Raw genomic sequence first — 556,229 nt, forward strand, 5'->3', positions numbered from 1 at the left:
CAAGTTTCATCTGAAAAGCAGAATTGATTACAGGTAGTCCTCAACTTACGACCAAAATTGAGCCCAGAACATATGTTGCTAAACAAGAAATTTGTCAAGTGAGTTTTGTCCCATTCTACGACTTTTCTTGTCACATTTATTGAGAGAATCACTGCAGTCGTTAAATTAGTAACACGGTTGTTAAGTGAATCTGGCTTCTCCATTGACTTTTCTTGTCAGTTTACTGGTCCAAGTAAAGCTGCCTTTTGAAATTGACTGATAGTGATTTTGTCAATGTTTGAATGGTGTCCAGATGTTTTAAGATTGCACCCAAAGCATCTTTACTATTGGTGTTATCGTTGCTTTCTTTTACCACAGTTGTTCTGTTTGTATTGTAGGTCTTGGTATTTTGCAATTTTATCCAGTTCTTTCTTTTCTATTTCTCTGTCGCCAGGAAATGCAGCATCCAGTCTCCGGATTCTTTTGTCCTTAACACTTGTTAAAGTATGGGATGTTATGTGGCAGGTCCTTGTCTGTTTGATTTCTAAAGTTCCAGATGACTTTAATGATGTCATTTTCTATTATTTTGTCTTCTGTGATCCCTTCAGTTCTTGCTTGCAGGCAAATAGTATTTCTTCCACCTAATAGTATTAGATCTTCATATAGATCTTTGTATCATTGTTGCTACTTTGTCATACTATTGTTTACAATCTGTCTGTACAATCTTCTTGTAGCAGCTAACTGGGTGGTCTACTGTTTCTTTAGCTTCTTTGCGTAGATGGCATTTGCTGTCTGTCACTATCTTCTCAATTCTTGCTTTGTGTGCATTTGTTCTTAAGGCTTGATCTTGTACAGCCAGAATTAGTCCCTCTGTCTTTTTCTTAATTTTCCTTTTCATAGCCATTCTCAGGCCTTCTTGTTATCTGTTTTGCCGGGTTTGTTTGTTTGTTTCCTTTAATGTACTGGCCATGTAATATTTTGCCTTGCCATGTCTCTTTTCTATTCTTCTTTTAGTCTTTCTTATAAGCCAGTTTGGTTTCCCAGGTACTTAGTAAGACTTCATGGCATACTAGCTTTGCTTCAATGTCCATTAGATATTTTTCCAATGCCCCTTTTTCTTCTTCAGCTGTCTGGTGCACTTGCAACATTCCACACCCACCTATTTGCCTTGGTAAATATTCTGCCAACATCCTTGCCTAGTTGAAGGAGTGATTCATTGTCATTACTTTTCTGGTCTTCCTATCCCAGGGCTTTTAGTTCTGCTTGAGGCCAGTCCACTATTCCAGCTGTGTATCTAATGACTGGAATTGCTCAGTTGTTAATTGCCTTGATGGTATTTATTATTGTTATTATGATTCAGTGCACAGTCAGTCAGATGTTTAGACTGGATTTGACATTTTTGTCCACCTATTGAATACTTACCAAGGACCTGGGGTAAGCAGACATTGTTGTTTATGGTTCTTATTATTATTATTTTGAACATAAGGTTAGTGTCGCTAATTTGCAGTTGCAACAATAAGATATAGAAATGTGACATACTCTGGGCTAAAGGTGATGAGGATTAGGAATATAATTATTAGAGAACTTTACCTCCCTGAGCAGATCTCATGTCCTTGGCTAGGTCTTTGTCTCAAAACAAACCTCTAGGGCTGTACTCTTCTCCAGTAGGTGGATTGCTGATCTTGCTCATGGGCACTGAACAGTCATACCAGATGAAATCAAAGGGCACAAAGAAATTGAGAGGAGAGAGAAGCAATGGCAGGGATTTCTGATCTGGTACTTGCCCTTTGGAACATTATTTCCCTGGAGGTCATATTGCCCTAGCCCTTGCTGGTCTTCCGGAAGGGCCGAAAACATGGTTCTGTCATCTGGTCTGGAGAACTTAGTAATGGGGCTATGGTGCCTGTAAAGTAGCAATAGCACTTAGATTTATATACTGCTTCACGGTACTTTACAGCCCTCTCTAAGTGGTTTACAGAGTCAGCCTATTGTCCCCAACAATCTGGGTCCTCATTTTACCCACCTCGGAAGGCTAGAATGCTGAGTCAACCTTCAACTTGGTGAGATTTGAACTGCCAAATTTCAGGCAGCCGGCAGTCAGCAGAAGTAGTCTGCAGTACTACATTCTAACCACTGCACCACCTTGGCTCTTAAGTAATTATACAGGTCAGGGTTGAAATCCACCGGTTCGGTAGCAATGTGAGCGCTCCTGCGTGCTCGCCTGTTCCACCTCCGTGCATGCGCAGGACCTTCCACACATGCGCAGAGCATACCTGCAAGCAGTGGTGGGATTCCAATAATTTAACAACCTGTTCTCTGCCCTCATGACCAGCTGGGTAGGCATGGCTCGGTGGCCATGTGATTGTGTGGGCATGGCCAACTCAATGTCACTCATGTCGATGGGCGCTTCGCCTTAGCTGTTACAATGTAATCAGGGTTAACCGGAGAGGCAGTTTCTGTAAAGTAGGACAACAAAGATTAGGCTAGAAACAATACCAGAATGTTTCCTCCCTGCCTTCCTTACAGGATTAGCCCTGTAAAGTGGGAAAAAGCAAAAGGAGATTTCTTCCAACAACCGGTTCTCCCAACTGCTTAGAAAGTTAACAGCCGGTTCTCCCGAATTGGGGCAAACTGGCTGAATCCCACCACTGCCTGCAAGGGTAAGTGAACGGCAAGGGAGGGAAATCTACTGTGCCATGCGGTTTACATTAGCTAGAAAGCAGGAATTCCTGATTTCAAGCCAATATGAATCACGCAGCACAGCTGATCGTTGGAAAAACCGGTTTGCCAGAACCAGCAGCATTTTTTTTACTACTGGTTTGGGCGGACGGGTGGCCTTTTTACTACCAATTTGGGCAAACCAGTCTGAACCGGTAGCATTTTACCCCTGATAACAGGTAGTCCTCAATTTACAACAGTTCGTTTAATAACCGTTCAAAGTTACAACAGCACTGGAAAAAGGTACTTATCACCATTTTTTACACTCAGGACTGCTGCAGCATCCCCTTGGTCATGTGATCAAAATTCAGATGCTTGGCAACTGATTCATATTTATGACGGTTGCAGCATCCTAGCGTCACGGGATCCCCCTTTGCTACCTTCTGACAAGCAAAGTCAATGGGAAAGTCAGGTTCACTTAACAACCATGTTATTAGCTTAACAACTGCAGTGATTCACTTAACAACTGAGGCAAGAAAATTCATAAATTGGGGCAAAACTTAATTAACGGTCTCCCTTAGCAACATAAATGTACTCGATTTTGGTCATATGTTTAGGACAACCCCTATTCTTATATAATATCCACAAATTGCACGTTACAGCTTTAATGGTTTTAGTGCTTTTAATGTTTTTAATGCCTTTTGTTGTGTTTTTTACTTATTATACTGTTCTTTTTTTTTACTTTTTTCATCATCCACATATGTGAGATGGGAGGTAATTTACCAAATACATAAATAAATATGCATTATCCAGAAATGAATCACAGATATTGAATGAGACATAAAAAGTTCTAACAATAGTGAAAATGAATGGTTGACTTCAAACAAGCCAATTTTCAAAAGTTGCTAACTGCAGATGAAAACATAGACAGCAGTAGCAACTTAGGTAGGATTTTCTTCAGGGTATTTATTCTTTGAGCATTGCTCTGTGCTTTAAAATTCCATGAGAGTTGTTTGGAAACAGGTGAGTTACCAGTATATACCAGTCTTCTTCGTCCTTTAAACACAAACGGCATAATTATTTAGGCTGTGAGGCGAAAAATCCAAAGTCCACATTAAAGCAATAACATTTTTCAGCTTAGGGTTTCAGATTAATGTGCAAGCATCTGATTTTCTTGAACTTTTCACCAGACAAGATGGTTTAAAGAAAATTAAAGGGGAAGAAAAAGGGAGCATGTAGTCATTTGTTCAAACCATGTCTATGCTCTAGTAAAGTCTTTGATGTAATATGAGCATCAACTGCAGACAAGCAAATTAATCCTATGATCTGCAGAAGTGGTGTTATGTTTCACCAAAGACTCTTTCAAAAATTGCTGGAATAATGAAAAAAAAAAAAAAGCAGCCTGCTGGTTTCCCATCCCACCTGCCCCCTGGGGAGTAAATGGCATTTTAATTCATTAAAATAATGATGATTGTGTCTGCTGGGTCAGTTCAAGCCATGTTGGTAAGTGATTCAGACATCAGTATTCAAATCTCTACCAGTGGCATATTGAATGAAAAGGCCACTGTTCCAAAATACATTTTACATATATAAAAATCCTGGTTTCTGTATTCTGAATAAACATATTTTTTGAAAACAAAAATCTTAGAATGACTTCAGAACGTACCAGCGGCTTAAACATCTTTATATTAGTAATCACTTTTTTAAGACTGTTATTGGATTTTTAACAGCTATTGCGACAACACTATAAAAGGAAAATATATTGACACCAACAAACTAACATTGCAAGTTTATTAATTCCCAGATTTAAGTAATGCTGCCAGAACATACATTTTCCATAGAACTGAAGGCCCTACAGATAGTCCTTAACTTACAACTAGTCTCTTAATGACCAAAGTTACAATTAACCCCCCCCCCCCCCAAAAAAGCTATTTACGGCCCAGTTTTGAAGTTCCAACATTAACCTCCCTTTGTTATGATCACATGACTACATTTGGGAAACTTGGCAACTGGGCCACATTTATGGCTGTTTGCAGTGAGCCATAATCACATGATTACGATTTATGTTTTTGCCAGAAACTGATATTTACTTCCAGTTTCAGACAAAATCCATCCCACCGTGAACAATAGGTTCATTTAACAACCGCTGCATTCACTTCCCAACTGCATTTGTTTAATGTCTGCCACAAAAATGGTCATAACATCAGATCAAATCACATGGTGACCTATTTTACAACCTTCATGACTTCCAATCATAATTGCCAAGCTCAATTATGGTCAGCTGTGATTCAAGGACTACTTGTACTTAGAAGAATGGGGCTCGCCTGCCAAATTGTGAAGTGAAGTAATAGCCATTTTCATCCAAAGTCCGTCATCATCCAGCCCCATAAGAACACAGAGAACCAATTCCACAACTGCTTAACAGCATTATTAGAATTGTAGAAAACCATGACATTTAATTAGTTTTTCTAATAATTATTATATTAGTGTGTGCATGTATTTCTCTTTGGCAATACTGTCTAGCAATATGTCCAGAAGATATCCTGCATTTCCTGAATGAAACTGAAAGGTATAAATCAAGGATGTCAAACTCAAGGCCCCCAGGCCAGATACAACCCACAGGGTGTTTAGATCTGGCCCTCAGGGCCGCCCTAGAAACAGCGAAGGATTGGCCTGCGGTGCCTCTGCCAGCAAAATTGGGCTCCCGAGCTCCATTTTCAGCTGCGACAGCCTCCTGCAACCCTCTGCCAGTGAAAACAGAGCTTGGGAAGGCCCTCCTGAGCTCCGTTTTCACCGGCTTAGGGTTGCAGGAGGCTATCGTAGCTGAAAATGGAACTTGAAAGTCTGCTTTCACCAGCAGAGTACTCAGGCCACCACAGGCATGCACAGCCCCCCCCCCCAAAAAAACCATGAATGATGTCAAGCTGGCCACGCTCACCCTGGGCCACCACGGTCAAACACAACCCTGATGTGGCCCTCAAAGTTTGACACACCTGGTATAAATGAGTAACGAACTTCAGAAATATAATTGAAAGGGAGACAGTAAAACCTTCAAGTATTACTGTACACATTTGGAAAAAGAAACCAAAGCATCTTGTCTAATACTACCCTCCTGTCCCCTATGATTTCTCCAAGAAAAACTACCCTGTCATAGTGGAGAATACATGTAGTTCAGAGTTGAGATGTTGGGTTCTTGATGCTTTCTGAGTTTCTCTTCCACCATGATGACATGCTGCTCATGTTACCTACCCTGGAAGAGAAGGCAGCTAGAGAACATGAAGAACCCAACAACCCTTAGCTTTCTTTGCACAGCCTGAAGGTGGGGGGGAAAGCCAGCATGTATGTAAGCGACAACGCATGTTGTCTGGGAGTTGAAGTTCACACATCTTCAAGTAGTCAAAGTTGAGAAACTCTGCTGTAGAGGCTTTTTAAATTTAAGGGAAAGCATAAATGCAGACTCACCAAAAATTATGATTCTTTTATCTTGTTTCAATTAAAACTGCAAGTAATTTCTGGTCAGTGCTTTACTTCCCATACTTTTCAAACAGCCAGAAAAAGACAAGAAAGATGTAGCAGAAGATGCGTGAAGGAAGTGTGTTAAGAACAATGTTTTTCAGACTTGAAGATGTGTAGACTTCACTTTTCAGAATTGGAGGCTGGGGAATTCTGGGGATTGAAGTCCACACATGGTAAAGTTGCCATGTTCAGAAAACGTTTCATTAAAACAAGGGTGGGCAACTGTGGCAAATTTACAGACCTGTGGACTTCAATTCCTAGAATTCCAGGAATTCAGGTCTGTAAAGTTGCCATAGCTGCCCACTCCTGCATTAGAACATAGACCTGAAGAGTTGAGTTTTGAAGAATCCACAAGGTGGGATTAGGAAAGCCATGTCTTGCCCGCTCTCTGGTCTTCTTACAGTGAGGGGCACTGCCTGTTGAACGTCAAGCCCATTCCCATACGAGATGTAGAGAGTGTCTAGAGTGAGTTGCTGCTTTGTGTTCTAAAGCAGGGCTCTCCAACCTTGGCAACTTTACGCCTTGTGGACTTCAACTCCCAGAATTCCTCAGCCTGACTTCTGGGAGTTGAAGTCCACAAGGCATAAAGTTGCCAAGGTTGAAGATTCCTGTTCTAAAGGACCGAGATGCTCACCAATGTTCCACCCTCGAGACTTCTCGTCTGATTGGTTGTCAATCTCTTTCTATGCATCCCATGAGTCACCATCCATCAGAGCTGAAGAAGCTTCTTGGATGAGAAGCAAAACATCCTCAAAGAAAAAAAACAACAGAAAGTCCAGTTGCCTTTTGAATAAAAACCACTTTTGGGACAACCATGACCTGGATGACTCAGAATCTCCCTAGACCAGTGTTTCTCAACCTTGACGACTTTAAGTCCTGTAGACTTCAACTTCCAGAATCCCCCAGCCAGCACAGCTGGCTGGGGAATTCTGGGAGTTGAAGTCCACAGGACTTAAAGTCACCAAGGTTGAGAAACACTGCCCTAGACAGTCACCCATCCATGGTTGCTCTCGGCGGTGGAAGGCTGCGCTGGATTGCTCCAGAATTGCAAAGAAATTCTGGTTTATGGGCGATGGGTGTGGGGTGGGTGGGAAATAGAGTCCCCCCCCCACCCCATTAAAAGTAATCCCGGCTGCTCTCTTCTTGTCCCGGAATTACCATTCTGAACCGAAACCCTGCTCCCCACTCCTCCTTATTCTCCACTCCCTTTAGGAATCCGTCGGCGAATAACGCAGATTGATAGGATTCTTTGCAAGTATTTTTTTTTTAAGCGATCGAGCAAAGCGTAGCTCGAGGGGGAAAGCCCCGCTCTGCGCAGCTACTGGGGTGCTTTTTAAAATAATAATAAAAATAATAATACAAAACAGAGTGAGTTTGGTTATCAAGTACCTGACATTGTCCCACTATCGATTAAAGGAGGAGATTTTTAAAAGGGGGCTCGTTAATGGGAAGCGTTCACTCTTAGCCCGAAGTACCGGTTTCGTCGGAACAGCGTTAGAGGTTTTAGGATTTCGTTGCCTGCGTTTTCCGGACACCAACGCGCTCCCGATTTATTCCCGGAGACTCGTCAAATAAGAGTCCCCGGTTTGGAAAACCATCGGGGTTTTTGGGAAGTTTTAAGGCGGGTAGCACTAAGATTAGGCTATAAACTACAATCTGCTTTGCTGAATGGTTTATACTCACTGTTTATCAGCATAATAAATAACGTGTGTAATAATATATAGTAGGTAGGTAGATAAATGGATGGATGGATGGATGGATGGATGGATGGAAGGAAGGAAGGAAGGAAGGGAGGGAGGGAGGGAGGGAGGGAGGGAGGGAGGGAGGGAGGGAGGGAGGAAGGATTGATTATTGGCCAAGTGGACACAGGGAATTTGTCTTTAGTGCATATGCTCTCAATGTACATAAAAGAAAAGATACATTCCTCACGAATCATAAGATACATTTAATGATAGTCATAGGGTACAAATTATCACTTCTCCATTAAAACCAAGCTCTAAAATCTACTAAAAGTTGTTATTGGGTAGACTGGAAAGATAATTTGTTTTACAAACCTAACAAATTTTTAAAACTTTTTACAAAAAAAATTAAAGTTTCACCATTACTTTTTCTGTCTGAATCTATCTATCTATCTATCTATCTATCTATCTATCTATCTATCTATCTATCTATCTATCTATCTATATCTATATCTATATCTATATCTATATCTATATTGTGTGTGTGTATGTGTGTCCGTGTGTCCGTGTGTGTCCATAATAGATTTATGAAGATGATGGCAACGACTTAGATTTTGGACTGGGTCTAAGAGGATTAAAAATAAAACAAACTCGTCTTTTTTTATCTTCGTCCTATGTTACAAACCACCACAGCTGTAAATATGCTCAGCTCCAATTAATCTTCTGGCATTGGTTTGTGGATTGCTATTGGGCATCTGGCCTCCCTTGCCAGGGCTCCCAAACCCAATGAGATTTCTTCTTGGATAGGAGACCACCAAGAAGTTCCCCAGCTGTAAGCCCCAACTCCTTGGAGGAGGGGGCAACCCACTTCTGGAACTCTGCCAAGAAAAAGCGCTGACCCACAGCCAAGAATCGAGTTCTCCTGCAGGATCCTAACATCCCTGCTTCGCTCCCTGCACTCAAGCTGCTCCATCGCTTCCCTCTTAGGAGAGGCTGAAGGAGAAGAGCGATGTAATGGCGCGGCTAATCCTGGGGTAGGGTGGGGGGTATCTCCGGGACGGATATCTTTGCGAAGAGATGCCCTGGTCCTCTGGCTTAGGGCTCCCTGATTGCAGCCTGTCCCTTTCTGAAGTCCGGATCCGAGAAAGGCCAGAAGGCGAATGTCTTCTAAAAGCCCATCAGTCCTGGATTTTGACAATCAAAGGCAAGGGGTCCTCAAACTTGGCAACTTTAAGACTTGTGGACATCTGGCTGGAGAATTCTGGGAGTTGAAGTCCACAAGTCTTAAAGTTGCCAAGTCTGAAGACCTCTGATCAAAGGGATCTTTCCCTCTTCATTCCCCCTCCCCGCCCATGTCTCGACTCGCACTCACCATTAAACCCACGGGCGTGATTTTAAAACCACCCGGTAATCTCTCCCCAGCCCTAAAACGACGCTAGTGAAAAGGAATCCCATTGGCTTCTTGAGGACTTGTTGAAAAATTAGGAAGCCACTGAATTCTGAAAACCGTCTTGTCCAAAGCACCCCTCCGTCTTTTCCCCTGGGCCAGGAAGGATTCCGATGCAGCCTTAGACCCAAAGCACGGGAAGGTCACGCTCAGCTGAACTTGCTTGGGGAGGTTGCGGTAGGGTTGGAAATAAAGCCGGCTGAATTTTGTTTAAACGAGAAAGACAAGAAACAAACTTGGGAGTGGGCATATGGGCGATCTTGGTCCGAATGGCACGTGAAGAATGCCGAACAGTACACAAATATCCGCATTGTTAGTGTAGTATTTAGGAACACGGTGGGGTGTTAATCAAATCCAGGGATCCCTTTGTATCTTTTGCGAGTGAAAATGAGAGTCAGGGTGAAGAGAGATGTGCTTCGGATGCACGGCTCGCAATAAAATAAACCAACTCCCTCCAGAAAGGAACTTTCTTCCTTTCCCAATAGGAATAAATAAACTTGAACAGTTTTTCATGCTTCTGGGACGAGGTCCAGAGATTATAAAAACGTTGTTTTGAAAACTCGATAAATCCAATTAACGGTAACAAAACTCTCTCCCAGACTAATCAGATTTGCGCTGAAAAAGACCCAAAGACTTGGATTTGGGTCGAAAGACGTGACCGCGACTCCTCTGAAATCCACGCAATTCGGTTGAACGGAACCAAGGAGTTGACTTCAACCAACTCATCTGAGGTTCCAGTAAGTAACCACAATAAAGTTGCTACTCGAAGTAACTCCGGGTGAGGAGAAGGGGATTCAAAGCTAGACAAGAGGGGGCAATGAAAATCTAGGTGGTCCGCTTTGGCTCAACTGCGCAACCTTCAGGTGACTCAGATGTGTGTCTGCCAGGTGGCCCAACACGCTGAGCCACAAAGCAGCCAACCCTACCTGGAAGGTGTGCCTGGAAGGTGTGCAAACTCAGCCCGTGGCTGGTCCCTGGACACTATATCCTCAGACCCCAGAATCTGGGGCGACGTGAGAAAAGCAGGGTTGAGACAAGCAGGGTTATGGGGGGGAGGCAGGAACAGCTGAGAAAAATATTCTTAGGTGAGATAAAAAAAACAACCCAGAGTTTTTCTTTGAGTCTCTCTTTTAAGTTGCCGGCAGACACCAGCTGTTTGGGAAGAATTTGAATCTAAACCTGAGGGAAAGCCAATTATAGTGGAAGGGAGAGCTAAATCAATAGCTGGCTTCAGATATGGGGTTGGTTTCATTTTGATTTAAGTGCGTAGGTTGAACCCAGCCATTGTGGTTTATTAGCCATGCCAAGCCCAAACAAACCATTATTTGGCTCAAGGGATGGTTCAAGCCAGTGTGTTGAGAAGCATAGAGGTGGTGGCATTAGCAGCACTCCAGAGCAGAGGTGGTATTCAGCCAGTTCTGACAGCTTCTGGAGAACCGGTAGCGGAAATTTTGAGTAGTTCGGAGAACCAGCAAATAGCCCTCACCCCCCTCCCAGCTGATATTCTTTTGTGCCCTGTACAGGAGAACGGAGCTGGAAAGCAAGTTAGTGGAGTAAGGAGAGAATGGGGATTTTGCAGTATCCTTCCCCTGCCACGCCCACCAAGCCACGTCCACTGAAAAATTTTGAATCTAACCACTGCTCCAGAGTGTTTGAAGAGTCATTCCCACAGAGCTGTGAGTTACCTGCCTGGACCAATCCGGTTGTTTCTATAGAAAGTCTGCCTTTATTTATCACTGTCACTACAGTCATGAATGGAGAGTGGAAAAAGAAGTTGTAAAATTCAAATGCATTTGTTTCAGGAGTGAATTACAAAACCAACAGGAACAAAAGATCTGCCACCTTAGACGGGGAAAGGGAGCCAGTTGACCTAATGGACGGAGTCCTGATCTTTAGGTGATCTTTTACTTCAGGAAACGATCCCTTTACTCTGCCTGGACTCCTGTCAGGTATTTGTGGCCAGAGGCCCAGAGCAGTAACAACCGGGCTCAGATTTCTCCTCTCCTGTAAATCGCACCAGACCTTGAACCACTTAGCTTCCCATTCCTTGGCTAGTTTTGGCCCCCTTTCTAAGCGCCTCGGAGCAACCTGGGTTTGCTTTCACAACTTCGGGCCTCTAGTCAGACCGTATTAAATGCAGTTAAATTGAGTGGTATGTTCTACTCAAAGGCATACCGAGTGTAGGGGGAAAGGAGTTCCTAGGGGCCCTGCCTCTCTACCCACTCCTGGGCCCATTAATCATACTAAGCATGTGCTTATGGCACCAGGCACAAACGGGGCACCACAAAGTTGAGAAAGAAAGAAAAACAATGAAGATTTGTATAGTGTGTACAAAGGAGGGGAGGCACCAAGAATTGTCAGTGCTTAGGGCACCAGTGAGCCTTAATCCGCCACTGCCTTGGCCCACCTCTTCAATAAACCTGGTTGAAGTGAGGAGGGGCCATCTGAGCTGGCGTAGGGATAGGAGCTGAGCAAGAGGGGAATAGCTGTCTCTGGAAAACAATGAGTCTCCGAGGCCCCCATGGCTGCCAGTTCTCTTCCCTTGGTCCTGAAGCTTCTTTCGCCCTCCTGCCACTGTTGTAGGCTGGGGAGGCAGCAGGTGTTGCCCAAGCTGCCTTTCTTGACCCAGAAGACAGAGAACTCTAATCCCCCCCCCCCTTTTCTTACAATCCTCTACCACCATTTAATAATCGAAGGCGACTTTCTTTGGAGAAAGTTGTGTATACGATTCTGTTATGAATGGAAGAGTTTATTATGAGGGAAAAACACTTGTTTTAAAAAGGGTGGCACCGGATCCAATATACTGTACACTGCATGTCCCTTTGGGGAGGGGGCAGTTTCCTCAGCCTGGCGCCCCTCAAACTTTCGGTGTGATCTTCCAAGGTCAGCCAAACGACAAGTCCTCCTCCTCCTCCTCCTCCTCCTCCTCCTCCTCCTCCTCCTCCTCTCTGGAAGTTGGACTGCGACGCTTCCAGCTTCAGCTCCAGCGGTTTCTGCCCCACAGCTGGCGCAGTTCGCGCCTGACACATACGCACACTGCAGGAGCCGGGCAAACCATTTGCCTGCCATGTGTCCCAGAGGCTATCAAACCCCCGAATCCCTGGCTAGAGACAAAAAAAAAACAAACCAGATTCCTTCCTAAGCAGCAGCCGACTCTGGCTAAACCATTTCCCCCGAATTTCCCAGGCAACGAGAGAAACCCTCCCTCAAGCCAAGCCAAGCCAAACTACTCCGAAAGAGTCGGCAGGCTGCAGTTCCTCTCGGGGCTCTTTCAGCGTCCTGCAAGCCTCGTGGCGCGGAGCTTTATCGAGCCCCAGCCTTGTCCACCTTCAGATGCTCTCCCCGGGGCTGGGGGGGGGGATTGCTGAAGCCACGCCTCCGCCTCGTGAGCAGGGATTTCCCCCCTCTTCCTCGGGGGGGGGGTCTAGAACTCAGCCCGTCAATCATGCTGCTCGGACGAACAAAGCTCTTCTTCGGCGGAGCTTCGGGTTGCTTTTTAGCCGAAGCTGGCAATCAGTCTGGAGCCGGAAGCGCCACCTGAACTACTCGGCCTGAACTGGAGAGGGGCTTCCTCGGCTCCACCTGCTCAGACTTGAAACCGAACCTCCCAGGCAGAAAGGCATCTGGGAATCCGCGGAGCTTTGGCCCGTAAATAAACGCTCCGTGTGGGCTGGCTGGAGCTACAGTCCACCTGTTTCCCACTGGGGCGTTTCTCCTGCCAGCGAAATGTCTTCCCAGCTCACCCACGGACGTCTCACGTACTGAAGCAGCTCGGTTTGCATAGTCCTGCTTCCTACTATACTAGGATGGAGCGGACAACGCATTAGGGTTTATTTTAAAGGAGCCAGAAATTCTATTCAATTTTATTTTCTATATTCTATTTTCTATATTCTATTTTCTACATTCTATTTTCTATATTATATTTTCTACATTCTATTCATTCCATTATTCTATTCTATTCTATTCTATGCTGTGCTGTGCTGTGCTATGCTATCCTATTTTCTATTCTATTTTCTACATTCATTCTATTCTCTCCTATTCTATTCTTTTCTATATTCTATTTTCTATATTCTATTTTCTACATTCTATTCTATTCCATTCCATTATTCGATTCTATTCTATGCTATGCTATGCTATGCTGTGCTATGCTATGCCATTCTATTTTCTATTCTATTTTTTACATTCCATTCTATTCTCTCCTATTCTATTCTATTTTCTATATTCTATTTTCTACATTCTATTCTATTATCTCCTATTCTATTTTCTATATTCTATTTTTTTACATTCTATTTTATTTTCTACATTCTATTCTATTCTATTTTATTCTACTCTATTTTCTATATTCTATATTCTATTCTATTTTCTATATTCTATTCTATTTTCTATATTCTATTCTATTTTCTATATTCTATTCTATTTTCTATATTCTTTCTATTCTATTTTCTATATTCTTTCTATTCTATTTTCTATATTCTATTCTATTCTATTTTCTATATTCTGTTCTATTCTATTCTATATTCTATTGTATTCTATTCTATTCTATTCGAATATTTATTGTTAAGAGTATTGCACATTGCTGTTCTTCTGGCCAGTGCTGTGTTTTATGATTACGATTATGTTGCACATGACCCAAGCTGTACAGAGTCTAAGTAAACAAGTACAGGGCTCCAAAAGGCTGCTTTCATCCTGATTTGGATTTGGGGATTTTAAAAAAAACAATCCTATGACTCATTATCTAGCAATAATAATCCCTAGTAAATTCAGTGGAATTGATTTTTTTTAAGAGATGCAAAATTGCATTTTACTAAAGGGATTTTCTGGACAAGTTTGAATCTGCACTGCAGTGGTTCTTTCAGAATGGAACGTAGTGCCAGGATTAATTAATTACTCTAACATTCTTCTGTGGATCCCCGGTGTCTGAGTAACAGCTGTTTTTACGGAATAAAGAAAGCATTCTGCACATGGTTACATAGACTCTTCTTCACGAGACAGTAATGCTCAAACTTTGGGACTGAACTACGTTTCAGGCTATTCGGGGGGGGGGGGGGGGGGGCTTACAGTGTTGTCGTCTCCTTCTCCTTCCTTCCCTCCCTCCCTCCCTTCTTCCTTCCCTTTACCCCCCGCAACTCTGCGGGATGCCTCCAGGGGGCGCCGGAGGCCTTAGTTGCCTGCTGCTAAGTGTCTGCAGAACTGCCTTCGGACCCGCTTTCTAACCCGCTTCTTCGCAATGAGCGCCTTTGCGGGTCCACCCGGATCGCGCGTACTTAGGGATGGCCCGTCCCGTCTCGTCTGGGCCTCGTGAAGGGCGAAGGGCGCTCAGCGAATAAACGCCGGGGAGCAACAGTCCGCTCCATCACCAGCAGCATTTGCCCGGCGCACGGAGTTCCCAGAGGGAAAGAGCAGCGCGGGAAACCTGCACCTGTCCAAGGCAGCGGCTGCTCCGGGAACTGCCAGCAGCCCCTTGGCTTCCAGCGAAGAGAAGGTTCCTGGCCTTGGCTTTCCCCATCCAGGTGCCCTCTGGATGAGTCGGCCAACCACTCACGCGGCTGAGGGAAAAGCTGGCTTCTAAGGCACCCAAAATCTGGAGGCGTTGTTCGCGGCGGGGGCGCTTCTGAGCATGTACAGAAGACGCTTATTTGGATAGAGGAGGTCTAAATGAAAAAAAAGAGGGAGATGAACAGAGGTGGAAAGCCGTTCTTCCTCTCCTTGGAAAGCAGCCCCCACCCCCTCGCCTCCCGATGGCCGGTTGCCTTCAGGATACGCGCAACGTTTGCAGAATGGGGCGGAATGGAGGGGAACCTGCCCTTGAATTCCCCTGAGGTTTTCTGGAGGAGGAGGAGAAGGAAGGGTGAAAATATGCTGGTGCAAAGCGCTTCAGACATCTCGGAGATCTTTCCCACCCACCCTCTCCTTCCTTACCAGACCCCCGGCAAGATCGAAGGAGAGAGGCAGCAGGAGGAGGAGGAGGTTCAAAGCTTCCACCAGCGCACGGCGGCTTCGAAGTTCTCTTTGGGCCGGCAAATGGAAAGGGCCGCTTCCATTCAATTGAGAAAAGGGGGAGAGAAAAGATCAATGCCTCCTCCCTTCGTTTAATTACCCCCCCCCCCAAGAAAGCTCACTCCGCAAATGCAGGTCTTCTGTTGCCTTCACCCCACTCCTCTTCCTAAGTTTTTTTTTTTAAAGGGAGAAAGCGTCCGGATACGAACTTAAGTATCTGGAGTGACAGGACGGCATTTAGGGAGGTGCAGTTACCACACTATATAGGTTTCCTTGGCAGGAAGCCTCCGCCACGCTGACCTCCCAATGAAGGGCAGCTGCTCACGCCAACCATACGGGGGAATCTGGGATGTAAAGGTGGGGGGGGGAGAGTTAGGATCAGACCCGCTTCTTCAGGAGGAGGGAACCAAATGGACAAGGGGCGGCTGATTTCCATCCGACTCAAGCCTCTGTAACAGTCAGTTCTACTTGGCTGGAAAGTTACTCCTGTTTGGCCTTCCCTAACTTTCTTTTAAGGTTCAGGACTCCAAGTCTTCCCTTTAGCTCCTCTGGGGAAGGACCTTCGAGGAAGTCTCACCGATCCCAAAAGAGGAGGTGTCTTTATCTGCTCTACCCCTGTCAACTGTGACTTCGGTCGCTGAATAAGTGTGGAGGAAGAAATCCATGGTTGTACCAATAGTAATAGGAGCCCTTGGAGCAGCACCCAAGATTGATCCATGGAAATCTTGAACTTCAGAGACCTGAAGATTCTGACTTTGCCAAAAAAAAAAAAAAAAAACCCTCACTCTACTCGGAACTGCCTATATAACAATAGCACTTAGACTTACTCTATATACCCTTCACAGGGCTTCGCAGCCCTCTCTAAGCGGTTTCTATTGCCCCCGACAATCAGGCTCCTCATTTTATCCACCTTAGAAGGATGGGAGGTTTAGACGTTACCTTAACAGCTCTTAGGACCTAAGAGCTGTTGTGTTTTTTACCAGTCCCAGACTGAATCGAATTGAAGATTAAATAATAAAGTTCATAATAAAGCTTTGCTTGGACCAGTATATGTCCTGCCGCGATACCTTTAACACCCTCAAACAACATGTGCCAATCGCAGGTCTTTGGGAAGGACCTTCTCCCCCTCCCCGCCAAAAAGGGTGGAAAAAATGCCGAAGAGGTCTTAACATTGGCTGACTGTGCGAAGAACCATAATAATAAAGAAAGCAAAGATAGTATCAATAGTAATCTGCCCTTTTAGGTGTAAACCCAAAACTTCTGGCGTATCACTTGAACATCATTGGCATTGATAACATCACCATCAGTCAATTACAAAAGGCAGTTTTACTGGGAACAGCTTACATCCTGCCACTATATCGTTAACACCTTCAAACAACAATTTCTGCTTATCCTTGAGAGGGACTCCAGTGGTGAATAAAAATGTCTAATCCTATCTACAGATCTGTCAGGCTGTTCAACCAACTACAGTAATAATAATAATAATAATAATAATAATAATAATAATAATAATAATAATAATAATAATAATACATATAAAATATAATAAATTAATAATAATACAATGATATTTGTGATACATTTTTAAATGTTCAGTTGACTGAATTTCATGTTTAATAAATAAAAGATAATAGTAATAGTAGGAGTAGCAAGTTAATAAGCAAGAATAGCAACAAAACCACTCGGTGATTTTATTTAGATATCTATTTACCTCTTACTCTCATTTCCTCGCCAATACTTTATGCAAAATCTGCATAGGTTACTTTTTGAATTTTGGTCCTTTAACATTTTTAGAATATTAAATCTGAGAATACTCACGGTAATCGTTCAGGAAGCACTGCCATCGGATGTCCCGTTTTTTTCTTTCTTACTGGAATATTGATACCCCTAGCATTTGTTGTTTTTCTTTGAAATGGTAAAGGGAGTCAATATGACTGGAGGCAGAAGGAGTTATTTTTGGAGATGCTTCATTAGTATCTGCCACTCTCCCAGAAAATGCCAACTAATGAAAGGGGCAGGAGGGAAGACTTGTTTGAATGTGTTCGGAACATAAATCTCACCTTCTCAAGGTAAGGCAGAGAACAAACGGTGGCGGGGAGTGCAGATTATGCCAGGTGAGGGTTTTTCTTTTCAGGCCACCGCAGTGGATTAGGTGAGGGGGAAATTAGGATTAAGTCCAGCCAAGGAAATTCACGGAATGACTTTGTGCCACTCACTCTCTCCCACTCGTGTCTACCTCACAGGGTTCCTGTTGGGGCGATCATTGGAAGAGAAAACCTCAGGGAGAAAAAGGCAGGATAATGTCAACGTAAAATGGAGCCGTTCTTGATGCCGGTGTTTAATCGTGCTTAATTTGAAACAAATCCCTGCTGCCTTACAAATAAGTATCCTACAAGAGTAATCCTGTGCTCACCCCCAACATGATTTAGGATCAGAGTCTGCCAGAGTGTCCCATAAGTGACTGGAGTCTCCCTTGGAAACCTGTTCCTAGAATCCGAGGGGGAGGCTCAGTTTCCATTCTAGCATGAATCCTGGAAGTGTGTATGGGGTTGAGGGGGAAACCACATTCGCCTGTTCTGGTGGCTTGGTTTACCTCTGAATCAACACTTCCAAGTTCTTGGAATTGCCTTTTCTCAGCCCCGCTTCCGCAAGGACCTCCTTTAGATTGGAGGACATGGTTTTACTCCCTTTCAAGACGAGCCCGATTTTCTTTTCCATATAGGGAAAAGTATAAATAATACTTCCCGAGCGAGGGTGGACGCGAGAATTACTGAATTGTTTTTGTGTGTGCGTGTGCGTGTCTTTTGCAATGAAAAGCGGATTTTTTTTTTCATTGCCCCCATCCAGTAACTTAATGTTTTTTAATGTTTTCCAATTTCTGGACTCTTGGTTGATTGTAGTTCGCTCGTTATTTGAAACCAAACTCTTTCGCATCTGGCCCATTTTGCTCCTGATCTCTCTCCTTCCCTCTCGAAATCTCACTGAGCAGGTCTTGTTCCGAGCCCCGCCAGGGTGGGGAACCTGCTTTTCAACGTCATTCCACTCGGTGGGTCGTGTTAGGTTTCAGGGAGCCTGTCGGCCCTGTAAAATTCCGCCTGGGGAGCATAATCAACCTTTCTTGCTACCCCGTTCCATGAATGAATACTGCAGTTAAGTAATATTCGCCTAAGATGCAATGCACGACCACACTTTCAGAACTTCAGTAATCTGTTTCTATTTATCCCGGGGCTCAAGTTAAAGAACTTGTGATTGGTCACTTGGGATGAGGAAAAAGGGCAAGAACAAAATACTGTCTTGGGTTGGAATGGAGAAAAAGTACTAGCAAACAGATCTCAGGTCTGTGAATTTCTGCATAGTTCTTACAGTTTAGGAGGGATAAAATAAGTCTAAAGGGAATTTCTGAAACAGAGCGGCAGCGGCGCTTCAGAATTTGATAGTGTGAGTTCGGAGAAGTTTTGAATTCGTTTTCATCACTCCCTTTCTGCAATGCAGAAAAGTTGCTTCGGCTTATTGATTCTATCTTTGGATCCACTTGTTTTAGCTAGAAGAAAATATACCGTCAAAATTAAATCTACTCTGGGTATGAGGATGAGGATAATAATAATAATCACCAGGTGGATAAAAAAAATCGAGACTGAACAGCAGGGTGACTGAGCGACTAGCCATAATAATAAGCCCAGGTCCTTAGGAAGCACTGGATAAGTGGATAAAAATCCCAAATCAATCTAAATATCTAGCTGTCAGTATGACCAACCATAATAATAAATGACACCATAAATTCTTATTAAAACACCAGATTTCTCAAACTTTGCAGTCCAATAAAGAATATTAGTTAAACGGATAAAAAAATAAGGATTAGAACTTCGGAAAACAATTGATTTAATAGTGCTTTGTTTTATACATATGGGGCAAGTAGAATGTAAAGGCTTAGAAAATACGGCACGCTTAGTAACATCAAGCACAATTAGAATGCTTAATGTCTATCGCTGATTTTTCTGGATGTTAAGTCGGGAGGTTGGGGTTGCTTTGACATAACTACCGAAGTTCCTGCGGCTGACAGAGACAGGGACGCAGGAGTCTATGAAAGAAAGGTTTGATTTATGACCTGACCCTGTTTTCTCTAAGAAAAAGTCACCTTAGGTAATGTGTAAGAAGGGGGGGGCAGAGAGAGAAGGGAAAAAGATCTCTGTCCCTTTAAAGCCAAGTTGCTACCCAAACACAAGTAAACAGAGTGGTAGAAAAGAAAGTGAAGGCGGGATTTTGAGGGGCGGTCTCCCAAGTTTACAGCCCGCTGAACGTTCGGCGCTGGGCGTGGTCAGAACGTTCAAGCCGTGAACATTCGACTCGCGAGCGGCTCGGGGTGGGACCGCGGGCGGGGACAGAACTCCTCGCCGCTGGAACTGCTGAAATGTGATGGACCCGAGAGGGGGAGTTTCAGACTTGTATCAAACTTCGCCGGAGTCGAAAGCGAGGCGCTGGAAGAGACGCGCGGTCGGGGCAGAAAAAAAAAGAGAAAACCTAAGCGGGGTCTTTTGCCTGGCCTCTCCCAGCCACTAGGGAGACTCTGAAGGCGGGAGGAAGCTGCCGGGCCCCTCCCGAAGCCACCTTCGCCGGCTTTGGGAAGCCTTCCCGAGACGAGAACATGAAAGAGTTGCTGGAGTTTCCCGCCCTCTCCGCGTGGATCTAAATGAGACGGCTCGGGCGTTAAGTGCCGGTGGGCTGACGCGGGGCTCCCCAGAGGCCAGGCGGAAGGAAGCTCCGGGGGGAAGGCAGGTAAGCGGCTCCCGTTCGCGCGTCCGCGCTCCCGCGCTGGAGAAAGGCCGCCCGGCTTCCAGGGGAGGGTGGCAGCATCCAGGCAAGCGCGCCTCGGGCAGCCAATATCTCCCAAATGCCCTCCGCCAGTGGGAAGGGAAAGAGACGCGTCCCGATCACGGAGGGAAACCCGGGAAAGCTGTCAGCCGCCTGCCCGAGAGTCATTCCCGATTGGACATCGGGTGGCTTCGCTTTGGGGAAGCGGGGCCCGGAGGGAACGAGGCGTTTCGTCAGCCCCCGAGTGGACTCCGAGGGGATCGCGCGTTTACTTTCGGTTTGACCGCTAGCCTAGTCGCGGAAGGCGGGCCCGGGCGCGCGAAGAACCCGGCGCTGTTTTGCGCTCCGGGCGAATCCCGTTAGCCACATCGCCGCACGCAGACAGGCGATCCTGTGGAAACGAGCTTTCCTCGCCTGGGTTAGACCTGCCCGAGCGGAAGGACCCGCGCGGGACGCTCCTGTGGAGCCGAAATCAAATCCACCCTATTAAAATAAATGTCGGGTGACTTAACCACGGATGGATACTTCGCCCCTCCCGCCACCTCCATCCCACCAATGTTTGTATACCTGATAGCTGGGGAGCATCAAACTCTATTCTTAGCCCCTGCTTGCTTCCCCCCTCCTTTCCAGAGCACAGTTGGTGGTTTCACTCTCACGCCAAAGCCGAGGCCACTGCGAAAGTATCTGCCAGCCCTGATCTTGGGAAGCGCTGAGAAAGAGAAGCCCTTCGCAGCGAGATGGCATTTCGGGGGAGAAAAATCGTGCTGTAGACGCCGGATTTAATTAAATTCGGGGTTCCGATCGGGAAGGGAAGTTGATAGGGCTTCCAAATCACACCCGCGTTTGATTCGCGCCTGACTAGCAGTCAAAAGGTACCGTTTTCCGGCCGTTCTCTGCAGGCGATTTCCGATTTGTCAGCTTGGCACCTGGACCTATTTATTTTACGTGGTTCTGGTTTCAATGGCTGCCGCGTATAGTCCCATTCATAGCTTAATCGGTACTTTAGGGCTTTCCAAGAAAGAGAACGAGAGTAGTGCTGTGTGCTATGTGAGAAGCGTTTTATTGCTATCTCCAGCTTGATTTCATGGAAGTATTAATCTTATCCAATGGGAAATCTGCATTAATCAGTGTACAACATGTAGATAGTTGCTGTGTCTTGACACAAAGGTCTTTTTGTTACGTTGTGCTTATTTTCTGAAACAACTGAAAATCCGCTTAACTGAAATAACCTCAAAACCATTTTTAATCTATTTTAAGCAAAAGATGTATTGCTGAAATAACAAAGAGAGATGAAATCTGTGTCTCCTTGTGTCAAATAGGCACACCTCTAAAAATGTGGATTTAGGAACATAAAATGTGATCCTAAACAACCTCACTACTTTTGCTTAAAGCTTTATTTGCTAAGTATCAAGTGATCTTACCAAGTTTACTTACTAAGCACTATTAAACTTAATAAGCAATAATTAATAAGCTTAATAATGATAATAAACTTAATAAGCTCACTTAATAAGCACTATTAAGATCAATACGACCTACTTCTGAGTAAACATGCATGAGAATTGGCCTATTATAGTGGGGAAATGTAGACATTTCTACTGGTAAATAAGAACTAGTAAGTTAAGCTCCCTTTGAATTTAAGCATGCATAGTATTTCTGTTTAAATGTGCTTGTATTTTAAGCAAATGTATTCTCACACATTTGGAATTCTTTTTATTGCACCCTGATGTTAATAGGAAAATAATATAATCATATTTTAAAAACTCACCTTTAGTATTTATTAAAATAAATTGTAGTTTTTCCTGTTTGCAAGTCCTAAATGAATTTACCTTGAAATCAATTTCCACTGATTTTTAATAGAGTTTTCTTTTACTAATAGCACAATCTCATGCAAGTTTGCTGAGCATAATCCTAGCTTAGCTTACTCAGACGAATTTAAAGGATAAAGCATGCATAGGATTCAACAGGAAGGCATACACCTGCAGGCCATAAGTAAATCTAGTTGAATGAATTCAGTTAATATTTTGATGAATGTGTTTGTCTATTTGTTATGGTGTCTACGTGGGAGACATTTTTAAGATAAACCAAGATATTTAAGCCATTTAGATGGAACATGTCAGATAGTATTAGAATTATTCCCAGTTTGGAAAACATTAATTTGGAAGCAAGCGCCATTGAAAGCAGTGCAACTTTCTATTCGGTAAATAGGCACGAGGGACATGTTATCGGGAAAGGAGAGGGGGAAAACCTGTCTTATCTCTAATGGAAATAGACCTAATTGTTGCAATGCTTCACAGTGCAACTAATTTAATAAAGGACAATTATTTAAAAGAATTTTTTTGGGGAGAGGGAAGGGTTCCAATCTTTCTAAAGCACTCTCACTTCTCTTCTTGAACAGCCAAGGAGGCGGAGATGAGGGAATGCTGCATAATGTTTTATATAACTCAAAAACTCCACTCCAGATCTGCAGACTCGCTTTCTTAGAGAGAGTCCTTTGAAGGAGGAAATCATTTAACATTCTTCCCAATAGAATGGAAACTTCCGTTGAAAAGTCAAATGGTCCAGGTTTAGTACCGTCCTGAAGAGGTTCTCCTCCCCCCCAATCCCCCCCCACTTCTCACTCGAGCGTGGCCTGACTCCCAATCCGAGGAGGGTCTCTTGTTCGTGCTGTGGACAGGTCCGAGAGAGAGAGAGAGAGAGAGAGAGAGAGAGACTAGCTACTGCTACTAAGAGGCGGCGGGCCCTCAACCTGCCAATTTCAGAGGGGAAATAGAAGCTGAGAGAAAGGAGGGGAGAAGCTGCAGCTTATAGTTTCGGTTAAAGGGGCTGAGCTAAGCGGGGGCTCCTTCCATCACACACCTCCCATCAATTCCCTCCCCTGCACGCTGGGATCCCAGGCAGCAAGAAAGGAAGGTTTGGAGCTCGCTCGTTATATGCGGGGGGGGGGGGGCAGAGAATTGGCGCACTTCAAAGAAGGGCACGAAGGGAAGGAGAAAAGCCATCCAGGCCCCAGACTGAGGGCTTCGGCTGCCCTTTGGCTTCTGCCAAGCCCAAAGGCCGCAGGAAGGCCAGCGCAAAACCTTCAGCCGCCCAAGAATGGGGCGATGCCGCTGCTGCTGAGTGACTCTGTTACAGGTCTTTTCCCACGCTGAGTGACAAGCCCCGTCATTCTTTGCTCGTTGGGGCGATGGGATTTGTAGTCCAGCATATTTGGGAGTCAAGGTTGGGCTAAATTAATTATGGATTCAAAACATGAAATTATACCTATTTTTTATAAAGGAAAAAAATACAAATAGTCACGTTTAAGCAAGTCAATTCTCTCCCTCCCCCCCCCCCGGAGTTAAATTTGGCGTGGGACACATTTAAAGCTCCACCACTGGCAAAGATCGCCGCTGACACTGGGGGTGGGGGGTCTAAATGAGTACGCACAGCGTCCAACTTGGATTCTTTAAAATACAGCAGTATTTCTAGTTCGGAATATAAAGTGGCCCCCATCTAAAGGCGTTTTGGACTCTGCGCTGCGGGCGAGGGAGACAGCCAAAGGGACTCGTGTGAGTCGGGCTGCTCAGCACAGCCTTGCAACTCCCGATTAGGTTTTGGTGCCTCTTTCTTTTCCTAAGCAATATCACATTTCCCACACTTTCCACAACTCCGGTAACAGGTTCCAAATGTAGCAAGAACGCGGAGCCGGGAACAGCCGAATTCCTACTGCAGGCCGATGGCCATAAGGCGACAAGATGAGAGAGAGAGAGAGAAAGGAGGAAAGCGGGCGGCGAGGGGGGAGGGGAAGAAAGACAGAGGAGCCTCACCTGCTCCTTTGGGGTTTGTTGAGACCAACCTCCTTCTTTCTCCTCCTCCCACCCGCATCGCCCCTGTTTCTTGCCCGCAGTCCGAAACCCAGCCTCTTCGCGTAGGAGTTGACCACCACCGAATCGGCCCAAGCTAGATCGCGATCGCCCGTTCCCGAAATCCGCGGGGGGTGTCGCTTCGGCCAAAGTAAAAACACAGCAGGCCAAAGCCAGCTGGGAGGACTCCGGGCCGTTTTCTTTAGACGCCGCGAACCGCGCGCGAGCCGGGCGTTTGCTTTTCTCCCAGTCGCTTATCTTGATCGACGACTTGCTGCTGAAGGAAGAAAAATAAGCACCGCGCTGCAGACGGGCAAGCAGGCAGGCGGGCGGGGGAAGAGCAGAAGCGGCCACGGATCCCACTCCGTGGCCCCCTTTGCAACAGCGTTCAACCGCGGCCAACCTCAGCCGGCTACTTTGGAAGCCCGGAAAAGGCCTATGCCTGGGAAAACTCTCTCCACACACCGTCCAGAATTCCCGCTTCCTATAGTGGGGCGACTCAGATTCTGAGTCTTGACGTCCCGCCCCCCCCCCCGCGTTTTCCAGATGCAAGTGTTCTACTAGGCCTTGAATGTCCGTCGTTCCCGAACGAGGCAGCGGCTGGACTTCAAGACAGCGACCCTGTGCCTTTTCACGCTTAGCATCTATGCTGGACTTTTTTTCCAAGACAGAGCCTTGGGTTCAGCGCCAGGATCGGGACCCTGTGTGCCAAGGCCTAGAAGCTGAGACAGGCATACAAAGTAGAGACAGCAGGCTCAGAGCAACCGACCGACTCCTTTCCAAGCTTATGCCAATGGAGAGGTCTGGCTGGTATTTCCCCCCCCTTCTCCCTTCTTGTTCCGCCCCGTTCCCTTTGCAAGTGAAATTCTCCCTCCTGAAGAAGCAAAACGATTTGGCTCCAGGCTCCGCGCACTTCTATTCGCAAGTTAGTTCGGTCGAAAGACTGATCCCTGCAAGTTCTCCCCACCCTCCCCCGAACTCACACGCATCTACGATTGGGTTACAGGAGGAATTTATTTCAAGTAGGGAGGGGGGAAATCCCACGACAGATCTTGGATCGCAGTGTATTTTTCTCTGGCCTAAGGAATTATACCGACTGCCACGGGTTCAGCGCTGGGCACGTAGTTAAGGTATCGACTTGCTCCATTTAGGGTTCTCTGAACGTTCTTCCAAGATCACGTGGCGGGAAGCTTATAAAAACAGGAAATCTGAATTCGAATCCACGGCACCGCCGGTTCCCACTTTACGGGTCGTGCAATGCTGCCCCCCTGCTTAGTGAGGCTTCTCCTCTTTCTCGCTGGTTAATGGCCCGAGCCTGCAAGTCATGCGAAGAGACCGCACATTCCCCTTTCCCGGGAAGAGTGCACGTGTACGTGCGGGTATTTTACAACTTTTTCCTAGGCCGCAGCGCAGTTTAGTGTTTCCAGGGATTGGCCTACCTAGAACTGCTCCGGAATATGCCCTGTGGCCGCCAACACAATCTTGTGAGTAAGCCAATCAGCGCGTTCGGAGGGCAGCCCTTTGCCCCTCTGCTCACTAGGGCTCATCCCAGCCTTCCCTGCCCGCCTTGCAGAAGAGAACAGGCGGCAAGGGAAGATCCCCTTAAAAGGGGGGGGGGGTGTCGCAGTGTGCTGTGAGGCAGAACGCAACTGCCCTTCGCTTCCCGAGGGGGGACAGGAGAGGTAGCCGAATCAGGTTCCTCTTCATCCTAATAAAGTTTCTCGCTCTCAAGTGTCCGTGGAGGTCGTGATTTTATTTCCATTTCACCCGCTTCTGAGTAGGACAGGAGGGGGCAGTTAACCATCAACCTAACAGGAGGCGAGAAAAATCGGCGTTAGGTCGGCTGGGTGTCAGGGCACCTGCGCTTCCTGGCACGCCGGCGTTTGCTTGGCTCTTTACCTTGAGCGCCTCGGCCAAGCATGGCGCGGCGTCTTCGGTTCAGTGGCCTCTGACTGATCGCCCTCGCCAAGTGCGTAACTCTGCACCGCGTTGGTGGTGCTCTCCTGCCAGTTCGGGTGGCCTGACTCACGCCCCAATAAGCTCCAAGGTATCGCTTGCATTATTATTATCCCCTCTCGCTGCTCCGCAGGACCTGGCCTCTTTTCAAAGCGCTTCCCTCCCACCTTGGCTGCGATGGAGCTGAAGTCATCCACCAGCGCTGGCAGGTTGGCAGGAAGAACTGGCCACCATAAAATTGGGATGTCCGGATTGCCATGCCCACCCGCACTCTTCGCGCCTCGCAGGCCGAGGTCCGTGTTTCCAGTTCGGGAATCATCCTGGGTTTGCTCCAAGGCTTGCCAGGCCTGCTTCTGTCCTACCCAGGCCGTATCCCTGGTCACCCGCGGTCACCAATCCTCTGACTCGGCTGCCTTGAAAAAAATAGCTTTTTTGGTCCCCTCCCCACTTCTCCCTTCGTTGCAGCGCGTCCCGTCAGCGGTGGGCATGAAACGGATTAACATCTGGCCCTGGGGGAGAGGGAGGGTGGGAAGCACAGGGACCACACGGCAGGCGGTTTAGGGGCGAAAGAAACAGCAGGTGAGGAAAGGGCCGCTTTGTGCCTCTCCTCGAATAACCGCAATCTTTTCTACTCCCTTCCTCTCCTGTTCCTGTTTCTGCTTAGGATCCGAACACCGGAGAAGGAGGCGCGCTTTCCGACCGCCGGGTTCAACCAGTCAAAGCAAGGCAAGGCCCGGGCCGGCACGATGGGGAGCAAGGCCCTGCCGGCGCCGATCCCACTGCACCCTTCGCTGCAGCTGACCAACTATTCCTTCTTGCAAGCCGTCAATACGTTCCCGGCCGCCGTGGACCACCTGCAGGGCCTCTACGGCCTGAGCGCCGTCCACACCATGCACATGAACCACTGGACGCTGGGCTGTTACGCGGCCGCGGCCGCCGCTGCTACTGCCTCGGGCGGCGGCAGCGGCCCGGCCGACATCAGCCGCTGCTCTGCGCTGAGCGAAATGGCGGCGGCGCAAGGCCTGGTGGAGCGCTTCCCCTTCCCGGGCCTGCCTTTCGCCACGCACCTGTTCCACCCCAAGCAGGCCGCCGCCATCGCGCACGTCTTGCCGGCGCTGCGCAAGGAGCGGCCCCGCTTTGACTTTGCCAACCTGGCGGCGGCCGCCACTCAAGAGGATCCACCCAAGGTTCACGCGGCGGCGGCCGCGCAAGCTCAGGGCGAGCTGGGCGGGCCACTGTCGGCGGCGCTGGGCAAGCTGTCCCCCGAGAGCCGGAAGCCCGCGCGGGGCCGGCTGCCCTCCAAGACCAAGAAGGAGTTCATCTGCAAGTTCTGCGGGCGACACTTCACCAAGTCCTACAACCTGCTCATCCACGAGAGGACCCACACCGACGAGCGGCCTTACACCTGCGACATCTGCCACAAGGCCTTCCGGAGGCAAGATCACCTTCGCGACCACAGGTCAGCTCCTGCCTCCGCTAGGCCAGCCAAGGAGACCCAACTAGGCCTCAATCAGATGGCGGGGCTGGAGGCCCGCACGGAGGTTTTACTCAACTGGGCTTAATCGGTTTATGAAGAGCCTGGCTTATACCTCGAAGGTTGCTGAGTGTTTTCTTCCGAAAACCATAGTTCAAATAAACCAAGGCTTATAGCGGCTTGAACTAATAAGAAGCTGAATTCAAATACAACGCTAAGCTAATATATGTTGATTGTTTGCTAGGAAGCCATTGCTTCATGATGGCTTATGACCTGTTCAGTAAATCCTACTTCAAACAAATCATGATTTAGCATGATGTAGGAACACGGCTATCCTATCCACAATCTAAACAAGAGGTGTTCTTGTTATCCCTCTGAACAGGTCAGTAGGATTTATTTCCAAGAAAATGAAGTTGGAGCCAAGGATGTAGTCATTCTGTTGATTTGCCTTCAACCCTTGATCTGAAGAGACATGGCTGATTTTAAAGCCAAGAGGTTTTTAAGATGGTGGGGCTAAATTACTTGATCTGGTTGGAGCGGGAGGCAGAATTCCTATCACCTTGAGGAAGAATGAGTGACTTTAGTCTTCTTGTCTTCAATGAAACATTTCTAAAGTTAAAATCTCAGTTTAGAATTCTCTCTCACTTGAATGTCCTCTGATGTTCTTGATCATGTTTCTTGCCTCTGCTTTCTTTCTTTCTTTTTTGCCTTTGGGCTATAATATAACTATCACTAAAGACTTGGCAGTAAGAGCACAAAAATATTTATGGGTTTGTAACGATATACAAATCTCTACAAAGAGACTCTTTTGTGGCTGGTTTTGAGAAGCCAAAGAATGTTGGTCTCTTTATTTAACAAAACCCCTACATTCTCCTGTCAAATTTATAAACTTCAACACAAACATTCAAGCTGACATTAATCAAAGGGCAATTTTGATTAACTTCACCTGGAATTACCTGCCAAAGTAGTAAATTGGCCTTACACCCATGAACATTTACATGAGATTACATCCTTGCTAAGCATGTTTACTCAAATGCATGCATATTTACCCAGAAATATATGTTTCCTATTTAAAGAGGCTTATTTCTAAGAAGGCAATGAAGAACTGTGAATAATTATTTCATAGTGTATGAACATCTTAAAAGGGACTTTGGGGATGAGCAACTAGGCAGCATATAATTTTGGTTTTAAAAAGTTGGGCTGTTAACAGCATTTGTTGCGTGTATAGAGATATTGACGCCAAACACTTTGGTTGATTTCCAGGTATATCCACTCAAAAGAAAAACCCTTCAAGTGCCAAGAGTGTGGGAAAGGATTTTGCCAATCCAGGACCCTAGCCGTTCATAAAACTTTACATATGCAGGTATGATCAAGCTCAATTATTTTACACATTCTATTTTGATTTTAATTGATTGTGAATAATTATACACAGTAATTATTTTCTAGATGCAAAATAAGAGATAGAGATGTGCTTCTTAATCTGAAATCTTTTGTGCTATTTGTCTCAAATGCTGATATGTAGAAAACAACAAATCCATATTTGGACATTTAGATGGCGAGGACAAGGGGGCAAATGATGAAATGTGCAAAGTGATTCACTTACTTGCATCAGATGCAAGTGTGTTATAGCATTTGTGTTAAGACATCCCTGCCTACTTGCCATCATTTTGATGTACAGTAATTGCAATTCACTGCATTTGCCCTACGTTTCTTCTAAAAAAAGCAGGCATATTCTAGGAGAAAAGTGGGATACCAGTAAAATAAATCAAAAAATTAAATAAGTAACATTTCCTAGAGACTGGTTGTTTATGTACATTATGTACATGTATATTCCACTGAATTAAGCAGGATTTACATTTCAGGGAAGATAGCCTGACTTCACTCATTCAAGACTTCCATGTTCTAACACTTGAAAAAACTCCTTAACTAGCCAGACCTTTTGGAAGCAACCTATCAATGGTTAAATGAGATGCGTTCTTTGATGGAAAAGCCCAGATTAAAAATACTTGCTTTGTGAAAGACTTCTCACTTAGAGAGATGAACCAAGTCTCCTTTGGAAGCCCCGGTGGATTAGCAGGAGAATTTTCCCTTTAAATTCCAGGAACTAGGAAATGCAAAGCAAGTAGGACTGGCCTTGACAGGCAGGAAGATATGTCTGTGCAATTAAGACTATAATCTTAAACACACTTACAAGGGACTAAGAGTAAATCAGTAGACTTGCTTCTGGGTTCCAGATGCATTTTCTGGAAATAATTGTGCCTGCAGCTAAAACCGCTGTTAATGTGGAAGTAAAGCTGTGATTCTGAGATCAGTTTCAAAGAAAATTGATCAATTGGGTAAATAAAAATGTGAAATCACAAGTGCATGTTTGGATGCACATAAATGATGGTTGCAGAAATCTTAGTCATTGAAGTGTATGCAGATTTTCTTTAAATGTATTTGGGATGGACAGTAAACACAGAAGGGTATGAATCTGAGATTCTAAATCTGAAAATGTATGTGCACTTATTTGGGAGTAATCCTTACTGAATCCTATTGGAAAGGTTTTAAAGTAAATGTGCATAAAACCAAACTATAAATACGTGCACGGTGCAGTCCTATGGACTTTAGTCTGAAGCCTTCATTGTTGCCTATTACTGTCAATTTACATTTGCACAGAATTGCATTGGTTTTTCTGTCTGTTTCTGTCTGCTTAGATTGCAAGTTTGTTTTGCCTTGCCATGTTCTTCTCCTGCAGCAATATAATGAGGCCAAAAATGAGGCCTGGGGGTGGGGGTGGGGGTGGAAATGCTGAGTGAACTTTGAAAAGCTCAATAATCCAAGTAGTTTGTCAAGGGTTTAATCCTTTGCTTGCTTCAAATCTGAACAGGAATCTCCACACAAATGCCCCACATGTGGAAGAACCTTTAATCAAAGAAGTAACCTGAAAACTCACCTTCTCACCCATACAGACATCAAGCCCTACAACTGTGAGCAGTGCGGCAAAGTGTTCAGGCGCAACTGTGATCTGCGGAGGCACAGTCTAACTCACACCCCGCGGCAAGACTTCTAGAACAGCCGAGAACCCCTCCCCCGGGGAGCTAATTCTGGCTCAAGGACTTGAACTGTAGCGTAATCTCTATGTCCACATGGGTGATGTGGACAGGTGCATCTAGGGGGGCTTGATTCCATGTCCCCCAGTGCCAGCCGGTCTTCTTTCTGTTGTGGTGGCGGGGCTGATACCTGTTCCAAGCATTCTCCCTCCACCAAGAGGGCCAGCTGGTTTCTTGTATATAGTAACAGAGCAGCTCATTTTCGAGCTCTGCACAGCAATATGTTGGCTTTCTATTGTCTTACCAAAAATGCACATTGGTACCAACAGCAAAACCTAGGAGTGAAAATACTTTTTTTTTCAAATTGTATTTCCAAATAAACACTTTCCCTCCAAATATAATTCTCATTTTGAGTTTCAATAAGTGACATGGTTTATTTCTTCTCTCCCTTTCTGATAAAGTCACAAGAGCTGAAACTGTTCTTTGGGGGGGGGCATTTTGTGAGAGATGTGTATGCATGTATTTATTGGGGGAGGGATCTAGTCTGAAATTTTTATGGCAGGGTGTTTTTTTTGAAGTGGTTTCCCACAGCCCCTTCCTGAGAGAGGGCTGAGAGAAACTGACTGATCCGGAGTCACCCAGCTGGCTTCATGATCTCATAGTCCCCTAGTTTTGAGAAGAGGAGATCTATGCACATTGAATCAAAACTTGATCTTGAGTGCCTCTGGATGGAGGGCTATGCCATGCCAGTCAAAACAGATCTGGCAGCTATTCTGTCTTTTGTTGTCTCTCCTGATGCAATGGAAGGCCAGTCATAAGCCATCCTAAGATGCAGTTGAGCCAAGACAGGGAGAACACAAGGCTCATGGGGAAGCATTCACTGGCTAGGGGAAGGGAGAGGAGCAGGCTGTTCCTGTGACATGATAAAATAGCTAATTTTAAAAGCTCTCTTTAATGTTTGGGCTAGATAAGAACACAGAAGGATTGTTAACAGATGATGGCTGGGTGTCCTCCAAAATTGATGACAAAGGCAATTTATGCACTCAAAGCCTTATGTGGAAGAACTGTTAATATTGGACTGAACTTAGCTTAGTGTAGTTGCATTTACTGATGTGTAATGGGACTTACTTGCAGGTAACTAGATAGGAATGCTTATAGTAGAAAAGGAACTCTACGGATCCCCTGTGTAGACTCTGCTCATTTTTGTGTAATCCAACCCTGCCTCTTCACTGGATCCATTATGGAATCTACCTTCATAATTCTGTGGGATTTACTCTGAAATAAATCACACCAAATCCATAAGGTTGTACTCTGTAAACACATTCAGGTTTATAGTCTTCTCTGGATTGCGTCCCCTCAGTAGGCTTAAAACATCAATCATGGCTAACGTACTACATTGGCTGCTTACAAAGCACAGTCACGGGGGCTTGCACCCTATGGTCGAAACATTCGCGTTTGGGATGAACTCAACCTCTGGGTCTCTCTGCTTCCCCTCCAGGATTCAGCCCGCATATAATGATTGAAAGAAAGGCAAACGGGAGGGAGGGCCGGGGCGGGAAATGCCTTCAAATCCTCCCTAAAGCCTAAAAGGATTTATTAGTTACTTATTGGCAATCAGGCCAGCTCTTCCCGAGCCTCCTTTTTAGACTTTGAACGCAGGCGGCTGCAGCTTAGAGACAGGGACTTTACACCGCCCAAGACGAGGCCGGCCGGGAAGCTCTGGAAAGCAAACAGAGCGGCTTCAATAAAGCTGCCGGTGGGGCGGTGGCCGCTTGGGCCGAAGGGCTTCCCAGGGGAGCCGCGTTGGGGCGACTTCACCCAAATCGCGAAGGCTCCGCGAGCTCGGGAAGCGCCCAAGCTCCATTGCCACTTCATCCCGGGCGTTTAGGGGCAGCTTCTGCCTCGGCGCCGCTCAAAGCAGCACAGGAACACTAAAAACCGTGCAGGATCGCGGGCCACAGTCCCGGGAGGAAGGGGCGGAAAGTCCCGCTGTGCTGGAGATGCTCCCTCCGACGGCTGTGAGGCTCGCCTTGGCCCCGAGGGAGCCTCCCCAGGGCACTCGCAGCTCCTTGCGGCGACTCTCACTGGGGAGCCGCGCGGAAGGGAAGAGGGGGCGAGAGCTTGGCCGGGCAGAGGGGAAGGAGGGGTCGCTCGGGGGCGACAGGCAGCCCAGCGAACAAGCTCACGCAGCCCAACATTTCCCGCGCCAAATCCCGGGTGGGCGGGGCTCATAATTGTCGCGATCCGGTTTTGAAATGGTGACGCCTCAGGTTTCTTCTTCGACGGAAACGAAGTAGCCAAGTAACCGACGGTGGTTCAAGTCATGCATGGCTACGTGGGTTTTCATGTAGAAGTTTCTCAGGAGGAACAACCTGGCTTTACTGACTACTACAGCTCCCATAAGCCACTGCCTGGACAGCCTGTGATGGTGCCAATTGTAGTTCCAAACATCCCAGAACACAACAGCTCACCTACTTCCCTATATTAAACATCACATAAGCTGGAGATAGAAGTTGTTGTTAGTTGCAAAGTCATGTCTGGCTGGAGAATTCTAGAAGTTAAAGTCCACAAGTCTTAAAGTTGCCAAGTTTGAAGACCCCTGCTTTTAATTCTGAGATGGGACAAGCATGTTGAGCAAGCCACCAACTTTCAAATGGTGGACTTTTCAATGCTAGGGTGATGGGATGGGGGGGGGGGATGAGCATCTTTGAAGGCCATCATTCATGGTCCTGCTTTGCTCAGACGTGGGTGACCTTTACCAAATTGCTGGAATCAGCCAGAGTTCTCTTCTGGGTGTACAGTACTTACAGCAAGAACTCCTTTAAATCACATGCGCTCCTTTGTGCTGCCCAAAGCGATCCTGGCAAGATTGAGGAGGCCTTTCCCAGCCTGCTCATCTTATTATGCCAAGAACAGATCTTCCTGGGCATCTTCCTTGTGTGCTTCCTCCAGGCAATTCCCAGTGATGTTGGGGAAGAGAAGAAGAAAGCCAAGAAACTCCGTTCTCCCTTTTCTTAACTTGATATAAAGTAAGAAAAAAGTCCAAGTGAGACAAATTCCTCCTAACATATTTTTATGTTATGCTAAGAAGTAGTTTGCTTAACCAAGGTTAATTGAGAAACAATTTGCTCTCCTAGCTAACATGCTAAGTGAAAAAGAGATCAGGCTTTTTGAAAAAAAAGTATGAAATGCAATTTAAGCTAGGTTTGTTTAACCATGGTTTTGTTTGCATGCAAGCAGCAAAGGGCATATTACAGTAAAATTAAAAGAACTCACAATATTACTTATTGTGTTGGGTAAACTGGTCCAATATATATATGCACAAATAAACATATATACATAATCCACGTCTTTAAATATTGCAGAATACAAGAAAATACATTTGGCCTTCTTGATGCAGATTATATTAATATGGCTGAAAATGATTTTCAAAATTTCTATTTATGTTACAAATGCAAATGGAGTAGACCTATTTTTCCAGACACTTTGCTAGGTCATTTATTACAGTTATGCTTGCAGAACATGTGCTAATACACCAACGTAAAATTTGAAACCAACATAAGACAATGTAAAAGCTCATGCTAAAAATATCCAGGCAACTGGAAGTAACAGAGTCATGTAGTACAGAGTGTGGCCTGTTTGTTTCCAAAGATTTCTTCATAGAGTTTGTCTGTAATTCAAAAATATGGTCTGTCCATCCAGCTGCCATGACTTTTTAATCACAGTCTCATGCCACTGAAGGATGTAGGAAATAGGGCATTCTTTCAGATTCCCCCAAGGGCAGAGAGCAAGTCCAAATATTGTGTTATCCTCATGGTTTTCAAGGGAGAACAGGGGGAAGGAAGTCATATCTATCATGATGTCGTCACACAAATTGCACATTTATTCATTTTATCAACTCGTCTATTTGCCCAGCTTAAAAATTCTGGACAGCTAACATAGGATTAAAAAGAATGGAAGGTTAATCACCCAGTAAAAATAATAATTAAAAAGGAGGACCCAATTCATATCCACACATTCCCAATCATTGGAAGATAGGCTCATCCAACATCATGGCCAAGAGACATTTGTGTCATTTGTGTAACACTGGCATGATGCATTTGATGTCAATAAGGTTTGTTTCAACATGTATGACCTTCTCTGATTGGGGGAGGTAATAATCTAAGTTTCAAAAACAGTATGCTTTCTTTTGACGTGAAAGAGTTATAGGAACCAAGCTGCTGTATTTATTGCTTAATAATATGAGTGGTTTCAGCCACTGTGGTTGGTTAATGTGTGGTCTCAATTAGTGTCAGAAGAAGAGATGAAGCATTACTTTTGTCCTGTTTCTGAAGAAAAGGTCCTGAGTATTGCTTCAAGAAATATGACTTCTTCCCTTTAAAAAAAGTATTCTAAATGTGTAATTTACACTGCGTTGTGGCCATTAGAACAGCTGCTATTGTTGCTTCATCTTTTAGCAGCCATTGAAAAAGAGCAAACCCCAACTAATATGTGTGTGTGTGTATGTGTGGTGTGTGTGTGATAGTTTATTATACATACATACACATATTCTGTGTGTGTGCGTGTGTATGTATGTATGTGTATGTATATAGATAGATATAGATAGATAGAGATAGTGTTTTTCTTTTGTCAAAGCACCCGGTATGCCCAAATATGGGAGGGAGCATTCTGTTCCCTTTTGCCTTTTCCCCTCCCATATTTGGGCTACCAGGTGCTTTGACAAAAGAAAAACACTTAATCATTCCCCTGACTCAGCTGATAAGGAAGGAGAGCTAGTGGCTTAGAGGTTAATATAACTGCCTAATATGTAAAAACAGCCGAAGTTCAAATCCCAGCAAGGGTATCCTTAGCTGATGAGAGCTTGAATTAGATCTATACTAGTCATACCATTTATTTATCAGCAAAAATGCAATATACAGTGTGTGTGTGTGTTATTCTTGTTATTCACTACCTTGCATACCATGAAAACATGTTGCTTGAGTATCAAAAAATTAATGCATACATCACAAACTACGACATCTATGGGGAGACAATCCAGCTCAAAGGTGACTGCAAATTATATCAGCTGAAGTCAATAGGGTGAAAGATCAGGGATGATGAGAGCTATAGTCTGCATATGGAAATGCTTTCCACATCTGGAGATGAAGAATTTATGAAACATTTCAATAGTCCCCCCCCTTCTCTGGCATTTTCAGATTCAAACTTTTTCTACAGGCAAAAGAAACAATCTTCTTAAAAAAGACAAGCCATAACACAGTGAGATGTGAATGCCAACATCAGTGGCATTGAGTGATTCACCCAGAGAACCACAAGCAGACGTGTTCATTGATCTGTATTTTGAATTTGAAAGAGAAAAAATGATTAGCAATCATGACAGCTGAATCACACTTTTCCCAAGATTAAACAACAACAACAAGACGAAGTATATTAGATTCAAGCGCTGATTAAAAGCCAGGTCGCACCAATTAGTACCAGTAATCAATGTGAAAATGCCATTAGGCAAGGGAGACAGGTCTATTCATGTAGAGGATTTGGGGTGCAATTAAAGGACATGTAGCTGTCAGTTTTTTAATTAAAATGTATATATTTTTTACTATATGGAGGGAGGTAGAATTGCATGTTTCTGATGTCAAAGATATTGGGATGGTTTTCCTGAGATGGGATTTAATTTGATCAAAGAATATTTTCCTTTAATATTTAACATTGAGATGAACTGGGTTTACTCAGTGTTGATAGCAGTTGCATGTCACGCATGTTTTTGTGAAGTATTATCTATTATATTCGTTCACTGAGTTCTGGTATGAAAAATATTTCTGTGCTCAGTTCCAGAACCTATTAAATACAGTTATTTCTTCCATTCCTGTCACAACCATCACAAAAGTAAGATCCAGTTTTTTAAAAATGGAAGAATTCCTGATTAAAAAATTATTGGTTATGTAATGTTGTATTTTTGAGACGTTTTGTATATGGATTTTCATTTTTGCAGCCTTTCTCTTTTTTTACTATTGCTGCTTTTCACCATGCCACATTTATTCTTAATTTTGTCTATAAATGAAATGTATACAATATGTATCATCCTGTTGGTTTAGAATCTGTGTGATGTACCTTATGGTACATACACACATACATATTGTGTGTGTGTGTGTGTGTGTGTGTGAGAGAGAGAGAGAGAGAGAGAGAGAAAATCTGGAAAGAGATTTTAATTAAAATTTCAATGCTTTAGAAAATATTCAGAAACTCTAGAGATTTTATTTGTACAACTCCCGCGTGTATTAACTACATAAATAGTCTACTTTTGAATTTGTAAATAGGGTAACTAGTGTCATATTTGCTCGTTGAGAATGCAATTGTGTTGTGCTTTTTAACATTTTTGCCATACATTAAATTAGATATGTCAAACTCACCTCGTCGTCACGTGACATATTGTGCCTTCCTCCCCTTCGCTAAAATGGGAGTGGGGCAGTGGCTGGGATTCAGCCAGTTCACACCACTTCGGGGGAACCAGTTGTTAACATTCTGAGCAGCTTGGTGAACTGGTTATTGGAAGAAAGCATTAGGGCAGAGAAGCGGTTGTTAAATTATTTGAATCCTACCACTGGGGTGGGGTGGCCAGTACATGATACATCTGGCCCACAGGCCATGAGTTTGACACCCCTGCATTAAATAAATAAATAAAGGAACATATTCAAACCAAGCCATTCATCTGGGAGTAGAGCTAGATAGAAGGGTTCATTTGAAAAACATCTACACCAGAGAGCAATTTTTTGGTATTTAGTTGGTTCACTAAATTTCCCTCTTTGCTGAAATCCAAATTTCATTTTTTTACATTTAGCATCAGTGCTTTGGACTAACGCAGTATAGTCGAACTTCCTTACTGTCGTATTTGTTTTCCTCTTTGATTCCATCACGTGTACACAGACCAAATGTGTTTTACAACACACTGGAAGACGATGTGTCTATGTAAGAGGTCCAGTTGCTTACTCAGCATGATACCACTTTAGATGCCTTCTTAGATGGTGGCCATAGAAGTGACATGCTTTTGCTAGAATGGTGGTTTTCAGTATCTAGTTTAGTGTTTGTCAAACTTGGCAACTTTTACAGTTTATGGACTTCAACTCTGGCTGGGGAATTCTGGGAGCAGAAGCCCACATTCTAAAGTTGCCAGATTTGAGAAACACTAGTCTAGTGAATGGATCAAGGTCAGCCTGTAGATGGATTATTCTGGCAGCAAAAGCACTCATAGCTTCTTGCAACCAGATGGAAACTTCTGTTCCCTCTGGGCTTCTTTGCCTATTCCAGCAGTAGATCAAGCACTCAGAGAATTATTCAACTTTTGGGACCTGAACCAGACTCTGCTCCAGAGTGAATTGTATGCTGTTTCCCAAAACAGCCTTTTTTGAAGTGGCATTCCAGAACTGGCACTCCCAACATCATAGGGATTGAAGTTCTAACTGAGTTGGACAGGTCAGGAAAGGCTGGTCTAGGCAATTCAACTGTCTTATGCAACAGGCAGCATCCAATTGGCAGGATAAAAACTGTTCAAAACTCTTCGGGCCTTGTTTGGCTCAGTCTCTCCCCATTGTAGGAGGAGGGGTTGTTTTGCATGCTTTTAAGTGGTTCTGTTTGCATTACATATTTATCCATGACTAACTTAACCATTGTTTACTCAACCCATTTTTCTGAGCTTGCATCGCATAGCAAATCCTATCCACTGGGTTTGCCCAAGAGGTAGGTTAAAATGCGGTTGGTTAATTTGCGGTTCAGTGTGCACGCAAAGAGAACCTGACTGTCTTCATGTGAGGCATAACTGGGGCAAGAGTGGGTTATTGTCTTGTGAACATCAATACCCCTTCAGAATTGGAGTTAGACTGAAGATGTTTTTGCTTGAAATGGCACCATTGTTCTTGGTTAAACTAACTTCCTCTGATCAACTGCTCTATGCAAACATGACCCAGAGGGTTAATAAAGGATTAGTCTTCTGTCTCTGCTGCTTACTCAGGGTCCTAGAACAGCCTTACAAAAATGGGACAACTCCAGAAACTCTGCTTCTTTTTCCATTTTGCTTTCTAATCCAAAAAGTGTTGGAGGAGTTGTAATAAAAAGAGTGTGCATTACTATCTCTGGTGGCAGTGCACACACCATTTATTCATTTTGTTTAAAAGATGTTGAAGAAAACTGGAAAACCTAAACAACACTTTTTAATAAGGAACAAAATGATTTTATGGTCCACTTTTTCTATGACATAGAATACTTAATAAAGGTTTATGGCTGCCCAAGTCAATTGCATCTTTGGATGACAAGATGTACAACCATGAAACAACAAATAAACATTCTAAAACTAAAACAAACAGGAGTAGATGATTGAATATTCTACCTTTAAACAGAAACTCCAGTCAACTTGGCTCCAATGCCTGAGAAACAAATCAGAGTTTTGGAGCCCTTCTAAAGTCAGGGATAACTGTATACTGAAAGAGAAGGTCATTCCGTCAGGCAGATGTTGCAACAAAAAAGACAGGCTTCCCGAATCCCACCATTAATATTACTTCAATGAAAGAACCCAAAGTATGTCCATTTCTATTAGATTGTATGGATTGGATGGGTACCACTGGGGACAGGTAATCCTCCAAATAATCCAGTTCTGTGCCAAGTAGGATTTTATAAAAGAAATCCAGCATCTTGAGTTGTACCTGGAGCCAGTCTGTCCATGCACAGTTGAATCATGCATCAAAACATGGATTGCCTCTGAATCCCAAGTTCCCTCTGAAAGCCTACTGAGTCCATCAGTTACCTGAGGTTCACCTGGGGTGAACCACTTAAATAGTTCTTACCTCCTTGCAATAGAGAACAGTACATTTCAGGATTATCAGGTAGTATTTCATCCAAAGCAAGGGACTGATAGTAATATCCCCCAACTCCAGATCACATCACCATTGTTCCAAGAAAAGGTCTAACATCTGCACCCCCCCCCCACAGTGAACTAGGTGCTCAATAAATTGGATCAGGCCCATAGTTGCCAGGCAAGCCATGAATTTTTCAGAGTGCAGGCAAAGGTTGAAGTCCACAGCACCAAAAGCCCAGGGAACTCCACCAACTACCCAAACATATCACTGAGCAATGTAAGACAAGAAAGCTGATAACAACAGGGAGGATGATATAGTATCAGCAATCCCAACAGATTAATTCCTAAATCTCAATCTCACAGGTAGGGTCTCACACCTGAGTAGCAACATCCCTGAAAATATCCAGATTCTCTTGGATAATCATAGTCACCCCTCTTTGGGGTTATGGCTAGTGCCACACTCAAAACCTAGAATGAGCACATTTTAAAGAATGGATCCTTCCTCTCCATGCCCAGCCAGTAAAGCATGATAAGTCATCCCATATTAGATCCTGGCTAGAGTGAACCTTATTAGACAGAATCCTGGCATTAGCAGCAACTGCAATTAACAGAATTAACCTCAGCTCTTAAGTCTTGATGAATATGTACAGTATTTATTTATATTTTGCGTTTGAAACACTACCAAATCAATTACCAATTTTCAACAGTATACAATAACAACCAACAACTGTAGTTTATTCAATACATCATACTGAAGCAAATCATGGCTTACTGTGTGATGTGCAAAATGAGTCCTAGAATAATACTTTGGACATTTAGTGTTGGATTGGCAATATTCCTATTGCGATCATTTTGAAAAATGACTTTTCCCTTAAACATTTGCAAACCTTTATGAGTTAAAAGTCCTTTGCCAGTTTGCACATCTGTCTGATTTTCCTGAAATGAAGAAGTAGCAAAATATTTTATTTCACAATAAAAAGTCTGAAGGCCCAAATTGATGTTCTATAGCATCATTTCAATTATACAAAAAGAGCATAAACTGTTGCCTAAGGTGCCTAAGGATGCTTGAAGATGTGTCAGCCATAAGACGTGTCAGCGTTGGGTCTCCTTGGAATGGATTAAAAAGTACAGTTTCTAAATCTCTGGGTGACCTTTTATTTATGGATCATTGGTAGAGAAGAATGCAATTGCTTCTGTCCATCATATTAAAACTAGTTTATCTCCATGCAAGCAATGTCACGTGGCCAGCCGGGGTGGGTGGGATTGGTGTCAACAGGGTGTGTCTCTGAAGGATTAAAGTTCAAGTGGGACAGGACCTCACACTAGCAATTAGGTAGCTAAGTTTCTTTTTTTTAATCCCAGCACTATTATTGCTGTGATTGTGGAAGAATGGAGAATTGCATGGTTGCTGGAATGCGGTGGATGGTGTTGAGGAATGCTTGACTCCCTTTTGAGGAGATTGTGATGGGTGTGGAAGTAAAACAACAGTTGTTTACATGTTAAAGGATTGTAATGATGGACTGCAGGGTGAACGAGGAGGCCACTGAACCTCAATGGAGGTCAATGATGATCTGTGTGGAGAGAAGTGAAGTGCTATGGATTAGACTGGGAACAGCATCCAGGTCATAAATTGTTTTCTCAGGCACTGGGGAACCTCTTGCCTCCAGGTTAGACAACCACAAACCTGGGGTCACATTTTTGCTTGTGGTGGCCTTAGCTCCTTTAACTTCCTTAGTTGCATTAATCACTGCATGTATGTAGACAGCTGACAGTGGAAGCAGATGGAGTCTCCAAGGAAGTTAGGACTTGTGGCTGCCAGTGTGGGATTGGCCTTGGAGCATGAATTGTCTGTCTACTTCAGCTCCAGGGATGCTCTTAATCATTGCCTCCTTTACACACATTTGGGGTAAAAAGTGGCTCCCTACTGCATGAACATTTTGCCATTAGATTGGAGTTATAAAATTAATCTCTGTGTGAGTTCTTCTATGTTTGGTCTTCACACAAGTCCATCAGGAGGTTGTCACTGGATTTGGAGTTTAGGTCTTGGGAAGTTGCATTGGATGCCATGGTCCTCACTTTTGTTAGCCACACCCTTTTTTAAAATAAAAATAGAGTGGGAGGGTAGGTGAAGCATGTGGGTGGAATGAGGTGGAATGGGATGAGTGAGGAGTTTAACAGCTCAAGAGTCATTCAGGTTGAGTGAGTCCGGAATGAGTTGGTAGAGCACTCTGAATAGCGGGTGATGATGGAGGGGCATCTTGGAGAATCTTGATGAGCAAGAGAAGATATGATGGGAGGCTGAGACTAGGTTGCACTAGACACTAGACCAGTGATGGCTAACCTTTTTGTCCTTGTGTGCCGAAAGGCCTCCCTGAAGCCTCCTGGGAGCAAAAATAGGCAATGGGGGGGGCGCCACACTCCCCCATGGTCCTCACTGTCCCCCATGCATGCACATGTGACAACCCCCCCCTGCTCCCCTGCATGCACGTGCATCTCCTGCATGTGCGGCAGAGACCCGAAAATCAGCTGGCTGGCAGAAGGTGTGCACGCATATGTGGTGGAGCTGAGCTGGGTGATGGCTTGTGTGCCCACAGAGAGGGCTCTGCGTGCCACCTGTGGCATGCATGCCATAGGTTCTCCATCACGAGACTAGACAAATGGATATTGATATCTGACTTATGCTTCCTTCCTGCTCTAAATCTTCATCCCAACAGCTAGTGCTAGATCTTTGGAACACTGGGACTTTAGCTGCAGCTGCTAAATGCCAGGCTTTAATAAACCTGTAATAAAAACATCTTCATAAATGTGGTTTATATTATGACCACTTGGCTGGTAGAGGAGCAGGTTTCCCTATTCTGGATTCTTCCCAGCTGGGTCTCATGGCTGGCATCAGAGACAGTCCCAGCAAAGGATGGGTAAGGTAATCATTGTTAATTAGGAAATTCTGTTGGCATCGGGATGTGCTATTTCACAGTCAACTGGATGTGAGGCTTTGTTTGGGCAGCTGGGCCACAGGGACCAGATGAATGTGTTGTTTGTATAATATTCTCCCTGCTGTACAGTGAATGCCTATCAGGGTTACTCAACCTGATTGTTGAATCATGTTGGAATTCCATAGACTTGTGATTCTGGGGAACTTTGGTCTTCCCTTGTTGCCTTCTTGAAGGGCCTGGAGTGACCCAGAAGTTCATGGGTGCTAATCATGGACCTAACTCAACTTATTGAGGAGTCAATACATAAAAGTGGTCGCATGCTAAATCTTATTTTTATCTCATAGCAGATGCAACACAGTCTGAAAGTAGAAGTCACTGACACATTTTCCCCCTGATGTGGAGAGATCGCTGGATTTTCCCCGTGGATTCATCTTCCAAATTGGGAGGAGTTTCTGAAGTATCTGATGGGCAGTTCATTTGAGATCCCAATCTCAATAAGGGACAGCTATGCTATTTGACTCAATTGTAACAGAATCAAACCCAGGGAGATAAAGTAGAACAATAACTTGATGATACCCAGCTACATATATATTGGCCTCAAGTCGAACAGGTAATGCAATAGAAGAACTGAGCCAATGCCTGGAGGCTGTCAGAGTCTGGATGGTGTAGATAGATTCAGATTGAATCCTTTTAAAATGGAATGGCTTTGGTTTGGAAGTCAAAATATTTAACGATAGTGCCATCTTGGGTTTTGAATGGGATTGTACTCCCCTACTCAGAGGTGGTCTGCAAATTTGTGATCCCTTATGGACTGTAGCTTCTATCGGAGCCTATAGCAGGTGCAAAATAAGGTAGTCTAGGAATGATGGCAGTGGTGAAATTAAAATTATTTTACTACCGGTTCTGTGGGCATGGCTTGATGGGCATAGCAGGGGAAGGATACTGCAAAATTTCCATTCCCACTCCACTCCAGGGAAAGGCTACTGCAAAATCTCCATTCTCACTCCTCTCCAGGGGAAGGCTACTGCAAAATCTCCATTCCCACCTCACTCCAGGGGAAGGATACTGCAAAATCTCCATTCCCACTCCACTCCAGGAGAAGGCTACTGCAAAATCTCCATTCCCACTCCACTCCAGGGGAAGGCTACTGCAAAATCTCCATTCCCACTCCACTCCAGGAGAAGGCTACTGCAAAATCTCCATTCCCACTCCACTCCAGGGGAAGGCTACTGCAAAATCTCCATTCCCACTCCACTCCAGGAGAAGGCTACTGCAAAATCTCCATTCCCACCCCACTCCAGGGGGAGGATACTGCAAAAATCTCCAGTCCCACCCCACTCTGGGGCCAGCAAGAGGTGGTTCTTCCAACTACTCAAAATGTCCACTACCGGTTCTCCAGAACCTGTCAGAACCTGCTGAATTTCACTCCTGAATGGTGGGTGTTTCCAGTTATGCTGCTAAAGGACCTGTATGGATTGCCATTGATTTTGTATACTTGGAGGAATGGTACTGCTGCTGGTTTTATGTATATTACATACTGCTTATATAACATTTTTTGAGGGTTGGTTTTTAGTTATACAATGATTCGAATTATAAGCTGCTCAGAAGTTTTGAACATGAGCAAAAGTTTAAGTAATATAAAAAACGGTAAAATTGTCTCCAGTTCAGATATTCAGCATATACTTTATTTATCCTTTTTGTATCCTGTTTTTCAAGAACTCGGTGTTTTGGAGAAATTAGGCAATGTTAAAAACGTTACTTGCTTCGTTGCTTCATAGAGGGTATTGGCAGTCAGGTTGGCTTATTTCTAAGCAGACTTTGAAGCCAGTGGACCACCTCATCATGATCTGCCTATTTCAGAGCTGTATTAGTTAAATTTCATGGGGCCTAGGCTGAATCATATGATCATCTCAGCTAAATGGACAAAGGGATTCATATGATTGCCACTCATATTCATAGAGGTCTATGACAAATTAGTTTTATGGATATTGCCCTGGAGGGCCTTTGAGCCCCCACATATTAATGGGAAAAAGGAAGCATATCCATACAAACATATTTTAGCACAATCTTATGATTGTTTCAATATATGTGATATCAGAATATGTTTGTGTCAGCCATGCAGAAGACAGTAATGTAACTTAGCTCTTCTTTCCCTTTAGCAGTCCTAGGTTCCATAATTATAGTAGGTCTACAGCTCTCATTGAAAAATCAGAGTAGAGCTAAAATGACAGAAAATAAATGCAGAAAATGAATTATTGGCTGCCACTTAGAAGTCATTCAGATTTTTCACTCCATACCTAAGAGCCAGTGTGGTCCAGTGGTTAAGGTGCTGGCCTAGAAACCAGGAGTTTGTGAGTTCTAGTCCCACCTTAGGTATGGAAAAACCTGCTGGGTGACTTTGGGCCAATCACTCTTTCAGCCCAACTCATCTCTTAGGGTTGTTTTGTAGAAAATAGGAGAAGGGAGGAGTATTAGATATATTCGCTTTGAGTTATTTATAAAAAACAATAAAGATGAGATAAAAATCTAATAAATAGATAAATAAAGCCCTGTCTATACAAAACTGATTTATGGGGAGTCAGTCAATGATCACCATTCTGTGGTTCCTTTAAGAGTTACTGTAATTGATTGTTATCCAGTTCAATATAGATCCTTCTTTGGCAACATCAAATACTGAGCAAAACTCATTTTCACTTTTGAGTGATTTATTTGGAGGACTTTCCTCTACAAGAATGCTAGTTTGGCTACTTTCATTTTACCAGACTTCCTTTCTTTGAGTCTTTTATTTCTGAATTACTTTTTAAAATTTATTGATTGCTACTGTCTCTACTGTTCCTTGTGTATTGAAACAATTTGACTTTAATGGATTACTGCTCTGTAAGACATTTTGAGATTTATGGCTTGAATTTCTATGCCTAGAAATGTATATAAAAAGTATTGTACATATATGTATATATAGTATTTCTAGACTACCATTCTATCTAGGAATGTTTAATGACCCTTTGTAATAATATTAAAAACTCCAAATGTATAAATAATAAAATTAAGAAGAGGAAATGTCAGGAGATAATACTTTCAAGTTCTACAATCACATCTTTTTAAATCTGTGGATACTAATTATATGTTTAATATTTCATTTCTCTGACAATACATATAGGTCACTTAGTAAAATTTAATGTGTACTATTACATCATCAAAATGATATGACAAAGGTATATTAAAAGAGGATTGTTGCAAAATCAGACAGATTCTTTGTTTTTTCCATGATTAACTGGCATATGGCCTAAAACAGATTCTTATACTGGCTACAATTCTATGTAGATTTAATTGAGAAAAAGCACCAATTAATCTATTGAGACTTATATCAGTTATGGATATATAATCTTCATATATCTCTAACCCTGTTATTTTCTAATCTGTTTCATACTAAAATCTAGCACAGTATTAAAGATTCGGTCACACTAAGCCATATTTTCTTATTCATGATTTGTTGAGTAATTTGGGATGACTGGATTCACACATAATACTAAGGTATAATGGGCATAGGGCGCATGTTATTTAGAGTGCAAAAATATATATGCTCTATAGATAACACTTAGCACTTAGACTTTGTACTTGTATGTTTCCCCTTCCCGTTTAAGTTGTTCGCCGCCCTGTGTCCCTTTTAGGGAATAGGGCGGCATATAAATAAAATAAAACTTAAACTTATCTACCGCTTCACAGTGCTTTACAGCTCTCTCTAAGTGGTTTACAGAGTCAGCATATTGCTCTGAACAATCTAAGTCCTCGTTTTACCAACTTCAGAAGGATGGAAGGCTGAGTCAACCTTGAGCAGATGAGAACAATGAGTTTGTTATCATCTAATGGCCATATGGATTCTTGCAACATTGACAGACTTGGGGTGCAAATAATCATTGACAGACCTAAATTATGTAATTTGACTGTATTTTTACAACATGTAAAGATACAAACTTTTGTGAACTAAGCTTATTTTATTAAATGTTTAGCATGGCTAAACCGGTGTAGAATTTGAATTGGGATGAGGCTGCAGAAAAAGGAAAGGAATACGTAAGTTATGTTTCTTGAGCTTTTGAGATAGTTTAAAAAATTTTGATGTCTGTAAATTCATCAGTGTTTTGCTCAATTGTGTTGGTAAAAAATTTTATTCCAAAATTGTTGTTTGAAATCTGTAATGAAGTGTCCTGAGAGGTCACAAATGTTCTGAGATTACTATTTCTTTGTTTTGAGTTCCAATGTCAAATTTGTATCTTTTAATTTTGAATTCAGAGGGACATTTCTGACATTGGAGGAGAAGCATATGAAGGCATTTCTGATCTTGTGTGTAACATTGTTGAAGCCTAATGATGTTACTGTTGGTGTAACTGTGGGGGCAAAATATACTTGGCTCTCCTGTTACAATCTGGAGGTTGATTTGGGAGCCTTGATGTTTTTGTGACATGATCTCTGCATAGCAGTCTTTACTCTAATCCAACACAGTTTGCAAAGAGGTCAGAGAGATGGGGGCTGGTTGCTCCGAGCAATGTGTCTTGAGGCAGCTACAAGTCAACCTGATGGTTGACTCCTCTGTCGAACACTTGCTGCAGGTGGGTGAAACCTTGCCTTATGCTTCCATGCTCACCTTTTAACCTATTGTTTTTCTACATGTACATGTCAATCGGCTTTGATCAAACGTCCTACATTTCAAGCAGCAGCATGATTCTACCTACTGTCTCTTACTCATCTCTCTTTCTCAGTTATTATCTCAGTAAACAACAGTATGGATTTAATTTTCAGAAGATACTGATGAAATCAAATATGCACATGATGAGAGTAATAGGTAGTACAAATCAAATCATGTCTACTTGGAAGTAAGTCCATTTTTTCTGGTGGAACTTATTTCAACGTAATTGTGTAACACAATTCCCGCTCAACTCAGCAAAGTTCACTTCCAAGAATTATGTTCTGTGTGTTTTTCAAAAGTAGGTTTAGCCCAAATTATGTATTCTTTCTTAGCATTTCTTCCTGGGCAGCTAGGTTTAATGAGTTACAGGGAAAATCATTGAGAATGTATGGCAGATAAAATATTTTGTACCTGTTCTTAAAAAGTAGGTATGTGAATCTCATGGAGCTAAAAGACAAAGAGTTCTGTAACATTTTAGAATAATGATTGATCATGTTATTACTCAACCTTTCACATATTTTATCAGCTGCATGGGATACAGACTTGAAAGAAGCATTTGGAAAGAACAGGGAGAGTGAGAAAAAGTATTACTGTATGAAGCTTTGTTGCAGATCAAAATCTTAGGTAATTTGGTCTCTCAAGTATTGTTATTTCTTCAGGATTAAAGAAAAGAAGGGAAGGATTAAATTGTTTCTTCATGCCTGCTTTCATTCTATTAGCTGGCATCTCCCCATTTACAAAACATTACATTTAGTAGAAAGAGAAATTTCAACACTGTGTCTACTTTGATTTTGGAGAGCTCCTACTGATAAAAATGGGTCATTATCCCAAAATTCCTATCGAGTTGGAAATTCGGAATTTTGATTTAGGATCTACTGAATGTAAACTCCAACTAATAAGGCAGTGTTCTGTGTTAAAACTTTATTTGAAAATTGTATACTTTTTCTAGGAAATAAAACTAGACAACCAGATGTAGGGTGCAAAATTCTAGATCAGTGTTTTCAAATTTGGCAATTGAAAATGTGTGGACTTCAAGCCCCAGAATTTCCCAGCTAGCCAGCCAAGTTTGAAAAACACTGATCTAGACAAGGAATATGTGGCTGCAAAGAGATACAGAAAAATGTACGGCTTTGCTGTCATTTTGGGTAAATCTGGATTTTTCAGCCCAGGCATGAGAGCTGTAAATAATATGAGTTCCATGCAATGGATGAAAAAAATGTGCGAAAGAGAAGTAACAGGCAGATTTCCATATCCAATTTTTCTTCATAGCTGCTGGTCAAATTGTGTGTGTCAAGCATTTCCATAGTCGTAGGAAAATGAAAAGAAACATAAAAGATTGGAGAGGGGAATAGTACAAGATAACTCTCCAGTCATCTGGCCTTTGAAAATAACCCTTTCTGAGCTATGTTCTTTCAATGGATTCCAAAAAAGTTCAAGGGTTACCCCTGGGCGGGTAGGAAAGTAGCCTGGAATTGCTATAAAAAGTAGGGAAAAGTTAAATTCTCATCTCTTACTCACATTTCAATACCTTTCAAATGCTTTTAGTTAAAAAAACTGTTCGTTTGTTTACTATAGCTGTCCATCTCGCCATGGTGACTCTGAGTGGCTAACAACATAGAAAAACAATATGATAAGTTTGAAACCCAGAAGAAATACAATGACAGTTCAGGTGCCAGAGCAATCTGCATCAAATAACACAACAGACTGTCGTGGACTTCCCAAAATACTTTGAATTGCCCATTATACATCATTTGGCTCTATTTTTTCTGCCTTTTTGATAGTCTTACTTCATGTGTGGAAGTTAAGTTCCACATCAACCTGGTACAACTATCTATTTTTTAATCTGTACACTTGCAAGAATCTTGGTTGGTCAGCAGACCAAATAGCTTCATAAATACATATTTAATAAAAAAATAAAACTTTCCTGACAGGGTGAGGAAAATAAGTTGACTCAGACCGGTTCTCTGTTTGATGTCATTTTGATATCCATCTGCCTGGAGATTTTATTTATCATGGGTTTTATTACCCATGAAAGGGTATCAAGAGAAAGCATCTGTCCACTTCATATTTCTAGGCTTGGTCTTTTGCTATTCTGGAAAAAGCAGTTGGGCCACAGTTTCTCAATCATTACTTGTTGAGAGCTAATGGGCAGTGGCATGGGTTCCATGTTGCAAACACCTGGCTATGCAATCCATTTTGCTGACAAGAATAATTAAATCAAAGAAACTGCTTACTCACAAAGTAGGCAATGCAATGATGGGCAGATGTGGGTTCACAAAAGACCCAGCTGAGCATGCAATTAGAACCATGCCATGCATTTGTAAACATTAAAGAGCAGGAGATGGGATCCTTGTTCAAATATTTGCAAGTTGCGGTCCCAGTGAAAATAAAACTGATCAAAGATAAACTTGAACCTGACTTCTGCTAAGAAATCATGTCTTTTTCCTGGTGTTCTTGTGGAAGTGGTTGCCCATTGTGTTTTTCTGGATTGTGTTTTTTATATTACAGTCTAGCCTTATACCCCTAGGATTTGAGGATGATCTCCCAACCAAAACTAAACTAGAACTAACCTTAGTTAGCTGTTTCATGGTCAGTTAAGTGATATTTACCTGCTGAGGCAAATAAAATTAACTCATAAAGTTTATGTTAAAATATTTTCATGGTGTAGATGTAAGCCTTAATAAAAACAAATGTAGTTGTTTAGTGGAAGGAGAGATGCCAGTGGAATAGTCGCCACACCTGAAATCCACTGAATCATGGAGAGAACTAAGGCAGTATAAAATTTTCCACTTTTTTCTTACGACTCAAGTCCCACCGTCCATGTCCAATGATCAGGGATAGTGGCGTGAGAAAGATACATCTCCTACACACATTTGTATCAGCATGCACATCAGCCAAAACATGAACACTTAGAGAAGCAGGCGGATTCCAAATGGATGAATATAGAACACTGTAATGATTGGAATAATAATACAATTAAAATGTTAAAAAATAATTGAATTGACTGGGCCTGATTGTTGAAGCTCTGCATTCCTCACATTCCTTTTATAATCGTGTGGAAAAATAAATGCATTCCTGTGATGTGTAATCTCTACCTTGCCAAGACTGTAGGCAAAGTTGTTCATAGTTTACGTTTTAGGAAAAAATATTTAAAAGTTTGGCAAAGCATGCAAGCATTGCTTTATTTTCTAATGGGAGCCTGATCGGGTGCTGATAACAACATCTCAGGAGTAAAAAGGTTAAAATATTTGCTTATTTCTTTGCTTTTATTTCATTTTATACAAATTCTCTGGATTCAGTTGTGTCAGGTTTTATGTGTGTTTGTATTTCAAAAATTGTATTTGAAGAACTTTTAAAAATAGATTTTATTCAAAGTTTTGAAGAGGACATAAGAATGAACACAAATAAATACAAACCAGAGAAAAGAAAGAAAGAAGGAAAGAAGGGGAAAATAATTTTAAAAAACCAGTGCAGTTAGAAAAAAATAAAAAGAAATAGAAGCTTTGGATTTCTTCTATAGCAAATACAAGTATGGTTACAACATTATATCTTATTCTATGATTACAAAAAGCTCAGCTTTTTCTGCCGGTATTATCTATATTTTTTTCCTAATCATCAAAACCACAGGTCATAAGTGCATTTCCCCCCCTTTCATGCAAAAAAACTCTTTAAGCGGCTTCCAGTCAACCATAAATATAGATATTGTGTTTTCTCTGATCGTGGAAGTTAATGTAGCCATCCATGCAAACTCTATATTTTCACCAACCCTTCCTCCACTGTGGGTAATGTTTCAGTCTTGCTGCACTTGTCATATATAAAAACAAAGTTCCATGACTTTTTTCCTAGGTGTCTGCCATTAGTGCCACAAGAAAAGCCTCTGGTTTTAGTTGTACTTTAATCTCTAAGATCTTCAGAATTAATGTATGCATTTGTATCCATTTTTTTCCTTAGCTTTTTTATATATCGGCCAAACATGATAAAATGTCTTTTCATGTTGTTCAAATTTCCAGCAAAGATTCAAAACACATTTATATATTCTAGACATTTGGTTTTGTCACGAATGAGGGCAAATATATGTGTCCCAGGATAATGTTGAAGAATCCAATCTGGATCAGACTCAGTCACGAGGACCAGAAGATTACTGGAGCCCATCCTCAAGGGGGGGGGGGAGAGATAGAGAGAAGAGAGAAGTTCCCTGAGGATGGCCCGGCATGAGTCCGGAAGACTAAGCCTTTGGTCCTAGTGACCGATTCAGATTGGATTCTGCAATTTCTCTGACAAATACCAACAATATATCATTTTATAGACACTCTATTTAAAGTTACACCATAATGTAATTTTTTCAGCCATGTATTTTCCCATTGCTCCAACTATATGTTGTAATCAGTTTTTTATTCTATTCTGTCTCTGTTTCACTTGTTCTTCTGTCTCATATTTCAACAAAAGTTAATACATTTTAGCAGTAACACATTACCACTAGTACACAATTCTGTTTCAAACTCAATCTTATATTAATCAAAACCATTACTTATTCCCTTTAAATTTTTACGGTAATTGTGCATAAGAAAACTATTGACAAAAATATTCTTCCATTGTCAAATCTTTTGATTTTATTTTGCAATCTCCTTGAGAAAATTCTAGTACATCACAGTACGTTAGCCATTTTTTTAGTTTTTATTAAACATTTTAATCTTTAAAAACACAAAGAAAAACACAACGAGAAAAAACAAAAAACAAAACATACATAACAGTATAAAATAATTTACAGCCTTCTGTATCGGCTTTCACGTTTAGTCTTTATAGTTCTCCATTCTGCATTGCCTTCCAATTGATTTTACCTTGTCCAATAATATAATAAAGTTAGCCATTTATATTTACTTATATTTTCTTGTTTATAAAATTCTTCTTGTGCTGAGAGTCACAAAAGTGTTTTCAGGTAAAACTTATATTTGTATTTATTCCATACTATAAGAAATGCCTCCTGACATAATTACTTCTGAATTATACATTCATTTTAGCTTTGCCATATCATAAATATCTATGCATCCAAATCTCTGATCACGTATTTCCAATTTTACTAATTTCCTCTTCTTTACAGCACTCACGCTTCCATCCAAATTAAACAACAGACCGCAAAATATAATTTCAAATCTGGTGGACCCAATCTTCCATTTTCCTTTTCATTTTAGACAATTTTATATTTAACTCATGGTTTCGTCCTCAACCCTACAAACTTAACTATATATTGTTCTATTATTGTTTAAATGGTACATCAATTGTTAAACAAAGTATTGTCTGAAACAAAAAATAACATTCTAGGTAAACGTTCATCTTAGTCACACAAATTCTACTCAACAATGACAATTGTAATTTGTCCCATCTTGACATATCCTATTTAACTTCATTCTATGTCTTAACATAGTTATTCTGAAATAACGTATAACTCATATTTGTCATAGTTTGTTTTCAATCTTAAAATCCATTTTATTCATCAATTCTCTTTGATTTTATGTCTTCATATTTTTTGTTAACATCTTTGACTTCTATTAATTGTGAAACCTGCTAATGCCCCAAATTCTTTTAAGTTATTTATTAAAAATGCAATTCACTTTAAAGGGTCTACCAAAGCCATTCTGAAAAGCTCTTAACCGTATGATTCTTTTAAAACTTTTAGATCCACATTCATTCATTTTTTCTAGTTTCTATTTCAAGAAACTGTATTTGCAAAAAATTGATACTATTTGACCCAAACGTTTGGAAGGAAACATGAAAAATGCAATAGAGAAATAGAACAAAATTTCATCATAGGGATATCAATAAGAAAGACTGAACTACTATTAATTTAATCATTGCTTCAGTTTATATAACTCCTTCAACAGTTCTTCAATGCAATATAAAACATGATATAAAATAATGGTGTTATAAATTACATGGTAATCTAAATATGGTGTTTACGTACAGCCCTATGGTTCTTGAGGCATGGAGGGTCTCAAGGACAACTTTCTCAAGATTGGAGCCCAAGTACATCCTACCTTCGAGGGGGGAAATATAACATTGGATTGCTCTTTTCATCTCTATATAGCTTCTGCGGATCAAAATCATTTCATTGTTCTAAAAGTGTTCTCTTCCATCATTGCAACTCAAAGGTTATATAGAAAAACTGGATGAGGTCTCAGTGCATTCTAACCTCTGACTTCTCTAAGCTTTGATATTAATATTAATTATTGTTAATTGTTATTAACCATTGGTATTTATGCATTTAATCTTGAGAAATTGAGTTGTTTGTAAAGTTTACAACTTTGTAAAGTTTACAAAATGACATGAGTCCTTTTGGATTATTCTCATGTGAGCTGTGGACATCCTGTCTTTTAAAATATTTGGAAATATGTAAGGGATACAATGTTAGAGGCATGTCTTCCCATTGTGAGGGACTGTAAATCAACATAAATGTAATAAGACCAGGGGCATCTACAATATGGGCCAAAAAAGTCAAGGTGGCAATTGTGATTGTTCAATCACAGTCACCTCATTTTACAAGGATTGCAACACATGTAAAAAAGATCCAGGTTTTGATCAAATTTTGTTTATCACCACTCAATCCTCTTCAGATGCTCCTGGATAAAATTGTTACTCACCACAATTTACCCACCCAAATCCCCCCTTTTCTTCTGTTTCCTAAACATGTACATAATATGGCACTACTTTTTCATTTTACATATTTTTAGGTCCACATTTTCACTGTCTTATTTAGTGGGCAGGGAGGATTTATATATGCATGTTTTTTTTTAAAAAAAACACTGTCTTATTTTCATTAAGTTAGCTTCCTGCTGATATCATTTTTGCATTACAGAGATCTTAATTTAAACCATGACATAAATGCTTTTCATCAGTTCTTTCTCTTTTTTTGTTCTTTGTGCCAAAGTTCTTGCATTTTTAAAATAAAGAGCATGTTGTATAATAATTGCTGTAGGACAGCTCTTTTATTTTAAAATATGAAAGATAAATGGGGTGTGACATGCATATGTTTCAACATGCAGGAATTATTTCTTCAGGACTTGTTATTTTTAATCTATTTTTTCATTGAATGTTTGAGTTCCATTGAACCTGACCTCATAATAACATGAAGTTTTAAGCATTGTTTCTATTAATGTTTAAGATATAAATATTTTCCTTGTCATATTCCACACTGTCCATGTGTACAACTCCAGTTAACATTTATACTTTTAATGATCCCTTTTTAGAAAAAAAACAATGGAATGTTTGAATATTCTTAAATTCTGCATTATGGTGTAAGTAAGTAAGTATAATCTTTATTGTCATTGTATTTAATTACAATGAAATTGGTCTTTGTATTACAAAATCCATGGAAAGACTGTAATTTCAGGAATCACCTAACTCAGGGCAAGGGAAGATCTCCTTTTCACTGATGATAGTATGACGATGCTGATGTTAATCAACATTTAAAGATGTACTAAAACAAAGAAAACTTCAGCTTTATCCATTCTTGCTTTGAGCAATTTCTGTATCATTTTTGCAATCCATCAATTGACACAATACCTAACAGATCAAAGTTTTGTAGAATTTCAAGAAACCCACTTTGGGGGAGAAAGCATTCTCCCTCTCTAAAGGAGATACTGAAATTCCCATCTTTGAAGATAATGCTGAGCTCACACATTGTCCTTAGCCACGGTTGTTATGATCATAGTTAAGTCCTATGCATATACTGTAAATTCTGTACAGATCTATGTCCACAATGGATGGTTCATATTTAAGCTAACATTTACAAGAGGATAAATGTACAATATGGGAATTGAGCCTTACTTTATTTAACTAACTAACTAACTAACTAACTAACTAACTAACTAACTAGAATTAAACAATTCCTGACTAAATGTTCTGATTGAACACAGTCAATATCTTAAATGTTAAACAGAAATAAATATTAGGATTTGGGCATTCATATTGAGACTAAATGAGCATCAATGGTAGCAAAGAGTTAGTTTTCTGTATCTTTTTGTTCTCACTGAATGATCATAGCTACAATATGGTCGTTCCAGCTGATGTTAGAGATTCTATGTTTAAAATATAATTTTATTTTGATTCAGAGGGGAAAAAAATAGAGCGTGGTCTGACCTGGGTAATAATTCCGTCCTGACCCCAGGAATGGGAATTAGAGGGAAGAAAAACTTGGAGCGTCTTCAATTCTGCCTAAAATTAGCATCGGCTAATGCTAGGGGTTGTCAACTATAGGTCTCCTGGGAAGTGTGAGGTATCTGGTTTACTACAAGTAATACAAAACATCCTGGGACAGGTGGAATCTTTAGATTCTCATAAGCTTATATCTGGATGATTGAATGCCTATTGGCAGAGGGCCTCATGATGGATAGAAAGGGATGACCCAGTATGTCAAGGCCTTTTGGAAAAAAACGGAAGCTTGGGAAAAGCTGCTTGTTTTTCTCTCAGTAAAATTCTCTCATACTGTTTTTGTTTTTGTCTTTTTAAGGAGGGGATCGGAGATCAAGTTTGTTCTGTTGATGTTTTAATGACAGTGAGGTTTTTTTTTACATAAATAAAAAGCCCCACTATTTTCATAAGGCTTACCCAAGTTATATCAAATCGTTGCAGGCTTTTGAATTTTAAGAACTCCACATCAGATAGTTAATTTTTAAAAAATGGAGGAGGGAAGAAGATGCTGGTTTTGCAGTTATACCTGACATGGAATGACACAGTAATGAATTCCTACCGGTTTGGACTGGTTCGGCTGAACCGGTAGCAGTTTGGCGGCCTGGGTCGCTGAAACCGCAGCGACCCAGGCCTGCCATGCCCCCAAAATGGTTCTCCAGCTAGTGCTATAGGCACTGCCATCTTGCTTTTAATTGCAATTTTAATTGCACTGCACATGCGCGCACATGAGCAAACCGACAGGAATCTACCCGTGGAATGACAGAAAGTCTTTAAAAATGTAACTTATTCTTGTTGGGTACAGAGAAGTGTTCAGTTGCAAAAAGACTCTCCCAAAACGTTTTGAGAAGCAGCAGCAAGCAAATGTTTATGCATTCTTAAATTCTAGTATTAAAATCTAAATTATTTACATCCAATTGAGATGCACAGATATCCCCAGGGAAGTCTTTATATTAACAAAGTTGACACAATTTGGGCTGTTATTCCATGTAAAAAAAACCATTTGCATGAGATGGGAAAGTTATCTAGCAGAATGTGACTAAATAGTTGAGGGACATTTTATTTTGTAGACTGATACCCTGGACCAGTCTTTTGCAGTCTGAGGTCCATTAGATTATTGGATATTCAGTCAGAAATATGGAAGTCAGCAGAAAAGCTGAGTAAATCTGACACCCCTATAATCAGCTTGCTCCTCCCTCCTTTCCTCCTATTTCTAGGTTGCCCCCTGCTAATATATCAGAGATAAATGTAGAGCAAGGGTTTCAAACTTGATTTCATTGAGGCTGCATCAGTGTTGTGTTTGATCTCGGAGGGTCGGATGGGCAAGGGGATGGTGGTCATGGGCATGGTGGACATGACAGGACTCGTGTCGGGGGGGCACCTATGGTGGCCAAGTGCTAAGGCAGGGCTTCCCTGAGATCCTCCCTCACTCTCATTATAATACTTGGAACCCTGACACCCACCTTCCTTCCTTCCCTCCTTCCTTCCTTCCTTCCTTCCTTCCTTCCTTCCTTCCTTCCTTCCTTCCTCCCTTTCTCCCTCCCTCCCTCCTTCTCTTCTTTTTCCTTCCCTCTTCCTTCTAATTTCTTCTTCCTTTCCCTCTTTCCTCATTTTTCCTTCCTTGTTCTCTTCCCATCTTTTCTTCTTTGTCTTTCCCTTTCACCTTTCCTGCCCCTTCTTGCATGCTCAAATGGAAAAGGGGAATCATATCTCCTTTTGTTTTGTTTCTAGTTTTGATAGCCCTCTGTTAGCCAAAACGGGGCATGGGGGGGCACCACACACACCGTGCCCCATTTTGGGCCTGGACAGAACACCCCTGATATAGAACATTGCACTCTTTGAAGTTCCAGATTTTTCAACAGCACTGAAACATTGGATTGCTTATCAGTGATAACTGAGAATCAATGTGGTGCAATAAGTAAGATATTGAACTAAGAATAGGGAGACCCACTAGTTCACTCTGAGACATGGAAGCTCACTCAGTGAATTTGGACTTTTCTCTCTCTCTCAGTCCAGTCCAGTTTTTCTACAGAAAAAGGGAAAGAGGAAGCACAATATACATTGCCTCAAGCTCCTGAATGAAATCTAGGGCATAATCTTTATGAAGAAATACATGCATCTCAGCTGGCAGACTCTAAGATTTTTTTCATCTCAGTTTCTGAACTGATTTTGCAAAATAGAGCTCCCCATTCCTGTTTATTGACAATTGATCATTTTACCGATGCACAGTCTGGTAGCTAATTGCTAGTACAGCTTTTTTTAAAAATGTCTGCATTTGTTAGGGGTTTGTGGTTTTTGTCTTATTTTCAAGATCCTTCCAGCTTTCTATTTGCACCTGGTAATAAATGCTGTTATTTAAATGCTGTTATATGTTATCATAGGCAGTTTTGTCACAAGAAGTTCTAGGGAGAAAAGTAAGTGGAGGAAGACAGCCAGGTCTCTTTCTGAAAGCTCTCAATGCAACCAGTCTCACATTTCAAAGAGATGCTAATTTTCATGATTTTTGACAAGTCATTCCTTAGATCCACTGTCCCATTCTAATAAGATGCTACAGGGTGTAATATCAAAAGGCAGATAGTATTTCTAAGATCTTTCTTCCATTGTGGGGGAAACATCTAAGAAACAGGCATCTACATGCAAACGATCACTTGCTGTATTGATGCTTGGAGATGTCAGCTACTGGACTGATTCAAGCGGAGACAAGGATAAGGTCAGTCCAAGGGCATCGTTGATTTACTTTGATTTACCTCACAAGAGAGAGAAGCAGCTTTAGAAGGCAGCCAGGAAGGTTGTGAATGCTAACAAGGTGCACCTGTCAAGCTATGGTTTGTTGATGAAGCCCCTGGTTGCTGCTTTTTACATCATGCTACCCATAAGGTAAAGGTTCCCCTCGCACATATGTGCTAGTCGTTCCTGACTCTAAGGGGTGGTGCTCATCTTCGTTTCAAAGCCAAAGAGCCAGTGCTGTCTGAAGATGTCTCCATGGTCATGTGGCTGGCATGACTAAACACCAAAGGCGCACTGAACGCTGTTATCTTCCCACCAAAGCTGGTTCCTATTTTCTACTTGCATTTTTTACGTGCTTTCGAACTGCAGAAGCTGGAACAAGTAACGGGAGCTCACTCTGTTATGCGGCGCTAGGGATTTGAACCGCCGAACTGCCAACCTTTCTGATCAACAAGCTCAATGTCTTAGCCACTGAGCCACCGCATCCCTTATGCTACCCATACATTGTGGCTAAAACTGATTTCGCACAACACAAAGACAAAATCTAAAAAAAGCAGATTATGACTAAATGGATGGATTTGACAACATATTTAACTAGTCCGAATAAAAAAATAGCGCCCGCATATGTTGTTTTAATTTTTGTTCTGGTATTGTAGATTAGAGGTAGTCCTCAACTTACAACCATAACTGGAATTCTATCACTAAGGAAGATGGTTATTAAGTGAATCCTGCCTGCTTTTATGATCAATTTTACCATGGTTGTTAAGAGAATCTGGCTTCCCCCATTGATTTTGCTGGCTGCTAAGGTTGCAATGATGATCAGGATGGTGCAGCTGTTATAATACATGTTGTTGTTATTAGTTGCGAAGTCGTGTCTGACCCATTGCGACCCCATGGACAACGTTTCTCCAGGCCTTCTTGTCCTCTACCATCTTCTGGAGTCCATTTAAGCTCATGCTCACTGTTTCGCTGACTCTGTCCAGCCACCTCATTCTCTGTTGTCCCGTTCTTCTTTTGCCTTCAATGTTTTCCAGCATTAGGCTCTTCTCCAGTGAGTCCTTCATTTTCATTAGGTGGCCAAAGTATTTGAGTTTCATCTTCAGGATCTGGCTTCTAAAGAGCTGTCAGGGTTGATCTCCTCTAGGACTGACCGGTTTGATCGCCTTGGGGTCCAAGGGAATCTCAGGAGTCTTCTCCAGCAACATAGTTCAAAGGCCTCAATTCTTTGGTGCTCAGCCTTTCTTATCTTCCAACTTTCACAGCCATACATTGCAAATGGGGAAGCCATAGCCTTGACTATATGCACTTTTGTTGGCAATATAGTACAATATAATAAATGCTGGTTGCCAAACACCTGGCTTTTGATCACATGATTGTGGGAACATAATGATGGTCATAGTGGTGAGGACCAGTTGTAAGTCTCCCCCTCTCAGCACTATTATAACTTCAAATGGTGGCTAAATGAATGTTTGTAATTTGAGGATTATCTGTAAAATCTAGTATAAGCACTGTTCCTTCAGCTAGTTCATGTTTCAAAATATTGTGTGAACCTATATAGTAGGTTGAATCACCTTAATTGTGTTGCCAAATTATGAAGAGTGTTAACCATAACACCCCAACTTTGGAACAATTATACTGACTGACTAATGTTTCAGACCAAAGCAAGCTTATTACTACTGAATTTTAAAGCTCTAAAATGGTTTCAAAGTATATAGGGTGAAGGACTGCTGTCACATAATCTTGACTGAGCCTTGGCTTTTTATCTATGTAATTATGGTATGGGGCAAAAGACAAGAGTCATTTTAGGAGAGACCCCTCAGCTGTAGAATGTTTTTATATAAAGAATTGTAATTAAATGTCTCTCTTCTTTGCATATGAAATTGGTTGGTTTAATGTATTTAACTCTTATTAGAACAGTTTATGTTATAAAGTACTATGTTTTCATACTGCAAATGACTGGATTGAAAGACTTTAATGATTCTATAATATTGTACTCTTTAAAAACTTTTTTTATAACAAGTGAGTCACTTTAGCAGAATGGTTAGTTTTGATGAATGGTATGTTATTTAAATAATAAAGTTGTTGAAGTGCCAGATGTGACTGTTTCTGAATGGTGCTAAATTTGCCAGAATGTCCCAGACATTTGACAGTTTTGGTTAGGTTATTGTGACATCCTCTGTGTGGGATTGCTTTTGAAGAACTTTCAGAAGCGACAGTTGGGTCCAAAGTATGACAGAGTTGTCACTGGCTCAATTTTTTAAATATAATTTTTACAGACTTAAGTAATAAATCACCATCTGTTCTTGTATGAATCTACACCAGGGGTGTCAAATGCACTTACCATGCCTACTCCCAGTTTATGAAAGGGGGGAAGTTGCAATATGTCACATGATAACAATGTGTCATCGCGAATTTGACATCCCTGATCTACATTGACTTCACCTTTGATAACAGCTAGGTCTTTTCTTCTGTTCTGTAACTTAATTGTATTTAGAAAGGTATTACTTCTGGAGATTCCATATTGCTATCACAGCTAATATCACAAGCCATGAATTTATCTACAGTTGACTCAGCCTTCCATCCTTCCAAGGTGGGTAAAATGAGCACCCACATTGTTTGGAGTAATATGCTGACTCTGTAAACTTGTTCTGGAGAATGATTTCCTGCTTGAAATTCTCAAGAATCCAAATTTGCAGTTTCAACACTTCATTAACTGTGTAGGAGTTGTCGCAGCAAGTCCCACTAAGAAATAATGTGGCACTCCTCCATGAAATACTGGAATATCCTCTACAACAGTGTTTCTCAACCTTGACAGCTTGAAGATATGTGAACTTCAGTATTGCTGGTTGGGGAATTCTGGGAATTGAAGTCCACACATCTTCAAGCGCCCAGGGTTGAGAAATGCTGCTCTACAATCTTCTTATTTTTAACTGAAGTGAGACCTATTGCCCATTCATTTAAGATTTGGTTTAAAAGCTTCATTGCCTCCTTAGTGTAGAAGAGACATCTACTTTCCATTGGAACTCTCCTAGGTCCTTAAATAAATAGTTAAATTCCTTCATAGCATAAGGAATCCAGTTAAGGAGTTGGGTGGCCATAAATCAAGTAAACAATAAATATTATTTTTATCTTATTACACCATTTCTCAACATGAGTGTTTCAGCCATTAAAATTCCCAAACAATATGGCCATTATTGAGAATTCTGGGAGTTGAAGTCTATTGATTTGGACACACTACGACTGGGGATGAAGATGAATCCACTACTTTCTCTTGATGGCTCTTCAAAGATAGTTCAATCTTCTGAGGATAAATAGACAAGGCAGCCTATGTGCTGGAATATTTCTCTCCTTCTTAGTGTGCAGGATGTCACACCACAGGATTAGAGCATTATCCCTTTGCTTTTTGCATAGTCTTTGCAATAATGTTCAGGATTCCATCTTCGACATCTACTTTCATGATTTCCTGTGGAATAATCCCAGTTTGAACACCGCATGTATGGTAAATCTTATTTTTTTCTTATTTAGGGCAAGGAAGGGTATTAATATTTTAGATCAGCTTATTATTCAGCTATTTTTAAACCATTTGAGCCACTTTAAGATTATAATTCTTTTTCTTTTTTTAAAAAGCAGAATGACCATATATATTCAGCTGAAATACTTTTTGAAGGAATTTTGAAAATATTGAGAATATGATCTTAAAATACGACAAATTCAACAAAATATTTTTTTTAAATATACACTGGAAAAAATGTTTTAAGAAAAATCTACCTATCAGCATCTTTGTGTTGGAAATGTAAAGGTTAGTGGGAACACTTACATTTATAATATGGTCTTGTCCTTTGTGGTTTAATATCCAATATAGATTTTGGAAGGGACATATTTAATTATAGTTCCCCGCCATTTGGAAGTTCATAAAATATGAAAAGCTGTACATTTAGCAAGTAACTGCTGTGGTAAGGAAGGTTCTTTTGTTACCGTGCAAAGATACCATCACTGTAGATTGATGGTATTTGTTTAAGCTCCACTGATAAATTGGCTGTCAACCTAATGGAAAGAAATTAGTCCTTACAGTTAAAATGTAGGTTTTTTAATAAAAAAAAATGGAGCTTAAAAAATTTCTAGGGTACTTTTTGACTTTTTTTTGTATCCATATGCTTTTTTTAAAACTTATATTTCCTTTCATTTTGAATCTCAAAAACAAATAAAGCATATAAAATGCAGGCAAAAACAGGATTTCTGCTACTAAATTGTAATTTTGCTCTTAGTAGATAATGGTTTTTTTCAATCTTCCTGTCTATGGCCTAATTTATGGGGAAATCCTTCATTTTCTATTTGCATTTGTTTCAAAACCTACATTTCTTATTCCATGTTATTCTTGAAGTAGGAAAATGCTGTTGCTTCAGAGCTTGTATAGTTTTGTATCTACAGTCAAAGGAGCACTTTATGCATAAGAAAATCTTAAGCAATCTTCTCGGCTTATTTTCTAGCAACAACATGGCAATTTAATTACAAATGTGCCTTATGGATGTAGAATAAGGAAGATTTCTCCAGCACCTTTGCTTGGAATCTGGAGCTGGGAAGAGACTGGCATATATCAGCAACAAACACAGATGTTAAGAGGGTTTAACATTTAGATAGGCACTATTAGAGGAACAAAAAATCTCATGCCATATAGGGAGAAACAGAAAACAGTACTTTAATTTTATAGAAACAAACAAACTTTAAAACTTCCATAAATTATATGTCCAAAATATAATAATAGAGCTAGATTTGAAAATTAGATAACTTTCATAGCTTGCAAATATTATTTTGTTAAATGTGCATATTTTATTTCAGCAGGAAGAAAAAGAACAGTTAATTGCAGGATCTTCATTTTCAATGCTTTCAAAATGCTGATAGGATTTACAGATTTCCTGAGCTTTTAATAAAAATAGTATCCATAGATATATGTATTATATATTTTCAGTAATTTCTATATAATACTCAAAATAATTTGGAAGATTTGAAAAATCAAATAAAACCTAAGGCTTCACATAATTTAAAGGGTTTTCTGAGTCACATTTTTGGGATATGCTCATTGTTAAGATATATATTAATTGTATTTTCCCATACTAGTTATATAATCATTGAGCAAAATGCATGAAGTGTGGGAATTAATGTTTGGCAGAAGATGATATATGTGATATGTGGTGATGCTTCCTTTTGTGTATTGTAGACATGATTTCTGTCTACATGTAGTGTACCTAAAACAGTGTTTTCCAAACTTGATAATTTTAAGATATGTGAACTTCAACTTCAAAAATTCCCTAGTTGGCGGTTACCATTTTATAGAAAGTAGCAGGATAACCAAAACTCATAGACTGAAGGTTCTAGAACCAACTTAGAAACAACTTTCAGTCTACAGATAGACCTCTACTTACAATACAATACAATACAATAGCAGAGTTGGAAGGGACCTTGGAGGTCTTCTAGTCCAACCCCCTGCCTAGGCAGGAAACCCTATACCATTTAAGACAAATGGCTATCCAACATCTTCTTAAAGACTTCCAGTGTTGGGGCATTCACAACTTCTGGAGGCAAGTTACAATCACAACTGAGTCCCAAATTTCCATTGCTAAGCACGACAGTTGTTAAATGAGTTTTGTCTTATTTTATGACCTTTTTGCCACAATTGTTAAGCAATTCACTGCAGTTGTTAAGTGAATCATGCAGTCATTAAACAAATTTGGCTTCCCCCCTTTTGCTTGTCCAAAGCTGTCTGGGAAGTTTACAAATTGTGATCACATGACCCAGCGGTTCAGTGCAACTGTTGCAAATACATGCCAGTTGCCAAGCACTGAAATTTTGATCACCTGACCATGGGCCCGCTACAACGGTTGTAAGAGTGAAAGCCAGTCATGTCATATTTGCCAGTTCTATTGTAACTTCAGAAGGTCACTAAACGAGTGGTTGTAAGTTGAGTACTACCTGCATTAGGCTACTAACATACCAGGTGTGTACATTGCATTTTGGAATGGTTTATTCATAACCTGAGAAATGATCAATACCCAGACAAAACAAACACTTTTAAGACATGAACAGACTGTACATTGTTTGGAAACAGTGGAATGCATCTAGTTCATACAGGGCTTACCCTCAGGCAATTCAATCATCATAATTGCAGTCTCACACTCTATCTTCTGACATATTCTTCTCTGTAGATTCCAGGATCTGGGATTCTTTCTTCTGAATAAACATGGATGACACCTTCAGGGTCTGAAAGGGAGAGGGAGAAACCAACTTGTCAACTGCACTCCAAAATAAACCTTTCTGGATGCAAAATAATTCTTGCAACACCCTTGCACTAGACTGTAGCTTTTTTTTTAATGGAATGTGTTTAAAACCTGTAGAATGTGTAAAACCCAAGATCTAGACTAGTGTTTCTCAATCTCAGTCAAGCATGGAGAATTCTGAGAACTGAATTCCTAAACTTGCCAAATTGAGAAATATTGGTCTAGATCAGGGGTGTCAAACTCGATTTCATTGACAGCTGCATCAGGATTCTGTTTGACTTTGGGGGGGGGAGGGTGTGTGGCCAGGGTGCGCATGGCCAGCTTGATGTCACTCCTGTCACAGGCACCTGTGGTAGCCTGAGACTCTGCCAGCACAAACGGGCTCCCAAACTCTGTTTTTGCTGCCACGTCCTCCTGCAACCGTCTGCCAGTGAAAATGGAGTTTGGAAGGGCTGCATGCAGCCATTCTGAGCTCCATTTTCACTGGCAGGGAGTTGCAGGAGGCTCTGGCAGCTGTTAAGGGAGTTTAGGAGCCAGTTTTCACTGGTAGAAGCACTGCAGGTGGTCCTTTGCTATTTCTAGGGCAGTCCCCCAGGCCAGATCTAAGTACCCTGTGGGCTAGATCCAGACCCCAGGCCTTGAGTTTGACACCTCTGGTCTAGATTATCCTATAAATTTTACCTGTCCTGTATGTTGGATCCCCAACTATTGCCTGAGAATTTTAGGCCCTCTAGTCTTTTTCAGAGGTGGGTTGCTGCTGACATTACTGCTGGTTCAGTGCGTGTGCAATTTTGCACTTGCACGCTCGCTTCGCTCACACATGTGCAGTTGCCCATAAATAGATCTGTGCATGCGCAGAACATTAAAAAATGGGGGAAAAAACATGTTGCGCCGACCGGGAAACTGGTTTTGAAGCTGGTTCGTGCGACCCAGGCCGGCAAACCACTACCAGTTTGGCCGAACTGGTCTGAGCCAGTAGGAACCCACTTCTCATCTCAATCATCTGGACAATGTCAGATTAGGGAAGACAGAATGAATGGATGGAAACCAATCAAGAAGAGAACTAAGGAGAAATTTCAGTTAGAACAATTAACCAGAAGTTGTGAATGTTGCAACACTGGAGGTTTTTTTAGAAGAGATTGAACAACTATTTGTCTGAAATGTTATAGGGTTTCCTGCTTGAGCAGGGTGTTGAACTAGAAGACCACCTTCCAACTCTGTTATTCTGTTAAGACAGTTTTTGTGTGAATTTTGACACTTTCCTGGCTTCCAAAAGTCATATTACTTTAAGGAATATCAAACATGCTGTGCTGGTGCAATATCCAACGAACTTCTTTCTCCTTTTTCAGAGTGAAAACTCCCTAAAAGCAACCAACAAAATAATAGCTATTGTTTCTCCATGAACCTATGCAGTCTCCGTTTAAAGTCACCCAAACTGGCTGAGTTTACTGCAGTTGTTAGCAACCAATCCCACAATTTAACATTATATATAAAAAGTGGGACATGGTGGCTCAGTGGCTAAGACTCTGAGCTTGTCCATCAGAAAGGTTCAGCAGTTCGATGGTTCGAATCCCTAGAGTCGCGTAACAGAGTGAGCTCCCGTTACCTGTCCCAGCTTCTGCCAACCTAGCAGTTTGAAAGCACATAAAAATGCAAGTAGAAAAATAGGAACCACTTTTGGTGGGAAGGTAACAGCGTTCCGTGTGCCTTTGTCTTTGGACAGCATGGCTCTTCGGCTTTGAAACGGAGATGAGCACCGCCCCCTAGAGTCAGGAATGACTAGGATATATGTGCGAGGGGAAACTTTACCTTTACAAAAAGTATTTCCTCCTTTGGGTCCTGAATCTTTTTGTATTCAATTTTAGTAGATGACCTTGAGTTTAAACATTGTGTGAGTGGGAGGAAAAGTGTATCTCTACTCACACTATTTGTGCCTAGCACAATTTTATACATTTGTATTAGGACTTCTTTTGCCTATATTTGTTTTAAGCCCTGAAGCCCCTAATTCTTCTAGCCTCCTAATGACTTTGGTTTGTTGCGGTTTTTTGCTAGCTCCGGATGCACATTCAAAATGGTTACCACTTCATTGTGGCCACAACATCCACCATCTTGCAGAATTTAACACTCTCTTGCAAATGTTGCTGTAACTTATCCAAAATTAGATGAAGGTCAGAGAAACTACAGATCCATATTCTTTATATTCTAAGTGCTTATCAGATTTCCCAAACCCAATTCAGGTACAGCTCTTGAAAAACTCTCAGCATAGACTCAAAATGCTACTGGTTGAACCTTGAGACTTTTAATTTGTCCATTTTAGTCTTCTAAAGACAGTGATCAAAGGACAGCATATTCTTTTCTTCCTTATGACTACCACTCCAGTAAGCAATTTCAGAATGCCCATGGCCAATCTAGGGTCAATAATAATTTCACCACTTCTTGGGAAAACCATTGACGTAAGAAATCTTCCCATTCCCTAATATTTATGGCTTCATCTTGGGTTGAGCAGTTCTACTCATCTGTTGCTACAGAGAAGAAAGAGAGAGAGACACATCTATACACCTGCACATACGTAGCTATGGGAAAGGCAATAATTTTTTGGCCAGTAGCCATCTCTGGGATTTTGAGAGCACATTATAGGTGCTTTACAAAATGGCTATTATATGAGGATTTGCCTATTCATAAAATGGTTGTCCTGGCCAGTTGCCAAAACTCCAAAAGGCTTGCTGGCTTCTGGCCACAATAAAGTGTTTTCCGTCTTTAGAAAAAGTTAAACTGGTAGGTTTCTCCCTGACACCTTCTCTCCTCAGGATGTTCTTTGGCACCCCACCTTAGCTTTAATCAGGAGGTAGACCTACTTCTTAAAAAGAATTGGGGTGCAACTACTCATTCTTCTTCTTTGCTAAGAATATATAATGAAACCTATTTGAAAATTTCACATGGATTGAGATGATGCCAGCGGCTACATCTCCCCTCCTCCCACACCATGGCAGCTTCTCACTGATTTTGGTTGTAATTAAAAGGAATAATTAAAATTAAAATGAGGTGGGGCAGGGAGAATAGCAGCCCATCTATTTAGACTGGGTTTCTACCAAAAGATATAATCATTATTCTGCTTCTATTCTTTTGCTCCTGTACTTTTAATCTAGTTTTCATTTGGCATTTACTGGCATAAACCGAAACTAGCCAGAATATTTAGATTATTATTGCTTCCAGATAATAAAAAAATCTATCATATAATTTAAGTTTGAAACCAAACGTTTAGACCAGCTGGTCCTCTTGATACATTGGTATTTAACTATGCTAAAATTCAATTCCTTGGGAAGGAACAAAAATTAATAAAAAGAAAGACTGGAGAATGATAATGTATCATTATATTTCAAGAAATCACAATTTTATATGAAATTATTTTATGATGGAACATTTGATGCAGGATGAAGATCTTCTTTATCATAGGCTTCCTTGACAAATACATTTTTAAATTTGATCATTTTAAAATCCAGTTCATGTAAAAGTATAAACAGTTTCTATAAAGTGAATTAAGTCTACACCAGCTACTAAGTTATTCAAACTTCCTTATATGTTAATAATTATTTTAATTTTTATTTATATGTATAATAAAACTAATTTAAAGAAGGCCACAATGCTAAAGGAATGATTACCTGACTCTCTGAAGCTCTTAATCTTACTTTTCCCCCATATTCTCAAGTCAGCTAACTGTTATTATGGCAAAATAATAGGAATGAAAACAAGTTCACTTTAATTATTTAATATATTTATATACTTTATAACACTTCATTGATGGCTGATTGATGGAAATTCTATTGGTCATTAGCAAAAAATTGACTTACTGAGGAAAAAGTCAGAGGAAGTGTGAGACGATAGGAAAAGTAGTTATAGAAATTAAAAAAATTAAAAAGGCATAATATTTATACGGGTAATTTATATAGCCAGACATCAAAGGTTTAAATGTGATTTATGTCACACTGAAGATGATTGGAATTGTTTAATATTTTTAAGGGCTTGCCAAAGGAAGCTTGATCACGGAATATGTTCACACCAATCTTCTCAAATGGGAATCATTCATTTCTGCTCATTTTAGTCTGCTGATGAAATCTCAGTGGCAGGCTGCCAAATTATAGTAGCATGATTCTTTGTGTTATATCTAAAAAGTAGTTAAATACGTTCAGCACATCTATTGAACTAAATCTACATAAGCTTCCAAATACTACCTAAAATTCTGCTCTACAAATGCCATCCATTGCAGTGATCTGAGGCTGAAACAAACAACATGAAAACCCTGGCTACTTTTCTGTTCAAGGTGTTTTAGAGCTGATTACAAATCCCAGTGAATTTGCGACATCCACACACCATCAGCTCAAATATTGACTCTTACTAGTTCCTTGGTTATGACCCAAATGATTGTTAGAAGGAACCATCCCTCTCCTTGCTCCTTTCAGGTTATGGCTCACTCTGGTTTTAGGAGCTGAAGATGATGTAAAAAACCCCCAAGAGGTTAATATATGAAGCATTATAAGGCTTGAAGTTTGTGGTACACAAATCAATCATTCTCAGGAGGAAAAAGAAGGGCCAAAAGACCATTGGGAATGGGAGGAAAAGGCATATGATTATACCCTGGCACTGAAAAATATAGCTTAATTTTCTGTGTTCAGCAGTAGGTAGATTTTCTGTGCATGAATGATGTCTTTTTTGCCAAAATAGAGCACTGTACTTAGTCATGGCAATAGAGCCTCTCTTGTTATTATATTTGGGTTGAATCTATTGTCATGCCTGGTGAAGTCTGACAGACATTTCCAACTGCAAAAGTTAGACCTGATCTTTCATTGTTCTGCCTTTAAAAAACAAACTCTGCTTTTGTTTGTTTTTCCTGGTTTGTTCAGTGGAAACTGGGAAGGAAAATGAATTAATGATGCTTGCACAACCCTCTCAAGATGCATTATTAAACTTGGCATAGCACAATATTAGATATTTCTTTTCTTTTTTAGTCATCATTTTTTCTTAATTCAAATAATACCTCATCAATCATTCAACTTGTCTCATAAATCAAGCTAACCATTCCATACTTGTATTTACACTTCTCATGAATCCTTTTCCCTCAGCTTTTCATCACTTTACAACAGTATTTAAGATCCAATAGTGTATTAGTCATCTCTTTTATTGTAGAAATACATAATACTCCTATGCTATCGGCATAATTGTAAAGCTATTATAAATCATAAACTGTCACAGATATTCGTCTTTGTAGAATCCAATTGCCTCGTTCATTTCCCTTTTTCATCTATGTGTTCTTTTAAAGCATCAAACCGATGCTTTAAAACAGTGGTCCCCAACCTTTTTATCGCCGCGGACCAGTCAGCCTTTGATAATTTTACCGTGGCCCGCTGAGCACGCGCAGGGGTGGGGGGGGCGTTGTTCTGCAGCGATCATGGCCCCCAGCCATTAATGTCTAAACTGCTGCAAGATATACTTAAATATTGATAAAATGTGAGGGGGTGTACTCACTTCTGTGATATCTATCCATCCATGTCTGTCTCTGTCTCTCTCTCTCTCTCTCTCTGTGTATGTATGTGTGTATGCATGCGTGTATGTGTATATATCCTCTATCTATCTATCATCTATCTATCTATTTATCTATTTATCCATCCATCCATCCATCCCTCTCTATCTATCAATCACCTATCCACCATCTATCTATCTATTCTAGCTGGCTGGGCAATTTGGGGAGTTGAAGTCCAAAAGTGTTAAAGTTGCTGAGATTGAGAAATGAGGACGAAACAAAAGGGAAGAGAATGAAACAAGGTCGTAGAGAGAGATTGCAAAATGAAAGGGCAACTTCTCTTTTTATTTCCTTCCACCCCCACCACCCCCACCGTGCCTCTCTGGCAATTGGCTGCCCAGGAGGTGGGGAGGGGAAGATGTTTCACAGACAGCTGCCACCCGCCCATCTCTCTCTCTCTCTCTTCTCTCTCTCTCTCTCCGCCTCCCCATCTGACCTCGGCTGCTCCACAGCGGAGACCCCAGAAGGCAAGCAAAAAAAAAAGGGGGGGCTCAGGAGTGGGGGAAGAAAACAAACCCCACCACGTTCCTATCTGTGAAAGCTCCCCGCTCCCTTCCTGGGCAGCCAATTGTCAGAGAGGCAGTGTGTGTATGTGTGTGTGTGGGGGGGGGTTGGCAGCCCGCGGCGCGCCTAGTCCGCTGTGGAACGCACTGCCACCCGCCCAGCGCTCGCTCTCTCGCTCTCTCTCTCTCTCTCCCCCCCCTCCAATCTCCCGCTTCTGCTTCGACCGGCCAGCAACTTGTCCCCGCTTGCCCGGGGACTGGCCTCTGATTGGCTGGCGGGGAGAAAGCCTCGCCAGGGAAGGAGGCGAGGACTCCGCGGTGACGTCATGAGGACAGCGCCCCCAGGTAGCGGCGAACCGAATGCGCTCCGTCTCCACGGGCTACCAAGGCGGCCGGCCGGGCGGCCGGGGTGGGAGTGGGGTTTGGACCGGAGAGGTGGCTCTCGGGTTCGAGTCCCGGGGTTGATCTCAGGCTGCGCGTGTGGGTGAAGAGGCAGCAGGGATCATGGCCCCCGGCCGCTGCGCGGCCCGGTGCCAGGTACTCCATGGCCCAGCACCGGTCCGCGGACCGGGGGTTGGGGACCACTGCTTTAAAAGAACACAGACGAAAAGGGGAAATGAATGAGGCAATTGGATTGAAACTGTTTGAAAACAAGACATTATTTTTACCCTTCTCTGTAAGATAATGAAAACCTTTCTATTTATACCATACAACAGCATTCCTGTCAGCTATAAATGCATTCTGAACCACTACCCAAACACACACTTTTCAAATACACAATTCCCTTCTCTACAAAAGAATTTGGTGTTGCAGACAAACACTGACATTAGTAGTAATAGTTTACGATTATTACATTCATATTATTACACATTCACTATATATTTTAGTTGATTTAGCATTATAAAAAGAGGAGAAGCAAGCTATGTGACCTTTTCTTTTATGTATGTTTAAGGACTAAACAGCCCAAGTTCAATTCAAACACCAAAAATCCCCTGAGGAGAAGGGTGGAGTCTTAGTCCTTCAAAAGCTTCTGGACTGAGCAGGTCACTGTTTTCTCTAATACAATGAGATTTGTTGCATCTTATACAGCTGTTGTGATGTAATATTGGAGGAATTGGACCAGCATTCACATCCATATTTGATCTTGGAAGCCCATTGGGTAACTTCATAGTCCCATTCTTTCAGCCCAATTTCCATCACTGAATCAAATTAGAATAGAGAATACAGTTTATGCCATTATGATCTCTTGGAGGAAATAGAGAGGGATAAAAACCTGACTAGCAAAATAATAATTATTTTTTAAAATCTGTATTGGAATATTCAAATTTTATATATCCATAATCACTGTCTGGAGAATGCACCTCCCTAAAAATAGTTGAGAATTTGACTTATGGAGTCAATAATTATGCCAAAAAAACTGGAAGCCCAATCAGACTGGCTGTTATATCCAAATATGTGTTCTTGGATAGACTTCTAATCTTCTTCCAAACTGGTTAGCAATAGCACTTATAGCACTTAGACTTGTATACTGCTTCACAGTGCTTTATAGCCCTCTCTGGGCAGTTTATAGAGTCAGCATATTGCCCCCAACAATCTGGGTCCTCATTTTACCCACTTCGGAAGGGTAAAGGCTGAATCAACCTTGAGCCTGTGAGATTCAATCTGCCAAACTGCTGGCATCCGGTGATTAGCAGAAGTAGCCTGCAGTACTGCACTCTAACCACTGCGTCGTCGCGGCTCTTAGGTTAGATATCAAAGTGAAATACTACCCTGTTTCCCCCAAAATAAGACCTCCCTGGATAATAAGCCCAATGGGGCTTTTGAGCACATGCGCTAAAATAATCCCTCCCCCAAAAATAAGCCCTCCCCAAAAATATTGCAACACAGCAACAATGATGAGGTGACCACACTCACCACCTCCTGCCCCTCAAAAACAATAAGACCTCCCCAAAAATAAGGCCAAGTGCTTATTTCGGGGGTCAAAAGAAAATAAGACCCGGTAACACGGTAGTTACCAAAAGAGTCCTCGCAGGATTTAATGCCCTTTGAACAGAAAATTACAGGGCATCCCATTTGAACAAAGATTTTGCCCCTTGGTAGTTTCTGAAACATTAAGCCGTGTTTTGTTATACTGTTCCCATATAACAATGGGACAACTAATCATTATCTGAGCAGCTGCATTTATTTATTTATAAATTTAATAAATGAATAAATTCCCCATCTAGTCAAAGCCCGAGGTTACCTGGAGTCATTTTATTTAGAGTTGTAAATAATCAGTGTAATTTTCTTTTTTTTAATAAAGTTTTTTATTGAACACAGATTACCGTAAAACATTGGACACAGTGTAACCGTCCTGGCAAAGTCTTTGCCATACATATATAAAGATATAAAGTTATACATTATAACCAACATGCTTATTTACATTTCGACTATTAAGTATTTACAAATATAAAAATATCGTAATTCCAACCATGTTGCTTTGTTTTTATCTTATACATTTTCACTGTTATAGTTTAATAATACATAATTCTAATCTCCACTCTATAAATCTTAGTCATTGCTTATTTTGGGTCTTTTCTTTTTTGTTCCAACCATCGATAAAATTTGTCCTAGATCTTACAATATTTTAATTCATCTTTATTCTTCAATTCCCATGTCAATTTATCCATTTCAGCACAAGTCAGAATTTTCCTAATTACTTCCTCTTCTTGTCGAATTTCCCTGTTTTTTCCAGTTTTGGGCAAAGACCATTCGTGCTGCCATAATAATATGTATTGTTAAGTAAATTACCTCCTTGTTATATGTATTGTTTATGATTCTGAAAAGAAATCCTTCTGGTGTAAATTGTATTTCCTCTTTGGTTATCTCTATCAGCCACCTTTGAATTTTACGCCAATATTCTTTTGTTTTTTGGAACGAACACCACACATGGTAGTTCATATCTGATTCAGGATCACATTTCCAACGATTTGGTGCTAAATATCTTAAAATTTTGGCTAGCCTCGTGGGTGGGAGATGCCACCTATAAAACATTTTATATAAGTTTTCTTTATACTATATTGACAATGTTATTTTCCTATTCCTTTTCCATAGTTCTTGTCATTTATCCAGATGTATATTAAAGCCAAAGTTTAATGCCCATGCTACCAGTGTCTCCTTAACCTGCTCTTCTTCCATCTTATATATCAATAAAAATGTGTAAATCTTCTTTATCAATTTATCATTTGTCCCCAAAAGGATCTTATTTATTTCCAACAACTCCCTATTAATGCCCCACTCTTTCATAACTTTCGAGTCACATGATTGGATTTGAAGATAGGACCACCATTCCAATTCTATCCCTTGCTCTTTTAGCTCTTGCCTCAATCTTAATCTCCCTTCTTTGTCTATTATATCTTTATAGGTGACCTGTTTTCCCTGGTTGATAAAATTTGGGTGCACCACCGCTTCTAATGTTGATAGCCAAATCGGAACCTTGCTGTACATTTTCCTCTTCAATTTATTCCAGGTTTCTAATAACACCTGTGTTATGAAGTGTCTCTGAAAATTTTATTTTTATTTTCATGATCATGACTAAACTTTGTTTTCTGTTTGGAAATGCTCCATACTCTGGCTACACTAGTTTGGATTTTATTGTGGTTTTTGCTTGCTGACTCACAGTTTGTATTTTTTGTTTGTTTGGTTTTTGAATTGATCAATGACTATAATAAAGTCTACATACCATATTACGCATCGAGGTACCTTATGGAATTTCAACTATGACCTTGTGACTATTTTTATCTTTGCTATGGTACTTTGAAAAAAAGCAAAACAAAAAAGTCACAAGTCCCATCATTTCCACTGTTGTGCCTGTAATAATGAATATCATGAATCTCAGGTAAAACCAGAGGTGGGCTGCTGCCCATTCAGACTGGTTCAAGGTGAACTGGTAATTCCGACTAGCAGCTGGGCCTGCCCCCCTGCCCCAGCGCTATCTCCTATATAATTGCTGTGTGTTTGCTGCCATGCGCATGTGGGGAAGGCGCACGCACAAGCTCACATTTTTGCGTTCTGGACGATCCGTTGTTACAGTATGTGACACCCAGCTCTGGATAAAACATAGGTAGAGTATCAAGATACAATATAGATTTGTTTCTGAACTTCCAGTAGACCTGTTGGGCCCATTTTTCACCCTTTCCAGGCTCCAGAGGCTTTCCTGAAAACTAGGTGGGCAAAAATGACTCCCCCCCCCCCGGGCCACCGGAAGGCCTAAAATCAGCTGGCCAGTGCGCTCTGGAGCTGATGCCTTGCATGCCAGCAGATATTGCTCCACATAGGTTCGCCATCACGGAGATAGGTCATCTCATCATTCTCAAAATATTTGAAAGGAAGCTGAGTGACAAGAAGAGAAGGAATGTGCTTTTACATATTCAAGTTCCTTCCTTTTTTCCTTGTTTTCCTTCCATCTCATTTCATCATTATTCATATTATCAATAATACAAAGAAAAACTTTTTTCAACAGTAAGCATCACTATGGCAATCTGTTTTCTCCCATTTGCCTCTAATTTCATGAGATCTGATGAGATTTTAGAGATCTGATCTTTACATTATTAGGACATTTTATTTATGTATTCATTTAAATTTATTGGCAGCCCAATTTCAGTGGCTCTATGCAGGATACTAAACTAGAAAAAACATAACAATAGGTAACAATATTAGATCAAATAGACAACCCAGACCAAAATAATCTAATAAATAACAAAACCAACAGAATAAAACAGGGGCCACTGAATAAACATCAGTCCCAGACTTGAGGCTAAAGCTAGATTTTCAAAACCCTAATACTGAAATTGAAAGAGATTTTGCATCAGACGTTAGTGTTTTAATATATTGTGATATTTCATATGTCACCATAATCTTTCAAGATCTCACAGACTTTTCAAGACTTTTATTTTAGATATTTTAAAAATATTTTTAACTTTGTGAAGTTTTGAGCAGTTACTTGTGTTATGAATAATACCCATGAACAAAGATAAGAATTAAATAATTTTTACACAGATTGCAGAGTTGCAGAATTTTAAAAAATGGTTCAGTTGTTAAAGTAGCAATTTGGATTTCCTAGTTAGATGCATTTTTGATGTCTCTCAAAACAGATATTTATGATGGGATGGGCATGAGGGTTGGAATCCGAGACCAAAGTTCAAATTTGCTTTTCTAGCCTCAAGTGTCCTCGATCAACACAACAATTCATTGATTGGGATGAAGAAGGGCAGACCCATAATCTGTCTCCTAACCCATTCAAGACATACCTAAATCTAGGGAAGGCTTGATCCAGCTTTCAGAATTCTGACTTCATTGTTGTGTATATAACTTCAAGACAAATTGCAATGTAACTTTTTTCAAAGGTATTCAGTGTCATTAGCAACTAATCCAAAATAACAGAAGCTCTAGAATCTGTAAACTTATAAAAGCACAATGCCATATGAAAGGCTTTAATGTTGTCTACAGTACTTTATAATGTATTGTATCACACAGACATAAGTCTTTGGAAAAGTAAATCCTAAAATGGAAAGAACCAATTATTATTGATGGCTAGCCAAATGTAATTCACTTTAAAAAGAGTATTATGATTTGGGTTTTTTTTTTCTTTGTTAAACATAGCTCAAGGACTATGTTTGTCATCAGGAAGAAAACATTAATAATTGAGCAATCCCAAACATGTCAACCTTAGCTGCATGTAAGTCTATGTTCTCTCAGCTTCATCATTGCACAACATTAATTGTGCATGCTTAGCAAAAAAGAAGTGACTTTTAGGTTATGTGTATGTTTTACAAGTTGATTCAAAGTAAATATGGTCCATATAGAAGTGCTGATAGAACGGGACAATATTTTATACAAATAGTGACGTTTCAAGCACCAATTTAGTTGATTGATATGAATGCAAATACGTCTTTTACAGAATCTCATTATCTTTCTTCTTACTACTCAAGGTCCAACAATCTCACCTCTTTGAAAAATGTTATCTTCATTTAGATCTTCTTCAGTAGAATATTCACCAGTCAATCATAAAACCTTCAGGTTCCAACTAGATATTTTTACCATGACACATCACAAAGTGTAGAGTATACACTGTGTCAGCATACCACCAGAGTCTATGTTTATTCATTTTGTACTGCAAGCCGGCTTTGATATATCATCGAAGTCATGCCCAAACAATGCTATATTTCACTAAGGATGGGGTAAAAACACACTGATGCATTAAAAATGAAGAAGTGGATGTAAATACAAACTATTTTATTTTCTGATCTAGAGGACAGATTTTTGTTTATTTTCTCTGGTCAGCTTGTAGTAGAAGGAATTTATTTTGGAAAATGTACAAAATGGCCATGATTCTCAGCTTTTCCTTCTTTTCATAGCGCAAATGGCATAAGCACTTACAGAATATAAGGCATTCCTGAGAAATTGTTTCTTTTTTGCATCTTCTGGAAATTGCATCTTCTATGCCACAGTGATGCCAACATAGCCTGTTAAATGACTACACAATTATTCCAAAAATATTATAAAAGAGAATGAACTTCTGAAAGAAGTCCAGTGCTGCTGCGAGAATGTGCAACTTTCTAGCTTTGAAAGAAAAAGGAGGGAGGTGAAAGCAAAAATGGCACCAGTTTATTTTGTGCATTTTGAAAGAAGATTTTTGAAAGAAGTGCTGGTTAGGCTTCATTCTTGCTACAGCTGATCCTGTTCTCTATCCTTTGGAGACAAAGATAATAAAACTCTGGTGAAATTATTTTTTATCCCTCCCGTATTTCTTTCCCTTCTCCATTCCTCTGTCTTCTCTATCTCACTTGCATGTATATTTCCCCCCCTCCATTAATCTTTTTCATCTACTTTCCACTGTATCACTTCCATCAGTTGTTTTGAATGAAGCCATACTTTGAATGTCACTTCCACTGTATCACCTTCCATTTCTTATTTGAGAAATGTTAATGGTGACTCAAATTAGCGTTAGTAGAAACAATTTGCTGAAGAATAGGCTTTAGGCATTTGTGTGTATGTGTGTCTTCATGTTAAAAGGAAGTTTACAATGTTGACTTTGATGTCTTCAGATAATTACATTTTTTAAAGAATATAAGACACACTTCCCCCAACCCAAAAGAGCCTGAACATTTGTGTTCGTCTTATACTCTGAATGTAGCTCCGTCCACCTACTGGCCCCTACCCTTCGGCCTCCATGCATCTTCTTCCTGGCTGCAGAGATTGCCAGAGACAATGGCTTGCGGTTTTGGGCTCCACGCCTCCACTTTAGTGATCCCCGCAGCTTTGAACGGGTCTCAAACAGAGTGTTTGGAGGCTGAAAACGCGAGGCAAGGAGCACAAAATGGCAACCCAGAACAGCTGCTTCCTTGTCTTATTGCTTCCGTGCTTCGCCTGCTTTACTAACTGGAGCTCCCTGTGACAATCAGCTGTGCTTTAGAAGCATGCTTATCAGCCCCAACAAGGTGCGCACACTCACTCACAACCAGCAAACTAATGTGCTGAAGGTGACCATGCTAAGGACACTAGGCAGATGAATACCTGATAGGCAGAGGCAGAATTCCCTCCCCTATTCCCCCCCCAAAAAACTAAGGCACGTCTTATACTCCAGAGAGTCTTATAGTCCAAAAATATGATATATCCCACTAATTATTCCCTACCTATGAAAGCACTGTGTACAAGTCTACTATGTATATGGTGAAAAGATTCCCAGAGTCACTTTGGATAGTGAGATGGTAGCACATAAATTTAATAAATAAAATAAAAAAGACTCTTTATTCCAAAATCTGTCTGTCTACATGCAAAGTCACACGCATGTGGGAATATTATGAGCTCCATGATGGGGTACCTCTTGGAATTCTAACTGGAGACATATTAACACTGTGCTACATTCCTAGAACTGTTCCGCTTATGATTGATACTGTAAAAGATGGTTCTATTTAACCCATTTTTTCATAGCTGTAGTTTTTCTAAACTTTAAAGGTACATGACAATGAGAAGTTTGTGGCACTGCTAAATGAAGGGGCAAGAATCTTGCATGCATGTTATGATACTCCAGTCTCACCTTCCTAATTCCATTGTAACCTTCACTCATCCAATTTCTTTAATTCACTTTCTCCCTACTTAAGATAGGACCCGCCTTCATCAGTCACCCACCTATTCATATTTCTTCTTCCCACGATACACATATTTATTAGGCAGCATTAGCCCTATTTTTTCCTGTTTGAATGAATTGAATGACAAAACAATGCTGCCACTTATTTGGCATTTTTGTTTTTCCAGAGGCATTGGGTGATGTTAAATATGCTGCCTATCATTTTTCTGCAAAACAAGATACTTTCAGTGATTCAATGGCTAAGAATAAGCAATGTGTTAGAATAAATGCAATGCTTAGTATTATAAGAACTCAATAGAGTGATATGTAAATCATTGTTTATGCTCAAAGTTACACATTCTTACAGGCTAAGTATCAGCTGTGGCCATGCTGGGACCCACAATCCAAAGAATAATGCTAAATCTAGCAAAAAACTAAATCAGATTTCATTAATGGTTTAGTATGTAATTAAGATGAAAGAAAGTTGATATGATTATTCTTCAGACATGTATTTAATAATTATTTTTAAGTCAAATTAATTGTTTCTGTTTGGAACAACTACAGACTGTTGTAAGTCTTTATGACTGCACCCACATTTTTTAAGGGGTATCAGTGGTCTTGGGACATGTCTGGTTTCTGGCTTAGTGTGCTGCATTAATCCAATCAACTATAACCTTATAGGAACTCAGCCAATTATGACTTCATATACTGTGTGAACATCACCAATATAAACATAAACAAAAGGGATAATAAAATGATGATGATGATGATGATGATGATGATGATGATGATGATATTATCTATTCAGATGTGTCCAATTCTTGGTGATTCTATGGGCTAGATCTCCCCACACTTTCCAATCTTGAATTACTTCTTTGAATTTTTCTATGCTCTGGATGGTGTCAGCTTTGATGGTGTCCAGCTGCTGTGCTCTTTGGCGGCCTGTTCCCTTTTACCACTAAAATAATAATATAACAGATTTTAATTGGCTTGTAAAGCTTCTGTGCAAGGTTTTTCCTTTCTAAAGGGCTTCTCAATTTAACTTTTCTCAGCAAAACTGACAATAAGCACTAGAGTGTTTTTTTCAACCCTCTGGAGACTGGACAAGCTTCTAAGAATCCTGTAAAGAGAGAAAATTGAATGCAGAGTACAGAATTGCTGGATACATTTCAAGATCATATAGATGTCCTGAAGGATGCCAGTACTGGATTATTCAGCTGTTAACCATAACACAGTTATTTACATGTAATTATTTATTGATACACAGCAGTTTCAGGTTTTAATACTAATGAAATTTCAGTCTCTACACTGGCTTCTCAGTTGTCAGGTCATCTTGTTTAAGTATGTTCTATAAATAGAATTTTGGCCCTTTAAGTGTACATATAAAATACATTTTCACAGGTTTAATGTAAACAGAATGCATTATGCATTATTCTAGGTTATTTGTCAACCACCTGTGGCATTAATTTGAAACTGGTTCAAGCAAATAGCAAATCGTGCCTTTCACATTTTTTCCTTCATTTTCTTTTGTATATTTTGAGTTCATGTTTTCTTTTTCTCCTGTAGTTGATATTTATGCTATATAAAGCAGCTTGCTTAAAATGCTTACAAGAGTAAATCAAGCAACAGTTTAACCTTTGACAAAGATAGTATTTTTAGATTTAAGTGAAAGCACTTAGTTAAGAAAAATCTGTTTCCACTTTGCTGATGAGATATGTATAAATGCATGGCAGGTTACAGCTACATATGGCAAAACTTTGGCTATGCAAAGGACCTAAGTTTCTATCCTTTATTCTGAACTTCAAACATGTAAACAGAGTAATATGACCAAGAGATCCTTTGACAAATTATGTTTCACCATATAACCTTACTTAAGTGGCTTCTGATTCTTGCCTAAAAATGTAACATGTATGTTTACTTAGAAGTAAATCATGTAGCATACAATAAGATATACTCTCAGTAAGTGAATATATTCTTATTATTCAACTTGAACACTGTCTCAAAATTTTGTGCTAATCTATTTGGAAATAAACATCAATGTAGTAATTTAACTTGCTAAATTTATATAATTGTATAAATGTCTTGTATAATGTCTTTTAACTCCCCTTATTGTAAATTCTAACACTGAGAAGAGATAATTTCTTTTGCAAATCTACAGTGGATCTTTACACTATTTCATGAATATAGCACACTTCAGTGTTCTGTTTGCATAAGATCATTTTCAAAACGGGTAATTTCAGAAGTATTTAAGTAGTACTTAAAATACTACTGAGTAAACTACTACTGCTGAGAAGCTAGGGTTGGAGTCTAAGCTTAATCTTTGCTTGTATTAAATGTTCTATAACAGTAGGTAAATAGCATCCAATATATCATAATTATTTATCACATTCCAATCTCGATCAGCCCATTTTTATTCTATGAAATGAAAATGTGCCATGATAGCTGCCATCTTAATTGCATAGATGGGTTTAACCGCAAATGCTCTGGCAAATCTGTAAATCGAACAGTTTCAGTGGAAGCATCATCATTTTAAAGTACAGCTGGAAATTGAAAACGTTTCTTTTCCAAAAATTTCAAGTATTGGACTAGCAATTACTTTGTTTTAAATTTTTGGTGCAAATTCATGGAATAAGGCAGACTTTCTTCTGGAGCAGATGTCTCTTCTAAATATAAACATTATGATTTTTACATTTTTAAAATTATTTTCAGTGTCAGTGCTTGGAGAAAAATATCCTATTACCAGTAACTGGGAAAATGTCTGAAATTACTTTTCTCCTTTTTTAGTTTTATTCATTTGTCACTTAGTTTAGTTAATCTTTGGAAGTATAATGTTTTTATTCCTATGAGCAATAGCAATAACAACAGAACATTTAATATTATGTCAAAATTATTATATATATGAAACTCATGCACAATTAGTAGAACAAAAGGATAAAGACTGGCTTGATATTACACCCCTTCAGGATTCAGAGAATTGTATGTTTTAATATTTTTCATTAAAACATTCTCCTGAATTCTGGATGCATTAAAATTAAAATCTAAATTTGAAGGCAAAAAAATGTTGTAATCATCCACTTTTGGAATCCTATTATCTCTCAGTAAAATTGTTAAATCTTTTTTTATAATAGTTGAAGAGAAGGGTTATCCCAATTCTGGACATCATAAGAGTGCCTTGTTAGTTTATGATAGTACACAATCAGGAAGAATCTGCTAGCATCTTTGCCAGCTAGCACATTTTATTAAAATGCAAACGTTTTTGTGAGCTTTTAATGAATTTTGGTCAGAAAACCTGCTACCAGATTCCTCCTTGTTTTTCACTTGTTTTTCTGTGGATTCTGTGAACTGTCCCTGCCCCACAAGTTCACTTCATTTTCTTTACAATCCAAGTATCCCAAGGCAGAGGAAATGTCCATGAATACAAAATCCCTTGGGAATTGGGAAGCATGCCATTCCTTTTTGTGTTTCCACACTGTACATGGATTTTGTAATAATTGCGTGCCAGAGAGTTGCTCCCCTCCTTCAGAGTTCTTGTAAAAGCCCTCTAAATCTCAGTGCAATTTTTAAACATTTACAATTCCTGATGGAATATAACTTCTATAGAAGAAAAACATTGATATTGATCTGTGCTGAGCTGGTTAGTCCCTTTGGAACATGCTAGTTCTGGCTGCATTTCTGAATGCAATGTAAGCAGCTGAGAACACATTGATTTAACAGAGAAATATTTCAAATGATGATGGGAATGAAATAGAAGGAAATCAGTATTTCTGTCATGCTAACTAAGCTAGAGTGGGCAATGATTCCATCATTATTGTCTTTTGGGATTCAGAACAGGCAGAGGCAGCTGTTCCGAAGTGGGATACAGAGTTTTGAGTGCTGAGTGTTGAAGGCTTCAATTCTAGTAAGAATTCCTAATTTACTGTGTTAAAGTACATGCAACTTCTCCCTTCTGACCTTCTTCCAACACTGCACTTGTAGTTCTGGTGCTACCAATGCAACAATGCTTAAGCAAAACAAGCTATTTTATTGCCCTTTCCTCATTTGGCTTTAGTATAATGGGATATTATGTCTGAAGATGACATAAATCAGAAAATGATATTGTTTACATAATGGATCAGAAAATAATTTCATGTAAATATCCATGTCCTGCCATCAAAAGCAAGAGATTTAATAATTTTAACCAGTATGCCAAAAAAATTAATAATTGTGAAAAGTAAATTCTGGCCCAATATAGGAGGTTATTTCATGCTGGTTCAGCCTACAATAAGATTAATTATCTAAGCTCATAAGGTTGTTGTTGTAGTACTGATAATGTGCATTTATTGCATAAGGGAAAAAGAACTTTAAGTTGTATACAACTTTACAGTAAGCCCTCGTCGCTTCAAAATATATTTATAAATTTACAGATCAATTATATAATTTTCCTAGAAGGACAAATGCCTCTTATCTCATGGATCTTTACACTGTTTTAATGTGATGCTTTGTTGCCCAATACACCAAGTATAATACTCACAAGTTCTTCATATTTTGAGAACAGCAACAATGCTGTTCTATTTGAATTTGAAGTATATCTACTTCTCACAAATAAAAGATGATTGAGAAAACACAATTTCCCACAAATTCAAAAATTGTAATCTGCAGTAAAAGCAACATGAAGAGAATTACACCAATATAAAAAAGTAGAAGTGTAAAAATATGTCGCCTTTTCTAAAAAAAGGTCATATTTAAATAAATTAGGAATAAATATAGATTAAGAAAAGAATAAAGAAATTCTTTAATTTTAACCTTTTTTTAAAGTATATTCATAAATGAATATCCACTAAATTAATCTGTTGATTGCCCCTAATAGTGACTGAATTATCACGATCGCGAAACTTGTAATAGTTAAACAGCCAGTACAAACCAGGCAAAATTATTAATGGTCCTTCCACGGCTAGAAATTTCTTTTAAACAGAAGTAACTTTGTTAGAAAGCGAATGCTTGAGATTGGAGTCCCAACATATAAGGGAAGGTGCCAAGTTAGAAAAAAACTATCAAAGAAATGAGTCTTAGAAACACAGCAAAATAAATGAAGCAGTTCAGATGTAGTACTGTATGTACGTTTTCCCAAGATCAGCAGTCCTACCAGATGCATGTCATTACAGGTCAACTCAGTCCAGGAGATACATAGATACATTCAGCTGCTAATTCCGGAATTGGAAAAACATTGTTTTTTCCACTTGGAGTGGCCCCATTCATTCTCATGTAAAAGAAATTCCCATATGAAGATCGCCTTTCAGGGTTCTTGCTTCTGCTGCTGCTGCTGCTGCTATCAACTCACTGGAAGGAAGGTTGAAATTTGGTTTGAGAGAATTCTCCCTAGTGATGTTTGCCTCTGTCTTGACCCCATTTCTCTTCCTGCTCTGCCATAAATCTAACTTAATCTTACGCTCAGATAATCAGAAGTCAATAATGACAGGCAAAACTGTTCCAAGCATTACAACAAAAGAGACTCTTTTCATTGAGTTTCATTCTCCACACAATGAAGAAAAAGAAACCGGAATTTTTTTTTCTTATGATCAGAAACGTGCTTCAGATCTCGAACAGAAGCAGTGAATGAAAGCAAGCAAGAATCTTACTTGCTACTAGTGTTAAACAAGAGTAATTCCCTGGCTGCCACACTTCATTGTATAGGGATTTTTGGAGTTTATTTTGTACGGAGACACAGGATTTATCGTCAGATTTCCTGGCTGCGTGCTGTGCAGGTTGCATGGGAAATCTGACTGAGGTGAGTAAATTATTGTGGTGCCTGCTTGGAATGTCACCCAGCTGCCAATTAGAATTATGCTTGTTTGCCTTTGGCTCAAAGTGTGAACGGAGCAGCCATACATTTCAGAAGTGTGAACATACATTTTTATATCTCAGGCAAATGAATGCATTTTTTATATACTTCCCACTTCAGAGGGAGCATTTGTTACCTTTATTTACTCTTTGTGTGTGGTACAGAACGAGAACTTCGGCCTCAGATGTAACATGACTAATGTGGTATTAGACCAACAACAGTTTTGTTTTCATAAGATCTAAAGTGAGGCGAAGTTATACTGGTGTTTTAGCAAATCTCAAACAGCAAAAAGGAAGAATTTATTTTCCTCTTCTTGCTGTACGCCCTTATCTATATACAGTAAATAAAACTGGAATAATTTAGGAGTATAATGATGAAATAAGGTAAATTGAAACTTTAAAATAAAATAAAAAGTAGCTGGCAGAAGGAAAACAAAAAGTGAAACAAGACCCATCCCTACTGAATTCATACAGGAATGTTTGGATGAAGAGAATGATACCTCACAGACATTTAAAAGATGTGAGAATAGGTGCATTACTAATTTACAAAATGTTACATGATTTCATATGGCTGCATAAAGGGACATTTTCTTTGGAAGAACTTTCTATTTTAAGGCATCAATTTCTCATACACGCCCTTCTTCTCATCTTCAGGCATGACCTCTTCTTTTATCAACAAATTGATGGCAGTGCAGTTTATGATAGGTTTTGATGTGAAAGGAGCTATATAAAACTGAATTGCTTTTGGTGCTGATACGATTAGAATTTTTTCCCAACTGGAGCTGTCAATAACTGACACTAAACCAATAGGTTACAAAGTACACCTCAAAGATGTCAATCATCGTTGGATCTGTGCTTTGCTCAAGATAAACTATTTTAAAAAGTTAATTTGATTGAAGAGACAGAATAAGAGGGAGAAGAGAATGAAAAAAGAGAAAGAGCAAAAGAAAGTAAGCAAATATTATACTAGTAGATGTAATTTAACTTTTCTTGTTCTAACATAGAGAGTTAATTGAGGTGTCCTTGGTGCTCTGTGAGCTAGTTTGTTTGGTTGTTTTCCAGCAGATGTCTGCAAGAGAATAACCAAGCTCAGAGAGCACCAAGGACCCCTCATTTGAACCATGAGCTACAGATATTCTCCTTTACTGGTACTTAAATTAGGTGTTTTTGATAAGAAAATCCAGCTGTGTTTGTTCAGCTCTCTACATAATTTCAGTATGCAATACAGGAGTTGATTTGGACTTGACTTTCATAAAAATAACATGCCAAACTATAAAACAATGAGTAAAACTAGGTATAATTTATATTCTTGTAGGTCTTTACAGAAACAATTATAACAAGCCGCCCAAAGTTGTTTTTAACATGGGCAGCTATACAAATCTTTTAAAATAAACAGTGAAAGCTTTCTCAGTTTTGTTTTTCATTAGGCTGCCTACAATATATAAATTTCTAAAGCAAAGTATTTGTGTTTTATGGTTTATTAAAGAACACACTGAAAGTGAGAAATATAAACTCGTACAGTACATGAAAACAACGTTCAGAAATAATAAGGTTTAAATAGATGTTAGATATCAGTACCAGTATTGGACTATAAAAAGACAAAATGAGAAGAAAGTTCTTGCAATATGAATTCTTCCCGTCAGATTTAAAGAAATTCAGACATGGTGAAAAAAGGTTTGCTGTGTGGAAAATGCATTGTATTTTTTTTCTATCCCCAATAAGCATAGTTGGTAAGTATCAAATGGCACATGCTATAAAACTGATGAAAAGTTAAATGTTTTTCCAGTGTAGGCATTCGTAATGTTCAATGCTTTTACTATGCTATTCTCACTTATAAAATAATTCAGAAGATTAAAATTTCCAGTTATATTTTTAAGGGAACATTGAACAAGCTTGTACTGCTGATGAATTTTAAGATGAATATGTACATTTAAAGACAAATAAATTGAAATCCTTCTTTGTCTTAATTTAAGTGATTAACTGATGGGTAGATTAGAAAATTGGTAATCACAGATAGTCCTCAGGAATGCACACCTCACACATAAGAACAAAAGCCCACAATGTTTTATTTATTTAAGACATTTATATAGTTGCCTGTCTTATAACAAATTCCAAGCAATCAAAGTAAAAACAACATAAAACTAAGCACATTAAAAAAATAAAAAACCTGGCCTCCTACCACATAATTTCTCAACCCAGAATTTTGGGGAGAAACTATTAACCAGAGAGGAGAGGAATCTTCTAGGTATAAAAGCTAGAGCTGGGGTTTAGAATCCAACATTTCATCCATCTATGGAAGCAATTTTGTATACAAAGTGTCAGAATTTGTTTGTGTTAGGTCCAGAGCCTTGCAATTATGCTATATCTCAGAAATATGAGTTTTCCTTAAATTATTTTAGCTCAGAAGGCTAATCTTCTCCAACTTTCTCTTTGAACAAAATGGCTGCATTTATCAGCAGCAGAACTCTAAACTGGCTTATGCTCCCTCTTCTGGCTGGCATGTATCTTTGCAACAGTTGACCGAAAATAGTTTTTACAAATGGTCTTTTACCTGTCTTGTTTCATTTCATAAGGACATTTTAATGTTCATGTCTCTGTAGTGTTTTGAGGTTCTTAGTTCAGAAACTGAAAGCTCAAGAACAATTGTTCGAAGACAAGTGTAGTAGTACAGTTTATTAGTGTATTTTAAATTCCCCCTCCAGACTTAATATATACTAGTAAAGAGGTAAAAAGATAAAGGTTCCCCTTGCACATATGTGCTCGTTGTTTCCGGCTCTAGGGGGCGGTGCTCATCTCCATTTCAAAGCCGAAGAGCCAGCGCTGTCCAAAGATGTCTCGATGGTCATGTAGCCAGCATGACTAAACGCCAAAGTTACACGGAACGCTATTACCTTCCTACCAAAGGTGATCCTTATTTTTCTACTTGCATTTTTACATGCTTTCAAACTGCTAGGTTGGCAAAAGCTGGGACAAGTAACAGGCGCTCACTCTGTTATTCGCTGCTAGGGATTCGAACTGCCGAACTGCCGACCTTTCTGATCAACAAGCTCAGCATCTTAGCTACTGAGCCATTGCATCCCTAGTAAAGGGGTACAAAATGATAAATCTCAACTATTGAGAATTTATGACCAGACAGTGAACAATTTATTTGTATATTTTACATGTTTTGAGTGGGGCTTCCCCTCTGAATTTTGTTTTGTTCTGTATTTGGTTGCATTTTACATTGTGGCTATTAGCTTTTGTAACTATGTTATCAGTTGTTGTTAGTTTTAAAAATTATTGTGTATTTATGTTATGTATTTATACCCAGAATCAGGCATCTTTATAAATCTTGATAAATACATAAATGAAATGTTTTGAGCGGTACTTTCAAAGTGTACCCAACTTGGGGCTTTTTAGAATTGGTCTAGATCCATGGTCTGCATAATTTTGTATTATTGATAAAATATTTTTTATATGTGTTTGTCTGTGTTCTACATAACATGTGTTTTCAAGTGAAATAACACCTATCTAAACAATAAAATCTAATAACCACCTTAAGGCTTAGCTTGATGTGTGAACTCAAATCACTCAATTAAATGCATCCTTTTTAGAGATCTGTATTGTAACAAAATTAAAAGTTCCTCCCCTACTAAGAAGGAAAAGAAAGTGAGCAAACTGCTAGTATCTGAAGTCCATTGAAAGAGGAAAAAGAAAGCACATCTGTTCTCTATTCTCTGTTCTTGCAACGTCTGGAAATACACAGATCTAATTTCTCATTGCAGCTGGCCACAGGGAGGTCAATTTGAGTGTACTCATTCTCTGAAGATTCACTCTAGAATGTTTTGATTTCAGTCCCAGCCTCTCTCTGTCTTTTGCTTTCAGGCTGGTTTACAGAGTGCATTTTATTCAAATACCTTTTGGGTATTCAAGAGCGATTCTTGAATCCACTATAAAGCTGACTTCTGAGTTCCGCAGAAAGAAATTTCATTCTCTCTGTTGGTTCACATGTGGCCTTTGCTTTCTGGAAGGATTGCCTTCAAGTTCTGTCCCATGTGGCCCTTCATGAATCATTGCCCACTTGATCTTGACTTCCTCGGCTTAACATTTAAATTTTCAAAATTTTCCATGGAATGTTATGAAGGCTCATCTGTGCTCCTGGAAAAGAAATCTCCAAGGCTATTGACAGGATGTTTTGGAAGATGCTGACTGGTCAATAGGTTGCATTCTTATTGCTCCACTTGTTCGGGGGAGGTTGGGCAGAAAGCCAAATAACTTCATGGTGCATATGTAAGCTCAGATTACATTGGTCCTTTGGGTTCGGTTACAGCTAGCCTTTCGGACTCAAATTATTCGTAGTAGATTGCGATTAATTAAGCTCTGAAAGTAGAATGACATATTAATTATGAGAAGCATAATCTTTCTTGTTGGAGCATAATCAGCTGATTTCATGGCTTATATTCCCAAAATAGCAAAACATAAAAAAAAATGAAGAAGTTATAAAGTACATTTATAGAAACTGCAATTTAAAAAGAGTGTATATAAAGAAGAGGAATGTTTAATGAGGCAGACTTTATAAAGAACAAAATACAGTGAATTCACTGGTACATAAATGTGATAGAAACAAGGTATGCAAGGATGGTAGTAATAATCATAGTAAATTATCCACAGTAAAACATACTATAGACAACACAGCAATCAACTTATAACAACTATAGATGGCACCAAGCTTCATAATTTTCCAATATTTCACAACAAAAATTCACTTTTAATCAATTTCTGGCAAGCTATCAGGTTAAGTATAAACCTAGTTTTATATAGGTATAGTCATAGATTCCCCTCGCACATATATGCTAGTTGTCCCCGACTCTAGGGGGCGGTGCTCATCTCCGTTTCAAAGCCCAAGAGTCAGCACTGTCCAAAGACGTCTCCATGGACATGTCGCCGGCATGACTAAATGCTGAAGGCGTATGGAACTCTGTTCCTAGTTTTAACATAGCTATTATTTCACAAGATAGAAGTTGTTACCAAAAATCACTATTCCTGAGACGAAACCATTTTATCTTCCCAGAATGGAAGATTACCTGCTTATTCTATAGTGCTGATGAAAAACTGCAGCTGTTGAGGTTCTGGAACAAAGGAGTAGCATGATATCATTACAGGTAGTTCTTACTTAACAATGAGTTGCTTAGTGACTGTTTGAAGTTACCACAGGAAGCCCCCCCCCAAAAAAGGTACTAGGGACTTGAATTTGAAGTTTTGATGGCCGCCCCTTCCCTGTGGTCACATAATTTCAGTTTAAATGCTTGGCAACTGGTTTGCATTTTGTTATTTGTAATCTTTCATGGTCATGTGATTGTGTACTGTCAAAAACCAGCATTTACTTTGAGTTTTTGGTAGAAAGTGCCAGAACGGTAGGTTTGCTTAACAATCACAGCATTTGATTAATGACTGCAATGTTTCCTTAACAATTGCAACATAAATAACCGCTGGGGAAAAATGTTGTAAAATCGGGTCAGTCATATAAATGATCTATTTAACATCTGGCACAATTTATGACCATAATTCCAGGCTGAATTAATGTCATAAATTGAGGACTATGTTTATATAAAATCATGCATAGAATAGTATTACATAGTTTTGCATAGAACAGAATGATTACTATACCAAGAGTTTTGAGGCTGCAATAAATTAATCAATTAGATAGAAAATAATTTCTGTCTTTCTTGCAATAAAAGAACCTCAGATACTCTATGAAATTAATTCAGGACATTCAGGATTTAGAGAATGACGAATAGGCTTTATATAGAGAAAATTATAGAACTGACAGCCAACAATTTTGCTCATGGCAGACAACTTCAATGGTTTTAAAAAGGGACAAGTGAGATTCATGGAGAATCAAATTATGAATATGACATAGAATTTTGGGCAAGATGAGATTCCAAAATTCTCATCCATGATTCCAGATACTATATTGCCTATTCCTGATTTATTATTTAGGATGTTGTGTGAACCCAACCATTATAACTTTTTCATGGGGTAGGGGCATGTGAGAAGTCAATCGATTTATAAATTATTGAATAAGACAAATGATTTTCTGAATTCCACTAATAATATGCCACAAAATGTCTGTTGAAGGATAATTATGTTTCTCTGAAGTTACGTTCTGAAATAGACTTTACCATGAAAAATAGCAAAATAGATTAGGATCCCAAATGCAAGTCATTTTGGTTCTGTTTGGTTTTGTTTATTAGATTTATATGCCGCCCTTCTCCCAAGGACAATATTAAAAGAAACACTTAATACAAAAGTTTAAAAAATAAATAAATAGAATATCCCAAACAAACCCAATTAGAATTAACAATAACATTTTTTTAAAAAAATTGAATTAAAATTAACAATGATCAATAATTTATTTTGTCTTGTTCAGGCCAGGCTGGCTTGCTGGAAAAGCCAACTTTTTAGGGCGCGTCGGAAGGACTGGAGGTTGGGGATTATACGAAGCTCCGGGGGCAGCTCATTCCAGAGGGAAAGGCGCTCCCACAGAGAAGGGTCTCCCCCTGGGGGTTGCTAGCCGACACTGTCTAGCCAACAGCACCCTGAGGAGGCCAACTCTGTAGGATCGCACTGGATGGTGGGAGGCTTCCGGTGGCAGTAGGTGGTCTTGCAGGTGTCCTGGGCCTAAGCCATGGAGCGCTTTAAAGGTCATAATTAGTACCCTGAATCATACCCGGAAGACAACCGGCAACCAGTGCAGGTTGCCTAAAAGGGGTATAACATGGAAGCACCTAGGTGCCCCCATGATAACCCGCGCAGCCGCATTCTGGACCAGTTGAAGCCTCCGGGTGCTCTTCAAGGGCAGCCCCATGTAGAGAGCATTACAGTAGTCCAGGCAAGAAAGGACGAGGCATGAGTGACTGTGCACAGAGCATCCCGATCCAGGAAGGGGCGCAACTGATGTACCAGGTGAACTGGTAAAAGGCCCCCCTGGTCACGGCCATCAGGTGTTCTTCTAAACTAAGCCGCGTATCCAGGAGGATGCCCAGATTGCGGGCTCTCTCTGAGGAGGCTAAAATTTCTCCCCCTATCATCAAAGATGGAACAAGATGCACAAATCGGGATGACGGAAACCACAGCCACTCAGTCTTGGAGGGATTGAGCTTGAGCCTGTTCCTCCCCATCCAGATCCGCACAGTCTCCAGGCATCGGGACATCACGTCGAGGGCATTGTTTGGGTGGTTTGGGGTAGAGATGAAAAGTTGGGTATCATCAGCATATTGATGATACCGTACCCCCAAACCACGGATGATCTCACCTAGTGGTTTCATATATATGTTGAACAGGAGGGGTGAGAGAACCGACCCCTGGGGCACCCCACAAGTGATGCACCTCGGGGTCGATCCCTGCCCTCCAGTCAACACAAACTGCGACCGATCCAACAGGTAAGAGGAGAACCACTGTAAAACGGTTCCCCCCACTCCCAACCCCCTGAGTCATTGCAGTAGGATACCATGGTTGATGGTATCGAAAGCCACTGAGAGGTCTAACAGGACCAGGACAGAGGAGCAGCTCCTGTCCCGGGCCCGCCAGAGATCATTGGCCAATGCAACCAATGCTGTCTCCGTGCTGTATCTGGGCCTGAAACCCGACTGAAACGGATCCAGGTAGATTTGGAGATTTTTGTTAGGCTGTGATGCTCTTGGTTCTATAATAACAATAACCAATTGTTGTCGTGAATTATAAAAATGTAGAAAAATATATTTATGAACAAAACTGTTAGATTGGGTAATGGATAGGCACACACAGGCTAACAGCAACAACAGCTCTTTATTGCATACAACAAGTGAGAACAATCCAGCAAAGGTTGAGTCTGACAGCAGCCCTTTTATAGGGAGCTGTCAGATCCTTCGACCAATAGGATTAAACCTCTGTTCCGGTGGGAACAGAGGACCTTGGTGGAAACCACTGTAGATACAGTGAATATCTAACAAAAACCACTCAATCTAAGCAACATTTTCTAAATGCTTACTGTTAAGGTAAAGAAATAAGAATAAGCTATCATTGTCCAGAGCCCCTCTTTGAAGGAGATGGACGGTTTAGAAATATAAAATATAAATAAATTTATACTGGGAAAACAGATTTAAATTCTTGCTTGATACTAATTTATTATAATTCCTTCTAGTACATTTTGCTCTGGTAAGTAAATATGCTTTAGTCTAACTCATTTTTCTCGGCCTCATCAACTTTAAGATGTGTGGACTTCAACTCCCAGAAATCCTCAGATAGCATGGGAGTTAACGTCCATACATCTTAAAATTGCTGAGGCTGAGACATCTAAACTTAAAGATTTAAAATTTAGAAGTCAGGAAGTTCTTCATATTTATTGTTAGAAAACCTCTTCCGAAAGTTTTGTCAAATTAATATAATTTTTCTCTATTCATTGGAAATGCCTTTAGAAAGTGTTTCGTTTTTTTGCAACAAATTTTTTTAGACCTTGGCTGTTTGCATCAGGAAGTTCTTCATATTTATTGTTAGAAAACTTCTTCCGAAAGTTTTGTCAAATTAATATAATTTTTCTCTATTCATTGGAAGTGCCTTTAGAAAGTGTTTCGCTTTTTGCAACAAAATTTTTTAGAGCGTGGCTGTTTGCATCTGAAATATTTACACGGTCATAGAAAACCATATTTTATGCAACATTGCAGTATGAAATAGTAAGGTAAAAGTAACATTTTAACTAATATTTAGGCTGCATTCAGACAATATAGCCAAGCCATGACTTGGTTTGCATAATATGGCAAGCCAAAACCAGAGATACTACATTTTGGTTTACCATGTTATATGAACTAATCCTTACATTTGAAATTATGATATTTTCACCGCCTCCACTCCTCCCACATTACCTATGTCCATTCAATTGTGGCTGTGCTCACAGGAAGCCAGTGACGCAAAAATAACATCCGTTCAGAGGTATCATGCTGCCAAATACATACTTGCATCCCAATGTCTGATGCAAGTAAGTATGTTGCAAGATTTCCATCATGGTACACATTTCATTATATGCTTTATTTCCCCCCTTATTTTCAAGTCAGCCTTCCTTGTTTCCATTCTTTCTAAAACTGCACAAAGTGGCAACAACAATAGTCACTGGGGCTTGAAATAGACTGAAGGTGTAATGGCAAAACATGATGAAATGGCAGGATCTACCACTTCCAGCTTCTGTCAAAGAAAACTAAGGAATCTTGAAAGCAGTACAAGTTGCAAGTTCAAGAATGGAAAAAAAATATATTCTAAATCAGTGTTTTTTTTTAATTAGGCAACTTTTAAGGCATGTGGACTTCAACTTCCAGAATTCCCCAATCAGTATATATTGCCAACTTTGCCCAGTTTCTAAATGGACAATTTTAAATAAAAGTAGTGCTTGTGACTCATTCCCCTTTGTGACTTTGGTTCTTTTAAGCTTTATTTTGACTGTAGATTACAACAGGATGGAGTCTTAAGAGATGGCAAGGGAATCCTACAGTCAGACTTAGACCGTTCCTTCTGCAGGATGTGATGAAACTGGGGATTGTTTCTTTTGCTAAGTAGTGATGTGCCCAAAGCGGAACAATCAGGTGCTGGAATTAATCAACTGTACTGGCTGCCCTACAGAATCAGGACAACACCCTTCAGCAAAGTCTGTAGATATTCTTAGTCATCCAGGTCATGGTTGTTTGAAAGGTGCATTTTTCAGGAGGCAACTGGACTTTCTTGTTTTTTCTTTTGAAGACGTTTCGCTTCTCATCGGAGAAGCTTCTTCAGCTCTGACAGGATAGTGGGGAATGGAAGGATTCATATTCCTTGTAGACAGTGCTTTAACCACCCTCTAAAACTGTGGTGGCGAACCTATGGCACACGTGCCGGAAACGGCACAGAGAGACATCCCACGTGGGATGGACGCCCTTGCTGGCTTCTCTTCCACATTCCTGTGCACACATGTGTGCTGGCCAGTTGGCCTTCACTCGTGCGGGAGCACCAAAACTCGGAAGACCAGCATTCTGGTGCGCATACGTGCATTGGCACCCAAACTTTTTTGTTTCTGTTGAGTGCATGTCCGACAGCTAGCTGTTTGTCTGGCATGCACCCAGGCTGGAAACCAGAAGTTTGAACGTGCTCTTCCAGGTTTTGATGTTCCCGCGTGCGTGAACGCCAGCAAGATTTGCGCATTCCTTACGGGATGGTTTTGCGTGAATTTCCGGCAGGCAGGTTGGCACGGTGACGAAAAAGTCTTGTCATCACTGCTCTAAAAGGATGCAAATGACCAGCTGTCTGCAAGAAATACAAATCCTTCCATTCCCCACTATCCTGCCAGAGCTGAAGAAGCTTCTTGGATGAGAAGTAAAACGTCTTCAAAAGAAAAAAACAAGGAAGTCCAGTTGCCTCCTGAAAAAAAAAGCACTTTTGGAACCTCCTTCAGCAATGAGTCAAAACAAAAGCAAGCTAAATTGTCCAGGTAGCTATTATATTTCATGCCAGTTGAAGGAGAGGTGAAGACAGTAGCACTTCAGCAGCAGAGAAATCCTTAGTCTCCTTCCATCTCTCCACGTCAAACATAGAAGCGAAGCTGTGGTTGGGTCCATGCTTCCCAGACCAGCACCCACGTCGTCATTGACCCCAATCCTTTGCGTCCTCACAACACGTGGAACACACATTTAGTTATTGAGCCGGCGGTGCTTTAAAATGCAGGTCACCAGGAGAGATCCCTTTCCCCGGAACCCGGTCCAAACCTCTCCCTCCCTCCCGGACTTGGACTCTCCTGCTCCGGTGTAACCTTCACGAAGAACGCTGGGGTCAGAACCACCGCTAGGGAAGAAAAATTTGGCCTGTTACTTCCCAGGGAAACTGCTCCAAAAATGACCGGAGGCTCCAAAGTCCGTAGTGTCGTCTGAAGTCGCTGCAAAAATAGAAAGCGAGGGGCTCCCCGCGAGGCTCCTGGAACTACGCGCACAATCGCGTTCCCTCTTTTCGCCCTCCGCGACGCCTTCCGCCGGATGGTGTCACCGCGAAACCTTTCCCCGAGACCGCGAGGGGCGGCTTTAAGGGGAACACCAGTTGTCGTGGAACCCGGAAGTGTCCCGGCGAGCGTGGAGAGCGCAGCCCCTTTGACCCTCGGCGGCCCCTTTTCTGTTGGGCTGACCCTGAAAATGAGGGTCCCGGCGGCGGTGGGTGGGCCGGAGCTCCGCGGTTTGTGAGGCGGCGCCTGGGAAGAACGGCTTTTGACCTTGGAGGGTGGGGGGAGTCTGATACGAAAACGGACTTGGCGGGCAGGAGAAGAGCCGGAGGCTGCTTGGCCAGAGACTTACTCAGGAGACAGATGCGAAGACGGCAAGCGGGAACACGCATCTGGACGCGTGTCAGGCTCGAAGGCAGCGGAGGGTGGGGGGTTCAACGGGAAAGAAGGGAGGGGGCTCAGCACCAGAAGCACGAAGCTGCCACCTCTGGGACCTGTTTCGGGGGGAGACGCCGAATTTCGGGGTTCGCGTGGAAAGCCCGTCCTTGAAAGGTACATGGTGGTTTGCATGTTTTCTTCTGTGCCCTGGGAACTTCTGAGTGTATAGTGCCGCTTTAATGAGGAATGTTCTGTTGTCGTGGACCGTAAGAATATAAATTATGGGCGATGAAGTGTGAGTAGGAGGTTTCTTAAGAAGCTGCGGTGAACTGAGTTGAAAGGTATGCTAAGTCATGTTATGACATTGCGACAAGTGAAATACATGATGCACATAGTGGAAACTATTTTTTTTGGGGGGGGGGAGAGACACAACTGGGGCAGTAGTGTTATGTGGTAAAAGTTAGATATTTTACAGTATTTTTTAAAATTTAAAATTTGCTTGCTTGCATTCTGACAAGAAAATCACGTATGGGTAGAATACACATTTATTCAAAGTACCGTACATCAGTATTAATGCCCTAATTGTATTTTGCACTTAAAGCAAACTTGTATTGTTGCCTAAGAGCAAATCGGTTACAGAATGTGCTAACATTTAATTTGCTGTAGGTTTCAGTCCAATGTAAGATTATAGAGTTAAATCATTGATTAAGTTAAAATGAAGCCCAAATGCAGAAATTTAGTTTTGGCTTAGCATGATGTTTGGAAGAAGACGTCATGTGGGTTGCAATCCTTTTAATTTTAGGCTTATTTCATAAAAGTCATTGTTTGATGGATATGATTGTGTATGTATACATAAACAAACAGACATGCATGTAATGGATGGTGGTGGTGGGAAGGTTCCAAAGGAAGGAAGTTTTGTTGTACTAAATTTAGTTTGCTGGATATATACTTCTAATAGCAACATCTTTACTATCATTTAGCTGATAATAAAAGCCACAGATTCCACTGGATTTACTTCTACTTTTTAATACCTACTTATATATTGCATTAAATTTTCAAGTATACAATGTATATAAATCAATATACATTGATCCAAAGTGTTAGAATACAGTATAGCATTTTAAATTCATGAGTTTTTGTTTAATACATGTGAACCACAGCTAATCCTAAATTATTATGTATACTAAAGTTACAATATGTTTTCTTAAAAGGCTCTTGTGAATAAAGGCACAATGCTGGAATCCTATGTAACTCCTATTCTAATGAGTTATGTGAATCGTTACATCAAGAATTTGAAGCCCTCTGATTTACAGTTGTCACTCTGGGGAGGAGATGTAGTTCTCAGCAAACTTGAGCTAAAACTCGATGTTCTTGAACAGGTATATAATTGTAATTATTTTGATTAAATCTTAAATAAAACTTTATCCTAAAGTTATTCTTAATGATAACAGTCTACGAATAGTATATTACAATATATATTATATATTATAACTATATGATAGAATTGATTAATATGTCATGTGTCCTTGTTATGTTGATAAATACTGTTTGTGTCTAAACACTTCTATATAATATATGTAATAATTTTGGAAGGATTTCAATTAAGCAATTATCAAAATATTGAAATAGGCCTATGGTTTCTATTATATGAATAAATAAGCTTTCTTTGATACTTAATAACAGATACTATGTAGCAATAATACTTTTAAAGATCTAATTCCATTAAAACATTCTAAATTAACATTTTGTACATTGAAGTCTTAAGTGTAAAGTACTTATAGCTATCAATATTTATTTTTCATTGTTGACATGTGAACTGGTTATTGTTAAAGCTTACATTTGAATCAGTGGCGATTATCAAGCAATTGATATTAATAAGAAGTTCTTATAAGTCAGCAAAAAGAGCATAAACATCTCACATAATTGTAGATTAAAATTGCAATTACAAATATACTGTTATTGTCTGGGTTGTCAGCTTTAAGTGCTCCATTATAGTTATTATTTCATGTTTAATTATTAATAATACTGAGAGATGGTAGTTTTTTCTTCAGTTATTTTAGTAACTGTATTTTCTTCTTTGACATATACATACACCCACTACTATGCTTTATCAGTATATATTATACTTCTAAAAATTTAATTCTCATGTAGAAATTTCATTTCTCATAGGGACGATATCAATAAGGCAGACATTGTGCTTTCCTATGTCTTGTTTATTTAGTCTCTCAGTCCAGCAAATAATGCAGATCCATAGATATATGATTCATGTGAATTTCTGCTTTAGAGCAAATTTCATATATTGAGACATAAGTTGTGATTTGTAGTTTCTTATGCCCATGTAGAAGGTCTAGCTTATATAACTCTAAACTTCTTGAACGGTTACATTAAATGGGATTGTTTCCTGAAAGATGCTGTAAGCAGTATTTTAGAAACCATTTATCGGCAGAAATCATGGCTTTACATGGTTAACATATTTCATATTTTGTAAGCTATGCATTTTTACTGTCGAATCTTCAAGTATCAGTTATAAAATCCAAATTTGAATTCTCTGAAATCCAGTTATTTTGAATTGGAAAACATATTCCAGCAAATTATTGGACGTGCACGAATATTGTTAGCTATTAAAAAAAGAAATATGCTGAACTAAGTTTTAATAATTGTAAGTAGGTGTTGAGGCAACCCATTTCATTTAAATTAGGTTTTAATAGCTAACTCAGTCATCTCATGTACTTTACTTTCAAGGAGCTGAAATTGCCGTTTACCTTTTTAAGTGGACACATTCATGAATTGCGTATTCATGTACCATGGACAAAACTTGGTTCGGAACCAGTCGTGATTACGATCAATACAATGGAATGCATCTTGAAGTTAAAGGATGGACTCCAGGTAACAACTGGCAAGCCTAAATAAAATAAGACAGTGTGAACTGAGTCATACGACATCTTAACATTGTTAGTTATTATTAAAAGTATTTTGTGTTAATAATGTTATGTGTAGAATTTCGGAAAACGCTTTATGATTTTTGTGAAATTATGATTGAAAGTTTAGGGAAATTATGTTTTCCCTCAAAGCAGTTGGTACCGCTTTTTTTGCTGAACTGGCGATAGATTTGGGATTGAGCAGTCGAATTCCTTCAGTTTTCTTTTTCTTTTCAACCAGCTAGTGCTCTGGATCTCTTTATTTGTTAGGAACAGATATAGAAGTAGCATCTTTGACTTAATATCATTTGATCCTTCTGTACCACTGCTTGAATTCCATGCAAATCTTATTGACTTGGATTTTATCTTTATAGTTTAGTAACTGGATATTCTGATTTGAGGTTGAACATACTCAGTGGTTGGGAAGCATATGAAACTTGAGTTGTCAAGGTTTTCTTGGCTAACATCACAATTGGAAATGTCACTTGCAGAGATTTAAAGATTCAATTGTTGATAAATTTATTGCAAAACTGAATTCATTATGAAAGAATTTCAGCTATTGCTATAGGTCAGACTAAGCTCTATTTATAGTGAAATAGAGTTTCAAATTTCTGAACCATTTTTTTCTGCTTTTGTGGTGCAATCTGTTTTAATCTACTTTCTTCTGGTGGGAGGGATAGTCTCTGCATGTCCCTTATTTATTATTTTATATTATCCTGCTTTTATTATTTTTATAAACAACACAACAACAACCCTGTGAGTCGAAATGGGCTGAGAGAGAGTGACTGGTCCAAAGTCAGCTAATTGCCTTTTGTGCCTAATGCTTATAATGGACTAGTCTGGATTTAAATTGCTTCTTTTTGACATTGTAAGAATGTGTCTTTACACCTGTGAAATAATGGAATTTTGCAGTTATAAATTATTTCCAGTATAAATGTAGATGACTCTTCCAGATTGATCATAGTAAGGAGGTAAATATATACATTAGCATTAATGTATTTGAAATTTATTAATGTATGTACTAATTTACTAGAATTAAGAATCAGGTTCTAAAAAAAAGGAAGCCATCATTTACCCAAATTGTATAATTGGTGAAATGGGGCCTAAATGTCAAATACATCACAGGTAATCCTTGAATTACAACCGTAATTGTATCCAGAATTAAGGTTGTAAATTGTGCTGGTTTTTAACTGGGTCATCACATGACTCTGCCTAATTTTATGACCTGTTTTGCAGTGGCCATTAAGTGAATGCAATGGTTGTTAAGAGAACCCTTTTTAGACAATGGCCGTTTTGTTTGTTTGCAAGAACTGGATGTAAACACTGGTTTCTGACAAAGATCATTATAAATTGTGCTTATAGGACCACAGGATGCTCCAAACTATCATAAATGTGGGCAGGTTGCTGAATGCCCTAAATGCGATCATGTGACCACAAGGTGGGGGGATGTGGCTAAGTGACCAGTCACAAGTCAAGGACTACCAGCACTTAATTTTCCAGATTTGCCGTTCCTGGTCCAACATTTACTTTAAGAGCATATTTTGAATAATCTTCTGGTTCCCTGCCCACACCAATCATATTTGCAGAAACTGAAGGGAGTAAATTAATGAAAAATGTCTTTGTGCAACTAACTAAATGGAATATTGCTGCAAAATTTACTAAAGGCAAACTGCTTTTGTAAGAATTTTGTTTAATCTATCAATGATACTTCTATTACTGGTTGGCTTCTGCAGCTTGCTGGCCGAAGAGTCAGTTCTTTGTTTTCACATTTGAGTAAGATGTTTCAGTGCAGTATAAAACTTAAATCCAGATCCTGGGCTAAAAAAGCCATAACTTTCATGCTTTGTTGTGATCCAGTCTCTGGCCACTGTTGGGGAGAGAAAAAAATTTCATCCAAGTTCAACCTTGTTCTATCCTGCTTAATATTTTGTAATATTCTAAATCAACAATTGAACTCTGGAAATCATTCCTGTGTATTACATATACTTTTCTTTTAATTACTAATTACTAATTAATTAATTACTAATTTGTTAGATCTTTTCCCCCCTCTTTACGTAGCGTATTTTCAAGAAAAAAATAACAAATGTTTAGAAAGAAGGGGTTTCCTCCATTATAAGGGAATTCTGTGTAGATGGTAGACATTGATATAAAACAGTAAAACATAAAATGATGGCAAAGATGGTTAGAGCAAGAATTTCGATAGCAATCAATTGAAAAAATTGTTATTACTATTGTTAGGTGGCTTGTAGCGTAAACATTTCCATGGCTGTTTAATGGACAAATTCTACTAATGAAAGGATGGGAGCTGAGGCACAGTTATAAAAGTATACAAGAAATCTGTTAAAAGCATAACACAGACTTTAATTGTAAACAATTAAACAATTGTTTAACAATATTCTTGTTAAAATAGCAGTATTGCAACAATAACAACAGGTCAAAAGCCCAACCAAAAGAAGCACACACATTAAAACAGTAAAAACGAATAAGTAGAATATACATAGGATTTAAATCAACTTGAGCAAGGACGGATTATTAAGTATATTAGATAACTGAAAATCTAATAGCAGTAGCATTTTCATCACATTTAGTGACTTAACTAGAGCTATTTGGTGATCAGTCAGCTAGAAGAAAGCAGATAGTTTCCTCTGATTTTACATGGTTGTGAATGAAGAGGGGCATCACAAGAGAATGTGTTAGATTTTTTCTGCTTCCTTTAACCAGAGGAACCTGGTGTCTGTATGTAGTATAAGTACAGGTAAAGTATTATGTATGTATGTCCCCTCTATGTGGAAGGCCATCTTAATATCTCTCTCATCAAAACTCTAGGGTTTCTCTAAAGCAGTGGTAGTCAACCTGGTCCCTACCGCCCACTAGTGGGCGTTCCAGCTTTCATGGTGGGCGGTAGGGGTTTTGTCGGATATTGAAGCACTTTCCTTTTTTAAAATTTCATTGACTTTTTAAAAAAAATTCATAGCATTATTTAAAAACATTTTCATTAGGTTTTCATAAAATCACCATTACTGTGGAACCGGTGGGTGGTTAGAAAATTTTACTACTAACAGAGATACAAAAGTAAGCAATAGATATAAAAAGGTTGACTACTCCTGCTCTAAAGCATTTCAGGAGTAGGTTCTGTCAGGCACTACTGCCGGTTCGCTCGTGTGCGCATGCACAGTGCAATAAAAATTGTTCTGTGCATGCGCAGAAGTAAAAACAGGATGGACAACCAGTTCGGGGGGAGTGACGCTGCCGGTTCCAGCGACCCAGGCCGCCAAACCACTACCAGTTCAGCTGAACCGGTCCAAGCCGATAGGAACCCACCATTGATGAATTCGTTTTTTGCCAACAGCATTTTCTGATTTGGAAATTATTTTGTTGCTCTTGCCTATGCCTGATATGTGTACCTCAGGGATCTCTGTTATCATGTTAAAAAAAGAGAGAACTACTATCCAATCTTAATATTTCCCTTGGTTATTTAATATATTTATGGATAAATATATAAAGCAAGCTTGTATTGACAATAAGTTTTGTTAATTGGCTTGTGTGTCAACCAATAAGTTTTGACTAATGAGAATTTGTTAATTATGAATGCATGTGTACTTTCATATGCAGGTGAATCTTGGCTTGGCTAAGGACTCATGATTTCTAATGAATGTTAAACAGATTGTAGGATGCAATGAATGGGTCTGAAAATTATATTTTAAAGAGGGAAACGGTTGTATTCAATAGAGGAGAAGGATTGCAAATTATACCTAAATAGCACAAAACTGGAGGAAGTAGATTTTGTATGCCTTGGTGGAATACTCTCTAAATGTAAGAAAATATATACAGACATAATATCTACAAATGCAGATAGGAGAGTAGTGTGAAGAAATAATATTAAGGAGAAGCATAAGACTATGCTTCTGTACTGTTGGTTATTTATTTGACTACACAACTTGCACATTGTAACTCTGGTGGTTAAAGCAGGATTAAAACCAAAGCCCCTAAATCAAAAATATAAAGACACCATAAAGAAAATAATAATATAAACAAGTCACAGTCATTCAGTTTCCAGCCTTTACAGTAGCTTGGATAATTACCTGGGAAAAGCCAAGGTCTTACTGGAGATTGGGGCCATCTGAATCTTGTTGGGTAATTAATGCTGTTCCAAAGCATGAATGTTACAACAGAGAAGACACACCTTTTAAGTGCCATCAGATAACAGTGTTTCATACCATCTCATGCAATGATAATGTCTCTTGGAGGCATATTTATCCTACAAGGAACTTGGCCCTGGCCATGGCCAAGTTTATAGGTGATAATTGGCATCTTGTGATATGGGAGCAATGGTTGGAGATGACAGAAGAAATGTAAAAGTAAATTGAATTCAATGGGAATAAGTTACTAAAATTGTGTGTGGTACAACAAGAATAATTAAAGTCAAGAAAGAATGGGTGTGGAATGAACATGAATTGAATACAGTTGACTGATCAATAAGAAAGGAGTAGGTTGAGATGATTTGGTCATATAGAGACAATAAATGAGGTTTGAATTATTCTATTATAATGAAAGGTTGAGAAGAAAGGGAATATTGAGAAAAATACAGCTGGAACAAGATTTAAGATTAAATAACGACAGGCAATATATGAAATGGTGTATGAAGTGATGGAAGCAAAACATATACCCAAAGAGAATAGAGTGATGGACATATATGTATCTAGTTTTTACAAATGTAGTTTGTTCTTTCTCTTTAGATGGTTTATGTTTATTTGTCACTTGTAGGGGTTATTTAAGCATTGGCTCCTGAGAGTGATAACCCATATTTTAAGCCTATTTATTTTCCTTCAGTAATCATTCTTGTTGCATTTCTACGATCATCTTGTAAAATGTACAAGAGAACTGAATCTCTGTATAGAATGCTTTGCAGTATGATCTATGTTGATTGAAAAATAAAGATTTTCTCAAGGTAAAGTATGCAGAAGTGTAGCGTTGCTGTTCTTAATATGATTTTTTTAAATATATTTACATTTTAAAAATATATACTATAATAAGAATCTTGATTTTTTAAAAGAAGCCTGGTCCTAGTTATGCCACCCATGTACTGCTTTATATTTTTAAAAAATAAAACATCCAGAACACTAAGTATTTTTTTTCAGTGCTAAGGTAGAAGCTTTGAGGCCAGATGTCCCATAAGAAACACATTTTAGAAGCAGCAAATTACAACTAATTATAGAAGCTGCAGAAACAGATTTGTAACACATGACATTGTGCAACCCAGAACTAATATTTGATATTGGACCATGCAGATGGCTACTGCTGGAATGATCAGGTTTCCTGCTTGCGTGGTATTTGAAACTTGAATTTTGTGGGGCATATAGCAAAAGGTCAAATGTCACAAATGTAAAGCACTCTCAAAACAAGTATTTGTTACAGATGTTTAAGAATCTATGGCAAGAAAGGCATTTTGAAAATTGCAACTGACATTTGGACAAATTATTCCATAGCATGTGGACCTTTGGAGAGTAACATTTGGACTTGTGCCAATGATATCTTTGCTTTCATTTATATTTTTTGCAATCATTTTTTCCTTTTCTATGCCTATATTTAGAAGCTTAAGGAATTTAGGTAATTAGCTTCCAACCTTTCTCTCTAAAATGCTCCATATATATCCTTAAGAGCTTTTTTTTACATCCTATTAATTCTGTAGATTATACATTTTAAAATAATTTGTGCATTTAGATGATGTATAGCTCCTTGCCCTGATAGAATATGCCATCTGATCAAATCTGTACTGATGTTAGTTATTGTGGATTATGTATCTGATTAGGGTTTTTTAAAAATCTATAAACTGTTGCATTTTTTAATTCTTGTATTTTATCTTGATTAGTAGTATTGCCCTGAGAAACAAGTTGAAAATAGTAAGTAGATGTTGCAAAAGTAGGATGAATATATTTATAATTTTTTCTACATGTATAATTTCTCATTATACAATATGACAATTTTATAATAGGCAATTATTAAAGATTAAAAGGAAAAAAGCCTCCACTTTAAAGCCAATAAAAATAATGCTATAATCAAGTAGTTTTTGTAGTGTATTGTAGAAAAAAAAGGCCCATCCTCCTATATGCACTAATTTCTGTTACTAAGTGGACATATATCTAAAAAAAGTACAAACACCTTAAAAGGAATTGCTTTGAGATAGAATAACAATATATACTGTCACAAATAAAAACATTTTAACTATTTTCATTTTGAAATGTGTGTTTCAGAAAAAAATATTGAAGAATTGAAACAAATCTTTAAAATAAAAAAAAATATTTTTAATTATTTTGTAATCAAAAATTAATTTGATACATTTTGGTTACAAGCTTACCGTAATTTCCTGATTGTGTACTTTGATGGCAAAAAATATGGATGTGTAAGAATGAATAATATAGAGAATGCCACCTGGTGGGACACAGAAAGAAAGTCCTTTCTGCCCCTGGCTCTTGTAGCATTTTGCAAGGCCCTATATATGTCTCTAATATTTCCATTATTGTGAGAATTATTTAGTGATATTAATTTACTCTACTCTGTCCAATAACCAAAATTTTCTGAATGAATGACAGAGTTATATAAAACATTATTTTTTTCTAAAAACATTTAAAAAGCAGGAAAAACTGTACTTATGTTTTCCCTTTCTAGGTATTCACAGAGCCTGTAAGCCAGTAAACTTGAATTTTGAAGATAACAATGATCCAAACATTATAGTTGGATAATGTTTTTAGATGAAAGAAAAGAATTACTCTGACATGTATCAAGAATGTGCAGAACATTCTATAGAAGAAAAAGATTGCCTTTTAGAGTAGATTTACAGTAGACAACTAAAAATGGCATAAAATATGATCCAAGAAAAGAAAACAAACAAAATCAGCAGCAGAAACCAAACAAAATTAAAGGAGGAAAAAGGAAAAAAAAAAACAATTCAAAGTATAATTATATGCTTAGGTCTCTAGAAACAAAATTTGAAACACATGTGAAAATTAAATTTTGCAGGAATATGACTTCACTTTTAAAAGTGAGGAAATTACATATCTTAAGAGCAGCGTGAAAGCAGATAAAAGAAAGCCTTCTGGACTCTTGGAACAATATATTTTGGTTATGTTAATTTTTAAACAAGTCTTATGCCTTATCATATTTGGTATGATCTGATTTAAATTACTTGTTTAGCCTAGTAAACAAAGATTATACTGCTATGATACCTGTACTAATAGAAATGTAGTCATGCATATACTGTAAATATCTTCCTTTTAAATGTGGCAATCACAAGAATTTCAAAGTCAATTATTCTGTTTTTATCTTTTTATTAGGTTAAAATATGGTGAACTAAAATACAATTTTAGTATTGTAGGCATATAATTAGTTCCATTGTGGTGAATTGTGTGTTGTTTCTTTGCTTCCCTTTGTTTCGGCTAATTAAAATTCTGAAGATTGCTCATCCATGATCCAGCAACAAGTGGCTCAATAAAGTTTCTCTATTCCTTACTGTCAGGAGCATCATTTATAGCAGGGCTTCTTAACCTGGAGTCTATGAATAGATTTCAGAGTCCATGTATTTGGATAGGAAAAAAAACAGAATTTTACTTTCAGTAAATGCTAACTAAAATTTAGGCTTTCGTTCAATAATGAATGTAAGCAGCCAAGTAATTAATGGCCTCTAAACTCCAGAAATGTTAATTAATCTCATTATCTAAAATTATTTGAATTGCTTTTAAATATTTTGATAATTATATTTGAGCTGCTAATCTCATTAGTGATTTGCCATTTGTTGTTCAGTCACTAAGTCATGTCTGACTCTCTGTGACCCCACAGCATGCCAACCCCCGTCATCCACTGTCTATGGAAATCTGCCCAAATCTACGCCCACTGCATCAATGACACTGTCTAACCATCTTATCCTCTGGTGTCCCCTTCTCCTTTTGCCTTCCATCTTCCCAGCATCAAGGTCTTTTCCAATGACTTCTGTCTTCTCATTTGGTGGCCAAAGCTATTTGACTTTTAGCTTCAGTATCTGTCCTTCCAAAGGACAGTCAGGATTGATTTCCTTTAGGATTGACTGATTTGATCTCCTTGCAGTCCCAGGGACTCTCAAGAATCTTCTCCAACAACAGTTTGAAAGCATCAATTCTTCTGTGCTTAGCCTTGCTCATAGTTCAATTCTCACAACCATACTTTACTGTGTGGAAAACCGTAGCTTTAACAATACAGACCTTTGTTGGCAAGATGATGTCTCTACTTTTTAATATGCTGTCTAGGTTTGCCATAGTGTTCCTTCCAAGGAGCAAGTGTCTTTTAATTTCATGGCTGGAGTCGCCATCTGCAGTGATCTTGGAACCAAAGAAAATAAAATCGGTCACTGCTTCCATTTCTGTATTTTAAAAAAATTAAACTACATTTTAGGCTTTCACTGCATGCTGAATCTAAAACCATTTTTAAAGCAGAATCACAAAAAGGATCCTGGTCCATCTTAGCAATTCATATTGCTGAATTATAGCTAAGCAAGCTTAATGCTGCTGACTTAACAGTTAACTGATTAAAGCTGGTGGGAAGGAAATTCATGCTTCAGAAGAGAAGTAATGGAAGCAGCCTGTATTCCACCAGTGACTTCACTGTTTAATGAAATATATTTTCTTTATTTCCCTTTTGATAAGGAAGCCCTAATGGTATTGCATTTAATGCATCTCTCCTTAGTTGGACAATTCTAGTGCTTTGGGGAATAATTAGTATGCAATTCTTAATCCCAACATCATTTTTAACACATTGCTGGGCTATAGATCATGCTGATGTAATGTAAACATCAGAATATTAGGAATTCCCAAATAAATGATTTTTTAAATGAATGTTCATTGCAAAATCAAATGTTTTGCTTATCTATATAGATTAGTGTATGACCCAATGTGCAATTGAAAAATACCAAGGCTATTTAAAAAAAGACTGGCAAGTAAACTGTCCTTGATTTGATGACTTAGTTTTCTCCCAATTTATTCAACTATAATTTCACACAGTTCTTTGTAGAGAAAACTGTCATTTTCTTTTCTACATAAAGGTTTTGTCCATGTTGCCTTTTATTGATTTTAAAGAGTCACTTTTGGAAAAGGATATAAAAGATTTTTGCAAATTTAAATTTGTTTCTCTTGATGGAGAAAAATTTATAAAAGAGGTAGATTTTGCCATATGTCTTAACATTGCTTGAATTCCAGGCACTTGCATTCCTGAGGGAGCACATTCTGTAGCTAGATCCCCTCAACCCATAATGCTTTAGCTCCGGATCTCATGCATTTGTCAGGAATTCCTAAATGTCGTTGTCCCACAAGGGTGCAGCTGTCTTGTTGGGTCATGGGGATGTAGTTACAGATGTATTGGATCCTAATTAGTGTGTGTAATTTTTTGTGTAACAGGCATATTAAAGTACAGCATAGGGCAATACATTTATGATCAACTTTGCTACATAATGATTCTAGTAAAAGTATGCTCAGTGTCAGCACTAACAGGATCAGTTTCTAACTGTAACTGGAAAGCAGCCTAATCTTAGTTAAATAATTGAAATAAAGTAAACATGTAACAGCAGGTGGCAGCACCTGGCTGACCTTGGCTAGGCTTGGAAGCGAAACTAGATTGGTTCTAATTAGTATTTGGATAGGGGACCTCAAAGCAGTGTCAGGGCTGTAGTCTGGGAAGTTGAAAAAACATCCCAGAAGTCATTGGCAAACAACTTATGTAGTGTTGCCAAGAAAACCACATGGATAGTCTTTGAGGCCACTAGGACTTGAGCTAAAATCTAGGTAGGCTTTACTTTTTAGGAAGAAATATTTCTACAGAATAAAACAAACTACAGTGTTAAACTATTTAGATTTGAAATCTTTCTGTTTTAAAATCAGATTTCAAGTTATAATCAAAAAATGCATTTTCTGTGTAAAAAAATCACACTCAATATAATAGAATTAAGCTAGGACTTTTTAGTCATTGTAGATTTAAGCGTAGTGTCAACTATTTTAGGAACTTGAATAGCTTACTCAAATGGAAGGATCAATGTAAATACCTTACAATATTTTTATGCCTTCAGTTATAAGATGTAAATTCTTTTTAGAATAACCAGTCTTAATCCTTGGGTTCCATCTTTTATTGGAGAATCTTGGCCAATAAGGCAATATTCCAGGACTTAAAAATAATTCTCAATAGCACAAGTCGCTTCAGGATTTTGCTCAAATAATTTTCTTTTCTCCCTGCAATATGAGTTTATCACTGAACCAAGCACATTAGCTACATCATCATTTTTTGCAGAATCACCTTCCTAAGTAACCACCATTAGGATTTTCTTTGTTGCTGTTGAGTCAATTTTGGTAAAAGCCCATTTTTCAGAAGAATTTTGTCATTGCCTTCTTCCTAAAGTGAGCGCTGGTTTTGTGTCCAAGGCAGGACTAAACTCATGGTTGTCTGGTTTCTAAACCTTTCTAATCCCTTAGTCATGGCACCAAACTGGCTGTCAGTGACTTATAGATAGTCCTCAGTTTACTATCTTTCATTTGTTCAGCAATCAGTCAAAGTTACAATGGTGCTGACCAAACAATGACCGGTCCTTAAAGTTTGGGTTTTTGCAGTGCTCCCATGGTCACATGAACACAATTTGGCCAGTTGGCAACCAGCTCAAACATATGACCAGTTGCAGCATCCCATAGTCATGTGATTACCATTTGTGATCTTTCTTGCTAGCAAAGTCAATGGGAAAGCCTGCAGGGAAAGTTGCAAGTAATATCCCTCACTTATCCTGACATTTCTTCACTAGCACGCACCACGCTTCTTTCCCCCCCCCTGTGTTCACCTACACCCACATTCTCTTTCCTACTTGCACACATTGCATGCTCACGTATACCTGGCACTTTCTTGCCTGCACAGATGCATGATCTCTGTACCTTCTTTCCCTAGCCTACCTGTTCTTGTCCTACGCCCCCCCCCCCAAGTTGGCTCAAACTACTCTTTGTAGCTGTCAACACATACCTTGATAAATTGTGATTTTTTAAAAAACATTATTTGTTTTGGAAAGATTCCTAGAGAGAAAAATGGAGGTTTCAATTTTATTTTTAAATTTCTTTGAATAATGCTGTGTATTTCTTTACAGTACTTTTGAATGTTTTTTAATGACTACCACATAGAATAACAGGTTGCTTTGGTATTATAATGTTTCCAACATGTATTATTCTATGATTTATCAATTTTTGAGATTTGTACCAGCATGGGATAGTGGTTAAGCATCAGGCTAGAAACTGGAACACCATGAGTTCTAATCTTACCTTAGGCAGAAAGCCAGCTGGATGACTGTGGTCCAGTCACTTTTTCTCTGCTCTAGGAAGGCAGCAATGGCAAACCATTTTTGGAAATCCTTGCCAAGAAAACTGCAGGGACTTTTTCAGGCAGTATCCAAGAATCAGACATGATTAAGTGGAAGGCGAAAGAACTATCAAATGTAAACATTTTTGATCAATTTTGTTAAATTATAGGCTGGGGTAAATTGTATTGATTTTTTCTCCATGTTTTTCCATTGTTGTAATGTATAGTAATTATTTCTTTAAAAATCTGCATCTACTTTATCATAAAACCTTTTACTTCTTCTATCTTGCTATTATTTTAATAGTAACTTACAGATATGTTTTAATAGGCTGTATAAACATTTCAAATTCTATAATTTGTGTTTAAAACCCTCTGTTCTTAAGGTCACTTTTTATTCTTCCAGAAGTTTGTGAAAACATCAGCTACAGATAACTTTGGGCTTTGGCAGATAATTCTTTCTGCATCTTTAGCCTATTTCTTTTTCAAACATGATTCTCATTGAGTTTTCCTTAGCAAGATTTATTAAAGTGCAAGGAATAGTGGAACAGCTTGCCTCCAGAAGTTGTGAATGCCCCAACACTGGAAGTCTTTAAGAAGATGTTGGATAGCCATTTGTCTCAAACGGTATAGGGTTTCCTGCCTAGGCAGGGGGTTGGACTAGAAGACCTCCAAGGCCCCTTCCAACTCTGCTATTGTATTGTATTGAATAGGAAAATAAGAATTTCAACAGTTGAACTGTTCTCAGTTTGGTACCAGTACAGCTCTGTGTATATTTAGGTGAAAATTGTCTGATTCCTCTATGTAGCTTTTCCACAAACTAGTCAGATTTCTTCAGTGGTATTGGGGAAATTAGCAGCTGGTTATTCACGTAACTATCTCTTGAAACTTTATCAGTCTGGGAACCAACTTTTACAGCACCTGTGCTGTTCAGTATCTATAGGAAACTGCTGAGGAAGTCATGTGGGCCTTTAGAATTGGATGTTATTTATATGTGGATGACAAAGGTTTAACTGCTCTTTGCATCAAATTGTAAGGGAGTAGTCACTACTACTAAGCATTACTTAGATTTGTTAATGGACTAGATTACGAAGAGCAGAAACAGAGGTGCTGCTGTCAGTAGGAAAGTAGTTGGGATTTAGGTTCAGCCAATTTGGGTTGATTTAGAGCAGGGCTGTCAGACTCCCGGCCTGCAGGCTGGATGCGTCGTGCCCATTTTAGCAAAGGGGGGGGGAGTCTTGATACGTTACGTGATGCTGCCATGATGACATGAGTTTGACACCCCTGATTTGGAGGTAGGCCAAGTTAGGAAAGAGACATCACAAGAATTACAGCAATTCTATTTTACTGTTTTGGAATATAGCAACAAAATCCTGAAAGGCTGAAGAGTTCTTTATATCCTCACCTATATCAACCAGATGTGAGAGGTTATTTTGGGTGTGTTTTTCACATTTTTCAGGAGTGAGTTACTGTATCTTTCCCTTAAGAGCTTGTCCATTCTTTCCTCAAGTTTATTTCTACATTATTTATGTTAATGTATTTTAGTATTGATTTATTTTTAAGCTTATTCTGTGTTAATCTGCCTTAAGTACTCATTGAGTTGAAAGCTGAGATATAAATCAAATAAATCACTAATTCCAATTTAAAAAGATACAAAAATGACCTAATGTTTGCACCTACTTTTCTGATTTTTAACAAATAATTTAAAAAATATTTTAGGATGACCATGAAAGTTGTGGTTCCAGTTCAACAAACCGTAGTACTACAGAAGGTTCAAAAACGACAGTGAAACCAAGAAAAATTCAACACACTTCTCCTGATCCTGATTTGCCACCAGGTGATTTGCCATATAAATATTGTATTTGGGCACTTAATAACTGTTGTGGAAAAAGGGTAGGAGATATAAGATTTGTAGAAGGCCTTTTGAGTTTCCACACTACGTCCCAAATTTGAATAGAAAGTTTTTGTGGGGACATTTGTCACTGCCTTGGAATTTCTGTTTTGTTATTAAAATTAAGTAGAAATAAACTTGAAAAATCAGTGGTTGATCTATTTTTGTTGGACATTGAGAGGTAGCCCTTGTTTCATAACCACAATTGGAACTTGCAACTCTGTTACTCAGCAAAGTGGTGAAACTGCAACTGCACTTATGATCTTACTTTCGCTTTCCTTTGTTTTGCAGGCAAGTGCAAGGATTGGTTGTAAAATGGCTTTTCTATCACCGTTGTAATTGTGAATGGTCACTAAACAAAGCAGTTGCTAAATGAGGACATGAAGCAATTTTAAGGCATCAACTTATTGCAAAGACTTGTTTTTAAAAAAGTCCGTTTTTTAGGGTGTTAATTTTCTAAAAGACAATCTAGGCCCACTTCCTCACTAGAGTTTTGTAGCATCTCCTACAAATTACTGAGCCATTGTTGTAGCAATATAAAGCCTATCCTCATTGTTATATTGGCACAATTGTAGTTTGATAATGCAGTAATTGCTATAAATCACTAATAAGGGACTAGCACAGTGTCTCAACATTCTTTCTGTAGCATTAGAGGGTGCATGAGTTGGGGTGCACAGAGGAAGATGTATGTAAGAAGTATTTCTTGGAAATGGAGATTGACATGCAGGTCTATGTTTTTTCTTATGTAAAACATCAGTAGACCAGTTTTTGCCCCTTATTCATTCTTTTGTGATATTTAAACTAACTTTCACTGGATAATAATTATCTACTGATTTGGGGAGAATGCCCATTTTATTTGATATTTATAATTACTGAAGATTAAAGACCAGAAAAGTTGATAGCATTTGTTTTATTTAAAAGCTTTTCGTTGGATTGTCAAATTTAAACAAAGTTATTTTGTTTTAAGCAGCTCGCCGGTGGAGTTCCCAAATTAATAAAAAACTGACCATCTTCATGTTTCCTTCTTAGGGTATGTACAAAGTTTGATTTGGCGGGTTATAAACAACGTCAACATCGTCATTAACAACCTCATACTCAAATATGTGGAGGATGACATTGTTCTTTCTGTTAATATTACTTCTGCGGAATGTTACACAGTAGATGAATTTTGGGATCGAGCCTTTATGGATATATCAGGTAATCTGTAAGTCATAACTTTCTGCCAGACTTAAAAAAAAACAGCTCACTGTCTTAAGTTAAGGACACTGGGAAATGTTTGTTCTAGTGACTAATAAGGGAACCATGACAGGTAAGTGGGTTCTGTGAAACTTACCAGAGAGATTAGTCCTGACTGGACATAGGAAACATCAGACCAGCTAGTTTTGTGGATAAGATAACCTTTTGTGTTTCCTTATTTTGTCCTTAGAACAAGAAACACAGCTTTTTGAGGGAGTAGGGGAGTTGAGCCTTCCAGATTCTACAGTTACTTATTGAAATGGATACCAAGCAGCAGGGTGTAATTGGGAACCAGGTGTTATTTTTTATATGGATGATAAAAAAATTCTGGGATATAAAGAACTGTTGCTGGAATTGGGTTTGTCTAGTCTAGTTAAAAAAAGGACTAGGGGTGGCATGATAGCAGTGCTCCAATATCTAAGGGTTGCCACACCTAACATAACAATTAATCAGTGGAAAGACTTACCTCCGGAAGTTGTGCATGCGCCAACACTCGAAGTTTTTACAAAGAGATTGGACAACCATTTGTCTGAAATGGTATAGGGTTTCCTGAGTGAGCAGGGGGTTAGACTAGAAGACCTCCAAGGTCCCTTCCAACTCTGTTATTCTGTTATATATCAAAGAAGCATACATAATCTGTGTGGTTGCTGGAACCTTTCCAAAAGTGAATATGTGTTGTTATTTTTAATGTGAAAGGAGGAGAGTTATTTCATACATCAAGAGTAATTGCACATTTATTTTAAAAGAAAGATAATGCAAATGTAGTTTTCATACTGGTACTATCCATTGTATATTTTTTGTTCCATGCACCTCCCGTTTTGAAGCATTATTTCCAATGTCCCAATCAACAGTTGGGTGTTATTTACAAAAAAGTTTATTCAGTCTTGCCATGTATGGTTCTTTCCCTATTAAGCAGAATATAAATAATCATACAATATTTGTTTTGTCTTGCTATTAAAATGGAACAATATTTTTCTTTCTTTTCATAGCAACTGATTTGGTGCTAAGGAAAGTGATAAACTTTTCTGATTGTACAGTTTGTCTAGACAAGAGGAATGCTAGTGGCAAAATTGAATTTTATCAAGATCCTCTGCTATACAAGTGTTCATTTAGAACTCGCTTGCACTTCACTTATGATAATCTTAATTCTAAAATGCCGTCCATTATTAAAGTAAGTAGATTTCCTGATAATTGAGTCATATATTCTTGAAAATCCCAAAACAGATAATTGAAGTTTTTTTGAGGCACATTTATGATGAAACAAAAATATATATGAGAGTTGTGTTCTGATCCATGGCTAGAACTTAAGTTTCAGGAATTTCTGTATTAAGTATTAACTTTATCCATGTTGTACAATGATGTTACTTTATGAAATTCTGGACGCTTTATTTCTTTCTTGATATTGGCATGACTATGGTTAATAGAAAAAATATAACTAAAGGGGAAAAATCACATAGTTTGCAGTTCAGAATATTTTTATGAAGTATTTTATTTTAATCTTATGTCAAGGTGACATATCTTAATATGTATCTTGGGACCAGCATCATCAGCTAAATCCAAGAGTCAATAGCACCATATATGTTTGGAAATTTATCCTATTTCTGACATAAAACTGAGGAAGCTCCGTAACTTTATCTATATTGAAGTTGTTTCCAGATGTGGACTTGTGTGTTGTAATTCATCTATCCCTATGTGCAGTTAATTTTACTAGTATTATTGATGCCACATGCTGTAATAAGCAGTTGTTTTGTGCATAATTTATTCAGTAGCATGTGGTTTCAGTCTTCTAATGCAGGCTACCAATTCAACATAAAGGACATTTAAAGCTGTTCAGTGAAACTTCAATTTATTAGCTATAACAAATTTCAAACAGGCTTGACTCTAGAACTGAAGATTAATATTCAGAAATATTGGATCACCATCAACAATTTTTTTTTAGGTAGTGGCCATTTCCTATGGAATTCTGAGCTATATTCTCTCAAAGTAGCTTTTCCAATTTAGAATGTGTACTTTATTATCCAGAATCTTTCAGAACAGGGTATTAAAGGTATTGGTTAGATCATAGACTTTCCTTTTTTTTACTAATGCTAGCTTTAATTATTTTTTTATCAGAACTATTAAAGATAAAATATTTTCTTTCAGAATTGAGTCTGTTATGTCTATTTTACTAAAAATAAAAGTTTATATTCATTTGGTTCCGAAGTTGTTTTGCATGAGAAGATAGAGACTTACCCAAGACAACCCCACTGAACCTTTAATTTTTCTCTCCTATGCTATCTATGTCTGTCAGTCTTCAGATGCTTCTTAAGCATGAATGTTGGAATCTGATCAGTTTTATTATGTGCTCTTCTCTGTACTTGCAGGTTCATACTTTAGTTGAGAGTCTGAAGCTTTCTATTACTGATCAACAGCTTCCTATGTTTATCCGTATAATGCAGCTTGTAATTTCACTGTACTATGGAGAAATTGGTAACGTTAAAGATGGAGAAAGTGAAGACCCTGTTTGTCACACCAAGGATATCTTGGGTAATATCTCAGGTAATAAGAAAGAATCTGACTTTGAAACAGACTGTTCACTTCTATAAAACTCCAAAGAGCCTATTTTTAAGGTGGAATGTTCCATAAGCAGTGGCTAAGATGCTGAACTTGTCGATCAGAAAGGTCGGCAGTTTGGCAGTTCGAATCCCTAATGCTGAGTAATGGAGTGAGCTCTCGTTACTTGTCCCAGCTTCTGCCAACCTAGCAGTTCGAAAGCATGTAAAAATGCAAGTAGAAAAAATAGGAACCACTTTTGGTGGGAAGGAAACAGCATTCCGTGCACTTTCGTTGTTTAGTCTTGCTCCATTACCATGGAGATGTCTTTGGATAGCCCTGGCTCTTCGGCTTTGAAACGGAGATAAGCACCACCCCCTATGTCAGGAATGACTAGCACATATGTGCGAGGGGAACCTTCACATTTACCTTTATTTATTAGGATTTAAATATTAAGCAATAATTTGATTTGATTTATAACAAAATCTGTTTTATGAAGTCTTACACAGAAACATTTTTTTATTAAAAGCAATTTTATCTTCTAAAAGCAATTAGTGGAAATGCATTTTCTATGAGATATGCATATTTTCAGGAAACCTTACTGAGGCCATGAAAGTATATTTAAAACTGATTGCTACCTTACTGAGTCTTCCACAGATCTTAGGCTGGTTCAAAGAGTCACATTAATATTTTATAATAAGATACAAAAAGAGTATGTGTAGAATAAATCTATTCAGGTGATTTAGATTCTCCTATTATTACTCCTAATTCAGTAATAATTGATTGAGAAGAAATTACCTTAAACTATATTTACTACTATATTTGGTAGCTTTATTTAATGTAGGTTAGCATTAATAGAATTTCCTTCTTAATCTGAACACACTTTAGATTATTTACTTTATTTCTCATTCATGTGTAATGATACAAAAGGCGATGTGAAAGCATACTAACATTAATAACTTGCTTTAACTAGCCATCTATGAGAGCCCTTGGTGCTCTCTGAGCTTGCTTGTTTTCTTGCAGATGTTTCAGTACCCGGTACCTTAGCACTGATGATGTTACCTAGTCTGAATATTGAAACATCTGCAAGAAAACAAACAAACCCAGGAACTCCTCATTTTAATTCTGAGCTACAGACATTCTCCTTTATTGCATCTGTGATAGATGTAGAAAAAGAAATTTACAATTTAATTCAGATACAGTATGTGTACCTATATTACAAAGCAATTAGTAAATGTTGGATAATTTGAGAATAGAGAAAGATGGTTTTTTTTAGGTTAGATAACATCAAAATAACATTAAAATGGATATGGGTTGAAAAGAGACAATATAATGAAACGGGCAAGTATATTTGAGAAATGCTATTGAAGTATCTGTGTAGTGAAGTTACTGATATCTGGGTTTAGTGATCTTAATTTTTTTTAACTCTTGATTTTTTAAAATATAACTGTAGATAGGTAATAATCACTAAAGAGCATTTTAGAGTGCAGTGCAGTATAAATTGAGAATAGGTGTCAAAGTTATGTCATTTCTGCCCCTTAAAAGTAATTGCGTTACTTTTATGCAAACATCTGAGCCTATTTACAGTGAAAGTGAAACTTATATCATTGAGTAGCCAAGTTTAACCACTTTAGCTGTTGTGTGGCTTTCATTAGATTACTGTAGGAAGCAGAGCTGTTTTGCTTTTATTGTACTGATTTGGACGAAAAGAATGATAAACTCTGTGTTGGGTCCATGTGGATTTGTTTCCATTATTTTTATTGGATTTATATGACAGCCTCAGAACATACCACCTACAAAGCTATTCGTTATTTCTTCTATTATTTAAATGAAAAATTAAACATAAGTGCCCCATCTCTTTAATAAGGAAGTTTATTATAACAACACACACACAGATACACACAAAACTGTTTCTCATTGAGCTCTTTGTGTTATTTCACTTTATAATGAACTTCTCATACTTGGAATAACAGAGCATGGAGCACTGACTTTGAAGGATTGTAATTACATATTCTTGCCTGATTCTATTAATATAGAGTAGTAGTTAGCACAATTAAACATGAGGTTATAAAATGGGCGTGATCAAATATAAAATCAATTTACCCGTCTTTTATCCCAAAACATTAATTCTCTCTATAGAAATTGTTTACTTTTCCTTACTGATCATTCATTTTGTATTCAGTTCGTATTCACATATATTTGTTCTTGACCCTTCTCTTCTTTTCCGCATATAGTACTTCAGTATTCTATGACTACTACATTTAACTTTTATGTTAAACTTTTACATCCAGAAACTGCAGTAGGAGCAGCATGTACTGACCGGGAATGCTTGTGTATTATCAAGCATTCCTCACCCTCAGCATATTGTACTTGTATTGAGAGCCAAAGACATTGGGAGTTTTAATATTTTATGATTCTGTATTGTTATTTCCTATGTAGTAAAGTGGGAGTTTTGAGAATATGGCAGTACACAAAGATAGATAAATAGACAGATAGACAGACAGACAGTCAGTAGAAGAACACACCGATTTTAACATCTTATGGAAAAGAACTCATTCCTTACAAGAGAGGTTTAGCTGTAAATACACTATATTGCCAAAAGTATTTGCTCACCCATCCACGTAATCAGACTCAGTTGTGAGCGAATACTTTGGGCAATATAGTGTACATTAAACAACCAAAGTGCATACTAAATAAATAAAGTGGCTCATTTATTTTCATATGTATTTTATTTTCATCACGTACATTGATTGATTGATTGATTGATTGATTGATTCACTCACTCACAAGACTGATATGGCTGCCTGTCTCACATAATGAATCTAGGTGGCTCATAGCAATCCATAAAAATGTGCTAAAAGCTCCAAGCACCCATCACATTTAACAACCAGCTTCATTTCACCCAAACATTCTGTAATTCAAGTATTCGCTTTGTGGTAGGATTTCTCTGAATTAAGTAATATACCATCACTTTCTCACTTTCATTCATTTCTCAGTGATTTGCTAAAGAGCAAAAATCTAGTTTTATATCTCCCCTGAAGCAAAAAGTTGAAGTGTGCTTTTCATATTTTGCCCATTGTCACTTCACTTCTGTCAAGTATCTTCCTAGATATATTTAACAAACTAATTCAAAACTAATTTTGCACTTACTCTTTTTACTCTTCATTTGTATAGGAAAATATTGTTGCTATTCTTAAAATTATCTAGCCCAGAGTCAATCTTCATGCCATATTAAACAATTCTCATGATCATTTTGTAAATAAACTCAATTCAGATTATAACATTTCTCCAATTATACTATCCCTGCATGCAGCCCTACCGTTTTTGAACATTCTGGCAATATTTAGGCATTCCTTTTCATTATTTTTCCTCAAATAAATGCTAACATTCATAGCATTTGTTTCAATTCCACTTTGTTATATTTAATTTTATTTACAATATTTATGATTCACCCAAATCTACAATTACTCTGGGCATGCTTACAAATAAATTATATACAGCCAAGAAAAATAAAAGAAACAATTATGTAATTATAGCAAACAATAATAAACCAGAACCCAAGACCTACTGAAACTATAATGTACTTGTTTTCTAAATGCAAGCAGGGTAGTCACGTGGCCTTCTGAGGAGAAGACATTCTAGAGATGATATTATCATTCCCATATAAATCTTTAAAATATATCTTGCAATAGCTCCTCCCTTCAATTTAATCTCAAATTATTTCATCGTTTTAAAAAATCCATTCAGTCATATCCATACCTAGCCAGACAACCTAGACAACCATATATCCTTTTTGTAATCTATAACACAAGTCCTGCTTTTTAATACCTCACAGAAGACACCATGTGGGCCCATAGATAACTATTACCTGGTATTGTTGCTGCTGTTGTTGGTAGCGCATGGCATTGTTACATTAGCCAGGAGACCACAATGCTATTGCAGAACAGTAGTTCGGCTGCCAATTTACCAGTTCTATTGTAGGAAACACTTGTATGCTTCCCAAGGTGCGCCACAGGAGGACAAGCTGGCATTGCATCAGAAAGAAAGATGAGTGGCTTTTCCTGCAGCATCATCCAAAGCTCCCTCCCTCCCCAGAGCCGCCTCACGAATGGGCGTTGCAACTGGAAAGGTTCAGAGCTGGCGGAAATCTGACTGTCTGCAGGGAGCACCAGCTCTTCTTCCCACTGAAGTAGTACCTATTTACTACCTACATGTAACATGCTTTCAAACTCTTATGTGGACAGAAGCTGAGACAAGTGACAGGAGCTCACTCTGCCAGGCAGTTCTAGGACTTGAATTGCTGGAGCAGAGACCATTTCCAGTGTATTAAGCCACTGAGCCACCATGCCTCTAAAACTGATATCTGCTGTCTTCATGGCTTTAGACACATTAAAATGAAAGTTGTCTGAATGGCCTTAAACGTGTCTTAGATACATTTCTTGCTTATAGTAAAGAGAGTGCAGGCCAGATTGGGCCAATATACCCAAAGACAACCAGTCTTATTTTACTCTATGCAATCCACTTCATGTAAAACATCTGAACTAAAGTCTTATTTTCTTAGCCAGTCAACATCATACAAATTAGGAGTTAAATGCAATATACAGACACATATTCAGATCCTTATAATGTAAGTATTGTAACTTAAGTGGTATATTAATTTAACTCTATCCAAGGACATTGGGGATATAGGTGTGAATGTGGCTACAAAGCACCTCATTTGGTAAGGGGAAAATACTTACAATTTATAGCATATAAAATGATAATACAGAAAATAAGATTATTTTTGTTTTAGGAAGTTGGAAAGTTGTAAATTCCTAGCATAGGAAAATTCCTAGTTTGAGTCTCCTTAAGAAACCTTTCCATTGCAATGCAGTTTTAAAATAGCATCTACTTTAGGATAATGTTTTCAGCTGTTTAACAATACAAGTGTTACATATTTCCTTGAAGTTAGGAAGTAAGGTTGAAAAAAGTGTGAGGTTTTTTTTTAGGAGGGGGAGGCAATTCTTTTTCAAACTAATCAGGGTGCAAATTGCCAGTTCATGATAGCAATATTAGTATTACTATCTGCAAACTCACTATTCCGGGTTTAAATAAGTAGATTGGTTCTATCTAATCTTTGTGCCCATTCAAATTCTTATCTTTAAACAGGTTTTATAGATAAATTTTTAAATTTAAATTGATGTTGCTCATATATAACAAAAGTGTTATATATGAACAACAAAAGCCATTTTAAACATATATGAATATATATTTTAATTATATAAAATACATAAACTACAATCCTTAATTGTACAATGCATTTGGAAATGGATATTTTATGAATATATTCAGTCCAGCAAACAATAAAATTAAATCTTCTCTTCATGTTAATTATGACAAGACGTTTAATATATTCAGGCAAGAAAAAATCTTTTCTTCTACAGAGATAAATACAAATTGGCTAAAATTGCATTGTTAGCTAGCTTTGTTCCTTTTTGTTTTAAGGTGTAGAAGATGAAATAGGCAAAGACATTTCTCCAGAATTTTATATCCCACAAGACGATGATCAACAGCAAGGGTGGGTGTCCTGGGCCTGGTCATTTGTACCGGCTATTGTGGGCACTGATGATGAAGGTAGAGATGATGTTGGAGAGGATGATGGAACGATGAACCAACAGAAAAGTCCAATCATTAAGGATCCCATTGTTTCCATAGGATTTTATTGCACAAAGGCAACAATCACTTTCAAAGCAAGTATTTCATTTTTAATACAAGTATACTTTCAATTGTATTTAATTGAGTGATGAATCAAGCACAGTAAATACAAACAATATCACACAAATTCTAATACTGGGATAAAATGTATATAAAATGTATTTTTAGATGAATACTATAGCAATCCTTCTGTAGTATATGTAGCATGCAACCTGTATGCATCCATTCAAATTTAACTCCATAAAATTCAGTGAGAGGTACTCCTGTGTAAGAAAATAGTACTGAATACGTCTTATTTGATTTGAAGAGAGTTTATGTAGCTTAGGGTTGAACTGTGGAGTTATTGTTGCTCTCTAAATTTGGTTGTTGTAGTTGTTAGGCCATCTCTGCCCTTTTAGTGTGCTGCATTTTGCCGACTACCCTGCTGCCCTCTACTATCCATAAATGACCTTCACCATCTTTTTCCTTCTGCTACTGGCCTAGTGTACAAGTGCTGGGTGAGGATGCAGCCCTGGGAAGTGTGCACTGTGCAGTGAGTATGACAGGGTTGCAGAGCCTCACCTGCCAAAAGGAGCTTGCCAGACTAGCCGAGGAGGACACAACATGATAGGGAGGTGTGCAACAAGTGTCCACCCTATAAAAATTGATAAGGTTCATTGCACTAACCTATGACAAAGACCCCAAAACAGGATCAAGCAACTGAGATATAATAAATGAAGAAGGAATGTAAGCACTTTGGGGGGCAGGGAGAGCTTTAATTTTCTGTAGTTTTAGTTAGTTATTTATTGCTTCCTGAACATTTATGACATTATACATGCTTCTTTGTTTTCTCTGTTAGTAATCCTCTGACAGAATTAGTCAAATATCCCAAATTATCTATTAAATCACAGTGTTAAATGAAAACCTGAACCTAGGCTTTGTTGGCACAAAATTGTTATTGCTACATTTGATCTGTAAGAGTGATGGCTAATGTTTTTGTCACTCTCTGATGAATGCAATGTGTGTGTGACCCCCTGTGTGATCCACCCCCCCCGCATGCACATGCGATCCCCCTGTGCTTCCCCACCCCCACGTGCCCCGCCTTGCAAATGCGTGCATGACTCTCTGCATGCGCCCCACCCCCATGCATGGATGGCCCCTGCAAGTGTGCACCCTGTGCATGCACGTGTGTCTCCCACATGTGCTCCACCCCCTGCTCTTGCACAGCAGAAACCCAAAAACCAGCTGGCTGACAGGAGCCGCACGCACGTGCGCAGTGGAGCTGAGCTGGGGCAATGGCTCACGTGCCCACAGAGAGGTTTCTGCATACAACCTGTGGCACACGTGGCATAGGTTCGCCATCACGGATCTATAACATCTATGTTATCAATTATTTTCTCTGTTACAAAATAAAAATCATGGAGTACTTAGTGCTCTCTGAGCTTAGTTGTTTACTTGCAAGCATTTCACTTCCCAACTTGATAACATCATAAGTGCTTAAAATCAGAGCCCAGGTATCATCCATCATAAGTGAGCATGGATGATATTATCTAGTTTGGTAATGAAACATTGGCAGGGCAGGTGCCACAGTCTACCTTCTCCCAGGGTGAAGGTGGAGACTGTATGGGAAGTGTTCTTTGGAATGGCAGCAGAACTGGAAGAAGCGTAGTGATGCAGGCTTCTCAGATACGCAGTGTGCACTATGCAGCTTGTGTTGGAACCCTCCTGGAAAACCAGAGGGTTCAGCAAGGAGTAGAGGTGAGCCCAGCACTAACAGTTCATCTGTGGTAAACAAATAAATAAGCCTACCCATTGGTCCTCTGCTTGCTTTTTCTCCAGTCTTCTTGCAAAAGCTCACAAATGGCCAGCAACTTCCAACATGCACTTCATAGTGTGTGTCAGAAGTATACCAGGAGAACAGATCAGCGGCGCTTCAGCAAGGAGTAGAGGTGAGACCAGCTTTGGCAGAACTTACCCACAGATCCTCTACTTGCTCACAGCCCAGCTTTCCTCCTGCAAAGCCTCATAAATGGCCAGCAGCTTCCAATGCGCTGTAGGCTTCTACAGTCCTTGCAACTCCTTACACTTCTTCCAGTTCTGCCACCACCCCACATGGTGTCTCCCAACAACTTCCACCTTTATCTCATGAACTGCCACTCTCCCCTACTTCACACAGCATTGTGCCTCACTGTCCTGCTTGCTACTCCCCAGCTGGGCCTGGCAAGCTCCCTTCATCAGGTAAGGCTCCATCATCCACTGTGTTCACTGTGTGCATCTCAGGGCTGCACCCTCCAACTGCCTGGATCCTAGGCCAAGATCAGGTGAAGATCAACTGGAGGCAGCAGTAGCAAGGGGATATCAGGGATATAGTATGTGGTAGAGTGCAGGGCACTCAGAAAGGCAGAGATGGGATGTGTGTGTGTGTGTGGGAGTGCTCCAACAGTAGTAAATATGGGCGGATTGCAAAGAATCTGAATTCACGTAGCCATGTGGGTGCTGCAATGGCGTATCTTTGGGAACTGGGTGCAAGTCTTTAATTCAGTGTTGCTTTGACTTCAAACAGCTAGTGAATGAATGATAATAAGTCAACTACAACTCCTTAACCATTTTAGCTATTCTTGTACATTTCCCTGCATTAAAATAATTTAACCATATTGCAAAATTGTTAATATTACATTTCTATATTATAAATTGGAATATATAAAGGTATTATGATGGCATTTAGAAGGCAAACATTAGAATCTATTGTTCTGCTTGAATGCTAAAAATGTATGGAATTAATTTGTGGTTCATATTTTGGTCAAAAATAAGGTCAGGTTTCTGCATTAGCATTCTGAGTAGCTGATACTACTCCAGCTAAAAAAAAATCATACCAAATTAAATGTAGCATTTTCCTAATAATGTCAGAAATTGTTCTTGCAATGTTTGAGTTCTTTTAATCAATTAATTGCTTTTCCTCTACAATAATTGCATACAGCTGAAGATTTTTTTTCCTGTTTTACTTGAATGTTTGCCTTATGCAACTGTGCTTTAAAATGTCAACCATGTGTATACCCAGTCGGAAATGACAAAGTAATGAGAACATCTAGAAATTTTGTTTTATGAGAAAATTAAAAGAAATTATTTTGGCAGTTAAAGATGAATAGAGTGCTGGGAACAAGCAAAATATTAATCTACCTATTTTAGTGAATAATGCTAAACTTTTTAACGTGTGTGTGTGTGTGTGTAAAGTTGAAGTATTTTCTTATGATTTAAAGTTCATAAGGGTCAACTGAATACTTCCATCTTTTAAATTACTTCCCGTGTTATTGCAGTCTGCTTCATAACATTTGGTTTTATTCATAAACCATGTTACACCTGCATAGAGGATAATTTATTTATTTTCTTCATTTTTTATGACTGGAGAAAGTAAAAGTATTTCAATTTTTTTTCAATTGTAGCAGTATGTAGGTTAAACTAGTGTATTTATGTCCAAGTTATTTTCTGTGTGGACAATGCATCATAGCTGTTTTAGTGTACCTGCTTCCTGCGTTATCATATTCATCAAAACTAAACTGTCGTCATTTTTTCTTATAGAATAATGAGATCTTGCGTGTATTTAATTTTAATGTTGACTAATGGTAAATTTCCTCATATTGTTACATAGCTCACTGAAATGCAAGCTGAAAGTAGTTATTACAGTCCACAGAAAGTAAAATCCAAAGAAATAATTTGCTGGCAACAAGAAGGAACTACCATTGAGGTAATTTTTCCACTATTTTTGTACAGTGTTAATTTATAGTAGAAATCTTGGCATCAGTAGTTTTTCATCAGTATTATTATTTTCAGCTGGCAGTTACAGTATTGTTTTTATATTTCTCTCTTATTGGACAGTTGTAATTATTGAAAGAAATCCATTTTTAGATTATAGCTATACTCCAGAAATAAGTATTTTCATGTCTTTCCATTACAAGTATCTTTTATTTGATTTATTTTTTAAAAATTAAATATGGTGAGCCTACATATAAGATAATCCATAGAGCTATTAATTTCACTGTAGTATCCAGGATTGTAAATTAACTGGAAGTCAAAAACATTCCAGAAAAATGCAATGGCAAATCATGTATATTCTGTTTTCAAGAAAACTGAATACTTTTGCCTAATTTTCACCAGAAGTTGAACTCTCTGTGTGTCTTTCTTTTCTTGTTTTATTTATGTATGCATAACTAGGTGCAGGATCCCACTGTAGTTGGAATATTAACCATTGGCCATTGTTTTTATACCACATTAAATTTTCTTCCCAGGCCCTTATGAGAGGAGAACCTTTCTTTAATTGCCAAATAGGATTTGTTGGTTGCCAAGCCTTTTGCCTTAAAGGAATCATGGGAGTTAAAGATTTTGAAGACAACAAGAATAGAAGTGAATCAGTGAGTATAATTTATATTTTATTGGATCACAGACACGCTAATGTGTTAGAAAGCCTGGAAACAGTTTTAGAAATTTGTAAAAGATCCTGATTTAGATCCAGAGTGCCACGTCTTATTCTGAAAGTCAGAACAGGATTTAAGTAGTGCTTTTTAAGTAATAGAAAGTAATTTTAAAACTTTTTAAAATTAGTGACTTAGTGATTTAAGTATCAGTGAGAACAAAAATCCCAATATTGTATATATGTTCAGCTCATGAACACATCTGAAGTCCTTTTTAGGTCCCAGATTAAAAAAAGAAATGGGCAGGACCAGATGTGGGATACACTTACCTTCCCTACTGGTTTTCAAATGTGAGTGCGCGCACACATGCATATAAACACACCTCATCTGCGCATGCACACCACCTTCTGAGCATGCACAGTGCTTGCGCATTACGCTGAGGCAGGTGGGTGGAGCTTTCTGCAGCCGCCGCTACTGGTTTGCTCAAACCGGAGATAACCCGCTGAATACCACCTCTGGCAGTGCCATTCTGGTGTGTGTGTGTGTGTGTGTGTGTGTGTGTGTGTGTAAAGAGAGATGGGGGGAAGAATGTAGATTGATAGATATAGGTATAAATATAGATATAAGTATAAATATAGATATAAGTATAGATATAAATATTAGATAGCTATAGTCTGTGTATATACACATACCATAATGATTGGATCTTCATAACTTTGATCAAAATATTGAAATTATATAATTGATAAATGCTATTAAAGTATTTTTCCCTAAATGTCAATTTCCTGTAGTAAAAGCTCTAGCTGAGTGTGATCTGCTGTAGGAGATGTGGACTGGCTGACCAGAGGGAGGAGTCAAACATGGATTAAATCTGGTGTCCCTATATGGGTGCAAGAAGTTAAAGAGTGACCTTCCCTGAATGCCATTAAAGTTTATTTAGTCTCACCCTCCTGCACCATCAGTCTGAAAAGATTCCTATGAACAAAAAACCAGCTAGTTGAACTCTTGAGGTGTGGGTCTGGTTGTTTATGCCTGGCATAGATGAGGTAGCATATACAGTATAATGAAGCAATTATATATTTATACAAAATTTAGGACAGAGTTGGTTTAATTTGCAAATAATGAGGTTCACATCCAAATTTTATTTGCTGCATGGTATTTTGTGGTGATCCTAGTGAGGTATTTTATGAAATTTAAAAGAAAATACAGGTACTCTTCCACTTATAACCACAATGGAGCCCAGAATTTTGGCCATGAGTTGTTGCTGTCATATGTCGAGATAGCACATGACCATACTTGATTATGATATGCTTACAAAAGCATATCACTGAATCACACAGTTGTTAAATTAGTCACATAGTTATTAAACAAAGCCATTCTCTTGAATGCTGGTTTTTTTTGCCGGAAACTGGCAAAAAAATGGTAGCAATTTGCTACACATGTTTGCTGAATATTACAGCCAAATGTAAATGTGAACCAGTTGCCAAGTCCTGAAACGTGATCATGTGACCACAGGGGGAGTAGCAGTCAGAACTTTGAGAATGGATTATAAGTAGCTTTTTAAAGTTCATTGCAACTTTGAATGGTCATTAAACAAATGGTCATAAGTCAAAGACTACCTGTAAAGATATTATGTGTGTTGAATTAGGGTTAGGGTGAGCCACCCCCACCAGTTATTATGTACAGTATTGGAAGCAATCTGCATTTGTGAAAAATAGGTTTATTTAAGTTCTACGCTGTGATTACTTTAAATTTTTACATATTTTAATTTTTTCCCCTTTTATACCAGGAAGCATGCTTTTTCCACTGTGGAGAAAATCTCAGTACAAAAGGAATGACATATCTTACCAATTCACTATTTGATTATAGAAGTCCCGAAAACAATGGTGTCCGTGCAGAATTTATTTTGGATGCAGCTGCCCATAAGGTCTTTTTCATCCCTAATTTGAGTTTGCTTAATGGTCAGATTTTCTGCCTTTATACACTTTATGTTTAGTAGATACAGTTATAAAATTTGTGTTATGCAATTTCTTAAAATATTTTATTACTTTGCTGGCCTTAATTTTTGTGCTAAGAAAGGTATATGAGTGTTATATCCATTAATTCTTGGAATACGTATTTTTCTTTACCATTCAGAGGCTAAAATCAACATGAGGTGACCAAGTGTGTTACTTCTAGTGGTGTAAAAAAAAAAAAAATTAGCCCTTTTTAATTGGATAGAATTTTCAGTAGGGATTAGAAAGAGATTCAGTTTAAACCCCTTTATGTAATGAAATTATTAATTACTTGTGGGTAGGCTACTATTTTGCAGCATAACCTTAAAAAGATGTTGTGCTTATTAAAATAAGATAAATGTAATATGCTCCCTTAAGCGAGGCCAAAGACTGTCAAAAGTAAATGTGAGAAATAAAAGTTAGTATATCCATTAAACTTGTTAACTTTTGGTACTCAATTACAATTCTTAAAAGGCAAAAGTTGCCATCGCAATATTCATAAGTGGTAGGCTAATTTTCTAACAATATTCACATTCGGATTCTTTAAAGCTATACAGTCTGAACTGAAGTGTCCAGAATTTCGTTTTTTTCCCCAAAAGAACTTTTGAGATTGCCTAATTAGAGTACAGTGCAATGCATGACAACTAAAGTTGGGATAGAGAGGTGGAAGAAATTTGATAACATTTTTGAGTCAGCATCTTTAGAGGTTACTTCCAATACAGTGGTACCTTGATACTTGTCCGGGATTCTTGCTGTGAGGTGCAACAAGTACTAAAAACAACAAATATCTACCACATGACCCTTTAGGAGTAGGGGGTCACAAGGCAGCTGATGCCATCAAGTTCTACCTTCATGTCAAGTACTAGGAAAAAGTACGAGTACAGGGACAAAACTTTTGTATGAAAAAGCGTCGAGTATCAAATTCTATAAAGTTTGAAGCAATTTATACCAAGGTACCACTGCATTAGACATGTAATTTCATTATTCATCCCCCATGTTTCAATTATTTTCAGTAATATGTGAAAATAGAAACTTACGTTGAATTGCATTTTTCATTTTTTTCATATGGTGTAGAACTCTTCGGAGCTTTTCTCAATCCATTTTATTTTTACTGTTTCTTATTGTTTACTACTCACTTCAAACCCTTTATAAACCTCTTAAAAAGTAACCGTAAATGTATGATTCTTGAAATGCTCTTTGCTTCTTTCCTTCCTTTTTTCCTGAGAAGTCTCAGTTTATATGGTGAACTTTCTGTCAATGCTCAGTCTGATCTGACTGATAAGCTTACTTTGTTAAAGCTTAAAGTATTCCTTTATTAGTAGTATATAGCTTTTCCTTAGCTAATATCACCTTCAAGTCTAATGACATGATTAGAATGTTATTTAAGGTTCATTGCTTCCTCTAGACAATGAACAAACAATTCCTACTGAGTTCAAATAAACCTAATTGATTCAGACTACATACATTTCCTAAATGTTTTGTAAATTGCAAATGTTAGATTTTTAGTCACCTGGTTTACTAGGAAGTGAGAGGTCAGATTGAGATAATTCACTCAATTTAAGATACTAATTAACTAGCTTCTGTTGGTAAAACTGAACAAAAGATCCAGAAGGTTTATAGATGCCCTTTTGTGTAGCCTGGTATGGAAGTTGCATTAGCTGTTTGAAGGATGAATTCTTTGACTAACCTCTGTCCTTTGTATTGATAAGCTTTACCATGTATTCATGCACAAACCCAAACAAGCATATATCTTTAGTACTTCTATATGGCTCTGATACCGTTGGGTTATAATCTCAAGATTCTTTCTTAAGAGAACATTAGTTCTATGTACTTTGCTTTGTTGGTAGGAGATGTACACAGAGATAACAGGAATGCAGAGGTTTGGGGCTTTCTACATGGATTATCTGTACACAATGGAGAGCACCAGTGGCAAAGGTACTTAATTTCTCTGTTTGCTTTCTCTTTGAATAACAGAAACAAAAGCTTATTCAGAGGCACCTGACAGTCCTTGACCGACTGTCCTTAGGCTTACCTTTTTAAAGCCTAACTTAAATCTGGCCTGATTTCTTTAATGCCTGTTTGTCTATCATCCACCCTTGTTTTCTGTTCAGAGACTTCGGAATAAATAATGTGCATAAAAATATAGTGATATCTTAATAACTCTTTAATTTAGACTGAGGAAACCTGGGTTCAGATCTCCACTTTGAGGAACGCTGAGTTGCAAGAATAGCTTCCAGAGGCAAAGGGGAAGTGAAAAGCCAATTATTATTATTTACTTAAAAGATGTAATTCAGCATGGGTAAAAGCTTCTAAAAAGAAGAATCCATCAAACACTGAGGCAATTTGTTTCAGGAAACTCTGTGCATTAGGAAGTGCTTTCTGATGCACTTTCCAGTTTAACCAAATCTGTTTTTCTTGGTAGTTTTGAGCCCATTGGAGGAACAGAACATTTTTTTTTCAGTGGTACTTATTCCCCGGTTACTTGCGTCAGACTGTGATGAATAAATAAGGCCACTCCTTATTGCCCATTGGCATTGATGAAATCACCATCAATCAGTTATAAAAGGCAGTTTTACTAGGAACAGCTTACTACCTACAACAATACCTTTAACACAATCAAACAATTTCTACCTATCTCAGGTCTTTCAGAACTCAATAAAGAGATAAAAAAAATGGGAAATTCAGTCAAAACATCTCCCTGACTGTATAATCAACACATTAATAAATAACTTTCTGTCTATTCTCCACAGAGCAACAATTTTAACATTAATAGTTACAAGCATTATCTAAATATTTAATTCATTGTGATATATAATAAAAAACTAAATGGTAACAGTAATGTATCAATGTCACAAATAATAGTTCTTAACCTTACAACATCCTTTTATAAATTGTGGCTTTAGTCTTTGTAGCTTTGGTTTGGTGATGTCACATTCTTCTGATCTTGTTATAAATAAATATATGTTTCATCAGTAACTAAAAGGCTGCATGTCTGTAGTTTTTTTCTTGTTGCTTTGGGTTTTTTTTTTAACAACTGACTTACCATTAGCCTTCTTTCAAGATTGATGCCTTCTCCTAGTGGTGATGGCTACCTTTAAACTTGCAAACCCCCATCTGCCCTCACCACTTTCACCTTCCCCACTGTAAGAAATGTGGACCTGGCCTTGGAAATGGAGAAGGATAACTATTAAGGGGGTATTTTCACCAAAAAATTACTCAATCCTAAAAGAAAAAACAATTTACCAACACTGGCAGGGCAAGCTACTTGATATAAACAGGGAGCAAACCTCACACTCACTTGCACTGATGATGTTGCCTAGTTGGATAATGGAAGGTCTGCAAGCAAAAAGCCAAGCTCAGAGAGCATCAAGGACCCTGAAAACTCAAAATAACTCCATCTTGATTTTATTTGATCTAGGATGGGATTGACAGAAACCCAGTCCGGCTTCCAAATTTAGCTATTTTGCCTTATAACAATAAAAAACATAACAATAAGTAATAAAGGAATCCCTGTTTGTCTGGTTCTGGGCCTGCACTAACTTGAAGGTCTGACACCAACCCCCCCCCCCCCAAAATTCCTTTTTCATCTTATCAACCAGGATGACATTTCCAGAAGCTCATCCATCCATCATCATTACTGTCAGGGTCATTGGGGTTACAGACTCCTTTCCTTGCACCCTGGGAGTAATCCCCTGGGTGGAGAAGGATTTAAGTTTAATAATTTTTCTAAAATGAAGATTCCAAAGGTATTAAAAGAATCATGCCTTGGTGTTGGATATTTCATTTGTTTGAAAGTTCAGTTAAACATTGTTTGCATTTCAATTAGACATTGTTCGCATTGTACACACTTACAGTGTGGAATACAACATTAATATTTTCTGCTACACTGGTGAGTTTTAATGCTAGTTGTGGCTTCATGCCTCATTGCCTTTTGATTAGAGGCTGGTGTGACTTTAAGAAAGTTAGAAGCTTTTGCTTCATTTTCATTTGTCTTTCATTTAGTGCATTATCTGAACTTGAAAATGTCTTATTGGTTGAAATAAATCAGTTTTAGATATATTTATGTGTACATTAAACTGTAATTAGTTTTTACATCTCTGTCAGCAATATAATTCCTTTTCACACTTTAGATTTAATTTGTGTCATTTCTGGTGTTTTCAGAGAAAAGAACAGAAGTCACAGTTGTAGTGGGATTGAAATAAAGCAAATAGAATTGAATTGGATCTCTGAAGAATGTAGTGGACGCAGTATATGTATTGTGAATTTTGGCTGTATGCTTTGGGGCCCCTTTTTTTGAGGGGACGATGGAAATAAATTGCTTCCTAGAATCAGATATCTCTTTTATATTACCATTTGTCCACCCCTTCCTTATATCTGTTACCAGAGTTATATTGGTATAAGGAAATTGGGCTTCCCAGTGAATTATAGATGCAGTGAAAATTATTCTTTGAGATAAACATACTTAATTAAATCTGTCTAAAATACTACTTCTTTAGCTGAATTTAATTTTGAACTGGGCAGTTTCCTTGGGCTAACACTGGGAGAAGCGAGCTTAAATGCCCTGTAAATTTGATTTACATGCTGTTCTCTTGTTTTCTGATAAAGTTTGAAAGAAGCTATGGAGGCACACAGTATTTTGTAAAACGATATAGGGAAATGTTTAATTACCACATTGTGCCATTATTGTTTATATAAATTGACTATTTCCAAACTTCTAAATTTTGGGACAGCAGCTTTCTTATCTTTGCATAACTGAAACTTTAAAGAGAAAATAAGTGTTTTGGTTTGTTATATGCCATGTGTCCATACATTGGTGCAAATGCTAACCTATGATATTTGTTGTCTAATAAAATACCTTCACTTATATTTTCTTATTATATATTAACGCTCTGAAACCGACCAACATATATTTTAGGGTCTGGAAATCAGCCAGATGTGACTTCTGTGAAGATTGAAGACTTCAGTGGTGTTCAGGAGATGTCTACAAAAAGTCTTATTTTAGGACCTCTCAGTCTTCGACTTGATAGCAGTGCAGTGCACAGAATTATTAAAATGATTGTTTGTGCTCTGGAACATGAATATGAACCTTATAGCAAGTCTAAATTAGGTATGTTTTGTGAATTTTGAACTTTTAAAAACAAGATAGCTGAGTTTTCATTGAAAAAATATTAAGGATAAACATGCATGTGGAAAACTAACTTCTGTGAGATTTCAGCTGAGTGTTGCCCACTGTTGTCCTACAGTTAGTCCATTTTATTATCTGCTGAAGGAATTGATTTGCTGAACCTTTTGAGAATTTAAAAGGACAAGTATTGTGATATATTGTAATACACTATATATTATTTTAAAGTATACTTTAAAATGGTAATTTTTTGAAGATCCTGCATAATAGGAAACATGTCCACTCAGGCATATCTTCACAATTATTATTTAAATAAAAGCATGTCACTTTACAAAGAATAAAATTGATTTAGTAAGGAGAGAAGAAAAACAAGGGAAGAATATGCTTACAGTAAGCTATAAGTCTTTCAAGCAGATATGAACATTTTTCTGTTCATGACATGCATTATTTATTGATTTATTTAACAATACAGGTACATAAATCCCTATATAGTAGTTCAGCATATGATACAATTATAAACAATTAAAATAATAAATATGATTGTCCAAACAAAGCTACTGTGATAACCAGTCTGAGCTTGAGAGCAGGGTCAAATGCATCATCTGTATTTTGGATGGAGCCCCTCTGCCCCCCAAGAGACCTAAGCCTAGCCCCCCCCTTGAACTCCATTGAATCTTATCTGTTACCAATTTACCTTGATTGTTAGTAGATCAGATTCTTGTACAGGCTGCATAACTTCCAATACTTTTGAACTCTATCCTGGCTCTTGCGACTGAGAGCTACAAGTTGATAGCTTGCTGAAATGGTACTATTTTAATTGTTTTTCTGGATCTGGTGGTGATGGTGGTGGTACTAGTGATAATGGTGGTGGTGGTTACCCTCAAATACTTTCCCCAGATGTTTGTAATCCAACAGGCAGATTCTATTTTGGCAATGTATTCCCTGATATATCCCAGCATTATGCCATTAACAGCTTTAAAGGTGAGGAACAGCACTTTCTGTTGGGCCAGGAAGCATACTGATAACCAGTGCCAAGATTCAAAGCAGGCGTTATTCATTCTGCGCTAACTGTGTAACCTTATCTGCATTCTACTTGCTGTGTTTTTTACTAGTTGTAAAAGTAGCCCCACATTGTGTGTGTTCTAGCAGCCTAAATTAATGATTATTAGATTGTGTACCTGTTTGCCTGTTGTTAACCTGGTTAATTGGAGCACCATCTCTTTCATCTGCTATTCAAGAGTCCAAAGCAAGCCTAAATCATGATCTGACTTGTTACGTCTAAATTAAGACAAATTGATAAAATGAAATATTGATGATACTATAGATCAGGGGTGTCAAACTTGTGTCGTCACGTCATCACGCAACATATTGTGACTTCCCTCTTCTCTAAAATGGGGGTGGGCATGGCCAGGGCATGACGCATCTGGTCCATGGGCCGCGGGTTTGACAACCCCTGCTAGAGACATTTATTTTGGTCATTACGTTAAATTTAACCAAGTCTTATTATTATAGATTTTATAGAAGGAGCCAAAGTTTTGCCAAACACAGAAGAAGCTGCTGCCTTAGAGGAATATATTCCAACTCGGATCACAACCTTTACCATTTTGAAATGCACTGTCACTATTCCTAAGGCTGAATTCAACCTGCTTGCCCATTTATTGCCTGTCATCATGGGTCAAAAGGTGCTATAAATTTACAAACTATTTATAACTAATATCTGTGCTTTGGGGTAGATATTATTTTCATGTAGTCTTAACATAGTTTGTGTGCATTTGTACACATGCTAAATTTATAATAAAGTAGATGAGCTTGAGTTATATATAAACTATATTTGGAATTATATAGTTTAAAACTTCCAAGTTTTAAATATAACTTTATCCATGTATTTTGTGTCCTATATCCTGAAGAGTTCAAGCAGCTTCTTAACTACAACAAATCTTCAGTTGCTACGGCCTCTGCCTTGTCTTCGAATATTAGTAGATAAAATGATCCTGGAACATTCAGTGCCAATGTATGCCGATCAACTTGTGCAATATGTCAGCAGCCTTAATCAACCATCTGATAATTTACTTCACTATTGCTATACGCACTGCTATCTTAAGGTTTGTTTTATTCTTTTTTTCTGTTCAGTAAATAATGTAGGACAGCCCACTATCTTCTTAGTAATGCAACAGGAACATATAACTGCTTTATGATATTATGGGCCATTGGTTCCAAGATATAGTAAATCATGCTGTCTTCCTTGCATTTTTCTACTTAGACTTTCTAAAATATGTAGAAAAGCAAGAATCTCATGGCATTGAAATGAAAAAAATATGCAAATGAAAAAAGCCCCAAATGTTTATATTTTGTTATTGACTATGTTATTTCTTTTTAAAGATATTTGGTTTTCAGGCGGGATTGACATCATTGGATATTAATGGATCTTATAGTTTACCAATTTCAGTAATTCCTTCATTCAGCACAGCTGTATATGGCAAAATGCTTAAACTACCTAAATACTGGTAAGCATTTCAGAATGTGTGTATATGTATAAATACAATCTGTCAATCGGGATCCATAATTTTTTGATCATGGACATTTATTAAATCAATTCCTTACATCAATCTGTATTTTTCAGCCTCCGGCTATGATTTGGCTAGATTAAATTTTCAACATTTTTTTTTTCATTTTAATACCAACAATAATTTAAAATAAGGCAAAAAAATTAGAGGATACAAGTACTTACTTAACAACCTGTCACAAATCAGATGCTTTATGGTCCCTAAAGTTCCCCTGGCCATCGTAAATGTTTGCATCCTTCCGATCCTTGTTGTCACAGGACTGCATGTTAGACAGGTCAGCTTTTACAACTTCTTGTGGCATACCATGCTCATGTGACCATGATTCATTGTTTTATTTCTGGCTTTTTTTTTTGCCAGTTAGTGGCAAAAGACATCCATTTAAATGAATGGGTTTCCTTAGCAATTGCAGCATTCACTTAATGAATGCAGCATCCGCATTTGCTTAATGACCTCTGTAAAAAAGGCTGGAAAATTACTTCCATTCACATGGTTGAATTAACTTAAGGCCATGACTTACAAGGTTGTTGAGGACTAGCTGTGGTAATGGAGTGGGAATAAATGAATATTACAACCAGATTGCTAAATGTAGTCTACAACGAATAGAACTCCAGATGAAATACATCAAATGGTATTTGAACTGATTTATCCAAATCAGCCTGCAGACTGAGAGCTTCATTTAAAGTCATTTAGTGAATGGGAACTAGTCCTGAAGAATAACCTGGTAATGTGATTAAACTTGCATGTGCACTTTGTTTTTTAAAATTATACCACCTGCTTTAACTGGGTTTCGAGATTTTACACATCAGTGTTGCTTAAAGTCTACACATTGGATGATGCACATGTTCTACATATCCAACAGACCATCATTTTTTAAAAACAAAGCTATTTTATGAACATTATAGAATTCCCCTTGTATGTTTTTTTGAATAATGATTGAAAATCTCAATTTTATTTCTTGGATAAACCTGCAATGTAGCTTTCTTTGTTTTTATTTAAAAATATTTTGAAACATTATGTATCAGTATATATTATTACTGTAATATTTGCACTAGAATATTTCATTGCCTGGATGAAATAACACCTTTAAAAATATTTGTCACTATTAAACAACATATTTGGAATTAGTAGCCAAAAAGGTTATTGCTAGGTATGCTACTTTTGGTTGGTTGGTTGTGATACTACATGACTAGAGCAGAGGATTCTGGGTAATACATGGACATCTGTATTAAATTGTGATAAAATTCTAAAGTTACTGCCACTTGAAACCATTTTAACAAACTATGTATGTAACTTGTTTACTTATTTCTTGGCCTTATATCTTATATTTTCTAATTAAAGCATCATAACTAACATTTTAATACTTAGAAAGTGTTAACTTTAAATTGTAATGCTTAGGAAGGGCATTAGAAGGGTTATTATTTTACTTTATTGTTTTAATCATGAATTTGTGGAAAGTCAATAAACTCCAACATATTGATTTTGCCTGGTGGCTGTGAGTTCAATGCAGTTGTATGCAAATGATACCAAGTTTCTGGTGTTGCATCAGAAATATCCATTAAGCCTGTTTAACCCTTCAGATGACAAAAATAGATGTGGTACTCATGTGTGGTCTGTGAGATAGTAGTGACTGAGGCATGTTTTAAATCTGGCTCGCTTGTTGGGAGAAAGTAGCTGGCTGTTGGCTATAGAGAAAGAGCATGATGCCTATTCTTTCTTTGATGCAGTAACTTTAATTGGGGTTTATACATATATATCCTCCTGAGGAAATAAATATGTTTTAAGAACAAAAGGAATGTAACTAGAACAAACCATACTTGTACAACATGGGTATTTTTAAACAAAGTTAAGATAGGTCAGATTCAGATTCAGATTTAGTTTATTTGTATGCCGCCCTTCTCCGGGAGGGACTCAGGGCGGCGAACAACTCAAAGGGGGAAAGGGAAACATAAAACACAATACACGTGATTAAAATAAACAAGAATCATACAGCCACACAAGTCGAGAGGGGAGGGGAACTCATCAACCCCAGGCCTGCCGGCACAGCCAGGTTTTGACGGCTTTCCGGAAGGCCTGGAGAGAGGTGAGGGTCCGAATCTCCGCGGGGAGTTCGTTCCAAAGGGCCGGAGCTGCCACAGAGAAGGCTCTCCCCCGGGTAGTAGCCAGTAGCCAGGTCTGCAGTAAACTCTAATTTGTTTCAAATTCAAATGGAAAATAGAGGAACTGTAGTATGAATGTTGGAATTGATGTACAACAGGAGTGTCAAACTCAAGGCTCGCTGGCCAGATCCGGCCATGGGGCGCTTAGATCTGGCCCACGAGGCCACTCTGGAAACAGCAAAGGACCGGCCCGTGGTGCCTCTGCCAACAACAACGGAGCCGTGTGCGCCCCCCTGCACCCCGTTTTATTCTTCTTGCATGCTCAGATGCAAAAGGGAGTTTCCCTTTTGCTTTGGAGCATACAAGAAGGGACAGGAAAGGAGAAAGTCAAAGAAGGAACAATGGGAAGAGAGCAAGAAGGAAAAATAAGCAAAGAGGAGAAGAAAAAAGAAAGGAGAATGAAGAGGGAAGGAAAAAGAAGAATGGAAGGGAAGGAAGGAAGGAAAGGAGAGGGAGGGTGGTTGTCAGGGAAAGCCTGCCTTACCTGGCCACCACAGGTGCCCCTGACACAAGTCCTGGGTCACGCCCACCATGGCCACGCCCACCCTCCAAGATCAAACACAACCTTAATGTGGCCCTCAGTGAAATAAGAGTTTTACACCCCTGATCTACAACATTCTTCAGGGCTTGTTATGACTGTATTTGAAGGAATGGCCTTTCTTATATAATAGCTATTGCCAAGTCCATCTTCAGGAGCTCTGGTTTGGGTGATCTCCCATTCACCCACTTATCAGTGAGCAAGCTTGTCCATTAATTTTATTTCTAAAACATTTATTTTTTATTTGGATTATTATTTTTTGCTATAGATATTTTGTTCTTAAAGTTCATAATTTATATTTGTCAACGGGAGTTGAAGAATTATTGTATTTCCATGTAACAACATAAAGTATACAGTTAACATTTGTGTGCATTTGTGTGCATGTGCTTACACATAGTTTTATATGCATTCTTTTGGGAATTAATTTGTGCTAGTTTAAATATGATAATGAACAGAAGTTCCAAAACTTTTGGGAAGTGACCATATTCAGATTGATTTGGATTCTTTGGTTCTCGTGTCTTTTAATCATTTGCTTAAATTAAGTAGTTGGAATAATTGAGAATGCTATGAATATATGACAAGTATTTCTCTTTTTAAGATTAACTGAACATGTTGAAGTGCATAACAGCCAATTTGATTATATCTAGCCTTTTCTTTAGTTTTTTTTAAATAGTTCCCCCTGCCTGATTCCCCCAGCTTTTTTTAATCACAAGTTTCTAACAACAGGTCCACTAGTCTTATGTTGGGAAAAATGAACTTATTTTACTATGCAGGATATGAGTAATAAAAAATAATTTTAGGAAATTCTTGGCAGATTCCAGTCTTACATTTTGGGATAATCTATAAACCTGTGCAGCCAGCTGTTCACTGCTATGTTCTTTAAATTACGAAGGGTTGTTGATTTTAAAGGAATGAGTTATTTCTAGCTCTATTTCATAGGCTGTAGATTTGCATGGCATTTGCTTAAGTACTGAACTCTATTCTCATTTAAAAATAGTGCTTAAACTTAGTTTAGCAGATTTTCAAAACATTTTGTATCAAGCTAAGGGAATATGTGTCTTTTTAAAATAAGGACAGAACTTTGTCCTCTCTGCCCCAATAATGTTATGTCATAGTCTATGAAAACAATGGATTGCTTCAAATAATTCTGCAGCCTTCAAAAACTGTACAAAGACGCTATGTTCTCATGCAATTTTCATAGGTTCTGAAGGCTACACAACATCCAGAGAGTTAGGAGGCCACATGATAGTACACCCTATTCTTCGTGATTTCTATAGTGACATGTGACTGGGGCGTGCTTTGGAGAATAGTTGTTGGGTGTTGGTGAATGCTGGAGTGCCAACCAAAACATCTTGGCATTTCACTTTTAATGTGTGTCAAATATTCTCCATCACTGTTCTAATCCCTAAATTGTCTTATAATTTAGAAATGTAATTTGTCATGCATTGCAAGACTACATGGAGATTATCTATCTGTCTGTTTATATATATACTTATATGCCATATTTTCTGGAGTATAAGACGCACCGGAGTATAAGACGCACCAAGGTTTTGAAGAGACAAATTAAAAAAAAAGTAGCTAGCTAGGTAGATAGAGGGATAGAGAGAGAGAGAGAACGAAAGAGAAATATAGTAGGGAGGGAGGGAGGGAGAGAGAGAGAGAGAGAGAGAGGTTAGGTAGGTAGGTAAATAAAGGGATAGAGAGAGATAGAAATAGAGAGAGATAGAGAAATACAGTAGGTAGGTAGGGGGAGAGAGTGTAGGTAGGTATGTAGGTAGAGGGATAGAGAGAGAAATAGAAAAAGAGAGAGAGAGAGAAATACAGTAGACAGGTAGGGAGAGAGAGTAGGTAGGTAGGTAGAAGGATAGAAAGAAAGAAATACAGTAGATAGGTAGGGAAAGAGAGAGTGTGTGTAGGTAAGTAGGTAGGTAGAGGGATAGAGAGAAATAGAAAGAGAGAGAAATATAGTAGATAAATAGGGAGAGCGCGAGAGAGAAGGTAGGTAGCAGTGACATGCAGTCAGGTGAGTCAGGTGAGGCACAGCCTCACTGCTCTCATCATGAAAAGAAAAAAAAATGTAAAAGGAAAAAGGCGAGTGCTGAGGTGAGGTTAGCTAGCTGCTGCCTCACTGTGAATGACTGCCTAACTGTTTAAAAAAGCCTCTAAAAAGCGCCCTCTACTATGAGGCAGGAGAACTGCATGCCTCATCTAGTCTGACTTTTTAGGCGTTTTATGATCGCTCAAACAGAGTTAAGCGAGGCTTAAAAGCCTAAAAAGTCCCGAGGTAGGTGAGGCACGCAGTTCTCCTGCCTCATAGTAGAGGGCGCTTGTTCTTCCTGTGACTCAACGGCACCGCAGCTACCCCTCTTCCCTTTTTCTTCCCTTCTCGCTTGCGAAACAGTGGCAATAAAGGGGGAGCGCAGAGATGTACCTTCATCTCTTCATTGATTTCCCTTTTTACAGGATGAGCCGGCTTCCTGCTTCTTTTATTTTCTGGAGGTCTCACTTCTTTCTCCATTTCTGCCATTTTTATTTTATTTTATTTTTTTGTTTGGTGTGCGTGTGTGTGTGTGTGTGTGTGTGTGTGTGTGTGTGGCGCACACGTGTGTGTGTATGTATCTACTTTGGTGGAGATGAAATGGCTGCTGGTATTATTTGGGAAAAGGCTTTTGGGGGAAGGTTGTAGAGAGGAAGGGAGGGAGGATGGGAGTGGCTTTTAGCACTGATTTGTTTCCCCCTCTTTTCTCTCTCTCTCATTCTCTCCCTTCAGCTCTCTTTCATTTCTCTCTCCCTCTCCCCTTTCTCTCTCTAATTTGTTTCCCTCTCTTTTACCTCTCTCCCATTCTACCTTTCCATCTCTCTTTCATTTCTCTCTATCTCTTTCTCTCTTTCTCCCTTTTCTCTTTCATCTCTTTCTTGTCCGTGCAAGCAAAATACCCCAGGATCACGGCGGTGGGGACAGCAACTCCTTCCGCTGCTGCCACTGAGAAGTGAATACCTGGCTGCGCTGCGGAGAAGAGCCACGCTGTGCAGGAGACTCCTTAGCACTAGACTCAGGTCAGCGTGAGCCGCGGTCCCCTTCATGTTGGTTCAAGAAGGAGGGGAATGGGACCGCGGCTCGAGGTGACCTGAGTCTAGCGCTAAGGAGTCTCCTGCACAGTGTGGCTTTTCTCCGCAGCGCAGCCAGGTATTCACTTCTAGTGGCAGCAGCGGAAGGAGTTGCTGTCCCCGCCACCGTGATCCCGGCCCAGAAAAGTATTTTGCTTGCACGCGCAATGAAGAGATGAAAAGAAAAGGGGAGAAAGAGAGAGGGAGCAATGAAAGAGAGCTGGAAGGAGAGACTGGGAGAGAGGGAAAAGAGAGGGAAACAAATTAGAGAGAGAAGGGGAAGAGAGAGAGAGAAATGAAAGACAGCTGAAGGGAGAGAATGAGAGAGAGAAAAGAGAGGGAAACAAATCGGGGAAAGAAAGGAAGAGAAAAGAAAGAAAGGAAAGAAAGAAACTTTCTCAGACCTAAGACGAAAGCAATGGCAAGCTAAATCTCTTGCCAAGAAAACTATAGTTTGCCAGAAGGCACAAATTGGAAGCAAGTCTGATTTTTTAAAAAAGAAAATAACAAAGATGGCAAAAAAAATGCATCTGAAAATAAGATTATAATTTTGGATAATGTATTATATTGTCAAACTCAAAAGGCTTTTGATACTTAATTGTCGTCGTCGTCATCATCATCATCATCATCATCATCATCATCATCTCTCTCTCTCTCTCTGCTCCCCCCCCTCGGAGGGACTGTCGGCCCTTGTGGAAAACACAACAAGGAACTCCTTGGCTCCTCGCTCCCCCCCCATCACTTTTTTTGTTGTTGATGGCCACTGGTGGTCACTGCATATGGTCCTCGGCGATACGTTCTTGCCCACCACCCCTTCGAAACGCGCAAGGACAGGACAAAATGGTACAGATCCTTTTATTAAAAACCCCTGTATTACAAAGGCATTTTAATAAAAAGATTGTGATGATGTCAGTGCCTCACCAGCCATAAACCTCACCGCACATCACTGGTAGGTCGGTAGGTAGAGAGGGGGGGGGAGAGAGAGAGAGAGATAGAGAGATAGAGAGATACAGTAGGTAGGTAGGGAGAGAGAGAGAGTAGGTAGGTAGGTAGATGTTTTCAGGTGTATTTATCCATGTGCTGGAGAAGGAAATCACTGACAAACCTTAAGTCTTTGTTCCTGCTGGAACATAGCATTTGATCAATGTAATTCTCATCAGTTAAAGAGCTTTCCAAAAGCGGGGGGGGGGGGAGTTTTTGCACTCTGCAAACCTCCGAAAAACGGCCTGTTTTTTGCAAAAACGGGCCTGTTTTTTTTCAAATAAAAGGCATGAATAGCCTTTGGGGGGGCTTGCGGAGTGCTCCTTGGGGGAGCAAGAAGCAAAAGAGCAAGAACCGGCTCATTTTTTGTCAAAAAAAATATGCATGCATAGCCTTGTGGAGGCTTATAGAGTGCTGCTGAGGCAGGGGGGGGGGGGAAACGGCCCATTTTTTGCTCATTTCTGCCCTCCCCAACCTCCAGGAGCTCTCTGAAAGCCTCCATAAGGATATGCATGGCCATTTTGGTGAAGGGGCGGGCTTCAGGAGGCAAAAAATGCTATATTCATTGTATAAGATGCACCCAGATTTTCAGCCTTTCTTTTGAGGAAAAAAGGTGCATCTTATAGTCCGAAAAATACGGTATGTACACCTGTATGTATATATATGTAGGTACATACGTACGTATATACATACGTACGTACGTATGTATGTATGTGTATATGTTCCAATAATAATACTATGCAATTCTAATTTTTCCCATCCTTTTTTACTTCCTAGGTCTAAGCGATCTAATACTGCAGTGAACGAATTTATATTTGAACTTCCAAATTTGACAATTCAGGCTACAAGAGCTCAGAACTTTCTAATGCAAACTATTTGGCAGAGTTGGGCTTATACTGGAAATTCCAATTCATCATTAGTGAATGAAAGTTTAATGAACGAAGTCTTCCAAATATCAGGTAATGACAACATTTGTATGTATCGTGTGTCATTCATTCATTCATTCATTCATTCATTCATTCATTCATTCATATGTTTAAAGTTGAGATACAGTTTTTAAAAAAAATTCTGATGTGATATAAGTAAGTTTGTACATGTAAAAACTGTACAATAAAATGTATTGAATATATTTGAAAAAACTGAATGCACTCATTTACCTAAATAAATAACATATTATTTAAACAAATTAACTGAAGAATCCTCCAGGTAAGCCATTGTATTTTGACCGGCATTAATAAATGTGCTTGTGTCATAATTTACAAAATTGACATTTAGGTTCTTGAAAATAAATCTTAACTAATAGTTTAGTTTATTTCATAGCCATTGCACATCATATAACAAAATTAAATGCCATCTTCAGTGTACACAGTATAACTATAAAAATTAAAACACAAACACACATCCCTCACATGCTATATAATTGAAATTGAAAACCCTATATTGCATTAATATTACACTATACCAGTGTTTTTCAACCACTGTGCCGCAGCACACTAGTGTGCCGTGACATAGTGTAAGATATGCTGTGGGAAAATTACTTTATATATAGTCAATATAGGCACAGAGTTAAATTTTTTTAACATTTTCTAATGGTGGTGTGCCTCGTGATTTTTTTCATGAAAAAAGTGTGCCTTTGCACAAAAAAGGTTGAAAAACACTGCACTATACCATAGACTCCAATATAGTTACTGCCCTGGGATAGAATCAGTTTAAAACTTCCTTTACATATTGGTCAGCAAAAAAACCCTTTGGTTTTCCAACAAGACATTATCATAGCCAACTACAGTTTGCTTTTATAGTTGTTCAATGTATGTGTTTAAAGATCTTTGGTTATCACACCCTCCTTTTTTCTAAAGTATACTGTTCAAAATTTAAGTTAGTAAGAGACAATACTATCCCAGTTTGTAATTGAAGAATTACATTAATAATGTTCATTTAATTTAATTTATTCAATTTAGACGCCATCTGTTTCTAAACTGATGGAAGGCTGTGTTTATCTCCTCTTTGAGAGTTTTCCTAATGTAATTCTTTGTAGTAAGTTTGAAGTTTGGATTCTGATGCATATGCCAGGAAAATATTAATGCCATTGCACATAGTTTTATTTTATGTAGAAACTGAACCTTGAGAGTGCATTTTTCCTGCTGCATTTAAGTAATTTGTAATTTTGTTGACAGTCCAATTCTATTAATCTCTGTGTGGGGGTTTTAAACAAAATTGCTTGCAGACCTCTAATTTATCTGCTTAAAATGATCAAATAGGCATTTGGAACCCTCATGTAAATGATGTATTAAAGTGAAAATAAAACCTATTTTCCAGAAAGTAACTGCAAAACTATTTTATGGAAGACTTCATGTGGAATACTGTAATGGTTGAATAATAAATTTTACCTCACAAAAATGAAATTCAATAATACAGTAGCTTTCTCAGTGCAGTAGCATCTGGTTAAATCTCAGGAGAGCCAATATTTTCCAACTCATTAGGATCATGTCGTTCTATATGTCGTCAACACTGACTTAGCCAAGCTACCTTTACTTGCATAACCACCAAGCTATTAAATAGGTCTCTTGTGGAGTGAAGTCAAATATTCCTCTTATTTTCCTTTTTCCTTGGAAGAAAAGAAGAAAAGTACATGTTGTAACATTTAAACATCTGGTCAAAACCACATCAGGATAATGTTGAGGAAAGTAACAGAACTCAGAATTCTTCCCAGGTGTTCATATAAAAGGGTTTTGGATTTGCTACATAGGTTTTTAGCCAGTTAAGAGAAAGATTGGAAAGACAGGCAATTGCTGTTTTAATGCCTCTGAAATCTGTTCTTCCTCCATCCTTTTCTTTCTCTCCCCCCCCCAACCTCCCCATCAGACACATTTCTGAACTGAATCGTAATGCAGGTTGTTGAGCTTTAATCATTTCCCTCCAATCATCTGGGTTGAAATGTGTGTTCCACGTGATATGTCCAAAACTGACACTTATTCTGAGCACCCTGAGTTAGATTTTAAACTACATACAGTATTGTTTAAGGTATCATTTCAGGGACTAATGAGTTCAGTGCTGTTCTTACCTGTTGCTGTGCCATGAGTACATTAGTTAACTTGATAGATAATTCAATTGTGTCTGAAAGCAGTAAGCTTTAGATCTGATTACCTTTCTTTGGTTCTAGACCCTCGCCAGTGAAAATTAGCTACTTTAGCCATTGGACCTGTACACCTAGGACTAGAGAAAAGTCTCAGGAAAGTCAAATGTAAATAATATAGTTAATCAGTTGAAAACCCCTCCTCGTGATTTAAAATGACTGTAGGAAGAAAGTGGCAGCCCAGTAATTTTCATGCAAATCTGTGCAAGAAATGAGCACTGCAGTCTTGAGCCAAGATGTATGATGACAGCTGAAAGAGTTTCAAAGAGTGGTGGCAAATATTGGCAGTTGAGTTTTAAAGTAAACTGGCTCAGCCTGTTGTCCTCCCCCCTTCTTGAAAAAAAGTTGCCCCCACTCTTAATCCCATGCTTTCATTACCTGTCACTTTTTTCAATGAAAAGCCAAGTGATTATTTTGTGTTATTTAGGTTTAATTGTATAATGCATCACACTGAAAGAAAAAAGGAGACAATACCAAACATTAGCATCATTGCTTTATATTTACTGGTAAATTGCCAAGAGTTTTCTTGTCTGGGTGTCCTGTGTAAAGCAAATCTAGAGCTTTTTTCCTCCACAAAGAAAAGGCTGCCAACTTCTAACAGTGAATTGTGGTGTACTTTATGTTCCTATTCTGGCAAGACATTGTCATAATGTCACACAAACCTCAAACCTGAACTAATTAATCTATCCAATTAACCCGGAGGGGGTAGATTGAAACCTTAAACAGAACTGTGTTTGTTTGGGGCTAAAGTAACATTCCCCATGCCAAGCAAACTATTTACCTGAGGGTTAACTGTCCCTTCTGATATCTGTGATTTGAGACAAAGTCCCCTGTTAAAGCTTAATATTCTGCCTCTCTGGTGGATGAAGTTTTAACTTCCCTAAATTGTATGAAAGGTTGAAAAAAAAAGAGTACAAGGATTGGATGGATATGAAAAGTATCACATCTGCTATTTCCAAAACCCTTTCTATTTTACACATTTTACTTGCCTAGGAAGAATTAGTAATCTGGACATTTGTGGAATGAGAGAATCATTGAATGTTGCAAGGTTAATAACTTGAGCAGAGAAATGTTCTGGCTATAATGCATAGCAGCAGTGTGTCTACTGCTAAGGTCAAGAGTCATGATGTGGTGGAATGACTATGCTTGACCCTAGTTAAACTTTTCTGCATAGCCATTTTGGACAATGTGCAGGATTCTTTTGAGTGCTGTAATCTTGCAAACATTTATGTATATGTAAATTTCACAGAATATATAAAATTGCCATTGTACATGTTAATGGCTACCAGGATTCTATAAATCTTTTATGGAAAATTTATCATTTGATTTCCTGTTTGAAAGAATGATATTCATCCAGACATCATTACAAACATTGTTGATATTATGGCTACTATTTTCTGATTCTATGCTTTCAAAAATCTACTTTAGTATTTTCACTGTTATAATTCTTTGTTACATTTTACAGGCTTTTCTGTACCCACACACTTTAGTCCCTTCTAGTGTCCAGTTTTTGAAATGATGAAATTGCTTATCTTGAAAAATGCAAAAAAGAATATTTCCCACAACAAACTGTTATTTATATTTAATTCCAAAATCTTATTGTAAATTGTTGTATATTCCAATTTTGTCTGTACCATTTATAACTTTCTAAAAATCAAAATATTATTTAGCTTTTTACTGTTTATTTCAAATTCTTTAAATTCTTAAGTTTAAAAATTTCTTTATTCAGGATTGAAAGCCGATTCACCTGGTGCTTTGAAACATGTTCTTCTGAAGATCTCTAATAGCTTAGAAATAGTTAATGAACAATTCATGAAAAAAGTTATCTAATAGCTTAAAAGTAGTTAATCAGCAATTTTGTGATTAGAAAATGAGGTTTGTGAATTTAGTGTCTTTTAAAAGTGTCTGCAATTGCAAGCAAGAGAGTTAATCCTGTTGTTTCCCAGCTCTCAAACCTGCAGAAAACTTCTGTCCTGTCAGAAGAAATAACATATGGATACTTATTTCTTTGATAGTAAATGGAAGCAATTTATTGTATTCTGAATTTAGTATATACGTAATTTTGCATGTTCCATATTTTTTTCACATAAAAACTTTTATCAGACAATCTTGGCCAGAGTAGCTTTACTTCTGTTTGATGCATGAAAGCCCAGAATAGAAAGGAGAACAAATTATCATCCAATTTACAAATATTTCTGTGTGTCGAGATGTTTCTTGCCATCTAGAAACTTCCATTATAGTGGCTTTTTACAAGCTTGTTTCAGGGGATTGTCTTATATAGCCGTATTTAACTGTCAGTTAAATAGTGTTGGAAAAAGTAGTATAAAATGAGCAGGTTAAAATATTATGGGTTTTCCAAGTACAAGCTGATAAAGCTTTGACTTATCATAGTATATCGGATTTAATTGTGGTTGAAAAGAAGAAAGTGTGGATAATTGATGTGGCAAAACCAGGGGATAGCAGAATAGAAGACAAAGTATTGGAGAAGATCACAGATTATCAAGATCTGAAAATTAAAGTTGAAAGATTTTGGCATAAACTGGCCATGGTGGTTCACTTTGGTTAACAGCACCTTTGGTGCCATACTAAAAAGGTCTTGGAAGCCACTTAGAAAATCTCTGCATTGACAACATTTCCACCTGTCAATTACCCAAGGCTACATTGCTTGGATCCGCACATATTCTACATACTAGATCCTTGGAAAGAGCTCAATGCATGTCAAGGCCAACACCAGCTAAAGAACCAACAGCTGTGATTTTACATTGTTGTAATGATAATTGGAGAAAATAAAAAAATAAAAAGACCTGTAAAGAGATATAGAATGACTGTCACAAAGAAAAAGCAAAAATAGTGCTGAAAACAACAAGCCCTTTTTATGCAATCCCAAAACATCTAGAGCACTACTTGAACATCATTGGTATTGACAATATCACCATCAGTCAATTGCAAAAGGCAACTTTATTTGGAACAGGTTGTATTCTGTGGCAATAGCAATAGCAATAGCAATAGCAGTTAGACTTATATACCGCTTCATAGGGCTTTCAGCCCTCTCTAAGCGGTTTACAGAGTCAGCATATTACCCCCAACAATCCGGGTCCTCATTTTACCCACCTCGGAAGGATGGAAGGCTGAGTCAACCTTGAGCCGGTGAGATTTGAACAGCTGAACTGCAGAACTGCAGTCAGCTGAAGTAGCCTGCAGTGCTGCATTTAACCACTGCGCCACCTTGGCTCTTAACTTTAACTTTAACACTGTCCAACAACCTCTGTCCATTCAAGATCTTTGGAAAGAACGTGATAGGTTGATAAAAATGCCAAATCAGATCTAAATATCTGGCGGACTATGCAACCAACCACAATTAATTAAATATATGTGCTTCCCAGTTCCCAGAAATTCTTGTCCACTAGAAGGAATAGCAGCAACTGGTTTTTCATTGTTTTTATCATCTCTTTCTAAATCCTTTTCTTTGGAAGGATAGATAACACATGTGTTTTAAAATAGATCAGTGGATAATTTATGTACTAATTTATTTAGATTGTATAGCTTGGAACAATATGTTATATAAAAAGCACCTATATTGCCCTTTTATGCAAAAAAGGATCATTTAATAGAATTACTGACATTAGTGGAATTGAAAAACTGAAAGAATTGTAGGTTCATTTTATAAATGGCCTCTGCATTAACTGCATAGAATGAAACTTGGGCACCAGAAAAAATAAATGTCCACTAGGATTGTATGCATCTTAGTGTTGTGTGGCCGCTGTAAAATAGAGATGTGTAATGTTGTGGTGAAATGTTGCAGCTTTAAGAAGTTGTTGAAGATGTTACCTTCTCACCCATGTGCACTTGGAAGAAATTTTTGGCTTTCAAAGTATAAATATATCTCTAATTCATAATACTTCGTACTAAAATAAAATCCTGTTTTGCTTTGCTATTTTAATAATACTAGCATCACCTCTCTAAATAGAAAAACATGCACAGTAGTTTATATAAGGGTAATATTGAGACAGTTGTATCAGTTGGTATTTTTGTATTCATGTTGAAATCACTTTTCTGTTAATAAACAGATTGCTATTAATTTTGTTTTGGAGCTTTTGAGTCAGTCTTGACTTCTAATGACTACCTGGACAAGTCCCAGCATTTTCCATGGGAAGGTTTTAAGAACTGGTTTATCATTGCCTGATTCCGAAATAACTGTGTATTGAGACTTAAACCAGGGCAGGGCTTAGAGATCAATACTGGACCATGGGTTTATGCAGCTAGTTTCTTCCATCATAAATTCTTGTGTATACTGATTTTTTTCATTACCAGCATTGCTAAGATGACTATAATGAACTTGAATATGAGAGCTAATGAATTAGTGAATGAGATTTTTGAAGCATATCTGCTTGTTTCATATTTTAGTTTAATTGTTTAAATTAATTAAAGGTTGTGCTCACAGAAATAATTTTGTAATAGGACAAACTTGCATGCTTTTGTAATGGTAAGTTTATACTTTAGACTTTTCTGTCAGACATAATGGAGTCCTTGGAAAGAATATTACAAGTTTTCTATGTAGTGGTTGCATTGCAAGTGTTCCTGAGAGAAATGTGGGTAAAAAAAACTTAATGTGATGCATTTCAATATTGAATTAATTTCTAAAGGAATGTCTGTTTCTTGTTCTGAAGATAATACTGCATTAATGTATGCTTGGCATATGAAAATGATTATGGAAATAAGGGTATGGGCTCTGAGCTGTATTTTCAGTTGGAATGTAATACAGCTTCTGTTAAAGACCCATGTAATTCAACACCTCTGCTAATAGAGATATTAATGTTTTGTTTTAAGGGTAATGATCTCTTCCATCGTTACATATTTTTCTTGTTTTTATTGAGCAGGATATTGCCCTATATAGTTTTAAATAAATTTCATTGAAGGTTCCATTGTTGATTGATTTTGACACACTTCCTCTATTTTTTTTTCTTTGCTTGTAGCGAGAATAAAATGGATTCAATTTTCTTTCCCTTTGAAATATGTCATGTCAGGCTTTCCTTTGAAATGAGTACTGATGTTTCTTTCTTGCAAGACGAGATATTTTAAATGTTATGCCTCATAGAAGCTCTAGTTCTCTCTCAGAAGCCTGCTAAAAATATCGTTGTGTAAATCAAGTTCATAATGTTTTGTTGTTTTGTTCGGATGGACTAAATAGACTAGACTGAATTAAAATAGTGTTTCATTATGGCACATTAGAATGTAATTTGGTTGGGTTTTATAAATGTTTATGAAATGGCCTAGAATACATTAGATTAATATTCTTGTGTGTAGTTGTGGAATGGATTTCTTATGTTCTAAATAGCAACTTCTAGCAAGATGTTCATGAAGTGTCACTGCTTGAGTTGAGCAGTTCAGCTCATGTCCCTTGATTAGATCAGGCAAAGGAAAAATTACCGTTTACGTGCCAACTCATAATCTCCAGGAACAAATCAAAGGAATCTGCTTCAGACAATCCTGCATTTTGGAAATGCAGTAATAAGTAAGAATCAGCTGTGTAGTATGTTCAAAATAGGAAGAAGTATGATGACAACAAATTACTTGAGCCAGTTTTGTATAGTGGTTAAGATACTGTCCTAAAAACCAGGAGATTCTAATGCTGCCGTAGGCATGAAAACTGGTTGGGTGATCTTGGACCAGTGACTGATTCTGAGCCAAACCTACCTCTTATTGCAGAATAAATAGGAAAAAAAAGAATTATGCATATTCTCTACCTTGAGTTACTTATAAAACAATAAAAGATGGGATAATAATAATATTAAACAAAAAAATGGAAATATTATGCAGAGTTCTGCAGATCAGCAAGTCCAATAGAATATAAGAAAAAAGCCTAATTTTTTATTGGTACTTAAACTTCTGTTGGATGAAGAACACTTTTTTATTAATATCTGGTGGGTACTATGTAGTGGTATGCATACAACATCTTCCCAAAAGATCAAAGAAAGACAATAATTATGTTAATTTTTATGTGCAATTCTCTCCAATTAAAAGTCTAAGATGAGTACTTTCAATGGTTACTAAGAAGTTGCGAAGGTTGTAATAAGAATGAAATATTCAGCATTTACTTCTTTCATAATACATTATAATGTTTGAAAGCACAGGTGTGCATGGTTTAAATCAAAATTTAGATTTCAGCAAGTTTATCTTTTATGGTAGTAATCATAAAGACCATTTTAATTCTAGCAAATCTTAAAAGTAAGATTGTTTGAAGTAGTTCTGTTTAATCTTTAATGATTCAGAATACATACATGAGAATCTGTATATAGGTAGCATATAAGATAATATTTTCAGTGGCATCAGATATTAGCAAACTTTCAGTAAAGTAATGAAAGCAAATTCAAATGCAATATGCATTGAAAGAACAAACTGTGAAATAAAGCCGAATACTAGTTTCTGTTGTTTCCACCTTAATAAATTATTTGCTTTATCTCATTTTTATCATGTTGACCTTTTCTCCATACCCATGAATTCATTCAAGGAAAATCCGTGAATGTGTAACATAAGTCTGTAGAAACAAAAAAGATTACATTTTTTTTACTGTTCCTTTGCATTAAAATAATGCAAACTCAAAGCAGTGGTAGTTCCCTGATTTAATTATAAAGAGATGCAGAAGATAGTATTTTCTGGCGGCAAAGGAGTTTTCAAAGATTAGTTAGTTGTGTAAGTTCCAAACAAGTAACAGAGCACACATTTTGCTAACTTAAGACATTGGCTTAATTTCATTAACTGTGGTCTAATATTTTGTGCATCCTACTCTTGGTAAACCACAGTGGTATTTTCTGGCTTCTGCTTCAAAGCTTTACTGTTTTTCATCCATTTCTATTGACCAAATGTGTCATAGCAACATTCACTAAGTCTGGAAAATAGACTTTAAATGTTTTTTGCTCTAATGAAAAATCTAGCATGTAATGCACTTGCCGATGTAATTAAGTTAATACTGTAGAATTTCCAAAATCCTGACTTTATTGCTTCATGTTTAGAAAATGTTATGTTTCTATGAAGTAATTTTTTAACATGCATTTCTTAAAGTACAAAGCAGCTGAATTAAAAGGGCCTGTTTGTCACAACAGTCAGCAATATTATGGCGTATTATTATAATGACTCTATAAATTAATGATTGCTCTGTATGAATAAGGGGGAACCCCCCCCCCGAATGAAAATAGGTTATGATAGAAACAGAAGCAGCCATGTACATTATATGTGAAGCCTGAAAGAGGTCTGGCTTTCTTAACTTTTGAGATTGCTTCTGCAGCTGTCTTGATGAACATTAGTTTTTAGTTTGCAAACCTCTAAAGCTTAAGATTTCATTTGAACTTTGTTTATAGTCATTATAGATATGGTGACTAGAGAGAGAGATTTAATTATAATGTTTCCCAGACCGTTCAACTAAAAGAATAAATGCAAGAGTTAACTTTAAAGTGATTCCACTTTTTCTCTGCACCATTATTAGAGGGTAAAATAGATATGCTCAATTACTATTGCCTTTCATCTTCTAGGCCTGTTGGTTTGTCTGTTTAGCTCGAAAAACTGGATGCAACATCCACAAAGTTTTCTTAACCTGACAGTTGTCAAGTGGTTCACGTAACAACTGAAATCCTAGTTTTGCAGCAGAATGGGTGTCAAATAAATAAATAAATAATGTCAAATATGAAATAATGTCAAATATGAAAACTGTATGAACCCACACTATACTGAACTACTTGACTATTAAATGTGAGGTAGAAACTGTGGAGTATGTATTTATTTAATTAATTTATATTCCATTTGATACCACTCACTCTGGGCAGCTTTGATATTTATTAGATATTCACCACTTGCTGTAATAAAAATCTCATACTGAAGAACCACTTACATTGTAGTGATTAGTATTGTAGAAGAACGGCTCAATCAATGGAACTCAGCTCAATTCTCCCTTGCCCTCTGTACAAAAAGTGTTAGGAGCTTTCACAGTTAGAATATGCTTCCTTACCCAATGCATGGGAGTACTGCAAGAATATGTATTTAAGTGTCTCCAAGGGCCATCTGATCCTTTTGACTTCCTTTTCCCTGACACTCTATCTGATCAACTTCCAAATAGTTTCCTCAAAAGGACAGCCTTATTTGAACACAGTTTTGTTATGTACATGGTCCAACCTTCTCTATTTGTTTCTCCAAGGGAAATCTACCCAGTACTAGCCTACTGAACTGATGGGGCGAAAAATGGAAGAATGGCAGGAAACCCCACCCAGCTCTGACAATCTATGTGTGTTTCTCTCATAGAGTTCTATCCTGAGGCCTCTATGCCAAAGTAGAGTAAGGTAGGAGACATGGATACCAACATTGGCAATGAACAATCATGTCCTTGTCATAGTTATATCCTTTAATGAGAAGTATTAGGAAAGAAACTAAAAGAAACATCCATGGCTGTGGTCAATTAGGCAGCTGCTCTTTGGCAGTTTTGTGAGAAGTAGCTGGTGGTAGCATGGCTCTACTACAGTACTAAAAATATTTTTTTGATTGAATTGACTGATGACTTTGCTGTGGAATTGTATAATGCAGTGTAACTAGAAGCAATACTTGGACAACCCAGAGGAACGTTGGTTGCCACTAACTACTGCTGCTATGCACATAGTGCGTTTTACTGAGAGTTTGGAAAATCCAGTCACTTCATAATTGAGTAAATAAAATAGCATATGCTGAAATATGCACTCTGTCTTGGAAATGTTTAAGAAAGTAAAAAAAAAGTGTGAGTGATATTACATGAGTTTTTCCGAACATTAGGCAAAACAAAGTGGTTGCCTTAATCATAGAATCCTGGCCAGAAAAAGATTTTATCTTAACTCTTGTCATTTCTTTTGATGAAAGAAAGGTCTAGATATTCTGCACCCCAACACCAGCCTAGCTCCCTTAGGTTGATGAAGGATGATGTGCTGTTATAGGAAGATATAAAATAGTGTGTAGCAGTGGTAGGTTTCCATTTTTTTTACTAAGTGCGTGACACTTCTGTGCATTCGTAGAAGCGTCTGGGTAGATGGGCAGAATCTCCCGCTGCCGCCCCTACTGGTTCACTCGATCCAGGCCGAACCGGGAGCAACCCACCTCTGTTGTGTAGTATACAGTGGGCTTACTATTCTCTCTGAAGAGAATTGTATTGTATCTTTGTTGTCTGATTGGGCTGTGATCCTTTAAGATATGGAAAGCAGATTTACATATTTAGATTTATGAGCCCTGGTGGCATAGTGGTTAGAATACAGTATTGCAGACTAACTCTGCCCACAGTCTGGAGTTTGATCCTGATAGGTTTAAGGTTGACTCAGCCTTCCATCCTTCTGAGGAATTGAAGGCTGAGTCAGCCTTGTACATATTTGTTTGCTGGATCTTCTTAATTAGGAATTATTTGTAGGTGACTTCTACTGCTGGCAGGGTGAAAAAATACCTTTCCTTTAAAAAAAAAACTTTCCTAGAAAAATTGAAAACACAATTAAAAAAGAAACACAGACTGTTGAGAATATGTCCCAGTGGAATTATTAAATAGGAGATTTCAGGGTAATTCTTGCCTTTCTGCTATGAAAGCAAAGTTGCCATTTGTAAGTCTTGGTTTTATATATTTATACCAAAAATGTGCAAATTTGTTGTTTAAGGTAGCTGATTTGAAGCTTTACAGAAAAGAGTAAAATACTACAATGAACACAGCAAAGCTTGATAACAATTTATAATTTGTGGTGCTATAATTACCGTATTTATCGGCGTATAACACGCACCGGCGTATAACACGCACCCCCCATTTTAACACAAAAATTTGAGTAAAAATTTTTTTCATTAAAAATAAATGACTTGGAAGCTCGGAACTTAATGTTGGATTAAAATTTATAACATTAGAACATGAATTATAACATTAACTCCTCTTAAAAGGCAAATATGAAATGAAAAAACACCTCTTTGAGCAAAAAAACTTAATCAGAATCACTGCTTTTTGGAAACCAAAAACCTCTTCCTCATCTTCACTCTCTCCCTCTTTTTTCCCTTCCTTCCCCCTTCCTCTTGCCTATCAACTTCATCCTCTTTGTCTTTCTGCTCTTTCCCTCTCTTCCCCTTTTCTTCCTACCTCCTTCCTTCTCCCTCCCTTCTTCTTTTTCTTCCTTTCTTCTTCCATCTTCCTCCTTCTCCTTCCATTCTTTCTCCTTCCATCCATCTTTTCTCCTTCCATCTTCTCCCCCCCTCCCTTCTTCTTTTCCTCCCCCCTCCCTCCTTCCTTCCTCTCCTTCCCTTTCTCACACACAGGAAGGGGAGGGGGGCTATCTAGTCGCTTTCACAGCATAATTTCTTTATCTAACTTTTAAAAAACAGTGTGCAAATCAAACGAGATTTTCGTAACCTGCGAAGCACCAAGTTATATTATGTTGTTACAAATTCGCAGCTACTCCATTCTTTCTGATAGGGAACTACATTTCCCAAGATGCCTCAGGTCCTCAAAGCGCTGAACGCAGCTTTGCAATTGACTCCAGCGAGGCCTGGCAGCCGCCGGCTGGGGTGGTTGTCAGGGCGATGCGGAGCGGACGCGCCGTTTGTTACTGCTTCCAGCAATCAAGACGGAGAAGGGAAGCGACTGAAACGGACGCTGGCCTCGCTCTCCTGCTGCGGCTTCTGTTTCAGTAGGGAAGAAAACTTCCTTTCGCTTCCCGAATTTGACTGGGTCCCGGGGCTTCTGCCGGGCGGCAGAAGCCCGGGAAGCGAAAGGAAGTTTTCTTCCCTATTGAAACAGAAGCCGCAGCAGGAGAGCAGGGCTGCTGCCGGCCGTTTCACCTTGCGCAGCGAATTTGACTGGGTCCCGGGCTTCTGCCACCCGGAGTATCGGCGTATAACACGCAGGCAGGGTTTAAGCTTGGAATTTTAGTTTTAAAACTGCGTGTTATACGCCGATAAATACGGTAGTACCCTTAATGAGTTACTTGTGGTAAGAGGGGCAGCCAATAAATTTGATCAATAATGATCTGCTCCAGCATGAAATAATCTTTAGCATTTTGCATGTAATAAAACTTATTTTACATGTGAAGCTACTTTCGTGTTACAAAACAATCACTTTCATTTTCCTAGTATTAAAAAGTGTGATTTTTTTAATAAATAGACATGACATAAAAATGACACAACCCAGAAGCTATTTTGGAAGGCTAGGATAATCATAAATTTGCCATCCTTGCTTTTCCAAAAATACTAACTCATAGTGTTCTCTCTGGATTTTAAACAGCTGCTGAGGTTTTCATTATGCATTTCACTTGGCTTGCTTGGTTACAGCTGTATATTTATGTACATGCACACCTGCAGAGACTGCCTGACAATAATAGTGGTGTGAATGGTAGACAAAATTATCCTGGCAATGCTGCAAATAAGGATGTTTCTGGGTTTGAAGTTTGAATCTCAGAGCATGAGATGCCAGCTGGAGTTTACGTGGCATTGCATGAATGTAAAACTGCCAATTGACTTCATACCAAATAAAAAGAAAATCTTGTATACATCCTTGTTGTCAGAATTATGAAGTTCTCATTATGGAATTATAGAATTCTCATGACTAAAATCTTTTAAAATAAACATCAGTTTAAAAATATTGAATGAGAACGGTAAATATTTTTAATGAATACATATTTTAATATATTAAGTGAATAATATTGTAAGGATTTATTTTTGTATGTAGCTTTTTTCCTATTTACTTTATTTATACAGCCTTTTTCTTATAGCTCGGCATCCTTTGCTGAATTCACTTTATGAGCTCTAAAATGTGAAAATGAAATGTGTTCTGCTACATTAAATCTGCCGTCTTATTAAATTTGAGCTGGTTTAATGCTTGTTCCAACTCCTGAGCTCTTATTCTTTACATTTTATTTCAGTGTGGGGCTTTGAAGGATGCATATTTTCACGACATAATCAGAACATGATTATTAGATTGATATATTCATAAAAAAGAACTTTGGATAGGTATATTACATAAATTGCTAATGCTTACGTATCGTATTTCTTTCAGTCTTTCTTACTGAAATGTCATGACAATTTTGAAAGGTTTTCCCAACTCTGGTGTCGTTGTACTTGTGTATCAATTAATTGGCATAAGTTCCAACAATGTCTGCAGTTGTGTATGCATGGTAATTTTTCACAAGTATGCACAACATTTTGTAGAGGTAGGCCTCACTTATTGAACACAAATTTGTACTGGCAACTCTGTTGCTAAGTGACTTGATCTTAAAGAAAAGCATAATTTGACTGCAGCAGACTTACAACATCAATTCCAGCTGCAGTTGTTAAGAGAATCATACATGGTCGTTTAGTGAAACATCAACTACTACAACTTATGACCTCCTGCCGGCTTTTCTATTGACTTTGCTTGTTGGAAGTTGACCGCGAAGGTCGTAAATGGTGATTATGTGACCACAGCAGTCTGTGACTGTTATAGATGCACATTGATTGCTAAACATCCAAATCACAATAGTGACTGCAGGTATGTTACAACAACCACAAATAAGTTCAAGGACTGATTGTAAATCTCTTTTTTCAACATTACTATAACAGTTGCTGAACAAAGTAGTTGGTAACTGAGGATTACCTTTAAAATAAAATCAAGTAAGAAAATGATGCTAACATTTATTTAGCATTATTTTTTTGGCCAAGAGCATTTACAGTTTTCAAATACCTGATTTAAATAGAATTTTGGATCTCCTTTGTGAAGTTATGCTACAGCCTGTCATTTATTTAATGATAGATTTAGCACTTCTGAAAGATTTTTCATTTCAAAAATGTTATACTTTCTACGTACCGCACATACGGTATATAGTTGAAATTTGGCTCTGGCACATAGATCTTTCAAAGATGTTGGCCTGTAATATCTTCATATTGTTTGGTTTATCAGCAGCATATGTCATCAATCCTGTAGGACTTGCTAAAGTCAGCCCCAGCTTGGCAATTCAGCTGCAAACAGGTGAATAGGAAGAGAGTAATTTGTGCAGTTTGGTGATTGTCAGACAAAAAAGACCCAGTCTGTATTTTTAACATACTGCAGGTCTTGCATGAGACAGACAGAAAAAACTGCAAATAATTCCAAGGTTGACATATTTTCCTTTGTGCCATTATGTGGTTTGCTAAAATAGGAAACAACGAATGTAATAAATTTACAGAAACAGGTGGTAAGATGAAAGGAAAGAGATCAGTAGTGTACATCTTTTTGTTTAAAATGTAGTTGGCAGTAGTATAGTTTTGTTAAATTATAAAGGGATTCTTCCTAGCCACATCTGTTATGCAGTATTTTGTAGTATAGTAAAACTTCAGGTTTTTTTTTTTCACAAATAGAACAAATACATTTGAGCCTCATATTACATCTTTAATCTGGAGGGACTTTTATTATATATTTTATCAATAGTATTTGGAGCTGAAAATTTAAAAGCCAAACTGAGTAGTTTTTTTAAAAAAATGAACAAGGAATTCCTGGAAGTGAATTGTATCATATTAATTATTTATACTTGTGGTGATAGTAGAACATACTGTGTTCCCAATTACTAATACATTGTCTAAAATTGTAGAGAAAATGAGATAATTAACTAATGAAATAATTTAATTGATATTGGTGAATCAAGAAGATGCCAGATTTTTTTTAAAGGTACTCATGGCAGCTGCTATTTTGTGAACTAAAAATTAATGTTATTTGTTTTAGGAGAGATTGTCATTTTTCAAAAGTAAATTCTCTGCAAGCTTGACTCTGCTTGGATTCTATAGTGGTCTATAGAGTCTATAGTGGTCATCAGAGAATCATCTAGCTGTATTATCTAGGATTCTTTTTGGCCTGTGAACTCTGCAAAGGTTTATAGGATGCTATCTAGACTATACTCTGCCCCAAACTGGTGCATCAATTGTATCCTTACCTGCTACAAGAGGACCTAGGGATAGTAACTCATGCTCTCACCACCACCTGCATAGACTGCTGCAGAGTAATTTATGTGGAGCTACCTTTAAAGACTACACCAAAATTAGTTCAGAATATCTTAACTGCCTCCTGAAGCTGGGAACAATTTATTTATTTACAAATGAGAACAATTTATTTAATTGAGGGGAATTTTATTTATTTATTTAATTTCTATGTCTACCCATCTCAATAAAGTAATTCTGGGCAGTGAACATTTTAAAAATAAAACAATTAAAATAATAGAACCATTAAAATACACAGCAGCTGAGAATAAAGCACCCACCATAATGACTAAATTAACCACTAAACTGTATCTTGCACCTACTTGGGGCCCCAGGTCCAGGCAAAGAACCAGCTCTTTTTGAAAGCCAGTAGGATTGGTGACATCCTGATCTCCCGTGGGAGAATGTTCCAGAAGGTGGGCATTATGGCAGAAAGTCTTCTAGGCCCCTTCCGGTGGCATTTTTTTGCTAACAGGATCTGAAGCATGCTCATCCTGCCTGAGTCACAGCAGAAAACTAAATGCTGTTCGTTCTTACCCTTTGTTCTTCCTCTTCCAACTGGAGGAGCTCATCTTCCAATATCAGGTTGACATTGTTCTGGTTGTAAATGGCTATTTATTTGCTTGGCAGAATATTTGAGTGGGATGCCATTTTCTTCAGTATATTGTGTTTGGTCTAAGTACTTGTCTATGCCAGCTGGGGAATTCTGGGAGTTGAAGTTCATATTTCTTAAAGTTGTTGGAGGCAGAGAAAAACTGGTATAGTTCAAAGTATCATTGAGATGTGAAAGCCCCCTTATTTTTTCAAAGTAATGTTACGCAAAAAAGTGTTTTATATAGAGAACATGAAAAGTAATGTTTTAAAAAGAATTTCCATGTTTATTCATACCTTTGAAAATAAGATTGCACTCTTATGAATTTTATCAATGTTTAAGAATCAGTGAAGATATAGGTATGCAAATGCAAATTTTTTCTAGACCTCTTCCCAATTTTATTTGGAATATATATTTTCTGAAAATTAAAAAAAAATGCTTGTGTGAGACTGAATAAAGTAACATGAGAATCCTAAGAATTATAAAAATTACTTAAAATAACAATTATGACATGGTTAGGCTTTTTTTTCTTTACGGAATTGCATTTTATACCGAAGACTGCTGAGCCAACTGTAACTATGAGATGCAACAAAGAAGGTTCTGTTTCAAATTGACCGTTTCTTTAAAAAAATATTTCTTCCAATTAAGAATTGGGGTCCATTAATTTTTTTTTAACATTTATTTACTTTTTAAAAACAGGTGCCAAAACTATTTTTTGCAAATACAGTGAATAAGGGTAGTTTTGAACATAGAAAAGATAAAATAATATGAATGGCCACAGCCCAATGTAATGTGGGTGGGTGTTTACGGATCTTTCCTTGTACAACTGTGCCAGAGTTCCATGCTTCTGACCTGTTACACCTCCCACTGTTACAGTTCAGGTCCCTCTTCAGGAATAGCTGCCAGTAAGTTTTAAACTTGTGGCAAATGGCTTCCTTGGACGTGCAGGGAGGAAAAAAAGAGACCACCAAACCTATTTTCACTTTTGACCTCAAGTAATTTCAACATTGTTTTCGTAAAAGGATGACAACTTCTGTTACATGCTGTGCTACCCAGCTGCATACATTTAATTTATATTTTGTAACTGATTTGAATGGTTTCAAGGAGTAATCTATTATTTTAATTGATTTAACTCTGGGAAATTATACACATATGTAGCTATAGAAACAAATCTTACAGAAGTCTAACATTAGCACAAAGTTAACTGCAAGTATATGTATCCAGCTAACTTACAGTGCTATGTTTTGAATTTTATTGTGTTAACTGAGTGTATTGAAAATAAACAATTGTAATATTTAAATGTCTTGATGAAAAATATAAATAAGTTGAATTCACAGGCTAGTACATTTTCATTTTTCTTTTTATTAGGTGTGAAAACTAAGAATCCTCAACCGAGTCTTGAGGGTTCAATCCAAAATGTTGAATTGAAGTACTGCAGTACATTGCTGGTCAAATGTGCCTCTGGAACCATCGGATCAATAAAAATTTGTGCCAAAGCCCCAGGTATGTGCAGCTGGACCATATAAAAATTGATGGCCCCATTTAGAAGAGTTTGTCTTGCTTTTCACAAGGAGGATTATTGAAACAAGAATGTGTTATTGTTGCTATGAATCAAATCTATTTCTTAATTTCTATTTTTGAAAATAAATTTGGATGATGAAGCATTGCAATCAGAATACTTCTATCACTGCTAATGAATTGTACCTCGGTGGTTACACAAAGTTTTAGTGTGCAAAAGTTAAGCATAAAAAATTAAAATTACATCTATAATGAACTTACTTTCACCTGCAAGTTCAGTTGGGGAAACAAAACAACCACTTCATAAACACATGGCACAACATAGAAGACCAAACTTATCAAGACAAGATTCAGCAATCCATCAAGACAAAATCAATTTCGTTGGATTTAAGTACAATGACAATAAAGATTATACTTATTCAGCATTTAAAAGACAAAGACCACTCTTTTGAAGATAACAAAGTATACATTTTGGACAGAGAGGACCGCTGGCTTGAAAAAGGAATCAAGGAAGCCAGCTATGTCAAAATTGAACAGTCCTCTCTCAACAGAGGGGGAAGAATATGACCTCATCTATCTCCAGTCTACAAACACAGTCTTTTCAACAGTTCCAAGAAGGTTCCACATCCATTTGCACTACTCGGGTGACCCTGATGTCACAGATAAACCTCCAGGTGGCCTCAATGACTCTCTAAAAGAATGTAAATGACCACCTGTCTGCAAGGAGTATAAATCCTTCCATTTGCCACCATCCAGTCAGAGTTGAAGAACTTTCTTGGATGAGAAGTGAAATGTCTTCAAAGAAAAAGTCCAGTTGCCTCTTGAAAAAGCAGCTTTGGGACAACCATGACTTGGATGACTGAGAATCTCCATAGATGTTTAACACATAACAAATGCTTATGTCAAATGCTTTATTTCGGTATTACTAATAGAAAAAAGTTATGCTATCTGGTTTTTAAAATTGTAATACATGATGCTATTATATTCCGTTCAACATCTCTTCTTTGCATCTCTAATATTTTTTAAAACATCTACCCAGGTGAAGGTGGAAAGGAGAAACGTATCCCTTTAATACAAGGTCCATCCGATACCAGAGACCTACACAACAGCAAATGGCTCAAGGAAAGCAGAAAGCCAGAATCACTCTTTGCTCCAGATTGGTTAGCTTTCACCATTCAGATCCCTCAGTGTAAGGATTACAGCTACAGTTCTGGTAAGTGTCAAATTCTTGCAAAAAATGGAGATGGAAAAATTTTCTGAGCATGTAAGAGAGCTTCAAGAAAAACAGATGTGTTTCAGAAACCGAAATCCATTACAATCTCAATGGAAAAGTTGAGGGTTTATTTTCAGTTGACCAACTTATTGCATCCATCTTTCTAACTATGCTATTTTATTTATTAAGTCCATGAGGTGGCGCAGTGGTTAAATGCAGCACTGCAGGCTACTTCAGCTGACTGCAGTTCTGCAGTTCGGCTGTTCAAATCTCACCAGCTCAGGGTTGACTCAGCCTTCCATCCTTCCGAGGTGGGTAAAATGAGGACCCGGATTGTTGGGGGCAATATGCTGACTCTCTAAACCGCTTAGAGAGGGCTGAAAGCCCTATGAAGCGGTATATAAGTCTAACTGCTATTGCTATTGCTATGATAGATTGTTATTGCTATTATTAATATTTTTGGTATGGAATATATCAGAAGTAAGTATCCCTTTGTGATATGTTGGCTGATATCTAAACTTAATTGGTTTTCATAAAATTTGTTAACTTAAATCAGCTGGCTGATTAAATCTTAAGTGTTGCCAAGTTTGAAAAACACTGATTTAAAAGAATTAAATATTCTTCGGAATGTTCAGAATGATGAACAAATTTTGAAAAAGATTGCTCACTCTGTTACTATGGTGACATAAACTTTAAGAAATTGGGAATTTGAAGAAACAGTTGACCCCTTTTCCTTATGATATCATAAAGAGAAAATGCCATAGAATACTCATATTGGAAGTGAACCAATGCAGAATATGATGGATGGAATATAAGAATTTTAGTTTGCTGGAATAAATCAGAATTTAGTTAAGTTTCATGTTCATTATATAGGTGGCTCTCTTTATTTGCTGGGGTTTTGTTAAAGTTAAACAATCATGGATAATGAAACCATAGATAATGGGATGTTGAAAAGATATACTTCATAAATAATGCAAAGGTCTGTTTGCCATTTTGCTCGTGTGCAAAATATATAAAAACATTTTAAAAATTCTCCTCCAAACAGAACCTTACACCAAAAAATCATGGATATTTAAAACCCTTTACCATAGATAATGATCTGCTCTGTATATACTAACCACCAACTCACAAAACAGTGGGTAATGGGACCACAGATAACTAGGGCCACATGTATTTTGTTTGTAGTTCATTATGTTGTCAAATATTGGATATTGAAAGCTGTTTCCACTATTTTTGTAGAGAACAATTTATCAGTTCAGGGAAGAAATACAAGAAAAAGATTTGGGTTCTTGTCAATTCATTTAAACATCAGGTGTGGTTTAAAGACAGTTACACTTATTCCACATGCTTCTTCAGGTAATCCTTGATTTATGACACAATTGTGGCTGGAATACTGGTCACTGAATGAAGAAGTCATTAAGCAAGACATCATTTGAGGTCTTCACTCAATGTCTGTAATCCTTCGCTCCCATTTGTCACTAAGTGATTATGTGGGTTATCAATAGCAATAGCATTTAGTCTTATAGCATTAACCATTCCATAGCGCTTTACAACACTCTCTGGGTAGTTTATAATGTCAGCGTATTGCTCCCAACAATATGGGTCCTCATTTTACTGACTTCACAAGCGTGGAAGGCTGAGTCAACCTTAAGGCCCATCAGGATCTAACTACAGGCTATGAGCAGAGTGGGCTTGCAATCAGTGATGGGATTCAAACTTTTTTACTACCGGTTCTGTGGCCGTGGCTTGGTGGGCATGGCATGGCAGGGGAAGGATACTGTAAAATCTCCATTTCCTCCTAATCAGCTGGAACTCGGGAAGCAGATAATAGATGGGGGTGGGGCCAGTCAGAGGTGGTATTTACTGGTTCTCCGAACTACTCAAAATTTCCGCCCCAGAACTGATCAGAACCTGCTGAATGCCACCTCTGCTTGCAATACTGCATTCTAACCACTGTGCCACCAGAGTTATTAAGGGGATGTATCCCCAGGTAAGGAGTATGGGATGCTTCAGTGGTGGGAGAGACCCTGGAAGGATTTGGTCAAGAGCTGAAAATCCTCCCTGCCAAAATCCAAGCAAGATTTTTAGCCCCTGAGCGAAGAGACACATATGTGCCAACCTGCACCAGGCCTAGCAAGGCCTTCTCCATCCATTTAAGGTTCCCTGCATTCTATACCTTACTGAGCTGGCTATCTGCTTGGATTTCGCTTCCTGTTCTTTGTGGGGGCTGGTTGAAAGAACTACCCATCGAAGGTGTTCAGGTTGTGTTTAGCTTTCCTCATGAGACAGTCCTCTCAGCTAGTCCCCAGAGAACAGAACAGAACAGAATTCTTTGTGGCCAAGTGTGATTGGACATATGGTCTCAGTGTACATAAAAATACAAGATACATTCGTCTAGAATTATAAAGTACAACACTTAATGATAGTCATATGGTACAAGTCAGCAATCAGGAAACAATATCAGTATAAATAAAAGATATAAGCAACAAAGTTACAGTCTCTCTGCAGGTGGTAGCAGCTGCTTGTTTCCCCATTGACTTTGTAAGTGCCCACAGATTGCCAAGTACCCAGATTACCATCCTGTGACTGCAGTGGTGTGGTGCAGTATTTTGTGACAGTGGGAAATGTTTATGGGCCACAAAGCATCCTTGCTGAGGCCATTGTAATTCTAGACCTTCATTAAACAAAGGTCATAACTCAAGGACTGCCTATATAATTCATATTTCAAAATTGGCTTGACCTCTATTCTTTCAAAATAAAAATAAACCAGAAATAATATAAACAAAATTCTACAAATTTTTAAAAAAATGTTTCATCTCCAGAAAGAATTTTATAATAAAGGCATAAGTCAATTAGAAAAAAACAAACAAATTGAAAACTTAGCAAAGACTGTCCTTTTTCTTACTGACTCATTTTATAACGTCTCAATCCCATTTTTCATCCCTCAAAAAGAACCCCCCTCCAATCTGCCCAGAACAGCTGTAGGGAACAAAATGTTGCTGGCAGCAGCCCCAGCAGCCATGACCAATGCTGAGGGGCGCTTAGAAGTAAAATTTAGAGGATTACAAGATGCCTGTTCTAGTAGGGGGTCTTGTTATAAAAATGATTTTATTATTCTTTCATGATGAAGGTTATATGTTTTTTTTAATCTGTGGGTCATATAAATTTGTTTGCACCTCTATAAATTTGCATAGAATATATAAAAATAGTGACTATAAGGTGAAATCTATAATATTATAGATTTAAGAACAGTACTATGTATTTCCTTCATTATACCCAGTAAAGGCCAACTCTTACTAAAATCTGCTGAAACATAAATTACAACAGCAACAATGTTATTTGATACCACCATATGTTGCAGAGGTTAATTTTGTTCAGTGGGGTTAATTGGAAAGGAAGAGATGGGCATAAAATTCAGGATGGTTGCCTCAATCTTTTTCCCCCTTAGTACTGAAGTTTGGATAAAATGAAATTGTCATTTTTTTCTATTCAACTTTTGGTCAAAGATGTAATTAATTCAAATAGAGTTTGGTCCGCAAAAGAATGATTTTATATCACTAGTACATAACGCACACGCAAGCAAACACACATACAAATTTAAAAATAGTTTATCTTGAAGAATTTTTAATTAAAGAAAATTCACATTTATGGTTTGGGCATAAAGCATAGAAATTATACTCATCTATCCTGTTACACTTCCTCTTCTCTCCCTGAGGATTTCACTTCATACTTTATGTGTAATTGTTGCTGGTTTTCTATCATGTTCCCACTGGATTTCTCCCCCCAAAAAGAAAGAAAAAAATTTCTTATCCCTCTGATGACAGAACTTGCTTCAATGATTTCATGCTCTTAGCATTTTTATTCACGGGAATTAGGAGCAAAATGTAGCTGCAGCTGAACATGGCATCTATTTTTGTAATGCTGACGTTTATGCTTTGTTATTGGAGCTAAATGAAGAGATACAGGTGTTCTCCGGCTCAGTCTGTTGGGATTTCTTGATGGTTAAGGCTTGCCTAAGCTTCCAGAGTCAAACAGCAGCTGTGAGACAAGGATTTATGCTTTTCTTAGAACTTTGGGATTTTAAAATGTTACATTTAATCACAAGCACAGAAAGAGAGCAAATGTTAAAGATGTTACATATACAAGTTGGAGATTGATCTCTTTTCCATATGAGCTAGTTGTGGGAATAGAGGAGCCAAATTCTCTTTAATCTTAATGGATAATTTTATAAGGATTATGATATCTTTCAAAACATGGATATCAGGATACTTATATTATGGCATGCCATAATTCTAACGCTTTCCCGTTATTCACATGATTTTATTTTTGAGAGCCTGGTATCAAAAGAATAATGATAATCTGGCACTTTGGATATTGTCGTATATTGAATTGTATTTATCCAGGAACATGGTCAAACGCCAAATTAAAAATGTTTAAGCTTCATCAAATTTAAATAGTCAAGCAAATTCATCTGTTCCCTGGCCCCCAAATCACCTGGGTTTAATATATATATATATATATATATATATATATATATATATATATATATATATATATATATATATATATATATATATATACATACATACATACATACATACATACATACATACATACATATATATATATATATATATACATATATATATACATATACATATACATATATATATATATATATATATATATATATATATATTTAATGTGAAGGAAAATTAAAAATTTATTGAAATTATTATTATTAAAATCTGCTAGTTGTAATAATAATTTGATGAGTATATTGTCATTCTTCTGCATGAATAAAGTGTGAGCTTATAAATTATTTTTCTATCTCAGGAAGGTTTATAAACTGATTCAAATGTAAGGGTGCAAAAAGATTTTGATAAAGCATTTCCTAGAGCTAGTTGATACTCAAATACTCTAGTAATAATGGAAAATGAATATGCTAAAGCATTAAAAATGGTAATGACAGCATTAACTGTACAGTGATCTGGTATAATGAATTGGAGTTAATTACAAAATCTCAGTAATAATATTTCTTGAAGAATCTTCTTCCTACTAGGAAGAGCACCCATTATTTTGTTACTTTCACACATGTGCATATAGAAAATTAGTCACACTCTGGAGGAAAAATGCCTTACAATTACCTCAATTGGCTCGGGAAGTAATTTTCTAAACTATAATATGGTACCAGCTCCTGATGACAGGGCTTAATTATAATTTTTAAAGGAAAACATTCCTGAAATCTCTAACATAAAATTCTAAGCAAAAACATTCAAACTGTTATTTTTGGATTATTATGTATGTGTTCTGACATGGTACATTTCTGAATTAGGCTGTATATTTTGGAGTTGCTATTAGAGACGTTTATAGGGAGAAGAAACTGTGTCTTTTATTATGTGCAGGTTCTTCTCTTGCCAGATCTCATGGGTGAAGTCATAGATCTATATTTATGATGCAATATTTTGTTCTTATGGAAATGGTGATTTAGCAGATTAAGCATTTTAAGTTTATAAGAATTAAATTGGGGTATCAGAAATAATGAGACCAAATTTAGTACAATACTTTAAAAACAAAATCTTGCCAGTGCAGAAAGAGTAGCATACTTAAGATTTCTATTATAACTGTTCAAAAGGTTTATGTAAGTAATTCTTATATTCTTGTAGTTTTATAGGTATTAATTTTTTTCTACTGTGTAAATGGGCTTTGTATGCTTCTGTAAATAGTCTCCGGCCAATTATAGACAGATTCCTATATTTCCATGGTTTGAAAAATCCCATAACTATTTTAGAATAATTTTGCAGATACCTGTAGCAAGTAGAAAGCAATTCCTTTCTTGTGCTGCATATGTTATTCTGGTGTTCTGTACTCATAAGAATATATTATATATAGACGTCTGTATAACATGGACTTCTTTCAAAGATACAAATAGGGAATTGCATTTTAATCTAAATTTAATGTTTCAATTTTGAAGCTAGTTCCACAAGGACTTAATTAATTAAAGAGAGTGAAAAAGAAACAACATATATCAGAGAAAGGGAATACAGTTAATAGCAAGATTGACCCTATAACAAAGGAAGACCCCCCAAAAGATCCCAAACCAAGGAGCTCAATCATCATCTTAATTCAAGATCTGTGATAACAATCAAGTTGGTAAAAATTATTCTAAAAATACAGTGAAGATGGAGCAGTATAGATTTCCAAGGAGCTAGAGTTGGGATGGCGAACCTATGGGACGTGTGCCACAGGTGGCATGTAGAGCCATTTGTTAGGGCACGCAAGGTGTTGCCGTGTCAACTGGCCAGCCACCTAACTTCAGCCTTTTTTTGAGGCCATTTGGGAACAGACTTCCAGCTTGCTCGTAGGGTCGGTTTAAGCCCTCCGAAGACTTCAGATGACCCTACTTTTTAAAAATCCTATGATATTTGTCTGAAGTAGTATGTTCCTTCTTGTTTCATTTTTGTATTGTTTGCATTTCGATCAGTGGTGGGTTCCGGATCCCGTTTCGACTGGTACAGTTGGAATGGGCCCGGCGGCATTCACATGGATGCACGTAGCCCGCGCACTTGCGCAGCACACACATGTGCCTGAGCGCCTCTGCGAGCCTCCGCGATGCTCCAGCTGCTCAGCGGAGCATCGTGCAAGCACTGTGATGCGCCCTGCATGTGCATGGAAGCACCGAAGACTTAAAAGACCAGTAAGGAGCTTGAGCGGGTGGGTGGGCCCTCCAGAGCACCGTACTGGAACGGTATCTGGTGCTCTGGGCAGGCTCCGATATGCCCGTACTGGGGCGTACCGCCTGCAACCCACCACTGATTTGGATGGTCCATTGCTTTAGTGTGAGTCACATTAGTGACTTGACTTCCTAAGTAAGTTGTACATTTTCAGGTTTTAAGTAGAAAGTAAGGGTCTCTACCCTGAATCACAGAGAGTTGTGCTTGTACAAGATTCAGAGTTCTTACTCTGAATTTCCACAATACTAGTCCATATAAAATCTAGTTAAATTGGGGAACTTTAGTAAACAAAGAAGAAGCAGGAAGAAACACACCTGCACATTACATGCAGATATTAATTTGAGGTGCAAATAAATACTATTGTAAGATTGCTTCCAAAATTATTGTGTTTTTTTCTTTCCAAAGCTGCAAGTAGAGGCACAGAGCTGGAATTTTCCGTTTCATTTCCTATAATCGAGACACGCTTAAGTATATCATTTAAACCCATGATTAATGCCTATACTGGGTTTACATATTAGGGTAAGCTGCATTGTGGTTTGTTGGCTTATCATATATGAATCCAGCTGTTTTGGATTGTAAAACATAATTTATATTTTTTTGTAATTTATGTAGTCTTAGTTTTTGTTTTCTTCATGAGATTGATTTTATTATAAGGGAAGTTATTTTTTTTTTACTTGGTTGTTTTGCTATCTAAAAATTCCCTCTGGAGGGCTACTCCACCCCCTCCTCCCTCGGCTCTGTAGACTTCCTTTTGAAAAGGTGTCAAATGCAGCAATAAACCCTCACTCTCAAACAGCCTGCTGGCCTCTAATGTTTGTATACATATCATTTAGTGACCCATGTCAGCACCATCAGATTTTATAAAGCAAGCAGACTATAATTTATCTTCCCACCTTAGAGCCTTACTCTGGAAATGGCTTACAGAAAATGACAATAGTTAAGTTGGCACTGGCCTTAATATAATCAAACATTAAACAATTCTCAATTTCAATAGTCTTGACACTAGAAATGTCTGTTACAGATGCCTGAATCTAGAGAAGGCGGGGAAACATGAGAAAGAGACTCATAGTAACTCCACTTATATTTAATTACCCTAAGTATAAGTTGAGCTAGAGAATTATTTTGGCAGACTTTCAAGAGTCTGTTATGATACCCTACTAACAAAAAGGATATTTCCGATAATTCTAGTGGGACTGGATTTGTAATAGATTTTAACTAATCTTCCCAAACCTTTATAACTGCCTCAGAAGGGGATATCGTGGAATAATCTATTGGACTCCACTCAAAAAAAATCCTCTCTTGCTCTTCAGAATATGGATACTAAATCCCCTGTGCTCGATCCAGATGCAACTAGACTAGATTGCTTGCAGTATTCAATCCTCTTTGTCTTTCATAATGTTTGAGACTGAACAAGTAGTAATTGCTCTCCAGCTTACCGACCATCCTAGACAGCATTTAGTAGTTATTCCATTATGAATGATCCTCTTTTTAGAATTGTCTGTTCCAAAAACAGTGCCCCTTTATGACTCCTAATTACTACATTGTCTAGAGCCATTTTTATAGTCAAATAAATTTTGTGTTTAGTTCAACAAGAGTCTCAGGTTATTTACATCAAAATCACATCTGCCCACCAAATCTGACCACTGGCATTTAGTTCTTCTCTTCCATTTGTCTGTTGGATAAGATTATGAAATTTCAATATCATTCTCCCCTGATGAAGCCACTGTCAATTTGGAAGTTGGAATATACCTTTCAGAGATATCGGATTGTATATTGGAGGAACAAGTTCTAGGTTTCAGTTCACAGGTAGACCTTGGTTAACAATCATTCATTCAGCTGCCATTGGAAGCGATGATGGTGTAGAACAGGGGTGTCAAACTCAAGGCTCGGGAGCCAGATCTGGCCCATGGGGTGCTTAGATCTGGCCCACGGGGCCACCTTGGAAGTAGCAAAAGACCGGCCCATGGTACCTCTGCCAGTGAAAACAGAGCTTGATTTAATGGAATGCCATTATGTAGTTTTCCTTTAAATCGAGAATATTTGTTATAAAAGGATGTAAAAACCATCGTAGTCAAATGAAGGTTGAGGTACAATAATAGTAATATACTGTATATAAATATATTTGATTTAAAAATATGCGATTTGATATGAATTGAAAGTGATGACTATGGAAGGGATGCATAGAAACCAACTGACACACTTTCTATAATTTGTAATGGAAGATGGTTTTAATGTTTTAGTTTTTTGTTCTGTCCATTTGTACTTGTTTAAAAAATAAAAAAAATTAAAAGACAAAGAAAAGAAATGCTGCCTAAATAGGTTAAGTTTATAACTGAAATTATATATGGAATATATCAGATTTCTATAGGACAAATTCGTAAAAGCTCTGACATTTCAAGAATTATATTGAACTAGAACAAGCCAGATTCAATCAAGAAGTAGTACTGTGTCAACTTTGCTTCAAGAATCATGGCAAAAAAGATAGTTTTGTGTTTCCTATTACCATATTTTTTGGACTATAAGATGCACCAAAGTATAAGATGCACCAAGATTTTTAAGAGGTAAATAAAAAGAAAGTTTTTGCTCTCATTGGCCTCCAGGAGCACTCGGCAGGCCTTCGAAATTCTCTGCAGCCTTGTTTTTTGTGAAAAACAGGGCATGCAGAGAGTTTGGGAGGCCTGTAGAATGCTCCTGGGGTCTGGGGAGGGCAAAAACGAACAAAAAATGTGGTGTGGAGAGAGTTTGGAGTTTCGCTCGTTTTTGCCTCCCCAGTCTCCAGGAGCACTTTGCAGACCTCCCAAACCCTCTGTGTGTCCATTTTTGTGAAAAAGGGGATGCACGGGCTGGGGTTTTGGGAGACAAAATATGCTGTGTTCAGTGTATAAGACGAACCCAGATTCTCACCTCTTTTTTGGGAGGAAAAGGTGAGTCTTATACTCTGAAATATATGGTAGTTATGTTCTTTGGATCTCAGTAAAAATCCAAGCCTTTAAATTGAGAATCTTGATATTGGAGAAGAGAGGCTATTTCATGAGAAAACAAATGATGAGATGGCCCAGGTGCAGAGACATTGGAACATAGCCCATCAGGCTGCGACAGTGCTATGGACAGTTTTCCATAGCATAAATAATAGGCTTGAGAAAAGATATTTTCTTTTCATTGATAATGCCAATAAAGTGGTCAATCCTTCCTGGAATGTACATCTACATCTAAGGTAGAAATAACTTTGTATACTTGGATCATCAAAGCTCCTAACTCCTTTTTGAGCCAAAAAATGCCAGGAGATTGTTGGCAGCAAAGATTGGCTCCGATGTGCCAAGGGAGCAAAGTCAGAGGGCCAGGTCTTTAGAGCTTGGGCCAGCACTGAGAGGGAGAGAAGGCTAGAATTAAACAGAGACAAGACACATTCAGTATGAAAGAGAGTGAAATAATTTTTTGAGGGGGTCTTTGACGTAAGAGAAAATTAAGGAAAGATAATCTATATAAATAAAAATGTAATGGTTGTTTGTTCAAAATCTCTAATCTCTGAAAGTTCTTCACCAATTGCTTTGAAATTTTGACACAACGTTACATTTGAATACGCAAATGTTTTTATATACGTATATTACATAGATGTCACATCTGCGACAGGTAAAAACATGATTTTCTGTAAAAACATACTTTTTTGAAAACCAGCGCCAACTGGTGGATGTAAAAGCAACACATGCTATATTAAATATTTCATGATTCCATTTCAATGTTTCCAGCGCCATCTGATGGACGTAAAAGCAACACACGCTATACTAAATATTTCATGATTCCATTTCAATGTTTCCAGCGCCATCTGATGGACGTAAAAGCAACACACGCTATACTAAATATTTCATGATTCCATTTCAATGTTTATGATTGCATTGTTATATTGAATTTTCATAGATCTCGATTTATTTTCATTTTGATTTAATTATTTTGTGTGACATTGCGTTGTGTCATTTACCATAGCATTCATTTAGTAAGTATAGTATATTTGGAACAGTTCGGCCTCTCTCCAGCTTCATCCCGACGGTCTCTTTATATGTGTGGCTGGGCTGTGGCTGCACCCTTTCCCCTTTCCGCCCTCCAGAGGAGGCGGAGGCGGAGCGTCTCCTCAGCCCGGCCAGCCCCGCGCGCTCTCCACCCCCTCACAGCGAGCCAGCTATGGCCTCGCCAAGGCGGCTCTGACGGGGCTGCAGCGGCGGTGTCAGCCTGAAGTGCAGCAGGGCTGCGACGGCCCCTGGGTGCCCCGTGAGGCGGCACACCAAGGACTTCTCCTCCTCCGAGATCCTGGACGTCTCACTCTCCCGTGCCACCGACTTGGGGGACCCCGAGCGCAGCTCCTCTGAGGAGATGCTCAACAACTTCCATGAGGCCAACAGCCCAGGCGCCCTCTCCCCAACCAGCGTCGCCGGCCCAGCAGCCCCAAGTCCTGACCAACGGCAGCGCCCACCCGCTGCCCCACTACGCCCAGACTGGGCCACAGCAACACGTGACTGGGAACAGCTAGTAGAATAAATATAATTGTATAAGGGAAAAGGCTAGATTAAGGGTTAAAAACAGGAAGAGTTAATAGGTATATTAGAAACACCAAGGTTGATACAGAGGTAAGATAAGACTAAAAAAATAAATGTATAGGAGAAAAAATATATGAAACCAATGTTTACTGCAGAAGAAAGTCTATTTTTGTTTTGCAACATTAAACATCTACTCTGAGTCAATTTTCAATGAAGCACTGGAAAACTTTGATGCTGTCCTTAAAGTAAACAGTGTTTGGATCAACAATTTAAAATATGTTGATGATACAGTTCTGCTTGCCATTAAGCATGAAGACCTTCAGCTCTTCATCAATAGAGTCTCAGAAATATCTGAAAAATACGTTTTGAAGCGTAACACCTCAAAAACCAAGATCATGGTTGTCAGCAAACAACCCATTAATTTATCACCAATAAATTCGGAAGGAATACCACTAGAAAAAGTCGAAAGGATCATGTACCTCGGTTCTAATTTACAAGAAAGCTGGGACATGACCACTGAAGTAAAGACAAGGATAGAATAGGCTCAAACAGCATTCTTCAAAATGAAAAAGGTCTTCTGCAGTCATGAAAAAGGTCTTCCGCATAAGCCTAAGATTGAAAATCAGGCATGTCAGATGTTACATCTTTTCTATCCTGCTCTACAGAGTAGAAAGTTGGACTCTGACAGAAAGCCACTTGAAGAGACTAGAAGCATTTGAAATATGAATTTACAGACGGCTGTTACGTAAGCTGGGTTGACAATATCAGACATGAGAAGGTGATAAGCTGCCTTGGAAAGCCAAGGGAAATCATCAAAACCATTAAAAAGCATATTTTAGAATATTTTGGACATTCACTTAATCCTACAGAGAAAGATTGAAGGCAAATGAACTCCAGGCAGAAGAAGAACATCATGGCTTCAAAATCTAAGGGACTGGTTTGGACAAAACTCAGCAGCACTTTTTTGTGCGGCTGTTAATAAAAATAGGATCACTAACATGATTGCCCGACATTGGACATGTGCAATGTCCAATGACGGATATTGCACAAGAAGAAGAACATTAAAAAATAAACTTTTTTCTAGAGGGGTATGGTTTTATCATGTCTGGCTTGTACAACCCTGGTACAGATAACAGAGTGGCTTGGAATTCTTCCCCCATCCTTTGCTATGCACAACAAAATGCTGTGTAATATCCCTTGGTTAAGCGGTGTGATAAGACCACTTCTCTGGGCAAAAGAAAACAGAACTTTACAGATCACATTTTTTTCCTTCAAATGGAGTAGAGCCAAATTCAACTCAGTATTTTCAAAACTGAAATTATTTTATCTTGATTTTATTATTATCTTTAGCATTCATTTTATTTGCAACCAACATGCTGGCTGGGGAATTCTGGGAGTGGAAGTCCACCCATCTTAAAGTTGCCAAGGTTGAGAAAAAGCTGATATCCTGCTGCAAAAAGTCTTTCAGGATCTTGCCAGTAATGATGAGTCATAGTCCAGTTGCAACCAATTTTGACAGCTCTATTCTAAGCTCTTCAGAAGGCTGTGTCGTAAAATATACACAAGAGAAAAACTTTTGAAAGATGGTTGAGGAAATTGCTATCAAATTCCCTGGTCTCGTTTTGCTTGATAATAATTGTTAGAAAATAAGGGTACTACTGTAGCTTGGTATATGTTTATACACACAATGGTATCTAAGCAGTTTTCGTAAGAGTTGTATCAGCTATTATTTGGTTTCCAGCTGTTACAGAATGATACCGTGTTTCTCAGGAAATAAGACAAAGTCTTTTGGAATTGAAAATAAGCACTTAGGCTTATTTTCAAGGCGGTCTTACTTTTTTTGAGGTGCAGCAGGCCAGATTCGGTGAGCTGGATGCTCTGTGGATGCACCGTTGCCGCCATTCCAAACCTGGCAAATGGGAGGAAAAAGGGGAGGGGGATTTTCCTGCTTGTCATCCTTCCCTCAGTCTGTGCTGAACTTGAGGAATGGATGATAGGGATGAAAATCCCGCTCTCCATTTTCCTCCAATTCACAAAAAAGCCGCCTGCGAGCCTCCCAAAAAAAGGGAAAAAGCAAAACAGCTGGCTGCGGAGCTGCCGGCTTCAGGGAAGCAGCCCAACAAGCAGAAGTGCTGCATCCAGAAAGAGAAGGGCAAAAGTGGAATTTGCGCTGCCCCAAGGGGCCAGTGGACTGCAGCTGGACAGTTTACACACACACATACCGCGTCCATACCATCACTCGTATTGGCCAAGCCCATCCCCCCAGGCTTATTTTCAGGGTAGGGATAATATTAGGACCATCCCAAAATATTAGTGTTGGACTTATTATTGGGGTGGGTCGTGTTTTCGGAGAAACACGGTAGATACCTGATTATTTCCGTAGAGAAAACAAGGGAATTTTCTGATCTAACTGTTGGAATTATAAAAAATGTATATACATTTGCTCTAAAGATTTGGTAGTGGATGAATGAAAGGAAATGTGAAACTGTTCTGTGCATCTAAAAGCCAGTAAATATTTTAATATACAAAAACATAATTTGCTTAATATTTATTTATCAAATTTATATGTACACCTATTTCACAAGGTGTGATTTTGTGGCATAACAACAATTGAGTAAAACAATTATATAAAAATAGTGATTATTAAAAATATAAAACACATTAAAATATTGTAAAATTAATGCAAAACTAATATCTTATTAATAGTTAACATTTGTTAAATATATGTTTTAGAGTAAAATGCAGATTTGTTTTAAAAATAGCTGACCTTTAATACATAAAATTATAATATATATTTAGAAAATTAGACATTTTCAAAAAAATGCAGGTTTCTTAGAAACATTAAAAGTTAATTCAAGAAACAGTCTGAATTAGCTTTATATCTTATGTCTAAAATGCATACAATGGAGTTTCAGTCAATACTTCTCTACAATTTTTAGCTATTAGTAAAATATAACGAGAGGCAATTGCCCTCTTCAAAAGGGTTAGCGTAGCAGAAACGTTGATGCATTTGGAGTGAAACATCTTTATCAAGTTAATGCAAGACACAGTCATGCCCTACTTGAATTACTCATTTATAATAGCTGAGCAGCAGCCTGCATGTGGACTTTGAAATCCTGGGAAAATAGGATGTATGCATGTATTTCGAAAGTCTTTGCTTGAAACAGCTGGAAAATGTTCCAGTGGGTAGTCAGCTACTAGCTGTTGCCTGCAGTTTTCAACATCAGGAAGATGTACTCAGATTAATTACTTACTAAATTCATTATTTCCAATGTGTGAATTTCATTGCCCTTTCTTTGTGACTGTCTAAAAATATAAGTGACTCCTTCACTAACGAACCTAATTATAGATGAATGTGACAGATGTCACTTCTGATAAATGTATGCAGAATAATACCCAGAACAACACATTTGGACAGAAAATTAAATATGAATACAACAATGAGCTTCTCAGATTTTTTGGCAAATAAATTCATTTAACAAATATTATTTAAGCAAGAATCTCAGCGCAATTTCATTTGATATCAAGAGATACTGTTAACATAGTTTGTTCTAATGAAAAAATAGAACCAGGAAAAATATTCCATAGAAGTTATCCAAATTGTGACTCAGTTTAGTTTTAGAATCTTTCTCTAGGTACTTTTGTATTGTTAGAAAAATAACATTACAATATTTCATAGGATTACTTTTATAATGAAAACAACAAAGAAAACAAACTAAATACTGGACATGAATTAAAATGTCAGAATTATGACATTTTGTGAGGTTTGGTTTAATATCGTTCATTATTATTTCCTTTTTCAATTTGCGTTTTGTATGATCTCATCTCTCCCAGCAGACATGTGTTGTAAACGAACTACACTGTTCTATTGAAGGACAGTGCAGCTGTTAATACATATATTCAGGAGGTGTGTATAATTTTATATGGAAGGAATATATGCTCAACATTAATAAAATCCCCAATTAAAAAATTTAAATCATTTGAGCAATTTCATGTATGTCAGAAAAGTGCAATTCTGCAATCCAACAGATGTGTGCCAATTTGAGCTAAAACTATCTTTGATGTTAATGAAACTGTTACAAAGACCCAGTCAAATTCAACTCACCTTCTCTGGTCTAATAGAATAAGTATATTGTTGCCTCACAGATTTTATAGGCGCAAAGAAGAAAACTTTCAGAGGTTGCTTGTGGATATAGTAAAATGCAATCCAATGGGGAAAAGCTGTGGCCATATAAGCCATATTGAATGCCCAAAGAAGAGCACATATAATGCCCTTTCTCCATGAACTGGACTGGATGCCAGTTTGCTTTCAGGTCCAAAGCAATATGTCACTTATCACCTATAAAACCCTACATTGCCTGGGGCCAGGCTACCTATGGAACAGGATTTGCCCTGTCCCATCAGCCCCTCCCACTCAATCAGGCAGGGAAGGCTGCAAACCCATCTATCAAAGAATTTCAGCTGGCAGGTTCTTGGAAAAGAACCTTTACTGTTGCTGCCCCCACATTATGGAACATCCCGCCCTCAGAGGTGAGATGTGCTCCCACTTTCCTGGTCTGCCGAAAAGGAGTCAAAACATGGCTCTGTGACCTTGCAAGAGTGGCCATCTTGGAATTTTCTTTCTTTCTGAAATTTTATAATATTGTAATCTTATAATTCTAAAAATTTTAAGTTTACGTCAATTTAATGTTTTAATACTTATTTTACATGGTGTTTTATATATCAGTTATATTAATCCCATTCTACTTTAACTAGAATCAAATGATGACCCACATAAGATAAAGTTTTCATTCTGCCATCTGGATTATCCATATGCTAAAAGTGAATTTGGTTTTGATGTGTTTATTAATTAAGCTTGCTGGCTTTCCGCAAGGAAAATAACCAGCTTCAAATGAATATGTGGTTCAAACTTTGCTAAAGTTTTAAGTGTTTTTATTGCCAACACTAATTTAAAAATGAATTATATGACTTTTTTTTTTAAGAAAAGAATCATTTATATTTCTTCAAATTTTACTTCCAGTGGTAAAGTACATAAATAACAACAGGAAATAACCTTAAAATGTCAATTGGACATGTAAAAATGTTGAAGCAATGATTGTATAGTGATTGTACTGGATGATATGGTAAGAATCACATTCAAAGTATATGCTTAATTTACTCTTACTCTTGCCATCTACATTTATTTAAATATGCCTAGATCTTATAAGATAGGGCTAACATTTTGTTTGGCTCAAGATCAACATTTAAAAATAATCTATGAAAAACATAAAGAATGTTAAGAGTCGAAATAAATATTATTTTTGTCCTATGGGTTTTGCATATTTTATTGGTTTTTTTTTTCTTTGCTCATAGATGCAATTCTATCCAGATTATCTTTAGCTCTGGTTATATTGTTATGCTTTGGATCAAAAAGAAAGATAAAACAGCTTGAGTTAACAAGCTCAGAATGATTTAAAGTTTGTACATATGATAGAAAGGAGCCGAAGTTAGACTGATAGTGAATAGTTTTTTGAATAGTTTTCTGTGCCATTAGCGGAACAAATTAAACTTTCACTGGTTGACTGCAGATACCTAAACAATGTAGTGTGGGAGGATTATCAGCCAGTTAGCTCTTCTGGTTTATTGGCAGCAGAGGAGATTTAGGACAAATTTTCCCATGGCAGAAGTACTCTTCCCAAAATTCCAGAAGTTGAACTAAGAAATTTATGAACTAGTAAGAAAGTGAATTACTGAACAGCCATCAAAGTAAGCATGTTTTTAATTGAAAATTTATTCACTTCATCTTAAAGCCAGTTTTTTTTATTTAAAAAGATTAACTTACAGCATTGGCTTTGAAATCTGTGTGAGGTCTGTAGTATGAAAAAAATCTTCAGTTAAGCTGTAATTAATTATCCTAATTAAACAAATATTAGTAACAAAGCATTCTTACTCTGGAAGAGCAGTAGTCATGAGATCGTCACAAATACCTAATCGAAAGTGTGAATCTGGATCTGGTTTAAATACAATATGGATTAAATACAATATGGATTACCTTTGATCTTCTGAGAAACTTGGGACTCGCTAGTCTGAGTGTTTTGCTGACAGCACTTAAATGCCTTAAACTCCATAATATATAGCCTTCTGGTTACTTATAGTTAATAACACATAATTTATACTGCCTTACAGACAATATGTATTGGCAGATTGTAGACAAATCTATAACAGCAAAAATATGAAGTGTAGTTTTCCAGCTCAATCTGATAGGAATTCGTCATGGCTTAAACTTCTATTCTACTCCATCAATAATTCTGAGCTCTAAGCTGGGACATTTACTTCCCTGTGCCAGAAGGGTGCTTTGTGCTGCTGCCTCAGCTGATTTGGCTTAGTGACAACTATTTCTTTCAGACATGGAAGAGGACACTGGAGAATCAGCTATCCTTCACTTGGTACTAATCCAAAGAGATTTGTTGATAAAGTAACAGTAACATTAGGAGAGATGCAATGTAAAGCTGGAATTTTTGATATTGATGGAAACTGAATGTAGTTGATACATATATTCTAGCATGCATATCTTTTAATAAAGCAGATTTCAGTAAATCAGATCAATGATAAGTAGGATTCCATAGCAGAAGAATATAGTGGAAAAAGGAAACATGCATAGCAATAGCACTTAGACATATACCATTTTATAGTGCTTTTACAGCCCTCTCCAAGCGGTTTACAGAGTCAGCATATTGTCCCCAACAATCTGGGTCCTCATTTTACCCACCTCGGTAGGATGGAAGGCTGAGTCAACCTTGAGCCAGTAAGATTTGAACTGCCAAACTGCAGCCAGCCAGCAGTAAGCAGAAGTAGCCTGCAGTACTGCACTCTAACCACTGTGCCACCTCGGCATAAATAGATGTTCCTAAAAAAGGCAATATGAAAAGTAAACATTGCAAGGAGAATAGATCTAATGTAACTCCACTTAAAGCTTAGTGAAGACCTGAAAAGAGATAATTTCAAAATGACATATGTAGAAGATGGTAAGGAAAACAGATCACCAAGGAACAAGATTGTATGGATGATGTGAAAAAGATTACAGTTCAGACTAAGCTGAGACTAAGCTGAGATTGTTAAAGGATGCTAAGGATGGTAAGTTGTGGTAAAAATGGATCTTCAAATGTGTTTCAAATAAAAGGAAGCAAAATTGTTCATTATACCAAGTGGTCCTTCAATATTACAAAATGTTAACAGTAATAAAGAATATTTTTTATTTTGATTTAGTTTTTTCCAACAAAACTTAGTGTGGTCCAGAAAATAATCAGGATGGCCATGGAGCAAAATCGAAGTATATAGTAGTATTGTATGTGGGAGGGATCTCCCCTTTGGCTAAAGCTGTAAGATCTGTGCTGTGAAGTCCAACAATGCTACAGCAGAGGATTACACTTATTTAAAAAAAACACCAGAAAATTCAGATATTATATATGCGGATGTAGTTGGCAATCTTAAACCTCTGATGTGCAAACCATGCAAAGGAAAATAAACTAAAATTTTATGCTTTAACCAGAAATGTAGACATGAAAGAAATGCACTGGCTGGTCTAGTCAGATAAATGAAGAAGGAAAAATCATTTGACAGGGCAAATGTAATGAAGAATAAATTCTGAAAATATCAAGCACTGATAAGGAAGAGCAAAAAGATTATTATAAAAGTCAGTGGCAAGAATGAAAACTGTCATGTTTGCAAAATAAAGATACAAAATTCTGGGAACTGGATTTCCCAAGACCACAGAGGAATAAAAGTAATAATACAAGCACAGATTTCACCTGGAGTTTGGATAGCTTAGTTTTAAAATAAATTTGATGATTTTAGAATATCAAACCAAAAGTTAATGGGTACAGATTTATTAAAATATTAATGACTGAAAGGGTCCTCACTAACTGTTGTAGAAGTGAAAAGAATAATTTCACAACAGATAGCTGGCAAAGCCCCAGGAGAGGGATATGTAATCACCAGACATTTTTAAGGCATTTCCTGATTGATGAGCTCCTGTCCTTGCCTCTTTGTTGAATTACATCAATGCCACTGGACAAATTGTAGCTTGGAAAGACAGTGTAGCAATTCCAATATTTAAAAAAGGGAAACTCCACTATCCCCACTAACATTTCCCCAATAAGTCCCATTGACATAGTGTATAAGCTACATATGAGGTGTCTTTTAAACAGATTGATTGATTGGGCCGACACTAGGCAGATTATAGCAGAAGAACAGGCAGGCTTCAGAAAGGGGCACAGTACTATAGATCAGTGTTTCACTTTACAATATCTGATTCACAAATCAATGAACAAAATGCTTATTATGCAGCATTTATTGACTTACCATCTGCCTTTGATACAATAAATAAAGGAAATGTTTGTGGTTGAGCCTCACAAAACCAGCCAAGGATGTTTTGCATAGATGCTGAATAGAGTTAGTAGTGAATTGTGGTTGGGTGAAGAGACAAAAGGTCATATTAGAAGAGGAACATGTTTACACAGAAGCTGCAGAGAAAGCAGTGGGAAGTATGTTCTTTGGCTGTTGCCCAACCTCTGAAATACCATAGGGCTGTGGATATTGAAAATTGTAAAATCAAGTGATTTTGGCTTGGAGGGAGAGGTTTTTTTTGTGTGTGAAGCAAGCAACAATCAATGAAGTAAGATGCTTTAGCAATATTTAATTGATTTTATGGACTAATTAAAAAGATATTTTAATTAAACCTTTAATTCAAGTGTATGTAACAATATATAAACATTTTTACTGTCTATGTATTTCACTTAAGTAATAACATCAAAGGAGTGTCTTGGTGCTCCATTTATGAAGACCTTTGAGTGATATCTTTGTTTCCTTAAAATCTCTTGAAGTTCAAAAGCACAGCCATGTTCATTTATGAGTAGTGATACATCTGGAGATTAGAATTTCTTAAGAAACTTAATCATATTAGTATTACATCCAGTAACCAATGTAACTTTGCATATTTCAAGAAGACCAAATTTCCATTAGATTTACAGACAGTGACTTGAACTTGTTAATGTTTCCTTGGTATAAAACTTTAAAGAACCTCTTCTTGGAAATAATTTTTAAAAAGAAAAAAATCCCCCATTTCCTTACTTGGCAATGAGTTTAATTTAACTTAATGGAATGTTTGAGTAAAAAGGCATTGTATTATTAATAGAATGCAACTATATATAAAATGCAGAGGCCCATTTTCACTTCTGAACAAATAATTGTATTTCTTACTTGGATTTGTACTTGTCAAATGTCTTATGTCAAATGTACAGGAAATGTGTCTCTTACTAGCCCTTGTTTTGTGATTAAAATTGGAACTGGCAACTCCATCACTAAGCATCACAGTTGTTAAGTGGAAAATCATGTGACTATAATTTACGATTTTACTTTCATGTTCTCTATTAAGTCTGCTTGTCACAAGCCAGTTGCAAAACTCCTGAATGACAATCACATGACCATGGGACACTGCAACAGTCTTAAATACAAGAATTGGTCATAAAGTTGTTTGGTTTTTTTTGAAACCATCATGATTTTGAATGGTTGCTAAACAAGGCAAGTCAGTAAGGGAGGTCTTCCTGCAGTTTTAAAGTTAAGCAGGAGTAGTTGGGTAGAGCAGCAGGCGTGGCTCAACTTTTTTTCTTACACAGCTAGAAATTTATAAGGCAAAGCAGTTGAACAGGACAGTGGAAATTTTCAGAAAGGAAGAAAAAGTTACTCCCAGGACTATTATCAATAAATACAAAAACTGAATCATCACTTCAGTTCAAGAGTCCCCCCCCCCTGTAAAATATCTTACTTAAGAATAAACATACAAATTTATGCTTCACTTTTGTTTCCTTGAAAATGGCAGGCATATGATATATAAAATAATTATGATATGTAGGTAAATATATTTATACTGAATTTATGCAAATTATAATTGTAAACAAATTAAATAAATGTTCACAATAATAGTTTTTAATTGTTTTGAAGTGGAAATGTTCGAGTTATTTGTATTAGCTGTTTTGTTCTAAGTACGTTGTATCACGATTGCAGTTGAGATAATTGCCAGCTTTCTCTTTCTGTGATTATACCAGGTATTTAACTGCAACTGTTAAGATCCTACTCCACTAGGCAGAGAAAATCCATCTGCCATAGAGGAAACTCCTTATTAGTTCCAAATTATGAGGAAAACTGATCTCTTTTCAGCCTTTAATCTACTTCCATCTGCAGTGAGCTCTACAGTTCCTTCTGGTAGTCAGCTGGTGTGATAGCTATCAGCTTAATCAACAGATATGCTCCATAGATTTAACCCTCCTCAGCTCTGTATATGTTCTTTGAGCTAACAACCTGGCACAGAAAGGCCCTTTCTTTCTCTGTCCTAGAAATCCATGCCAATTTTGGCCAAGCGAGGTGGTGATTTCATCACAGTATGCTTCTGTGAATCAGAGCAAAAATCGTTTCATTTTTTTTTCTTGTAAAGAAGTTGGCCCAACTGTTTTTTACCAATTTGTGTGGATGAGTTCTAGTTCTTTACTTCTTCCCTTGAGAGTGAAGACATTTGATTTTTCTGGGCTCAAATAAATTTGATCATTGGATATTTTTATCCCAAGAAGTGCCATCATATTTATGTTAGTGTAGCTTCAGCATGTTCAGGATTACAGGATTATGTAATGTAGCTTTAGCATGTTTCAAGATTATGTTTCCTTCTTTTATACCCATATTCTGATTGCCAAACCTGTGTGTGTGTCTGTGTGTGTATCAGTGCAAAATAGTTTTGCAGACTTCATTCTACCATTGCAGAATTGTCTCTGTTCTACTTGTTAAGGGACATCTGGTCAAGCCTGATTTGAAACATTGATTGGATTGTTTTGATTGAGAGCTATATTCACTCCATTGGTTTTGATATACTGGGGTCCAGTATATAAGTATACTATTGTTCAAAATAATATTTAGATAAGACATGGACATGTGAGATTATAGATTTCCATGACCAATTTTGGTTACATTGAAGATAAGAAAAATGATGAAGTTTAAAAAAATGCTTTAATGTTCTTGTTGCTTTTAGATGGGCTGTTTTTAGAAGTTGTGAATTGCTTAATGAGAAATGTGGGGGGGGGGGAAGCAGGAACATCAGGATATTATCGAGGCTGAAAGAAAACTTGAGTCTGAGAAACTCTGATGTAAAACTGCCAATATAGAGAGGAAAATTCTATATATTCCAGAAACATAACTGAACAGTGGGTGGTCTTAAATATGACTCTTCAGTTGCATTTTAAAAAAGGGCTGTTCAGAAAGCTATAACCTGAAGGTTTTACATTTGTTTCTTTCTGATTAATAACTGTATATGTTTTATTCATTCAAAATATCCAAGCAAAACCTTTTGAACAAACAATTAAGGCCACTGTTGTATAGTATACTATTTTTCTTAAACTGTACTGCCCCCATATGGACACAATGAGGAATATTCTAAAATTGTTTATTTTGCTTGGGATGAAAACCATTTTGATTTCAAGTCTGGAATTTCTAAAAAAGGGAAAGTCCAAACTATTTGTTTTCTATTTCCAAAAGGATTTGGGAAAACCTCTTGTCACAATTGAAAATTACTCTACATCTGATAGGGCATCTACCTCCCTCCCCAATACATTTGTCCAAAGAAATCTTTTTGAAAATCAAACATTTGCAACAATTTTTAAAGTTAAATAATTTTATAAACCTTGCCTGGATTTTGAACAACAAAAGATTCTTGTTATATAGCAGCGCTTCTCAGACACTCTCCAGATATTTTGAAATTATAAATCCTCTTACCTTCCTCTATCCATGGTATCTGTGCAGAGTGGACCATAGACCAAAGTTTTTTGAGCCTACAATACAGTAGAGTGACATAGTATAGCTGCACAACCAAGACATAATTGAATCAAATATTACTTAAAACTGAATCTCCCACATAATATACAATAATTATGGCTATTTAAAAATATGTTTTCTTCAGAATGTATGTGCATGTAGTTTGAAAAGCATAATCAAATTTAACCTGGTAAACTTGGTCCCTGGAAATTGCTTCCTTTACCTTACTGTTCCTTGAACAGTCTTGTCATCTTTCTTTTCTGAGAAGTTTAGTAAACTCCTGGGTCAAGGTGTATTTTCAAAAACAGATTTAAATATAATATTTGTGTAGCTTTGTCATCCGACAGATTCAGTATTATTTTCCTGATATCTGAAGCTAATTTAAATATGGCTTTTTAAACTTTTGCAATCCTAAAATCCCACCATTCCTATATTCAGAAATATTTGAAGTTGCCTCTAGAGAAGAAAAGTGCTGATGGCTATTGAAGTTATCTGAACAAGAAACATAAGTTGAACAGTTTCCAGTATTTCTTGGAATTCACTGGATTGATTTGTAGGCTTAAATTGGATGGGCTTTAAATAGAATGTACATTGTAAGAAATAAAAATATTAATGGCATATATGCTGCTGCATTTTAAAAATGGGAATGGGAAGAAAAGCTTTCATTTAGTTTTAACCAGTTAGAAGAAGTTAATGGCATTCTTTATTCATTCCAAGTAGTTAATTCACTGAATTATCTGATTCTCCCAGAGGGCTGTGTGTGGAAAGGATGTTTACAAGTGTAAGTGCAGAGTTATACACACTGTGCCTTCTCAACTCTAGTTCGTTTCATAAGGACAAGTAGTTTGCTGCTTTCATCTTCCTAAATGCCATCTCAAGGGGAAAAAGCACAATGTATTTTGAAGTCTGTTAATCTGCAACTTGTCTTTGTAGTCAGGAACGAACACACACACACACACACACACAGTCTTTCTCTCCCGGGCAAGATCTCCCTTCTTAATTGTATGGGCAATATATCAGACCTATAATCTTTAACATCCACTTTCCTTAACTTGAAGAATAGTTTGTATTCAGTTTCTACATTTACGATCCTCAATGGTGATGGATTTTTGCTGTTCAAAATTTGTTCCGTTGTTTAGACATCTGCTTATCCTCCAGGTTTTATATAAAATGCACTGACATGTATATACATTACTAGGGTTGTCCAGCACTTTGGATTCAAAAGCAAAATAGTGCTTTGGAGTATGTAGGGACACAAACATAGCTCCTGTTGGCCACTCCGCACAGCAGCTGTTCCTTTTCCTAGTATCACCCAGCTGCTCCATAATCCTAGGAAAAAGCACACTTGGATTAAAGAGTTACACAGAAGAGCTATGCACGTTTCCCTACATGCTTAAGAGCACTTTTTTCGCCTTTGCATTCTAAGCAATACATAGTCCAAATACTGATATGATTCTAAGAACACATATGCCACTTTAAATTCTATTTTCTGAGAAGCGCTTTTTGTCAGCTAACTGACACATCTAGTAGATTTGATTTGGGAAATTGATTTGTTGTCCTTTAAGAGGGTTATAAGCCTATGAAGTTTTGCCTTCCCATCCAGGGTGTAAGTTAGGCACATTTTGTCACTTTCCTTAGTTCTGTCAGCTGAATTACACAATTCATCTTGAGATAATCTAGTTTGCTTTAGTCAGTTTTCGAGAATCCAGTGTCCTGCAGGAGTGTTGAGAATGAAACTCCTAAAATCACATTGGCCATAGCTAAATACTAAAACAGTGGAAATCCAAGAGAGACAGCTCAGTAATGTTTAAGATATTAACAATTTTGATTCAGCGCAGATTCACTGTAATAACTTTGATTTCCATAACCCTTCCATAAACTGTTTCAACTCCTCCCCTCAGAATGCCTCTATAGGCATGCTAAAACAACTAGACACATAGATAGATTTCCCCCCATTCCTAAATACCTAATTCCCACAGCACCGTCTTATGCCTAAGGATATTTACCCACATTATAGGTACCTATTTACCTATGTAGTAGGACAATATTTACCCTTTTACCCATGTAATAGGGCTGTATTACTATTATCATTCTCATCTTTCTTATTACCTTTTCCTATTGGTATGTTATGATTTATCACTTTGCTGTTTGTATCTTGTGTTTTATGATTGATTCTTATGATTTATCACTTCGTTGTTTATATGTACACTAGAGCTTATGCATTGGAGACAAATCCCTTGTGTATCCAATCACACTTGACCAATAAAGAATATTCTATATATTATTGGATGTGTAAGGAAAGTTTTTTTAAAAAGTTAGGTTCCCAAAATACAAAATAGATTTAAATATTTACTGATTATTGTTGTGGTGTAGAGTTTAGAAGATTTCAGGATAATGTAAGAGTAATATGAAGACACACATCTAAGTTATTGCTCTGTTTCCCTCTTAGGTGTATTATAGGCAATAAATATATTGTGTCTTCTAATATATCTCCAAATAACTATTGCAAATAGTATTCTTCATGTGAGGAGGGAAATTCCCATTCATATCTATTAGTGACTTTTCAATAATATTTATTTTATATTGTCTGATCCATATAGATTCTGCAAAAATATTATGCTCCTGTTTCTTCTTTCCAGCTCTGTCCTCTAAATCATGTCAGTTGCAGGTCACTTCAGCAGAAAAAAAAAAGTTTGTTATGCATGCATATATTCTGTGGTGTTGAAAACTTGGGCGCGTCTTTAATTTTTGTATTTTATCTGAAGCCTAAAAGTCTATATTTTGTTGATGTTATTATTCACTCACTTACCCTGCCAAAATGTATTTTAAACAAAATATGAATCTGCTGAAAGTTGAATGTTTATTCCTGTTGTTGATCCTGAACTGCTTAAGTGTGTAAACCCCAATCTTTCCAACAGGGTTCGGAACTTTTTCTATCCTTTGCAGCCGCCAAGCAAAAATAATTTGTTTTATTCAGCTGTTAACCCTCCTGCAGGGAGCAGTGTCTTTTCTGGAACTGCAGGAACTGCAGCTTCCAATGCTATCTCCAGCACCAAGAGCAGTGAAGCTTGCAATTTATCCATATATTTATTTAAAACATATGGGATACTATCACCCCTGCAAGGAAATCTTTGAGAGTAATCTTTGGAGGAAAATTAACAGCAATATAAGGAAATAGGCTATTCTGTTACAATAATGTAACAATTTATTTCCCTCAGAGCAGGAAAGAAAAAACACTTTTTCATTGGATTTAGGCAGGTGCATAGGTGAATCTGCTCCCTACTGAGGTTTAACATAAACTTATTTCATATATTAAAAAATCTAATTGCTGCATCTATATTCTTCTGACAGCAATACTATCATGTAAAAAAAAAAGTTTACTTTTCATAGGATGTTGCATGGTTATGTTAGTACTAAAAAAATGAACATGTATTCATTATTGCATGTGCCTTACCTATAATTAAATATAATTAAATACCAGTCAACTTTTAATTTTCAGTTAGTCAGATGTTTAGATTGGCTTGGGTATTTTTTATCCTATTGAATATTTCCTAAAGACCTGGGATAGGCAGATGTTATTGTTTAATAATAGTAGAGGCATTGTTGCAGAATGTTAATTACAGGTAAGTAAAGCTATAAATTATTATATATACAAAAATGTGGAATCACAGCTTCCAATTCACCAACCTTTCGGACCTCAGGGACTACTAAATTCATAATTTTAAATCTTGCGGATCACTAATATGAATTTTTTAAAAAGATAAATAGTATTTAGTGCAATATAAAAATGCAAATAGTTTTTCTGTGGGCCACCAAAATGCAAATATTTTTTCCGTGGACTACTGGTTGGTGACCACTACTTTAGCTGGTATTAGCCTTCATCTGCATCCAAGAACCTAGGAGGTTGTAATGTGAGAATCCAACTAGTGCGGCCATTTCTAGTTCACAGTGGAAATTTTCGTCAATGCACAGATTTTCTAAGTGGCATCCAAGATTTTTTGGTATGGCACTCAGTGTGCTGATAACCACGAGGTCTACTGTGGCCAATTGTGATCTTCTCTGATTCTATTATCACCTGGTATTGCCCCATCAATTATCCACTTTTTCTTCTTTTCAATCACAGTTAAATCTGGTGTGTTATGAGCCAAGACTTCATCAGTTTGAATCAGAAATCCCACAATTTTTATTTATTGTGAGATTGCAAAATCGTTAAACTCAAGGTGATAATTTATTTGAGTCTCCAGAGTTCATCTAATTTATGAAGCTGCTTAAAACTCAGAGACTGTAAAATACATGGTGCCAAAAAAGGTATCATCCTTTAACTTTATACTTCAGGATCAGTATCAACAAGCAAGTTTTAAGATATATGGTAGATGAGTTTTGATGTTGTCTGCCTTTTCTCTTCCAGCATAGACCTTTTAAAATGTTGCTTTGTGTTGGGAATTTGCTTTCTTGATTAGAAAGCCTGGCAATGTGATTAGTATTTTATCCATGACGCTCTCTTCTGGATCATATCAATATGAAAGAATATGAAGCTATGAATAGAGATGTTCACAAAATCACATATCTCCATTTAAAAAAAATATTAATATTAATATTAAAAAATATTGTTGCTCAAAACAACAATGAGTAGAAAATATAAACACTTATACCTACTATACAGTGGTGGGATTCAAATTTTTTTACTATAGGTTCTGTGGGTGTGGCTTGGTGGGCATGGCATGGTGGGTGTGGTAGGGGAAGGATACTGTAAAATCTTCATTCCCATCCCACTCCAAGGAAAGGATACTATAAAATCTCTATTCCCTTCCCATTCCAGGGGAAGGTTAGTACAAAAACCCCATTTCCTCCCGAATCTTGCTGGGATTCGGGAGGCAGAGAATAGATGGGGGTGGGGCCAGTCAGAGATGGTATTTACCAGTTCTCCGAACTACTCAAAATTTCCGCTACCAATTCTCTAGAACTGGTCAGAACCTGCTGTATACCACTTCTGCTACTATGTCACTAAAATCTAGAACTTATATTTTTCTCTTTTAATATACATAAACATTTCTAAGGGCCCTTACTATATATTTTGGAAGCTAGGATTAAGTAAAAGAAATTTGCTAATTTAGCAATGTTGGAAACAACTTCTATGGTTTAAACTCAATTATTCTATTCTGAATTTGCATCCTATCACCGGTTTTCAAAAGGGATCTCTCTTTCAAGCTGTAAAATAATTTTCTGAAAAAGATGTAATTCTGAAAAAGTTACGAAAATATAAAAATGAAATTTATTATCTATTGTACCTTAATATATTTTACCAAACTGAGTTTTGCTGCTCACTGTGATTGGCAGAGATCTAGTTCAATAAAACGGTATTGCAGAAGTCTCCATAGGATTGGATACTCCCCAGGTCACTGTGCAGCATTACAGAGATGATAGCTCTTGGATTTGTTTGGATTTTGAAACAGAGAGGTTGCTAAGTAAAGAAACTATATAACTCATGGATAAAAGCAATGAAGTGGCTTTGGTGTTCTGAAGTAGTCTCTAGAGTAGTCTTCACTGTTGAGATGTGCCAAACCTTGGCTTTTCATTTCAGCTTTGAGAAGTGCTGAAATAGACTTTAAAATCATTTCTATTTATGTAATTCTTATTCTTAATGTTTTTATTTCCATTTTATTCTTGCAAAATATTCAAAAACCTTAAAAATAGGGCAATGGTTAAGATTTTTTAAAAGTTAAAATTTTAAAAAGTCAAAATAAGTTTAAAATACTCTTTTTTTTGAAAACTTAAAATAAATTAAAATATGCCAGCCCTTTCATCATGGAACTTCAATATCAAAAATTAAAAATACAGGAAAGTAAATGCTGAATAAATAATAGGATGCTCTTAATCCCATTTGTTATTTTATTATGTTTGAATATTACCTAACAGAAACAGCTTATACATTTGTAAAACCTTTGGGTAGCATTACCTTCCCTTCTCTCCCCTCCCCTCTAGATCAGTGGTCACCAACTGGTGGTCCGCGAGAAAATTTTGGTGGTCCGTAGAAAAATTATTTGCATTTTTTATATTGCACTAAATACTATTTATCTTTTTTTTAAAATTAATGTTAGTGGTCCGCGGGATTTAAAATTATTAATGTAGTGGTCCCTACGGTCTGAAAAGTTGGTTACCCCTGCTCTAGATTCATATTATATTTCTATGAAGCACTTTTTTCTAGATACATTAATGTATTTTGAAAACATAAACAATCACTTCAGATATTGTGTAGGCCTGATTGTCTTGAGAGCATGTAATATAGTTTCCTATGCTTTGCAACCAGGCTGCATTCAAAAGAGGTAGCTGTGTTTGGCCTGGACCTCTAAACATAACATTAGATATCCCAAATGTTTTCAGCATGGCTGTGTTAATCTCATTACTTTTGTTTTGTACTTGTTCTTATGTAGGAGCAGTGCTTTTGGCCAGCATGCAGGGATTAACCATTAATATCGATCCAGTTTTATATACTTGGCTCATGTACCAACCTCAGAAACGGAGCAGCAGATTGATGCAGCAGGTAGGAGATATTTTCATACTTATTTACGGTGCTAAGGCAACATGCAATACAAAGGCGAGGCACAGTATTGAAACGTTAAAAATCAGATAGATTAAGAGAAATTAGATGCTCACATTATCACATTTTTTTTAACGTATTGTAGAAAGCATTTGATTTCTGTCATAAGTATGACCATTCATTTAATAATTATGTTATTAAAGTTATGCTGGCATGGGAAAAAGTATCTTATAACCCATCCTTGAAATTGTACCTGTCGCACCATTGAAATGATCATGTGATCATAATTCAGGCACTTGGCCACTTTATGATGTTTGCCGATTTGTGACCTTCCCAACCTGCTTCCAGCATTTACAGATTTAATTAACAAGTGTATAATTCAAAAATGGTGTCAAAATAGGGTCCCGTCATGTGATGACTTGCTTAACGACCATATCGCTTAACATCCAAAATTCTAACTGCAATTTTGATCACAAGTCGAGAATTACCTGTAAAGCTAATAGGTCCAGCTAACGAATGGAATAGGTCCATTCCATAGTTGGAAGATAATGTTCATATGACACATTGCATAAAAGTTGTAAGAAAGTAAAATAATTTCATAGTTTGAATTGTAGGAGCAAAGGCAGAGGGATTCGGTCTATTTTTGTAATGTCCTTTTCAATACAATTTTTAAAGGTTCGATTTGACAACATTTGCATGGAAAGAAAATAAATTACTATAACCCCAATATCTCTCAAATAAAGTGTATGTGCATGTGTGCATGCATATGTAGGTACACACACACACACACAAACTAACACACACAAATAATATTTTCTTAAAACCTGTTCCTGTTTTATCTAATCTGACAATGATTTTGTTTTGTAATATTTTGTTAATTGTTTTTAGGAGTCTTTAAGATAGTATTTAAATCAACTTATTTTACAAGTAATATTGCTTGAATCTTAAATAAATACAAGATTTCAAATAAGATACTAACAAAAACATTTTTTTTAAAAAGGAGAAGTTTAGAAACATTGCCTATAATTTAATCTTAGCTATAAACATGGGTAAAAAAATAGAATCAGAAGATAGACAGGTATAGCTTTGGTACTTTTGGAGAAAAGGTTATCACAAATAATTTTTGTCTCAATTTAAGTTTGTCTTCTTTGCAAAACTACTTTAAAAGCTCTTTTCCACTATGGAACACAGTTCTATCAGAAAATACTGTATTTTTTGGAGTATAAGACGCACCTTTTGACGCCTCCCTATGGCAAGAAAGAGATACCCCCCCATAGGTACTTCATGGGACATTACCGTATTTATCGGCGTATAACACGCAGTTTTAAAACTAAAATTGTAAGCTGAAACCCTGCCTGCGTGTTATACGCCGATACTGCGCGTTATACGCCGGGTCCACTGTTCCCTCTAAGGTGCGCGGCCGCAAGAAACCCCCGCGCAGAGGTTTCTAACTCCCGCGCAGAGGTTTCTTTCAAAGCAAACGTGGGGAAGTCCTTTGCAGGCAGCTAGAACTGGCTGCCTGCAAAGGACCTTCCCAAACTTGTTTCAGCGGCAGCTCTCAGCCTGGCGGCAGCGTCACACAGACTGTGGAAGGAGGGGGAGGAGGAGGGAACTAAAGAGAGCTTTTACCGAGTCTGCGCCCCACAGCCAGGACTGTCCTTGCGCCCCTCAAGCCGCGTTTCTTCCCCGCAAAGCCCTTCGGGCAACCCGAGAGTTCCGCTTGACGCCAGAAGGGCTTTGCAGGAAGAAACGCCGCGTTTCTTCCTGCAAAGCCCTTCTGGCGTCAAGCGGAACTCTCGGGTTGCCCGAAGGGCTTTGCGGGGAAGAAACGCGGCTTGAGGGGCGCCAGGACAGTCCTGGCTGTGGGGCGCAGACTCGGTAAAAGCTCTCTTTAGTTCCCTCCTCCTCCTCCTCCTCCTCCTCCTCCTCCTCCTTCTTTCTGGAGCCCCTTCCTCAAAGATTTGGTACCAAAGCAATGGCGGTGAGGAAGTTGTGTCTTTTGGATTTTGCACTGTTGTCTTTTCAATGGTTCTCAGACTGGTTGAACCTTTAGCAGCTGGGGTGATATTCTTTACTGTTAAGGTTACAATTGGATGTGTTGGACAAATCTTAAAAGATGAAACTTTTATTAAAACGTTTGACTTAACTAAAAACGTCTTCCTTTTTCTTCTTCTTCTTAAATATGATTTATTTATTTATTTTTACTTCAGAAGTTTGATGACCATTGTACAAACTAATCCAACCTAAATGTAGAGGAGGAGAAGAAGGGGGGGGGATTTAAAAAGAGCAGAGGAAAAAGAAAAGAAAGCATGAAGAAAACATAAAGAAAGGGATGGGAGGGAGGGAAGGAAGGAAGGCACTTTATGTTGAGGAGTTAATGTTATAATTCATGTTCTAATGTTATAAATTTTAATCCAACATTAAGTTCCGAGCTTCCAAGTCATTTATTTTTAATGAAAAAAATTTTTACTCAAATTTTTGTGTTAAAATGGGGGATGCGTGTTATACGCCGGTGCGTGTTATACGCCGATAAATACGGTATATTCGGAAGATTTTGATGGGTGTGTGGGAAAAGATGAGGAAAAAGTACTATCTTAGGGTTCCGTGTTGGTTGGCACCGTTGGAGGCCTTAACTCATCCCAGTATATTTAATTGGGCAAAAAACATAATATATAAAGACATTATGACAGAAGATGGCAACATGAAAACAAAGGTGGAATTAGAGCAGCAGAGCAGGAATCTGGAATAGTGGGAATATTTACAGATTAGAAATAGGTTTAAAAGCGATAAGAAATGGTTTGGGATGTACCCAAACCTTCAGGAGTTGGATAAGATTTTGTTTGGCGGAGATAAGAAAATGTGGTTGAAGATCTATCAATTTTTTCACCTGTCTGATGCTAAAGAAGAGATGGATAAAAGCCTTCTAATAGCATGGGAGAGAAATTTTGGCTATGAGATTGAAATGGGTAAATGGTGGGATCTATGGAGTTAAACTTATGATATCTACAACGTTTAAAGAAAATATATACAAGATGTTTTATAGATGGCACTTCCCCACAACAAGGTTAGCCAAAATGTTTCCTGGGTTATCCCCACTGTGTTGGAAATGTGGAAGAAGGGATGGCACATTCTACCATATTTGGTGGTCCTGTATTGAGGCCACGAAATACTGGAGAAGGATTCAAAATTGGCTAAAAGAGGTTACCGGGGCAAGTATGGAATGTAAACCCGAGACTTTTTTACTAAGCATAAAACCAGAAAACATGAATAAATCTATATGGCGTTTGAGCCTACATATAATTGTGGCCGCAAGAATAACCTATGTGCAATTTTGGAAATCTACTACTCTACCATTGGAAGATGCCATAATTAAAAAGATTTATGAGTGTGCAGAAATGGACAGAATGACAGGTTGGCTGAGGGACAAATGAGAAACGGAACATTATCTTAGCTGGAACCTATGGTATATGTGGGCAACAAAGAGAACAGCAGAGACTTAAAACTGGGAATGTTAAATAGCAGTTGTTAACAATGGGAACTAAAAGTGACCGTGGGTATTGTAATAGATCCCTGAATTTTGTAACAAGAAGATGCTGGTTAGAGACTAAACAATGAGGAAGAAAAAATGTTGGGCTGTGAATGACTGTCACCGGAGGGGGGGAGAGTTTGTATGTTTAAAGCTGTATTTGTATGTCTTATTAAAAAAATGTATAACCAATAAAGATTATTAAAAAAAAAACATTGCACCTTTTTTCCTCTAAAAAGAGACTGAAAAATAGGGTGCGTATTATACACCTAATACAACATTTTTTGCCCCCCGAAGCCCTGCCCCTTCACCAATGCGTAGCATTATAGAAATTTTCAGAGAGCTCCTGGGGGCTGGAGTGGGTAGAAATTAGCAAAAAACAGCCCACTTTTTGCCCCCCAGCCCCCAGCAGCACATACATAGGGTGATGTATGCAATTTTTTTGCTTGTTTTTGCCCCCCCCGGAGCACTCTGCAAGCCCCCCCCCCAAGGCTATTCATGCCTTTTAAAAAAAGGGGCCTGTTTTTGTGAAAAACGGGCCATTTTGGGGAGGTTTGCAGAGTGCAAAAACTTTTTTTCCCCTTTCAGAAAGCTGTTTAGTTAGAGGGATTGATGAGAATTACATTGGTTAAGTGCTGTGCCAGCAGAAAGAAAGTTTTAGGTGCTACAGGTCAGAGATTTCCTTTTCCAGTACATGGATGAATACACCTGGAAACATCTATCTACCTACCTTCTCTCTCTCCTATCTACTATCCTTCTCTCTATTTTTCTCTCTCTATCCCTCTACCTACCAAACAACCTACCTACTCTCTCTCTCTCCCTACCTACCTACCTACTGTATTTCTCTCTCCCTCCCTCCCTCTCTCTCTCTCTCTCCCTACTCTCTCTCTCCCTTTCTATCCCTCTATCTACCTACCTACTTTAAAAAAATTGCCTCTTCAAAACCTGGGTGTGCCTTATACTCAGGTTCATCTTATACTCCGAAAAATACGGTAAATGGCTGAGTGGAATGGGATTCAGGTCAGAGTATTGAGTGGTCTACAGAATAATTCTGATTATGCTTCACAATGGCAAACGAGAGAAGAGAAACTGATCTACTTAAGATACTAGAAAAGAGTTCTGAGTGCTTTTTGTTTATTTGTTCTTGATTTATTATGTTTCTCAGAAGAATAACTGCCATATTTTACACACCTACATACTGATTGTATTGCTCGTGTAACAACCAGATATATTATAAAGTAAATTATTTTTATATTGATATTTTTGAATACATATGGCCCCAGTGTTTCCTTAAGCATAGTTTCAGAAAAGTATGAGACCGATTGTTGTCTCATCTATATTTAGATAGATAGATAGATAGATAGATAGATAGATAGATAGATAGATAGATAAAGATAGATAGATAGATAGATAGATAGATAGATAGATAGATATTCCATTTTCTATTAAAAGAATTCCCAAAGAAGAGGTGAATGAAACAACAAATATTCTAATATTTTGGTTAGAAAACTACAACCTGAAATGGATCACAGTATTCTCTATCTTTGGGATATAGTTATTTCTAAAACAATAGAGATTGATTCTTTAGAGAAAGGTTCTTGTAGCCAGCTGTCAAAGCTTGCTTCTATAATTCAATGAAATATAATGCAGTAAAATATAGAGAAAGTGAAAATATTATATCCTTCTTAAGTTTCTTAGATTAATTAAATTTAGTGCAGTAACTATTAATCAAATGTAATGCTTTGTAAATATATGATAAAATAATATTGAAAGTTGGTGTTTTTGAGTTGTTTCTAAGATACATTTTTTAATATTTTTATATCTCAATCCTGAGGCAATTAACATTTATACATGAAGTATATATAGATGAGACAAATAGACATGAATAAAAGCATACATGAGAGGAAACCAAAAGCAATAACATCTGAAACCTCCCAATATCATCTCAGTTTTGGCATTAAGATATTATATACAGTATAATCAAATTGATAAAATCCAGAAATCCAAAATACAGAGCTTCTAAAAAGGTTCAGTTATTAAGTAATTAAGTAACTAGCAGATTTATATATTCTAGCATCAGATTTGTCAGCATCAATAGTATTAAAAAGTAGGGAATTGCTGGTTATAAGTAGATATAACTTGAATAATAGTCTTTGATTGAAAGATAACCATAATTGAAGATAGAAGCAAATAACTACACTTTACTTTTTTTTAGTAAGATATCTCAAGAGCCCTTTAACTCTGACAGTTTTGAAAATAATACTGTAAAGAAATGATGAAAAGTTTGTAAATCCTGTAAAACTGGCTAGAATCCATTCAATTTTAGTATGTTGGATATATTTCGTGGAATATGGTTGTGATGAGATTGCATTTTCTTTAAGTAGTTCCAAAAGAAATCCATGGAACAAGCTGTAAAGTAGGTACCGTAGTTGCCTGAAAATAGTTCTAAAAATATCAGGTTTTGTATTGCTTAAAGTAAAGTTACCTTCTGTTTCGTGTACTTTAAATGTTCCATGTCTGTAGTAGATTTGCCAGAAACATTCTTATAAAGTTTTGGAAGAGAATTATAGCATATATAATTTTGGGGTGGACTTTTGATCATTTATAAATTAAAAATTGCTACTTCCTGTTATAGCTATTTTCTTTATCAATAAGATCTAAAGTTTTAAATAATATTATTAAGCTATGTCTTTACTCTTACAGATTTGGTAAAGTTAAAGATAGCAGTGCTTTTCTCCTACTCAAAGTTTGTTATAAATATGGAATGCTGAAGGAGAAGTCTGGCTATGCATTGTTAATGTAATGCGAGTTTAAAATGGATTTTAAAAACATAGCCTAATGCACTACATTTGTGCTTTTCCTACTACACAGAAAATCCAGGGTGGGTTATGGCGGCTGTTACTTATTTGAGTAAAGACCTATGTAGTTCCTGTTGTGACTATGTGGTTAGTGCTATAGGGGCAAAAGAGGATGTTTTCTTATATTTGCAGTTGGCTTCTGCATGTGTCTAAACATTTCTTTTTATTTCGAATGGTGAACAATGTTGACATTCACTGAAAAACAATGTAAAACCCATGGCAAGACTTTTGAATGCCTGCATAAATTTACATAATGTCTTCTGACCCTCTTTATTGGGTAGTGGTAAAATATGGTATTTATTTCCTTTTAAAAAAATATATCGTGAAACTTAGAGTTATATATAATACTAACCTACAAATAGTGGTATAATGGCCTAGTTACTCTTTATTTATTCACAGTTTAGCAATGCCCTTTTCTTCAAAGAATCATGTGGAAGGCATTTCTGTAGAGAAAGCCGTTTAGATGATCTCTCGTCAAGAAAATAAATGGGATCGTTTAAGATCCTATAATTAATGCTGGGTAATGAAGAACATGGTACTTCTTATCATGTTATTGCAATAAGAAACTGAACCTTCTCTAGTGCTATTAAAAGAAGCTATATTGTTCAGAATTATAGAGGATTACTGATAAATATTTATTATTTTATATGCTGCTCATATAAATTAATAAATGATCAGGTGACTCTGGGTGGCTTACATCATCATAAAAGTAAAAATACAACTTTTGCAAGTTTTACAGTCATTAAAACTTTAAATATTAAAAGTTAACAAAAATGAAATAAACTAGGAACTAAAGAAGTAGAGGTAGGATCCTATTCGTAGCCCACTAACCACCTCCAGTGTGGAACACCCCAATCAAGGTCCAGACCAGGAGTGGGTTTTGGCTTCTGTTACTGCTGGTTCGCTCAGTGTGCGCTTCAGACACGTATGCACTTTGGGCGCATGTGTGCGCTTGATGTGCTTGATGCATGCATGCACCTATGGTGCCGCTGATAGAACCAGTTTGGGGCATGGCCTGCTGCATTACTACCTACTCATCTGAATCGGTCCGAACCGGTAGGAACCCACCTCTTGCCCAAACCAATCGGCAGAGCCAGATTTTGAAAATGTAAGTAATTTGAGACTTACATAGTAATACTGGCAAAACTATTGCAAATATGGAATGTAAGTGAAAGCTTCTTTGATAGTACAAAAATATATATGCTGTTTTAGAAAAATTGGAATAGATTTTGGAACATATTGGATGTTGCCCCTTGATCAATTCATTGTAGATACTTGGAAAATGAGGGTTAGGGGTTTTTTTGTCCCTGCTTTACAGGGACATTCCCATCTCATAGGTGGTCTACTGAATCCTTAGAGTAGATTTATCAGGTTTTGTAGTAAGATAGCATTAAAAAAGGAGCAAATGAGAATATTTTATATCTTAACCTATTTCCTATCAGTCTCTGATAATTCTTCCATTTTTTTCTACCTGTTTTCTTTGTGTTTTGGAGGTTCTTATACAGTATTCTATATCTCTGGAAGTATTGCATCTGCAAACATAACACTTTACCAATGTTCATTGGGGACATGTGTGCATGTTCATACCAAATTTCATTGAAATCCGTGATGGTCGAGCAGGGAGTCCCAGACCACTTGACATGGAATGATCCTCAACCCACACAATAAATTATGAAAAATGATAAATAAATATTTACTTAATTTATATCAGACACTTTTTCCCAAAGAAGTCAGTGATGCATATTTATATTCCCTTTAATATTTTGTTTATCTAGACTGTTTCATCTCTAAGATGGCTAAAAATATTAGAGTTTGGTCTTTTAATCTGATATGTATATGTCTAACTCTGCATACAATTCCCTTTAACTTTAAAAATTATATGGTTTATTACATTTTGAGAGGAAGGGAGGGAGGGAGGGAGGGAGGGAGGGAGGGAGGGAGGGAGGGAGAGAGAGAGAGAGAGAGAGAGAGATATTCTATTGTTTTTCAAAACCATCTCAGCAAAGCAAATTGCTTATTCTCAGGATTTTCCGAAATTACTTCTCTGTTTAAGAACTGCTGTCCAAGTGACCAAGCGACTTATGTATTTGAGTTATCTTGTCCTGAATTATCCTGTGCTGATTTTCTAATTGCTAAATTGATTCACCGTATGTTTGCCTTGTGTTAAGCTACTGTGACATGGACGTGTGTTCTTCTTTAAAACATAATTGGACATCTTTAATGATTTTAGATTGAAATCATTTAAAATTAAAGATTAAGAATAGCTACTGATGTTTTTCAGTGGGTAATGGCAAAATGGGAGCCCTTAACTGCATATCATCTGATGAGCGGAGGTAGTTAAATTTAATATTTACTACATTAGTTAATGTTTCCAAAAGCTGATCAGATTGCAACACATAAATAACATTGACTTCTGGAAACATAAATGCTCTTTCCTAGTGTTTGGAAATATATTCCGTAATGCTTTCTATGTTTTTTGTAGTAATGCATTTAAAAGGTTTGATCAAAAGCTGTGTCATTTTATGTGCTCTATACAATTTTGGGACTGTTCACAAGGAGGAAAAAACAAATAGTACGCCTGCGTTTAATGTACTGTAACCATCTGGTCTCTGTCATGATAATATTGTTCTTTAAAGTAAGAGTAGTGTTCTATATTTATACATCTTTTTCAGGCAGAAATCTTTTTGACACAAAATTTCTTCCCAATCATTGCATGAAGGAATATCACATGTAAAACGAGACTTGAGTTTCCTCTCCTTTTGTGATTCTGGAAACATGATCACTTTCTCTTCCAGAATCATGAAAATACCATTTCTAAAATATGAATGATTGCGTTGAGAACAGATGGGGCATCTGGGGTCTGGATTCTGCATTTGAGAAGGATTCTACATTTAGGGAGGAAATAAAAAGAAGAGAATGCATTTGTATTTTAGTGTATTTTTATATTTAAATTGCTGTAGCATTTTGTATATTTGCACAGATAACAAGACAGAGCTATCAGTTTCTAATTGTTGATAAAGATCCCTCTTCTGCCTCTAATCCAGATATTCCTCAAATAATAATAATAATTGAAAAATCATCAAATGATTCAGAGTGCAGTTTGTGTCAAAGAGGTAGAAAAAAATACTACACCATTAAAATCAAGAAGATTGCACAAACTGATTATAAACGATGACATAATACTCTCACTTTTTGTGGGAACATAGAATTGAGAAAAAAGTTGAGAATGAGTATGTTAAAATATTGTAAGATTTCCGAATACAAACTCATAAGTCTTGGCTCATAATGGATCAGATTTAACTGTGATTGAAAAGAAGAAAATGTAAATTATTGATGTGGCAATACTAGAGCATAGTACAATTGAAACAAAGAATTGTCTCAAAGAATCAAGATCTGAAAATTGAAATATTGTGGAATAAACCAGTTATGGTAGCTCAGTATTTTTTGTCATACTGGATGCCATACCAAAAACTCTTAGGCGCGAGTGGCCTGTCGCCGGTCGGCAGCTTAACAGAGCTGCCCCCAGAATTCAGGACCGTTATCTACTCAATATCAAGAAGATAACTCTTTTTTCAGACAAGAAAAAAGCAGTGAGGAATCTCAGCTGGTAAGAATCTTCTTTGAAGTTCACAGTTTGTTTCTTTGTGAGCTGTGGACGGAGGGGGAGGATCAACCCATAGCTGAGTCATTCAACTCCGACCTGAACTTCGCAGCTGTTATCCACAGCACAAGACAGGATCCCCTCCCCCTCAGGACAATCTTTAGAAAAGAGACTATTAAAAATCAATACGAGCAAAGACCAACTTGTGAACTTTAAAACCTTTCTCTATCTGAAATACCAGCTTCAATGTTATAAAAACCTCTTTTGTTTAATTGTCTTCAAAATGGCGTTTACAGCTTCTGCATTTGTTATCTCCGGCTTCCTGCTACAGAATTAAAGAAATAATCTCTTATAATTTAATTAGAGCTACTCCCTTAAAGCTTTCAAGACTCTTTGTTGATTCAGAGACATTCCAAACATTCCAAACGGACTTTCTCTTTTGAAATCCTCCGTAAAACCCCTTGTAAAAAAAAAAAAAAAAAGAAGAAGGAAAAAAAAAAAGGGGGGGGGAGGAATTTCTTTTTCTCCACATAGCACAGTGGATTAGTAATTTAGAATAAATAATTAAAACCAAAATATAATGGCATCCAAATCAACCTCTGTTAAATTACCTCCGAAAACGTCTCCCATACCTGGCACAAAGTTGCAGCCCCCACCATCTATGCCCCCTAGTGGAGATGTACTAACAAAAGAATTTTTTCTGGAAATGTTCAAAAAATCCAGAGAACAGAACTTAAAAATGTTTAAAGAATTCAGAGAACAGAATCTAGAAATGATTAAAGATTTCAAAGATGAAATAAGGAATGAGATGGAAGTTCTATATGACAAATTCGATACCAGGGTCACTAAAATGAATGATAATATGATGGGAATTGTAAATGTGATAACAGAATATATTTCTGGAATGGAAGATAATTTAGAAACTCTCAATGAAGCTAAAACTAACCTGATATCCAAAACTGAAGTGGTGGAACAAAAAATTGATAATGCTGGAAAACAAATTATTATGATACAGTATAAGCAGATGGAGCTTGCATTAAGAGTGAGGGGGCTGCGTGAAGAAAAGCAGGAGAACCTAAAGCAAATGTTTTCTGAAGCTTTTGACCGTCTGGTGGGAAAACCGGGATCCAATTCTGATTGGCAGATTGACAGGATTTTTCGTGTTAACTCATGGGCGGCAAAACAAAGGCAACTTCCCCGAGACGTGGTAATATACTTTGTTACAAGAGAATCTAGAAATATGATACTACAAGAGTCCTACAATACTAAGCTTCAAATTGGTGGACAGGACCTGATTGTTTTGAAAGAAATACCGCCTCAGATGCTAAGAGCCAGAAGAGATTATGCTTTTCTGGTGGAAGAGCTCAGAAGGCGTCAGATACAGTACAGATGGGATGCCCCATTCGGTATTATAGTTACAATGGACAAACAAAGATATCGTCTCAGCTCTGTATGGAAAGCTCGTGATTTCTATCATAAGATTCTGAAGATGGGATACCCTGAACCTTCGGGATATGGTGAAAAACCACGAGACGAACAAGATAAGCAGCAAACCACACAACCATTAGATAAAATGTATCATCTCCCTCTTCCGGAAGGGCAAGGAGTCAAGGAAAAAAGATCCAACCGTAAGACCACCAGACAAACGGATAAACAAGCTACTATGCAACAATCTCAATAATCATTGGCCACTGACCAAGGTGCTACTGCAACAAGCTCAGAAGCTGTGGGAGGAGCCAAACCAAAGGTGAGACAGGCCTTGCGGGAGGCTCTAAAAAAGCTTCAGGCAACCAAAAATGACAACTAAGATTTTGACATGGAATGTTAACGGACTGAACTCTCCACAGAAAAGAAAGAAAATATTTCATTATCTTAAACAGTTTAAGAATGACATAATTTGCTTGCAAGAAACTCATATCAAATCAACCGATCAAAAATATTTGTTTAACCCCAAACTGGGCCAACATTTTGCGACCTCAGCCATGGAAAAGAAAAATGGCATAGTAGTATATTTAAGAAAAGACATTAAAGCTGAGCTAATTGAAGCAGATCCCTTTGGAAGATATATAGCATTAGATTAATCTTAGAAGGGAAAAAGACGTTACTTTTGGGAATTTATGCTCCTAATCAACAACAAGATGGATTTTATAGAAATCTCCATGCTAAATTAGTACAGTGGGATTTTGAGTCTTGTATATTAATGGGTGACTGGAATGGCGTGATCGACACCAAAAGAGATAAGAAGACAGCTCGCCCGAACACCAAATTTCGAGCTAAGTTACCCAAACCCTTTTTTGACATGCTGGACGACTTTGAATTGCGAGACGCTTGGCGCGAGAGGCATGCAGAAGAATATGACTTTACCTTTTTTTCCAATAGACATCAATCTCTTTCAAGGATTGATTTTATACTAATTACAAATGATTTACTTTGTAGGGTGAAGAAGACAAAGATTATGGCGAGAGTTCTTTCAGACCATAATCCAGTCTGGATGGAATTGGGAAGGGTAGCCCAGGCAAGAAGGTCCTGGAGGTTGAATGAAAATTTATTTAGATATGAAAAGTATGCTAATGATTGTAAAAAATTGCTATCGGAATATTTTGTCTTCAATATGAACAAGGGTACATCTTTGGAATATGTATGGGATGCAAGCAAAGCGTATATGAGAGGAGTATTAATGAATATAAATAAAATACATAGATACAAACAAGGGCAAAAACGAAAAGAATTGGAAGAGGAAATTAAAGGGAAAGAGTCAGAATTAACATTGAATCCAGGAGATACAAAGATTAGGGAAACAATTGCTATATTAAAATCTCAGTTTGATATGCTGATCTCTGACCAGGTAGCTACTAGTTTATTATATGCTAAACATAATACTTTCTGCAATGCAAATAAACCCGGTAGGTGGTTGGCTTATCAGATTAGAAAAAAAAGGAAAGCTCGAAATGTATCCAAATTGTGTTACAGAGGGAAAGAAGTGTTTCAACAGGAAGAGATTCAAAAGGTATTTCGGGAATTTTTTACAGAGTTGTATAAAGGGGATAAAATTAAGGACGGAGATATAGACAAATACCTAGATAAAGAGGAAATCCCCCTAGTCAGAGAAGAACATAGGCATAAGCTGAACCAACCTATAACCTCTGGGGAAATTTTGCAGGCAATTAAACAATTAAAGTTAGGGAAAGCACCAGGTACAGATGGTTTAACAGCTGTTTATTATAAATATCTACAGTTAGAAATGGTAGAACCCCTCAGAGAACTATTCAATAAAATTCAATCGGGAGGGAAAGTGCCTCCCTCGTGGAAGACTGCGTTCATATCGTTGATACCCAAAGAAGATCAAGACCTTACCCAACCAAAAAATTACAGACCTATTTCATTACTCAATGTAGATTATAAAATTTTTACTAAAATATTAGCAAATAGGCTAATGGGGGTAACTCAGCAACTGATACATACCGATCAAACTGGTTTTATACAGGGCAGACAGATGAAGGATAACGTTAGATTAATTATCAACGCTTTAGAATACCTGGGAAAGAATAATCAAATCCCGGCCGCATTCATATTTTTGGATGCGGAGAAAGCCTTTGATCGAGTTAATTGGCAATTCCTGCTGAAGACATTGCAAAAAATGCAGATAGGAGATGGCTTTTTACGGTCAATTGGTGCAATATATCAGCAGCAAACAGCCCAGATCATTGTCAATGGAAGTCTGACAGACTCCTTTCAAATTGAAAAAGGTACAAGACAGGGCTGTCCTCTGTCCCCATTATTGTTTATTATAACTTTGGAAATACTGTTGAATAAGATACGGGGCCTGGGCGGTTTAAAAGGGATCAAAATTAGACAGCAAGAATATAGAGTTCGTGCATTTGCGGATGATCTGGTTATAATATTGGAGCAACCGCAGGAAACTAGTAGGGTATTATTGAATACGATCAATCAATATGGTCAAGTCTCGGGATTTAAAATAAATCTAGGAAAAACCAAAATAATAGCTATAAATATGACTATCAAACAGAAGGAAGAACTGGGGGCGACGCTAAGATGTGAGGTAGTTAAAAAAGTTAAATATCTTGGAGTTAATATTTTAATCTCAAATGGGAAATTATACAAGTATAATTATGAATCACTTTGGCATAGTACACAGTTGGAGTTGAAAAGGTGGGAAAAACTGCATTTGTCCTTGCTGGGTAGAATAGCGGCAGTAAAAATGAACATTTTACCAAAATTTTTATTTCTTTTTCAAATGTTACCAATACTTAAAAGAGATGCGAATCTTCTAGAATGGCAGAAGGGTATCAACAAATTTGTGTGGGCAGGAAAGAAGCCGAGGGTAAAGATGAAAATAATGCAAGATGCACGTGAAAGAGGAGGATTGAAATTACCTAACTTAAAATTATACTATGACGCAGTGGCATTATCTGCAATTAGTGATTGGATTCATCTAACTAATGGCAGAATTTTGAATATCGAGGGATATGATTTGTTATATGGTTGGCATGCTTACCTGTTATTTAACAAAAAAACGGATAAGAAATTTAAAAATCACATCTTAAGAAATGCTTTATTGCGGGTTTGGAAAAAATATCAATATAAACTAAATGATAAAGTGCCCATGTGGGCAATTCCTAGACATGCAATTGAAAATATGAATGTAGAACAAAAACTCGATAGAACCACCTATAGACAACTTCTTATCTCAGAAAGAGGGGTGATGGAACTAAAATCTTTAGAGGTACTTAAAGAAGAGAAGGTAGTTCAAACGTGGTTTCAGTATGGTCAATTACAAGCTAGGTGGAAAACAGATTAAAAAATTGGCTTTGTAAAAGTTGAGGATAATTTGTTTAAACAAATAAGAGATCAAAGCTCAATGCATATAAAGAGGATATATAATGTATTAGTACAGATGGATTCTGAAACGGAACTGATTAAGGATTGTATGATAAAATGGGCTCAGAATGTCGAGGAACCAATAATGCTTGAAACATGGGAAAGAATCTGGGTAAGAAATGTGAAATTTACACAAGCACAAAACTTGAGAGAAAATTTTTATAAGATGTTTTATAGATGGCACCTAGATCCTAAAAAGCTTGCCTCTATGTATCCAAATGTTCAACCTAAATGTTGGAGATGTGGTTCTTGTGATGCTACATATTTTCATATATGGTGGACATGTCGTAATGTTAAGGCATTTTGGATAAAAATATGGTAGATCCTGCAAAACATCTTCAAAAGAAGGATAAAATTTACCCCCCAGTTGTTTTTACTGGGTATATGTATTGATTTTACAGTAGCAGAGACTAATTTGATCCTGTATTTAATAACGGCAGCAAGACTCTTGGTGGCGCAGTATTGGAAGAAGAAAGATTTACCTATAATTCAAGAATGGACTTTGAAAGTTATGAACTTAGCCGAAATGGCCAAAATCTCAGCATATCTCAAAGAACATTCAAACGAGAGATACAAAAGAGACTGGAAAAAGTGGATTGATTACATAAAAAGTAAATATGGGACTAAAAAACTCCAGATAGCTTATGCTTAGTATCAGTAATACTTTAAATTGTTTTAAATTTGGGTAACAGTAAGAAGCTGAGTTCAATGTAGAGATATTTCAGACTGTGATTGTTCAAAAATTATACCACGTATGGTCTTTGGGAAGTCGGGGGGAGGGAAGGGAGGTGGGGATTTAGGGGGAGGGGGGAGGGGGGAAATACAATATGTGTTAAGAAAAATAAATAAATAAAGTAGTATTGTAAAAAAAAAAAAAAAAAAATTAGAGAAAAACAAAAACTCTTAGGCGCCATTTACAAAATCTATACATTGAAAAAGTTATACATCTTACTACCCTGATAGATTATGATACTTTTGGTTTTCAGGAAGAGTGGAATGCATATGAAGCCCAACCTTCGCCACAGAGCTTTCACATTTTTGTTTATATAATAATAATATAAAATGTTACTATTATTAATATACTATTAATAGTATATTATTAGTAAAGATGATACAATATAGTAATATTGGATGACATCTTGAATAATATTTCTACTATGGAAAAACAAGGGAAACTCAGAACTATGGACTTCTAACACATAGGGTTACTACAACATTAAAGTTGTTTTCTGGAGTTATAGTATGTGCTAATTTGGAAAAAAAATGAATTTTTTTCAGCAGAACAAAAAGGGACTTGCTAAATTTACATGGCATAAGATCAGCTTCTTAATGAAAAAATGATAGTTAAAAGCTTAAAAGAATTTTTTATGGCCTAAATATTTTATACAGAGGCTTGTAAATCATTTCTCATATTTGGATTTAAAAACACTTGGAAATGCTTAGAATGAACTGAAATATTAAAAGATTTTTGGATGTAATTTGCTTCATTGAAAAGCACCCTTACAGAATATGAGATAAATTTGGGAGAAGCAGGAATAAAACCAGGCCCATTTCAAAGTAACATATTGTCATCATTGCTCTTTTTACAAGCAGTGATTCAACTTACAAGCATTCTGAACAAAATCAATTGTAAGAAACAATTCACAAACAAAGCTGCCCAAATAAGCCATTTTCTTTATAGAGATTACCTAAAACTATATTGAATCAGAATCTAAAATTAAGTCTCTGTTAGATATAGTCTGTATATTTAATAAAGGTACAAGAACGAAATTTGGAAAGGATAAATGTGCAATTTGGCAATGAAAGGAGGTAAGATTGTAGGAGAACATGGGTTGCAACTAATGAATGGAAATGTCATTAGACACCAGGCACCTGAAGAAGGATACAAATATTTGGAATTAATGGAAGCTTCTGATTAATTGCTCAGCCAAGTTAAAACACAGATAGTTTAAGTTATTTCAAACAATTTGAGTATTTTTTTAACGAAAACTAAACTAAACTGTGGAAATATTGCTAAAACAATAAACGTTTGGGCAGTCACTGTAATTAAATATACTGCAGGAGTAATTGATTGGATCCAAGCCAAATTGGACAATCTTGATAGTAAAACAACAAAATTAATGATCATAAATCATGCACTTCACCTAAGAAGTGACATTCATAGATTATATGTATTCAGAATTAGATGTGGTAGAGGACTATTGCAAGTAAAACAAACTATGGAATAAGAAAAATATAGTCTGAATGATTACGTCTGGAAAAGAAAATAGACTGTGTTTATGGAACTTCACAAGAAAAGCCTCCTGAAGTAACACAAAAGAGCTAAATTAGAATATAAGACTAAGGTAATTCAAAATCAGATTAACATTTGGTAAAACAAACTACTCTTTGGTGAATTTATGTATGAGACTGAAGGAAAAATGAATCAAAATCTAACATCCAAGGGAAGAATTCAAAGCCAAAATGTGGCGAGATGGGTGCATACAAGTTTAATCAATCAATCAATAATGAATTTAATGGAGTGTCTGGAAGGTTTTAACTAGATTACTTATTTACTGGAACAGTGAGTAAGTAAATGTCTGCAACATTTCTGATTCTGTACTTCATTTTTTAAAGGAAGAAATTAATTTCTTTTGCTATTTTTATTTGTTTTATGCCTTGATCTATTTTTGCATGTATGAAAAAGTGGGTTTGGTGCAATATCTGACCAGATAAGAGTACTGCTGATAGAAATATTTTGCTGAGTAAATACTCATTTCTCCACAGTTGGTGTAGACAGCAGCCATGCGTGGGTTAACTCCGCCAGAACCAATAGGACTGAATCTACTAAATTGATGTCATCGTCTCTGAGGAGTGTCGGCCTGCTTTTTTAGGCTCAGTTCGATCAGGACTGGCTGCGCTAACTGGTCTCTCCTCAACTTACTACTCTAAATTCCCTTTTAAAACTATTCTAATTTTCCTTTTTCAAACAAAATTAATTCGGAAGGATTCCTGTCGCCAAAGTACAAAAAAGAAAGAAAGAAAGAACAGACAGATATCATCGAGGAGCGAAGGGAGCAAAGGCTTTCAAACAGCCCTTCAGGGCTCTGACGGAAGGTGGGGCCACAAGAGCTTTTTCTGAGGCTCGCAGCCTCCTTGCTATCCACTGCTGCTACTCAGCGGTTCCTTCCTCTTGGTGCTGCCTGGCAATGGCCGTTGGAGGCCCCGCTCTTGGGCAGACACTGTGAGCACTCGTGGCTGACCCAGCGACCTAGTTTCCTGTGACACCATTGCGAGGGCTCCTTTCATCGCCACCGATTGCCACCCAGGGCCACTGCAAATGCCATCGCCAACCACCACTGAAGCCCCAAGCGCCGCCGCCTCAGAATGCTGCTGAAGCCTCCCAAGGGCCAGTTTTCACCTGCCCGACACTGCAGCCTCCTCAGCCTTGTAGTGCCTGGCCCATAGGCTATGTAGCCTCAGTGGCCATTTTGTTTAGGCGTGAATCCTCCTGGTTGCCATTTTGATTTCTCCTCTGTTAGCAAGGTCATAAGTACTGCTATGGCGTCTTCTCCGGCCCAAGATCTGCAGGTTCCTCCACCTGTCCAGGCCCAGAATCCTCCAACTGGGGCCCCTGCTTTCTCTGCACATAGGCGCCGGCCTGGCCCAGTGGCTTCTTCCAATGAGCCCTCAACCGGTTCATAAGATACCGGAGATTCAAAATGCACTCTCTCCTATCCATTCTAGAGAGTGTGCGCAAAGACGATCTCCTCACCTCAGTGGATCTCAGAGGCCTATCTCCACGTCCCCATTCACAAACATCACAGACGTTTCCTGAGGTTTGTCTACTCAGGCAGTCTCTTCCAATATCGGGCCCTCCCCTTCGGGCTGTCATCAGCCCCGAGGGTTTTTACCAAACTGCTTGCTGTGGTAGCGACCCACCTTCGAGCCAGACCCATTCAGATATTGTGCTACCTGGATGACATCCTCTTGCTGTCCAGGTCGCACAGTCAGGCTCTCTAGGATCTTCAGACCACCATGCGAATGCTTCAGGAACAGGGCTTCTCGATAAATCACGAGAAGAGCCACTTAGTTCCCACTCGCCGGCTAGTTCACCTAGGAACTCTCATAGATTCCTCTCAGAAGAGGGTCTTTCTGTCTCAGGAGCATCAGGTCAGCCTCAGGGATTTAGCCAATGAAGTGCACAGGAAACATCTGGTTTCATTTCGTTCGTTTCGTTTATTGGTTTTGTATGCCGCCCACTCCCAAAGAACTCCGGGCGGCTCACAATAAAACAGGGGAGGGGATAAATAAGACAATACAAACAATATTAAAATACACGACAGTCACAATTGAAGCGGGGCTGGATACTTCAACAGCCCCCAGCCTGCTGGAACAGCCAGCACTTAGTAGCTTTAAGGAAGGCCGGGAGGATAGTAAGGGTCTGGATCTCCACGGGGAGCTCGTTCCAGAGGGCCGGAGCAGCAACAGAGAAGGCTCTCCCCCAGGGGGTCGCCAACCGACATTGGTTGGCAGATGGAACCCGGAGAAGGCCGAGCCTGTGTGATCGAATCGGTCTTTGGGAGGTAATTGGCAGGAGGCGGTCTCTCAGGTACCCAGGTCCGATGCCAGGCAGGGCTTTATAAGTAATAACTAACACCTTGAAGCGAGTCTGGAGACCGATGGGCAGCCAGTGCAGCTCGCGGAGGATAGGTGTAACGTGGGTGAACCTAGGTGCACCAACAATCGTTCGCACGGCTGCATTCTAGACTAGCTGAAGTCTTCGAACACTTTTCAAGGGCAGCCCCATGTAGAGCGCATTACAGTAGTCCAGTCTTGAGGTAACGAGGGCGTGAGTGACTATCTGAAGTGCGTCCCAGTCCAGATAGGGTCTGAGAGATGGAGTAATTAGCCAATCTTTGGGAGGGAACATCAATAGCCATTCAGTCTTGTCGGGATTGAGTGCAAGCTTGTTCATTCCCATCCAGACCCTAACATCCTCCAGGCACTGGCACATCACTTCTACCGCTTCACTGAGTTGGCACGGGGCGGACAGATACAATTGTGTATCGTCCGTGTATTGGTGGTATGTAATCCCGTGCCGCCGTATGATCTCACCCAGCGGCTTCATGTAGATGTTAAATAGGAGGGGGGACAGGTCCGAGCCCTGCGGCACCCCATAATTGAGGGGCCTAGGGCTTGACCTCTGGCCTCCGACCAACACCGACTGCAACCTGTCCAAGAGGTAGGAGGAGAACCACCGAAGAATGGTGCCCACTCCCACCTCTTGCAACCATCGCAGAAGGATGCCATGGTCGATGGTATCGAAGGCCGCTGAGAGGTCAAGGAGCACTAGAATAGAGGATTGACCCCTATCCCTGGCTCGGACTGAGATGAGAGGCCAGCACTTTCTCAACAACCTTCCCTACAAAGGGGACGTTGGAGACCGGACGATAGTTGCTCAAAATGGCTGGTCCAGAGACGGTTTCTTCAGGAGGGGTCTCACCACCGCATCCTTTAGGAGGAGCGGGAAGGATCCCTCCCGGAGAGAGGTGTTAATTATCGTCTGGATCCAGCCACCTGTCACCTCCCTGCTGGTCGAAACCAGCCAGGAAGGGCACGGGTCCAGTATACAAGTGGAGGCACTCACCGCTCCCATGGCCTTGTCCACTTCCTCAGGTGCAACAAGTTGAAACTCACTTCCACTTCTCCAACTGTCCCAGCTGCTGGGGAAAATGGTCTTATGCTTCTCCATCGTCCCCTGGCCACGGCTTCACAGCCACTGCCTCCAGTGGTTTCTATTGCCGTACCAGAAGACCAACAGCAGTTGTTCCCTAGTGAAAGTCAGACATGATCCAATCTCTGGACTGGTGGGTCTCCCCGGCCATCTCTCAGGGGGCCCTATTCAGGGAACCTCTACAGCTCATAGTCACTAGGGACGTGAGTCTGACGGGGTGGGGGGGCTCACCTGAGGATCAGGTGGCTCATGGCCTGTGGTCCGACTCCGACCTTGCTCACAGCATGAATTGGCTGGAATTGAGGGCAATTCATCTGGCCCTCCTTCCTTTCCAGTCTTCGGTAAGCAATTCCCATGTGCTGATTCAAACGGACAACACAACAGCCAAGGCACATGTCAACCACCAAGGGGGGGGGGGACAAAAGCCGTATCGCTCATGGAATCTGCCTTTCACCTAGGAACCTGGGCAGAGGCCCATCTTCTCTCTCTTCACACCGAACACATCTCGACAATCGACCCAGCGGAATGGAGCCTCGACCGCCGCATCTTCAGACAATTGTCCACAAGGTACGGGACTCCACTTCTAGATCTCTTTGCAACGAGAGTCAACAAGCAACTGCCCAGGTACCTTTCTTGCTACATGACACCCGGTGTGGAAGGGACAGACGCTCTAAGGTGCAGGTGGCCTCGTGGTCTCCTGTATGCGTTCCCTCCCTTCCCCCGATACAGAGGGTGATCCACAAAATGCTAGAGGAGGAGGCGTAGATCATCCTAATCACTCCTCATTGGCCACGTCGACTGTGGTATGCAGACCTAGTCAATCTGTCAATGGGTCCCCCATGGCAGCTACCTATGATCAAGTCCCTTCTCCATCAAGGCTCCATTCATCATCCTGACCTCCACTGGCTCCACCTAACCACATGGAGGCTGATGGGGTGGCTTTGAAGGCGGCTAACCTTTCTGACAAGGTGATTTGGATTATTCAGGCATCTCGACGCCCATCCACTAATAAAATTTATGAGTCAACGTGGCAATCGTTCACAACCTGGTGTCTCTCTCGAACTATTACTGCCCTCGAGGACGCAGTCTCCCAAGACCTGGAGTTCTTGCAGCAGGGTCTCAAGAGGGGACTTTCATCTAGCGGCCCTTTCCTCAGTTCTATCTCTACATCACGAGAAACCTCTTTCCTTGCATCCTCATGTCAGACGCTTCATTAAAGGTGCATCTAATCTCAGCCCCCCCGTCACGCATCGCTTCCCCTCATGGGATCTGTCCAAAGTCTTTGAATTTCTCACAGAACTGCCATTTGAACCACTCCGATCTGCCTCGTTGCTCCATCTCACACTGAAGACAGTTTTTCTGGTAGCCGTCACGTAGGCTCGCAGTGTTTCGGAATTGGCGGCCTTTTCTCTCAGATCTGATTTGTGCTGTTCCATCCAGACCAAGTAATTCTTCGAATTGACCCTACCTTTATCCCCAAGGTAAATTCGGCTTTCCATCGGTTTCAAGATCTCACCCTTCCAAATTTTTGTCCCAGGTGAACTCATACCCTCGAACACAAGTGGCACACACTAGACGTGTGTCGTGCCCTTAAAATCTATGTGGACAAGACTGTCGGCTTCATACGCACCAAGGCCCCTTTTGTCTCTTTCCATCCTACTAATAAAGGCCTTCAGGCATCTTCACCAATGGTTGGGCGCTGGATTAGGTCAGCCATATCTGCTTATCTGATGCCTCCGGACAACCTTACCGCACATTCCATGTGCAGCGCTGCAATGTCAGCTGCATGGTCCATGCAGGCCTCAGTGGAGGAAATCGGCCGGGCAGCCACTTGGACTACTCCAACACCCTTTACCCACCAGTACAAGGTGGATAGATACGCATCAGCCAATGCAGCCCTCGGACGACGTGTGCTTCAGCAAGTGCTTTCCTCCTCAAGCATCTAGGCCACTCACATTGTCACCCAGGGACAGGCACAGCTTTGGTACGTCCCACGCATGGCTGCTGTTTCCACCAACTTTGGAGAATGGGGCGTTGGTCCTTACCTGATACGCCCCTTCTCTAGGCAGGTGGAGACAGCAGCCATCCCCACCCTTCTGGGGACTGGCCTACGTCACGGAGGGATTGTTGGGGAGTTCACCTGAACCTAGAGGGCTGGGAGTGGTTGACTATCGCACAGCAGTCTACCTATCTCCTTCGTCAAGAAAGCGGGAGGACACTCCTCAGAGACGATGACATCAATTTAGTAGACCAGTCCTATTGATTCTGGCTGAGTTAACCCACGCATGGCTGCTGTCTCCACCTGCCTAGAGAAGGGGTGTATCAGGTAAGAACCAACACCACATTCCATTTTTTTGATCCAATTCCCAGGCATGGGAAATTATTGGAACAGTAGTAATTTATCAATGAACCCTGTGAAAAGAGGAAGAGAGGGATGCATTTAATTTTGCTTGTACCACAATTATACTGAAAAACTAATTAACACAAATCTTTTTTTAAAGGTTTAAACTTTATTGCTTTTTATTTTTAAGTAATGTTTCAGTTTCAGTCAAGAAAAAAATGAAACAATTACATACTAAAATGTACATATATGTTTAGTGCTGCATTGGTCTCGTGCAGCGGTTCTCAACCTGTGGGTCGCGACCCCTTTGGGGGTCGAACGACCCTTTCACAGGGGTCGCCTAAGAGTCTTGAGTGTGGCTCTTCTACTACCCGCAAGAAACCTCTGCAGAAGTGGTGCACCTGCCCTATTGCCCTCTGCCCACCACCCATTCATCCCCTTGGTCCGGCCAGCGGGTGACGGGGGCAGCGGGAGCAACTGGGCCAAGGCAGCGGTGGCCAAGCAGCTCCCGTACCTGCTGATTGTGGGCGTCAAGAAGGGTGGCACCTGCATCATGCTGGAGTTCATCCACGGCCACCTGGGTGTGCGGGCCCTTGGCACCGAGCCCCACTTCTTTGACCGGCACTACAAGTGGGGCCTGTAGTAGTACAGATGAGGCGGCTCAGTGGAGCTCAGGAAGCAGCTGCCACGGGGAACGGGTGGGGGGAGAGCTGCCCAGCAGCCCCTGCCCATCACGCCGGGTCGCTTGGCTGCCTGGCCACGGCGCTCTGCTTTCCATCAGGGACGGAGCGTCAGAACCTTGCAGTGCTGCTCCGCGTCTCGGGCTCCCCCGCAACTCACCAGCTCTCTCGGGTACCTGTCCTGTACCCCCCCCCCGTGTGCTTTCCTAGGTTCCCTGCCGACCCTCCACCTCCTCGTTCGGTCTGAGGTGGCGGTAGCAGGAAGTGGTGCTCCTGCTCCCCGTCCGTCCCCCGTTTCCCCACCGAGACTTCCTTTCGGGTGACCCCCTCCTCCTCTCGCAACCCCTTGCCAGCTATGGTGGGGCTGGTAGGGTTCGCACACATGGGGAGACCACCCACAAATGAGCACCAAAGTGCAGCAAAGGTGTCCGTGGGGTGGCTGGCTGCTCGCTTAAGGAGGGTCTTAACAGGTCACAAAAGGATGTGGCTTCTCTCCTGCACTAAGGCTCCAGCCATGACCTTGCTGTGTACTCCATGTCTTTGGCCGAGTGCGGAGGGCACAAGCTCATACCTGAAGTGGCAAGAAGCGAAGGCTACCTAATGGGTGAATGTGGTGCAAAGGGAGGTACAAGGCTGCTTCACTCCTGCACTAAGGCTCTGGCGACCCAACTCCTTCTCCCTCTCTCCTCTCATGTGAGGGGGAGGGATGACACAGCAAGGCCAGGGGATTGTGAGAGGGGGAGGAGGGTCACCTGAAGGGAGGCCTCCACCATGGCTGGTGATTGTTCTTCAGCAGAGAGAGAGAGAGAAGGGGGAGAAAGGGAGAAAGAGAGAGATGGGGAGAGGGAGGGAGAGATAGGGAGGGAGAGAGGGAGAAAGAGATTGGGAAAAGGAGGGAGAGAAATGAGAAGGAGAGAGGAAGGAAGATAGGGAAAAAGAGAGAAATGGAGGGAGGGGGAGGGGGGAGGGAGAGAGAGATGGGAGAGGGAGAGGAAGAGAGAAAAAGAGATGGGAGAGGGAGAATGAGAGAGATGGAGGAGAGGGAGAGACAAAGAGATTAGGGAGGGAGAGGGAGATAGAGAAGGAGAAAGAGAGAGATGGGAGAGGGAGAAAGAGAGAAGGGGAGAGGGAGAAATGTGTGTGTGTGTGTGTGTGTGTATTTCCCATAGAAAAGAAAACAGCCATAAAACCTGGGAAGCTGTGGCTAGGGGGGAGCCAAGTGACTCGGTGGGAGTGAGTAACATCGAGTTGGCCATGCCCACTCAGGTTTTGTGGCTCCCGGTGTTTTGTTTTCTCTAGGAAATGGGCCCAAGTGACTGTTTGAGTGTTTAAGATTGCACACCCCTGGCCTAAGACCATCGGAAAACACATATTTTTGATGGTCTTAGGAACCGAGTCACTGGTTCCTATGGTTGGGGGTCACCACAACATGAGAAACTGTATTAAAAGGTCACAGAATTGGGAAGGTTGAGAACCACTGGTCTAGTGCATAATACTGTAACTTGTATTGATTGGCATGCTTTTTTAGTTTTGTAATTAAACAATTTTATTACTCATTTATTAATAAAAAAACTAAATTAACTACTTTCTGTAACATGAAAAAATATTTCCATTATGCTGATTTTGAATTCTGAATTACTCATTGTGTTTCTTTTTCTTTCCTTTTTTTTTATTCTGATAGGCTGCATCTGTCTCTCTCGGGACACCCGTCACAAGGAAAAAAGATGATGAGATGTCAGTTGGGAGCACACCATTGGTTAAGCATCAGTCCAATCAGGCTTCTGAATATGCCAGTAGCCCTATAAAAACAAAAACTGTAACAGGTGTGTCTGCTTTAATTCAGTTTGGAATTGTGTATATAATTTTTATGATTTTGTATATAATTTTATGATTTAAATTATAAGAATTTCTCTTACTGATCTTTTGATCATGATTTGCTTGGCTCCAACCAGTCCAGGTTAAATTTACTAGAAGATTACTTTAGTAATCTAATTACCATCCAGTTTTGTAATCAGTTAAGCTTTTAAAAAAATACATACATTAATTGTTACATCAAGTTGGTAGTGCTGAAGTGATACCTCAGTCCATGGAGAGAAGCATCTGAAAGAGACTAAGAGCAAGTCCATCTTAATTAAGCTAGATATAAACTAATCTGGAAAATTGCTTTGATGGGTTTTTAAAATTCTGCTTCTGTATTCTACCAATAATGAATATCTTTCTAGAAATCCAAGTGGTTCTGAATTTTTTGAGATAGGCAGCCTTGCTTTGAAGGCCTCTCAAAGCAGTTCTCTCACTCAAGGTATATCTAATGGAATGAAGCCAGAGTTGCTTTGAGTCTTTTTCTCATGCTTCCTCCCTTAGACTGTCTGTTATATTTTTCTTCGCACATGACACATGTTGCTAGATCCTTACTGGAAAATAACTCCATAGAAAAAGGCAAGGAAACATTAGAGAAGATCACAGTTTATAATGGATAAAAAGGATTGCCTTGAAGGACAGAGGAAAGATAATGATCAAGGCATTGATCAGATAAACAGAACTTGAGCCCAAGAAAATAATTAGCAAAAAGATCTCAGATGAGAGGGAGGAAAGGTAGCAGGATTCCATTATTATTGGCTAGCATTTATTAGTTGTTCTAATAAAAATACCTTATATCTTCAAAGTGCCTGTTTTCTTGGTTTGGTCTACCTGACATCTTTGTCAGGTTTCAACCTATCCAAAACTGAAGATAATTAGTAAGTAAGCACTCTTAAAAATGAATAATGTATTCGAACTATGCAGTACTACTTCCCTTGATATAACCAGAAAAATAGTTTTGGTAAAGGACAATGGAGTTCTGCTTCCTTAAGACCTATAAAGGCCTCAGCATTATGAGACACAATGTGTGGAAGAAATACTTATGAATTTCCTTTTTTTAATTTTATTTTTTAAAGAAATGTCTTTTCCAGGGATAACCAGAAATCTATACTGATAAGTAAACTATTTTCCTTTCTTTTCCGTTGTGTCTTAATTGCTACTGTAGGTCTATTTTTCTTCTAGAGGATAAAGAAAGATATCCTTTTAGATGTTCCATTCATGAAGTAAGTTTATGAGGAATGGGCTGTGAGCCAAGCAAATCATGATCAAAAGATCAGTACGAGAACAGAGTTTTAGAACTTAAGGACATTTATAAGCTCTAAATTTGGAGCACAAAGGAGCTTATTAGTGCTGGTGAACTCTAAAACTAGGATTCAGTAAGGACTAATTTTGGTTTTACTGGGATTTTTAGGTATCTAGTAACATGTACTCCATTTAGCAAGCTATTTGGTCTTTCTTTCTTTTTCTTTCTTAAAGAATCACGACCATTATCAGTACCTGTAAAAGCCATGCTGAGTTCAGCTGAAATGTGCAGCAAAAGTCCTGAAGAAAGAATGAAAGAATTTATTAGTGTGGTATGGAATGCAGTTAAGTGCCTTACCCTTCAGGTAAGAAATTGTGGATAGGAGATGAAAGAAAGGAATATTTTGATGTACTTTTAGAATCTTCCATTATTTAAAATTTCTATGAAATAAGTCTGCATTTTAAGTTTATATGAGGAATAATGAAGCCAAATTTCATTAGACTGTCATGGAATGATGAAGTCAAATTAAACTTTTCAAGGTAAGTAAGCATAGGGTTAGATACCTATGTATTCTGTTGTATATAATCAGGTGTAACAAAAACAATGCTAGAGTACAAGCTTTCCTTAATAAAGCTTTTAAAATTATTTATAGAGCATCTCAGAGCAGTGTGTCTGGTTTAATGGAAGAATAGCAATAGCATTTAGACTTATATACCACTTCAGAGTGCTTTACAACCCCCTCTAAGCGGTTTACAGAGTCAGCATATTGTCCCCAACAATCTGGGTCCTCATTTTACCCACCTTGGAAGGATGGAAGGCTGAGTCAACCTTGAGCCTGGTGAGATTTGAACTGCCAAATTGCAGGGCAGCCAAGTCAGCAGACGTAGCTTGCATTAGTCACAATTAGACTGTATTTAATTCACTGCAATGCAGGCTATTTGGGGCTATCTTGAGGAGCATTTTGGAACTTTAGTTTGTATAGTTGACTGCCTATAAGTTTCCAAGTATAGTTCAAAATCTTATGAAGCCCTAAAGATCATGTAAATGCAAGGGACTGCTAATTTTCTTCTTAAGTTAAGGGTTGACAACTTCTCCAAACCAGTTATAATATTACTTAATATTCCATTAATACTACAGTTTCCAAGGTCAGTTTAGTCTACTTATTACTACAAATACTCTTTCTTCTTTTTGAAAATTTGTTGATGTCACAGTTGGTGCAATTTTAAGAAAGTGTGCTTATTGATAAAAAGACAAAATAAAAGATTCATTTTGTGATAAATTTTGCTTTCATTTATTGGGCTTGCATTATAGATTGTTGCATAGAGAGCACGATCTTTACAAAATCAAAACAGGGGAAGAATCTATTTCAAGAAATTTTAACACTTGTATGTTAAAAACAAGGAATTATGTTCAGTATTGGCAAAAGTACAGGTTGCTACCAAAACTGAAATTCAATCCTTGAAACAGAAAAGATGTTACCATGGAAAAATAAAGTAACACTTAGTGCAGCTGTGATGCATTAATGAATAGAAGTTTTTTTAAAAAAAAATCATTTGTGTATGGTATGGCTTAGAGGATCTCAACCAGATGGTTTCCTTGAACAGGATCTGACCTTCATCTTGAGGATTTCTTACCGGGGAATTATTTCATTTTCTCTCCTTTTACTTGTCAGTTCTTTACATTAATGTAAGAATTACTGTTGTAGATTTGTATTGTTATATAAATAATAGTCACATTCTACCTTAAATTTACAGTATGAAACATGTAGTTTAATAGTGGGTTTCAAAGTGTAAAAATAATATAATATAGCATATGCCACATTAATTTAAGTCTAAAGATACAGGAATTTGACGATATTTTAACATTATACCTATCAATTAAGAGATCAGTGGCACCTTCTCATCATTTAATGCAACAACTTATAAGATTTTTAGCTGCATTCTTTCTCCCTGCTACTATTATATGCCAAAAACTAAGTTCACTTGCATTCAGTGATGGTAAAAGGAAAGTTTTATGTACATTTTTATACACACATGCAGATATGTAAGCAAAGTTATTGTCCTTTACATAAAAATGGATCATATGTGACCTCAGTAAATATTTTATATATTCCTGCTTTTAGAGGATTGCATATGCAACTAGTTCATTTTTAGACAATAATTTCATAAGAATATAAAAGTAAAATCTAGTTGAAATACTATTCTTATTTTAAATGTTAGTATCTAAGTTAACCAAAGGATTTAAAACATACTCAAGGTGAGCAGCTTTATGGATAGTTGTCTTATGAACATATACACTTACTTTCATGGTTTACTCTTGAGTTGCTTTCAGATAAGAAATAGAATTAGACTCTAAGAAGAAGAAGAGGAATACCCTCATCCCTATCTCCATGCCCAAAGAAAAGGGAATAATGTGAATGCAAGAATTGCTATGCAAGAGCAGCTCATAATCCATCTGGCTCAGAATTGTTTCTTCTCTTATAAGGCAAATAAAGTTTGTGACCATGGCAGCCTATGGATAACTAAAGGAAATGCAGATAACATAACTAATACATTTCTATAACTTTTCTATTTGGAGAAGTATAACAAAACCCGAACATATGCAGGAGTCAGTTCCAGCCAGTGGCAACATAGGAAAGCATCCTTTTTTTAATGTGACTGATTTGATAGATGAAGGAAACCAAGTTTCCCACCCAGCACCGGGGGGAATTTCAGTATGTCTCCATCATTTTTCCTTACTGTATGGCTAACAATATTAATGATATAATGGAAAAGAGAGTGAAGACATAACATCTGCATTTCCATACATTAGAATTACAAAGTGGCTAGGATGAACAGAAGTAATATCAGAGGAAGTGAGCGGTATCCATTAGCTGTAGCTGAACTTGTGTTACTAAAAATGTCACAATCCAATGCAATTTAATCTTAAATTCCAACTTATTATGTCATATATAAAACTTCCCATTTTTTTGGTATATAAATTTGAGGAAAAGCTACAAAGCAACCTTATTGCTAAAATTTTTAGAGAACTTAATAGAGAAAACTAAGGGGGGATTCTCAGCTGAATTGGATTATTTTTTGCTTCTAACCAAATTACCCACTTAATAGGGAGGCTCCTATGAACATCCTATGAACACTTTGGCTGTAGATCAGGTATCCACAAATTTCCCTTGTCAAGTCTAGTATGGATTTTGACCACCTCAGATTCCCTAGATCAATCCTTGCACTTGGGTCAAGATACAAAATTTGGTGTGTCTCACTTACAGCTCTCTTATTCAAAATACTACCAGCTTTTCTTTCTAAAAATATTAATATAAATTATCTATAGTTCTTTATTCAATTTTTACTTATCTGTAACCTGAGAAACAAACCTGAAATAGAATTATCTAGATCATGTTTATCAAATACTTAAATTATTTAGTGCTCAGCCCTCTATATTTGGGTATCAGCTTTATGAGGACAAAAGAAGGTTTTTAGGAGTGTGTTGTAACTTACTCTTTATGAATTTTGTCTGTCTCATCAACAATTGTTAAGTCTGTAGCAGGTAGTTTGTTTGAATTCTACATGTGTTGATATGTCAATTCCTGAATGGAAATATTATTTTTAAAGATGGCATGCACATTTTCTTCTCTGAAGTTTGATTTCCTAGATACTTTCAGTTCTTCTGTTAAGAGGAAAGCTGGAAGCTTTCTGGTTTTAGGGGGTGTTGTTTTTTTAAATCTAAACATGAGGCTAAATTGCCCAGGAGATTATGTTGGTTATCACATTCCATGTGCACATAGCTACAGAATACAAACAGTGCTAGCTGTATGTGGTTTTGGCAATAATGAGAATATTTGGCAGTGTAACAAAGGTGGTATTTTAGCTGCATTTCTTGAGAATGATGCACTCTTCATAATACACGTCATTCTCTGTGAACTTCAAAGAAATGGAAACATTGTCACTAAAAGAAGCAAGAGTTGACCAAGATTTAAGTCAGTTCTGAAGTCTCAATTTATGCTATCAGAAGTTAACAAACTTACTACAAATGGATATTTTTGGTCATATTTTCTGTGAATATACTTTACAAGTTAATCATCTTACTTGGGAAAAATGTGTGAAAAGGCAGATAGGCATGTTTTTCTGCTAGTTTCCTGAATAAATTAGTAGGATTTTTCTAAGGTATTGACTGACACACACACACCAAAAATATAGATCACATGGTGTTATTATCTTTTTTTTAATTTAAGCATTTAAAAAATCTAGTAACCAATTTTGATGCTTGTTTTCTTATGAAGCTTAGATCTAGGACCACACTAAATATATTGCCATTCATCCTTATGAATTTTTGTTTTAAAAAACAGCTGTTTTTGTCTTTCAGATGGAAGTGCAGTCATGTTGCGTGTTCATTCCCAATGACAGCCTGCCATCTCCCAGTACTATCGTGTCTGGTGATATTCCTGGCACTGTCCGTAGTTGGTATCATGGGCAGACCAGTATGCCTGGAACTCTTGTCATTTGCTTACCCCTTCTAAAGATTATGAGTGCTGGGCACAAGTACATGGAACCCCTCCAAGAGATTCCCTTTGTTGTGCCAAGACCAATACTTGAAGAAGGTAAGAGATATCAAATTTTAAGAGGAGTACTATAATGAGGTACTATTTTCTAAGGTGAATCATGTAGCTTGATAGCAACATTCTTCTTTCCTCTTTTCAAAATGCTTCATTCTTTTTAAATGCTTGATCAGCTATTTTTTTATTACTTGCTTTTTAAACCATTTTTGTTTTTATTTTTTATAATGCTCTTTGCGTGACACAAGAATTAAATAAAGGAGAATATTTGTAGCGTGGGATTGAAATGGGTGTTCTCTGAACTTGGTTGTTTCCTTGCAGATGTTTCATTACCCAAACTAGGTAACATTCTCAGTGTTCAGCACTTTGGTAATGAAACATCTAAGAAAACAACCATGATCAGAGAGCACGAAGGAACCCGCCCCCTCCAGACACACACCAAGAATTAAACCCAGATATCTCCATGCAATCAATGCCTTTATTTTAATGTCCTTGCAGTAGCACTATACTTGAGGTGAACTGTGACTAGCATATTTCATATTTTTCATACTCACCCCCTCTGCTCAGAAACTAAATTCTGTTAACGATACATTACTACATTACAGAAATGTTATGGAAGACCATACTACAGTGAACGAGGTTAGACTAAACACTGTTAATAGTGCCTCATTTTGTAAATTTAAAATTTTGGGATACACTTGAACGTATCACATCACATATTCTAACATATCCTTTTTAAAATACAATTTTATTGAAAGTTTAAAACAAGAATAAATGCAAACTAGAATAAGGAAAAAATTAAAAATAAGAAATAAAAGAGGAAGCTAATGTACAAAAAGAAAAGAAAAAAGAAAAAAAGTAGGAAAGGTAAAAATGAAAGGAAAAAATATAAAGAAGTGGCTTCCACTCTTCTTTAAAGTGGTTATAATTTTAATTTATCTTTATCTTAAAATGTATCTTCTTTCTGTAATCTATCCTAAAAATCATTAAAAGCATAGGTTCATTTTTTCCCCATTTTATGCAAAAAATTCATAGGGGGTTTCCAGTCAGCAGTAAGCATACTGTCTTTTCTATAATCAAATACATTAATTTGTCCCTCTCAGCAAGTTCTATCATCTTCACCAACCATTCCTGCACAGGAAAATTCAATTGAAAGCATTTCTTTTAGTCTGATTGATCTGTTGGATTGTTGTTGAAGAAAATCAAATTTCTCATTTTATAAATTTAAAAATATATCACATAACATGTCCTAATATATCTTTTTAAACCATGTTGAATATTTGCTTGAGGAGAAAGATGGGCTATAAATCCAATAAATAAATAAATAACAAAACAGTTGGAAAATAACTGTGTGTTTGCCACTGACTAAATTTCAAATGAAATATTCCTAGTAATTAAACTGGAGTGAGTCTCTGTGACCATTATGACATCAACATGATATTTTTTTTCTAGTCATAGTTTTAAGCCTAATATTTTATGAATGCATCATATTTGACTATATTTGTGAGCAACAAATGTTTTCATCTCCAGCTAAACCCCAGTGATCCCCATGGGATAAAAAAACATGCATACCTAGTTAAATGTAACCTAATACTTTTACCTCTAGTAAGGAAACCCAAGAATAATATTTGCCTGTATTATTATGTAAAGACAATTTCCTTCTCCTTCTGAGGTTAACTTACCAGTCCTTTAAGACTGATTCTCATAGAGACTTCCTAGAGAAAAGAAGAGAAAACAGATTATATCAGATTATATGAAGTGATAATTTCCTGGATTCAGGAAATTTCACATTCAGATTTCTGGGATCACTAAGTAATTAGACTTATTAAAATTTTTGATATTATTTCAGGTGCATTCTAAGTCTTGACCAATTCCTTTCACAACCATTTTTCTATAATACTAAATCTTAATTTTAGAGGAATTTATCCACTGTTGTTGTATTTGTACTTACAGTTTGAATTTAAAAAGTATATTGCCTAGCCATGTTTTTCTTGGACTGTTGTGCTAAATAAATACTAAACCGACAATTTTGGTACTCACTTGTGTCTTAGAAGTTCTAATCTTGTAAACCTCTGTAAATTAACTCTCAGTAATAGGTTTAAAGACCCTATTTATGGATTATGTGCCATCAGATAGTTTAATTCTTAGCAAACACATAAATACATTTCATTGGTGGGATTCAATTTTTTTTACTACCAATTTTGTGGGTGTGGCTTGGGCATGGCATGGCTTTATGGGCGTGGCAGAGGAAGGATACTGTAAAATCTCCATTTCCTCCCTCCAGGGGAAGGTTATTGCAAAATCCCAATTTCTTCCCTATCAGTTGTGACTCAGGAGGCAGAGAATAGATGGGGGTGGGGCCAGTCAGAGGTGGTATTTACTGCTTCTCCAACTACTCAAAATTTTCACTACCGGTTCTCCAGAACTGGTCAGAACCTGTTGAATACCCCCTCTGCATTTTCTCCTGGGCAATCTGCCCCCAATTTGGTTTTTCAGATCCTCCAGCATCATACCTATATATATTATAATTGAGCCCATCTACTTTATGGGCCTAATAGTTGTCTTTCCTCTTTTCTATCTCTCTTTCATAGACAGCTACTTTCCTCATAGTCTTCTTTGAAGAGTTATGTTTTTACAAAATGTATATAAATTAGGATAATTTAAGCCTAGTTATTGAGAACTCTGAGTTTGTATGATGAACCATTTGTTCATTTTTTGACTATCCATGGTGTTCTCCAACATGACAGTTAAAAACATTTATCTTTACTGATTATTTTTTGTTACTTGCCTTATTTTTGTAGATGTTCCATTATTTTCTGTAACTTTCCAATTTGGTAATGAGTGGAGTGCTGTTCTGATGTCAACTTCTATTACTAGTTCTTCTTGTAAATATGGAAAGTGTCTACGATATTGATATCACTTACTATATAGAATTTTAGTATTCAGTATTCAGAAAAGGAATTTAGTTCTGCTTCATTCATTAATTTATTTCAAAATAATAACAATCATAGTGTTTTGTTCATTTTATCTGCATCAATTTCCTTACTGGGAAATTTATTCAAAACCAAATGCATTTTTAAAGCATCTTTATCTAAGCATCTTTTGCTCCCACATATACAACCAAGACTCATCATATCAGGGCTCTCCTGTATCAGAATTGAATTATCCTTCTCTCAGAATATCATACTTCCTCTTAGAGTGTTATGAATATAATTGCTGTCCTTAAAATATACCCATGTAAACACCTCCTATAGTTAAACAAAAGAGCATTAGGAAAATGGAAGATATTGCTTTTTTCTTTTATTTCTTTTACATGAAAGTTAGTGACTACTCCAGAGGTGGGTTGCTCCCAGATCGGCCAAACCAGTATTGGCAGTGGTGGGAGGCTCCACCCACCTGCCCAGATGCTTCTATGCAGGCGCAATAGCATCATGAGCGTGAGCGTGCATGCAAACACAAGCAAACTGGTAGCGCTGGGATTTGAAACCCACTTCTGGACTACACTGTTACCTTAGTGAAGTATTACTCAAAATGAGTATTACTCATTTAAGATATTTTTATCTGTTTCTGAATCCCAGTAATTAACATTGTCTCTTCTAGCAAAAGATAAACATCAAAGGGCATGATCAAGAAAAGCCAAATTAATATTAAATCTTTTATATAGATTAGGTTTAAGTCTCCCAGTGAAAAAATAATTTAAAATTGCTCAGTTTTGGCAATATTAAACCCAACAATACAGTGTAGTTAGATGCAAAGAATATAATTGTGCATATTCATGATGTGTGCATTGTATGATATATATTATATCTGAGAAAGAAATTAAAATGTAGCACCTCTGTGTTACATAACATAGAATGTGCTCTTGAATAGTATCACTAAATACTAGAACTAGACTTTTATTAGTTTTGTAAAAGAATAATCCAGAAATATTTTAGTTTTAAAATAAAACTAATGGAATTATTCCTTTATATACCTATTTTACTTTTGTTCTTCCTTTCCTTTTGATTAACCAGGAGATGCTTTTCCTTGGACAATCAGTCTGAATTATTTCAGCATCTATACGCTCCTGGGGCAGCAATTGACTCTTAATATCATAGAACCTGTTGGCTGCACTTCTACTCTGGCAGTTACTTCACAAGTGTTGCCCACTGCAGGATCAGAATCCAGGCACTCATTTGTTGTATGTCTTCATGTTGACCTTGAATCACTTGAAGTAAAATGCTCAAATCCTCAGGTTGGTGCATTTAATTTATTGGAGCAAATTAAAATTGTTTAATTTAAGTATTGTTCTGGATTCTATAAGAATTGTTTTTTCCCCCTTTTAAGTATCTTTCCTATAAAAACCAAGTCATCAAGATCAGGATACTTAGATTAAGATTTGCTTTGAAGCTCTTTCATGTTTTGTAATTTAGATTCATGTGTAATAGCTATAGCACATAAGTGCATCTTGGGTTTGATGGAATAAAATCACTTGCAGATGTATTGTTAAATGTTGAGGCCCTGCTTTGCTGTCAAAGTGGATACATTTGTTGAAATGAATTAATGTACTCTTTGGAGAAATTAACACACGTACCTGATCTCATTAAGCATCAAATTATTTCAACTAAAGTAAAGAAACCATCTATGAGGGTAATAGAACATGACTTTATTTATATAAATATTTTCTTTCTTCTTTTCCAACCAAGCACTCACTCAAAGTGGTTAGCCATGAATCAAATATAAAAACAAGTTTAAAATGCATAGAATACACAGAAATAAAACACCAATGCCACTCAGTAATTACAAAAAGAAATGGCACAAAAGTAGAAACAGTCCCTTAAATAAGGACAGAATATAAGATCAATCAATTTTAAAGCACAGAGATCACAGAATCTGAAAGAGTAAGGAGCAGGCAGCCAGCTGAATATTACAGAGGAATAAATACTATCATATGATGTTAGCCTTCTGTGGATCATTTCCCTTTGTAAAATATTTGTTGAATCTTGAAATTTGCCATATCTTCAGGTAGTAATTATTCCCAAAGAAAAAGTAAAAAATATTCCTCAATGAAAAAGTGAGACATACTGTATTATAACAAATTCTGAATGATATTTTAAAAGATATTACAGAAACTTGATTCAATTGATATGCACTTAGTGCAATGATAGGGTTGCAAGATGTCATGACTTATTAATATATATTTCTTCAGGCCCTTGGAGAATTGTTACTGAATTTGTATTTTATTTACAGCAACAAATACTTGTGCAATTCATAAGGAATCTATGAAATTTGTCTAGGATAGAGGCTATCTCTGCATTGTTAGTATCAAGTCTATACGATAAATTAATAAAGCTAACAGTATTTAAATTGTAGTGTTGAAATTAGGAATAAAAGTTACCTCATATGGTTTTTTAATTGTCATCAAGTCAATATTGATTTTTTATATATTTTTTATTTTTTGAATAAACACAAACAAACACCTTAAATCATCTTCCATTACAAATTATAGAAAGTGTCATCACCTATGATTCATATCAAGTTATATATTTTACATCACATATATTTATATTTATTGCTTTCATCATCCTTCATCCTTCATATGACTATAGTTGTTTTAAAATCTCTGTATAACAAACATTGCAAAATTTAAAACAAAACCACATAATGGCATTCCGTTATCTATTTTCAATATCATCCAGCCACATTATACCTTTATCACATTCAAAATAAAAATTAATTATATTTAATAACAAAATTTTAGACCTCTTTTCTTAATCGTTGTTTACAATTTATATCCAATTTCCCTTTTATCATATCAATACAAATTATTACATTATTATCATTATCAGTCATTTATTTAACAATAATTTGACTGTTTAACTTACGTTTCCCCCTTTTTTCACCATTTAAAATTTAAACCAAATTTCCTCTTATCAAACCAATATATATGTATACATTGTTATCATTATCAATTATTTATCTAACTTTATCCATTATCACTACATCTTTAACATAATGATCTAATTTTAACTAAATTTAACTAGTGTTTTATTATTAATTGTCATATCTCAACCTGTGTCTTTCCAGTAATAGTGTAGTCCTATTTCTTTTGCCATTTGTGGAATTAGTCTTCTGGTTATTTCCTTAATCAAATTTGTTTGGACTTCTCTTCGCAACTTGTTGCTTGTTACATATCTTGTAAAATCTCGAAACCCTCCATCAGCTTTTTTAATCAGCTTATCTTTGGTTATCAGTAGTGTTTTTGTCAAAGTTTCTCTCCTTAAGTCCATCAATTCTTCTCTTTTCTTCTTCTTCTATACCTTGAAATCTGGAGTAAAGCACCTTTCCAACTATCTTCCCTTTCCTTGTTTCACTCTTTCCATCTCCAACCACACTCAGTTCACTGTCAATATCCACGGTTATCTTGCCTCTTTGTTCATTTTTCCCTTGAGTTTTTAGGAGTCTAGGCTCCACTTTTTCCATTTGCTGGATATCTTCCATTTTTCCATCCGGTTTTACCACATTACAATTTGTATTGTCAATATTTTCCCATCTCTTCTCAATTCTCTCTGTTGTTTCTAATAATTTTTGAATTCCAAACATAATCTGTTGTAATGTTATGGTTTCTTTTTGATGTCGTGCCATCCTTCCAATTAGTAAACACTGCCACTCTAGTTTAAAAACAAATCTTTGTTTTCACTTCTTTCCAGCTACCAACAAGCATCCAAAGAGCACGTGTGTAAACAATCCATGCTCTTCTCTATAAACAAGCTGAAGCCTTTGAAGTGCAAGGTCAAAATGATCAAAGGGAAAAAAGAAAAAGCAATGTTTCCAGGTCTCAACCTCCAACCTCCAAGTGGCAGTGTAACTTCTTTTTCCTCTAAGATTATTACCCTCTTTATATTCCTTTTATATCTTCTTTATGTTTCAGGCTTAGAAGAAAGCCTTCTTAAGTGAAACAAAATAAAAAGAAAAAATCCATCCCAACCATTATTGTAGAAATAAAGGAAAAGATGTAATCGATAGGTGAAAAAAGAAATAGAAGAAGAAAATCTGATACTTTGACTTTAAAAAGTAAAAAAAAATGTTTACAAAACTTCCATCCATAGAAAAAAATAAAATAAAAAAAGATAACACACTGTCCAATAATACTTAATTTCACCGCTTATTTCCTTTTCTTTACCAGTTTAATTTAACTTCAATCTTTTTTGGGCAGTCTTATAAAAATAAGATTTCCTCACAGATGGACACACTTTCTCTTTCTGCTTTCCTCCCGTTGCGGAACTGTCCCGACTTCAGCAGCTTGAGGCTGTGCTTATTGTTGCCGGCAAGAAGAGATTCTCTTGGATCAATCAGGGGCTTTGCGGTGTCCATGAGATCAGCAAGACATACTCTTCCCATTCACCATCTCTTTGGGACGGTTTAGGTCCGAATGGACCATCCAGTGGCAAAAGTGTTGACTGCGATCTCGGAGCTCCGAGATCGCACGTCATACCATTGCGACGTCAGCTCCTTTCTCCCCAGTCAGTATTGATTTTTAATGAACACATAGATTTTGTTCATGACATTCTGTCTCTCATCTGGCCTTTCAGATATTTCCTCACAGCATAGATGTCTCTTTTTTTTATTATATTATGAAACTGGAAGTAATGCCGATTTTCAGTGAAACTGTAGTAAAATGTGGTCATGTAACCATTAGGACGCTGCAAATGGCTGTACACATGGGCTGGTTGCTGAGTGTCCAACTTGGCATGATGTGATCACAGGAGAGGACATAATTTGGGAAGCAGGTTGTAAGTAACCCCAGGAGGTCCATCATAACTTTGAATGGCCATTGCATTGTTTTGCGCTTGGATTATGGATATTCAGATTATCAAAGTAAGGAGAGACACAGGATAAGCATTCTAACTCTTTAGTGGACCTTGATGGACCTTAGTTGATGGACCTTAGTTTCAATATGAAAAAAAAATACTTTTGTCCTGTCCCAGTCCACACACGCACATATCAAGGAGTTTAGGATACTTTATTGAGGCACTGCAAACGGGTAATTTTATTCCCCAGATCCCACCTACATTAAACACAAGGACCCAATGAGTTTGAGTCTACACAGCCAAGGCACAAAATCATAGGAAACACGAAGTTCAAGGCACAAGTTTTCAAATCCACACACAAAATCCAAAGTCCAGGCATAAGTCAAAAATCCAAGCACAATAACCAATGTCAAGGTCCAAGACCAGAATCCAAGCACAAAATCCAAGAGCAAATCACATGGTCAAAAAATAAGGCACAGGTCCGGAAACACAAAGTCAGAACACACAGACAACAGAAAAGTGACTGGTTTTTTCCAACGCTGGTTTGCTCCATGCCTTGGGCTAAGTAGGCGCCTGGTGTAGCTCATTAGGCGGGGTGAGGATGCCTTGTGAGTAACCTCACTGACTTCTGTTGCGCTTCCCTCCGCTTGGTTCTATGCACTCTGAGATCCATTGAGGGAGGCAATTCCTCCTTATCTCTGTTGATTGACTGCAGCTACACCACTTTTCCACTCTGTGCTTCTGGTCATCTGCGTTTCCAGGCAGCAGTTATGTCTCTTCTTTCTTCTCTTCAGCCAGGTGCTTGTCTGGTTGTTCCTCTGCCGGTCTCCAATATTCTTGGCTTCTCCTCCTCTTGCTCATTCACTCCTGGCATGGAGTCTCTGCATCCTCCTGATGCTCTTCCACACCCTAGTCTGGAGCCTAGTCTGAGATCGGTAGTCATAAATTGATAGATTGAATGATTGAATGAATGAATGAATGAATGATAGTATTAAATTAAAACATTTAAATATTAATGCACATTTTGCAGAGTGTAAGGAAATTCTTCAATGTTGTATCGATACAAAAGCAGCTAAGGAAGATCTGTAAGGATAAATTATGTTCTCATATCCACAAATCAAGTCCTGCTTTATATCAAAACTAGACAGACAGCAATGTTTCCCTGCATCTGTTTTGCCCACATTAGAAGCCAACGTCATTCTTTGGATGTATCCTAAGGCTGAAACCTCTTCATTAAATGTGAAAAAAATATTTTTTTCCACAGTGGCAAGCGGGTATGGCATGCAGCTGTGGATATGGTTATATATTGTGCAACTTCCATGGGATTTTTTTAATATACTAAATAGCAAGTTACATGATTATTGCTTATTTATGAAGTATTTTGCATAAATAATTTAGATCTGAGTTGAACAGTACAGTAAGATTATGCAGAATGGTTCCTGAATAGATAGATGTAATATACCAGGAGATAGCTCTGAAAAAGGCTGATTCTTTTCTTCTATGGTTAGAGACTATTTTCACACCTACTACAGAAATTGAATTCTCCTGTATTCTATAAAATTTGATTTTTAGAGTTGCTGATGTTTTAGTTGTACTTGAAGTAGCAGCTTCTATGAAAGTCTATGAAATAATTCAGAAACTAAATTAATTGTTCATTCATTAAAACCACACCCTAAGTTGTAAAAATGGTGATGTAGAACTTACAGCCTTACCTACTGTTATTTGATTTTTTTCTATGCAGATTTTTCCTATATCTGTCAAATGAAAATACTGCTGTAATAAGGCCATCACAAACTTATTATTTTTATATTGTATGAAATTGGATTTGTGGAAAATGTTGACATATTTGTTTATGTATTTATTTATTTCAGGTGCAACTGCTATATGAACTAACAGATTTGATGGAGAAAGTTTGGAATAGGATTCATAAGATGGGAATTTTCCATCAGTCTCTGGCACATACAGAATCTGTTTCAGGACCTGTACCACCTGTTTCACCTGTTAAAAGTAGTATTGGGACTGCTCCCCTGGATGCCAGTACATGTAGTCCATCAGCTGACATTGGGACAACTACAGAGGTACTGAAATAAGTGATCGCCACAATGTAAAAAAGATGTTGAGACTCTGGAAAGAGTGCAGAGAAGAGCAACAAAGATGATTAGGGGACTAGAGGATAAAACATATAAAGAACAGTTACTGGATATGTGTAATCTTATGAAAAGGACTAGGGGTGACATAATAACAGTTTTCCAATATCTCAGGGGTTACCACAAAGAAGAGGAGTCAAGCTATTCTCCAAAGCACCTGAGGGCAGGACAAGAAGCAATGGGTGTAAACTAATCAAGGAGAGAAGCAACTTAGAACTAAGAAGAAATTTCCTGAGAACAATTAATCAGTGGAACAACTTGTCTTCAGAAGTTGTAAATACTCCAACACTGGAAGTTCTTAAGAAGAGATTAGATAACCATTTGTCTGAAGGGATGCAGGGTTTCCTGCCTAAGCAGGGGGTTGGAATAGAAGACCTCTAAGATCATGTACAAGTCATCATTTTGTGTCACAGCAGGTTACTGAAGAGGCTGCAGTAAAAACTACTACAGCTGCTAAAACCATTATCATGATCTTGTCATAGAAATGTCCGATTTGTCAATTTTATCTTTTTGTGTGTGTGGAGATAACCTGCCTTGGATTTACTATTTTCCTTGAATATATTCTGATCCAATAGAATGAGGAAGCAGCATCAAAATATAACATCTATGATTATGTTTAAGACTTAGTACTTGAACATATTAAAGATCTTTAAAAAATGAATGTTTACAGACTATATCAAGATAAGTGATTAATAAGGTGAGGAAGTATGGCTCACTCCAAAAATTGTTTACATTAAATAGTATATGAAGTATTTATTTATATTATCCAGCTGTGAATAATTCTTTTCATTTTGATGGATTGATAGGGAGTGCTGCTCCATCATATGGTTAAAAAAAATGTTAGGATTCCTGAATTAGAAACTGGGTAAATCTGAAGATGAAAACTTGAGTAAGAGGCTTAAGAGCCAAAGTTTAGAAACATTTAATCATTTTTAACCTCCTCTGCATTTGAGTAAAGGTAGTACAGACTGGCCACTTGTTACTGTTTACTTAAGTACAAACATTTGAGGAAGTGTTTAGTCCTTGGGGAACAGTAATTTGCTCCAGACTTATATCATCCCTGAGCTTTAATGCAGATCAAGGATGAAGGCCTTATATGTTTGGCTTTTCCAGATGAATAAAGATAAATTCTCCTAAGAAAAATATACTTGATATTTTGGTTCATTTTGCAAGAATTGGCAAAGAATGAAATTGTGTATTTTAGATATTGGTATGAGGAGGGTGGAAAAATAGTTTACTTTTATTCTGACTTTATTTTGTGGATTTAAATACAAATAGAAAACTAATGCATAAATCATTTTTAAATAAAATTTAAAATAAAAGTAGATATGGAAAGTGAAAGATTATGATAAAGTGTTCATTTTTAGAGAAAAATAAGGTGTAATAATGTACAAGATTATGATTAAAATAAATGGAAACTACCAAAAAGGACAAATTGCCCTATTACAATTCAGCTGTGTTTTATAAAGTAAACTACATTCTTACGTATTTAGCTTTTTTAATTACAAGATGTTTAGCATTATTTTCAACCTACACATATTGATAATCAAACATTCCTATTATATCCTGTTATTTGATAAGAATATTTGACTCCACAGTGAAGTTAAAAAGCCACATCTTCCCAAAAAGAATAGCTGCTCTTGGGAAACATCTACAAATTATAATCATGGTAGCAATCATTGTTGTGTTCTTGCCAACCTAAATTCCTCTTACGTTTGTGAAGGAAATTCTCCTGAAATTAAGAACAATTCAAAGATCATTTGAATTATCAGTTACCAAGAAAGTACATCTGTGCTTAAACCACATGGATAAATATTGTATTTCATCTATGACAGTCTCACAGATACAGAGGTATACAGCTGTTTCCCCTTCCAAACCTTCATGAAGTTCTCAGATTTATTTCAAATGTTTTTAAAATTAAATTAAATTTCATTTCATTTCCATCTTGATTGCTGTCATTTGCCCATCCCCTTTTTATGATGTGGCCCTTGGCCTGCCATTCAAAAGTCAAGTGAAGCCCTAAACTCAAATGTTGCCTACCTCTATTTTAGTGGTTCATTATAAAATACATTATAAAATGCAGTGTTTACCTCATACCATCAGATCTTGGAACTGCTGTGAGATTGAGTGTTGCCTTTGTTAGGATACAGATTTTAGCCTTTGAAATTAACTGTGATACGCAGTTAAATGCATTGTTCCTCTATTATAAGAATATTAAGTGAAATCGTGATGGATTTAATGAATGCTTTCACAGAAAAAGCTGTTGCTTTTTTTAATTAACAAATAGAACATAATTGATCATCAATGTATTTAGAATATTTCAATTTGGGTATTTTCCCACAATAATTATTTTAAATCATACATTACACTGGTATATGTAGCTTTCAGATGTTAAACTCAAAACATATTTTTATGAAAGAACATTTTGCATTTAGATTAAGTATCAAAACACTTGAGTGCAAGCCATTTTAAAGAATCTTCCGATGGCATATATGCTATTTTTGTATGCAATTTGATATGTTTGTTTATTATTGTTATGTTAGATTTGTTATCATGAAAAATCATTTATTTAATTAAATTAGTACAGAGCAATGTATTTGTATGGAGAGAAGGGCACAACTTCTCTGTGTTCTCAGGTGTAGTCTATTGATTACAATTTGGCATATTCAGCTAAGATGCTTTCAAGTACATAGGAAATAATTCTTTTATAAAATGTTGAGAATAGTTCGTCTATTCAGAGAAATACAAACTTTCTTGAACTTCACTTCTAATCAATACTAAGAATATTTTGATTTTAATTATATAGGGCTTTCTTTTTCTTTGACTTCTACTTACATTGCATTGGCAGGGGTTCAGTTATGCAGAAAAAATACATTTTCTAGAAGTTGATTCTCTGTGGATTATGATGGAGAAGGCAACATTATAGAAATAGGAGGCACCACTGTAAGGAATTTAGATGTATATGAAAATATCTGCCATGGTTTTCTATTATATTCCAGCTTTACTTAATTTACTTAATTAGTAAATCTGTGGATATGTTGATGTTGTTGTTGATGTTGATTTTATTTATATGCCGCCCTTTTCCCCCGAAGGGGACTCAGGGCGGCTCACAACTCAATCAGGGAAGGGGGATACAAACAAGAATTTAAAACGACATAAACAACAATGCATAATTAAAACACAACAGTCATACCAATTCGAGACGGGGGCAACAGTTCTTTAGCCCCAGGCCTGTCGGAACAGCCAGGTTTTAAGGGCTTTGCGGAAGGTCTGGAGGGTGGTGAGGGTTCGAATCTCCACGGGGAGTTCGTTCCAGAGGGTCGGAGCAGCCACAGAGAAGGCTCTCCTCCGAGTAGTCGCCAGTCGACACTGACCGGCGGATGGAATTCGGAGGAGGCCTAATCTGTGGGATCTAATCGGTCTAGTGGAGGTAATTGGCAGCAGAAATGAATGAGTTGGGTGTATGTGTGTCTGTACTGTATGTATCAGAGTATTCTCAGCAGAAGGGTTCTCAGCATATGTGAAAGATGTAAAAATGGATAAGAGTGTTTTATGTCCTAGTTTCCAGTATCCTTGTAGAATGGTACCAGTTTAGAAACAGCACATTTTGCAGAGAGGAGAAATTGTTCATAACAATGTACATCAGAATCTTTTCTCACATTACAGAGCTTACTTAATAAGCCATAGCTTATAAAGTATTTTATTTACTTGTACAATTTCCATGTTGGAATTTCTTTTTCAAATATATATATATATATATATAAACATGAGTAGGAGTGATTGATATTTTAAATTTAGATTTTTTTTACATTTGTTTTTTATTTTCTTTCTCTCTCCCTCCCCTCCCTCTCCCCCTCTCTCAGGGTGAATCCCTCCAAGGTGGTGATGATTCTCCATTCTCAGACTCTGTTACCTTAGAGCAAACAACAAGCAATATTGGCATCTCAAGCGGACATGTGAGTTTATGGATGCAGTGGATGTTGCCGAAGCTTACTGTAAAGTTATTTGCACCAGATCCAGAAAGCAAAGGCACAGGTATTACATTTAATTTTAAAAAACGAATGCATCATGGAACAGAATTCGTCTTATATATTGGCTCAAATACACTGTCCTAATGGAGGCTTAGCATATCCTGTTTCCATGTTTGAGGGAAGAAGACAGACCAAATCACTTCGTTCATTGTCTCTGTTTTGACACTAAACTTGAATGACTTTTCTGCCTGGGTCTGAGAACTGTAAAATGCATGCTGCATGAGACCACAGCCAATGGTTTGCCAGCCTTATGTTAGTAGGATAAATAGAACAATTATGCCTTATCAATATGAGGCTGCAATTGATGTCCTTCCACCCATCGGATCCCAGTCAGCAGAATCTTAAGTATGGCTATAGAGCAAGTGATTATGTGCACTGTGTACTGCTTTTAATGGCTGCTTTAGGATTGATCTGTCTTTTAAAAGGCATAGGTTATATAATAGCAGTTATAAATTATATAACTAGATGTCATTTATCAACATGTACTTGTGTGCCTACAGCTTTAGTCAAGTCCATGGCTTTGTTTGTGGAACAGAATCTAACCCCTGTTTCTCTCCTTTATGAGTACAATATCTGTATACTAAGCCCATTGGTAGATAAGGTTAAGAGTAGGAGAAACCAAATTGTATGTGAGCTTTCCATACACATTTCTGGGGGAACTATTAGTTGTTTAAGATTTGTCTTAATAATATTGGCTTGAAATTAAGGCAAACTATTTTCTTCTCCATTTCTACAAAATAATCGTGACTTATTGATGAACTGGATAATTTTGTTGGATACTACAGAGATATGTGTGGTTGGTGAGTTAGAAGATCTCAGTGCCTCAGTAGATGTACAAGATGTCTACACTAAAGTAAAGTGTAAAATAGAAAGTTTCAACATTGACCACTACAGAAATAGGTAAGAATTTTATGTTCATTTTATATTAGTATTCATATAGAAACATACTATATCGTTTAAATGGTAATAGTTATTGATCTGAAGGACTGAGGTTACATATTTGAAATTATATTGCTATGTCATAATTTTACATATCAATATTGCAATCTTGGTTGTAATTGGAAGTACATCTAATTTGTGTCCAAATATGCCTCCTCACTAACATTTTAAATGAAGTTGTTGACATGACAAATTTCACCACCACTTAAGTCAAATCTTTGTTGTAAAATCCCAGATGGCGGTTAGTTGGCACCAGAGAGTTAGCATATTCTATCTAGAGTTTCACTTTACAGTTCTTAGTCCTATGTTAAGCCAGGCTAAATGCGTAGCCTAGAACAAGCCTTCCTCCTCATCAACGAGTACAGCTAGGAAAAAGCTTCTTGTACAAGTAGTCCTTACTTAACGACTGCCTCATTTAGTGACCATTCAAAGTTACAACAGTTTGGGTGGGAAAAAGGCTTTGCAACAAAATTTTGCACTAACAGCCATTGCAGCATCCCATGGTCACATGATTGCCATTTGTGAATTTCACAACCAGTTTCCAACAGGCAGAATTAATGGAAAACACAGAAGTGAAATTTCAAGTCATGGTCACATGATACTCATATGATTTTTCACTTAATAACCACTGTTTTAGTGATTGAATTGCTGGTCTGAATTGTAGTTGCTAAGCAATGACTTCCCTGTACTTCACGTTTAACTTGAAATGCTCCCCCTTGCCTTGAAGTTATAGAAGAAGCCATGGCATATTAGTATAGTATTGGTTACAAAGGCAGTGGACTGATCTGTTAGGCACATTCCTTACTAAACTGTTTGTCTATCTTTTTCTATCATAATCTCTGGTGCTAACTACTTTTCCTTCCTTTCCATTTTTCTTCTTTATTAAAAGTTCTGTCATATTCTTAATTAAGGTAGTTAATTTATTATAAAAAATGAAATTAAAATTTAATCTCGCCATAGAAAAGAAAGATATCCTTCCTTTTGTGTTTGATAGGTATGAACTGAAATTGTAGAAAGTTAATACCATAGTGTATAATATTCATAACTTTATGTTCCATTAAAAAAACTTATTTTCTAATAATTTGTTGCTCAGATTAAACGTGTCAGACAGTAATAGTGATATGTTGCTGAAATGTATTTTATACATAAGAAATAGCAACGATTACAATAGTTCAGTAAAATAAAAGTTTTCTAATCAGCAATATGAAAATATATGAATTGCCATTTGGATTAACCTCATTTAAAATTATGAATGTGCTGAAAAAAGTTATGTGTAACTGGTCCTCATGATTACAACCATCACAGCATCCCATGGTCCAATGATCAAAATTCAGGTGCTTAGCAACCAGCATGTATGTATGATGCAGTGCCCCGGGATCACGTGATTGCAATTTGTGATTTGCCTGGGGGCTTCTGACAGGCAAAGTTAAAGGCGGAAGCCCAATTCACTTAACAACCACAGTCATTTACTTAGTTATAATGACAGGAAGGTCACAATATTAGGTGTGACTCACTTAATGACTTCATCAATTACCAATGGAAGTTCCAATCCCAATTCTGAATGTAGTTCGAGGATTTCCTGAATATAAAAGAATTGTTATTATTTAAAGTCTAAAGAGTAAAAAAAAAATTACAGTATCTAGTTATCTACATTAATTAAAGATGGGTCTGGGAATTGATGATAAAACAATCTTATTCATAACATGGCTGATGTAACAGTTATTGAGAAGAAGAATGTCTGGTTCACTGATGCCACTATTCCAAATTGAGGAAAAATAATTGGAAAAATTTATGAAATACTAGGACTTGTAGATTGAAATTGAATGCTTATGGACAAAGAAATCCATTATACTAATTGTGATTGGAATTCTCAGAACAATAGTTAAAGGACTTCCTTGTTATCTAGAAATATTGAATTATCAGATCTGAACACCTAATTTTAACACCACCCTGCTTGGAACTGCCTATATTCTTAGACACTACCTTAAATATTCTTAATTCTTGATTAGGTTTTGAATTATTATGCTTTCACCAGTCTTAAACTGTGAATCTAACAGTAATTACACATACATAATAAAATATGAATCAGTACTTAATAAAAGTAAAAAAAAACATAATGCATATGTATAGATAATCAATCAATATAGAAAGGGTGGCAAACTTGAGGCCCAGGGACGGGATCTGGCCCATGGGATGCTTAGATCTGGCCCACTAGAAACAGCAACAGACAGGCCCGTGGTGTCTCTGCTAGCAAAAATGGAGCTTGGGAGGGCTGCATGTGGCCCTCCCAAGTTCTGTTTTCAGCCGGGATGACCTCCTGCAGCCACTTGCCCGCGAAAATGGAGCTCAGGGAGCTGCGTCCCCCCCGAGCTCCATTTTCACTGGCAGAAGGCTGCAGGAGGCTGTCCAGGCTGAAAATGGGGCCACGTCCACCCCACCCCAACCATGCCCCCTAAGGTCAAACACAACCCTGATGTGGCCCTCAATGAAATTGAGTTTGACTCCCCTGCAATAGAGTATTTAAACTAAAATAGGTAACCAGTGGAGAAAAGATATATTTGAAAAAATATTGTGGTGAATTATACAAACAGCAGAGCAATAATTAGCAAAATTCCGCCAATTCCAGCTCACTACACTAGGTATGCAGCTGAAGATGCTATATGCAAGTATATTTTTTAATCAATTCTCTGGCAGGCCTTTTGATTAATTGGTATCTGTTGTAGTAAATCCCACTACTTTGCTGTTTGTAGGAGATATTTAAGGGAATTAAAATATAGAGACATTTAGCTGCCTAGGCCAGCAACGTCTGGTTTACTGCATAAGGCTTTACCTAGAATAGGCTGCCTGATATACCAATATCCAGAATTGCTGTCAGAAAAAATTTGGATGTGTTGGAATATATTATTGCCTCCTGGCATATGTTTAAGATCAATGGATGATTGGAACCTTAATACAGTCAACGTCAGCATAACAAATATTGAAGTGCCATGAGTCCAGTGTACTCAGCTGCTATGGCACTTTCATAGCAGAAAGGGCTATACTATACCATAGTTTTCTGGAAATAAAACCAGGCTGGACATTTACTATGAATATCTTTAGAAAAAAAAGTTGCTTTGCAAATGGGAACAAATTGCTCTAGGACCAAAAAGATAATCAGTTTGAAGTGGTGACTAATCGTGCTCCTAAATATCCCAGTAAGACCTTGACACGATTACATTTCTTCTAGTAGTTTTGTGAATTTTGTGTTTCCCAAATGTGGAATTGTCTTGGAAAATTCATTTCTGTCTGGATGCATACATCTGATATTCCTTCTGTTTCTATGGTTGTTTACAATAATTGGTATAAATGTAGTACCTAATATCCCTGTTTCCTGTAGCATTAAGTTCACTATGAAAGATTCTATGAAATGCAATGTTCCTGCAGAAAAACAGAATATTTCTCCAGTAAATATCGAGGGTATTTGCAGCTGTTGGAGCATAGTGCTGCTGTTGCAACATCAGAAGAACCTGAGTTATGTTGTGGGCAAAATGTCAATTTCTCCAGGATGGTTTTCATGAAGAAGAAACAAACCATCTGCCTGTACACCATCTATGACTATACTATTCATTTAATTCCAGGCTACAGATTCTATCTTATTGACTTTGTACCTTATCTGAACTGGAGTTAGATATGTCACACAATTTTTAGGAAAGAAACCATCTGCACTGGGGTTTCATTTAACTTTCCATATCATCAGGTGTTGATAAAAGGAAATGAAATCCTCATGTAAGTGGACTTACGTTCCTGGGGAAAAACAAGATGTAAATAAAATACATACAGCATGAACAAAATACATTGTCTACTAATCATCAAGCAGAAGAACATCCTGGGTTATGCAAAATACTCCCACCTTTCCCATGATTTCTAATGGTCTTGGGTTATGATTGAGATTAAGGACAACATTGAGGCATGCCCAATGTGAGGAACGGCTAAGAAATCCTTGAATCTTCCCATGCCTGGACCCAGCCAAGCATTTGAGAAAGCAATTTATATGGGTTTAATTACAGACCTTCCAAACACTCAAAGACACACTCATATAATAGCATTCTTCAACTTATCACATTTTGTCCTTGGCTATGCATTATTGTGAATTGATTATTCCATTGCCACTAATGAAATCAAGCAACTCTTTTTGAAATGGCTTCAAACTTCATGGGTTGCTTGAGTGTATGATCACTTCAGTTCACTGTTCCGGAAAAACGATCTCAAGGTTTTGGGAATGCAGCTAAATTCCTAAACACTTTGACATTCTCAACCTGATTGACAGAGTGTATCAACTCTATCTTAGAACAATATATGTGTATTAAAAAGGCTGATTTGCTTGATTTGCTTCAAAATAATGCATAACCAATCTCTATGCTTCTACCTTGTTCTATGCAATTATGAAATGCACTTATTCTATATTTTTACAAAATTACATTCTCCATCTTCCAGCATTAACAGTAGAGCAGTCAATAGAGGATCTACTGTTAGATAGCTGAGCAAGTAAATTATTGCTACAAAATATGCCAATGGGAGAAAACAGTGTTGACTTTACTCAAAATTTCTAACAGATATTGATTTCCTTTGAAGCATTTATCAGTGCAAAAATTATTTTTTTTGGTTTACAGGCATATTGAGAATCCCAATCAATCCCAGGAACTGATGAGAATAAACATCTATATGTGATCTCTGACTTGAAATATTAGATATGAACATTGTTTATTGGGCAGGACTTAGATACCTGACACTGAAGATACCCATGCCCACAAGACAATGGGAGATTACTGCCAATAGGAGATTACAAAGCTAATTCGAGATTACAAGGCTAAATTCAATAAAATCTTATTTAGGAGTTTGACATTTCTCCTCAGTAGATTATTTTCTCTTAAAAGACAGCAAGCAGAGTCTGATTATGAGTGGATTTTTAAAATAATCTCTGCATAAACCTTTTAGGCAGAAGACAGATGGAAACAATGTCTGTTGTTCCCTCCCTGTGCTGCAGTTTCTGAACCTTGCCTTTTCTGCTCCTCAAGTTTCCCAAAATTTAGCCTGCTGCTTGACTACTCTTTACACATGTTCCTCAGAATTGATTGTGCTATCTTTATTTAACAGCTAGCATACCTCCATTCATTTCTGCATATAATATTCTCATATCTTGGCATTATATATTTCCAGTAGGGGTTCTTTCATAATTGCCTACTTATTACGGATCTATGCATTCTATTCTTTAATACAGGACTACCCTAGTTAATTCACATTTTTAATAATATTTGCTTTTTAGCATTATATATTTTCCCATATTGCATCTTTATACAATATACAACATGGACATTATTTTGAACCTGGAATAGCTTAAGTCAACTTTAGTTTCCTCCTGCTTTTTCTTTCCCCTCCGCAAGCTTTTCCTATGAATTCTTTTTTTTATCCACATTTCCCTCTGAAATTATGGTCTAGGAATGTCCCAGACTTTGTGACTGTTTCCATTCTATTAGTCATAGATTTAAGGGATGATTATTTGTGGATCAGCACTCCTATTATCAATTTGTCTTACCATTAAGATCTGTAAGAGAGGGATTTCTTCCTCTGTTAAAGACACATTTATATAGTTTACTTTCTTTTCAGATGCCTATGTTGTAGATATTAGACATTTCTTTTGCATTTGTCCCAGAAGTTTGTAAATTTTGTATAATGTTAAATATTGAAAAAAAAGCTATGCAAATCTTGATTAGCTTTCTGAAATGTGTTCTATTTGAAGTTGCACTTGAAGTCAACCTGAAAACTTCTGCTGGTAGAAGATAATGCCTGCCCTTTGCCCAGAGAATAACCATGATATTGTTGTGGGAGCTGCAATAATTGTTAGCTTGTTCCAATTGTAATTCAAGGTGCTGGTCATCATCAGTACTCGTTGCATGAATTGAGGAAGTTTACTGACTAGTTTAGTGATCACCTATCCAAACGAACTTCCGCTTGCCTGAACTATGTGAATAATATCTACTAATGACTCTTTCCTGTCATGCAGAAGTAAAAGGGGGGATACAAAGATAGGCCTTATAAGAATGGCCTGTTCACACAAACCTCTGGAGATCTGTTAACATCTGGCTTTTTTGGAAGATCTTTAGAAGTAAACAGCTAGAATAAGTTGCACCAAATATTGCTGTTTTATTGCTTCATTTTTTTCTCTGTATTTTTTCTGTAATTTTGACTTGTTTTATATATCACCTATAACATTTGAAATGAAACAGTTTATTGATCCAATAAGCAAACAAACAAACAACTAATGTTGAAATTAACCTTATATACATGTTTTAATATTAGTGCAGTTATGCAGGTAGTCCTCAACCATTCATTTAGTGACGTTCAAAGTTACAACATCCTTGAAAAAAAGTGACTGATGACTGTTTTTCATACTGTTGCAGCATCCTATGGTCACATGATTAAAATTCAGATACCTGACCACTGGTTGATATTTATGTCGGTTGCAATGTCCCAGGGTCATGTGATCACCTTCTCACAAGTCAGTAAGGAAGCCAGATTCACTTAACAACTGTGTTATTAACAACTGCAGTGATTCACTTTACAACTGTGGCCAGAAATGTTCTAAAATGGGGCAAAAGTCACTTAACAACTGTCTTGCTTATTAACATAAATTTTGGGCTCAATTATGGTTGTAAGTTGAGGACTAACTGTACAGATAGGCTAGCTTGTAAAATTGAATGACAGCTGCATGTACTTTAAAATTTATTTGTTTTCATTTTTGTTTTGCATTGTTATTTACGATTATGTTGAAGCCCGTCCACCCCACCCTCCTGATTAATGCCTGGAATTGTTTGAGCAAGATGGGTGGCTATAGAAATTGAATCAATCAATCAATGACTAAATACCGCTAAAATGTATATGTTGTTATGTAGTTGAAATGTTTGGATTCTGAACAGCTACTTAGAATAGATAAGGTGAACATTATGTTTTCCAGACCAGGAGAAGGCTGGCAATCTGGACATTTTGAAGGGATATTTCTACAATGCAAAGAAAAGCTTGTGGTGAGCTTTTTATGTAGTGGAATAATACATTTAACCAAATAATTACCCTAAAATCTAAATATATGATTTTATTTTCATTACAAGAAGAATGATTGCAACAATTATGATGTAAGTCATCACGTCGTTAATTTGCTCTTGCAGAGGTGGATGGGAAAAATCTGTTGAGTTTTGTTTCTGTCCAAGTTCTGTAGCTCTTTTAATCCATCTCCTTCCATTTTAATAAAACTTCTTTCCTTCATAATTGAAAAGCAAATCGAGTGACATTATCCCTGAATAGCCATGTTCTACGTTGCGCCCTGCTTTTTGTTGTTGTTGTTGCTGCTGCTGTCTGCTGAGCTGTTGCTTCCAAATAATGAAACAGTGACATCTTTTTCAATTTTGTGATTTCTCTTTTTGTTAAAATCATTTGATCTGTGATTTTGGAAGTGAAGGACTCACAAGGAGAACTCAGATGTCAGAATTTGGCTTTTTTTTTTTAATGCCTGTGAATTTTTTCCCCCCCTTAAGGCTCAGTGTTTGTTTTTCTGCTTTTTTTTATCTATATCACCTCAAGCTTTGGGGAAGATTCTTGGTCTCTGGGGAAATGTGGAGGTGTCTTCCTTTCCTGTACTGACAAGCTGAACAGACGTACATTATTGGTTCGACCGGTCAGCAAGCAGGACCCTTTCAGTAACTTCTCTGGCTTCTTTCCTTCTGTAAGAAATCAGTGCAATATGTATGTTACAGAACTTCCACTAACAAACAGTATTTCAGAGAGGTGATGGTGAAGGCAGAAAGCTGTTCTTCGAAGAACCCATTAGTCAAAGTCATATTTTTGTTTTTTAATGTTTAAAAAATATGTTCTGTTTCCCAGTGGTATTCTGGCTAGTGTTTTCACATGCAAAGTAAGTTGGCTAGAGTAGCAAAGGAAGAATTTATCTTCACAACTTATGGATTTGAATTTAATTATGTGAAGAATGATGCATATATTTGGCCGTTTAAGAAGCTACAGCTGTACAAGTTAATAGTTACAGGATAAATTTAAATGTTTTGCTGGTCCACGGCTGTTAGCAAAATTACTGAGTGCCTATTAAAATATTTGAGATAATTTTTTGCAAACTTAAAGCAAACTCACTGCCAAAACCCAAAAGCCACAGTAGGATAATGCTAACTTTTGTTCAAAGTAACTAAAAACTTCCAAGATTTGTGAGTGAGATCAAATTTTAACACGCTTTAGAATTCAAGGCTTAATGGGTTACCAATGGAAGAAAGGGAAATATATAGCTATAGGAGAAAATGAAAGCCACTCTAGGATAAAACTGGGAAAAAAAAGATATTTGCCAATATAGGGATCCTAAAATTGCCATTTGTTTTTCTCTAACTCATATATATTCTAAATTGTTATAAATATATTTTAGTGACTACTAGAATAATTTTTTAAAATCAACTGTACTGTTGTTTTGTTATACTAGCTGCTCTTTGTATACACCATCTTTTTTATACTTGGCAAAATTAATATTTTTAAGACTGCCTTATATATTCATTTGTTACTTTCCATGGAGAAATCTCATGCATTCTAGGACACACACATATACACCCCATCTTCTACATAAAGATTTTTTATTTTTTGAGCATGGAAAAGAATAACAAATTAAATTACCTAATTTTCTTTATTTTCATCTTCCTAACACATTACTGAAAATTCGTATAATTTCCCAAGGAGTAATTCTTAAATTTATTGCAACAAAATAATTTTAAAAGTACTTGATCAGCCCACTTTATCTAATGAACAGAATATTATCTAATTTGTATGTAGGTACCCAAGATCTATTTTGATTGTGATGTAACTGCATGAGAATTCAAGAGATTGATTTTATTGCATACTAGCTGATAAACCTGGTATGTATTTATCCCAATCCTGTATTAGAGGGAGCCCTCTTGTGGAATATTGCGGAGCTGTTACTATGCCAATTCCACTGTGCTGTACAGTTGAATCCATTTTAAGGCACAACAGGCTTTATTTTAACAGAACTTGAATCCAAGATGCACACTATCACTATCAAAAGTATTGTGACTTCACACTATAGATATAATTCAGTCCTTTTCATTTCAGCAGCCCAGGCATTCCAGAGTTATGCTGGAAAACACACACACACACACACACACACACACACACACACACAGTCATTTACATACAAAAATACATACATACATACATACATACATACATACGAACACTTTTCACCAGTGATGTAATCATCTGTCTCTGGCAGTTTCTTCAACTGGACAGAAACATGCTCTGTGTCTCATTAATTAAACAGTATCACCAGTGCCCAATAAATGGACTTTTTATCTTATTGTTTCACCTTTTGAACAGGATCCTCCAGAGAATATATCGGGGCCTTTTGAAAACAGTCTTTTAAATATGTACCCCAGTCCTTGGGCAAAATGGGTGGCAGGCTTTTTATGGGGCTGTGTATGTTAGATTTGGGAACTTTGTTGCTCTCCTGGATATCCATCATTCTATCTATTTGGTTATTATTCTTATTATTATTGTAGCCACTCAGAGTGTTGATGGATAACTTTATAAACCTGATAAATAAAATCAGGTTTATCAGAAGATAAAATCAGGTTTAGCAGAAGATCAGCAGAAGATTCTATTAGAGTACATTTGTTTTTAATGTGCAACAGAACACTTCTCAATAAGAAAAGCACAGTGTAGTCTCAATCCCACATTGTTTTCTTTCTGCTCTAAGAAAGTGAGAAAGTCCAAGGTTTTCACCATGTTGAGATTTTGTCTATGGGCAGTAATGAATGAATAGACAATGTTGGTTAATATATTCAATAAGGTAAATTTATTCTTTAAAATGTGTTACTGGAAGTTCTGTTTTTTAATTATTATCCTATCAGGAATACACACAATTATTGTTCATGGAAAATTATTGTTTATATCTATTCCAATCATTTTGTTCTAACACAAATTAAGCTAATTTACTAATATTTACTATTTGCCATAGTCCATTTTCACCATGCAAAAATACTTGTTCAGATTATGTAAAGTGAAATATAATTAAATTTTTAAATAATTTGTTAGTATTAGAAAGAAAATGTTAAATGCAGCATATATACAAAAACTACAATATACAGCTCATGTACAGAACTCCTATTTTAGCCACATTTCAGATATTATTCACGACAATGTAAGCCTGGTAAGAAGGAAGGAAGGAAGGAAGGAAGGAGGTAGGTAGGTAGGTAGGTAGGTAGGTAGGTAGGTAGGGAAAGATTTCTCCAAATATAGAAGTAGTAAATAACAGGTAGTCCTCACTTAATAATCACAATTGGGACTGGCAACTCCATTATTAAGCAACACAGTTCTTAAGTGAGGCATGAATGACCACAATGGACTTATGACCTGCTGTGATTATTAAACAAATCATCGGCAATCATTAGATAAGACATTACATAAGACTGTCCTGCGATTTTGCTGCTGGCTCCTCCATTGTCTTTGTTGGAAGTCAGCAATAAAGTGTGCAAATGGCATTTCCATGATCATGGAACACTCTGATAATCATAAATATCTACTGGTTGCAAAGCACGCAATCTCAGTCATGTGACCATGGGGATGCTATGACAATTGTAAATGTGAAGACTGGTCATAGAGTTAATTTTTCAGCAGCGTTGTAACTTCGAATGGTTGCTTAATAGGAGAGTCATTAAGTGAGGACTACCCATATAAGCCATAGTTTTGAAACACATCTAAATATGGCTATATATACAACATGCATCTGGATTGGTCTCATTTGGATGTGATGCAAAATTGTGGCTTGGCATCCTTTACATGCATAGAGTATGCAGATGGAAGGAATCTAAAGCATCCAGGGTTGATTTTCAGTTAATTGGTGAAACAAAAACTGTTCACAATTAACAAATTTAAGAACTGTATTATAATTTATTTATTGATTAAATTGTTGTGCCACCCATCACCCCTACAAGGTGACTTTGGCTGGCCATAGTTTCAAATCTGATTTGATAATGATAAACAATTACAATTAATCCCTGTTTCTTAACTATTGATTAAGTTGAAGTTGCAGTTTAATCAAAGTTAACAATGAAAAGATATTTCCTGCGTTTGTATCCAAATGCAACTCAAATAACGAAGCGATCAGGAGCCTGAAGTTTGCTATGGCTCATCCTCTGTTTCTCTGAACCAATCAGTTAGCATACTCTATATCTGAACCTAATCATGTTTTTCAACTTTGGCAACTTTAAGATGTGTAGATTTCAACTCCCAGAATTCTGGGAGTTTACATTTACATGGCTTAAAGTTGTCAAGATTGAGAAACACTATGTTAAATGCATTTTAAAACACCTCTATAGATGAACAAATTTCAGTCAGGTCTGCAAAGAGACAGGGCATTTATTATTTTTCATAAATTCCCAGAAATACATTCTTCTGCCAAGAAAGTGGAGAACTTGAAATAGAAAATAAAATATTGACTCAGAAACAGTTTTATAACTGTTACGTAATGCATGCAGATTTCTTATTTCTGGATATTTCTGTTTCTCGGCACAGGCAACTGCAAAACTTTTGGATGGTTCTCATCAACAGCATGGATTTCTCTCTTTGACTTACACAAAAGCAGTCACAAAAAATGTCCGTCACAAATTGATCTCAAGAAATGAACGAAGAACTTTGCAGAAATTATCTGAAAGTTTTACAGATAGTTCTCCTCATTTTCTTCATGAGATTCTCCTTTCAGCCCAGGCATTTGATGTTGTTTTTTGTTTTCCTTTCCTCAATGCAATTGCAAGTATTTTCCAAACAAATGTTCCAAAGAGTCAAAAAGAGAAAATAAAATCTCCAGGCCAGCCTATGAGATCCCATATTCTCACATCTCGCAACTTGCCACTTATTTATGTCAATACTGGGGTAATCAGAATCTTCTTCCCCAAAATGGAGGCAGGACCATGTAACACAGAAGGTATTTTTAAAGTTTGTATACTTATTGAGAAAACACATACTTTGCTCCCTCCAGCAATACCTCTGGAGGGCCTATAATGAATATTCTTTGGATCTTGTTTTCTCAAATGATTTATTGTATCATGTCTTTAATGCAGTTTTTCTTTAATTATTTTTAGTGTATTTCAGTAATAAAAGGGGGGGGGGGGGGAACCACTGCACTAATTTATGGTACAATATCTTTTTCTGAAAATAAGATTTTTTTAAAAAAAGGGTGGCTTTCTGTGAAATAAATATTTGATAGATTTGCTTAACCCATGACTTTTGCATTAATGTGTGTGTCCATATTACTAATTATGGCCTCTGATTGTTTGATTCATTAGTGCATTTCTGTGGTATACCTAAGTCAGTTTACTTACACACACAGGCACATTTACTTGATTCTTCTGAACTGCATGTGAAGTTTGCTTGTTCTTTCCACATCAAGCAATATGTTATTTAGTAAAATACTTAGCACTCACCACACTTAACATTTGTAGCTAAAAGTTTAATTTTCAAACTTTCAAAACAAGCCTGGGATAACTCACTGGGTGGCCACAGATGGAGAAATTGAAAGCTTACATTCATCCTCAAAACATAGACTCATGGAGAACACTGGGTTTGCCTTTATGTATATATCAGATGTCAATATCAGCTTCTAAAATATAAAATCCTTCACAGACTTAAAAAAAAGTTACAAAAATGTAGTGTGTAGATTGATTGCTGTACTAAAACATGTCAGTTCTTTATATATTAGACTGATGCAGCATTTCTTCCAGTATAATGCAGCGCAGAGGGTACAAGCCTTAGATTGCAAACAGCTATACTGAATTATAATATGTGGTTACAAAACCCAGTGGTTGGATTGAGATTTTGATTTAAGCCAAAACCAACCAGAGCCCATTATGGCTTAATACAATGCATGCACTTGCTGAGAAAACCGCCTTTCCGTGTGAATTAGTATCAATAAATAATGTATTATTTTGTTAGTAATGATTTCACAACTTAGTTGTTCAAAAGTGACCTCAAATCATATTTATCCACTCCAAGTTCTTTTGTTAATGGCTGACTTTTATAACTTGTGGTGATTATCTTCCATTTCTATTGCAGATAAGACAAACACGGAAGATACCTTGGTACTGAAAATTGGTTCTGTATCAATGGCTCCTCAGGCTGACAATCCTCTTAGTAGAGTTGTGTTGAGGAAAGACATTTATCAGTAAGTATTAAAAGTTAACTCATATAGCTCAGAGCGTACAAGGCATATCACAAAAGTGGTATAATATCAGTGCACTTTGATTCTTGTATAGAGGGTCTATTTGCATATAGTAAATTGAAACAATAAAGGGCTTGAATAGGATACTTGGAGGGACAAATCGTTGTACTTCTTGTCTCCACCTAAACAGTATTCAGTCATCTAACATAGAAGTGATTGGAAAAAGATATGGATTAGTCAGCCTAAATCTGGTTCATATCACTGTTGTTACTCCATTCCTTCAGGGTTATTTTTGAAATGTTGTAGCTAAAATTAAAAGAAAAACCATGGAATAATCTGCATTTCTTGCAGTCTTATCTCCCTTTCCTTAATGTGTAAAACTTGCTATAGAGCCAAAGCGGAATCATCTTGGTTCTTAATAGTTTTAACAGCCAGAGGATCAAAATTGTAACCTTTATGACTTACAGCTCCAATTATCTCATTTGTGGTCTTCTGTGCATGAGACTATGGATATATTAATTTCAGGGAGAGGAAAAGTAGAAGGTAGATTCTACTTTTAAACTATTTAAAATCTTTAGTTTGCTTTATTGGAATGTGTTACTTTGCCATTTTTGTTGTCACTTGGAGTTAATCATAGGTTTTTTTTAAGTGACAGGACTTAGCTGGTGCTTATAGGCTTGTTTGGAAACATGGGAAACAAACCTGGGAGAAATAAAGAACAACAGGGTCATTGGTATATAATAGCTCATGGATGCCTCTATGTGATAATGTTGTTGTTAGTTGCAAAGTTGTGTCCAATCCATCATGACCCATGGACAATGTTCCTCCAGACCTTCCTGTCCTCTACCATTCTCTGGAGTCCATGTAAACTCATGCCTGCTGTTTCAGTGACTCCATCCTGCTACCTCATTCTCTGTTGTCCCCTTCTTCTTTTGCCCTCAATTTTTCCCAGCATTAGGCTCTTCTCCAGTGAGTCCTTCCTTCTCATTAAGTGGCCAAAGTATTAGAGTTTCATTTGTAGGATCTGGCCTTCTAAAGAGCAGCCAGGGTTGATCTCCTCTATGACTGACCGGTTTGATTGCCTTGCAGTCCAAGGGACTCACAGGAGTCTTCTCCAGCACCATAGTTCAAAGGCCTCAATTCTTTAGCACTCAGCCTTTCTTATGGTCCAACTTCCACAGCCATACATTGTAATTGTGTGATAATATGGGGAACTAAACAATGTGCTTATTAAAGCATTTACTTTGTAATGAAATTTTCCATATTCATTGTTACTTTTTATGCATGGTTTAATAATTCAGTTCAACACTTCAGAAAACTACATAATTGGACTTTTGTGCATTGGGAAGCAAACTGGGCTAAGAACACAAGTTAAAAAGCAGGCTAATCAATGATCAAAATAAAGTACTTTGAGCTTTGAAAAAGCTTTCCCTCATCCCCAGAAAATTGTTCACTTACACAAAAGATATTTTTGCAAATACTATCTGTTTCAGTAGCTGAATAGTGTGAAAGTGATTTTCATAATGTTAAATGGTTCGCAGACTTGCAAAATCCTGGACCATTGATGTCATGTGGATCAAAGCTGTGAAAGAAAGCAAAGTTCTAAGGCAAAGTTTCACAATAAACACATTTTTGTGTGTGAATATCTTGCTCTGGATTATGTCACTGCCTTTGTGAAAACCACACTAATCATAAGTAAGCAGAAAAACTGGAGAACATATGTAATCAACCTGATAAAAATAATATATGATCTTTACTAGATTTGGCATTGCTGGAAAACATGAAAGTATAGTTGCAAATAATACCAAGTGAGAAAAGTCACAGAAATACAGATGAACAAGTGTCTTAGGCTTCCTGTTGGTCTGTTTCTCAGATGTGGTGTATGTTTTTCTATGTGCATATGTTTGAAAAGTACACTTCAATAGAAATAAGTCAGAACCTTCAAAATCTTTCTCCAACAGTAAAACATTTTACAGCTTTAAAAATGACACATATTACTTTTGTTCAGACATTCTAATGGCTTAAGTTGTACAGATTCTTTACAACTTTTGATCTTTTATCTGAGAAGTAGAGATGGGGGACTTTCCCAGAATGCACTTAAAGATGGGTTGGTCTTAGTCTCATACTCACATATCCTCTGCAATTGAAATGCATCAATCAGAGTCCCATTTAAATCAAGAACATTTTTCTCAAGCAAGTAAACATATTGAAAAAACACTGCTGTCTTCTCAAATAAATAAAGTAGTATGATAATATAGAATGGCTTCCTGATAATGCTAAATTCCTTACTAAATAGGAAGAATTAACTTTAAAGCTTCAGTTCAACTACTGGCATAATATGTTTGAGTAAGTTATCCTAGAGCTTAAGAAAAAATGTTGCCAAAAAAAAGAAGGAATTGTGTTTCAATTTGCAGAAGTTTTCAAAACAAATTTTCATGTCTCTGTATTGATAGATTCTTGTGGGAATTATTAGTTTATTATGCCAAATTTGTTGAAAGAATGGAAGAGTACATTGCTTACATGGATGGCAGTTTAAGTTTTAGAATGACAGTATATTTATAAAATCTCAATAAGCAGGAGTTCCGTTTGGGCCAATAGCATTTTTTTACATTTAAAAAAAATCTATTGTAAACATAAAGTAAATTTAATTCTATTCTGGATTGATACACTTTTCCCTTGTTTGATATTATAATCAGCTAATGTATGCTAATGTTTTGTTCAGAACTGCTATATTTTTCCCCACTGGGTTACCCTTAATCTAGGCTCTAAAAATGCCCTTGAGATGTGGCAGTTTCCCTAAGGAAGCACTCCAGAATTGGGGTATGTGTGTCAAAGGAAAATCAGTTGGTCTCACTTTATCCATACCTTATTTTTCAAAGACAGAAGGAGTTGGGTTAAAGTCTCCCAGGAAGATTGGTTTGTTTGTTTGTGTATGAAACTTCTATGGCTGCCTATCTCACAAGAAGTGATTCTGTGCAGTGTACAGCAAAATATATAAAAAACAATAAACATGTCAAAAGGAGTCAAAAAGTATAAAACACACAAGCAATTATATCAGCAAGGGTCAATTCAAGATTTCACCAGTCCCCTGAGACAGCCCCCAGGCCAGATATTCTTACTTAAATTAATTTGAAGGGAAAGGAACTTTCAACTACATAGAACCATAACCTTGATGATACTACGCAGTACAATACCTTGAATTGGGTTAGAAAGAGTTTGGGAGTCAGTTTCATTATTTTAAATTAATTAAGTTAACATGTACCCTGCCATTAATCTAAATGTTGTCTTTGAAACCATCTTTTAACATTAGACTAACAGAAAATACAAAAGAATAATCTTTTGCTTTGCCCTGTTTTGATGTCATATTGAGATAATGTGGCTGTGACGTCTAAAATGATGTCTATGTTGGCAGGAATTAGCTTTAGCTTTGGAGAATATCCTGTGAGTCAGATGCATTTGGGAGGCAGAATTATGTCCGTTAACCTTAAATTATGTCATTGTTTCATTGTTAGATAGTGAATTTCACATCATAAATACATTCACCTTCACATTCATGATTCATATCATAAATACATCTAATTGAACAAGCCAAAAATATATGTTATTGGAATATTGCCTTATTCAAATAACTGAACAGTTTTGTTTAGTATGTATCTGCATCAAAATTTGTTTTGCCTGCAATATTACAACTGGGAGATTAAAATTGGAGAACACAATGGCAAAATTGACAGTATATATAAGTTCAAGAAACATTCCTTTGAATACAGTAAGTCACAAAATAGAGTTCAATATCTGAAATACAGGTTTTAGGACTTAAATAAAAACTAACAATTGCTGCTTTATATCAATATTTGACATAGTTAACATATATAAACTATGGCTGTGGCTGAAGATATAAATGAAAGTTAAGGAAAGGATGAAATCCATTTTTCATTATGTATTTTTTAAATTTAATGATTTCTTTTTTTGGCATTAACTTGTTCCCCTCCTCCCTTTTTATCTACTTTCTATGCATCCCAATTTTTGCTTTTTACAAATTTCTTGTATTTCAGTACTTTCATAATAAATACATTTAAAAGTTATATAAATCAATAATTATGTAACTGAACTAAAACAGTTATATCTCTTGGGGCAGATTGTGTAGATTCAGTTGAAACCAGTACTGGATGTTGCTGTGATACACAAATAAAAAAAGTGCTTTCAAAAAAGAGGGTCTATCTGAAATATGAGTTTCTTTTAGCATGAAACAACATAGTACATTTACCAATTAATTATATTTACTAATTAATTAAATATTAAAACTTTTAACCTAATCCTGTGCTTATAAAATATGTGTTTATCTATATTATGATTTTTTTGTTGAATGATCTTTTTTGTAGGCTCTATTATGATTTCTTGTATTTTGTCTATATATCCAGTATGAAAATGTAGCATATGTTTCTTTGACTGTCTTTTAAAATGAAGTATCTTCTCTACAATATATTATATTGGTATGTATATGTATATGTGTGTATGTGGTGTGTGTGTGTGTGTGTGTGTGTGTGTGTATAAAATATCAAATTGGATATTTGATATCCAATTTATCCCATTATGGCATAACTTTACATTTGTTCCTTTAGAATAGATTTTTTTTTACATTTAGATGACTTTCTACTAAATGATTCTTAAATTTCCTGCTAATTTTAAAAATACCCTTTTAAACATTTCATTTCAAGGATACCTTGCTGACATGCATATGTTTAAAAACAATATTTAAAAATAATAGTAGTAGTAGATACTATTACTAGAAAAAGAATACCTTCAGAAAAATTAGTTTTCCTTTTTTAGCTCTGCATCTGACTAAATTGCAATTATGCAATATATTGGTTTGAGAAAAATTTCAAAAATTATTTCACAGTAATGTTTAAAACTTTTTATTTATTTTCATTATGGTACACTTTTAATTTAATATATTGTGAAGATGTACAGCTTATAGTTTATTCCAACAATACTTGTGGGCTCTCTGATTATCTCTGATGATTGGGTTTTATCTATGAGATTTTTTTTAACTTTAGCTCTATATGATCCTTCCTTCCTTCCTTCCTTCCTTCCTTCCTTCCTTCCTTCCTTCCTTCCTTCCTTCCTTCCTTCCTTCCTTCCCCATTTTCTCTAAAATCTTTGCACATTCTAGGGTTTTTTTGTCTTCACTATTCTTACCTTATTACAAGTAGATTATTAATTAATGTAGTATCCCATTATTGATTCCATCAAATTGAAAATCTTTCTCTTTATTCAACTCTATTCATGAATTAGTAACTACATAAGATCTATTTTTCATTGCAAGTTTTACACAGAATAAATATATTTTAATCCATTCACCCATGTAATTGTCCCCCAATTTCAGACAATTACAGTATATATTTTAGATCATAAAACATATCAATAAATCTAAAGTTTTCCAGTGAAGTTCTTTTCTGGCCAGCTAATATATGCATATGTATATATGTATTTTTCTCCATGGGATTTTCAGCTGACAGATGTGCTTTTATTTTGGGATATTATATTACCTTAGGATACATCATAGTTTGGCTTGTGCTATTAAAATATGCTACAAATATTATTATACAATTTGCACTGCAGACAGGTTAATTTGAATTAATCTGAAATCACACATGTTTGAACTTATCTAAATATTGCATAATTAATATCAGGGAGAAGGGGATTCTTTATTGTCTTTTCAATAATCTCTTTAATGTGTGTGTGTGTGTATGTGTGTGTGAGAGAGAGAGAGTTACTATGTACAAAATATAATACATACATTTATTCAAGGTTCTTCACAACATATCCAGTGTTTTAATCACTGCAGTTACTATTTGTAAACAAGAAAAACAAGCATTAGAAATTTTTGTGATTTAGGTATGATTTTTTTTAGCTTGTCGTGACTGATCCTGTAAGGCAAAAATGAAATGATAATTCTAGCAAGGAATGTATTAAATGCAAACAATAATAACAAGTAAAATAAGACTGGGACAATGATTGCAGTCAGATAGTTAGCCAAATCTTTTTTTCTGTCATTTATGCAGGCTGATTGAGATCTGCATGGAATTAATAGAAAGCTCATTGGTGCATTTGTTGCAGCAGAACACATTGTGTTAAATCCATAAAATAGTGTGTTATAAGCCAGGATATTAAGATATTATATGACAATAGCTAAAAATAAAAGTATCAGAAAAAATTCTCAATTGAGTTTTGAAATGAACATACATTTCAGGTGGATTCAGTCTGGATCTTCACAATTGAGAAAAGTTGTAAGAAGAAAGTTGCATTGTGATGGGGTTTGATAGGGTTACTTGCAAGTGACATAGCTAGTTTGATTTATAGAGGACCTAGATAGTTTCATATGGAAAATTCAGGCTTGTGGCTGGGACTGTTATTAGCTTCATTCTTAGCTTCTTGCTTCATTGTAAAAGAAATTGGGAGAAAAGCAGAGTTGTGCAATGTTTTTGTGGACTGTAATAACATTCATTTAAAATATGTCACTTTATATTGTAATTTTAATTAATCCCTTTAGGAGACATTTGAGACATTATAAATGGTTTATAAAGAAAGTATTTTAGTGTAGGAAAAACCATAAAAGTGCCAATTTTCATAATTCTGCTTAAACTATACCTGTTGCAAAGTGCCGCTAGGGTATCTCAATGCATTTATTTGAGGGGGGAAAAGGGCCATAAACAGCTATCACTGTAATTAAATAAATAATTATTTATTGTGCATTCAAAACCATTCACAATGCAATAATTAAAAAAACAAAACAAGCAGTGGTACGAACACAATATAAAATAGCACAATTGTTTTACAATATGGGCAGGAGAGACTAAAAACGAAATAGAAATCATGCAGTATTTCTTTAAAAAATATGTATATGAAAATATGAGTTTTCAATAGGTATTGAACAGGAGTTATAGTAAGCTCTTCATAAATTTCTGAAGAGAGAATATTCTAGAGTTGAAACATTACCATAAAAAGTCCTGTCTACAAATGAAAGGAAGGTAACACCTTACATATCTTAATATATGCAGTATAATCTTCAATCAACAGCAGTCTCTCATATACTTGGGTCATAGATTGTTGCAACATTTGTACCAAGAGCAAGTGTAGCCCATCATGTTATGACCACCATGTTGTAATGGAACACCCAAAAGATATTTATGACCCAGTTTCAAAGTTCTGGTGACCCTTCCAGTCACATGACAGCATTTGGGGCTGTTGTCAACCAGCCTGCATTAATTTGCAGCATTCCAGGATCACTTGACTGTGGTTTACTATGTTTGTTTGTTTTTACCAGGAACTGGTGTTTACTTCCAGTTTTTGGCAAAAACTTTGCATAGCGGAAAAAAGACTACAGCTTTTGCTTAATGACTGCAGTGTTTGCTTAATTATCAGTGCAATAAAATGTCCAAAATCAAATTGGTCATGTGATGACCCACTTTACAACTGTCACAACTCACAATGGTAAGGAAATCACTAGTTCCACATTAGAATTACAATGAGAATAATAATTCTAGAAGCACCCCCGAACTACATTGTTCTGTCCAGTACTAGAAATTCCCCAATCATCATCAGAGGTTTTGCTAGATAAAAAGAAAAGAAGTGATAAGGTGCTCATTTTTCTGGCCAGCCAAAGTGTTCACTCCATGGTTGGAGTTCTTGTTTTCAGAATGTTGCCTCAAGTTTGGTGCAGCTTGTGTTTTAGGGCCTATTTTGATGAATTGGAATCAGCAGGTTTATACTGACTCCCCTAACCACTCTTTTGTTACATATATGTATATGTCCTTTTCTCAGTAGCAAATTTTGGACAAATATTCTCCTCTAAGCAGTTGAGGAGGGTGATCTCCTAGGGAGGGGGGGTTACATGTCCTTTGATTTTATGACATCAGCAGAAAAATCACATCAGCGGAGTGGGTGAGGCTAAATGTTCAGTCCCAATGTTGGAACATGTGACCTGGAAACAGCAAATGGAGAACCTATGCATCCCATGAGCTTCAGCTTGACCAATTCTGATTTAGGATTTTTCGTCTGAGAAAGAATAGAAATGTTTTTCTTTAAAATCACACCAATTAATACCTGTTTTTATGTGTGTGTATGATGTTTTTAATTCTTAAACAGCTATTGCTCAATTAATAGGACTTTTTAAAAGTTATGCATGAATTTCAAAATTATTTTTCCAATGAATTTTCTCAGTGATACAGTTCTGCCTTACACAATAAACATATTAACAGACCTTAGCCTGATCTCATTAAATAATTGAAAGCAGTTATTACTCTTGCTTTTTTATTTAGCTTAAATAATTTCCCCTTTGAAACCATGGACCATATCTGAAACATTAGAATGATAATGCTTTAAAACAAAAGATCAAGATCAAATGGTTTATATAAACAATAGTATACATTTTTTTAAAGTATCAATTTCCACGTGGCCCTAGGAAATTATTGCTATGTTTTCATTTCTTAATAGCTTACAGAATTTAGTGGAACAGAAAAAAAGTAAGAGAAAATTTATTCAAAGATTTGTTCTCTACAGTTTTTTATCAGATAAATATAGAAAAAGTTGATTATTCATTTTTCCTAATGCTTGATTGCCAGTTCTTTCCTTTTCCTTCCCTTTTATTTTATACTAACTTAATTATTTTTATCTGAGCTGGAGATTTCTTGTCTCCAATGTCCAGTTTTGTGTAAAGGACTTTTGTCTATGAATCCATAGCACTTTTATTTTATTATTAAAGAGAAGAAATATAACAGTGAGAAACACAGAGTTTATTTTTCTGAAACAGTTATGAGTTTATAGACATTGACATCTAAGTAGCAACCTTAGATAAATTACCATTTTTACAAATGCCTTTACCTATTGGAAATAATCAACTCTTCATTCTATTAAATTCCAACTGAGCAACCAGTGTTAGGGGATCAATGGAGACATTCACTTTGTATTCCTCAAATATTTTACTTGAGAAAGACCTCAAACTGGGAATTTGGTTTAGATAATCTCTATACATCTAAAATACTCAGAATACAAACTTAGGAAAGAAGTCCAGCATGTAAATACACAAAGTCTTTATCATATTTTAAAGCAAGTGAGAATAAAACATTTATTTACCATTAATATGTTGAGTATAGTTGTTCTTGGTTAATATTTCACTGATTCGGTAGAATGAACTTTGTCTTTAAACGAAGAGCAAATGTTGATTCTATTAATACAACAGTCTTGAATTTCAGCTTTGGCAAGAATATTTAATTGTTGTAGGTGAGGACCCCACAGGTTTCTCGTGATAGGGTGAAAAATAAAGATAAACACTTACAGGAATACTGTGGGACAGATATTTTTTAGAAAAACCTGTTTTATTATCACAAAGTAACTATATATATGTCAATATGAAACATGAAACGTCCTCTTATTTTAATAGTTAGATACTTTATATAGTAGAACTATGCAATTTCTAAGGTATATTGCTGAAAAATATGTATTTAAATAAATAGCTTATGAAATACACCACATTTTCTTCCATTAAAAAAATCTATTAAATGCAGCAGCAATTTTGTCATTTCAGGAGGCAGCTGAATAATAAGTTGAATAATAACCCACCTGAGATTTTCTTCTTCTATAATATTTAAATATATAATATTTGAGCAATGCAGCAATAAAATAGAGCAACATGGTGTATATATCATATACACTATATTGCCAAAAGTATTCGCTCACCCATCCACATAATCAGACTCAGTTGTGAGCGAATACTTTTGGCAATATAGTGTATTTAATGTAAGTGGAGAGCATCCTAGTTATCATATGAGTTGTTCTTTAGCTTTTGAAATTAATTCATTGTGCTTAATAGAGGATTTGATTGATATCCACATATGGTTTGATAAATTGACACAACAATGAAAAAGAATTCCTGTCCCATGTCAACTTATCAAACACACTGTGAAAGTTCTGTTTTATCCTATATAAAAATAATTACTACTCAGTAAACACGAAGCTCATGTTCAGTGAAACTTAACCTCAGAACTTCCAGGTGAATATATATACAGCACCTGATAAGGCTGAGGTATTGTACCACTAAACAAACAACATGAAGCAACCCTGTGACTACCACATATGACCAGATTAACATTAATAGAGAATCAGAAGGAGTCTGTTTACTCAGTTTTGTACTAAGCCAAATGTTTGTATGAAGTTTGGGAAAGCCAAACCCTGGTCTCCTATTACTGGCAAGCAATGTTGTGTTCTGAACTAAATTTTTCACACAGAATGCAAATCCATAAAGAATGCATTACTTCATTACATTTTATTTTGGCACAATCTGTTACAACTGCTAACCTCTATTTCCTCTGACCATGTTTCTGAGTCTGTTTAGAAAAGTTATATTCCTGGCTGGTCATCCAAACATTTTGCATGCATTTAGAATTATTCACTTCCTCATTTACAGAATGATTTAGATTATGTTATGCATGTAAGAATAGGCTTAAAAGCAAATCAAACTTTTTGCCATAGAATCTTTTTAAAAAAATAATATAATACACATAACCCGATATGCCAGTCTTTTAACTGAGGTATTTAAAGAAGACATAGGCCACTTTTACAAATAATAACAGATAAGTTATATACATTCACATAATAAAAACCTACAACTTTTCAGAAATCAGGGTTTTCTTATTTCCCCCTTCAATCAGACAGATTGAAAATACATTGTATAGTTAATGTACTTTACCTTTGTTCCCACTACTGTGCTCCAGTTACAAGTCTAGAAGACAACTGCAGTGGAAAACAGTCTTCTGCTTATTTGTGGTAAATTATTGTACACAGAGCTTTTTGGAACAAGGCACTACTTTTAAATGTCTGGTCACCTCACGGGATATGTAGTGCATTTCCTGCCACTAGGATAAGAGGAAGGAAGCACCAAGGCCCAAACGTTTGATGTGTGGTCTACTGTAATTCCTTTCATGTGTTCAGTGGCTTTCATAGGATCCATCTCCTACAGTCAGTTTTGACCAGGCTGTGGTCCATTTCATTATGCTGACCCTCTTAAATGGAAAACAAACATTATAAGTGGTATTAAGCTGCCACTGTTATAATGACAGGGCTATCGTCTTGCCCTTAAGCTGATTGCTTTATTAAATTTTATGGGAAGGTTTCCTTTGTTTTTTAAAGATAATTTCATTTTTGGGAGGGAATACTAGAAGTATCTGATAATTTAAATTAGACACTGTAGCTAGTATTTACATGACTTGCAAAAGCTTGGAATTATTCTTAAAAATACCATATTTTAATATTTTAAGATAAACTTTCCCAAGATTCTTTGTGCGTTAAGAATCTTCACACTATTTCCATGCTATTTCAGAGCAAAATTGCCACTTATCAGTTTTTGAAACAACTTGTGAGGGTTGTTACATGTTTTTTAGGCATTTTATACATATTAACCAACTATGCATATTGGTTTCCACTGTAAGATTCAGTTAATTGACGGCATGAATTTGCTTAGCTAATGAATGGATTTGTTTCGTGGAGCTTTTCATGTGATTTCCAGGCCAAAACTGTATCATCAATAAATGCTTAGAATATGTTTTATCTTATTATAAATTGAATGTGTTACATCTTAGAAATATCCACATGTCTGACAAACAAACAGAACTTTATTTCAATAATTAATTAATAAACATAATTAATAAAATGAACAACACAAAACTACCCTTAACAACTACAACTATTAGCAATGATTTGTGGGCTAAACTTACACATAATATTAACAGATAGTCATATAAAAGCTATGACGGTGTCTTGGAAACTTAAATGAAAGAGATTAATCAACTGGTGGCAAAAATCCCTGAACAATTGGTAGAAGAATATGGATTATGGTGTCTATGGCAACCACATCACAGGACAGTATTGGATTTCATATGGGGTTTTCCTATATTTTGTAAACTATTTGCCTTTTAGGTTCATAAGCTATAACAAATATCGTGTAGACTTGTTTTCTTTTGTTTAAATTCAGTTGTTAATAATTAAAATATTGTCTAATCTCTAGATTGTGGAGTCCAAGTCTTTAGGGTTGTGGGGGAAACTTAAAAGTTTGGTATTTTATGGGTTCTTTGCAAAACAGCTGTTTGGGGAAGCGTGCAAATTCATAAAGTTGGTTGTCAATAAGGATAGAAGTATTTCAAAACATCTACTGCATTGCTACCTGTTACCATTTCTACCCTCAACAATGCAAGGCAGTTCCAGTTTTCTTTAATGATTTTTCTAGTCAAATAAACAGGTTTTAACGAGATCCTTTAGATTTTATTTTTTTATTATTTTTTAATAAGAAAGATTATGGATAGAGATGCTTGAGACTTATACTTTGCATACAGCCATGCTTGCTCTCGTTTTTATTAATTAGCTTTGTATAAAAGATCCTATTGGACACAAAGGGTTGTATGTCTCTTGGCACACATTAACTTTGGGTACCTTACTTTTTCTGTTTCACATCTTATGTGATATATTATTTTTTCATAAGAATAAAATTTAGGTATTTGTACCTTTTGCTTAAACGGACAGTAGTTTAAAGCTACATATACATATGCATATACATGTACCGTATATACTCGAGTATAAGCCGACCCGAATATAAGCCGAGGCACCTAATTTTACCCCCAAAAAGCTGGAAAAGTTATTGACTCGAGTATAAGCCTAGGGTGGGAAATGCAGCAGCTATGGTAAATTTCAAAAATAAAAAATCAGTGTTATTTGAAACTCAAAGTTATGTTTATTCAAGGGACCCGCTTAATTAAAGTGTTCTATAATATCAGTATGACTTATAATACTGCAAGTCTGCAATATTAAAATACTTGTATAGGGGATCCCTGGGATCCCCCGAAGAGATCAAATCACAACCAGTATGCCACCTTCTTGGTATATTGTTTTTATTTTCACTGAGTTTTTAAAAATGAGCATTATTTCATCCTTTTTTTCTTTATGTTTGATTGGTATCTGCAATTTGTGTTAATTCTGTTCATACATATAATATAAATGAAAAACCCAGCTCTCTTAAAAAATATTTTAAGTTCTTTCTGGTGCTCCCTTTTAGAATTGGCCAACTAATATTTCTGTTCACCCAACTAATGTCAGGCAGAGTTAACTGAAAAAGTAATTTTTCATGAAAGGACATTTTCCTAGGATTTTAATTGTTCTTACTGTCAGATTTCTCGTTATTTCCAGCTTGAGTCTCCTTCTGACAAGTTTCCATTGCTTCTTGTCCTGTCCTCAGGTGCTATTGCTGCCGCCTCCTCCTCCTCCTCCAACAGCACCAGCACATTTGCTGCCCAGCGCTGCGGCTGAGGTGAAGCCGCCAAAGCTCCCGCTGGCGCCCCCGCAGCGTTGGGCGGATATCCGGCAGTGCTGTTGGAGGAGGAGGAGGCGAACCAGCCTGCCATCGCCGGCCACCGCTAGCCCCGCCGCTCTTCCCACCCCCTTCCAAGCCCCGGAGCTGCTTCTGCTCCATCCGCTGGACTGTGGGGCTTGGAAGGGGGTGGGAAGAGCGGCGGGGCTAGCGGTGGCCGGCGATGGCAGGCTGGAATCCCCTCTCCAAGGGATCCCCGTGCAGCAAATGCGGGGAGCAGCAGCGAAGCCCCGGGGCTTCGCTGCTCCATCCGCTGGACTGTGGGGCTTGGAAGGGGGTGGGAAGAGCGGCGGGGCTAGCGGTGGCTGGCGATGGCAGGCTGGAATCCCCTCTCCAAGGGATCCCCGTGCAGCAAATGCGGGGAGCAGCAGCGAAGCCCCGGGGCTTCGCTGCTCCATCCGCTGGACTGTGGGGCTTGGAAGGGGTCGGGAAGAGCGGCGGGGCTAGCGGTGGCCGGCGATGGCAGGCTGGTTCGCCTCCTTCTCCTCCAACAGGCAACAGCACTGCCGGATCCAGTTGTAGACTCGAGTATAAGCCGAGGCGGCTTTTTTCAGCCCAAAAAGTGGGCTGAAAAACTCGGCTTATACTCGAGTATATACGGTACATAAATATTATTAATTAAGAAAAAAAATAAGAGGAGTTAAAAAATCCCATGGCAGTACAATGATCTCAATTCAAATCGAGACATTCATGACTGGTCATGTCACCTAAAAATATGTGACATATTTTATATTTTAGGTGACATGACTAGCCATGAATTTCTCTCGCTCTTTAACGTACTATTATTACAAATCTGCGTAGGGCAGAATTTATTACTTTGCTGGAGAGAAAATTATTTATTGTTTTGTGGTCTTTCCCATATTTCTTAAACTAGGTTATTTTTAAAAGGCCAAAATACGTTTTTAGAGGTGCTCCAGGTTGAAGTAATGTTTTGGCTCTTAGACATAAAACCGCATGAAAGAGAAAATGGGAAGAAAAATATGTATGCCAAAAGCTTTTTCTTTTTGAACACTTCTTACACCTAATACCTTGACTAGATGAACACAAAAATACTTCAACTCACAGAAAGTGAACACCTGCTCTTTGGATCCTTTGTTAAGAGCAGTTTACAGTATATTGATATTTCATCTTTATAAAAACCTTTAAAAAGCATGTTAAGCCAAGAAAAACTGTTTCCCTAGATGTAAACTTCAAAGCATACTACTGAGAGCTAAATGTTATAACCATCTATAATATCTAGTTTTGTAAAGTAGATAAAGGTATAAAAGTTTTTTATATTAAATACGATTATATCATATTGTACTATTACTTATAACATTTAAAAATATTTTTGTTTGGGAGCTTTTTTTACCTGCTTTCTATAGCCTTTTATAATTCTCCAGTGGACTGTAAGAGAATACATGTTGAATTTCTTGCAATAAGCCTCTGAATTTTGCCTATTCAGCAATGAATAGTAACTGATTCAACATGAGCTGTTTCTTGTATAAACATACAAAATGCCTGACCCAGACTAAATCAATTTAAAAAGGAAAACATTAAAGTTATGTTTCCGGTTACATGCTTAAGGTCTTCTTTGACTGTATTACATTACTGTGTTATTTACCAACTATGGTAGACTTTCAATTTATCCTTTGATGCCACCTGCAAAGAAGAGGACAGAGATCTTATAGGATGGCAAAAAAAAAAAAAGAGTTTAGAGAAGTTTTAGTCATTTATTGTCCGGTTACTATATATTAATGCAAAAATGCAATTTGCTAAAGTTTGAAAGTTTAGCTGATTGTTTTGGGCTCTGACATTAAAGTTTAATGAAGTGCCAAAATAGTCAACAAAAGATTGCTATAAGGAAGGTAATGAATAAGGAAACTTCTATACCTGTCCCTTAATAAATAAAATATAAGCATAATTTTTGACCTAGTCCGTAAATGATCAATTTCCATAAGAGGAGACAACCTCTGATTGCTTGCAGCTCTCCATGGTATCAGTCTTATCCACTACTAGCTGGAAATACTAAGATATAAAGAGATAAAAACTGGATCCTTCTTTACAGCAATAAACATGATAGCGCTAATACATATTCCAACACTGAGTGTTTGGTCAGTCACCAAAACATGTGTTCTAAAGACTGATGAAACTGGATAGCTTTAAAACTGAATGATACCTGTGACATAATTGAAATTCTGCTGAAGTCTGAGTGATATCCTGGAAATTAGCCAAGTTCACTTGACACAGTATATTTTCCAGTATAATAGATTCTTTATGATTTTCTTTGGAATTAAGGTGTATGATGCAGCTAAAGTAACGGTGTAAGAAAACAACTATTGACCTGTGACAAATTTGGTATAATCCATAGCTGAAACCAACTTTAAAACATGTTTATTTTCTACTACTCTAAGTCTGTACAGGATTTATGTTCTGCCCAAGTAAGAATGTTTGATTTGAATGGTGAGAATTCTATAATTATAATCTTTATTGTCATTGTACTTAAATACAACGAAATTGGTTATATATAAGGAATTACTCTAGTATGGTTGCCACACTCTGACCTCTGTGCCATTGACCTTGATATATTTTAGTTATTGATGCTAAATGTATGGATTAGGTGCATTAGATGCTTGACATTTTCCATCTGATTTACATGTCCACCAAAGATGAAAAAATGCTCCCTCGATTGATTAGATATCCAACAAGTATTTGAAATTTTCTTATAATTTTTAACAATTTATCTGGTGGTGTACTAACAATACATCATTTTATGAAAATTCTCTTTAAGATTATATAAATCAATGTAAATTTTAATCCTTTCTTCTATATACTCTCCCATTGGTCCGACTATAGATTATATCTGCTTTTTTTCCTGTTTTATTATAACAATCTTTAACTTTATTGTCCTCTGTTTCCTTTTCAATAAAGTTTATAGATCTTAGCAATAATACAATCATCATTAGTACAGAGCTCTATATCAAATTCAGAATTATGCTTTTCAAATTTATAATTCATTTTATCCAGTTTAAATCTTGCCATTTAAGAATGAAACTAGTCTATGCTTCTAGTTTACAAGTGAAATTCTTAATTGATATATGCCTAAGAGATCAATAGTTATGGGTCCATTTGATGATGATGACCACAGCATAAGGAAGATTATGACTTGGAGTATAAGAAGCATAATGGTAAAACATGCAAATTAACAAATGAAATGAAATAAAATAAAATAAATATGTGAAAATTAGAGAAATGGGATGGATAAAATAGATCCGGCGTTTATTTCTTTATTTCGCCTACTCTGCTCCATTTGGAGATCCAAAAATAATGGAAAAATGAGTTACCTACTTAGAAAAAATGTTCTGTTTCTTTTGAATATGTATTTTAATATGTTCACATAACAAAAGAATGATACAAATCTAAAATTGTGGTTTATTTTATAATTATAATTTAAGAGAATTAATTAAGAATATGTAACAGTGAGAAGCTATGACATGAGATAGACCATTGTTTGGTACTACGAAGAATAATTGGGAGTGGGGGATTGGATATGGTAGAAGAAGAAATAAAAGAAACGAAACAAATTAGAATGAAAATAGAATCACTACAGAAAATTCAGGTGCTGTATGAAAAACTGTTCGAATATTAGTCTCCCAACAGAATAAATGGGTAAGTGACTGCATCGGATCTCATAATAACTTTAAATTAATATTATTGTTATCTTAAAACTGTTGAGTTAGCTTTGGATTTGAAAAAAATAATGACATTGTTTGATTTCTCCCATCATAGGAGAGCATTGAATTTGGGAGTTCTTCGAGATCCTGGTTCAGAGGTTGAAGACAGACAGTATCAAATAGACCTCCAGTCCATCAACATTGGTACTGCTCAATGGGAGCAGCTAAAGCCAGAGAAGGAAAATGGTAAAAGCAGGGCTGTGCCAGAGAATGAAAGGAATTCTCAGAATCCCGCACTTGAATGGAATATGGCCAGTAGGTAAGAATCTGCTTGGAAGTGGTGCTTTGTGGATTCTAAGCAAAAGCATAATGATAACAGCATCTCATAGATTTGAGCTAATTGGTTTTTTTATTTATACATAGAAGTGTATGTTTGCATTCCGTTGCAAACACGTTTTCCATGAGCTAGGATTCTGAACAGTGCATTTCAAACTGTTTATAGAATTGTTGTACAATAATCCTACAGATACAGTTATGTCTATATTTTTGAAATAGCTTATTATAGCCATAAGGTTTAACACGGGCCAAAACCTGGCATTCCCATTACTAGTCTAGAAAAGCAGCATTATTATCCCTTTTGTACTTTTTTAAAAGTTTGAACAGAACTAGTTTAGACATTTTAAAGCCAACAGACGACAAAAATGTTTTCCCCCAATTGGCTTGAAACCAGTTTCTGTGCTTCTGTAAATGAAAACAGCTGCTGTTTCTGAAATGACAAATTTCTGTTGATTTGTTGATATGCAAAAGAGGGCTTCCAACTCAAATCTAGTTAGAAATATTACATTGACATCTTCCATTTTTAGTTCTCCATTTTGATTACATTGCTACAATAGACTTTGATTTTGTTTTCAGTCAAGGGTCACAACAGTCCTTTAAAGATATGCTACCAGCATATGCATTTTGGCGAATGCAAAAGACACAATTAAAATAATGCAGGTTGAAAAGAGTCTGTATCAATGCAGTTCTGCAATATTTTATAATTGTAAAGTGGGGAGGGGAGCCAAACATTACCTGCAAAGGCTATGGTTCAGGAGCATAAAGCAATGGGTCTCAATGCCATGACCCTTTAATACAGTTCCTCATGTTGTGGTGACCCCCAGCCATAGAATTATTTTATGTTTTCTGTATTTTTTCAAAAATATGTGTTTTCTGATGGTCTGAGGCTATCCCTGTGAAAGGGTCGTTCGACCCCCAAAGGGGTCCCGACCCACAGGTTGAGAACCACTGGCATAAAGCATTTTTCTAAGGTTTCAGATCAAGTGGGTACATTTTTTCCATGTTCCTTGTTTATTTGCTGCATTTAGAATAACTTAATATAGCATCTCTAAAACCTTAAAACACCCTTAATATTACAAAAACTTTTTAAGATCAAAATATTATTTAGCTTTTTGTAATTTATTTCAGATTCTTTCATTTTTTAAGCTTATGATCAAATTTTTCTTTTGTTCAGGAATGAAGGAAAAGTCATGCAGTTTATTCAGTAATTGTTCTGAAGTTCTCTAATAGCTTAGAGGTAGTTATGATTAGAAAGTGAAATTTGTGAAGTTTGTCTTTTAACGGTGATAAGAGTCTTTTAAAAGTCTCTTATCACCGTTTTGGACAAGTTTGCTAATCTCTTTGCCTCCTGGCACGCAAGCCTGCAGTTTCCTCATGAGGAGCAGTCATCCAGAGCACATATGGGCAATGTCCCTTCCTCTCCTTATCCAAAGAGATTCCAAGGAAACCTATTCATCAGTTCTTTGGCCTTTGCTGTAGTTGAGGCTATTTTCAATTCACAGAGGCAGAACTGTCTTCAGTTCACCATAACTTTCCAAGAAGTTCAGTTTGGTGGGATTTTGTTACATATATGCATACACATGGCAGGTTTTGCTAAAGGGTTCTTTTTATTCATGTAGCTTTTTTTTGTGCAGTTAAGGCAAAATCATTCACAGCGGGTTTTTTGGTAAAATATATCTACCGTACATTTTTTTTAGTTTCAACATTGCTGTAGTTTTAGTTTCAGCATCACTTCTCAAATACGATCCATATAAATAGCAATTTAAGGCCCATTTGTAAGTCAATTGTTTTAATGGAAGTGGCATAATAGTATTTTATTTGTGATCACACTATCCCTTTAACTTTTATGTTGACTTAAAAGAATCAAAACCCGAAAAGTGTATGGTCTTAAAAGTTAAACAAAGTCTTCACTGTACTTATTAATTAGATGAAGTGAAATATATTGATATTCCTATATGAAATTCTTCATATTAAACATATATAAAGTCTTTGGTATCTAGATTTGAATAGACCAATGATAGTATTTTAAATGACCTAGAATGCCTTTCAGCTACTGTTATTATGATGGTTGATCACACAGTCAACCAGATGGTTAGGTTCTATTTGCCATTTTTATCCGTCTAAAGTCCTTCCAAAAGGGGAAGGACTTGGGATAGGCAGAATCCCTATTGTTGTTCAACAGTATTAAATGTATCATTGTGGTTTATTATTGTTATGTGTGAGTAATCTACATAAACATTTAAACATCATCAAGACAATTGTAATAAGAAAATAAAATAATAGTGTATTTTTCTGTGGATTAGGATTTTTATGTTTTGTTCTTTTGATTTGACTTGATCCTTGCTGCCCTTGCAAATTTGGGATAAAATGTGCTTGAGGTTTGGGTCAAAGTATACATGTAACATTAAGGTTTTATTCTGAAATATTCCAAATGTCTAATGAAGCTGTCTAAATATTTCTCTAAGGCAGCTGGTTCCAGAATATTTTTCTCCCTTTTTTAACCACACTGAATATGCAGCATGTAGAAGCAACATAAAAAGGCTGGAAAATCCTAGGAGAGGTCTGATAAAAAGATATTATCAATTTTTGTGCCTTGAGATTTCTGGCAAAATTTACCTGTGTGTTTAATTGTACAAGGCTTTGTTGATTTAGAAGAGGGGCGTGGATATAAGCTACAAAGAAAAATGGATGTTATTTTTTTAAAGCCAGAAAAGCATTAATTTCATTCATGATTCCTAATAACTTAATAACTTAAGCTCCCTCAAGAATATAAGGGAAAGAACCATTTTATTCATTTTCTGTTATAGGGTTTACATGGTCACTTGTATCTCTAATACTTATTTTGTGGGTACATATTCTGGAGCATTTATTTACTTGTTTTCTCAGTACTATACTTGAAACAAATGTTTTTTTCAAAGCTGGATGTATAAAAAGGAGTCATATACTTTAGTATTTCTCAAATGTTCCTTCTGCTTCAAAGATAAATATGTAACAGATGCCTAGATGATCATACTACATTATACCATTCCCCACTGATGATACTCAAATGGTCAAATTAAGGGAACATTAAAGAGTGGTACCATGTAGGAAAATTAGTAGAGAAAGCACGGGTTTATTTCTTGTTATCTCTTTAGAACCACTGGAAAAACCTTCAGATCTGAAGATAGTGTCTTCACTTCAGTTTATTTTAACAGTTGCATTAATTCCAATACCTGCTTTAGCCTCTTTTCTCAGAGAAATATTTAAATATCCTGCAAAGCTAATTTAGCTGATTCAGAAATAGGACCCCAATAGGCAACGAATGTTGAATAGTGCTCTCTTTCTCTGGATACTGTATCAGTTAATATGACTATTTAAAATTGTATATAGTATTTAAAATATATATTTATAAATATACTTATTACATATTTTCTAATGGAATAGCATTTATATGTTTATGTTGGATATTGATAGCATTAAAAAATAATCTTAGAGCGTTTTCTCAGCTCAGTTGTGTATGTGTGTGTGTGTTCTCTGACCATTATTGTAACAGTATTGTATTAATTTCTGATAGTTCACAGCAGACATTTTTCTGTAATGTTGCTAGGTTAAGAAATTAATATTTATAGATATGAAGGAACATTCTTCTAACCATAAGAGTTTATCATTTAGTGCACATTTATTCCATTTTATTTTTTAGCATAAAACATCATCAAGAACGAAGAGCTATTTTAACTCCAATTTTAACAGACTTTACTGTACGGGTAACTGCAGCTCCTGCCATCATTTTCACAAAAGTAATTTCTCCAGAGAATTTACACACAGAGGTCAGTACTAGATATGAGATGTTTATCAATGATCTTTATATCTGCATGTTTGTTAATTATTAAAATAATACATGAAATTGTGTTAAAAATACTGAGTAGTATGCACCTGTTGGGCCAGAACAAAAAGTCCAGGCAGAATTGTTTGTTGAATCCTTCAACATTGTCACCATCTATTAGATCTCTAATGGATAATAAATTCTGCTTTTAAATGAAAATTGACTGGATTTAAGTTGAGATGCCAACCACAAGGAATGCCATTTTATTTTCCATGGCCAAAATTATGTTTAAATCAGGCTTCTGAGCATCTTTTGCCAAGATCAATCTAAGAATCCTTAAATGTCAACATTGGGAAAGCAGATTATTTAGGACCCCAAATGATAATTTCTTTTATAAAAAAGAAGGCTAAGGCGTAATTTTAGATCATCCATGGGAAATACAATTTCAAGGCAGATTATTTTCCCTTTAATTTTTTTTTCAAACTTTCATCAAGAGATCTTATCTTTTTGGCATCCAGCTGCTTGTTCCCCTTAGCTCCCGTCAGTTCATTTCAAACTTTGCATAGAAGTTTGGGGCTCTCATCCTTTCTGGAAAAGGATTGTAGCTGCGGTACTTGATTTTCTATCTGGGGATGGCCAGGAATAGAACTGAATGGCTCTATACAGAGGTGGTATTCAGCAGGTTCTGATCAGTTCTGGAGAACTGGTAGCAGAAATTTTGAGTAGTTTGGAGAATCCTTGACTGGCCCTACCCCCATTTATTCTCTGCCTCCAGAGTCCCAGCTGATCAGGAGGGAATGGAGATTTTGCAATAACCTTCTCCTGGAGTGGGGAGGGAATGGAGATTTTACAGTATCCTTTCCCTGCTACAGTCACCAAGCCACACCCACCAAGCCATGCCATGGCACCAAGCCATGCCCACAGAACCAGTAGTAAAAAAAATTCAATCCCACCACTGGCTCTATATGAAGCCTGCCCTAGTCCGCTGCCCATGGCCCCAATCTCCACTGCTGTTACATATCTGCTGAAAAAAAGAGTTTGAAATTTTTTTTTAGATGAACAGGGAAAGCATATAGTACAAAGTAACAGATGAATTTTTCTGTTCCTGTTGTTCAGGAATGTAAATGCTTTAGCTGTTTTAATTTTTCTTGAATCTACTCCCTTGGATATTCAGTAAGAAAGGGAGAGATCTACCACAGATTACTAAGGATGAATATACACATATTTTTCTATAACAAGAGGATATGACTTCCTGCTTAGTAAGCAAATCTGTTTATTTTCTCCTTTCATTAATTTCTAAAACATGGTCATGATTGTTTTCTTTGTGTGGGGGTTATAATAGCCAGGGGACAATGGTCATTTATCTATGCTCCAAATGTTAGCAGACAGCTACAAATCAATTGAATCAGCTATCTGTGAACTGCAAAATACAGTTTCATTATAAACTAAGATATGCTGGTAGACTCAAATACATCTCTGTGAAAAAGGAGAATTACAATTTTCTGCCAAGAAAATGAATAAGGTCTCTTGACAGCCCAGAATTTAATACAACAAAGTAACAGGACCTCACACATGAAATACATGAAACAAAGAGAAAGCAACTTAATCGTTAAATATCCTGCTGGAACCTTAGCTGTATGACGTTCCATTACTCCTCCACTTGATTTTATTTTACAGATGGGGCATTGTGCTTTTCTGCTGAAAGAGATAGAGAAAATGTTAATAAACAATTTAGAGAATATAAACAATTTATATTGTCTTTCTTAAAAATAAAATTATATAAATGTCAAGAATAAGATGCTAACCAATGGAATTTGTTTTGCAAACTTGTTTCTTTCATAGGAAATTTTAGTATGTGGACATTCTTTGGAAGTGAATATGACAACAGGTCTGGATTTCTTCCTCAGCGTTGCTCAATTACAGCTCCTACAACAATTAATGCAGGATAATATGTCTGGATTGGAGCCTTCCAATAAAGCTGCAGAGGTATTATCGGTTGACTTTTGGAAGCAACTATATGCTTTATCATCCAATTTCCAACATTTTTATTATTGATAGTATATGCTTCCTAAATATGTGTTACACATATCATGATTATGTCTAAAAGTACTTCAGTATAGTGATCCCTTTTGGGATATACCAGTGGTGGGTTGCAGGTGGTCCGCCCCAGTACGGGCATACCGGAGCCTGCCCGGAGCACTGGATACCTTTCCGGTACAGTGCTTCGGATGGTCCACCTGCCCGCCCGAGCTCCTTACCTGTATTTTAAGGCTTCCGCGCACGCGCATGATGCATACAGCACCTGTGTGACACTCCGTGGAGCAGCTGGAACATCATGGAGGCTTGCGCACGTCCATGTGGATGCTGCTGGGCCTGTTCCAACCGTACCAGTTGGAACGGGATCCAGAATCCACCACTGGGATATACAGATAGTCTTTGACCACAATTGAGCCCCAAATTTATGTTGTTAAGTAAGAAATTTTTTAAATGAGCTTTGCCCTATTTTACGACTTTTTTGCCACAGATATTAAGTGAACTGCAGTTGTTAAATTAGTAACACCATTGTTAAGTGAATTTGGCTTTCCTGATGACTTTGCTGGTCAGAAGGTCACAAAAGATGATCAAATTGCCCTGGGGCAATGCAACCCAGGGCAATGCTATGGTCATAAGTGTGAAAAATAGTCATGTCAACCCAGGATGCTGCCATAGTCATAAGTGTGAAAAATGGTTGTGTCACTTTTTTCAATGCTGTTGTAACTTTGAACGGTCACTAAGCGAACTGTTGTAAGTTGAGGACTACCTATGTAGGGACCCTGTCTTCTGAATGTATTTTCTTGGCTACATTTTGTTTACCTGATCATAGGAAAGGAAGAGTTTGGTTTCATTCTTTTCAGCTATTGGCTATAGTAAAATTATTCCAATTGGTCTGTGCATTTGTACAATTGAGGAACAAGCAAGTAGTTAGTAGTTTAAACTATAGTTAAACCTTTCTCCAAGCTGAGGCTCAATTGAAGCATTAGAATTGCATTACCAGAAATTGTTTTCCTGTTCTGACTATGGCACAACTCCTGAACAGGAGCACTAGTCTCAGGTGTATCACATACAGAATAGTCATGATTAGCTGCATAAATTCTGTAGCATTCATTGGGATATCAGAGAAAGCCAGGCTCTGTGGAATAAATTCAGAACACTACTTAGTATAGTTAGGTTGAGGTTTATATCTATCAATCCAAATAACCCTATTTTCCCCCCAAACAACAACACTGTGTGATGAGTTGGGCTGAGACACAGTGGCTGGCCCAAAATCACCCAAGCAGTTTTCATGGCTAAGGTGGAACTAGTATTCAGAATCGCCTAGTAGGCTAAACTCCATTAGGCCAAACTGATTAATCTTGTTCTAAACATAGTTTTCTTTCCTCTTGTAAATCCAAGCCTAAGAAATGTACTTTAAGAATGAACATTTCTATACAATAATGTCCTAAATACCATCTACTTTTTTTCCCTTTCAAATAAGCCAGAATCATAATCTTGAATTTCCTTTTCATTACTACTTAGGCTTGTTTGTAGAGGTTCCGGTGAGGTATCCTAGTTCTTAAAATTACACTAAACAAAACATACATAGGGCTCTTTGTGTTTGCTTGACTCTGCACCCCAAAGCATTCTTAGAAACATTTAAATGGTTACTGGCCCAGAGTATTATTTCAATGTGTGCCCACCGGCTCAGGCAAAAATAAAAATAAAAGGAAACTGGATACTATAAAGTTTCTTGGGGATCTAGAGGGATTGGCAATATTTCCATAATCATATTTGGAACAGCAAGCTATACCAAATCAGCTGTTTTCTAAAGGCACCTTCAAACTGCTCATTAAATGTTCATTGGTCTAAAAAACTGGGGACTCCTTCATTTCTTGCTGGGAATAAATGATAAATAGAAATAATTACATTTGCTGGCTTATTTCTTTATTTCTGATAAACAGGATTTCTAAAATAGTCTATCATTGCCTCTGAACAATGCTACTCCACAAAATCATTCTCTTACTAGTAATGATTACAGTGGCTATAGTCCAGCAAAGAAGAAGCAAAATAATTTCTGCTCATTGGCAGTTTTTAAGATTGACCCTTTTAATGGTTTTAATATATAAGTAACCTAAAACTGCTCTTCAAGTTCCATTTCACGATAGAGCCTATTCATGCAATTCCTCCTATCTTGAGCCATTATAACTTATTTTATGGCAAAGAACCTTTGTTTCATTTTCACTCCCCCACTTAGACACTCTCTGAATGATGAGTATCAAGAAGGAAAAGAAATAAAGCCAACATTATATTTCCTTTGCTATATATTTCTCAACTCCCATTAGGAGCTCCTTCACATTTCTTTTCCAGCAAAGGAAGACCATCTTCTATCATCTGCAAACATATCCTCCAACACATAGTCTTCTGAGACCTCTACAATCCTAAGTTCAAAGAAAAGCAACAAAATTACTCAGAGGACTGGGCTGATTTATGATCAAGGTTTCTGAAAGTTAAATATATATATAGTTTGACTAAGAAATGCAGAATCTAAAAGAGGACATAAATCTGTAAATGTAACACCATGATGTAAACATCAGCAAAAAAGGGACATTTTAGGACTTTATAAGAGATCATTACTAGAAATCAGATACTACTATTCAAAGTAAAATAGTGCAGGAACCAAGAAGTCTTCAGATGGAGTTAATGGTTTGAATTACAAATTATTTCTCAACTCCTGTTCAGTTGTTTGTACTAACTTAAACCTTATCACTAATTATCCTACATAATGTTGCATACCTGAATTTCAAACATCACTTAGAAATTTTGTGGTACAACACATTACAAAAGGATAAAAGTTGAAGACTGAAGCTACATTACAGTAATTGAATAACAAGTTTGTTTTTAAAAGTTGTCTAACTGATCTGGAAGTAGTAATTACTTTGTTCACAAATATCCAGTAATCATCATATTAAACCCACTTCCAAAAGGACCATATGTAAGAAATAGTATATGTATACGTTTTAAACCAGTGTTATAGAGTAAATTAAATGTTTATATTTTACCAAAATAAAAAACATATTGTGTAGAACGTTAGAGAGTAACCACATAATTAAGGCAAAAAAAGGCTCTTCTTTGATCTATGTAGGTGCTAAAGGACAAATGTTATTTTATGTAAATGTAAATTTCTGAATTTTCCAGTATTTCCCATTATATTTCTCAGATCTTTATTCTTGTACAGTTGTCTTATTTTGATTGGACTTTCTTTTCTAACATTGTCATTCCTTTAGAGTTTATTTTTGCTTGTTTATCTGTCATTGAGATTAAAGTATTTAAGCAGAACGAGATATTTCTGTGGGATCGTTTAGTTTCAGTTAACATAGCAAAGATTTTAATTTTGTTATGCTAAAATGTGAACATTAACTTATACATAAGCAAGTAATACAGGATTGAGTTAAACCTTCTTGTATACTAGCTTCTGGGGAAAAATATTTGTACATTATTGAAGGTACAAATTTATAATTCCAGAATAGTAAATTTTTATTTAGTGGGTGAAAATAAATAACTTTTGTAGCGATCATCCTTTTCTCTTGCTGTTGGGTCTTCTCTGTATGTACCTATAATGAAGTATACAAGCTCATCAGAATAGTTTTATCAAGTCAAAAATATTGTATAGGGTTTTGTAATAATTGAAAAAGTAGTAGTGGAATGTTGAGCAACTTTCATTATATTTGGCTGTACCTTGTCTGAAAGAATCCTGGATTGCACTGAAGACCAAGGGCAGTTAGTAGTACAGCTACTAGGCTTTTGCAATTGTATTTATATTCTGTATTCTACCTATTCTAATAGATCAGGGACTATGTTCCATTTCATGTTAAAGAAACAATCTCAAGTGAATAATAGCCATGTTTCTTCTTAATTTTGACATACCCATGAATCCCTTTTACACTGTCTGTTTACTTATTACTTTATTTTTATTCCTATTAAAAATGCCGTATCAGTAGATCTCAGGATAAGTTAGAAAGTTCGTAAAGATTGCACATTAATATAATTCCGTAAAAGAATTACAAATTCTCCGAACAATTCAGAAGAAAAAATTATGAACTAATTTTGTGGATAATTTATGGTCTATGACAGGCTGGCTGGGGAATTCTGGGAGTTGAGGCCCACACATCTTTAAAGTTGCCAGCATTGAAAAACACTGGTTTATGGGTCCTGTAATCTAAGCCTGATTTTTTTCAGCTGCTGTAGCATCCTCAAATCTTGCAGTTGACTTTCAGAAGCAAAGCCATGAATTTTTATCCATATATATTACGTTATTATAATTTTTATTTAAGGGCAAAATAGGATGCTAAAAAGTTATGCAAAGGCTGTATTTTGTAAATGCTGAAACTAGCGAGCTGGGAAATAGCTCTTCTCAGACAAGGGATCAAGGCTGGAAAAATAATGGGTAAAAGTATGGTAATTTAAGAGTTGGGAGAAAACTCTTAAATTTTGAAATGGAAGCTTATATGTATACATTTCTGTGTTTTGTAGCAGGATGATTTTTTTCAACAGTTATGACAGCAAATATGTCTACTGGCAGCATGTCCTTGAAGTTTGTAGTTCCTGAATGTGAGTTTGAGTTTCTGGAAGTTTAAAGCTGAAATCTGAAGAAAGGAAGGAAGACTATTCTAAATTTTGTATTGCATATAACAGCTGTGATCAGAAGCTATGATATACCAGTTGCAGCAGTGTCCTATTCCAGAAGTAGACAGAGGGGCAGTTGATAATACCAGGAGTTTCTTGGTTCTATAATGATCCACAAATATCAGATTTCTACAATATCTTCTGTGAGGAGCAGGTGTAGAACCACTAGCTGTCTGCAAGTACAAAGGAGACCACACACTAATTTATAACCAAATGCAGATCTCACTAGATAAGCTTCTTCTGTCCTTTTTTCTCTTCTGCATTCTGGGGAGAGTCAGTGGGCTTTATTACAAGTACTTCCTGTATTTTTGTATTCCAATACAAGAATTGACACCTCCTTGGGGGAATTTTTTTCCATTCATTTGTTTGCAAATCTAAAGTCTCATTTTCTTTAATCTGAACAAAAGTTCCCATAAATTGGGAAGAGTATGTGGTTTTGCTAAGAGCAACTGTGGTGTGCTAAGGGATGGGGAACTCTTATATTTTACTCATTGCAAATGCTTTCATATTCATCACAGAATATTTCCATGTGGCAGTTTGTACTCTTTGTAAAAACTACTAATCTAATGCCACTACCTAGCTTAAAAACTGAACTTTGATTGTCTTCATTTGTGCAATCTTGAAAACAGTCGGAGAAAACCATATGCAAAGCAACCCTTCCTCCAGGTCACTTTAAAAAAAGAGTTCAAGAATTGACTCAAATAATGCTTGTTGGTTGCAGTATAGATTCTCTGTGTTTTTTGGATTGGGGAGAATAATGAGAGCGAGTTAAGGCAAAATTTAGTTGCAATAAGATGGGGGAATTTATCTGGGCATTGTGAAACTGGAGTAGAAGGATTAAGAATGGGTTCCATGATAAGGCTGCCTGTATGTCTTCCCTCCTTCCTCCAATTTGCATCAGTTATTTAGCCTGTTTGTAACTAGTGTCTAGGAAGCTGTTCTGAAGCACAACAATGTTATAGACATAATTAAAAGTATTACTACATTTATATATCACTTGACCCCAAGTGATCCACTCAAGTTCTGTATTGTTAAATAGATGAATAATCAGGACTAGTCACATTTTTATTGATTAAAGTAAATTGTTCTTAAGATCTTGGAAATATTAAAAAATTGTAGATACTATAGATTACATGGATATAATTTAGATAGTAAGATGGTCAACATGTAAATGTAGGGTTCTTACCAATGCCCATCACCCTGCCTATGGCAACTCGAGAGCAGGTCAGGAATGCTTTGCGAGTTGACAAAAAACTTATAGACTACAATTTCTGTATATTATATTACTAAATTCATGTATGAAATTTAAGCCACTTTGAGGTCCATAGACTCAGTGGGCTCTTGACTTATTTTTATATAAGGAAGTTTCTTTGATAATTTTTTTTGACTCTTATAAAGTGACATTTCTTTGATATGTGACAGATTTTTTTAAAAAATAAGGAGTTTCAGAAATTGTTAGATAATGGTTTTGTGCTAGTTTCACTGGGCTTTTGCAAAAATCTGTGTAGTTTTTTAAACACTGGTATTAAAAAGTATTAAAAGTGTATATCAGTTAGTATGTCAAGGTTTCAACTAACGAATCCAAGCAAATCAGAACTCTGAGGCTGGAATCTTCCTTAAGGAACTTCTTTGTTGAGTACATTTAATCATGCTAATATGATGTACCCAATAAAGAAGTCCTTTGATGAAGATGCCAGTCTCAGAATTCTAATTTGCTTGGGTTCGTTAGTTGGAATCTTGACGTAGTGGTTTGTAATTTGTGCTAAATATGTGAATTGATAAATTGATAAATAGATTTTACAAATGTTCTTTGGTCACTGTTCTATGATGGCTCACGGCTCTGTTACATATTCCAATCATTATTACTTAATGCCAAGTAATCTTATTCCTCAATATATATTATATTTCTTATTATTTCTCCATAAAATTAAATAAATATATTTCAGTTTATATTACATTCCCAGAATTCAGTAATCTTAAATAATTTATACCCACGTTCAATGGCTGCCATGGTGATGGATGTTATGCAATTAAAGTATAATTTTAACCCTTTGAAAAAGCAATATAAAATCAGATTTGTGAATGTACCTTCTCACTCATCGGATTGTGGCTTTATGCAAAAAAACTAGATTTGTTGAAATATAAGTATAAGTGGGCAAATTCCTTTTAAATATTATTGTGTCAAGGGTCAAGAATGATTGAGTTACTTGACAATGATTTCTGCAGAACATTTTGAAGATAAGCAAAAGAAAGTAATATCACAATTCCAAAATAAACCTATAATACTGTAGAGTTTCCTGTTTTGGTATCTTTTGTAGTTCTTTAAATTTTTCATTGACTAGATACAGATTTCTTATTGTCTTTATTATAGATATATCATAAAGTTATTCTGAATTCCTGAAGTCAGAGCCTTCGCAATTTTCTCTCTGCATTATTGATGTAGATTTTGCAGAGACTTGTCTAGGCAGTCTCTGAGAATCTGATATGATTGAACAGAAGGAAAATAATGTACAAGCAGTCATTTTATGCAGCAAACTTTCCTAGTTTTGTCTGCATATTATCACAAGCTGCTTTAAACTGCATGCACAAAAACAACACGGTGAGGGGCTGCTGTGGGTCACTACTCATCATATGTTACCTGCTGAAATCACCACAAAAACTCTGTTTGAAATTGTCTTTACATGATAATTGCCTTACATAGCAAACCATTATAGATGGCTTGCTCTGGGAAACAGCTGGCATACAGAATCAGTTCAAAGACAGAACATTTTGGGGAGGGGATAGCAAAGCATGTGGCAAGGTCGCATTCTCATGAGAAGCTGGCATGCACACAAAGCGCTGTTCCGTGGAAGCAGTTTTAAGAAGCCACTTGAAAACTCTATATCATGAGAAGCAAGCCACAGAAATACTCCATTATGTGGCATAACCACATACAAAAGCAGCCCCCATGAAGTAACCATGTGGTGAGAAAGCAGCACTTAGTTTTAAAATGCAACAGCAGGCTGGCTTGCTTGCTTATTCGTTTAACACCATTGCTTCACCATTTACATTTCTTTCTTTCTTTTATATCCTACCTTTTTTTAAATACAACTCAAGGTGATGTACCTAATGCTCCCTCCCTTTTTCCCCACAGCAGCAACCTGTGAGGTGGGTTGAATTATGAGAGAATGACTGGCCCAAATTCACCAATCGACCCCATGCTTGAATCGTTGTCTTCCACCATCTCACTCTCTGAAGAAATTGTTTTAGTGTGAAACCAAACATGATGTTATTGAATATGATGTCATAAAATATTGTAATTCTGTAGGAGCTTCTCCTATACAATTCTGTGTTTCAAGTGTTATTTTTTTTTTTACTTGAGATGTATTGAATGTCCATCCTTGAACCAGGAGAGACAGTATATTGAGTGTTCATCTTTAGCTTGTTAAGGCCTAGGCACTATTCCATTAGGCAAGGAAAGACAAGCAATACAGTCTCATATGGAATCTTTAGGACACTTACAAGCAGAGGTGGGTTGTCAATTTCTTTACTACTGGTTTGGGTGTACTCCTGTGCGTGCTTGCGTGCACATGCAACACTTCTGTGCATGCACAGAAGTATGCGGGTGGGCGGGGCCTCTTGCCTCCGCTACTACTAGTATAGCCGATCCGGGCCGAACCGGCAGCAACCCACCTCTGCTTACAAGCATTTGTCATTGATTTCTGTGTTGAATATGAATAAGGTAACATACATAGTTGATGGCAAAGTTAATCATTCTGCAGCTACATCATAGGCAGAGAAAGAAACTGAGAAACTAACCTTCTTAACTTGTCAGGCTGTAAAAGCTGGGGATTTTTGCTGTCACACTTGCAAGATTGTAGCCTTACAATAAAGTAGAACTAGCTCATCTGGTTTTGTTTCTAAGTCAGCCTACTTGGAAAGGCTGACAAAATCTGCCCCAAAGGAACCCCAAATTTCAAGTCCCCCCCAAAACATTTCAGTAGTTCATACAATTGGTCTTTTCATGGTGAACAGCCTTCTCAGTCGAGGCTTCGAAGTACAGGAATGGATGTTAGCTTTATTAGCTGGAATCATGAAGCATCATCAAAATGTAGAGGTGCCTTCAGTGGTTTGTAAACTAACCATCTCTATTCTCTTAAATATCTAGCAGATAGCACTTTAAGCACTTATTAGTTGGCAGAACAAGCCCTGGAATTTAAGGTAGTCTGTTTTTATCTTTTTTCTTGTAAAAATCAAAAGTGACTCTAAATCCTTAGCTCACAGTTTTCAGATGTAATGACACCCCCGCCCCCAGTGAACTTGCATTTTTATGTTATTTCACAAGATAATCATTTGTTTCTAGAAGTTATGTAATTCTTTGTTGATAAAGACTTAACATTTACTCTTTTTGGTTGTAAAATCTCACATACTGGCTCCTGACCAAGATAGTAATTGCCCCAAGGGGATGATTTTCCCTTAGAAAAATGTTGGAAACCCAGGTAATGAAAAATCTAAAAGATAAAGTACTTCAGCCAAAGTACATTTTTCTAGCTTTTTAAAAAACTTAATCTAATTATTTTATTTATTTTTCCAATGTGTTTGAGAATTAACCCATATGGATCAAGCAGTTTTAACCTGAGTGTTAAGTGCACGATTGGGCTCAGTCCAGATTTTGTTTGATTATCTGAAATCAGCTCTTTGTTGTGGGGATAGTATTTCTTTTGTCTCTAACTTTAATATAGTAGCCTAACATTCTGCTCAATGTCTTTTAAAGTCTATCAGATTATTGCATAAAATGTGGCAGAGCTTGGTAAAATTCAAAAGACTAGTTTAGTAGTTGGAGTTTGTAATCTCTTTAAATTGTAATTTTTAGATTTAGGAAAATGATTACTAAAATTAAAAATGTAGATATTGTGTATGGCAGCAAATGCAAGCAATACATCTCACAAATTAAATTTTTAAAAGGTTTTGCTGCCTCCATAGAATGCAGTTACTTTACCCCGCTCTAGAAGATTTGCAGCTGTCTAGATATGTCCCTTGTCTGTCCTACTGCAAGGTAGGTTAAAAAAAATATATACTGTATATACTCGAGTATAAGCCTAGTTTTTCAGCCCACTTTTTGGGCTGAAAAAAGCTGCCTCGGCTTATACTCGAGTCAGTGAAAAATTTGCCCGAAATGGAGGAGAAAAAGGGGCGGGGCCATGCCGCTGGGTGACACTCGTGAATGGCCCAGTGCCCCTGTGAGTTTCCCCTCCCTCTGTGTCAGTTTGCCGCACAGCGCGCACCGCACCATCCCCCCTCCTCACGTTCTAATGTAATGCAGGGCTGTCTTATGATTCCCCTTCCTCCCCCTCCTGCCGCTCTGCAACGATGTCCCACCTCCTCCTTGTTATGGCAAGCAGCCACATAGCGATGTCCCACCTCCTCTGGTACAGTGATCCAATGATAGGAATCACTGTGCCGTGTGTCATAGGAGGCGGGACATCGCTCCCGCGGCTGCACGGGACATCATCATCACAGCGGGACATCAGCATCATGAGGTGAGTGAAGTATTTCATTGAATACACCGCTAGTTTACTGTTTTTCTTTGAAATAAATATTCAAAAACATTATTGGTATCTATTTTTATTTTTGAAATTTACCGGTAGCTGCTGCATTTCCCACCCTAGACTTATACTCGAGTCAATAACTTTTCCAGTTTTTTGTGGTAAAATTAGGTGCCTCGGCTTATATTCGGGTCGGCCTATACTCGAGTATATACGGTATTTAGAAAACTGGTCAAGCACAATATATACAGAAGGAAGTAGCCAGTATTTATACTAAAATATTACACATACTTTAAAAAAAAAGAAGAAGAAAAATGAATTTGTCTTCATGTTTTAGATTATTTTCTAGTGTCAGTGATATATGCTATTGATGAGAAAGCCCATTTGCTGTAGGACTTACATTGCTGGTCTAAAGATTGTAAATTCTAGTCTTCCCTTAGACAAGCCAGTTGGATGACTGACTCAGTCATTCTCCTTCAGCACAAGTTGTTGTTGGAAAAATAGGAGGTTAAAAGTATTATGTACACTGCCCTGAGTTGTAAGTTGAGTTGAGTTCTAACAATTGCAAATCACGAATTTTACAAATGAAATCAAATGAATCCAGGATCAGCAAACCTGGCCTATATTTTTTAGTGACAAGCACTTACTTAATTAACTTTAATTGCTCACTCAAAATGAAGTACTTGCAGGTCTTGCTCAAAAAACAGATGGCAGCTGTGGTTAAGAGGGTTTTTGTACAGGTTTGCCTTGTGAGTCACTTGTGCCTGTTCCTGCGTAGTGAAGCTTTTCTCATAATGATTCAAGCCTTAGCCATCTCTTGTTTGAATTACCGTAATGCACTGTACATGGAGCGACCATCGAAGAACATTTGGAAGCTGCAATTGATCCAGAATTTAATAAATGTAAAAAGCCACCCAACTCAAACATTGTGACACTAGGCAGCATGCAACAGAAAAACAAACCAGAAACTGGGAGGGAAAAAACCCAAATGCTATAAAGAAATAGATTATATAAATATAAGATGGCAATTGGGTCCAATAAGTAAAAGAATAAAAAGTGGATCCATTCAACTTGTTCACAGAATTCAAATTCCTAAAGAAAATGCCAAGTCTTAAAAGCTTTCCTAAAGCAGAGTTGGGGGCTGTTGTATGTTCTGGGGAAGAACATTCCAGAGCATTTCAAGGATAACCACAAAAAAGGCACGTGTCCTCAATCTCATGAGGTGGCAAAATTTAAAATAGGAAACCTGGAGCATGTCCTCCCTCTGAGACTCCGTGGGGTGGCAGATGTTTGTGGGGGAAGGCAGGGCTACAAATAACCCCATCCTTTGCCATGTACAGCTTGGGGCTGACTGCCTTCCATTACATCTGCTCAACCTCCAGATCTATTTAGGAGAGTATATTCTGAGTCCTACCATTAAACAATATCATCTTCTTGGACCCAGAAGTTGTGTCTTATCTGTGGTAGTGCAGCCCTGTGGAATAAGCATTCCTCTAGGAAATCCAAACAACCTCAACCCTGTTAGCCTTTTTCAAGGCTTTGAAGACTGTTTCCTGAGGCTTTGGGGCCAGATGGTAAGGCAAGCTCTGCTGTTGATGTGGTTTTTCTGATTGGTTTTTGTTTTGTTTTGCTTTAACCTTGGACGTCATGGGTTATATGCAGATGTTTTAGTAGTTCTCTTATACACCACCCAGAGTCATTGTTGTGAGATGGGTGGCCCTACAAATGATAAATAAATAAATAAAATGTTATTCGTAGAGATAAAAGTAATATCTATTACATGTCACAATACTGATAGTATGAGAAAGTGCTGAGACCTTCAGGAATGGAAATTGGGAGTTTACCTTGACCTGACCTTGTCACCATTCCAATAAAGTCCTCTTTCTGACATTGCTCAGCCTTTCAAAGAAAGCTTCTTTTGGCAGTTAAAAGCATTTTCTTTTGGCTTGTAAATAACAACTTCAGAGGTGAAATCTTTGCAGGATTGCAACAAGGATGGGATGAGAGTTGAGCTCTACAATGCATCCAATGTTGCAAAGCATCTATCTTAATTTTTGAAATGATTTCTTCTCAGTCTCTTATTTTTTTGTTATATCTTCCTTGATAAGCCTTGTGGAGAAAAGATTGGGAAGCCTTTGTTGTTATTTACATGATGTTTGTAGGTTTGTTTTCAATATTTTTATACAGTCCATATTCTACAAGGATAGGAAGATTTCTTTTTACTACGTCTTTTTATCTTCCACAATCCTCCTGGACTCTCAATTGTTTTGCAAGAATATGCAAGTACTAAAACATTCATAGACATTATTACTAAAACAATAATGAAAGTTTTAAAACATACTAAAAAGACTGAAATCCAGGTGTCAAGTCCCAAACATCCTGTAGAGCAAATAAGATTCAGTGAGAGTCATTCCAGGGGGGGGGGGGGTGATACTGCAGGAAATTGCATTGTATTGTATAAATCAGAGCCCTGCACCTCCTTAGAGTGGAGAGCCTCCAGCTGCTTCCCTTTTCCTGGCAAGATCAAATTGGTTGGACCAATTCAATTGGGGGCATCTTTCCCCCTCCCTTTCTCACTTTCTCTCCCCATCCACCCCGCCCTGGATGAACATAGTTATAATTGCTTTTTATTTGGCTTTCTAGGGATTGCTGCTTGTGTAACATCTACAACAATGTACATAAAACTATATTCAAAGAACTAATCTGGTTCAGCTGTTGGATAGTTAAAGTTACACTGAATAAAATCTTAATGGATAATATAGAAATAGGGTATAGAAACACCCTATTTGGATGGGTGGGAAACCTTATCACAACTGAAGGAAAACATAAGCCAATAAGAAATGAATAAACTGCAGAGACATGTGTCACAGGATTCTCAAGCATCTGTTTCTGCAGTGATGGGAATGATTCAAACTCTAATACATGAAATAAATAATGAAAGGTGAGAAATGTCATGATTAAAACTTGGATATCTATAAAATTGTCAGATTTTTGTTGTTACCTGAAAGAGTTAAAGCCTAACTGTAGTATCTGAAAGCTACTATTTGTTTTAATAAATTTCACAATACTATTTAAATAGTTATACTTAATGTTATATTCTGGAGGATTAACTCCTTGTAGTTATTAGGCAGTCATGAAACAGTCCTAATATTGCAATGTATAGTCATATGTAAAGCAAACTAATGGAAACTAAAATAGATGCAAATTACAATTCATAATAAGGATGTAGAAAATTACCCCTGCCTTGAAATATTAAAGCTTGGTATTTTTTCCAGGATTATATTTTTACAATACGGAAAATCAGAAACTTCTAGCTTAAAATCTTAAATATATGCAGAACTTAGAATTGCCAGGTGCTAAAGGAATCTAAATGTTTATGATTATAGCTTCTTGCAACATAATGGGTTTTTATTCATAGCCAGAATTTTCACTTTTTGTTGAACCATATTGCTTGACTAGCAATTTCTATTGAAGAGTATGACGGAGGGATAATTGAAAAGACTGAGAAGACACATATAAATAAATAAATAAAATTCTGTATTCCCTCTAGAATGTCATTTGATTTGGAATTACAACGATCTGTCAATACCTTTAGAGTTGTACATTTTCCATAATAAATCATCCAACTAAAATGCTTTCATTTCAAATCTAGAAAGTTAATTGTTTCTGCAATCTTGTTTCACTGAAAACAATAGTCTGGAACAAGAAATGAGAGTTTGACATTTAGGATTTTTTTTTAACTTGTTGGTAATGTGACTTTCCCACATAGGATATATGTGTAATTATTATTTTTTAAATTGATGTTCCTTTCTAAATTGCATGAAATGACAAAATACTGTTTTCATTATATCTTAAAGTAGTGTTGTATGTTATATTTACACTATGTAGTTGATGGGTAGTTCCAAATAGATATGCAGCACTTAAAAGATTTGGTGAATCAAATTAAAAAAAAAACCTGCTAATGTCCACTTGTATAATTGTTGACCTGTACAGCTGTCAACCTCATGCCCACATACACATAAACAGACACCACTTTCTTAATTTTCCCTTCTGCACATATTATTAGAACTTGGGACTGCTTCTTATCATACCAATGGAAGATTTCTGTACAAAATATTGCAGTGGTATGGCCCCAAATTCTCTTTTTATTTAATCATCAGCATGTTCTCTTTAGTTAGGGCCTTGTGGCTTATACCAATAAAGGAGAATATTTGTAACTCTGGGTTGAAATGAGGGGTCCTTGGTGCTCTCTGAGCCTGACTGTTTTCTTTCAGATGTTTCATTACCCTAGTACTAGTCCTTATGATGTTAGCACTAGCAATGATAATATTAATTAGTTTGGGTAATGACCATACTCACAACCATACTCAGAGAGCACCTCTCTTATGGCTTATGTTTCAGTATATAGGACTTTTGTGCTATTTCAGATTTTCAAGGAAAATGTTCTTTTAATTAGAAAACTATTACCTCCCCCTTTTCCTCCTCCTTCATTACGATCACACTCTTAGTAGTTTAATTAATTGGCATGCCAGCCAATGTTTCCAGACCCAGTGAGGCTTACAGAAACATAATAAAATGCCACAAGAAACTGCATTGTATGAAGTATCCCACATTTCAGAGCTGATTTATTTTTTGCCTTGTCTTTTTCCCATTCTCACAACCTTAAAGTAAATCTTATTCAAATCTTAAAATAATAATATTTTAAGATATTGCAATAATATTTATAAACAGCAAAAAATATACTCTGGCCGAATATTGCAATTAACTATTTATCATTTGAAAAACTAATACTCTTATTAAGAAATATACCATTATTCTTGCTTTTTATAGACTCAAAACACTAGAAACATTTATGTGATTAAGATCATTTCACCCATGGAAAGGACAAATTATTGAGAGCTATGTATCTCAAGTATCTGTTTCGATTAGTTACTGACTAGTAGAAAGGTGTTATAGAATGTTTAAGATAGAATACATATGGAAATTTGGGACAATTACTCATCCAAGTGGTAGGGTCCCCTGATCAAAGAAAACAATGGTTCTCATCTTATGGAGCTCAACTAAGAAAACTGCAGTCATTTGTTGTTGTTGTTAGTTGCGAGGTCGTGTCTGACCCATCGCGACCCCATGGACAATGCTCCTCCAGGCCTTCCTGTCCTCTACCATCCTCTGGAGTCCATGTAAACTCATGCCTGCTGTTTCAGTGACTCCATCCAGCCACCTCATTCTCTGTCGTCCCCTTCTTCTTTTGCCCTCTATCTTTCCCAGCATTAGGCTCTTCTCCAGTGAGTCCTTCCTTCTCATTAAGTGGCCAAAGTGTTTATTTGTCATTTAGATTTGTATTATTAAGTTCAAGAGCAAGGCGTGATTAAATGGTCTTTTTTCTAAACTTGGAGGTTAAAAATAAAGTTGTCTCCATGTGTAACTAGCTCTCTTTGTTCTCCCAATCACTCCTCATTATTTATCAATAGGAAAGGCAGAGAATTTCAAAGATTTCAAACTCTCTACCACTGTTATTTTGGGATGGGAGGAGGTTGCCATCCCTGAGGGAAGGGATATAAAAACTAGTGCTTTAAACCAGTTTGTTTGCATAATGCACCCTGTAATGTAAGAGCATGAGTAGGGATTGTGTCAATTCACATGTAACAGGCAAGTTAGAAATTGACAATGGTACTGATTAAGAAATTAACAAGATTTTACCACTATCATTTTCTGCTGCTACACATATGAATGAATAGTACTTCAACTCATCAATGGAGAAGAACCTTTTGGCTGCTATAATAAAATATTTGCAAAAATAGGGTTTTTTTTGGCTGTGTTCATTGATGCTTCAGCTGCAGGAAAGTGAATACTTTCTTTTTCACATTGTGGCAGATTCTGAACTGGAATTATTATACATTGTTCTAAGTTCTTATGCTTGACTATTGGATCCAGATTATGTTCCATCAAGATGGAGGTATTATAGTGGTGAAGATCCAGTTTGCCAGTATTTTCAGAACAGTTTGGTTGTTTGGTTGTTTTGTCAAACATGTACAAGATAACAGGTATAAATATAAACTTGGACACGACCAAAGGAAATGAGTACAAATAAATGGAGACAGTAGGACAGGGATGGTAGACACAATGGTGCGCTTATGCATGCCCACTTTATGGACCTCTTAGGTGCTCATCTTGCATTTAAAATGCAATTTACGTTATACTTCTGAGATACTGAATTCATTTTAAATTGTTCACAGAATCCATCGCAAAATAACAAAACAGACATCATTGATTTCCAGACCAGAGATTACCAATGCATAAACATATCTTACTTCAAAGTCACCAAGCAGTGGGCCAAAAAACCATTAATTTAGGGATCTTTTTTCAACTTGGCACTAATAGTTGGCAATTAACTACTGTGTATAGCTTCGTTCTTATCTGCTATATAGATTCTAATTAAGCTGAAAGCCAAGTGATAATAGGAGATTTGAAATTAACTGCCATTTCCACAAAGAAAAAAAAGACTTAAAATTATTTAATTCTTAAAATATACAATATATTACAAGCAGGATCTCATAGGAAAATGAAATCTAATCAGGAGATACAGTTTTGTAATTTATATAAATACTGTAATCTCCAAATGTTTCTGAATGAATTTACTAAAGAATTAACAGAAATCATATACAATTGTATACCTCTTAGTTTCATTATTATACCTTCTGGGTATGCAGCTTTGCCCCCTTTCTTGTTTGTAAATTTAGCATTATACAACCTATTAAAATTTTCCTCTTTCGAAAAATGTATTTGCTGGTGTAAAGTGATAGTGTTAAGTGGCCTTTCTTTTCCTAAGATTTGGAAAAACTTAATTATTTTTATGAGATACTGTTCATACATCTGAACAAAAATACTCCAATTAGAGCAACATGTCCTGCTAAACTGAAAGGATAATTAATATCCTATTTTGACTGGAGTAATTATTTAAAACATTTTATTTGAAATTATTGGAACTGATGTTTTAGGGTGCTAAAGGAGGATATAGATTATAGCCCTTATCTCTTTATCTTCTTTAAATGCTATTGAATTCAAGGGGTTAAGCTATAAAGTCACTTATCTCAACACATGACAAGGAAGAATTTGCTAGAATTCCCTAGCTACCAGGATAGCTTTCATCACCTTCTCTGTTGGGCTACTGTGATGTGAAAGAATGGGGAAAACGCACTGAAGCCATCTAAGAAGTAAACTATCAACTTGACATTTCTCAGCAATTGAAAACTTTTTCACATTGCAATTCCTTCTGACAGAGAAACTGTAGAATTCCTCTGATTTAAGACCCATCTGGTTATTGTTCAAAAGTTTAAAACTATTATTTCCAGTAAAAAAAAAATCCAACTCATATGCTATTTTTCTTCGCCAAAATATGAATATTTCGCTCCGCATTTTAGATTTTATCTTTAAAGTATATTTTAACAGTATTTTAAGTACTTTTTTTAAAAAAAAAATACCAATTTATCTTGATAGTGAACATGCTGTGTTTTTTCATTTTATTTTAATTAGCCATTGTGAAACTAAATTCTCCTTTGTTTTACTCCTTTGAATACTGTTTAATTATGGTTATCATGCCAGATATCTTAAAGGTTATTTTACCAATACAGTTTCATTTAACATAAGCCATATGGAATCAATAGTACTGTTTCCTAAAGTAAATGCTTGGAAAATCTTACATTCATATGTTAAGAGTGCACATCCTTTCCTCATTAGTTGGAAAGTACAGGGATTTTGGCACAGGTTCTGTGTGGAAGCATTGTGCAGCTTTTATATGGATTTTGTTTTTAGCCTTTGATGACACTGTTTAGAATAGGAAGTATCTAATAAGTAAAGCATTTTGTCTAATGTGCTGCCAGTGTGTTTCATATATGCCTGGAGGTCTGAAACATTATCTTCTCCACTGGAGTAATATGCATTTAATTCTCTGAAAGCAGAAGGTTGAACTTTTAAAAGAGACTCAAAGTACATTTTCAGCTAAAATAATTTGAAACACATGTGATAGCGGACCTGAGTAATGTACAGTTGGTTTTTATGGTTTAATCATGATCATGTTAATGCACACCAGTAGCTAATTAAAGAAAACTTTTATTGTTCATTTTAAATGGGTTATGTAAAGAGTGAGTGAACTGATATAAATGCAGTTCAATGATAAATGTTACCATTACATTTGCTATCAGGAAGCCGATATTGGTGTTTTTGACATCTTTAAAGTATTGGGCCATTTCTTTTGTAACAAAGCAAGAGATGTTTTTAAAAGTTTTTACATTTGGAATTGTTCACTAATGTAAAAGAATATTCACTTGATTTCTGGATTTATTATCAAGCTGGCTTTTTAAAATTAATAGCTTCAAATCCCGAGGAATGTATATGGTTGCACATCCTCCAAGGAACATTGATGGCAAGTCTCAAGGGCTCTGTGTCTTTCCATAGACACCATGATCTACTGAAGATTCTTTGCAAAAAAAACCAAACCCCTTTATGTGCCAAGATAGACCATCAAGAGGAAAATGTTGTTTTAGCCATCGAACGTTTTCCTATTAGGAGCCCATTGACGTTTGGTTGTCTTGGAAAATTTTAGTCTAGATTAATAATTCTACCAAGTTTTTTCAGTTGCATCTCTATATTGATCTTAATGTTTTCATATTTGAGTTTATAAATTCTGTTTTTTTAAACAACCTGACTTCCTGAATTAGTTGCTAATCAAATTGCTATAGCATTTAAGTAATATTTTTAAAATCTTAATAATGTATAAATAGAAGATAGCCATTGGAGCCAAAAACAGTTATCTCTTTATTAAGCGATATTTTACAGAATCTAACCATTTTTAACTGTGTTGCTTCAAATGTGTATTAGTTCTAGAAGCTATAAAATTCAAATTGGAAAATATTAATTTTTTAAAAAAATCACTAAAATCATTTCTGAAATGTGTCTTTGTCCTAGATGTGCTTCAGTAAAAGCATTCTGCTCTGGAAATATCATTTGTTTCTTCTGATTCCTTGAAAGCAACTATGGAGAAGGATTCTGGTGGGGTGATGACTTAGTTTTTGGTTTTGGTGCCTTTTATGTCTGTCTTTTCAAAACTGATGCCCTTCAGATGTGTTGGGATTTCAGTTCCTAGAATTTCCACATTCAACAAAATGCTGGAGAGTTGCTATTCACAAATGTTACCCTAATTTTTAAATCTTGTGAGACATTGCCTAGCTAATCATTCTGAAGTTCTGCTTCTATAATACCAGTCTACGGTTTTCATCTTTCATTGGGTTGATCAAAGTCCTCTGAGTTTTTCAGTGTTGTGACTCACAGTTAACACTTATGAGAGTTAAAATGTATAACATATTTTATTTTCCTGGGTGGTTATTAATGCGATTTAAAGGAGCTGTGGTGACACAATGGCTAGAATCCAGTGTTGCAGGCTTGCTCTGCCCACACAGCCAGGAGTTCAATCCTGACTAATTCAAGGTTGACTCAGCCTTACATCCTTCTGATGTTGGTAAAATGAGGTCACAGATTGTTGGGGGTAACAATTGCTTAGAGAGTGCTATAAAGCATTATGAAGTGTTAAGTGTATATAAGTCTTAAGTGCTATGGCTATTAAATCAGGAAGCTACTAGTATTGCTTGATAGATTTCTGTCTAATTTTTTAAAAAATCAGCTAAGTTTATGAAATCTAGCAATATTAAATATAATTTGAATTATAGAGACCAAAATTTATTTAATTATTTTATTTATTTGGGCAAAAGCCTCATAGGCATTTCAGCCAGTAGGCCTATTTAATCTTTGTCTCAGTCAAACTTATCCTTAATAAGAAGCGGATCTATCAATGTAGATTGCCAGACTTGATATATTAGACAATGCCACTGGACAGTGGCTACTGTTTTTCGTGGTTACTTTTGATGTTATGTAATGAAGAACTGAATAAGAGATGTTATTAAACTAGTTCTTTGCTTACTTTGAGGGTAGGCCATTAAAAAGCATTAGTGTGAACACCTTTTTGTTTGACAGGGTGGGGGGGGGAATCTTTAAAAAACCATTTAAATGAGGAAATAATTACAATAAAAGCTCCCTAAGCCATAACTTAAAGCTTAGATCTTTCAATTCATAGTTCAAGATATAGAATGCATTGCTTAATTTCAGAAATGCTTTTCTTCAGAACCTTTGCTTTTAGCACTTAAGCTGACAGACTTATAGCAGGGGAGACAATTAGTTGTAACTTTTTTCTTAAATAATTTGTCTACAAGGATGAATTGGGCCATAATCTCAGGTGACAGATTTTTCATACAATATAATGTACTAGAGAAGAAGATCCTTATAAAGTCTTGGGACATTAGGGATAATTCAGAAGTTTGGGGAATCTGTATTGAACTGTATTGAAGGATAATATGTCTTTACTGTCTGGATACCCATGTTCTGCTATGAAACTATGTGATCGGGCTTGATGAATTGACACAGCTTGAAAATTAATTAAAAATTAATTAAAATTACAATTGGTCTCTCCTCTCCTCTCCGGCTTGCCCCACAGAAGCTTTTCCTCTCCTCTCCTCTCCTCTTGCCTTCTCTCACTCAGCCTTGCCCCACAGAAGCCTCTCCTCTCCTAACTCCCTTCTCTCCCTCAGGCTAGCCCCACTGATTCTCTCCTATACCCTTCTCTCCATCAGTCTTGCCCCACAGAGGCCTCGCCTATCTTATCCTCTTCCCTCCCTCAGGCTGGTCCCATTGATCCTCTCCTATCCCCTTCGCTCCCTCAGGCTTGCCTCACAGAAGCCTCTAATGTCTTATCCCCTTTTCTCCCTCAGTCTAACTCCTTAGCATCGCAGCGTTTTTCAGATGGGGAGGGGGAGTAGAATGTCTAAACTCCTAGCCTGCAGACCAGATAAGTCACAGGCTTACCATGCCCAAGTGGCAGTTGGAACAGAATTATTATTAGGTGGGGAGGGGGAATAGAATGTCTTAACTCCTTAGCATCAGTGTGTGTGTACATACATACATACATACATACATACATACTGTATAAGATCTATACTAATGATCTGATGGTCATTTAGAAAAATCTTTCTTAGCAAGCACTTAAAAACCAAGAGGAACATACCTGCCAAATTTCAAGTTCGTAGGCTTTACGGTTGTGGAGATTTTGTGATATGAGAATGGATTTGGCTTTTATATATAGAGATAAAGACAGAATTATGCACTTGAATAAAAGTAAAATTGCCTTAGGTCTGAAATTCAACTGCTGCTGAAACAGAAGCCTGATTGATTATTGCATCTAATAACCACATTTGAAGCCTCTGTTTGTAAGATGAAAGTTCTCAAATTTGTTGCTTTCAACTAATGGACCATTATTTAAATCATTTGGTTTGTTCCATATGGATACCATTTGTGTTCATAATCAAAGTTTTTTTTGTGTGTGAATACCTTCTTTTTGAATAATTAATTGTAACCTTTTTTTGTTGAAAGGCTGGCCTAATTGAAACAAAGAATAAGATATAAATTGCATTGTTCTATGTTATTAGAATAAAAATTATCACAGAATAATATAATCACTCAAATTATAGGACAGTCAAGCAAGGTTTGGTTGCAGCTGATTTCCTGTAAAAACATTTAAGTCACAATTGTATCAGATGCTGTCTTCAGATTGATGAAGACAGAATGGTGGGCATATTGAGCATATTTTTGTAAAAATGTGATGCAGGATTATGTATTGATGTAAGGTGGAATATTTGAGTCTGAAACTGGCTTACTTTATAGCTAGAATATTAGATTACCCTGTTTCCCTGAAAATAAGACAGGGTCTTATTTTCTTTTGACCCACAAAATATGGTTTGGGCCTTATTATCAGGGGAGGGCTTATTGTTTTGGGGTTGCTGGGCAGCTGCTGTCTTGCGAGTGGGCTCCTAAAGAGCCGGGCACAGCCTCAGGGACGAATGGCTAAGTTGCGCTGTCACTGCAGCGCAACACAGCAGCCATGAAGTGACCATGCTCATGAGCAGCCACCCGGCAAACCCCATTTCCAGCTGTGCACAGTGCCATTCACTAACCTAGGGATATCACCAAACCACATGAGTGCTTGTTCGCCGCCGCCCGACTCCCGCGGCTTGGCTCCTTCGAAATGCCAGTGAATGGCACTCCGCACGTAGATTGCGCAAGTGGCTGTTACACTCCTGCTGGCGCACCTCCCTGCCTCACAATGCCCTGGCCCAGTGCTCCCTGTAGAGCCAGGGCACCTCTGCTGCCGCCGCCGCCATCCCAGCATGACTTTTTTGGCAGCTTCCAAACTAAGTCTTCCGGCAGTGGCCGCTCTGGGCGTACGCTCTATGGTTGTACGCTCTGGGAGTACGCTCTGTCGGCAGCCAACCCACAACCATAGAGCGTACACCCAGAGCGGCCACTGCCAGAAGACTCAGTTTCAAAGGCGCCAAGCTGTGGGAGCCAGGCAGCAGCCATCAGGTGCTCACATGGCTTGGTGATACCCCTAGGTCAATGAATGGCGCTGTGCCAGCTGGAAAGGGGGTTTGCTGGGTTGCTGCTTGTGAGCGTGGTCGCTTTATGGCAAAATATGTGGCATGGCCTTATTATCAGGACATGTCATATTTTGGGGGAAATATGGTACTTAGTGAAGAAGCTTGATTAGTTTATAGTACATAATTGTCTATTTATACTTTTAGGCTTAAATTTGATGTGATTAGATAGATCAGATGTTAATGGGGATTGCTATAGAGCAAGGTTGTCAAATTCCAGGGCTGAATGAGTCACGTGCTGGCCACACCCATGCCCGGTTTAGCAAAGGGGGAGGGGTTAAGGTTAAGTCCTGATACTCATGTGATGCCCCCATGACAATGAGATTTTGACACCCCTGCTCTAGAGCAATCCATCATCCAGCATTTAATTTTTAAAAATTAGGCTTTCAGCAAATATTAGGTTATCCTTAGATGTTAAGGAACTTAAAACTCTTTTCAAACATTAAAGTAACACAGTGGCTAGCGTTGTGCTAATTCTTTATCTTCTAGTCTAAATGTATCTAACCTGAAAAATATATTAATTGTTTTCATTGGACAGACCCTTTTTTTGTAGCTATGCTGGCTACTTTTAAGGGTTTACCTATCTGCAACGTTCCAACTCACAAAGATACATTTGCATATAGATCTAGTTAGAGGACCTTAAGTTTCTAGCAAAGATTCTATTCCACAAACGCAAAATCTGTAAGATCAGATTTATTTTAAAAATAAATTATAGTGTATCTAATACAATAATGAAACAGAAAACAATTATGAAGTTTATATTCCCCTCTAATAAATCATGCCAGCTTTAGCTTATGAAATTGATATTGTGCCCTTTTTCAATATTGCAAGAAAATACAATAGCAACATTTTAGTTTTATTTAACTCTAAATGCTTAAAACAGTTTAATTTCTTCAGTTACTTGATTTTCAATACTTTATCTTGGAAGTTGTCTGACATTGTATATTTATAGCATCTGAATAAAAATCATTTGAACTTGGAAATATTTTCTTCATGCCACATCTTTCTCCCAGCATGTCATTATAAGTCATCATTCTCTCTGGACTAGATACTTGATAGGTTTTCATTAGTGATTTTCTGTTTTAAAAGTTACCTTAGCAAACTTTTCTTTTTTACACAAATTTATCTGACTTTATTTTTGTTGTTGTTTATATAGCAATTGTTTAATGTAGGAATGGAAATCTTTAGGAGTAGCAATTTTATGATACAGTGTTTTCCTTTCCAGATTTTCAAACAGGAACAGAAGAGGATGGATACATCTGATGGGGTTACAGCTGAAACATCTTCACGTTATAGTGGAGCGCAGGATAGTGGCATTGGCAGTGACAGTGTTAAAATCAGAATAGTCCAAATAGAACAACATAGTGGCACCAGCCAACATCGCATTGCCCAACCTTCCCGACAGTCTTCCATAGTGAAGAACCTGAACTTTATTCCATTTGACATTTTTATTACTGCCAGCCGATTCTCCTTCATGACTTATTCATGTACTACTTTACTTAAATCAAAATCACAGGAAGATCAAAAAGAGGGTGAAAAAACCGTCAAAAGTTCATTAAACCTTCCAGAAGCAGTTGATGATTGCAAGAAATCTGACAAAGCAACTTTTTCATCAGTAACAGCTGATGATCTTCTAAACTGCAACAGTTCATTGCCCTCTGGGAAAAAATCAGGTCTTATATCTCTGGAAAGTCTTCATGCTTCTACAAGATCATCTGCTAGACAAGCCTTGGGAGTAACTATTGTCCGGCAGCCTGGTCGCAGAGGAACTGGAGACTTGCGGTTAGAGCCATTTTTGCACCTGGTTGTATCCCAACCATCTTTTATCTTAAGCTGTCATCATAGAAAACAAAGAGTGGAAATATCTGTGTTTGATGCTGTCCTCAAAGGTGTTGCATCAGATTACAAGTGTACAGGTAAGATTATTTACTATCCTTAAGGTCATAGATTCACTGCCTATTTTTTTTTGTTCAAGTGTGAACAAAAAGGGAAAAAAAGTTTATTCTAGATAAATGTGAGCTAATTTATTCAGTAGTTTGAACTGATTTTATTGGCTGCATAATTGGATTCACTAACATAAAAACACCCAGAAAGCAACAAAATACAGTTGTTCTACAGTTTTTAAAAATGTTCTAACATTTTCTTGTTGGTTTCCTGTCCGCTCCCCTAATCTCTTACACACAAATACTAGCTCATACATAGTAAGATAAGTTACCCTTTAACCATCTGAATTACTCCACTATTTGTGGCCATGTACTATTATAATTCCTACTTGTTGTAAGGAATTAGACCGTTTCAGGTGCTCTTAAACACAAGAAGAACATTTATGTTCAACTCAAAATATTCAAAGAAAAATAAGTCTGGTATTTTTTCTCTTGTTGCCCTACTCAGGTACTGGAACTGGTTAAGATCTTAGAAAAGTTATCCTGAATATTACACACACATTTGTAAATCAGAGTGTGTTTTGGGTTTCGTTCCATAACTATGGTTGCAAACCGATTTGTTCGTGACCTGAACCAAATTTTGGAAATTTTCAGTGAATTATTCCTTTCATTCAGGCTAGAAACATTGATTATCTTTGGGTATGGTAATTAATCTGATTGTAATTTCATAAAACAGGAGCATCATTTGGTCTATATTTTACCATTTTATGAAGAGTATCAGAAGGTACTCTGTTGAATAGTTTGCTGAAGACCAGTGATAATGTATCTGTGGCATTCCTGACCAACTAACCAAGTAATTCTATGAAGGAAAGAAATACTGTAGATCTAGCATGGCATGATTTATTTATGATATACCTCTCCTAGATCCAATTAAATGTAAAATGTCTATCCATGGGCTAAGAAACATGCTGCTTCATAATCTGTTCAAGAACCTTACCTAGTAAAGATGCCAGATTTGCAGCATTGTTCTTGCTTATGTCTTCCTCCTTCCCCTTTCTGAAGATGGGGATGACATTTGTTCTCATTCAGTATTCAAGGATCTGACTAATCTTCAAAACTTATTGATAATGGTTCTATGGTCACATTTTCAAATTCTTTCAGTACCTTGCAACAGGCTTGATCTGGCCTTGGACACTTGAATTCATTAACTTATCTAAATTCTATTATTAATTTATTCTGAAATTCCCTCCTTTTCATAAATGACATTTCCTTTCTAAGGTATAAGATGCAAAAATAATAGTTAAGATGTTAAATGCTTCCCTCATAATGAAGATGCCAAACTGAACCTAGATTTTTTTACCATGTCGACAGTCACTTAACTATTTTCCCTCTTCCAGTGTTATGGGGAGGAAGGTTATTATTTCATTTTTTCCCCTAAAAGGATGCTCTTATCTAAACCTGATCAAATAGTCTATTGATTGATTATTTCCAATATTAAAAATCACTTAACAGAACCTGTGAAGTTCTCCCTTCTCAATAACAAGTGTGTCCAGAAGCAGCTATGAATTACTGGTTGCCCAAAGCTGCCATTTCCTTTAATTGCAAAAGACAGAAGCAAAAGCCTAGTTTTGTTTAAACATACTTTATCAGTAATGTCTCTGACTAACCGGCTATGGAGGATCATTTTTTATGGATGGACAATTTCCATCGATACCAACTCTCCCATAAAAAAAAACAAAAAACAATTCAGCAAAAATTTGCTTAGCAGAAGGCATTTCCAATTTTTCAGAACACCATGTTCTTCTACATAGCCATTAATTTTAGTTTTTCACAATGGTTCTGATTAAACTGGGACTTGGGTTTGTTTGTTTTTTTAATTCTGTGGCGTTAATCTGTGTAAATCACATTAGATTACTTTTACACACTGAAATACTCACCCAAAATTTAAAAATTATATTGTCAAATTGAGTGCATTCGTTTGCCAGACAATAAATTCCATTTCTCATTTGCTGATAGGACAGACAATCATTAAATTCCTTTGTCATTCATGTAAAACAATTCCTTCCAGGTTTTCTGAACCATGATTACACTAAATAATACATTCCAAGGGAGACTTGATGTGCTAAAACTCATACTGTGTTACCATATGCTGGCTATAATTATGAAGCCGTTGTGCTAAAATTTGAAGCTTGTGTGCTTAAAAAAAGAACAGTCTGTTAAGATGAATAACCCAGGTTAGCAAAATCCATAAATTATCTAAAGGGCATAGTTAGGGTTTTTTTTAAAAAAAATTTGGTAAACACCATTATTTAACAGAAGAGGAATAAGTGTCATGAAGTTGATATGTCCTAATTGAGATTTACTTATATTCTTTTATTGTTCAGCTCTAATAAATTTACAAAAACAAACAAACAAAACAAAGCAAAGGAAATGAGCAGCCAAAACCCCCTAAATGTTTTTATGCAGTTTTGATTTCTCATATATGGTGTCCTGTACATGAAGAAAGGCATAGAGCTGAGAGGTACAAAATGTGAACTTTTAGTCACTATTAGGAATATTAAGAATTCAGCAAAGAGGTCCCATTAAAGAGAACCAAGAGGAAAAGCTACTGAAGTCAACTTCAAAAGTATGGCTGTAAAAAGGGATTGAAGTGTCAGTGAAACTATAAACTGTATCAAATAACCCATAAGTAGAAGCACTCTACTGCATCTCGAACCATGTGGCTTTCTGATTTCTGTAGTTTCTTTTATTTTGGGGCAAACGATTTTTAAAGACATCTGAAGAAAATATAAATGCATTACTAGAAGAAACAAAATTTAGATTATAAACCTTATTAGATGCACAATTACTACAGGTATTTCAGATATACTTATTTGTCCATTCCTGATGGCTTTAACATTTGTTATTGATAATATTTGGCAATCAATACTTTTTAATAATGTGTAATTAACACAAAGCAGCATTTATATTTGCCCTGAAATAGATACAGTATTATGTACGGAATAAAGTTTTGCTTATTTTAATATTGCTAGTGATTTATTATATATCATAAACAGTCGTCTTATCATTTGTAGATCCTGGAAAAACTCTTCCAGAAACACTTGACTACTGTAAGACCTGGTTGCAGACAGTAGCGGGGGAAATAGATGCTAAAAGTGGTATTCCACCTCCTCTCTTAACATTGAAGATTAAAGACTTCCTCAACGGCCCAGGTAAGAATGACCAACAGTTGTCAACTGATATTCTAAATTTAACCTATTAATTAGGTTTCTTGCAGCAACAGGCACAGATCATAAGTGTAGAGATTCTTTTCTCCATTATTATCATTAAAATAAATAAATAATGTACTCAACTTCCAAACTTGAGTTAACAGTTGATATTCACTGAATGAAGAAGTCTTCAATTTATTTACAGGCTGTAGTTGCTTAACGATGGTAATTGGGACAGGAATTTCCATTGTTACACAATGTGGTCATAAAGCACAACATCACGTGATACAGAGGTGGGTTGCTCCCGGTTCAGCCCGGATCAGGCGAACCAGTAGTAATGGCAGCGGAAGGCTCCACCCACCTGCACAAGTGAATGGTAGTAAAAAAATTGGCAACGTGAGGCATCACTTACAGCAAGGGCAATCCTGGTAGTTCTCATTGCCATCTTTAATCAAAATTTCCAGATCCTTAAAGCAAGAATCTGATGTGTTTACAACTATGTGCTATGGCAAGTATATGAGGACTGGGGAGGCAATGCTGAAGAGTTATATGATTACATAAAGCTGGAGAGGGATTTATGCAGTTGGGGATAAGAGTTGCGGTACTCGTGTGCATGTGGACTATGAAGATGTTGCTGTAATACCACATGAGAGTTGAGAAGAGGTTGCTGCAGCACTGCATGAGTGCATGCAGCATGCAGATAGTGTGCTGTGATGCTGTGTGAGTGCATATGGGCTGCAAAGGGGGTAGTGCAATGTGAATGTGGCACAGAATGTGAGGTCCCTTGGGTGAAAAAGTAGAAGGAGTGACTTACAACATTTACCCATAGGCTTCGCCACTAACTTTACTTGTGGGAAGCCTGCAGAGAAGATTTGCTAATGATGATAATGTGACCATGAGTTGCTGCAACTATCATAAGTGTGAGGCAGTTGCCAAGTGCCCAGATCATCTGTATGATTGCAAGAGTGGTATACTGACCAGAAAGTCATAAGTACCACTCGCACAGCATTGTCATAACTTGAACAGTTGCTGAATGAGTGGTTGTTAACCAAGAACTATCTGTACTCCATCTGTATTCTGCCCAAATTCAGAAACTTTAGATAACTCATATATTTTATAACATTCCTTCTTTCAATTATGATACCTTGCTATTTATTCAGAGAATAGCGTACTGTAATTATATCAGCTATTTCATTTATTGATACTCTTGACAAAAGCACAATATCAAAATCTCTGTACATGGGAAGGCCAGATTATATGTCTTAAATGGGGCATAATTACTTTACTATTTGAGAATGCTTCTAATAGCTCAAACCAAAAACTTTAAACATGAATAAGCACTAGCCATTATGGAGACATGTACTCCACAGTCAACAATAAGTGAACTAAGCAAATAGAAATTTTGCATTGCCTGCTTGAAGTTATACTAAATAGTGCACCCACATATTGTGTGTTCTCTCAAGCGTTCAACAGTGTCTACATGAAGTCGGGCAAATGATAAAAACACCATTGTGCCCATGCAAGGCAAGATTGTTGCTTGGAGTGAAACTTACGGAACAATGCTACTTTCACCATTTTGATGTGGTGGTAGATCCAGTAGATCTGTGACAGTTGTTTCGTTGATGACTCCCCATTGCGTATTGTTTGACTTGCCAGACACAATTCTTCAGTTCTCTCCTAGACATCCTGGCTCTATAGACAAACTCCTGGATTATTTGAACATGTAACTCTTAATCTATATTCAGCATGCTATTGGTTGACTAATCCCATCTCTGCGGAAAGGAGGCATTGCTATTTGAGACTGGCATTTTTTTTCAGGGTTAGGCCAAGTGTAAGAATAGAATAGAATAACGGAGTTGGAAGGGACCTTGGAGGTCTTCTAGTCCAACCTCCTGCCTAGACAGGAAACCTATCCCATTTCAGACAAATGGTTATTCAACTTCTTCTTAAAAACTTCCAGTGTTGGAGCATTCACAACTTCTAGAGGCAAGCTGTTCCACTGATTAATTGTTCTAACTGTCAGGAAATTTCTCCTCTGTTCTAAGTTGCTTCTCTCCTTGATTAATTTCCACCGTTGCTTGTTCTTGTCCTACCCTCAGGTGCTTTGGAGAATAGTTTGACTCCCTCTTCTTTGTGGCAGCCCCTAACATATTGGAACACTGCTATTATGTCACCCCTAGTCCTTCTTTTGATTAAACTAACCATGCCCACTTCCTACAACTGTTCCTCATATGTTTTAGCAGTCCCCTAATCATCTTTGTTGCTCTTTTCTGCATTCTTTCTAGAGTGCTACATCTTTTTTACATTGTGGCGGCCAAAACTGAATGTAGTATTCCAAGTGTGGCCTTACCAAGGCATTATAAAGTGGTATTAACACTTCACATAAGAGAATGCTTTGTATGGGAAAATGAAGAAAACTTCTGTCATCAGTCAAACTGCATTACTTCTTCAATACCCTGATTTATTTTTTTTGAATATGAATCAATTAGTTAATTTATCTTAGCAATTTCTGAATATTTTATGTAATGCTGGTGAATCATTTGCAACTAGGTATGAATTTTGATTAAATTCAAACGATCATTTAATTTTAGTGAACAATAACTAATGCCTTTGTACTATTTCTAAGTATACAATAGAATAATATATAGAATAAGGAAGTATTGAAATTTTCAACACACTTTATCACAGTTTTTGACATAATATATTACAAAAACTGTCAGTGATTCATAAAATTTAACATCTAATCACAAGCCCCCAAAAATTTCAAGCTGTTCTGTCCCAGAGTTGTTCATTCATGTTATTTTCTGGGAAAGTTTTTCATATATTAAATGATGAAGCTTCTTGAAAGCTAGGGTTTCAAGGGTCTAAAGTGATTTGCTGTAGACCTTTAGCCAGTTCAAATTGAGAAATACACTATATTGCCAAAAGTATTCACTCACAACTGCTTTTGGCAATATAGTGTATATTAAGAATGAGAATTGAAAAGTTGCTGAATGAGCTCTGCACGTCTAGGGTTTCCTTCTCTCCCTTCTGTTGTTTGCATTTTGTGATGAATAACATACATCCAGCCATCCATAAAAAAGCACTTTGTACAGATTCTGTCCTCTTTACTCTAAAGGAAACAATTGTACCCATTAGCAAGGTCAGTGGTTTGGAGAAAACTGGAAAGGAGCAGCTACCAGAAGTCCCAATACAATAATATCTCCAGCAGGTGATAGATTAGTTGGAACAAATTGGAACCATTGCACTTGGACAATCCTGGTTTCTTTCAAGCTGCTTTAAAATGTCGTCATTTTAATATACAATCTCAGCCCTGCAGAACAGTCCACAGCAGGTTAATTTGAATCATATGATGTGTCATTGCCCTCAGTTGACATGAGCTCCGTTCCATGTGTGAAGCCATAATAAATCCATTCCCAACTGAGACAAATTCCCTGTGAGAAGGTGAACTAATCCAGGCCTCACACTGGCATGCTAGCCCTCTGTAATTGAAAGCAGGATCACCTGTTTCCATCACAGTCAGTCTATGGGCGAAAAAGTAGCATGAGATCAGATAGTTACTCTTTTGAAAAATCATATTTCTCAGAGAGTTCAATTATAGGCTGTCTAATATGACATCATATATAAGTGTAGGAATGTGCTCATTTGATCCCAGTTTAACAGTTTTGTTAACCATGGTGTTGCTTAACTTTGAAATGAGTTTTTTTATTTAATTTAATGAGAGATGATATATGAGAAGGGAACTGACTGGAGTACATACTTTTCTGATTAACTTAGGGTCATTTGCAAAAGCATTTCAGTACTTGGGTAAGGTTATTTTTTCATTACTTTTTTTACAAATATCTTTTTGAGATAGTGATACTGTATAGTTATAAAGCTGAAATCTTTTGTTAGACAAAGTGACTTATGCCAAAGAGCAAATATTCATTCAAATAAATATGGTTTAGTTGATTGCAAAAGACAGTTCTAGGAAAAGCTGCAGGTGGGAATATCTATGGAGATTCTCAATCATCTAGGTCTTGGTGGTTCTAAAGGTGCTTTTCCAAAGGGCAACTAGGCTTTTCTTTCTTGATATTTCCTTGAAAACTTTTCACTTCTCACCCGAGAAGCTTCTTCAGTTCTGACTTCTTCAGTCAGAACTGAAGAAACTCCTTGAATGAAAAATGAAACTTTTTCAAGGAAAAAAACCCAAGCAAGTTCAGTTGCTTTTTGGAACAGCGTCTTTGGGACTTCAAATGGGAATGTTTTTTTCATCGGTCTAAGGTATTTATAATACATAATATTGTTTTTGCATTTCATATTATTTTCATATTCAGTCCTATCCTTCTGTAATTATTTTTATTTATATTAGAAAAAATGTTGCTGAATTGTGGGTTTTAAATGATGCTCAACTCTATCTCCCTTCTTCTGTTGGTTTCATGGACCTGGCATCTGTGTCTGTTTTCTCTTACTTTCATTTCTGTAGCTCATTCTTGCTTTTTACCACTTAGTCTTCTTACATTCAAATCATACATATTTCATATGCCATACTTTTGTCAGATAGCCCATAGATATGGCATCTGCCATCATGGTTTAGTCCTTTGGCTGGGTTACTAAGTCACTACCTCATGCAGCATTCCCTATTAATGATAAGGACAGAATTCATAAACATTTGGATACTATACTCTCAATCAAAGTTTAGTTTTACTCCCAGTTAGAAAATGCATGTAATATACAGACATATGCAGGATGAAACAATTTTTTAGAAAGCCCCAAACAAATTGGTTCTCTGGAAATAAGCTCTCTTTACTTGCCAACTTCCCAAACACCTTGACATTCTTCCCTTTATAAAAGCACTTCCAGAAGAAGGGAGAGATTTAGCAAGGTCTTCAGCCTTCGCAATTGGACCAAGAAGAAAAGAAGAAATTAACAAAACTTTTCCTATTGCAAAGATCTAAAAATGTCATTAAGGAACACGCCTATCAGACAGCATCAGCTGAAGAAGCAGAATTTCTCCTGAAAAAAATCTTATTTGGAAGCAAGTTCTGTTGCCATCAATTACACTTCCAAGTGTATGTATCCCAGATGATAACAAAAATGTGAGATTTTAAAGTTAATAGTTAAACTAAAACAATGCAGTTCAACAAGGAAATTGAACACACTAAGCTTTTACCAGACTTTCAGACTTTTCTTGCTAATGCTTAGAAACCATTTGGTGTGTTGATGAGAAGAACCACATAATAAGAATGCTTGGAATATTTTTGATGCAGGCTAAATATCAGCTTACTAGAGGAAAGTGTTTGGTAATATTAACAGAAATAACAGGCTAATAGGCACAAGACTTTGGGGTATCCATTATCCATTAACCTTATGTTTTGCTAATTAAAGAAAATAACAATTAATCCTACTTTCCCAAGTAAATTCGGAGTTCTATAAGTTATCTGATTCTTTGTGGTGAGGGATTTCCATTAGCTAAAAGGAGGAAAGAAAAAAATGGTTTTAAACACAATTCTTAGGAATGATTATATTTTGTTGGGGAAAATGAAAAATGGCTATACATCAAATCACTAAAGAGATTGTTGAAAATACCTCACAAAAAGCCTAGGAAAAGATGCAACTGCTTTAATGGGAGCTGCTTCTCATCTATTCCCATTGATTTCAGTAAACTTTTGCAAAGGACTTGCACAGCCCTAATATTGAAGAAATATAAACAAATAAATAAATTGGAGAGAGAATGAAAATACAATTTTGTAAATTGTGTCATTGGGGAGGGTAAATGTTAACATGTCAAAATGGATATAGGATCAATTTATGCATTTGCCTCTAATCAAACTGTCAGGCAAGGATTACAGAGGGAGTGAGATCCTCTGAATACAGTGCTATTTGTGGACAAAGAGAAGGCTGAACTATTTATGGAGGTAAATTAGCACATTTCCAAATGATTAACCATGAAGAGAATATTATGTTTGTTTGTTTACTGTATTTATATCCTGCAATAATCCAAGATCCTCATCTGCTCACATATTTAATATAAAAAATAAAACTTCTATCTACAGTATGATTAATGCAATAAAACTAATAAAATAACAGCCATAAATCCCCAGTCCAAAAGACTCTATACATCATAAAATAAAATAAAGTAAAATGGAATAAAAGATGTTGCAGTGCATGAACATCAATGCTCTCCAAAGTCATTTTCTTTTTACCATCTTCATGAAAAATTAAGGAGGAGAGATCTAGGCTGATTCTGGGAGACTCTTCCAGAGCCCTGGCAGCACCAGGCCCTGGATTGTGGCAGGACATAAATACAATAAAGAAATGAACAAACATGATATTCTGTTCATGCTTAGTCATTTAGAAATGTGTTAATTTACTTCCATAAAAAGTTTGGCCCTTTTTTGTAAGAAGGGTCTTACTCCTTCTTCAGTCCTTCTCTGACAATTTGATTAGACTTGTAGCTTTGCTCCCTTCACCTTTTAGAAATGTAGGTCAAATAAGAGTTTTTTCTCAGTCTGATGCATTGTTGGAGTTCCTTCTTGGATTGCAGATGTTCCATTAGCCTATTGGAGAATATTACCAATACCTAAGTTTTGGAGAAGTGATGTTCAGTGATTAAATGGGATTATATATTTGTTTGTTTTTACTGCTTTGCACACACTTGAATATGGTAAACTGTACACAGATATTTTATAAGAGATTGAGGTCTTGTTTGATTATTTGTCTGATCAGGTGATTATTCTGTCTTATCTGTGTGTTGACTGCTTCTTGTGTAATCAGGGAAAATACTATATGTTAGGATAGCTTGTTGGGTGGGGGGCTGTATTCTTTTTGTGTATGTGCTTGTTGAATTGTGGTTCAGTTTGGGTAATTTGGTTCATAATGAGATGGTTCCAGTTTATGTATGGGTTGATTGATTGCTGTGTGGTTGGGAAATTTTGTTTGCTTTGCTGATGACCGGATTGGATTTGTAATGCTGAATTTTTCATTACATATTTTGACAGCTTCATAAACAGGATTTGAATCAATATTCTTATTAACCCCTATTTGGTCAGAGTATAATGCTTCTAAGAATTTGCTTGTATTTTTCAATTTGACTTTTTCTAAAGTTTGTCATTGTTTTCCAGTTGAAATTCTTCTGAAGATTATCTATATGCAAGGAGATTAGTACAGTTGTGTTGTGTCTTCTGACAGCTTGTTCATGGATATGTTTTGCTGGTCGTCTGCCTGTTTGTTCTACAGATTGGTGCTCATAATATTATTAATACTTTATTGCATTTTTATTTGTAAATTAGTCCTGTATTATCTTCCTTTGGTACTGGCTTGTGGGGTTCCTTAGTATATTTTGCTGGTTTGTGTTCCATGTCTATTTCCAAATTAAAACATTTTTATTAGTTTATCAAAGTGTAAAATACAAAGAAAAAAAAACACATGCCTTTGATGTAACAATGCAGGGGTCTCCAAAACTCACAACTTTAAGACTTGTGGACTTCATCTCCCAGAATTCTCCAGCCAGCATGGTGACTTGCCTATAATAATATATATATATTTTAAGGATATCGGTGGGTTGTAGTGCACTTTTTGATGAAATTATAGAAATATTGCTTGCATTGAAATATACTTGAATTTATTTCTGTTTTCTGTAATTCCATATGTTGCAATGTGTTATGGTTCATAGGGTCTTCATGAAGCTGAATATGGGTCTTCATCCAGCTCTTCTTTGTGTGTGTTGTTGGGTTGTGCTTTTTAATAATTAATAATTATGCATTAGTATAAAAAGTATTTACTTTTAATAATTAATAATTATGCATTAGTATAAAAAGTATTTACTTTTAAATGTCTAATTACAGTGCTCTAAAACAATGGTCTTCAACCTTGGCAACTTTAAGACTTGTGGACTTCAACTCCCAGAGTTCCTCAGCCAGTTTTGCTCTAGGAATTGAAGTCCACAGGTCTTAAAGTTGCCAAGGTTGGAGACCACTGCTCTAAAGTACAGATCTCAGTTATAAATTACCTAACAAAACTGTAAATTAACATTCATATTACCATCATAGCTGTTTGAGATTAGATTATTTTTACAAGCAAAAAGCTGTATTCTCTCTTTCTTTCTCTTTCCCACAGCCAACATAAATGTGGATATATCAAAGCCTCTGAAAGCCAATATCAGTTTTGTCAAATTAGATCAAATAAAACAATTTCTGAAAAAGCTAAGGCAAAAGAATGGTTATGAGGCCCAGGAGGAAAATGTTTCAGCAACTGATGGTATCCCAAACAAGGATGACACATATACATCCCAGTGTTGCAAAAATAAGATTTCCAACTCTGAAGATCATAGTTATGGAGGGGAAAAAGCTTCACCACAAGAAAACCTATGGATGAGCATTTCCTGTTGTCAGCAATTTTCTATCCATACCACTCAGATTATGGTTTCTGTGGAAACTTGCCCAAATCCCTTTAAACCTCGCCTGTTGGTATCTTTATCCAACCTCAGTGGAAATTTGAATGTCAAAGTCAACTGTAAGACTAAAGGTAAGAACGTTGAAGTTATTTTTGCTTATGAAAAGGGAATCCTGACAATAGTACATGGAAATCCTCAACTTACAACCACAAATGGGATTGGAACTTCCATCACTTTGTAAAGTGGTCATTAAGTGAGTTGGGCCTGATTTTACAATTGTTTTTGCCATAGTCATTAAATGACTAAAGACCTAAAGAATGGATACATAGCTTTATTTTGGGACCACTTCATTCAGATTTTCAATCAACATACGGAAGTAACCAAAATGAACTTTTTAAAACATTGGTGTCCTCCAGATGTATGACACTAGAAGTCCCTACATCTGGAAGGCACCAAGCTTGGGACATGCCCCAAGTTTTAGCAGTAAACATATTGACAGAGGAGTATTGGAAATGGAAAGCTATATATCTAGAGAGACTCCTGATTGGGAAAAATATTTCTGAAACTGAGGAGAAGGAGACAGGACCCTATTTATTTTGAACAAAGATATTTTTCTTGATGGGTTTTGAGATGTATCTATCAAATAAAATACTCACTGGTTTTTGAAAGCTCGTGTGACTCTACTCTAGACTGTCGTACTTCTCAAGCAGGTAGTACTCTGCTGGACTCATTTTTCCTTTAGATAAGTCTTAATGAATTGATCTGCAAATATCTTTGGTGTTTCAGAAACAAATACAAATTATATTGATGAAGAAACATACTTGTTTCCCCAAAGCATATCAGGAATAATATTTTTGTCTTGGTTTTGGCTATGCCTTCTATTATGTTTTATTGTTCACTTGGTAATCTCATCACTTTTGGATCCTATTTCTTCTGGACATGGTGGGCTGCACTTTTGCAAGCACTAAACCAACATTTTTCTGTTGGTTGGAGTTCAAAAAATAGTATCTAAAAATTATAGTTTGGCGTCACAGCTATTAGCTATGGTGCCCCACAAAATTTAATTTGCCTGTATAATTGTGAACATACCAAAAAAAGCATGTGGATGGCTCCAGAGCTTTAGAGCAAGGAACCATCAATACACATGACACAAAGATCTACAGCACTTTGTTTTTTAAAACTAAATAATCTATGAAACATTTTGAATATTGCTTCAGTTTAGAATGGGCTAATCCAGAAAATTAGAATGCCTGATTTAAAGAATAGAACTCAGTCATGTTCTAGAAGAATTTGCTTTTCATCTTGAAAGATCAGGAGTGCTCTTTGATCTTACACTATTTTTTGATCATATCTTCAGGGACGTATTATAAGAAGTACAGTAGGCTGTCCAACTATTTTTGGTGCATTTGGTATGACTGTGTCCAAATCTATTTGTTGCATTAATTACACAAGCCTTGGTTTCATCACATCTATTTTATTACTATGTCCCCAACATATTGTATACACTTCTAAAAATGGAACAGTAAGCAAAAAAGCAAACTGTTTTGTCACAGTCATATTTTTTCCTGTTGCTCTGGCCTGGTTACCAATGTTTTTTTTCTAGCCAGGTCAATGGTTTGGCTTAATGTGAAAACTTGAAATGGTTTGCATCCAGGTATTATATTGAATTATTGGCCCATTACCATCTTCCCAATTAAAATTTGCAGAAAATACTCTTACACCCTTAGCTGCATTAGTCAAGCATAGAAGAACATGTTCTCCAGAATTACACTCAAAATTGTGAAATGGTTTCCCTTCCAAGCTTAACTTGGCTTCTATTTTCTTGACATTTAAGATATATCTCATTATTTTTACATTTTAAAATGCTAGAAATTGTTTTACAGTTGTTTTAATGTTTTAATATTTTATTGCTAATTACTTAATTTTTAAATAGTTCACCCTAGGTAATATTTGTGGAAAGCCACTATGTAAGCCAAATAAATAAATGAAAGAAGAAAAAAAGAAGAAATAGGGAATGAAGTAAAAGAAACCCATATTTGAATATACTGCATTGAGCCTTCAAATTGAAAGCTTCCACTTTCATTGGTGGAGAAAAAAACTATGGTTTCCCTTGATGTTTCCAAATTTGGAAACTATTATATTGTGTTATTTTAAACAAACTAACCAGTTCAAACCATGTAAAAGTGGTTGCAGATGCAGATTTGTTTGAATGAACTATCATTAGAATAAACACGTTTTCCAAGTTTATGAATGATTGGAAACTGGTTTATTCAGACCCTAAAGTAAGAGCCTTATTATTTCCTGTCCACTTTCCCAGGCAGACCTGAAAGGAAACATGTCATGTGAGCTAATACTACTGTATTATTTAAGGCTACGTTACAGAATCTTGCAAGTCTGTTCCATTTCTTTTACAGCCTGAGAAGTTAGGGAAGATCTTTTCTGAGTCTCTTTCTCTGCCCATTATGCAGTTTGCAGAAAATACCTTCTCTTATCTGATCATTCCTTAGGCAGCATCCTTTCTCCCTTCTTCCCCCCATCTCCCACGGTCTGTCACACTTAACCTTTACGCTTCCCTCAAGGAAGCAGGGGAAACATATTCCTGAGATTCAGCCTCACAATGTTACCTATGGCTTAGCGTTACGCTTTAATTTCTGTCTATGTTGATTTTAATTTAGTGAATAACAGATAAGAGCCAATAAATTCATAAATGATTTGTGATCAGGTTATCTAAAGAGCCCACTGCAAGTTCAGCTAAACTTATAAGTTCAGCTACACTTCTGCATCAACATTAGAGGCAGGTTTCTTGTCCAAGTAAAAAGAATAAACAGCTGTATACCAGAGGTTTGGCCTATTCTGTAGTAACCCCATTTTTTAAACTCCTCATTCCAAGGAATTTAAATTGCTCAATCTTTGCTCAGTTTTTTTTTAAAATGTTGAAAATGCATTATTTCCACTTACGATTGGTTTAGTCTGTTATTATCTAAGTAATATTTCATTAGGCAAATATTATATATTTTTATGATTTTTGTATTAAATGTGATTTAAATGTTTCCTTATATATATCTTTTTAAGCTACATTTTTATTTGCAAGTTAGCCCTGTAAAGGGAAATGAGTAAAAACCTCTACCATTGCATGACATTAAGAAGAAAAGGCTATGCATCATTTTTTTTAAAATGAAAACTGTATTCTTGAGAATACCTTTTGATCAGGTATACAATAATTTATTTCAATGAAATGCATGAATGTGAAAAGTATTTGCTAAAAAGAAAAAAGTTCCTATGGAGAATACAAAAGGCAAAGCAAATTAATTTCACATTTTTGCTTCCTTAGTTTTGTCATTTGGAAACATGCAGGTGCATAGAGGCAGATAGACCAAACTTTGGGAAGCGAGAGCAATAGTAAAAGGAATATGTTAATAAAGGATAACTCATATGCAATAATTTAGACAGAAAATTTATTTATTTATTTTTTAAATAACTCCTTTTAAACATCCTGGTAAATCAGTAGTACAGTTTCATTCCATTCCATTCCATTTAATAGATCATTGCTTATTCTAAAGGAGGCTATTTTATTTCTAAGCCCAAACTAAGTATAGTTGAAGATAAATTGCAGTAACTTCATTTCAAATGAAAATATAAGCTCAAATCTATGTAAGAGCCAATCTCTTTTTATATTCAACAATTTTATGGCAGTGTTTTTGAACTGAATAAAGCTGATTTTGGCATATGAAACTAATATGTAAATACTTCACAGTGTTTCAGGTTTTTACAATCACATAACCATGGTGACCATCTGCACCAGCTGCATTTTACGAATTATTTGCTGAAGCAAATGGCATACAATGACAAAAAAAACCCGTCCTCTCAGATGTACTTGTTAAAACAGACAAAATAGCTTTGCTTGCCTTTTATACAAAATGGCCATCTGTTGTACAGATGTTATAATAACCAATGACTTCAGATTCAATAATTGTAGAAATTTTTCATTAAAACCTCAACAATTTGCACTTGTTTACTTGAATCTGCATAATTCTCCCATGAGACAACACAACACACTTGGGGCTTTTTTTAAGTTCTCACTAGCAGTGGCTTTGATCCTTTTTGATGTGCTGACTTTAATAAACATAGTCAAAAGGCGCTGTTCAGAAACATCATGGAAAAAAAAACTACAAAGGAGCAATTATAGCAGCAGAAACTACTCTAATCCCTTACTTACGCAAGCTATTTTTAGTGAATGGCTTTTTTTTTCCTTACAAATTTTATGTGACAGTATTTTATAAACAGTGTAAACGGCCTCTTTTCCAGATGAGCCTTTGTGTAAGAGATGGAAGTTGGTTTGTAATGTAAGAGGAATCCTCTTGCGCTGAGAGCCATTTTTTAAAAGCTTCGGTTGGGAATGTGTGAAAAGCATGTTTTCTCCCTCATGGAAGCAAAACAAAAGCTTATGGCCGTGCCTAATGATTTTAACGCGGGCTTCATTAACTGATAACCTTACAGTAAATTATGTTTTCCAGATATTATTCGTCAGGAATTTTTATAGCTAGTTTCCTTCCTATTTTAGGAAATATCAAAAATGCATACTTTATGTTCGTTACATGCACTTGCCTCTTTTCTATTGAGCAATCTTCGGCCCTGTTTGATAAATGCTTTGTGGGATCTTGTTGGCTTCTTTTCATAGAAATACATGCAGAGTATCACTGAAAATGAACAAGGTTTCATATGGATTGGTAAACATAGAGATATGTTCCCTTTGTGAAAACTCACACAATAGTGATGTAGTGTGGCAAGCTAATATATTATATCTTAATGTAAGACAGAATATATTCTTATTACCTGCTCTTTGGCATGTGAATTGAGACCAAAGTTGACTTTGAATGCTGGAAAAACACCCAATTCTACCTAGAATTATTGCTTTTAACAGTAACCAAAATTATCAGAGCAATGCATTTGTTAGTTTGGGTGGATTGGTGTGTGACTGTTCTCAGGGATATCCAGGACCCCGAATTACAAATAATGTTACTTTGGTATTCTCATAAATTCCTAGGCTGCTTCATGCTAAAACCAGCTAAAGTCTCCTAATAGCTTTCAAGGGTATCTCTATATTACAGTGATTCCAATAAAGGAGATGTAAGGTGGGAGAGCCCAAGTACTATGAAAAAAAGACTGCTGTTTTGGAAATGGCCTCAATTGACACACAAGCCATAATTGTGCAAAGACTGTCCTGGCCACAATTTCGACTTTCTGTTGAAGCAGGAACTGTGAGTTCAGGAGAACACTCAAATTATGGGCCAGCTTTATCCAGAACTAAGGATGAAATATCTCTGGAATTAGTCAGATACTCCATCTTGCTGGGATTTGGCTACTCCATCTTGCTAGGATTTGGCTTAAGCCTCTTCTTCTGCATCCAACCCTAATAGCCTCCAGGTGTTAGGTCAGGACCTACATTACAATTCCTTCTCAGCCTGTGGCAAAGACATGCAGTTGAGTATCATCCACAGATTGATGATACCTCACCCTAGGTGATGGATTACCTTTCCCAAAGGCTTCAAGTAGAGCCTAAACAGAGAAAAGGACCAGCCCTGTGATGCTCCACAACAGAGGACATGACCTCTCTCGTAACCAAATTGGATGAATCATTCAGGAAAGAAGAGAATCATTGAAAAACATTGCTCAAACCACCAGCTTTTTCAACCACTCCAAAAATGATTCCATAATCAATAGTATTCAATGCAGCTAAGAGATCCAATGGGAGCAGGATATTTCTTCTCCTCTTATTATTTTGATCTTGCCAGTGTTTATCAGTGAAAGCAACAGCAACCATTTCTGCACTATACTCAACTGACAGCACAGATAACATTGGACACTTCCTCAGGATCCTCAGGCTCAAATTAATCCCAGATCATCTCACAAGAATTTAGCCAAGTAGCATTCAACTTTGAGAAAAATGTGAGAAACTCTATCCTTCAGATGCTGAGTGAATTCTTTGCAATGATCCAGCAGCCCTTTTTCCAGCCCCAATTTCCCCAACAGGGAATATGTAACTCTAAATAATGCTGCTGTGTGGCTATCTGCATATGCAATAAAAGTAGGATAATCACACTTCACTGCTCTTACTAGCACAGTATAATTACATTTGTTCTTCTTCACTGCATGCCAGTATTGCCTCAGGCATCTCTTCCTTAGCTTCATCTCTTAGAGCTCCTTAGTAAACCAAGGAGTTCTGTTGGCTCAGCAGTTCAGGGACTGGGTGTTTAGGAGCAACCCTGTCAAGCACCACTGCTAACCTCTCATTCCAGTGGTGAACAAAGCACACAACAGAACTGCCTGCCTTTGGAAACTCCCCAGGCATTCTTGGAAACATGTAAGTTCTATTTCTTCTCTTCCAGGCCAAACACTCTCACACACTGTTAAGAGGTCTTATTCTAAAGTTTAAATAATACAGACAGTGGCAGCCAGGATGTGTGTACAGTAGGGAGAAAGGTGTTTGCATGATTTCCAAAGCAGTATGTGAGATCATTATAAGGTCACAGTCCAAGATCCAGGACATCAGTGCAGTGTTGGCTTGTCAGCCATACAGTTCCAAGAAGCAGAGATTTCTTAGACAGCAGGTTTAGGATGCAGAGTACTGGCAAGCTGAGAGGTTGTTCCCAATAGAGAACAGCTGGGCAGCGGTGGCCCTTACAGGGAGTTTGCACCAAGCGCAGTCAATGGTGGAAACCAAGGAGCCATGTAGATTTCTGTTTTGCTATGGACCCAGCTCTGGGTGGAGGTCCTGGATGCAGCCACTGGCCAACTTTTGTCTCCTGTTATATCACCCTTAGATGCCTCTTGAGCCTAGCGTTATCTGGGGCACTTTGAGCAGCTTACTTTGTCTCACTCTTTTTTGAATCTAAACTGGCCATCAGAGGTTGGCAGCAAGATCACTCACTTCTCCCTGCAGATGTTTGTGTCACCAGTTAACATCATTGAAATTACAATACCTCCTCGATCCTTCTCAGTATTTCTAGAGGGAAAAAACCCAGATCTAACATGGATATTTTGCCGGTCAAACCCATGATAACTCAGGACAATCTCATGGTATAGAGAATCAGGAAGATGTTTTAACAAATTTCAATGTATACATGATGTACAATGACAATAAAGGCTATACTGTACTAAAGATGGTGTTGAGGAAAATAGGCAAAAAGTGTAATATAAGCAAAGAAGGCTGAAACGTTGCTTAAGTCCCAGGAAATGAAATAATATTTGGAAAAGACTCAAGCCTCTCCCTGATTCCCTACATGATGACCATGCAGTTTCTTCTCCTTCAAGAAATAAATTGTGGTAAATTCAAGCAGGGATCAAAGTACGTAACATGGATATGGAGGCCAGAGAACAGTAAAATAACCACTTGTCCTTCAAGACCAACCTCTTATGTGAACTTTACATGCTGTAGAACAATGTTTTTGGTCATTTGCAGAAACTCCCAAACGACAATCACCAAACCTCCCCTGCTCATTCAACTAGGTATCATTGATATAGGTCTACCCTATAATCCATGATCATGGATAAAGAAATATTTATTACATGCAAAACTATATTCCATAAGATGAGCTAGTATTCAGGGTATTCTAAAGCCCCAACACATGAGATGACGTTGTGGAAATATTAAAGTGAGGATTGGCTTGAGCTTTCAAGTCCCTCTTCTGAGAGAGCAGACCACATCTAGCTTCCCATTTTCCACTATACTTCCCTGTTGATGCTCCCTCCTCCTTATTGTTCCTTTCCATTCTCCCACCAGACGACTTAAGGGGCAATTAACTCACCCACCCACCTCTCTTGTCCCAGCTTCCTTTCCACCACACTTTTTGCCTTTAGTTCATAGCTACTCTTTCATTCCACCACTTTCGCTGTAACTACCCATATCCCACACATCAGCTTGCACTCCCTTTAACCCATGCTTCACTTCTTTCCCCAAGCTATATTTTTATCTGATTGGGTTGACCAACGTTCTGCTCAGGAATAGGCTCCTCAGGATTCTTACTACTGATAGACACTCCACCAGAGGATGACCCATACCAATAGTTGTCTCCACACAGTCCTCTGTCACCTTTTCTCTCACCCAAAGGATCATCTACATTAATTATTCATTCTTCACAATCTAGTCTCCAGCATCACAACCAATCCACACTACCTACCACTCCCTGTCTGGTAGAAAATTACACTTCACCTAATTTATTATATTAGAACAAACATCTTCTATTTTATATTTTCCATCTCTAACGATGGTTGTTTGCCTATTGGCTATTATGATGAAGGACTTCTTGCTTGCTCTTTTTTCCTGCAATTCCTCTATCCTAATAGACTTGTCCAGTCACTGATACTTTCTTCCCTGGGCTCAGGTCCTAGGAGTCCTAGATTCTTTCATGTAATTTGCAGCCTCTGTTGGTTTACAATCACTGATTATCTCCTGATACATCATTCTATGTTTGCTCCCAGCATTCACAACCATTACAGTACTCCATCTGTCTTGGTCTGTCCAGCTCTTTCCTTGGTTTGATTCTCACCCCTGTTTGTCCTTTCTCTTCCTTCTTCCTCTCCTTTCAATTCAGTGCAGCACCCCTAATCCTTATTCCTAATCCTCACTTACATCTAAAGACTGCAAACCAAAAAGAAAACAGCTACTTGCTTATCCATCCATCCCCCCCCCCTTTAATATAATGTGAATATTATGAGATTCCAACTTACAATATTTTTTTTCTTATATAGTGTATTCTATTCTCTCTTATATATGTACAAAAATATCAACTACTATGAAACATATAACCCAGGACAATCAGATTTGATTTAAGGGAATGGGAGCAGACATTCTATAGCTTACTAGTATAGGCATATATAAAAGAAAAAAAGGATTTTGTTTTGCATTAAGCACAAAATGGCCAACAGAATAACACTCCAAATGCTTCAAATCTTCCATCATCTGTACAGATAAAACTGAGAACATTTTGAGTATTCTGCTGTAGGAAATAATAGGAACTCATACAAGCTCCTGTTTTTTCACTCTTGAGTCACAAAAATAAGTGGGATGGTGATCCATGCCAAACTAAAGCCAAACTATGAGATAATATTTCAAAATTCCTGTAGAAAATATTGAGAGCAATCATTTAAATGTTTCATCCAATCTCAGTACACAAACAACCTGAGAGGCCTAGTATACAATATACTGTGTGGTTTACTTTAACATAGCCAATGAATTATTTCTGCAGCATAAAAATGTACTTTTCACCTCTTAACTTGAGGGTTTTCTTTCTTCTAGTGCCCAAACCTAATGCACATTTCTATATTTAGCAATCTTTCAGCAGGGCTTAACAAACAATGCATGCAACATGATCTTTACTTTTAGTGTACAAATACTTTTAGTATTTAAAAGCTTAATATAAATATATACAATCACATACATTGAAACTCAAGTAAACAAGGAATATAGTCCTCACATTTTAAAATGTACAACTTAAGATGTAAACATTAAGATTTAATGTAACAAACACAAAGTTTACAAAATAAATAATACTGTACACACAAATCATAGTCAAACAATACTAATTTCCTTATTTTTTTTTAAAAAAAAAACAGCTTTAATGGTATCTGCTAGGCACATAAGATAATCTGATTTCTTTTTTTCACATGTATGGAATCATCTATTCAGAAATGCCTCTGAATTTAAGAATAATACCCTGCCTTACCCAGCTGTAGTACCATCTGGTTCTGAACATGTGTTTTAGTGACTATGATTCTCCTTCATCCTTTTACTCCTTTCTCCTTATCTTAAGGTGGACATTAGCAGAGGGATGTAACTGGACTTTACAAATTTTCTGGTACATTGGAGGAAAAAATTAAAAATGAGTTTATCATAATTTATAAATTAACAAACTAATCATAATTCAAGCTTCTTGGAACATCTGAAAAAAACACTATTCCAAAATGGCATTTAATGTTTATGTTTATTCTGAAATCCTGATGTTCTCATTTGTGTTTTTTTCCCAGACATAAAATTATAAAAACTGACAGAAATGTCAGTGATTGAATGCTGTTTAACAGCCTTTTCAGTTATACATTCCACAGTAATAATGCATGTAGCACTTAGCACTAGCACTTAGACTTATATACCACTTCTCAGTGCTTTACAGCCCTCTCTAAGCAGTTTACAAAGTTAGCATATTACCTCCAAAAATTTGGGTTTCATTTTACCCACCTCGGAAGGCTGGAAGGCTGAGTCAACCTTGAGCCTGGTGGGATTTGAACTGCAAATTGCAGGTAGCAGAAGTAGTCTGCAGTACTGCACTCTAATCACTGCGCCACTGCGACTCAAGTAGTATGTGATCTTTTGGATAGGTGATGGGGTGATATCCCTGTTAGTTATAGTCTCCCAAATGTAGGGTTGCATGATGCAGTGTTTTCAACCTCAGGCAAGACACCCTTATATTGAGCAGGAAGATGTGAAGGGTGTTAGCTTGAATAGGAAAGGAACCCTATATGGTCAGGAAGCTTGATAAAGTAGTGTTTCTTCAAGGCAGTTCTGACTTCCTTCCATCCATTACTGTTCAGGTCTTGCCATTCAATCCAGCAGGTTCCAGAGCAAGAGGGACAGATCTCGGTACATCTGATTAATGTTTGGTCCTTGAACTAAAGCATTTGTATACTGTATATACTCGAGTATAAGCCTAGTTTTTCAGCCCACTTTTTGGGCTGAAAAAAGCCGCCTCGGCTTATACTCGAGTCAGTGAAAAATTTGCCCGAAATGGAGGAGAAAAAGGGGCGGGGCCATGCCGCTGGGTGACACTCGTGAATGGCCCAGTGCCCCTGTGAGTTTCCCCTCCCTCTGTGTCAGTTTGCCGCGCAGCGCGCACCGCACCATCCCCCCTCCTCACGTTCTAATGTAATGCAGGGCTGTCTTACGATTCCCCTTCCTCCCCCTCCTGCCGCTCTGCAACGATGTCCCACCTCCTCCTTGTTATGGCAAGCAGCCACATAGCGATGTCCCACCTCCTCTGGTACAGTGATCCAATGATAGGAATCACTGTGCCGTGTGTCATAGGAGGCGGGACATCGCTCCCGCGGCTGCACGGGACATCATCATCACAGCGGGACATCAGCATCATGAGGTGAGTGAAGTATTTCATTGAATACACCGCTAGTTTACTGTTTTTCTTTGAAATAAATATTCAAAAACATTATTGGTATTTATTTTTATTTTTGAAATTTACCGGTAGCTGCTGCATTTCCCACCCTAGGCTTATACTCGAGTCAATAACTTTTCCAGTTTTTTGTGGTAAAATTAGGTGCCTCGGCTTATATTCGGGTCGGCCTATACTCGAGTATATACGGTAATCAGTTTTAGTATAATTGCTCATTTTAACTTTTAAATGAAAAAGCAAGGCACCTTATTTAAGTTGTACAACCCCAAGTATTCCAAGAATATCCAAGTATTTCTTCACTATAATATCCCTGTTATAGTTAATCAGTTCAGCATTGATCAATTCAGCATTGCCAAAATTGTGAGATTTTTTTAGAGTCAATTTTTATTTGTACAGTGCATCTGAAATAATTCTGAGAGCCAATATATTCCAAAGTATTCCAAGATCATGCTGGCCAGCAGAAGAAGATGATCATATCTGTTGTATTTTAAAACTTTGAGTAAAATCTATTGGCTGGATTTGTATTTGCTGCTGTTACAAAAAAGAACAAATAAAATCTACTATCATAAAATCATCATTTCATCTGCAAGAGTAATCAGTGTTCTCTTATTTTTAAGTGGTCACAGAGTTTATTACAAGCACAGTTTGCGATTCATTGACATAATCTAGGACAGTAGTTTGAATAGTAGAAGAAAATGAATTAAGACATTTGTAGTTATTTTCAGTAAAGTTGGATTTTGTTTTTACATAAAATAACTTAGTAATCATATTTTATATAGGTTACTTTTGCAATTTGTCCAGTAATTCTGATTGTGATATCTCACTTAATCAGTGGAACAGCTTGCTTCCAGAAGTTGTGAATGCCCAACACTGGAAGTCTTTAAGAAGATGTTGGGTAGCCATTTGTCTGAAACGGTATAGGGTTTGCTGCCTAGACAGGGGGTTGGACTAGAAGACCTCCAAGGTCCCTTCCAACTATGCTATTGCATTATTGTATCTCACAGCTAAAACAGAATGGAATAGTAGGGAAAAGATAAAATTCGGAGGGAAGAATAGAAATCATTTTTTCAAGCCTTGAGCTGAAGAATGAAACACATATCAGTATATTCCTTTGTTCTTTTTCATGTATTTAGAAATTATTTCTTTTTCTTACATTGAAATTATTTGGCTAAAAGAAATCATCTACAAATAAGAATTGGAAACGGTAAAAGCTTCAAAATACAATGCATTGTATTCTCTCAAATACAAAGGATTTTACAGAAACCAATACAGTTGATTTTTTTTTCAAAATCCATGCATCTAATTGAAAAAGTCTGCCAAAATGTTGTCATATCTTTTGATGCTTAAAAATACTTACCTTAGGAAAAATATAGCATAAAGTTAATTCTGACGACTTAAAATAATAAGCCAGAGTAACAATCTTCTTAGAAGTACCACAAGACTTTTAGAAAAAAAATCATAATCATAAACCATCCCAGTGCTTAAACAATAGGAAATTAATTCCTTGTCAGTAAAAGCTAGAAAAAAGAAGCAAAACGTTTTCATGGCTGCTGAGGGTTGAAGTGGAAGTTCAGCTGGTAGACATCTATCGAAATCACTAACGAATCATAATGAATATTGGGTGTGGGCATCAGGGTCCTGTCACTTTTGATGCTGTGTCCCAAATAGCTTAAACACAACACTCAAGGAAAGGTGGCGACCTCATCAGCTCTGTAACATCTGGGATTTTATTTGTCATTTTGGCATACTCTGCAAGCGCAAAAGAAAGAGTAAAAGAGGATTATCCTGACAATGAAATGAGTTACTGAATCTTGTGATAATGAAAAGCAGAACAATCCTAATTCTTTCCTATAGTCCCTAAGGTAGAGCTGCTTTTATAGTTTTGCAGACCTAAATGTAGGAGGGAAGAACAGATGGCCTAAAATCCCTGAAATAGGATACTACCTAATCCCAGGACCGAGTATCACTATTAATCCTGGTCAGATGTCCTAATGTTACTTTATAATAGAATTCATAGTTGCTGTTGATAAACTGGCTTCTTCCATCATCTCCCTGCTAATACAATTAATCATAGCATGCTGATTTTGATAAAGACAATGCCCCAAATATAAAACTCTATTATAAACAAAATTCCATTTGCCAGTTAATTTAGGGAAATGTGAGCAAAGATTATATTCAGATGGAATGACCTACCCAATGTTCTGCATAAATGGAATTGATACAGTAATAATGGAATACACTCTGTGATTATTGCACATTAAACATAGTAGAATGTTTAAAATGTTAGGTTCACACAATAATTTAACAGTTCTGAATTGCTTCTTTACTTTGTTTTGGAGTACTAATAAACTATTTTTACAGGTAAGGTACAGGGTTAAATATTCTTCTAAGTATTCTAATCATAAAGCTGCAATTAATCAAAAAAGACAATATATTATTTAAAATTAGCTTAGATATATTTGCTCTGAATGAAGATACAAAACAATTAACCAAAAACTATCAGATCACCATCTGATTTCCAGATTATTTAATGTTTAGCACTGACCGTGATGTACCTGCTCCTTTCCTAAATGGAGATGAGCTCATTTCATAAAGATAACCATCTCTGACTTTGCTTCTGATTCATTGCTTGTCTGAACTCCATTTGAACCTTGTTAGACAGAAAACAAGCAGGGCTCTTGGCCCAGACTATAAAATATAATTAAGCCCTTTTGAAAAGATACGTAAAAGAGCTTTGTTCCCCCCCACCGCCCCCCAAATAGATCCACTACCTCCAGCACAGCCAATAAAATTAAATGAAGCACTGCCTGCAGTGGATTAAAGTAATATAAGTCCCTGAATGTTTAGTGTTTGAAGTAACTCAAACAAAATATATGTTCAGATTGCCAAGGCTGCTGTAATGCAGGAGGAACATACATTAAGGATACGTTCAAGGATTTGATATGTTCAAGGTCATTAATATCTGTTTATCACTGATAACACATCTTGTATTTTTACAGAGTCCATATGAGGCCATATATAATGCTAAAAAGTCTCAGTGAAGATTGGTTAATTGACAATGTTGAAGTATGGTACTCTAGTGACCGTTCATTCTCCCCAAACTCGATTTCACACAAATGAGAAATCCAGTAGTCTAATCTATTGTGTTTGATCATTACTAATTTTTTCATATAACCTGATAGTTTTGTTGCTGGTGGTGTAAGTCTGGTCATTTCAGCTAGCACAGTCTTTTATTAACAAAAATGCCATCCTTTAAGATCCTTTAATATCTTATTAAGTAGATCTTTGTGATCTTCTTTTGTGACAATGCTAATTAGTTTCGATTGTGCAGTTTGCAATCAAAGGAAATTAGCAGTGGTAAGCTACACATCAGGATTCTTTCATTAGCCCTGCTGTTTTGACACCAATTTTTTTCCCCATCCCTCCTCAACCTTCAGTATTGCCAGTAGAAGCAGATGATGAGGAAACTGGCTGAGAATGGTAATTACCGGATGGGTAATAATAATCCAATAAAAGTCAAAGAGGAAGCTCACCAAAGATGTACGGTGTTCCTTTTTAATCTCACTCTGATTAGGCCTGAGCCAAACTGGCCTTTTAAAATTCTCTGTCAAATTACCAGAAAAAGAAATTAGATGAACAATTTCTCAAAATTTCTCTTAAGCAACAATCCTTTTAGCGATGACAAAGAACCACTGCCAAAAAAAATAAAAATAAAAACCATTGTAAAGCATTCCCTCATGAGATCTTCACCTCGATTAAACCTCCTTCAATTAAATCTCAATAGAAACATAGGATTTCAAGGAGTTTTCAGGAGAGACAATGTTCCAAAAAATAGAGGAAACAATTCTTTCATACACATGGTAGTTTTCTCTGTCTCTTTCCTCTTTCATATATATAAACACACCCATAAGATCATGCTAGAGCTATATTAAAAACATTTGTTGTGTAGGTTTAAATCAATCATTCTCACCTAAGCTTCAAGCGTCTTAACTTAAACCAGTAAGATTTCTGACAACTAAGTTTTCAATTGGGTGTTTGGAGGCAAAAGGGTAGAATAACAAATATAGAAATTATAATAGATTTGCCTAAATGTTGCACCCAAAATATCTTGTCTTTCTTCAGTTAACAAAACTAAAATGCTTTTGGAAGAACTGTATGACCAGATTTACATACCATTTTTCATATTTCATTATAACTTACTAACTAGTCAGTGATTCCCAATGGAAGAAACATCTGCTATTTAAAATATTTAATATTATGACCCAGAGTTCTCCATTTGTAACTAATGGGTTTTTAAACTGACCCGAGGATGAGAAAAGTAAGAATATTGGTACTCTTCAAATTTTTGAAGATGCTTTGTAATTCTTTTCAATATCTGAAAATGTTTTTTTAACCATATTAGTGGAATTATTTCTTGAGTTTGGGATTTTAATTTAAAAAAAACCTCCCTAACCATTTAAATGCAAGAAGCCTAATTGATTTGGTTACATATTCAGACACAGTGCATACATTTGAGAGATTATTATTGGGTAGCAGTTCTTACATAACTTGTTTGAACCTATAATCTTCTTAATTCATGACAGACTGCAGGTTTTCCATATAGTAACGTCCTAGCAAACAGAAAGGTGGTTACAAACTGGGTCAGATAACAGGAGAAAAGCAAGAATTTTCTTTGAATAGTTCTGCCAGTCAAAGTCCATAGGTAATATTGTGGGCAGATGTTCTTATATTAATTTCTGTAATCTTGCTTTCTTGCTTCTTCATGTACTTTGTTTCAAATTACTTAAAGGTAATGCAAATGCACGTGTTCATTCATTCACAAACCACACATGTATAAGTACACTGAATCTGTTTGGCTGGAAATTGTGCAGAACAACTCCTAGGTTTCCAAGAAAGAAGGAGCTATTGGCAGAAGAACGAAGCTGACATATCATTTTGGTCCAAGAGAAGAAGCTGTTGGAGATAAACCAAGAAGCAGGATACAGCTATAAATAATTATTTAAGAGAGTAGAGCTAAATGGGAAGGAGAAGACTGCTTAAAATGATTTTCTTCTTGCAGGAGCACTTCAGAAAGCCTGGGGGAAAACATAAAATATATGGACCATTACAATTTTGCTGCTCAGGAATGAGGGAATTTTTTTTACAGTTGCCTTTACTTATTTGCCCTTGTCAATTGTCATTGTGCTACATCTTTCACTATTATGTTTTGAGAGCAAAATAAGTTATATAGTGGTTTATAAAAGTTAATAGTTCTGGCTTCAAGTAATTGCTATGCAAATCAGCTTCTGGTTAGTATCAATCACATGCCTCCACATTTGTCAAGCATTCCTAGATCACTTCCAGCTGTATAAAGACTACCTACTTATTTCTTTCTAGCATATGGCATCCCATACTTTATAATGACATACAGAAGCCCCATTTTAAAGGAGTCTGATTGCCTTTTCTCCATCAACACATTGATACATCCAAGCTCTATAAAGGATCAAAGCAGACCTTCACAATGCAAGGGCTGGCAATATTTTATAAACCTCCTCTAACCATTTTTATTAAATTGTAGAATAGTTGATCAAATTGTTCTTCTCTTGAAAAAAATAACTGCTCAGCAAAACAACATGTTAACTTGCATGATATCCATGAAGAAAATTGTAAGCGTTGGATAGCAACAGATTTGGGAATAAATAAATAGATTCTATGAGCTAGTACGGCAATGACAGAAATGATTAGATTGCTTCAAAGGAAACTAATATTCTACAATACATTTTTCTCAGAGTATCCTTGGAGAGCTGTGTCAAAGCTTTATATATTGGTAGGGAGAAAGGAAATGTCTTTAAACTTTTTTTCACCTTTTCCAGCTAACAATAACCATGGGAATTCATCTTGTACAGTGTAGTTCATGCAGATGCGTAGAGATCCTACAGTTATCCTGTGGGGTATGGTGATAGTTTCCATTTATGTTTCAGCACCATTTCCTGTAGTGTGTAAAGCCATGTTCTCTATGCACCTCAGCCCCTGTCCAACTTCCAATCCTTTCATTAGATGCAATGTGATTTCTGCGGCAAAATGTAGTTCATCCTAAAGGCGAAACAAAACAACTGAAAAATAAAGCTATAATGGCCTTGAGAAAGAATTTTGTTTCTTAGTAATATTAAAATATACTTTTTTAATTGTGCAACTTCGGTATACAGGTAGTCCTTGACTTACAACCACAATTGAGCCCAAAATTTCTGTTGTTAAGTGAGACATTTGTTAAGTGAGTTTTTCCCCATTTTACGATCTTTCTTGCCACAAATGTTAAGTGAATCACTGCAGTTGATAAGTCAGAAACCTGGTTGTTAAGTGAATTTGGCTTGCACATTGACTTTGTTTGTTCAAAAGGTTTTTGTTGCAAAAGGTGGGACACACCAATGGTCATAAGTATGAACCAGTTGCAAGCATCTGAATTTTGGTCACATGATTGTCGGGATGCTACAAAGGTTCTAACTATGAAAAATGGACATAAGTCACTTTTTTCAGTGCCGTTGTAACTTTGAACGGTCATTAAATGAACTGTTGTAAATTGAGAATTGCCTGTAGTTGCTTCTGGCAGTATAAATTATCTTCATTTCAAATTCACAGAAACCTTTTCTTTAGAGATCACTTGGACAAAAATAAAATTCATACTACTTGAAAAGAATATTCCATCAACGTGTGTCTGTTTCTTAGACAGGCCGAAAGATGGGTGGGGTTACAGTCCTTTTTTTATAAATATATTGTAAGCAAACTAGGATATACATGTGATTGTCTAGTGCAACTGTGTATTTCTACAGCATAGTATAGCCTTTATTGTCATTGTACAAAATAAATTCAACAAAATTGGTTATTGGATATAATAAAATGAAATGCACAAAATGCAAGAAAAACAAAATGCACAGGTACAGTATAGGTGGTACCTTGCTCAATAGTAGTAACTGTGAGAGGGATCTTGGAGTCCTAGTGGACAACCATTTAAATATGAGCAGCAGTGTGCAGCAGCTGCCAAAAAGGCCAACATAGTTCTAGGCTACATAAGCAGAGGGATAGAATCAAGTTCACCTGAAGTGTTAATACCACTTTATAATGCCTTGATAAGGCCACACTTGGAATACTGCATTCAGTTTTGGTCACCACGATGTAGAAAAGATGTGGAGACTCTAGAAAGAGTGCAGAGAAGAGCAACAATGATTAGGGGACTGGAGACTAAAACATACAAAGAACGGTTGCAGGAACTGGGTATGTCTAGTTTAATGAAAAGAAGGACTAGGGGAGACATGATAACAGTGTTCCAATATCTCAGGGGTTGCCACAAAGAAGAGGAAGCCAAACTATTCTCCAAGGCACCTGAGGGTAGAACAAGAAGCAATGGGTAGAAATTAATCAAGGAGCGAAGCAATTTAGAACTGAGGAGAAATTTCCTGACAGTTAGAACAATTAATCAGTGAAACAGCTTGCCTCCAGAAGTTGTGAATGCTCCAACACTGGAAGTATTTAAGAAGATGTTGGATAGCCATTTGTCTGAAACAGTATAGGGTTTCCTGCCTAGGCAGGGGGTTGGACTAGAAGACCTCCAAGGTCCCTTCCAACTCTGCTGTTGTATTGTATTGTATTGTATAATACATCATGTGCCTAGTGAAGTCTTCAAGGCCATTGGGTGTAAAGAGGCAGTTATTCCATGAACCTTGTTTAGCAACCACAATTGAAACCAGTAGCTTTGTTGTTAAGCAAGGTGGTTACTAGATGACAAATCACATGACCATGGCTATGTTTTCCTTTTCTCCTTCCCTCACCTTTGCAGAGTGGGAGGGATTGCTTAAACAAGCAATGGGTGGGACACTGACAAACGGTCTGGGTACCTACTTAGAATATAGGCTATAAATTAATCCACCTTTACATAAGATGCCGCCTTCTGGTTTACTTGGAAAATCTTCCCCACTGAGAAATATCTTTTTTAAGGTTTGCATTAGTTGTGCGCAATAATTTATGAAGTAGTTTCTATGTTGCTTTGAGTTGACAGCAGGATCTGGGTAACACTTGTCTTGAGTTCTGAAACTTTTCCATTATTATCAAATTCAGTGAAAGAACTGAGCAAGTATTTGTTCTGTGAACTCATAAACATTATTATGTTACAGAAAGCTTATTTTTAAAGAGCATTAATTCAATTTGTTATAAAATTATTCTTGGCATAATAGCTACTTTTCAAAATTTACAATAAGGAAACAGGCTATTTTCCGTAATTTCTAAAAGAAATTAATAAGTAAATCTTCCTGCTTTTCTCCCTCAACACAGTTGATGCAAATTCTTTCATGTTACACACATGGGACAGGGCTCTGACGTATAGAGGGATTGGGGAGTTGGGGCAGTTGAATCACAGGTTTGGAGATCCTATTCTATGAAACAGCTGCCTATTGTAGACCTTGGATGTATTTTTTTAGTTCATTTTTATAAATATTAAATTTCTTTAGAAAAATAAGCCATAGGCATTACAAATTAAGCATAGTGAAATTCAATATTCACAATGACAATTCCAAATATGAGCACCATAGTTAGAATAGGGGGGAGTACCCCTGGCTGAGAAGTCCAGTTCATTTCAATGTATTGTCGTAAGTATAAGAGAGGAAATTAAAGATTTTTTAAAGACTTAGAACTGGACTAGGAGTCTGTAATTTTAAAACAATACTTTTCGCAAAATAAATATTTTCCACCAAATTTAGCAGTGAAGTTCATAATGTTTTAAACTGTAAATAAATTATAAAAGGATTTTTTTTACTGTAAGTGTATGATACATAAATCAGTTGACTGAAGAAATTATTGAAGTCACAAAGTATACCTAGCAAATGGAAGATAGACAATTGCCCATTTTAGAGTAAATGTTTATCTGTAATTAAAATGCTACACAAACAACTGGAATTGATCTTTCATCACATCCCATCTTTAAGTCTTCCTCTTTGAAGCTGCAAGTAGTATAGAGCTATAGAATAAATCTATCACAGCTAAACCAAGTCCCTTAGCGTTGTTAAATATTAGGATCCAGAATATAATTACTGTTACTGAAAATGTTACACGTTCATTTACTAATAATAACAAAACTTAAAATATCAGTACAGTAGAGATCATAGGACAGTTTTTTCCTATTGGCATAAAAACATAAGATTATACTTTAGTGGTAAATAAAATTGCCTATCAAATTCATAGAATTTTTCATTTATATAGCTGGTTCAATTGCTTCAAAACACAGCAGCTTCCTTTTTAAGCTGATAATTATGAAGACATTATGCAATTTTACATTGTTTATTGACATTTTATATGCTATAACATTTATTTTGTATATTATAGACATACAGCATATGCGGTATATTTAATGTGGATTCTATAATGAACTCAAATATTGATATTTCTTTTTCTCATATCAGAATGCCGAATAACTTATCCCCTTTTGGATGGGCGATATAGTTTGAACAATTTCTTGTTTTTGGCAATTGACTAATCAATTATTAGGCTTGTTGCTTTCTACCTTGGGAAAATTTGCTGTCACGTTATGTTACAGAAAGCTTATTTTTAAAGAGCATTAATTCAATTTGTTATAAAAATTATTCTTGGCATAATAGCTACTTTTCAAAATTTACAATAAGGAAACAGACCATTTCCCCTAATTTCTAAAAGAAATTAGAAGGGGAAAACTTCCACTTTTGACTCATCTACACATTTCTCTAGAAAGATAATCTAGTGATTTTTGCAAGCTTGAATGAGACTCAATATTATTCTCAGCAAGAAAGACTTCTACCTTGTTATAAGGTGACAAGAATCATTCTGATTGTAGTGGCATTAAAAATCCGTTTAATAAATAAATAAATATCTTTATCTTAGTTTCATCAAGGCATTTCTTGTTGATTTTCTTCTAACCTGGTCAATCTTTTGAATTATTCTACTCAAATAGCTCTAGGACTCCATGTTTGTATTCTGGTGTTCAATATTATTCTTTTTTTTCTGGAAAATTAAATATTCTAAAAGGAGAAAGAATTCTTGCTGTTAATTCTCTTAACATAGCTCATTCAAACATTTAAGTATTATTAGAAAATGTGTTTTTGTTCTTCTGTGTTTGTGATCTTCTCTCATTCTTATATTTTCCCCCTCTTATTTGCCTTTTCATATTTCATTGTTGATACTTTCATTTTCTCAGATAATAATTATGTTTAACATGGTAACAACTTAATAGATAATATGGCAATTTAAATTCATGTATTAATTAAAATACTAATTCACATTTTGCCAAACTGTTTGCTATATTCTTTGAACATCTCTTTAGTATAAAAATAGAGTTTATTAAAAAAAACCTTTCTTTTTACATATTAATACGCGAGTTAATGCTTATGTGAAAAAAATTATAATTGTCTGGTGAAAATTTACTTTAGTTGTAAAGGCTTTAAATATATATGATTTGTACATACTTATATAAGTTATTCCTTTAAAACTAAATATTTTATTTCTTGAAAAGAAAAAGCAACATATACTTTATGCATAATTAATGGTAGTTTTTCTTTACGCTTACCTTAGGTATAATTAATAAATCATCACTTACCCTTGACATCAGTGATTTCCTTATAAAGACAAGTCTTCAGGAGAAAAGCAGGACTCTGGTTGGACCTATGTGCTGCTCTGTCACCATAGAAGCTAAATGGTGTAAACATAGCGGGAATCCTGGTCCCGAACTGGTTACTCCAAAAGTCTGTATTGATATAAGAGGCGGACTGATCCAGGTCTGTATGTAGAAAATTATTTGAAATTGTGGACAGAATGAGTATGGACAATAAAAAGTTTAGCTGAGTTAAAGAAAATTCTTCTTAAGGAAATCTTAGACAGGGTGTATTTTATCTTAATATGTGGAAATGACATATAGATTTCTATGTGCTTAGGAATATTATATGGCTTATTAACAAGATCCTTTTCTGAGCAGACTATATTATGTCTATCATTTTTTTCCCTATAGCTCTAAGTAAATTTCAGTCTTGTAATCTGAATTTCAACTGTTTTGAAAAGATTCAAAGGAAATGACTTCACAGTATTGCCTATTATATATAATTTTATATTCCTTCTACGTAATAACTTCAGATCATTTGAAAATAAAACCAGAAAATTGTTAAATGGCAGATGACCAACACCGGTAGCATATTCTCCTGATGACTGTTTATATTCTACTTTTAGCCAAGATGGAGTCCTAAAATTGTTTGCAACTAAACTGCACAAAAAAGAACATATTAATTGTAAATGCAGATACTTACTACTACTGTTTGAAGTCGTAGGCACAATTCCAGATTTTTCTCTCTTTACAAATTCCAAAACCGACTATTGGTAAATGTGCCACCCTACAGAAGGTCCCTTTCCACTGAAGAGCAGAACCTGGTTTTTGACATTTCATTACACAGTTCAGTCTGCAGCTCCTTCCTCTAAAATTAGCTGCAGAATGACAGGGGTTAGCTGATTTGAAAGATATAAACCCATTGGATTACTTAACTATAGCTGTATGTAAACACTGTGCCATTTGACTTAAGAAGTCTGTCTTGGGAGAGAAATGAAGACTTGAGGAAACGGACTGTTGTTACGCAATTTTGTTTTTCTGATAGATAGTTCCAATGTTTTCCTTTCCTAGTTTGCTTTTTGAAATAGATGCATAATGTTGGTAACAGTGTACATAATCCCATAATCTTCCAGTCTAATCCCTAGACTGACTGGAGATACCTGAGTTGAAATTGAAATAATATGTAGAAAACATTATTTGGGAAAGATGGGAAAGAACATACTAAAGTACGTAGGTGATATAAAATTAATCATCTACAGTAGTGCATTAAAGTTTTTGAACTCTTGAATTTTCAGTATTTCTGATCAATATGATTTAAAACAAATCCTAAAACTAGATAAAGAGAACACAATTAAACAAATGAGTCAAAATATACTTGATCATGTATTTATTGAAAGGAAAGACAAAAACAGATTTCTTGCATGCCACTATTAAGAGATCTTATATTTTTTCTCTATATTTAAAATAAATCTTGCTTCAAGATTTTTGCAGGTTTTTTTTTTTTTTGCTACTATAAATACATTCTGCCTTCTTGATGCATGAACCAGTTTCTCTGATAAATCTAAAAAGGTCTTAGAATAAACTTTCTAACAATTAAGTTACCGGAAAGAAGTGGATATAAGGTATTTAATTTTTTTCAAGTTGCTCACTATGATTTTTCTCATTACAAGGTTTTTTGGGGACAGGAACATTTGAACTGCTTAGTTCTTCTTAATGAACTTCTGCAAACATACCTTGTTCAAGAAGACAAAATAGAAGGACAAATAGCCAGTCAGATATATCCAGTACAATTTTCAATGGAGAAGAACCAGATTTCTAAAACGGAACATACTTCAGATGATCTACGAACAGGCCTATTTCAGTATATACAAGATACAGGTATTATGCTGCAGTTTGTACTAATCTGGAGTACTGAATATTACTTTTCTTTCAATAAATTTTAACAGATTAAAAAAACTGTTTTTTTAAGTTTGTGGGTGCTTTTAAAATTTGGATTTCATTTTATTTTTTCTTCTTTTAATTTATTTTAACTTGATTGTTCTTATAAGACATTATTTGGGTAAAATATTCTTCTTCCTCCATTTCACCTCAATTTAATAGATACACAAAAACTACCAGGTGCTTATGAAGTTGTGTTTTACAATGAAACTGAGGATGATCCAGGAATGATGTTATGGAGATATCCAGAGCCCAGAGTACTCACCCTTGTGAGAATCACTCCAGTTCCTTTTAATACCACTGAAGATCCAGATATTAGCACTGCAGATCTTGGAGATGTACTTCAGGTTGGTAGTATCTTTATTATTATTATACAATTGTATCACAGCGGCCAGTTGTTTCGCCGGATTTGGCATTGGTTACTAGTCGGGCCCCACCCAGGGGCCTAGGACGTCGTAACGTATTTTCGTAATATGCGTGCAGATCCAAGCAGTGCGGCTTTTTGCATTTGACTGATGTTGATTTTGTCAATTTTTAACTGTTTTAAATGTAATTCCAGTGCTTTTGGAATAGCACCCAGTGTGCCAATTACCACTGGAATTACCACTGCTGGTTTGTGCCATAGTCGTTGAATTTCGATTTTTAAGTCCTGGTATCTTGCGATTTTTTCATGTTCCTTCTCGGCGACCCTGCTATCACCTGGTATTGCGATGTCTATGATTGTGACCTTATTTTTCTCAACCAGTGTGATGTCTGGTGTATTATGCGCGAGTATTTTGTCGGTTTGTATACGGAAATCCCACAAGATCTTGACCATCTGATTTTCGGTGACTTTTCAGGCTGATGTTCCCACCAGTTTGTTGCTGTTTTAATATTATAATTTTTGCACAAATTCCAATGGATCATTTGTGGTACTGAATTGTGCCGCAATTTATAATCAGTCTGCACGATTTTTTTACAGCAGCTGAGTATGTGATCAACAGTTTCATCAGCTTCTTTGCAAAGTCTGCATTTGGCATCATCAGAGGATTTTTCGATTTTGGCCTTAATGGCATTTGTGCGGATAGCTTGTTCTTGCGCAGCCAGGATTAGTGACTCTGTTTCTTTCTTTAATGTACCTGTTGTTAACCATAACCAAGTTTGTTCACTGTCCACTTTATCTTTTATTTTTTCCAGAAATTGGCCATGCAGTGCTTTGTTCTGCCAACTCTCCATTCTTGATTTTATCACATCTTTTCTGTATTCTTGTTTCGTCTGTTGGGCCTTCAGTAGATTTTTGTTCTTTACTTCGATTAATAGATGTTCTTGACTTTCTTTTAAATAATCAGCCAATCCATGTTTTTCTTCTTCAACTGTTTGCTTCACTTGTAATAATCCTCTGCCACCTGATTTTCGGGGCAGGTACAGTCTATCAGTATCACCACGTGGATGTAAACTGTAGTGCATTGTCATTAGTTTCCTGGTTTTTCGGTCCAAAAGGTCCAAATCAGCTTGTGTCCAGTTAACTATACCAGCTGTGTATCTTATAACTGGTATTGCCCAGGTATTTATGGCCTTGATTGTATTTCCACCATTCAATTTATATTTTAAAATTTTCCTAACTCTGTTGGTGTACTCTCGCCTGACAATAGTTTTTACTTCTCCATGCTTGATGTTATCCAACTGCAGAATGCCTAAGTATTTGTAGGCTTCATTTTCATTGCATTTAATTAATTGGCCATTGGGCATTTCAATTCCCTCACATGCAGTGATTTTGCCCCTTTTTATGGATACAGTGGCGCATTTTTCCATGCCAAACTGCATTGAAATATCGGTGCTGAATACTCGGACTGTGTTTGTCAATGATTGGATTTCTATTTCTGACTTTCCATAGAGTTTCAAATCATCCATATATAGTAAATGTGAAATTTTTTCAGCTTCTTTGGCTGTTTGGTAGCCTAATTTCATTTTTTTTAAGATTACTGATAGTGGGATCATTGCGATGATGAAGAGAAGAGGTGAAAGTGAATCACCCTGGAAAATTCCTCGCTTGATATTAACCATTCCGTAGATCTCATTCCCTACTGCCAACTCAGTTCTCCATTGTTTCATCGCCTTTTCAGTAAAGGATGTAATATTTTTGCTAATGCCAGTTGTTTCTAAGCATTTTATGATCCAACTATGTGGCAGTGAGTCAAGTGCCTTTTTGTAATCAATCCAGACCATATTCAAGTTCGTTTTTTCTGTTCTTACAATTTTCTAATATCATTTTATCAATTAGAAGCTGATCTTTGGTGCCCCTGCTCCTTCTTTTGTTGCCTTTTTGCTCTACTGGCAAGATGTTGTTTGTTTCCAAATAATCCATCATGTTATCTGCAATAATGCCTGTGAGTAATTTGAAGGTTGTTGGCAAGCATGTTATTGGTCTGTAGTTTTCAGGTGTTGTTCCTTTAGTTGCATCTTTCTGAATCAAGTATGTTTTTCCAGTTGTCAACCATTCATCAATTTGGCCCTTTTGTAAAATTTCATTCAGTTGCCTGGCCAATATTGCATGTAAACTGGTCAGATATTTGAGCCAGAAACCATGTAATTGGTCCTTTCCAGGTGATGTCCAATTCTTTACCTTTTTAACTCGATTTTTGACCATCTCAGTTGTTATTTCTAATACTTGCATTTGTTTGTTGCCAATGCTTTTCTCAAAGTCATGTATCCACTTTGCTTTCTTGTTGTAGTCCTTTGCATTTTCCCACAATTCTTTCCAGAATTCAACTGTGGCCTGTTTTTCTGGTTTTTCACTTTTGGTGTCACCATTCACATTAAGACTTTGATAAAAACGCCGTTGGTCTGATCGAAATTGCTGATTTTGTTTATATTGGATGATTCGTGCCTCATATCTTTCAATTTTTCTAGCTGTTGCTGTTATCTGCTGTTTTACAATCTCTACAGCTTCATTGATGTTTCTTGTATCCAATCTATATCGTCTGATTAGCCGATCTATGATTTTGTTGTTTTTAAGCCGTTGCTCATGCATGTTCTTTAAGTTACTAGCATCTGCCCTTAATTTTTTGATTTTTTGTTCTAAACGGATTTTCCACTTTGGCTTTGATGCTTTTTCTGTTGTGTGACTAGGTACTTTAATTTTAATGCCTAGTTCATTAGTGACTATTACAGCTGCGCTGTACATTAACTGGTTTGTTTCCAAGATGGATCCCGGTTCAATTGTTGAAAACACTGCATTAACCATTTTCATGATAGGGGCCAAAATTTTCTTAGGCACAGTTTTTAGTGATGGTAAACGTTGCCTTTCCTCATTAAGCAGAAAATGCTCCATGATCTTATCCTTCAATTCTTTTGTTTTTGAGTTAGTTCATCAGTTGGTTCAGTGATAACTGGTTCTAGTGGTGGTGATGTTATTTCCTCCCCGAGAGCTTCTTCTGGGAGTTCTACTATAATGTCTTTAGTTGTGTCTTGAATATCAGTTATTTCCGCTTGTGATATTGTTTTTTGGGTTTTGCAATTTGCCTGAATTTCCTCATGTTCAACTTCACTAAACACTTTATTCCGTATAATAAATCGCCTTTGATCTGCTAGTCGTTGTTCACTAACATTTGAATCTGGATATTGTTGTTTCCATAATTCATACATTCGCTTTAAATAGCCTCTTTTTTCTGGCTCTGAGTTGTAGTAACAGGCCGTTATGGCACGGTTTTCATCTGCACTATATTTTTGTCGTTTTGTTGGCTGGTCCACTTGTAGCCCACTTGTCGACGGATGTCCAGGGACCCCAACATCCGCCGCGGCCCTTGTTAACCCGCGCGACGACCGATGCGGTATGGAATTCTTATTTGTTTTTTTCACCATATTGTATGGGTTGGCGGGGGGTTTTTTACGGGACCAGATGCCAACCTGACCCCAACCCTCCTCCTTTCTCATCCGGGCTTGGGACCGGCAACGGCGGAGTTGTTGTTGTTGTTGTTGTTGTTGTTGTTGTTATTATTATTATTATTATTATTATTATTGTACAATTGTATCACAGCGGCCAGTTGTTTCGCCGGATTTGGCATTGGTTACTAGTCGGGCCCCACCCAGGGGCCTAGGACGTCGTAACGTATTTTCGTAATATGCGTGCAGATCCAAGCAGTGCGGCTTTTTGCATTTGACTGATGGTGATTTTGTCAATTTTTAACTGTTTTAAATGTAATTCCAGTGCTTTTGGAATAGCACCCAGTGTGCCAATTACCACTGGAATTACCACTGCTGGTTTGTGCCATAGTCGTTGAATTTCGATTTTTAAGTCCTGGTATCTTGCGATTTTTTCATGTTCCTTCTCGGCGACCCTGCTATCACCTGGTATTGCGATGTCTATGATTGTGACCTTATTTTTCTCAACCAGTGTGATGTCTGGTGTATTATGCGCCAGTATTTTGTCGGTTTGTATACGGAAATCCCACAAGATCTTGACCATCTGATTTTCGGTGACTTTTTCAGGCTGATGTTCCCACCAGTTTGTTGCTGTTTTAATATTATAATTTTTGCACAAATTCCAATGGATCATTTGTGCTACTGAATTGTGCCGCAATTTATAATCAGTCTGCACGATTTTTTTTACAGCAGCTGAGTATGTGATCAACAGTTTCATCAGCTTCTTTGCAAAGTCTGCATTTGGCATCATCAGAGGATTTTTCGATTTTGGCCTTAATGGCATTTGTGCGGATAGCTTGTTCTTGCGCAGCCAGGATTAGTGACTCTGTTTCTTTCTTTAATGTACCTGTTGTTAGCCATAACCAAGTTTGTTCACTGTCCACTTTATCTTTTATTTTTTCCAGAAATTGGCCATGCAGTGCTTTGTTCTGCCAACTCTCCATTCTTGATTTTATCACATCTTTTCTGTATTCTTGTTTCGTCTGTTGGGCCTTCAGTAGATTTTTGTTCTTTACTTCGATTAATAGATGTTCTTGACTTTCTTTTAAATAATCAGCCAGTGCATGTTTTTCTTCTTCAACTGTTTGCTTCACTTGTAATAATCCTCTGCCACCTGATTTTCGGGGCAGGTACAGTCTATCAGTATCACCACGTGGATGTAAACTGTAGTGCATTGTCATTAGTTTCCTGGTTTTTCGGTCCAAAAGGTCCAAATCAGCTTGTGTCCAGTTAACTATACCAGCTGTGTATCTTATAACTGGTATTGCCCAGGTATTTATGGCCTTGATTGTATTTCCACCATTCAATTTAGATTTCAAAATTTTCCTAACTCTGTTGGTGTACTCTCGCCTGACAATAGTTTTTACTTCTCCATGCTTGATGTTATCCAACTGCAGAATGCCTAAGTATTTGTAGGCTTCATTTTCTTTGCATTTAATTAATTGGCCATTGGGCATTTCAATTCCCTCACATGCAGTGATTTTGCCCCTTTTTATGGATACAGTGGCGCATTTTTCCATGCCAAACTGCATTGAAATATCGGTGCTGAATACTCGGACTGTGTTTGTCAATGATTGGATTTCTATTTCTGACTTTCCATAGAGTTTCAAATCATCCATATATAGTAAATGTGAAATTTTTTCAGCTTCTTTGGCTGTTTGGTAGCCTAATTTCATTTTTTTTAAGATTACTGATAGTGGGATCATTGCGATGATGAAGAGAAGAGGTGAAAGTGAATCACCCTGGAAAATTCCTCGCTTGATATTAACTATTCCGTAGATCTCATTCCCTACTGCCAACTCAGTTCTCCATTGTTTCATCGCCTTTTCAGTAAAGGATGTAATATTTTTGCTAATACCAGTTGTTTCTAAGCATTTTATGATCCAACTATGTGGCAGTGAGTCAAGTGCCTTTTTGTAATCAATCCAGACCATATTCAAGTTCGTTTTTCTGTTCTTACAATTTTCTAATATCATTTTATCAATTAGAAGCTGATCTTTGGTGCCCCTGCTCCTTCTTTTGTTGCCTTTTTGCTCTACTGGCAAGATGTTGTTTGTTTCCAAATAATCCATCATGTTATCTGCAATAATGCCTGTGAGTAATTTGAAGGTTGTTGGCAAGCATGTTATTGGTCTGTAGTTTTCAGGTGTTGTTCCTTTAGTTGCATCTTTCTGAATCAAGTATGTTTTTCCAGTTGTCAACCATTCATCAATTTGGCCCTTTTGTAAAATTTCATTCAGTTGCCTGGCCAATATTGCATGTAAACTGGTCAGATATTTGAGCCAGAAACCATGTAATTGGTCCTTTCCAGGTGATGTCCAATTCTTTACCTTTTTAACTCGATTTTTGACCATCTCAGTTGCTATTTCTAATACTTGCATTTGCTTGTTGCCAATGCTTTTCTCAAAGTCATGTATCCACTTTGCTTCCTTGTTGTAGTCCTTTGCATTTTCCCACAATTCTTTCCAGAATTCAACTGTGGCCTGTTTTTCTGGTTTTTCACTTTTGGTGTCACCATTTACATTAAGACTTTGATAAAAACGCCGTTGGTCTGATCGAAATTGCTGATTTTGTTTATATTGGATGATTCGTGCCTCATATCTTTCAATTTTTCTAGCTGTTGCTGTTATCTGCTGTTTTACAATCTCTACAGCTTCATTGATGTTTCTTGTATCCAATCTATATCGTCTGATTAGCCGATCTATGATTTTGTTGTTTTTAAGCCGTTGCTCATGCATGTTCTTTAAGTTACTAGCATCTGCCCTTAATTTTTTGATTTTTTGTTCTAAACGGATTTTCCACTTTGGCTTTGATGCTTTTTCTGTTGTGTGACTAGGTACTTTAATTTTAATGCCTAGTTCATTAGTGACTATTACAGCTGCGCTGTACATTAACTGGTTTGTTTCCAAGATGGATCCTGGTTCAATTGTTGAAAACACTGCATTAACCATTTTCATGATAGGGGCCAAAATTTTCTTAGGCACAGTTTTTAGTGATGGTAAACGTTGCCTTTCCTCATTAAGCAGAAAATGCTCCATGATCTTATCCTTCAATTCTTTTTGTTTTTGAGTTAGTTCATCAGTTGGTTCAGTGATAACTGGTTCTAGTGGTGGTGATATTATTTCCTCCCCGAGAGCTTCTTCTGGGAGTTCTACTATAATGTCTTTAGTTGTGTCTTGAATATCAGTTATTTCCGCTTGTGATATTGTTTTTTGGGTTTTGCAATTTGCCTGAATTTCCTCATGCTCAACTTCACTAAACACTTTATTCCGTATAATAAATCGCCTTTGATCTGCTAGTCGTTGTTCACTAACATTTGAATCTGGATATTGTTGTTTCCATAATTCATACATTCGCTTTAAATAGCCTCTTTTTTCTGGCTCTGAGTTGTAGTAACAGGCCGTTATGGCACGGTTTTCATCTGCACTATATTTTTGTCGTTTTGTTGGCTGGTCCACTTGTAGCCCACTTGTCGACGGATGTCCAGGGACCCCAACATCCGCCGCGGCCCTTGTTAACCCGCGCGACGACCGATGCGGTATGGAATTCTTATTTGTTTTTTTCACCATATTGTATGGGTTGGCGGGGGGTTTTTTACGGGACCAGATGCCAACCTGACCCCAACCCTCCTCCTTTCTCATCCGGGCTTGGGACCGGCAACGGCGGAGTTGTTGTTGTTGTTATTATTATTATTATTATTATTATTATTTATTTGTCTTGTGTGCCGCCCACTCCCGGAGGACTCCGGGCGGCTTACAAAAGACAAGGGAAAGGGGGGAACAAGACAAAGACAACATATTAAAAACAAAACCAACATTCACAATTTCTATGGAGGTAGATGCTTCTCAGCTCCCCCCAGCCTGCTGGAACAGCCAGGACTTGGTGGCTTTGCAGAAGGCCGGGAGGAAATTAATTAAATTAAAAATTAATTTGGAAAACAACTTTCATGGGAAATTAGTTTAAAAAATAAAAATACAACCCTGAATTATAAAAGACAAACAGTGGCTCTTCATGAGTTAGAGTTTATTTATTACATTTGTATGTCACCAATGTTTCCAATCTTTGGTTCCAGTAAATCTGAAATATATATACATATATATATATATATGGTATTTTGCAGATGTAATATTAGTAATATTAGAAAGACAATGGCTATTTAATATATAATATTGTTTTTTTCTATATTTTTGTAATATTTGCAGTGCGTTGCTTTGTCTTGTAAGTAATTTAGAACTAATCTGGAATGGAACCACATTGAAATCTTAGAAATAAGATTTCTAAGTAGTCCCTATTCAGCAGTCACTGTTTATGACAGCGCTGAATAAGGGGACTTAACAACTGTTCCTTGAAATCGTGGCTGTTGCAGCATTCTCACAGACATGTCATCCTGATTTGGTTGCTTGGCAGCCAATTCACAATCACAATGGTTGCAGCATCCCGTGGTCACAATCGCCTTTTGCGTTTTTCACTACTGGTTTCTAACAAGCAAAGTTAATGAGGAAGCTGGCAGGAAATCACAAATGGCATTCCCGTGATCACAGGACGCTGCGACCATGTGGGGCTTGTCTAACAACAGCCACTGGAACTGCTGCAACTGCCATTATAAGTGGGCGTGAAAGAGTTGCTGGTTCGAATTACCATAATTAAGGGAGGAGCGCCTGTAATTTATGAAATATATTACAAATAATACAGTGAAAAGTATCATTTGCATATTTTTACTCATATAGAAATAGACTCTGATTTTGTTTTTACCTATTTAATTCAACTTTGTTCAAATAGCCACTATAGGCTTCATGTGCAGAAATCACTCGTTTAATTGATTTGTTTTATGCTCTCAGGCGACTAGTCAGAATAGCTGAATGATTCTGTTTTGTTTTCAAGTGAAGAAGGCCTGGATTGTTCAAATATGTCATGATGAGATAAAGAGGAAAATACTGAAGGGTGTTCCTTTTGAGAAAAAAGATGTTTTACAATGTTGGATGTTGCATGCACAGATAATCCATTAAAAAATCTGTGGGCTTGTACTCTTTTAGACTTTTAACACTCTGAAATATGATCTATAAACTATCCCCTCCCTGTTTACAATATATCTAGTAGTAAGTATTTGCTACTACTTTTTTTTTCTTTTGGGATCTCTGCAAAAATCAGTACTTTATGTGATTTGGGGACAATATAATAGATAGTACTCAGCTTATGACAATTCATTTATCAACCATTTAAAGTTAACAACAGCACTGAATAAATGGTGCTTATGATTGGTCATCAGAGTTCAAACTGTCTCAGCGCCCTTCTAGTCACACAATTGCAATCTGAGTGCTTAGCAACCAATTTGCACTTATGAATAGTTGCAGCACCCTACTATCCTCTGATGACCGTTTGCGACCTTCTCTGCTGGCTTCTCTAGAAATAGGGAAGCCAATAGGGAAGGTTGCAAGTTGCTGAGGTAAGTCAGTGCAGCCTTCTCCTGCTTTTCTTCACTCATGCACTGTCCATTCATGCATCCCCATGCACCCTTATAGATCATTGTCACACCTCCTTGTACACTTGCATATCTTTTCCAAGCACCACCATAGCTCTAAGGCCAATATAACATATTTTACATTTGGTTAGAAAATGAATGTCCAATGGTCACGAAAATGAAAAAAGGAAATAGTATGTGTGTATTGTCTAGTTACATGATTTGTCTCTAACTTCAAATAAACATTTCTGAACTAAAATATGTGAGCTAGATATTTATTTCTAGCACCATATTCAACTATAAATAGATTTTTATATATATACACATATACTGCTGCTTCCTGTAGCACTCCCTAAAAATAGTGCCTAAAGAAAATATAGGCTTTGGGGCAATTGTCTTGAAATTAATCACAAGTCATAACTTTAAGAAAGATTTGACATCGCAATCCATGAGAAAACAATTATGAAGCGCATCAGAGGCATTCATATTTTTTCTTTTCAAAGAAAATACTTCATTTTGTGCTCACTTGTGACTTTTTGTTTTACATTTCCCATTGAGACTACAGTGTTGAGCTGGCAATTGAGAGTCTGGGAAAAGAGCTTTTTGGAAAACCACACATTTTACTGATGTTTGAGTCATTTCTCACATTTCAGAAGCAAGTATTTTGGAAATTCAAATAATTTGTGTATGACATGCAATGATTTAAGTTCTTGGTATTAACAAAGAAAACCATAAAAATTCTACCACAGTTATCAGGAAGGAATTCTTCCCTGGTTTAAAAGTCTTCAGTTTTAACCAATCTCATTGCCTTTAATTGGGAAATAGAATTAGTACAGCTTTTTATTCTTTTGCACTAGATTTAGCAATAAATTCTGTAGACCCTAAACATTTCCTACAAAAATTCAAAGTTTCAATGTTTATCTGAACAATTGGTTTAGAAACAAATAAGGAAGTAATTGAATGCTAGAATTCCAATGCTTGCAAAATAATGCTAAATTGGAGGATCATTCTATAATGTAGAAATACAGAATAACAGAGTTGGAAGGAATCTTGGAGGTTTTCTAGTCCAACCCCCTGCTCAGGCAGGAAACCCTATACTATTTCAAACAAATGGTTGCCCAATCTCTTTTTAAAAACTTCCAGTGTTGAAACATTGATAACTTATGGAGGCAAGTTGTTCCAATGATGAATTGTTCTAATTGTCTGGAAATAATAATAATTGGAGGTAGAGATTTATTTTGTTTTATTAAAAGTAAATGCCACCAGTGGTGGGCTTCCGCTGGTTTGGACTGGTTCAGGCGAACCGGTAGTTCCAGTGAGCAGTTGGCCCCGCCCACTTGGCCCTGCCCTATCCTGTCCTATATTTCTCTGTTTTCAGCTCAGCTGATTCATGGGGCACAACAGATTGCCATGCCTCAGCTGTTTTACTCACCACTCAGCAGTAGAAGGTAAGTTTTAGAGCTTAAAATAGGTGGTTTTTGAATGCTGTGCGCGCATGTAAAGTACGAGTATGCACACAAAGCGCACAATCATTGAACAGGTTGTTAAACATGTTGCAGCCCACCCCTGGATGCCACTGATTTTTTAAAATGTTTTATTTTAATATCTGTTAAGAGTGACAACTATGGGGTTATAAAGGAAATATCACCCGTACTTTACCTCACTATCTGGTCAGTCTTAATGCTATACCTTTGTGGGGGGGATTTTTTATTAGTTTCTCCCAGTGAACCAGGTACACTTATTCCTGTAGAAGACTTAGTGGTGGTGATACTTGAACGCTCAAAATTGCGTGACCCGTCAAAAGCGCGTTCCACAAAAGCGCGGTCGACGAAATCGCGCATGTGACGTCATCACAACGCGACTAAAAAGATCGAAAAATTGAAATAAAAATTAAATTACAGCAAGCCGATTCACATAAAGGTAAGGGTTAGGTTAAGGGTTAGGGTTAGGGTTAGGGTTAGGTTAAGGGTTAGGGTTAGGGTTAGAGCGTTAGCGTTACGTTTAGCGTTAGGTTAAGGGTTAGCGTTAGGTTTTTCGTTACGTTAAGGGTTAGGTTTAGGGTTAGGTTAAGGGTTAGGTTTAGGGTTAGGTTTAGGATTAGGTTTGGGGGGGTTAGGGGAAGGTTTTAGCTTTATTTTTACATTTTTCAATCTTTTTCGATCTTTTTCGTCGCGCTGTGATGACGTCACATACGCGCTTTCGTCGACCGCGATTTTGTCGTCCGCGGTTTTGTGGTAGAACCCAAAATTGGATTGTTAGCAATTTCCTTTTTGTATAGTAGCTTGTGAAGACGGCCTTGAGTCATGAGAAATTGAGCAGATTGATTAATTAAAGACAGTTCTAAATTTGCACCTGGCTAAGAATGTGGTAGCAGAGGAGATGAATGGTATTTCCAGCAAATGCTTCTTTCTGGGTTCAAATCAAGGTTTTAGTTTTGTTTTTACAAAGCTTGGGTCTAGATTACTTGGCTACATGAAGGACCACCTTCACATATCCAAGATCCTGTATGTTCTTTCACCTTCCCTGGAGTATCTTTTGCATGTCCTACCATAGATATATATACATCAATGGCTAATTCTGCTTTTTCTGTGGGGGAAGCTAAACTGTCAATCAATTTGACCATTGAAATTGAGGGTGGCCTCTTCCTTGTTTAATATAAAGTATGGAATAAAACATTTCTTTTTACTAAGATGTTGTTGTATATTGATATTTTAAAGCCATCTAGAGGTAATCACAAAAAGGAAGTGGGTTGGGTATATAAAAACAAGAGTTGTCAAGATACAAGTTTCGATTCCCTCACCCTCGCCCACACATACACTATAGTAATTTGTGATTGACATAATATTTTCTCTCTCTACACACACATACGACTTACCATTTCAGTATCTTTGGTTGTTACTGAATTTTCTTTTAATGAAAAACTCAACAATTAAAGCTTACTGAGTGCATGTATCAAATGTGTAGTTTACATGTACACATCTCCATTATAAATCTCGGGTAGTAATGTGGGGAATTAAAATGGTAACTATTGGTCTAGATGTCTTGATGATCTGATTCACATGGGTAGTTTTGTATACAGTGGTATAGTGGCTTTACTGCAATAAAATGCAAAGCCAGATAAATATTAGAGCCAGAATTCTTGAAAGTATTCCTTGTTTTTCTATTGTTGCTGTTGAAGTTTTAAGATAGCTTGTGGACAGACACATAGTAAAAAACCCCAAACCTAATGGCTTTTCTTCTAATGATACTGGATTTGTATGACTTTATTTCCATATATATGTATGCACGTTATGTGTAATGCATTTTTCTTTTCCCTCTGATTCTGTGTTTCATGAGACTGCTTTTAAATGTATGTTCAGCTGTTCATTTAGTTTCCTTCCCCCTTTTATTGAGACTTGATGCAGGTTTTGTGGCACATTTTTAAATTCACAGATCTATTCAGCACACCTGCATTTGCTCTAAACCTAGTAGCTTGATGAATTGATAAGATAAGCTGGCCACATGCTTTCTCTAAAAATAAAGGAATGTTATGTATTTCTTCCTAAAGGTTAAAATTATTTCTCATGGCTCTTGAATTACCATATTCTGATACCAAGGGAAAATAAAACCTCAGCTCAGAATCTTGTTTGTACTTAGAGGGCTTTCCGGACAGGAAGGCAATCTTGATGCAATGCAATAAGCCACAATACCAGTGGGCATTACAGGTGAAAAACGTGCAGCTGTGCCCCATACCACAAATATACAGTGAATATTTCCTGTACAGAAATAAGGCTTGGCTAACTTTGTTTCCCAAGAGGAGATCACATTAAAATGTTATAAAATCATGATTTCCTGCATTTGAATACTTGTGGTTTCTCAACTGCTTCCAATATTACAAAAGTTTTTTTATGGCTTCTATTAGTTGAAGATGTATAGGAGCCTCATTCTTAAGTAATCTAAAAGACAGGGAGATACATAAAAAAAAGCTCTTTTCAAGCAAACTTGGATTTTCTTGACATTTCAGCTATATAACTGAGCATTCCATAGGTTTTATTTAATGAAAATCATGTCTGTATAAGTATTGGTAAAATGTGTATACTATATATTAGCTGCTGGACTTTCCCATAAAATTGTATGGATATGTCTGAAATGTTGGAACAACTTTGGTTATCAGTTAATAACATCCTCAGGTTGGAAGAGACCCCTCTAGTTACTTTCACAAATACATTTTGAGGTAATTACTTTATTACACCAAGCTGCATAGAGATGCAATAATAATCACTGATGTTACCAATACTGAAAAAGTAATTTTGACTGAGTACATGCCACAATGCAGAGATGGGTTAACAATTTATAAAGATAATGTGCTATTTTATGTTTCCTGATTGATTGATTTAGATTTTTTTTTTTTTTTTGCCAGGCATCTTTTTACATTTTTTGCTTGTTTTCTGTATTTACCTGTTTTATGTTTGTCAGTCCAATGTGATGTGATTTGATTTAACATAGGTAGCCATATAGGTAAATTAACACAATAAATACATTAAATACAAACAATGTTTATAATATTATTTATTTATCTTGCTTCCAGCTTTGAGACTAGACTTGTAGGTGTGACTGGTGAGCCAAATAGTTGTTTCATTTCCCTAATATTAAGGCTCCCTCTGATTTCCCATTGTAGAGACACTTTGAAAAGAGCTTTTTCAGCTGATAATGTAATAGAGAATGGGAGGAGCCATTTGTTAAGAAAGGCAGCATCTAGGCCATATTGGGCTTTGGCAATCAGAAATAGAATTTTAGATTGGGCCCAGAAATGATTAGTGATTATTTAGTGAAAGACTTGTGTTATTCTATTGCTGAACAAATAGGTGTGGGAGTGTACCCTATGAGTTGCCCGATGGACTTGTTCTATGGATACTGATTCCTGTTACAGGTGGTCCTTAACTTAGGGACTGTTCAAAGTTACAGTGCCACTGAAAAAAAAGCTGCTTACATTTGGTTTTCACACTTATGACCATTGCGGTATCCCCATGGTATCATGATCAACATTTGGATGCTTGACAACTTGCATGTATTTATGACAGTTGCACTGTCCTGGGGTCATGTGATCACCATATGTAACCTCCTTAGCTGGCTTCTGACAAGCATAGTCAATTCATTCAATGACTGCATTATTTCCTTAACAACTGCAATGATTTACTTAACAACTCAGCAAAAAGGTAATAAAATCATGCACAACCCTCACTTAACAACTGTTTTGCTTAGCAAGAAAAATGTTGAGCTCCATTGTGGTTATAAATCAGACTACCTGTAGTTTCAGTGTCTCTAACTCTACGGAGAGTATATTACTTCTGGTGTTGGTTATTTTTGTCTCAGTTTACTGTTTTAAAAGGTATGTATTCTGAATATTTATAATTGGTATAATGCTTAAAGAAACAGTTTTGCAAGATATGTGGTAAAGTTACAGAGGTTAGCCAAGAAGTAAATAATTTATTTATTCATAATGTCTCCAGATTCTTATGTGGGGAGAGAAATACTTTGGAATTTTCAGCTAAAGCTTGTAACCAAGGACATTGTGTTTTGCTTCCACAAACAATGATCATATGAGAGATGCAGAAGGAATTTATGAAAAAGCCTTTCTTCCTATCTATATTGGTTGCAGTAGCAGTAAGACCTTCCAAAATGGCTTAAGGACTACCAGCTATCTGTCATCACTACTATCTGTTCAGTGGGTGGCTGATATCAGTCTAGATAGGCTAACTTCTTGTAAATTTCCATAACCGGAATCAATTTCCTCTTTACTTGGGTACTTTAAATGGAAGGCTCTTATTCAACAGGCTTTATGCAGTTTTTATTTCATTTCTTTTCTATATAATATTATTAAAAAGAGTTACAGAAAAAAGTAAAAGAAACTAATATATGGAATAAGCAAAAAAGAAAAGAGAAGAAAAAGAGGGAACAAAGTTGAAATTAAAGAAAAGTAAAAAAAGGAATTATGAAGAAATAGCTACTGGTTTTTCTTTTTAATCATCAAAACCATAGCACATACATTTGTCTTTTCTTGCAAAAATTCCACAAAGTATCTCCGGTCAACCATAAACTTAGGTAATATCTTTTCTCTAATCAAAAGTGCCAATTTGGTCATCTCAGTTCCATCAACACCATCCATTTCTCCATTGTGGGTAATGTCAGAGTTTCCACCTCTGTGCATATAAAATCTCACTACAGTTACTATGTATAAAAACAAAATTCCATTATATTTTTCCAACTATTTATCAATCAGCCTCAAAAGAAAAAGGCTCTGGTTTAAACTGTATATATTAATCTTTAAAATCTTCTGAATTAATGTATCTATTTGAATCCAAAACTTTCTGGCTTTTTATACATCTCCCAAGCACAATAAAAAGTCCCTTCTTGTTGTTCCCATTTCTGACATAAATTTAAATAACCTTCTACATTCTAGACAGTTCTCTGGTAAAATATGCCAATAATATTTGATTTTATAAAATTTATCTTTAAAACTATAATATAATATAAATTTCAGCCCTTTCAACTACATATTCTCCCATTGTTCCATCTGAATAGCAAACCGTTTAAAAAAATCTTTTATCTACCTTAAATCTTTCTGATAAGTAAACCATGATATTTTGGTACCATTCTGTCATCAAATCTTCCAAATGTAAAATTTATGTTTTACATTCCCCTTGACAAAATAACATAATTTGACCATTTGTTTTTACTACAGCTCTTCCATCTTTTATTCCATACATTTTTCTGGAAATTTATGTATTTCATTTATTTGTTATAATGGAGGGCTTCAATTAACAACAGCAGTTGGATCCAGAATCACCATCACAAACCACAACGGTAATAAAGTATGAGGACATGTGATTGTGCTGTTTAGAAAGAGCAATTTCCATACTCCCTGTAGCCACCATTAAGCAAATCATCTTAATGGATCATTAAATCAGTATGTCATATGATCACCATTTGGCCTCCTGCCAGCTTTCCTATTGACCTTGGCTTGTCAGTAACTGGTAAAGAAAGTTGCAAATGACAAACATGTGACCAGATGAAGCTGCAATGTTGTGATTGCAAACTGGGCTCCAAATGCCCATATTGTGATCCTAGGATCATAGGGACACCATGACAACCGGAATTCTGAGGACCAGCCCTAAGTACCACTTATTCAGCCCTGATACAAGTTTGGATGGTCATGAATGAGTGGTCCTTCACCAAGGACATCTGTACAGTTGCAGGCCAAAAAGAAAACCCACATAAAAACCAACACAAACCACATTAAAGGAATTCAACAAAAGATAGGACTGATAATGAGCAATTAGACTGCTTGCTTTAGCTTATATAGCAACAGATATTACTGTCAAACCCACTTTCTCATAGCAATCACAAGGGTAAACATTTCATGATTTTCATAAAACTTTTATCTCTTAATAAGTAACACATAATCTGTAATTACAGCCAAGCACCTAATAGTCGGTGGGGCTGGGATTGTCCTTAATTGTCAGACATGGTACAGAAGACCACACAATAGAATACAGATAACAGTTTCAGTCGCTCATTCTGAGACACACATCAAGGTTCCTGATAATGCTGTTGAATCTCCCCTCCAGTATCTTGGAGAACAGTGTATAAAAACTTGGCAAAGTAAACCTCCTTCTACATAGAGCCAAGGTGGCGCAGTGGTTAAATGCAGCACTGCAGGCTACTGCTAGATCAGCAGGTCAGCGGTTCAAATCTCACCGGCTCAGGGTTGACTCAGCCTTCCATCCTTCCGAGGTGGGTAAAATGAGGACCCAGATTGTTGGGGGCAATATGCTGACTCTCTGTAAACCGCTTAGAGAGGCCTGAAAGGCCTATGAAGCGGTATATAAGTCTACTGCTATTGCTATAGAGCAGAAAAAATATTGTCAAAAATTTAATGATGGCATTAAAATTGGTGTTGATGTCTCCATAAGGATAATGGGAGAGTTGACATCTGTCATTTCATCAATCTATATCAAATACTTTCTTTTTCTGGATTCAGCATAAGTTAACACAGGGTGAAACCCCACAGTGAGTCAGATTAGAAACAATCTGTATCTTCCAAATGGAGGTATGTTTCCTTCCTCCACCTATTTTTCTCCACAACAACAGTCTATGAAGTGAATTGGGCTGAAAGAGAGTGACTGAGGGTATACTAAACTTAGTGTCTCTTAATTTTTAATATTCTAAGTCAGTGAGTTTAAGTCATTAATTCAGAAAACAGGGTCTCATATGAAACGTGGATGCCCCAAAAGTTTTTGAAGCTCAAAAGCTGAATTTATAAATAAAAAAAGTCACACATCAATCAGAATAGAGCTGGACCTTGGTGGTCTTCTGGTCCAACCCCCTGCTCAAGCAGGAGACCCTATACCATTTCAGATAAGTGGCTGTCCAATCTCTTCTTTAAAAAACTCCAGTGATGAAGCACCCACAACTTCTGGCAGCAAGCTGTTCCACTGGTTAATTGTCCTCACTGTTAGGAAGTTTCTCCTTAAATCCAAGTTGCTTCTCTCCTTGATTAGTTTCCATCCATTGTTTCTTGTCCTGTCCTCTAGTGCTTTGCAAAATAAGTTGACCCCCTCCTCTTTGTGACAACATAATACTTATAATAAAGAATTTATAAAATTACCCAAGATTGCCTTTCTATAAAAATCCTTCCGCGCAGCCCTCAAGATCTGGCTCTCCCAGCAGGCCTGGGAATAGGTTTCCAATCACCCGCCCGAGTGTTTGATTGCTGAATGAAAGTTGTGTTTTATCATTTTTCTTTTGTTCACTAATTGTTTGTTTTGACCTTGCACTTCCCCTCCCCTGTGGTTGTAAGCCGCCCTGAGTCCCCTCAGGGAAAAGGGCGGCATATAAATCCCAATAAACTGAAACTGAAACTGAAACTCTACATCCGTCTACTGCATGTCATTCTCATAAGTCTATAAAAATATAAAAAGCTTCCAGACCTTGATTCCCCCACTAATAGATAGAGAAGTTATCCAAGGCTTCTGAAAATTAACTGAGGCTGTGTCTCAATGTCAAGGTAAACTAAAATACCATTATAAAGTATTGAAATGACCTGCCATTGAGCAAGGTAATTCTCTGCACAGCCTATATTCAAAATATCTCTAGTCTGCAAAATTAAACCATGTCATTTATTGGACGGATTCACTTTATAACCAAAGCAAAATAATCCACGTTAGTGCCAAGTTTTGCATGTGGTTCCTATATTGTATTTCAGCATTTTCCCAGCTATTTACCATCAGGACCTAGAAAGAGAATTTTTCATATATTAAGTACAGGTTTTTCCTTCTCCTTTTTTCAAACCTGGAAGCATACATATTAAAGGTTACCGTATAAAACTTTCAAATTAAAGGGCTAATTTCCATGCAGTCATGCACCCAACACCTCTTGTTTCACAAATTAGTTACTGTCTGAAATATGTTCTGCTTTGCCTTGAATTACTCATATCTTGTTGAACTTGTGATGTTCATAGAATGCAATCGTGAAGAAACAGTATGCTTTTTCAAAGGGGGGGGGATGCTTCCAAGGAGAACTATTAAAATATTCCCCTCTGAAAAGTAAGTTTATCGGTCAGAGTACAAAAGAGAAAGCAACTAAATTATATAATCCCTTGGGAACATCTTAATTCTGAATATTTTACCAGAAAAATAAAAAAAAATTGCAATGGCAGCATAAAAAGGTAAAGGTCAAGGTTTGTCAGCTATGCAGATCAAGGAAAACTTTATTGCGGGTGAAAAGTGAGAGGGTTGAACATGTGAAAAGATTGATAAACCTTGAAAGGAACAAAAGAAATAAATGAAGAAGAAACAAAATTCCAATTGTCTGTACGGAATTAAAATTGTAAGTACTTTCAGGTTGTCCTCTGAAATGTCAGATGCTGCAGGGCTACAAAAGCATTACAAAAAAATAACCAGAGTCTCCTCAGATATTATACTCTCAAGGACCTGAATGAACAACCAGGTGGTAATTTTTTTTTAAATTCTGGATGAAGGACCCCTAAACTTAAAAAAAAAAATGGTGAAATGTCTTCTATGTATTATTTTACTTATAAAAGGTACAACACAAAATAACAGGGACCTTAGAGGTCATCTAATCAACTCCTTGCCCATTGCAGTACCTTCATACCATCCAGACAAATGACTGTCCAATATTTTTTTTTTGAAAACTTAAAATGATGGAGAACCATGACCTCAGGAAGCAGACTGTTCCATTTTTTAAATAGCTTTCTCAGTCCAGAAATTCCTGTTTATTTAAAGTTTCCTAACAGTGTTCATTGCAAAAATGGAGTCGTATCTCACCAGTTATGAGCTCCTTGCTTGATAGCCAAGAACATTCCAAAGAGCATTAACAATTGGCAGATTTATACAACAACAAAGAACTAAATTTTGGGTTCAGTGGATGCTTTATCAGGTATAGTAAATTGCATATCTGAATAGCCAGGAAGGAAATGGGGTAAAGAAAAAAGTGAGCATTCCAGCTAAGTTGGTAGAAGCTAAAATTGGGTAAAAATATTGCTGCATAAAATCATGACAAACCAAGAGCCACCTTGGATCAATCTTATGTGAAATAATGATACTTATTGTTGAGGTGAAGAGAATGAATGGACAACAGTGATGATGGTAACATAGACTATTATAAAGTAGAGCAGTACTGTAAAAAGAAACTACAGGGAGAGTTGGAATTATATGATTTTTTTTAAAAAAGCAGTTCATTGAAAATTATTGTGGTAGCCAAATGTTATTCTGAACACTGTGTTTTTGTAAGGGATGGGAATGTTCCACAACTAATCTATTTTTCTAATCAGAACTCTATCTTGGGGCAAATCAAGGATTTCTTGTGTAGGTTTCCTGGGTTGGAGAATTGGAAAAATATCATTTGGTGCTCTTGGATGATTATTTAGTTTGGTTGAGATAAAGTCCAAATTAGTACCACAATTGCCTTTCAATCTGTGCCACTTTCAGCTTGTGCCACCCTTGGAAGACAGTCAGTTTGGTCTAGTGGTTAAGGCACCAAGCTAGAAGGCCCCAGACTATGAGTTCTAGTCCTACTGTAGCCATGAAAGCCACATGGGTGATCTTGGCCCAGTCACTCTCTGTCTCAGCCACTTTACAGATTGTTGTGGGAAAAATAGGAGAAGGAAGGTATATGGATATGTTTGCTGTCATAAGTTATTTGTAAAAAATAATAAATATGGATAAACAAACAAGTCAATTCTCATGGTATTCAAATGAAGAAAGCTGCTGTGTTACGACTTCTTTTGAAGTTTCAGCAAAATTGAAACCGATGTTCATGTTGCAGAAATAACAGCAACAATATTTCTGGAATAAGTATTATTTGTCATGTAGGAAGACTATTAATCTTATTTTTCAAGACAAAAGGAATACAATTTTATTTTTTATGGGACTCTCAATGGCACCTAATAATCTCACTTCCCCTGCCTGTGAGTCATTTTGTATAATATACTTGATATTCAAGTTTTCGACTTATTATTTTTGGCAGCTGCTACTGCATAAAGCATTTGTCTTCCTTTAAAATTATCAAGCTGGGCCACTAGTCATAACCTATCCACCCAAAAGAATAAATAATGTGGTATCCATAGAAATACATAATGTAAATCAGTTTAAATTCCCAAATTCAATTCATAAAGAGTTCTGTTGCTATAAACCTGTGCATTTTGGTGAGACTTTCTCCCTTCCTAGGCATTTGTGTACTGGATTATTACTTTATTTTTAATATTTCATATTAGGTAGCTTATTTTTTTTTTGCTTACCCAGACCTAGCATTTTGTAAGCAGTTCTCAGTGATAAACATAACAGTATGTATTTTTTTAACACGAATTCTGGTTTTCCTGTATTCTGTGTGCTTGCTGATATTAACAGGCTTTTTGGTATTGCATATATTAAAATGAAGGATTATAGCTAAAAACCCTGTTTTCGTTTGCTGTCTAGCTTGTTATTAACTAATGTAAAAACAAGCATCTTTAAATAGTTCACTCAAACTTGCCAGTGATTATGTAACCATTTCGTGGTGCGTAATAAAATGACTTTAAGAGATTAAGAGGGTGTTCCAAATCACGACATTACCTAAAAATGAAATCACGGTAAATCATTTCTAGCACACAATGATTCTGTTGGGGCACATATATACTGTGTATATGGAAGGAAAGCTTCATACTTTTTCAAGGGGACCTGAAGACATGGTTTTGCCAGTGGTTCTGGGGATCTCAAGAGTGATACGGAGCCCATCAAGTGGTTTGTTCGATTGCTGTTGTTTTGGGGGGGGTATTGGGTTTTGTAATTGGGTTTTTACTTCTGATAAGCCACCTAGAATCACTATGAGTGGGTTGGGTGGCCATATACATTTTCTTAATAAATAAGCAAAATAAAGTAGGACAATTGAAAGAAATTTTAAGTTCACCCCCTACTCCACTAAGCAGATTAATTCCACTGGTGCAAGGAATCATCTAACTGGTAGTACATCTGCTTTGATGAGTATCTGGGGATTCTCACAGTTGGAAAGTGAAGATTAAATGATCTACTCTTAGATATGTTGTGTGCACTGAGGGGCTATGCTCCCTCAGATTGTCATATTATATCTATCTGTTAAATTCTTCTGGCAGGCTATAGTGGAAATTCAGAAAACTACATTCAGCTGCTTTGTACGCTACTTAATGCTGCATTCTCAGAAAGTAATCATGCATGTTTTTCTCAGAAAATCATGTACTACAGGTAGTCTTCGACTTAACCATTCATTTAGTGATGAACGTCTCTGAAAAAAGTAACTTATGACTGTTTTTCACACTTAGACCGTTGCAGCTTCCCTATGGTTACATGATCAAAATTCATATGCTTGGCAACTGGTTCATATTTATGACGGTTACAGTGTCCTGAGGTCACACCCTTCCCTTTTGTGACCTTCTGACAAGAAAAGTCAATGGGGAAGCCAAATTCACCTAACAACTGTGTGACTAACTTAACAAATGCAATGATTCACTTAACAACCCTGGCAAGAACAGTCATAAAATGGGGTGGAACTCACTTAACAAATGTTTCACTTAGCAACATAAATGTTGGGCTCAATTGTGGTCGTACCTCAAGGACAACCTATATTCAGAGTTGGGTTGAAATCCCATATTGGGAGATATTTTCCATCAGATTAGGAGATTGTTGTGTAAAACTGGAGGCAAAACCAAACTTGTCTCTTCACATAGTTTTGTCATTGGTATGAGTCACACATCATTTCTCTTTATCAGGAGTTTAAGACCAGCCACCTAAATACAGCAATTGGAAGTTAAAAGGTTAATAAGATAAGAACCTTTTTTTTAATGGTTGGTTTTTCTTATGATCGAGATGAGGTGGATATCCTATCCTGAACTGAGTCACACCCTGCATGAAAAGCTTCCAAGAAGATAATTGTTCTCCAAAATATTTTCTGATCTATTACAGATGTGCCCTGGGAAATACTGATTTCTGTCTTAGCTTTTGGTATATATGAAAATGGCATTTTTAAAAAGCCAATTAATTAAAAACTAAGTAAATGTATTCTAAGTATAAAAACATAATTCATTCTCTTGGTTGTTGTTGTTTTGATAATTATAGTAATATCTGCTTGCATTTTACTTTGCATAATTTAGAGAAATGTGCATACATTGTATGGTAGTTAATATTCCCTTTGTGTGGTAAGAAATATTCTCTAATCCCAGTGAAATAAATATCAGTATCAATTGCATTAATATTAAACCTTTTAAAATATATTAAGATGACTGACAAAGTACCGCTTCTGAATGGCAGCATCGGTCCTTTGGAATGGCATCCCATGGAGATATTGTTGACTTCCATCTTTATTACTTTCCAGAAACAGCTCAAGATAAAGTTCTTCCAGAGGGTATTTAGATTGTGATGTCATCTTGGCTAAGATTTATAGACTGATTCTTGTTGGGACTTGTGTTTATACATCCTGAAACCTATATTTCAATTTTAATTTGATTGTGGATTGTGTCATTGTATCTTTTTATTTCTGTGAATTGCCAAGAGTCCTTTGGGATTTCAGTGGGATCGATGGACAGACTGACATAGACATTATGTATGCATGTATTTATCAATGCATGCATAGACAGAAGCAATCTCTCTCTCTTGATGGGGAGGGACAGACAAATAGTGCAACTGTATATTACACTGAAATGTCTTTCACTTTGTCAAGAATTGCCAAACAACTAAGATTTGCAATTGTTACAGATCCCCTGCAGTTTGGAATACTGGGATGAGCTCCAGAAATCATTTGTTGCTTTCAGAGAGTTCAGCTTATCGGAAAGCAAAGTTTGTGAGTTGACCCTGCCAAGTATCAACTTAATAACTGATCCGAAAGAGTTTGTAGCTTCAGATCTTTGGAGAATTGTTTTGAACAGCAACCAGAATTCAGGGGATGACCAAAGGTAAATACAATATTGATTATGAAACAGTAATTTAGTTCACTGAGACAGATGTGCTATTTTTTAAATCAGAAGCTAAAACACTGAAACAGACAAAAACACATGACTCTTCAAACAATTCATTATTGTAATAATAATGAAAGAAATCTCACTGAACTAGATGGCTGAAACACCACATTACACAGATCTAGATTTTTAGGTCTGGAAGAATGCTAAAATTGTCTAAGCCTTCCACGGGTAATTTGGTTGGTCATGATATAAAGAAGCCTAGGTAAATCTTGGATCCAAGAAGTCCTCACCTGTCTTTCTCTGGCATGATCACAAAGAGATTGAAAACTTAAAAAAAAAAAAAATCACAGTATTACCTTTGAATCCAAAACTACAGTTATAGTTAACTGTTTTGTTGAGATAAGTCCAGTACATAGCCCACTGTATTTACTTGGCCATGTTTCAAAAAAATTATCAAGATTGACTACAATATATGAAATTGAAATAATAAAATAGCAGTTAATCTTTGTAAATGTATGTTTGTGTTCCAAATGAGGAATTTGTTTCTGTTACATTGTGTCCCCTCAGCAATCTGACAAAGTTAATTCAATCAAACAGACAATAATTGATTCAGGTTCATCCGAGTTCATCTGTAAAAACTTCATGGCTAAGTGAGAATAGAATCCTTTCTTTCTTGACTCTAGTTCAATCTTCTAAGAATACCTTACACTCTCACCTTCTTTATTAGATAACTAGTGTTATGCCTTAGAAAACAATTCAGGCACAGGTTTGGAGAATATTGTCTAATAAGAGTTTATTTCACCTAAATGAAATACAATATATTCTTATTATAATTGAAATAATTATTCCAAATTAATAGTGTTTAATAATGACCACATTATTGGGGCTCTGATCCTCAAAGATGCTGCTCTTTTAGAAAACAATTTAATGAAGTGTATTAGAACATTATTTTTTGTCTTTTTTCTCACGTCCCTTCCCCAGTTCAGAAAGTGAATCGGGTTCCCAGAGTTCATCTGATCAATTTGTGACGCCTACTGCCCTGGCAGCCTGCACAAGGGTAGATTCATGCTTCACTCCCTGGTACGTGCCTGCCCTGGGGGTTTCAATTCAGTTTGCTCATGCCGAACTTCATCTTTGCCACCATCTGGATCAGCTGGGCAGAGGTATGTATCTTAAATTGTAGCTATTGCTTTTTCCATTTACTCATCATCCCACCTGCTTTACATTTGCAGTTCTTTTGTCCACTGGACCATATGCTCAGATAGCTTACACCTACTTATCAGTAGCAGGAATGTGTAAAAAGCAGATGTATTTGAAGGGAGTAATTGCAGAAGGTGCTTCATTTTTTAAGCTTCAGTAGTGGGCCCAAATTCCCCCTTTCCTTTCACTTTGTTGTGAGGCTAATGGGATAAATTTTGCTTTTCACTTTTGCCAGCAAACCTGCCCCACTTTATATGTGCCATTGAACAAAAAGATTCCAAAGGAAGTAGCTCAAAACTCAGTTACAGTATTGTTTTAAAAAGAAACTGGGAATAGAGATGCAATCCACCTGGTTTCATTCAGTAATGTGTGCTTGCATTATTGTCAGTTTTATTTCCAATACATGTTATTACATTGTGTAATTTCAAATAATATTCTCCATGAAAAATGAGCAAATATCTCAGCAATTTCATGACATCTTGCTTAAATGATGGTTTTGAAAGTGGTGAATGACTAACATTTTCTTCAACATTTCTAAGTTTTCCCATTACTAATTAACATTTTTAGCACTTCGAATGACAGTGAAAGGAACAAAAAAAAAAGCCTGAATCGGGTAGAGGTCCTTAAAAAGATTTATTTATTTTTCTTTTTTAGAATCTTTTTTTAAACTAAGCTATTATTCTTAATTGCTATTTTCTTTACTAACTTATTCATAGTGGAACAATTAAATGTATGTAACTGGGACTATTGTAGATTGATTATGTCACGAATTGTTTTCTGGGATAATTATTTTCTGCAAATTCAAAGTAATGTATTCTGTAATTATCTTTTTAAAATTTGTATCCTTTAAAAAAAGCATCTGTGAGAGGATTTATATGTATGTTCTGATAGCTTTGTTCTTTATATCTTTTTAATAATTGACTATATTTTCAATAATCTTAATTTCTATTTCCCTTTTGGGTTTATCAGATGCTGATCTCTACATCAATAATTACATTTATTTTAACTTACATATCAGCACTGTATCTGAACATACAGTCCTGAATGAGTATCCTCTACCTTCTCCTAATGTGTTTGACAATTTTGATTTATTTTCTGATTTGAAGAATGTTTGCTGTTTAGTTCTTGGTAACTCTGGTTGTTTATTGTTTCACTTTTTTATTAGCATTGCTATTGCACTCAGTATCACCTTCACAATAGCAACTTATAGTTACTGGTTAGTGCACTGAAGTGGCAGGCAAATTAATGCTTTCCAGAGGCTTGTGATATACCAGCCAGTGCTGCTGGCCATGTGACTGGAGGGCAAAGATGACACCCTATGTCTGGAGATTACCATGCTTCCTACTATATTCTTTATACCATTTAATATAGGCCTTAGCATATTAACATTTCCACAACACAACACATCCAGTGGTAGAATTCAGCCAGTTTGCACCACTTCAAGACAACCGGTTGTTAACTTCCTGAGCAGTTTGATGAATTGGTTGTTGGAAGAAATCATTAGGACAGAGACCCAGTTGTTTGAATCTCACCACTGACCACATCTTTTATTTATTGATGTCATACTTGTAAACACAAAGAGGCACAGAAAGGGTCTCTATTTCATCCAAAATCTGACCAAAGGTCAGGTTATATATTATAAGACTGCTCTTTCTTATGACTTTAGGTGATATCTTGGGACTTCAAAAGCTAACCTTACCTTTCACAAATAGGGACACTAACTCCCAGAATTTTTACTAATGTTCTGAACCCATGGATCTCAGTGGCTCTTAAGTGGTCAGAGAAAGCTTTTGAAAATAGAGTTCAGTTAACCTTGCAAAAAAGACACATGCAATGGTTATATTGCAACAGAATGAAAAAAGTCATAAAGTTTTATTGTATGATTACGGAACTTGGATATAAGCACATTTTTTAAATAAAAATGTTGCTGATGGCAGTAAACTTTCAGTGGAGAAAATATTACTTTATAATATTTTTCAGTTTACATTTCATGTCTGTGACTACTTAACTATGGTGAAATAATATCTAGAATTTTTGTTTAAAATAAATTGACTTGATCTAGAAAAATATAGCTTGGTCATTCTGTGCAGATTTTTATTCTGCATACGTTCACTTCTAGTTTTATATTAAGTATTAATGATTTATTTTTACCTTTTGTTCTATAGAGCCACCAAAGTTCCTACATCCATTTATCTCTGATAAAAATGTGCCATCTGAATTAGAATATTCAATCATCTCTTTTGAAGAACCTCATACCTATTTCAGGCAATGGGGTGATGGATCCATCTTCAGAGACATGCAATTGTCCACTAGAATTGAGTGCAAACTTTTGGAATGTAGAAATCTAACTAAGCAAACTGTTGCCAAACCATTTGGTGTACTGGGGCAGCTTTCTGTTTCTGGAAATTCCATGGAAAAGATTTTGGATGGAAGTTTGGTAGTGGATCCTGTATTCATCAGCTTTGGCCAACATACCATCCACTCTCTGCATAAAACGCTTCAGGCTTGGCAAGAGGTAAGCATGTAGGCCTGAAATGAAAAGGTTAAACCAGATATCATAACTCAGGATTCCTAAGAGCGAAGAAGTATCAAAAGCTTTATAAGGCGAAGGGACTGAAATTGGAATGGTAAACTAGCCTCAGGTCCTTTTTATTGTGTGATGCATTTTATTGAAAATGAAACAAAAGCAAATGAAATGCATGAAACCTATTTACATATCATCTTTTGGTATTGTATGAGCATGATTAGTAAATGTATGGATTGGTGGGGGGAATTTGCTCTTACATGGGGAAGAACATTTATTTACTTATCAAATTTCTACACTGTTCATCTCACTTAAGTAAAATGAATGAAAGGTTGCTGAATGAATGTGAATTGAATACAAAAGTCTTACAGAAAAATGAATGAGAATTGAATTGCAAAAGATATATATGAAGAAATGTGAATGGGTTGGGAGGAAAGATTAGTAGTATTTGTAGTTAGATGTTGATGAGGTCCTCAAATAGAAAGAGAGAAGTTTAAGGAACAAAAGGAAATGTATGAATTCATATAAAGATGTAGTACAAACAAGACTGGTTTGCAAGGATAGAAAGGTATGAAGAGTTACCATATTTTTCAGACTATAAAATGCACCGGACTATAAGACACACCTAAATTTACAGGAGGAAAACAAGAAAAAAACAGTTTTTGGTCTCCCTGGTCCCCAGAAGCACTCTGCAGTGCTCCACACACCCTGTTTTCACCAAACATGGGCCTGTTTCTGGCTTGCAAAGTGCTTCTGTGGGCTTGGGAGGGTGAAAATGCAATGCACAGAGGGCTTGGAGCCCAAAAACGAGCCCATTTTTTTGTGAAAAACACCCATATTCATAAGACACACCTAAATTTTCACCCACTTTTAAGGGGGGGGGGAAGGTGCGTCTTATACTCCAAAAAATACGGTGCATTGATTGTATAAATTAAATTTTGCAATATCTATTTTTCTGGTTTTTTTACATATTCCCCAAAAGGAATGTTATGACACGATGGATGGAGTCTTATTTCCCATTTAGCAGACACCAGAGATTATGTGGGTTTTGCCATTACACCCAGGCCAATAACTAGGGTTTTGTTTACGTTTGAAATCCAAGCAGTGATCTGAATGTGGCTTCTCCAGTTGGAGCATAAGCAAAAATCATAATTTGAAGGTTCAGATCCAACCTTGTAATGCAATTTTGTACTTATCATGAAGTAATTAACTGAAATGGAAGGTACATATTCAAGGAGAGGAAAGAGAAGGAAAAGATCTATGAGTTCGTAGTAAGAGAGCAGATTTTCAGGGTGTGCAAGTCACTGAGTGACTCTGGAAGGATGCAGACTGAACATAAGATGTAGCAAATGCCAAGGATATAGTCAATTGTCAGTAGAAAAACACTTGAGAACAAAAGTTCTCTTTTCCTCTTTGAATTCGATTAAAGTCTGAATGAGCCAGAAGATACCCTGGCTCAACTATTTTCTGGCAGTTATCTCAATAGGATATACAGTATCTAAGCTGATTCACAGAATAATTGATGCAGGGGCTGTAATAATGAGTTTTGCCCTGACAGAGAGCAGCTATCTTAGGCAGACCAAAACCTCTGAGGAGTACTTGGCAGAAGCTACAGCAAGTATATCCTGTTAGCTTTATTATCCATTTTGGCAATAATAAATTAAACAATTATAGCAGGAAAGAGTATTTTAAAATTCTTACTACTGTACCATTGAAAAGACATCAAGATTTCATGGATCAATTTGGATGGATTTAACTTTGGGTAAATGTGATTGGAATATAATTCGTTGAATAATTGTAATGTCTCTATTTCTTACATAATAATAACCAAGTAAGCAGTAACAACGTACTAAGACCCAAATCTACATATAAAATATTCTTTTCTTTTAGTTCAGATAAAAGGCATAACCAGGTAACATAGAATATTCACCCAATCCTCCAAATGATATCATGGTTTAAAATTAGACTTTTCCCTAATTTCTTGTTTATCCTGTTGAATGAAAAAAAGAGGAAGAATTCTATTACATTTGATATCTGGCACATATTTTCCCTGTTACTCTAATGAAGGTTTTTGCTATAATTATTATGATGTTCTGTACATACAAAACTGATAGATCAAATTAATAAAATTATATCCAAATAATATTTTCTGCAATTATCCAAATAATCTCATCCCAGGATTTTTCTGTACCAATCTCCATATCTATACAAAGTTTTCTGCATTAATAACCCATCACAAAACTACAATAGCAAAGCTAAAAAAGATAAAACATCTGTTTTACATCAGAGTTTCTTTTTTCAAGGTATTCCAGGATTTTCTTATTGTAAAAGGACATTCATAAAATAAGAGCTAGTGTGATTTAAATCTTTACATCTGGTTCAAATATCACTGTGAAAAAAGAGTCTTTGTAGCTCCAATTTCTGCTTTTTGTCATATTTTGAGCAATCTGCTTAACAGAAAACAAGCAAACAATTTTGATGGAGGACTGTTTGGATGGGCTGGTGGAGGAGTAACTACTGCAAAATGGCCTTCGTTACTTTGTGCAGTGAAAAAAGTCTCCCTAGTATCACATATGTACAAAAAGTGCATTGTGTAAATATTTAAATGTGTAAGACCACATCAGAAAATGATTGACCGACTTAAACTATAGGGAGCCTTTAAAGAAATACCCTGAGTTGGAAACAACAGGATTGTATAAGCAGAGCCATATGTTGCCTTGTAAGATGTACCAGTCAGGTACATTCTATGAATAGTTAGACCTGATTTATATGCAGGGTGGCAATGTTCAAATGACCCACGGAGGATATGCCTCTGTAATTGTTGTTGCAATTTCCTTGTTTCCTCTCATTTCGGACGTTTTTGCCACCAGCTTCTGATGTGGTGGGTGAGTCTCTAGCCGAGAGTGTCCTTGATTAAAAACTCATCCTATTTTTACATTAGGCTGCATTAGTTATTGAGGTGGGCTCTGAACTACATATTAATGTTAATTGGTAACAACATGTTTCTTCAGTGGGTTCTCTTCTACCACATACTGAAAATTAACTTCCCACTGGTAAGTATTTTGTCATGTTCAGTGTTCACAATTAACACGGTGTCCTACCAGACTACCACCATTAATTGAATTCCTCACATTTTCTAACCAAGTATCAGAAACAACAATTTTGTACACATTGGGGATAAGAGCTGACATAGAAAGCTTAAAGTAATTTGGCCTTATACCTTTAGGTCAAGAGTTCAAGATAAACGGAAGCCTCTGTTGGAATTTGTTTTCACCAAAAGGTGAACTAATTTTATTCTTAAATAATGAAGGAAGTTTTAACAATAGAAATAGGCATTACAGGCATCATCAGACTATGTGCTTTTATGGTCCAGGTCATCTGTTCAAATGCCAAGATGATAGACCTTTTTTTTCCTTTTAAAAGCAATTGCTTTTATAATTTTTAAGTTTACAGGGCCTTGAAAATTTAATTGGGAGCACATTTTATTCAACATAATAAGAATACCATTCTGAGTTTCTATAGGATTCCATAATTTAAGTGAAAAAATGTTCTGGAAATTTAAGGGACATAATCCAGTAATTCTAAGGGCTTATGTAGATTAGTAAATGTATTGTTTAAGGTTACCATTATTTATGGTAAAAATTTAAAGTTTGGATTATTTTGCCAACAAAATGTTGGCCCAGTAAAATATTTCACTATACATTTATGTAGCATGTATAGCATGTATAATATTAGATATTATAGAAGCCAACACACAATTTTCAGATTTAAAAAAAACATTCTTTAAGGAAAACCTCTTTATAAACTGGTAATAAATAAATCCATGTCTGTGACTAATGGTAATCAGAGATGTATCATTAAAGAATGTCAAAACAATATATGTTCTTATGTAGCACCAGGAATGACAGTATTGTTTTCTTCAATTATTATTAAAATTTTAATTAAATTACAGTGTTTCTAATTAATAACATTATAAACTATATAACATTAAATCTGTAATATAAAATCCTCTTGACCTTGTTGCCTCTGCCCCCATTATTTTGAAGCCCCTTTCTGACTTCAACAATTGAATGGAGTTAAGAGTGGATAGGTATCTACATATACATTTAAAAAGGGAGAGGAAATAAGCAGGGAAAGGATGCAGCAATTCAATCCTGCTAAGAAGAGAAGTTAGGTGAATATAAGAATTTTTTTAATATATTCAGTAAAATGAAGCATACACATTAAAGCTGGTGGTCACCATAAAAACCAATTTCTGCAAAGAACAGGTACATACATCATCATGGGTGATTTTGCGTAACTTTCAAATATAACGGATTACATACTTTGTGCACCTAAGAAAGAAGTTTTTTTGTGTTAGTCTAAATGAAGTGTTGACAACTACATTTTCTAAAGTGCATTCTTTAGAAATCTGATGGCCAAGAAAGACTTGGCTGGTTGAGAAATCTGGATATCTTCCTCGCTTTTATATCCTTTCATGATATTACTGACAGAACCATGAGTAACTAAACAACAAGGGAAGAATTTACCCACTGGTATGGGAGAAGATTCTACGGAAGAAGAAGAAAAAAATCACCCAGATATAATTCCAGCTGTGAACTAAACATAATGGAAATATAATAAGGAAAATGGAACTGAAAATAGGAAATCCGTTGTGGTCCTGTAGGCTCCAGTAGAAGAAGTGGACAACATAATACTGTATATTACTTACTTGAATGAAGAATACTGAGAATTGGCAATCAGTTTCAGATTGATGGAGTGAGAAAATATAAAGATCAAAATGTAAAGGAAGAATGCCTTGAAGATCTCTTTGTAACATTGCCACTTACTCTTCTGCATTCAAACCATTCTTGTAACACAGTGTATTATAGGGATTAATAAACCCTTGAGAAATTGAAAATTTATGCATTGTCAAATAAGGCAATGGTTCATATTGTGTGGAAAGATGTCCAATATATCTGTTGTTCTAGTCTAATCTTTTAAAAGCAGAAGCAAGGTCAAATACAATTGATTGAAGACAGACAATAAACAAATTTCTCTAATTTGAATGTCAGAAATTTATGTTATGCATTAGTACATTACCCTCATGACCTGCAGTACATTGTTCATTTTTCACTTACGTGCCTTGCTTTGTATGCATTTTGAGAAGAATGTTCCCAGGTACAGAAGCATTTCTGTGTACCATAACTGAACATTCATATATTTATCTTCAAGCATAAAGGCAGACGTCATTCTTCGATGGTTGTTCATGCAATTAAATACTACATTTGTTGCTGAGCTACTTTAAAAGGAAAATAATGATCCCCCCCCAAAAAAAGTATTTGGCTATATAGTAGCCTTGCAATGGAAGAGAATATCAACCAGCTCTTATATAAGTTTGAGAATGGCAACTATTTATTATCATTAAAAAGTTAATGTCCTTTTATTTCCAATGTGTATACAGCCTCGTATATAGTAAATCTAAATTGTTGGAGCATTCTGAAAATTCTGAATGGATACTACAATAATGTTTAAAACCAGTTCAGAAAAGTTGATTATTTTAAAATATTACCTAAGATGTATTTTTCCTAAAATATTAAAATCCCTGAAAGGATCTTCACTAATATTGGCAGTATTAATATAACTATGGAATGGAAATAACATTTGTTCACATGTCTATAACATATATTAAATGTTTTTAAAATTGCAGTTCCCTTATTTTGTTATTTGTCTATGTTAGCAATTGAAGATATATAAATGGGTATATATCTTGGGAGCCATCATTGATTCTGGTATTTTTGTTATGAGGAAAGAATGCTTTGTAGGAAAGCTTATGCTACCGAAGACATTTTCTCCATTGAGTAGATAGTTGCCAAACATCCTGGAATTATTCTGAAGCTTGTTTGGTTTTCTATTCTCTTTCTTTCAGAATCAATGCCCTGAGGCAGAAGAAATAGTCTTTAGCCACTTTGTAATCTGTAATGACACACAGGACACACTGCGGTTTGGCCAGGTAGACACAGATGAAAATGTTTTGCTGGAGAGTCTTCATAGTCACCAGTATAGCTGGCGCTCTCACAAGTCCCCACAGGTATGTATGCCATACAAGTTGCGATAGTTGTTAAAAATGGAAAGTGTTGAAATAATTCAATTTAAGTTTTTGGAGGTGGCGTGTGGGGGAGAATTCATGCATTCTCCTGTCTTTAGTTTTCCAGATTTCAGCCAAAGGTCCATGCTTAAACTGCAAGACAGAAGAGATAAACAAAAAGGATGAGCAAACCCAGAAATGTTTATATTTCATTCGGGTTTGGAGCTGTACAGCAGTGTTTCTCAATCTTGGCAACTTGAAGATGTGTAGACTTCAACTCCCAGAATTCCCCAGCCAGCATTCTGTGAGTTAAAGGTCCACACATTTTAACATTGCCAAGACTGAGAAACACTGCTCTGCACTCACACGCGGTCCAATTTTTTTTTTAAAAAAAAGAACTTCAGGCTTCTGTATGTGAGCATATAAATAATTCATTGGGCTTGAGAGAAAGCAAACGTCTTCAGCTTTGGGGATGTTAATCCTAACAATGTGAGCACAAACCTTCTGTTGACATAAGACAATACAACTGACAGTACAATACAATAAGACAATTTGAAAATGACAGTCCAAAAGCTGAGCAATGAACCAGAAATAGGGATCTTGGAGAAGGATATCCTTGATGATAACTGCTGTTGCATACTCAAACATACTGACATTAAAATCTCAACTTCACCACTCTTAGGGAATTCATAGATATCCATTATTCATCAGCATCTAATTGTGATGAGAAATTTTCCTCTCTACATATATATGCTTAAATTGTGTATGCTTTCACAGAGTTGGGGTACATGCATAGTGCGTATAGGCACAGAATTGCAGAATGCAGTGAAGAACCTCGTGTTGCTTCAACAGAGAAAACAACCATCATGTTTTTCATGATTAGTTTCTTCATAAAAGCTTTTTAGATTTTACAGTGAGAAGGTGTCTTAACCGTAATAAAAAGAGATTCTAAAAAAAACCAAACATTTCTACCATTTTTTTAACATGCTTTAGGGAAAAATAACAAATGTATCAATAGGAAGATCCCTGCAGTGTGCTGTTTGCTGTTGAACATAAGCAAGAAAGGGATTGGACTGTGGAAAATTAGATTCTGACTGCAAAATTCTGAGGTCATAGCTGAAAAGTAGCAACCTAGTGATTGAAGGACAATTTCATATATTGCTTGACTGCTGTTGATCATGCTGATATTCCAGAATTATCTAGGCTGAGCACTCTTGAAAGAGGACTTGGTAGTGCCATATGTTCTACTTGTACTTGGGGGGGAAATTTGTGAGAAAATACGATAATTTTGGGGAAACAATTATCTGTAATTTTTTCCTCTTCCTTAGTAGGAAGAGGTCTTCCTTAGCAAGAAGATATGTAGCATACCATAGAGAAAATGATCTCTATGATCTGTAAATTGAGTGCAGGTTAATTAAGCGGCTAAAGTCAATCACAGAAAACTGGACTTAATATGTATTTACTGTAGAATAACCAAGCTGAGTTCATACATTTAAAAAAAAGCAAAAGAAGAGCAGCTTTAAAATTTACTCTGCTATAGTTTATCCATTGCAGAAAGCAATTTAAGAGGAGGGGGAGTGGATGATCTGCAAGTTATGACCAATATAATTGATAAATCTCTATTTTTCTCTACGCTTTTTTCTTATGTGGAAGTAGTGTTTTCACATTAATCTTTCCCCTTTGAAACAGCATTTTTTTAAAATAGCTGTTTCTGTCTCTTTTTAAACTGCAGCAAAACTGAGCCAATCATGATTAGGACTTTTTAACCTTTTTATCTCAACATAGTGAAAATCATACTTTTTCCACTTGTCTTTCTGCCAACATTTAGAAAGGAAGTAAGACTGCCCAGATAACTGCAGAATGTTATTTGGCTTGTTAAAAACCTGGAAGGACAGTTGAAGTCTTCCACAAGCAATGAAATACGAACAGTCCTGATTGGGCATAGTTAAAGTATCCTTGTCTGGAAGCATCACTGAGTATTCAGGGATTATAGCATATTATTTTAGAGTTTTATTGCTTTTATTACCTGTGTGACTATGAGATGCCCACTTCTCACTAATAGAAGTTAACTGCACAAGTTGGTGATATAAAATGAAACAATAGAAGATTTCAGAGGAAAAAAGAAAAGGACGGAGGATATTTTAAAGTACTCTAAACAAGACCAATTTGTTGAAATTTCTTGCTAAACAAATAACATAATTGCAAACTCTACTGTTCTCCAGAGGGCATTCATAACTTTGAAATGGATTTTCCTCTTCCTGTATCTATACACTTATCTTACTCTTTTAGGCAAAGTGAACAGGGACAGAAGGGGGAGGGGTCCAGCTGGAAATTGTAAGAGCCCCTTATATAACTTCTTTCTGGGGAGCATTTCTTCCTTGGGAGGCTCCCATGGACTCTTTCGTAGCACACATTTGGTTGAGGCCAAAGGGAAGAAAAGCAAAATAGCAGCGAAGCAGTATTAATCATCAATAGCACTAAATGCTTGGCTGTCTAAAACCCAATATTCTGGTAATTATTAAGTTAATGAGCTTTGTAATATTCCATATTATTATAGTTCTATTGATATTTTATTACTTCTCCCTGCACACCAAAATTGAGGAAGTGGTCCATTTGGAAACATAGGAATTTGGTTCAATACGGTCGTCTTTTGTTTTCTAAAGCTACACCTGCATCATGTAATTTGTGTGGCTATTTTGACCAGATGAGCAATGTTCTTGCTTTAATTTTTAATCTGTCTTAATATTTCAACGGCATTTGTTTCTAAGTATCCAGGATTAATACAAATTCATTGGGACTTCGGCGTGGGCATGTTATATTATGGCACGTTCCAAACTCTCTTGCTGCTTGACTTCTTGAGGAACTAACTGTATTTCTTGGAGTATAAGACGCATCGGAGTATAAGTGCACCAAGATTTTGAAGAGGCAAATTTTTTTTAAAAAGTTTTTGCACTCTGGAGACCTTCCAAAAACGTTTTGCAGAAAACGGGCCTGTTTTTTGTCAAAAAAAAGGGCATGCATAGCCTGTAGGAGGCTTGTAGGTCCATTTTTCGCTCGTTCTTGTCCTCCCCAGCCCCCAGGAGCACTCTGGAAGCCTCCTACAGGCTATGCACGGCCATTTTTGCAAAGGGGCGGGGTTTTGGGAGGCCAAAAATGCTGTATTTAGTGTATAAGATGCACCCAGATTTTCACCCTCTTTTTTGAGGGGAAAAAGTGTGTCTTATATCTGAAAAATATGGTATTCTCTGGAGGTCAGAATAGTGCCCAACCGTGGACAAACCATGCAAGTGTCAGTTTAATGGAATGTGAGATGACTTCATCATTCTGAAGCTTTTTCATTCCTCATGATAATTCTCATCTTGCCAAGTTACTGAATTTTAAGAACTCTGGGAGCAGATTTTAAGATAAATGTGAAATATGAAATAATCCATATTTCGGAGTCAGAAAAGTTCCTCTAGGCATTAGTTCATATTTGACTTGTTCAACTCACACTTGGGAATAAAATGAGTTAGGATCAGGTCTCAAATACCACACTCCCTTATTGGGAAGGAAAACCTGTGTCTCATGTTTCTTGTTACAGAGGCACTAAGCAGCAGCGATTGCCATAAAATATTTTATTTAACCTTGCAAAAATGTTTTTTTAAAGTATGGCGAAGCAGTTCTTTTAATGAAAATGAATAGTTTTCAAAGAGTTGGATTTCATTAACATTTGCATCATTTAGAGACTTAATTGTTATTTTGCTGATTATAGTTGAGAAGAAATATTGTAATTGCCCATTTAAAGTACATAATAAAAATAAATAAAAAGAGGCTTAAAATTCCTTTGGTTTTGCCTCAGTGGTATACAGCTAAAACCTCAAGACATATTTGTTTCAGATGTAAATTTGGTAAAAGAATCAAATTATGGGATTTGGAAGTAAACCCTTTATTTAATAGCTACTTAAAAACAGCAATAAATAGAAGATAGAATTTTACATTCCCATATTTTGGAAAACAGCTGCACATCTTATTGAGTACATATGGTTAAAAAGATAATTCTTAGACCTATTGTTTTGCCTTTATTCTTTATTCTTTTTATGCCTATCTTATAAACATCTCACTGCTTTTTGTTCAAACTGTACTTCTCTAGCAGATAATATATCTACCACACTTCTTTCATGTGTTCATGTGGACATGTTCATGTGGACATCTCGTGTGTTCTGATGTCCTTGATATTCAAGATGTTGCTTGAGTCCAGGTAGTCCTCGACTTATGACTAGTTGCTTAGTGACCATTTAAAGTTATGACAGACCCCTTCATCCCAGTTCCAATGGCCCCATCCACCCCCCATAGTCACATCACCACATTTTGGGAACTCAGCAACCAACCCACAATTATAAATGTCTATAGTGCTCCATGGTTGTATGACCTTGATTTAGAAAAATTTTCCTGGAAAAAGTATACTTCTGGTGTTTGGCAAAAGCACTGTAGGAGATCACCAGGCTGAGCCGAAGGAAGGGGCCAAGCAAATCATCAGTTTGGAGTCTTTTCATGCCCACAAGAGATCTAAGATCAGACCATCTTGAATTCCATTTACTCTTATCTACCACCAGTTTGCCTTAGCTGTTAGTAGTTCAGATTCTTGTTTAGAGGTATCATGGAAAAAACTTGTACTTCTTGAATAACTCTGGTTCCTGACTTCTTGCACTGTTAAGTGAACAATGACCTCAGTTAACAGCCACTGCAAACAAAAGGTCATAAAACTGGGCAGGGTGTGTGATTATCTGTTTTACTATTATCGCAACTTATAACTATAATGGTTAGACTCCATTACAGTTGTAAGTTGAGGATTACCTGTACACGATTCTATTCACCTTCATACTTAGGAACTGGTGCATAAAACTATAACGTATACTGCCTTCTTGCCTCTGGAAATTGTAATTCTGTTAAGAGCAATAACAACAGTACTTAGACTTATATACCAGCACTCTCTCAGCAGTTTACAAATGTCATCATGTTGCCCCAACAATTTGGGTCCCATTTTATTGATCTCGGAAGGATGGAAGTCTGAGTCAACCTTGAGCTGGTCAGAATCAAACTCTTAGCTGTCGGCAGAGTTAGCCAGCAATACTATCTTGTAATTACTGTGCCACTATGGCTCTTGGAGAGCATGTAAGCATGCCACCAAGTTTTCTATCCTAATAGCCTCCAAAACATTATACTCCAACTACACTCACCCAAAATTCTACATCATTAGGCCCATTACTCATATTGGCTGGAAATTCTGAGTTTGAAATCCTACACATCTGGAGGTTTCGGTAAGCAGACTTTGAATTATTTGATATAGTCAGTAACTTTGGGGTATGGACCTCTGCAGAAATTCTCTTAGGTAAGCCTCTGTTTTATTGAAACAGATACTATCCTAAATCCTTTTTCCTCCTAGTCTTATAGCAATTAATATTACCATATTTTTTGGTCTATAAGATGCACTTCCCCCCCAAAAAGTGGGTGGAAATGTCTTTGCATCTTATAGAGCTAATGTTGCTGAAGTCCCGCCTACCCCACCCTTCAACCTCTGCCTCCCAGCAATTTGCCTCCTTGCTGTAAACAGCAAACAGTCTGGTCAGCTTCAACACAGCCTGATTTAGCATGAGCAGCTGATTGGCAATTTGATCGGCCTTCCAGAATACCACCAATCAGCTGTTCCAGGCTGTGGGGATCATAGCTGCTCCGCGCACCCCATTTTCAGCCTACACACATCCCATTTTTGGCCTGTTCCAGGCATCGGATTGTTGCCGCCACCCATTGCCGCCGAATGGAGGCCCAAAATGGAGAGCGTGGAGGCCCAAAATGGGGCATGCAAAGGCGGCGATGGGCGGTGGCAATCCCTGCAACCTAGAACAGCTGATAGGCAGTATTCCAGAAGGCCAATCCAACCACCAATCAGCTGCTCGTGCTAAATCAGGCTGTACTGAAGCTAACCAGGCTGTTTGTTGTTTGTTGCAAGGAGGCAATAGCTGGGAGGCAGAGGCAGATTTTTTTTCCCTCCCCAAAAGCTAGGTGCATCTTATAGTCCGGAGGGTCTTATAGTGCGAAAAATACAGTTCTTTAAAGTTTGTGAACATTTTTGAATTTTCAATATTTCTGCATAAATATGACCTAAAATATGATGTGTTCCCCACACGTCTTAAAACTAGATAAATGGAATCCGATTAAATAAATGAATTCAAAACATTATACTTGTTCATTGTTTTGGGGGAGGTGGTTGGAAACGATACAAATTTAAATGGATTCATAAACGTTTAAGCAATACAAAATTGGTTGCTTTTATTAAGGTTCTCTTTTTTTAAAACACAGTATTGATTAAATTACTATTAGCTTTATTTATTTCCTATTCATTTTTTCTATTCTATGGAATCCTGAATGTCTTTTTATTCTCATGCTTTATTTTACCCCAACCCTAACATAATTTTTAATCTAACAGCAATATATGCCCTGGATTCCTAATTTGGTGCTATTAGTTTGCCTCCTTTTTTGAAACATTTCATATTGCTCCCTGTTCCTTAGTTACATGCTTTCTGTATTGAAAAATTAGCTTTTGTTAATGGTATACTTGATTCCTAATAGTCCATAAACAATTTTGTAGTTTAGAATAGAAACCTCAAAGATCATTCAAATTAAATTAATAGGGGTAAACTGTAGTTTGTTATATAAAAGAGGCCAAAAATAAAGTACTAGTAGAATTTGTTTGTGACATGTCTCCCAATTTGGCAAGTTTATCGTAAATATTTCCACCGGATTTTTTTTTTACCTGCACAGCAAAAATAAGGACTCCTTGTCGTTGCATGAACATAATAGTTAGTGATCCAATCTAAAAAGGTTGTTTTTTCGTGTAGTGGATGGCAGTCTGACAACCATTTAAGCTGTTCTGGGAATTATCTACATTAAGTATCCCACTCTTCTTTGCTAAAGTTACGAAGGACTAAAGAAAATGGTACTATGGAATCCAAATGTTTGGCGATTTGGGCTACCTATCTGAGACTTTGCAGCTAAACAGCAATCCTCTTTTAAAGAGAAAAGAAATGAATTAAAAAGTTTTTACTGATTATTGAAATGTGATGTAATTGGATTGCCTCTTCCAGTTTAGGTTAAAGAATTAATGCAAGGAAGAATTTCATGACTGTTGAAATTGAGAGTCACGACAATATTGAGCAGAGTATTTGTAATGATGCACTAATATGAATTTCTTATTCTTTGTCTGTGACTTCTATCATTCTGCTTGGCGTATCGAGAGCTGCCCGTCTGCCTTCTTTTTTAATCAAGTTATTTTTTCCATTGTCCACTGATATTCATTTTCAAAGTAAATTCCTTTCTCATGAATTTCTTGAACTTTCCTAATTTCCTACTTTTTCACTAACGTCTGGGCTTCTTTTAACTTTTACAATTAATGGAAGACGTCTTAGCAAACCCCATTAGTTTCATCTTAATCTGTCATAGATTTCAGCATTGTAAAGGACTGTGTCACTGGTTCCACCACAAAACCACAAAGCCCTTATCCGCACCGACATAAGTGCGGAGGGCAAATCCATGCTGTCCGAAGCGCTAAGGAAAAACGTGATGACATAACCGCGGAGGGCAAATCCGCGCCTTCCGAAGCACTCAGCACCCTAACCCTAACCCTAAACCTAACCCTAAAGCAAACCCCTAAACCTAATCCTAACCCTTACCTTAATTTAAATTGGCTTTCTGCCGCCGCGCTGTTTTAAAGCGCCCTTCTGTCACCGCACTGTTGTCGCGGCGGTGATGACGCGCGGTGATGACGTCGCGGCTTTAGCGACATGGTTTTATCACAGCTATTTTGACGAGCGCGGTTTTGTCGTGCCACGGTGTCACTTCATTTGAATACTCTTTCCATTGCAGAGCCAGAGTGGCAGCCAACCGCGACTTTCATGGAAAGCCAGATGCAAATAATTTTTGTGACATAAAGTTAGAAAAGATAGCAACGTTTTGATGAAAATTGAAAAATATAGGTGGAAAGGATTCTCTGACACAAATAGTCTACATTCAAGCTAGATATATTCTGCACTATATTGCATTGCATTGCATTAGACGCCATCCAATTGCAATGCACTCTGGGAAGTTCTCAGCACAAAAATAAAACACAAAACTACATAAAGCATACAATTGTGAGAGTAACAAGATGGCAAAAACTGGTCAATGTGTTATACATACCCTACACTTAAGGGGCTCCAACTATTTTAGCTCAATGCCTGTGATAATATATTTTACTTCAGAACATTTTATTTTTTATTTTGCACCATAACTGAGATTAGTTTTTATATATCATACTTTGTTTTGTTTTTCTAGCTACCTTTCTCTCTCCAAACTCTTATTCCTTGTTCTTTATTTACATGTTATTTTGGTTTTGGCCACAGCAATTGTATTTCTCTATTTGGTTCTAAGATTTAAATATCAAAGTTGTTTCAGAGAATGTTTTTTTTACCTTCAGGGTACTTATTATCTTGTATATTTTTGTTAGTAATCAAGGTCTAGCGTTTGTCATTCAAAAGCCACCCACTGTACTGGACGTGTTTATTTTATATTCAGTTTTGTGCTGAAAGGATCAAAATTTGCCAGCAAGTCTCTGGGTTGCAACGTTTAGACATTTTCTATTGTGCCTCCTTTTTAAAGGTCAGTGTCATCCTTCACTGGATGGAAAGCATAATTTCAAAATGTTCGCTCCATTAGCCTTGATTCATTGCCCTCAGTCTGTAAAGTAGAGGGGTTGTTATCTCCTTCTGGGGCCTTGGTTTTATTTGTGTTTTTGGTATTCACAACACATCAACTTGGTAACCTTCTTTGGGCTAGAGAAAGGGGTATCATCATAAATAACCATATGGCAGACTGTTTCCCTCATGTAAAAGTTAGCCTCTGATAAAATAGGCTAACATGCTTAGAAATTCTCTTTTCAAAACTGGAAGTTTATTTACTTTCTGGAATATAAAACACATGATTATCAAGACTTATGATGTCCTCGGATGCTAGATTACATGGGTCATGCGGCTTGTTTATTTTTCCAATGAAAGGTAATAGACATTTTCAGTTCTCTTAATGAGAACCTTTTCAGCAATAAAACTTGTTTCTTGCCATAAAGTTAACTGGTTATTATGGGTCATCAGTTAACATGTTTATTGTTTATTTCTGCTTTGTTTGTTTTTTATTCTTTTCAGCTGCTACATATTTGTATTGAAGGTTGGGGAAACTGGCGGTGGTCTGAGCCATTTAGTGTAGATAATGCAGGAACATTTATCAGAACTATTCAGTATAAGGGAAGGACAGCCTCGCTTATTATCAAGATTCAACAGCTCAATGGAATACAAAAACAAGTAAGTAAAAAAATAGAAAGTTTGCATACATGAGCATTTCTAGATAGGATTTTTTTCCCCATCATTTCATCTAGGGATGCTGTTAGCCATAATTATGCTTAGTAGTAACACAATAGCAGCAGATGCTTTGATGCGTATGACGTAATCATAAAGCATCTTTCTCTCTTGCCACGCCTTTTCCTCTTTCTGTAGATGGTCTAATAGAGGCATTAATTGTGAAAACATGAATCATTGTTAAACAATAGGAAACCTATCAGTTGTGGCAAGTTCAGTTTTATACATTAGGACTACTGGTAGTTCTTGACTTACAACCATAATTGAACCCCAAATTTCTGTCTTAAATGAGACATTTGTTAAGTGAATTATTGCAGTTAAGTTAGTAACATAGTTGCGAAGTAAATCTGGATTCCCTATTGACTTCGCTTGTCAGAAGGTTGCAAAAGATAATGCAACCGTCATAAATATAAATTAGTTGCCAAGCATCTGAATTTCAATTCATATCCATATATAGATGTATGTATGTGTGTGTGTGTTCCAGCATAACTCTGGAATGCCTTGAGCAATTTCAACCAAACTTGGTACACAGATTACTTACTCTCTGGAAACAAATACTATGTGGGTAAGTCACCCTTAACACCCCTCGGTGTGTGTGTTCTGTTAAGATACAGACAGTTGTACCTTAAAATGGCTTCTACTGTACAGTGCTGTGGAGTTGCCATGGTAACAACTTCACAGTACTCCACAAGGGGACTCCCTCTGGTAAGAGGGAAAATCCAACATTAGAAATTGCGGCTATGTTCATGGAAGGAGGGTTGGGATAAAATGAATACCCGGGCAGCACCGGGATATCAGCTAGTTTAAAATATAATACAGTCATTACTAAAATTGTGTGGTGAAGGGAAACAATCAGCCTCCTTTTGAGTAAAACACAGCAACAGTGCATGAGTGTCTGCATACTGTGTGCCTGCTGAGCATAAAAAACAAATGACAATTCATAACATGGTAAGTGGCCTCTCTGATAGTAATAGCCTAGGCAATATATGGTTTGGAAGATTAAGGCTAACAGCTTCTATTCAGACCAACCAGTGTAGGAATTTCATTGTATGATATGATCACAGGTAGCAACTTGCATTGATTACAACCTATTGGTAGCCTTTATGGGCAGCACATTTCTGAGCACATTGCAGTATTTGAGACAAGATGAAATCAAGGCATGAGTAACCATTGCCAGCCTGGAGAGAAGCTGGTTTAGTTTTACATGACTTTTCTTTTCAGTTTTGAACTGTTAAAAACAAGTCTGTACTTTTTTTTTATTTTACACTGATAACTGTATTCATGTACCCTGATTTTAAAGTCAATACTTAGAACAGAGTATCCCAATGCGGATAACACAGGAAACGTATTTAAGAAAATGTTATGTATTTCTCAAAGCTCAACATGGAAAAGAAAAATTCAAATGCAATCAGAAGAAGTGGATAAAAGGCCTGATTTCAGTACAGGGTAATCAACATTGGTTTACTGGCCAAGATAGTCACATCTGAGCATTCTTGTCTTTCTACAAATATCTTTCTATAATGCATGGGTCCCCAACCTCCAAGCTGTGATTCCATGCTTGCCACTTGCACAAACGGAGCTGCACACACTTGCCCTTTGCTCACAAGGAATCATTCCCTCCCTCCCTCCATCGGTCTGCAAAGCTGGAAAGTTGGGGAATTCTGCTGTAATGTAAATGTCTGTGCAAGGTGCATTTTAGCTTTCAGTCTGTAACTGATTCATATGTAACACTGTTCTATGTTTTTAATCTAGATAATTATTTGTGGAAGACAAATTGTATGTAGTTACCTATCTGAAAGCATTGAATTGAAAGTTGTTCAACATTATATTGGGCATGATGGACAGGCTGTTGTGAAAGAACACTTCGGTTGCCTTGAACCCAAGCAGAAACTACCATCATATGTTCTAGAAAATAATGAGTTAACAGAATTGAGTGTAAAAGCTAAAGGGGATGAAGATTGGTCAAGAGATGTATCACTTGAGTCAAAGCTGACAGATTATAGCACAGTCATCCAGGTATGGAAACAAATGGGGGGAGGAGTTGGTTGAAAGAGTCAAATTGGGAATCAAATTGCTTAATGTTTCCTTCTTTCTCTCTTATAAATATAAACCTATAAATATCCTAGTCCAAATGAGTTAATTCCTATATATGTATTTTTTAATCTTATTCACTTGCTAATAGTGTACATGGTGCCATTTTCAATCTGAACAAAAGTAGAGATTGCCTCAAGAAAGCCAATTGAAACCTTTATTACGTTGAAAGTAAAGACAAAATAATTATTTTTCTCAGTGAAGAAAATAAAATGCTAATAGGCAACAGAGGAAAGTTGGAGAAAATTAACTCGTCTTGTTGATTAGTCTTTTCCAACTAGTGGTTGTTTTACCTCAGACAATTGTGAATTAAAGGCACTAGACTGAAATTTGAGATTAACATTAATTTTGTCAAGGAAAATCCTACTTTCAGTTAATTTAAATTTTCAGAACCAGATGAATTCCACCCTGAATTGAAAGGATGATATTTGACAACTTTTTAATGTATTGTCTTTGAGAAATCCTGAAGAACCATTGAAGCGCCACATAATTGGAAGAATTGTTATTCTTGCATTAAAAATGATCAAGTATCCTAACCCTATTATCAAAAAGTGGGAAAAGATCCAAAGAATTACAAACTAATCCATTGGTAATGTTTATACCTGGAAAGATTATACAACAGAAAAGGAATTTGGAAAAATGTGGCGTGTGGCCTATCAAGAACAAATCTTCAAAAGACTAACATCTCTTTTTTGATAGGATAATGTCTTAGTATATTGTGGCAATATATAAACATCATATACTATGATTACATATTTGGAAAAGTACTGCACATTTTTATTAGCAAGATGTGCACTGAATGGCAGGACAATTATGTGTTACATAAACAGCTTAAATATTTTGCTCCAGAAACATAATCAGCAATTCATTATCCAGTGGGAATGAGGTAGAGCATGATACAGCACAAGATTCAAATCCAATTCAACATTTTATTATTGACTTGGATAAAGGGATGAAGAAATTTGTCAAATTTTCAAAGACAAAAAATTGGGTGGGATATATTTTAAAAGACAGAGAAAAGGTTTAAACAATTTTTAACTACCGTATTTTTCAGAATATAAGATGCACGAAGATTTTGAAGAGGCAAATTAAGAAAAAAAGTTTTTGCACTCTGCAGACCTCCCCAAAACAGCCTGTTTTTCACGAAAACAGGTCCGTTGTTTTTTTTTTTTAAAAAAAGGCAAGACGAGCCTTTAGGAGGCTTATAGAGTGCTGCCGGGGGAGCAAAATTGAGCAAAAAACGGCCCATTTTTCTCTCATTTCTGCCCTCCTCAGCCCCCAGGAGCACTCTGAAAACCTCCTATAGGCCTCCTAAATGGCACAGCCATTTTGGTGAAGGGGTTTCAGGAGGCAAAAAAATGCTGTATTCAGTGTATAAGACGCACCCAGATTTTCAGCCTCCTTTTTGAGGCTGAAAAAAGCAGGTGCGTCTTATACTCTGAAAAATACGGTAGTCAAATGACCTGACAAAAATGAACAATTGTAACAGAAACCAATATAAATTTATTCGGTTAGGGTTAGGGTTAACAGAAATTAAATATATGGGTATAGAATGGGAAATATTTGGCTTGGTAACAGAAAAAAAGCAATAATTGATTATAAATAATAATTTTTTATAATGTCCCAACACTGGAAGTCTTTAGGAAGATGTTGGATATCCATTTGTCTGAAACAGTATAGGGTTTCCTGCCTAGGCTGGGGGTTGGACTAGAAGACCTCCAAGGTCCCTTCCAATTCTGCTATTGTATAAATTAAATATGAGTTGTCAATGCATTGCAACTGGAAAAAGAAAGAAAGGTCCCCCTCTATCAGATGTGTTGGAGGCAAAGCTCAAGAGATATCAGCAATAGATGTTTTAGTCTAGATTCCTGAACTCAGCAAAGGCTTGCAGTTGAAGGCCTAAATGGCCTCTTCCATTTCTCGTAATGTTAGTTGGACTCTAAACAGGCATTCTTTGCAAATAACAATTTGTATCTCTGCTGAAAATGATTTTTCTGCTCTGCAGTCTGTTTGATTGTGGTTACTTACTTCCATGAGGCTCTATAAACACTGTATATTTTTCTTCACTGCAGGTGCCATCATCAAATAGTTCTATTATTTATGTCTGGTGCATGGTTTTGACATTGGAGGCACAGTCACAAGTCCAGCAACGAATTGTAAGTACTTTCCCCCTTGTGCAAATTGATCTTACTCTTCCTGAATAGGGTCAGTTTGACCCTAAAACAGAGATTTATTGACAGTTTGTTATAATTGGAAGGCTGAGCTGGAACACTCCATCCAACATTGCTCTGCTCTTTTACTTTTGTAGATTGTTTTCAGCCCTCTTTTTATCATAAGGAGCCATCTTCCAGATCCCATCATCATACATTTAGAGAAAAGAAACCTGGGTCTGAGTGAAATGCAGATAATTCCTGGAAAAGGACAAGAAAAAACTCTGCAAAATATAGAACCAGATCTAATCCATCACTTAACTTTCCAAGCCAGGTAAAAAATATTTTCCTAAATATGTTAGATTTAAAGGTTGCTTTTGTGTCCATACAAAATTTCATCAGCATTCTCCCAATTTCATATAAAAAATGGAAATTTAGATCAATAATTACCAAACGCTTGCTTTATAAGGAACACCAAATTGTTATAGGAAACTTTTCAGACCCTAGCATAAATTAAAAGTTGATAGTATCATACCTGCCAACTAGCACCCACAGGACTCTAAAATTAAATAAAAATAATTAATGTAGAAGGATGTAATGCCCAGAATTTTACACAGATCACCAAATCTAATCAAATATCAGTGTGCTCACCAAAGTCCTGTAATTTTTTTTGCAGACATTGAATAAAGTGCTAGATAAGTAATTATAATAAAGACACCACTATGTTTATCTTAATAAATTTGTTAAGGAGCACCCTTGGCATTTTCATGCTTGGAAGAATCGTTTTGAACTCAGGTAACTGCCAAAGGTTTGACAGTTGCTTTCTTAATAAATTCATGCAATGAATGCCACACCTTTTGTATTTTTTATCCATATGGCAGGGAAGAAGATAATCCCTCAGAATGTGCAGTGCCTATCTCAACAGCACTTATTAAACAGATAGCCACCAAATCGAATACAAATGGCACCATACATGAAATACTTGATGATTTTTATGGGTGCAGCAATTTGCCTCAATCTGTGTGGCCTTACATAAAGAAGGATTTTGCCAGGTATTATTCCTTTTCATTATTTCTCTTTGGGGTTATTCTACTTTATATATTTCAGGTTAGCTTTCTTCCTAAATAAGAGAAGAGGACAAATGTGCCTTGGATGTCAAATGTCCCATTCTCTCTCACTAGCATATCCAGGACAGAGTTGAGAATAGAATTCTTTATTGGACAAATGTGATTGGACACACAAGGAATTTGTCTTTGGTGCATATGTTCTCAGTGTACATAAGGAGAATAAAATACATTCATCAAGAATAATAGGATACAACATTTAGTGATAGTCAAGGTTACTAATAAGCTATCAAATCATACTAGGAAACAGAAACAATTTAATTGAAAGATACAAGCACCATGGTTATAGTCATAAGTGGGGAGACATAGATACTAGGAAGGAATTGACAGTGTTGTGGGAATTTGTTGTTTAGCAAAGTGATGGCATTTGGGGGAAAACTGTCCTTGTGTCTAGTTGTTCTGGTGTGCAGTGCCCTATAGTGTCGTTTTGAAAGCTCTCTTTCCAAAATACTAGAATTTCTCTTCTACAATCCATACTATTCTCTCCCCCTTCATCAAAGTAACTGCTATAGTTCCAAAAAGGCATATATTATATGAATATATAATTTAATTCTAAGATAAGAAAGATAGCCTTAAGGCCTAAGTATAGACCAGACCAGAAACGCAATGCAGTATTTTTACTAGCAGATTTGCTTCAGAGTCCTAATTCAGCAAATAATAGTGAGTGGGTACCAATTCATCAATTATCATTGTACGAATGTAGTAATAATAACCAGAAATCATGAATGAATATATAAAAACCTCTACACATCAAGAGAAATCAAAAATAAAGTTAAGTCAGATAAAAGGTGCTTGTAAACTTAATATTTTCCTAAATGGGCATTTGGTTTAGTTTAAGTTGTTTGTGTTTGTTTATTTTTAAAAAAAATGTTCAACACAGTCTATATCAGCAGTGCCTGTGTCAGGGTTCCAAATAGCATCCTCAAATAAATAACACTCCAAGGCTAGAAATTCCTCAAAGTTCCAATTTATTAAAAGAGCAATGTTGGCACATCTGGGAAAACCCGAATCTGAAAGCTTCCAGGTTTTCCCACCCAGTTGAAAGTTCAAGTCTCTGCCCTAACACCCACAAGTCCAGCACATGTCCCAATCAGCCATTGCTATGAAGGAAGCTTCCTCCCATCCACATCCATCCAGGTGCAGGGACAAGGTGACCTTGACTTTCCAAGAAGGAATGTTATTGTGGCTACATATCTCCCATGCTCCATACAATCCCCTTCCCAGTTTCCCACAGTAGAATATGTTTGAATACGTGGCAGGCTTAAGGCCCTATTCAACGATGGCTTCCAAGCCTGACAGCCTGAGGGAAGCCAAAAAAGGCAAGATGTCAGTTGTGCCATCAGTCAAATTCCTTCCCTTTTGTCAGTGTTGCAATATAATTAAGAGCTACAAAGGGAGAATGCCGATGCCACAACCCCTTTATGGCACACCTTATGACACACACATGCCCTATCTGCATACTTCTTTAAAACCTACAGTTTTCAGAGATGATTAGGAGAGTTGCATAACTGTAGCCAGGTCTTTCTTTAAAAAAATAAGTAAATAAGGATAGAGAGATTTGCCATTAGGCTCTATGTAAATGTATTCAGCTCTGTATTAATCATACAAATAAATAGCTGGAATATCAAGAAGACTTACTTGAACCCATGCATATTATTTCCCTAGGAAACCTAATCTTTTCCTTTTGTAACTTCCCACCTAAACTGCATTCCAGGACAGAGGGTAATTTTTTCTCATGGCAACATAGGAGCAGGAGATGGATGAGGGTTAAAATTTATTTTTTTCATATGACAGTCATATATGCAGAAAGCATATGTACCGCCATTTCAAGAATAAGAAACTGGCCAAGAGTCTCATTGCCAGGTGTTGCCCAGGAAAAACTTTAATTCATTTACTTACAAATCTCAGTTGCTTTTTGATCCTTGAATAAAGGTCTATTTCAATCAAAGCAGAGAAGCTAAATCAGGGACAGATTTGCCTTGATTGTCTTTCAGAATCATACCTGTTGTCAGAAGTGCCACAGTGTAACCAAAGCTTTATGAATGGCTAGGATGATAAACTGCAAATCTTACTAATGAATTAACCATTTTCTTTTATCTCTCCTTTGATATGTTCCCTGGAACAGCAGTGAACAGCTCACTCAGTGGGATAGCCCAATGCGCGTGAAGCTTTCGGTGTGGAAGCCATGTGTGAAAACGTTGCTGATAGAACTCATGCCATGGGCTCTGCTGATCAATCAGTCCAAGTGGGATCTTTGGCTATTTGAAGGAGAAAGGATTATTCTGCAGATCCCCACTGGGAAAACAATGATACCGCCAAACTTCCAGGCAGGCTTTCCATTGGAATACATATGTGTTATTTTCTTGAAAAAGTTTCCTTTTCATTTTATGTAAATGAGACAACTCTGGAGTCAAAAGGTTTTGCTGAGCCATGACATAGGGCACAATGCATCTTGTTTTTGTCACTAGATGCACAATTAGAGAATCACGTAACAAGTGGGAGACATTTGGCTGCCCACTCTCCAGCTGAAAATTGGCCTACCTATCCAGTTAATTCTGTTCATAATGTGGGACAAGCAGTGAGAAGTCTCTTCTTAAGATCAACGAGAGCTTCCATTATTTGAGGTGTAGGTGAGGGGTATTTATGGGAGTTTTGAAGTTGAGCAACATGGCTACAACATTGGCTAGTAAATGCTTTGAATGTGTTTCAGAATTGTTTCAAACTTCACATAAGCATGGCACATTCCTGTTTTTATCAGAGTAGCCCAGTTTTTCCAGGTGTTGTTGTGTTCAATAAATTCCCTCATAAATGTTAATGTAACTTTTAAAGTATTAGGAGTTATAATGCCCCCCCCTTTTTTCCTGTTTTTCACAGAAAATCTTTTCCCCTACACTTTTTAGTACCAGAAAACTGCTGCATTTGGGCAAATTCCAAAGTCTTTCTGAAGAATCATTTCTGAAATGTGCAAAATTTTTATATTTATTCCTTTATAGTTGTTAAACGGGGTTAAACGGGGTTAACGGGGTTAAAACGGGGTTAATGGGGTTAAAACCCTTTAATATAACTTAACTATCTCTAACTATGTGTGTAGGCCAGATTGATTTGTTGATCTTAAATACTTCCATGTAACTTTCAATGCATGGCTCTCTGATGCTTTCTCTATTTAGAATTTTAAACCATAAATTTGGATGTACAGAATTAGTCTTGGAATCATACAGTTAGCTAAATAGGAGATGTAGAAGTTAGTTGAATGTCTCTCCTACAACATATAAACAGATTGGTGTGTTTATCATACTAAGGTATCATTGTACAAAGTTTTGTATAGTGTGGTAAAAAAAATGAAGCTCTGAAAGCAATATCATTCTGGGTTTCAAAACCAGAAGTATGAATGTTGATAGGAATTCACAAAGTCCATCAAGACTGAAAGAAAATCAAAGCCCTGTATCTAGTATTGGAGGGAAATAGTGGACAGTGGTAAACATGAAAGGGATCTGGGCCCCTTAGTAGATCAAAAGCTGAACAAGAGGCAACAAGGAAGCAGCAAAATAAACTGCATGAACAAAGTGTTAAGTGTCAGAATCTTCATTCCTTTCTGTTCTGCGTTGGTTAGAACATATCTAAAATACTGCTTTCATTTTGCAATTGCATTTAGGAAAGTAAATCAGATCATATCCAAAGAAGGTCAAATTAAGTGGTCTAAAATAAAAACTTAATGAGGAATGGTTAGAGGAGTTGGGTATGCTTAGCCTAGTAAAGGCAAGACTGGAGAAATAAAATATTTAACTTCACATACTGCCCTGTAAAAAAAGGTTCCAAAGTTTATTTGGGATTATATAAGTCTGGAAACTCCCTCTGCCTATATATCAAGTGGAAGTATTGAGAAATGGAAGTGTTGAGGATAATCAAATATTTTTATTTCAGGAAGCTTTTCAAATTGGAATATATTGGGCAAACAGTAATACTGTGCACAAGTCAGTCGCTATTAAGCTAGTTCACAACATGACATCTCCAAAATGGAAGGATGGTGACAATGAGGAGGTGGTAACTTTGGATGAAGAAGGGTTTGTGGAAGCAGAGATCAGACTTGGAGCTTTTCCAGGTCATCAAAAGGTTAGTTCTATTAGAATTATATCCTAATCTTTAAAAGCAATAAACAGAAAAAACATATCTACCATTACGTTTTTTTTTAAATACCCTCATTCAAAAATAGCTAATTAAATGTATTCCAAATATTATGTAATTAAGCAATAGCTGGTTTTACACTTGAATTGGAAGCCATTACTGTTGCTCCTGTGCCTATTACTTAGAAGAAAACAATTTGAATTTCAGTTTTGCCATTTAGTACAGCCAGGAAATGGAGAACTTAATTCTGTCTGCAGATTGGATCCCATTTCTCAACTAGCCAATGTCGACTATCGACCCCCCCCCCCCAGGTGAGGGCCTTCTCTGTGGCTGCTCCAGCCCTCTGGAACGATCTCCCCGTGGAGATTCGGACCCTCACCACCCTTCAGGCTTTCCGCAAAGCCGTCAAGACCTGGCTGTTCCAGGAGGCCTGGGGCTGATGAGTTCCCAGCCCCACTTGAATTGTTGCGATTGTTGTGTAGCTTTTAATCTGTTTCTTGTATCTTGTTTTTGTCTTGTTTGTTTTTTGTATTTCCCCCTTCCCCACTTGTTTGTTAGCTGCCCTGAGTCCCTCGGGAATAGGGCGGCATACAAGTATAATAAACATAACATAATATAACATAACGTAACTAATCTGGCAAACAGGACAATATCTCCACCTTTTATCATTATCTTCTCTGTATAGGGAGCAACGGACCCAAAGAATGGTTTTGAGAACTACTACTTTTTTTTCTCCTGTTGTGGCTAAGCAAAGATGTTCCTGCTTAGGGACAATAAATGAAGTGGTGGAAGGTAAAGAAGAAATAGAGAACTGTCAGTGAAGTCATCTGTTATAGAGATGGAGAGCTTCCTGTCAGGGAAACCTCCCATGTCTGTTTCTCTGAATTTAATGAAGGGAAGGCCTTAAAAAAGGAGGGCTCAATAGACTTCAGAAGAAATCTATGTGTTAGAAGAAAGGGCATTTTTATCTATCTTTCTCCAAGACAATCTGTTTTTCTACTTTCTTTCTAGCATGAAGACAAATTATTCATTGTATACGCTTAACCTTCTATTACTTTATTCTGCAGTTGTGTCAGTTCTGCATTTCTTCCATTGTTCGACGTGGTATTCAAATCCTGCAGATTGAAGACGAGAGTATAATTGTCAATAACACCCCATTCCAAATCAGTTGCTGGCCGCTGTTCTCTGCTATGAATTCCCAGCTCAGGGAAGAGGTACAACTTTGATTGCATATTTTTAAAATATAAGTTCAAGCTGTTTCTCTAAAGAGGAGGAATTTACAGCAGGATGAATCTGAGTCTGAAGTAATATTTTTTCTCAACTGAAGAAAAATCAGTGGATAAGAAAAAGTAGCCACTTTAAGTTATTCCAGTTAAAAGGTAGATGCCACAATACAGTCGGTCATGGAAATGGAAAATGATTGTTTGCCAGATCATAGTATTAGTTCTGCCTGGTTCTATTTAGATACTTTAAGATGCTGAAACAGGAGTAGCAGAGTGTGGAAAAACCATTGAACAGTTCTCAGAATTATATTACAGCATTTTCATTATAAGATGGGTACATCTGCTGACTGCTTGAAACTGTGTGCAGCACCTCAACACACTTTATCAGCATTTCCCAAGCTCTAAATACAACACATGCGAATAAAATACACTTAAAGATGCAGAATGCCACTCTTTCATCAATCCCTTCCTTGAAATCAAACAAATAACATGTGGCAGTCCTCAGTGTACTTTATATGATTTGTCTTGATTTTTACTGAAGTTGAAGCACCCACTAGTGTATCATTGTGCTGAACATATCATTTCTTTCTTTTACTAAAAAAATAAAGGTGAGCATCTCCCAATTTCATTCAAAATAATATTTTCCAATAAAATGATTCTGTGAGCCTCAAACCACTGCTGAAAATTGTGATTGCTCCGCTTTCCCTCTCAAGTTCTCTATTCATTAGAACAGTGGTCCCCAACCCCCGGTCCGCGGACCGGTGCCGGGCCGTGGAGTACCTGGCACCGGGCCGCGCAGCGGCCGGGGCCATGATCGCTGCAGCGGCCGGGGGCCATGATCGCTGCAGCGGCCGGGGGACATGATCGCTGCAGCGCAAAGGCTCCTGGGCCATGCACAAAAGCTCCTGGGCCGTGCGCAAAGGCTCCAGGGAAGAGAGCCCCGCGCTGGTACGCACGTGATATATAAACAATCAATGTGTCGTCGCGAACAACGCCTCCCCACTCCTGCGCACGCTCAGTGGGCCACGGTAAAATTATCAAAGGCTGACTGGTCCGCGGCGATAAAAAGGTTGGGGACCACTGCATTAGAATAATGAAATTTGAATATTGAAGGATCAGGACAAAGTCTTTATTATGCATAGAATAGCAAATTCTTCAGAAGTTTGCAATACCAATTTGTCAAATATTCCAACAAATAACAGTTATGTATGCCATTTCTCTTTTTATTTCATTTTTTCTTGACCTTTTGTTTCCTAGTTTATACCATCTCCAGACAGCAGAATATTTAGTGTTGGTTCTGCTACAGAGTCAGATGCTGCCAAAGCTTGTTCTGTGCTTTACTGGGACTTGATGCCGGAGATGAGCCAATTCGTTTCTGAGGAGCTTCCCATTCAGAAGTACATGTTGCTAAGCTTCAAACACAACACAAATGGTCCTGACACTCCATGCTGGAGTTTACCAGCTGTCATCAGACAGGAATTCCCAAGGCAGAGCATAGCTGTACCTATTGGTAATAGAGATGAAAAGGGATTCCGTACCAGGTATGTAGACTGTATGAAAATGAAGCTTTCATTTAAGCAGAAACAGTGTTTGATATTGTAAATTCAGTTGTGCTTTTCATATATTCACACTATTAGAAAAAAGTAAAGATATATTTTTCTCAAGTACGTGCTCACTGTGTGTTTCCAATAAGAAAAGGAAAAGGGGAAAAGGAAATGTATAATATTTTATTGGACAGATCTTTTCTGACATGTTAATGTGAACCAGAGAATACCACAATTCTGCAAAACAAGAATGTTCTTCTTTGTGGTTACACACGTAAGTGTCCTACACCTGTGCATGGCACTCTTAGGATGTCATGGAGTTCAGTTTTTGGAAGGCTACATTGTCACCACTATGGCCTATGATGCAGCTCAAAGACCATCTTGCTATTTACTTTCACTGAGCAGTTACAAAAGCTGTTTCATGTATACATATATACTAGGGAGGAAAGGAGCAGAAGCAGCACTACAGTAGCTATGTTATTTTTCTGTGCTTCTAATTAGGCCCAATCTGAAGTAATAAAATACAGTGTCAAGAAATTGATACAAAAATATACTACAACTCAGATTAGAGATTTCTTATATATCTGATGAAGTGCACTGCTTCTCACAAAAGTTGGTGCCTTTTAATAAAATGTGTTAATTGGAAAAGACGTCTCCAGATTCCTTCTGATTCTTTGCCACCATAGACATAATACATATCTCTCCCTACATGTTGGGATTTGAGCAGCATACAAATTAAACAAATGAATGAAAATTTTATCATAACCTCGTGAAATCGCCTGAAACCATAGAAATGGGACACTTCTATCAGAATACCTTATTCAGAAAATGAAAGTTATTCTTGATTACTATCATTACCAACTACCATTCAGTTATAGAATTTGCTTTCTTTTCAGAGATTTACTCAAGTCAGTGCCTTAGTAACCCGAGAGAGCACTAGGAATTCTGGTGTGGGCCAGTCAGAATTGGGTGTAAATTCCATCTAAAAATGATATAGTCCTATGATATGTGTACTCTCATATCACATAGGAGATGCAATTATTAACAGCAGGAATGGAGGAATTGCTGTTTGAATGGTGGGGAAATGTAGTAAAGTACTTGTTACATGAAAAAGAGTCCTCTTTTATTTCTTTCATATTTCTGCTTTTCATTCCTTATACATGACAGCAATCAATGATGCAAATAATTTTGTTCTCAAAGCTTCAGGTAGTTTGAGAATTTATGTGAGATTTTCATTACCAGCCTCTTCCACTAGACGAGATTGATCTCTTCTGATGCAGTAGTTGAAGAGCTGTTTACAGCCATTTGCAGCTATTGCACAGTTTATTTGGAAAAAAGACAAACGAGAACAATATGGAAGGAAATTAATGAGGGAAGTGAGGATCTGGAGACTATAGAAGGAAAGCGTCCAAGTTTTAAAGGCAACCTATATCCAAAGTTGCCTTCCCCTTTGAAACTGAGCCACTCCTTACAGTAAAAATTCCATTGCTGATTAGAAAACTTGATTTCTATTTCCTGTCCCAAAACTGATTTTGTTCTTAGAATATGCTGTAGATATAAATAAGAAGCTATATAATGTAAGATCAGAATCAACCATATGGTATTGCCTTTAGAGTGAGCTATGTGGGAGATGCTTTGAAGACAATGAGTTTCAATCCCCAAGCACTGAGGAGGGGAATACCTTATATCATTTCAATCACTCAGCAGTGACTTCTCTGGATGATTTATGGATAGTGTGGCTGAGCTTCAAGAGATTCCAAAATAGACCTTAGAAAAAAAGCTGCTGACAAAACACAGTACTCCTACCAGACATCAGTCGGACACACTAGCAAAGTTCTAAAAAAAGTAAAGATTCCCAGCTCCAAACTTGATATATTTTTTATTCACTTAAGTTTATTCTCTGCTTTGCAATAAAAAGCCTTTGTACACTAGATAGGCACGAGAGCTCTGTTATTTGCTCATTTCTCCTTAAATAATAGACAGATTGTCTTCTTTTTTCTAGTTGCATACTGAACACTATTTTCATTTTTTTCTGTGTTCATATGTGTTTGCATGTGTAGTTTGTTTTAAAAATGATCTTAATTATATAAACAGATCCTGGATAGTTGTTCTAGTATAATATTGGCTATTTGTTTCAAACAGCTGCCTGTTAAATTAACATAGGAAATTGATAATACTGTCAGGGTTCCAAGTAACACCCCTAATGAAAGAAGACTTGGAGGCTTGAGGTTCCTCAACGTTCCATTTTATTGGAGATGTCATATTGACACATCTGGAAAAACCCAAATCTGAACGTTTCCAGATTTTCCCCACCCAAACAAAAGTTCAAGTCCCTGCCCAGCACCCACATGTCGATCACATGGTCCAATTAGGCTCTGTCCCAACTGGAGATGCCTCCCAGTCACACCACTCCAGGTGCAAGGCAAGACGGCCTTGACTCACTGAGAAAAGTATGTTATTTTGACTATAACTATCACACTCCATATGATCTCCCCTCCCAATTTCCCATAGCATTAAATAGCAATAGCAATAGCAGTAGACTTATATACCGCTTCATAGGCCTTTCAGGCCTCTCTAAGCGGTTTACAGGGAGTCAGCATATTGCCCCCAACAATCTGGGTCCTCATTTTACCCACCTCGGAAGGATGGAAGGCTGAGTCAACCCTGAGCCGGTGAGATTTGAACCGCTGACCTGCTGATCTAGCAGTAGCCTGCAGTGCTGCATTTAACCACTGCGCCACCTTGGCTCTAAATGTGGCAGGTCTGAAGTCTCAATGCAAACTATGGCTTCCAGGCCTGACAAATACTGCATGAGGTCATCTTCTTTACTGCTTGCTTTTCCAGAGTAACCTTGGATTTTATTCATGGAAAGCATGTAGAGAAAATAGTTGACTTTTCCAGCACTGAAAATATGTAAGAAGATTTCAGCATGCCACAAGAATTTAGTTCAAGAAACAGTCTAAATAATTTTTAAAATTTGCTTTGATAGTTTACCTACATGTTGAAGAAAATTATCAATTTCTATGACAGTGAATAAAATCATTGTATTTTTAATGAGACTAATATTCTTGATCAATGTTAGGTCAAACATTATTTATGGTAGAGGAAAAAAAACCCCAATTTGTTTGATTCAAGTTCAAAAATTGTGGCCAAGTTTTTCTTTTACTAGATCTTTTTAAAACTATTCAGAACTTAAAATCAGGCATTCAATATATTCATAGGATACTAATAAATATTTTTGAAAAGTTCAACAAATTATTTAATAAAAAGGAATGTTCTTAAAAATATAAGAGTACATTCTTAAATTGAGTCTAAAACAAATTATCTGGGATTAAGCAAAACCTTATAGTTTTAGTTTTTGTTATCTGGGTGAGATTTATGCCAATAATCCCATATTTCAATTACTTTGTTTATATGGTGCTAAAAATGAATAATATTACATTTTGCTACTCTAAGTTACTCCAGAAAAAAGTTGTTTAGACACTTTACTGAAAGGAATCTCTGATAAAGCATTGCTTGAGCAACTATGAGGTTCTTTTAAATAATAACATAACCAGTTGGTTTGCTTTATTTGCTATTGTTGTGAAAATATATGAAGGGAAGTGTTAAATTCATGACTGTAAGTATTAACATTCAAATCATTGAATTTGATTAATATGTTTATTTGTATATTTTATATATAAATTATAAGAATCTGATTTCATTTATTATTTATATTCCCATATAACAGTCATTCATGATGCTAACAAATGTACATCTTGCTTATACATTTTGCTTTTTATTACTATTTTGCATTTATTTAGTACAAGTGGTGTTTCATGCTGGAGAGTTATTTGGAGTAGTCACATTCGTATTACAGAATTGTCCTTTTAAATGGACATCTTTAGGCGAAATCTTGTACATATGATTATATTTTCTTACATGAAACCTTTTTGTATTATAACTACCTTCCCATCTTGTTTTTCTTTCTTACGTTTTTTATAAGGGTAATATTTTTTTAAGATAGGAGGATTTTGATTTTAGGTATAAAAACTTCAAATATTCTTTAGTATCTTACTAAGAAGATACAATTTTTAACTACAGATAAACTTTTTTAAAAACAAGTGTGTAATTTGCATTCTTGTTTAGAGCTATAGCACTGACTTACCAGGAACATCTTGGGGTGACATACTTAACTCTATCAGAAGATCCTAGCCCTCGCATAATTATCCACAACAGGTGTCCTGTCTCACTGCTTTTGAAAGAAAACATCAAAGGTATGTCACTTTTGTTGCTACAGGGTAATTAATGAAGAGGCTTGTGCTTGTTTTTTCCTTCTCCACTCTTTGTTTCAGTATACGTATTCATAATGAAACATATTTAAGTCAAACATTAGAATGCACAGGCAAGGAAGTAAAGAGGATAAATGTATGTACTGATAATCTGCCAGATAGAGTACTTTACAGGCTAGAGTTGCATGTGCATATTGAGATATTATAGAATTACACCGTAAATTCAGAAAACGTTCTTCAAAGTACCTGTTTGATATTTCCTTAAATTCTAGATACACCAAAGTTTGCTATTTACTGCAAGCATATTCCAGCTGAAAGTGCAGTACATCATGAGCTTTATCATCAGATTGCCAGCTATCCAGATTGCAAAACCAGGGAATTGGTCCCCAGCATTCTTTTAAAAGTTGTATCATTGGAGGAACAGGCAAATGAATGGAGTGATCCTGTTGATATTAATAACCAAGGAACACAGGTTAGTGGTTTGGTTGGCTTTTAAATTAACTGTATTACAGCATAAAGTATTTTAACAATAAAAGATAACATTTGCATAGAGCAGATTATAAATCCATAATAATAACAAGTACTATCTACAAGTTAAAAATGAGTTAATTACAAATAAAGAAACTGAATGCATTTCCATGTAGCAGGAAGTTCGTTTTTTGCTCAATGTAGAGAGGTGTGCTACTTTTGTGTGACACTCTTCTATTTTACTTTTAAAAAGCAAGAAATATCTACTATGAAAAGGAGAGAGAGTAATGTTTTGATCCTCCCAAGAGATTCTAAATGATTCTTTCTTAAATAATTGTTTTTTCTATTGTGTTTAGTGATTCCTCGATCTTAGCAGAACAATATATGTAAATATTTATTCAGTTTCAAAAATAAAGCAGAATCACTTCGTTATACATTATTGATCTGAGGGCAGTTGTGTTATCATTGTAAGGACAAAAATGCAATATTTTTCTGGCTTTTAAAAACTGATTTTTTTTTTACATTTTATTCTTCATTTCATTTTTCAGTTTCATCCATTAACATGTGCTTTCCATTGTTCAGAAACGTTTTTTGTTTTGGGGATTATCTTGTAACAATTAAAAATGCATGCTTTTTGGTGCCTTTTAACCATATTTAAAATAGAAACAGCAAAAGATTGTGGTATGGTATCATTTTTCTGCCTCAAATCAATGTTCCTATCCAAAGTCTGTCAGAGAGAGATAAAGGCTGGATAAGAGTATCATTTTAACTTTTTAAGAGCAAACATTAGCTCCCACATTGGTGATTACTTTCATTTTAAACATTTAACAGTGGCAGAGCTTGCTTTGCTGAAACCTTGTATTATTTACTTGCACCATGAATATATATGAAGTTTATAGAGCAATAGATTTAAAGAGGAAAGGAATTCTGGTCAAGGGTTTTCCAAAAAAAATGTTACTAGTGAACAGATAAAAGGAATGAGAAAGTATAATAAGGAAAACTTTTAGGGAGGTGAGAGGGATGATAAACACCACGCTACCCAGGGATTATTATCAGCAAATGCTATATTGTTTCCAAGTTTAGCTAAAAAATAAAAATCATAAAGCAAATATTGTTTATTGCTGAAAGAATAGAATAGAATAGAATTCTTTATTGGCTAAGTGTGATTGGACACACAAGGAATTTGTCTTTGATGCATATGCTCTCATTGTACATAAAAAGACAAGATACATTCGTCAAGATTCATAAGGTACAACACTTAATGATAGCCATAGGGTACAAATGAGCAATCAGGAAACAATATCAATATCGTAATGATACAAGCAACAAAGTTACAGTCATGCAGTCATGAGTAGGAGGAGATAGGTTATAGCAGTGTTTCTCAACCTGTGGGTTGGGACCCCTTTGGGGGTCGAACGACCCTTTCACAGGAGTCGCCGAAGACCATCGGAAAACACATATTTTCCAAAAAATACGGAAAACATAAAATAATTTTATTCTTGGGGGTCACCACAACATGAGGAACTGTATTAAAGGGTCGCAGCATAGGGAAGGTTGAGACCCACTGGGTTATAGGAACAAAGAGAAGACTAGTAGTAATAGTAATGCAGCCTTAGTGAATAGTTTGACAGTGTTGAGGAAATTATTTGTTTAGCAGAATGATGGTGTTCGGTAAAAAACTGTTCTTGTGTCGAGTTGTCTTGGTGTGCAATGCTTTATAGTGTCATTTTGAAGGTAGGAGTTGAAACAATTTATGTCCAGGATGTGAAAGGTCTGTAAATATTTTCATGGCTCTCTTTTTGACTCATGCAGTTTACAGGTCAGTGTATAAGAACATTTGGATCTTAGAATTGCTACCAAAAGAACAAATATTGTCTGTTCCCTTGGTCTTCTCTGGCTTTGCCTGGAATTGTGGTGTGGGATTGGATGGGAAATGGATTTTCTCAATGGCAACCTGTAGTCAGGGAGATGATGCCACTTTCAGTCTATGTCTGGGTTTCCCCAATGAAAGTTCACATTTTTTAATGATGTAGATGCTTTTATCCTGAGAATATCGGCTCCCATTGCTTTTTCTGCTGGTTTCATTTTCTTGGTTAAGTATTAAAGTTCAAAGAGTTTTTGGTTACATTAGTTAAAAACTTATTCGCCAAATGGAACTCTATCTTGAAATCAGCATATCGAAAAAATGTGCTATCAAGTATATAATCATTTCTAAGAAACGCAGAACTTACAATTCCTCTGCATTAGAATTGGTTCGTTCTGGTTGTAATTTTGGCACAAAAATGAAAGCAACTCCGATATCATAGGATCACAAGCTGTTTGCTCTTTCAGTTGAGCCATTAATTTAAGTGCTCTTTCTTCTTGTAAGAAAACTCAGTAAGATACTAACTGAAATTCCCATCTGCCATTTGCTATCAAAGCCAACTTTGGCTCAGATTCCAAAGCGTTCAGGAACAGGCAGGAGTTGCAAGGGCAAAAAAAAAAAAAAAAAAAGCCCCCAAAACTTTTCACAATGCAAGTTTAAAAGCATACTTAATGAACACAAATGTCTGTAAATCTAAGAAACTAAATAGTATGGCTTCCTCTGCTATGTTTATTTGACCTGAGGAATTAATTGCCATCAGGAAATCTTCAAAGAAATAATTCAGCAAGATGTTATTTCATGTTTCAGAAGAGTGCTGTGTCCACTAATAACATTGGTAAGCCAAGATAAGTGTAACCTAGAAACAAAAATAGTAATTTATCAAGCTTTTAATAACATGGCTACATTTGAGAAAAGCTTCCCTTTCCCCTGGTTAGGTTAGCATATTTCACGGTTTTTACCTGCCTCAGAAGCAATGAGGTTTTGTCACTGGTGCAGAGGTGGTATTCAGCCAGTTCTGACAGGTTCTAGAGAACCGGTACCAGAAATTTTGAGTAGTTCAGAGAACCAGCAAATAGGCTGGCCCTGCCCTCGCTGCCTCTCAGCTGATCTTCTTTTGTTGCACTAAACAGGAGAATGGAGCTGGAAAGCAGGTTAGTGGGGTGGGGAGGGAATGGGGATTTTGCAATATCTTTCCCACAGGAGTGGGGAAGGAATGGGGATTTTGCATTATCTTTCCCCTGCCCTGGCCACAAAGCCATGCCCACAAAAACACACCCATAGACACAGTAGTAAAAAAAATTGAATCTCACAACTACGCTGGTGGAAATATAGATATCTGCGTAGACCAGAGGTTTGGTGATATAATTAAATAAGCAGCACAGACCTTGCTCTTGACAAATTAATATCAGCACTTTTCAGTTTATATATGTAATGATATGTTTATTTTCATAAATCTATGAATTTAAAAATTAATAATATAATTTTCAAAAAGCAAAGGATAATGTTTTTATTGAGTTGGGTAAATTCTTTTGCATCCATACTGAAATTATTTGAACTGGAAAACTTCTGGAACCAGAGAAAGAAAGAAATGCATCACATTATAGTATCAGATCATTAGGTGGCACAGTGCTTCAATTCTTACAAGTGGCTATAGAACCATATCTTTCAATATGGCTGAGTATACTTTCATGCAAATGTTTAGCTAAATTCCCTGCCTTTGCTAGAAGTTAAAAGCCAGTGTAGATGGAGGGAAGATGGACCCTATGAATTAACTCTGTTATTCATATTTTCTTAGAAACAATCATTATCTCTTCTATGTCAGAAAATGCTTTTTTTTTTAACTAAAGTGGTAACATAGGATTCTCCCATTTGATATCTCTTTTGGTTTTATTTTTTGTCTTCCTTCTTTAGACATTTTTAGAATGTATTCTAAACTTGAACATCTGATAACTTGAAGCAATTTTCATTTTGTGGGATTGGAGAAGATGGCCTGCTGTAGGATGGAATCAAATGTAGTGATGTGTCAGAGGCCAGAGTTGTAAGGAACTGCATAGCTGAGCAATGAGGGGCAGATACTCCCAATAAGTAGAGCTAGAAGAATCTTTCAACCAGGGATGTCTCTCGGGATGCTTCCAACTCAGAGAAGTTATGCCCTCCTGCAGGAGATTATATGCCATGTCAGCAAGCATTTTGAGGAAAGAAGCCTTTTAAGAAAGATTAACACTTATTAATATTAAGTATTAATTAATTGGCCTAGTGGAACAACCAGTTTGTCCTACTGGTTAAGGTGCTGCCTAGAAACTAGGAGACTGTGAGTTCTAGTCTCACCTTAGGCATGAAAGCCACCTGGGTGACTTTAGGCCAGTTATTTTCTCTCAGCCCAACGTGTGTTCAGTGTTGTTGTTGATGTTGTGGGGAAAATAGGAGGAGGAAGGTATTTTGCCACCTTGCTTTACTTATAAAGTAATAAAGACAGGATAAAAAAAATCAAACAAAAAAGTAATGTTCAAGTGAACTCTTTCTCTTTATGGTGTAAGATACATAACTTTTAACATAGTTAGTCCTTGACTTACACCGGTTGCTTAGCAATCACATAAAAATGACGATGGACTCCCTAAAAGGTAGTTATGACTTGGATTCAAAGTTTTCACGGCCGGTTGAACCTTGTAGGTACATGATCACATTTTGGGTGCTTGGCAATAGGTATGCATTTATAGCTCTTTGCAGCCTCCTGTGGTCACATGATGACAATTTATGACTTTTTAAAACTATAATTGGTGTTCTGGCAAAAACTGCCTAACGCAAAAAATGGGTTCACTGCAGGGGTGGGTTCTAGCCAGCGTTACTGTCGGTTTGCTCATGGGTGCTCTTCACGTGCTCGTGCTGCATGCGCAGTTCAATAGAAATTGTTTTGTGTATGCGCAGAACTCAAAAACAAGATAGCAGCAGTGATCAGGGAACCGATTCGGAGGTGTGGCCAGCCTGGACCGCTGCTGGTTCTGCGACACAGGCCAGCGTGCCACTACCAGTTCGGTTGAACCGGGCCGAACCGGTAGGAACCCACCATTGGTTCACTGAACAACTGTAGCATTTGCTTTACAACTGCTGTATTCACTTAATAACCACCATTAAAATGTCATAAAATCAGGCACATTTATATTCACAATTGGCATGACTTATGACCTTCATTCTTGGTACTATCATAAGATGAGGACTACCTTTTTCTGTCTCAGCCAGAACATTCCTGAGGGAATAAATGTTCTTGTAGTGTGGTATTTTGTGGGCAAGGGAAACAAAACTGTGTCAATGAATATGATGAATGAAGATACATCTGAACGAAGCACCATTATTGCCTGCATGCAAGCAAGGAGTTGTGCTCATCAGGGATAATTGGTAATATTTTTGTAATGGGGGATAGAGATATAAACTCCCCTTATTTGTGGAAAAAACATGCACACCGTATGCTTTCATACTTTGAAGAAAGCCTTGGAAGTATCTGCTGTGCATAATTTTGGAATAATGTATCTAAGTAAGTAAGACAAATTCAACAATAAATTGGGGGGGGGGATGTAAAACAAAGTCTCCATGTTCTGGACTTTATTTTCGTTGAATTTTGGAGAATCCACTTTTTGAATTATTTCCAATTTTTGTCTAGCATCGTAAGTCTCTTATTATTTAATTTAATGCTGAATATTACGAAAAGTTGCCATTTTCAAACACTTGTTTCCATTATAGTTGTATAGATGTCACTCTGGAGTAAATAATTCCAAACATCGTCGATTTTAATAAATCAAGGCAACACTACTTTTATTATATTTCTAAGTACTATTTATTTTTTGCAGAATATATTTTTAACTGGGTTTGGCTACCTTTATGTGGACATTGCTCATCAGTGCGGGACAGTAATAATCACTTTAGCACCTGAAGGAAAGCCAGGACACCAAGACAGTTTGATCAGGTATGTTAAAACTGTTCAGAAAGAAAATTGTTCTGGGTAGCTGTTTAGCCCTCTAGGTGTGAAGTGACTTACTAAAACTAGCACAACTATTTGTTTTGTCTGGTGTGACACAGCATATGTGTGGCGTATGTTTAGACCACATGTTAACATTTTGTATATCATTGTAAGGCATGACAATTTAACATCTGAGGTCATGTCACCAAAGGATAAACATGAAGTGCCTGTTATAATAAACAAAACTCAGGGAAGACTCACACATTTCAAGTTTATTGGCCAGATCAGCAAACCTTTTTTGCACATAACTCCCATTGAGATCTGTGGGAGTTCTCATTCACAAGGCAGGACAGAAGAATAATCCAATACAGACTTTATAGTTGATCATCTTTATTACACTGCCTTGGTGCCCCCAAACTCCAAAATCTCTGTTGTGAGGTTTATAATATCACCTATTTATATCTGCCAACATGATGGCTCTATTATTTGGCATCAAGAGAGCACAGAAATTTTATTGCAGGCTTAGTTTGGGTAGTTTTAAAGGATCCTATAATTAGGAATCACCATGAAGTATCACTATTTACTGGTTCACTTGCAGTTAAGCTTGGCAAAGGATTAGTTAAGACTATGAATCAAGCCAGCCTATCATCAGTTTAAAATAGCCATGGTGATTTAACGGGAAAATGCTGCTTTGATAATGTGACATTAATGATCCATAACAGAAACTATCCATATTTATTTATGATTTATTAATTGAATTTATATTGTTTCCCATTTCGTGGAAAGTGACTCTGGATGGTGTAGAACAATTCAATAAAACAGAAGATATATAAAACAACCATAAAGGTGTTATGTAATAATTATTTTAAAAACAATAAAGACAAAGCTAAAACAAAAAGAAAATACCTAGTAGATTGAGTTTGTCAAACAGTCCAAGATATAACAAGATGTGGGGATATTTTTGACTGATTGATTTACTTGCCACTACTTTACAAATACAGCTGAAAATTACTGTGCATAAAATGTTGCAAGGAAGTTTAAATATAACATTACATTAAGAATTGGAATATTCATTTATATTAAATGGGTAGGAGAAGGTATAGCTTGACACATAATTATATCTGTTTGCATGAGTTGACCAGATCATGTTCACTTCATAACAATTGGATATACATTTTATTTTTTACTTGAAACTGGAGGAATCTTTACAATGCTATTTTCTCTTATACAGAAGCCAGGAGCAAAGCCTTGCCTTTAAGTTGTTTATTAACCAGCTGAGCCTCACCGTATATGATGACGTCACGAACCCTAAAGTATCATCAGAACTTCTGAGATTCACAATAGACTACATTTATCTTAACATGGTTCCAGTTGCTAGCTACCTTAGACCTCTCTTTCACAAATTTCAAGAAGAGACCAAAAGTGACCTTCAGCAGTTTTATACTCTCCAGATCTACTGTGGAGACTTTCAGCTGGACAATCAGCTTTACAACAAGTCCAATTTTCATTTTCCAGTGGTGTTGTGCCAGGGAGAAAAAAATGAAAACATTCAGTGGGCTAAAGCCCATAACCTTACACTTCCCAGTAAAGACCTGGAAGAATGTAACCAGAATGCATTTGTAAAACTTTGCGTCACTTTGTCAAAAGAGCAGAGTTTATTATTTCATGCGAATGACCTCAATTTTGAACTGAAACCAGCCAGGTTGTATGTGGAAGACACGTTTGTGTATTACATTAAAACTTTATTTGAGACCTATCTTCCAGACGGCAAAAGCGCCTGTCATTCCGTGAAAGCATTAACTGTTAGCCAGGCGCTGCCAGAACAAGTGAGGCAGCACACGGACGCTTTAGTCTACCCAGTGAAGTTAAGGAAGCTGGCCATCCAGCCAGTAAATGTCTTGGTGAGCATCCATGCTTCACTGAAGATATATATTGCTTCAGATCACACTCCTCTCTCCTTTTCTGTGTTTGAACGAGGACCCCTTTTTACAACTGCCAGGCAGCTTATTCATGCCCTGGCCATGCATTATGCTGCAGGAGCATTATTTCGAGCAGGTACAGTATGTTGTCTTTTTAATAGTTGTACACATTTTTTTTAGATTAGGTTTACAATGTATGGCTGCATTTCTGAAAGACCCCAGTAGACATTATGCTTTGCCCTGCACAGACGATCAAAAACCATGTGGGTTGTCTTTGAGCGATGCCTGTTTCTTTCTTTGAAAGAGAGAAAGAATCAGTCTGGCAGAACCTTTTCCGACTAACAAGTTTTATTCAAAGGCATAAGCTTTCATGAGCTGCAGCTTATTTCATCAAATGCGAGATAAGCTAAGAGATGACCATAGCTTCATCATTATGAGGTTCCCGAGAGTGTAGTTATGGCTACAAAGTACTTAGAATTAACTTCCATTCTTACTCATGGAAATGTTATTTTGAATATTAGGTGGGCTAGATTGAAAACATCCTGGAATAAGGGGGAGGCAATCAAACTGTTTCTGCATTCTTGCTAAGAAAAAATGGATTATCTATTCAGATAGCAGACGTTGGGAAACTTTACTTTTTATTGTAGGCAGCATAGCTATTGCTCTGCAGCTGCAAAGTAACAATGCTGTCTCAAAGAATATTGTCTTTAAAACCTCATCTGAAAATGAGAAGAAAATTTAGTAATATTAAACAGCAAAAATGATTTGGACTTTTATGGGATATAGTCACAAACCTTGAGACAAATAGAGGGATGATTCTACATTCTGATTGTCTCTTTGCTGGGCTAGCCAGCCACTCAACTCTAAATTCCAAACCATTTCTTAACACGATCTCACAAAAGGAGTTTCTTTCGAATTTATCCAATTCATTTCTCTAAATTTGAAGCACATTAGGCCATTGAAAGCTTGTGTTCTTGCTCAGTTTCTCTTTGGCTGCCGTTTATGATTAGCAATCTGTCTTTCTTCACAGAATCCTCACACTAGACTGGCATGCAGATGTTTATTGTCCTTTGATCTGAGGAGTGTGTTTGTTTTGCTGATTCTTTGCCATCCAAGATCAATACTGAACAAACAATCTTTTAGATGAATGGATAGCTTGTCTTTTGCTTCCATACCTGCACATTCACAAAATGACTCAATCCCTGCAGCACATTTTTATATACAAGTAATATACAATGCATTGAAACAATTATTTTTCTCCATTCCAATTGTTATGGCTTAGATCATTCTAATGGGTGCTCCTGTCAACCACTATGTGAATGGGTTTCAGTGGAAGAGCTAATTTCATATTCAAAGGCCCTGTAAATGCTGCAGGACACATACAGATTGGTCTGAGGAGTCCTTTGGTGTTCTATGAGCTTGGTTGTTTTCTTGCAGACATTTCATTACCCAAACTAGGATTTCTAGTTTGGGTAATAACATGTCTGCAAGAAAACAACCAAGCATAGAGAGCAACAGATACTCTCCTGTATTGGTGCCAGGTTGATCTGTTTTTAAGAACAGATGAACTCATACATTTTTCTCTTTGAATTGGTAAGACAAACAAACCATAGAAATGACCCATTGTTCACACCTGTCTTGCAGGCATAGACTCCCAGAATTATTTCTAGTTCAGAAGGAATTCAGGAGTGGGGAAAGTCAACTGTCTGAGGTCTTGAAATGCCAGTCAGAATGGATAGTGCTTGAACTGAAGAAAAGAAAAACAAATAATCTATGGATATATTTTTCTTCCTTTCAATTGTGTCCAATTCTTACACTGCCTGGACATGTCCCTGCAGGTTTTTGTTTTGTTTTGTTTTGTTTTGTTTTTGGCAAAAGAGCTGTTAATTCATTCAGCTCTGCCATCCCTTGGGAAATCTTCCCTTGGGACAACTCAGTAGTGAACTTACAGTATAAGCTATCTCAAGTACATAAGCATTTAAAAACATTGAAAATGTTATATTCACTCCCGGCATAGGTGTCTATACTACTGTTCCATAAAAGCCTCGGATTCAAGGCAGGTATTCTCTGACTTAATGAGCCAGCATGCAAATATGATTAATGGAATGATTTGAAAGGTGGACCCTGGATTAGGTGGTTTGGTATCCATGCAAATTTGAGTATGACAGACATCCAATGTATTTTCTGAAAATAATATCCTGGTGGCATATAGCCTTTTGGAATAACAATTGATCGCCCAATTGCTTATTTGGAATTCTGAGGTTATTTGCAATAAGATAAGGTTAGGAGTATTGTTTAAATAAGTGTTTACTTTGCTGGCGTGAGACACTGTGAGGTTGTTTGTTTCTTGTTGGATATGGGCAAATAATTGAAGTGGAAAATGCAGGACCACCTTAAGGTGGTCAAACAAGTTATCTTTTTTCTTTGTGTAATGTTTTGTATGGCTGTGAAATTTGGACTATAAGAAAAGCTGAGCACCAAAGAATTGAGACCTTTGAACTATGATGCTGGAGAAGACTCCTGCATGTCCCTTGGACTGCAAGGCGATCAAATTGGTCAGTCCTAGAGGAGATCAACCCTGACTGCTCTTTAGAAGGACAGATCCTGAAGATGAAACTCAAGTACTTTGGCCACTTAATGAGAAGGAAGGACTCACTGGAGAAGAGCCTAATGCTTGGAAAGATTGAGGGCAAAAGAAGAAGGGGACGACAGAGAATGAGGTGGCTGGCTGGAGTCACCAAAGCAGTAGGAGTGAGTTTCAATGGACTCCAGAAGATAGTAGAGGATAGGAAAGCCTGGTAGAACATTGTCCATGGGGTCGCGATGGGTTGGACACAACTTCACAACTAACAACAACAACACTTTTGTGGATAGGTTTATTCAATTATTGAGGCTCACTGAAAAATTTCAGGAAGAAGCACACTTGATGTATCAGGAACTGGAAAAGGAGAGGAAATGCAAAACAATTACTTTCATACCACTTACTGCAGAATCAAAGGAACAGCTTTTGTCAGAGTGGACTGTTAACTATTGTAGCTTATGTGATCATTATTATTTTTAAGTTATATTAAAAATAACAGAATGAAAAATCATAATGTCGAAACACTTTTTTTTTCTTATTGGCGTGAAAGTCAACTGGTATATCAAATTACTAGACTTTTCTATAACCTTGTAAGTTGATCAGTATGATAAAGCCTGGTCTCTCACTCTGGAATGTTTTTCCCTCGTAAGTTGCAGAAGTACTGCATTAATTGAAAGAACTGGCACGAGAAATTGTCCATCCATTGTGGCTGCTCAGCTGATCATAACAAGCCTGGACAGCTAGCCATGCCTTCAGGCAGGTGCAAACTTAGGCTCTTCTAGTTTGACAGGAGTCTCTCTGCAATGCCCTGGCCACAGAAAGTCTCCTAGGCTTGGTGGCCTTCTGGTCCTCCTGCCTTCAGAGCTAGCATTGCTGGAACGTGCTCAGAGTCAGGCTCCCTGCCAGCAACTGTAACTTTGTGTAAGAAACTAAATCTTGGAAATTCCTCCACCCTCGAGCTCTTGTGGGGAACTTATAAGGATCCTCCCTCTGAGTAATTTAATCAGCATGCAAATGCCATTTCTGTTTACACAGTGATGTTGAGCAAGAAGTCATTTATCTGGCCATAACTAGACTCCACAGGAAAGTGATCAGCACAGAGCTGTTGGGTGGATTAAAATAATTCCCTGTGCTTGTCAAAAACCTGCATTCCCTTTCCCAACACCCCATCAAGCAGCTGACCTTCACGCTCCCCCCAAGGCGGGACAGTGTATCACTGTAAACTAGCTGTCACGACTCTTCTGCTGCGTGGACGTGAAATAACAAAGTCGCTTTGGGAGATGTAAAGCCTCCAAAGCAAAATAAGCCCTTGGTCCTATTACTCCCGGTCCTCTTAACTGCAGTACCCATCTCTCCACACGTAGCTTTAGCAGAAATACGGGAGGCTTATGGAAGGAAGTCATTTGAAAGTTATTTGTGTTTTTGCCAAAGAGAGTTCTTTGATTTAGAAAGCATGAAAGATTGCCATGACTGAATCTGTAGTGGATGAGCTATTTCCCGTGTTTTTCTCAAAGGAAGTTTATGATGTGATAAATTTTCAGTGTTAAAAAAAAAGAGGGGGGGGAGGCAAGGGGACAAGATTTAGGGGTTTTATTCCCCCTTCTTCCTGTTCTTTTTACTTAAACGCAGCTTCTGTGAAGTTTGTGTGAGCCTCGGCACTTTATTCTTTTTTTAACCATGTGTCATTCTTTTGCAGGATGGGTTGTTGGATCTCTGGAAATTCTCGGCAGCCCAGCCAGTTTGGTGAGAAGTGTTGGGAATGGGATTGCAGACTTCTTCAGGCTTCCTTATGAAGGTCTCACCCGTGGCCCAGGCGCCTTTGTTAGTGGGGTTTCCAGAGGGACCACATCATTTGTAAAGCACATATCCAAAGGTATCTATCTTTTCCTTCTAATTCCATGTATTCTCATTAGCAGAGGGTCATCAAGGCATCAAACTTTTAGATGAACTTGCTACTCACCCTCAGCTTCCTTTAAGCTCCTTGAGTCTCAATGAAAGGCATAGGTTGCTCTGTGTGTGTGTGTGTGTGTGTGTGTGTGTGTGAGGGGGGGAGAACTTTTTCTATTCTGCTATTGTTTCTACTAGTGACTTAAGCTTTCCCACATGACCATTTTGTAATGCAGTAACTGAGCAGAAATGTTCAAGAAGTTCTGCAGTGCTTCAGAAATCTTACACCACATTGCCTCATCATATGTAGTTGAAAAGATAATAATAGACACCGTTATTAAATATTGCTGAGCACATTTGTAAAAGCAAGCACACATCTGGCTTCCCCTGGATTTGTGTACAGGCATAGCGCCATCTTGTGGCTTCCTTAGGCCAGCTGGAAAACAGAAAAAGACTCAAAGATGGGAAAACGGCTAGTTTGCCAGCAGTTCAAAGCGCCATCAGATTATCTCCATGTAGTACTATTGTTTGCTGAAGTTTTGCTAGCTGGTTGCTTCTTGGTTTAGGATACAGTTTAAGCAACCTTTTCATAGCTTGACAAAATCATGCTTATTCCTGCTATGGCCTGGATGTGGAAAAAAAATTGAAAATAAAAATTCCCTCTTTTGAAAACCTGGGGGGGGGGGGCAGCTAAGAACTTTACTTAGTTCCCTGGAGTCCAGTGGTGGGATTCAAATAATTTAACAACCGGTTCTCTGCCCTAATGATTTCTCCCAACAACCAGCTCACCAAATTGCTCAGAAAGTTAACAACCGGTTATCCCAAAGTGGTGCGAACTGGCTGAATCCCACCACTGCTGGAGTCCATTATAGATTGCCACATTGCCAATCCCAGTTTAACTTTTATTGTATCATAGTTAACAGCAGAGTTCATAATAAAAGCTACTGAATGGATTAAGAATTGGGGACATTTCTTATTAGTAATGTTTATTAATACCGTAGTATCATTTATTATTAGTGTGACATACCACTTTTATGCGTTATGGATCTTGATTGCAGTAGTTTCCATTATTTTTAAACAAAATACAGGTACTCCTTGACTCGTGACCATAGTTGGCCCAAAATTTCTGATGCTAAGTGAGACGTTTGATAAATGAATTTTGGCCCATTTTACAACCTATCTTGCCCAGTTGTTAAGTGAACACTGAAGCTGTTAAGTTAATAATATGGTTATTAAGTGAATTTGGCTTCCCCATTGCCTTTGCTTGTCAGAAGGTCTCAAAAGCTGACCCTGGGACACCGCAACCGTCATAAATATGAGTTGGTTGCCAAGCATTCGAATTTTGAACAAATGACTATAGGGATGCCACAATGGTCATAAGTGTGAAAAACTCTTAAATCACTTTTTCCACTGCCCTTCTAACTTTGAATGGACACTAAATGAACTGTTGTAAGTCAAGGACTACCTGTAATAACATCTCTTGCCCTTTCCAAATTAACTGGGCATTTACTCATCGGTTTGCCTTCAGGTACACTAACATCCATTACCAACCTAGCAACAAGCCTGGCACGAAATATGGATAGGCTTTCCCTGGATGAGGAGCATTACAATCGGCAAGAAGAATGGAGAAGGCAGCTGCCAGAAAATCTGGGAGAAGGACTAAGACAAGGACTTTCCCGGTTGGGCATCAGCCTTTTGGGTAAGACCCCCTTCTTTGGTCTTCATTGTGTTCAGCATTTGGGAAAACGGGATCTGGAAATATCTGCAGGGTGTAGGATATGTTTTTTTGGTCTTTTCCTTTTGTCAACTTGAGCAAAACTTTTTTGAGTGTAGTTTCCAATTTCAGATTCTTCCTTAAGTGAGGGCAAAAAAAGTAGGGCGTGAGAGGATCACTGGCAGAAGCAAGATCTGTGTGCCCCATAGTGCAGACAGTGCTGTCTCGGCTTGGCAGAATACAGTTCCACCACTATTCTCAATTCCTCTAGTTTTTCCATTTCACCAAGAGTGAGTTATATGTTCCCACCTCGGCGGGGATAAGAAAATTCATTTGAAATGAGCGCTTGTGTCAGAGGTAGCCACTGCCAAGTGGAAGGAACCGAGGCTGGGCAAGCAAAGCACAGTTAGAAAGTAAGGCTGTTGCCTTGGACAGCAGTAAGTTATGTTCTCAACTGTGATGGGATCCTCCCGGGGGGACCCAGAGTGTGCTTTGGGATGGGAGGAAGCACATACATTATTTTCCTGCATTATTTGATTTCCTTTCCCTAGCCAGGCCCTGGATAGGCTGATTATTCCTGGCAAGAAATTCTCCCTGAATCATATCGCACTTGCAGGAATGACTGCCCCCCCCGCTCCCCCCCCTTTCTCATCATCCTAATCTAATCTGAGAAAAAAGAGGGCTCAGAAAAAGCTCTGGTTTCTTGTAATTATGAGTTTCTATAACCTTGGAGGGGAGCAGAGACAGGATGTTTTAGCCATCTGGTAAGACCGATGCTAAAGGAAGGCTCCGTTTCACAGGGCTGTATATGTAAGCAGCAACAGCATGTGAATTATACGCACTTGGGGAACAGATTATTTAAGGGGGAATCACAGAGTAATCTAATTCAGAAGGAAAGCAGGTTCACAACAATGACTGCTGGAGGCCAAGACTCCAAATTTTGGAGAGTTTATATAGAAATGGATTTTGTTCAGCCTCTGGCTTTAACTTGTTACTCCCCCATGTTGCTCCCGGTATGGACTGAGTAGATCATACTAGAGCTTCTTGCTTAGTTAACCAGCAAAACAGCTTGTCCTGGGCAAGGAATGCTCTGTTCAGTATCACTACAACAAAGCAAGTTTATTAACACAATTCACTGACGGTGAACGGAGATGAATGCCCATTTAAAAATCAACATCAAAAAGCCACCAGAAACTACCTGCCCCAAACTAAAGGCTATAGAAGAATAATACTTAAACCTGCATTATATTGTTTTAATTGCGTGTGTTATGTAGTAGGCTGGTGGACAGGATCTTTTGGATCTTTTAATTATGCGAAAGAAGACTTTGCAACAGATGAGCACATGCCCAAAGCACCTGTATCTGAATCATTAAAAGGAGCTGGTGGGGGTGGGGATGGGATGTAGGGGACATATACAGCAGCTGTGGGAACCATTCCTGGCTGTCTTGCCCTGTGCATTCATGCAAAGCAACTTACTTTCCCTTAATATCTTGTAAATAGTACAAAGACACAAGAGTTCCCTATTTTTTTCTCTTTCACTGAAAAGTAAGTGTTCCCATTGCTTCACAGTGCTTCAGTTTGCTTGATTATAAAATATCTGGGGGCACCAAGTTGGGGAAGGTTAACTTAGATGCTTGTTTTTGTTTGAAAACCACTAGTTCAAATATCACATAAACATGGATGAAAAATATTTCTTTAGAAGAGGATGACACATTTGTCCCGACTTAATTAACCACTATATAGACATTTCTAAAAGGAAAGTAGGATTTAGAATTGTGAAAGAAAAATGTACACAGACTTTTTTTTTAACTAGCCAAAAAAATCACAAGTATGTATTGCTTGTCAAATGCTTTCATGGGATTATGAGACCACACTATCACCCTGTGAGATCAAAGTGACTAGAAATAAGCAAACATAAAGTTCAGAAGAATCTTGTTTGAAGATTTTTTCTCTTTCTTAAAAAATCCTTCCCTTTTAATATATTAATATAATAATATAATATAATATAATTATAATATTATAATATAATATAATATAATATAATATAATATAATATAATATAATATAATATAATATAATATAATATAATATAATATAATAAACTGTATTGTATTGATTAGATTATAATAATTTACTAAATTTATTTAGCTGTCCATATCACCCGAAGTGACTCAGGGCAGCATTCAACAATTAAACAAAATAAATAATATAAAAACAATCATTGTAAAAATAGGCAATCATTATTAAAAGTTAAAATATTTTTTAAAAAGTAAAGTACATAAACCACAAGTAGAAAGAGTAAATATTGCAAGTATATATCATCCGTAATAAGGGAGCTACCTTAAAATGTTGCCAATTCCTTCGGAACCCCAAGCCTAGTGACATAACCAGGTCTGGTGTAACTTCCTGAATATTAACAGGGACATAACCTGACTTCTGGGGTGGAGGGTGGGGGTTGTTTCATAAGATGGACAATTTCATGGCTTCTTCTTTTATCCTGCAGTAGAAGGACATTTTTATGATATTATATATTATGTACATTGCACTAACATTATAAGGAAGGGGCCCATTAGAGGTACTTCACATTTTTTTAAATCTTAAGTTTGACCCACACATGACAATGTCATAATATGATTTGTTTCTTCATATAGAATGATGTGTAAATGGAACACTAAACAATTTTTAAAATACCTTTCTAGCTTATGCTTGTTTTATTTTTATGCTCTCCCCATGTCTCATACTAATTAGCCTTTAAAGGGTGCAAATTAGGAGCCACTAAAATAAGAAGGAAAATAAATCAAGAACTGTTCAAATAAGCGAACATAATTTTACTCAATAGAAAGACCAGCTTACTTGTTCTCAGTTCAGCAAAATAAACTATACTTGAGGTGTAAATGCAATTAGTAGCATAGTCCATAGATAACATTAAATCATGTTGTGGTTTGTTATTTTTCAATAGGTTTTATTTATGAAGAAGATTAATATAACTTACTCAACAAAGCATGCAATTGTTAAAATTCAGGATCATCATATATGAAATAGAGCAATATACCTTACCTGGAAATAATTGTCCATGAAATTTTTAATTTTTCAATTGTTAGAAAAATGATAGAAAATTATGTTATGGCATGACAGAACCCTACAGCAAGCTTGTGCGTATGTTTGTGTATCATTAGATATATAGCAGTGGTGGGATACGACTGATATGCCCCAGTACGGGCTAACCGGTGCCTGCTGGGAGCACCAGGTACCATTCTGGTACGGTGCTCCGGAGGGCCCACGTGACCGACCGCTATTTGAGCTGATCGGGGTATTTGCGCACGGAGCATATGACACCTGCACAACGCTCTGCCAAGCAGCTGGAGCATCGCAGGTTGTGGGTATGCATGCGCGCACTGCACAAGTGCTGTGCGCATGTACATGGTGGTTGCCCGGCCCCATTGCAGCATACCAGTTGCAACGCGGTGCGGAACCCACCACTGATATATAGATGTGTGTGTATAAACATATGCATACACATATGTGTATACAGAGAGAGGGGGGGAGGGAGGGAGAGGGGGGGGGGAGAGAGAGAGAGAGAGAGAGAGAGAGAGAGAGAGAGAGAGAGAGAGAGAGAGAGAGAGAGAGAGAGAGAGAGAGAGAGAGAGAGACTATCTGCCGAGAGAGATATATCTTAAAAGAAAATATCTACAAAGACTATTTCATTACCCTTTGAAATCTTAACAAGCAGAATCCTTGGTAAAAGCATCACGTACAAACTACTGTCCTAGGAATATTTTAAAAAAAACATTTTGTATTTTAGCTATGACAGCCATGGGCAATCACCCCAAAAGAAAATTTGTAGTGCATGATTAATACATACCAGCATGTTCACCATTTATTTATGCCTCTGTACTGCAGGCCATAATTACTGTAGAATTCTGTAGAAAAGCTCTTCAGATCAGTCAATTATTGAGGTTCTTCAATATAGTGAAAGTTGCAGCAGCCACAGCACCTTCTTGGTTCTTTGATTAGCTACAGAGAAGATTGGTTGAATTTATCAAGCTGTGAAGATTTTCTAGAAAGCTCTCATTATTACATGAATAATTGTGACTGGACCAACAGAATCTTCTTGATCTTCCAGGGATTTAGACACTGCGATGGAAATCTGTTGTATTTCACTCAAACGGATCACTTCTTGCTCTTAATTGCTGCCTTTACTCAAGATATAGACGAGTTTACAATTTGGCTTAGGCTGTGTTGCCTGCACTGTTTTGCTTAATCAGAATGAAACACTTGAACTGGCATTGAGAGTCTGTTTACAAATTCTTTGTTGCTGAAATAATCCCCACTACTCTTAGTTTAAGAAAAAATAACTATCCAAATAAATTACAAGCACTTTGTGATATAAGTATCTGAAGATTCTAAATTGTGTTTTAGGAGTAATGAATACACAAGCAGATATTTTCAGGAGCACCATGCTTTATCATCTGTTAGTATTTTAAAGTATAGCATTCAACACAAACCCAGCCTGAGTTCTGAATTCTGTAAACAATGTGTCCATCAATATTTGATATCTCCTTGCAATCTCTGTTTTCACCTGTCTCCTCTGGTGTGTGAGATTTCAAATAATGTATTTTCCATGGCTCTTTCCAGATTTCATTGGTTTTGCCATGTCATAAATGAGTTTGTCCGATAGCCTTGAAAAGTTCTAGTTGCATATTGTAAGGTTTGTTGGAGTTATTTATTAAACCAAGGCAATTTTAGGATCTCTAAAATCTCTTTCTATCTAACATCGTGATAGATGGGAAGAAATAAAACATGTTGAATTTGGTAATACAATATTTTTTTCAACTGTTATTGAAGGAGAGGAACACTTGAAGAGCCTTACTCAAATGGAGTAGGGGAGAAGCATAAGATGCTAGAATATCTGTTTCCCAGGTATCATGTTGCTTTGGCACACCCATTTTATTCAGTGGTGGGATTCAGCGAGTTCGCACCACTTCGGGAGAACTGGTTGTTAACCTTATGAGCAGTTTGGTGAACTGGTTGTTGGAAGAAATCATTAGGGCAGAGAACCAGTTGTTAAATTATTTGAATCCCACCATTGATTTTATCTAAACTCTTTTGTCCAGAAATTGGTAGCAGTTAAAAATTGCTCTATTTTTTTTTCTATTAAGAGCCTTTATTAGGACTTATTTAGTGGCGATACGGGCGGCAAAATGTGCACATTTTTCTGCTCTTATTGTGTCCGCAGAATCTCGCCCAGCCACCCTGTTTAGGGTAACCCGCTTCCTCTTGAAGGGTGAGGATGCGGGGGAACCCTTGCAGGGAAGGGCTGAGGAGTTCGCTCAGTTTCTGTCGGACAAAATCACTCAGATTCGGGCAGACCTGGACTCCACTTGGGCAGTACCAGTGGAGATGCCGAGGGAGAGTCTTGATCAGATTTCCTGGAACGAGTTCGAGCTTGTCACCTCTGAGGAAGTGGACAAGGCCATGGGAGCGATGAGTGCCTCCACCTGTTTACTGGACCCGTGCCCCTCCTGGCTGGTCTTGACCAGCAGGGAGGTAACACGAGGCTGGCTCCAGATGATTACGAACATCTCTTTACAGGAGGGATCTTTCCCGCAACCTTTGAAGGAAGCGGTGGTAAGACCCCTACTCAAGAAGCCTTCTCTGGACCCAGCTATTCTTAAGAATGACCATCCTGTCTCCAACCTTCCTTTTTTGGGGAAGGTTGTCGAGAAGGTGGTGGCCCTTCAACTCCGACGGACCTTGGATGAAGCAGATTATCTAGATTCCTTCCAGTCTGGTTTCAGGCCTGGGTACAGCACCGAAACCGCTTTGGTCGCACTGACCGATGATCTCTGGCGGGCCAGGGATGGGGGACATTCCTCTATCCTGGTGCTCCTTGACCTCTCAGCGGCCTTCGATACCATCGACTATGGTATCCTTCTGCGACGGCTGGAGGAGGTGGGAGTGGGAGGCACCATTTTACCGTGGTTCTCCTCTTACCTCTCCGACAGGTCACAGTCGGTGTTGCTTGGGGGGCAAAGGTCAACCCGTAGGCCCCTTAAATGTGGTGTGCCGCAGGGTTTGGTCCTGTCCCCCCTCCTATTTAACATCTATATGAAGCCGCTGGGTGAGATCATTCGTCAGCACGGGATTAAATACCATCAATATACGGACGATACACAATTGTATCTTTCCACCCCGTGCCAGCTCAGTGTAGCGGTGGACGTGATATGCCGATGCCTGGAAGCTGTCAGGATCTGGATGGGAGTGAACAAACTTGCACTCAATCCTGACAAGACCGAGTGGCTGTGGATGTTGCCCCCGAAAGACAGTCCAGATAATCCATCCTTAATCCTGAGGGGTGAGAATTTACACCCCTCAAAGAGGGCCTACAACTTGGGGGTCCTCCTGGATCCACAGCTGACATTGGAACACCATCTGTCGGCTGTGACCAGGGGGACCTTTGCCCAGGTTCGCCTGGTGCATCAGTTGTGGCCCTATTTGGACCGGGAGGCACTTCAAACGGTCACTCACGCCCTCGTCACCTCAAGGCTAGACTACTGCAATGCGCTCTACATGGGGCTGCCCCTGAAAGCGTTCGGAGACTACAATTAGTCCAGAACGCAGCCGCGCGAGCGATATTGGGTATACCAAGATACACCCACGTTACACCTATTCTCCGCAAGCTGCACTGGCTTCCTATTGGTCTCCGATCGCAATTCAAGGTGCTGGTGATTACCTTTAAAGCCCTACATGGCTTAGGACTAGGATACCTGTGAGACCGCCTACTGCCGCATACCTCCCAATGGCCGGTGAGATCGCACAGGGTGGGCCTCCTTCAGGTGCCGTCAGCCAGGCAGTGTTGGCTGGCGGCTCCCTGGAGGAGGGCCTTCTCTGTGGCTGCTCCGACCCTATGGAATGAACTACCCCCAGGGATCCGGACCTTACCCACTCTCATGGCCTTCCGAAAAGCCGTTAAAACCTGGCTATTCTGGCAGGCCTGGGGCTGTTGACCTCATTACTGAGGTCCAGCCCCGATTAGATTGGGTGCATGGTGATGTTTTTAAATTGTTTTCTTGTATTTTTACTAATTATTTTCTTTGTTTTGTAAGCCGCCCGGCGTCCTCCGGGATTGGGCGGCCTATAAATCCATTAAATAATAATAATAAAAAATAATAATACTCTGAAATACATAGGTACATAGTACATTGTTTAAGTGTGATTTGCCAGAAACCTTGTATTAATTCTAACACTAGGAAAGTTTTAAAATGTCAATAAGCTATAGGTAGTGCTTGATTTATGAAACCTTTTGGGACCAGAATCTTGATCATTGAGCAAAGCAGTCATTAAGTGAAATGTCATGTGATGGTTTCACTCAACAACTGCAATCCTGGCACTCCTGGTTGTGGTCTTTAAGCAATTATTAAGTGGACAGAGTGCCAGATAAAGAATGTGGCATGCCTCAGGGCCATTGGGGTTGTCCTAGGAGGCCTGGTGCATGCCATACATAAGTTGAAGGGTGAGTTGAACATTTCCATCTCATCTCTGGACTCATTGGTGGATTGTAAGATGGATGCAAAGAACAATCTGAAACCACCGGATAGCAATGGCTAGTTTGTGAGTCTTATGGAGGGTAAAGATTCTGTTTATCAATTATTTTTGTTGTCTCCAAAAGCACCTAATGGTTTTATGCAAAAATGTTCAGGTTTTTATTGTTGTTTATGTGCACAAAATGAATAGCAATTGGCCCTAATATAGTTATTGCTGTCCATATGGGCTGAAAAAAATATCTCTTGTCCATATTTGGAGGGCTTACAAAGAGTTCTGGAAGCTTTAGCCAGTCTTTTCTGTACTGAATGATGACCTTCAGCATAAACACTTCAGGTTCCTAATATAACATCTTGTCATCTTGTTCAATCATTCTCCTTTTAGTGAGATCCAAATAAATTATCCATCAAAGTTACAACAGCTAGAGGCATCTCTAGGTACATGGCTTGAATAAACTCAAGATCAAAGGAAGATCCCACCTGACATATCTGTTTACATTTAGGAAGATTTAAACTGCTGTTCTCTGTTGATATGAAAAGCTGGAGGGTCATTAAGGCACTTGTAAAAGTTTCACCTGTACACATTAAAATAAAATATGATTGTATTCACAAAAACAGGAACAAAAGTATCCAGGCCTAATTCTACTAAACTTAGTAATATATTAGAGATTGCATTGGTTTATGAGCATTTTTATAATATAAGGGCATGCTAAAATGATATAGTGGACATGGGAAAAGTTTAAGGGTTTGTGAGATTTACTTTAAGTAGTGGTCTAAAATCTCACTATGTTAGCAGAAATTTGCTCTTATCGAAAATACACGTATATACAGTATATTCTTTTTAAAAATAAATTATTAAGTTTTATCAGAATATAAAATGCAAAAGAAAATAAAAATAAGGGAGGAAAAGGGGAAGAGGAAAAGCATAGGGCAAGAAAAAGGGAAAGAAAAAAAGAAAAACCTTTGCCGACTCTTTTTAGCGCAGTAAAATAAAGTAGTAACATTGCACCCATAACTTTTTACTTTTACATGCTAATGTGTACTAGCCGTTATTATAACAACAAATCTATCTCATCAGCAAAATCAGCAAAAAGTCAAAATCCAGAATCAAAACATATACAATATATATTCAATTTTACCATCCAACAACTTTAAGTTAGAAAAACGGTGGAAGTTTAAAAGACACCTAATGAAGCCAAGTTTTAATGTGTATCTACTAATCCACAATATGGTACCAATGTAAACCAAAAGGTCAACACACATCTACCTTGGTGCTTCTTAGGCTCCAGATCCTATGCCTCACTTAATTTGGTTTTATGTTTTTTATATATTTGTAAAGAAGTAAATGCGAAGTCAGCATGTTGCAAAAGCTTAACGTTTATTTACAATCATGTTTTGAATTCCGTAGAAATCTCAGCAGATATCATAGAAACTGCAGCTCAGGGATTTCTTTGGAAGTATGTTCAACCTACCTAGAAAGAAGACAGAAATACGAGTTGATATATGGGATATTCAGAACCATTAGAATGGTTCCTGGGATTCCTGTTTTTTTCTTTCTGGTAAACTGTTTAGTAATTGGGTACGTCCATCATTGCAATAATTTGGGTGAGGGTCCATAACATGCTCTCAGTAATCCAAATCTGTGAAGCAGCTCAAAATGTTGGGCTCTCTTAAGTGAAACAGAAGATGTGACTAGCAGAAATTTTCTTATCCTGAATTAAAGGGACCCAATATCAGTTCCTTATTGCCGTGTTAGACAAAGGCATAATATGCAAATGAAATGAAGCAAAAGTGTTCACAAATCAACATTTCATCCGACTCTGAGATTACATCATACTGTCATATTTGAAAACTCATTACAGGTGCAATTGCTGGGATTGTAGATCAGCCAATGCAGAACTTCCAGAAAACATCGGAAGCCCAGGCTTCAGCGGGACACAAAGCCAAAGGCGTGATATCTGGTGTGGGAAAAGGAATCATGGGAGTTTTTGCTAAGCCTATTGGAGGAGCAGCTGAGTTAGTCTCCCAGACTGGCTATGGTAGGTTTGAGTGAATGTATGAATTCAGCATGTTGCATGTTCATTGATACTTTTTATGTATTATTTTAGTTATAACATGTAATATTACAGTTCTAAAATCTTATTTAAAATATATATTTCCCTCCTACCATCACATTTTTTTAATGAGATTACATTATTTTCCAATTTCAAATACTTGGCCCATGTTAGCCATATATAAAGGTAAGATAAAGGTTCCCCTTGCACATATGTGCTAGTCGTTCCCAACTCTAGGGGGCTGTGCTCATCTCTGTTTCAAAGCCAAAGAGCCAGCGCTATCCAAAGACATCTCCGTGGCCATGTGGCCAGCATAACTAAATGGCAAAAGCAAAGAGAACGCTGTTACCTTCCCACCAAAGGTGGTTCCTATTTTTCTACTTGCATTTTTACAAGTTTTCGAACTGCTAGGTTGGCTGAAGCTGGGACAAGTAACAGAAACTCACTCCGTTATGCGGCGCTAGGGATTCAAACTGCCGACCTTTCTGATTGACAAGCTCAACGTCTTAGCCACTGAACCACCGCATCCGTGTGTGTGTGTGTGTGTATTTATTTTGCATTGCAAAACTAGCAAATTCAGTAGAATTTATTTCAGATAAAACCTTCTTAAAATATAAACAGCCAATTTAAGCTATAAATTCCTAATAAATCATGTGTTACCTAGGTCAGTGAGGAAATTCTACAAAGCTCAGATGATCCCACACAGTTTGCTATTGACTAATGGAAGCTAAGTGCCTATTTACAATAAGATCACCCTCTTGTCTTGATAACCATAATACAAATCAGTTGCCAGCTGTTATTTCTACTTCCCAACTTACTGCTGGAAAAAAAAAAAAGATGTGTTCTGAATTTTCTCACCAGGTCATATGTCACCACTGTATAAAGTATGCTCACTTTCTCTGAGCCAGGCCCAGATGTGTCAATATTCCACTAATGGTATATTAGATTGTATCCAAGAATTGCAAACATTGTAGATATCATTGCTATAATGTGATTACTCATATAGCATCTTTCTTTAACTGGCTCAGTATTTTCCTCCTTGAGATGAGTCACTAACTGCTTACACTGGCCAGCTTTTTTTTAAAATTTCCATTAACTAAACGTTGAAGCATTATTTTGCAAAAGAATGAAGAGTGTAACCACTCTGTTCTGCTTCATACTTTTCAAAATACCTTGGAGCTAAAGATCCTATTTGAACAAATGATAAAATTAGAGGCCTAAGTTTCAAGCAGACCCTTTGAAAAAATGGGGCGTGATCCAAAGGTTCTTCTTACAGGTTTTCCCCAAATTCTTCATCAGCTTCAGAAGCATAAAAAGAAGGGGGGGGAAAAAGGCAGCTACAATTATTCAAATTCAACATATGCCGCCTTCCTAACCTATATCCAAGATTTTCCAAGATTTTCCTAATTCTCTGGAGAGGGTTTGGAGGGACAAGATGAAACTTGTGTGTGGCTTTCTCACATAATTATTTATCCAACATGTGTATCCGATGTGTAGTTCTTTAGCCTGTTGAGCAATTGGAAGTTTGTTGTACATAAAACTTCGATTCTAGGAAAACTTAGAGAAAAAAAAAGTTGGAAGTAAGTGGAAGAGATGTTCCATGTAACATAGATTTTAGATTTTTAAAAAATGTTGGCAATTGATAAGTGACCCAAAATAATGGAAAGATGCACTTTACTGCAAACAATGGCTTGAAACCAGAGAGCAACTTTAGCAGATCCAACTTTGCAGAACTCAGAAGACAGTTTGTGGTGTTGTTGTTCGTTGAATAACAATCTCTCCCCCACAAAAAATGTGTCAAGTTCTTTTGCAACTCTCTTTTTTCCTCCATTTGAAAAGGGGTTCGCAATGCAACATTGCCCTGAGTGCATATAATTAATGACTTAGTCTGCTAGATTCTGACAGCTGTATTTCTATATTTTTGTATCTATTGGCTGAGGGAACTGAGTCTTTTCCATAATAAATGGAAGTGCATGGAGCAGTATCTTGCTTGTGACTAATGGGCGAATGGGCTTTTGACTTATGGGGGGAACAAGACCACACAGAAGTAATCACACGTTCTACTTTTCCATCTGCCAATGACTATCTCATTCGCAATAATGCTGGAAAATTTCAATCAGCTAATTATACAACTGGAATGTATCTTTTGAGCATTACCAGGAGTTGGTATATGTTCAATATTAAAGTGAATTCTTTCTGAACACCACCAGTGCATTATTTAATTTGGTATTTGTTTTATACATTTTTACCCTATGGAGAAATGTTTGATGCTCAGCTCTCTCCCTATCCAGAAAATCTGCCTATCTCTAAAATATACCCGTTTCAATCCCAGTTATAAAACATCTTTTAAATCAGGGGTGTTAAACTCAATTTCATTGAGGACTGCATCAGAATTGTGTTTGACCTTGGGAAGGGGAGGGCGTATGGCCAGTTTGACATCATTCCTGTAAGGGTCACTTCTGGCAGCCCAAACGCTCTGCCAGCAAAAACAGACCCCTGAGCTCCGTTGTCTGCCATGGCCTCCTGCAACTATCTGCCAGTGAGCTTGGGTGACATGTGGCCGTCCCAAGCTCTATTTTCACTGGCAGAAGCACCGCAGGCCGGTCCTTCGCTGTTTCCAGGGCAGCCTCGCGGACCAGAATTAAGTATCCCACAAGCCGGATCCAGCCCCCGGGCCTTGTGTTTGACATCCCTGTTTTAAGTAAACCATCCAGTTATTGACTCTCTGACCTTTCCCAGCTTAAGTGCCATGCCCTGTACCAGCCATCAGAAAGCAACATGCTAAGATACCCCCTTCTCCTGATGAGGGCAAAAAGGAAGAGAAGTACCTTTACAGAGTTCTGCTGTAGTGTAAGAAGACACCTTTCAAATTTCAGATGCCCCAAGAGAATTCATAAACATTTGGGTTTCATATTTAACCGATGCATTAAGTAATTTACCTTGAAATGCCGTATCTAGGGCAAATTTACCTGCTGGTGTGTGCTAATTGTGATATACTCATGAAAGAATGTTAAGCAAGAAAGTTAACCACGGTCTTGAATTGATATGCCTACATTCTTACCTAACTTGTCCAATCCCTTTTCTAAATCTATGGCCCTCAAGAGCATTTAATTTTCCCTAATTGCTAGTTTGTGACTGATGATCCGTCTTTTGTTTATTTCAAGCTAATGCTAAAATCCATTATGGTTAAGTGCATGATTATTGTGTTCTAATGTTGAATGAATTATCTCCACTAGAGCTTCCAAAGATGTGACATCACTTTGGATCTGCACAATTTTATGGACTGTTTAAGAACATGACATCATTGCAACATGTTTCTGTTTTCCCACCCTGTAAAAACAAAACCAAAAACAGCCTAACTTTTATCACCACAGGTATTTTGCATGGAGCTGGACTTTCCCAGCATCCTAAACAGCGTTGTCCTCCGAACGATCAACATGCTGAACAGGCACCAAACAGCCACGTCAAATACGTCTGGTAAATTATCTGGATACTGACTCATTTCTATGCCCCAAGTGTTGATTAATAGATTCTGGCTTCTGGTCAAGCTAACAGAGCAAAAGGCTGACTTACAGCAGAATATATAGGAATGCTAAACATAAAGTTCAGCAGAGGCCCTTTCGGAAAGCCAGCTGTCCTTTGAGCTTTGGAAATTGATGCGAGCCTGTCTTTGTTTATGAAAGATATTACTCAGTTGCCTTTGCCCAAATATTGGACATCTCCAGAAATAACTGCTACAGTAGTTTCTTCTCAGTTTGGTTCCAGTTTCCAGTTCCAATCCCTTGGAGTGGATTCAGGGCTGGAAGAAGAAATGAATTGGACAAGAGAGATGTGATTGTGACCATCAATTAGGTCAGCTTGGCTGCAGAAGATGGAGGTTTGAGAGTATTACAAAATAAACAAGGCCTCTTTGGGATTTAAAATCATAGCAAGTTTTGCAAAAATTGTTTCTGTTTAATGCTACTGCTTCTTTAGAGAGAGAGAAAAGGAACTTTTACTGAGAAATGTTGACTATCAGGTGAATGCATGTTCTTCATCTTGAACCTTTTTTTTTAAATAGGAAAATGCTTCAGTCACTGGGGAGACCAGAGGTCTACATGGCCCTGGATGTGATAATTGTGAGTGGATCAGGCCAAGAACACAAAGGATGTTTACTCCTTACTTCAGAAGTGCTGTTTGTGGTTAGCATTGATGAAGACACACAGCAACAGGCATTCCCAGTGACAGAAATTGAATGCCTGCTAGACGGTGAACAAAGCAATCTGTTGAAGATGCAGCTCAAACAGCAGAGAGTGTCTTGTGATCAAGAGGTAAAGCTCCAGATTTATTTTATTTGTAGTCTTTAAAAACAGCCATGATTTTTTTTGAATTTTATTAGCAATACACTGCCCATTTCCATAAATCTGTGTTCTCTGATTTCAGGCAGATGGAAACCGAGAGAGACTGTCCGAACAGCAGTACAACAGACTTGTTGACTACATTACAAAAGCATCCTACCACTTGGTTACTGTCCCTGTGTCTATACAAAACACAGCACCTCTCATAGCTACAGAACCAGTTCCAGCAACAGTAAAGACTTATCAATACCTGGTTAATCCCATTTTTGCTCATGTGTTCATCAGCAAATTTACAATGGTAAAAAATAAAGCTTTGAGTAGAGGATTTAACTGAAAACCCTCTGCTGAAATGTTTCCAGATTTAAAGTACTATCTATGCAGTTGCCTAATAAGAACTTTTACATTTCACATCACATGAAAACAGATGAGTTTAAACTTAAGTGTGCTGGGATATTGAACACGCACATTAAAAAGAAGAGTCTATTTTGCACTCAGTACGTTTGAGATGAATTCTGTAGTCTGCTTTATGAGACAAAATATTGTATATATGTTGTAAAATAAGCTGTCAGTAAACAAATTGGCAACCTTGTAAGATGACAGTGAAAATCTTTATTTTCTTTTTAATTGGAAGTATAATATGAAAAGATTGACAGAATGCACAGAAAGGACATTATAATGTTCTTGTCTTTCTCTTCATTTTCTAAAGAGGTGCCAATTAATATAAGCAAGGTTTAGAACTTAGCTTTAAAGACTTGCTCAGGGCTGAAATTTGTACTGCAACTGGCCCAAACTATAGCAAAATTATTCTTTCTATTCAGTTTGGAAGTACTTGGGTGTGCTAAGTGAATTGTGATAACCTAGGGTTCCAGACCATTCTGTTAATTTTCATTGAGATTTTGACAAATTTCAGTCCTTAATATAATTAGTGCCTTTATTTAGTTTGAAGAACTAGTTGGTGACAACACTAATTTATGAGATATTTGCCTACCATAAAAGATAGCAATGTTTTCTGAAGATTGTTGAATGTATGTGCTATTGCAATTCTTTAACAATGTATCATTATGCAAGAGTTCTCCTGGACTATTAATGAGGGACCAGTAACTTGCATTATATAAAGCTTTATAACTTTTGTTTAGCCAAGGATACCAAAAATGAGAAGATAATTTAAATCATCGGCTGATCCAAGATGCATTACTCAAAGTATGTTCCATTAAGTTACATCCAAGCAACATAACAATTGCTACATTGGTTATATTAACAAATTTTCATTTTGATCAGCATATCCATACTAGAGCACCACAGCAAACACAATTTGGGTTTCATAATTCCAAGTCATGCAGTTGTAATTGCAGCAATTCTGGGTAGGTGCCAGCATAGGGAAAGCTCATCTAAATACATGATTAACTTGAAGCCTATATAGCCATGTTTAAAAAGTAGACATAACTTGAACTCATATTTGTCTCACAGTTTTCTATAAAATAAAGAGATTCAGTGTATCACTGAAAATGCTATTTAATACTATGAGATGTGCATTTGAATTTTTAACTGAACAAGTTAGTAGCCAGAGTATCAGCTCTCATATAGCCCTATTACCCACTGTCATCCGAAGTTAAACCCATATATCCACTGGAAAGGACCCAGTAAACCATAAAACTAGTGCCTGGTTTCATTATTGCTGTAATATTCAGTAATTACACTTGCACCAGAAGGTTAAATGGCACATTCTTTTTTTTTAAAGTATATACTTGTGACATAGAAAACTACACTAAACCATCAACCCAGGAAAAGTAAAATTCATGGATGTATGGCCAAACCATTTTAGACCATACAGCTGTGTTACTGGATCAGTTATCAGATTTCTCATTTCCTGTGTAAATCTAATTTTTCAGAGACCTCTAGTATGTTAATAGTGGATGTTTTTAAATGTATCTTTTCCATAGATTTTTCAACATCTGTTTTCAACTTCAAATTGTAGAAGAATCACCGGCATAAAATAACTATTCGATTTAAATAGATTGAACTGTGATCAGCAGGCTATAGTTTCAAAAGATGTGTTTGCTCTGGGCTCTTAGCTATTTATTTTAATTTAACACTTTGGGTCCTAAACATTTCTTTTTCTCTTTTCCTCCCCACTCTAATACCCTGCTCAGCTTTTTAAGGCAAGAACTCAACATTAATCTGTACAAGGCCAATCTGCACTACAAAACTATGTGGAAGCTAGGTACTGAATTTAAACTGTTTTAGCCAATTGTCGCTGTTTCCAGTACATTTCTAGGCAGAGATTTTGAAAGCTCTTTTGATTTTGTCTCATAACCTATGTGTTCCATTTTTAAAATATTCAGCCTTTGAAAACTGGGTTTATCCTAAGTACAAACTAGATACACCCTTTGTTAAATGTTTATTAAGTTGTTTGTTAGTCATTTACTTACACTGCTTTAAAATATTGTATTTTATATTTGAATCTTTCATGAGAAATAAAGAGTTATATTGCGACTTTGTCTGTTGACAGTACTGTTGTAGCAATTTGAGTCAAAAGAAATGTATTTATAAAGTGCCAAAATAATAAACTAGCACAAACAGGATAGATTATAAAGTAGAGCAACCAAATTTGTTTAAAGCTCTTCTGAATTATAGCAATTGCTTTACAAATCCAATTAAATTTAAAGTGCTGACCTAGCTACAGTTCTGAAAATACTATACGAAGATACTTTTTTAAAAATCTCCCTGAGATTTATTGTCCTTGTTATCTCTGAACACAACCTATACTGCAACTGACTTTTAAGATTAAAATTAGTTGCATGGTTAATCATAATATTTGAATATTTATAAGAATTAGATTCCAGTTTCCTGCCCAGAACACATTTTGGGCAGCTAACAATTTAAAAAAATATTATTTACAATCTGAAAATGTTAACAATTGCAATTAATTCAAGCACTTGGCTAAAGAAAAATATCTTTTGTCACCCAAGCAGGAAGAATGGAAGCTGAGTATACACTGAGAGTATACTATGACTTGGGAGCAAAACAGAATGTCCTTGACCTGCAGTACCTCAAAAAGCAAGGGCATCTTTAGAGACCATCCCATGCCATGCAGTTCATAGCAGGGTATGCATGGGATGGCGATTCCTGGAATCCCTATGGCATCACTAAAAACACTATGCTTTTAGTGATGCCATAGGCACAAATTGTGCTTCAATCGTAAACGTATTGCATTCTTGGGTAACTCAACTGTCAATCTATAGTCCTCCCACTATAGTTAACATATATGAAGTTATATTTACTATAAAGTAGTCTAAGGATTGCAACTAATAATGTAGATGTCTGAACACTGAAAGCATGAAATAATTATTAGATTCTACACTATTTTGCGTATTATATAATGTTCACCACCATAAATGGTCCTTAGAGGGCCTTGCTGGTCAGGGGGAGCAGACTGGGGCCAGAAGTTCCCAGTTCAATCAAATGTTTACATAAGGGCTAGATAACTCATGTGCTACTTGGTCACCAGTTCAGATACCGTATATCCTTATCAGATTCCTCAATGTCTTCAACAATAGCAGAGCTTCTAATGCGCTTGAAATGTTCTTTAAAATTCAGTAAGGATTCAGAGATGTAACTGCCTTAAAGCAGCCATGTTCAACTCAGGAAATTTTTTTATGACATCTGATATGTCATAACATGCTCAATAATTTTGTCAGAAAGCAACAGTTCTGGGCCAGGTGGATGTCTGACAGAATTACCTGGATGCATTATAAACATAGCCTTTTTGGTCACAAGTTCACTTGCTTGCTAGTTTTTTCTTTCCCTCTTATGGCCAGCAAAATCTCTTAAAGAGACAGCATATTGCTAAGAACAACCCAAAATTTTAGCAGATTGGAGAGTAACAGCAGACAACTACTGAAAAATGAAAGACTTGGTGAAAAAAATCCATCAATATCGAATAACAGATTTTGAATCAAGAACCTAGTGACCAATTAATTGTACAAAATCATTTTACTAACTTTGAAACATCCAAGAAGGGGCAAGGTGCCATTAATCTCATCAATAAACCTGTGTGTTCCTAAATTTCTAGATGGACAATGGTAGAACTAATGCTAACTTAGATAAGCTGATATCCTATTGCAGTACGGCTCTTAAAAGCCAAAAGCAGCCATTTGCATCTGCCTGCCCACAACTATGTGGCACGTTTCCACAACACGTATTGCAAAGTGAACTCTTGTGAATAACAGCAATTTTTATAACTACTTTTATATTATCACAAAAGAAAAGAAAATCTGGTTGTTGCTCAACAGTGTGCTACCTGCAAGGTACTCAATAAATGTTCTGAAAAAAAATTATAAAGGTAAATGTAAAATGTGGATACCATACACTTCACCTTCAGATGGTCACTGAAAACAGTCCAGTCTTCATTTCTCCTTTTTGCCCACTTCTCTGTGAAGCAGAAGCTATAAAAGGAGAGAGAAAAATTGCTTCCAACTGCTGCTAAAAGGAAGCTAAAAAGATCCATGGATAGTATCAAGATTTTTCCTGTTGTCCCTTAGACTTGACACACCCTCTCCTCTCAGTGTTTTATTTTAGAAAGAAAACATAAAAAATGTCTGCTACTAGGGACATTTCAGCCTGGCACATTGTCCAAGGAGCAGGGGGTTGGGCTAGAAGACATCCAAGGTCCCTTTCCAACTATTATGATGATGATGATGAAATACTGCAGTGCTTTCCGTGAGCTTTTCTTGATACCAACTGAAAGAAGCCAAGACACATTCCAAGATAAAGATTTGATTTAATGAACACAATACAGCAGGATCAACATTGAAGGTGATCGTTATTGATCACAATAATATTTGATTATTTTGTCTCCAAAAGGATGCTCTGAAAAACAAAAAAATAAGTTAAGAAACTGGAATTTATTCTCCCATTTTGAAAAAGATATGCAAAACATTACTTTATGTAAGTTGTATATAAAATATTTGTTTTATGAAGCCTAAAGGCTCTAACAGTTGTAACCCTAAAACGAGTTCATGATATGATGAAATGCCACTGCAAACATAATTAGCCACTTTGTGCTTAATAGTAAAGCTTCTAACAGCATGATTTGAAAACTGCTAAAAATTAGCAGCAATGAAACGGCTACATTTTTTCCAAGAAAGCACATGAATATTAGAATTAAGAAAGTACATCAATGGAAAAAAATCATAGGAGTAACTTCAGTTAAAACTAAATGAATTATTTTATTTTATTTTACTTTGCTCTAAGTGAATTACTTTTATTCTGTATTTCAATATGCACCAGTACCAGGTCTGTGCCATTTCTTTGCTAACAATGTGTTTTAATCAGTCTTATTTATGCCACCCAACCCACAAAGCAATTATGTTGTCTGCTATTGGCTTCTCCTGGAAAGCGTTTTGACTTCCTGGGTCAGGGTGGAGAAAAAATGTGTGGCCCGAGATCACCCAGCTGGCTTCTAATAAGGGAGAACTCAAACTCGGGTTTCTCGCTTGATATCAGCACTTTAATCCTATGCTACACTATCCAAGCTAGCTTAAAAGAAACATTCCCTTGAATTATTAAAGCAGAAGCTGAACGATTGCTTACTTATGATTAGCAGATGTCATTAGGGCTTCACGCTGTGAAACACTCCTGCTTTTCTCTTGTCCTCAAAGTCTTTCGCAAAATCAAATGTTTTATAGAAATCTCTGTATTTATTTTGCTTTGCTTGAATGAAATAATGCTGAGGAGAAAAAAATTACCATTATAAGACTTTAACACACGCAATTCGATTAAATACTGAACAAAAACATTTTTGTAAAAAAATAAGAGCAATGTCTATGAAAACACTCGTGGGCAGCGTAAATTGTTTACAAAATGTTGAGAAAACAGTGATGCAATGATGAAAAAGGTGTACACTGTTAACACTACAATCCTGTACCTATTTACCTGGGACTTGCTTAATGACCCTAATTGGGAACAGAATTCTCCTTGCTAAATGGAGCAGTCTTTAAAGGAAACACGTGACACCACTGCTTAGAAATTGAAGTTCTGGTTCAGCTAGTTGACTTTTTACCATTTATACTTATCATGGCCTCAGAAAGGGTGCTATATAGCCCTTAGACTTATATACCGCTTCACAGTGCTTCTCTAAGCAGTTTACAGAGTCAGCATCTTGCCCCCAACAATCTGGGTGCTCATTTTACTGACCTCGGAAGGATGGAAGGCTGAGTCAATCTTGAGCCAGTGAGACTCGAACTGCTAAACTTCTGGCAGCCGGCAGTCAGCAGAAGTAGCTTGCAGTACTGCACTCTAACCATTGCGCCACCACAGAAGTGATTTATATTACCCATAAATAACTTCCAACTGACATCAAACATCACCATCCCCAACTTCTGGAGTCACATAAATGTATGTTGGGCACCTGGATCCCTGTTTACACATGCAATCAGTCATCATGTTATTGCCATTTGCAATCTCCTCTGCCAGTTTCCCCCGATAGTCAAAGAGGAAGCCAGCAGGGAAGGTTACAGGCTGCTGCCACTTGCCGAAAAGATTCCCTCTCATCTCTGAAGGCTGACTGAAAGAGCTGCTGGCTGAGGGAAACTGACATTCTTCTTCAGAATGTAGAAATAAGGCTTAAATCATGAAGATCAAAGCTCTGTTTTGGTACCCTCCAGAAGGGTCATGGCAAGGACCTGATCCTCAAGCTCTGAGATACAACAGGTTTTATGTTCACCTTGTTCTCATTTGATTCCTGGGAGGTGCCCCACTCCCTTGGAACAAGTAGCTGTTTTACAATACCTTTACCATAGCTAGCAGCCAGTAGGAAGCAGTGAGTTCTACCAAATATTTGGAACCCTGGAAAACAGAATGACTTTGTATAGGGGAATGTGTGGTGAGCGAGACTGGCAGCCAAGAAGACTGGTGGCAAGCCCAGCACTGATACCACACACTCACACACCTGACTGAGGAGCATAACAAAGGTCACCCTGGAAGCAGCAGGAGAAGCGAGCAGAAGAGCAGAGATGGGGGAGGAAGACAGTGGGGGGAGTTGAAACACACCATACAATTGTAAGCTTGGCCAGCCTGCTAAGCACCTAACTTTTGATCATGTGACATGAGAGCACTGCAACAGCCATAGCTTCAAGTGCTAGCTGTAACTATCATTTGTTCAGCATCATAATTGCAAACAGACACTGAGCAAATGGTCATTAAACAAGGGTTATTTGTAATTTTTCAAGACTTGCCCAAATAATTAAGAATTGCTCTTAAGAATAAAAAAAAATCTGGTTTACACGAAGTTTTAACACAAAAAATCCTGACCTCCAAGAGAAAAAAGCTTCCTGTTACTAAAGTAACTCCTATCAGAAAATTCTTTCTTGCAAATCTTCCCAGGAGATCTCTCATTCGTGGCTTGGGCAACAGATTGGAAGACATATTGAAGCTTTCTCCTAAAACAGAAAGGAAAATTAAGGCTTTGCTATTATGATCACAATATGAACAAGAACAACAAAAATTGCAACCACAAAGTGTTCCCTATACAAAAAGGCAGCATTTGTAGAGAACTAATTCTTTGGAAATTGTTTTATTTGTTAGAAATACATGTGTGGTATAACCTAGGACTCTATAAAGGTTTTGAAAAGAGATTTTCAGTGATAGTCAGGACAAAGTTCATAAAGTGTCACTTTTCAAATTAAAACAATCAAGGTCCAAGGCTCCAGAAGCTATATGCATACATGCATCAAAACCTTTATAAAGCCCTAAGTTATACCACACATTATGTATTTCTAACAAATAAAACAATTTCCAAAGAATTATTCTGCCTTTCTGCTATATGCATACATGCAGCAGCATATATGTCGCTATATGCATACATGCAGCAGAAACAGATGGAAGCCGTTTCTATGGCAGAAATGCAACTCTATTAAAAAAAAGTGACAATTGTTTAATAGATTGCATTTTAAAAAGCCTGATTCTAAAGCTTTGCAAAACTCTTAATATGGATGCTGCACAAGGAATCCTTCCTTTCCACATCTGCAGATGGCATTTCAATCTTCCACTTTGGGAATCTAGTGCTCACTGCCAGCGTGACCAGGACTCGCGTGTACAGTGTCAACCTGCTGACATTGTTTTCATTCCGCTCCTCATCCGAAATGCAGCAAATGGTCTCTTCCCCGCTTCCCGCACTACAACCCATAGCTTCCTTAATCACAGTCTACAAATAATCTTCCATCTGCAGGATTCGCCTGGGGCCACTAATTCACGTCCAAATGACCGCAAGAGGAAGAGAGGAAAGCAAATCGCGAGGCAAAAATCATCTTATCCTTTCGGTCCAACCTCCCGCCCAGAGCGATTCTGCTGCATTTGGCGGGGACCCCAAAATAGACGGACGCCCCCAGCCTCCTCCTCCTCCCCCCCCCCGCCCACCAACTGCACCGCCAGACCCCAACGGACTCCCGCCTCCCCCCTTCCCCGGGCTGTCCCTAGACTGTTCTTTCTGGACTGTCTCAGTGTCGAGCTAAGCCCGGCGTCCCCCCAAAGGGGAGGGAAGGAGAACCGCGCAGGAGGCCGCCGCGAATACTCACGCCCGACGCCAAAGCAGGAGGAAGTTCCTTCTCTGACCCCTACAGAGACAAGGCCGTCCTTAACGCCTTCACTTTCAGAGGCACGGCTCCAACCTGCGCATGCGCGTCCCCGGGATGTAACTACGGCAAGCGCTCAGGCCAAACTTGCATCGCGGCAGCTGCTTCTCGGAGAGCGAGGCGTGGCGGGTGAGGGGCAGCGCCGAAGGTGGGTGGCTTTTGCCAGGAGAAGGGCGGGGCTGAAAGTTGACGCGGCGCTGCGGCGCGACGGGATTCGGGATTAAGTAAAACGCGGTTCAAGGAGCGGGTGGGACGGTGCAGGCGGCCGAAGGGATCCTTCCTCAACCTGGCGCCCACCGTTCGGCTGTACGCAAGAAAGGCAAAATGGTGCTGCGAAACTCTTGATTCTCTTTTTAGAGCCTCGTTTACAGTGCTGAGTCCCGCAATGCGCTAATCGTGAATGTCCGTGGTGGGGCTCCCAGGGTGAAGTTAGCAGAATAACAGATTAAGAGAGTTGGAAGGGACCTTGGAGGTCTTCTAGTCCAACCCCCTGCTCAAGCTGGAAACCCTATATATCATTTTAGACAAATGGTTGTCCAATCCCTTCTTAAAAACTACACCACTTCAGACAAATGGCTGTCCAACATCTTCTTAAAGTCTTCCAGTATTGGAGCATTCACAACTTCTGGAGTCAAATTGTTCCACTGATTAATTGTTCTAACTGTCAGGAAATTTCTCCTCAGTTCTAAGTTGCTTCTCTCCTTGATTAGTTTCCACCCATTGCTTCTTGTTCTACCCTCAGGTGCCTTGGAGAATAGCTTGACCCTCTCTTCTTTGTGGCAGCTCCTCAAAGTTCGGGATGGCTAATTTTCGTCTAGCTTTTAATGGAGCATTCATGGCCATTCCTGTGATTTGCATTGCTAAATTCCAAATTCCTTGCAATTCCAGGTTGTCGGAATGAGGAGCTGCAGTTTACACACACACACACACACACACACACAATCCCACCCCAGAAGAAGCCCTGCAAGAACATCTGGACATAAGAACGCCACCAAAGTGAGTTCAGGTCAGACAAACCCCTGCAATTTCAGGGCTATCATTCTAAATGTGGCTTGCCAACTGCCCTGGGGGCTGGGAGTGGGGTGGCATCCCCATCCAGTCGTTGCTGGTCCTCCTGCCCAGGTACCAGCTGGACCTGATGCTGTGCAGTTTTAGAGGCCAGGCGAGGTTAGCAAGATACCACCATCGACATCATTTTTGTGGTTCTGGGCTGGAGTTACTTCTGAAAACTGGACTAACAGCTGGCCTGTCAGATATACTTGGCATTGTTGAACATCGAATGCAAAAACAAGTCTTCTGTGCCACAATCAAAATCAGATTTGCTCCTTTTTTCTGGGCCAGGAATGAATTCATGGCAAACCGTTGATTTAGAACTGACATGATGCCAAATATATTATAGCATTGTTTAAAAATTAGTATTTTAAAGTGGATGTTATTTAAAACAGACATCAGAATTTCAGACATTTTATTTGGATTTGTTGTGCTGTGTTGGGCATAGCACAATCATTTTGCTGTGGTATAAATTAAATTGGGACCAATTGATCACACATCATTTTTGCCATATTGTGACAAGTTTTGTTTTCTGTTGATATGAGTTACTGTATCCTTTATTAAATTTCTGTTATATAGCTTCAAGAATATTTGTGATGTAAGTTTTGCCGTTAGATAATTTTAAGTGCAATTGTAGAATTTTTATTGCAGAGTGATATCATATAAATTATAGGCTTCCCATTTTCTGTTTCAGTTACATCTGGTTGGGCTTGGCACTATTTTTATGCAAAATTAGCCATTTCTACCTTTTTTCTTAGAAAATAACTTTATATTAAAAAGTGCAAGCCATGTTTCTATTATATTAATATATCTGAGCTACATGATGGCCTAAATTATCTAATTTGTATATATTTAGATTAAATTGATTTTTATTTATTTTCCTATGGCACACTTTGACACCTTCTGTGTGGTATAAATAGAATAGAATGGAATGGAAACCTTTATTGACCAAATGTGATTGGACACACAAGGAATTTGTCTTTGGTACATATACTCTCAGTGTACGTAAAAAGAAAAGATACATTCATCAAGAATCATAAGGTACAACACAAAATGATAGTCACAGAGTACAAATAAGCAATCAAATCATAGGATTTGATTACAAGGATTACAATCAATATAAACCATAAGAATACAAGCAACAAAGTTATAGTCACACAGTCATAAGTGGGAGGAGATGGGTGATAGGAATGATATGATTAATAGTAATGCAGACTTAGTGAATAGTTTGACAGTGTTGAGGGAATTATTTGTTTAGCAGAGTGATGATGTTTGGGGGGGGGGCTGTCCTTGTGTCTAGTTGTTCTGATGTGCAGTGCACTATAGCGTCATTCTGAGGGTGGGAGTTGAAACAATTTAAGTCCAGGATGTGAGGATTCTGTAAATATTTTCACACCTCTCTTTTTAACATGCAGTATACAGGTCCTCAATGGAAGGCAGGTTGGTAGCAATTGTTTTTTCTGCAGTTCTAATTATCCTCTGAAGTCTACATCTGTCTTGTTGAATTGCAGAACCAAACCAGACAGTTATGAAGGTGCAGATGACAGACTCAATAATTCCTCTGTAGAATGTAGAGTATGTAGTATATCCATTTAAAAAATGGCATTCTTTGCCACTTCCTGCCTCTGACCAGGAGGTATGAACTTACCTCAACCCATATTTGCCATCCCGGTATTAATTAAGTACTTGCCAACTGGAACTGGAACTTAATGAAATTCTAGAAGGGTATCAGCAAAGCAAGATGTTGAAGGCAAATGGAAAACATGAACTAATAAAAAGGCTCAACCAGTGGAACTGCAAATTTGGCTTTTGAAGTTCTTTCAAGTACTGCATGCTTTAATTTTGGAGTAATGTTACAATGATGAATGCAAAGAACAAATAAGCAGGAATGGTTTTTCTAACTTTTGGACCATATGAAGATGAAGCAACATGTTGATGGTTACCAGTAATTGCCACAGCTATTGAAAGCATTAGTCATTAGGTTGGATTTTTAATCACTGGCTTGCAAAAGCTTTGAGGGTGAGGAGAATAGAGAAATTTCAAATGCTCCTTTCCTTTGCTTTTTAAAAAATGACAAAAAGTACCAAACTTCATAGAATGGGTTGCCCAAATAAACAGGACTATTTGGGAGCTTGACCAACAATGATTAGTTTGTTTCAACTGAAAAAAATAGACTGCAATCTATAAAAACTAATTTTGAAAGAATCATCTAGTCCTTTTAAGATAAAGCAAGACTTTCTTATTCTAATAAATAAAAGGGAATTTCTCATACCTGGTCTTTAAATACAAAGTGTTACTTAAGCATTCTCCAGATATTTGCAACTCTCAAAATTCTACAGTTAACATGGCTATTGCTAGGAGTTTATGACCACACATTTGGACATCTAGATTCAGGAAACTGGACTAAGCACTATTCTGTGTATAAACCAATAAAGCACAGAATTGGAAGGGATCAAAATATTATTGAAGCCATCTGTCAATGTAGGAAACATTCCGACATTGGTCATTAGGCTGCAGCTTAAAATATTCTGTCTCTGGGAATCTTATTTTTTGTTTTCTAGTTTGTGTATTGAGTATCTGCCTGTTATCAGAAGTTATGCCAAATTTGTGATCCTTTTGACACCTCAATTTATTTCAGAAAGTCATCTCTTCAAGAAAAAAGCAGTTTCCTCCATTTGCCAGTATATTACAAAGTTTTGGTTGTCAAACAAGGTACAATGTGAAGATTGGATGTTCTTTATAGAGAGCTGACTTCAAGTTTTGGTTTCTGGATTAGATCTGACTCATGGGCAGTTCCTGCCCTTGTTTTGTGTCTAGATTATAATTGTATTATTATCAAATTCTCAGGAAATTCTTCCTAATGTTCACATACACTCTTTTCTGGGAAATTGAACTTGTGGTCTGGATCCTATTTATCAAATGACAAATTTTCCTGATATGAGAGCCATTCAAATATTTTAAAATATGATTGATTCATTCATTATATTCCATCATGTTGTTTCTGATGTCCTAGCGACCACATAGATATTTCTTCATCATCATCTATCCTTTTAGGTCTTCTTTTGTTTTTATAGTGATTTTATTAAAGATTACAATTTACAACAGCAAAAACTATTGCAAACTAAATATATTTAAAAGAATAAAAAATATGAAAAGTGCATAAAAATAAATAGAAAAAAACATTTTAACGTAGGTTGGAGGACACACACCTCAGGCAGTGAAGAGGGATGATAATCCAATTTTGTAAGTGAAAATCTATTTTCTGAATGTTAGAAATCTATTTACTGTTGGCTCAAACATCCTCTTTATGAATCCTTACAGGTGAACATTTAAATAGTGGTGATTGAGGTACTATCAATACATTCTAAGAGGATTTTTGTGGGAAAGGGAATATAGTTTCCTGGATGTATTGATTACTTTGACAAATAATCCCAATGCCATAGCAGGCTAACAACAGCTTAATAGATAGTTTGAAGTGTATATTTTGTTAATACAGGATCTAAACCAGATGAAGTTTTTAAAATTATGTTTATTCTTGTCAATGTGATTTTTTAAACATCTACACTGAATTATCCAGAAATGCAAACAATGAAAAATATCATTTAGCAATGTCCTTATTCATAAGTTATTATAATTTGATGATTGGCTTCATATGAAGCGTCTCTGGAGAAATGACGAGAAAAAACCAAAAACAATTCAGGGAGAAAAGTTATAAACTGCTAGTTTATTAACATGTTCATTAAGATTGACCACAATGTTACAAAACAGTGAAAAATGACTTGCTGTCAACAAAGCCACAAATTAGTGAATGACTGTTCATGTATTTACTGTTTTGTTTTTTTCACTTTTTCTAACCTCATTCTTTACAATTGTTTTTCTGCAATCATTTCTATGTATCCTATATTGTATTATGTATCTCAAGATAGTTTTATTGTATTTGATCAAATGGATGTCAAACTATGAAAAAATTATTCCTTTGTAATTGTGTAAGCCTTAAAAGTGCCACAGTCCAAACATAATATTTATTAAACGTTGCCATTTACAAAATTGTTGCTGGGCATATCAATTATCCTTGTTTTGGTAATCAAATTAAAATATATTTTATGATTAAAAATGCTTTCAAATATACCTAAATTACAACTATATTAGATAATGTTGAAAACGTAATATCTTTTCTTTAGAAAACCACAATTAATCTGCTGATCTTTAGATGCCGCAAACCATCACATGGCAAAGTTTAAAAAAAGTTTTAAGTACCATTGATTTTCAAATAAAAATGTGTGAGTATGTGTTTCACTCTCTCCTTAAAATAAAGTGGACTGCAAAGAAGTATATTCCTCCCTCTTTCAGTTAAGATTTGAAACACTGAGTGTAAATTGGATAAAATCGTGAACTACTCTGGAAAATGGAGGGATGGTAATTCAAGGGATGAATTATAAACCAGTCACGAAAAATTCTGTGTGACTATCAAGCAATGATATTTCTTATGACAGACAAATAAGACATCTACTTTACACCACTTCTATCAAACTCACAAGGGAACCATTGTTTTGCTGCGTGGGTGGAAACAATTCTGCAAAACCAAGTATCAATCAAGCAAAATTTATTCTCCCTGACATATGCCTGGATTATATCCTTTAGAGAATAAGTCTGCTAAGTTTGATTCTGAATGGAGCTACTGAACGGGAAAACACGTTGTTTGGTTATCAAGTGTTTGAAGGTATCATGGGAGACATATAGAGGATTAATGGGTTGATGTTTGGATTGGATACAAATAGAGTCCAAATCTAAAACATGGGCAAATTGTTGGTTTCATATTATACTTGGCTGGAGAAAAAATTAAATACCTAAATGGGAGTTTCTTTTTAATATATGACATAAATACTTGTTATAGAAAAGAAACAATCCAGAGTGCAGTTGTTTGACATGTGGCAAAGAAAACAAATTTCTAGCATGGTGAATCTGAACTTCAACACAAAGCCAAAAAATGATGTATCATGAATCTAAAGCAAATAATCTGTAACAGGTGAAGGCAATCATTTTGCAGAAGGACTTCATTTGTTGTTTTTCTTGTGGTTCCTCCTATTTCTCCTCCTCCTCTTTGATGCCCAGAGGGACCAGGGGCAGGATTTGGTCCCAGTGTTTCCCTTTTAGAATGACATGTTCTTGGAGAATGTTGAAACCATCAGAAAAAAAAAGACCACATATGGGCCACAGATATTTCCCCTCTCGATACATACTTCATTGTTTAACATGAACATTGCAAAAGGAAGAAAGAGCTAATGTATTTGAATCCTTCAGCAGCAATCATCCACAACTCAGCTCAAGCTCTCACTGTAATTTATAGTGCGAATCAGAAGTGGCTGTGAAACAATATGGCAGATAGAGAGTCACAGATGTTGCTGTTTCGAAGCCCTACAAATTGCTCTATCAGTTCACCAGCCCTGAGGTTCTGGGGACTGTTTACTACACCTCTTCCTGAGACTTCTTTATAATGAAAGCAAGAGAAACTGCCTTGAAGTTAGCCCGAAGATGTACCTGTTGCATTTCAGAATCCTGGTGAAGTACCGTATTTTTCAGAGTATAAGATGCACCAAGATTTTGAAGAGGCAAATTTTTAAAAAAAGTTTTAGCACTCTGCAGACCTCCCAAAAATGGCTCGTTTTTCATGAAAATGGGCCAATCTTTCCCCCCAAAAGGCATGAATAGGCTTTAGGAGGCTTGTAGAGTGCTGCTGGTGGGGGGCAAAAATGAGCAAAAAATGGTGTATTCCCAAAAACAGCATTTTTAGTCAAAAAAAAGGACATACATAGCCTTTAGGAAGCTTATAGAGTGCCGCTGGGGGGGGGGGGATAAAATTGAGCAAAAAATGGCCCATTTTTTGCTCATGTCTGCCCTCCCCAGCCCCCAGGAGCACTCTGGAAGCCTTCTAAAGGCTATGCACGGCCATTTTGGTGAAGGGGGCAGGGGCTTGAGAGGCAAAAATGCTGTATTCAGTGTAGACAATGCACCCAGATTTTCAGCCTCCTTTGAGGGAAAAAGGTGCATCTTATACTCCAAAAAATATGGTATAAGGGCTTGTCAATGAGCTGAAAACCTCTCAAATATTTTGTAAGTAAATTAATCAACAATTCTTCCTTCATTAAAAACAATAATATAATAGCACAGGATTCCCAATTTGACACTGAAAAGTTGTCTCCAGATGATAGGAATTGTGTTCTAACATAGCTGTAGTAGAAGGCTATAATACTACAGTATATAAGAAAAAAGTCCCACTGGCACTGAATGCACCAGAATTATTTTCTTTCTTCTCTTAGTTACTTATCTCTGAAAAATAGGGCAAACCAGTGAGCAACGTTCATTTATTTCTGATAAATTGGGGTCCCACTGTGGATGCAAACCCATAATTTCTTCAGCAGCTTCCTTAAAATTTTGATGGTTCTAGTTGGGAAAGACACAAAGCGTTAATATTATAAGAAATCAAAAATAATACCTGTTAAGACAGAAAATGAAGACAATTCTTACAGTTCCAAAGAAAAATCTAGGGGAATAAGTTATTTTGCCTTTTCATAGGTAAAACAGCTGACAGTTGCGTCTAAATTTGTGAATATATTGTTCAATTTAAAAATTTCTCTCTCTCTCTAGTACATGTGTTATCTCTCTGAACAGTTTATACCATTTAAAAACAGTAATAAATTTAAACAGAAAATATTAAATAGAAATAACCTCAAAGATAAAACTAAAAGTATTAACAAAGGCAAATACAGAACGGTAACCATTAGAGAAGAGACAAGAGATTTTCTAAAATTCTTGGCCTATTGGTGAAATACCAGCAAATAATGAGCCAAGGGAGCCTTCCAAACTATAGATTCCAAAAGCTTAATTAAATAATATTTTATCTTGTCTCAGCCAAAAATATCTCAGAAAAGAGCTTTTCCATAAGATCTAGTAGACTAGACAGCAATAAAGGATGGGTTGACACTCCGCCAAGTCATCCTGAATCAAAACCCTTTAAATTTTTAAAAATAATAGCTAACACTCTGAATTGTGCTAAGAAACAAACTATCAACGCAGACCTTGGAGGACTGTTGTTCAGGTAGTCCTCAACATATAAACACAATTGAGCCCAAAATTTCTATTGCTAACCAAGACAGTTGTTAAGTGAATCACTGCAGTTACTAAGTTAGTAACACAGTTGTTAAGTGAATCTGACTTCTCCATTGACTTTGCTTGTTAGAAGGGAGCAAAAGGGGATCACATGACCCTAGAACTCTGCAATCATCATAAATATGAGTCAGTTGCCAAGCATCTGAATTTTGATCACGTGACTATGGACATGCTACAACAGTAGTAAGTGTGAAAAATAGTCATGTGCCACTTTTTTCAGAGCCAGTGTAACTTCGAACAATCACTAAATGAACTGTTGTAAATCAAGGACTCCCTGTACACTGAATCTGATTATTATTATTATTCTTGGAGATACCTCCTAGATTACAGGTCCCTAATGCCTGGGCTGAATGGCAGGCTTGGCAGAACCGGACTTTGCAAATGGCAGGCTGGCATACATGTGCATGCACGTAACTCAACTTGAGCTATGCTTGTGTGTGCGCGCGCACTGGCCCGCTGCTCATGTGGCCCCATTCCTCTCTCCCCCCCCTCCCAGCCAGGCCACCAAACCGCAAAGGTTGGGGACTGCTGTCCTTTTTGAAGATAGCCCCAAGAAATATACGTTGCAGAAATTAAATCTGGAGGTAACTGAAGCATGGGTTTACATAGCCAACTCTGAATTTATCAGAAACATTTTCTGCCTTCAAAACTGGCCACGGGATCTCAAGAACAGAGGCACGACAGCAGTGACTTTAAAGAGTTGCAGGTGGGTGGTGTGGTTGGGCTTCTGTGCATTTTCAAATCAGAAGGACGGTTCAACGGCACAGATTGTGCTGAGGTTGTGGAGTTAATCTAGAATGAAGGATGTTCATATGTCCAATCATTGTGTTTAAATGATAGGAATGTGAATGATTAATTCCCACATATGTGGGTAGCTCAAAGAAAAATAACATCCGCCTCTTTGTAGAACCTTTGGTACTAAAAAAAAACAGTTTCCCATATATGCCTGATCCTCTACATCACCATTGCAATTAAGTGTACCATTGTTCAATATTCATCCCTCTGTGTTTGCTGTGATTTAGTTACAGTTAGGGGCATAATAGACCATGCCTAAAAAAAAATCCATAAGCATATTAAGAACATGATTAACTATTTGCCACCAAAACTGGGGCCTGAAAGAGTTAACATTTGGTTGAACAACTCTGAAGAATGCAAGAATGCTAATATTTGTGAACTGGAATCTTGCACTATTTATATGACATCACTGTGCAGATGGTAACTATAAATTAAGCTAAAAATATTAGTGTCAACCATTCTTTTGAAAATGGACTAAGGAGAAGAGGAAGCAATTACTGCAGGAGGAACATTTGCCCACTGCAGGTAGAATGACAACAGGATGAAGTCAGAAGGGCAGGGATGGAAAGAACAAGAACATTTTTGGGCAAGCTGATGAAAAGCTTTCCCTGCCAGCTTGGAAGGGCAAATCGCCTATGTAGGGAAAGAAACGCCAAATAGGAAATGCTGGGGGAAAAACCCTACTTGCACATCTAAGAGGATGGGCTGCTTATACTTGCATGCTCCTCCTGGACTGAATCCACAAGACATTTCATTTTTATATTATTATACAAACTGAGCATCTGATGAAATGATATCTGTTATCAACATGGAAAATTAATTGAGCTCCTAGAGACATACTTGCATTATCTTTAGATAGGAATGAACGTTGCCTCACAAAAGCTGTGTTGAAAGTTGATGGGGTCATAGATTTTTCGGAGCTTATGGCCATATCACTTTTCATAGCGAGGAAAGATGAGAGACCTGGGGGGTGGAAAAGAAAGAAATTAAAGAGAAAGAGAGGGAAGGAGAGAAGGAAGAAAGAGAAAGAAAGGGGAGGGAGGGAGGGAGGGAGAGAGAGAGAGATAACCATAAAACCATAACAAATCTCATTGTATTCAGAGAACATACTATTGTTCTGCTTCACATAGTTAGTAAGGAAATGAATGTTAAATGGGCTCACAAAAACCTTTCTCATTAACGAAAAGCTAACCTGAATAAGCAGATGCTGCAACTGCTTTTTTCTCTAAATCTTCTTGAACCTGTAGGAGAATCCTTTCTTGTTCAAGAGCTTCTATGTACTTTGAATAAGACCAGAAAAACTGCAACAAGGAGATTTAAAAGAAAAACAAGCAAACAAGTTAGGTGGATGTGATAGTGGGCCAATAAATGGGCAATCCTTTTTTACATCTTGAGATAATGTTAGCAGTTCTTGCTTTCAGAAAACTGAAATTTTAATAAAAGAGAATAAAGTTAGTATGGCATTATTTATCAATGGGGCAACGTAATCATTCATGTGGTTTCCTAATGCCACTTGTAATAAGGAGGAGGATTTTTAATACAGACATTTGAAGCGGTTGAAGAGCCAATTTCCTCCAAGGCAGTTGTGAAATATCTGAATTTCATATCAAATCAGTACATTAATTATTTGGATTTATATCCTGCCTGTAGTGGGTAAGATACTGAATTAATCTGTACTTACAGTTTAAATATGCCAGCATCAAACCTACGCTCAGATATTTGCCAGGGCTATTTGTCTCTTTTCATAAGTATTTTCACATTATTTTAAGAGACAACCGGTATTTCCTTAATTGATTTTGCAATTTTAAGAAGGGCTTTGATTGTTTTAGATTAATAAAAATAACTTCAACATGTTCATTCAACATTTTAAATTACATTTTTTGTTTTAAAAAAAGCTTCCACTCTCATTTAGCAACATGCAGCCCCCGTCATGAGGGACACTAACGCAAAATGAAATTGATATGAATTTCAGACGTGTCCTGCTGTGTTTTGTTTTTTTTTAAAGGGAAGGGATCCAAATGAATGCTAGCAAATTCATTTGCCCATAATTAAACAATAGCAATTTCTTTAAAATGAAACTGATAACACATCAGAAACAGCTTTCAATCGGTTTCCTAAATCCACTGGATCATTCCAGATCACCACACTGTGCTTCAGGAAGGATTGACAGAACATGATTCAATTACCTCTCGGCCCAATCCAGAATAGCTTGCGGATGGTGAAAATTCAGCCATACTCAGTTTTGACTCAGTAGGTGAACCTATTTTCCCAGGAACAGAACTTTTCTTCCTTTGTCCCTAGCAATGAAATAAATGTTCTATTATTTGTGAAGTAAAATAAATTACTGGACAGTATATTTCAGAATATTTTTAAGAATCTACTTTATATCCTTTTTGTTTTTGTTTTAAGATTTGGAATTCTCTTGAATAAATTCTTCCTCTTATAAGGAGACTCCTGTTGAGAAAGATTTCCAAAATAATTACAAATAAAGGAAGTATTTTGGGATGTAGTTAGAAAGATTATCAAGGAAGCCAAGCAAGATACCTCTGAGGTTCTAGACTCTCATGGATTCTTCCGGTTACTCAGCTCCACAGGGGATTTCTATTGGATCTCAGACCTCTTTCTCTGAGTTCCTCTCAACCTCTGATTCGAGCAAGATCTAAAGGAAGTCCTCACTTACCAACTGCCATAGGGACTGGCAACTTTGTCGCTAGGCAATGCCAGTGATTAAGTGTGACCATACCAACTTGCAACATCAGTTCAGGTCAGTGGTGGGTTTCCATTTTTTTTACTACCAGTTTGCTTGTGTATGTGCACGGGCATGTGCAGAAGCATCCGGGTGAGTGGGCGGAGCCTCCCACCGCTGCAACTACCAGTTCACCCAATCAGGGCCAAACCAACAGAAACTCACCTCTGGTTCAAGTTGTTGTCATTAAGCAAATCATGCATAGCATTAAGCACTGTGACCACAATTTATGACTTCCTGCCAGGTTCCCCATTGACTTAGCTTGTCAAAAGTTGGCAGAGAAGGTCTCAAATGGTGACCACAGGATGCTGCAATTGTCATAAATCTGTGCCAGTTGCAATCACATGAGCCCAGGGGCACTGTGACAGTTACAACTTCGAGGACTGCTTCTATTTTCATTATTGTGAAAAGTTCAAATGGTCACTGAACCAGCGGTCAGTAAGTAAGGACTACCTGTACTGAGATTCTTTTTTCCTTTCTCCTCAGGTGATGACCCTCAGCCTTGTCCTCCAAGATCAGCAGTGAGGAGAAACACGGAGCTCAGTAACAGAGTTTCAAATGACAGATTGTTTCTCTTATGGAAGAGAAGATTTGGCTTGCAATATCAAAAATAGATGAGATGTTGCTTGTTAGGTTGGTTGTGGGAAACAAGCAACATTCAGTTCCATCTTCATTTAATACTCTCCTCCTTGTTCATAGTTGATAGCTGCACCTACTTTAAATACTGCTTTCTGTTGAGCGTTGTGGAGGAAAGTGAGTTTCTTCACCTCCCCACTTCAGTATTTTCCCACAAGGGTGGAAGTTAAAGTTTTTATTATGGTGCCTCTGGAGGTTGAGTCATGTTACTGGACTCATTTTCTTTTCCTGCTGGTTAAAAACGTTTCACTTATCTCAGTAGCTTCTTCAGTCTGAGCAATTTGCTTAGGCGTCCCCATATATGTCCTTCAGGGTGGTTTCATTCCTCACCTAACCCAAATGGGCTTGATAGATGAGTAGGCAGAAAGTTGTTGGGATGGAAATGTTCCATTTGGAGTGTTACTACACAACATAGGATACGAAGCACTGTTCGCTTCTGGTTTCCCTTCCATTATGAAAAGAGGTTTTATAATTTTTCTGGGCCATGATCTACCTATCTCTGCCCTCTTCCAATTGGTCTCCTAACATTTGAGGTGGGATTACTTGGCTAATAATATTTAACAGTATTTTGATTAATGTATCATAGGTATACAGTATACAGTGATGGGATTCAAATAATTTAACAACCGATTCTCTGCCCTAATGATTTCTTACAACAACCAGTTCACTAAACTGCTCAGAAAGTTAACAACCGGTTCTCTCGAAGTGATGCGAACTGGCTGAATCCCACCACTGAGTATTTAGCAACTCTCTGCAAATATAGAATTACATTCTTAGGAGAATTCACAAAAATGAGGATTCCTAAAGCAGCTTTCCCCAGTGCAGAGTGAATTACAACATCGTATGTGATGTGAATTGTATTCCCACACATCTCAAAGGCATACATTTACAGAAAGCAGATTTATGGAGAGCTGGCATCAAAAGGCATGTTTTCATTAGGTTGTTATAGTTCAGCAAACTTTCAAAGTATGTTTCATTATAAAATATTGCTGTCTGTCTTAAACTCCTACAGCACCAGAAATCAAATATAATAAATGAGTAGTCCTAAATAGGGAAAATTTCATTTGTAATGTGGGCATTTTTTTCCCCCATTTCACTTCTGCAGGATTTGGATCAGTTACAAAATGGCTGTGCTATTTTGGGTAAGAATTTATCTTATTTTGAGTGATTCACATTATTGTGTCCTGTTAATCTGGTCTTCTCACCTTCACTTCTAATTCTTTTGCTTTTTTTAATTTCTGAATCTTCTTTTCTCTTTCCAAGCAAGGAAAAATAGCTTCATCCTTCAAATTACCTCGGAATTCACAAAACATTGGCCAAAATTTAAAGAGAAGTGCAAAAATAGTCATCTGAAGGAAGGGAATAGAAAAGGATGTCTTAAAATGCAATACTCCACAGAAACAAACACTACTGCAGACAATTAGAATATTTGCCAATGATAAATATAGCATAAACTCCCAGCTTTGTACATATTGCCTTTTAATATTTTTCTCCAGACAGGCACATGCTTCCCATCAAAATGTGTTTATGGTTGATGAAAAATTTCTTAAGCTACAGTTTCAAAGCCTTTCCTTAAAAAAATTATAATGTCTTGCATTAATAAAAACATTAAGTGGTGAATTGTTTGTGTTTTTAATATGAGGTTTCTAAAACCAACCAAACAAATTACATCAGAACTACTTTTAAATCCAAATTGTTGTCCAGAATATTCAATTTTGACAGATGCATGTGCCTCTTTCGAAACTCTACTTACCGTATTTTTCGGAGTATAAGATGCATCTCCCCCCCCCAAAAAAGAGGGTGAAAATTTGGGTGCATCTTATACACTGAATGTAGACCCACCCACCCACTAGCCTCCACCCTTTGGCCTCTGCCTCTCAGCAATTTACCTCTTTACAGCAAACAAGTTATAGCAATCCCTGCAGCCTCTAACAGCTGATGATCGGGAGAAATTGAAAATGAAACTTGCTGTTTGCTCCACATGGCAAATTGCTGGGAGGCAGATTTTTTTTTTTCTTGTGCTAATCAGGCTGTTTGCTGCAAGGAAGTAAGTCAACAACTATAAATGCCTATAGAATGTTTAAATTATATTAGACTTGTTTTTTAAAGACTGCTTTATTATTGTTCTAGACAACTTAACAAAGTGAAGCTTTTTAAAATAAATACTTGATCTGAAGAGGCCCGGTATTATTGTTTTAAAAAGTGCTATTCTTTTAAATAGCAGAGAATAACTATACTTCCAGAAAGCACATCAATTTTAACAGTATCTGTACAAGTATAGTTTGAAATATAACACTATAAACAGTGTATATTGTCTGTACTGTTTGTTGCAAAGAGGCAAATTGCTGGGAGGCAGATATTTTTCCCTTGTTTTCTTCCCCAAAATCTAGGTGCGTCTTATACTTTGGAGCATCTTATACTCTGAAAAATATGGTAAGTTTTTGCCTCTAGAAAAATTCTAAAACAACATTGCAGAGCTGGTGAGGTTTTTTGAAGTGATACAATCTCCTTGCAAGAGAGATTATTTCCTTTACAGTACAGTCACAAAAGAGATATGAAAGTACAGATCGTGCTGGACCAGGGGGTGTCAAATTCGCATCATCACTTGATGTATCGTGACTCCCCCCACTTTGCTAAACCGGACATGGGCATGGCCAGCACATGACTCATCTGGCCTATGGACCACGAGTTTGACAGCCCTGTGCTGGACTTAAGAACCCAATCAGGACAAGAATTTCCATTGCTAAGAAAGGCACTTGTTAAGTGAGTTGTGCCCAATGTTAGGACTGTTTTTGCCATGGTTGCTAAGCAAATTACTGCAATTAAGTAAATCACATAATTGTTAAACGAATCCAGCTTCCCCCATTGATTCCGATTGTCGAAAATCAACTTGGAAGGTTGCAAATAATGATCCCTGAGATGCTGCAACCATCATAATAAATAAATGCAGATTGCCGAGCCCCTGAATTTTGATTACATGGGAAGGCTGTGATGGTCATAAGTGCAAGAACTAGTTGTAAATGACTTTTTTTCAGTGCTGTTGTAACTTTGAATACCCATTAATGAACAGTTGCAAGTTGTGGACAACCTGTAAAATCAGAGATTCAAAAATTCACAGCATGGATTTCCGGAAAATTAATACAAGATAAATATAGGAGATTTGTATGTTTACCGCTATCTTTCTCCTTTTTTACTTGCCTAGCATCCCTGTCAGTTGCTGTTTAAAAAAAAATGTAATACACAGCTCTCTCCTGCCTGCCAGGATCAAACTGAGGTGATACAATGAGAGCCATCACACTTTGCATGCAGCGGTGGGCTTCACATTTTGTTACCACCGGTTCACCTATGCGCCCGACCTTGAGAACTACTTGTACACAGATGGAATCTCTATGCATATCTTGGATCTTATTTTTTATTTTTATTTTTAATGCCCTAATATCAAACTATGCCAATCCAGATTCCATAATAGGGACAGCTTTGCGCCCATCATGTTCATTCATAAAAACAATTCTCAATCTACACAAAACGCATGACTACCCACAAGGCTTATTCATGTACCTGTGCTTCTCTAAATATATATGGGCCTAGTTCTTTCCTGTGTTCAATGATTTTTTGGGCTTGATCGTGAGGTATGTCGATCTGAAGAGCAGGTGGAATGGCAGAATTGATAAAGCAGTTGATAATGGTTGTGATCTTATCCTGGATAATGGACTCATCACAGTGAGAATGGCACAGATCCTGAAAATGAAGAAACAAAACATTCAGAGTATATATGTAATTACATACTCAACATGTAACTCAGTTCTCCTCAACCTGATGAGTTCCAGATGTGTTAGGATTGCAAACTATCATAATTCCCTATCTCTATGGCCAACAGCTGGAAGGAAATTCTGGGAACTGCCATCTCAACATATCTGGAAAGCACCAGGTCAAAGAAAGCTGATGCAAATTATTTAGATAGTTAGCTTGATTTATGTCTAAAATAGAATTCCCTAGCCGCTCTTCAGGTTCTATTTCTCAGGCCAACTCATGTTACAAAAATTTCCCAGGGAACCATGTAGAAGCAGAGCTTCAGTATGTGAAAATCTTCTTTGGTCATCACCACCTACCTCAGTTTGGCAAGAACCTAAAGAGCTTCTCAGAAAAAGATCTCAGTAAGTAGGCAAGTTCAAAGTTTCTTAAGGAATCAGATAAAAGCTCATTTTAGAAGGGAAAATCTCATTCCTTTTGGACTGGCTCTGCAACAATAATTGTTAAGGACAGAGAGAAAAATCTAATTCTCAGAAGACCTTTTAGGATGCCAATGGCCAATAGATGACCTTTAAGATGTTGTATGAATTATAACTCTCATCCTAAGAAAGATGATCAGCAATGAGGATGATGGCAATGTGTACTTCAGTAACATCCAATGAGGGTTTTTTTGTCTACTCATTTCATATTATTTAGCCATACTGTACCATTAACTACGTATATATTTTGATTCTATGCCAAACATGTTCTTGTGTTGAATGATAACAAATATTGCAAACTGTGTGTGATAAATATGTGAATTTGCCAACACTCCAGTACACGACTAATGAACTGTTTGAATGTTACACTTAATAGTATCAAGACATCTCTAAGATGATGAATTCATACTAGTTTCTTCCAACACACATTCTTTATCTACCTATTTTTGGGTTCTGCTGCAGGGTAGTTACATCGGTGTACTTTTCTCTCATCCTTGAAAACATAGTGACATAAATTTCACTGTCTCTTTGGCTTCCTATTATTTGGCCTTAGCAGTGACTCTCGGCAATCATACAGTTTAATTTAGGGAAATTTCAGGGCACCAGTCGATGGATTCCCAGCTATTCTTTGCCCTCCCACCCCATATCACCTACGATCAGGACGACCAGTCCCCAGTTACCTCATTGAAAATTGGGTGGAATTGGGGGTTCAATCCTTAATCATTGCACATTCAGCCAGCTGTTTACACCCGATTTGGCTCATCAAGTCCTTCCCAAGGACCTGGGATAGGCAGATGCTGTCTTTTGATGGTATTAAAGGTATTGTCTCAGGATGTAAGCTGCTCCAAGTAAAGCAGCCTTTTTCAATTGACTGATGGTGATTTTGTCAATGCCGATGGTGTTCAAGTGGCGCTCCAGTTGTTTTGGGTTTGCCCCCAAGGCACCTATTACTGTTGGCACGACCTTTCTTTTCTTTTGCCACAATCGTTCTACTTCTATTTATAGGTCATTGCATTTTATTTTTTTATCCAGCTCTTTCTCTTCTAGTCTGGTGTCTCCAGATGCTACCATGTCCACTATCCAGACTTATTTGTCTTTGTTATCATCTGTTTTAGGGTCCTATCAGGCAAGTGGAATTTCTTGCAGACGTCCCATTGTACCATAGCTGCTACTTTGCTACACTGCTACTTATTGTCAGACTATATGATATATATTTTTTGCAGCCATTAATCAGGTGATCTATTGTTTCTTCAGCTTCACTGCAAATGAGGCATTTGTTATCTGTTGTTGTCTTCTCAATTAGATATTATTATTGTTATTATTATATTATTAATTATTATTAATGATGATTATTATTTTATCCTTACTTTTTTATTATTTACTATGTAGTTCTTCTGACAAGACTATTGATCCTCCTAGTTTAGACCCAATCTTGCTATAAACTTTTGAACCAGGATGATTTTGAACTGGTGACTCTTGAGGAAGTGAGCAGGTTTATTGGTGATATTAGTTTGGCAATCTAGCATATGTAGTGGGCTGGATCCCTCCCAGTTGGATCCAAGCCATGGTGTTCACCCCTTTGAGGGAAGGAGTGATTTGTTCCTCTGCTGGTAAAGGAGGCAATGGTGTGCCATCTCCTCAAACAGCCATCTTTCAGCACAATCATTTTAGATATGTTTTTTCCTACTACCAAAGTTCTGGACCTAAAATGGTCAGACAGCAGCTGATGAAAATCCTGGAGAAAACTGATAATCTAGAACCATTTCTGTCAGATTTCAGGTTGGGATTCAGCAGCTATGGCCACAAGGGCCTTTTTGCACAAGTTCAGTTGGTATGCCACTGGTGTCTTTCCTAGATTGACAGGTCCTTCATTCACTCATGCTGTACTCACTGCAGAGCTCAATTACTACCTTGAAGATCACTAAAGCTGTGCATGTTATAGGGACGGTTATTTGATGGATTGATTGTCTCCATGGGTGTCTGATTGACCACTTTGGACCAATAGAGGGAGCACACGCAATTAAACAGTGTCAGCTTTTAGGACTGGAAACGTATCTTCTCTGACATGGCCCAGGCCCTCTAGAATAAAGTTCCCCTTTGAAATGGGGGGTTGCCTGAGGGCATTCCAAAGGACCTTAAAGACTTAGGTCTCCTCCCAGGCTTTGGGCTAGGGTGAATGGACCCCCTGAAGGGCATATAGCATCTATTTTAGATGTTGACCAGATTCACCATCTGTTTGCAGTTTTAGGTAAATTATTATTTTTATATTAACTTGCTTGATGAACCACAAGAGTCAATCTGAATTCAGGTGGCACCTGTACTGAATGAATGAATGAATGAATGAATGAATGAATGAATGAATGAGGAAAGGAGGGAGGGAGAATCACACTTTCTAACTTTTAAGTGTTTCAGACAGAGAATAAAAACTCTGCAAATACAGATAATTGGAACTGTTGTCATACTGCATCAGGCATTGTGTATATCAGGGGTAGTCAACGTTTTTATACCTACTGCCCACTTTTGTTTCTCTGTTAGTAGTAAAATTTTCTAACTGCCCACTGGTTCCACAGTAATGGTGATTTATAAAGTAGGGAAGTGAATTAAATTTTAAAAAGGAAAGTGCTTCAATATCGGACAAAACCCGTACCGCCCACCATGAAAGCAGGAACGCCCACTAGTGGGCGCTAGGGACCAGGTTGACTACCACTGGTGTATATGCTCCTTGCTTTTAGCCAACTTCAACATCCCAAATGTTAATAGCAGCCATGTTCCATAGTAAACTATTTGATTGTGTGCATAAGATTCACTAACTAATGGATAACTTAACAATGAACAATTAACTCAATTTTCTGAGCTTGCATAGCATACTGAAGTGTCAACTAAGCATAGAAGATGGCCTCACAGTCAAGATGCCAGATGGAAAGTTTATACATCGCCATACAGTCTGCATAAACAAAGCAGGCAGTTGGAAGGTATGTTGGTATGCAGTGGAGTAGAAGGTCAAGAGCACAGCAAACAGTAGAGAAGAAACCAATATTTCATTTGATGCTTAGCAACCATTTCAGATCAGTTCTGATTCAAGGCCTTATCATAGTTTGCCATCACAATGTAGATGCTTTTAATAAAATGATATCAAGGTTAAAGCAAATCCTGGAAGGAAGAGGAGTTCAAAGCATGGGAAAGAGAGATCAGGTGAAGGTATATTCGAAATCTTCTAGCCACCGTTGGGAATTCCAATTTGGATATTACTTAGAACAATTACAAAGTAAACCAAGTAATAGCCAAAAGCCAACATGAGTTTGTCAAAAACAGATCATGCCAGACTAATCTTATTGTATTCTTTGACAAAGTGACAAAATTAGTGGACCAGAGGAATGCCGTCGATATAGTTTACTTGGACTTCAGCAAAGCATTTGATAAGGTAGACCATAACCTACTACTAGATAAAGTAGAAGAATGTAGGTTGGACAGCATCACCACCAGATGGATTCGTAACTGGCCGACCAACCACACTCAACGTGTAGTCTTCAATGGAACTGCATCTACATGGAGGGAAGTATGCAGTGGAGTACCCCAAGGCTCTGTTTTAGGCCCAGTACTCTTCAACATCTTCAACAATGATTTGGATGAGGGAATAAATGGGGAACTCATCAAATTTGCAGATGACACCAAGCTGGCAGGAATAGCCAACACTCCAGAAGACAGGCTTAAGATACAGAAGGATCTTGACAAACTTGAACATTGGGCACTATCTAATAAAATGAAATTCAATGGTGAAAAGAGTAAGGTTCTACGTTTAGGAAAGAAAAACGAAATGCACAGGTACAGTATAGGTAGTACCTTGCTCAATAGTAGTAACTGTGAGAGGGATCTTGGAGTCCTATGGACAACCATTTAAATATGAGCCAGCAGTGTGCAGCAGCTGCTAAAAAAGCCAACGCAGTTCTAGGCTACATAAACGGAGAGATGGAATCAAGATCACGTGAAGTGTTAATACCACTTTATAATGCCTTGGTAAGGCCATACTTGGAATACTGCATTGAGCTTTGGTCCAAGGCATTATAAAGTGGTACAGAAGAGCAACAAAGAGGATTAGGGGACTGGAGACTAAAACATATGAAGAACAGTTGCAGGAACTGGGTATGTCTAGTTTAATGAAAAGAAGGACTAGGGGAGACATGATAGCAGTGTTCCAATATCTCAGGGATTGCCCCAAAGAAGAGGGAGTCAAACTATTCTCCAAGGCACCTGAGGGTAGAACAAGAAGCAATGGGTGGAAACTAATCAAGGAGAGAAGCAACTTAGAACTGAGGAGAAATTTCCTGACAGTTAGAACAATTAATCAGTGGAACAGCTTGCCTCCAGAAGTTGTGAATGCCCCAACACTGGAAGTCTTTAAGAAGATGTTGGATAGACATTTGTCTGGAACGGTATAGGGTTTCCTGCCTAGGCAGGGGGTTGGACTAGAAGACCTCCAAGGTCCCTTCCAACTCTGCTATTATATTGTAAATAATCAGTGGAACAATTTGACTCCAGAAGTTGTGAATGCTCCAACACTGGAAGTTTTTAAGATGATGTTGGATAAATTGCTCTAAAGTGATGTAGGTTTCCTGCCTAAGCAGGGGGTTGGACTAGAAGACCTCCAAGGTCCCTTCCAACTCTGTTATTCTATTCTATTCTATTCTATTCTATTCACACAAGTACGGCCTAGAGCTACAGAATCAGGATTCCTTGCAAGTCTGTTGATCTTATGTGGTAAAAGGCACCATATCCTATCCTGGATTGAATATGACAACCACAGTATGGTTAAGTAGCCTAGAGACTGCTTTCTAAATTGGGCAGCAGGATCAGACCTGATTCTGAAGTGAAGGGCTAACAAGAAATTCCAGAGGTATAAAAGTAGACTAAGGGGAAAGAATGGGATATTTGAGAAAAAGGTATTTGGTCATCAAGGTTTGTATTTCAGTATTTAGCTGAGTAATAGGACAAGTCTCAAAGAGTCCAGGAGTCAGTATCTTTCGATCGCCTATTCTGAAATGGTCCCCAAGTAACAAATGGTTCCCAAACTTTTTGTCGAGGCATGCCAAAAGCGGAGGGGACGGGGGAGGGTCGTGTGTGTGCCCACATTCACAATGCAATGCCCGCTCTCCCACGCATGCGTGCACAACCCTGTCCCCACGCACAGGCCTCACTGAAGCTTCTGGACTTCTGTGAGGCGTGTTGAGCCATTGTTTGCCCTCCGCAGGCTTCAGGAAAGCCTCATGAAGCTTCCAGGGGGAGAAAAACAGCCCATCACGCAAACCAGAAGTCCGTTCCCAAAACTTCTGGTTTGCGCGTTGGGCAGTTTTTGCCCTCCAGAGGCTTCAGGGAAGCCTGCAGAGGGCAAAAAAACGGCTGAAAATCAAGGCTGAAAATCAGCTGGCAAACGCATGGATGTGTGCTGGAGCTGACAGTGCAATGCCTCGCATGCCCTCAGAAATGGCTCACATGTGCCACCTGTGACAGGCGTGCCATAGGACCGCCCTGACGGCCATAGCATTAAAAATAAATTTCCTGGTTGCTGAGTAACTGCATTATTTCCATTCCTTAAGTGCTGTACCTTGTATTTCTGTACTTCCTGCCAGAAAATCACTCCATTCCCCAATAAATCTCCTTTCAGGGACACAAAGTGTTGAAAATGAAGAGATGTGATCGGATTCATCAGAGCTTTACGGAAAGTAATGATTTCCTTAGCCGAAAGCACCCAATTCTTCTTATGCTGTTGAAAGGAGGGATGGAGAAAAGAAAGCACACATTTTACAACGCAATAACAAGCATTACTAGGGCAGGCTGTCTGATGCTTATCTCTGCATTGACCCCAATGTTCAGTAGTTCACTGCATAGAGGCAGTAGAATTTGGCAGCCACTGTCTCTCTCCCACTCTTTTGTTTGATTTGGGCAAAGTTTTTTTTTTTGGAAGGGACAAGGGGGGGGGGAGGAAATGACTAATAATGATTTAGAACATACGAGTCTGCTGTAAGGTATGAGTTATGAATAGGAAGGGGAAAAGTTTGAAATTGTTTAGAAACATGCAAGAGTATTCACAGATCGTGGAAGGTGCAAGTTTAAAACTGCCCTGCCCTCGACATCTTGTGGACAAAAGCCACTTCAATTGTCATGGACACAGGCAGACACTGAAAGTTTGTTGTTTCTGGAATTAATGCCACCAAGACATCTGTGGCTCTTCACATTAAGATTTAGACATTAAAACAGAGATGGTCCAGAGGGATTTTCCAAGAAGAGTACTCATCTCCTCTGCTCGTAATAAAATTCCTTATACCACCAGGCTTGAAATTTTAGGCCTGGATAACCTTGAAGTGCACCATCTACATTCTGACCTGAGCTTAGTGCACAAGATAATCTGCCATAATGTCCTACCTATTATTATTATTATTATTATTATATTATTACCTGTTAATGACTACTTTTACTCCAGCTGCAATAATAACACAAGGGTTATCAATAGATACAACCTAAATGTAATCCGTTCTAATCTTGATTGCAGGAAAAATGATTTCAGCAATAGAGTAGTAAATGTGTGGAACACCCTACCCGATCCTGTTAGTTCCTGTAAGCCCCATGCCTTTGACCTTAAGCTGTCTACCGTGGACCTTACGCGTTCCTTAAGAGGTCCCTAAGGGGGCGGGCATAAGCGCACCAGCGTGCCTACTGTCCCTGTCCTACTGTCCCATTTAGATGTATTCTTTTTATGTGTTTATGGCTACGTTTTGCTTATTTTTATCCATTTATGTGCCATTTTTTCATCTGTTTTTCCTACTTGTTTCCTTGTGCTTGTTGATAAATTTAAACAAACAAACAAACAAACAAACAAATAGGGGAGCATGGAAACTAAGTACGGAAGAATAAGCAGACTAAAAAGAAACTGAAATAAATCAAAGGAAATGAAAAAAATGTAAGTACCGCTGCAGATCCAACCAGCACAGTTGAAGGGGTCATTTTTAAATGACACAAGAGATCAGGAAATAATTTGGGAAAACAAATTTGAAACATGACAGCTCATACATTTCTCTTACCTTCTTTCAAGATTTTTGAGAGACGTCTTTGAAAAGGAAAGATACCATTAGGAGTAGGGGGGGAAAAACTCTTGAAGAGATTCCCTGTATACAAGATGCCCCTCCTGAACTCAGTCTTGCCTTCCTACTTAACCTCTCCGTATCCCACAGCAAAGGCGGGATTCTACCAGTTCGGCCCAGTTCACTCTGAAGATCAGCTGAGACGGAACCAATTCGCTGTGACCTTCAGGTGGGCCTGACCGCCGGGCTGCCCGGCTATACTCACCTTATTTCCTTGGGTTTTTTAGCCCAGCTAATAGGCACGGCAGAGCGGTGCCTCAGCTGTTTTCCTGTGAACTGCGCACAGTGCGCATCAGGAAGGTTAGGCCTGACGCAAAGCGTGCGCTCAGCGAACTGGTTGCTAAACCAGCAGGGTCGCACCCCTGAACTACAGGGAGAAAAAGCAAAACAAAAACATTAGTGCCAGGTGCTTGGTGCTCTCTGAGCTTTGTTATTCCCTTGCAGACATTTCATTCCCAAACTAGGTAATGTCATCAGTGCAGGTAATCCTCAACTCCCAACAGTTCATTTAGTGCTTGTTCAAAATTACCGCAGTACTGAAAAAAGGGACCTCTGACCATTCTTTACACTTACAACCATTCAAGCATCCCATGGTCATATGATCAAAATTCAGATGCAGAATCCCAGAATCATGTGATCACCTTTTGCAACCTTCTGACAAGCAAAGTCAATGGGGAAGCCAGATTCACTTAACAACCGTCTTACTGACAACTGCAGGGATTCACTTAACAACTGAGGCAAGAAAGGTCATAAAATGGGGCAAAATTCACAATTGAGCCCAAAATTTATGTTGCTAAATGAGACATTTGTTGAGTGAGTTTGCCCCCATTTTACAACCTTTCTTGCCTCAGTTATTAAGTGAATCCCTGCAGTTGTCAGTAAGACGGTTGTTAAGTTAGTTATATGTTAAGTGAATTGGTTTACCCATTGATTTTGCTTGTCAGACGATCACAAAAGATGATCACAGGACACTGCAACAGTCATAAATGTGAATCAGTTGCCAACTATCTGAATTTTGATCACGTGGGGATGCTACAACGATGGTAAGTGTGAATAATAACATAAGTCACTTTTTCAGTGGTGTGTGTGTGTAGCAAGCTGTTTAGCTCTCCTCAGCAAGCCATACCCTTGCTGGGATTCAAACTTGCTCTGTTTTTACATATTAGGCATTTATATTAACCTCTAAGCCACAAGCTCTCCTCCCTTATCAGCTAAGCCAGGGGAATGATTAAGTATTTTGTTAAAGCACCTGGTATGTCCAAATATGGGAGGAAGCATACTGTTTCCCTTTTATGGCTAACTGATGAGAGCTAAATAGCTTGAAATAGATCTATACTAGTCTCCCTTCATTTATTTATCAGCAAAAATGCAACACAAAATGGTTTTTCTGCCTGGAAGGCTCCTGGAGTGGGGCTGAAAGGCAAAAGGGAAGCAATATGCTCCCTCCCATATTTGGGCATACCAGGTGCTTTGACAAGACAGAGAGACAGACAGACAGGCATAGAGATAGAGTTTGCTGTTCTTTGAGATAGAAAAAAAAGGAAAGGCCTGGTCTGATATATGTCATGTCACAAGGTTTTAAGACATTTAACAATCAATATGATCATAATGTGAGAACATAGCTGTAAGTGAAACAGACTCCATGCTATATGATTAATCCTGCTCATCTTGCTGCATATTTCATACTTTTTAATGAGTGCATTTAATCACTCTTAATAAATTATCTTCCGGGTGTTTAAAAAACAATATTTTGTTCCAGTTTCCTGGATAAAGAAAATGTATTTTCTACATTAAATTAAAGTGTGGCAAGCAATTAAAAGTAAAATATCAAAGGTTTGCATCTTTATTCAGGTATTGTTCATATATTTGTTAATTGCACTTGTAGCCACAGAAATAAAAAACAAACCTTAAAAAGATTTCCATTTAAATTTCTTTTTTTTAAGTTTCAGACTCCAATTGCACCAATTCCAACAATAACAGAGTCTGCGTCATTTGCATTAACTTAATTTTCTTAATTGGACAACATGAGCCAAAACTACCGATGTAGCATCATGAATGCAATACTGAAATGACTGCTCTTACCTAACACCAGCTAGGCTTACTCTCCTGTTTATGTAAAGACTGCATAGTTTAGAGCAGGGGTGTCAAACTGGATTTCATTGAGGGCAGCATCAGGGTTGTGTTTGACCTCGGGCGGCAGGGTGGGTGTGGCTTAACGTCACTCATGTCGGCAGTGTCTGTGGTGGCCCGAGCGCTCTGACAGAGAAAACGGGCTTCCGAGCTCCGTTTTTGGCTGCGACAGCCTCCTGCAACCCTCTGCCGGTCAAAACGGAGCTCGGGAGTACCGCATGCGGCCCTTCCAACCTCCGTTTTTGTTGTCAGAGGCACTATGGGCCAGTCCTTCCTTGTTTCCAGGGCAGCCATGTGGGCCAGATCTAAGCATCCCGTGGGCCGGATCCGGACCCCTGGCTTTGAGTTTGACACCCCTGGTTTAAAGGATAATAGGTTCACGTTATACAAAGACCCAAGTAGAAACAAACACAGCTTGCCTTCCATGGTGCTTGTTTCTCTTCCTGCCCCTGGATTAAAATGTCTTCTGCGGCCTCTCCCAAATGTAGCTGAAAGCGAACATGACAAAATAGCATATTGATTACTTGCACAAATATTAATACCGATGTTGAGGGTATCCTCATTCCTTGAAGGATATCCTAACTCTGGTCAAGATTGATTAAGCTTCCTTTAAAGAACAAGGTTATATTTTCTTCAATCTGGATGGTCAAAAATCAAACGCATTGGCTATCTTAAAAAGGCATCCAGATTGCTTCCTGAAGTGACATGAGCCTGAATAGACCACTGCTGAAAAAGAACAGCTGCCCTTAGATATACTAATATATCCTCTCCCCACAACTATTATTTCCCCTAGTCAGGAAAGTAATCTGATACACTGAACAAACTTTGAAGAAATGAAAAAGAACAGAAAACAAAGCCAGGCTTAATCTCCCAACTCTACACCCATAAAATCAGTGAAGTGAGGACTCTGCCGATTCAACAGTTTTCCTCTTTGGAGGGGTACCAAGTTAAAAGCCCCTTCTTATCCAGTAGATTCATTGCACCGTAGAGCCAATAATTCTTTCCTACACTCAATGAAAAGCCTGGCTGATAGCCAGGCAAGGACTCCCATCTATTTTACTATCGTGCAGAAGAAAGGATCAATACTGTTCTTGATAGAAGGCAGTGCCCTAGGTGGGAAGATGAGCAACAGCTGCAACGTGAGAAAAAGACAGCCTGAGCATGAAGGAGCCAGCCAGCCTGTTGTCTTCAGAACCGGCATTATTCTGTGAGCTTCCACATGGACTGAATTGCATTTGTGTCTCAGTGAGGGAGGGATTGTGGATGATGGAAAGAATCTTGCAATGATCAAGGTTTCTACCTCCCGCCAGCAAACTCTGGAATGCTTGCCAGATGTAGAGGCTTAGCCTCAAGAGTCACTTTTATTTTCAGTGGCTTACAGGAATACCTACTAAGGGATCCATTAGAAGCAAAACTGTCTACCAAGTCATCTGTAGTATCTTCTTACGATCATTGATTTTTAGATAATCCAGTAGTAGGAGGTATTCACAATTCAAACTACATGTCACTAGATTGCCATAAAAATTATTCAAATATTACCTTTTGTGGTTTCGACGTCCCCAAGTCTTGACGGGCATAAAACTGTGGCAACCACTTAGTCTCTAATCTCCTCTGGGCATACTTTTGAACGTCTAACAAGATCACGGGAGAAACTAGTTCATGAAGTACTTGCCCCCAGCCTCCACGTGACTTCATAACCTAGTAAAGACATCCAGGGGGAACCACAAAATGTTCGAGAGTGAAGCAAAGTCAAGGCAAAACAAGTGAGGAAAATCCAAAATTCATTTAAAATTGATTGATTGATATTTGAGGCTTGCTGTGCGCTGCCTTCACAGGGGTAGCTTTCAGGGGGGGGAAATTAAAAATTCCAATTAAAGTAAAAGATAGATCATTAAAACAATAAAGCACTTATTTTTTAAAACAGCTAAATAATAAAACAAATACACTTAGGGAACTTAGATAAACAAATATTTGTCGAGCTCCTTCCTGAATTGTAACGAAAAGGGGAATTGCTTGAGGAATAATGGGAAACATTCCCCTTTTCAGGCAGAAAGCAAAATTAATCAGAGATGCTCAAAAAATCTCTGTCGGGACCTACCAAACTTGCCTCATAGATGATCCAGAAGTATAGAGGGGATGTTTAGGAGGGGCAGTCCTGTAAATAGCTTGGTCCTAAACTATACATGATTTTATCCATCATATGGTCTTTATTTTATAGCCCAGGGTGTTTTGAATTAAAGAAGTCCTTCTTCAGAGCTACTGTATCTATAAATCAATTTCTGCTTTTTAAGGGAAAGAGTTTCCACTGTAATAGAGTCTTCATATAATCCATTAATTACTTTCTATTATATACAGATAAAGGAATGTGAACTCCTTACTAGGTAATCTGTCAAATCTAGGGCAACATTTGCATCTGTTGTCTTCCTTATAAGTTGGTCTACCCCAGCCATCATGTCAGGCACACCTAAGCCATTCTGAATGTAAATGATGGAGGCCGTAATCCAACTCAGTGTAGGAAAGATGATATAAACATAGTTTCCACTAGGTGGAAAACAGCTATTTCATCCTACAACTAAAATAAACATAACCTATACTGATAAAATGCACAGGTGCCTATCAATGGTCATCTAAAAGAAAATTTTTGTTAATATTATGTATAAGAAGATACTCAAAAGGTAAACTTGGGCAGGAATTACACTTTATATGTCTTAGATATTTGAACTTTGGTTACTATCCTATAATATTTTGGCATTCCTCCCCTCAGATCTTCTTTATTCTTAGTTATCTCTGATTCTAAAATGGGCAGGAATTACACTTTATATGTCTTAGATATTTGAACTTTGGTTACTATCCTATAATATTTTGGCATTCCTCCCCTCAGATCTTCTTTATTCTTAGTTATCTCTGATTCTATAATGCATTATGATTTCTTCCAAAACATCAATAGTAACTTATTAAGTTTATATGCCATCCAGTTCCTAATGACTCCCAAAGCCAAAGTACTGTAAGATAATTTTACTAAACCAATTCATTCCTGTATTTCCAAAACATAAGCATATATAACTCCTGGCCCACATACTAGCTAATATTAAACACATTTAATGAGATTACAAAAGCCCAGTCTAACACAATACCAATGAAAAAGAAAAATAACAGCTCCCAGAAAAAACCAGCATGGCTGCATGAAGAACTCTCTGACAAATTGATAAGTATAAAAAGTGGAAAGAGGGGGAATATAGCCCGAGCCTGTAAAGATGAAGTGAGGAAAGCTAAGGCTCACAATGAAGAAAGGCTTGCCACAAAAGTAAAAAATAACAAAAAAGCTTCTTCCAACGTTAAAAACAAGAAAAAGGTTAAGGAAACAATTGGTCCATTGCTTGGAGAAAGTGGCAAGAAGGTGACAAGCAACAGGGAGAAAGCAGAACTATTTAACTCATTTTTTGCATCTGTCTTTACACAAAGGGATAAAATAGTCCAACCTATCAAAAACAGTACCACAAAAATCAGATTAGGAACACAAGTTGAAATAGGGAATAAAATGGTAAGTAAGCACCTGTCTACCCTAAACGAGTTCAAATCACCAGGATCGGATGGATTACATCCCAGGGTTCTGAAGACTGGCAGACGAGATCTCAGAACCACTGAACTATATCTTTCAGAGATCCTGGAGCACCGAGGAACTGCCAGAGGACTGGAAAAGAGCTGATGTGGTTCCCATCTTCAAAAAAAGAAAAAAATAGATCCAGGAAACTACAGACCTATCAGCCTGACCTCAATAACAGGAAAGATTCTGGAAAAGATAATCAAGCAACGAATTAGCGAACACCTAGAAGTAAACAAAGTAATAGCCAAAAGCCAACATGGGTTTATCAAAAACAGATCATGCCAGACTAATCTTATTGCATTCTTTGACAAAGTGACAAAATTAGTGGACCAGAGGAATGCTGTCCATATAGTTTGCTTGGACTTCAGTAAGGCATCCGATAAGGTAGACCATAACCTACTACTAGATAAAGTAGAAGAAAGTGGGTTAGACAGCATCACCACCAGATGGATTCGTAACTGGCTGACCAACCACACTCAACATGTTGTCCTCAATGGAACTGCATCTACATGAAGGGAAGTATGCAATGGAGTACCCCAAGGCTCTGTTTTAGGCCCAGTACTCTTTGACAACTTCATCAATGATTTGGATGAGGGAATAAATAGGGAACTCATCAAATTTGCAGATGACACCAAGATGGCAGGAATAGCTAACATTCCAGAAGATAGGCTTAAGATACAGAAGGATCTTGACAAACTTGAACATTGCGCACTATCTAATAAAATGAAATTCAATGGTGAAAAGAGTAAGGTTCTTGATTTAAGCAAGAAAAAAGAAATGCACAAGTACAGTGTAGGTAGTACCTTGTTCAATGGTAGTAACTGTGAGAGGGATGTTGGAATCCTAGTGGACAACCATTTAAATATGAGCCAGCAGTGTGCAGCAGCTGCCAAAAAAGCCAACACTGTTCTAGGCTACATAAACAGAGGGATAGAATCAAGATCACGTGAAGTGTTAATACCACTTTATAATGTCTTGGTAAGGCCACACTTGGAATACTGCATTCAGTTTTGGTCGCCACGATGTAGAAAAGATGTAGAGACTCTAGAAAGAGTGCAGAGAAGAGCAACATAAAACATATGAAGAACGGTTGCAGGAACTGGGTATGTCTAGTTTAATGAAAAGAAGGACTAGGGGAGACATGAAAGCAGTGTTCCAATATTTCAGGGGTTGCCACAAAGAAGAGGGAGTTAAACTATTCTCCAAGGCACCTGAGGGTAGAACAAGAAGCAATGGGTGGAAACTAATCAAGGAGAGAAGCAACCTAGAACTGAGGAGAAATTTCCTGACAGTTAGAACAATTAATCAGTGGAACAGCTTGTCTCCAGAAGTTGTGAATGCTCCAACACTGGAAGTCTTTAAGAAGATTTTGGATAGCCATTTGTCTGAAATAGTATAAGGTTTCCTGCCTAGGCAGGGGGTTAATTTCAGCAATCTTAAAATAGGGGTGAAATTCTCTAATTTTAGAATCTTTCAGCAATTTGAGGCACTGTTTTATTTTTTGCCAAGAATGAAACATTTCTCAACATACAATATAACCGAATATATTTTGAATGCACCTGTAACGAAAGGACAACTTTAGAGTAATCAAGGTCCAAGACACCCTTTTATAATTTCAGAGTGAAAAGTTCTTTGCCTGTTCAGTCACTACTAAACCATGGCAGAGGGAGAACTACCAGATCCTGAGCCCCACCCCCATGAAGGAATTTTTTTAATATTCTTTTAAATATTAAATTGCATAACATATGTCTTATATGCATATTCATGTTTATAACATTGGCAATTATGTGTATATTCATTTGCTAAACATTTTAATCTCTTGGCTGCAAAAAAACCTCAGCTTATATCTTTGATTTTCTAATATTCATCTAAATATCTAATATTTTAAAGTAATGTGTAATCATTTTTCTCATTATTTTTATCTAAGTCTTAACACATATTCCTCTACAAGTATAAGTGAATTATCAGTTCATATGGGATAATCACTGTTGCAGGAAACACATTTAAATATGCTTCCAACATTCCCATAGAAGTCCATTAAATGAAATAGATTAAACAGATTAACAGAGTTGGAAGGGACCTTATAGATCATCTAGTCTAACCCCATGCTCAAGCAGGAGACCCTACACTATCTTTGACAAATGGCAGTCCAATCTCTTCTTGAAAGCCTCCACAACTTCCGAGGGCAAGCTGTTCCATTGGTTGATTGTCAGAAAGTTCCTCCTTATTTCTAGGTTCATAGAATGGTATTAGTACCTCACTTGATCTTGATTGTATCCCTCTGTTAATGCAATTTAGGATTGCATTGGCTTTTTGGGCTGCTGCTGCACACTACTGTCTCATATTTAGCTGGTTGTCTACTAAGACTCCAAGATCCCTCTCACAGTCACTGCTATTAAGCCTGGTTTCACCCAGTTTATATGGGTACTTTTGGTTTTTCTTACCTAAGAGTAGAACTTTACTTTTCTCAACATTGAATTTCATTTTGTTAGATAGGGCCCAGTGTTTTATCTTAATTATTTATTGAAAATAGGGACCATGCTATCTACTGAAGAAACCTGTTCAACATTATTGATCTTCTAAGAAGGCTTCTGAGAAGTCCACTTTAGCCAGTATCTACCCAGATTCTCAATTATCCAAGCCATCATTGCTCCAAAAGTGCTTTTTCCAAAAGGCAACTGGACTTACTTGGTGTTTTTTTTTTAATGTTTCACTTCTCATCCAGGAAGCTTCTTCAGTTTAATTCAGTTCTTCTTCAGAACTGAAGAAGCTTCTTGGATGAGAAAAAGTGAAACATTTTCAACCCTCCTCCCCCAAGAAAGTCCAGTTGCCTTTTGGAAAAAGCACCTTTGGGACACATTAGCCATTGTATACATTTTAAGTCTTAAGATGAGCTACCATATTATGACAGGCTCAGATTATCCTATTTTGGATACATTACATAAAGATCTAACTCTTTGGGGAAGACTAATGCTGGGAAAGGTGAAAGGAAAGGGGTGACCAGTAGCAAGATGGATGGGCTCATTTACAGTGCTGATGGGTAGACCTGAAAGACCCAGTTAGGGACAGATTGTCACATAAAATTGATCTACATGGTTCCTATGAGTCAACAACAACTTGATGACACAATAGCTAAAATTGCCATTATCGTCAAATATTCATTCTGCTGCCATCGAGTGGTCATCTGGATTTTGCAGCCCAAGTTATGGTAGTTTTACCCTAAGGAAACAGGCCCTATGACCACAGAGATGTCTCTGGACAGCGCTGGCTCTTCGGCTTTAAAACAGAGATGAGCATCGCCCCCTAGAGTCAGGAAGGACTAGCACATATCTGAAAGGGGAAGCTTTACCTTTAGGGAAACATTCATTTATATGGAACAATATGTTCCTTTGCAATCTACTTAATCTGTAAGAGTGTTATTCCCTGCTTCTGTGCAGCTGCATTTTGAAATAGAAGAGAATCTACATAGAAGCTTGGTATTATTTAAAGGGCATCAGATCAAATGAAAACACAATGCATATTGGCCAACAGGAAAAATATAGCTTAGTACTAAGCACACAACTTGGCAAACATAAGTTGTGAGAACTAACAGCACCAGCACCAACTTCTGCTAACATTTTAAATGCAGCCAGTTACCTGCTCTTGTTCTTCTTTTGTGGCTGGGCTGTCCGGTCCAAAGAAATATTTCTTGTTTAGATATTTATTTTTAATGTCCTTAGATTTTTCATCTCGTTCTTCTTTATTTTTGTGTAACATTCTTCTGAACTGCTCAATGTCTATCCAGCACAGGAGGTCCACACTACAAAATAAACAATATGTTTTTGTCACAGCATCATCAATATTGCTTCACGCCAAGGATGGGCAAGATTGGAGAAGATGGTCACCATCTACATCTACTGACATAACCAGAAAGGGCAGATTCCATCCCCCCTTTTTTTTTTACTGTTTTAGGATGAAACAGTACAGGACGCCTCAAGCAAATGAATGGTTCTTATCCTTACCTTAAATTACCCCATCCCCTGAAATCACCATGCTCCTAAGTGGGGTTATATCCTTATTCATAATTCTTCAGGCATACATCCAAATGAAATTCTATAATCTAAATTAACATGGATAGAATGGCATTGAGTAATTGTTGTATACTCTTGCTCCTGGGGAGGAAAGCTATGGCCAATCTAGACAGCATACTAAAAAGCAGAGGCATCACCCTGCCAACAAAAGTGCGTATAGTCAAGGCTATGGTTTTTCCAGTTGCAATGTAGGGCTGTGAAAGTTGGACCATAAGAAAGGCTGAGTGCCAAAGAATTGAGGCCTTTGAACTATGGTGCTGGAGAAGACTCCTGAGAGTCCCTTGGACTGCAAGTCAATCAAACTGGCCAGTCCTATAGGAGATCAACCCTGGCTGCTCTTTAGAAGGCCAGATCCTGAAGATGAAACTCAAATACTTTGGCCACCTAATGAAAAGAAAGGACTCACTGGAGAAGAGCCTAATGCTGGGAAAGATTGAGGGCAAAAGAAAAAGGGGACGATGGAAAATGAGGTGGCTGGATGGAGTCACGGAAGCAGTAGGCATGAGCTTAAATGGACTCCAGAGGATGGTAGAGGACAGGAAGACCTGAAGACCTTCCATGAAGTCGCAATGGATCGGACACGACTTCGCAATTAACAACAACAATTGTTGTATGCAGCAGGCACTTTGCCACTCCGAGCAAGCAATTCTTCCACATACTTACAGGAGCCATGAAGATTGACAAAGGTGAATTGGCAATCTCCACAAGCTCTCTAATAGAATAGATCACTGATGATGTCAGCAGCTTCTATGAACTTGTCCACTTATTCAGATTTATGGTATTATATAAAATGAAAGGAAATCCCCATGTAAGCTACCTGGAATTCTTAGAGGAAGGTGGACATACCAAGCTAATAAATAAATAAAATAAAAATTAAAACACAAGTTGACCTCTACTGACTATGGTTGTATTTATGTATCCTTGGCAATAATGTGGAAGAATTTGTCATTCTACAGGGGCAATTTTCAACTCTCTGATCCAACTATTTAACCAGGGATTCCCCTTTAGCTTCCAAACCTCTGTAAGGTCTGCCACAGGCTGGTTTGTTGCCACGAATTGAGGGAGTGGAATTATAGGAGAATAAAAAACAACAGGGACAGCATTTTCCTGATTTTTGCTGAACTCATAAAAATGTAGGAAAAGAGTAGCTGATTCTTGGATGGATGACCATGAGGAAAACCCAGGAGGACTATAAGTTAGACTGGGGGATTGCAAAATGTCCTGCAAGAAGCCAATAGCAAATCACTTGTCTATTGTGGGCAATAAAAGTAATGGAGTTGATACTGATTTAATTGCAACAACAAATGTAAAATTATTACCATGGCAATTAACAAAACTTTTGATATTGTTTAATAGTTGTTGTCTTATTAAAGCAACCTTTCCACCTTGTAATCTTCATGTATTGTATTCCAGATCCAAGAATTTCCTAACTTGCATGGCCAAATACATCTTGAAGGTGCCACGTTAGAGAAGGATATATTAATAGCTTCCTAAATGGAAACTAAATTGAAAGGGACATGGTGGCTCAGTGGCTAAGATGCTGAGCTTCTTGATTAGAAAGATTGGCAGTTCAGCAGGTCAAATGCCTAGTGCCGTGTAATGGGGTGTGCTCTCTTACTTGTCCCAGCTTGTGCCAACCTATCAGTTCGAAAGCACGTAAAAATGCAAGTAGAAAAATAGGGTCCATCTGTCAGCTTCTGCTTTGCTGTTGCTTCAGCTGCCATTGAAACGGGGAGGGAGGGCATAGTATTTGGGTGGGGTTACTTATTGTGCTGGAGGAAGATTCTGGAGATCTTTGGATGGACGTACTACGCATGCATGGATGTTTCCCGCCTGGGTTAACGGCACCGACATTCCATCTTCGTGATGTCTTTTGAAGTTATCTCACACCTGACACTTGAAGGACTTATGATTGGACTAGGCCTATGATGCCAGGGGGAGTGGAATGGGCTATTCTATATATCAACTGCTTTCGCGCCTAATTAACCAGACTTTGCTTTGCAACCGCTCTTTAGCCATTTTTAATTAGTAAAAGTACATTTGATTTTCTACAAATGAAGTCTCATGGTCTTCTTTCCTAATTATTAAATGGAGAGGTGCTGACAAGATCTTTGGTGGGAAGGTAACAGCATTCTGTGCACCTTTAGCATCTAGTCATGCCGGCCACATGACCATGACGATGTTGTTGGACAACGCTGGCTCTTCGGCTTTGAATCTGAGATGAACACTGCCCCCTAGAGTTGGGAACAACTAGCACATATGTGCAAGGGGAACCTTTACCTTTAAATGGAAATGAGTCGACCTGAAATTCTCCAGCTGGACAGACGTGGGGGATGTGAGCTCTGAAGAGTCTCACATGAACCCTGTCTGACAAACTGTCTCCAAGATCCATTTTTGGATCAGAACCCCCCCTTTGGGGGTTGAAGAAGGGGAAGTGTCTCATCAGACCCAGAGGGAGTGCAACAGGTCCCTTGTAAGCCAGAGATTTGCCCTCTGAATCGGAGCCATTGCGGCAGCATGGCAACATGGCTGCACAAGAAGCTGGCTCCAGGCCAAAGCAGCTGAAGAGGAGTGTGCAGAGGTGAGATCTATTGGTAAGATCTATAAACCCACAGTTATAAATCAGAATTTGGAAAAGGCAGAGAAACATGAGAGCATAAATAATATTGATGGATAGATCGGGATTTTTGCGAAAAGAAAGAAACGAAAAAATGGAGGGTTAAATCACTAGCCCCAAAGAGAGCCATTTGCTTGAAATAATTTGGAAAAAAGAAGAAAGAAAAGAAGTGACAAACCCACTTAAACACAATCTCTAAATTTGGTTTTGGACTTGAAAAGATTGTGTTTTTAAAGGAGTCTAGGAGCGTGAAGATTTGCTTCTTCCGAGTGCCTTTTAACTAACATATCTTAAGCAATTCCAATTAATGAGAGCTGGAATGCAACAAGGGAGAAAGATCAAGAAAAAAGTACTATCTCCTTACTGACAACTAATAATCTAATCTTGCCTGTGTGGGAAATTTTAATTAACCAACTGCCATAAACCAGAACTTGGAAAAGCAGGAGAGAAACATACCCAAATTTGGCTGTATGTAAGTTTGTTTCAATTAATATATTTTGAGCAATTATGACCAACGAGAAGCAGAAAGTACCAAGGGAAAAATAATAACAAAATCAAAACCTTTAAATGGAAACAGACTGCTTGTAGCCTCTACAACTACAGTAAGTACACTGGACTACAATTGCCCATAAGACCCAAAAGTCTTCCTTCCTTTATGTTTCTACATGGCATACTGGTCAGAGGATGTAATTCTTACGTAGTACAAAGAGCAGGGATTTCTTTCTTTGAAAGTAATTGGCTCATTTACATGCTCCATTTAATATTCCAACTGAATTCAGATTTTAAAACTCTTTACTTCAGCCCAAGTAAGTTAAGCTTGGAAACTACTTTATCTAATCTATAAAATGACATGTGCCTTAATTGCACACATGCTACAGCTTTGTGAAACTTTGATTCACAGATTTGTTTCAGCATATCTCTAAATTGAGCCAACTTTCCTACTGCTTTAGAAAATGGAATCAAAGGGTCAGATCTGAAGAGAAAGGGTTGAGAAAACCAAATCGAAAACAATGCTATACATTGAAATGTTACATTTAATTGGGTTTTTTCCCCAAACTGGTTTGAATTTTTAAATTGAATCAAATCGGTACATTTAAGTGCATCACGAATTCAAACTGAGCAAGAATCAATGTCCACACCCTAATAAACATCACTGCTAGATTGGTCTTATTGCAGAGGCCTTCAAAACAAAACAAGAATCCTCCTTTCCAGAATTCTTGTAAAATCTCATTGAAAGAGAGATACTTTGCACTGAATGGTGCAGGTGTGAGATTACAAAATTTCTTCCATTAATCTAACTTGTTTTTTGTTCCTCTTTATTCTTTGGTCCTGGACAAATGAACTAGAACAGTGATGGCTAACCTTTTTGTCGTCCCAGGCCGAAAGTGCTTACGCGCACCCGCACCCATAATTCAATGTGCACGTGACACTCTCTGTGCACCCTGCCCCTGTTCATGCAACCCCCCTGCGACCCCCCCCACTGTCCCCACGCATGGCCCCCCCCACGCCGCCCTTGCGCAGTGCCCCCGCACCCCATTCTGAGCCTGGACGTCCTTTTGCACCAATCTGGAAACCAAAATGATGCGTTGTGCAAGACCCCAAAATGCGAGCACCCCGTGAGTGCACCTCCTGTGCATGTGTGCACGTGTCCCCCGCATGTGCCCCATCCCCCACACATGCACAGCAGAGACCCGAAGACTAACTGGCCGGTGAAAGACAGACACGGTGGAACTGGGCTGGGGCAATGGCTGGCATGCCCGCAGAGAGGGCTCCGCGTGGCACTTGTGGCAGGCAAGCCATAGGTTCGCCATCACGGAACTAGAAGAAAGTATATCTTCAGATATGGATATCATATCCTTAATCAGTGGATGGAAATGACAAGAACAGAAGCTGGAATATAATGAAGGTTAAAAATGTGCTTGGAGCCAAAACATTTTTTTAAAGATGGAATTTGGAGTGTGGTATATATGAATTCTTGGCATTCATACACATCTCATTCTTTAAAGATGTTAGCTGTGAAGAGTCTTGCTATTTCACTGTCATATCAATGAAGCAAGATATAGAAATTATAGACATTACTAGGGAAATGGGAGTTCACAACAGGGCCACGCAATAACAGGAGAAATACCTTGCTGATTGCTCCTCAAGAAAGATACGGAATTGTTCCAGTTCTGTCCTGTTGTTAATCAATTTCGTAATGGAGTATGATTTGAAACCTTCAAGAAAGTCTTGTTCAATGGAGTCTACAAGTCGAATAGACTCAGACCTCTTGAGAACGTCTTCAACTGCCAAAGCCTGAGGAAAAAGTTGTACAAGATAATGCTCATATTTCCTGATTTCTTAGCCCACAAAGATATGTATGTAGTTTCACTGTATTTCAGGATCAAAGATTAAAAGACACCTCTGCTCATCCAGATCTCTGACTGGGTGCATTTGATTAAAGATAGTATTTATATCATCTCTTGTCACTAATAAATGGCTTTATGTAGGAGTGACTACAAAAACTAGAGTTGTGTATAATTTAAGAGAAAAGAACAAAAAGGTCATCTATTCCTTTTTTGTATCATCAACCTAATATAGCATTGGCACCATGACAATTGCTGGCATTTTAAAGGCATATAGCCCCTTGGCTCAATAGAATAGAATAGAATAGAATAGAATAGAATAGAATAGAATAGAATAGAATAGAATAGAATACACAAGGAATTTGTCTTTGGTGCATATGCTCTGAGTGTACATAAAAAGACAAGATACATTTGTCAAGAATCATAAGGTACAATATTTAATGATAGTCATAGGGTACAAATAAGCAATCAAATCATACTAGGAAACAATCAACATAAATCATAAGGATATAAGCAATAAAGTTACAGTTATACAGTCATAAGTGGGAGGAGATGGGTTTGAGGAACGATGAGAAGATTAATAGTAATGCAGACTTAGTAAATAGCTTGACAGTGTTAAGGAAATTATTTGTTTAGCAGTGTGATGGCATTCAGGAAAAACCTGTTCTTGTGTCTAGTTGTATTGGTGTGCAATGCTTTATAGTGTTGTTTTGAGGGTAGGAGTTGAAACAATTTATGTCCAGGATGTGAAAGGTCTGTAAATATTTTCACGGCCCTCTTTTTGACGCATGCAGTATACAGGTCCTCAGTGGAAGATAATGTATTGTTTCTCTCAACACAAGATATGAATCTAGGTCACCATAGCAGATACAGCCAGAAAATGGGGACATGACTTCTAGAAGGTGATTTGCATATTGCACATATGTTGTCTATAGCACTATGTCAGAGCCAAATTGTTGCTTTGAAAATGGGCCATTTTGTAACATCATGCTTTCAAAGCACTTTTCTTAAAGGAAACTGGTATGTTCTGTTCCATTGTCCTTCCTGCAGTGGGCTTCTTTGGTTACATTTGCTGGGAATTATGAAGGTTGAAGTTCAACTCATTGAGAATTTCCAGAAGTCTGCCTTAGGATATGATTTAACAGTATAACTATTTCCTTATTGCTAGAGCAAGGAGAAAGCTATGGGTTTTTTTATGATAAAAATACTATTATACTATACTACTATTCAGGAATATGCCTAGCATGTGTTTTATGGTCTATTGCCGTGATGGCGAATCTATGGCACATGTGTCAGAGGTGGCACGCGGACCCCTCTCTGTGGGCAAGTGTGCCATCGCAGGGGCTATTCTGGTTTCCAGCCAGCTGGTCTTCACAGGCATCAGAGCACCGGAAAATGGCCTGAAAAATGGACAACAAATAGGCTGTTTCCCTTGCCATTTCCAGGCCATTTTTTCCGGCCAAAAACTGCCTAAAAACAGCCTGGAAAACAACCTGGAAACGGCCTGAGAATGGCCAAAAAAACAGGCAATGCACACATTGGCCAGCTGGTGTTCCAATTTCCAGTGCTCCGGCATGCGCACACTCACACATGCACGGGGCATCCGCTTTGGGCACTCAGTGCTGAAAAAGTTCGCCATCACCTGTCTCTTGTATGAAATATTGTTAACTGGTTGATGCTATATCATCGTGATGGCAAACCTATGGGGTGGCATGTAGAGTACTCTCGGTGGGCACATGCACCGTCTCCAGCTGGTTTTCGCGGGTGTCGTAGCGCCGGAAAATGGCTGGAAAAACAGCCAAAAATCAGATCATTTTGGGGCTGTTTTCTGGGGCATTTTCAGAACATTTTTGGGACCAAAATTGTCAGAAAAACAGCCTGAAAACAGCCAAAAATGGCCCAAAAAAATAGGCCGGTGAGCGCCGGCCAGCTGGTGTTCAGGTGTCCAGCACTCTGGTGCATGCACATGTACACGCATGCACGTACATTTTCATTTGGGCACTCGGTGCTGAAAAGGTTTGCCATCACTGCTATATCAGTGTATATGTGAGAAAGGGCAATGAATGTAGCATTTTGGCTATACAACTAAAATGACAATAGAATCTAGTGCAGTGTTTCTCAACCTTGGCAACTTGAAGATGTCTGGACTTCAACTCAGCTGGGGAATTCTGGGAGTTGAAGTCCAGACATCTTCAAGTTGCCAAGGTTGAGAAACACTGATCTAGTGAGATCTACAATTCATTTCTCACAGTACTTTTAATATAAAGCTGGTGGATTTTCCTTTTGTCTTGAGTCACCAACTGCTTATAATTAATATTAATTCCCCCAAGCTCATAGAAGGAAAACAATACTCATTTGCAGTTGATAATCAGATAAAGTCCCCCCTGTATTGGAGTTGTATGTTTATTGTCCCATATTCTTCCCTCTATCAAATAGTAGTAACAGCATTAGTATTTTTATTTATTTATTTATTTATTTATTTATTTATTTATTTATTTATTTATTTATTTGTCTTGTATGCCGCCCACTCCCGAAGGACTCCGGGCGGCTCACAATAGACAAGGGAAGGGGAAATAACTAGACAAAGACAACACTTTAAAAAAACGCAACATTCACAGTTTCCGTATTAATAGCAATAGGGTGAATATTGTTGGTTTGCATGGCAAGCCTTTTCTCATGACACACTATAATTTTGAAGCCATGCAGGAATTGGCTGGCAAGGAGTAAATGGTTGCAGATTGAATGTTTTTAATGTAGAACTGCACCATGTAAAAATGTCATAGATGTCTCAAGAGACAGATTTGCTGCCACAGAGAAGCACATAGGGTTAAGCGCTCAGTATGAGGCAAGAATAAGGGTGTTGTTTTTGTTAATAGGTGCTTGCCTTTACCTCATCCTTCTTGGAAATGCCCTCTGCATGCAAAGCCTTCAGCTTTTTAAAGTACACGGAGTCCAGCTGTCGAATTTCTTCCACCAGCTCCACCTAATAAAATAATAACATCTGTCATCAACCCAGTACACATCACGGAATGAAAGATGAAGGGGTAGGAGAGGAAAGCTGCCAATGACAGTGGGTAGAAAAGAACCACACTTGCCAGGAACAAGACAAATGTTTAGGAGACATATCTCTGCATGTTGCATTTCCCTCAGACCAGATGATTCAAGGAGAATATTTGCTGAAACAGCTAAAGCAACAAATATTGTGTGCATCCATTTGGCCACTTCCAGAATCAAGAAAGACTTGTGGAGTTGCTTCTGAGTAGTTTCCTTTGTTGTTCCTTATCTACCATGTGTCAGGGTTACAAGTAGGGCCCAACAGAATCAAAACTCCAAGGCAGGCAAGTTCCTTAAAAAAATAGATTTATTAGGCACGTCATATTGGCACATCTGGGGGAACCTGACCCTGAACCTCCTAATTCAAAGTAGTTTTCCCTCCCCTGACCAAGCCATCCATCACATGGTCCAATCAGGTCACAGTCCAAGGGTCACTCCATCTCTGACCCCAACTCCTTGCACTGAGTGGGAAAACTCTTGGTTCTCAGAAAGAATTTTATTACAGCTAAAATTCCCTAGTTATCTCTTCCTCCCCTCTCCCGTTTCCACAGCTCAACTTTCTTTGCTGTGGCAGCCCTGAAGTGTCCAGGGGGAAAATGGCTCCAGGGCTGACACTGTGTTTCCCTGAAAATAAAACCCGGTTTTGGGCCCCAAAATAAGAACCAAGTCTTATTTTGGGGGCATGTCTTATCCGCTTACCTTAGTATCACCGCAGCCAGGCCTCCCACGCCCCAACACTTGTCGCGCTGCTGCCTGATTTCTTCTGTGGCCACTCATGGCCGCTCGTGGCCAGATGCCACATTGGTCATTACACTGGTGTCGCCACTCATGGCAGCAGGCCAAATGTCATATTATGCCATTGCACATGCGAGCGGCAGCACTAGTGCAACATAACACACAGCAACCTGCCACGGGCGGAGCACTGGCACAATGCATCATGTGGTGTTCAGCCATGAGTGGCCACAAGCAGGAACAGAAGAAGTTGGCCAGCAGTGCAACAAGTGTTGAGGCATTGTAGGCCCGGCTGAGGTGGTCTAATGGTAAGCAGGTGCCGGGCACATGGGGCAGCTCAGCTCCCACACCCAAGCTTGATTTTTTACACATGCACCTTGTACAACCAGATGGTGGGGGGCTTAACTAGGGCTTATTTTGGGGGTGGGGCTTATATTAGGCACAGGCGTAAAAATCAGTCTACGGCTTGTTTTAGGCATAGGTCGTATTTTTTTGGTGGGGAAACATGGTATAGACGGAAATCTTGCCAAACTAGTTGCATCACTGTAGATATACTTTGGAAATTGTTAAGGAGCAGTTGTTTTACCCAATTCCTCCAGACCTTCCATAGTATGCCCTCTGGAATGCAGCCCCTCCCTCCCTCCTGGGAATCCAGACTACATTCCACCACAGAATCTCAGGTATGGAGAAATATCCTCTCATTTTCAAAGAAAACTGGCAAAGTCACTAGTGGTATCTGCATACTAATTGATACGTTTTATTTGTTTTCTTTTTTGTTTTGCATGAAAAACAAAATTTAATATAAATTTACCAGTTTATTTAATATGGACTAACAAGTGCATTTATTTATTTGTTTGTTATAAAAAAGATGCTAAAAGCACTAAAAAGAACATTGCTACTTCCGATAGTGAATAGCAGTGGTGGGTTCTGGCTGGTACGGCCCGGTACGGGCATACTCGTAACAGCCGAGAGCAGCGGCCACTGTACTGGTAAGCAGCTGGGTGTTGCAGAGCCAGTGGAGTGTGCATGCGTGCGCAGCAAGCATGCACAACCAGTACTCCTGGCCCTGTGTGCAGGGTACCGGTAACAACGGGGAGAGGAACCCACCACTGGTGAATAGGTAGTTGGGTCTATTGGGACTACAAGCAAATAATCTTTACTGAAACATTAACAAGTTTTGAGATTATTTGTAAGCTACCTTGGCAGGAGTTGAATCCAGAAATTTGAATTGCAAATAATGTTGATAAATAATAAACAAATAAAACAGGAGCACCAAAATATAGCATAGGTATCAGCATGTTGGGGAAAATGATAAGGTCTGTTCAATTACAAAGGAAATCCTAAAAGCTTAAGGAGGGGAAACTTAAAACTGAAAACGTAAGGAGAAAAAATTTAAAACTTGCACTATGCTCAATAATCATGGAATTGGAAAAGAAAATAGAAGAATGGATTACTAACTTGGACAGAAAGGCTGATTGATCTCTAAACAGGAACACTCTGCAACATTTACCAAAACTTAACGTTCAAATGGTTGTAATTAAGCAATTGAAAAATATTGTTTTCATTGAAACTGCTATTCTTGCTAGCAAAAAGGAAGAAGTAATTGCTAATATCACCTCCTTTGAAATGCTGCTGGGAAAAAGCATCCTAAATACTTGATTCGAAGTACAAGCTGAAGAGTATAAAGGCAGCTGGTAATATTGTTTTGTTTTGTAGAACTATCTGCCTACAAATTACCTTGTATCACTTTGTTTTGTTTAATTGGCATAGCAATAAGCCTTCAGTTAAAAATTGCCAAAGGGCAGTCTTTTATATTTGAGCAAAGGATTTGGCAGGAATATGGAAGAATGAAAAACGCAGACTGTTTCCCTAATGATGATAGGAATGGAATCGGGGAGGGGGGGTATTCACTTACTTTCCCTACCGGTTCGCAAATGTGAGTGCACATGCCCCGTCCATGTATGCACTAGACCTTCCACGCATGCACTTTGGCTTGAAAATGTGCCTAAATAGGGCAGCATGGAGCCGGGGCGGGTGAGCGGGGCAACCCGCAGTTTCCACTACCAGTTCAGGCGAACCGGTCCAAACCGGCTGAATGCCACCTCTGAATGGAGTAAAGTCAAACAAAGGAGATGCTGAAAGGGAGGTTAGGTCATAGTTAGGAAGATCAAGACAGGCTTCATATGGAAGGATTATATACATGGTGGAGCAAATACTAACATGTTAATAACTTCAATTTTAATATTATTATTATTATTATTATTATTATTATTTGAGTATTATTAATGTAACTAATATTATAAATATTGCCACTATTATTATGTATCAAAGCTAACAATACCCGGATGCCACACTGTTCATGTATATGTTCATAGATTACCTTCCCATATGTTTCTCGGTCTTCCTCTATCATCTTCATCCATGGAACCAAAAGAAGGGTGAGGATATATTCTTCTGCTGGGTCAAAAAGATCTTCAAATGGCGGATCAATTCTTTTGTAAATTTCATTTTTTGTAGGCTGTTCTATTCCAATATCCATAGCAGCAGAAGGAGCAATATAATTGGCATAAAGGAGCTGTGTTAGATTTTTAAAAAAAGAGGTAAATTGCTCAACAATTATCCAGTACAATAAAGTTCTGTTAAAATGAAAATCAAAAACATTGTTGTAATATTATTTGAATTGCTTTAGGTTTTTTTTAATTGTGTACTGTAATTAATAACTGCAAAATTTAAAAGTAAAGGTTCCCCTTGTACATATATGCTAGTCGTTCCCGACTCTAGGGGACGATGCTCATCTCCGTTTCAAAGCCGAAGAGCCAGCACTGTCCGAAGATGTCTCCGTGGTCATGTGGCCAGCATGACTAAACCGCAAAGGTGCATTGAATGCTGTTACCTTCCCACCAAAGGTGGTCCCTATTTTTCTACTTGCATTTTACATGCTTTCGAACTGCTAGGTTGGCAGAAGCTGGGACCAGTAACGGGAGCTCACTCCGTTACGCAGCACTAGGGATTTGAACTGCCCAACTGCTGACCTTTCTGATCAACAAGCTCAGTCCTAGCCACTAAGCCATATTTTTTCCCTCTCAAACAAAAACTATATATTTTTCCTTGCTCCTAAGACTGGTTCATGCACAAACCTTCATAGCTTAATGGGCATTTGTGAACGAGATCCAGATAAATACATGTTACATATTGTTGCAGATACAGTTATTTTTAAACAAGGACACATTATACTCTATACATAAAGCAAAATCCTGCAGTAGTAGGTCTTAGTTATACTGTTCTGAATTGAATGAATATAACAAAGTCTTGTATAAAGAAGGAGCAGTAGCATAGGGCAGGATAGATTAAAATCGGTCAGATATTATAGTTACATGGAAAGTTTCTTTTTAAAAAAACACAGAAGCGGTTTTAGAAAAATGCCACTGTGTGTGGTCTAGTAGTAAAATCCACTTTAACGTCATAGTTCTCTGCCATTTCATCCTGCAGCACCTTCAGACATCTAGACCGCAACTATAAGTCATCAATGTACCTTATTATGCTTACTTTTTGATTGGTAAGAAGTTCCAGGGTAAAGTTATGCTGGTCTTGTTTCCTTTGGAAGAAGATCAGTCCTACCAATGTTTTAAAAATACTGACATTTATTTATAGCTATCCAGGTCGAGCACAGGGCTGCTACATCAGAGAAAACAACCTGCACCACAAAATGTTCTTAGCTTGTCCTCCTCAAGCCTGTAATTTCTCTTCCCATGTACACATTATCTAAAACAACATCACTCTTAGTAAGCAATTGCCTAACAGCTGAAAACCCCAATCAGTCATTTCCCTAATAAGATCTTCAGCAACATTAGACACCGGTGGGCAACATTCCCGAATCAGTTATTTTTTCCCATTTCATCCCTGTGAAACAACATTTGAGAACTCGATTGCAAATGATGACCCAATGTAGTTCACTTTCTGTGAGTTATAAGTGTGAAAAAATTTCATGCAACTTAATTAATTTTTGTCCCTTACTCTCTATAACAGTGGTGGCTAACCTTTTTGTTGTCGCATGCCAAAAGCGCACACAAGCCCCTCCCTGTGCGCCCCGTCTGCCACACATGCATGTGTGACCCTCCCACATGTGCGGCACCCCCCACGCATGTGCATGGAACCCTCATTCTTCTCCCGCCCCCCTGTGCATGCGCACATGACCCTCCACACTCCCCCTATGCATACACACGTGACCCCTTGATGTGCCTTGTCCCCCATGCATGCACGACAGAGATCCCAAAACCAGCTGGCTGGTGGGAGGCATGAGCGCATTCACAGTGGAGCTGAGCTGAGGTGACGGCTGGCGTGCCCGCAGAGAGGGTTCTATGTCCCACCTGTGGCACAATTGCCATACGTTCCCTATCATGGCTATATAATGTGCTTGGAGCATAACAGTAAATGTTCTAAACCCTGGGAAAGTCAAATTTAATTTAGTTTGCATAGGAACTAAAGGTGCATAGATTAGTTCTGATCAAATTGGAATAACTGATGTAGCTATATGATTATTGAACAATGTAATCTGTCAATTCAAAGAATTGTCTGAATTGATTTTCCAAATCAAACCTCACATATCCCTGGTGGAAATTATTTTATTTTATTTTCATGTGAAATAAATGGAACTTTTAAAAAGAGGGGGAATGCTATGTTACTTTTTTTTTAAATTACCACAATATCAAAATGTGAATACTTTCAGGGACTACATACTGTGATGAATAAAAATATGGTGATTTTACAGTATTGCATTTATTAAGGCTGTGGAGTTTCTTTAATGTGGAGATGCAGTCCAGCACAACAGTTATGCTCCTGTCAGCTACAAAGCATTTTGCAGAATTGGATCTGAAACATTACACAGCACCATTATTTAACAAGGCATCTATATCCTTTTGAATAAAAACACCCCAGAGGCCTGTTTACAATTACATAAAAACAATTTTAACAAAACAACCAAGAACAGCACGCAGAGTCAATATTTAAAACCAAAACATAACAAATATTTTCTACCAGATATAACAAATGCCTGTTTGAATAAACAATACTCATATCCAGCAACATGAAAAAACAGCCACGGAGGACACCAGCTAACTTTGTGGGTCAAGATATTCCATAATATGGGTGCAATCATTAGGAAGCCCTCTTTTTTCAAATTAGTGAATACTCTTCTGACTTAGAAGCGGTCCAGAATAATAGCTCTCTTGGGAACAGACATATTAAATTTGGAGCAAACAGATTTTTAACAAGCAATCCAAAGTATTTCCCACTAACTGTCCCAGGACTCTAAAACAGAGATTAAGAAAAACCTCCTCACAGTCACAATCCTGGCACTAATCTTGGGTTGTTGCATTGGTATCCCAGCCAGGATTTCTTCCAGCTGGCCAATGGGAAGATGCAAACAGGGGGAGTAGCTGGCACCCTTCCACTGCTTTTTTTCCCTTGCTATATTTGCTCTTGCTTGGGGGGGGGGGGACTAAAACAATAGCAGCAGCAACGTTAGGGGAAATACAAAACTACCCCTTGGAATGAAGGATGGAGGCATGTTAAAAAGAGGCCACTACGCCTTGCCTAAAGGAGGCTGGAAGAATTCCCGAAGTTAATAGACAAGACTTGATTTCCCAGCAAATCATTCTACAGTTCCAGAGGAAATGTTGAAAAATTGCCTTTACTCTGTTCCTCGGAAGCAGAGAATTAGAGAACCATAACAATGGAGGGTTGAAAGGGAACTTGGATGTCTTCTACTCTAACTCCTATACAAGGGAGGAATCCTGAGTCCATCCCAGTCAAATGGCTGATCAACATCTGTTTGAAAATCTCCAGTGATGAAGCACCCTTGATTTCAGGAAGTAGGTTGTTTTCTGTGCTTAACAGTGCTCCCAGTCAGGAAATTCCTTCTTATTTTGAGTTTGTATCTCTCTCTGTAAAGTTTCCACCTGTTGGTTCTTATCCTATCCTGGGGCATTACAGAGTACAGGTGTACATTTTCCCCCCTTGTCACAACCCTTTAAAGTATTAGAAGACCTAAGCATAGTACACAAAATTTTCTGCTGCAACGTCCTGCCTGTCAATGACTTCTTCAGCTTCAACCTCAATAATACAATAGATACAAACTCAAGGTAAACCTCTCCAAACCCGATTGCAGAAAATATAACTTCAGCAACAGAGTGGTCAACGCCTGGAATGCTCTATCTGACTCCATTGTTACATCCTCTAAACCTCACAGCTTCAACCTCAAACTGTCTACCGTGGACTTCACCCCATTCCTAAGAGGTCCGTAAAGTGGGCGTGATGAGTGCACCAGCATGCCTTCCGTCCCTGTCCTACTGTCCCCATTTATTTGTACTCATTTCCTTTGTTCATGTCAGTGGTGGGTTGCAGGCGGTACGCCCCGGTACAGGAATACCAGGGCCTGCACGGAGCACCGGGTAACATTCCTGTACGGTGCTCTGGAGGGCACACCCACCCGCCCGTCATCCTTACCTGTCTTTAAACTCTTCGGGTCTTCCGCGCACGGTGCGTACAGCACCTGTGTGACACTCCGCTGAACAGCTGGAGTGTTGTGGAGGCGTCACTGGAAGGTAGGACGCATGCACTCACCGTATCGGTTGCATCGGGATCCAGAACCCACCACTGGTTCATGTCCATGTTTATACTTACACCTGTTATCTTGTACATGTTTGACAAACCAACCAACCAACCAACCAACCAACCAAATAAATAAATAAATAAGACTGTTATCATGTTTCCCCTGAGCCTTCTCTTCTTTAAGCTCAATATACCTAGCACGGCTCATACATAATCTGCTTCCCAAAATCAAGACAAGCTTTGAAGCATCAAAGATGATTAGGGGACTGGAGGCTAAAACATATGAAGAATGGTTGCAGGAACTGGGTATGTCTAGTTTAATGAAAAGAAGAACTAGGGGAGACATGATAGCAGTGTTCCAATATCTCAGGGGTTGCCACAAAAAAAGGGAGTCAAACTATTCTCCAAGGCACCAGAGGGTAGAACAAGAAGCAATCGGTGGAAACTAATCAAAGAGAGAAGCAACCTAGAACTGAGAAATTTCCTGACGGTTAGAACAATTAATCAGTGGAACAGCTTGCCTCCAGAAGTTGTGAATGCCCCAACACTATAAGTCTTTAAGAAGATGTTGGGTAGACATTTGTTTGGAACAGTATAGGGTTTCCTGCCTAGGCAGGGGGTTGGACTAGAAGACCTCTGAGGTCCCTTCCAACTCTGCTATTGTATTAACTAGAAAAAGCCAGACAGTTCTGATCTCAGATCAACGCAAAGACTGATCTGGGAAAATCAAACAAGACAGCAAGCTCAGCATCAAGAACCTTTCACATACAAAAGGAATGACCAAGCATACGAATCACGTCATTTTCTCCTGGAGGGTCAGTTCTTTGGTAGAAATTGTTGGGGCCAAGCGGTGTGTACGGAATCTCTGAGAGGTGCATCTTTCGCTAGCAGGACAGTGAGGTCGACAGGACCAGAGCAATACTTACATTTGATTTCTCTTCTATATCATTTCATGTAAGTTAAATTAACTAAGTACAGCTAATAGAATTACTCCTGTGCATCTAATAATTGTCCTGTGCTGTTGTATCAAAAATTATAATTTGGCCACTATTTTAAGAGGCTCCAGAAGCTGCATCTAACAATTTGTGTGGCTGCAGGTAGTAGCCAAAAAACCCTTTGCGCTCCATCTGGAAAAGTTATAAGAAAACATGCCGTTTATATCTGTGAAGGATCTGTAACATTTGCTTTATTATAATTCTGTGTTTCGAGGAGCAAATTGGGAACTGAGCGCTTGTACAGGTAAAATCCAGGCTGTGGGTCACCGTGGCTTTTAGCAGAACAAGGAAGAAAGGAAATTCAGAAATATTGTTGTGGTATAAACTTTAAGAGGTATAATTGATCACTTCTAGGACAGGAAGGTTTTCCACTGCTGTATTTGCTATCTAGTTTAGCTTATCCCTAGGCTGAAATTGCAGATCAAAGAGAAATTTAAGTTCTTCTCCAAGACGGTGTCTTCTGAATCTGTGCGGTTGCATTTTGCAGAATTCTAAGGCAGCATGGACAAACGTTGGCAAACTAGGAATTATGAGAACAGTAGGAAAAGCCTACATCTAAAGAGCCCCAGGTTGAGGGAAGTTCTATGAGGCCAATTGTAATAATCGAACTACTTATACAGTAAACTTGCGAGCTCTAGCATAAATATAAATATATATAAATATATATACATATATATATATACAAAACAGCCAAGATCCCACACTACTCCTGGAAACACCAAACCTGAAGTAGTCAGCAGCAGCCTGAAGATGACGAATGTGACTTCGTCGAAACGTCGCCAAGACATCTCCAATTCTATGCGGGAGAAAACCCGAACAACTAGAGACCTACACACTAACACCCGCGAAAACCTCAGAAAACAAATATATATATTTATATATACCATTCTTGACATTTGTGCGATGAAAATATGATTCTTGTGATGTCACTTGTCACTCAGAACAGATCCTAAAGCTCAGAGCTCTTCACTGATTTAGAGGTCTAATAGAACAGTATGCTGGATGAGATGGACTTGGTCTGATCAATTGCAACTCAATGAAAAAGCACATCATTTGCCATTAGTTGACTACTGAGTGCCAAAAATTTTAACGCACTTTTTCCTTTTCTTAATTGTGAGAGCCCTCTATTATAAGTTCAAATTTCATTCTTTTTATGCTTTCCAGGTTTTTTTTTTTTCTGGAACACTAAAACTTTCAAATGGCCTTTGTATAGGATAATACTCCCAACAATTATTGTATGATAACAGTCCATTACATGGAAAATATGTTTTAAATGGTTGCCTATAAATGCTTGAAAAGTTCATACAAAAGTCACAGTATATATAATAGAATATCGAACTTCGTTTATTTGGTGATTTCTTTTTTACTTCAGTAAAAGAAGAATGTTTTATTCTATATTGCCTCTATATATTTCTCTATAATATATAATGTATTAAGAAATGGGCCTAAAGCAACTTCCAGATGTGGATTCTCCTCGGGTTTTGCATCTTTATGTAATTTATAAGAGCAAAATCTGGAGACAATAAATCCAGCTCCCCCTTCCCCACGCCCCTTCCTCACACCCCCTTCCCCACCCCAGCCCCCCAAAAATCAGAGCAGCATTCAGGCTTTTAAAATCCTGAATCTAGGAAAGTAGATATAGATTAATTCATTTAATAAAATAATAACTTTTCTTCAAGTTTCAATTTTTAAACTCGAACTTTATAATCAAATCAAGCATTAATCCTTCTTGAGTTAAATAAGGAGCTTAGCTATATGATGAGCCATACAATGTCAAAAAGTTAGATCTATCCTACTCAAACACAATTCAGAATACCTTTATTATTTTCTAGCAGCTTAATTTCTATCTATAGAACAATGCATTATATTTTTATATAAACTCCCTTTGCTATATGTCTTGTAACTGTCTTTCATTTTTCTACCTCCAAACATTTTTCCCAGGGCCAATTCTCACATATGTTTGTTGTTTTCCTTTTCCAATTCAGTTTGCAATTTACTATACGTACTTATAGCAAAATAACCGCATGCATTCCTTTCATTATACACACAGTGGTTCTCTCTCTGGAATACATTGTCTTTTCTTTAATATATCACAATGTTAAGACAGATATAAATCAAAGAAATGAAAAGGCTTAATAGAAATCAAATTAAGTACTTGTTTTAAGTGACATTACTACTCTAAATACAAAAAAGATATTTTCAAAAAATATCAAGGAACAATTTATCTGGAAATGTCTGTGTGATGTGAAGAACTCCCTGAAAAATCTCAGTAGGTGGTAGCTTTTGATTGACTTTGGCTCAGAAGCCAAACAGAATTGGTCCTAGTTAATATTTGGATTGAGCATCACCAAGGAATTCCAAGAATGTAGGCTACATTGGGAAATCACTCAATCAGTCTATCTGTCTCTCCATCCATCCATCCATCCATCCATCCTTCTATCGATTCATTCACAGCAAACCACCTCCATACCGTTGCCAAGAAAAATGCATGGATTTGTCCTTGAAAACATCAAGAATCAAATTTGGCTCAAAAGAAATTTTAATTATTATCTCAATTTACAGTACTAATCTTATAAACAGCAATAACAAATTAGTTCTCCAAATAATTATTCTTATGTAATCAAAGCTGTAGCATCCACATTACGAGAAACAGACATTGGAAATCTTGATAAACCCAAGCTCACAGAAATATAAAAAGGCTTTAGAAGAAAAATATAAGAGGAAAATCCCAAAATAGTGAAATCAAGATTTCATTGGCTAAAGAAAACTGAACTTCTTGTTTAGGAAGAATGAAAAGGAAAATATAGGAAGAGAATACAATGGAAGATGACTGGATTCAACGGCTGGAAGTTTAAACAAAAAGATTTATACTATAAACACTTAAAACCATTGTTTTGCATATCCTCCTTATTTATTTTTATGACACATATACCACAGGGGTCTCTCTGGATTCCATTGTCATTTCTTTTTGTCATGAATATGTGTTGATTACTTAAACAATAAATTCACTCCATGCTCAGAGTTCAAGGAAAGTTACATAAATCATTCATATAAAAATTGAAGAAATGAAGGATCTGTTAGAAACTCAATCCGAGCCACATAAGTCAACTCCAAAAGAAAGTGAATGCAACATTTTCCATGGAGGATTAAGAGGGCTTCTTACAGCCTTAACAATAAAGAAGAACAGAATAGAATAGAACTAGAGTTAGAAGGGACTTGGAGGTCTTCTAGTCCAACACTCTGCTTAGGCAGGAAACCCTACCCCACTTCAGACAAATGGTTATCCAACATCTTCTTATAAACTTCCAGTGTTGGAGCATTCATAACTTCTGGAGGCAAGTTGTTCCATTGATTAATTGTTCGAACTGTCAGGAAATTTCTCCTTAGTTCCAGGTTGCTTCTTTATTTGATTAGTTTCCGTCGATTGCTTCTTATCCTGCCCGCCGGTGCTTTGGAGAATAGCTTGACTCCCTCTTCTTTGTGGCAGCCCCTGAGATATTGGAACACTGCTATCGTGTCTCCCCTAGTCATGATAGCTTTCAGAACAAATGCATGCTTATTTATATGTAGCATTTGAATATTGGCTTTGGTATGCACTGATTCGATATAGTGTAAAATCCAGAAAAAGCATCATAAAAACTACATCACTAATACAAAAGAGCTGCCTTATATCTCTCTACATGATGGTTATTATTAAGACAAAATATTTATGTGTAGCCTCTCACCAATTATTTCCTTAATATTACTTTTTCACATTTTGATTCCTTCATTCAAAAATATTTATTTCTGTAATTGTCCAAGTAAAATGCCCCAGTTGAATAATGGGAGGTAAAAATTATAAAATAATTAAATTAGACTCAATATTTGCCCTTTGCAAAAACATCCACTTTCTGCCAAACGAAAGTAAACCAGCATTAAAACAGAAGATCAGCCATTACAAACTCAAGAGTATAAAACTTGCACAGACACTGGATGTTTCTACTCAAATAGCTCTTACAGTTATCAACAAAAATATTATGCAGTTATTTCAACTTTTTAAAAGAGATTATTTATGGGGGGGGGGGGAAGAATGGCCGAAAAAAATGAGAAAATGAGGAAGCTGATTGTCCTAATTAGGTAAGGATGGAGCAACCTATCCAATTTTTATCCTAAAACTCTAAGTCTTGCAATGCTGGAATTTCTACTCAACAAGAGATATTTAGCATTGCCATTGATTGATGGCTCAGTAAAGAGTTTCTTCTACACATACTTTGAACTAATGTCCTACTTATATGGATCTCTGCCACAAAATGAGCATTCCATTTCTTAGTCAGTCTACACTATACAGTGATATTATTTGAACAGTCCTAGTCACAGAGAGAGCAAAATTTAGAGGACTTTAATGAAAGTTCATTTGTAAAGTAGCATCTAATGGTTTCCAGTCTATGGTCTTCAGCAAAGGTAATGCAAATGGTTCGGTGATGGGATTCAAAAAAATTTACTACCAGTTCTGTGGGCCTAGCTTGGTGGGCGTGGCATGGCTTGGTGGGTGTGGCAGGGGAAGGATGCTGTAAAATCTCCATTTCCTCCCCACCCCAGGGAAACGTTACTGCAAAATGCCCATCTCCTGATGAGCTGGGGCTCAGGAGGCAGAGAATAGATGGAGGTGGGGCCAGTCAGAGGTGGTATTTACCGGTTCTCGGAACTACTCAAAATTTCCACTTCCTGTTCTCCAGAACTGGTCAGAATCTGCTGAATACCACCTCTGAAATGGTTTGTTTACAATTTATTTGGGTGTGTGTGTGGTAGATTTGTGTGTTAGACAGCAGGAAAGGTTTGTGTTAATTTCTTTAATTTTCATTCTCACATTCACATTCTCACATTCACCCACTCAGTGTGAATTATTCTCCTTCTCTTATTTTTCAGGAATTATGAAATGATGGGACAACCCTAGTTGCTGGTATTTAAAAAAAAATAAAACTTTTTCAGATGAATTGCCATGCTACCGCAACTGAATGTACACACTCGAATCTAAAATACAACACTTTTAGACTGAGGTTAGTCTCCTGATGATCAAATAGAATTCCGAAGAAAGCTTGCAATCCCATGAAATTTTGATATATGCCTTGGACCACAGGTGTCAAACTCGATTTCCTTGAGGGCTGCATCAGGGTTATGTTTGACCTTGGGGGGGGAGGGGCTGGAGATGTGGCCAGGGTGGGCGTGGCCAACTCAACATCACTTGTGTTGGGGGCACCTGTGGTGGCCAAGTGCTAAGGCAGATTTCCCTCAGACCCTCCCTCACTGTCATTATAATCTTCCTTCCTTCCCTTGTTTTCTTCTTTTTCTTTCCCTCTTCATTCTCCTTTCTTCTTCCTTCCCCTCTTTCCTTTTTTTCTTCCTTGGTCTCTTCCCATCTTTCTTTCTTTTTCTTCGCCTTTCCTCTTTGCCTTTCTCCTTTCCTGTCCCTTCTTGCATGCTCAAATGCAAAAGGGAAAACATTTCTCCTTTTGTTTTGTTTTTAGTTTGTTTGCTAACCCTCTACCAGCGAAAATGGAGCCGGGGGTGGATGGGTGCACACAGCCCTCCCGAGCTCTGTTTTCGCTAGCAGAAGCACTGCAGGCCGGTCCTATGCTGTTTCCAGGGTGGTCCCGCGGGCCAGATCTAAGTAACCTGCAGGCCGGATCCAGCCCGCTGGCCTTGAGTTTGACACTGCTGCCTTAGACGTTGATTTCAAGATTCTACTTCAATTTTTGTGCTGGACGGACAAGGTGGACAGAATTTGAAAGAGCACAATCACAATATGCTGACTCTGGTCTTGATTGAATACAGCTTGAATCTCATCTGGGTTACAATGAATTTAAAAAGCAAAACCATAAAAGCAAGCTCAAGAGCACTATCAAAAGTTGCCTCACATGTGTTGATTTGTTATATTACATTTGAGCTGTTAGTTATGCTAGTGGAAGAATTTCAGATATCGCGCTTTGATGAATTTGCATGTAATGATCATGCGGATTTAGCTTTCCACAATGTTTTAGTCATTCTCTTTCTGCTATGTTCTACTGTCACCACCAGGCCAGACTGGAAATAAAACTAAATGGAGAAAAAAATAATAAGCCCATTGTGCTTAAAAGGTACAGATAAATGGTCGGGAGTGGCTGCTTAGCAGAAACATTGTCGTCCCTACATAAACTCCAAGCATTGATTATGAATCCTTCATTTCACCAGTCAGATATGAACACATAACCTTATAAAATTCATGACAGACATTCCAAGGAAGAAAATAACATTCTTTTCCCGAAAATAACCTAATTGTTCAGATTCTAATCAGTGCTTAAATTCTTCTTTCGCATCAAAATAGATAAATCAGACTTGTGTTGCCTTGTAAAAGCATTAGAAAAATTAAGGTAAAGGTTCCCCTCATGCATATGAGCTAGTCGTTCCTGACTCTAGGGGGCAGTGCTCACCTCCATTTCAAAGCTGAAGAGCCAGCGCTGTCCAAAGACGTCTCCGTGGTCACGCAAAAAGTGCACAGAACACACCTTCCCTCCAAAGGTGGTTGCTATTTTTTCTACTTGCATTTTTTCATGCTTTCAAACTGCTAGGTTGGCAGAAGCTGGGACAAGTAACAGGAGCTCCCTCTGTTACGCGGCACTAGGGATTTGAACCACTGAACTGCTGACCTTTCTGATCGACAAGCTCAGCATCTTAGCCACTGAGCCACCACGTCCATCTTAGCAAAATTACTGGAATGTACATTTGTCAATAGTTTTCAGGCACAAAAACTAATTGGAAAAACGTTTGGATGAAAGGACTCTCTTCCAGAGAGAGTAGACTAAGTCACAAGCAAAGGGCCTGAGACCAAAATGTTGCATTGCAGTAATAAAGCATAGGTGTCAATTGTTTCCTCCTGTAGAAAAAATAGTGATCTTCAGTCCATTACAATATGTAGTCAGGGAAAAAACCCGAGAACCTTGGGTCTGCATCACAGTCAAGTAGTGGTCCAGTTTGACCAGTTGACCCTGGCATCAAATTCCTTAGCTCAACGTGTACATGCCAGAATGTACCCTGCTGACCACTCCAATGCTGCCTTCAACTCAAGTTAAATGAAACCCGCACCAACTCAGTAGTTGCCCATGTCAGCAAGGACCATGCTATGTGTTGGAGTTCCTAGATATCTACTGAAAAATGGGCTACAAGGCTCAGGATTATTGGCTGAGAAACCACAGCCAGCAGCCACAGAACTACTGGAAGGAAAGGTGTTTTACCTGTTGCAAATATACATTGATTTGAAAGAAAGAAAGAAATAATCCAACAAGAAGAGGATATTTGAAACAAATGTACTAGTTCTGGAAAGAACAACATCTAGAATCAGAAATACTAATAGTCATAGGCACCTTGGGTACAATCCCAAAAACAACAGGAACACCACTTGTACACCACGGGCTTTGATAAATTCACCATCAGTCAATTGCAAAAGGCATCTTTACTCAGAAGAGCTTACATCCTGAAACAACATCTCTAACACCACAAAATATCCACATCTGCCTATTCCAAGTCCTTGGGAAGGACTTGATAGATGGAAAACAATAGTCACAATTACTTTTATTATTTTACTAGTTGATAACCCAGCGTTGCCCGGGTATTTATTTATCCCAATCCTGTATTAGACAGGAAAAGCCTTATGTTGTTGAAAATGTCCAGACCAAATATAATTTCTAATGTTAGATTTTCCCCCTTACCAGAGGGAGCCTCCTTGTGGAGTATGGTGAAGCCGTTACCATGGGAACTCCACTGTGCTGTACATAGAAGTCATTTTATGGCAGTATGGTAGAAGCCATTTTAAGGCACAACAGGCCGTATCCTAACGGAACATACACATCAAGGGGTGTTAGGGGTATCTCACCCCCACAGTATTTTTTTTCCAGAGAGTAAGTCATCTGTGTACCAAGTTTGGTTGAAATTGCTCAAGGTCTTCCAGAGGTATGCTGGACCACACACACACACAAACACACACACACACACATTTATATATATAGATTTTAAGAAAATATATTGTTGTCCAGTGATGGTCCCTTTCCTCCTTGTCTGACAACTATGATGATCCCAGCATTTATCAACCACCTGTTAATAAAAATCATGTTCCTCTTTAATGATGGGATATTATTTCATGGATTGTTCCTGTGCATATATTTATAATTGGCTTTTTGACCAGAGTTGTTGGAAAAAAGTGATTCCTTTTCTGAAACCAAATAGACCAAAAGAACTAATTTTCTGTCAAAGTTGAAAACTGATGAACCATCCAAAGGGTTGGCAGCCAAATGAGATCTGGCAATTGTATCAAGATAATTAAAAAAAAAAAACATCCAAGGCACGGCATAACAATACTATAAAACAAACAAACATATAGCTGGCTGCCTTAATATTTTGGCCCTAACATAAGGGGGGAAAGCCAGGTTTTAACAGTTTCCAGAAGGCCAAGAACATGGGGGGGGGGGGGGGACTGGCAGTGTTTCATAGGACAGACAATGTGGCAGAGAAGGCATACGTCCTTGGTTGTAAAAAGTGGCACTGTTTGAGAGAAGGCATCTGGGGCATGCCCAGCTGTTGTATCTGGTACAACAGGTGGAAATCCCGGGAGCTAGATAGTCCCATGCCATATAGAGTTTAAAGATGATAAGCAACACTTCGGATTGTATCTGGAAGCGTACCGGAAGCCAATGCAGCAACTACAGTAGTAATGTTGCATGGTAATTTTTGGCGCCCCCAAAACTCTGTGCTCCACTGCATTCTGAACCAATTGAAGTTTCTGAGTGTGCTTCAAAGACATCCCCACATATTGAGTGCATTGGAACAATCCAATTAGGAAATGATTAAAGTATGAGTGACTGCGAGCCAGTCTGCCATTCCAGTCCAGGAGGCATGTGGCACATTAGACAAATCCACAAAAGAGCCTCCTGATCATGGCTGCCATCTGCTCTTCAAGCAGGTGATTGTACAGCAATTTTGTCTGGGGTTTATACTGCCCCATCGAGAATTAAAAATGATAACTTACCAATCCAGACTATTCAGAAATTCATACCCCACCCCCAGGGATGAAATCCAGCAGGTTCTGACAAGTTTTGGAGAACCAGTAGTGGAAATTTTGAGTAGTTCGGCAAACCGGGAGCAGAAATTTGGAGAACCGACAAATGCCACATCTGGCTGGCTCCAGAGTGGGGTGGGAAGGGAGATTTTGCAGTATCCTTCCCCTGCCACGCTCACCAAGGCACACCCACAAAGGCACACCATGCCCATCAAGCCACATCCACAGAACTGGTAGTAAAAAAATTGAATTTCACCACTGCCCCCCCTCCTAGTCTTGTCAGGATTAAGCTGCAATCTTTACTCCCCATAAAAACTGTATCTATATTGTGGAGAATATGACCAATTTGATTAAGCTTGTCCTGCTAAGCTTTCCCTGTATGAGATAGCAATTTAAGGGTTTTACTTCTAGACAAGGGAGACAGTTTGTCACAGATGCCCTGAGCACTCCTGAAATCATTTGTCAGGATTCAATGCCCTCATAGGTCAGGGTCTCAGATGGAGAAATCAGAATATTGAACAGGAGTCAGATCTTTGAAGATGAGCTCCATGATTTCATCCTTTCTGCTATTCTTCAAATTTAGTCTTGCTCTGCAATACATCTTTAGATTTTGGCATCAAAATAATCTCATGGACACTCTTACTGAACGCAAATCAGCCTTGTATCCTTGAAGAGCAACCATAGATGGCAAATTCTTATAATCAAGGCCAATTTCTGAATGTACAGATGTTCTTCTGCTCACCATCTGCAACCAAGTTTATTTGGCATCTTCTCTGAATTTTCCTATAGAAATGGGAACGGGATGGTTTTATATACTAAACTGCCAGGAAGAAAATTGGCCTGAGCAGCTATAATAAGTCAGTTTATTCTATTACTCATATATCATAATTTCAAGCCTTATATACTGCTACCATTCACATCACTTTCTCCAGGCAGCATAATGATTCCTGGAAGTTGCCAAGGTTTCCTACAAAAAAAAAACTGCTGATCAACATTGCCAGGAAACTACTGACCTCACCATTTCTAAAAGAGACTTCATCTAGCTTTCTACCACATTTCTTCCTCATATACGATTATCTAAAAAAGCCAGATCTCGTGCATGTAAGACTTTTCATGGACTGATCATGGACCTGTAGCTCTGTTGTATCACTCTGTGGTAGCTTCCAATTATATTAAAGATAAATCTGATTTTCTTCCATTTCTTCCTGTCCTAAGATGCCCCTGTACTTCTTACCACCCTACCAGCAGCACCATCCATATTGATGTGGGGAAAGTAATACTTTGAGATGGAGCACATTTGGGTTTTTGGCACAGAAGAGGCAGACTGGAATATTTATCTCACTGGAAGAGTTAAGCTGACCCAGCCAGAGCCTGGAAAATAGGAGTTAAGTGTTCACACACTGCTTCAACAGTTCTATATGCTCATTACACAACCAAATCCAAGCCTCTGACTCATTTGCATTGCAGCTTTAAAGGTAAAGGTTCTCCTCGCACATATGTGCTAGTCATTCCCAACTCTAGGGGGCAGTGCTCATCTCCGTTTCAAAGCCGAAGATCCAGCGCTGTCTGAAGACTTCTCCATGGTCATTTGGCTGGCATGACTAAATGTTGAAAGTGCAAGGAACGCTGTTACCTTCCCACCAAAGGTGGTCCCTACTTTTCTACTTGCATTTTTTACGTGCTTTCGAACTGCTAGGATAGCAGAAACTGGGACAAGTAATGGGAACTCACTCTGTTACACGGCACTAAGGATTTTTTATTGTCATCTCACAAATTTTTTATTTTCATTTTCATACACTCACATGTATACTGTAGATAGCCAACACCATACAGCATTAAACAATAATTGCATCAATTCCTCTTGTCAACAAGGCCCCAGAAAATAGAAACCCAATATAACTCTTCCGCTCTCCATACACCTCTTTCTTCCACCACTCACCAACTTTCTATCTTCCCTCCATCATCCCATTCTACCCTACTTCCCCTCCCCCTCTACCACTCCTCTCTCCACATCCACTCCCCCCCTTCCTTCTCACCTTTCCCTCCCACCCTCTCTCCCATCCCTCTCTGCCCATCTTTCTTCTTTCCCAGTCTTCTTTCCCAGTCCTCCGCTCCTTGGTGTATTTCCGCTACATATCAATATACTTGGCCTATCCTATTTTTAAAGAAAAATTAAAAAAGAACAGTATACATGTGAAGTCACCTTATATTGAGATCTAACACCTCTTGCCTGACCTAATATATTCCCTCCCCCCCCTCCCGCCCGAGCCCCCACCTCCTTCGCCCCCCCCTGACTTCCCAGAACCCATACACGGTATAGATTTTTAACAAACACGGTCTAAAATATATTGCAAAAAAAAAAAGAATAAGAAATTAACAACATCTCTACATTGAGCTTAGCTCCTTGTTGCTAAGCTATCTTTAAACAATTTAAATCATTCCTGATCTTAAGCATAGGCTATCCTTAGTGCCGAAATAGGCTATGGCTAAGGATTTGAACTGCTGAACTGTTGACCTTTCTGATCGACAAGCTCAGTGTCTTAGCCACTGAGCTACCGCATCCCTTTGCAGCTTTAGCACCTATGAATTCTTCAGATACTGAGAGGAAAAGTGCTGATATCGGAGGAGAATTGTTGGACAACTACCAAATGGAGACAGAGGCTTCCCAACTGAAGTCAGAATTGAAACTTCTGGATAAGGGAGGAGTAATTAATAGGGACGGGGTGTCCTCCCTGTCTGCTGTTTATTCTCAGGAGTAAACAGATACTCTTCCTCCTCAAACCCTCTCATCTGGAGGGAGATTTTTAGACTAAAGGAGATACTAATACAGGTGAAACTCAAAAAATTAGAATATCGTGCAAAAGTTCATTTATTTCAGTAAGCAACAGACCAGGTCTGTTTTTCTTTAGCCCAGGCAAGACGCTTCTGACATTGTTTGTTGTTCAGGAGCGGCTTGACAAGAGGAATGCGACATTTGAAGCCCACATCCAGGATCCGTCTGTGTGTGATGGCTCTTGATGCACTGACTCCAGCCTCAGTCCACTCCTTGTGAAAGTCCCCAATGCTTTTGAATGGCCTTTTCCTGACAATCCTCTCTAGGCTGCGGTCATCCCTGCTGCTTGTGCACCTTTTTGTTCCACACTTTTCCCTTCCACATAACTTTCTATTAATGTGCTTTGATATAGCACTTTGGGAACATCCAACTTCTTTTGCAATTACCTTTTGAGGCTTTTCCTCCTTATGGAGGGTGTCAGTGATGTTTTTTTGCACAACTGTCAGGTCAGCAGTCTTTCCCATAATTGCAATTCCTACTGAACCAGACTGAGAGACCATTGAAAGGCTCAGGAACCCCTTGCAGGTGTTATGGCTTAATTAGCTGATCAGAGTGGGACACTTTGAGCCTAGAATATTGCACCTTTTCACAATATTCTAATTTTCTGAGATTGTGGATTTGGGGTTTTCATGAGCTGTAAGCCATAATCATCACAATTATGACAAATCACGGCTTGAACTATCTTGCTTTGCATGTAATGAGTCTATCTCATATATTAGTTTCACCTTTTACGTTGCATTACTGAAATAAATGAATTTTTGCACGATATTCTAATTTTTCGAGTTTCACCTGTGCACCTTGGTAAGAAGAATGCTGAGACCGGGAGAAAAATGGCACATATAGATGTAAAATTATCTTTCTCATCTTTCCTATTACCTATTCCTTTAGCAAGTTATGATTATCACTTCGTTGTTTGTACCTTATGATTTATGGTAATTGTTTTTATATAGCATCTTATGAGTGTCATTCAGTGTTGTATCTTATGATTCATGATGATTGTACTATGATTATGATCATGATTTATCACTTGTTGATTGTATGTACTCTCAGAGCTTATGCACCAGAGACAAATTCCTGGTGTGTCCAATCACAAGAATTATATTCTAAAATATAAAAAAAATGAAAACGAGTCATATCATATGAAATATAATGCAATGATATAATTGAATTAGGGTTGTGGATTCATAATCTACCATTCACAATGCAGCGATAATATATTTGAAAGAATTTCATCTCTAATTAAATTACAACTCACAAGATGAAATTTTCCATCTATTCATTTCCAACCCCTTGGTAACAATGGTTATCTAGCATAACAATAACAGGTTTTCTGCCATTGTTTACCGAACAGTGATGAGATCCAGCTACTAATATCATTCTTAACTTTATGATTTCATTCACATAAAGCCAGAAATACATATAGTGGTTCATACTGTCCATGGACAGATCTCTGTGTAACTTCAGTTCTGCTATGGTGAATTTACGACATATAAAAATGAAAAAATAAACTCCCTTTTTATGACCCTGTAATCCCTTAATTATTTGGGGTAGCGTCAGGGGGACTAGATGGAGTGTTTACTGGCCGAATGCCCTTCCTGACATCACCCGCATTCGGAGCAGATATTGTTACAATATCAGAGTTCGAAGGGACCTTGGAGGTCTTCTAGTCCAACCCCCTGCCTAGGCAGGAAACCCTATGCCAGGAGAAAAGCCTTTTCTGCTATGGCTCCCATACTATGGAATGCTCTCCCATCAGAGGTGAGATCTGATCCCACACTCCTGGCCTTTTGGAAGAGCCTAAACATTTGGTTCTGCTGTTTGGCCTGGGACCCAAACAAGGAAACACTACATTGGGTATGGCTGGCCATCATCTTTGCTTTTTAATTTTAATTTTTTAATTCTATTTTAATAGTTTTTTACACTTTTTAATCATTATTATATTGTAAGCTGCCCAATGTCACGTTTTAGTGAGATGGATGGCATAGAAAGCCAATAAATAAATAAAATAAATAAATAGATCATTGTTGCAATAAACTATATTTTCCAAATTACTTACAATAATACAATACAATAGCAGAGTTGGAAGGGACCTTGGAGGTCTTCTAGTCCAACCCCCTGCCTAGGCAGGAAACCCTATACCGTTTCAGACAAATGGCTATCCAACAACTTTTTAAAGACTTCCAGTGTTGGGGCATTCACAACTTCTGGAGGCAAGCTGTTCCACTGATTAATTGTTCTAACTGTCAGGAAATTTCTCCTCAGTTCTAAGTTGCTTCTCTCCTTGATCAGTTTCCACCCATTGCTTCTTGTTCTACCCTCAGGTGCCTTGGAGAATAGTTTGACTCTCTCTTCTTTGTGGCAACCCCTGAAATATTGGAACACTGCTATCATGTCTCCCCTAGTCCTTCTTTTCATTGAACTAGACATACCCAGTTCCTGCAACCGTTCCTCATATGTTTTAGTTTCCAGTCCCCTAATCATCTTTGTTGCTCTTCTCTGCACTCTTTCTAGAGTCTCCACATCTTTTCTACATCGTGGTGACCAAAACTGAATGCAGTATTCCAAGTGTGGCCTTACCAAGGCATTATAAAGTGGTAATTAACACTTCACGTGATCTTGATTCTATCCCTCTGTTTATGTAGCCTAGAACAGTGTTGGCTTTTTGGAAGGTGCTGCACACTGCTGGCTCATATTTAAATGGTTGTCCACTAGGATTCCAAGATCCCTCTCACAGTTACTACTATTGAGCAAGGTACCACCTATACTGTACCTGTACATTTTTTTTCTTGCCTAAATGTAGAACCTTACTTTCCTAATATTGTTTCTTTGTGTCCTAGAAGAAAATTTCTGCTGCTACGTAGGTTTGAACTCTCAACCTGGTGAGTGGGAGGCATGTGTTTTCACCATTAGGCCACCATGCCAATCATATAAAAAAGAAAAAATAAATTTGCAAATATGTTTTGGATACTGCACATGCAAAGAAGCAGAAATAATGGTAGCCCTGTGGCATATATCTCTCTTGTCGTCCCCCCCGCATGTTATTCTCTTTATCAATGCCTGTTGAATACATATTTTCCCAAGCTTTTAAAACATACATGTTATTCAGCTGTGCTTATATTATTCTCATTGATTTCTTGCTCTTGTGATTTCTTTAAGAATAACAAGTGGCTCAGTGATATATTTTACTATTTTAATTTGATATGCCCTCAAAGCAGAGTTAGATTGGAAGCATGATAGAGTATAAATTCAAGAAGTAACTACCAATGAACTAGTAATTCTTGCTAACTACCGGTATGTTTAATCCCACAGAAACAGGATTCACGTAAGAAAACATATAGGACCATTGTTAATATATTAATGTTTTTGGCTCTTTAAATTGTTACAAAAATGAAAATGTGATACACAAACCACTAAAGGAATGCTTTTGACCTAAAACCTATTTCAAAGCTCCTTCAGAAAGACATGTAATTTTGATAACAGTGAACTGTTTTCTTCAGGCAGCTCAGCAATTCACAGGGCAAGGAGGAAACAAAACAGAGGTAATGTAGTAAGAAAACAGAAAAAAATAGGTTCATGTTTTTTCCACCAGCAGAACATTGCTCCTGAAAAAATATTTCTGAGAAAATATAGCTCTGAATAGAAAAATAGTTTCCACTCTTTCATGTAGATCAGTGATGGTGAACCTTTTCAGCATTGAGGGCTGAAAAGAGAGGGTGCGTGGGGGTGCGGCACCAAGTGCCAAAAAGGGAACCTTTTACGTGCGCTCGTATGGGCCACGACCAGGAAGAGGAGCTGCCCAGGGGGCTTGCAGGTGGCAGAAAATGAACTTCAGGTTTCTGGCGCACACATATGCGCCAGCCAGAAAGTCTTCCATTTACTGCCCCACATGTGCACATGCTGATCAGCTGGCCAGTCCACATGCTCACAACAGAAAATGGAAGATCAGCTCTTCCAGTTTCCAGCACTGCCACACACACAAAGGCCAGCTGATGGTCGTGTGCGTATGTACACCAGAAACCTCGGAAGAGAAACAGGGGACACCATGCATGCCAGGTGACATGACTCCGCATGCCACATCGGGCACATGTGCTATAGGTTCGCTATCACAGATGTAGATGAAGGGAATAAGTAGGATCAGGAATTATGTAGTTCTTAATCTCTCAAAAAACTACAGATTAGGAAATGTTTAAATTCATGAAGAATAATATTAATGCCATTTATTTTATTTACCCATTCATTAATTAAATATAAGGTAAATCAAATTTGGTTTTTGCTCAGTCAGCACCAATATTGTAGAATGAAGTTCCTTGCACCCAATTCAAGGGCAAAGTAGAGGTCTTGGCTGATTAAAAAAAATAAACCCCTGAATGTTCCTGTGTGTAAAAAACAAAAGAGCTCTCAAATTCCCCTGCAGGATTTAGCTCTTAATCATTTTCTGGTTGAGAAAAAACTTATGTAATATATGGACTAAGCATTTAGGAAGCACATATAAGCAAGATAGACATGAATGAATGAACAAATGAATGGACAGGCAATTTTGATGGTTACAGAAAATTCACCAAGGAGAACATAGAACAAAGCAGAAGAATGGCTGAATTGATGGATATAACAGAAAAACCAAAATCTGAATAGATTCCTCATATGCATAGAGATGCCGGTTTTCCCCACATTCACAATCTGAACTTCACAGTTACATGCATGGAAAATAAATCCTGTTCACTATTCAGTCTTGAAATCTGTGACTGAGAGACATCTTGTCCCTGCCCGAGCAATGTACTATCTAAATTTAGATAGGTTATGAGGTGGACGGACAAGTAAGAAAACAAGTAAGAAGATGGAAAGCAAACGTGGGCTGAGCTAAAAATAATAACCAAGGAATTGGATAACACCCTAATCATCAGCATAATCTCCTCCAAAACTAATTGCCAGAAAGTTTGTATTTATGACAGAAATAAATTTTCTTTCCTGTTATGCATCCAAAATAAAAAAGGAGCTGAATTAAGAGGTTTTACATAAAGTCTATGTAAACAAAATGCCCCAAAATGAATTTTCAGTTGATGGATACATAGTGATTCTTTCATTTTAGCATCCCACAAATATTTCCAAATAGTTCCAAATCTTCTATAGTTCATACTTAATAACAATTCACTCCATCAGGAAGAAAGAAAGAAAGAAAGAAAGGAGGGAGGGAGGGAGGGAGGAAAGAAGGGAGGGAGGGAGGGAGGGAAGGAAGAAGGAAGGAATGAAAGAAAGAAAGAAAGAAAGAAAGAAAGAAAGAAAGAAAGAAAGAGGGTGGGTGGGTGGGTGGGAGGTAGGGCAGGAGGGAAGGAAGAGAGGGAGGAAAGAAAGAATGAAGAAAGAAAGAAAGAAAGAAAGAAAGAAAGAAAGAAAGAAAGAAAGGCGGGCGGGAGGGAAGAAAGGAAGGAAGAAAGGAAGAACAAAAGGAAGAAATCCCAAACACTAGCTGGACAGAAAACAGAATAATTGCATAGGAATTATATATCCATGAAATGCTTGGAACTGGGAGATATTTCTGAACAAAAACCATGCCTAGATGATGTTTAGATAAACTCGGTTACTCCCATTTATACATATTTTGTTAATTATGATCCCAAACTATTTTCCTTGGGGGTAGCGAGAGTCTATGAACAACTCTTGTTTATGACTTACTTGTGCTTGCTTGCATAGTTTCAAAGGATGGAGGGTTTCTTGATAGAAAAGCTGATGATAATCCTGTAGGTCAAACCAAAAATATGCGCTGTTCTTCCATAGCTACAGATGGAAGAGATCGGAGGAAAGATATTACTACCAAGTTATTGCTTAGTGCAGTCTTGCTCAATTTGGCAACTTTAAGACGCATGACCTTCAACTCCCAGACTTCCCCACCCAGGGCTGCTGGGGAATTCTGGGAGTTGGAGTCCGCATGACTTAAAGTTGCCAAAGTTAAGAAACATTAGATTAGTGTCCTAACTTTCAAGAGTTCTTCTGGGCAAAAGAACACAGTGATGATTTCTCTCCTCCCCACCCCCGCAGTAAAATTTGGATAGAATCCTTGCCAATTATATTCTATCCATGGATGGGTCTGATATTTTAAGGCAGTAAATTTTGCTTTAGAAACACTTCACAAATGGTGCTGTGCGTAAAAGACCAGGAAGGAAGGCAAATTTCAGGGGAATGTTTGTTTCATTGCATAGTAGCATGTTGGCTTGGTAAAGCAAAAGAAGCTCAAATGCTGAATACCTAGGGCAGCATCATTAGAAGGTGGGAAAGCATTGAGAATTTGCTACTAGAACGAGTGCAGAATCATAAGAGAACATTAGTAATTTAATCTCTGACTTTTTTTGTGAAGATGGGAAATGAACATGGGTTTATACATAGGTTTGAAGGGGTAGCTAGAGGCAAGCTTCATTGGAGATCTCTTGTCTAATAACCATGCACAGTCTCTCACTGTCTCCTGATCTCCAAACTGGATCCGATAGAGTTAAACAAAGAACCCAAATCAGTCTTGGATGGGTTTTAAAGTAAATTCAGATGGTTGAGAGCAAAAGTGTAGGAGATCTGGTAGAATACCAAGGGACATTCAGTTCCTTGAGATCAATTATAAATCATATTTAATTCAGCACAGTTTGAGTAGTATTTTTGATCCTGGCAGAATGACAGCAATGTATACAGCAACTGAAATACATTATGTATATTTTAATGTACACTTTCCATATAGTAAGATAAAGGTTCCCCTCGCACATATGTGCTAGTCGTTCCCGACTCTAGGGGGCGGTGCTCATCTCCGTTTCAAAGCCGAACAGCCAGCGCTGTCCAAATAATAAACATACTTAATCGCTTTAAAAGTATATAATTTAATATTTAAGACCTTCGGTCCTCATGTATACAAACATATGGACTATGTTTGTATGCGAGAAATACATTCAGCTTTAATGAATTATGTTTCCAAATAAGCATACTCAGGATTAAAACATTGCAAATCTTTTACCTGTAAATGTCCCATAATTTTCAATAGGTGTCATTTGATAACACCTATAGATAAGAGAACCTATAAATAAGATAAGTATTACTGATATTTTCTAGATATTTTGTTGGAAATAAGATCCAGTGAAATAAATGGGGTGAAATCCAGTGAAATTACACTTTCAAGTAATTATGTTTAGAATTGAAATAGTATGGGCTCAACTTTAAAATAGACAGCAGTCCCAAACAGAAATTGCTAAAGAAACACTGATATTTCTTGAAGCATCTTTCATCTGAAGGCACAGCAGGGGTGGGTTCTGGCTTCTTCTACTGTCAATTTGCTCAGGGACATGTTTCGGGCGCGTGCTTCATCCATGCATTCACAGGTTAAAAAATGCTTCTGTGCATGCGCAGAAGCAAAAAACAAAATGGCGACGCCTGCAGCGTTGCCAATAGAACTGGTTCGGGGGTGTGGCCGGCCGAGTTACTACCTACTCAGCCAAACGGGTCCAAACCGGTAGAATCCACCTCTGAGGCACAGGCACATATTTATATCCATTTATGTATCTTGTTTTTTCAGTGACACATTTTTCTTCCATTTTTAGTGAAAATTGAATAGATATATTCACACTTAAGACAGAATTTACTACATTGATTTCAAGAAGAAAAGTGATTCCACATTATTAATAGCCACCTTTAATTCTAGGAATGTACAATGACCTGCTGCGAATAGAACTTTTTCTGAAATAGAGAATAGTTTTGTTTGGAAGAATTAAATATGCTAACTACAACAGATCATCCAGAGTCATTTGAAGCTGAGATGATACTAAACCAATGCAAGACAGCCCCACTTATTCAAATGTTTAAATTCTCACAATGGAAAACTAACACTGTACTACTAGACTAAAACCACTTCAGCCAGCATATTTATTAAAAATACTAATATTCAGATGTAATTAGCTTAAATGTGCAAAACTGTAGATTTTGAAATCAGTCTTCAATTTCAAGCTAAACTGCTGATTTTTGGCCAGTCACTCTTTTGATTTTTACAAGCCTTTTTTCCTCCTTAAAGGTGTGGGAAGACTCCAAGTTATCAAGGAAAATCCAACCAAGAAATCCACCAATAAGAAATTATTCTTACCCTACAGTCTGATTTTTCACAGAAGTCAGTGAAGACGTAGCCTGCTCTGTTCTCCAAGAAAAGAGATTGCAGCATTCTTTCCATTTTAAAACTTCCAAGTTCGGAAAAATCTGGGGAGATTTTACCCTGAATAACAGAGTAACAATTCATCAAGATAATGCAGTTTCATTGTGTCTTGGATGAAACTGTCTTTGTAACTGCTGTTATTTTTATTTGAGAGAGAGAGAAAACACAATCAGATATCTAATTTGCTTGCCTGTTTTTATTACAAATTCCTCCCCCCGACCCCCAGAGGTGGGCTGCTGGGGGTTCACAGCGGTTCGGGAGAACCTCTAGCTAAGATTCTGTGCAATTCGGAGAACCCTCAAATCCCACTCCTGGCTGGCCCCACCCACCCCTCCCTGCCCCTCCCAGAAGTCCCCACACGGCCAAGTGGAGACTCGGGGAGGGTGAAAAACGGGCCTACCGGAAGTTTGGGAAGGCCGAAAATGTGGTTGTTTCCAGCCTCCAGAGGACCTCCAGAACCTGGGGAGGCCGTTTTTGCCTTCCTGGAGGCTTGAGGAAAGCTTCCAGAGCACAGGGAGGGCAAAAACGTCCTCCTGCCATAGTGAAGGAGGCCACCTAGGCCACACCCATCATGGCCATGCCCACCTAGCAATGGGCAGAGAACCCCTTGCTAAAAATTTTGAAGCCCCCGACCCCCCTCAATTTCTTATATATGGTGTTAAATTTGTCTGCCTCCCACTTCCTTTCCCCGTTTTCTTCTTAATAACAGTTTTTCCCTTTTCAATGGCTACAAAACGCCATGTAGGTGATGGCAGTTTTTACATCCTACTGGTGCTTTGGTTATAGTTAGTTTATCTTTTTCACTTATTTGCAATAATTAATAATGAAGGGACTCTGGAAGTCTCTGTAATTTATCAGATTTGCTGTTTTGTTAAAAGGGACTTGTAGCAGCTGAGTCTCATTTAAAAATAAAAACAAAAACTGGCCTTGGGATTCATTTTGTGTAGCTTGTTCTTTAACCATTCTTGACATACGTCAAGTGGACATATCTTGATTGTGGTTTCAGCTGCAACAGTTAACTAACCATAGATAGTTAGGTGCATTTCTGGTATCTGCTGGTTCTTAATAGACCTGCTAAATTTTAATCAAATTTTCATCCCAGATTTGAGTCTGGTGACAGGTTCAGACCAGAGACATGGTACTAAATTTTAGATAGCAATATTCAATTTGAAGGCAATTTTTTTCAGCTTTTGGACACAAACATAGATGAATTGAGAAAAAAATCTGTCAGGAAAAGATTAATTCATCGAGAAAAGAAAGGATTAATGAATACACACGAATATGCTCCATTGCAATATTATTTCAGCATTGTTATGCCATTTTCATAAAAAGGCAAGAAATTTTGCAATTAGCTATTATATTAGCTGCACACCAATAAGAGGCACTACATATTTTTATATTGTTTTAATTCTTGATTGGAAGTTGCCCAGAATTTAGTATACAATGTGGCTATTATATATAAATGTTTCAAATCAATCAATAACTAGTTTCATTTTTATTGGTACTCTTCGGATATACAGTAGGTGTATTCCACACTACATGTTCGATATTTAATTCTTTAACGAGATTTGAACCTACAAGAAAAAAGAAGGTGCACCTGCATAGCTTCTATAAGTTTTGCATTTGTTTTTATTTGTTGCTGCCCCAAATATATGAACATATTAGTTTTCATATGCCCTTTTGAAACTGTAAACTCTTGACGTTCATGAGTTTTCCCAGAAGAATGGCTATTCAGTTCTCCATCACCTAAAATAGTTCTCCTTTAGACATCCACAATTTAAAAAAACCCCAAACATTCCACCTCTTCACAGAGAAGAGACTTAATGCCACAGTTCTTGGTACTCAAATGGTACTCACAGGGATCATTTCTGCATAGGTGTATTTTCGATCTAGTTGTGGTTTCAGGTAATCCATTCTATCACTAAGTGTCATATGAGACATAGTGCTGCACGCTGTTGTTGGCCTACACAAATGAAAAACAAATAGGCACAAAAGGACCTTGAGGGTAATCAGAGAAATTAAATCATGGTGGGTGTTGTTGATTCTGCACCTAAATAATCAGTACCATCACTTTTAACTGCTTCAAGGTAATAAGAAAATATATTAAGATTTAGTTCCTTTTTTTGTTCTTAAACCTTTTATATGCATTCTCTTTGTGATGAGACCTTGTGTCTCATGAATGAAGAAACTATTCTATTTTTAATGGATAGAAAATAACACCAGCATCTGCCTATGCATGGATTTTTGCAAGTTCCGAGTACTGGGAAATAATAATGTATATGCATTAGTAGTGGAGCAGCTTATCCAATAGTAGGAAGGTGTCGTGAATTCATAATTCCATTTTACAATCTTTTCTTGCAACAGTCGCTGTTAAACAAATTTAATGCAATCATTAAGCAAATCCATTATTTCCTATGGAGTGTTTTTGCTGAAAACCAGAAGCAAATGCCAGTTTTCAGCAAAACCAACATAAATTGCAATTGCATAACTGCAGGACATGGCAAAAGGCCATAAATACAGGCTGGATGCTCAGCAGTTAAGTGACTCTGGAAGGGGGGTGGCTGTTGGAACTTTGGAACCAGATCATGAGTACTTTTTGTGGGAAGGCTCTATTGTAACTACAAACAATCGCAAAGCTATTAGTTACTATATATGCTGAAGACTACCTGTATTATCTAGGACTTCTTTTGGCCTGAGAAGGTCACGGGGTTAGGTGTTCCCTGCTACTTGTTCTTTGGACCACTGTACATTCTGGCTCTTGTGGGGAGCAGGTAGACAGGTAACTGCTAGAATCTAGGATATGGGTGTCAAACTCGAAGCGTCACGTTGCCGTCACATGATTTTTCATGACATTCTTATCCTTCGCAGAGCTGGGGTGGGCATGGCCTGTATATGATGCATCCGGCCCATGGGTCACCAGTTTGACACCTCTGATCTAGGAGATGATGAATACTTTTCTGTGGAAGAGGATGTACTAGCAGTCTTCTGTAGAGCTAGGTCCCATATTTTTCGGACTATAAGACATACCAGAGTATAAGACGCACCAAGATTTTGAAGAGATAAATTAAAAACAATTTTTTTGCACTCTGCAGGCCTCCCAAACCCCCTGCATGCCTCACTTTTTGTGAAAAATGGGGCATGCCGAGAGTTTGAGAGGCCTGCAAAGGGGCTGGGGGGGTCAAAAACAAGCAAAAAATGCCCCATTTTTCACAAAAACAGGCCTGTTGTTTTGCAAAAAAAAACAGGGCATGCATAGGCTTTGAGAAGCTTGTAGAGTGCTCCTGGGGCTGGGGGGGGCACAAATGCGCAAAAAATAGCCCGTTTGTTGCTCATTTTTGCCCTCCCCAGCTCCCAGGAATACTTTGCAGGCCTCCTACACCCTCTGCACCTCCATTTTTGCGAAGGTGGCGGGGGTTCAGGAGGCCAAAAATGCAGTATTCAGTGTATAAGATGCACACAGATTTTCACCCTCTTTTTTTGGGGGGAAAGGTGTGTCTTATACGCCAAAAAATATGGTATATTCCCTCTGAGGAAGCCATTTCTGGATCCAACTGATTTAGGTTACTATAATTTGATCTCCAACCTCTCCTTTATGGGGAAGGTTGTTGAGACAGTGGTGATGGACTAAAACTGCAGCATCCTGAAAGAAGCAAATTATTTGACCTCCTACCAGAAAGGGTTCAAGCCTTGGTATGGGACAGAGGTAGCAGTGGTTATCTTCAACTCCTGGAAGCAGACAGAGTTATCCTGCAATATTGCCTTCTGAACCTTGTGACACCACAGTTCCTGACAACCTGTCCCATGTCCCATGACCTTGTTAAGCATGCTGCCCCATCAAAGCAATTGCTTGGTCTGGCTAAGGATGAAGTACTCCAGCAGCAGCTTTGGGAGAGGGATCTTCAAGTCTTAATGGACAAGCAGTTACATAAATATGAGGTAGCACTTTGCAACGGCAGCCAAAAAAGCAAATGCTATCCTAAGTTGCATTAACATAGGGATACAATCAAGAAGTTGTGAATGCCCCAACACTGGAAGTCTTTAAGAAGATGTTGGATAGCTATTTGTCTGAAACAGTATAGGGTTTCCTGCCTAGGCAGGGGGTTGGACTAGAAGACTTCCAAGGTCCCTTCCAACTCTGCTATTGTATTATTATAAGATCAAGTGAGGTACTAATACCACTCTATAAAGCCTTAGTAAGACCACACATAGAATGTCAGTTGGTCTTACCTGAACTGCAGGTCTCTAAGTTCCCGTGGAAGGAGTCATTGATGGGATATTCTCACACCCCATTTGCCTTGAGACTGAGGTTAAGTTGAGGCCACTGCCTCACTTACTGGCCTCCAGTTTAATCAAAGGTCAACGGTATAAGAGGAATCTGGTAGGAATGGTAAGGAACAGCAAACGGAACACAAGATCAACAACCAAACCAGTCAAGAACCGAACCGACCTAATACAAGAACGCTCAGGTACTTCCAGCATCAGCACTCAATTGGGATGGGAAGTGACTCCTCCCACGGGAACCTAGAGACCTGCAGTTCAGGTAAGACCAACTGACAGTCTCCTAGGTGATCCCGTGGCAGGAGTCATTGATGGACATACCAACGCTCGATGTCCCAGGGAGGGAATCGGAAGCCTGAGCCTCCCAAGGTGCTAACACTCTCTGCAGAACCCGCCTACCAAATGAAGCCTCCGCAGAAGCGTAAGTGTCCACCCGGTAATGTCTGATGAAAAGTGAAGGGGAAGCCCAGGCTGCCGCCCAGCAAATATCCTCTATGGGTACCTGGGTTGACCAGGCTGCCGACATGACCACGCTCCTGGTGGAGTGGGCCGTAATTCCAGCTGGCACCATAAGACTACGAGCCTCATACGCTCTAGTAATAGCCAAACTGATCCATCTACCAATGGTATCTGAGGATACTCTAGCCCCAAGGGTGGAAGGCTGGAAGAAGACAAACAACACCTCTGACCTCCGGAGGGGAGAGGTACGTTAAAGGTAGATGCGCAACACCCTCCTCACATCTAGTCGATGCCAGGAGCATTCCCTCTCCCTGGATGGTGCTGGACAGAAATCTGTCAGGACTATCTTCTGTGCCCTGTGGAAAGGGGAATTGACCTTGGGTAAGAATGAAGGGTCCAGTCTGAGGACCACCCTGTTCTCATGGAATGTGCACAGATGGAGGACAGTGCATTGATCTCAGAAATGCGCTTGGCGGATGTGATGGCCACCAAGAACACTACCTTCAGGGTGAGGAACTGCAGACTCATCGTCCTTAATGGCTCAAAGGGAGCCCCCACCAGCGCCTGCAGGACCATTGAAAGATCCCAAGTGGGGAAACGATGAATCACAGGGGGCATAGGTTTGGCCGCCCTCCGGAGAAACCTTTTAATGATCGGATCCTGTGCTAGGGAACAGGAACCCAACCCTCCAAGAACCATTGTTAATGCTGCAACCTGCCTTTCGAGGGTGTTATGGGAAAGCCCCTTGTCCAGCCCATCCTGCAGGAACTCCAGTACCTGAGGTATCGAGGCTTGCGCTGGATCTACCTGCACAGAATGGCACCAGGACACAAAAGCAATCCAAGTGGTGTTGTAGATGTGGGTAGAGGATTTTCTTCTGGAGGCCTCGATGGTCGTAATGACTCTGGCTGAAAACTGAGCCGCCCTCAAGTATTCCCTCTTAAGTGCCAAACAGTCAACTGGAGCCACTGAGGCTCCAAAAGGTGCAGGGTCCCCTGGTGTAGAGCCACCCCCCCGGGGAATCCTCCAGTGGGGGGAAACAGGCAGATCTATCAGTTCCGGGATGCAAGGCTGACAGAGCCAATAAGAAGCTACTACAATAACCTCTGCCCCCTCTGCTGCCAACTTCCTGAGGACCCAGGGAATGAGGGGAAGAGGGGGAAAGGCATACAGGAGGTCCTCCGGCCAACGACACCACAGGACGTCCACATCCTCCGCACCCCGAGCTGGGTACTGGGAGATGAACCTCTGGACCTACGCATTGGCTGGCATGGCGAACAGATCCATAACTGGCCTGCCGAACCTCTGGCAAATCCTGTTGAAGACCTCGGGAAGCAGTTGCCATTCTTCATGGTCCACTGTCGCTCGGCTGAGCCAGTCGGCTTGCAGGTTTTCCATCCCCGAGATATGCTCCGCCCTCAGTGACAGGAGATGATGTTCCGCCCAATTCCTCAATTTCGCAGCCTTGTTCCGAAGGGCCTTTGAGTGGATGCCCCCCTGCTTGTTGACATGTGGTTTCGCAGCATTGTTGTCTGTCAGCACCAGCAGATGCTTCCCCTCGAACTTCACCTTGAAATGACGGAGGGTAGGTGGATCGCCCTGAGCTCCAGCCAGTTGATGTTTTGATGCAAGTCGGAGGCTGACCAACGTCCCTGGGTCAGCTGGGAGTCAAGATGTGCCCCCCAACCAAAGAGACTCACGTCGGTCGTCAACACAAACCTGTCTGGCTCTCCAAATAGAGCCCCTTTGTTCATGGCAGGAGACGTCCACCAGTGCAGATAGCCGGACTTGGGGCAGAACGGGAATCTGGAATGTCGCATTGCTGGCACCGTCCCTCTGGAACGGAAGCAGCAGCCATTGCAGCTCTCTGGAGTGAAGTCGAGACCACAGGACAATCGCTATGCAGGAGATGCACTTCCCCAGCAGATGCGAGAGCAACACTACGGGGACAGAATGTGCCCTACGGATCTGCTGGACCAGTTGGCAGATACTGTCCCTACAATCTTGTGAGAAGTACACCCTACTCTCCACCGTGTCAATGACCGCTCCCAGGTGTTGCAAGCGTGTAGAGGGCTCTAAATGGCTCTTCTTGAAATTTACGGAGAAGCCCAAGGACTGCAAGGTCCTAATGGTGAACTAAAGGTCCTTCTTCGCAGTCCCAGGACTGCGCCCCTGAACTAGGACATCATCTAAATAAATTTGAGTTCAAATCAGGACAGGCTTGAGGTAACCCGCGACCACCATCAACACCTTAGTGAAGGTCCTGGGGGCCAAAGCCAGACCAAAGGGAAGGGCCCTGTTCTGATAATGGACCCCCCCATATGAAAATCTAAGGAACCTCCTATGGTCCGGTGCAATCAGGATATGGAGATAGGCTTCTGTAAGATAAATGGAGGCCAGGAATCCCCAACCCTGATCCCTTCGAGGATAGACTTCAAGGAAGCCATTTTAAACCTCCGGTAAACCAGCCTGGAGTTAAGCAACTTTAGATCAAGGATGGCTCTCCAGCCCCCTGAATTCTTTGGAACTACAAAAAGCTTGGAATAGAAACCAGAACCTCTCTGGTCCTCTGGAACCAGTTCGATGGCCTGAATGTCCAGCAGGTGCTGGATGGCCGTGCACATAAGCTCAAGCTTCACCGGGTTCTGAGAGGAGGAGGAGATCCAGAAATGAGAAGGGGGTGAGAACTAAACTCCAAATGCAACCCACAATGAACAGTGTGGAGGACCCATTCATCAGAAGTGATGAGGTCCCAGTGATCCACAAAGTGAGTGAGGAGACTGCCAATAGGAAGATCCGAGCCCGATCATTTATTCCTGCTGTAGGAACGGTCACCCACCCCTCGAAAGGGCTGCTTGTTGGGCTGCTGGTATCGATTCCTATCTCTATAATATTGCCTATCCCCTTGGCGAGGGTACCTAGGGGGAGGGTACCTCTGTTGCTACTGGTAGCCCTGCTCTGGAGGCTGATATGCAGGCCTCCTCTGGTAGGGCATCGACCTTTGTTCTGCCCGCTTGGAAGAAGAAGGAAGGATCTTACGCTTGTTCCTGTCCTCCACCAGCAGCGGGTCCAGGGATGCTCCAAATAGCTTATTGCTGGAATACTCTGCTGCCGCTAAGGTCCACTTGGACCAGGCCTCCCCCTGCCAACTATGGAGCCAAAGCAGTCTCCTGGATGCCACCGACGTGGTGAGTGCTTTGGACGTGTACTTGACCACATCAAGTGTGGCATCCGCTGAGAACTGGGCAGCAGTAGTGAGCTTTGTGATGTCCTGCAAGAGACATACCTCCAAAGCCGGAACCCTCTCCTGCATCTGGGTCAGCCAGAGAAGGGTAGACCTTCTTTGCCTTGATTGCCCACATGGCTGCCTGGAAGTTCTTGCGCAGAGTCAGTTCAGCTCTCATATCTTCCACCTTAAGGTTGTTGGCGATGTCGCCAGCCACCAGAGAGGAGGACGCCAAAGCCGCCACAGGTGGGTCCACTGTCAGAATCTGTAAAGCCTGAGAGAAACTAGGATCAAAGTTATAAAACTGGTGATAGTTGCCGCCTGGGGTAGGAAAGGCCCTGGGCTTCGCCCACTGGGACTTGAGAACATCCATGAACATAGGGGGAGTAGGGATCTTCTCCTTTTCTACTGGGGGCTTGTGGAATTGCCCCTTTTTTGTGCCTGGAACCAGGGTAGACAGAGTGCTCCCAGCAGCAGGAGCCACCTCCAAATCCGCAATGGCCTTACTCTTGCGCAGAAGGGAACCAAATTGGGAGGGGGGGAAATAAATCAGTGAACACGAAAGCCTCTGGAACAGGTTCTTCATCATCAGAAAAACCAACCTCCTTCTTACCCCCTTCATCTAACACTGAGAATATCCCATCAATGACTCCTCCTACCGGATCACCTAGGAGACTACTGCATCCAGTTTTGGTTACCACACTATTAAAAAAAAAGTTGAGACTCTAGAAAAATTGCAGAAAAGACCAACCAGGAGACTAAAACAAATGAAGAACGGTTACAGGAACTGGGCATGGCTAGTCTAGGAGAAGGACCAGGGGAGACTGCCAGCAGTGTTCCAATATTTGAGGGGTTGCCACTGAGAAGAACGGGTCAAGCTATTCTCCCAAGAACCTGAAGGCCAGATGAATAATGGATGGAAACTGATCAAGGAGTGATTCAACCTAGAAAAAAGGAGAAATTTTCTGACAGTGAGAATAATCAACCAATGGAACAGCTTGCCTTCAGAAGTTGTGGGAGCTTCATCACTGGAGGTTTTCAAGAAGAGATTGGACTGCTACTTGTCAGAAATGGTGTAGGGTCTCCGGCCTGAGCAGGGGTTGGACTAGAAGACCTCCAAGGTCCCTTCCAATTCTGTTAATCTGTACATAGAAGAATGCCCTCCTTCTCTTAGCAGGTAGTAGGATACATTTCAGTACTTACCTTCTCCTAATATCTTCTAACCTAATTAAGTCATGAGGATCTTCCTGAACAGCAGTTTGACCTTGAGGTAGAATTGCAGATAACAGCCTGAGAGATCTTTGGGGACAGATATCCGTCACCGCTCCTTTTGAAAAAGTCGGGGTTAATCCCGTTTCTCCTCTCTAATAAAAGGGATGGAAAGGAGTGAAAGCATCTGAGAAATAATTCTTGCTTCTTCATGTCTATTTTTATTTGATATCTACTGTACATCAATGATGGCTAACCTTTTTCTAAAGGTGTACCAAAACTGTGTGCATGCACGCTATCGCACGTGTGCATGTGCCCACCCACTTGCACAAGCAACCCCTGACCTGTGCATGCATGAGCACCCCCCCCACTGCCCATGGGTGAGCAACCCCCACGTGGGGGGGACTTTTCGCCTCCTCAGACTCCGGAGGCTTTCCTGAAGCTTGGGCAGGGCGAAAACGGCCTCCCACAGCCCTCCGGAGGCCTCCAGGGGGGCAGGAGGGGCCATTTTCACCCTCCCTAGGCCTCAGGAAAGCCTCTGGAGCCTGGGGAGGGTGAAAAACAGGCCCAATGGGCCAATTGAAATTTCATACTTCCGGCTGATCCATTGATTGTTTTTCACCCTCTCTAGGCTCCGGAGGCTTTCCTGAAGCCTGGGGAGGCTGAAAAATCACCCAACAGCCCAATCGGAAGTTCAGAAACATATTTAAAAAGTAATTTTAGTGTTATTCCAAAATTTAAAAAAATGTGTTTTTCCAGCTCAGGTGAATTTACATTTTAAAAAGTGTAGGTTGGACTAAAACAACAGAAGCGGTGGGATTCAATTTTTTTTTACTACCGGTTCTGTGGGCATGGTGTAGCTTGGTGGCCCATGGCTTGGTGGCTGTGTCAGGGGAAGGATACTGAAAAATTCCTTCTCCACACCAGGGGAAGCTTACTGCAAAATTCCATTTCCTCCCGATCAGTTGGGACTCAGGAAGCAAAGAATAGATGGGGACGGGACAAGTCAGAGACGGTATTTACCAGTTCTCCGAACTACTCAAAATTTCCACTACCAGTTCTACAGAACTGGCCAGAAGCTGCTGAATATCATCTCTGAAGCCCGTGTTCAAGAATAATCTATGTTCAAGAGCCACAGTGTCGCAGTGGTTAAAATGCAGCACAGCAAGCTACTTCTGCTGACTGCCAGCTGACTGCAATTTGGCAGATCGAATCTCGCCAGGCTCAAGGGTGACTCAGCCTTCCATCTATCCATGGTTGGTAAAATGAGGACCCAGATTGTTGAGGGTAATATGCTGACTCTGAAAACCACTTAGAGAGGGCTGTAAAGCACTGTGAAGCTATATATAAGTCTAAGTGCTATTGCTATGCCATGCAGTTTCAAGGAGTACCATTGGGGTCAATCACTGTAACTCTGACTATTCTACAGATTCATTGATCCGGGAACAAAATTGTAGGAGAGAGTGCAATGCAGGTTGCCTTGAATTCCTTGAGGAAAGTCAAAGTATAACACTAAAGATATGCAAGCCTGCATAGCTATGGTCAAGACAGAGATGTGGCTTTTCCATCTGCAGAAGCAGTTTGCCTTGAAATGCCAACTATATGAAATTACAGACAAGGGCTCTCTCGCTCTCTCCCCTTTAAGATTTATTTGAAGTCCTTTAGATGCTTTTTGTTACTCTCTAATAGAAGCAAAAAAAACCCCACCTATATACAGGTAGTCCTCAAATTACAACCACAATTGAGCCAAAAATTTATGTTGCTAGGTGAAACATTTGTTAAGCAAGTTCTGCCCCATTTTATGACCTTTCTTGCCACAGTTGTTAAATGAATCATTGCAGTTCTTAAGTTAGTAATATGGTTGTTAAGTGAATCTGGCTTCCCCATTGACTTTGCTTTTCAGAAGGTCAGAAAAACTGATAACGTGATCCCGTCATAAGTATGAACCAGTTGGCAAGCATCTGAATTTTGGTCACATGGCTTGGGGGAAATACTGCAATGGTCACAAGGCTGAAAAATGTATTGTATTGTATTGTATTGTATTTGTCTTGTATGCCGCCCACTCCCGAAGGACTCCGGGCGGCTCACAATAGACAAGGGAAGGGGGAAGACTAGACAAAGACAACACTTTAAAAACAAAACCGCAACATTCATAATTTCCGCGGGGCTGGATGTTTCACAGCCCCCCCCCGGCCTGCTGGAGCAGCCAGGACTTGGTGGCTTTGCGGAAAGCCGGGAGGGTCGTAAGGGTCCGGATCTCGACAGGGAGATCATTCCAGAGGGCTGGAGCTGCAACAGAGAAGGCTCTCCCCCGGGGGGGTCGCCAGCCGACATTGGCTGGCGGATGGAATCCGGAGGAGACCTAACCTGTGAGATCTGATCGGTCTATGGGATGTAATCGGCAGGAGGTGGTCTCTCAGGTAAAATGGTCATAAAAATGGTCAAATAGTGATGCCTAGTGGTCATCCATATTTTTGCAGTCTAGATATGGGTACAGGTAGTCCTTGACTTATGACCAATCACCTAGCAACCGTTTAAAGTTGAAAGAGATTCAGAGTTCTGATGGCTATCTCCTCCCCCATAGTCACATGACTTCATTTTGGGCACTAAGTAACTGGCTTGAACTTACAGCAGTTCCCTCAGTCACGTGACCACACAGTTTATGTCTTTTTTTTTTCAGGATTACTTCCAGGTTCTGGCAAAAAAAATACCCCATAGAGAACAATGGGTTCACTTAATGACTCTGGCGTTCTGTTACCAACCATCACAACAAAGGCTATAAAATCAGACATGGTCATATGGTGGCCCACTTAATGACCGCCATGACTTACAACCAAAATGGTCAGTTATGGTCATAGGCCGAGGACTGTATCCCAACACTACTTTAATTTAATTATTATTTGTCAGTGTACAACATATGTACAATGAGATTTGTTGAGCTCCCTCAGTGCACCCCCTCCCAACACAACAGAACTCACAATGAAGACAGAAACTCCCTAACCCAATAAATCATATTAAAAAACACCCAGTCCTTACACGTTTCAAGTCCATCTTACTACGTAGTTATGATGTTATTTTGCATTCAGGAGTCTGATAGCTTTCCAATCATACAGTCTTTTCCTTCAATGCTTCTACAATGGTCAGACAGACCCAAAGTACTTTTGCCAAGGTTTAATGTAACAAGCAATACCTGATGACATGGAAATTCTATTTTTGGCATGCAAGATTTCGGCCTGAGTGGTAGCAGGGACACCATCTGTGGGAAAGGATCCACGTCAACACGTGGTTTTTGTTGCCGAGCATGCCAGATTTTCAGCTTGGCAACTGTGGCCTGAATGTCAGCTTTATGAGTTACACAAAACCGGGGACCCCTGAGGAGAAAAAGACTGGTTATGGCTAGATCTTGAACTTTATTTACGCTATTATTCTGTTCTCTTATTCAGATCCCTAAAGAATAGCATAGAATAGCATAGAATAGCATACCATGGCATAGAATAGAATGGAATAGAATAGCATAGCATAGAAAAGAATAGCATAGACTAGCATAGACTAGCATAGAATAGCATAGCATAGCATAGAAGAGCATAGCATAGAATAGCATAGCATAGAATAGCATAGCATAGAATAGCATAGAAGAGCATAGAAGAGCATAGCATAGAATAGCATAGCATAGCATAGAAGAGAATAGCATAGAATAGCATAGCATACATAGCATAGCATAGCATAGAAGAGCATAGCATAGAATAGCATAGCATAGAATAGCATAACATAGCATAGAAGAGCATAGCATAGAATAGCATAGCATAGAATAGCATAGCATAGCATAGAAGAGCATAGCATAGAATAGCATAACATAGAATAGCATAGCATAGAAGAGAATAGCATAGAATAGCATAGCATAGCATACATAGCATAGCATAGCATAGCATAGAATAGCATAGCATAGAATAGCATAGCATAGCATAGAAGAGCATAGCATAGAATAGCATAGCATAGAATAGAATAGCATAGCATAGAAGAGAATAGCATAGAATAGCATAGAATAGCATAGAATAGCATAGAATAGCATAGAATAGCATAGCATACATAGCATAGCATAGCATAGAAGAGCATAGCATAGAATAGCATAGCATAGAATAGCATAACATAGCATAGCATAGACTAGCATAGCATGGAATAGAATAGAATAGAATAGAATAGAATAGAATTCTTTATTAGCCAAGAGTGATTGGACACAAGGAATTTGTCTTTGGTGCATATGCTCTCAGTGTACATAAGGAGAATAAAATTACATTAATCAAGAATAAAAAGATACAACACTTAGTGGTAGTCAATGTTACTAATAAGCTATCAAATCAGACTAGGAAACAATAAAAACAATATAAATCATAGATAGCTACTAGGAAGGAAGAGAAGAATAATAGTAATACATTCTTGGTAAATTATTGACAGTATTGTGGGAATTAAGTTGTTAAGCAGAGTGATGGCATTCGGGGGAAAACTGTTCCTGTGTCTAGTTGTCTTGGTGTGCAGTGCCCTATAAGAGTCGTTTTGAGGGTAGAAGTTGAAACTATTTATGTTCAGGATGTGAGGGGTCTGTAGATATTTTCACAGCCCTCTTTTTCACTTGAGGAATATACAGGTCCTCAATGGAAGGCAGGTTGGTAGCAATTGTTTTTCTGCAGTTCTAATTATCCATTGAAGTCTGTGTCTGTCTTGTTTGGTTGCATTTATATGATCATAAAAATCATATAAATCAGAGGTAGGTTGCTTCCGGTTCCACCTGGACAGGCGAACCGATAGTAGCAGTGGCGGGAGACTCCGCCCACTTGCTTCTGCACAAGCGTAGAAGCATCACGCATGAGCACACTCAAACCAGTAGTAAAAAATATTGGCAACCCACCACTGATACAAATCTCTTTTAATAATGATGGTTTTTATGTGATCATATACACATTGTCTTTAGGAATGTTTAATTAAATTGCACCTGCTCTTAATTGATTTTGCCTGAATCATTTTCCTTTGGCTGTATCAGTTAAGCCTCCACTATCATGAATAGATTCTTTATCTCATCATAAAGTATTATCCTTTTCTGCCCAGATTAAGTGGTCCATTTAGGAACAAATGGTTTGCAGAGTATAATTTCAACTCTTCCGCCATCCAATCACAAACAGCTCCAGTGTTCAGAAAAGCTAATCAGATTTAATTAAATGTAATATTTCATCCTTTTACCAGTAAAGAAGCAAAGGTTTCACTACTTCAGACTGGATGCCCCTTAAATTATACACATTCCATTGATCGCCATCCACCAGGTTGAGTTTGAAAAGAACTTCAAAAGTCAGGTAATAATCTCCATTGCTTGCCAGGTATAATTTTTTCATCCGATCAAGCTGTCTTGAATCAAGGAAAATATTAACATAATATATGCACAGGGAAATAATTCAGAAAAAAGACATTCAACTCTAAAGCTCTTTTACATTTTAAATGGGATTCCATCTTTCTTCACAAAATAAAGGCCAGGATTGAGAACATTTAGCCACAATAACCTTCTCATCCTGGTGCTTTCCAAAAAGCTGAGTTGGAATTATCAACTACACGTAGTCCTCGACTTACAATAGTTCACTTAGTGAGCGTTCAAAGTTACAACGGCACTGAAAAATGTGATTTATGAACCGTTTTTCAGAGTTACCATCTTTGCAGTATCCCCATGCTCATGTGATCAAAATTCAAGATGCTGGTTCAAATTCATGACTGTTGCTTTGTCCCAAAGTCATGTGGTCACTTTTCGCAAGCCAAGTCAATGGGGAAGCCAGATTTACTTAACAGCTGGGTTACTAATTACCAACTGCAATGAGTCACTTAACAACTGTGGAAAGATAGGTTGTAAAATTGAGCAAAACTCAAAAAAATGTTGCACTTAACAACAGAAATCTTGGGCTTGATTGTGGTCATAAGTGGAGAACCACCTGTATATCCAACATAAAAAGAGGAAAGTAGGTCCAATATATTTCAGGTTCACTAGTTTGGGAGATGCTACCTTACTCCTTAGTTACTAAAATATCAAATAAGATGTATTCTGGGAGAAATCTTGTATAATTTATAATTCTTGATATTTAAGAATATCTTATGTCTTCATATTTCTCCTGAGTTTTCTGCTTCTAGGTAGTCCTTAAATTATGATTATAATTGGGACCAGAAATTCCATTGCTTAGCAAGGCAGTAAAGTGAATTGTGCCTGATTTTACCTGCTTTTTTGTCACAAATATGGGAAACTAATTTGCTATGGTTATGGGAAATGAACTTGTCAGAAGGAAGATCTGACAAATAAACATAAACCAAAATGAAAACAGCAACTAAACTCATTCAATATCTTCACTGCCAAAGGCTCATTTTATATTAAAATCTGGAAATACCTTTTCTGCCTTTTAAAAGTCTTCATGACCTTCAGCCGTTCGATATCTATCCAAAGCCACCAGTATTTTTCTCCCAAAGTTCCTCTGATGAATTTTTTAAATCTTTCAAATTCGTGCCTGCTACCAATGTCATACGTCTTGTGGCTAACACACCAAGCTGCTCTGGTTTCAGTGTTATCCTTTTCTGATTTTGCAGAAATTTCACTCTTCACATCCGCTCCGTCAACCGCTCCATCAACCGTTGCGTCAGCAAAAGATGACTTTTCAAAGATGGACTCTATGGATTTTTCAGTGCCTACTAACTCATATATAAAAACTCTAGTTGTCTTACTGAAATTGATGTTATTAGGACTGGGTTCAGGTGGCTGGCCAGTGACTACTGCAACAGAATTTTTTAGTACGTTTTGAACAAAGGCAAAAGAAAACTCATCCATAGTGTGAAAAGATGCCAATTCTTGATATTGGAAAATATCTTTCACACTTTCACTCTTTCCCTCCTTAGGACTAAAATCCCAGTCTTGTCCTAAATATGCTCTTAATAATGTCCCTGAAGGAGTATCAGGAAGTGACAAAGAATGACCTTCATCTATGCTTCTTCTGGCTTCTGTCTTTTGAAGAAATGGGATGTCAGTAAAATCGGGCTTCTTCTTAATTCTGGATTCATAACCTGCATGTAAATCACACATCAATCCTCCAAAGACCACCAACATGCTAACATAATCATGAATTCGAGTATGTAAAAATTGTTCTATCTCACTCTCCAGGAATGGCTTCTTTCCTCAGACATTTCTGCAAGTCAGAACCTAACTTTGAGTAGCTAAATTAATATTATTTTACAAAAAAAAAAGCCAAGAACTACCCCAAGTCACCATCATTTGTCTCCTATCACATACAGTATGTCTGAATTTATTTTTCAGCCTGAATATGAAACAAAAGAGCATCTACAGCTGTGATGGCGAACCTATGATATATTGGTGGGCACACAAGCTCAGTTCCGATGCACATGGGTACAGTGGTCAGCTGATTTTCGGCCCTTCTGGGCCCACCAGAAGTCAGGAAACAGGCTGTTTTCAGCCTCCGGTAGGCCTCTGGGGAGTGGGGAAGGCCGTTTTTGCCCTCCCCAGGCTCCTACAAATATCTTCTCCCATAAGAAATGATTATATTCCAGAGTTTCCGCAAAACAGTTCTGGGCCAGGCAATTCAGCTGAGTCAAAATCTGGACCACTTTTATTAATATACTATTTAGACAAAACAAAGTCTAGATGGGTTCAGTTGTTTCCACTATTCTCCAAGCAAGTCCACCACAATAAACCAGTGATACTTCCTGCTCACAGTTTTATTTATTTATATTTATATTTATTTATACCAAACCTCTTAACTGCCCATTTCAGCGGTAGGCTGCTGCCAGTTCAGACGGGTTCAGGTGAACCAGTAGTTCCGGTAGCTCACCCACCCATCCCGGCACTATCAGGTCCTATATATCTCACTCTCTGTTTCGCTCACCCCATCCATGCAGGGCAGCTAATTTCCATGCCTCGCCCGCTCTACTCATTGTGGCTGCCCGAGAAGTGTGCTGGAAGCACCATAAAATCGCCATGTGTTTGAAGCTGTGCACAAGCGCAGAAGGCACAGTCAGGGGCAAAGCGTGCATGCATGTGGGCTCACACATTTTCAGTTCTGCACTAGGCAAACCGGTTGTTAAATTATGTGCAGTCCATCTCTTGCCCATTTCCAGTGGTGGATTCAAATAATTTAACAACCAGTTCTCTGTCCTAATGATTTCTTCCAACAACCAGTTCACCAAACCGGTTGTCCCAAAGTGGTGCGAACTGGCTGAATCCCACCACTGCCCATTTCCTTCATACAGGGGCTCTTTCCCACAATATTTCCAGCAGTTTCCCACCCACACACTTCTCAGCTGCTTTTCATCTCAAAACCTGGCATATTCCACCAACTAACCAACCAACCAAGCAATATCCCCACTACCTCCACTCTTTCTCCCTCCTCTGCTAATATCCTTAGGTTTGTCATCACTTATCCTGCATAAAATTTTGCCTGGAACATAATAGTCCCTTTTCATTCTGTGCACAGGAAAAAATACTATTTTGCAGCCATAGGAACCAAAACACCCAAATGTGACATACTACGTTAGTTTGAAGCCAGTGCTTCTGTGTTGAGGTGTCATCTTATTTACTTTATGCTTCTCTTGTATATTTACCAAAAATCATGTGGCCCATAAAAATAAACAAATGTCTTAAATTTGTAATGTGGTATATCTTCGCAAAGGAAATAATGTTGTTTAAAAAACCCTCCATTTTAAGCCTCTTGCACTTGTTTTTTTTTCAATTCTGTACTTATATTAGAGTTGCAAGGATTTCCCATCCCATTACTATACTGCTCCTGAATAAATGCAATGAAAAGGCCTTTGGGATATATGTTTCTTAATGTATAATTAAAAAACACATGTAAGGAAAGCCAGGGCATTAATATGGATGTGCTCAGATACTTTGTAAGCAATAGCAATAGCACTTAAGACTTATATACTGCTTTACAGTGCTTTACAGGCCTCTTTAAGTGGTTTACAGAGTCAGCCTATTTCCCCAAACAATTTGGGTCCTCATTTTACCCACCTCGGAAGGATGGAAGGCAGTGGTGGGTTTCCAATTTTTTTTACTACTGGTTCGCTCATGGGTGCGTAAGCGCTCGCTTGTGCGTGTGATGTTTCTGTGCATGCGCAGAAGTGTCCGGACGGGTGGGTGGAGCCTCCCACCACCGCTACTACTGGTTCGCCCAATCCGGGCCAAACTGGGAGCAACCCACCTCTGATGGAAGGTTGAGTCAACCTTGAGCCTGGTGACATCTGAACTGTTAAATTGCAGGCAACCAGCAGGCAGCAGAAGTAGCCTGCAGTACTGCACTCTAACCACTGCACCACCTTGGCTCATGAATACAAGAATGCAAAAATACCACTTCTAATACCCTAATTTTTTTAGAGCAAGTGCAATAAAAAGCAGAGTTTTTCTGCCATGAATTTATAAACCAGGAGTAATGAAGCCAGCATTATTGCAGCTGCCCACCATTCCAAATTATACTATTAAAATACAGTTGCAAAATAGATAAATTTTGATGACACTCTTTCTTAACTTTTTAAAATTCAAAAACTGGGACTAAGAATGGGAAAGATGTTTTTTCTCCCTGAAGTCTCCTGGTTCCAGTCCCAACCTCCTCAAACTTCAAAATGACTGTGGTCAGCACAATTTTAGTTCATTTTGGGGGGTTTTTTTTGTCATTCAAAAATGGGAACAAGTCAGTGGTGGATTCCTAACCGGTTTACTACTGGTTCACTGAGCAAGTGCTGTGCATGTGTGCACAATTGAACAAAAAATAGTCAGAAAAAAAGGAAAATAGCTGAGGAAAGGCAATTCAAGATGCCGCCCTGGATCAGCTGGGCTTCGGTAAAGTAAGTAGAATCCAGGGACGGGTGGGCAGGCCCACTTTTTAAAAAAAACAGAGAACCAGTTTGGTCTCCATTTGAAGGCAGCACTACAGTCCAAACTAGCAGGAACCCATCTCTGGAACAAGTGTCGTCTGAGAAGCAAACCACTGCTCTTGTAGCCCATCAACCAGAGGTGGGATTCAGCAGGTTTTCACCAGTTCTGTAGAACCAATAGCAGAAATTTTGAGTAGTTCGGAGAACCGGTAAATACTGGCCCTGTTCCCATCTATTCTCTGCCTCCCGAGTCCCAGCTGATTGGGAGGAAATGGGGATTTTGCAGTATCCTTCCCCTGCCATGCCCACCAAGCCCCACCCACCAAGCCACGCCACGTCCACAGAACCGGTAGTAAAATAAAAATTGAATCCCACCACTGCCATCAATCCAGCCCAAAATTCCCTCTCCCCAATTGTGATCTCAGTAACCCTTGTTACTCCATAGGAGAGGATTTAAAGCTGCCAAATTGTCTCTAGAAACATCTTGTTCCCATTTGCAGTTTTAAGGTGTAATTAATAACCAAAAAAGGGAAAAATCAGTTGGTTCTGTCTTCTCAGTGATATGCTTGGTGTGGTCCTTTGTAAGTCTAAATTTTTCCTTGATGCCTTAAATTTTGTTCCTTCCTGCTATAAATGCAACCTGCCCACAAATACTACTTACCTAAGTGATCACTGCGAGTAGTAACACTAATAATAGATGAAGAAGTTTTGCAAAGTTCTTGAGGCGTTATATCTGAAGATAAATGTACAATATAACATTGTTAGGAAAGAATTTGGAAGAAGAGGACAAAAGCTGGGTAGGGGGGAAGGGCTGGATAAGATCATCCAAAACCATGGGGTGAGGTGTTATCAATATGCCGAACATATCCAACTTTACATCTCCATCCCTGGTGATCCAATTAATACTGTATCTTCCCTCTCATGATGCCTGGAGGCTGGAGGGATTTGGATGGGGGACAACAGGCTTTGGCTAAACCTTGGTGAGATGGAGGGGCTGTGAGTTCAAGTGGCTTCAGGATTTGTTGGTTCATCATCCTTAGTTCTGGATGGGGTTGCACTACCCCAGACAGATTCGGTATACAATCTGGGGGTTCTCATGGACTCACAAATCCTGCTCAGAGCAGATGGCAGCCATGGTTGAGAGAGATTTTGGGCAACTTCGTATAATGTGAGTCCCTGTGCATATTCACTCATGCCCTGGTCATCTCCCAGTTGGATTACTGCAACACCCTCTGCATGGGGCTACTCTTGTAGAATATCCATAAGCTACAACTGATACAGAACACAGCAGCGCAGACGATTTTGTACACCTCTCATGTGGCACATGTGACACCACTGAGATGCGAGCTGCACTGGTTGCCAGTTTGCTTTCAGATCTACTTCCAGGTGATCGTTACCTTTAGCCCTTTATGGCATGTGCCTAGGGTCTCTGAGGAACCACCTTACCCTGTTGGGATGAATCCACCTCACTCATTTCGGTGGAAAGGGCCTACTTTGGATCCCATAAGTCAAAGAATTTCAGCTGGTGGGGTCCAGGAGAAGAGCCTTTTCTGCTGTGGCCCCCATACTATGGAATGCTCTCCCACCAGAGGTGAGATCTGATCCCACACTCCTGGCCTTTTGGAAGAGCCTAAACATTTGGCTCTGCTGTTTGGCCTGGGACCCAAACAAGGACACACTACATTGGGGATGGCTGGTCATCATCTTTGCTTTTTAATTTTAATTTTTAAATTCTATTTTAATAGTTTTTCACACTTTTTAATCCTTATTATATTGTAAGCTGCCCAATGTCACATTTTAGTGAGATGGATGGCATAGAAAGCCAATAAATAAATAAAATAAATTAATAGCCCACTGTTGCAATAAACTATATTTTCCAAATTACTTCCATATTGCTACCTCCAAATTACATAAAAGTGTCTGCAAAGTTGAAATCATTAGCACAAACCCATTTCAAAAAAGGCTTTATCTCTCTCTATATATAAAATTATTAGTTTTATTCATTCATTTATTTAAAACATTTGTATAGTCACTTATCTTAAAACCAACAGTGGGTGGCTTACAGCCAACAAAATTATTCTCATTCTCTCTCTCTCTCTCTCTCTCTCTCTCTCTCTCTCTCTCTCTCCCTCCCTCCCTCCCTCCCTCCCTCGCTCTCTCTCTCGCTCTCTCACTCCCCCTCCCTCCCTCCCTCCCTCTGTCTCTCTCACTCTCTTAAAACAAACCATGATAAAACTAAAAAAACAGAAAACCTGATATTACATCACATTTCCCTGATACTATCTGCATACTCATCTCACACTGTCCTCATTGCATCCCTACTGGCTTGTTTCCATGGAGGTTTCTCAAATAAGATCAGTAAAATATACACAACAATTGCATCATTTAGCATATAAACAATTACTACATTATGGCCTTCTTCTTATATTAAGGTTCTCCATTAAGTAACCTTGAGGCTCCAGAGAAATAATAGTTGTGATTAAGCAGTATTTTTCCCACTTGCCCTAAAAATTCATGAAAGGCAATCAACACAATTTTTTTTTGCAAAACAGTGAAAAGGAGAAAGGGAATATGTTGAAGGATTTAGAAGAAAAATAATGTAAGTTTTTATAACAGACTGGCTGATTGATTTTGTTTGTAAGGCTGCCCAATTGTTCATCCATGTCTACTACCCTCACATATAATTTCCAGTGATTAATATTACCTTCATATGTAGGCCATGACTTTGAAGAATCAGGTAAAAATCGAACATGAGACGATGACACAGGACGGGTAAAAGAATCAGTAATGATCATGTTCTGACTTTGTTTGGCTAGAGTAAACCAATCCTGTGTCTGAGTAACAGTAGCCTATTAAATAAAACATTTGGTTACTTATAAATTAAGTGGAGAAGACAAGTGGTAGATTTAAAAGGAGAAATGTTAAGTCTACATCTGAGATGTCCCAATTCAAAAATCCAAAGGAATATGTGACATAAGATAAGGAAATCATTTAAGCACACTATATCCCTATCTAGTCAAATAAAAATAAATACAATAAATAGTTACCAATTAATACTATTTATGCCATGGTTTTTATCAGGCACAAACTGATAAATCTACTGTTTATTATCAGTATAAATGTTTTTTATTAATTTTATCTCACTTGTTATGCACACCATAAACTGTTATTCACCCCAAAAGCTTTACTGTAGTCAGAAAGAAGGCTGATACTCTTTTTTATCCAGAACTATTTGATCTAATTGGTAAAAGTTCTTTTTGTGTAGTTATTGAAATGTCCAGGGTCCAAGCAAAAGAAAAAAAGAGCAATTGTATTTCCTAACAGTGTAAAAACCAGTTGAATTTGGAGTTATTGCAGGAATGAACTATTTTTAATTGAAGAACATGGTCCTTTCTGGATGGTCTCTATATTCCATGGTTGGAGAACCTACAGTTTTTAGTGAATGAGACAAAAGGGACCAGGCTACAGTTGTGCTGGTTCATCACATTCTTTGTGCATCCCCTTCTCACTTTTGCACATCTCCCCTTTTTCTCCCTCTCTTCTTCTAGATGTGTTGAAGTTAGAAAAGAGGTTCAGTTTTTGCAATAAACAGTTGACACCGCAAGGGAATGACCCGGTGCAATGGTGGGATTCAAATAATTTACCAACCAGTTCTCTGCCCTAATGACCAGCTGCATAGGCGGGGCTCGGTGGTCATGTGATCATGTGGGCATGGCCAAGTCAATGTCACTCAGGTCGATGGGCACTTTGCCTTAGTTGTTACAATGGTAATAAGGAGAGGCAGTTTCTGTAAGCAGGGCAATAAAGATTAGGCTAGAAACAACACCAGAATGTTTCCTTCCTTACAGAATTAGCCCTGTAAAGTGGGGAAAAAACAAAAGATTTCTTCCAACAACCAGTTCTCCGAACTGCTTAGAAAGTTACCAACCGGTTCTCCCGAATAGGTGCGAACTGGCTGAATCCCACCACTGGCCCAGTGCCCAAAATGGTAAAAGAGGAATTAAAGAAGAAGAAGATGACAGCTAAGGAAAAGAAGGCCGTCCTTTGATCCTCAACTGCCTTCCTCAACTGCCTTCTGTCATGAGAAATTAACTTAAGACTTTTTTCAAAGTTTGTCATATGTTGTGGAAGGCAGGCTGCAGTACACTTGTAATTCCTCTAAATTTTCTACTTTAGTAGTGTCCTAGACTGAGGAAAGCTGCATTCAAAACACTATTCAGCTAGGAAATCCCCAGGTAAAGGTAGGTAAGTCATTCCTTGTCATCTTAACACATTTTCAGTGTGGTAACATAAATAAAATAAACAGAAGACATCAACTAGTGAGAAAATGGGACTATTAAGAAGGATACATCCATATTCCATGCTCCTTTACATTTAATTTTTTATCTTAAAAATATTTTATTTACTGCTCTGCAATCTGAGACCAAAGCAACATACATTAAAACATACACAGCAATGAAATTAAAAAGGACATAAAACCAAGTCAGCCAAATCCAAGAAGAAGGAACTTTTGCCCCTGCCCTTGGAATATCCAAACATTAGTCACTTAAAAGAAAATACTGATCTCCTCAATGATGAGGGAAGTTCTGAATAATTTGGGGTTATAATTCTGATAATGAATGGGGATGAAAGTGGGTGTTTTAGTAAAACATGAAAAACAGAATCAACCACTGTGCTTGAAGCAGTAATGGTTTCCTCTTATCTTTGCTACCGGTTTGGCTCTGCATGCGCAGAGCGTCCGTGATGATATCTGGGCGGGTGGGCGGAGCCTCCCACCGCCACCATTACTGGTTCGCCCGAACCGGAGCAAACTGGCAGAATACCACCTTTGATTTGAACATGTAGGTATGATTTTCATATGGGAGACTGTAATATCTTCTAGTTGTCATCCTGATGGGTAACACCTCAACTTGAACCAGAGGTTAAACAAAAACCTCCCACTCTTATTTTATTCTCCACACAATACTCTTATTTACAACACTCATTGTATTTTACCTGGCCAAGAGAAACATAGAACTTTTTCATAATCAAATCATCTTCATTTTCCTCAGGGCTGTCTATGATGGGTGGAGATTTTGAGAACCAAGGATAATAGTTTTTGTCTATAACAAAACTGATCCCAGTTTTGCTCCATTCCACCTGTGAAACAAGTTTAGCTAATCTACAGAGAAGTGACAAATAGCATAAAGTAATTTAAGGTTACCCAGATAATATTAACATCAACAAAACTACTGTTCTTTTAAAGAAACCAAAAGCTCAAAGACATTATCTTAATTCATTATAATATAATATAATAATTTAATCATATTCAGAGTTGTAAATGTTTGAAGAGTATCAGCAGACTTCATATCAAGTTCATATAGAAATCTGTCAAGACAGTCACTCCTGCATTTAGGAACTAGCAGTAGAAATTTCAAGAGTCTTGGGGACAATTTTAAACACTCTTAGATAATTTCTTTAAATGCAGACAAGATAGATTTCCTATATTTATACTCATAAGATCAGTCTGGCACAGAACAAAGGAATCTATTCCATCTTATATACAGGTGGTCCTTAACTTACAAGCCCAAAGTTTCTGTTGCTAAGCAAGACATTTGTTAAATGAGCTTTGCCTCATTTTACCACCTTTCCTGCCACAGTTGTTATGGGCCGAGGTGGCGCAGTGGTTAAATGCAGCACTGCAGTTCAGCAGTTTGGCTGTTCAAATCCCACCAGGCTCAAGGTTGACTCAGCCTTCCATCCTTCCAAGGTGGGTAAAATGAGGACCCAGATTGTTGTTGGGGGCAATATGCTGACTCTGTAAACCGCTTAGAGAGGGCTGAAAGCCCTATGAAGCGGTATATAAGCATTGCTATTGCTCTATTGCTCTAATTGCTGCAGTTGTTAAATTGGTAACACGGTTGTTAAGTGAATCTGGCTTTCTCATTGACTTTGCATGTCAGAAGGTCACAAAAGATGATCACAAACCCCGGTACACTATAACTCTTATAAATATGAACCAATTGCCAAACATCTGAATTTTGATCACAGGAACCTGTGACCATGGGGACCATGGACCGAGTGTGAAAAACAGTCATAAGTCACTTATTTATCCAGTTGTGAATTTTTCAATCCCTTATTAACCAAAACATGACCTTGTGAGCAAAATGCTTCCTATTGTTTTTATTTCTTGTACAAAATCTCTAACTGTAACCTTAACCAGGACTAAAGTCTTAAATAGTATGAAAAATTTGGATTTGAAGCTAACCCTCTCCTCCGATTCTCATTTACAACTGCTTTAATTAAACACGATAAAGACTAACCCTAGAATATAGACTATGCAATCATAGGCCTGGAAGAGACCAGCCTAGTCTAACCCACTTCTTGAGCCAAGAGACCTTATAACATCCCAGTCAAATAGCTGTCTAGATTTTTGAAAACCTCTAGTGATGGAACTTCCACAACTCTGGGAGGTAAGCTATTCCGCTGATTGTTCTCATACTCAGAAAATTCATCCTTACTTCTAGGTTGGATCTCTCCTTATCAAGCTTCTACCCATTACTTCTTATACGGCCCTCTGGTGCTTTGGAGAATAAGACAGTCTCTCTTCTCTGTACAATCACTCAAGTATTGGAAGACAGTTATGTCCCCCAATCCCTCTCTTTGATTGGCTAGACATACCTCGCTCCCTCAAGTGTTCATTATACAATTTAGTCTCTGGAGCCTTTATCTTCATTGTTGCTTTTCTCTGTATACTTTCTAGGATCTTAGTATCTTTTCTGTTTCATGGTGACCAAAACTATATGCAGTATTCCATGTGTGGTCTCACTAGTGCTGTGATGGCGAACCTATGGTACACATGCCACAGGTGGCACACTGAGCTGTTTCTGAGGGCACGCGAGGCGTTGCCCTATCAGCTCCAGTGCGATGCTTCCGGTTTGCATGTTGGGCTATTTTTTGCTCTCCCCAGGCTCCTAGAAAGTCTCTGGTGCTTGGGGAGGGCGAAAAATGGACCTACCGGGCCCACCAGAAGTCAGAAAACGGGTCGTTTCCAGCTTCCAGAGAGCCTCCTAGGGGACGGGGGAGGCTGTTTTCGCCCTGCCCAGGATTCTAGAAAGCCATGTGCACATGGACAAGGCAGCTGGGGGGGGTGGTCATGCACGCATGCACAGGGGGCACGGTACGGGGGGCATTAAATTATGGGGGTGAGCATGTGAGCACGCACATTAGTGAGCAAGCACACTAGTGCGCATACACATACTTTGTGCACCCGAGATGAAAAAGGTTCGGCATCACTGCACTAGTGAGATATAAAGTAGCATTATCACTTCTCGTGTTCTTGATGTTATCCCTCGGTTGATGCAGCCTATGACTGCACTGTTTTTGTTTTTGTTTTGGTAGCTGCAGTATACACTGCTGGTTCATGTTAAATGGTGCTTCACTTAAAAACACCCCAGATCCCTCTCGCAGTTACTGCTATTGAGCCAAGTGCCACCTATTCTGTATATATGCATTTGGTTTTTCCTGCTTAAGCGCAGGATCTTTTTTTTCTCACCACTAAATTGCATCTTTAGGGCCGGGGGGGGGGGGGGAAACGGGGCACAAAGATGCCAATAACATTTTCTCTGTAAGAAAAGGATTATATTATGTCTTCCTTAAAGGCTGCCAATATTTGCACTTTTAAGAATAGCAGAAAGATTGATACACTTACCAAATTAGGTTAAAAAAAATTTGTGTGGCCAAAACAATCCAGTTTTTGTTGATGTTTTTGAGATAAACTAATTAGAAGTCAAATTACCTGTATTCAAAGTAGCAATCACTCTCTAAAAATGCTGGAAATCTATTCTTTTTTATCCATTCAATAGCTTGTTCTCGGTTCAGACTCTAACAAAATAAAATATATTCTTTAAATTTTATTTGCTGTATTATTAATTGTATAATCCAACAATTTCCAAACACTTCATAGGAGCTCAGTGGATCCTAGAAACATACACACTAGGTATTTCATTACCCAACTACATAACATCATCAGTGCTACTTTTATCAAGCTGTGTTTATTGGAGGTTTGTCTCTGAAACTGGTAGGCTTTTTTTCCTGCAGAAAAAAATACTTATTCTTTGACTGAAGCTTGCCTAAATGCAAATTCATCACATTTGTATGCTGTCTGAAGCATTTGATACCTATGTGCGTGCCTATAGAAGAGAAAATTTGTAGCTCAGGGGTGCTTGGTGCTCTCTTCTTGCTGATGTTTCCCAATTAAGGAAAACCATCTAGCCCTGATGATATTCCTTAGTTGGGTAATGAAATGTCTGCAAGAAAACAACCAAGGTCAGAGAGCATCAAGAATCCCACAGAAAGAAAGATCGCTTGTCAGGATTCATTCCCTGAGCAAAATACTGCTCCCTGAGCAAAGGATGAAATCAGAAAAAAGATCTATTTCTTACAATTCATTTTTATAGAATTGTACTAGAATGGTATCCTCTGGCATCCTGTGACATAAACATTCTGCTACTGCCATAAAATGCATTTTGATAGAGTAGCATAAAATTGTTCCTTTCTTGGTAGAAGTTGCCTCTCCTTTTGTGGCTTACTGATAATGGTTTCTGGAAAGGCTTCTTTACTTTAGCCAGTATTTCTGGATGTAATCAAATAAATTTGTAATTATTTATGCTCAAAACAAATTCCATGCTTTTGTCTCCGTATCCATGAGAAAATAAGACAGGCCAAAGTCATATCTCTCATATTAGTGGAAAGTTTCCAAGATGTCAATTTTTAAAGGAAAACTATATTGAATCCTATATTGTATTCATTACTCTTCATTTAGGATTGCACTATAAATATTTTTGTTGTTATAGTTCAATATTCCCAAATCTGTGTTGTCAAATGTATTGCAACTACAGTTTACAAAATGTCTAGCAATGATTTGACCAGATTAGCTGAGAATGCTGGGAACTGCGGATCCAAGACATTGAAAGCTGAAAAATGCAGTGATAATTGTTTAGCTCAGTGTTGTTCAATATTGGTGTCTTTCAGAAGTGTTGATTTCCTCTCTCCAGCCAATATTGCAGGCTGCAAATTCTGAAGTCCACTCTCGTTTAGATAGTGAAATCTATATATGTGTGAAGGTTTGAATGGAGGGAAGGAAAGTCATAATAAGTGGATTTATTTTCTACTTCCACGCTTGAACAACCCCTCCCCACTCACCACCCCCACAAATAGCCTTTTGGCAATGATGTACAAATGTTTTGGTTTCAGTTTTCAATCGTCACATCATCCCATTTCAGAGGTGGGTTGCTGCCAGTTCGGCCCAGATTGGGCGAACCAGTAGTAGTCGTACATGCACACAAGCACGCGCAGGAGCGTGCCCGAACTGGTAGTAAAAAAAATAGCAACCCACCTCTGTCCCATTTGGAGTTTGAAATGGCTCATGTCACAGGTACATATTTCCCTAACTATTTTAAAAGTAATTGAAACTAGAATTCCAAATGGTTGGATTTAACTTTGTGCACACCATTTATTAATGGCTGTCTCTCCATATGAGTGCAGATTCTAAGGATGACGGGATCTTTAAAAACAATATACAATTATATATATATAGGACCAGACAATGTCACATATTCGACAACAGTATAGTGCAAATTACCCAAAATATATAATCTGCATCAAGGATATCACAATACATGACATCATCAAAGCTTATATCAGATTTTATGGGCACACATATAAACTCAGACTTTCAGATTTACTCACAGAAGTCGGGATGGAAATGGGAATGGATCCTAATTCACTGATATTCCATACAACTTTCTTCTCAGAGTGACTATGAATGTGGATTAAGTTTTAATTACTCCTTTTGAAGGAGATATACTTCTAGGAAAGTCAATGCCTTTGAAACTTAGCAACTTTTTAAACACCTGGTATAACCAGAGGAATCATTGCAGGATCAAAAGGTTTTAAGAGCCGAGGTGGCGCAGTGGTTAAATGCAGCACTGCAGGCTACTTCACCTGACTGCAGTCCTGCAGTTCGGCTGTTCAAATCTCACCGGCTCAGGGTTGACTCAGCCTTCCATCCTTCCGAGGTGAGTAAAATGAGGACCCGGATTGTTGGGGGCAATATGCTGACTCTGTAAACCGCTTAGAGAGGGCTGAAAGCCCTATGAAGCGGTATATAAGTCTAACTGCTATTAACCTCAATCTGATTGATTAAATGTGGAACCCCGATTAATACAAGATTTCAGAGTTGGTTGTATATCATATTTCCATGAATGCTTCTTAAAGGCACAATAATAACACCAATTCATTCTTACCATGGTTGAATAATTTAGATTAAAACTGAAGGCCGGGGAAGGGGGAGTGTTACTATCTTTAGAAAAAGGGGCTTGTATCTTTGTCTGCCTTGTAACATCATAAATGGGATTTCGAGGTTTCTGTTCCCGAAGCATCTGTTTTAGCTGGTTTTCCATGCACTGTGGGACATCACTAGCAACTTCAAATATTCCAAAATCGGGATTATATTGAACTGGTTCCGCAAATGTCTATAAACGTGAAAAGTGAAAGATTAGGATTCAGAATTAGCACAACACTGAAGGAATATAATCTAACCATGCATTGTACAAATAAACTGAGGGCCCCAAATTCTGCCTGTATTCCTCTTAAACTATCTGATAGTTTAATTTTAGAGGGTTTCCCCCTCTTGATTATACTTTTATAACCCAGGGCTTTGTTTTTCTAACTTTCTAGAACAGCGACTTCTGCCTATAAAAAAATTAACATATCAGTTAATTCAGTACTGAATTAGAGGCACAGAGAAATTAATGCATATTTATAGTTTACGACCATTCAACCTCCTACCACTTAACCCATTCTGCAGTAATTGATGTGTTCTTTCATAAAAAGAGGAAATATGACCGTAACCTTTTAGCATTCCTGGAGCTTACAGAAAATGCGCCTATACGTACATTTTAAAAACTGATGAAACTTCCCCAAATGGTAGAATTTACCGCTATCCTCTGAGCATTCAGGGCTAATCGACAACGTTGTGCTGTCTGATAGAGGAAAAGGCTCATGGATTCTTCTTGGCAAGAAAATAAAACAGTGATAAGAAGTAACAATCAATTTCCTGCCTTTTCCTGAGTGCTTAAATTAGCTGCCTGAAGTAGCTCCTTCTTTCTTTGTTGAATTGGCCTTGAGATAACAAAGTTATTATTCATAAGTATCATAAATTTGTGATTGCTAACATTTCTTGGGGGAAAAATATGCAATGTACTAACGTCAGGCCAAAGTTTCTGTTTTTATTTAATTTGGAGGGAATACAAATTAAAATAACAAAAAGAATAAACTTTTAATTCCAAATCATTGGAGATATGCTAGTTTATGAGAATATGTGAACAAAGCATGTAAATTCTACAATCTGGAACTATTTTAACAGATGCTAGATAATTTTAGTTATGTGTTATTTATATAGAAAACTAACCAAGGATAACATTAATTAATCACTTGTATCTATTTTTAATTTCAACTCTGGCAATGGAGCCCAAAGACCCATTTTCCAAAATGCAGTCCAATTAATTAAATTGAAAACATCTGGATCTTCTAATGTAATAAAACAGATGCCAATAACAATGTTTTAAATATAAACTGTATTGTCATCTTGGATGCTTGACTACCAATCAATTATAATGTATATAAAAGGATGGAATGAAAGAACTAATAGTCTTCGCCAATAAGCCTAGGCCAAACTACTAAGTTAATCAAAGGCACATGTCTCAGTCCAACAAGTGACTTCACTTTTCTGAACTAGATCCTACATATGCAAAGAAGCTCGGAGCATGGGAGGTGTCACATTTGACATCTCAGAGCTCTGAACATATGCTGACCAGTCGAATCCAGTTCTTCCAGTGGAGGCAAACTGCAATCACCTGCAATCAACATAGGAAGACGCAGGGAAATCTTTGTTGGTAAAACCCACTCCTTATATACACAGACTTCTTATAGTATGATTTTAAAAAATCATGTGGTATCTCATGCAAGTGGATAAAATAAGCAATATATTATAAACGTGTATACAATAATCATGAATTACCAACTGTCTTCTGATTTAGTCAAACATGATCCCAGCACATATTTGCTAGAACACATAGTGAAAGCTCTACCACAACATGTGTCATGATTAGGATTCATTCAGATTCATTCCACTTGTAGATAATAAGATTGTTAAGAAGCAGAAGCAAAGTGTGCAAAACGACCAAATCACTGAAGTGCAGTAAAAAATTAGGGTACCTTATTTGAGCAATGAGCCCTCTATCTCTAATCTGTGTATGAGGAGTCAAATTACATTTAATCAAATAGCAATGCAAAAACATTTTAAACCCACTTGGAGGTATGCTAAGATCATTCCTCAAATTTGGGTCCATGCAATTGCTTTGACAACAAGTCCCAACTAAATGCAGCTAATGATCAATGATCATGGATTGTGGAAGTGAGAGTCCTAGGCACCTGAAGGGCACTAGACTGAAGAAAGCATACTATGGTATTATTTCATATTACTTATCTATTTATCTATTCATTAATTTATTTCAATGCTGCTCTTCTTCTTGAGAGAGGTCAGAGAGATACACAAAATGACAAAACCATCAAGAACAGGAGCAATAATTCTGATTTCTATAACAATTAGAAAATCAGCAAGTAGGCATTCCATTCTTCTTTGAGACAGCATGGTGACCAGATATATTTTTTGTCAGGGGAGGGGGGAAGACTTGTATTATATTACAGAATCATTGTGCGGTCCCTGAAAAGGTCTACTCTCTGCTATTTACATGGTGATCTGATCCAACCACAAAATGTTTTATATTAGGTTTGTTCTGTCTCATCAGTTTTACCCATGTTTCTTTCCATGTAGTGCCTGGACTAATCTGCATCAGGTTTTAAAGAAAGATATAATCAACACATTTTATTGCTAATTATATGCATATATTAAATATATATTTACAATTTAAGATGTACACACAGAGAGAGACACTTCACATTTGCAAAATGAATGGGGGATATATTAAAATGAAAATGATAATTTCTGAGTGGAGAAATCTCAATGGTAATGGTTCCAATCAGCACATTAGCCAAAGATATGTGGATTTGGTCAGTTTGTATTGAAGTTCTCAAAAAAGAATCCAAGTCATTATATCCATTTGATATAATTCAGAACAAAGAACTATTTAAAAGGTACTTCTGTAACTTAGCAGTAGACAATCCATTGGCTGGCTGCATGAAACAAAAGTGCCAATTTGCAGGATGATTTCCAACATAGTAATACGTTAAAAACATTTCTTTTATTGAAATATTTTCTTGTAGTAAAGTGAACAATTAATAGCATCATATATTTTTTTACTTTAACCATTTGCCCATATACCAATTTTTTATGTCTGGGAACCAAACTGTAATCAGGTTTCCATTAGCATTACCCTGAATAATTTCTATGAAGAGCTGCAGCAAAATAAAACTGGACATATCAGACACTCCGTAACCAAGTTGAATAGAACAAACTGAGAAAAGCTAGTGATGAACAGGTCAAGAATTCTCAGCTTCTTTCTGTTTTGGCCTTTCCATTCATTGCACCACTGTTGCCTTAAGACATTTGCTGAGGTTTCCAGCATGAGATAATTACAACGTTCTCCTGAGGGAGTTTTCTGTAAAGCTTCTAATGTATGTACTACTTTGGGAACACAGTTTAGGATTTGAGACAAAGCAAGAGGGATTGGGTAAGTAAGCCAGAATATCTTGCATGAGTCATATATTGTATATACAGTGTAAGTCTATATAGTAACAATCTAGTCAATCAATTTTATTGGGTTAACTATAAGGAATGTTGGAGCAATATGTGTCATACTTACTGGGAGACCCAAAAATTCATTGAAGAAGTCTACAAGTATATTGTCAGTTGCTAAAAACTCTTCCTGTGAGAACAGAGAAAAGGGGGGGGGGATGTGATGTGGTAGAATAAGGACAATTCTTCTTATTGTAGAAGTGGTTAAGAATTTCCAGCATTCCTGCAGAATAGCAATACAACTTATATACCGCTTCACAGTGCTTTATAGCCCTCTCTAAGCAGTTTACAGAGTCAGCATATTTCCCCCAACAATCTGGGTCCTCATTTTACCCACCTCGGAAGGATGGAAGGCTGAGTCAACTTTGAGTCTGGTGAGATTTGAACTGCCAAATTGCAGGCAGCCGGCAGTCAGCAGAAGTAGCCTGCAGGACTGCACTCTAACTACTGCACCACCGTGGCTCTGATTCTGGTCCACATCAGGTCAGATTATGGTCTACCTATATGAGCATTACCAGACTAATTAATAATACAAGCTAAATTGGTAAATTCTTCAGCTGACTGGGGCCTCAGGCCAAGGTCTTCTCTATCATTTGTTGCCTGATCCATTTACAAATAACCATCACTAACCAATTGTAGTTTCCCAATGGACTAGCAGAAGAATCATTCTCAAGCCAGACCCTTCAGCCTAATTCCAGTGAAAGTAAATCATTACTCTTCCAATGAAAGATATTGCAATCTTTATCATAGCAAGATTCTATTCCATTATATTATATCCAGCTGTGCCCCCAGGTTGACTATGTTGGCTGGGGAATGAAGGGAGCTGAACATCAAAACATCTGGAGTGGTAATATATTTGGATTCTTCTCCTTTATTGGCAGCTTCCGCTACATTCCCCATAAGTTTTATGCTTTGGGATACATTGGTTTTGTAACTTTATGAACTCTACCTGTTCAGCTTTCCATTTTCAATTTGGTAATCAATTTAAGGACACTTAAGATTAGATTTAGATGCAACAGCCACCCTTCCTCAACGTGACTCTAACATCTTCAATGCAAATCAAGTTCTTTTGCATTAGGTAGTGATTTGGAAAAAGACAAATCTTAGCAAACCTCCAAAATTAATGGGGAGGGTGCAGCAGCACCCTTCAAATGAATTAGAAACCTCCCACTGACTTTGTGTTAAAAATGTTATTAAAAACAGATTACTGTGTCCTATAGCATATTTCACATTTCATCAGTCACAGTGGGCTGATGACAGCAGTGTAAATGACGGGTTATGACAAAAAAGAATGTTAATGGCTTTACTGGCCCAAGAAACCAATAGAAAACAAATCCCTTATTATTTAGGGAATTTGAAGCGGGAGAAAATATGCAGACATCTATGTTATTGAAAATACCAACTGTGAACCTTTTCAATTGTATGACATTATTCATATGACTTTCAAAACTGTGTGGGTGTGCATGTGCCTTTGAGTCAATACTAACTCCTGGTAAGTGCCTGGAAAAATTCCTGAAGTTTTCTTGGCAAGATTTTTTTCAGAAGAGGTTTGTAATTTTATTTTTAATCTTTTAAAAACCCTTATAATTTCTACAAGAATTATATTTGCATTCCCATTTTAATATTTAATATCTACTTTTATTATTCCCTTTGTAATAGTACTAGCGTCAGAATAATGTAAATTTTAGGAAAGCAAACCTCAAGTGTTAGGATAAATCCCAAGACAGGGGGGGGGAAATCTACATTTCATACTTAACACAATGAGTGAGCAGCCAAATGTCCCAAAGGTGCTTTTTCAAGAGGCAACTGGAATTTCTGATTTTTCCTTTCGAGACGTTTCGCTTCTCTTGAGCTGAAGAAGCTTCTTGGATGAGAAGCGAAACGTCTTCAAATGAAAAATCAGAAAGTCCAGTTGCCTGTTGAAAAAGCACCTTTGGGACAATCATGACCTGGATGACTGACAATCTCCACAGACATCTAACAACCAAATATTTATTCTTAACATTTTAAACTTTATGAAAATCCTGATTGAATAACAATTGACTATTCAACATTCACTGAATAATGAATGTTGTTTAAAATGCAGACTTATTACATAGGAATCTGAGCTTCAAAAACCTAGATAATCAATTGATGGCGGTAAATAGAAATTATAAACCAGTTGCTGTCATCTAGTGGATGTTTGGATTTTTGCAGCAGGAGATCTTCCCCAGCTTTGCTGAATGTGCAAACTGTCCATATTGGTGCTATGCATATGTGGTGTAGTGTCAACAGCAGTTTTGGTGAGTTAGATACCTTTTCCATTAAAGAAAGAAATCCTGTTGTTCAGACAGTAGTAGCGCTATGAATGTGTGAAGAGAGGGAAATCTGAAAAAAGCGGGGGGGGGCTATAGCAATTATACATGTAGATAACTCAATGCAATCAAGGAGCAGATGTTTTTCATTGCTGGTCCTACCCCAAGGTCCTTTAGTTTTCTTCTTCAGGGAAAAAGCCTATGTACTCTTCATATGTACATCTAAAGTAAGACATTAGCACAACCTAAGCATTGATTCCACTCTACAGTTTTTGATTATGAAAAGATATTTCTTGCTTATAAGACATATTCCACTAGGCAATAGTTCTCATCCTTGGCTACTGTAGGTTGTATGGACTTCAATTCCCAGAATTCTGCAGCCAGCATCCTGGAGAGACCTATTTAATCAGTCTGTGAGACATATTCAACTATTCATTGAGTGACTGTTTGAAGTTACAACAGCACTGAAAAAAGTGACTAATGACTGCTTTTCACACTTACAACTTTTGCAGTATTGCGATAGGTAGAGGTAAAGATTCCCCTTGCACATATGTGCTGGTCGTTCCCAACTCTAGTGGGTGGTGCTCATCTCCATTTTAAAGCCGAAGAGCCAGTGCTGCCCGAAGATGTCTCCGTAGTCATGTGGCTGGCATGACTAAACGCCGAAAGCGCACGGAAAGCTGGTACCTTCCCACCAAAGATGGTCCCTGTTTTTCTACTTGCATTTTTTACTTGCTTTCGAACTGCTAGGTTGACAGAAGCTGGGACAAGTAATGGGAGCTCACTCTGTTACGCGGAACTAGGGATTCGAACCACTGAACTGCTGACCTTTCTGATCGACAAGCTCAGTGTCTTAGCCACTGAGCCACCGCATCCCAATTGCCATAGCCACATGATCAGAATCCAGACGCTTGGCAACTGGCATATATTTATAATGGTTGCAGTGTCCTGGGGTCACATGACCAGCTTTCGCAAACTTCTGACAAGTGAAGTCAATGGGGAAGCCAGATTCACTTAACAACCACGTTACTAATTTAAGAACTGATTTCACTTAATTCACTTAACAACTGTTGCAAAAAATGTAATGTGGGGCCAACTCATTTGACAATTGTCTTGCTTAGCAACAGAAATTTTGGACCCAATTTGACATAAATCAAGGACTATCTGTAATCCATTTGTGCATATAAATCTTAGGCTGTAATCCTCTATCTGTTTATGTGGCTATATGTTGCTCTACCATTAGATTCTCAGTTTTTCAATATTCTTGTCCTTTCTTGAACATTATTAGATTTAGCAGAGCTGTTTGTTGTCCCAAACATTCAGAGAAGCACTTATTTACTATTTCTGTTTCCCCACTATTTTGTATATAGCACTCTACCTGCTCTTAGAAGATGCACTATTGGTTTAAGTAAAATTGTTGATATATTTTTAACTTATTGGAACAGATAAAAGGAGTATAACTTCAGATAATTAAAACAATATTTTTGTGACCATATGATATTACAGCAATACTACTGCCTAAAACTTTCCACTTTTATGTTTAAAATTACATGTAAAATATATTAAGCCTTTTCTTGTTCTTAACTTCTTGTAAGGGATGGATGGTATTGTACAGTAACAAATATATGTTATTCCACAAAATGGATTTTCTCGCCCTTAGTATCCTGATGATCATGTATAAATCTTAACTTGGCTGCCAGCTAGAAAGCAAATCTCTGCCAGAAAGTTGTGTGCTGATTTATCATCAAGTAATTCACCTACTTTGACAATTCAGCACATTTTTTCTTCAATTCCAGATTGACTCACTTAGGCAGAGCCAAACTGAACTAAAATTGTTCTAGAAATGGGGTCAAATTATTTGGTCCTATATAACATATACTTTTTCAGAGCAAAAAGAAGCAGATTCTTGGGTGGGGATGAGATGATAGGGCAGGCAGTGAAGTTTCAATTGGTGCGTTTCACCAAAATATCTATGGAGATTCTTAGACATCCAGTTCGTGGTTGTCCCAAAAGTGCCTTTTTAAAAGGCAACTGGACTTTGTTTTTTCTTTGAAGACATTTGACTTCTCATCCAAGAAGCTTCTTCACCTCTGACCATACTTCAGTTCTGAAAAGGCACGTTGGGCTTCACCAAAATAATATCCCCATCTGCATCAAACCATCTCTGTCTTTCTGCTGTGCCCCTATGACATTGCCTTTCTCTGTCCTTAAAGTGAGCTGAGTTCACGTTGGCCTATACCCAAGATGGCAAACTTATGGCACACATGCCCAAAGTGGCACGTGGAGCCATGTTGGCTGGCACGTATGGTGTCGCCCGTTCCTCTTCAGGGTTTCTGGCACGCGTGTGCACATGACAATCAGCTGTTTTTGGGGCGTTCAGCAGTGCCAGAAACCCGTAGAGCTGGTTTCCATTGTGCACATGCACATCTGGCAGCTGATCAGTGTGCATGCAGGTGCACCAGTAACCAGAAGACAAGCTTGCCAATGCGCATGCGTGCACCAGAAATTGGAAGTTCATTTCCCGGTGCACGCATGCCCACTAGGCAGCTTCTCTTCTGGGGCGCGCACACCCTTTTTGGCACTTGGTGCCGAAAAGATTCACCATCACTGGCCTAAGCTGTACTGTTATTAAAACAGAGCTTTTCCTCCTATTCTGAGAATAGCCTCAAATTGTGTCACACCTTTTAGACTTTGTACCTTGAAGGCCAATCCGGTGACTGGCAGGGACCAGGAACACAAGTGACAGAGGCAATACAAGTTTATGGATCAGCAATTGTATAGCTTTTTTTTGACCCAACAATGGGCAAAGAGCACTATCCACTGCTTAATGGGGAAAGGGCCTGAGATATCAATGCACTTAATTCTTTCCTGTTTTGTTTATAACTTCCTGTTTAATTTGACTTCTAAACAGAGGTTTTAGAGCATCTGGCAGGCTGAATTATGAAAAGGACAAGGCCTTTAGGGAAGGAAAGCCACGTTCCTCTCTCTGAAGCTATTCCTTTCTTTAAAGGCCCAACTTGGCTCTCCCTATTCTTCCTCTATCAGAATCTGTGAAAGAATTGGAAAGGTGCAGATGGAAAACGGCCATTCAGGCAGGAAGATGATGCTTTGTCCTGCAACTTACCTATGGAAGAAGAGGTTGCATATCAATATTTCTCAATCTTGATATCTTTAACATGTGTGGACCACTTCCCAGAATTCTCCAGCCAGCCTGCTGGATTGGAACTTCTGAGAGTTGAAGTCAACACATCTTACAGTTGCCAAGATTGAGAATCAATGCTCCATGTATCTCATTCCTCCTGCAAAGGATGTTTGAAGTAAGAGGGAAGATTTTGGAGGGAGGGCTCTAAACTTTCTAAATTAATGCTCCCATTGCATTCCTTTTCAAATTATTATGTATGTATGTCTTCGATAATATTCACAGTTACTGTGGAACGAAAAGCATTTGATTCGGTGGAACTAATTTCTGATTCAAAATATTTAATGTTCTGCCATCAATAACAAAGTTGCATAATAACATGGTTGCATAAATAAAGAGATAGAATCAAGATCATATCACATTTAAGACTCTTCTCTCTGCAAAAAAATGCATGTAAGATACTAGGGATTGGTTGTTGTAAATGACTAGGTAAACATAAATAGAGGGCAGGGGAGATTTAAATGTCAGTTATACTCTACCCTGTTTCCCCGAAAATAAGATCTCCCTGGATAATAAGCCTAATCGTGCTTTTGAGCGCATGCCCTAAAAATAAGCTCTCCCCTGAAAATAAGCCCTCCCTGAAAATATTGCAACACAGCAGCAGCCATGAGGTGACCACACTTATCACCTCCTGCACCTCAAAAATAATAAGACTTCCCCAAAAATAAGGCCAAGTGCTTATTTTGGTGGTCAAAAGAAAATAAGACCCTGTCTTATTTTTGGGAGAAACACATTGTCAGCATAGCTATCTATCTGAAAATGTGTCAAATACTAGAGAATTAAATTACTATGTTCAACAATTTGCAATGAGACAAGGAAAACAGTTTACTTACAAATTCATTTTCTCTTATGGAGGGAGGCACTGAAACATAAACAAAAATAGTATTAATAATGTAGATCTAATAATGAAAGTTCTCTGGACCAATTATGAAGTTATTAAAGTTATTCAGAAAAACAAATTCTTGGTTGTTTTATTAGTAGCCAATTATCAGTTATGGCAAAATCAGTTATCAGTAAAAGCAGAATAGCTGTACAGTAATCATAAGCTGCCACCCCCAAGATCAATACACCGATTGTAAGTTCCTGTTCACACAACTAGAAACAGCAATAACCAAATAAATCATACACCCAAAGAGTTCCTTCCTTGTAAAAACACTATTTTATTTGCTTGTTAAATGCAAGCAAGTAGAATAGTGAAGAATTTTGGGAGACAGATCTCTTTATGGGGTCCATTCATTTTAAAATATTCATGCCAACATATAGGATATTTTCAACATGTTTATAATGTGTATGTTTGCCATTAAGCAAGGAGAAAGCCAATTTTTAAATGGTTCCTTTCCTGCATAAAAAAGCTTGTTGGGCAGTTCTTAGCAAGTTATTACTAGGTTGATAAAACATTTCATCTACCAATTTCTACATATTTTAAAGGTTATGATAAGAAGCTTTAACATATGTAGAAAGAAGAACAAGAAGAATTCTGATTATTTCTCTAAGTCTCCTGGCAATCCTATAGTAAGTTTGAATATTTTAAAAATATCTCATTTTCTAAATTCTAGTTTTGTAAGACAAATGTCAGAGAAATAACTGCTGTGTCATACTAAATTGGTGTTTCAGAATGAAGTGTCCATGAACATTCATTATGGCTTGCTGAATTAGCTTTCACTGAAAGTAATAGATTTTTAGTTCATTCAGTTAAATTCCTAAGCAAATATCAGAAGTACTTCTGAGAATTAAATGATTCAGAAGAGAAAAACAACAAACTTGGATCTAGAAACCTTTGGTTGGTGATGAGGTATCATCTGCTGTTTTCTGTAGGTTGCTGAACAATAATTCTCTATAATATCACTAATGTGAAGAAAGCAGGAATGATAGAAAGCAGATTCCTCACTTTTATCCCTATGTCAATATGGGGACCTGTGTCATGGCTCAGTGGTCCATATATATATAGAAACAAAACAGGAAACAAAAGAACACAATCTAACTAAGAATGAAGTAGCTCTCATTGAAATAAATGAAAGCTTAACTCTGGTTAATTTTCAGTTGGGCTGTTGCACCCAGATTAAATACTTTTTAACATGAATATGCCATTTTTATAAACGGGATTTGGTTTCCATTCTATCTATCTATCTATCTATCTATCTATCTATCTATCTATCATCTATCATCTATCTATCTATCTATCTATCTATCTATCTATCTATCTATCTATCTATATATATATATATATATATATATATATATATATATATATAATGGAAACCAAATCCCGTTTATAAAAATGGCATATTCATGTTAAAAAGTATTTAATCTGGGTGCAACAGCTCAACTGAAAATTAACCAGAGTTAAGCTTTCATTTATTTCAATGACAGCTACTTCATTCTTAGTTAGATTGTGTTCTTTTGTTTCCTTAAGATCTTTTGCTGGGAACCCAATTCTGCATTTATACAACCATTTGCCAACATTGGATCATCAAGTACCCTGTTTCCCCGAAAATAAGACCTCTCCGGATAATAAGCCCAGTCGGGCTTTTGAGCGCATGCACTAAAATAAGCCCTCCCTGAAAATATTGCAACACAGCAGCAGCCATGAGGTGACCATGCTCACTGCCTCCTGTACCTCAAAAACAATAAGACCTCCCCCCAAAAAGGCCAAGCGCTTATTTCGGGGGTCAAAAGAAAATAATACGTTAACACAGTAGCCAATCTTAACTGACCCGGACAAAGCTGAGCAGGGTTACTACTTCAGCAGAAGACCAGCACAGGATCCCAGGGCTTATAGGCTTGTGTGGGGGGGGGAATCTTGGGAGGGGGAATCTTCTTGCAAAAAGCCAATGACAAACCTTACAGCTGCTGAGAAAACTGCAGTCAAGCACGCCTAATTTGGAGATTTTACCATTTAGCAATAATTGAATATTATTCATGAAAAGAGGAATGGTTTGAGGGGGGGTCACTTTTAATTTTATAGACGAATTGCAAAGGTGGAAAGAAACCCCAAGATTAAACTGAGCGGTGCTTTTGGAAGAGCAGATCGGGATTTCTGTGTTTTCATTGTTCACAAATGATAGGTGTTGTCCAGAAAACATTTGATTACTCTCCTTTCTGACCGTGCCTTTCCTTAGAACAGTGGGACAACGCTGGGAGGAACGGAGGGGGGGGGAGAGAACTGGCATTTTCCAGCGTCCGCTTCTTTCCCACCCTCTCTGGATCACGGTGAGGAAGCCCCGGGCAGCCTCTCTGTTCTGGCACCTACCAGTAGTGAGCTTCTTCTCTCGCATGGTGCGGACGCGCGCCCGGGCTCTTCTGCAGAAGCCCTGTTGTTCCCCCCGCCCCCGGGTTCGAGTTAAAGCCTCATTCTTCTCCGGCAGGCGCGGGGGGGAAAGGGGAAAGAACAACACTCCTCCGCTGGGGCCGCTGAAGAGGCTGCCTGCGGCGAACTTCCAAGCCGAATTTTGAGCGCAAAGGGCTTGCCAAGAGTTTGCGCTTTGGCCCTCAGCCTGGTTTGTGCGGTCTCACAGCGAAGCTAGTTAGGTTGCTATGGAGCTGCGGGTGACAATGCGGGAGGGAGACGAGGGCAGTCATTGACCCCAAGGACACGAACATTGGTCGTTAGCGGGAGAGAGCAGAGGCTTTTCTCCACCACACTACCCAGCCGGATGAAACGAGGCGGAGAGAAGCGACAATCGCCAACTTGAAACAATCAGGAGAACTTCTCCCCGCTGGTAGTTTTTCCAAGAAGCTAAGAATGAACGGAAGATGCGGTTTATGCTCTCCTTCCCTTCCGGCGATCTCGGGCGAGTAAAGTTGCTTTCGCCCTGCCGGCCAAAGCTGACGCCCTCTCTCTCTTTCCTCCCTCCCCTCCACATTGGCCAGGGACCGATTCACTTTTACAAGTTTCCGCAGCCCTTCCCCGACCCCTCGTTTCTCCGGGAGCTCGGATAGTCATGAAGCCTGGTCTATCAATCGGATGGAGAAAGTACCGAACGACGTGTTTGTAGTTCCCACCAGATGCAATTTGGATAGTTGGATCAAAGATGAAGTGAAATCTATGAATCTTATTTTCAACATAGGCCATTTTTATTGTGATGCATTTGGCAATAGCTAATGCGGCTGCCTTGGTGACGATTATACTGGGTGGAATTCTTAACCTGCGTTTATCTGGCAAGGTTCCCTCCTATCAATGTTTAACAACAACCTTTTAGGTTAGTCCAGGGGATTCAGATGAATGGCTACCTTTGGGCCAGTCATACACTTCCATTCTATGAATGAATTGTTTCACTTGTTATTTTCATTATTTCCCATTTAAAGTTCTATACAACTGGTATGTTACACGCACACACACACAGACAAACACACATGGTGGACACCTACATAGACATTTTTCCAAACATAGACGTTTCAGATTTTTCATTGCCAGAGATTCCTATATGCATGAGGATGATTATTTAAATTACAAGAAATATCATCTGACTTCTACAGAGATTTTTGGTGGACAATGATGACAGAGTGAGAAATGAAGTCATAGTGGCAGATTTTGGTAGCTTTAAAAGAAGATGAGGCCAATTCGGATAGAAAAAACTACAAATGATTGCTAGTCAGGCAATGCATTACCTTCAGTAGTAGAGAGGTTGTGTTTCTCATCAGTTAGTAAGGAAAATGAGTAGGATACACTTATATAATTATGTACTGTGAAATATATATCATATGTTGCATACATATATAGACATTGGTGGGACAAAAAAGTTGTAAATAAGATTTTAAGGACTTAGAGAAATCTTGTTTCAGGGAATAAATCGAAAAAGGGTGAGCATAGTGTTGTTTTGAAAAAGTTAGAAATTGTCTGAGGATCCATATCAATTTGAAAGAAGATTTTGAAATTATTTGTAAGATTCCTTCCAAATGGTTGAAGTTTTGAATTCTGAGAAAAATGATAGGATAAGACTTTCAAAGTTGGACATCAGAGGAAACAGGAAGAAACTGAAGATTATAATTAAATAAGTACTTAAACGCAATTTGCTAAAAGAATGGAGCAAAATACTTTACATTGGATATATTGAAAGATATTTATGAACAATGGACTCAAATTAATTTTAGAAATGTTTGCCAATATAGACTGTGTATAAATGATGTTGTGTAAGAGGAAGAGGTTCTACCAGACTGAAATTGATTTGAATGTGGATTTACAAATTACAAGCTAAAAGAATGATCTGGGAGAAGAGGATATATTGAATATACAAATGATACATGCAGATGTCTTAATAATTTCCTGTAAAAAAAACATAAATAACAAGCCAGAAGAGTGATTATATTGATTTAGTTTTGTTAAAACTAAACTAGAAACTGATTTGTAGGAATTGACAAAGAAACAGGAAAAGAAGTCAAGTTCTTGGACATCATTTGAAGGGATTAAAGACTAAGATTGTTAAAAGTAAAGGACTATAAAGTTGTTTTATTGATCATGTTTAAAAAAGATGTGTTGCTATCTCTGCTAAACCTTAATGGGCTTCTGCTGACTGAAATAATGTTTTACAGATTTGTTTATGGATAAAGAGATAAGTTATGGGGAAAAGAGAACGTGTGTTGTATTTTAGGAGAAGGCGATAAATTACTACAATTGCTTATAATTGTGAGGAAGGGGAAGTTACTTCTTTATATATTTCTTTTCTTTTTCTTTACTATATCATTATTGTTTCTTTTTTATTTTTTCTATTCTTTTCTTTTAGCACTTTTTTTCTTTTATTGGTTTTCATCTGCATTGTAACATAATTGTAACATTTAATATATATAAATATATCCCTGAATTAGTGGTTCTTCTCCAGATAAATAGATAGATAGATAGATAGATAGAAAGAAAGAAAGAAAGAAAGAAAGAAAGATAGATAGATAGATAGATAGATAGATAGATAGATAGATAGATAGATAGATAACTACTTGGAGAAGAACAACCACTAATTCGGGAATATGATTCATGGAATTCTGGAAACTAAAGTAGGAATACCCCTGATTAAGCCATCCTAGTCTTCCCAGGATTATAACATAAACAAGCCAAGAACAGAGTCCTGGTTGAATATTTTTATATCTAACAAATGCCCTTCTATATATGCTGATCCTTTTGTTTCAGACAGATGTTTGGCAGTTACAGAGACCAAGGTCATTCTAGTCCTAAACATCCAATTTCCATCCTCTTGCTTTCAGGTCTTTACATGATCTCATTGAAATAAACCAAGACTTCTCTGAGCAGTAAGTTGTAACTGATAGCCAAAGAAAACATATTTTAAATATTAAATACACACTGAATATAGTTGGCAGGAAGAACTGGAATATGAATCTATGATGCTGAGTTTACAATTGCCATGAATAGACCTTAGTACAAGATTAAAAATAGGTATATTTCTGAAAATGAATCTTTGATGTCCCCTACTGGTGAAATCCAGCATATCTCAAAAGAGAAACTCACAGGGCTACGCTGTAGAGTGTCAGATATCAAACATCAGGGGAGTAAAAGATATTTGGTTCTCTGAGCCTATTTATTGCAAACCCTCCTACATGCCTCTCAGCACAGGCTTCCCTGAAGATCCAAATTCAACAATGAAAAAATGCCCTCAGTTTCTCACAAGATCTTCTGGCAGCAGCTTAAAGTACTCAGAGGGAGAGTGTGGGTGTTTTGTTGTCTGGTTTATATCACTTGAATTCATATGGCATGGATTCAGTTATAATTAATTTCATTCTAGTCATGGAAAAGCATAAGCAACTGGAACCAAGATATTTCCATGCTGTGACAAAACCTTTTTGGAAGGGATTCTTTATTTTGCTTGTTCTTTTTATCCCATATTTATGTTATTCATTTAATTTGATTGTTGCATGTGTCCAGCCTGCTTATAGGAGGGCGAACAAATTGAAGCTTAATCATAGATAAAACAGAGATCCTCCAGTTGTCAATCAGGCAGATTAGGAATTCAAGATTCAGCTTTCACGATTCAGATATGCATTCTAGGTGTCCTCCTGGATTGTCCTCAACCTGAATGCTGAGATTTCAGCTATGAAATCAGGATGAATTTGTATATCTCAGCTCAATATGCCAAATGGAGCCATTTTGGTGGATTTCCAGTTGGAAAAAGGTCTTGATGAAGAAGTCTTGTTGAAGCAGAGCTTAGTTGTATATGGAATGGACCATTTTTGTTCTTCATGGGCCACTTAAACTATCCAAGTTGCAACTAATCTAGAATATTGCAATCTAATTGTTGATAGGAGTCAAAGGTAGGGTAGCAACTGTATCATTTAGCAACCAATCCCAGTTATAACAGTGATGAAAAAATACCTTTGTGACCAGTGCCCACATTTACAAACTTCACAGCGTCTCTCTCTCTCAGCCACATTTTCACCATCACAGACAGTTACTACACACTATCCTAGGTAAAATCGTAAACATGATTATGGGATTTTTCATTTAGCAACCCTTTTATTTAACAACTGAGTTGTCATTCAAATTAAAACTAACAACTTCAGCATGCAATGCCCTATCACTAAGTCATGGGTTCATCTACATTCATATATGGTTTACGAGATTGTTAGCTTGATCTAGAAGATGAAGCAATTGCATATGGGTAAAAATACAACTAGCAAACCAGTCTTTGGATTAAATACTGTGCTTTGTTTCGTTAGGGCTATATAGTGCATATTGTCAATTGAAATATGATAGACACAACAATTGGGCAAGTTAGCATTAAGGAAATAGACTGGGGTCACATTTATATTCAGAAGTTTCATTAAAAATTACTAACATATGTTTATGGTTTAGCTTGAACAATATGCTGAGTTGATTTGGGGCATGTAGAACACATAATGCAACAACAACAAATCTGAACCAAGCCAATCATGTTTTTTACATATATCCCTTGGAATGCTTATCTGGCATAAAAAAGCATATAGTTGGAACCTAGTAAAAGTTGGCTGAGCCCATGAGATGTTACATATTTACAACACAAGCATCTGTCCCTCCACTGCTTGAAAAAGGCAGATAGCGTTACAAAAACATCATTGGCACATGCCGGCCATTACCCAAATGTAAGCCTGGCAAATCATCCCACAAATTATATCACATTTTATAGTTCACTTGACATGTTGGTGTTGCCAGAAGAATCCATTTAGAAACTGAAGCCCTGTAATATTCATTACCATGCCCTCAATAAGTTAAACTGCATCCCTGTTCCATGACTATGCAAAGATAAATACTATGCATTCATTTCTGAGCAATTTATGTTGGAACATTGGGCTGACAAAATCATAAGAAAAGCCTCCTATTGTGAGGTTTAAGATTTTGCTGCTGCTCCAGCAATCACAGACACGGTATTATCACTATAAACAGCTTTAGCTCCAAATTGCTCCCAAATTGCTGCTTTTTGTGCAATCGCATGACATGATAAACCAAGTAATATGCTTAGTTAATGTTTTAATTTCTATTATATCAAAACATGGTTTAATATTCACATGTTAAGACAATAATTGTAAAACATTCAATGACAAACTGTTTTAGTACAATCTGATAGGATCTCAATAAGTGACTCTGGGCAGCGTACTGTACATCATAAAACAAAAATTAAAAAAATTAAAATACAAAGTGTATAGTCCCTGAATAGAACTATTACCATGGATCTTAAAGCAGTCAAGAAATGGCTATATTAATCCAGTTTATATGCTCCATTCCTGAAGAAAAATTAGAATGCTTACTTTTTTGGGTAATTTTTTTGTAATAGGAAATACAGTGGTACCTTGGTACTCAGTTGCTTTGAAACTCATCAAATTTGGTACTCAACGCATGTAATAATGTGAAAATTTTGTCCCAATATCATTTGTTTGGTACTCGATGCACAAGCCAGAAGTTGTTGGTATCGGCAGCCTTATGACTCACTACACTGTTCCTTTTGGGGAAAATTGTTTGGTACTCATTGCATCTTCGGAACCAATTAACAATGAGTACCAAGGTACCACTATATAGGCTTTTGAAGTTTCCTCAAGCATTTGAAACACTGTATATATTAAAAATATATAAAACCTTTAGCAGAGTTCTGCTGATGGTTTCTTTCCATTTCCAGTATTGAATGAGAGAAGGCTCTTATCATGGAAGGACAATTCTAACTGTAGGCTGCCCAGAGTCACCTATGTGTGAATTGGGCAGCTACTTAAATTTGTTTAATAAACAATCAAACTTACCCTATAAGAGGAAGATGAATGGAAAATATAATCTATATAGGATCTCAATCTCAACTATTGGAGATGTTTAATTATGAATTTAAACAGCATACAATGCAAGTTATTGTGTTTCCAAATATGATGTTTGAAGTCAAAATCTATTACATGCTGCCATATATTTTTCTGCTCAGGATCTTTCATATACAGAACATAATATTTTAGAACCCATAAAAATAAAAAGGAGATATATACAATTTCTGTTCCTTATTATAAGAGCCATTTGTTATGAACATAGATTGGGAAGAAAATAGTTCTGTGGTAAGAATTATTTTGTTTATTCTATGTGATTATCTTGAAATATATTAGCATGTTCTCCAGATTGCCTTGGTTTTGATTTCTGAGGTTCGATCACTTGGCTCCAGTTGCTCTGAAACTACAAAATGAAGGTGGTTATGCTCTGGCCTCATCCATCAACCAGAGGACTAGAGGCTGCTGAGTCATTTGCATACTCAGAGGCAGAGAGGCTCACCTGTTCAGTTCAGACGATTGGCAAGAGTGTGTAACTTCAGATTCTAGTATCTGAAATTCCTTTTTTCTCTTTTTATTCTGCCTTTTATTTTTGTATCCTGTCTGCTAAACATAAACTTATTTTTCAATTGCTGTGTATAGCATTTAAAATATTAGATACCATAAAAGTAAATAATAATATTTGGAATGAATATGTTTGAAAATATACGACTTCTATGCTATAGAACCATGATGGTGAACCTGTGGCATGCGTGCCGCAGGTGGCACACAGAGGCCTCTCTGCACACATGCAAACTGTCACCCTAACTCAACTCCGCTGCACATGCGTGCGCGCCTGCTGGCCAGCTGGTTTTCAGGTCTCTGTTGTGTATGCGTGCTGGGCAGGGCACATGTGGGAGATGCACTCACATGCACAGTGGGAGCACAGGGGGTCGTGCACATATGTGCAGGGATCACAGGGTGCACAGGGCGCACATGGGAGTCACACGTGCATGCGTTGGGGCAGGGGGGTGTCGCGCATGCATTGCATTATGGGTGCACACACGCTTTGGCTGGTAGCTATGAAAAGGTTAACCATCACTACTATAGAAGCTTGATTCCACATATCTATAGTAAATGAGGAAGTCCATGGCAAGTCCTACAGAAGTGGTTTGTCACTGTTTTCTTTTAGAAGGTTTTTTTTTCAACTTCTTAGTGTAGCGTACAGTCCTTGTAATTCCTGGGGTCTCTCATGCATGTAATAAGTCCAATCCGTCTTAGTTTTCTCAATTAATCAATTACTACTAGCTATGACTTAAATGTTGTGTTATCATTGTAATATATTTAGAAATAGCTATTAAAATGTAAAAAATAGTACACATCAGGATAGTAATTCTTGTTTTATAATGACAAGAGTAAAATTCTAAAGCAAGATTGCAAGACGTATTCAAATTATGTTGAAAGTACTTTATTGAAATCTCATGAGTGTGTCTGGCAAAGTAGCAAACACCAATACAAGAGTTTAAAATTTTTTCACATCTTTTTTTCAAAAATGTATCAAAATTTATATTTAGAATATTGATACAAAGATTTAAATTATTGACTTGATTCATGGTCAAAAGTAATACTTTCAAAATACATAATTATTAAAAAGTGTTACCTATATATAAAAAAGAAAATTTAGGGATAGGGGATGACACACTTGGTTCTCTTCACTCCAAGAAGCTTAGAGTCGTTTTAAATTTCTCTTGCTTTTTGCACTTCCCGGAAGAGCATCTTTTTTACTTTGCCGCATAGAAGATAAACTGCTACAATCTTTAGACCCATGGAAGGCACATAGACATAAAACACAAAAATCAAATGCACAATCTTCCCGGCTACAGAGTCCACGTTTTTTAAAGGACTGATATTTAGCAGGAAACTGACATCTTGGACAGGGTTTTAAAGCTTCATCACTGAAAAGGGTTTGCGCAACCTACATCAGGAAAACAAAGTTTAGATATTGTATGCATACATTTTCATAGAGCCACTAATTTATTCCCACATTATATATTTTAGGAGCAGAATGCTCACTATATTTCTAAACAAAAAGTAAAAACACTTCATTATACTTGAAAAGATATTAGGGCAAGAGACAAGGTTAATGGCAACAGTTATCACTTTTTCAGTAATATTAACAATAGTCTCAAGTTCATTAAATAATATGTTCATCACTTAAATAATGTTCTCCAACACCCACCAATATTTTTATCTTTGCTTGCATAATTCAGCAGAGACTATGTCAAATTATATTGTGGAGACTGGTTTGTGTTTTATTCTAAAGTAGATAATTGCAGTTACCTACCTTTATATATGCTTCTCGCTTGCTCCTTGATTGAAGATTAGGGCTATACCGTATTGGTGTCAAAGATTCATTGCATGATGAGTGCATTTGTAATACCACAGCTTTTGCTTGAGCCTGGACTGGTCGTAGTGCAAATCTAGTCACCATAAATTTACTAGCAGCATTTTCTGTGTCCAATAGGCAAACCTTTAAAAATGACCCAATACTACAAATCATTTATTTTTATAAAAACCAAAATTAATTAGCAATTTACCATTTTATGTCAATCATGCATTTAAATATCTTGTATGTTGTTTGTCTGATAAGTTATAATAATGTAAGAATTATATGAAAAACTTTCTAATTAATTCAGTTTCAATACTGTAGGGATCTTCAAATTTAATATCCAAACTGAATACTTTCCATGCCCAAATATTTATTATTTGTCCTTGCATTTCAGCATGATGGCAACCATTTAGAAGTTTGTTCTAGATTACAGAGTTGATAGAGGAAGAGACCTTTTGATCTTCACATTGGCCTATGTTAATGTCTATCCGTTCAATCTTCCAGTTCAGATAGGGGCATAATGTAAAGCAAATTCAACACATTCAACCTATGTGTAACAGATAGGTTATCTTCTATGATAGCATTCTATGTCTCAGTGCAGTTTAAATGCAATTTTTAAAAATCACTTCCAACAGAGAAATAAATTAGAAATGCATACAAGTATACATTTATCAAAATATTTTACAATTTTATGATCAGAAAAATATATAAATGTTCCTCATCTTAATAATTTTTAAAAAGATGTTTCTTAGATGTTTAGAGTTTAACCATACCAAATATATGTATTTTAAGATTAATTTTGTTAAATTATATCTAACAAAATAGATATAATCATATAATCAAATCATATGGTTGACACTAGGCATAACCGTGGACATAACTCATACATATAGCTTTTGTCAATCAAGGCCTTCATATAACACTTTTTAGTAAAATAGAGAAGGGGTAAACTAGGTTACCTTTTTTAGTCATACTCATGCCACATGCTAACAACAAGAACAATACTGGCCAGTATGCAACAGATGCAGCCAAAATCCACTTTTATCAATACTAATATTGTTCTGTTCAAACTAGAATTTCTAATATAAACTTCCAAACTGGTTTATTGTTACTAACATCCCACTAACTCAGAGGTTCGGCAATATACTGACATGTACTTGAGATGATATATATTTGTCATGTTATAATTTTTCTTCAAGTTCAAACCATGTCTTTTCAATTCACTTTCCAAAGTGACTGTGTAATTTATAAGTTACCTTAGCATCTGCTCTTAGCTGTTTTATATACAACTTACGCCTCCGATTTGCATGCTTATCATGTACAACAATTTCCTGCCAGTTTTTGCTTACTTTCCACATACTGAAAGAAAGATTTGTTATCAGTATCATTCCAACATTATGCAACAATTGAATGAATTGCTTCATTCCTAATACACTGTAGGTATAAGTGTATAATTCAAGTATACACTGTTCCTAATCTACTGACAAGTGACAGAACTACATTGGAGGTTATGATTAAGAACAAACTGAATCAAAACAATATATGTTCATCAAATTATTGAAATATTCATAGAATAATCATTTTCAACAATTCACACCATTTACTATGGAGAAACAAATGCTAGTATTAAATATTCAATTCCTAATATGTGCAATTAATACATATGATATTGACATAATTCATTCCTCAGCCTAACATGAAACACATGGAAAATACTTTTCCATACATAATTAATTGTCCAATTCCAAGCCTTATTTAATGAAAGTACTACCATGTCAGAAATTACATAACACAAAGCAAAAATAAAAGTTGGAATACAAGTGAAAACTACCACAAGATGTTGAAAAGTGGAGTGTTCTTATTCAGGTTTCCATTTACCATAGTGGAACACCTTCCACCTGTTTTTTAATCAATAGCAGCAAATATTCCACACCAAACTATGTCTTCAAATTTGATTTTTGTAATTTTTTTCCTAAATGTTTTGTTGGTGCTATTAGCTTCTACAAATTTTACAGATTTTCAAATCAAAGCACATTCATTTTGTATACTGCAATTAGACTACATGACTATAAGCACTCAGAGAGCTACGTTTATTATTAGTCTATGTGATTTCAATGTAGCTATGTTTATATAAAAAAAGTAAACCATATTGGGGACACTCATCCAATGTTTATAATTTTGCAAATATATATTTCTTACCTGCATAAGCTTTCCACAGTCAAGATGTCTAAAATAGTAGCAAGAATATGTTTTAAGTCTCTGTCTTTTAATTCTGTTAAGATATCTAATTTTCTATTCCCATTTTCTTGCCAATTAGTTGAGCAACAATATATTTAACACAGATAAATTATCACCATCAAGTTTCTTCAGATCTTTTTTGTCTTTTCTTTTATTTCTGGTTTGCATAAAGATCTCATGAATGACTTGCAAAGCCGGGGTATTTGAGAGATTTCCAAAATTTGGAGCCACCGCATTTACTTTCATCTTCTTTAAAAACTAATTCATTGTCTTCATTGATAAAATCATATTTTTGTTTGGGATTTGAATTAGTATTGGTATTGTAATCGTCCTCTTTTTCTGATTGTGACCCACGTTCTGAAAGAGTGGATAATCTTCTTGAGCGCTGTAGTTTTTTTACCTTTCTTTTAGAATTTAGATTCCTGGAAGATTCATTATGATTTTGAAGTAATTCTTGGAAGGATCCCTCATGATCTGAAAAGGAATCTTCTGATTTATTAGACCCAAGTGAATTATAGCTACTAGTATCAGGAGTTAGCAAACTCAAGTCACTTATTTCTTTAACAGATGGTGTATTTGTTTCAGATATATTAAGATTAAATCTTTCAACAAGATTGTTGATGGGTGTGATAAATTTGTCATCACTTACAGTAGATAATGAAGGTTGAGAAGTTCTTATTAACCCCGAACTCTGATTACTAAAATATATATGCGTACTGTCAGTTAAAACATTAGGAGTGATTGTAAAGGATTTGGACTGGATTGGTGATAAACCACCTGGTTCTGACAAGCTGCCTTTAGGTTTTGAATCATCTATTGTAGAAGTCCTTTGCTGGGAGAACATAAACCTCAGTTTCTGACAGTCAGAATTAGATTCTTCAATTTTCAGCGTACTGGTAGCCAAAGGCTTATAGCTTTTCTCTTTTGGAGAATCCAAAGCATGCTTTGATATCCTTTCATCAAAACTAAGGAAATGAGATAAACATGTTTTTTTGTTATTATTCGCTGGAGATGATAGTTGCTTTTCAAAACATCCCAATGTACCAACAGATGCTGCTTTTGACACAAGTAACCTTCTGCGAAGTGTTGAGTCTTTTTTAGCAACTTTGGGTGTTTCACAATGGTCTCGAGGTATCTTAGCATCCTTTCCTTCTGATAAAATAGCATTATGTTTAATGGGAGACAAAACTGAAGTGCACAAGCTACTAGAATGCAAATATTTAGAATATTCTGTTTCATTTTGTTCTCCTTTGCATTCTGCATCAGTATAGTAAAAACTTGGGTCCTTGATTGATTCATTATATCCACTGTCATGAAATATGGAAGGAGAACTTGCATCTTTAAAACTGCAGTATCTTGCACTATTTCCAGGAGAGGTCAGTCTACCCCTTTTAAAAATATTAGATAGAATTGAATGGGTTTCTGACATCTTGTGTTTGGAACTGATTATCCTCTGCAAAATAAAAAAAATAGTATTTTACATCAGAAATCAATTTATTGATTTATAATTTTATTTACAATTTTATTTATCTTTTAAGGCTTTTAAAAAGAGGCTTTTTGTCTGTACTAGTACAGGATTTCCTGCTTATGCAGGGGGTTGGTCTAGAAAACCTGCAAAGTCCCTTCCATCTCTGTTATTCTGTTATTTAAGAATTTAATATTCTTTGGTATACATTAACTAAAGAACTCAGTCATCACACTTTGTGTCAGCTTTAGATTATATTAAGATATTTGTGTTCTGTATTTGGTATTATCAGTTATTATTTGAAAAAGCACCATGCTATGTTTTGCTTATTAATTTCTATCCAGTTTTCCTTAATAACTCTGGAATAACTTGGTAATTTCTTATTTGTATCCATGAATAAATTGGAAGCTGATAAAAAGTGAAGATCAAACTTTAGCAAAATTAGATCTTAACGGTTTAATTTTATTCCTTGGAATAGCTCACCATATGTAAAATTTGCATAGTAATGTTTTAATTAAAAATAACTTTAAAATGCTTGAGTTAAATGTTGCATTTCTATGTAAAAGAAGCTATACTTAACATGTTGAAGGATATTTTTGTGTTTTTTTAAAATAAAGTTGCTATAATTTCATTTTCTTCCCTTTTTATCTTTAGAAGCTTAAGATGGAGCATATGGGATCTCCCAGGTGTTATGTCCAAACTATCAAATGAACTCTATTGTCAGTAGATTCAATAGAGTGTTGGCTTTCTTGCCATCATCCCCTACTGTCCTTCATTGGCTTTTAAAATAATATAATATTGTACTTAATGTTTTTATTAAAGTATCAAAGAAGCTTTGATTCTAAATATTCTCATGTCATATACTATATTAATCTGGTCCATTCATATTTATACATTCAAAAAGTTGTAATTTATAGCCTGTTTGGTTACTGAATTATGAGTACTTATAACTTTTCTAACACATTGCATCTTTAGTTTCTTCTGAAAGGAAAGTTATTTTTTCCCAAGGTAGGAAAGTTGTTTCCTGCTTATAGAAATAAATATGTAGTTATATACATGCATAATTAGAAAGAAATGCCACTTTGTTCAGAGGATTTTATTTCTGAATAAAGTAATAGAACAGTAGTTTTCGTTTCCATTTATGTAATAATGCATATGATAAGGGAGTCTAACAGAGGTTGTTGTCTCTATGGAAATCTAAAAAATATCTGATAAACTATCTTACAATATCCCCATTAATAAACTAGTAAAATGCAAACTGAATAAGATAATAGTTAAATGGATTCATAACTCATTGAATGATTACACCCAGTGATTACTCATAACTATTATCAGACTGAAGAGTATTATAGAGTGCACTGCACCACAGGACTGTGTCATGGATCCTGTTTTATTTAACATTTGTATTAATGACTCAGATGATGACTATCAATTTGGTGACACAAAATTGTAAGATGCTAACTCTTCAGAGGATAAAGAGAAGATTCAAATATATTCAGACAAGCTGAACATTGGAGTGAAATGAACAGAATGAAACTTAATAGATAAAGAAACAAACATTCCTTAAGTTCTGGATGGGAGATACAGGTAGTCCTTGGCTTATGATCAAAATTAAGCCCAAAATTTTCATTAATAAGCAAGACAGTTGTTAATTTTGGCCAATTTTA

General features: G+C 37.7%; 5 protein-coding genes across 10 annotated transcripts; 2 read left to right on the forward strand and 3 right to left on the reverse strand.

Annotated features, from left to right (window-relative positions):
• Positions 1-19,944: 19,944 nt before the first annotated feature.
• OSR2 (odd-skipped related transciption factor 2) lies at positions 19,945-30,484 on the forward strand. The gene is made up of 4 exons (XM_032223295.1): positions 19,945-20,049; positions 26,548-27,342; positions 28,621-28,720; positions 30,227-30,484. The coding sequence occupies exons 2-4, from the start codon at positions 26,630-26,632 to the stop codon at positions 30,407-30,409; spliced, it is 996 nt and encodes a 331-aa protein (XP_032079186.1). The 5' UTR covers positions 19,945-20,049; positions 26,548-26,629; the 3' UTR covers positions 30,410-30,484.
• Positions 30,485-95,101: 64,617 nt separating this feature from the next.
• VPS13B (vacuolar protein sorting 13 homolog B) lies at positions 95,102-426,878 on the forward strand. 5 transcript variants are annotated; one of them, XM_032222762.1, is made up of 62 exons: positions 95,102-95,542; positions 96,580-96,747; positions 98,111-98,254; positions 111,349-111,466; positions 112,550-112,717; positions 113,746-113,927; positions 115,120-115,294; positions 120,773-121,017; positions 124,608-124,703; positions 125,245-125,367; positions 127,157-127,294; positions 129,209-129,296; positions 132,277-132,468; positions 133,996-134,165; positions 134,391-134,585; positions 134,863-134,987; positions 142,608-142,789; positions 160,877-161,011; positions 162,066-162,239; positions 191,766-191,875; positions 217,175-217,316; positions 218,827-218,957; positions 222,953-223,187; positions 227,156-227,376; positions 232,804-233,010; positions 236,943-237,114; positions 237,896-238,010; positions 245,041-245,107; positions 249,660-250,068; positions 251,196-251,304; positions 268,481-268,684; positions 272,381-272,507; positions 274,346-274,489; positions 298,489-299,179; positions 302,221-302,358; positions 310,453-310,860; positions 332,470-332,672; positions 334,162-334,369; positions 334,592-334,776; positions 358,049-358,245; positions 359,233-359,414; positions 361,617-361,966; positions 367,884-368,045; positions 377,252-377,407; positions 379,214-379,477; positions 381,625-381,708; positions 381,861-382,036; positions 382,584-382,754; positions 384,952-385,153; positions 386,748-386,936; positions 388,016-388,162; positions 389,429-389,712; positions 393,844-393,971; positions 394,259-394,458; positions 400,161-400,276; positions 401,502-402,325; positions 406,467-406,643; positions 408,186-408,356; positions 417,775-417,951; positions 421,341-421,443; positions 422,027-422,276; positions 422,389-426,878. In XM_032222762.1, the coding sequence occupies exons 2-62, from the start codon at positions 96,601-96,603 to the stop codon at positions 422,635-422,637; spliced, it is 11,982 nt and encodes a 3,993-aa protein (XP_032078653.1). In that variant the 5' UTR covers positions 95,102-95,542; positions 96,580-96,600; the 3' UTR covers positions 422,638-426,878. The 5 variants fall into 5 exon arrangements, with proteins under 5 accessions (XP_032078653.1, XP_032078652.1, XP_032078655.1 ...); XM_032222761.1 differs by lacking the exon at positions 245,041-245,107 and adding an exon at positions 245,661-245,802; XM_032222764.1 differs by lacking the exons at positions 249,660-250,068; positions 251,196-251,304; positions 268,481-268,684; ... (29 more) ...; positions 422,027-422,276; positions 422,389-426,878 and adding an exon at positions 245,661-245,797.
• Positions 426,879-427,063: 185 nt separating this feature from the next.
• Positions 427,064-431,003, reverse strand: LOC116512326 (cytochrome c oxidase subunit 6C). The gene is made up of 4 exons (XM_032222767.1): positions 430,877-431,003; positions 429,615-429,742; positions 427,896-428,031; positions 427,064-427,172 (listed from the first exon to the last, which is right to left on the reverse strand). The coding sequence occupies exons 2-3, from the start codon at positions 429,726-429,728 to the stop codon at positions 427,915-427,917; spliced, it is 231 nt and encodes a 76-aa protein (XP_032078658.1). The 5' UTR covers positions 429,729-429,742; positions 430,877-431,003; the 3' UTR covers positions 427,064-427,172; positions 427,896-427,914.
• A 6,978-nt stretch (positions 431,004-437,981) lies between these two features.
• On the reverse strand, positions 437,982-543,032 carry RGS22 (regulator of G protein signaling 22). Of its 2 annotated transcripts, XM_032222981.1 has the most exons (28): positions 542,529-543,032; positions 540,112-540,140; positions 533,853-533,915; positions 530,274-530,501; positions 527,765-527,850; positions 524,983-525,148; positions 522,692-522,836; positions 520,649-520,720; positions 516,498-517,164; positions 515,317-515,478; positions 513,275-513,455; positions 510,079-510,239; positions 502,770-502,875; positions 500,847-500,972; positions 498,413-498,514; positions 475,622-475,816; positions 472,346-472,438; positions 469,239-469,405; positions 464,060-464,222; positions 458,359-458,517; positions 457,239-457,307; positions 453,156-453,314; positions 446,886-447,065; positions 444,533-444,676; positions 442,132-442,242; positions 441,138-441,246; positions 440,786-440,908; positions 437,982-438,424 (listed from the first exon to the last, which is right to left on the reverse strand). In XM_032222981.1, exons 1-28 carry the CDS (start codon positions 542,551-542,553, stop codon positions 438,408-438,410), a joined length of 4,008 nt encoding a protein of 1,335 aa, XP_032078872.1. In that variant the 5' UTR covers positions 542,554-543,032; the 3' UTR covers positions 437,982-438,407. The 2 variants fall into 2 exon arrangements, with proteins under 2 accessions (XP_032078872.1, XP_032078874.1); XM_032222983.1 differs by lacking the exons at positions 527,765-527,850; positions 530,274-530,501; positions 533,853-533,915 and having other exon boundaries at positions 542,529-542,549.
• A 7,164-nt stretch (positions 543,033-550,196) lies between these two features.
• Positions 550,197-554,526, reverse strand: FBXO43 (F-box protein 43). The gene is given in 7 exon segments (XM_032222373.1): positions 550,197-550,445; positions 550,815-551,000; positions 552,116-552,218; positions 553,059-553,152; positions 553,155-553,196; positions 553,199-553,328; positions 553,330-554,526. Coding segments are annotated over 7 exon segments (2,001 nt in total).
• Positions 554,527-556,229: the final 1,703 nt, after the last annotated feature.

The sequence above is a fragment of the Thamnophis elegans genome, chromosome 8, assembly GCF_009769535.1.
Source record: "Thamnophis elegans isolate rThaEle1 chromosome 8, rThaEle1.pri, whole genome shotgun sequence".
In the NCBI taxonomy this organism is placed as follows: Eukaryota; Metazoa; Chordata; class Lepidosauria; order Squamata; family Colubridae; genus Thamnophis; species Thamnophis elegans.

Excerpts from the sequence above, each read along its gene's own strand:
- VPS13B (XM_032222761.1), top strand. The coding sequence starts at position 96,601 with ATGCTGGAATCCTATGTAACTCCTATTCTAATGAGTTATGTGAATCGT. Across the intron at positions 334,777-358,048 it reads ATCTTGGAGATGTACTTCAG|ATCCCCTGCAGTTTGGAATA; the intron begins GTTGGTAGTATC and ends CAATTGTTACAG. Across the intron at positions 385,154-386,747 it reads TGATACCGCCAAACTTCCAG|GAAGCTTTTCAAATTGGAAT; the intron begins GCAGGCTTTCCA and ends TTTTTATTTCAG.
- RGS22 (XM_032222981.1), bottom strand. The coding sequence starts at position 542,553 with ATGCGAGAGAAGAAGCTCACTACTG. Across the intron at positions 527,851-530,273 it reads ATCTAAATTATTCAACCATG|AGTCTGAACCGAGAACAAGC; the intron begins GTAAGAATGAAT and ends TTATTTTGTTAG. Across the intron at positions 520,721-522,691 it reads GTCATGGCCTACATATGAAG|ATATAACGCCTCAAGAACTT; the intron begins GTAATATTAATC and ends ATTTATCTTCAG.
- OSR2 (XM_032223295.1), top strand. The coding sequence starts at position 26,630 with ATGGGGAGCAAGGCCCTGCCGGCGCCGATCCCACTGCACCCTTCGCTG. Across the intron at positions 27,343-28,620 it reads GATCACCTTCGCGACCACAG|GTATATCCACTCAAAAGAAA; the intron begins GTCAGCTCCTGC and ends GTTGATTTCCAG. Across the intron at positions 28,721-30,226 it reads ATAAAACTTTACATATGCAG|GAATCTCCACACAAATGCCC; the intron begins GTATGATCAAGC and ends AAATCTGAACAG.
- LOC116512326 (XM_032222767.1), bottom strand. The coding sequence starts at position 429,728 with ATGTCTTCCAATCTGTTGCCCAAGCCACGAATGAGAGATCTCCTGGGA. Across the intron at positions 428,032-429,614 it reads GAAGCTTTTTTCTCTTGGAG|CATTATTTCATTCAAGCAAA; the intron begins GTCAGGATTTTT and ends TTTTCTCCTCAG.